Source organism: Trichomycterus rosablanca, chromosome 13, assembly GCF_030014385.1.
Source record: "Trichomycterus rosablanca isolate fTriRos1 chromosome 13, fTriRos1.hap1, whole genome shotgun sequence".
NCBI lineage: Eukaryota > Metazoa > Chordata > Actinopteri > Siluriformes > Trichomycteridae > Trichomycterus > Trichomycterus rosablanca.
The window spans coordinates 18,290,964-18,867,679 of NC_086000.1; the positions used below are offsets into that span (position 1 = coordinate 18,290,964).

The following is a 576,716-nucleotide window of genomic DNA, read 5'->3' on the forward strand; positions in this document are numbered from 1 at the left end:
CAGATAAAAGACATAAGTGTTAAGTTAGCGATGGAGTTGCTTTTAACCATGCATACATTAAAGTGGCATGTAAACATGGAGCAATACAAGCTTAAACAATAGATACAATGTAGCATGTGACGGCAATGTTAGCAGCAGACTGAACAAACCAAGCATCCTTTTATGTTTCTGTCAACATCATCTGCATTTTGAATGGAATTCCAAACAAAACTGTTAGTAGTATTGTTGGTCATTGGTATTGTTTCGCATTATAATCACATTTTAGTCATATCCATTGCTAACAGGTATATACAGCGAATGTACTGCAGGGTGTCTCTGAGAAAGGCCTTCAACTGCTTGCATTGTAATCGTTTACATCTGTAAGTCGCTTCGGACAAGTGTCCATTAATGCTATAAATGCTATGTAAATATCTCTGTATTACCTGGCCACTAGGGTGCATCATACTAATAGACAAACTATTTATCAAACTTGCAGAATAATTTGCCTGTTTTTTTATTTTGTATAGAGCATCCACTGTCAATGTCAATTTCAGTTCTACTAAAGAAATGTTCATGTGTCTGTACTCTACACAAACTCAGTCATCAGAGGTCATAAAGACTGGCAAGTAATGTTTAGTAAAAAATCAGTGTTAAATAATAGCACTTTTTAATACTGTATAGACCACTGAAGTTGTGCGTCATTCTGTAGTCCTCGTTATGCCCATATTTGGAGACCCGGGTCTAAATCAGATTTCCTGTAGGAAAAATGAATGGGGTTTTCAAAAAATTGTCTCTAATGCATCCATGTTCAGAACCCTATATGTTTTGTCCTATGTACATTTTTCTCTTGTACATCACTGGATACTCTGAATTACGAGGTTTTTAAAGGACCTTTTATACTAATAATGCTACACGAAAGCTAATGCTACTGCGCATTAATTAGACGTCACTGAACTACACCAATCGAATTGACGGAAAGAGCAGCCCGCTTTTGGTGAGTGCAACCAAAGGAGTAACACCCAACCATCCTTGCTTTCTACTTTAATGTAGCTTTTAAAAAAATATATAAACTACAACTTGTGAACATCACTCCACTGTTACACTGGTGAATCGCGCTGCTTTGTGCGGTTATTTAAGAGGCTTATAAAAGAAAAAATAAATAAAAATTTAAGAGGCTTCCAGTCTAGTGACGTCAATTCAGTGCGCAGTAGCATTAGCTTACATGTAGCAATATTCATATTTTGACTCTTTAACGACTTCGTAATTCAGAGGATCCAGTAATAATAGACAGAAGAATCTCCATAAAACAAAACGTAACAGCTCTGGAACACTTTTTATGGCTACAGGATGCGAGAGAGGCAATTTGCGAAATCTCCATTCATTTTTCCCATTCAAAATTTCTCTTAGACCCGGGGTTACCAAATATGGGCATAACAACATGGCGTGGACTACAATATGACGACACGACTTCAGTTGTCTATTCAGAAAGAACGTTATCTTCCTTAGAAATGCAATCCTATTTTAAAAGTCCTACTGGACATTTATTTTACTATATATTTTTCCTACTCTCCAAACAGCAATAAAACCACAACAGGATAGTGTTGTGGAGTGTTTAAAAGAAGAACTGCTCTAAAAAATAAGTGAAGATGCAGTTTGTTCAAATAAAATGTGTTTCAAAGTGTCAGTGATGACTAGTTTGGGTTAAATATCATAATATACTGCATTACTAAATATTACCATGTCTACTTATGAACAGCAGCATTTTTTTTTTTTTTTTAATCCAAAGGATTTTGTATATTTCGGTTCCTCGTGTCTAAAGTATAAAGTCTAAATGTTTTTACTCTGGTTAACTAAAGATGATAACTGATTTGATGATTGTACAATTTTTGCAAATGAGGTACCCTCAGTGACATGGATGTATACCGCTTGCCTCCAATACAAGACACCATGAAATAAAAAAAAAGCTAGAAAGGCTTTTTTTAAAGAAATACTTTTACTTGAAGTACACTAAATAGCATGTACTTTTACGCTTCTACTTGAGTAAATATAGAAGCTATACTCCAACTTGAGTATTTTTTTATCGGATTAGTACTTTTACCTAAATAAAGAACTTTTGCGCTTCTGCCTCCTCTGGCCTTTTTGAACAGTAATTTTAAAAAGTGGATCTTTAGAGTCTAGAGAAGCATGGAGTAAATAAATATGTTTAGGAGTCCTACTGTGCAATTTAAGCCACAGCTTATATCAACAATTACATGATAATGACATCTTAATGCTGTTCCACAATAGTCACCGTGAAAACCTGCTGATTAATGCTTTGGCCGTAAACCTTATAGCCTTATAGTGGACACAGGAATTATTCCTCCAGATGCATAAAAGTTACTCAGGTGATGAACATTTACATGAAAAATAACCAAACTGTTTCTGTAATGCAAATATTAGTACCACATGCAGAAGTGTGTGCATGCATGTTGGTTTGTACCATTTAGGAAGCAGCATGAGCAGAGCTAAAAAAAAAAAAAATTATCATAATAATAATAATAATAACAAAAAGAAAATTCACAGGTCGACATTTCGGAAAAGTTTGTACCTTGCTTGCCCATAATTTACAGTAAATAACATTTTAGGCACGTACCAAAGTGCATTACACAGTTCTAATGATTGTTTCAGCATTTACATTTTCTTAACAAAGAAAACTCAACTGCTGTTTTTTCCACTAACACCATCCACATAACTACAAAGCCCAGGCTAAAATGAGAGCTAAAAAAGCACAGACAAAAAAGGACAAATGATGGCATCAACAAATTATAAATACAGTCAGCCATCTGTCAGTGTACCAGCCACTGCACTACTTAGAAGGGTGCAGGATGCATTCAAGCCCAAATACATAGTGTAATAAATACTATATTACAGGTTTAACACCTTGATGCAAATACCCAATCCCATGCATTCCAGGAATAAGCAAACTCCTGTATTAGTGCCCTAGCTGCATAAAAACTAAAATACTAAACCTATAATTTACCTAAAAATTTTTTTAAATTACAGTCACTGTTCTGAAAGAGTTCTTGGGAATTAACAGGACGGTCAAAATGTAGGTAAAAAGCTGAGACAGTCTGTCTTACTGTCTATTAATTCAAGTGCCTGCAAAGAAGCAGAATACTGGGAATATGCAGGAGTAAAACTGGACACTATATGTGGAATACTTATGGAATTATTATATACTATGTACAATATAGTTTTGCAAAGGAGCAGGCACAAAAACTTGGCTGTTCCAAATCAAGTAAATTTTTTTCTTCTCCGCTGGATGGCGACCAAAGTGTAGATGAGTGGAAGGTAAAACTATCTGCTCAGCTTGTTGGAGCATTTGGTCTCCCGACTACAGGTTTTGGAACGAGCTTTATGGCCACAGCTGCCCTCTTGGGCATGAGAATGGGCACGACGCAAGGGTGGGGATCCCGAGAAACTTGGCGGCGAGCGACTGCGCAGAAAGCCGACACGGTGCTCATGGCGGGAGGGTGAGGAGCTGATGGAGCGCTGCAGTGAGGAGCAGCTGCGGGGAGAAGCGCTGGAGCTGCGTTGGTGGTGGTGATGGTGCTGGGCAGTGCCCGATGCACTGATACACACCAGCCTGGTGCCCACAGGCTGCATGGAGCAGTGGCCATTAAGGGACGATGAGCGGCTTTTGCCATCATGCATCAGCTGAGATAGGCATGTCAGCAAGTCAGAGTCGCCGGTGCTGCCCGCCCTGACCCGGTAACGCCGCAACCTGAACAGAAAAGACAAAGTGGTTTAAGAGAACGTTTGTATCTGAATCTAACAGGTTTGTAAAGGTCATCTACACAAAGACATCACTTCTGGGAGTAAAGAAAGACTTTCAAGGAATTTGTTGTTGGTAGTGGAATATACACTGCCTGGCCAAAAAAAAGGTCACACACTCTAATATTTCGTTGGACCGCCTTTAGCTTTGATTACGGCACGCATTCGCTGTGGCATCGTTTCCACAAGCTTCTGCAACGTCACAACATTTATTTCTGTCCAGAGTTGCATTAATTTTTCCCCAAGATCTTGTATTGATGATGGGAGATTTGGACCACTGCGCAAAGTCTTCTCCAGCACATCCCAAAGATTCTCAATGGGGTTCAGGTCTGAACTCTGTAGTGGCCAATCCATGTGTGAAAATGATGTCTCATGCTCCCTGAACCACTCTTTTTTAAAATTTGAGCCCGATGAATCCTGGCATTGTCATCTTGGAATATGCCCGTGCCATCAGGGAAGAAAAAATCCATTGATGGAATAAGTATATTCAGGTAGTCAGCTGACCTCATTCTTTGGGCACATAACGTTGTTGAACCTAGACCTGACCAACTGCAGCAACCCCAGATCATAGCACTGCCCCCACAGGCTTGTACGGTAGGCACTAGGCATGATGGGTGCATCATTTCAGCCGCCTCTCTTCTTACCCTGATGCGCCCATCACTCTGGAACGAGGTAAATCTGGACTCATCAGACCACATGACCTTATTCCATTGCTCCAGAGTCCAATCTTTATGCTCCCTAGCAAATTGAAGCCGTTTTTGCCGGTTAGCCTCACTGACAAGTGGTTTTCTTAAGGCTACACAGCTGTTTAGTCCCAATCTCTTGAGTTCCCTTTGCATTGTGCGTGTGGAAATGCTCTTAATTTCACTATTAAACACATCCCTGAGTTCTACTGTAGTTTTTCTACCATCTGATTTCACCAAACGTTTAAGTGATCGCCGATCATGATCATTCAAGATTTTTTTCCGACCACATTCCTACCTCGAAGATGATGTTTCCCCACTGTCCTTCCACTTTTTAATAATGCGCTGGACAGTTCTTAACCCGATTTTAGTAGTTTCAGCTTCTCCTTAGATGTTTTCTCTGCTTGATGCATGCCAATAATTTGACCCTTCTGAAACAGATTAACATCTTTTCCACAACCATAGGATGTGTCTTTCGACATGGTTGTTTAACAAATGAGAAGCTACTCACTGCATTAGTTAGGGTTAAATAACTTGTTGCCAGCTGAAACATAATCACCCATGCAGTAATTATCCAATGGGTGGCTCTTACCTATTTGCTTAGTTAAATCCAGGTGGTGACCTTTTTTTTGGCCAGGCAGTGTATATTGTGGGATCATTTGGGAAGGAATTAGAAGGAATATTTTTTGGGAATATAGTTGTGCTATCAATTGATAGTAGTTCTTGAAAAGCTGGGATATTTTGTAAAATGTGATAAGGTTTGTGAGAAGAATCTGTGATTTGAAAATTCTCTTAAACCTTTAACTGACAAAAATATTGAAAAAATTCAGTTTTCATTGACCAACATAAATGTGTTTTGTAATTATAAAGTAATTTAGAATTTGAAGTTGGAACAGAGACATTTTTACCACTGTGTTACATCACTTCTCTATTAATTACTTTCTAATGGTTTAGGAACTTAGACACTAATTGGTGCAGTTTTGCAAGTGGATTTTTTTCCATTCTTGCTTGATACAAAACTTCTGTTTCTCAACAGTCTGAGGATGCCGTTGTCTGATTCTCCTTTTCATTGCACCATACAAGGACACAGATCTGTAGTGCAGGCAGGCACACACACCTTGTGATTAAGCCACACTGTTGTAGTGCATACAAATTGAGGACTAACGTTGTCATGCTGAAATAACCATGACCTTCCTGGAAGAAGGCGTCACCTCAATGGCAGCATGCGTCCCAGAATACACCTCTGCCTCAATGGTACATTTACAAATATGTAAGTCACCCATGCTGTGAGAACTGATGTACTCCCATACCATGACATGTTAGTCTGGATGGTGCTTTTTGGCTTTAGTACAGTGAACTCTGCGTTTGTTAGTTTTTTTTTTACCAAAACAAGCTGAAATGTGGACTTAGCTTGCTTTCACGTTTTCAGTATCTTTTGCTCTAAACTCTGCAGCGTTTCTGTACAGAATTGCATAATAGAGTTTCAGGTTGCATTTTCGACTTAGCAGTGGTGGACTGTTTTAAGTCACAACAGTTTTCCAAAGTATTCCTGAGCCTTTGTGGCATGTTTCTTATGCAGTGTCACCTGAGGGCTTGAAGGTCATGCATATTTAACAGTTGTTTCTGGGCTTGCCCTACATTACTGAGATTTCTCTAGAGTATCTGATTCTTTTCATAATATTAGGTACAGTAGATGTTTCAAAACCTAAATTATTAGTAATCTGGCTGGTGGTGGATGAAAGATACAACTGGGTAATTGAATACAACTAGATTGGGTAAAGAAGATAAAATTGTATGAACATAATATATATACAAAATAATTTGTAAAATATTATTTTTGAACTGACTGGTAATTATCTCCTGAAGTTTGGCACAAAGTGGTTAAACATGGCCCAATCTTTGCTTGCAAAGACTTTGGTGGATCCTTCTTTTATCCACAAACATTAGTTTCTCACCTGCTTATTGTAAAATGTTTCTCAAAGGAGTAACTTAAATATTCTGTAAGTTTTTTTCACTCTTTTTTCGCTTCTTTTTTAAACAAAATCTGTTTACAATCAACTTGGTCAGCCAAAACAAAAGTAATTTCTTTGTATTTTTGTCTGTTAATTTAAAGTTCAAAACGATTTAAATCACAGATTCTTTTTTGTTGCATTTTACAAAATGTCCCAACTTTTCTGGAAATGGGGTTTGGAGATAAATATATTTATGGGATCAGTTGGCAGTAAATACAGTATTAGTGGTTTTGTTCATAAAATCTTAATGTTGAATTAGTTATTTAGTAATATATATATGGAAGTTAAAGAATAAATTTGGGGAATCAGTTGGCTGTAGATGAATAGTCATATGGGTTGCCAGAGTACAGAGGAGAATTTTATATATCCAAATGGGCACAATGTATATACATTAGGCAACTGCCTACATGACAGTGTTTTATTTACCTCCCGTCAGCAGATGAGCGGCAGGGCGGTTTACCAGGAGGTGGCCGTGGCAGGAACTGAGATTGCTGTCCTCCTGTAGAGGAGCGTCTCACTGGCCTGGGAATCTTGCTCTTGTGTGACTGTGATGAGGAAGAAAGCGAAGGGGCATCGTCACCCTGCCTCAAGCCTGGAATAGACTCATCATCCTGTGAGCGCTCAGAGGCAGAAGTGGAGGAAAGCCGGTCGCGCTGGACTGAAGACAATGAGGGTGAGGCACAAGTTGAGGCACAGGGAGAGTTGGGGAGGCGCTGACCTTGTTTTTGTAGCAGCTTTTCTTTAGCTGAGCCTATGAGAACGTCCTGCAGCAGACAGGAGGGCTCAAGGACAGGGATGCGGCTCAGACGGCGACTTGGGTCTCGTGATGGAGCCTTGACTGGAGAGGCTTGAGCAGGACTGGTGCTGTCTGCAGGAGATATTCTATTTTCCTTCAAAGGGGTGTTCTGGTTGAGCTCTGTGGAGCAATCTGAGTCCATCTTAGTGTCCCCACAGAACAGCTTGCTTGGGGTATCTGCAGGGTGTTCGATATTACCATTCATGGGCACTGGATTGCAGGGAGATTGAGGTAAGGCCTCTGAGCTTGGCACTGGGCTGGGATTCTGACGACTTCTTTGCCCATTCTGCAGATTCTCTTCGTTGATGTTTGAGGGGCATAAATGCTGGGTCTGTGGTGGCTCCACAGGGGAGTGAATATTAGGGGTGGAGTCCTGTGGCAGGGCCTCTTTCTCAATGGTAGAGAGTTTGTCCAGCAGAGGACACTGTGGCATGCTGTCAGATGCTGACTGGGAGGAGAGTGCAGATGCACGCTGAGCCTTCATCTGAAAGATAGAGAAGAATAGATTGTCATTGGTCCAAAATGATTGTCATTTACTAAAAATAAATGAAATTTAAGACAGAAAAAGCATTAAGAAGGTGTCAAGAAATTAGTTAAAATTTAATCTGAGAGTAACACTATATACAGATATATTTTATGCATTTTTCTCCCATATTCTCCAAATTTAGTTTAGTCAATTTGTCTTTCGCTGCTGGGGATCCCGGATTTTTTGCAGTTGAGGAGGGTATATTGCTGCTCACGCCTCCTCTGACCTGTGCACAGCCCTTACCGGAACCCTTTTCCACCCATGCACTCTGCACAGGCGCCAATCAGAGTCCTTACACAGCGTTTGAAGACGCTACCCACATATTCCGATCATCCCTTCCTCCAGGCACTGCCAATTATGCCCGCTAGATGGCGCCCAGCCGACCGGTGGCAGCGCCGAGTTTCGAACCGAGGAGATCAGAATCTCGGCGCTGGTGTGCTAGCGGAATACTATACATAGATTTGATTCTAAATGAATATAATTGCCCATTTTATCCATCAATTTCCACTAAATCACCCATAAAGAGTAAATTATGCTCTTAAAAGTATTTTTTATTAATTAAAATAAAATATTCTGATCCTGTTCTGTGGCATTCCAATTACGGTCAGGTGTGTGCATCCTTTCTGCATGATTTAAAATGTGACATATATGAAATAGCTTGGAAAGGCACACACCTGGGTCTATAAGGGTCTCTAAGAAAACTAAGCCATAATGTACAAAGAATACAGCCAGAGACAGAACTCAGCTTGCATATTAGGCTTTATGTCTAGACAGGATCCTAGTGAAATTAGATCAAGCAATTGATAGGACTGAGAGCCATGCACTACAATGTTATTACGACTAATGCAGGCAAAAAGGCAAACAGATAATAGATAATAACGGTACCAGACAAACAATCAGAGCGCTTAAAGTCATAATCATTCTGTTTTATTAATAACATAGCAATCTTCTAGCTCCTAGCATGCACCGGTAATCTGCAATGTCACCATGGAGCTACTTAAGGAAAGAGAGCATTCTGAAAACAGTAAAGAGGGCAGTACTGCAGGACAGGAAGATTAGCAGGGTATTCACCTGCTGCAGCTGGGCACGTGTGATGCGTATGACTGAAGGGATCTTGGTGTTGGAAGCACCCAGTGGAATAGCTGGCAGTTTCCTGTGGGTGGTGCGGGGTTGGGAGGTGAAGCAGGAAGAAGGGCGGTGCTGGTTATGGGGTTCTGCAGATTGGCTGCGGCGAATGGCTGGTGGAGAGCTTTGATGCAGGGGATCTGACAGTGTGTTTAGGAGGGCGTGAGGACTGGGGGAGCGCAGAAGTGTTCGGATCATCACCTCCTCTGGTAGGGATGCAGGAGAGGTAGGGAGCTGAAAAAGGAATGGTAGGGATAAATGAGTTGTGAAGACAAAGTGGTGATAATAAAGAAAGGGATAAGTAAGGGATCAACAGGAGCTGATATGAAGTATTGCAGGACAAGAAAGGTGATGAGTGGTGATGCTAAAATGTTTCCCAGAGTTCAGTGACAACACATCCAGAGGGTCACAAAAGATAAATATCTAAAGAACTAAAAAACTGTAGCATCAGCCAAGAATTCCTGGCTCTCTCATGGACAAAACCACTGCTAAACAATATATAAATACCTTTTCGGGCAAGGTTCATGGTACCAGGGTAATGGTGTGTGGGGCATTTACTGCGTCATAATCCAGATGACTTTCTGTTATATAAGCTAAGCTGCCATTAACTGAAGCAGAAATGCAAGGAGACTCATTCAGAATACAAAACAAAGATTGAATCTTATTTGGAAGTCTACAAATATACTACATCTAGAAGCGGCCTTAACAAAGTTCTAACGTCAACCAAATAGAACTGCTGTGGTAAAATCCAAAACAAGCAATGTATCCTTGTGTGATATTATGTTTTTTTCTATTTATTTACGCATTTTCTCCCTTTTTTCCCGATTTAGCACAGCCAATGAGTCTTCCTGTGAGTAGAATGGCCATGCGGTTATGTTAAAGGAGGCTACTTGAGTCAGGATGCCACAGAATGAGGGATCACTTTTATTAGCCCCACTTTGGTCAAATCCCGACTGCGTTTGAGGAGGGTATATTCACCTGCTTCACACCCCCACCGACCCCCACATGAGGCTTTTCTACTTTTGCACAGGCACCTCGGGCTGCTAATCAGGGTCCATGCACTGTGTTTGAAGACCCCACTCACTTTATTAGTCCGATCAATGTCCAATTTTGTCTGGTGCAGGCACTGCCAACTGTGCCCGCTAGATGACGCCCAGCCGACCAGTAGCAAAGCTGAGACTCGAACCGGGGTGTTCAGAATCTCAGCGCTGGTGTGCCAGCAAAATATCCCGCTGTGCCACCAGGGCGCCCTCTGTGAGATATTATGTTGTGTTTAAAAATCTGAAATAACTCAAAACACTTGCAGTAAAAAGTATACAAAAACCTAAACACGATTTTGTTGGACATCCAGTTCTATTACCATGTACATTATTATGGACTTGGCCCCCTCCTTTCCAGCTATAACAGCCTCCACTCTTCTAGAAAGACTTTCCACAAGATTTTGGAAACTGGTAGCCAGTCAGTCAAAAGATCAATAGTGAAGTCAGGCACTAGGTTTGGACGAGAAGGCTTAAATTGTGATGGAAGCCTCAATTTATCCCAAAAGTTGTTTAACTGAGTTAAAGTCAAGGCTCTGTGCAGTCCATACCAAGCATGTCATGTATGTATTTGTGGACAGGGGATCAGTCATGCTGCTACAGGAAAGAGCCTTACTCAAACTCTTACCTTAAAGCTGAAGGTATATAATGTTTAGAATTAATTTTATACAACTGTTAACAATGGGTGTGGCTCAAATGCCTAAATACTCAAGTATTATGAGTATCCAAAGACTTGTGGCAATATAGTGTAATTACTGAGCCCTTAAGCAACTTCACATTTGACTAAATACTGGGAAATTACATGCTTTTGAAAGATTGTAGTTGGGCTCTTGGGGGCACAGTGGTAAACTACAACTGCTGCTACAACTCAATGCTGCAACTCAGACTGGGAAATGACTTCCTACGCTTTTTAAGGTTATGCCATCCATCACAAACTGGCACATCTGGAAATGCACTTTGTAATGGTTTAGCACTAAAATAGTAGACACATGGGACACTTTTCAGTTATTAAGGTGTAAAAAGTGTTTCCATTACCTGTGTGAGTGCGCCCTCTGCAAGTGCTTCAGCAGGACTAGTTGGTGTAACTGCAGCCAAGCCGCCCGCAGGCACCACACATAGTTCCAGCCTTTCCACTTTGGGTGAAGCCAGAATATGGCCCTGAGTGGCACTTGGAGTGGACTGTTCCCTGTCAGGAGACTCGTCCATTGGTTGCACTACCACAGGCTCTCCCTCCGGCTCCTCTGAGGGGCTGCTGGTGAGCTTTGCATCAGGTCCTGGGCTACTTTCAGCCTCCTGCGGGTCAGAGATATGCTCCACCATTACCCAATCATGTAAGTCCACTTCCTGCCGGTCTGAAATGAGATGCAGCGCGACAAAACCACTACTGGGTGCTCCATCTCCAAGCTCCAAAGAGCCAGGGGAGGCTGGTTTAGGTGAACTCCCTCTTGAGATGATCTCCTCATCGTAGTGCCACACATGAGCAGGAGCAGCAGGCACTGCACCAAACCTGGAACCTTTCTCTTGTCCTGAACCAGGCACCTGCTGTTCCATACTGTTAATAAACACAAAAAAATGTTGGTCTAGCATCACTCTAACAACACATTTTGCCATGCAATAAAGTGCAAGACTGATTGATGCTAAATCAGTAAATACAGCGTTACACACGTTCACAGCATAAATACTGTCATTGGATCAGATCTGAAAACATGTAAAATCCAAATCAGTGAAGACACAGCAGCCTTGGTCAGAACTGTCCCAGTACTTATTATTATATTCTGGTGTATTCTATTCTATTCTAAAACCAAATGCCAATGGCAATAACATAACAAGATCATCATGACAATCAGTGTCTAACAATTTTGTGCAAATGTGCTAAAAAAATGTCAAACTTGCCCAGCAAAAACTTTCCAAAATGAAGAAAACAGGCTTGTACGATTTAAAAAACATTTCATTCACTCATGGCATGTGTGGAAAAGTACCCTCAGCGTCTTTTCTGTAATTATAAAAAAAAAAAAGAAAACTCACCAGGCCTCGACAAAGCGCTCAGTGTTGGGCTTAGGCTCCAGGGTAAGTCTCTTTTCTAGCTCAAAGCTGTGGATGTTGCGTAGTTTCCTTAGAAGGGGAGCATCCCTATCAGAACCCACCCCATCAGAACGTAAACGCACAGGAGAACCCAGGTTGGGGCCAGGATGAGGGCTTGGACTGCCCTGGTTATTGTGTTCCTGCTCTGTTGGCCCCTGGAAGCACACACACACATTACAAACAAATACATACATTCAAATCCTTGCACAAAAGAAAGAACAAAAAATAAGATCATCTGCACAGACGGCACCTTCCAGAGGATAACATTGCAGTTGCGGTCTAAATCTTCCCACCCATCAGCTTCTGGGTTTTTTACTGTGGGGATGAGTGAATTAGGAGGGTGCTCTGGGCCGACGTGGTTATCTCCGTCACTAAGCTGCTCGTCCTGCAGGACTTCATCAGTGTTCTCCTTCAGTAGGTCTCCATGAACCAGGGAAGCATTAGCCATACTGAAATAGAACCATTTAGTAAGTCATTTAGTGCACTCAAGAACATTTTTATTTCTTTCAGTTTCTCTCAGATCTAGCCGGTTGTAATTCATGCCCTTCTAGCACCACAACTCCCCTTGAAAAAAAAAAAAGAGAGCTGCAGACTATCATACACTCCCTCTCACAGAAAGCTATACCAGATTTTACTTATTGTAATTGTAATTAAAAAATAGCAACATTGACAGGTAAGCATTTTAAATCATTTTGTAATTAAGCACTTAAAACTATTAAACAAATAAGCACTACATTACGTAACATCTCATTATGTAAACTAACGGTCTTGGTGTGTGTAAAATAAGTTTGTTTACTTGATGGTACTAATATGTTTTAATTCATTATTAATTATTAGAGATATGGTTGCCAGTATTTAACTTAATTATGCATTAAAATGATGTATTCACAAAATATTTAATATAACGGTTCTATATTACTTAGTAAAAGTGCTGACTAGATTTATTACATACATTTAACATTTTCTTCACTAAAACAGCTGCTTATTCATGTAAAATATCCAATCAGCGCATTTTGGGGTAGCAGCACCATACATGGAATTATACGCATACAGGTCAAAAGAACTAAGCAAATCAAGTAACCTTGACCAAACTGGTTTGAGTATGTTAGACATTTCTAATCTCCTGAAATTTTTACACACAACAATCTGCAACAGTCTAGAACAGACTGTTCTTAACTAAACAAAAACACATCTAGTAAGCAATACTTCTACAGGTGTTTAGAAGATAAAGGCCAGACTAGTGTAAACTAACAGAATGGCTATGGTTGCCTTCACATGATGCATGGTAAAACCACTGTGCGCTAGCTGTGCCATTGTTCCCCTGTGGAGTGGGGCGGTGCCTGGATTTATCGCTTTGCTGCTATGTTTTTACAGCTTGCCACTGCACTTAAAAGTTCAATCTAATTAAACTTTGACCCAGTTTGCTGCTGATTATTTCAAAGCACCAGGAATCAAATAAATAGCTTATATGATATAGTCAAGCAATCACAAACACAGTCGGGAAAACTGATTTTCACTGTTTCACAGCACCCGAAACTAGGGATGTCCCGAATGGTTTTTTTGTTCCCGATAGCGATCATTAATTTTGATCCCGATCCGATACCAAGTCTCAAACCGATACTTGTATTTTCTAGATATTGTCTAGATAAGAACTAGATAACACTGTTTACACAGTGCACACTTCAAGTACATTAGTTATTCAAATTAATCCAATGTATATGTTTAACAACTGAATAGCTCTGCAGTACTGTAGAAAAAATTGCCTGCATCCAAGCTATTGCTTAATGTTCTTTTATTTTTACAAAATAAAATTAATCAAACTTAGTGCAGCATTGTAGTAGTAAAACTAGAACACTCAAAATGAGTGAGATAATTACAGTTTCACTTTGAACTTTACATTCAAAGAACATAATTCTGTTCAATGCAGTGATACACTAAATATGAACAGAAATCTCCACTCACAAGTGGTGTAGCAGCTTAACTTGAATATAAAAAAAACAAATAAGTTACTTAACAGCATTACAGTAAAACCTGAATACCAAAATAAAATGGAAAGCATGTTATGAAGGAAAGCCAGTTCTTAAAGTGCTTGTATTGTGACAATGGTTTGATGGACATTTCTAAGTGAGTGTGTTTTGACCCTTTGGGGCTTCCATAGTGCATAGAATAGCATGCTTGGCTCTAGCTGTCCGCTATTCGGTACCGTAACAGAAGAAGTTAATAAAGTGTTTTGCTCCCGACAATTTGTGAATATACCGTGTATTTATTTCTTTATTAAGCAAGTGCATCACTACGACGCTCGGTTACATAACTAAGCCAATCAGAGAGAGTGCTTGATACTGAGATGTCGTGTAACACGTAAACTCGTAAAAGCTGTATGTTATGGTCCTGAAGTTTTCATACTCGGATTACAAGTTATTGTTTTGTAAACCGGTGTGATCCTTGACTCACACACCATATAAACAGTAAAATTCTACAGTAATGAACGCAGCTCTGCAACTACCGCCTCGTGAAACGCTCACATTGCAGACATTACACTTCAATGTTGGACTTGTTTTACTTTCCAATTTAATGTTGACATAAAACAAAAGATCGGCTTATGATCAACATTAGTAAAGCCGATCAGTTAAAAAAAGCCTTGATCGGCCCCGAAACCCTACCCGAAACTGTTTAATTCAACTTTAAAACAGTATCATGACATTGAGAAAAATACGGCATGACGACTAGTAAGCTGTGAAATTTGAAATCCTGTGGTAAAAACATCTTAGAACACACTGCATGTTGAACCTTATGTAACATGCCGGGTAACAACTTCCAGTGTTCCACCTTCCAATGTTGCCAGTGTGTGTATATAACATTATTGCTTTGTAGAACCTACATAGTACATCCGATATAGTCAACTCTGATTTGGGCAACTGCTTACCCCATATAGGCTGGCGTAAGGCGTGTATGATTCTGAGGCATGTTGTCAGCTATATTCATACTCAGAGCACCATCTGTTCCCGTCCTCTCCCAGTCATACGAATCATTCTCCACTACATTGTAGGTTTTCATGCTTTTCTCAAAAACAGTCATTAAAAGCTACAAGAGACAACAGAAGAATGAATTACATGGTAAAAACATGGCAAAAGCTTTCTAATGGTTTAATTCATTTTGTTAATTGCTTATTATACTAACTAGTCAGTCATGACTTATGCGTAATACAAAATATTCCTGTCTCACCAAACCAAATACAAGCAACCCTATACACAGCTGCCATTTAGATTTAGTGTTTTGAAGAACCACTATCCATATAGAATTGACTTGATGGCACTTAATTATATTATAATATAATACAATTTTGATCTGCATTACCATATATCAGCACGGTGTCAGAATTTTCCTGATATATTGAAAATATCACGTGTGTGTCTAAAACAATGCCTGGTCAAGATATTCCCAGAATTTAAATGACTGTTTTATTGATACTAGAAGACAGGAACAGCTGCAAGCTCCCACTAGAGTTATACAGCACAGTTGCACTGGGAATATCTTAGCCATTTGTCAGCCCAGTTATGCCAGTGCAGAAGTTCAAGTTTCTGTCAGATGTTTATCAACTACAGACATGGTTACTCTAGGTTGCGATATGCTCAAATTAAAGTTCTTTGAAATTATGTCCTAGTTAAATGCACTTTGTTGCCAAATACAAAGTGCCACACATATGATCCAAATCATGTTTTAATAAATAATTAACTTTCATTTTGCAATAAAAAGGCTGACTTGATTTACAACACCAATTTTGAGGTTTTTAGCAAAAACTCTGGTCCAAATTCAGATAAGTGTGTCTTATCAGTAAAATAGTTACCACAGTGCAAACCAATTTTTCATACTGCAAAAAGCAACACTTCTGTATGACTGGTATGACTAGCACTGTTGTAAAACATTACAAATTAAATTACCTGGAGTTAATTACTTTGTGATATTCAGTTATTCCATGCAATGACAAAACCTATCAAGCTGCACAGATACATACAGTAGGTACTGGAAAGTACAGTACAAGTAATTATTTTGTACTTACAAATATTTAAAATAAGTCAAGTTATCCTATATGAAGTTTGTTTTTATATCTTGAATGCATGATGTTGTCTGAGTTCTCAACTTTCTGATATGCATTACCTCATAGTCTGGTTTGGTATAGTAGTCCAAGCTGTTAATATGGTCCAGGAAGACACCAAACTCTGGAGGTAAATGCTTCAGCATGAGGCGATGGTCATATGTTTCTTTCAGCTTTCCCACTTGCTCCTAATAAATACAATTGTCAAATCCAACCACACATGTATGTGTGCAGATCTTAAACGTATTTTCTTCCACATCTTTATGTAGCACCCACCTTGTCTTTGATCTTCCTCCATGGCAGCTGACCAACCAAGAATTCCACCAGCATGTAGAACAAAGACCACAGATCATCATGTCTGCCCATTTCCTGTAATATTAGAAACAAAACCAAGCCAAGCAGTAAATCATTATAAAATAATTATTTTATCATTTTAAAATACTTCATTATGTCATTTAATAAAACGTATTTGGCGCTTAGATGGTGCAGTGATAAGACACAGTAGTTCACCACTGCTCCTGAGTTCAAATCTTAGCTCTGCTATTGGCTGAACAAGTGCACAAACATGATTGGCTATGTCTGAGGGGAGACAGGCTAAAGGAATTTGTAATTGCTGCTGCAATTATGGCCTCTGCTGGCTGTTCAATGGAGCCTTCACAGAGATGAGGAATTATAGAAGTCGTGACTATCCACACGTCATACTGATCCCTGTGTGAGCCTGCCTCATGCAGGTGAAAAGAAGGGGTTGGTGACAAGAAAGAAATTAACCAGATAAGAAAACAAAGAAGAGAGTGCTGCCCTACAGCAGCTGCAAATAGAAGCCGATAAAAAAGCATGAAAGAAAAACACCATGCTATCAGCTGATTTACCAAAAACCAAAATAAAGAATGCAAGCAAAAAGGTCCTCGCGTCTGACCACTTCGGGACCTCCAATTTCAAAAAGCCGGCACACTTAGATGCCCCTGCCAGCCCATAATGGCATGGCAGGTGGGCATGGTACTGTAATCCACACCCTATACAATAGGTGGGACCATCACAAAGTTATAAAATAATAAAATGCTAGAAAAGTAACAAAGTCAATATAAAAAAAAGTGTAGTAAACGGAAATCTCCCCATTTTGTTTTAAGTATAGCATGTTTAAATCTAAATGAAGTCATTTACTACCTTGGATAGCTACAAAGACACTATTGGATTAGGTACGAGGTAAATGATGGGTGCTGACCTTGTTCTTGTGAGCATTGACAGAAGCATATCGTACTGTCCCCCTGAACCCTGCCACACGACGAGGCTAAGAGAATGTAGAACAGTACAATATAAGCCATTTACCAATATTTATATACAACACCAAATAACTATTAATGACTCACGCTTACCGGTCTGACTTCTTGGCTTGAATTTGTAAACTGGCGTGCCAAACCAAAGTCCAGCATGTAGCAGGTGCGACGGGTACGAGGGAACCGGCCCATGGCAAAGTTGGACTGAAACACACACAGCAGATTGTGATGAAAACACACCACCAGTTACTGCACTGCTTTTTTTTTTTATTAAGCAAAGATATCAGCAAAACATGCACAAGCTGTGCTGACTCACTGGTTTAATGTCTCGGTGCAGAAAACCAACAGAGTGGATGCCCTCGATGGCTGACAGTATCTGCCGGCCAAGTCTAAGTGTGGTGCTGACTGTGAACGTCCCACGGTTCGTACTCCTTCTCAAATCCGCCAAATTACAACCCTGTAATAAGATAGTAAATATAAATTTCTTATAATGCATGCAGATTTCTGAATTAAATTACATCATTAAATTGATTTAAGGTAATAAAGTATGAATTAGTAAAAACTGACCTGAAGCTCCATGACAACATAGTTGAATCGGTCATTGCGACCACATCCCACAAACTGACACACATGGTCTTTACCTGAAAAAGCAAAAAAAAATCTATTTTATTAGGCTACTGCTCAAACTGTTTCAAAATGAGCAAACTTAAAAGATTCTCTCTTATTTTATACTTTATACTTTTATACTTATAATTGTAAATTAGTTTGTGTACAAAACACACAAACGACCGTTTGTCACACTTTTTTATCATTATTAAGACAGTCTAAAGAATCAAAAGGTGTAGCTCAAAGTAACGATGGAATGTCAGCTGCAACCCACACACTCAACTAAATATTATGTCCAAAGTTGTGCACCAATTATGTTATAGGTAAAGATCAAGTAACCCAGTAGCCCAACCAGGAAATTATTTGTGTGTAAACAATGTCCACGTGTCACAACCACGGATGCAGTCATGTCATGTCTTACATGTGTGGAAAGCACAATACATTAGAAGAAATGTCTATATAGAAGATTGTATTGATTGCTGTTCATCCAGCTGTTTTCTAATTAAAGCTAATCTAAGCTAAACACTGTTTTGTCACCCCAGTCCACCAATGCACTGATTTCTAAAACACCAATTTTAAAGATTCAGGATGTTTCCTAAAGTTAAGAGTTATGGATAGTATGGATCATGGTATTAAACAGCTGTGTGTTTTATAAAGTCTATGTGTGTTACATTTGTGTCACATGGTGCTTCTCTGGCCTAAACCCCACAGAGCTTGTGGCAATTTACTTCAGTGTTTAGCAATTTACGTTGTTTAGGACCAGTGTAATAGAACAACCAGGCCTGAATCTCCACAGTGCACCATCATCAGCTCACCCTACTCACTCTCTAACAAGTATACTTAATTCACTATATAATATTTTCATATTAATCATTAACTTTTCATTAAAGAAACAGTGTTCAAAGCATCAGCAGTATTAGTTTTTTTTTTTACTTTCTGTGCTTTGTTCATTTCTCTGGTGCTCAGATGGGGGTTGGAAAAGAGGCAAAGCTCCAGTTACACTGCTTTTCCCTTAGGATGCAAAAATACCCCGAGCCAGACTATGCTATGATAAAGCAAACATGATCCATATACATTGATCTTCCAGTATGCACAAAGAAAAGGTTGAAGGTCCTTTAAAGGGGCTTGTCTTTTATAGACTATTTACTTTTTCTCAATAGAGAGACCAAAAAGTGGCTCAAATACAAGGCAACATAAACATGTTTACACTGAATCCAGCACACACATAGCCTTCAAGCTGTCCACCCCAATATCAAAGTTACTTACTTCAGTATAGATCTGAAAACCACCTTTATTTCCAATCAGCCATTTCAGTTCATTTCAAGATAAATACTTTATTGTATAACTAACACTTATTACTATAAATAGCTTGGCTCCAAAGCAATTCGGCCAAAGTCCCCTATCATAGTATGTACTTTTAAATGTACAGTAACATTATATTTTAAAATATGATACATTTTATTAAAAGTAGATTACAAAATGAAATACATGCAACTTGCTACAATCTCAATGATTCCTTTCAGCTGCTCCTGTTAGGGATCTACATGGCATATTATTCATCTGCATATTTAATTTGGCACAGATTTTACATCTGGTGCCCTTCCTGATGCAGCCCTCCTATTTATTCAGGTTTGGGACCTGATATGTGTCTCTTTAATGGCTAGGTTTACCTTCTGTACCTGTGAGCCTAGCCCAGATTTGTAACAAGATTTCCTATATTTCAGATACATCATCTATGTAATTATTCAATTAGTCACTCATGTTTTAGAAGCGCAAGGAAGAAAGTCATTCAGACATGGGTGAGGAGCTGCAGCTACCATTCACATTTTACCTTAAACATCAAAATGTGTATAGCCGCTCAGGTGGCGCAGCGGTAAAAAGACACGCTGCAACCAGAGCTGGATTCTGAGTACCTGGTATCGAATCCAGCTCTGCTTCACCAGTTCGAGGCTGAGTGGCTACGATTGGCCGGTTGCTCAGCTGGGGGGCGGGACAAAGAACCGGATGTGGGTCTCTCGCTGTCAGAATGCGATTACGACCTCTGCCGGCTGATTAGAGGCGCCTGCACAAGAGATGAGGAAGAGTGCCCTTAGGGTGTGTCTCTCCGCATGCAACGCTAGGTGGTGCCAAACTCATAAAAATGTGTGGGTGGCATAAATGCATCCGGCTGCTGCTCATGTTTCGGAGGGGATATGGGTTAGCTTCGATCTCCTCGGTCAGGGCAGGGTTCGGCATAGACAGTAAGGAAGTACGATGCAAATTGAACAATTGGATGCGCCAAAAAAAAAGAAAAAGGGGAAAAAAAACAAAAATTTCCAAAAAATGTCATCTAAATGACTTTGGCATGGTTGTTGGTGCCAGACAGGCTGCTTTGAGTATTTCAGAAATCACTGATCTATAAAGACACGCAACAGTCGTTAAAGTTTACAAGACTGGTTTAAATAGCCAAAACATCTAGTGAGTGGCAGTTTTGTGAGCTTAAAAACCCTGTTGAAAAGAGAGGTCAGAGGGGAATAGCCAGACTGCTTCAGACTGACAAGTAGACTACAGTAATTTAAACATTCTCTCTTCAAAAGCACATTGAGCTCCACTTTCATTGGATAGAAACAACAACCTAAGGCTACAGTGAGCACATGCTTACTGAGACTGGACAAGTAAGAATTAGAAAAATAAAATAAAAAATTAATTTGTTTACTAAATCTTGATTTCTGCTGTGATATGCAGATGGTAAGGTCCGAATTTGGAGCCAACAGTCTAGGCTTGTAGTGTGATGGTGTGGTAAATGTATTTACCATTATACCATATAACATTTACCCATCTGATACCAATCAAGCATCATTTAAATGACATTTAAATGTAACTTGAGAATTGCACAACAGGTCAGCTTAAACAGGCTCTATTAACATCACAGAAAATGAAGTGAATTTTATTTATTTCATTTTATTTTCATGTTTTAAAGCTGCTTTATTCTGGTCAGGATCTTGTGGGTCTGGCTCCCCCCGAATCTCCAAGTGAAATGCAGTTACACACCGCGGGGTCTAGGCCACCCTTTCAGACACAGCCAATCATGTCTGTATGTAGACTCCTGACCAGCCAACAGCACCACTGGGGATTCGCTGGGCAAGCCGTAGCCTAGTGGTTAAGATACTGGAATAGTAATTAGTAGGTCGCGGGTTCAAGCCCCACCACTACCCGGATGCTGCTGCTGGGTCCTTGAGCAAGACTTTTAACCCTCAATTGCTCAGACTGTATACTGTAATGTTTTGGATAAAGGTGTCCGCTAAATGTGAAAATTTAAACATACATGAAGCCTGGATACATCTATATATATCTAAATTTATAATATACATCTGGATATATCTAAATTTGTACACTAGAATATTGTTCCCTAATTATTAATGTAGGTAAAGCATTTTTTTTTTAAATAGACCAGATCAAAAATATGTTGATCATGCAGACTTACCCTGCAGTTTCTTTAGCACAGCCACCTCCATCTTGAGCACCTGTTTTGGTTGCAGGGCTGACTCCACCTTAAGTGCTACATTGGCTTTGGTTAGCAAGTCAAGGGCCTCATAGATCTCCCCAAAGCCACCGCCACCTATTTTCTTAAGCTAAACACAGAATGATGGTATAATTCAAGAGATGACTAGGGTGGATATTAAATGTTTTGCTAGAAAATAAAAACTGTTTTCTGAACTGATTTATAGCTAAGGCCTTACCCAATTCACGCGCCATCTAACTGTGAAATGAGCCTTTTCCCATGTAATACGCAATTTGCCGTGAAATTCAAACCTTAAGGTTTGTGTTTAGCGAGTTAACGTTTTTTAACTTGCATAGCATTCAAGTGCTCTCATGTTTACTGGTTAATTTGCACTATGAGGGGGTCCTAGTAATTCTACAGTAATTTAGTTAGAAATCGGTTAGTCAAAATATCCAAGATGTCAAAGTCTTAAGCAGCTATAAACAATTCCGTGGACGCAGAGCAGGGTGTCCAAACACGGACGAGTATTTACGTATTTGAGACAGAGCCTTGCACCATCGCTGGATGTTCTAGGTTTTCATTCAGCTATTGTGGGAGGCTGTGCTGTGTATTGTAGATTCCATTTATTCTATCATTTAAGTTGTGAGTTATATTTAATGACTGCTGTAAAATGTGGCACTTTTTTTTTGAATATTCGTAAAATCTGTGACTAATTGGAAAACAAGGTCCATGAATTTAGCCCTACCATGAATTTAGTAGGGCCCTTTGTACAGCATATCGTACACATCATTTGAGCAAAAGCATATGGACACTGATTGAACACTGATTGAAATCCAGTGTTTCAAACACACCAATTTCCAAAATGTGTATGAATCCATGTCTATCCAATTAATTATAGACTGTACTTTCTTGTTCCAGTATGACCTGTTCCATGCTCCAGTGCACAATGCCAGATTTATTACAACATAGCTTGACAAGTGATATTACAAAGCTCTGGCTTCAATACCAATTGACATTTTGTAAAAAAAAAAAACAAGTAACAGTGCCTGATCTCACAAATGTTTTTTGCCTGCATGGGAACAAATTCCAACAGACACACTTCAAAATCTTGAAAATCATGGAAAGCTCTCCTAGAAGAATGGAAGGTCTTATAGCCACCAAATAGGTTCCATATTACTGCCCATGTTTACCAAGCTTATGGTCAGGTGCCCACATACTTTTGGCCATGTGGTGTATAAACTGTGAATAAACTGTAAGTTGATAAAGTGTATAGAGCTTATGAAGACAGATTTTGCTGTTTCTAATATTGCCCCAGTGTGCAGCTACACCCTCAGCTTTCTGTGCCATTTCCTGTCATCCCCCACTGGCCCAGTGGGAGCCCTGCTCCAGGAATTACCATGCATTAACACAACTCATCAAGCAAAATGACCTTACATTACACACAGGGCACATTGTGAAGAGGGGGTTGCTGCTTGTCACTATGCGCTCTTCACACATAAACGCACACAGTGCGAGCAAAGAACAGAGTGATGCACTGACTGACATATACATTGATCAGTCATACCATTAAAACCACCTGCCTAATATAGTCCCCCACTAAAGCAGCTCTGACCCTTTGAGGCATGGACCTAGATCTCTATGGCAGGTGTGCCCAATGTGGTGATGCTGATAGTGAAGTTGATTTTTTTTTTTTTGCATGTTTCCCCAATTTTCCTCCAATTCTAGTCATATCCAATTACCTGATTGCATTACGCTTCCTCTCTACTGATGTTGATCTCCACCCTGGTTGAGGAGAGCAGAGACTAACACATGCCCCTCCGACACGTGTGCAGTTGCTGACTGCATCTTTTCACCTGCACGAGGCGAGTTCATATGTGGATCAGCTTAGTGTAAGGAGAGCCACACCCTGATCAATGCATTATTCCTCAACTCCTCCATCAACCCGCCAGCAGAGGTCGTAATTGCATAAGTTATGAGGTCCCCTCAAGCACCCCCCCCCCCCCCCCCCCCCCTTAAACAACAGCCAATCAGTTCATGTAGGCACCCAGCCTACCAGATGGCAGAGCTGAGTTTTGAACCAACGAGTTCGAAATGTCAGCTCTGGTGTGCTAGCGTGTTTTACCGTGTTATTTTGCAGATATTTCATAGCTGAATGAATTAAAGACACTGGTTAAACATAACAAACTACTTTTTAATTTAATTTATGCATTTTCTTTTAATTTAGCTCCGGGGACCGCGACCACATTAGAGGAGGGTATATTCATCTGACACACGCTCCCTCTGACATGTGCACAGTCCACCGATCCCTTCTTATCCACTCATACTTCAATAGATTTAGTGTATGGAGAGTCACGCACTGATCACCGCGTTCCTCCACTTCTGTACAGGCGCCTCAGGCTACTAACAAGGGTCCTTACACATCCCTTCTTAAGACCAGTTTTTTCCCCTAGCAGGCACAATTGGCAGTGCCTGGAGCAGACGAAATTGGCCTCTAGTCAGCTGAGTGGGGTGCCCAGCCAACTGGTAGCAGAGCTGAGATTTAACCTCAGAGATTTCAGTTCAGAATCCCACTGCTGGTGTGCTAGCAGAATATCCTGCTGCGCCACCTGGGCGCCAACAAACTACATTTTGGGTCAAATAAATCTGTGTAAATATGATTTTTGGGGAAAACATTCCTTTAAAATGCTCCTTAACTAAAACTACACTTAATTAAGGGGTTACTGGGACATTGTTCTTATTTAAAACCTCCCAGTGGCTAGGCTGCTTGGCTGGGGCCTTCTCCAAAATGTTGCCTTATAGTATACAACTGTTAGGATGGGAAACTATAACACCTGAACTCAATAAATAGGACAGGTGTCCACATACCTTTGGCCATATGGTGTAGTTATTATTCTACAAAGATTTTTGTTTGTTTAATAGCTTAAAATGACACACTCAGAGACACTTTCATTTACTTACTACTGAAATGAGAACAATGTAGTAGGTGCTGTAGTAGTGTTCATGTGTAAATACACTCACCACTTTCCATCGCTCCCTGACCAGCGCAGAGGTCGTCAGGATGTCAACCTGCTCCTGAGCTCCGCTCATCTCGGCTCCGCGCTGCCTCAAGCTTTTCCTCTAAATCCAGTGGCACGGGTCTACGCTTGGCATCGGGGCCGAATGCTGGCTGGTCAGAAACAGAGGACTAAGATCAGCAAACACGTGGGCATTTATCTTAGGTGAGCTACATTCTAACACTGAGTGTGCAAAACAGCAGAATTTAAAGACACATGCTGACTGCTCAGCAGTAGAGTTAAGTGTATCAGGACTGGGAACAGAAGAGACCTGAGCCAGCACAGTCTGTCTGGTAAGATTGGAGTTGGCAGATGAAGGAGGTGCATCTGTTAAGTGTGTGCTGCAGATGCCATGCCTGCAGTCTGCAATTATTTACACGGTGCTATTAGGAATTTGCACACTTTTAATTGCAAGTATGCACCAGAATTAAATTTTACAAGGCTGCGATAAAACAGGAATGAAGCAGAAAGTGTGTAAATTAATTATTTGTGCTTTTTCAAGAGGTATTTTGCACTGTGATGATAGCTAAAAATAACCTGGTGGGTTCAGACTAACCTAGACTAAAGGTGCTGAAGGTGCATGAGATTAAGTTTTAACCATAGTATTATAAGATATCAGCCTTTTGGCAAGACAGATTATCATTCTGAAACATTATTAGCAAACCTGTTTTCCAATGATGGAATGTACACCAAATCCTTGACTGCTGAGACAATGCTTGCCCTCTTTACTGGTTCTTTACATCACATGCAACCCTATATGAGTTGGGAAAAATTGGTTCTATTTTTCAAACAGTCATTTTATATGTTTCATTGGAACAGCATCAGACAAAAGATTGAGCATCATCTCACCAGCCAGTCCAGATTGATGATTCATCACTGAAAATCACTTTCTGATTTATTAACTTCTGTTTCCACCCATTTGTCATGTTGCTCATTTCCTATTTTCAGAGCATAATGCTTTGAGGTTTGGATGTTTTCCTTGGGCTACCTGTATGTTTTCCTTTTAAAACGTTCCTGTTTAACTTAAACCAAATTGTAGACACATTAAGGTTTTTATGCTCTCTTTTAATTGCAAATTAGTATGCATTTTCAGACTGGTATTTATTTTGAAATGCAAATTCTATATTTTTTTCCTCAACACATACAATACATACACATGTATGGCTTTTTAGTCAATGCTTTTGTGCAAAGAAACCTACGATTATGAGTCAATACAATGTCTGCTATTGTATTGATCACTAGTCCAGAACCTTAACCAGTAAGCTACCACTGCCCTAAAACATCAACAATAAGTGATTCCATATTTTTCTCTCTTTTCTTGATCTGGAAAAAAAATTGCCTATTAAACAAAATAATTGTACTGGATTTGTGTAAGGTAAACACAAGTCATGTGCTCCAGAACACACATAACCGAACACACGTTTAGAAATGCTGATGCTAAAAAACAAACACTTGCAGAATACCAGCAGTTGTGTGGTACTGGAGACTGTGAGAGATCTGGAGAGACAGGGCTCATCAGTTCTGTTCAGCTTGTTTTCTTCAAACTGACACTGTATCCCAAGGACCATTTAATGACAAGAGTAACTTTAAGTACAAGCCACATTTCTGGAAGAGATGGGACATTTAGCAAAATGTAATAAAAGAAAAAAATTCTGATTTGGTAATTGGTTTGGTTATTTAACAGACAAGTACAAATTACAAGTACAAAGTAAAAATTTGCAATCTTTTTACTAACTTGATTGTACTTTGTAAATAGAAACACATTTTAAATTTGATGCCTGCAGCAGATCCCAAAAAGTTGGAACAGGGGTAAATTTAATTAATACATTATAGAATATTTCAGTTACACCATTTTGTAATATTCTACAGTAAGTAGGTGAATTGGTCACAGGTTAGGGAATCTTCTTTGTGTATTAAAGAAGGATCCACTAAAAGCTCTCTCTTTGCAAGCAATGAATGCTCACCCACTTTGTGCCAGACTATATAAGATGATTCAGTGCCCTGATTTACAAATCAATCAGAAAAAGAAAAAATTAAGAAAATAACACAAGTCTTGCATCTACCATACACAATATTGTGAAAAGATTCAGGTAGAAGTCTGGGATGATTGTGGGAAGTCTGTGGTTATTTCAGCAAGACAAACCAGGTCACATTCTGCAAGTGCTACAACAGTGTGGCATCAAGGACACAAGTGTTTGCATGACTAGCCTGCCTGCAGTCCAGATCTGTCTCTATTAAATCTACAGTATGTGTAGCATAATGAAAAGGAGAATCAGCCGATTGCAATCATTGACTGTTGAGCAGCTAATTCTTATATCAAGATCGGGCAAAAATTCCACTTTCAATTAATTCTTATACTTAGTTCCCAAACAATACAATGTAAATAATGGGGAAGGGGATATAACAGTGGTAAACATGACTCTGCCCTAACTTTTTTTAAATGGTTGCAGGCATCAAATTCTAAATGTCTTCATATTAACAAAATACAATTAAGTCTGACAGTAAAAACAAAGAAAATATTTTCTACTACCTTTTTCAGTTACATCAGAGACTTATTAGAGATTCTTGTTTTAATTTGATTGTACAAATTTTCCCAACGTTTCTGAAAATGGGGTTTGTACATTAAATAGGCTAAATAGATTAAATATACTGTATATGTAGGGATTTATCTTACGCAAATAGCATTTGGAATTTATGTGCAATTTGGTCTGGTACTGAACAATTAAAAAAAACTGTGGTAAAAGCAGCGACTCACTTATCAAAGTATCTATATGAACAGGTGTACACCATGTGTAAATTTCAGTGAAAGGTTTGTCAAAGCAAACATCTAATGGCTTTTTAAGTTCATTAAATCTCTTCACTAAGAAAAATGCTCTTTTGGTAGGTCAGCTGGTAAGTGGAGGACATTAGGTGTTAATGAATATAACAAGGGCAGTGGTAGCTCAGCGTTTAAGGTCATGGACTAGAGATCAGAAGGTTGCTCAACAATTGAGGTTAACCCTCACTAATTGCAATAAATGTAAAAGCTTCTGCCAATCAATACTGGCCAAGATAAAACAGTGAACTTAACTTCAGGGTTGGTAAAGCTGGTAAAGTGAGCATCACACACTCACCCATTTACCTACTCACTCAATAGTCAGGTCATATCATTATTTGTTGTACGTTTCCATGTGGTTTTCCTTTGGGTTTTCTGTCCCATTACTGTTACAGTATTCTTGTTTTACTTGCTAATGTTGATTGAATGTAATAATTTCATAACATAATGATGATATTGCATCAACATTTCTCACGTTTGCTGAGCATTTACCAGCTTTAAATAAGACAATACATCGTCCCATCTTATTGTTCAACTCTCTCCTTCACCATCGATTACAACTACTAATACGTATTAGTAATAAGTTATATTTTTGACAGACTGTCAGTAGATCTAGAAGAATGAGTGGACTCTTGGTGGAAGTGGATATAGCTAAAGCCCGGCCCAGTCATGAAATGTGATCTGCAATACAATGGCAATCCGCTTGTTGCATAGCAATCTAATGCTGCTACACACAGCAGGATTTACTACTAACACTATTTACACCGACCGAAACCTTCATACTGTCGTGTATACAACAGAGCCTTGTCAAATGTAAACATTTAGCAGCCTCATGACTGTTTACTGCGCTGTCAGTCAGACAGAGAAGCCCATCACAGCAGTAATGTCATCCCGACCTGAATCCATGTTGGTTAACGTTACCTCAGTGAGTCGCGCTGCCTGCAGTGCTTATTATAATCCACAAAGCGCCGGATGTAGTAAATCATTTACGTCTAAAACCATGTTGCCGAGCCACACGCAGCTGTTTCCGTAGGCTTTATATTTAAAATAAAATTAAAAAAAACCTAATGAACACTAATTAAATGTCACGTATTTCTCTAAGCGGCCTCACAGCAGCATCTCTCCGGCGCTGCGGATTCGTGACGTGCCCGCCCACTCCGTTCAAGCCTGCCTGCTGCCTGTCTGTGCGCGTGCATGTCTCCACCAGCCTTCGCAACAGCTCACTCACGTGGACGCGCATGCCGACGTGCGCGTTTACGTCTACACAGCGTCGAGCGCGCGCAGCCATTCACCATTTAGCTTGTTTTGACCAGCAGATGACGCTCGTATCCATCCATTGTTAAATCTAATTCCCACTCGTTCTAACATAAAGTAGCATTTGCCCCTTCCCAATGTACTCTATTTTTTAATATTGGTCACACCTTTTTGCTTTTGATCTTTGAACTTATACAAGATAAAGCCAATTTAAGTAAACGAAAAGTACAATTTTGTAGAATAATTATTAAAGGAAAGTTCGCCTTCACCAGCTGATTCTATGTGGGGAAAAATTGAGTGCATGTCTAACTAATAAAGAAAGCTTCTGCAAGTAAACAGGATAACGGAGTTTACAACAGGCTTCAAAACGAGAAAAAATTAATAAATAGATGTAAATATAATTCTAAAACAGTGTATAGACTAAGACACTAGAAAGCTTTAAATATTTACTTAAATATCTCTGTGCTTGTCCCTCTTGTAAAACATATAATAAATAAAATACTGTACAAGCGAACAGAGCGGAGCAGTGGCCAACCAATCAGAATCATTTATGTCAGAAGGGGGCGTGGTAATCACACACCCGCTGTCTCCAGTAAAAAAATATTACAGAACGTGTCAGTATGGCGGAGACGGATATCAGAAACGTAGAAGTGACAGATGTAATTGAAAGGTATAATTAGACATGTTAAAATATAAAATATTGATTAATATTTGTGATGTTACAGATGTCTTATATCCCATTTAACATCATGTGTTGTTCCTGGTCATTTTGTCCTTTAGTTTCACTGGTAGGCTATGTTGTTATATTCATATTGCAGGTACAGTAATAACAAGAATGGACTTTGTTGCTTTTCAGCGTCGTGCCAGATGATGAGGGTAAAGAAAAGTTTAAGAAAGCTGATCAGATCTTGTTTTACAAGTAAGTTGATCTTGCTGAAGTAACTTTTCAGTGTAACCACCAGGTGAGTTTCTGTAACACTTGTAATAGGGCAGAGGGACACAGCCTACCTCTTTGCCTGCCAATAAATCCAAAGGGCTGTTTTTTTTCCACTATTTAGTAAATAGATAAAGGGATTTAAATTAATCCATCATATTCGTTGACTTTCTCGAACAAAGAAACAAGAAACAGTTTAAATCATTTCAGTTTTTGCACCACCTTTTGCCAAAACTGCATCCCTAAGCAGTAGCCTAGTGGTTAAGGTACTGGACTAGTAATCAGAAGGTTGCTGTTTCAAAGCCCACTACTGCCAGGTTGCTGCTCTTGGGTCCTTGAGCAAGGCCCTTAACCCTCAATTGCTTATACTGTAACTGTAATGTAAGTCACTTTGGATAAAGGCGTCTGCTAAATTATGTCAATGTATTTCTTCCATCGACATACACATGGGGTGCAGCTGGATTCTAGAAAGGTTCAACAACATTTTAATAGGGCATGTGGACCTGTTGACACCCCTGGTAAACATATATACACATTTAGATTACCCAACTTGTTTCTGATTGTTGATTATTTGCCTGAATAACCAAAACTAATCAACAGGCGACAGAAAGCCAAACCTGCATCTCAGTATTGCGCTTTACTGGATACCTTAGTCCTGAAAGAACAAGCAGCAAGTGTGGAGCTGTATAAACCTCACTCTAAGGTACAGTGCATTTATTATATGCTCTGTTCATCTATGCAAACATACAAACACTGAACATGAAATTTTACAGTTTCAACCACTGCATCTGTAGCATATGGGTAGTTGCAAAACGTTACACTTCTAAATAAATCCCAAGGACAGTTTTTAATCAATTTTAATCAATAACACCTCTTTTGTACATACAGGTTTACCTGCATATTTGCACCCCCATTGTAATGCTACACCACTTGATTGGGGCAAGACTTTTACACACAATTGTTTGGTATTTATCAGATCAGTTTGAGTAAATAATTCCAGATTTGATTCAGAGAAGACAAGTCAGTTCATATGCTAAGTAATCTTTAACATGTAGATCCATACAAGCTGTGTATTTTCTGGAACTATTTCTGCATGAACACAAATTTATCCCTCTAAATGCAGACTTTTTTTTTTTTTTTAAGTAAACTGGCAAATTTAGAAAGGACTTTTTACATATGTTACATATTACATTAGGTTGAGTGTACTAACTAAACTAAAACCATCACATCAATACAAACAGTTTCATATTCAGTTCACCAAATTGTCATTATCTGCATCAAACAGGAAAATCTGCTGGTCTTTATACGAAAAATTAAAAGTGGAGCCATCAGAGTCACAATCGATGAGCTGCACCCTGTCAAAGAACGGTATAAAGTAACAGATGTCTTGACCAGAGACCCAGAATATGAGCCGTAAGATAAGAATTTTACTTTTTACTCCTGATGTAATTTTGATGTAATGTTTTTATACAAATGTCAAATATTTAACAAACAAGTATGTCTAATTTAACAGGTTGAGAATTGAGTGGAAGAGAGCTGACTGTGTTTCACTGACGTGGGGTCCAGGACAGTACCATGTCCAAATTTTAGCTTCTCCTTTCAGCCTAGAGATTCTTCATAAGGAAGAGGTGCTTGTCACATTCAACCGTGAAGGCAGGCTGTGCTTTGAGACACCAAGTGATTCAGCCAGGTGCATTTATAAAATGTATATTCAAACATGCTAATCCATATTTATAAATGTGTCATAAATGTATAGTGGAGAGATAGTAGCTACATTAGTAGCCAGAACATATCAACATTTGGAGCGGAAACAGAAGTCTTTTCTTAAATACAGGTGTTCTGTTATTCACTATTTACACGATTTCCTTGTATAAAATTTCACTGACAAGCAGTGTTAAGTTCAGCAGTATGTTTAGGGCAGTATCATAAATAAACAAAATAGGAATACTATGGACAGGGCACTAATGTTGGTAATTTAAATGTTATTTCAAACTAGGCTTTCAAGATAGATAGTATATTGGGTTAGTTCACATAGTTATTTACAAACGCAACACATTGCATTTCCCAATGGTAAATTTAAGGTTTAGCCAGCGTAAAGCCATTATTTGTCTAGCAATTTAGAGATAATATCCATAATCTAACTTGCAGCTGTGCACCATAAGTCTGGCTATGAATAACTGATTGTTATGTCATTATGACCTGTTATCTCTATGTGTTTAAAAGTTAAAAGTTGCAGCTGAAATAACACTCAAATTTCCCCCATGGGGATCAATATAGGAATCTTATCTTATCTTAAATTGAGCATTTTCATGTTCTGCAGTTAATTCTTTCTGACTTTTACAGGCAACCCTTAAGTTCACATCAGGTAAAAACAATTTAATATAAATAAAATAATACAGTAATGCCATATAATACATATGTGGTCAGAAATGCTGTTCTCTTATTTTTCAGGGGAAGGAAGATTTTCTAGGGCTGTGGAAGGAGACCTTCAGACAGTTTCAGGACATCAAAGCAAATGGTGAGTCTGTGTTTTTTTGTTTAACTTTAACTTTACAGAGAGCCTTACAAAGTTTCATAAGGAATACTGTAATCATTGGTATTTCAGGTCCCACTTCAGTAGGTATTGACCTTAGCTTGCATGGTTTTAGCCATGCTTATGGTCTTCCTGAACACGCTGATTCTCTCCAGCTCAAGGACACGAGGTAAAGTTCATTCTGGTTACTACTTTATACATTCCAAAATTTTACGTTAATGACAAATTTGAAATGCTCTGTATTCTTAGTCACCTAAACATTCAAGTAAAACTGCTTAACTGGATCAGATATCAGCCTAACTCCACCATCTGATATCAGTCTAACTCCACTTTTTTTGTTTTGTTTTACAGAGGTGGTGAGCCGTATCGATTGTACAACCTGGATGTGTTTGCTTATGAGATCGGCAGCAGACTGGGACTGTATGGTTCTGTTCCTCTGTTGTTAACTCACAATCCGGACCGAACTCTAGGGGTGTTCTGGCTCAACGCCTCTGAGACTGTGGTGGATCTGCAGTATCATTCAAACCATCCTCAGGTATCATTCTATCAATTTATACACTTCATGGCCAAAAATATGTGAACACCCCTTCTAATTAGCGAGGCCAGTTGATTCAGCCACAGTTGCAAACAAGTGCATAAAATTGAACATGCAGCTAAAAAGGCTTTATGGAAAGATGCTAGCAGTAGAATGAATTCCCTCTTCTGCACGTCTAGGGTCGCCTCACTCAATTGTAAGTGCTGTTATTGCGAAGTTGCTTACATAATGGAATTGTAAATGCTGAAGTTAATGTGGCATAAAATCAAAATCAGCTTGTTGGAAGCTTCATGGTTTGGATTCCATGGCCCTGTTATTAGATTTTTGAGCAGTAGAGTCAGGAAACACTATCATCTTGCAATCTGGGGAAATAAATCCAAGTTTGGTAAATGCCAGTAAAATGTTACCCCTCTGAATGCGTAATTGTGTTTATTTTATTTGAGTTTCCTGTTCTACATCTGATTTATCCTGGTCAGGGTCATGGTGGGTTCAGCTTCCCAATCATGTCTGTATGTAGATGTCACACTGATAGAACCACTGGGGATTCAAACCTTGGATCCCAGTGCTAGTGGGTTAGCGTAATTTAGTGCTGTCACCTGAGCGCCTTGAATGCATAATGCCAACTGCATTTTAATAAAAAATGGTTGGGATATTTTGGAGTGGCCTCTTAGTCACAATTAAAATTATATTAAAGCTGTGTTTTGATGCAGGATGAAGATGGTCCCCCAGTGAAGAGGAGCAGAATTAATCAAACTAGTGTGAACTGGGTGTCAGAAAGTGGAAGAATTGATTGCTTTATACTGCTGGGACCATCTCCATCCCAGTTGTTTTGGCAGTATGCTCAGCTTACAGGTATTTACCCTCTCTGAGTGTTATTAAATACTGCATGTATGTATTACAGACAAATTTAAACACATATTATAATTTATATAACTGATTATATAACTGATGACTCTAATCCCCACAGCCTGACAGTCTATAAATTGTTAACATTTATTCTCACAAATATTTGAACAATAATGTGGGGGCTACAGTGGGCTGAGCTGCATTAATACATTATAGGTCTAGGAGCTTCAACGTTTCCCCACCTATACCTTATTGTGTTCTGCTTTAATATTTTGGTATGTCAAGTAGCCTGCCAGATATTAGACAACTTTTCTTTATCTGTTGACAGGATACCAGGCCCTGCCCCCTCTGTTTTCTTTAGGCTATCACCAGTGCCGTTGGAACTATGAGAATGAAGAGGATGTTAGAGCTGTGAATGCTGGCTTTGACCTCTATGACATTCCTTATGATGTGATCTGGCTGGATATAGAGCACACCGAAGGAAAACGCTACTTTACATGGGACTCCAAGCACTTTCCCAACCCAGTGGACATGCAGCTTGAGCTACAGATAAAGAATAGGAAGGTAAGTATCTGTTTGCAGTAGGTTAAGCTGTACTTCAAGCCTATTCTAAATTATTAATAATCTGTTGTGTCTCTATGTTGACTTTAGCTGGTGGTTATCAGTGATCCTCATATTAAGGCTGATCTCGATTGGCCTTTTTTCTGTGATGCAAGAGATGGTGACCATTTCGTGAAGAACAGAGATGGTGGTGTTTACCATGGAACTTGTTGGCCAGGTATCTTCTCAGGATTGAATACTAGTAAGAATTGGCTGAATTAGCAAAAACAAATTCTGGGATGAAGGGACATATACTGTACTTAAATGTATCTCTTACACTTTTGCTTATTTTATTATTGTAATTACTGGCATTCAGAGATTTTACTGGTCGAATGTTTTGAAACTTTGCTGCATCATAGGTGATTCCTGCTATTTGGACTTCAGTAGCTCGAGGACAAGGTCATGGTACGCCAGCCAGTTTTCATTTGACAAGTACAAAGTAAGTGTAGTCAAAAAATCAAAGGTTTTTTTTTTCATATACATTGTACATGCATTTATTCAACCATCCATTGTCTGTTTTACCACCATTTTATTCTGGTCAGGGTCATGGTGGGTCTGATTTATTGGGCCAGAAAAGGTCGCCAGTCCATCACGGGGCACACATGGGGCAATTTTAGTAGCTCTAATTAACCTGACTGTCTGGCTTTGGACTTGTGGGAGGAGACCGGAGCCTCTGGAGAAAACCCACACGGACACTGAGAGAACATGCAAACTCCAAAAAATGCAAATGGATGAATTATTTTAGATACATTTTAGATTTATGGTTGATTTTTGATATTTGTAATTCTCTCTTTTTTACTTACTTCCTATGTACCCTTCCTATGGCTTATTTTTTGCACTGTTCATTAGGGATCTACAGAGTCCTTATTCGTGTGGAATGATATGAACGAGCCCTCCGTCTTCAACGGACCTGAGCAGACGATGCCTAAAGATGCGGTTCACTCTGGAGGCTGGGAACACAGGGAACTGCACAACCTGTATGGCTTCTTCCAGGTCAGAGCAGCCCTGAAATCTATCCACATTTTGCATTTAGAAGTGTTTAAAGACCGCATAGGTGAAAACAATCATATTGCTTCCACAGCACATGGCTACTGCAGAGGGTTTAATAACTCGATCCGGCGGTCAGGAGAGACCATTTGTTCTTTCCCGGTCCTTCTTTGCTGGCTCTCAGAGGATGGGTAAGCTTAAGCCTGTATGGAATAGTTTCAAAGTACAGTAAATTTATTTATTTAACCATGTGTAACTTTTGTGGTATTTTCATTCGACAGGAGCAATATGGACAGGGGACAATGTTGCTACCTGGGAGTATCTGAAGATCTCAATCCCTATGCTGTTGTCATTAAGTATCACTGGAATACAGTTTTGTGGCGGTGAGTCAACATGGATTAGTGGATGTCAAATAAAACTATTCTTTTTGATTTGGTTAAACATCAAAACATCACAATAGGCCTAGATTTTTAAGATTTCTTTCAAATAAAAGATTTTTTTAAAGCCATCTCCTTCTCCTAGGCTCATTTTTTAAATTAAAACTAAAGTACTTGGGTACGAATTCTGCCTGAGATACCCTAGAGCTTAATGATTACCCATAATCTTAATGATTTTTGATGCAAACATGAACTACATTGATACTTATTGTTCTTATATATGTAACCTGTAAAGGACTAAATATTATCAGTGGACAGACATAGCTAAATAGAACATATGTATTCCTAAATAACAGTGAGAAACAAGTATATGCATCAAAACCATTAGATTGAATTATTGTTGCAAGCCGACTGTGTTTAATTTTCTTTAACTAAGCTTCAGTTGGTTTTATTCGGAATCTTGTAGTGTGTTTTGTTACCAGAAAAAATTTAATTCTGTGTTAAACACAATCCTACTAATGACTAGATTGGACACAAATAGTTGTAATTGACATTTTCTGATTTGTAATAATTTTAAAATAGATTATTAGTTTATGATTATATGCTTTCAATTATAGTAATAATAATATAATGTTCTGAACAATGCAGAATTGCTCTAAGTGTGTAATATGTATGTACCTTGACATATCATGTTTTGTGTGTGTAGCTGATGTCGGAGGTTTTGTGCAGGATCCAGACCCTGAGTTGCTGGTACGTTGGTACCAGGCAGGAGCTCTGCAGCCCTTCTTTAGAGGCCACTCAGCCAAACAGACCAAGCGGCGTGAACCCTGGCTTTTTGAAGACACAGTCACTTCAGCAGTGAGATTAGCAATCCAACAGAGATACTGCCTCCTGCCCTACTGGTATACGCTCTTTCATCTCGCACATACCACAGCGTTGCCCCCTATAAGGTAAACACATTATTTGAGAACTGAGTTGTAGAGAAGCAAACCTGATTTATTGAAAATCATTGTAATCTGTGTTTTTTTTTTTCAGACCACTGTGGGTGGAGTTCCCCAAGGAGACAGAAACCTTTACCTTGGACAATCAGTACATGATTGGTAATGAAAGCATGTTACTTTCTCAGGGGGGAGTGATTTTTTTTTTTGGTCACCACAGTGGATCATTCTAGTCCGCATACTTGATTTGGCACTGTTTTTACACCAGATGCCCTTCCTGTCATAACCTCCCTATATTTTCATCTGGGCTTGAGATCAGCACTGAAAGCGCACTTGTAAGTGCACAGGCTGTTTTCCTCTACCAAAAGACAATAGCGTGACTGACCAATAGCATGTAGTTTTCTGTTAACAGTTCAGCAAAATAATTGCTAATAAATAATACATTTGGCTTTTGCCCTGTAATAACTTAGTTGCTGCAAAATATACCTCCGAAATAAACTATATGGTCAAAAGTATGTGGACACCTGACCAAGAACTTTGAATGAATGAATATGATGTTCGCATGATAGATCAGCATATCTTGTTAAAGGTAATTAAGTTAAGCTTAAGTAATTAAGTAGTTGTATAGCTCCAGTACCAGATTAAATGAGTCTTACACCAATCACGTCAACCATCATTTCAGGTAACGCTCTACTGGCGTGTCCTGTAACTGACCCAGGGGTCACAGACATCAAGGTTTTATTGCCAGGGCCAGATCAGGTCAGTCTAATGCTCAAAAATACTCCTTATAAATGCCTGAATATCAGCATATATCAGTTTGTAACCTGTGTATTTGTGTAGCAGCTGTGGTATGATATCAGCAATGGTACAGTGTACAGAGGAGGCATGACTGTGACTCTTCCTGTGACTCTGGAGACGGTGAGTTAATGACAGGGGTTTACATGCTCTATTAATCAAATCAGGTTGTGTAAACTGCATAGTCTGATAACTAAAGCTGGATTATGGTCTACTAAAACATCATTTAAGGTCACTGGACACCACTTTTTAAAAAACCAGTGAATGGAACAGATTTCTAAATTCATTTCTTCTTGTTTATTTGCGTTCTGGTTTATAGTTATCAGTGCACATGCATCTTATTCTCATAGCTGTTTTGTAAGATCTAACTATGCGTCTAGACAAAAGGGCAGATGATTAGATATTTGTGCTTGCTGTATGTACTTTACTGTATATGTGGTGTACATTGCATTGAAGACGTCACAGTTTATTACTTTGTTTTGTACTACTACTCCTCAGTCCACCTGAAGTGTACATATATTGTGCCATATGTACTGTAGTTTCATTACACTAACCCAGCCTCACACTCAACAATGTAAACACCTTGTTTGGCAGCCAAGCGTACCATTTAACATACCTGATTTTTCTTTTGCTTGTACCAGGTGCCTGTGTTTCAGCATGGAGGAACAGTGGTACCCAGGAGAACAGACTGTGGCTCCTGCACAGCTGATCTCCAGCAATATCCCTTCACTCTTACTGTAGCTCTGGACTCTGAGGTAATCATCCTCTTCAGTTTAATAGCGTTTTTTTTTCTGGTATTGCTTCACCTGAAGCTCTGATGTTCTTATTACAATGTTTATAATTCTTTAGTCATGCTCTTAGAGTGTATGGAGACAAAATTATTTATACACAGACCAAATAAAAGTGTCAGAAAAGTGGTGCAGCTGATAGTGTGAGTGCCATGCAGCTCAAGGGTCATGGGAACCTGAGTTTATGAGATTCTCATTACTGTCCATGAGGAATTTGACATACGTCCTAGTATCTGCCTGGGTTGTACATGGGTGTGTAATGCCATTTAATGATTTATTAATAAATTCGAATAAATGAATACATTTTAAATGTCTGTTTATATGGGATTACATAAGACATACATTTCTAGTGGCCAAATAATAATCACTATAACACCTGTAAAAACTAATATGAATTTAAATAGGACTTAAACCAAGAAGCAGTTTCTTCTAGCATGCTACAATTCAAATCTGATAAGTGTTTGTTTTACAGGGCAATGCAGAGGGTGTGTTGTATCTGGATGATGGACATTCTTTTAGCTACAGGGACAAAAAGCAGTTCTGTCTGCGCAAGTTCACTGTGCAGTCTGGTAGACTTATTAGCAGGTAAAGGTTCCAATTTTTCCTCGCCTTTCACCATTTATGTGTATAGTTGTATTTTTTAATCAAAATGCAGATTAAAAACAGAGGCAAACAATCATGCTTTTGCTGTGGGTGTGGCAGTAGTAAGATTTTAACTAAAACTCTTTATGTGAAATACAATCATAAATCATTACCATATAACACACTAACACTAAACTACCAACGGACAAGAGTTCAAAGGCTGTTGCTGGATGAGCATTACATCAAACAGGGCATCACTTTACTGGCTGTGTGTCAGGTCGTTAAACTAAGAGCAATGCCAGGTCCCAAATTTATTCCACTACTGTATTGGAGTGGGTCTGATTAACTGGGCGAAAGGCAGGAAAAACTCTATACAGGTTGTCAAACAAGGCAGACACACACACACACACACACACTTAAGGCAGTTTTTGTAGCTCCAGCTAGCCTGACTGCATGTCTAGACTTGTAGGCGGAAACCAAAGCACCTGGAGGAAACTCATGTGGACATAGGGAGAACATACAAACTCCACACAGAAAAGAAATCAAACCCAGGCATGTTGCTGTGAGGTGACAGTGCTATCCACTGTGCAACCGTGCTGCCTAACTAACAATATGCACAGGCAGATGTTGATATACCTGAAACCAAATGTCTGAATTGATTAAGTTAATTAACGCAATAACATTTATAACAGGATCATGAATTATGTAATTGCATAATGGAGCAGAAAAAGTAAACAGTGGTATTAAGTCGATGTTTAAGACCAGCAGCACAGTTACTGTACATCTACGATAGGAGTTTAGGTGAAAATACCATGTGTGACCTGAAGGGGGCGCGCATTATCAACAGAACGTACTGTAACACTGACGCCTTCTTGTTGGAAACTGTATAACTGGATGAGACTGTTTGTATAAATGGCTCACAATTGTATTTAAACTATGCATCTTTGGCCCCTGAGCTTTCCAATAACCGCATGTAAACAAAAGGCAGGCTCTGACTTACCAGACTGGGGTCTGTCTGTGCATGTGCCTGGATTTTTTCATTTGGGGAAAGTCAGAATCTTGCATGTTTTTATATACAGATGTGCAGATGAAGGCGTGTTCATCTCTGATTGCAAACTGGAATCAGTGGTAATTCTGGGTCAGAAGAAACTACACAGCAGTCCAACTTTAAAATCAGGTAAAATTAAATATTGTTATAATGTATTTTTTCATGCATCACTACAAAATGATGCAATAGTTACTTCTACATTTTAAATATGATGTTGCATAGTATGTGCTATGAATTAATTCTTAGCAAATTTGCTACTGTACAGTAGTTTTTTCTTCTTTATTAATCTAATCCTACTCTCTTTCCAGAGGCAGGAATGACCCCGGTCACATTTAACTTTGAACCAAAGCAAGCTGTGCTGACAATGACTGGTTTGGACCTGGACATACACAAAGACTGGGAAATATATGGCCTGACGTAAAATTGGCTAAAAACAGGATAATAGCATGCTGTGTGTAAAAAAAAACATGTCAGTTCATTAAAAACATTTACCTTTAATTTACAGTGGTTAATTCTGTGTTAGTCTTGTGAAGCACTGTTGACGTTTACATTTATGGTATTTAGCAGACGCTTAAATCCAAAGTGACTGCAACAATACAATTTAAGGGTCTTGCTCAGGGGCCCAACAGTGGCATTTTGGAAGTGATGGGGTTTGAACCAGGGACTTTTTTCAATAACAATTCCATTAACCACTGACCTACCAACCTACCAATGTGCTATTCTCCTAATGTCATTTAGCATTGCGGATAGTGTAAAAGTAGGCTATAAACCACATTAATTCACAACAAATTTAACACTTCTTAAACTTAAGCAAACAAACTAACATTGAAAATGTTGAAAAATATTATAAAAAACAGACTGTTTACTTCAGTTTTCTTGGATGTTTTCAATGCATTGTTGTGCTTCTTGGTGTCTTCTAATGAATGACAGCACACAATGCACCGTTACTCACTTGTTCTTTCCGTGTAAAGATTTATTTTACATGCTACAATGCAGTCTGCGATTTATACATCTTTATATTACAGCATTATTTTCTTCTAATATACAGTTTACAGTTAACAATTTGCAGTGCACTCATTTAACATACGGTTTTGTACGTTAGTGTGCTATTCCCTCATTACTTCTGCAATTGCAGCCTCTGCTGGCTGATTGAAGGAACCTGCACAGAGATGGTAAATAATGGAGAGCAGTGTGTCACTCTATATACAGGGGTTGGACAAAATAACTGAAACACCTGTCATTTTAGTGTGGGAGGTTTCATGGCTAAATTGGACCAGTCTGGTGGCCAATCTTCATTAATTGCACATTGCACCAGTAAGAGCAGAGTGTGAAGGTTCAATTAGCAGGGTAAGAGCACAGTTTTGCTCAAAATATTGCAATGCACACAACATTATGGGTGACATACCAGAGTTCAAAAGAGGACAAATTGTTGGTGCACGTCTTGCTGGCGCATCTGTGACCAAGACAGCAAGTCTTTGTGATGTATCAAGAGCCACGGTATCCAGGGTAATGTCAGCATACCACCAAGAAGGACAAACCACATCCAACAGGATTAACTGTGGACGCAAGAGGAAGCTGTCTGAAAGGGATGTTCGGGTGCTAACCCGGATTGTATCCAAAAAACATAAAACCACGGCTGCCCAAATCACGGCAGAATTAAATGTGCACCTAAACTCTCCTGTTTCCACCAGAACTGTCCGTCGGGAGCTCCACAGGGTCAATATACACGGCCGGGCTGCTATAGCCAAACCTTTGGTCACTCGTGCCAATGCCAAACGTCGGTTTCAATGGTGCAAGGAGCGCAAATCTTGGGCTGTGGACAATGTGAAACATGTATTGTTCTCTGATGAGTCCACCTTTACTGTTTTCCCCACATCCGGGAGAGTTACGGTGTGGAGAAGCCCCAAAGAAGCGTACCACCCAGACTGTTGCATGCCCAGAGTGAAGCATGGGGGTGGATCAGTGATGGTTTGGGCTGCCATATCATGGCATTCCCTTGGCCCAATACTTGTGCTAGATGGGCGCGTCACTGCCAAGGACTACCGAACCATTCTGGAGAACCATGTGCATCCAATGGCGGTGCCGTGTATCAGGATGACAATGCACCAATACACACAGCAAGACTGGTGAAAGATTGGTTTGATGAACATGAAAGTGAAGTTGAACATCTCCCATGGCCTGCACAGTCACCAGATCTAAATATTATTGAGCCACTTTGGGGTGTTTTGGAGAAGCGAGTCAGGAAACGTTTTCCTCCACCAGCATCACGTAGTGACCTGGCCACTATCCTGCAAGAAGAATGGCTTAAAATCCCTCTGACCACTGTGCAGGACTTGTATATGTCATTTCCAAGACGAATTGACGCTGTATTGGCCGCAAAAGGAGGCCCTACACCATACTAATAAATTATTGTGGTATAAAACCAGGTGTTTCAGTTATTTTGTCCAACCCCTGTAAGTGATACTACTCTCTGTGAACCTGTCTCTGGCAGGTGAAAAGAAGCAGTTGGGAACTGCATGCATGTCAGAGGGTGTTTGGTATGGCCATCCCCAGTGAGGGTAGGGGTCTGCAGCAGTGGAGTAAAAGTAAAGATACATATGGGTAATTGTATGTGACTAGACTGGGAGAGAAAGGGATTTAATTATATATAATATTTAACACATTTTGTTCCTGCCCTTAAGAGCTTTTGTTCCCACCCACTTTTAACACAAAATCTCACATTTCTTAGGCTCTAATTCCAGTAGAGATAATTATTGCCTGATGAAACTAATTTTACCTTGATTTGAGACCTGTCAAACTACAGAAGGCATATAATTGTAATCAGCGATTATACTTCTAAACAAAAAAAAAATACTAAGAACAGAACGAAACCGACAAAGAATTTCACTAAAACCTAACACCTAACAATTCTTTGGTGTCTACAGAGTGATTTATAAAAGATGACTGAAAAGTCTGTACTAACCTAAAGAAATGAATTACGATAAATTACGATTTGTGATTACAATTAATATATGTCAAGATAAAGGCCGAAATCGTAATAGAAGTCATACCATCTGTGTTGATCTATGATGTGTTTTATTTTATTTGTCCAGGTTTCACATAACCCCAACTATGCAGGTCCAGTATTACACAGGAGGTTTTTACAGTTTCAGACATACAACTAAGACAGAAAAACGACTTTAGGAATTTTGAATTCAACATCACCGTTGGGTGTTTTTTTTAGGGCATTAAAAGGAGTTGGTTAAAATATTCCCAAAACCATAAGCTTTAGCTGTTAAGAAAAATGAACATATGCACACACCTATTTAAGTTTTCTAACGTGTTGTTGTTTGCACTATTACTATAATAAATGACAAACATGTTCAGTAATGCCATGCTCCAACTATACAACTGCACGTTTAAATGTAGTTTATCTGCAGTCAGACTCTGTGGTATAGTCATACATATTGATGGTATACAGGCAGTGCTTCAGGCTCGGCTTGCTCTAGTAATGCTGAGACTGCTTAATGCTGAGCTGCATTGAGAACAGGTTTAGAGAGCTTGAATGCCTTCTGCTGAGGCAGGATTCTATTTGCAGCTTCACTTGCCTTTGTGTGCCCCATAATGATGGCATAAGGGTGCCCAGACTCATTGTTCTCTAGCCAATGGAAATTGGCGGACAAGAAAACTATAGCAATGCTTATACATATGCTTATGCTATGTTTGTGCATAGTAAAACGTGTATATTCACACATGTAGCAAAAAGGTCTGCTTTTTTTTTTTTTTTTTACCAAACATGGACTACACTTCATGACCAGGTGAATGGTGAGTCATTGTGCAGAACAGCCAATCAGAAGTCACCAGTCTGGATTTATGCCAGGGTTTTTAGGCTTCTAATTCTTTAAACACATGTTCTTGGGAAAAGTCATTTCTACAAGAAAAAAACAGCCTGGAGAGAGAACATGCCCTACACACAATCTGGCTTTTTTTGTGACCGGTTAATCCGGGAAAGGGAAAGAAAGGACGGTGAAGGATCTGTGAACAAGCCTCTCCGATTTAGTGGTCAGGACTTTAACATCCTGAAACAGGAGTGCCTCCAGAAAAAGACCTTGTTTGAGGATGAAACCTTCCCAGCTACTGTGGAGTCCCTCGGATACAAGGAGCTGGGCCACAAGTCTAATAAGGTCAAGAACATTGTCTGGAAAAGACCCAAGGTAGGTGGAAATTGGACTGTGGTTAAGAATCCAAGTGTTTTTTTAGAACTATTTAGACTATTATTTTAATGTTGTGGCTGTATGTTTAGAGAGTATTTGTAAAAATAAGTGGGATTGTTTTAGAATGTTTCCTATCCTACAGTGATGACCCATCCTCTCATCGTGTTCTATGCTGGTAAATGAGTTTAATTAGGCTTGTAATAAAAATCTTGTTTGTCAAAGTATGAAATTATTCTCACCAAAAACTTTTCCACATTGTAACTCTTTATACCTACACTCATTAATTATTTTATCAATCAGGAATGGGGATAAATTCCACTTGCAAAACTGCAACAATTAGTTTCCTCAGTTCCCAAACTATTAAAAAATCTCATTAATAGGAATGCTAATGGAGCACAGTGGTAAACACGCTTCTGTCCTAACTTTTTCGAATGTGTCGCAGGAATCAAACTTTAAATGTGTCTATATTTACAAAATACAGTTGATTGGTAAAAAAAAAATAAAGGGAGAAGAAAATGTTTTCTTTCTACTTTGTCAGTTAAATAAAGATATAAGATAATTAACAAATCACAGATTGTTCTTTTTATTGTATTTTACAAAACGTCCCATCTTTTCTGGAAATGGGGTTTGTATATAAAAACCAAGCACCTAACAAATGCTCATGGACTGATGGACATTTAACTTTTTATTTGAATTCTATTTGCTCAATTCATTCACGTGCTCTGATTGAGAAAGACACCTTCACATTATTCACCACAACCAATGTTAAGTTTGACTGGTAACATTTTAAAAGTAAGCAAACTGAAGCAAATTAAACTTTTTTTTTATTTTATTTTTAAAGTTTAAAAAAAAAACTTTAATAGAATTTTCAATATAGCCGTTTCTAAAGGTAGTACTAGATGTCCAAGATGTCTTTTCTATTGTGGACTGAAAGTAAATATTTTATAATTATACTCTTTCATATTTACAATTATAAATATGTATTCCAAATATGAGGGTTCTTCAAAAAGTTTCTGCAGTCTATGTATTAGGAATTTCAAAAACAAATGACATGACTTTTCTACATAGTCACCTTCTGATGCATTTTTCCCAGCGCTGAACCAATTTTTCAATGTCATTAGCAAAAAATGTTTTTGGTTGAGCATGTATCCACTGATGCACCGCTTCACATCATCACATGAAAATCTTCTTCCCCTTAAAGCTTCTTTGAACGGTCCAAAAAGGTAGAAATCAGATGCCACTAAATCCGAACTATAAGCTCTCTCAGTCTCCCACACACAACCAGACACTAAAACTCCTCCCACCCTCACCGTTTTCAATGAAAATATAAAAGTGTGGAAACTTTTTGAAGATCCCTTGTACAATATTCCATTATTTTTACCTAATCCGCAAATCTAGATTAGGTAAAAATCTAATTTCTCCACACACACAAACATTAAGCCAGACATCATCTTTGCTTTGTGTGTTAATGTTTGCTTTTGTATTAGTGCTAATAATATAATCTGTGTCCTGTAGGAGATTTGTGAAAACCCACAGTTCATTGTTGGAGGAGCTAGCAGAACAGACATCTGCCAGGGAGACCTAGGTATGACAAGTTACATATTGGGACGTCAACAAATTTGGTACAATTTAAGCACCAGATTATAGGATCACATACCAGCAGGGGCCTCTCAATATTGTGACTATGCTGGTGGAAGGGAATCTGGCTGGCCGCACTTCTCATTGTTGTGTCCTCTACACGGGCAACAAAAAGAGGCCAAAGACACAAAGGTTGTGTATAGGGCATAGCTGGTAACACTAGCCTGTTTCTATGGGCAATCCAAAAGTGCTGAGGTCAGCAGTCAATCCCAAGTTGTTTTTGGTCAAGATTTTGTGGAATCAAGCAAATGTATGTGCTTTTTATTTAATGTCATCTTTGGTTTTCTTTAAAAAATAAGCAGCATAGGCCGTTTATGTCTACTTTGGTATGCTTAACACTTTCTCTTGTCTGTGGTTTAGGTGACTGCTGGCTTTTGGCAGCGATTGCCAGTCTAACTCTAAACGAGAAACTGCTGTATCGGGTTGTTCCTCAAGAGCAGAGCTATTCTGACAATTATGCTGGAATCTTTCACTTCCAGGTAGGTGCCATTTATTTATGTAGCTCTGTCCCATAGAGGCAAATTTTCTATTCTTTCAATCTTTCATTTCTGAAGTAGTTTTGGCGTTATGGTGACTGGGTGGATGTTGTGGTTGATGATCGGATCCCTACCATCAACAATCAGCTGGTGTTCACAAAGTCTGCAGAGAGAAACGAATTCTGGAGCGCTCTCCTAGAGAAAGCATACGCCAAGTCAGACCTGCAATTATTTCTTTTTTATTTCTTTTAAATATAATATTGTGACTGTTTTCATCTGATTTACAGAAGTTTTCCATTTTAAAATGTATGTTTAATTCAGGTTACATGGTTCCTATGAGGCTCTGAAGGGTGGTAACACTACAGAAGCTATGGAGGACTTTACTGGAGGAGTGACCGAGTTCTTTGAGATGAAGGAGGCACCCAAAGACCTTTATAAGATCATGAAGAAAGCCTTGGAGAGAGGCTCTCTCATGGGTTGCTCTATTGATGTAAGTTACACAGCTCCTGTTTAAAAAAATAGGGCAAAAACAATTATCTATTAAAATTAAACGTGGCCTTCTGAGTGGTACAACAGAAATTCCTATCAACCTTAGACTTCAGAGTCAACCCTTGGTAAAGCCATAGTCACCTATGTCCGAGAGTCCTAGTATAACTGCCATTGTTTTCTTAGTAATTTGATGTGACTCTACTTAGAATTAGATATACATATATATAAAGGAGGCCAGTTAGTTCTCCATCCAGGTGCATTCTCTGCTCCATCAAGTTAAATGAACAGCAGGTCAAAAAGAAGCCTACCATGGAACATCTGGACCAAGGCAGGAATACCCCTTGGATAGTGTTCTGCCAGTGCCACACCAGTGCTCACACTCTTTCACTCACACCTAGAGGCAGTTTATAGTAGCTAATCCGTATACAGACATGTTTTGGAGAGGTGGGAGGACACCAGAACACCAAGACAAAACTAAGAAGGAGAAGTTCGAACCCAAGCTGTGCAGCAGCCAAACTACAAGCCTAGTGTATACAGTGCCTTGCAAAAGTATTCAGCCCCCTTGAACTTTTCAACCTTTTGCCACATTTCAGGCTTCAAACATAACGATATGAAATTGTAATTTTTTGTGAAGAATCAACAACAAGCGGGACACAATCGTGAAGTGGAACGAAATTTATTGGATATTTTAAACTTTTTTTAGAAATAAAAAACTGAAAAGTGGGGCGTGCAATATTATTCAGCCCCCTTGCGTTAATACTTTGTAGCGCCACCTTTTGCTGCGATTACAGCTGCAAGTCGCTTGGGGTATGTCTCTATTAGTTTTGCACATCGAGATACTGAAATTTTTGCCCATTCTTCCTTGCAAAACAGTTCGAGCTCAGTGAGGTTGGATGGAGAGCGTTTGTGAACAGCAGTTTTCAGCTCTTTCCACAGATTCTCGATGGGATTCAGGTCTGGACTTTGACTTGGCCATTCTAACACCTGGATACGTTTATTTGTGAACCATTCCATTGTAGATTTTGCTTTATGTTTTGGATCATTGTCTTGTTGGAAGATAAATCTCCGTCCCAGTCTCAGGTCTTTTGCAGACTGCAACAGGTTTTCTTCCAGAATGGTCCTGTATTTGGCTCCATCCATCTTCCCATCAATTTTAACCATCTTCCCTGTCCCTGCTGAAGAAAAGCAGGCCCAAACCATGATGCTGCCACCACCATGTTTGACAGTGGGGATGGTGTGTTCAGGGTGATGAGCTGTGTTGCTTTTATGCCAAACATAACGTTTTGCGTTGTGGCCAAAAAGTTCGATTTTGGTTTCATCTGACCAGAGCACCTTCTTCCACATGCTTGGTGTGTCTCCCAGGTGACTTTTTATAGATATCTTTGAGAAATGGCTTTCTTCTTGCCACTCTTCCATAAAGGCCAGATTTGTGCAGTGTACGACTGATTGTTGTCCTATGGACAGATTCTCCCACCTCAGCTGTAGATCTCTGCAGTTCATTCAGAGTGATAATGGGCCTCTTGGCTGCATCTCTGATCGGTCTTCTCCTTGTTTGAGCTGAAAGTTTAGAGGGACGGCCGGGTCTTGGTAGATTTGCAGTGGTCTGATACTCCCTTCATTTCAATATGATCGCTTGCACAGTGCTCCTTGAGATGTTTAAAGCTTGGGAAATCTTTTTGTATCCAAATCCGGCTTTAAACTTCTCCACAACAGTATCTCGGACCTGCCTGGTGTGTTCCTTGGTCTTCATGATGCTCTCTGCGCTTTAAACAGAACTCTGAGACTATCACAGAGCAGGTGCATTTATACGGAGACTTGATTACACACAGGTGGATTCTATTTATCACCATCAGTCATTTAGGTCAACACTGGATCATTCAGAGATCCTCACTGAACTTCTGGAGTGAGTTTGCTGCACTGAAAGTAAAGGGGCTGAATAATATTGCACGCCCCACTTTTCAGGTTTTTATTTCTAAAAAAAGTTTAAAATATCCAATAAATTTCGTTCCACTTCACAATTGTGTCGCACTTGTTATTGATTCTTCACAAAAAATTACAATTTCATATCTTTATGTTTAAAGCCTGAAATGTGGCAAAAGGTTGAAAAGTTCAAGGGGACTGAATACTTTTGCAAGGCACTGTATATCAGTTTGAGGAGTATATATTAGAGGAATATAACAGAGAAAATCTGTTTCCAAATGCAGATGAGATTATTCATATTTGAAATGAATTAATCTTACATTTAGAATTAATATTAAATATTAGTTTTAAGTAATATAAAAGCTATTTATAAATAATTCTAAACAATAGTGACCAGCAGTAGGCATTATTGGGTTTTGTTTTTTTCAGTCCTTGGTCCCGGCTCGCTTTGAAACTCGTATTGTAACTGGGCTTGTGAAAGGCCATGCCTACTCTGTAACTGCTGTAGATGAGGTAAGAACAAAGATGTTTCTTTTTATGTGTTTTGGACATGAGTATAAAGCAAGGTTGTGGTTAAAACTGTTAGTGATAATAAAATGTTAAATGTTACCAAATCTCATTCTAGTGTAAACAGAATGTACAAAAAGTATGCCTGGTACGCCTCCGTAATCCTTGGGGTCAGGTGGAGTGGAATGGACCTTGGAGTGATAAGTATGTCACTTTTAGTGCTGAGCATGAATATGTTATAATGACACTAAGATGTACAGTACTTGTTTTAAACAGCATGTTGATAATATTAGTATAATTTTATTTTAAATCTGTGTAGTTCAAAGGAGTGGTCTACAATCTCTAAGGAAGAAAAAGAAAAACTGCATCATCAGAATGCAGAGGATGGAGAGTTCTGGTGAGTACATCTACTGAGATCTGTCCAGCTGAAGGCCCTCCAAGTACTGAGGAACTCCAGTTTATAGAAGGTTTTATTGTTTTAGACAAAGAAGCTTGTTTCAGTCATTCAGATCTTGAAAAAGAACTTTTTAGCCAAACGTTCGTGAACAGCTGTCCTAATTATTATGTTTAAGTGTTTTAGCACATACATCCATTGCTAACAGGTATATAAAATCAGTTAGGTGCAGAGAAATGTCAGTGGCCTACAATAAAAATGCTTTTTTGATTGTATGGGCACAAATTCACATAGACATTCTCCAGGATCTTGTGGAAAGGCTTCCCAGGAAAAGATTAATGTCTGTTGTTTTGGAATCTAACAGCTTTATGGTCAGGTATCCTCATACTTCTGGCAATATAGTATACAAGTCCAAGTGTATATAAACTGTATGTTACTAGAGCAGCAAGGGGGGCATAAGTTAGGAATGTTAGGAATTATTTTAAAGGCTTTGAGTAGCGCAATATTTTCTCAGGTTTAAGACTGGCATGGCAAACTTTAATCTCTTGCCCCTGCAGTGAGCTTTCAACTAAGTTATGGGGCGGCACGGTGGCTAAGTGGGTAGCACTGTCGCCTCACAGCAAGAAGGTCCTGGGTTCGATCCCCAGGTGGGGCGGTCCGGGTCCTTTCTGTGTGGAGTTTGCATGTTCTCCCCGTGTCTGCGTGGGTTTCCCCCGGAGCTCCGGTTTCCTCCCACAGTCCAAAGACATGCAAGTGAGGTGAATTGGAGATACTAAATTGTCCATGACTGTGTTCGATATTAAACTTGTGAACAGATGAGTCTTCTTTTACTACCGTTTCCTGTCATGAATGTAACCAAAAGTGTAAAACATGACGTTAAAATCCTAATAAACAAACAAACAAACTAAGTTACTGTCTATATTATCCAGGATGGCCTTCGATGATTTCAAAAAGAATTACACAAGACTAGAGATCTGTAACTTGACCCCTGATGCGCTGGATGATGATAAGCTCCACAAATGGACAGTATCTGTGAACGAGGGCCGCTGGGTACGAGGCTGCTCTGCTGGAGGCTGCAGGAATTATCCGGGTAGGCAACTAGTGATTTGTGGTCCCTCATCAAGGTAATGATATTTACAATACTAATATAACAGTACCTTTCTTATCATGAGTGGAATCTGTGTTGTAGACACGTTTTGGACAAATCCTCAGTATCGTCTGCGTCTCCTGGAGGAGGATGATGATCCAGAAGACAATGAGGTGACCTGCACCTTTGTGGTGTCTCTCATGCAGAAAAACAGAAGAAAAGACCGCAAACTGGGTGCCAACCTATTCACTATTGGATTTGCCATCTATGAGGTACTACGTTTAACTCAGTAAAAATCAGCAAAATCAGTTGAGTGCACCTGCAGAGGGGGGCAACAGTCTTCTTTTTTTCTTTTCTTTTAAATATATATACTGTACATTGATCAGCCATAACATTAAAACCACCTCCTTGTTTCTACACTTACTGTCCATTTAATCAGCTCCACTTACCATATAGAAGCACTTTGTAGTTCTACAATTACTGACTGTAGTCCATCTGTTCTTCAATGGTCAGGACTCTCCCAGGACCCACTACAGAGCAGGTATTATTTGGGTGGTGGATCATTCTCAGCACTGCAGTGACACTGACATGGTGGTGGTGTGTTAGTGTGTGTTGTGCTGGTATGAGTGAATCAGACACAGCAATGCTGATTGAGTTTTTAAACACCTCACTGTCACTGCTGGACTGAGAATAGTCCACCAACCAAAAATATATCCAGCCAACAGTGCCCCGTGGGAAGCGTCCTTTGACCACTGATGAAGGTCTGGAAGATGACTAACTCAAACAGCAGCAATAGATGAGCGATCGTCTCTGACTTTACATCTACAAGGTGGACCAACTAGGTAGGAGTGTCTAAAAGAGTGGACAGTGAGTGGACACCGTAAGTAATACCTGCTCTGTAGTGGTCCTGACCATAGAAGAACAGGGTGAAAGCAGGCTAAAAAGGTATGTAGAGTAACAGATGGACTACAGTCAGTAATGTATATATACAGTGGGGGAAATAAGTATTTGATCCCCTGTTGATTTTGTAAGTTTACCGGTTATGTGCACAAAAGGCACACAAATTAGTCCTGTCCCTGTATAAAAGACTCCTGTCACAGAATCAGTTTCTTCCGTTCAAATCTCTCGACCACCATGGGCAAGACCAAAGAGCTATCAAAGGACGTCAGGGACAAGATTGTTGACCTGCACAAGGCTGGAATGGGCTACAAGACCATAAGCAAGAAGCTTGGTGAGAAAGAGACCACTGTTGGTGCGATAATTCGAAAATGGAAGAAATACAAGATCAGTCAATCACCCTCACTCTGGAGCTCCATGCAAGATCTCACCTGGTGGGGTAAGAATGATTCTGAGAAAGGTGAGGTCAGTCCAGAATTACACGGGAGGAGCTTGTCAATTATCTCAAAAGGAGCTGGGAGCACAGTCACCAAGAAAACCATTAGTAACACACTTCGCCGTAATGGATTGAGATCCTGCAGTGCCCGCAAAGTCCCTTTGCTCAAGAAGGCTCATGTACAGGCCCGTCTGAAGTTTGCCAATGAACACCTGAATGATTCAGAGAAAGCTTGGGAGAATGTGATATGGTCAGATGAGACCAAAATTGAGCTCTTTGGCATCAACTCCACTCGCCGTGTTTGGAGGCAAAGAAATGCCCGGTGGGGATGGTGTTCTTGGGGTCATATCCAGCATTTCTCTGCTCCCAGCTCCCTTGAGATCATTGACAAGCTCCTCCCGTGTAATTGTGGACTGACCTCACCTTTCTCAGAATCATTCTTACCCCACCAGGTGAGATCTTGCATGGAGCTCCAGAGTGAGGGTGATTGACTGTGATCTTGTATTTCTTTCATTTTCGAATTATCGCACCAACAGTGGTCAGCTTACAACAGCTTCTTGCTGATGGTCTTGTAGCCCATTCCAGCCTTGTGCAGGTCTACAATCTTGTCCCTGACGCCCTTTGATAGCTCTTTGGTCTTTCCCATGGTGGTCGAGAGATTTGAACGGAAGAAACTGATTCTGTGACAGGAGTCTTTTATACAGGGACAGGACTATTTTGTGTGCCTCATGGGCACATAACCGGTCTGTGGGGGTCAGAATTCTTGCTGGTTGGTAGGGGATCAAATACTTATTTCCCTTAATTAAATACAAATTAATTTATAACTTTTATTTAATGTTTTTTTTCTGGATTTTTTGTTGATATTCTGTCTCTCTCTCTGTTAAAATAAACCTTCCATAAAAAGAATAGACTGTTCAAGTCTTTGTAAGGGGGTAAACTTACAAAATCAGCAGGGGATCAAATACTTATTTCCCCCACTGTATATACAAAGTGAGTACACCCCTCACATTTCTGCAGATATTTAAGTATATCTTTTCATGGGACAACACTGACAAAATGACACTTTGACACAATGAAAAGTAGTCTGTGTGCAGCTTATATAACAGTGTAAATTTATTCTTCCCTCAAAATAACTTAATATACAGCCATTAATGTCTAAACCACCAGCAACAAAAGTGAGTACACCCCTTAGTGAAAGTTCCTGAAGTGTCAATATTTTGTGTGGCCACCATTATTTCCCAGAACTGCCTTAACTCTCCTGGGCATGGAGTTTACCAGAGCTTCACAGGTTGCCACTGGAATGCTTTTCCACTCCTCCATGACGACATCACGGAGCTGGCGGATATTCGAGACTTTGCGCTCCTCCACCTTCCGTTTGAGGATGCCCCAAAGATGTTCTATTGGGTTTAGGTCTGGAGACATGCTTGGCCAGTCCATCACCTTTACCCTCAGCCTCTTCAATAAAGCAGTGGTCGTCTTAGAGGTGTGTTTGGGGTCATTATCATGCTGGAACACTGCCCTGCGACCCAGTTTCCAGAGGGAGGGGATCATGCTCTGCTTCAGTATTTCACAGTACATATTGGAGTTCATGTGTCCCTCAATGAAATGTAACTCCCCAACACCTGCTGCACCCATGCAGCCCCAGACCATGGCATTCCCACCACCATGCTTGACTGTAGGCATGACACACTGATCTTTGTACTCCTCACCTGATTGCCGCCACACATGCTTGAGACCATCTGAACCAAACAAATTAATCTTGGTCTCATCAGACCAGAGGACATGGTTCCAGTAATCCATGTCCTTTGTTGACATGTCTTCAGCAAACTGTTTGCGGGCTTTCTTGTGTAGAGACTTCAGAAGAGGCTTCCTTCTGGGGTGACAGCCATGCAGACCAATTTGATGTAGTGTGCGGCGTATGGTCTGAGCACTGACAGGCTGACCCCCCACCTTTTCAATCTCTGCAGCAATGCTGACAGCACTCCTGCGCCTATCTTTCAAAGACAGCAGTTGGATGTGACGCTGAGCACGTGCACTCAGCTTCTTTGGATGACCAACGCGAGGTCTGTTCTGAGTGGACCCTGCTCTTTTAAAACGCTGGATGATCTTGGCCACTGTGCTGCAGCTCAGTTTCAGGGTGTTGGCAATCTTCTTGTAGCCTTGGCCATCTTCATGTAGCGCAACAATTCGTCTTTTAAGATCCTCAGAGAGTTCTTTGCCATGAGGTGCCATGTTGGAACTTTCAGTGACCAGTATGAGAGAGTGTGAGAGCTGTACTACTAAATTGAACACACCTGCTCCCTATGCACACCTGAGACCTAGTAACACTAACGGGTCACATGACATTTTGGAGGGAAAATGACAAGCAGTGCTCAATTTGGACATTAAGGGGTGTAGTCTCTTAGGGGTGTACTCACTTTTGTTGCCGGTGGTTTAGACATTAATGGCTGTATATTGAGTTATTTTGAGGGAAGAATAAATTTACACTGTTATATAAGCTGCACACAGACTACTTTTCATTGTGTCAAAGTGTCATTTTGTCAGTGTTGTCCCATGAAAAGATATACTTAAATATCTGCAGAAATGTGAGGGGTGTACTCACTTTTGTGATACACTGTATATATAGGTAATAATGTTTATATATATATATATATATACAGTATATATATATATATATATATATATATATATATATATATATATATATATATATATATATATATATATATATATATATATATATATATACGTATATATATATATATATATATTACAATTTTCATAGGTTTATTTGTTTTTCATTACAAATCATACAGTTCATCATAAAGTTAAACCCTTGAACCTTTGAATATACATACACTTAGTATTTGGCACTACTAAAAAGCAAGTTAGCACATTTGTGAAACTGACCAAAAGGTGAATTCCTTTGTACATAAGGTCGTATATCCTTATCATTTTCATCAAATAATATGCTCAGCAACACTTACATTTCATCTACTCATCAGAATCTCGTTTCTGTTAATAAATGTTTGACAATTGTTCACCTATTATAAATACAGCCATACCAGCAGCAAACTGTGACTCTTAAACCTCTGGCAACCTTAAAAAAACATATGAAAAATTTGAAGAATTTACCCAGAGTTTACTACAATGACGACATTTTAGGGCCACTGTTAAGATTTTTTAATATTTAGATTTTGAGAATAAAGTCGTAATACTTTAGAAAAACAAATCTGTTTATTTTTCTTGTAGTAACAAACTGATGCAGCTGTGCAAGGAGTTTGAGTATTTCTTTATTTGTGAAACTGAATTGTTACAGGACTGATATTTATTAAGTTAAATATATATGTAAATACTGTGTTTATTTTTCCCTTCATTCATAGGTTCCAAAGGAGGTATGAAACAGCAGTGGAGTGTGTTGCTTGAACATCATTTGTGGTTTCTCTCCAGCAGAGGCTGAGTAGTGTGCCTTGTCACCGTGTTGCTGTGTGCATGCTTTTGACTACCAGTTTTCCTAACTTTATCTTTTATGACTACATCACTCAGTTTGAACCATTGTTGTTTATGCTGTTGTACTTTCCTGTCTCTGTGTGTCAGATGCATGGAAACAAGCAGCACATGCAGAAGGAGTTCTTTCTGTTGAACACTTCCAAGGCTCGCAGCAAGGCTTACATTAACCTGCGAGAAGTGACTCAGCGATTCAGGCTGAGCCCTGGCGAGTATGTCATCGTACCCTCCACCTACGAGCCCCACCAGGAGGGCGAGTTCATCCTCCGTGTCTTTTCAGAAAAGAGAAACACCTCCGAGTGAGTTCCAGAGATAACTGTATGATGGGCGTGGGGATGGGGAAGTCAATTTGATTGTATATTATTTGGATGATCTTAAATCTCAAAATACCCTCTTACTTAAATTTTGATTTTAAAATGGTTAACTACTGAAATGTAACTGGTTCTAATAATATAGAATAGTGCTCTGGTGATATTTGTTATCTAAAGCCTACAATTTTCTAGTGGAGATCAGAAGTCTAATATTGAAATCCCACTTGTGTGTATCTATTAACTATTTAAACTTGTTTACTAGTAGTTTACTGACCCCTAGATGTTAAGATTGGAAGAAGGACACTGGACTTTTTTAGAAATAGAATAAAGATCTTCCTTATTTTAGTTGGAAATATTTTTTTTATTTATAACTGTACAAAACATTTATGGGTCTTAGGGTGTTCTTAGGGTGTCTGATAAAAAAATAACTTAATTGGCCTCCATAATAGACAAACATACGTATTACTTAGAGTCAATACACTTTCAATTGCAGCATATGAACTTGTTAATATGATTTTATTATTTAATATAAATAATAAATGTGACCAGTGTTTGTGGATTTTTATTTAGGGAAATAGAGAACAGGATTGAAGCCGACCATCCAGTGGTGAGTGCTACATGAAACATGCTCTACATCTATGTTTTAAGGGACTTGAATAAATGAAATTAATTCTAAAATTATAATACAAAATAACTCCTACTCACTGTTGAAATAATGGTTAGTGGGCAGCACAGTAATGCAGGAGGTAGTGTGGGCACTGCACAGCAACAGAGTCTGGAGAATTTGGTTTTGCTCATTGCCTTCAAGAGTTCAGGTTCTTTGTACATCCATATGGTGGTTCGATCAACTGGCACCCTGTCCAGGGTGTACACATTATGAGCCTGATCATGATCAAGTGGTTATTAAAGAATAAATACATGAATTAATAAATGTTGGGGACATTTAACAATAAACAGTATGGGATTTTTCCATTAGCATCTACACTGAATTGATGCATCGACACTGAATTATCTTAGAGAATATATATGGAAATAGATATAAAAACCTTATTTTTGGAATTTCCAAAATACCTTTTTTCTCTCCATGATTTCATATTCCCAATATGATACAGATTGATAAAGGGCATTGGTGGCTCAGCAGTTAAGGTACTAGAATAACAATTGGAAGTTTGCTGTTTCAAGTCCAACCACCAAGGCGCTTAAACACTCTATTGCTTGCATTGTGTTTGGTCACAATTCTTAGTCACTTTGGATAAAATCGTATGTAAAATTCCATAAATGTAAATACAGATCTGGATATAAAAACTATAAGAACAATAAAAATAAGAACATGTTCACTGTGACTTTTCTCACTGCCACTTGACTTTATGATCTCAGCCGGATCCAGCCTCAGCAGGGGAGGAGACCGATGAGGACCAGCAGTTCAGAACTATTTTTCATCAAAGAGACGTGAGTACTAGAGAGAAGAGAGAGAGTACTCTGGAAGATGATGGTTGCGATTTTTAGGAATATCTACCTACCTACAGTATACCACTTTTTTCTTCCTACTTTTTATAATAGTAGAAAGAAAACACAATAGGGATAGGGCCACCCCTGACCAGATGTTATCTGAATGGTGGGTTATTATCAGCACCGAAGTTAGTAGCTGTATAGCTATATATAAATACACCTATATGTTAAATGTACATAATTAAATGGCCAATGCTATAAAATGCACGTATATTTTAGGTGTACCTAATAAAATAACTAATACATGTAGTTATGGGGCTAATGTTGAAATCAGATCTAAATTAGCTCAATAACATTACTTATTCAAGTTATTCAAATGCTTTGACATCAGTTCTTTCTTATTCTACAGGAGAAGGAGATTTCAGCCAATGAACTGAGGAATGTTTTGAACAGGGTGGTAGTTGAGTGTAAGTATATTTCGAGGGTTATTGTTTTTCAGCTTACTTGCAGTCCCATAAAAGGAGCATTTTTCCATATTACAGATAGTGAAATGAATACGGAAGGCTTCAGTCTGGAGACCTGTCGCAGCATGATTGCTTTCATGGACGTATCCTTTGGAAATGACTGTCTACACTTGTAGCATACTGTGAATACTGCTAATTATTTTAATTGTATAATTTAATATTAATAGATTATAAGTGATCTAAGATCAATATTTATCTGGTTTAGGGCAGTTATTGATTATTTTGTGCTGGTTACTTAATGAGGGTCCGTTGATTCATGCAGGATAACTTTAGTTCTAATTCACTTACACTTAGTTTAGGTTAGATAGCTTTAATAATTTTCTCTGATATACACTATATAGCCAAAAGCACGTGGACACCCCTGACAGACTAAAATCCTGTGGAAAGCCTTTTCAAAAGAGTCTCGATATTATTGTCCATGAGTTTTGTAATTGGCCAACAAGCTCAAGTCAGGCCACATACTTTTGGCCATATAATGTATTTTTGAAGCAAGTGTACCAAATGTACCACCAATACCAAAACTTTAATAAACCAATTGGTTTAGCTATGCTAATCTAAAACATCACCTGAGACTCTGCAGCTATTTTTGTTTCACCCTGCTTTAGGTCATGAACTAAGCACAAGCTGTATAGAACAAGCTATTTGAGAAAAATTGTGTTGATTTATTAAGTAAATAAACAGTGAGGAAAAACATTAGATTGGTTAATTATCTCAAAAGGTGTACTTTTCAGTACATAAATACCTTAGCAGACTGTGTATGACCTTGATCACATTCTTTAGATGGATGGCACAGGCAGGCTGAATCTACAAGAGTTACGACTGTTATGGAATAAGATCAAACAGTGGCAGGTTTGGGGTCTTTTTGCTTTATAGATGTTAATACATACACATGTACATACACAGATTTACAGATGTGTTCGTTCTGTAGGGAATCTTTAAGCACTATGATACTGAGCAGACTGGTTCCATTAGCAGCTATGAGATGAGGAATGCCATTAATGATGCAGGTAAGTTTTAAATAGCGACTTCTGTTTGATTTATCTTTTGCCAGCTTTCAGTCTTAGTCTTGAAGCCCTTTTACATGGTGTTCTGCTGAAGATCCAAATCTTTTGCTGATGGTACCACATCTTAGAATTGTGGACATTACAGAACTTTTAATGATAGTTCACCTATAAAACTATGATTAGCAGCCACTGCTGTATTTAATGGTAGTACTGAAACAATCACATGATTAGACATATGACTGTAATATAAGGTGACCATATTTTGGTTCTTTAAAAAAAGTGGACACTTAGGGGAAGATGGGTAGCACAAGGCAAATAGAAGCCAATAGTGAGTTGTGGGAGGTTTGGGCTGAATGTGGTTCAAAATAAGTGCTACTATGGCAACATTAATGTATGACTTTTATTTATATTGAATTCATAAACAATAAAACGCCTTCATAACCTATAAGACCAGATAATCCTATTATTTTCTATTTAAACTATTAACATGCCTTTTACAAATTGGATAATAATAATACTTTAACTTTTATCACAGTTTACACAACTTTCTTAATTTTCATGGATACAGTATATAATACTGACAATAATAAACCACTTTTAAAACACTATTACACTTTTTAGACTAATCTGGTATATTTTCAAATATATTTTAGGCATAAAATTATCAGCAAAATTAAATTGTATTCTTTATGCGGAAGCCTATTTGTGATCCAAGTAGTGATCCACAACTTTTGTAACTCTGTAATTGAACTGTGTACATTTGCGCTTGGACATTATTAAAGCTTTGTTCCTGCACAACCAATCAATACAAAAATAGATAAGCAAGGTATGCCAAGTGTAGAAAGCAAATGTCAACATTACAGCAAAACCCAAATCCGTCCCGGGAAAAGTGATTTGGTCACCATATGTAACAGAGACCAAGCCACTTGAATCTTTGCTATATACTGTAGGTGGCTTATTTAAAAATAAGAATTTGGACATTTCTTGTTTTTGTAAATACATTTATTATAATGGATCTGTCACTGTGCAGTCATACATCTTGTGTGTTGTTCAGGGTTCCGTCTCAACAACCAGCTGTATGACATTATCACCATGCACTATGCCAACGAGAGCATGAACATCGACTTTGACAGCTTCATCAGTTGTATTGTGCGTTTGGAGGGCATGTTTAGTAAGTGGTTTACCCGTCAGTTTTAAAATCATTTGCTGCTGCAGCTTAATTATAAACAAATTGTTTCATTTGTCTGAAGTTATTCTGGTTTCTTTGCAGGAGCCTTTCAAGCATTTGACCAGGATGGACATGGCACAATCAGGCTGTCTATTCTGGAGGTACATGATAACAATAATAATGTGAAAATACTATAACCAATATAGTAATTTACAACTAGTTTCACTGTTCGTTCAGATTTTAAGCAATTTTGTGGCTTACCAGCACTTGTGTTTTAAATTTAGCAGTCAGGTTGCATTTAGATTTACACAATTAAAATGAACATAAGCATCATCTCTGAAGTAAACTCCCTGCTTAGTGCATGCAGACTGGGGTATTAAAACAATTGGGATCACCTCTGTGTGACCTTTCCAGCTATAAGAGCCACCACTCTTTTAAGAAAGCTTTTTACAAGACTTTGAAGTATATCTGCAGGAATTTGTGCCAATTCTGTCAAAGGAGCATTTGTATGGCTGGGGACTGATGTTGGTCACAAAAGCCTCAGTTGATATTCCAGTTCATTCCAAAGCTGTGCTGGCCACTGAAGTTTCTGTAAACCAACCAGCCAAGTTTGAAGCACATCATTTGCTTTATATAACTGATTTATTACACCTGTTAGCAGTTGTTGGGGATGAAACAGGTGAATTAAAAAATTATAAGGAGTGTCTCAATACTTTTGTCCATATTGTTTTTACGTCCAACTTAAAGTATCATTATGTATTTGATGACTAAGACCATTATTGACTGACTGTCTGTTCTGACTATAAACCCTTTCTTCCCCTCCCAGTGGCTCCAGCTGACTCTCTACGCCTAGACGCACTTATCATCCAAATAAGCCTGAAAAGCAGGACCAGAACCACCAGCTATTACCTCAACACTCAGTGTGCCAAACCTCTGCTACCTATCCCGATGTACTTTTAACCTCACTCTAGTACCACCGTTTCCTCTTAATCTTAAAGGCATCTACACCACACACATCTAAACCTTTACATCACTCCAATCTGCACTATTCACCTGTTTAAACATTCTTCATTCTCAAGGTCTCAGGGCACCTCCTCCTCCTGTTCGTCATTCTTCTATTTCCATCTTCACCTCTTAAACCACAGCGGAAACTCTCATTTCCTGTACCAATACAGTACCTCAGATTGCTTCTTATACACCTCCACTGTATGTTCATCTTTTAACGAATCTCTTAGCTAGACATAACCAGACTGTGAGAAGCAAATCCATAAACTTGATTATAATTTTTGATATGACTTCTACTTAGGTGCCTTGTCTCAAGACTATTACATTTTATCAGGGGAAAATCCACATGCTGTTTAAAGGAACATTGTTTTTAAATTGTATAGTGGAAAGAGCAGAAGCAGAGCGAGGAAAGAACCAACCCAAAGGATTCCAAAGCAGCACTCAACCATCAAATGCAGATAATCAGGGTTTGTTTCCACTGCATATAGAGGAAGGATGTAGGCTTCTATATGTAATTACTATTTCAGGTTCGGTCACCATTTCATTAAATACAGTAAATGATTGCTCAGTTCTTAAATAAAGTGTTCTTACTTACACATCATTGGATGCTTGATTTTTTTAACCCATAAACCATTAAAAATATTAATATACGTTTACAAGTTAAACAAATAATCTTTAAACTAATATGCTCAGTGCCATTTCTACCCTCATTAATAATACCAGCAAAAAGAATACATCTCTTTTAGGTGTATTAGAGGTCTTTTAAAACATGAACGTTATTTAACTGATCATTAGGCTTTAAAACTTAGTTACTTTTGTTTAGACAGCTGATTATAGAATCCTATTTGAAGCTCTGGTGACTGTGTGTACTCGAAAGTTAAAAAATGTTAACAGACAATTCCAGGTTGACAAAAACCCTTTTTATTATAACAAGGTATTAAATGGAAATGTGCAAACAAAACTTGTAAGAAATTTGGGACGGCTAGGAAAGAGACTGACACACTGCTCCCCCAGCTACACACACTGTAGAGAAAAGGAAACTGCTAATGGGACTGAGGACAAGAAAAACCTGCTCTGCTTAATGCCAACAGCATCACACAAAAGGAAAGGGGGGGGGGGGGGGGGTTGTCACGGTCAGTAGTTACTAGAAAAGGTATTTAATTTAAACAGTACATTCTTTAAAAAGTAAAAATAGGCCTGATTGTAAGATGGCTAGTGAAACCGAGACTGCAGTTTATAGTTAGGGGTGTGTGCTGAGTGTTCCGGCATGGGAGAGGGATTCTGTTTCTACACTCTCCACTCCATAAAACCACCTACTACCTTAATCACTTCAACAACTTTCAACACACACACACACACGGACGGACCAAAGTGCTATGTTATAGGACCAGGCTGCATGCACCTCTGTCCACATTGTTTCAATATACTATTGACCTTTCAAATCCCAAAAGGACAGAGCCCAAATAAATACACTCAAGATACAATGTGAAATTCACTGTGTGAAGTCCACATCCAAGCAACAATACTGCACTGTGTTATTCAGGCACAACCACTCCCACACATTACGCTGATAAGAGGTTATGCACACCGACCATCACGTTTCAGGATCTGTCGCTTTCAGCAAACGTTTCCTTGAACTGCATTCTCTGAATTACGGCAAACCAGTATTCCCTCCACTGTATCTTAACATCAGTGAGCACCACGCAAACCTCATACTGTCATTGTTCTAGAAATGTATATATAATGGTGAAGCTAAACCACCCCAAAAAAATAAATAAATAAAAAAAAATGAGAAAAGACAAATGATTTAACATCAAACAAAAGTACAAATAAAAATATCCACCCTCAAGAAAAAGGGAAAAAAAAAAAAAACAATTGTTTTAGCATCAAACAAAACACAACAAATGAAATTATGAAGAGGGGGATTCAAAAGTAATAATAAAAATGTAAAATAATAGCAGTGGTAAATGTAATGTAAATGTAAATAGTATGCAGTATGCTATCGGGACTTGACCTAGATTGCTGGCTGGCTAGCTAACTAAGAAAGTAAAATGTTCATCATTAGATCCTCTTTATATATTCAACCAACCAAGAACCAATTTTACCTAACCCTTTCAGAAACTGGTAACATAAAACCTGCTTGTTTAAACCCAATTGGTTTCCAGTGCATAAAATATGATGAACAAAGGACTTTTAAAAGTATCTCCCTAGTTTAAAAATAGGGAGTCAAAAAGAACACACTACTGAACTAAACGGATTGTCAAATTAGCACACTAGCAATGGGATACAACCAAGAAATTGGTCACAGGTTAAAACAAGTGGGATTTTAGTATTGTGTCCAACTTTATTATTGTATTCTCAATGATTTGATGAGTAAATGATAACATTTAAAAAACAAAGCAAAACAAACAAAAAAAACCACTCTTTTCACTCAAAAAAAAGAAAAGAAAAAAAATGGTTAAAACTTGAAATGAAACCTGGTTGTTTTACCCTGTTATAGCACGAAATGATGTCCCTAACAAATACACTGTGCTTTAAAAAAGGGACCTCTGTACCTTTGCTCATAACTTGCAAATCAAGATGAGTAATTCAGACGGACAATCAAAGTCCAGTTTCCCTAGAAATGTAATGTGTTGACCGATGGGTCTAAGGTTTGTCCTCTTGGCTGAGCAACAGTTTGTGATTGCTTTCGTCTTTCGTAGTTACCAGTTTCACAGATCATACGGAGCAATGTTTTAAATTCTCCCTTTTCTATTTTTTTGGAACCTCAGCAAGCAATGCTTATACAGTTTATAACGTAAGCAGATACAAGTTCTTAATTCATTCTGTTCTTAGTAGTAAAAACCATTATATTTTATGTTACAATATTATTGTCTGCTGCTGTTGAGCGGAAACACAAATGGCTGTCAAAGTAAATAACATAGTAAGTTAATCAACAAGTTATAGGCAGGTACAGAGGTCACATTTTTGACTCACAGTGTAGATGTGTCTTTAGAAGACACTTCTCATCCCAAAAAACCTGGATGCTCAATAAGACACAAGTACCACACTTTTAAACCACTCCAAACAAAAAATATCCCTAAACCCATGCCATAAAAATAATAAACGACGTGTCCTAGCTGGGGGAAGCGGTATCAACTCTACATAGCCTGTCCCGAAGTTTGTACAGTATTTTCCACAGTTCTTTTGAAATGTTGTCTTTATTTGGTCATTAAGAAAGAAGTCAGAGACAATTCAGAGATGTGCGTCATCTATCTCTAGTAGACTTTTATCCCTCCAAAGGTAACAGAAGGCTGCATAGTCATTGTCTTCATATAGACATATGATTCTTGTGTACATGGATAAGAGAAACAAAATTGGCATTGATGATACCAACAGCTCCACTGAGAGGGAGGAACATGAGATCTAAAATAAACCTGAAGGACCTTTGGATGCCAAAAGTCTCCAACACATCTGTAGGCAGTTAAATGACACTAATGAAAAAATACTGAAAATGCAGCATCAAGCAAACAGCTTGGTGTCCACTCCCTCTTAAATGGTAGCTGTTGATATCGGACAACGCATAGAAAAAGATGAACAAGGAAAGAGCTCCTATCCTGAGATGTAGATGAGATCTTCCCAATATGGGATAAGAGGGGTTTACTTTGGTTCTCTGGGTTGACACTCCAGAACCCCTCAAGACTCCAATTTACTGTCCAGCTCTGCATGCTTCTGCATGTGAGCATGCACTACCTGTAAATATAAACACAATACACATTGTGTTAAGAAAAAATCAAAAAATATTGGCTTTATAAATGCATCATTAAAAGTGTCCTAGTAAGGTGTTGGGTCCCAGGCATGTCAATAATCTTCACTACGTCAGGTATTAATAAACTAGAAAAGGAGCAACAAGCCAGACTGGTGGGTAGACTAATGAGTTGGTTAATGCTAATGAGCATAGTGGATCTGATTTTTTCCCCTTAAAAACAGCCAATTGCTTTTAACTAATTAACTGTATCAATACAATACACTGTTTTGAAAATATCGTACCAGGTGTGAATATTACTTAACTATTTAACATTTGTAAAGGAATTGCAGGTGATACCTCATTAATACAAACAGCTTGTGTGCTTTAATTGAAAGTGCACTTCTGCTGTCCCTTTTAACTATATAATCCATAAAAATGTCTTTTTTATTTTTAACCCTTCAGAAATATTTTAAAATACCAACTTAACACTATATTTGTTTGCCAAAAAACCTTTGTGCTTCAAGGCAAGATAAAAGGAGTAATAATTATAAAGTAACTGACAAGGGACTTGAGCTGGTTTAATACCTGTTTGAAGCCGTTATGGGAGGGAAAGGAGGAGTCACAGTTTCTCCATCGGCACTTGAGTGTCTGTTTCGTAGGGCTGGTGTGGTCATTCAGCAAGTGCTGCTGCAGGTGCTCCATTACACCAAATATTAGCGAACAGCCATGCCACTGCCAAAAACAAACAACGATGCACAATCAGGGAAAATGATTAACAAAGTAATTAATGTATCAGGTACACAGATTTTTTAACATTGCATGTAAATGGAAAACACATTTAAATTAAACTTAAACAAGTTAAAGGAAATTTTAGAAATGTACATTATGCCAACAAAAACAACCAAAAAGCTTTTACTGGTCTGCAGCTTTGTATCAGTGTTATTTATACTGGTATACCACAACACTGCAAATGAATCATTTCTTACCCAGCAACGGTAGTTTTGGATCAGGTTTAGTCGAACAGCCTGTACACTTCCATTATAACATCCTGTGTAGATCTACAACAGAATTAATCATAATAAATCATAAGATTATCACAATATAGACAGTATAAGTGCTGCTCTATTTCTTAGGATGTAAAAATACACAAGTGTCCATATTTCAATAGATGACATTACAGATCCAATATGCAGGACTGAATAATACAGTGCCAAAGAAAAGTGAAGTAAGATTAGTGCTTGCTATTCTATCATACTGACCATGTTCTTGTGGATGACCATACACAGCACCATGTCTGAATGTCCTCCATACACCTGCAACCTTTCATGAGGCTGTTGGCAAAAGCACAAATTCACAAAACCAGAATCAACACACCGCTCTATTGAAATGTAAATAAAGCACCACAGCTGATGTGAGATTCTTACCTGTAGCTCGTAGACACGAACCAGTTTGTCCAGGCATGCTGTGATCATCACCTTCCCCAGTATGGACACCACAGTGACAGCGTGAGAATGGCCCTTATAGATCTTCACAAGCTTCCCTGTCTACAGTGCAAACCCACACAAAAAAGTAAGAAACACATATATCCTTTCAATATATGGGGGAAAATTCCACCTACAGGGAATACTAAAACTTACATGTATGTTGTGTGCATGGACAGACTGATCACTGGATCCACTGAATACTAGGTCATTAACTACCTGTGGACAAGAAATATAGTAGGTAAACAAGCTGCAGGGATATGCCTAACAATTACATTTTCGCAGACACTCAAACCAAGTTACAATTGTGAACCAATACAATAAAACCAATTGAGGATTATGGACTTTACACAATGGCCCAGCAGTGCCAAGCTGGCAGTGGTGGGACTTGAACAATAAACTTCTTGATTACTAGTCCCATACCTTAATAACTAAGCTACAACATATATTGCTCCAACATATGTTTTTGATCTCAAACCAAGAGGGCCCATAGCAGACAGGCTCGGACACATATTCAGCAGCTAACCGCTTCTTTTTACCTACCCGAGGCGGGTTCACACAGGGATCAGTATTGCACACGAAGAGTCATGCAATTATCTGCATTTTTCCTTGTCTCTGCACCATCAACCAGCCAGCAGAGGTCATAACTGCAGCAGCTCGCCTTTCCTCAGACATAGCTAATCATGTCTGTGAAGGCACCCACGGTGGACAGTAGAGATGAAATTCGAACTCCGGAGTGGTGGACTAGCGTGTGCCCCCCAAGCACATATTTAACAAAGTAGTAAGTAGTACAAATGAATTTATGAATTCCAACAGCATTGGAAAGCCTTGCCAGTGTATCCAACAGAAAAAGAAAATCAAGGATTATTTATCAACCTAAAAGGTTGATTCATGTCAGGTCTGGATCAGTACTTTGAATCAGGTTAAATTGAAACAGGTGTAACGGACAGGACAAAAAAGCTAACACGCACATAACTAAAAATCAGGGCAATAGAGCAAATGAAATACCTGGAAACCCCCTTATAACCATAAATGTAAGTTAACTACAAAGTGAGGTAACTGAATGTCAGTGGGTACAGTCATGACTGTGTAATACATCAAACAAACTTTTTTTCTTTTTTCTTTTGCTGAGTGCCCTCCATAGTGGTATTATGTTATGTGAGCTGCATAGAAGCTGGGCAGCAGGGGGGAAAAGCTGGTAAAGTGACTGCCACATAGCAAACTTAATAACAAGAGGCCTGTAAACCTAAATTCAAACTTTTCCCTTGTCTATGTTGATGCTGTGTTTAGGTGGGTTATCTTTGGGTACTCAGCTTTTCTCTTACCTAACAAGAAGGTGGATTAGCTACCCGAAATCGGGCCTATGTTCGGTGCCAGACCCACTTTGACCCAGCCCACCATGACTGTGACTACCACTGTTTTCCAATCCTAATAAAATTCCAGTAACAATAAATTAAAAACATGTGTGCTTTAAGCAGTATACACTTACTATACAAAAAAATGTACTTACTTGACAAGTACAAATACCTATATTACCTTATTATTAGCAGAATAAAAACACACTCACCTTCATGCAGAGCACAGTTTTAGTGTGTCCTTTTAGTGTGCGCAGCAGCAGACCACTCTTGGCGTCCCTTACACTGATGGTGGCATCATAAGAGCCAACAAGTAACACCCGTCTCGCTCCCTCCTGAGCCGTAGCCAGGCAGCTCACTGCTCGCGGACCGTGGCACTCGAACACATCCAGTTGTTTGTTGTTCTGTAGGAACATGTATGTGTTTGTAATAAAACAGTCAAATACAAGAACATAGTACACTCTGTGTGCTAAACCACCCTTCATATTACAATGTCATTAAACTACAGCCTCAAACACTTAAATGATTAGATCTGGGTAAGGTCTTTAGCCCAGGACTGAGAGGTTTACCTTAAGACTAAAAGTGACCACAGAGCCATTGGCCAGGCCTGCATAGAGCACTTTCCATCGGTTGTGGAGACAAAGCACACGGTCAGGAAGACTGAGCTGCTGCACGCACTCTTGATTCTAAAAAACAAACAAATAAAGCACAGCATAGGTGAAATCAGTGTTTGCTCTAAGACTTTTTGAATCACTAAGTGGCTTCAAATTATTAACTGTGATTAACATTTAACTTTGCTGGAATTATCTGACTAATAGCATGTTGTGCTGACTCACCTTTATGTTGTAGCAGCGAATGGTTTGGTCGCTGGACCCAGAGTAAAGACGCAGTGGCAAACCAGGACCAGATGACACCACTAAAGAGTTTACTTTACTGCTGTGCCCCTCAAACACGGCCACACACTTACGGGTCTGTGAGACACACAGCAATATAGCATTTTTCATTTATATCTATGCATCCGGCAGAAATTCTGCTCCAAAAAAATTACATTGTACTTCCACCCGACTGTACCCCAGCAATTCCCCAAGCTGGCAAAATACTTTAAACAATAACAAAAAAACACTGTGCAAAGTGACATCATTTGTGTCAGAAAGAGGATATAGTTTGTGTATTGCATGGGTGGCTTCAGCAGCCTTCTGGCTTTTTACCTCATGGATGTAGCAGCATTCTGAATCATGCAAGTGTACTTAATATTTAGCTTAAAAATAATTGTGATTAAAGACTACTTCTATTTTCTGTCAAAACCGTGAACAACACAAATGCATTAAACAGTCTGTTATGTTGTACTGCTTTTTATACACTTCTTCTCTGGTTTTACGTATGCCTAGTTTCATGTAAGGCTCTAGGGAAGTGGTTCTATAGTGGGCACTGGGGGTCCATGACTGTAAAAAGTTTGAAAACCCTTTCTCTAAGGCCCCCAGAGCAACTATCTGCTGGGCTCACCATCAGGTTGAAGGCTCGTATGGTGCGGTCCCCTGAGCAGGTGAACAGCAGGCCATTATGAATCAGCATGCTGTTTACTGCCTCTTGATGGCCCTCAAACGATCCCTCGGTGGGCTCCTCCTCGTCACCTGGGTCAGATGATGCACCTGATAATGAACAAACATCACATCAGTGTGTCTCTGTGCTTCTTAAAACTTACTCAAAAATACAGATTTAGAGCTATTTACTCTGAATGACTAGAATAGTGTCCATAAAGACATTTCAAACAATCTGTCATCAATGTCAAGCTAACATGTATTAGCCTAGATGTAGCTTAAAAAGTTATTAAATAAGTAAGTTTAAAAAGAATGAACCAAAATGCAAGTAATTATTTGGCTGGTCATTAGCTGTCGCCAAAATTAATATTCATTTTTTAGAAGGTTTTGTCAAACAACATTTATTTTTACAAGACAAAATGGTTAAACAAGCATTTCTTTTTAAGTTGAACAATTACATTGATTTGAAACTCTGTTAAGACCCTAACAGCATCTGTAAAATGTGGTAACATTAATCTAAAGCCCTTATCAGAGCCACTTCTCCCGGATGGCTCCAGAAGAAGTCCGGAGGGCTCAAACTGGAAACTAAAAGGCACTAAGAATACCTTGCCCTTAAAAAGTAATTTAGGCAGTTGAAGAACTATTTTAGTCAATGAAAGCGTTATCGTTCTAATTTGGGCTTTGTATGATAGCCTCAACTGAGCCTGCCGGAGAACAACCATGATTAAAATCTAACAACTCAGCACATAAAACTAATTCAAGTTACTTTGATGAGCTATTGTTGACCACATTCTGTTAACTTTAATTAAATTTTATTACTGTGTAATTGATTGGTTTTACATTTTTTAAAACGTATTCAAACACGTGCCTGACTAAAAACCACTAAACAATGACCTTAGAACTACCATAAAAGAAAACTGTTACCTATCTATATAATTAATTTCACAAAAATATGAAATACATACCAGAGGAAGCCTTTGACTCCTTTGAATCTATCAGATCTTCATTCTTTATACTTAAAAATAGAAGACATTTCAGGAATTGTAAGACTAGGTCTGCATGACTTGAATAAAAACAGCATATTCTGACTACATCATAATCACACATAGTAATCACTTTACTCAAATTAATATATTAAAACAGTAATGAGTCACCAAGACTGACCTGCACTAGTTTAAAGGGGGAAAATAATTGTATATATTTTTTTCTTTTTCTTCAATTTTTTCCGCCAATTTTCTCCCCTAATCTAGTTGTATCCAACTACCCTGATTGCATTACGCTTCACCTCTATCAATACAACCCTCCACTTCTGACCAAGGAACTTCGCAACTGACACACGCCCACTCCGACACGTGCGCAGTACTGACTGCCTCTTTTCACCTGCACGAGATGAGTTCATATGCCGATCTGCCTTGATCAGCCAACAGAGGTCGTTATTGCACCAGTTATGAGGAACCCTGATCTGACAGGCAATCATTGTTCATGTGGCCGCCCAGCCCAGCCGGATGGCAGAGCTGAGATTCGATACAATGTATTCGAAATCCCAGCTCTGGTGTGCTAGAGTGTTTTACCGCTGCGCCACCTGAGTGACGAGTTGCCAGATTACTTACTCCTGACTGAATCAGTGCAGCTATCGGACGGCACCAATGGGTAGTTCACATTTATATTTACACAAATTTTACCTTCTGTTTGTAATCATTGGTGTCCTCCTGTAAGCAGATATATGTTGTGATCATAACTTTACAAATGATACATTTTTGTTGTATTTTAGCACGTGGAACGGAAAACCACATATTTCTGCCTTACTAAAAAGTAAACCCTCAACAATGCATATTTAAGTCAATCATTCTGTTAATAAGATTAGATTTTATCTACCTTTCACAGCTGACGACTGCACTGCCGGGGTCAAGTTCACTGGTGGAGGTGACTTCATTGCAAGCAAGGTTTTGGGCTTCTGTCCTCTCATTGGCAGGCTCCTTAAAAGCTTGAGAAAGGCTTGCTTCATCCTCTGCTCCCACCTCATCTGGCTCAGAGGAGTCCAAGTTCACCACTTCAGTTGGTACGGCCTTTGGGAGTTCCACCATCTCTAGCTCTGAGGAGTCAGAGCCTTGGGTCACTTTCTCATCTAGAGCCAGTGCTGGTTCCTTTGCCTCTGGATGATCTAGTGCTTCTGCTACCTCCATGCTTTTATCTTTCTTCTCAGCAGTAGAGGACGAGGAATTGGAAGCGCTGGGCCGTCTGCGTTGTCGCACCCTGCGATGGGGTCGAACGGGCTGGCTGGCATCTAGCTCTGAGTCACTGATGTCAGGCTGTTTGCTTCCCTGGGCATTCCTCAGAACTCTTTTCTTCTTGAGCTTTCTCACACGCTTCCCAGCCTTAGTGTCCTGGCCATCCAGAGGTGGGGTGGACTTGGGAGAGACAGGGTTTGGTGAATTATTGGCAGGGATTGGGGGTGAGGGAGGATCTAACACCTGCTCTTGAGAAGCTCGAGGAGAAGGCTGGTCAGGAGACAGCTGTAACCACGGTTTAGACATGCCCTCACCATCCTGGTCACATTCAAATTCCTTTATTGAGTTAAGGTTGCATGAGAAGGCGGCATCTGTGGCAAAAAAACAGGAAAGAAAATGTTACCGACCAGTAAATTGACGAGACAAGAGACAAGACAAACAAAAAAAAGTGCAATTTGGTATTACCTGAATTACTGCACTTATTATTGTATATAATAATATTTTCAACATAATATTGTTATAATATTTACTAACAACTGTACTCACATGGTCCTTCAGGAAGGAAAAATGATGGTAGAACCTAATTAAGCAGCACTATTATTTTCCATAGCTGCTGATCAGACTTGCACTATACTGCATTATTGACTTGTGTGCTTTTGATTATTGTTTTGTGAGCATCATTAAACTACTTTTAATACTGGTCAAAAACCCTGATGTTCTCATGTAGAATTTTGTACAGTACAGTTTCCTTAATTACCGCAATCTGGAATGACCTTGAGGCAGCGAAGCAGGGTTAAATCATGATGCTTCCTTCCTCCACCATGCTTTACAGGTGTCATTAACCTAGTTTAAATTTCGCACCATCTGTGCTGAAAGCATTGTGGACCATTATTGGTGTTTTACAAACTAGATTCTGCAACATGTTTAACAAAAAGCATGTAAAGTACAGCTGCTTGTGTTAACATTTCAGGTAGAATGTTTTAAATCATTTGATTTATTAGTACATAAACAGAAAACATGTAATTAATACAAAACTCCATGTAAAACTCAAGGTTTCACAAAGCTCTTATTGCAACTGTATGCTTACAATATAAAATGTTATAATGAATTTTTTCTTCATTTAAGAAATGTATGAAAAATCTCTTACCTGTTTCCATTTGTGTGGCTGCAGATTTCTCTGGTGTGGTACTGTGAGGACCGGCCATGGGACTGTCTGTGGCCTGCCTGGTCGGGAAGACGGTCACAGGCGAGAGGCGTTCCTGTTTTACGGCAACAGGAGCTGGGCTGGAAACAGGGGAGGGTAAAAGAACTGCAGGAGAAATTGGGGGATTACTCGCAGCATGTTTGGCTGTAGATGAAAAGGGCAAATTCGTGTTTTCTTCACTGCTCCTTGTTGTCTGTGGGCATTCAAAACCACCTGATAAAAAAAAAAGTTATAATAGTTAAAAATAGTTATCTTTTAAATAGTTATTTTTAACCCTTATTAATTTTCCCTAATTATGTTTGTACCTTGCAGGCCCTGCAGAATCTCTATACGCTTGGCCCTCAGAGAACTTATCTCAGTGGTTACCTAGGGAAAAGTAACAATGATAAGTCAAGATTCAAAACACACACACAACAAAATTTTGTGAACACCCTTCCTAATTATTAAGTTCATGTGTTTCAGCCCCACCCATTGCTAGCAGATGTACACATTTATTAAATTAAATAATTGCATGCTTTCAACTTTGTGACAACAGTTTGTAGGCCCTTTCCTTATCAAGCATGACTGTGCCACAAAGGTCCACAAAAACATGGTTTGAAAAGTTTGGCATAAAGAAGTGATGAGCTGGAACAACAACTGAAAGCAAGACCTTCTCATCCAACATCAGTCCCACACCTCACTAATGCTTTGACTAAATAAGCATTAATTCTTAAAACTTTGAGGAAAAAAGCCCTTTCAGATAAGTGGAGGCTCTTGCAGCAGTAAACAGAAGGGGGTGCACAAAGGGGGATTTGTGCCATGCTAACATTCCATCCAAAACCATGGCCTTTAACATGGAATCACTCCCTCCTCTCTGCTATTTCATTCCTGGCTATAGCATTAGGAATTTCTTTAACACAAGCTAACACACCCAGCCCAAATCATTAAAACAAAACCATTATCCATCATTCACCAAAAATAAGCACTACTTGGTAGACAGCTGCGTTGTTGTTCTGGCATTCCCAAAAATATTTTTAGTCATGTAGTGTAGGCATATCTTTCATGATGTCCAACCTGCTGTTTGACCATTAGCAGACGCTGGACTTCCAGATATGCAGCCTGCAAAGCAGCTCGGGCCTGAATCAAACTGTTATCCACTGTCTGCAACGAGCTGTTCAGTTCCTCTTCACGCAGAGATACAGTCAGCAACTCGTCCAGCTGAGTTTGTTCTATGTAGTGCAATGCAAGATAAAACAACATATAAAATGTAACAATAAAACATGGTATAAATACGTAAACACAATTTGAGACACACAATTACCTTTTTTGGGTTTGATTTTTTGTCTTTTGTTTTTCCTCTCTAAATCAGTAACTTCTGGAGAAACCACATCCTAAAAGACAAAAAAGCAAATATCAGATTGTCCTGAAAGCATATTATGATAAAATGATGATCATATAACATCCAGCTTTTGGAACAGGACATTTTCTGGGCAGGTAAAGAAGATCACTTACCCCCACTGCTCTGCGTTTCTTCCCTCCACTCTGTAAGTCATTCTGTTCAGTGCCAGATATGGAACTACTTTCCTCATCCAAAAGTTCCAGGTTTTGGAGAGGCTTCAGTTCCATTATTGGCTCGGTTTGTTCTTTGGCCTGGGACAGACTCTGGCTATCCTTTTGTATCTCACAGTCCTTCTCGCTGGGTGTGTAAATGGACTGATAACTTAGTTTAGAGTTGTTTTGTGAGTCTCTGACAGATGGTGGTTCAGCAGCTTTGAGAAGAGAAGAGGATGCAGCAGAAGTATTGGCGACCACGCTACTTTCTGACATGCTTCTTTTGCGTGCAGGTACAATCTGTGAGTTAAAGTCAACCAGAGAGTCCCAATGGAACCCTTCAGAGAGAGGGACATCGATGTCTTCTTCCATGTGGCTTGGACCTTCTGGCTCATTGGGTACCATCTCTATACCAAACCTGAGAAAATAAGACAGAATCATGTTTGCTATGAAGCTAAAACCAAAAAAAAAATTTAAAAAAAAAAAGCCAAAAAAAAAAATAATAATACATACATACATACATACTGTACATACATACATATATACTGTATATACATACATACACACACACACACCTTGGCAAGCAAAAAAAACACACACATATATATATATATATATATATATATATCACAAAAGTGAGTACACCCCTCACATTTCTGCAGATATTTAAGTATATCTTTTCATGGGACAACACTGACAAAATGACACTTTGACACAATGAAAAGTAGTCTGTGTGCAGCTTATATAACAGTGTAAATTTATTCTTCCCTCAAAATAACTCAATATACAGCCATTAATGTCTAAACCACCGGCAACAAAAGTGAGTACACCCCTTAGTGAAAGTTCCTGAAGTGTCAATATTTTGTGTGGCCACCATTATTTCCCAGAACTGCCTTAACTCTCCTGGGCATGGAGTTTACCAGAGCTTCACAGGTTGCCACTGGAATGCTTTTCCACTCCTCCATGACGACATCACGGAGCTGGCGGATATTCGAGACTTTGCGCTCCTCCACCTTCCGCTTGAGGATGCCCCAAAGATTTTCTATTGGGTTTAGGTCTGGAGACATGCTTGGCCAGTCCATCACCTTTACCCTCAGCCTCTTCAATAAAGCAGTGGTCGTCTTAGAGGTGTGTTTGGGGTCATTATCATGCTGGAACACTGCCCTGCGACCCAGTTTCCGGAGGGAGGGGATCATGCTCTGCTTCAGTATTTCACAGTACATATTGGAGTTCATGTGTCCCTCAATGAAATGTAACTCCCCAACACCTGCTGCACTCATGCAGCCCCAGACCATGGCATTCCCACCACCATGCTTGACTGTAGGCATGACACACTTATCTTTGTACTCCTCACCTGATTGCCGCCACACATGCTTGAGACCATCTGAACCAAACAAATTAATCTTGGTCTCATCAGACCATAGGACATGGTTCCAGTAATCCATGTCCTTTGTTGACATGTCTTCAGCAAACTGTTTGCGGGCTTTCTTGTGTAGAGACTTCAGAAGAGGCTTCCTTCTGGAATGACAGCCATGCAGACCAATTTAATGTAGTGTGCGGCGTATGGTCTGAGCACTGACAGGCTGACCCCCCACCTTTTCAATCTCTGCAGCAATGCTGACAGCACTCCTGCGCCTATCTTTCAAAGACAGCAGTTGGATGTGACGCTGAGCACGTGCACTCAGCTTCTTTGGACGACCAACGCGAGGTCTGTTCTGAGTGGACCCTGCTCTTTTAAAACGCTGGATGATCTTGGCCACTGTGCTGCAGCTCAGTTTCAGGGTGTTGGCAATCTTCTTGTAGCCTTGGCCATCTTCATGTAGCGCAACAATTCGTCTTTTAAGATCCTCAGAGAGTTCTTTGCCATGAGGTGCCATGTTGGAACTTTCAGTGACCAGTATGAGAGAGTGTGAGAGCTGTACTACTAAATTGAACACACCTGCTCCCTATGCACACCTGAGACCTAGTAACACTAACAAATCACATTTTGGAGGGAAAATGACAAGCAGTGCTCAATTTGGACATTTAGGGGTGTAGTCTCTTAGGGGTGTACTCACTTTTGTTGCCGGTGGTTTAGACATTAATGGCTGTATATTGAGTTATTTTGAGGGAAGAATAAATTTACACTGTTATATAAGCTGCACACAGACTACTTTTCATTGTGTCAAAGTGTCATTTTGCCAGTGTTGTCCCATGAAAAGATATACTTAAATATCTGCAGAAATGTGAGGGGTGTACTCACTTTTGTGATACACTGTACATACATATACATATTTACCTTGGCAAGCCTTTGCCCTGCTCCTGCTTTTTGCGGTGGACTTCTTGATAGACCTGGTCCCAGTTGACATTCCTTCTGGAGGCAGAAGAGCTAATGAGCTGCCGTAGTGTGGGCTTGAGCGATGTGTCTTTCTCAGTTTCACTTTTCCGTGAGCCACTCAAGTTTCTGATGCGTCGTGCAATGTTCAGGTTGGGTTCATGAGCACCTCCTTTGCCCTTCAGGCTAATGTGCCGGTTCAAGTCTCGTTTGAGACTGGACGGCAAGGATAACTTGTTCAGGGGAGGCAGAGAGCAACCAGTAGTGGAAAGTGTGTTGTTGATCTGGTTGCACTCGCTGTCTGAGCCAAGTCCTTCATCCATTGCTTGCATCATTGTATCTTGGACAAGCTTTTCTCTTTCATTGCGCTCATCTTCCTCCTCCTGGTCCATGGTGGAGGTGCTGACTTGCAGAGATTGCAGAGACAGGTTAATGTTATCTGAAGAGCACCCAAACTGCAAAGTGTTTTCTGTTGAGAGGGATTGTTGTGTAGGATTACTTTCAAGAAATTCTTTCCCTTTTCTATTGTACTCCTCTGATTTTCTTTTGTTTCTACATTGCTCATTCACTTTGTCCAGCCCTGAAATTCCCACCAGCTGGTCTTCCTCAATATGCAGTTCAGCATCTTTGTCTTTCAAAGAATACTTTTCTTCTGAGCTCTGTTTGTGCAACATGGTCTTCTTTGGTTTGAATAACTTTTCAGAAAGCAGATGTTCCTGCTCTGGGTCAAGTGATGCAGCTTGTGAGGTCTGGCATCCTGAGTAAGAATGCTTCAAAGCTTTAGAGTTTTCAGATTCTTGACTTGATGTTCTGTTGACATTGGTCAGCAATCCCTGTTTAGTGCTGACATGTTTTTCGGAATGCTTGAGGCTGTGTGTTTGGTGACTGGGTGAAGGCAAGGATGAAGATGCTTGACTGGGCTTGTTTTTTTTACTCTTCTTATTGGGGCGGCTGCTTTGCTTTTTGCATTCCTTACTGTTCCCATGTTGGAGATCAGAGGGCCCATGAACAACGCTCCCAAGGCCAGTCTGGGACTGACCTTCCAAGTTCTGGCTGCTTGCATTCAAACTTCTATACTTATTGTGTTCAAGAGAGGCTGAATGTACTTTCTCTGAAGAAGGCTGATTATCAGTTTGGGAAGAAGGCTCTCCAAGCCCAGCTGGAGGATATGGTGCCCAGCGATATGCCTTCTCTGATTTGGAACCTTTGCCTTTACCATGATTAACTACTCCACCGGAGCTTTCCTGGCTGTGGAGGTCCTTGTTATGTCTCTCAGTGATATTGTGTGTTTTCTGGTGAGGATAATTTCTAGATGGTGAATTGTGATGGTCAGTCAGGTGCATGTTGTTTCCAAAAACGTTGGGGCGTTGCAAATGGAAGTCATTGCTTCTTTCATAATTCCCTCTGTTGTCTTCTTTGTTAGCCATTCTCGGCTGAGAAGGGCCACCCCTAAAGGCACCTTCTCTTCCTCCCCAGTAGTTTCCTCTACTGTGCAGACTGCCACCACGTCCATTAAATGATTCCCATCTCTGCAGGTCAGGGGCCCCCCCGGCATGCCAAGTGGCACTCCTGTTTTGTCGGTTGTTCCAGTTGCTATAGTTAGGACTGGGGCCTGGTTGTGGTTGCTGCCAGTTGGTGACACCCCCAATTCGTGATGACTGTGGAAAGCTGGGGTATTGCCAGCCCCAGGGACCACCTGCTGCTTGCTGGTGAAGCCACGGTCTCTGACCATGCCACTGCTCCTTCATGGCCTGCCACTTCCTCATTGCCTCCTCTTCCTCTTTGGCTTTCTTTAAAGCAGCTTCCTCTTGTCTAAGATAGTACAACATAAAAAGTAAGGACAAACCAAGATCATCTGACCAATCATAAAACAATCCTACACAGAGTAAGCTGAAGCAAAACCACATTTGATAGTTTAAAGGCGTCTTATAATATTTTGTGATTACTGTAACAGAACAGAAAATTTCCATAATAAAATGGTATTTATATTTTACATTTAACTGGGTGATGCTTTGTTGTTGTTTGCTCCCTAGCCATATTCCATTAAACTCCATCTCCTTAATAAAGTAAGACAAGTAATTTATATTAGCACAGCAAGCAAAGGACACCATTGAAAGAATGGAATGAGTCTGCTTATGGAACCTGCGTTTGGAAAAGCAAATATAAGTGTAATAACACTTGTCTGTTCTAATCAACAGTTGTAATATTATGTATTGTTCTATGTCTTGCCCTGTGTGTGTAAAATGTTTGTGTATGTACGTATGTGGCCACTGCTGAATTGTGGCTTGTCTTAAAACACCCATCGATAAGCATAAAAAGTGATTCTTCTAAATGTTGTCTGTACAGAGAAGGGGGATAATGGAGATCGGTGCATGACTGTGTGTGACACGGATCTCCGTGTAAAAAAAAAAAAAACTCGGTTACTGCATGAGTCGGAGGGGGTGTGTGTTAGTCACAGCCCTTCTCGAACAGGAGTGGAGGTGTGCGGAAGTAGGTAGCAAAATGCAATCGGCTAACTAAATAAGACTAGATTGGAATTAAAAAATAGAAAACGCAAGAAAAAATGCACAGAAAAAATACATACATTCAGGGGCTTAATTTACAAATATCTTGGACTAAAGAATGTATGAAGGAGTTACACAAAAAAGGTTTTTGACATACAACAGAACAACAAAGAATTTTAATGTAAGTAAGTATCAAGTAGGCAACTTTTTCCACAGTTCTGCTACAGTAATACAGAAGAATATGTCAAATATTTGGTAATACTGCAGATTACTGCACTTCTGAAGAGTACTTGAGAGTTTCTTAACACCAGTGTCAGTTTCCAGATGTTGCACTGCTATCAGGCTGCACTACCAGAGCAGACAAGAGAGAATGGCTCAATATTTTGCATGCCTTTGAGAATAAGAATGTTTGTTTGTTTGTTGTTTAACGCCATGTTTACACATTGGTTATTCTCATGGCAGGATAGGTACAGTTGAAACCAGAAGTTTACATACACTATATAAAAAGACACATGTGCATGTTTTTTCTCACTGTCTCACATGAAATCAGAATAAACTCTTCCTGTTTTAGGTCAATTAGGATTACCACAATTATTTCTATGTGCTAACTGCCAGAATAATGAAAGAGAGAATTTTTTAAGGCAATTTTTACTACTTTCTTCAAAGTCAAAAGTTTAAATACACTAAGATTACTATGCCTTTAAACAATTTGGGACAGCCCATATGATCATGTCATGTCTTTGGAAGCTTCTGATAGGTTTATTGGCAACATCTGAGTTAAGTGGAGACACCTGTGGATGTATTTTAAGGCACACCTGAAACACACTGCTTCTTTGTGTAACATCATGGGAAAGTCAAAAGAAATCTGCCAAGATATCAGGAAGAGAATTGTGGACTTGCACAAGTCTGGTTCATCCTTGGGTACAATTTCCAGATGCCTGAAGGTGCCTCGTTCATCTGTACAAACAATTATACGCAAGTACAAACAAGATGGGAATGTCCAGCCATCATACCGCTCAGGAAGGAGACGGGTTCTGTGTCCCAGAGATGAACGTGCTTTGGTCCGAAATGTGCACATCAACCCAAGAACAACAGCAAAAGACCTTGTGAAGATGCTGGCTGAAGCTGGTAAGAGTGTGTCATTATCCACAGTGAAACGAGTACTGTATCGACATGGGCTGAAAGGCCACTCTGCCAGGAAGAAGCCATTACTCCAAAAGAAACATAAAAAAGCCAGATTAATGTTTGCAAATGCACACAGGGACAAAGACTTTAATTTTTGGAGACATGTCCTGTGGTCTGACGAAACTAAAGTTGAACTGTTTGACCATAATGACCATCGTTACGTTTGGAGGAAAAAGGGGGAAGCTTGCAAGCCTGAGAACACCATCCCAACTGTGAAACATGGGGGTGGCAGCATCATGTTGTGGGGTTGTTTTGCTGCAGGAGGGACTGGTGCACTTCACAAAATAGATGGCATCATGAGGAAAGAACATTATGTGGAAATACTGAAGCAACATCTCAAGACATCAGCCAGGAAGTTAAAGCTTGGGCGCAAATGGGTCTTCCAAATGGACAATGACCCGAAGCATACTGCCAAACTGGTTACAAAGTGGCTTAAGGATAACAAAGTCAATGTTTTGGAGTGGCCATCACAAAGCCCTGATCTCAATCCTATAGAAAATTTATGGGCAAAGCTGAAAAGGCAGGTGCGAGCAAGGCGGCCTACAAACATGGCTCAGTTACACCAGTTCTGTCAGGAGGAATGGGCCAAAATTCCTGCCAACTATTGTGAGAAGCTTGTGGAAGGATATCCTAAACGTTTGACCCAAGTCATACAGTTTAAGGGCAACAGTACCAAATACTAATGAAATGTATGTAAACTTTTGACTTTGAAGAAAGTAATAAAAATTGCCTTAAAAAATTCTCTCTTTCATTATTCTGGCAGTTAGCACATAGAAATAATTGTGGTAATCCTAATTGACCTAAAACAGGAAGAGTTTATTCTGATTTCATGTGAGACAGTGAGAAAAAACATGCACATGTGTCTTTTTATATAGTGTATGTAAACTTCTGGTTTCAACTGTACCTAACAGTTGTACAGTTTATTTATTAATGTTCTTTGTCTACTGTCCTTTATGTGTTTAGTTCTAGATGTGTACTATCAGTCCTGTATTTTTCAAAAAAATTGATCAGTGTTTCTGTTTTGGTTTTGTAAAAAATTTCTGTCATTGTATTTGGCATTGCAAGTCTTTGTCGCTCTATGTTATATTTAGTACATTTTGTCAATACATGTTCAATGGTTATTTGTGTATTGCATTGTTCACATATCGGTGGCCGTTCTCCCTTCACCAGGTGTGTATGTGTTAGGCGAGCGTGCCCAATACGACATCTTATATATGTCGTCTGTTCCAATCTCTTCCCAGTCGGTAGTTGTGGTCGTGTTTGTATGTTAGGGTGGATGTTGTAAAGTTTGTTCTGTTTTTGCTTTTCCCACTCTTTTTGCCACATATTTTTAATATAGGTAGTGATTGTTTGTTTTATATCTGATGGGGGTAGTTTGCAGTTTACGTCTTTTCCTCCTGTTGTTTCTTTTGCTAAGCGATCTGCTTTTTCATTTCCCTCAATGCCGCAGTGTCCTGGGATCCAGCACAGTCTGATGTCATAATTCTGGTTGTGAAGTTCTTTTAGTTTTTTTGTATTTCGTTCAGGATTGGATGATGGAGTGATAGTGTTTCCATTTCTTGGAGGCAGGACTGAGAGTCTGTGCAGATTAGTGTTTTTTGTAAATCTGATCGTTCAATGTATGTTATCGCCATTTGTAGAGCGTGTGCTTCTGCTGTGTAGCTTGAACTGTTTAATGGGAGTATTTCCTTTTCTTTATGTCGTTTGGCTACTATTGCTGATGATACTAGGTTTTCTGTTTTAGAGCCGTCCGTAAAAAGTAGTGTGTGGGTGTGAAATTTTTCTCTGATGTCAAGAAATTTCTTTAGATAGTCGTTAGGATGTGTGTTTATTTAGAATAAGAATGTAAGGATATTAAGAAACTGTTGGCTCATAGTCTATTGCAGAAGGGTATGGTGCGAGGAGCATGAGTGTGTGAGTGAGCATGCATGGCTGTTTTAGGCTTTCTGATACATGATTCCAGCAGAGCAGTTCAGTTTAATATAGAACTGAAGACACACGGCTGAGGAAAGACATCAACAAAAAAAGGACAGTCTTAATACTTCAGCTATGTCACTAATAACCTTGATAAACAGCGGTATACACATTGTGATATGCAAAGTTAAAGCCCTACCCAATTGCAATATGCAATTTGCTATAAAAGTGTTTCACGTTTACTGGTTTATTTGCACTATGAGACGATCCTAGCAATCCTACAGCAATTCAGTTAGCAATCGGTTAGTCAAAATGTTTAAGATGTAGTGTATTGTAGCTCCCTTTTATTCTATCATTCAATTTATGAGTGTAATTTAATGACTCTTGTGAAATGTGACAATTTGCTTTAAAAATCTGTGATTTTTGAAAAATGAGGTCCATGAAATTAAGCACATTTCCCTATGAATTTAGTAGGGCCCTAATTATATTACACTTCTGAAACATGGCAGACCTGTTTACTCGGATAAGTGTGCACTCAGCATATACAGATCTAAACAGATGCTCTAAAAATGATAAATTAAAATGCTTTAATTATAAACAAATGCCAATAATGTTATTATAAATTATTAAAACTTTTTTATGGCTATATAACATCTGTATACTCAAATAACTGAAATATTGTAACTAATAGTGGATCGGTGCCTATTGCTGTCTGTTAAAAAAAAATCTATCTTAAGATGTAACTCGTATGCTGTTTTAACACAATATTAAATTAAAATATGCAAAAATTAAAATTTTTTTACCTGATTAACTCTTTGCGTTTCTCGATGAGCTCTATCATCTCTTTATCAAAGTACTCCTCATCACGGTCCGCTTTGGATGACTGCCGCTCGTAGGCCTCTACGCGCTGTTTGTGCACGGGGCTGGAGATGTGATCGGCGTACTCGGTCAGGCTCGGCACAGTCACCCCGCATGTCCGGCACTCATGCCCACAGTCGCTGGGAAGGAAAGGGGATAGTGGCCGCTGAATGCTACCCTCAGGCATGGCTAACTGCTTAGCAAAGTGTTGTAAAGCTTGGTTTTGCAGATGTCAAATCCAGGAAAAAATACATTCCCTTTGCGCTTCGTGGAAAAAAAGTCTTGATATTTCTTCTTCAAAATAATAAATGAATAAAAAAGATCCAATGAAATAAAATAAAAAAAGACTTTAAACGATCAGGAGGCAAACTGACTTATTCTGATGTGTTAAAATATTAAACAAAAACAAACAGCTGGATCTTCCTGATCTTGTTAAGGGTTTTTAGGGCTTCGTTTCATGCCTGGAGTAGCACAGCATGGCAAGGTGCCTCCATCAGGCAGCATGCCTCCAGCATGATGTTTTCGGGGCCACAGATAGAGCCCGAAGCTTGGGGAGAGGACAGTACCCTCTCTGTGCAGCCAAGCCCCTGCACGCTGCCACGATGGTGTCTACTGTGCTCTGCAGTGAATTCTAAATCAGCACCCTACTTTCAATAATAGCAAAGCACTTCCTCCCTCCCTTGCTCTCTCTTCTCTCCTTCATTCTCCCTGTCTCTCTCTCTCTCTCTCTCTCTCTTTCTCTCCTATCACCCAGTTTTACAGGGCTGGTCTCCACAGCATTTGCTGTAATATGAGCTTCAGGCAGCTGTCTGCAGCAAATCCCAACACACTGCCAGAGCTTCTCGCCTGAATGTCAGCCTCGTGAGCTGACGAAGTTTCAAAGGCAGTTGCCCTATTTCACCAAAACTAGGTCAAATGAGTGCACTCTGCACAAGGTTTATAAGACAGGGAGTTGGAACAGGAACTTACACTTACAATATTATTTTTAAAGAATAATAATTTCCTAAAATAAACAGTAGTGTTTGTGGGATTGTTTTTGCTGCTGCACTGATAATACTTGACTTGCCATCTCATTGTCATTAACAATACAAAGCATTTTCACTTATACAAATGAGGAAACAGACTATAATTAAATTTCATCGCAAACTTTCACCTAGATCATTTTAATAACTATATCCTTATGTTAATTGCTTTATTATTCATGCGATGTTCAAGTGGTTTAGTCTTTGGAATTTGTTTTCCTTGTTCTGTGTAAACAATATATAGAAGATAAATGGTCATGAATGTGTTGATAGTGCACTGGTCAACGTTACATTTTTCTTATTATTATAAATAAGATATAAATATTTGAAGACATTGAAACTGAATTGCTTTGTTTTACAAGAAGAAATGCATCTGAAAAACTACAGTTCCGTTGAGCTGGCTTGTTTCCATCCCTCCTGCTACTTGTTATGGGCAGCCTCTCTTCACTACAATCTTCTGCTCACAAATAAAACACCATATGCTAAATTAATGAATTCAACAATGATATAGATACAGCGAAAAATCTGCTAATGATCCAGTTTAAACAAGTGCAACTTTACAATGCACATCTGTAAAGAAAAAATCAAAGCTATGCCATTTCTGATTTCTATAAAACAAACAGAAGGCTACAGGCTTTGCTCCCATCCCATTCTCACTTTTCACATTCCAGTGGCCTACAGAACTGTCACATGAGATACAGTTGCTCTACGCTGGCTTCGCCTGTTGTTTCCAATGTGCCTATATATATACGCTTTAGCTATGGCAGCTGCCTGAACTTGTCCTTCTTAGGACCGATAACATGAGCTCAGCTACTGGTCACTTCAGGCTGTCTGCTCTTACTACAACAAGCACTAGGTCAAAGGCAACGTCTGTTAAAAAATATAAACGTTTACTTTGCATATTAACATGATTTAACCATTTTTAACCATTTTCTTTCTGCTGTAGCCAGAAAGGGATCTGCTTCAGATTATGTTCCTTTATTTGGAACCATATATCTCCACACCAGCTTAGATCTTCAGCTTCTGACCACCTTGCTTGTCTCTTTCCAGAGATCCAAGCATGCTTATAAGGCAAGATTCTGTTGCTGTAGTGTGCTAGCTCCTCACTGGTGAAATGAGCTACTGAGAACAGCCCGCTACTGAGAACAACTTGAAAAGGATAAAGCGAAACCTAGCAATTTCTAAGCAATACCTAGAATATTCTCTCTTATATATTTTAAGAGATGACTCATATTTTAAAATAATGACTCATTAAGAAGGAAATACATTTGACAACAAATCCTCCTCCTCGTCCTGCTAGAAACTCACTTTGCTCATGTAACTTTCACTGCTGTGTGAACACTAGATTTGTTTTATGAAGACAAAGTGCAAAAACAATTATCACAAAAATAAGCACTGGTCAAATAGGACTATATATTTTGAATAATAAAGTTGTTACGAGGGATCTTCAAAAAGCTTCTGCACTTTTATATTTTCGTTGGTGAGGGTTGGAGGAGTAGTAACTGGTCGTGTCTGAAAGACTGAGAGAGAGCTTATAGTCCGGATTTTAGCGCCATCTGATATCCACCTTTTTGGACCGCTCAAAGAAGCTTTAAGTGAAAGAAGATTTTCATGTGATGATGTGAAAGCAGCGGTGGTAAAAATGCATCGGAAAATGAGTATGTAGAAAAGTGATGTCATTTGTTTTTGAAATGATTAATAAATAGATTTTAAAAAGTGAGGAAACTTTTTGAAGAATCCTCGTATATATGTATATAATTCATTAGAACATTAGATCCCATGAACAGTTACTAACCGGCCTTTCAGATTCTCCAGCTCCCGGTGATGCAGCATACTTCTCATATGCTCATCCATCTCCTACAAATAAATAGAAAAGAGAGAAATAAGAAGCTAATAACTGATCCAGTTGCTGTTTAAATGAGCTTCTTTATGGTGTCTGGACAAATTCTTCCGTTTAAAAAGACGAGATGATAGTACAGATAACAGACTGACTGCTCAAAACTTTCCAATAATGCTGACAATAACAGAACTGCACTTCTGTTTTGGACCAGGATACAACTCAGGTTTGGTGCATTTGTGCATGTGTGAAAGGTTTTTAAGGCCAGGTTCCAATCTTTGGTCGAGCTAAAAACAAGAGTATGCAGGTTGAATTCAAGCAAAGAAGCTCAGGTATAAATATGCTATGTCTAAAAAGAATCACTTACAAGCATAAAAAAGGGCAGTGGTGGCACGAAAGTGGTAGGTTGAGGGTTTGAATCCTGGCGCTACCGAACAGCATACGATATGACCCTTAAAAAAGTATGTGACTGACTGAATGCTACTGCCTACTACAAATTTAACTCAAAATGAAATATTGACTGAATTATTTAATAACAAATATTCACGTATTAGATTTTTGTATTAAATTGTATAGAACTCGTCTTGTTTTATCAGACGCCAAGCATATTTGGTTTTATTTTCGTAAGTGGGCTACCTTGACTATGATGCTGGATCACAATCAGGCATATTCAAAAGAATTAAAATCTCTGTTGCTCTAATATAAGCACAGCTAGTTATTGTCTTATCAATGGAATAGTGTATATCTAATGACAGCTTTACCTGTTTGGAGCTGTAGACTATGTCACACAAAATGCAGGTCCTGCTTTTCCCCATGATGTATGATGGGTTTTTTTCAGAGCGTAACAAATAGGTGCTGCATATCTGGAGAGAGAGAGAGAAAGAGAAGAAATTCTTAACAGTATGTAATATTAACCCAGCAAAAGCAATGTTACATATTAATTAAGGAAAACAGAGTATTCAGATTCTGATCTGCCTGCACAGCGAATACTCTTGCTTATTTGTAAACCTAAATATACATCAGCAAGCATAGGAGGTCAGCCAACTCTTATATTAGAAAACACTGGAAAAGCATCCCGACCTCTGCTGTTGGTCTAAATGCCATGTCAGAGAGTGCATGCTGCTAATTTGTCTAAACGCAGTTACTGGAGGGCGTAGGCCTCAGACGGAGCCTGGACACAACTGCATTTGGTCTAGTTCAATACCAAAACTACTTCTCACGTTACCATTTTTGCAACCAGAACCACTAAAAATAATCTGACAAACTTGCAAGAGGTATTTACATGTACCCTCAGTATTTCTGATGTTTTTTATTCAGCATGAAAAAACTGTTAAAAGTAGAATAGACACCTTCTCAGTAGTGCACTTGATTAGATCAGCCACAACTATTGACACAAAAACTGGATAGTAGACTGGATAATACTACAGCACTGTAACTTAGATCTATGGTTACATTGATCTATCAAAGGACGCCATAATTCTGCTCAGAGTTTGCATAGCAAACTGTACATGTCATTGTAAAGTTTAAAACATATATGAACAATCACTATCCTTGGTAAAAAATACATTTGTTGGGTTCGTTTTTGTCAAATATATGTCAATATATAATTTATTTAATATATTTTACTACCAAATCACAATCAATTTAAGCTTACTAATAGGTCTGCTGAATTCATTTATAACCTACCAGAACCTGAACAGCATGAACAGGCAACCCAACACTTAGAGTCTGTATTCAGCACAACCTTAAAAAGAATGAGCCAAGAACGAGCCAAACTCCAGCATATAATCAGGACAGCGGAGAGGATCATTGGATGTAGTCTGCCAACACTTCAAGACATCTACAACAACAGAGTGCTGAAGCGCGCCGGCAAAATTACAGCAGACCCCACTCATCCTGGACATCACTTCTATCTGGCAGAAGATTCTGGGCAATCAAAACAAACACAACCAGACATGCTAACAGCTCTTTCCCCAGAGCTGTAGCACTTCTTAACCAAAGTTGTTCTTCTGGATAATTGCTTGTTAATAGTCAGTCTGCTCGCTGGTCTGTTAAATATGTCTGTTACATGTCATACATGTGTATTATTATATGTATCACCAAAACAAATTCCTCATATGTGTAACATACCTGGCTAAATAAAGTGATTCTGATTCACTTAAATAATGTCGCAACAGTTACAATTAAATTGATAATGGAGAAAATCTTGCTCCACGGTATAATGACCACGCAGGTGCTCTAAAACAAACAACTCAAAAACTGTGTAGTGGAGGCACACTAAATTAAAAGTACTTCATGTATATTAAATAGCATGGGAAAATGCCCTGTGCTTTGTATATACAGGTCCTTCTCAAAAAATTTGCATATTGTGATAAAGTTCATTATTTTCCATAATGTAATGATACAAATTAAACTTTCATATATTTTAGATTCATTGCACACCAACTGAAATATTTCAGGTCTTTTATTGTTTTAATACTGATGATTTTGGCATACAGCTCATGAAAACCCAAAATTCCTATCTCAAAAAATTAGCATATTTCATCCGACCAATAAAAGAAAAGTGTTTTTAATACAAAAAAAAGTCAACCTTCAAATAATTATGTTCAGTTATGCACTCAATACTTGGTCGGAAATCCTTTTGCAGAAATGACTGCTTCAATGCGGCGTGGCATGGAGGCAATCAGCCTGTGGCACTGCTGAGGTGTTATGGAGGCCCAGGATGCTTCGATAGCGGCTTTAAGCTCATCCAGAGTGTTGGGTCTTGTGTCTCTCAACTTTCTCTTCACAATATCCCACAGATTCTCTATGGGGTTCAGGTCAGGAGAGTTGGCAGGCCAATTGAGCACAGTAATACCATGGTCAGTAAACCATTCACCAGTGGTTTTGGCACTGTGAGCAGGTGCCAGGTCGTGCTGAAAAATGAAATCTTCATCTCCATAAAGCTTTTCAGCAGATGGAAGCATGAAGTGCTCCAAAATCTCCTGATAGCTAGCTGCATTGACCCTGCCCTTGATAAAACACAGTGGACCAACACCAGCAGCTGACATGGCACCCCAGACCATCACTGACTGTGGGTACTTGACACTGGACTTCAGGCATTTTGGCATTTCCTTCTCCCCAGTCTTCCTCCAGACTCTGGCACCTTGATTTCCGAAAACAGTACTTTGGACCACTGAGCAACAGTCCAGTGCTGCTTCTCTGTAGCCCAGGTCAGGCGCTTCTGCCGCTGTTTCTGGTTCAAAAGTGGCTTGACCTGGGGAATGCGGCACCTGTAGCCCATTTCCTGCACACGCCTGTGCACGGTGGCTCTGGATGTTTCTACTCCAGACTCAGTCCACTGCTTCCGCAGGTCCCCCAAGGTCTGGAATCGGCCCTTCTCCACAATCTTCCTCAGGGTCCGGTCACCTCTTCTCGTTGTGCAGCGTTTTCTGCCACACTTTTTCCTTCCCACAGACTTCCCACTGAGGTGCCTTGATACAGCACTCTGGGAACAGCCTATTCGTTCAGAAATTTCTTTCTGTGTCTTACCCTCTTGCTTGAGGGTGTCAATGATGGCCTTCTGGACAGCAGTCAGGTCGGCAGTCTTACCCATGATTGCAGTTTTGAGTAATGAACCAGGCTGGGAGTTTTTAAAAGCCTCAGGAATCTTTTGCAGGTGTTTAGAGTTAATTCGTTGATTCAGATGATTAGGTTAATAGCTCGTTTAGAGAACCTTTTCATGATATGCTAATTTTTTGAGATGTATGCCAAAATCATCAGTATTAAAACAATAAAAGACCTGAAATATTTCAGTTGGTGTGCAATGAATCTAAAATATATGAAAGTTTAATTTGTATCATTACATTATGGAAAATAATGAACTTTATCACAATATGCTAATTTTTTGAGAAGGACCTGTATATATATATGGCCTTAGGCATAAGTCTTTATATTTTTCTTCCTCAATGGTAAATAATAAGAATAATCTGAGATTCCTTTTAAATGCAGTATACATAATTACTAAAAACATCACAGAAACTGAATTTAGTATTCCATCTGACTGTACTAGCAATGTATTTTTGCTCCAGTCATCATGAAGATGTTTATTTAGGGATTCACCCTGAACCTGCTGCCCTCAGCTTGCTCAGTATGGGTTTTTGCACTCTGTAAAGTTGCGTTGAGACAATGTTCATGGTAAAAACCACAAAACAGGTACATTTGACTTGTCTTGATTATGGATGGGACCACTCCCAACTGGTTTTTAGTTAAATAACTGCAGTATTAATCTACAAAAACACTTCTTTGAGTGCACAAGCAGACCCAGGCCATGGCAGCAAAGTGCTTTAAAATATAAGAGCCACCACATTTGCTTAGTGGTTAAGCATTCAGACCTGTACTGTTCTCTTAGTGTACACCACACATGCATTGACCAATTATTGACCATATAACTGAACAGTACATGTAGTTTATGCAGCACTGAACTTCTCCCCTGTCCTCTTTACTATTTGTCGAGGTGGATGCTAGGATGTAAACTGCAGTCAATACAGAGTAGTTGAACCTGAATAGATGTGGGTAATAAAAAAGCTACATATTTTCTAGGGGAAGATGGTTGTATTATAATGTTGTATTATAATGTGCATATCACACCTGTGTGGTTGCTATTGCTCTGGTCAAAATTACATTGTACAGTGTGTTCATAATTACACGCCCACTAAATTAATCCTCGTGCAGGGTAGCACTGAAACTTTGTATAAAAGATTATAACAGCAACACTATTAAACTTAATTAATTTTACAAACGTAAGCAAAGGCCACTAGAAACACATAAAAATGACACATACAGGGGTTGGACAATTAAACTGAAACACCTGTCATTTTAGTGTGGGAGGTTTCATGGCTAAATTGGACCAGTCTGGTGGCCAATCTTCATTAATTGCACATTGCACCAGTAAGAGCAGAGTGTGAAGGTTCAATTAGCAGGGTAAGAGCACAGTTTTGCTCAAAATATTGCAATGCACACAACATTATGGGTGACATACCAGAGTTCAAAAGAGGACAAATTGTTGGTGCACGTCTTGCTGGAGCATCTGTGACCAAGACAGCAAGTCTTTGTGATGTATCAAGAGCCACGGTATCCAGGGTAATGTCAGCATACCACCAAGAAGGACAAACCACATCCAACAGGATTAACTGTGGACGCAAGAGGAAGCTGTCTGAAAGGGATGTTCGGGTGCTAACCCGGATTGTATCCAAAAAACATAAAACCACGGCTGCCCAAATCACGGCAGAATTAAATGTGCACCTCAACTCTCCTGTTTCCACCAGAATTGTCCGTCGGGAGCTCCAAAGGGTCAATATACACGGCCGGGCTGCTATAGCCAAACCTTTGGTCGCTCGTGCAAATGCCAAACGTCGGTTTCAATGGTGCAAGGAGCGCAAATCTTGGGCTGTGGACAATGTGAAACATGTATTGTTCTCTGATGAGTCCACCTTTACTGTTTTCCCCACATCCGGGAGAGTTACGGTGTGGAGAAGCCCCAAAGAAGCGTACCACCCAGACTGTTGCATGCCCAGAGTGAAGCATGGGGGTGGATCAGTGATGGTTTGGGCTGCCATATCATGGCATTCCCTTGGCCCAATACTTGTGCTAGATGGGCGCGTCACTGCCAAGGACTACCGAACCATTCTGGAGGACCATGTGCATCCAATGGTTCAAACATTGTATCCTGAAGGCGGTGCCGTGTATCAGGATGACAATGCACCAATACACACAGCAAGACTGGTGAAAGATTGGTTTGATGAACATGAAAGTGAAGTTGAACATCTCCCATGGCCTGCACAGTCACCAGATCTAAATATTATTGAGCCACTTTGGGGTGTTTTGGAGAAGCGAGTCAGGAAACGTTTTCCTCCACCAGCATCACGTAGTGACCTGGCCACTATCCTGCAAGAAGAATGGCTTAAAATCCCTCTGACCACTGTGCAGGACTTGTATATGTCATTTCCAAGACGAATTGACGCTGTATTGGCCGCAAAAGGAGGCCCTACACCATACTAATAAATTATTGTGGTCTAAAACCAGGTGTTTCAGTTTCATTGTCCAACCCCTGTACATACATAAACATGTAGTAAAACCGTACTCAATAAAACCCTGGCTAGCCACACGGCTAACAACATTGCCTCACATAGTAAACACACGCTGCAGCTAAGCTAACTGAACTGCACAAATATGCGTAATATCGAATAAATATTGAGGGAAAAGTACCTTTTAATTTAAGCGAAGAACAAACTTCGACTGAAACCGCGTTGTTTTTTAATTTCCATACTTATTTAATATACACTCTCGCATGCACTGAGATGTGAAGTTAAAATTGAGATGCTTTGTTCAAGATGGCAAGCAGACACATTTCAAAATAATAGTCTTTACTCCAGGACCTTTCTGGCTTTGCAGAACATAAAGTTTCATGCAAAAGGCGGACAAGTACACAACCACTTTGTTTTTGCTATTTAATATAATTTCCAGTGCATATATCTACTTTAAATTAACACAAACAATGCATTTTGCAATGCTTTTCGATAATTAACGCTTCCTCTTATCCTTATTAATAACGTACACTAACACTCACCTGAACTGCCTCACAAATATGCCAAGAAATTGACTCTTATTGAGCTGTAAATTAAAGAAAAATAAAACATTTGAGCAACCTCGAAGAGCAAAAAAGAAACAAAAAAAACAAATATCATAAATAATCATAAAGCATGTATAACCCCCAGACACCATAATAATAATAATTTCCAACAAAACAATTGTTTGTTTAAATTTAAACTGTGAATTATCTGTTTTGTATTTGTGGTGGGAAAGTCAAAGAACAAAATTACTCTCTACTAATACTATTAAAAATTATAATGTTAAAACTATTAAAGTATTAAAATGCTTTCAATAAAGATTTTTTTTTCTTTCTACGCTACTTTGCCTAAGGTCACTGTGGCTCTAGCATCACTGAAATTCTAAGGAAAATTAAAACCTGGACAGGACAATCATTTTCTCACTTTTAGAGTCAACATAGCTTAGCTAATCTACCGTTTGCTGTTTTTGGAGGTTGAATAAAACTGTAGTACCTAGAGAAAACTCATGTGGACATAGAATCAAAATGATTGATGAATGGTTTACTGATTTAATTGATTGCACATTGATAGTTGAATACAACAGCAATGTGGGATTTGGCTAGACTGCATGTAACAAAAACTTTGGCCTTTATAGTGTGAGCTTATTTGCATTACAGACGTGTCTATTGAAAAGGTTTTACATGTGCAAATCAATTCCTGCTGATAAATAATAAAAAACTATGGCCGTTATATTGATTAATTTGCATCTGTACAAAACAACTAGTACTTTCTGTTTAGAAGGAGTTTAAGGAAATGCTATTCAATGATTTGGATGTGTTTAAAAATGCCAATGGTTTAAAATATAGTTTTTTTTATTCTTGACTTCTTTTTCGGCCCAGTGACACTGTACAAACTACAGATGTGGTTTGGCTTTCTGCATGTGTCTAAAAAAGCAAATAGCTATTAGGTGTTGGCTATTTTTACATTGGAAGAAAATGGAAAAATCAGTTTAAAATAATACAAGACACAATTCATCAGCAAAATTAATGCTTCTTAAGTTCTGGCCAAGTTATATATTTTATTTTTAATTTTTTCCCACAGAGTACTATTCACTTTTAAACAAATCATAAACCAGCCTGCATTAAATATTCCTTGTTGAGAATATCAAACCATCTCCAACCTGTTTATACACCAAATGTCAAAATATCCTCAGGCTTTAAATGAAAACAAGACTTCATCAGTATGTTCATTAAAGTTGGAACACAGTTCATAAGCTGAATGTTTAAACACATGCAAGTTTATTGCTACATAATCTTAAAATGACAAAATATTTTAAATCTTATAAATCGACTTATAAAAAATCACTGATTTCAGGATTGTGTATTTTCTCTGAGATGCAATACAAGTAATCATTGCTACAACAAAGACAGTTACAAAAAATGTGCTTAGACAAGTAAATCCAAATGTATGTGGACACCCCTTCTCATTAGTGGGTTCAAGTGTTTCACACCCATTTCTAGCAGGTTTATAAAATCAATTATATTACAATGAATCTGGACTGAATAGGTATAATATCCCGCAGACATACTATCAAATATTGTGTACATCTTGTGTTATAGCCCATGATTTTGAAATAGAACATCTAGCAAACTTAAAGTCAGGCATACACATCCTTTGGTAACAGCTTAAATGAAAAATACTGACAAAATGGCTTTTAGTGTCAACCACACAATGTTTGCTGTCTGAAACCAAATTGCTAATGTCTCACTATCACAGACAGATAAAATAAACAAATCTGTTATTCAGACACAAACTGCATGTATTAGGGAGTGGGAGAACCCATGGAGACAAGTAAAAACATGCAAAACTCCTCACAGACAGTGACCAGAAGCAATGATCAAACTCAGGTCCCCAGGACCTATAGTGCTCTGCACCACAATTAACAATGATAAAAAGCAGCAAAACAAAACCACAGATAAAGCTCTTAAACCAAATAAGGTTAGCTACATATACAACTTAAAAGATGTTTTTATATTTTAGATGACCCAGCATCTATCACATATTAATGTCTGTGACTGAAGAAGCTTCTATGTTTGGTCAAAGCCAGTTAGGAAAAAATCTGTCATTTTTGTCCTTGTGCAAAAACACAATTAGAATTAAGATTCAAAATACTGTCAGTAGTCATTTTAAAAGATCAAGTTTTAAAAAAAACTAATGCATCAGAAATGATCATAAAAGTATAAACAATTCATCTAAAATGTTAAAATCCAGTTAGTGTACACTAAAAGTGTGGACAGGTAATAGTACAAATGTATGAATAGAGCACTAATGATTCAGGAAACAGATCCTCTTCAGCTGATTTGGTTCATTTCACGCATTTTTGCCCTTAAGTGTCTTTTGCGAATTTTGATCATCCATTTAATGCTGAGTTTGGCAAAGTTTGCAGCTTTAAAAAGGGCCATCAAAACACCACACAGAATTGCAATAGTGTTCCAGGGGTTTGCTGTGACTATCTGTTGGGATAAAAGAACATGTGAGTGATTAGATATACATTTCTACATTTCTTTTAAAGTAAAACGTTGAGGAACACAAATACTGCATGATTACAAGTGTACAATACAGATTCTGGTAACATTTAGAAACATTCTCATTTTTACTTCATTCTCATCTTTCCGATGAGCTTTTATACAGTTTTTTTTACAGGATTATGTTCATTAAGTACATTACAGGTTAAAATTATATTAAAGAAGTTAACATTATACAGCTCTGTTAAGGCTCAAGGGCCCAACAGTGGCAACCTGACAGAGGTGGGGCTCGAACCGGCAAACTTCTGATTACTAATCCAGTACCTTAACCTCTAGGCTACAATGTCCCTAATAATAGTTAAAAAATGAGGATTACAGTTTGTGTTTAATCAGTTGTGATGACAACTTTGATGCTTCATAACTCAGACCTGCTTCCAACTCGACAACTGAGGATTAAGTTAACTTAATCATTTATAGAAACAATCTGTCAAATTTAAATTAAAGGCTTACATTAGCTAATTTAGCTTAGCTGCTACATAAGCTTTGTTTGTTACTAGCATTAAATTTTGTTCTTTGCTTTCTCCATAGTAAAATTCTGCTGAAGGTAGAAGTTTGGTAGAAGTACCAAATCACTCACTGAATTCTAGATGCCAGTGAGCAAACATCAAAGAAAAATTCATTTCTTTATTACTACTGAACTTTAAAGCTGTGTGTTACAAAATAATGAGCTGTTAAAACGATTGCTAAAAATATTTAGTTTTAATTCCTTGACTTTGTGTCCAAATAAAGTCACGCAAAGTAGCATCAATGTTTCGTTTATTAGTATTTTAAGGTCATGTTTTGCACTTTGGTTACATTTATGGCATGACAGGTAGTCACAGGTTACAGGTCAACCAAAGAGGATGAGTCCCTGCTGAGTCTGGTTCCTCTCAAGGTTTCTTCCTGTAATTTAAGAGAGTTTTTCCTTGCCACTGTTTCCTTTAACTTGCTCAACAGGGCTTTTTGGTTTGTCGGTCCTGGATGCTGTAAAGTTGTTTGAGACAATGTTTATTGCAAAAAGCTTTATACAGATCATTTTGACTTCATCAGTTCAGGTTTTATGTCAAACACAGTCACAGCCAGTTCTGTATCTCCAATTCACCTCACTTACATGTCTTTGGACTGTGGGAGGAAACTGGTGGTCTCAGAAGAAACCCATGCAGACCCATTTGACAGGCTTTACCGATAATAACTTTAGGTAAGCAGATTATGCATAATAGTTCCTCTTGTATGACCATATGTTAAAATAAGAATAAATAAATTCTCTTTATTTATTTAAACTGTGAATAAATGACAATGCTACCCGATTTGTTTTGCTTACTAGCCATTCATTAACCCAAGTTTCTGTTTGGTAGATTACTTTTATTTAAACAATTTAAATGAACAGACTTTTACTTTTTTACTTTGAGTCTCTTCTACCTCTAGTTATCTATAGATATGTTATCTGTAGTGTAACAAAGAAACAAAACCTCCACTTACGTCTTTGACTTGTTGTATAAATGGATCCCGCCATTGAAACACAACAAAGAAAAGCTCATTTTTTTGCTGTTCTGGAGGCCTTCTGTCATTGTACTTTACCACACTGGACTGTAATAGAACGCTTTAGATTAGAAACCAACATTTAGATCATGGGAAATTGTGACTGTGGCAGGAAAAATCACCCGACCTCCTGCCTGAATTCAACAGATTCGTTTCCTCTCGCAGATGTACGGACCAGCGACATTTTGACCCAGGTACGAAAACCACCAGAGAAAGTCCACATGGAGTAGTTTCTTTCACAGTCCTTCATAAATGCAGCCTTATCTGAACTAGAAGAAGTTGTAGTACATTACTAAATAAATAAGAAATCAGTATGAAAATATACAAAGGTAAAATGCCAAACACTGTTGAGATCATTTTTTACCTTTTAGCCATATCAGTGTACTGGGCAAAAAGCATGTAACTGATGGCACTGAAGTCCTCTTCAGTTTCGTTCTGACTGAACTGTAGAAATATAAGCTCTCGGTTCCTAACATCTGTTGGACCTTCAACCACCAACGCTTGCCTCTGCACATTATTTATAAAAAGAACACACAATTAGATTATTTTTCACATGCCAAGTCTACTGGATAAATAAACATGAACGTATGAGATAAATACGAGGCACAGTCAATAGTGAACAACAGCTGCTTCTGTGCAATTGTTAGTTTAATCACACCTATCAGCAAATAAAACAATGGACATGTTGATAAATGTACAAGTCTGGTACAATTTATACATACAGCCAAGAAAAGTATTCTGCCACTTTTGTTGTTTATGCCTATTTAATATACTTCAGAGCATTTATACAAGAATATCTCTGATGATATTTGGGGGATGGTTAAAAAGGGAGCAGCAATATAAACTGCAGAGCCGAGATTCTGGACTCCCGGGTTCAAATCTCGGGTCTGCTATGGTCAGCTGGGCTTCTTCTAGCAGGCACAATTGGCTAATGCCTGCAGCAGACAAAACTGGCTTTGAGTCTGCTGGATAGGAAAGACTGGAATAAGGGGTTGGGTTATCTACGCTGTGTAAGCACATGGGTTGCCATGGGCTGCCATGGGCGCCTGTACAGAGGAGCGCAGAGGTTGGGGTGTGGCGAATCCACCAAAGTATGGGTGAATAAGAAGGGCGTTGTCAGGGTCCCTAGCAGCGGATTGGCTATGCCAAATTGGGAAAAAGGGGGTAAATGCGACTAAAATTACTATTATGGTACTAAATGGTATTATGGTACTATATGGTACTATGGTACTATAACATTTGTATTTGGTACTATTATGGTAAAATTACTAAAAAGATTTACTTGTTAACCACTTAATTCATATTTCTGTTATGAAGTACCCATATAATGATTCTTTAATGTCCATTTTTGAAGACAGAACAGTAAAATAGCCAGCTTAGCTGTTTGTTAGCCCTTCATCGGCTGTATTATCAACCAGTCGGGCGCCAACACAGTCACATATTATCCTAATCACTCAGATTTTTATGCTCCCCACATCCGCTGCATTCAACACGTGTATTACAAGTAACTACCATTAGTCCAACATTTAATATATCCCTGACTGTGACATGCACAATAGTTCCAAATGGTCCCAAAAGGTTGCAAATACCCTAGGCTCCTAACTGTAGATCAGAATATTTTTTAACTCACTAATCATGGACCCGCCCACCCCAATTTCTTTAAAATAGAAATGTATCTTGTATTTATTGTAGGTTTTTGCATTTATTGTACTGTTTTTTTTTTAATCTGCACTGTGTATATTGTATTGCTTTGTATTTAACTCTTGAAAATAGGCATTTTTTTGCACACTTTTGGGGGTGTCCTAATGTTTTGGCTCATAATGGTATGGACTAGAAATATATTAACTAAGAAAAACAAATATGTCTTGTTTTCCTTCACTTATACATTAGTTATGTTTAAGGTAATACTCGCCTGTTATTAAAAAAATAAATGTAACTTTCAGCTTTTATGCACGGCATGAAGAGAGATAATAATTAGAAGTTAATAATAATTGTTTATTGGCCAGATGAATCATTGAGTAAAACATATGAATTGTGCCAGGTCTCCTCCCTAAATGCATAAATCCAGTCGTTCAGCTAATTATCAAGCTCCTTAAGAGCTATACTGGGTGTGTCAAGGCAGGGAGAACTCCCAAGGTCTGGATTTGTAAACCTGTGATCTATCTAATCTATTTAACGTGAAATACATTTAATAACTAGTCACTGACATACACAAGTGACATGCCAAAAACATGCCAAGGCATGTCTGAGAGGAAGTTGAAGGGCAACACACACCACAGTACAACAAATGCGTCATTGAAAAGTGTAACGCTGTGAAGTATTTATCTAGTAAGGCGTGTTGGGAACAGTATTCTTCAGATAAAACTGCACACTGTAACAAGTTTAAAATACAAAATTAAAAATAACTGATGGTAGGATTACAGAAAACAATGATACTAGGGAAACTTACTTTTGTGTGGTTGGAGTATGGGTCTGTATAAATAACTTCCTGTATTACACAGTCACTGTCTTCCATCTGACCTGTTGATAAACCAGGTGGGATGTGATCATGGTAATGGTGACGACAGCTTAATAACCGGGCCTTCCCTGGAAACAGTGCAATTCCTGCAAAAGGACAAAACAAATTAACACACATATACATATACAACTAGTCATGTAATAGACATTGCCCCATGATTCTTTTACCCCACTCTCATTTTTATTGCTCACAAATGAAAACACTGCAGACTCCCTTGACAAATGGCCAGCACATTATCATAGCATGATTACAATAGAAAAAAAAAAAAACCGCTGCTGTAGTTTCCCTTGAAAACACTAAAGTCAAAATTCTAAACATTCACACACTTTTAATATTAAGGAGCTAATAAAAAGTGGGCACACTTTATTCCTTTATTCTGCAATACTGATACTAAATGGTTTGTGCTGAAATTGTAAGAAGAGAAGAAGTTAAAAGCTAAGTAGAGGTCTTCTTCACAGCCTGTGCTCAAGAACATTCCCTAAAGATTGTATGTTTTTTTATTTTGTGATTGGCACTGCAATGGATTAGCACCCTGTCCAGGGCATTTCTGCCTTGAGACCAGAGATAATCCTGACCAGGATAAAGTGTTTTGTGTGTTTTGTTATTTTATCCACTCCCTCATACAACTAAAACACTAAACTGTGTGTACTGAACTCACCTGGAGGAGCAAACTTCTCAACCTCTTTAAATGACACAGACATTACAGGATGGTTGAACTTATCCAAAAAGTCTGAAATAGTTTGGTAAGCCAGAAACACAGCTACTGTTGTCAGGAGTAAGTAGATGAGCACAAGAATAGCTGTAAAGACATTCTTCAAACAAGCTTTGTTGAAAGCTGTTGTAAATAGACTGTTGTCTATAACATCCTCATCTGAAATAAGACCAGGTATGACATTAGGGACGCTTAAGATATTGCAATGTGGAATACAACTCTTCAAACATCAACTACAAATTCTATTGATGTATTAAGGTTGCTTAATGAAAGAGATGTAAGTACAACCTGGTAGGGCATCACAGCTGGTTTCATCTTGATCATGGGGAGCATTTCCATTGTGCTGGTAAGTTACTGATGCTCTTGCACTATCCTCATCGTTGAACTGTAAGATTAAGAGTAAATTTAAATAAATTATTCCATAATACGCCTGCCCAACATTTATCTGTCTTTTTGTTAGATACCATATAGACGCATTCTATAGGTTTAGTCCTGTTACTGCTTTGTGCAGTTTGTAGACGCAAAGCTAACCAGAGAAGCTTTTCGACATATTCTATAAATTACACATGTTCTACTAATTACTACACAGAAGAAATTCCCAAGAAAACCAGAACTGAAACTGAAAAATTCTAGTTTAAATTCTAGAAATCAAAGTACTGAAATATATCTTTATCTGTCACTGGGGTAGTACCCTTAGGGGTACATTATTTTGTACCGTTTCTCACATGAGCAGGTACATACACAATAACCTACATATATGAATGTAGCGTACAAGAGAGTACTTTCTGATATAAAGACATAAAAAACTAAATACCACCCCAGCAACAAGCAAAGATACATTTCACTACTTCTATTTCTGAAAGAGTAGTTGCAAAATGAATATGTTAGAATGACATTTAACCTGTTATGAGCAGAGGCTTAGCGCTGAAAGCTGCTGGGTTGAGGCTGTGTAAAGCCAACTACTCTAGTCTATTTATTTGTTCGCTTGTATCCATTAATCGACACAAAATGTGTTTACTTCGTCATTATGGGTGATTAGGTGTAGACTTATGAGTAAATATTGCAGTTATATTCAATTTAAAATTTAAAATTCTGAATACTTTCTCAATCTACAGTGTATGTATATAGATGTTATTATAATTATTAGTGTGTATAGCAACATGTCTGATAAAAAACCCGATGATTAGATGATATTTACCATAATCAAACAAGATACAACAGGCACTGCACTACCCCATCCACCGAAAAAGGGACCAACACATAACACTGGTCCATTCTTGTAACAGTAGTGCAACTGACATTGTAGAGGTGTTTGGAGCAGGTAAAAACATGAGGTGCAGCGGGATTACTGTTTTTTTTTTTTAATATCTTTATTTTATTGCTGGATTTACCATAGTCCATAGTCATAACTTTTAGCAGTAGCAGGTAAGAAACTGGCACCTGTTTTAAAAAGGTTTTTAATTAAACTGGCAAGTTTGTGTTTATTTATAAGCAAGTGAAAGGTGCACTATTTATTTTATAAGTACAATACGATTTGGCGAAATCTCTCACATCACATTTACAACATTTCTAACAAGCTAGACAGAAAATATTATTACAGTATTTGGGATTGTCAATCTGTGATGACAAGTACATGTTAGGCTAGTCTGATAGTCTTACACTAATTCTGACTCATCAGCTGTGACTTATCTTAAGCCATTTTAGACTATCCAGACACAACATGCAACACAACCGTGATCAAGTGTTTACTGTAATGTTTGACTAGTGTTAGACAACTGTCTCTGGTAGTAAAATGTATTTGATTAGTTTTAGGGGTGGATCAGTGGGTAGCACTGTCACCTCACAGCAAGAAGGTCCTGGGTTCAGTTCCTAGGTGAAGCTGTCTGTGTCCTTTTTGTGTGAAGTTTGTATGTTCTCCCCGTGTCTGTGTGGGTTTCCTCTGGGTGATCCGGTTTCCTCCCACAGTCACGTTAATTGGAGATTAGTTGTAATTGCCCTAGTTGTAAATGTGTGTGTTTGCTCTGTGATGGACTGGCGACCTGTCCAGGGTGTTTTACATTTACATTTTCAGCATTAAGCAGACGCTCTTATCCCAAGCGACGTACAGAAGTGCTTCCATAGTGAACATTACCTTACTCTAGTTTAAGTAGACAACAGTCCAAAAACACAAATCTGCTAAAACTGTTAGAATTTTTTTTTTTTTGCAAGAACTGAATTAGTATTAGTGAGTGTTAGTAAGTACAAGTCAGCTTAAGTGTTTAGTAAAAAGGTGGGGTTTTAATCATTTTTTTAAAGACAGCAAGAGACTCAGAAGTTCGGACAGACAGAGGAAGTTCGTTCCACCACTTGGATGCCCGTACAGAGAAGAGCCTTGATGCTTGTCTTCCTTGAGTCCTGGGTGGAGGATCAAATCGGGCCAGACTAGTGGCTCGTGGTACAGAGCGGGGTTTGATTAGACCTTGAAGGTAGCTTGGGGCTGGTCCATTTTTGGCTTTGTAGGTGAGCATCAGTGTTTTAAACCAAATGCGTGCAGCTACAGGAAGCCAGTGAAGAGAACGCAGCAGTGGGGTGATGTGGCAGTGTTTGGGCTGGTTAAAAACCAGGCCAGCAGCTGCATTTTGAATGAGGACAAGGGGGCACCTCCTAGCAGGGGGTTGCAGTAGTCCAACTGTTTTCTACCTTATCCCCTGTGAACTGTACCCACCGCGACCCCGAATAGATTTTCATTCTGATCAGGGTCGCAGGGAGTCCGGCCACCTAGAAAGGTTCAAGAAAGGTTAAAAACATGAACACACCCTGGACAGGGTGTATAACCCAAACGTTACATACTATGTTTTTAATTAGCTTGTACTTTTAAAATATTTTGGAAAAATTGAAGTTTAACGCTGATATGCTAATAAAGCAAAAACATATTTTCGGACGCTTGTCTTCAGTGAGGTAAAATTTCATCCAGATTAGAGTCAAAGTTTATTTACCAACAGCTAGGGGAACATTTATAGTAGCCAATGCGTTTAACAGCAAAATATATAATATAAAGGATATAAAAACGTAAAATATTAAAGAACATTAACAGATGGATTGTTTTATGCAGCTAGTGTAGTTTAGCTTAGTCACATGACTAACAGCGCGCCCGTGGACTATTAAACTATTAAAATGATCGTTAAACACCTGATGCTTTCACCTTAACGTCTACTAATTCTAGTATTACATAAACATAATAAACATATATAAATATATGTTATTGTGATCACAATGTATTAAACAATCAAGCTAACAGTTAAATCCCATACAGAACGGTTCAGAAGATTCATACCTCCTGGTAGCAGCAAGGTGTCTCGTTCCTCAGCATTGTTTTTCCCAAAGTTTCACTCTGCTCATGTATTTTTCTGTCAGTTTGCTTAACGATGCGCAAGTTTCTGAACTCTTGCTGCTTTTCTTCGAAGATCCAGAAGATTTAGGTACATAGTAAGTAAGTGAACTTGTGGAGAAACTACAGAGGAAGAGCAGAGTGCGATAATAACAGTTCTTCTGCCGCCTGTAGTGACATCACAGCGGATGGGATTATAGGGACTGCAGTTCACAAGACACAGCTCCAACCAAAAACTGCTTCAACGTTTATATAACCATTTTGAGTATGTCTGGTTTGAAAAAAAAATGAAGCATTAAGTGTAGAGTAAACTACATTCTCAGTCAAATAACCATGCTTTAGTGGATTAAATGCATAACAACAAAATTGCTAAAACAATAAATGTGGTTTATTTAACGTTTACTTGAATGGACGATTATCTTAGTTGTTTATTAAAATAGATACACTGCCTGGCCAAAAAAAGGTCACCACCTGGATTTAACTAAGCAAATAGGTAAGAGCCTCCCATTGGATAATTACTGCATGGGTGATTATGTTTCAGCTGGCAACAAGTTATTTAACCCTAACTAATGCAGTAAGTAGCTTCTCATTTTTTTAAACAACCATGTCGAAAGACACATCCTGTGGTCGTGGAAAAGATGTTAATCTGTTTCAGAAGGGTCAAATTATTGGCATGCATCAAGCAGAGAAAACATCTAAGGAGAAGCTGAAACTACTAAAATCAGGTTAAGAACTGTCCAGCGCTTTATTAAAAAGTGGAAGGACAGTGGGGAAACATCATCTTCGAGGAAGGAATGTGGTCGGAAAAAAATCTTGAATGATCGTGATCGGCGATCACTTAAACGTTAGGTGAAATCAAATGGTAGAAAAACTACAGTAGAACTCATGGATGTGTTTAATAGTGAAAGTAAGAGCATTTCCACACGCACAATGCAAAGGGAACTCAAGGGATTGGGACTAAAAAGCTGTGTAGCCTTAAGAAAACCACTTGTCAGTGAGGCTAACTGGCAAAACGGCTTCAATTTGCTAGGGAGCATAAAGATTGGACTCTGGAGCAATGGAATAAGGTCATGTGGTCTGATGAGTCCAGATTTACCCTGTTCCAGAGTGATGGGCGCATCAGGGTAAGAAGAGAGGCGGCTGAAGTGATGCACCCTAGTGCCTACCCGTACAAGCCTGTGGGGGCAGTGCTATGATCTGGGGTTGCTGCAGTTGGTGTTATGTGCCCAAAGAATGAGGTCAGCTGACTACCTGAATATCCTGAACGACCAGGTTATTCCATCAATGGATTTTTTCTTCCCTGATGGCACGGGCATATTCCAAGATGACAATGCCAGGATTCATCGGGTTCATTGACAATGCCAGGATTCAGGATTCATCGGGCTCAAATTGTAAAAAAGAGTGGTTCAGGGAGCATGAGACATCATTTTCACACATTGATTGGCCACCAGAGTCCAGACCTGAACCCCATGAGAATCTTGTGCTGGAGAAGACTTTGCGCAGTGGTCCAAATCTCCCATCATCAATACAAGATCTTAGGGAAAACTTAATGCAACTCTGGACAGAAATAAATGTTGTGACATTGCAGAAGCTTGTGGAAACGATGCCACAGTGAATGCGTGCCGTAATCAAAGCTAAAGGCGGTCCAAAAAAATATTAGAGTGTGTGACCTTTATTTTGGCAGTGTATATACATAGGCTACATAGGAATAATGGAAACAAGGTCCTTAAAACAGGGAAACAAAATAAGTCATATTTTGTCAGATATTATATTATCTATGTGGATTAAAGAAACCTCATTTATTTATTTACACCTACCTACCTTTATATGCACACATTAAACACACCATATGAGTAAGTGCTCAGTGGATTTTACTGAGAAAACCAAACTCATGAGGATTATTTGTTTAATATTAACATTATCTGTTTAATATTCTTAATATTTTTATATGTCTCTGTAAAATTATGTAAATAATTAAATTGTCCAAACACTTGAGTCGGGGTTTAACGCGAACGTTACTTTTTAATCGCACACAAGCTCAGAGCAAAACATGACAACACGAGCACAGCCGGAGACGGTCAATTCCCTTACGTTCACTACACACTCGCTCCCTATGCCCTAGCATAGTACACTTATCACTCTTAAAGGGCCAGACAATATGTAAATCCCATTACATGACAGTCTCCTCATTTCACTTATCTGGTCACTTCTGCACTTTAACTGTATTATATGTATAGAATCTCTATCTTGCACTTCTGGTTAGATGCTATTGCATTTCGTTGGCTTTGTACTTGCTTACTCTGCACAATGACAATGAAGTTGAATTTAATCTAATCTAATAATCCAAGCATAAAATAATTGGATTACAAAAACACAAATGCAATACATCTGGTATTTGGGGGATCCTAAATAGCTAGTTTTATCTAGCCCAAATAGACAGGTGTAAATTACACAGACTAAAGTAATAAGAGTTAAATTATAGTAAAATCATCAGCCTTGTCAAGTCAACTTTATTTATATAGCGCTATTTGCAATAGGCATTGTCTCAAAGCAACTTTACAAAATCCAGGACCAACAGATACAAAAAACCCCTGTTGAGCAAGCCGAGGGCGACTGTGGCAAGGAAAAACTCCCTGAAAATTACAGGATGAAACCTTGAGAGGAACCAGACTCAGCAGGGCCCATCCTTCTTGGGTGGTCTGGAGGAAACTTTAAATAAATACACGATTTACACAAAGCATACAAACACAGAATTAAATGATCTAAAAGTTATAACTGGTAATAAATAGATAAATAAATAAATACATAATAATAGAGTTGTTATTCGCTCTAGTCTTCAATAAAGTCTGTAGTGATTTCTTGTCATTCTTGGTGCAATTACTCCAGACCCGTCACATCCGGCAGGAGCAGCATCGTTGTCACGGAAGTCTCGACTTTAATCCTTAACCTCGGCGGGTAAACAGGTTTCCATCAGAATGCCTTTGGAGTAAAACAACAAAGAATGTAGTTAATAATGTACAATGCTAGTTGAGTAAAACAGTTTTACAGAGAGTTTTAGACTCCGGCAGCCCTAATTATTACAGCATAACTAAAAGGGAGAGCAAGCAGGTAACAAGGTCATGAAGGCTTTCACAGGACATCACCTCTCCTACCCAAACCTTGTGTAGATCCAGATAGATTACTGCATAGGCTCACTGACAGAAGCCCCTTATAATGTGGAAAATAACATTTTCTATGAATTATTGAAAAATGATATTTATCTAACCAAGTATTTAACTTATTATATTAACTATGTGCGTTTTCAGATTTTTAAAAAAGTTACTTTTATGTAGTACTTGTAGCATTTATAAAAGCTATATAGACTCATACACAATTGTAAAGGTTTTACTTGTAGTTCCACAGCCTGAAATTGAAAGTATTTACTTGTTTCCCCTGCAGATGCATATAAGAAGTAATTTCTTAACCTTTTAACTTTCTGATAAGAAATGATACATTCAGGTACAAACAAACGTGGGAAACCAGGAACGTGACTGTGGTTTAGCCAGAAAAACAACATCCGCTCTTTACTTCCAATTTCAAAATCAAAGTCTGATGGAAGAAGGAAGTTTACTGTTAATAAAACATTCCTGCATATTTCCGCAGCTTTTAAACCAAATGCATTCTTCACGTTATTAAACCAAAGCGGACTGACTGCATTGTATTTTTTGTAGTTGACTATTCGAGCGTGTGTTTACGGGCTAGTAGGAAAATACAGGTATTTTACTATTACACGCTGACAGAAAGTTGACCTTTTCTTAGACAGGCAGTAATTCACCTGTACGATGCTTTTTGTGCATATTAGTATTTCTTTTGTGTTCATTTTCTTATGCATGGCGAATGAGTCTAAATTAAAAGTACAACCAGCGACGAAACCTGTTAGATTATTCACCGATGAAGAGTTGAGAAGATACGATGGAAGTGAGGTAGGCTACTGTAAAGTGAGTTGCTACAGAATATTGTATATTCATTTTCTTACGAACTAATATTTATTTTTGCTTTTTTCAGGATGGACAGCCTATTTACATGGCTGTAAAAGGAGTCGTGTTTGACGTTACTTCAGGAAAACGTTAGTTACACACTTTTCATATTATTTACATCAGTTCATTAGCAAGCACTATACTACCGTACTAAACAGTACATAGTATGCTTGTGATTGAAATGTGCACTATTATTAGAAGTAGTACCCCACACAGTATTCGAGAATGATCGATTACGTTTACAGTGATCACGTGACTGGCAGTTACGTCAATGCGTTATGGTATTAGTAGTACCAGTTCCCACAGAAACGATACTGGTTGTAGTTCAAGTCACAAAAAGTAAACGAATTAGCTTAGACTTAGTGTTTTTACACTTTTGTCTCCAAATGCCTTACCTTTATTTTTTTAAGACTAAAAATATGGCACAAAGTGGTAGTTTTAAAAGTGCATGAGGAATGTAATGCTGCACAGTGGTACCTTGAAACTCAACGTCAGTTGGTTCTGAGTTTAAAAGGCGTTGAGTTTCAAGGTATTTTTCTCATAAGGATGTATGGGAAACCTGTTAATGCGTTCCATGGTCCCGTGGACTTGCATATATTTTGGGCTTATGGAAAATAATTGGGTTGTTTTTGACACTTATACACTGAAAATAACACAAATACAATATAAGCTGATTCTTACAATTTCTCAGAACCCCGAGCTGTAACAGGTTTGAAAGTGAAACAGGAAAATTCAGCTAAACACAGATACATGTGGAGCTTTGAGAGTGAAACTGATGGTTATTCCACACAAATGCAGTTTTGTCTCATATGCACACTTGGATGACGTCTAGCCACACTGAAATAAATAAATACATTACATACATAAATAGATTTTAAGTTTAGGGGATGTTGAGTTACAAGGTACCACTGTATTTTAAAGCTGGGCTAGGTAGAACTAAATGTACACTGTAATACGTGTGTACTTTGAATACATTGTAATAAAATCGGACATATTAAGAATACATTTAATACATTTCATTGTTTAGTCTGATCATTATTTAGAATTGTTTGCAGGGGCTGATCTAAGCTCATGACAATAAATAGCTAGACTGACTGGACAGTGCTCATCTGTGTTTCATCAGATTCTAATTCATGGCAGATTTGTTGTTTTTTCTACACCATCCAGTTATTAATCGTGATTGCTGCATATTTTATACAGCAGGTTTTTGTCATATCTTTAGGAACTTTATAAAGTTTATTTGAGAAAGAAGTATTTGGTTCGATCATTATTGGATGAGAAAAAATAAGTTGCAGTGCATGAAATATATGTTCTTTACACAAATGGTTTCCATATACAGAATGTTTAACATACATGTAATAAATACAGAATGTCCAGTTTGCAAGCACAATGCAGTGACACAATAAATCGGAAAGGACGCCATTCATTGGAATTTTGATCACCACCCGTATGTACGTAAGGCTCCTCGGCCACAGATTAGACACGGGTTTTTGGGTGGGGCGCAGGGTGATCCGGCTCTCTTTGATCAGCTTGAGGATTGTGAAAGCGGCAACTGATTCACAATTAAGAATTGTAAAGACAAAAGAGAAAAAATCCAGAAAAGGTTAGTTTCAAACTATGATAAAAGACAATGCTGCTAATAAAAATATCTTGTCTTTAATAAACACCAGCAATGGTTAATCAAGAGCAAAATGTGGCATGCACAGTTAGTCACATTCATGCACTACTTTTTTGCATTTAGGCAGTGTACATAGAATGCCATTTTAAAAACAGTGTATGACCTCACAGGAGGATAAATGTGTTGTCAATAGCTTGGATGTTTTTCCTACAAGGACTCCTTAGACACATCATGACCTACTTATTGAAATTATACTTGTAATTATGTTCCATATGTTTTCATTTTTAGAGTTTTATGGTAAGGGTGCCACTTATAATGCCCTTGTGGGCAAGGACTCGACCAGAGCAGTTGCCAAAATGTCCCTTAACCCTGAAGATCTGACCCATGATACAGTGAGTTTCTGATTGACTCTTTTCAAAAATCTAGTCTGATGTGGTTAACAAACCCACACATTTTGTCTCATAAACTCTTTCTTTTTCCCCCATGTTAGACGGGCCTTACTGACAATGAGCTGGAGTCACTAGAACGTGTATTCACTGGCACATACAAATCAAAGTATCCAATTGTTGGCTACACTCACAGGCGCATTCTTAATGAAGATGGCAGCCCCAATGAGAACTTCAAACCAGAAGATCAACCTCAATTTAGTATCAAAAATGAACTTTGATACATAAATAAACAGGAACATGTAGGCTGGTAGATTAGTGATTGCTGGAGATTTCACTGATTATGTCCATTCAGAGGGAATAAGAATACAGCTGACAGTATAACAATATATCTCATGAATGAGTGATTTTCCATTGATGTTACTCAGAAATGTTTCCTATTTTTAAGAAACACTACACACACAAGTTAATTTTTAATTTAATACTGTCGATGTTTGAACTGTGTGTGAGTTTAATTTTAAATAAAAGGTTATTGTAATGATGTACATTAAAATTACTTTAAAATTACTGACACCCCTGTTAAAGATGAGTTATAAGGGTTAAGAAATGTAACCTTTCGTAAATGTATTTTTTTTATTGGCAAAGGGAGGTTGTACAAATTATTAAATGCAAAAGTGCCTGTAACTGTGGCACAAGCAGCTTGGTAAAAATACTTTTATCTTGATAAGGGATTATTTAAAAATAAATTTACTTTAACTTAGGGTTTTATTTTTTCAGTTGTTCAATATGGACTTGATATAATTCACCAAATGGTGAATTACGTATAACCCTTTATACTTATCTTTACCAAGGATGCCAATAAATCTATATAAAACTCTATAAAGATTGAACTCATGCTATTAGAAATGTATTTAATTTTTGGTAGCAGAAATTGTGGGTGAAGGGCATTCTTTGTAAGTAAATGTTTGTCTTTTTAGAATATTTAGCATCCTGTACTGTGTTTATGGTTAGAGCTTGTTTTGAGTTGATACATTCTGTCCATTGTGAATAAATCTAATATAACCCACCTGTGCCACTGTTGTAGTTATTGTCACTCAAATGTAAGCTAATTTTGTATTCACTATAAGGGAAATAAAGGGATTAAGATATTTCTTGTAATGTTTTTGGAGCACTGATGTGCAAGTCATTGAAAATGATATAGTGTACAGTCCAAATGGCAGCTCAATCTTGTGTTGTAAAGAAGGTATTTCCTACAGCTCTGCCCTGACATGTACTAATGTAAGACTACATTAAAGCGAGTGGAAAAGTTTGATATGGCTTGTTTATTCAGTTATGTAAATCAGCCTTATCACAATGTCGTGCCTTTTTCTCCAGGTTGAAATGTTGTATTTCGTAGTTGCTTATCTCTAAATGTATAACACTTTTTGGGGAAGGTGGGACAACACCTAATATCACTGCATGCAAGTTTACTGATAGATTGATTTTGTTACACTCTGCATTCATTTCATTTTCATCAACCACTTTATCTTGGGTGGGGTCACAGCAGTCCAATTCCACTGGGAAACACTCGGCTGAATGCAATAAGACATAGCCAATCATGTCTGTGTAAACGCCCGACCTGATAATAGCACTTCTGAGATTCAAATCCAGATTTCATTGGTGGTGGGCTAGCCTAGGGTAATAGAAGAATGCCTTCATTTATCATACATGCATATACAAATGCAATGTACGTACAATATAATTATTTCCCGCATATCCCAGCTTGTTTGGAATGCTGTGGCTGCATGGCAGAGCCCGGGGTTTAACCCACTACCTTTTGATTAATAGCCCAAAGCTCTACCCATTAGGCTACCACTGTTTCTGTGACTACTAGGCTACTCTGCCACCGGAGCGCCGCAAACTGAACATGTTTACTAATTAAACTCAGGATCGTTTAAGTAAATGGTTCTTAGGAACCACTTTAATCCTTGCTTCTGGTTACTGTCTGCATGGGTTTTCTTTCAGTCACTTCAGTTTCCTTACACTACATTAAACATGTAGAAGGTAAATAGATTACTTCAGTTTGCCTCAAGTTGTGAGTGGGTGAGTGTGTGTTGCCGTGAGACATATTGACACTCTAAAAAACTGTGTATTCCACTTTAAGCCCAGTGATTTGTGACAAACTGACTCTAGAGAAGCATTTAGTCTTAATGAATTAATGGTTTAAGTAGGCTGTGGAAAGTTTCAAATACAACAGTAAGGGCTTGGTTTGCCATGATTTCGTTTGATCTGAAATGATTGTTGGTGAACGGTTTCTTTGCATTATCTGTGGCTCAGATGCATTATTACAATATATGTTAAAACTTTTCATTTTAGTGTGAAAATAGTAGATCAGGAAAATTGTGAGGACTGGCTGAATTTTTTTTAAATCCTTGCAATTACACATTTCTGATAAAGTAGTTAGTTGTTAATTTAGAGTATTTACTCTCATCTTCTTCTTCTTCCTCTGCCTTTGTCCCGTTCGGTTGCGGGGTCGGCTTTCGGCTGATTATTACGCCGGATGCCCTTCCTGACACAACCCTCCCTATTTTAGCCCTCCCTATCTACAATGCACTTTGTGCATCTAGCGGCTAGGTATCTATAGGTATCTATTCAGTGTTTCCAATTAGCCTGGTGGCATGTTTTTGGACTGTGGGAGGAAACCGGAGATCCCGGAGGAAACCCACGCGGACACAGGGAGAACATGCAAACTCCGCACAGAAAGGACCCGGACCGCCCCACCCAGGGATCGACCCCAGGACCTTCTTTCTGTGAGGCGACAGTGCTACCCACTAAGCCACCGTGCCACCAGAGTATTTACTCTCATGCTTAACCTTAATCTACAGCTATGTCTTTTACCTTGTTTTTCAGAAGGTTTTAAGTCTTTTTGAAGTGATCTGTTATTGTGCTACTAACGTAAGTATTTCGCCACTGTGTACTGTACGCTGTGGGCTGGTGATATTAACCTGGTAAACTCTGGTGTTCTGGTAGCCCACATGTGTGAAGTGGAATTATGTATGTGGGTTTTTCCCTGGTGGGCTGTAGTTGAAGGTCACTGAAAAGAGTTCACCCACCTGTCTTATTTAAAAATATGTTAATAAGTGTTTTCACAATGTTTATGAGAACATGTATCGTAATATTATTTTCATGTGCAGTTTAAACAGATCTTTTGCTTTCACATTCTAGCCGTGCTGCATGTATTGGAAAGTTTAGTGATTCACAGTTTAAACTGGTGTGCTGTTATTTCACAAGCTAAGATTTAGTAACAGCTGAATGATATTTGCCTAGGCCACTGCAAACACATAGGTACTTTTTATTAGCTTTGTATTTGTGATTTACATGTATTGGCTAAGAACAAGGCCATAATCACTATGTATATACAATATTGTCCCTTCCAATATACAGTATACTGTATTTAGATAATATAATTGACAATATAATATTTACATTTGCCCCCCCCCCCCCATATACTGATGTAGAAATTATACAATATGTAAAAATATACATTAAAAAATCAACTCACTAGCTGTAAGGATCCCATAATGTTCTCATCAGTTTTTGTTATAGCAGGAAACAATCATTTCATAGATATATAATCACTGACTTAGACCCCCCAATGTTCAATTTATTGATACAAACTTGGACATAAAGAAAGACTGTTAAGCTGTGTTTATTATTCATTTATTAAGAATAAAAATAAGTTGGTACATCTTTGGTAATGAATTGAATCTTGAAATCCTTGGAGGGCGGCAGAGACGCTCTGTGAGTATCACTGTCACCTCACAGCAAAAAGGTCCTGGGTTCGATTCCCAGGTGGAGCGGGCAGGGTCCTTTCTGTGAGGAGTTTGCATGTTCTCCCCGTGTTTATGTGGGTTTCCTCCCAGAGTCCAAAGACATGCAAGTGAGGTGAATTGGAGATAAAAATTGTCCATGACTGTGTTTAACATTAAAGACTTAACTGATGAATCTTGTGTAACCAGTAACTACCTGTCCTGTCATGAATGTAACCAAAGTGTGTGTAAAACATGATGTTAAAATCCTAATAAATAAATAAAACCCTGGGAAGGAGCCCAATATATTCCAATATGTTAGTTACTATAATACAGTCTCCCAGTAAAAGCAGTGCATGGAAAAACAAATCAAAAACTCCACGCAAATGGTAAATGGATGCAAGGATCAAGCCTAGGTCCAATGACCCTGGAGATCCACCAATACTACCCGCTGCACCACTGTGCCACACCAGGCTTTGTTTGTAATTATTACTTTTTTAAACTATTTATCAGTAGTTGGCAAAAAGTAAGGAACAACTTCATTCTGACAGTGTCATGGTGGGTTCAAAACCTGTTCTGAAAACTTTAAAATTTCTGAAATGTTTATGTAAGTTATACACTATGGCTATAAGTCAAATATAAATAGAAACATACATCACTGATACAGTGTTTGTTTTTATATATTTTGATGCTGTTTTACAAAAATATACTTGATTTATTTAAATTAAAGTGTAAGATTAAACTTATTAAACACAAATACATACTTTACCCCCATCTTTTACAAGCAGGCAATAACTCTGCAGCTGACTTATATTATCACTGAATTATTTTCAGATGAACTGCCTATGCAGGGAACTTTTTAAAACCAACAGCTCATTTACATGTGGACCGTTGGTAGTAGGAGGACAAAAAGACAGATTTACTCATTATCAGTCATGGTTAAAATATGGGGGCTGGTTGTTTTCACATAATGCCGAAGCCCCAGTCAAAACACAACATTGTCAAATGTTGAATTTCAGAATGATTTTCTTTGTTTTTAAAAAAAATTCCCACCACAGCAGCAGGATCTAGTACTATGAATCAGCTAGGCTTATTACAGTAAATGCTTACTAAGGAGATAATCATCCCAAAAAACATAACTAAAACCTAACTCTAAATTGGTTAGGTTATTGTTCATGCTTAAAAAACTAAAATCCACGTGTTTAGCATTTTTCTGGTTTATGATGTTAAAGGTAACTAGAACTAGAGAAAACATGTTTACTGTATACAACAGTATTAACCTGACATTGTTGTTTATTTCTAATAAAAGTTAGCACTTGAACTAAGTCACATGTAGACGGATGTACGTGACCTGTGTTTAATATCTAATACTATTTTTTTTACCTAGGTGTCACCTGGCAGCTTTTCCTTCACGTTAGTGTGATGTATGTAACACTTTCCACCCACTGTCACACGTGTTGTTGCTCTACATAGCAAAAGGGGGTGTTGATTGTGGGTGTCCGTGATGCTGCTTCCTCTCTCCATTGCACATCAGAATTTCCCATCTGCCCACCCACTTTCATTTTGTGTTTGTGCTGTGGGTCTCTCTGGGTTAGTCTGTCTCAGTGCTGTGTTGGTGTCATGTCGCTCTCTTTTCAGTGCAGCTGCTTTCTCTAGTCACTGTAGTGAAGTACTGAAGGACTGGGTGCTTTAAAGAGGTAGGAATCATTTTATCATATTACTTATTATTAAAGTAATATAAGTTTGTGTAATATGATTAAACTAGTTTGATCTCAAGAAGTAGTACATTTCTGGGATTTAGAAATGCTCTGTACTACTGAACTGATATTTGACAATGCTATATTTATATATGTATTTAAAAACAGTACAGACTTATTTAATGTTAAATTTTCAATGATTTTATGACAGGGTTTTATGTCCAACACTGATACTTATATAATTCTTTTGTGGTTTTCAGGGTGACTGTTGGAAAATAGTATATTTTGTAGACATCCCAAAACAGTGCACTTATGAAGGTGTTGAGTGGCCACGTTATGGTAAGTTCTCACCTTTAGCCACCCATTTCACATCCCTATTGTCTCCTAATGACATCAGGGAATTTGATTAGTGCATGTTTGGCTTGTCATACTCTGTTAGTCCTTTGACAAGATAAGCACCAGAGCTGTTCTTTTGTTTTAGACAAAATCACAGGCTGGAGAAAGCATGGACCTTTTGATCATGCCAGCTTCAGTAAGTATTTTCCACTCCACATTTTATGCATACAGCACTTCCTAAACCAAAATACACATGATTGCTTCTATTGATCTTGTAAACACTTAAGGATTAAGCCCCTAACAAAATACCCAAGCTGCTTAAATCTTAGTCACTCACACTGAAGACTTTTACTCTTCTTACTTGAATACTAACAGTCACTGTGAATGTTTTATAAATGTTTATTGGGTTGGCATGTGGAGCTAAATCTGGATCATCTGGATTACTTTTTTTAAAGGTTCATTTGAATATGGGACTCCCCGTACTTCAGCAGGCAGGTGACAGCAAGTTTGTCAACACCTCCCACACTGGTAAGTTTGTAAAATTTCTCACATTTCTTGTTTCAGTTCTGCATCACTGTTGACTATACCACACGTTCTCCTGCCATGTATGATTTACTACACCTGAAACTGTCATTATTAGAAACTGTTCATTAAATGTATTAATCTCTTTTTTTTCTATTTATTTATTGTATTGACAGAAAATATCAACCAAAAGCGTTGGAAAAACATTTTTCAACGTGTGCTGAAAAAGAAAATGGATTCTGCTTGCACTTGTCAGTGTCAAAATAAAGCACTTTTTGGACAAGCCTTGTCCGGTATTTGTGAAAAAGATGGCAGTCCTCCAAAACCAATAATGGTACGTCTCAAGTTAATGTGCATTTCAATGTTCATTTATTTTAAATATAATGTCAGACATTTTACTTCTGTTATACTGAGGTCTTTTGTCACTTCATTATTTTACAGGAGATCCTCTCTGTGCTTTTGAGAGATGGTCCATACACAGAAGGAGTGTTCAGGAGAGCCGGCAATGCCAGGTGTCTAAAGGAGATCAGGGAACAACTTAACAATGGATTGGAAGTGGATCTAAAAGAAAAGCCAGTGATTTTACTTGCTGATCTTCTTAAGGTAACATATTATTTACTGATGTACAGATGGGGGACAAATTAAAAGAAAAATCCAAAATAACAGTGCATATCTTAGTGCAACATGTGCTTTAATGTGCAGTGGTATTGATTCTCTTAAGGCTTTGCTGTAAGAATGAAGCACCAATAGTGGCAGAGAGCAAACACTGCAGTCCATATGTGTTATGTTTGAGATCTGCTCAAGCCTTAGCCTACGACTTACATAACTTTCCTACTCATTTCTTACCTGTGGCTGGGGGAGTAGACCATCCCCATCAGGATAAACATGCTCTATTATATTAATTGGGTGATCAATCACAATAACAATAATTACTTACTAATTCAGAATTGTCTTTTAATTTGTACCCTATCTGTATATTAAATTCAGCCTGTTTGAGATACATTTTGACTGATATCATCAGTGTGTTAATATATTTTCTAAAATTTAATGAATTGCAGGAATTTCTGAGGCATATACCAGGCAGTTTGTTGGTAGTGGATCAGTACCAGACCTGGATGACAGCAATGAAAAAGCAAGATGTACACGAAATGTGCACAGAGCTTCAATTGTATGTTTGGGTTTTAAATAACATTTATTGTATCAAGTTATTTTAAAAATACAGTCTAGAGTCTAGGTAATGTGATTTAATTTATTGTTTTTATTTTTTAAGGGTGATTGAAAAGCTTCCAGAGCCAAATATTCAACTCTTGAAACACCTGATTTGTATCCTGTACCACATAAGTGCCAATGCAGAGCAAAATAAGATGGATTCGAACAACTTAGCAGTGTGTGTTTCACCTAATCTGCTTCAAGTTGACAGAGTAGAGGATGTAAAGAATGTAAGTAGATCACTGTCATAATGCAATTTATTCCTATTGATAGACTGCAAAAGTATTAATTTGTAACATTACAACGTGTTTGTTATAGCTGCAGTATGTAACTTTTTGATTCAAACTTAATGCTTGTAACTAAATTCCTACCTATACACATAGTTAATTACTTTCAGCAGACAGAAGTTTGTCCACAAGATGGAGCTGTCGGTTGTGTAGCAGTTTTGTCTGAGTCAGTCACATTTGTGTGTGCATTTGTAACACTTTGTGTCCTGCATATGGGGTGCTCTGCAATAGACGGGTCCAATTGAGGGTCAATTCCTGCCTTTATCTCATTGTTTCTGTGACATCAACCTATATAAAGCAGTTAATGAAAATTAACAAAGTAATTATTGATGTCACAAAAACATTGTCACACACATTACTTGCAAGTTTATATTTCTTAAATACCCCAAAGTTACATACTGCAACTTTAAGTATCAAATATTAGACAAAAGCTTTTGTATGTCAACATAAGTGTTTTTTTATTTATTTAGTGTGCACCTTAGTAACTCCAACCATTTATTTCATAGATCTCAAACTTGACCCAATTCATCATTGACAACTGCTGTGAAATTTTTGGTGAGGACATACTGTTGCTCTTTGAAGACCCAGATGATGAAGAACTCAGTGATACCCATGGTAAAATGCTTTTCTTCTTTAACAGATTTGTTAATTAATAACCGGTTAGTGTTTGAGAGTAAAAAAAGATTGTTTTATTAACCATGACTATTATTCTCTTCATCAGATTCAATATCCTCACTCCACACCGATTCCGCCTACGACAGCAATGACCCTGACGTCGATGGCTACAAAGGAAGCTACACAGACATGCACACCTTTCATTCTGATTCTGAAGAGAAAACTCCAGATCTTTTTCAAATATCCTCCTCCCTAAAACTTGCGGCTAGCCAGACCAGCAAACCTTTCATACGCAGGTGTTCTGAGCCAACAATTGTTGTTAACAAAGGTGCCCGAAACCTGCCTGTCCTAAGCAGGAGTCAAACAGAGACAGACTTTTATGGACAGCAGTTAACAAAACAGACCTCAGATGAGTGCTCATGCTGCTCCACGAGTTCCTTGGAAAGCACCTTGTCCAGCACCTCAGAGAGCATCCAAACCAGCTCTCCCATTATTTCACCATCCAGACAGAGACAGTCCCTTCAGCGCAAACAGTCCCTTCCTCATCGTCAAATTCAGCATGGGAACGCTTTTGGCGAGGTCACTAAGAAACGCTCCCAATCCATGAAGAACCCAAACAGTCGAATTGCCTTTTCTCGAGGTGGTGCCAGCAAAAGAGCTCAGAAGGTATTACGCCAAAGCCAGACTCTCCCTGATGTGCTTCCTTTCAACAAGACTTTCCTTAAGCAACAAAAGCCACAAAGGGTGTCAAGTGTAGAAGTGTTTCAGGTGGACAGCAGGATCCTGAGTGATCCTCCATCCTACAGGCAGGCGATTCAGGTTGTTCCTCATACTACTTTTGCACTTAGTAGTTCAATGACTGTTGAGGCTGCCAGGTGTCTATCAAAGGACACATGCAGTCAGACCACATTCCTGAGTGCAGAGCCATCAAATTTTTGTTTGGTGAGAAATTGTAGTGATGTTCATAGTTGTAGGGGTGGAGAGAAGAGTCATGATTTGAATGTCAGTGCTACCTCACCAGAGTCAGGACTGGGGTGCCTATCAGAGACTATGTATAAAGCATCTAACAGTAGCATTGCACATTGTTATAGTCAGCAACTGTTGGAGTCATTGAATGTTAAAGAATCATATGTATAAGTCGAATGGTTTTGTATTTTGATTGTATAATCTGTAGCATATGAAAGTATAATTCTTTGACAAAATAATAATTATTTTGACAAAGTAGCATGTATATATACTGTATGAAGCTTCTAAGAAGCTTATATTTTCAAGAAGTCTGTAAATAGTCCATATAAAATTCAGCTTTAATGAATTGCAGGTGAAATATATTTTGTTGTATTTTTGACAATTATATGTGATATGTTTTGTTGTATTTTCAACATTCATACCTTAACTTGTTTAAAGCTAAGGTTATTCCTGCTTCTACAGGATATCAACCACAACACTGCCATAATAAGGGATGTATCAAAGTACATGTATCAATAAATGATAAATGAAATTAAATATTTTCTGAAATACAAATAAAAATGCAAAATTATTTTTGTGATGTTTGTTTTGTTTCTAAAGGCAACAACAATGTAGCTCACTTTAAAATATTATGTCTACTCTCACAGAACAAAAAGTAAAAATGGATTTAAAAAAAATAAGAGAGAAAAACTGTGAAAAGTAATACAAGTAAATGAGAAATAAAGTACTATAAAGGAAGCTTAAGTGATAATAGCTGGGTAAAAATATTGTAGCGACTTTTATTGGGCAAAATGTAGATATATAATGCAAAAGTAGATTTTTAATGCTAAATGTTTAAAGGTTGTAACTTTCATTTAATATTCATATGTTTTTTTAAATGACCAAAGTGTATATTGCAGGTATATTACAGGTTTATAAGCATTATTGTTCCTTTAAGTCTTATTACCAGACAAAAGTTAGTTATCTTAAGTCTAGTACCTTAACCATTAAACTACCAATATCCCTAAATAAAAAATATAAAGAAACAGATTATTAAACACTATGTAAACAAATAAAACATGAATTATGTACAGTGTATCACAAAAGTGAGTACACCCCTCACATTTCTGCAGATATTTAAGTATATCTTTTCATGGGACAACACTGACAAAATGACACTTTGACACAATGAAAAGTAGTCTGTGTGCAGCTTATATAACAGTGTAAATTTATTCTTCCCTCAAAATAACTCAATATACAGCCATTAATGTCTAAACCACCGGCAACAAAAGTGAGTACACCCCTAAGAGACTACACCCCTAAAGGTCCAAATTGAGCACTGCTTGTCATTTTCCCTCCAAAATGTCATGTGACTCGTTAGTGTTACTAGGTCTCAGGTGTGCATAGGGAGCAGGTGTGTTCAATTTAGTAGTACAGCTCTCACACTCTCTCATACTGGTCACTGAAAGTTCCAACATGGCACCTCATGGCAAAGAACTCTCAGAGGATCTTAAAAGACGAATTGTTGCGCTACATGAAGATGGCCAAGGCTACAAGAAGATTGCCAACACCCTGAAACTGAGCTGCAGCACAGTGGCCAAGATCATCCAGCGTTTTAAAAGAGCAGGGTCCACTCAGAACAGACCTCGCGTTGGTCGTCCAAAGAAGCTGAGTGCACGTGCTCAGCGTCACATCCAACTGCTGTCTATGAAAGATAGGCGCAGGAGTGCTGTCAGCATTGCTGCAGAGATTGAAAAGGTGGGGGGTCAGCCTGTCAGTGCTCAGACCATACGCCGCACACTACATCAAATTGGTCTGCATGGCTGTCACCCCAGAAGGAAGCCTCTTCTGAAGTCTCTACACAAGAAAGCCCGCAAACAGTTTGCTGAAGACATGTCAACAAAGGACATGGATTACTGGAACCATGTCCTATGGTCTGATGAGACCAAGATTAATTTGTTTGGTTCAGATGGTCTCAAGCATGTGTGGCGGCAATCAGGTGAGGAGTACAAAGATAAGTGTGTCATGTCTACAGTCAAGCATGGTGGTGGGAATGCCATGGTCTGGGGCTGCATGAGTGCAGCAGGTGTTGGGGAGTTACATTTCATTGAGGGACACATGAACTCCAATATGTACTGTGAAATACTGAAGCAGAGCATGATCCCCTCCCTCCGGAAACTGGGTCGCAGGGCAGTGTTCCAGCATGATAATGACCCCAAACACACCTCTAAGACGACCACTGCTTTATTGAAGAGGCTGAGGGTAAAGGTGATGGACTGGCCAAGCATGTCTCCAGACCTAAACCCAATAGAACATCTTTGGGGCATCCTCAAGCGGAAGGTGGAGGAGCGCAAAGTCTCGAATATCCGCCAGCTCCGTGATGTCGTCATGGAGGAGTGGAAAAGCATTCCAGTGGCAACCTGTGAAGCTCTGGTAAACTCCATGCCCAGGAGAGTTAAGGCAGTTCTGGGAAATAATGGTGGCCACACAAAATATTGACACTTCAGGAACTTTCACTAAGGGGTGTACTCACTTTTGTTGCCGGTGGTTTAGACATTAATGGCTGTATATTGAGTTATTTTGAGGGAAGAATAAATTTACACTGTTATATAAGCTGCACACAGACTACTTTTCATTGTGTCAAAGTGTCATTTTGTCAGTGTTGTCCCATGAAAAGATATACTTAAATATATGCAGAAAGGTGGAGGGTGTACTCACTTTTGTGATACACTGTATATACAAAATAATCTAAAGTTAAGCTACAAAAATATGTTGATAAACTTACTATAATTTCACATTTTAAGTGAATAAAGTGGATGTCCGTCTTATACTGTAAGACATCACACTTGAACAATATAATATATTATAATATAATACACATAAAAAGCATTACGTTTGAAATAAGAGTCAAATAAGGGGTGATCTCCCTGTGGCTTTTGATCAGTGAAATGACCATCTGTTTTTAAAAAACTAAAACTAGTTTAGTTTTACTGAATTGTTAGATTTATTTACATGGTATAAAAATTCAAATGTGAGAAGTAACAAATGAAAAAAACTAAACAACATATTTACAGAATTCAATATTTTAATTAAATTATATAAAGTAGAAGTAAACACCTATTGTAAAAGTCAAATATGATCAGATTTGATAAGATTTTTAGTAATCTCAGGTAAGGCAAATGCAGTATGAGAGAATGTAGTCCCTCCTGAGAGAAATGTTGAGTACAGCAGTGAGGAAAGGTGCATACCACACTGTGACCTGCAGCAATTATGAAAACTGGAACGATACTACCACGCCCGGTTTGTGTAAAGTAGTCATTCTGGGTGGATTTCCGTGGACACAGTTCGACGGAGTTTAGTACACACCCTGAACAGAACTGTAAAATGTAAATCGATGTAAAACAGCACAGTTGTGAAAGTGTAAAGCTACAACAGAGCTGTTTCTGACACCCTGTACCTGTGTGTTAGTCGTTCATGTTTAGTGAAACAACATTAGCAGGAACTAGAAACACCTGTTCAGTGTGCACTTGTTGCTCTCCGCCCATTTCAGTCCAGCACCGTCATACTGGCTATTCAAGCGCTTTAATGTCGGTTGCTTTCAGGAGACTGACTGGCATGTTCTCTTTTCCACTTTTAACTCGGTCAGGGAACAAAAGTCGCATTTTAAGGCGCTGCTAAAGTCGCTAATTGCGTGTTAAAGTGAGGCTTTGGCACTCTGTAACTTAGAAGGCGCTCGGGCTTTATCGTGGCCATTATCGGGGCGAGGCTCTGACACCATCTATTGACAATGAGTCAGAACTGAACCTCAACCCGAGGCAGCGCTCCTCACCTCACACACACACACGCTCAAGGAAGAACAACTAGACCTGCCTCAGTGCCATTCACCTGTACTATAGTCATTCCCACATCGAACAAACAGGACAGCAACGACAGCTCCAGCCATGCCCAAACCAGTAAGTTCTTATCTTTCCTACTGCTTACTTACCATATTAGTCTAGTTTTAAAAAACGAAGATGGAACATTTAGGGAATTGCGACAACACCTGTCAGTAACCGTATGCTACTGTGACATAATAAATCTCTTATTTTCTCTTATTATTTACACAACACAAGTACTCACGAGGCTAACACCAGTGTCCAAATACTTAAGGCTACCTATCACACCATAATAAGTAATATCTGTTGAAATTCAGTTAACGAGTTCTTAGTTAATAGACTGAAATAAGAGTCATTTTTGAGCGAGTAAGTGAGTGAGTTATGCGGAAGTTTGAAGTGAAATCCTAGCTGAGAGAATCCATGTACCACGAAGTCCTAACGAAGCCATTTTACCTTTATTTATTCCGGATCCGCCCGAACACTGAAAACACACCTTTTATGTTCATACAAATGATATAATCAAACGTGAACTCATTTGGTCCGTGTACCTTTGGTAATTCGTTTTTCATCTCAAATCCCAAAGTTGAAAAACAAGAAAACGGGGCGTTATTCGTTTTTCGTTTAAAAACCGATACTGAAAAATGGGAAAACGGGGCGTTATTCGTTTTTCGTTTTAAGATCAAAAATCAAATAACAAATAAGCAGAAATTGAAAAACGGGTCGTATTTTAATTTTCCAAAATCAACATTTTTCATCAGTTCAACCAGAAATAAAAGTGCGAGCGCGTGCACGTGCTGAGGTGCGTGTACACGCTTCATATAAAGTGTAAATCAGGTACAAGTGTTGAGAAGACGGAGCAAAAAGTCATAATAACGTTACACCGCGTCCCCTGTTATATTACCGTATAGAACTCAATACTGTACTACAGGCAGAACTAATCGTACATGTCACGGTGAAACTATTACAACATCTAATGCTTTTTTAAAATCAGCGTTCTGCTTCTTATTTACCAAATAACTTTGTGAAATATATTTGATTGTTGTTGCTCCTTGTTTACTGCAGAGTTAGTTCGTGCAATTTTATTAATTTTTGGATGTTTATTGGCCGAGAACAAGAAATATTGAATCGCCTCGGTTAAGGATTCGAATCTTCGTACTGAATCAGGAATCACGAGTCCGAGATCTCAATGAACCCGGATCCTATGAGTCCTCTGATTGGCCCTGGCTCTGAGTTCATGGAAGACAAGTGAGATCTGGATGCATTTTCATGCAGTAAATCAATCTCAATCAAGATGTCAGTACAAGTGACTCAAGTGAACCGAATCACATTACTGAGTGACTCAGACTAACCCGAGTCCATAAAATGAACCGAATTTACCACCACTATGTGACATGTACGATTAGTTATGCCTGTATTACAGAATTGAGTCCTATACGGTAATAATAATAATAATAATAACGTAAAAAATAATGCAGCATTCTTTTTTCTTAGAATAGCCCCCTATTTTTTTAGGATAAATAGTTATTGTGTGAATTACAAGGGCAGGAAAAAGTACAGCAGACACAAAAGTCAGAACAGGGGACGCGGTGTAACGTTATTATGACTTTTTGCTCCGTCTTCTCAACACTTGTACCTGATTTACACTTTATATGAAGCGTGTACACGCACCTCAGCACGTGCACGCGCTCGCTCTTTTATTTCTGATTGAACTGATAAAAAATGTTGATTTTGGAAAATTAAAATACGACCCGTTTTTCAATTTCTGCTTATTTGTTATTTAATTTTTGATCTTAAAACGAAACACGAATAACGCCCCGTTTCCCCGTTTTTCATTATTAGTTTTTGAAACGAAAAACAAAAAACGACCCGTTTTCTTGTTTTTCAACTTTGGGATTTGAGATGAAAAACGAATTACCAAAGGTACACGGACCTCATTTCAGTTTTTTTTTTTCTGCTCCTATTTTTTTTTTTTTTTATTCTTTTGGGATTTACTTTTTTGACTTTGATTTTATGTGTATATAAAATCTATGCATCACTACCTGCTGTATTATTTCTATAACCCATTATTAAGTTGTACAAACTATACATCCCCAATTTTATAATTTTTAAATATTTCTGAAATAATCTGATCTAAGGGTTTTATGGAAAATAATCTGATCTGAGGGTTTTAAGGAACAAGTAAATGGTAAGGTACTTGTCAAGATTGTAGTGTCTTTTTAAAGATAAAAAAAAAAAAAATAATAAAAACGTTCCATATATACTTAAGGTGCAAATTAAGGAGAGAATAAGTACGTTTTAAAGAACTCTAAATGTTTTATAATCTAGATGTGGCTAATTTGTTAGTAAAACACCGCGACAAAAGCCTACATGATTAGCCATTGGCAACACTTTTTAGTAGCAGTTGTGTTTGTAGTTACACTATGCAGTTTTGACCAGGGTTAAATATTGTCATTTTTGGTGTATTTTGAAGTTGCCAATTTGGTTACTGACTAATATGGACTCTTCATCTTCAATTCGGGTTTGGCTACTAGAAATTGTGGCCCAGATATATACAATTACACAGTATTAGCTGTGTAATTAGCTTTAGCTATTTTAGCTTCACAGTCTACCTATATACATAGTAAATAATTAACATTTTCTTAGTAATAATTTTACATTTAGCAGACGCCTTTATCCAAAGTGACTTACAGTTACAGTATACAGTCTGAGCAATTGAGGGTTAAGGGCAACCTGGCAGTGGTGGGGCTTGAACCAGTGACCTTCTGGTTACTAGTCCAGTACCTTAACCACTAGGCTACAGCTTACTGCCAATAACTAATTAAATATTCTTTGTTAAAATGGAGTTTTGGAAAAAAATTAATTTGAACAAATACAAGTAACGTTTGCTTTAAAAAATACAGGTATTTCATTTGTACATAAAATAAATGAAGTATAATCTAAAAAAAATAATAAAAACTTGAAGTTTCTTTCTATTTATAAAACACATGTAATAGTTTGTAATTTAAGCCTGCCATGTTGACATAGTTGGAAGTTTTTTAAGTACTAATCATGTTCACAGTCAATTATTAGTTCTGTAATATTACAAGTTATTACAGCTTATTGCTGTATTATTACTAATATTGTAAAATGGCATTTTTGTCACTAGATTAAATATTTAAGTCTATGTTGCCCCATTATCTTATGTGAAAAGCCATCAACACAAGTTTAACAGTTCTTCAGTAGAATGCTGTGCAGTAATCTGTGCTGATCAGATTAAAAATGCTTTGTCTAAGGTATTGTTAAAATGTGATGATTATGTGCCATAATTATCAACATCTTCAAGCTGTAAAAGTGAGATAAATTGCTGTTTTATGACTGTTGCCCTGACAGTGTATCAGTAAGGCTTAAGTGATCTTGTACTAAGAAATGTAAGTTATAGTGCACACTAAGCAGCAGTTTGAAATTACACTAAATGTAAGACCTAAGCAGATACTTATTGTTGGGTATATATTTAACATGGCATTAAAATGTAGCTTTACAGATTAACTAGACTCAGATGATGATGGGTCTTGACACAATATTCAGGTTTAATGAATACTAAAGTAAAATATTATCTAAACACAGATTATCTGTGGCACACATTTTGAATGCCAGGGTGTGATGTCACATTATCATTGACTTTAACCTTCAAAACGATTTTCTTGTCATGTTTTAATCAAGGGTTGTCTGTGGTAATTTTTGCAGTAGTCTCTTAGGACATATCTTAGATACTGAGATGATCTGGTTTAAATAATGCAGCTGCATACCTTTAAAATTCTGACACCATCCAAAATGAATTCAAAGCAAAAGTGAAAGACATTTTATATAAGACATTTATTTTATTGTGTTAGGAAAAACATTTAATGTCAGTTTCTTAAATATACCAAAAAAACTTTTGTACTACTGCTAAAATACTAAAGTATTTTTATTCATAGACCATTAATACCCCAAGTTGGTTGTTTCATAGATGTTCTTCATTGTGCTGTGTGTATTCATAAATTCCTTTCTTAAGACCAGATACTACAAGAACTCTCACCACTACTGAAATTGAAACTGAAATACATAACTTAAACATCTGAAAATAACTTTTAGAATGTTATGTTTTTAAACCATATCACAAAAACATAACTATGCAGTAAATAATAGTATAGTGTAGTATATTATAAGGTATTTATAATATTAACACTGTTTGCTCAAGGTAGAAGAATAAAAGCTACTATAATTTCTTCCTGTTCCCTTTGGAGGCAATACCATTGAGCTGTAGAGTTAAAGGTTTCAGATTCCAAAGATACTCTATCACCTAAAGCACAATCACAAACAGGAACAAAAGTCCCTGTGTTAGGAGCAAACATGCTGTGGAAATGATTTGAGGAGAGTATTATGTACACAGTGACTTGTGCTTTGTGGGAAAAAGTAGTTCTTCAGAATAAGAAGAAAGTCACTTCATAGTAGTCATACTGACCCCTGCTGAGAACTGGGATATTCCTATAACCAGATAAAATGTTTAGCTCTGATAAATAGTTCAAGATTGAATAATGGACATTGGTACAATATAATTAAGATTATTAATTATATTTCTTATTGTTGACCTTGGAGATTTAGATTTGATATTTTAAACATGAATGTGTTTTCGTGTGCCTATATGCTGTACACATTCAACCAAAAGGTTAATTTAGTTTTAATTTGTTTTTATTAGTTTTAAAATTCACAAGTCTAACTTTTTTTTTTTAATTTCAGCTTCATTTAAGTAAGTTTGTAGTGTTTGTCAGTGTTTTTAGTTCTAAATATTTGTCTTTACTGTTCCATCTATGCTTCTCCCACTTCCCTAAAACATTCCAATGCCATAAATTATATCTCAATTATAGTAAATGAATAAATAAGTGGGTGTATGATGCCCTGTGGAGTATTTAATGTTATTTAATTTTATCAGTCACTTGATCCTAGTCAGGGTGGTAGTGGGTCTGGTTCCACCAGGTGCTGGGCAGGGAGTGCGCTGGACAGTGTTCCACTCCATTGCAGGGATTTGGCCACCCCCCAGACATAGACAACCATGTCTGTTTAGATGCCTGGCCTACTGATAGCACCAGTGAGATTTCAACCTGAAGGTGGGCTAGTGTATTAGACCACTGCTCTTCCCGAAATAATTATTTAATATTTGTAAAGAATAGGTTTTTGATTCAGATCAGTTCAGTTCATAAATGCACTCTACACAACACTGAAATGTAACATCTGAAAATTCCTATTCCTTCTAGACCACTGGTGATCTGAAACATTTGTATACAATGTTACATGATTAATACTTGCTATAATAATTGTTCATTCCAAATGAAAATGTGCTGCTTAAGACTTTTATGCCAGTCCAGTGAACCTTGACAGGGGTTCAACAGCATTACCAAAGTTACACAACTTCTTTATGATCACACTTCAGGGCTGTAAAGATGGACCACTTTGAACCATTGTGCAACATAAGTTAAAAAGTCAGCGTTTTTTATTTAAAGCAATTCAGTGTCTTTGAGCTTGATGTGCAATAGTACCTGACAAAAGACAAAATAAAATCAACCCTGTCTAAGTTTGTGCAGGTTATCCAAAAAGTCCAGATACATGTGTGTTGCCATTTTTGACTTACACTTCTGAATATTTTTGACTCTAGAGAGTTAGCATTGCAAGACACATTTTTTTTTTTTTTTTTTTTAACTCACATTTTTATTGAAATTTTTACATACATAAAGCAAAGAGATATATATTTGAGGTATGTATTCCATCACAGAAAAAATTAGAACATATGTGGCAAACAGAAATCGAAAAACAAAGACATCACATTGTGTTTTTTAAAATGTTTTTTTCCTGATTCTACGTCTTTGATGATTCACCAGTGTTTAGTGCTGGGCAGTCTAAGTATTGAGGCTCTCTGCAAATGAAATCATTTAAAGCTGTTTATATTTATTTTTGCTCAAGTATCATTAATTTAATTTATGAAAACCAAAAGCCATGCTATACAGTTTAAGAGTAAGGAAAGGCTGGTCACAAAACCAAAACATTTATTGGCCCACCTTTTCTAGCTTAGAATTAAAATTCTTTTAAAGAAAAGTCTATTAAGGGATCTACAAGGTGTAATAAAGTCATGTATTGTCAGTTAAAAATGCTTTCCTGCCACCTAGTACATTCATACTGATGTTTAAAATGAGAAAACTTTTGGGACTAACCAATACTAACTTTAATGTAGCTTTGATGTCAGCCATATTAAGCAGGTGTCATTGTTTTTCCTGGAAATTCTTAATGTCTTGTGAAGTGACTATTTGTATATTCCCCACCAATCTACACTGACAAACAGTACATTTTTACCTGTAGTGAAAAAGCCTGGCTCAGTATAATGGCTTAGTAAGGGCATTCATTCAAACTGGCTTACATATAGTAATTAATGCCAGGCTTCATTTGGTTAGGATCTTTTAATATGTTTGCTTTTCCCCAGGTCAATGTCCGCGTCACTACAGTGGACGCTGAGCTGGAGTTTGCCATCCAGTCAGTCACCACAGGCAAACAACTTTTTGAGCAGGTAAGCCTGAGTTGGCCCGGTGTCAGATCTAAACACTGAGGCAGATATTTGTGAGCTTATTGACTTAAGTTGAAAGGCATGTGTGGAATGACCACCTATCTTATTGCCTCCATGTTGCATTCACACTGTAAATTCCATTCTATGCAGGCTATTTGTCACAGTTTTAATTACAAGCTGAACAGCCTTGTCAAGTAAACGTGCAACAGAGAGGGTAGGAGGTTTTGAAATGCAGATAAAAAGGTGAAAAAAGAAAAAAAGTGGACAGAAAAAACATGGTTACTTATTGTTGTCAGTGGTTAGTTTACTTGTATGAAGGTAGTAAATCATTCCTACAAATATTGTTCAGTAACTCCTGGCGATGTCTAGTTTATGGCATTATATGTCACATGATATACAGCCTTTGGGCGGGTGGCATTGGTGAATCTGATAAGGCAAAGCTACAGAAGAATGGGTAGTTCCACTCTTGATAGCTGTTCATGAAATATGACTTGAATTTATTGATTATACTGTCAATACTGGGCAGCGCTGAAAACTCCCTTTTGGGTGTTTTGCAACCACTAAAACAACTCCCATAAGAGGTCACCAGCTTAGGATATTAACATCCAGCCATATTTGATGCATTTGTTAGAATCCAATTTGGTCTGGATTTTGGTAGAGTGGAGAGTGTGTACAGGCAGGCTAAAGTGTTCCTCTGTCTTTAGGTGGTCAAAACAGTGGGCCTGCGTGAGGTGTGGTACTTCGGGCTGCAGTACACCGACAGCAAGGGATACCTTACCTGGCTGAAACTGGAGAAAAAGGTATATTTATTTTTATTATTGCCTGTGTTTGATGTCTACTGAATATGCATATCAAATTACCGGTCCTTCACTGCATTTCACTTAGTGTTTGTCACAGATGAAACCTTTAAATGCGAAACAAAGCCTTAGCCTTAAATGTCTATTTAGATCTCTAGTTACATGATCATGTGACCTAAGAAGTAAGCTGTTTCTGTTGTGCACAAATTAAGCACAGTCATTGGCTAACCAACAATCTCAGTGATGGTGACTGTTCCCAGGATACTGGTCCTTAAACTAAACTCACCAGTAAAAAATCAAGATTTATTGATGTATTTTTTTAATAAAATGTATTTATGGATGAAGTGCTCCAGTTTATTATTATTTTGGCTGCATACTGCACCACACCACATAAATATTTCGAACAGTATGTCAAATTAGTGCTTTAACAATTTATTGCTAATATTTTTGACACTTTGTAGTACACAGTATGCGATATAGGACACAGCATTTTATCACAAGCCAACAGCAAGCTGTCTTACTACTGCATAGTTTCTGATACTCTAATCAGAAACATATCTACATATTTTAAGCAATATCTTGTAATGTTGCGTGATCATGTTTAATTAGCCTCATTTGCATTAATCACACAATGTGCCCCAATATATATACATAAAACGACCATGAACTGCAGAGATAATCTCTTACATATGTTACATTGGTGATCTCTTATGTTTCCTTAGGTTTTATCCCAGGATGTAAAGCGAGAGACCCCCTTGCAGTTTATGTTCCGGGCTAAGTACTACCCCGAGGATGTGGACAACGAGCTGATCCAAGACATCACACGCAAGCTCTTTTTCCTGCAGGTAAAGGAAGACATCTTGAATGACAGTGTCTACTGTCCCCCAGAGACAGCCGTGCTGCTAGCCTCCTACGCTGTGCAGGCCAAGTATGGTGATTTCACCCAAGAAAAGCACAACACTGGCTATCTCACAACTGAGCGCATGTTACCCAAAAGGTCAGTAGAGAAACATTACATTTCCCTTTTTTTTTAATTTACAAGCATCACTCATCCGGCCACATGCTTTAATCACTCCCAATACTACAGTTTTAAATTTTTTTCTTAATCTCGGTCATACTCACATGCGTTTTATGTGCAAATCTGTATCGAACACATCATGTATTGTTTATTATGATACTGTTTATCATATGAAATACTTTTTACACATTTCCCTAGTTGCAAGGTAGGGGGTTTTAATATTCAATATGTGCCCACACATACATTTTATCTATTAACATAATTCCACCTGCTAATACAGGTACACAACAGCAATGTTATTATTATTCTTAGGTCTTACTATTATTGCATTATCTGTGTTGCTAATCAAGATCCTAAGGAAAATGGTGTAACAGACTTGGTGTAACAATATACAGTGGTACCTTGAAACTCAATGTCAATTGATTCTAGGACTGGCGTTGAGTATTAAAGACATTGAGTTTCAAGGTATTTTTTTCCCATAAAGATGTATGGGAAACCTGTTAATGCATTCCATAGTCCCGTGGAACTGCATAGATTTTAGACTAATGTAAAATAATGTGGTTGTTTTTGACACTTATACACTAAAAATAACTCAAGTATAATATAAAAAAACACTGAAATACAGTTAAAAAACTGTTAAAAATCAATCAAAAATACAATAAAACCTGCACTTTGCCTTTACTTCTTTATTGTTTTCTTATGCATCTTAATTAGTGGAGAGAACAAATAAGCTGTAATAATTAAGAGAGATTATGTGTTTCTATGTCATTCTTTTAATACATTAAGTTACATTATTTTCTTATTATTATTTTCTTATTATTTTATTATTGATTATGATATTTTTTAAGTTTAAAAGTGAAAATCCAGCTGAACACAGATACATGTGGAGCTTTCTGAGTAAATCTGGCGGTTGTTTCGCACAAATGCAGATTCGTCTCATGTTCACATGACGTTTTACCGCACCACTCAAGCCGAGCGCTGAGCAAAGCAGCAGTCGCACACACGTTGAGTTTAAGGGAAATGTTGAGTTTAAGGGTACAAATTTCTCGGTGAAGGGCGTTGAGTTTCAAAGATTTTGAGTTTAGGGGACGTTGAGTTACAAGGTACCACTGTATTCTGGATTATGTCTACATGATGTTTTGGTTCACTGTCTGAACCTTTATAAAACGGAGCGCTAGGTTGAGGATGCAAACCAAATTTGGCAACCGTATAGCTATTTTAAGATCTATGCAAAAAATTATTAAAGGATATGCTTGGGAGATTTGGGGAGCTCCAGTTTATTTTTTTTTAAAGTGCATTAGCCAAAAGGCGAGCTTTAGGTAGGCGCTTTTATTATTCTTTTCTCATCATTTATTTATTCATTCAACTTTTAATTTATAAAGGGGGTCCAAAAGAACTGGTGTCATACAATTAAAGGCAGCTCAAACTTGCCAATTTACCAACTAGTTTACTTGTTCATTATACAAATCCAGCCTGCTTGTTTTTTTCACAGAGTGTTTGAACAGCACAATCTCTCCAAAGAACAGTGGGAGGACAGGATCCAGGTTTGGCACGAGGAGCACAGTGGCATGCTAAAGTGAGTTTCATTTTTACACCCTGGTTACACACTGCATGGAGGGAGAAAAAGATAAATAAAAGTTTGTTCATGGTTTGCAGGGAGGACGCTATGTTGGAGTACTTAAAAATTGCACAGGATCTGGAGATGTATGGTGTCAACTATTTTGACATCAAGAACAAAAAAGGAACAGAGCTGTGGCTGGGTGTGGACGCTCTCGGACTCAACATTTATGAGAAAAATGACAGGTAAGCGTTTTATGATCATGTGACTTTATTTTGCCAGTGGAATCATTGACCCAGTGGTCATCGACAGCACCTGACTTTGGAAACGGGAAGGTACTGGGTCAGTGTAACAGCAGTGAATGTCTGTTGAGTCAGTGACCCCTAGAGTAGATTTAGACACTGATGGTCTGTGTGTCAGGTTAATATGACCACATTTGTTTAGTCTTTTATTTCTTTCACATAAGGAGAACTGGGCATTCGTCAATATTCAAAAACATTAAATATTTTATGTTGATCTTACAGAGAAAAAATTACCCCGTTACAGGATTGATTCAACCATTCAGCACAAGGATGCATTCTAATTGCCTGTCACTTATGTTTAAATGCATGTGTGTTGGTGGTGTGGCAAAGGAGAAAACATGAGAGAGAGAAGTCAATTTAGGTGGTGGTTTAGTTTAGTTTCAGCTAAAAACAGTTAGATATCTTAAAAATCTCTAATGTGTTCTTTATTATTAAATCAAATATCACTGTGGCATTACAGCCCAGCATTACTTCTTATCTAAACAAATCTTGCATGAAAACACATGTCAACCAAAGACTGGATACTATTAAGCTATTTATCTCCCAGTCTAGTCGATTTCAATTCTCAATTGTGAATCCGCTGCCGCTTGCACATCCCCCAATCTGACAAATCACGTACTGTACCACGTCACATACAGAGAGCCAGGCTAAGCTCACTAGTGCAAGCGCCCGTACCAGTCCTTCCCTCCCTCAAAGACAGCCAATTGCGTTTGTGTGTACGCCTGGCCAGGTCGGTGGCTCTGCTGATTTGTACTCATGAGTTTTAACACTACAAGCGTTTTAGACCGCTGCACGGGATTGCCTAGGCAATTATTTTGTTCAGGACACAAATACATAATGCTGTTGATGTTCATTAAATTCTACAGATAAAGACAAATGATTATGTTTTAAAACAATATAAACTAATAATAGGGTATGGGGGGAGTGCTGATTTTACAAGATAAGTGGTGTGTTGCCAATGTGAGCCAATAACCCTTTTACCAACGAAGCCCCACTTATAAGTAACCTTGTATCTTTTTTTTTGCTGCACAGATTGACACCAAAGATTGGATTCCCATGGAGTGAAATCAGGAACATATCATTCAATGACAAGAAGTTTGTCATCAAGCCTATTGACAAAAAGTCCCCAGTAAGTCCTACATCCTTTTTTTTACATGCAAGTGATGATTCATACATCACTGGAAGGTTTTATGTTTAACAATGTCAGAAACACGCCTTATATGCGGCAGGGTCTATTTTTAGTAACATGATTTTTTGAAGGTAAGCCACACCTTTACTAGTTGTCGTCACATATCTAGTTGTTTCAGTGCTTCAAGGCTGCGGTGTTGGGTGTCATAATCCTAGCGTCCTAAAGCAGATCTTTCATCATTGGATGTAGGCAACATACAATGGCTGACTGAAATTACTCCATGATTAATGATTAATTATTCATATAAATAATATGGTTAAAGTTTATCAGACAGGTTTAATCACCAGGCCTCCATAAAGGCCTTTCCTCCACCTTGTTTTTTATTAGTCTAACAGAACTTTTTGATCCATCCTCTTACTTATATCAGATATAAAGCTGTTGTTCTGTGCTACCTCCTCAGGACTTTGTGTTCTATTCTCCTCGGCTGCGCATTAACAAGCGCATCCTGCTGCAGTGCATGGGGAACCATGAGCTGTACATGACTCGCAGAAAGCCAGACACCATTGAGGTGCAGCAGATGAAGGCCCAGGCCAAAGAGGAGAAACACCATAAGCTGATGGAAAGGTCTGGCTTTGTTATTTTATAATTTCAACCTAAGCATTAAACATCTGATATACATGATTTTGATTATATTGAGTACCATATTTTATTATAATATATCATCTAATGTCTTACTTAAGTTGCTAACCAAACTAACTTCTTTCCTTAATAAGGTAATATTTCATCTGTCCACAATATTTGTTGTACACCCGCATTATAGCCAGGTGTGGCATCACCTATAAACAGTGCCCTGGGTTGTGGATGCAATTTGTCAACCTCTTTTAAAATTCATACCAGATTTGGCAGTTTTTATGCTGCATGCCCTTCCTGACACAACCCTTTTATTTTTATCCGGGCTTGGGATCATAAGTAATACGTACACCTTCCACTAGCTAGGCTGTTTGCGTCATCCCCCCACCTTGGATGTTAGCCACATAGCTCATGTCCATGCAGACGCGACTGGCCGGTTGCACAGCTGAGATTTGAATCATGTATCTCAGCAGAAGTGGGCTAGCATCAAATAGTACATACATATTTATTAAAAAAGGTATTGAAAAACAATTATTTTAGGTAACTAGATTCTGAACATCGTTCCCTTTAAAGTATCTGAATTCTGAATAATCTGAATACTGTAGCTGTATTCTGTTCAGCAAAATTAGCAACAAAGTGCAATAATAAAAAGGTTTCTAGGATATGTTGATTTGGTCTGCTGGGGTTTGTATATGGAACAGCAGTCTCGTCTTTACTGATCCACCTATGAACTTGCCTCGTGCTGGTGAAAAGATGCAGTCGGCTAATGCACACGTGTCGGAGGGGGCGTGTGTCAGTCTCGGCTCTCCTCTACCAGGATGGAGATCAACACCGGTAGAGAGGAAGCATAATGCAATCGGGAAATCAGATACAACTAGATTGGGAGGAAAATTGGAAAAAAAAATGCAAAAAAAAGTCTTGTGTATGCACTAGTGCTTTTGCAAAAGTGAAATTTTTAGTTCAAAATAATTGCATTTTTACAGAGCCGTACTTCAGGATGAGAAAAAGAAGAGAGAAAATATCGAGAAGGAGAAGGAGCAGATGGAGAGAGAGAAGAAAGAAATGATGATGAGGCTCTACCAGTTTGAGGAGAAGGCCAAGAAAGCCGAGAAAGGTAACAGCCCTTTTGTTTCGACTCATGTTGTGTTTTTACAAATCATAAAAACCTGTACTAATTCTGACTGGACTACCAATGAATGTTTTTGTGTCCACACTAATTATAGAAAAGCTATATAATAACATAAGCTGCTAGATTGCTAGTTTGCTGTAGCATTTTGTAAATCTGAATAAACCTTTTACAGTCCATTTGTGGAGAGGTAGCAATGAGCTCAAAGAAACGTGTAAATTGTTACAGAAATAATCATGCAAAGACATATTGTACCTTTTAAAATGAGCCTAATAAAAACATATGCTTAACAGTCCACATGCTGAAACTTAACAATATAAATCGTTTTAAAAGCCTTTCTTAGTTTTGACCAACCAAATATTTTCTGTGGAATTGAAATGCTGGAAACCATTTAAAAACAGTTAACCTTGCCAGTAGGTGAATGCGAGTTTGAATTCTGAAACTAAATCCATTCATGGCTGTGAGTTGATCATAGCATAACCAGTCCAGCTCATAGGGTGGGAGAGACAGCATTTCTGGTTTCTCCTGTCAATCAAATGAATGCTAAGCAATTGCAGGAATGTTTAAGCACATGTATACAAAACAGGACCTCAAAGCATGTTTAGCTGCCATATGACACTTTATAAGCAGTGGCTGGCTTCATGTGTTTTGCCTTAAGCATATGTTAGCCTGTATCCTTGGCAGCAGTCATGACAAGGAAAAGCTAGTGGGTGTGATATATGGAAGGACTAAATACTGTAAAAGCACTTTTATTTATACTTTTATTTGGCCCACTATCACTGGGATCCAGGGTTTAAATCCCCAGAGGTGCTTTCAGCTGGTCAGACATCTACATACAGACGTAACTGGCTGGGTCTAAGAAGGGGGGGGGGGTTTATGAGCAAGGCCCTGCAATGGAATGTGTCCTGTCCGGGGTGTATTACTGCATTGCACCAGGTGATTCCGGGGTAGCCACACCCACTGCAACCCTGACCAGGATAAAGCAGTGGTAAAACATGATAATAAAAAATTTTTAAATTATTAAACAGAATTGGATTATATATATAAAAATGTAATTACATTTTTAAAGAAATTGAGAGCAGGTCTATTCTGCTGGTCCACCACCGCTGAGATCTGGGTTTGAATCTCAGAGGTGCTATCGATTGACCAGGTGTCTACACAGACATGTCTAGGGGTTGACCGAAGCCCTGCGACAAATTGGCGCCCTGTCTATGGAATTCCTGCCTTGCACCCAGTGTTTGTGGAATCAGTCCCGCCACGACCCTGACCCGACCTCGATGAAAATGAAATTACATTAAATCATGTGTATCATATGACAAGAAAACTGCATTTAAATAATAAATAAACGCAAAGCCAGTTTGGCTTGAATACATCACGGTTGTTAGTCACCCTACAGGCATGCACTAACACCCTACCTAATTACAAATAAAAACATGGCAAACTCCTCTGCTAAAAAATAGCTACTATTTAAAACAGTGGTTGTGGGAAAATCATGATCTTCTGCTATCTATCTCTATATCTATATCAATATCAACCAATCAATATATACAGTGTATCACAAAAGTGAGTACACCCCTCACATTTCTGCAAATATTTCATTATATCTTTTCATGGGACAACACTATAGACATGAAACTTGGATATAATTTAGAGTAGTCAGTGTACAGCTTGTATAGCAGTGTAGATTTACTGTCTTCTGAAAATAACTCAACACACAGCCATTAATGTCTAAATAGCTGGCAACATAAGTGAGTACACCCCACAGTGAACATGTCCAAATTGTGCCCAAATGTGTCGTTGTCCCTCCCTGGTGTCATGTGTCAAGGTCCCAGGTGTAAATGGGGAGCAGGGCTGTTAAATTTGGTGTTTTGGGTACAATTCTCTCATACTGGCCACTGGATATTCAACATGGCACCTCATGGCAAAGAACTCTCTGAGGATGTGAGAAATAGAATTGTTGCTCTCCACAAAGATGGCCTGGGCTATAAGAAGATTGCTAACACCCTGAAACTGAGCTACAGCATGGTGGCCAAGGTCATACAGCGGTTTTCCAGGACAGGTTCCACTCGGAACAGGCTTTGCCAGGGTCGACCAAAGAAGTTGAGTCCACGTGTTCGGCGTCATATCCAGAAGTTGGCTTTAAAAAATAGACACATGAGTGCTGCCAGCATTGCTGCAGAGGTTGAAGACGTGGGAGGTCAGCCTGTCAGTGCTCAGACCATACGCCGCACACTGCATCAACTCGGTCTGCATGGTCGTCATCCCAGAAGGAAGCTGATGCACAAGAAAGCCTGCAAACAGTTTGCTGAAGACAAGCAGTCCAAGAACAAGGATTACTGGAATGCCCTGTGGTCTGACGAGACCAAGATAAACTTGTTTGGCTCAGATGGTGTCCAGCATGTGTGGCGGCGCCCTGGTGAGAAGTACCAAGACAACTGTATCTTGCCTACAGTCAAGCATGGTGGTGGTAGCATCATGGTCTTGGGCTGCATGAGTGTTGCTGGCACTGGGGAGCTGCAGTTCATTAAGGGAAACATGAATTGCAACATGTACTGTGACATTCTGAAACAGAGCATGATCCCCTCCCTTCGAAAACTGAAAACTATTTCAACAGGATAACAACCCCAAACACAACCTCCAAGATGACAACTGCCTTGCTGAGAAAGCTGAAGGTAAAGGTGATGGACTAAACCTAATTGAGCACCTGTGGCGCATCCTCAAGTGGAAGGTGGAGGTGTCTAACATCATCACACAAAATATTGACACTTTGGGCACAATTTGGACATGTTCACTGTGGGGTGTACTCACTTATGTTGCCAGCCATTTAGACATTAATGGCTATGTGGCTGTGTGTTATTTTCAGAAGACAGTAAATCTACACTGCTATACAAGTTGTACACTGACTACTCTAAGTTATATCCAAGTTTTATTTCTATAGTGTTGTCCCATGAAAAGATATAATAAAATATTTGCAGAAATGTGAGGGGTGTACTCACTTTTGTGATACACTGTATATATATTGCAGTTAGCATATTGTTTTTTTTTATGTGTAAACATTACATGGTTACAAGAGCAGGGAGGAAGTGGTTAGTAATAGCCAGTTTAATTAGGCTTGTTCATTGCTGCATTATTCCTTAAAAAAAGTTTAAAAGCATTGTCGTGTTTCTTTCATGTGGAATAATTTCTGACGAAACAACTAGTGACCACAGTGCTCAATCTCATGTGACCTTTGCTGTAAGAAAGCTATTAAATTACATCATGTGACTAAGAAACAATAAGCAGTTTTTACTGCTTTATATTTATTTATATTTATATTTTACATTTATATTTTTATAGCTTTAATTGCACAATTTATGTAACTGCACCTCTACGCCCCCGTTTTTTCAGTTTTTATTTTTTGTTCTGTTAGATGTTTTATATTCTTATTATTTTTTTTAATTATTATATTCTATTTTCTTTTTTATATATTTTGTAGATTTTATATCTTAATTCTTATTCTTTCCTACCCCACTGTAATGTCGTTGTGTGATGTTTGTTTGATGTTTGTAATAATTGTAATTGCTGCTGCTACACCGTAATTTTCCTTCGGGGATCAATAAATTAAATCAATCAAAATCAAAATTATATGTTAACATAAAAGAAAATATTTATTGCAATAAATTCAACAGAAATGGCATTCGGACAAATTCTCTAATTTCTAAAACTAATAATTTTAAATGTAAGTCTATGGAGAAACATCCACTTGGTACCAGAATGGATGTAGCACTGTTCAACCACTACAGCTAACCTCATACACCTGACCTCCTGATAAATGCACTATATGGACTGAAGTATGTGGATGTCCCTCTTAACAATTAAGTTTAGGTGTTTCAGACACACCCACTACTCACAGGTGAATAAAATCAATACATTTTTATCCCCCAGTCTAGTCGTGTCCAATTACCCTGAATGCGTCCTCTATACTGATTCGACCCTTCACCGCTGACTGAGGACGCCTCGCAACTGACATGCGCCCCCTCCAGTACGCACAGTCAGTACAGATAGTGCATTTTTCACCTGCACGAGTCGAGTTCATATACTTGACAGGCACTGTGTACGGAGGGCCACACCCCCATCAGCATTATTCCTCAGCCCTGTGCAGGCGCCATCAGTCAGCCAGTAGGGGCCTCAGTCGCACCAGTTATGAGGACCTATAATCCGACTTTTTTACCCCTAACCCTGAACAACAGCCAATCGTTGTTCATACTGCCGCCCAGCCTAGTCAGAGAGGCAGAGCTGAGGTTCGATACGATGTAATCGAAACCCCAACTCTGGTGAGCTAGCGTACTTTATCACTGTGCCACTTGAGCGGCGAATAAAGTTAATCTTATCAAATAAATAATATGACACAAATGTATTATTGACAATTAGAGCAAAGCCCTTTCCTATACTATTGTGACTGTACCCCCATCTACAAAGCAACTTTGGTAGAAAAATTGTAGTGTGTGGCACAAAGTTACTCTTAACTAATGAGCACAAATTCCAACATACACACTCCAAAGTCTTGTAGAAAGCCTTTAGAGAAGTGTGAAGGCTGTTAAATTTGGTCTTTGAATGGGATGTCCAGTAAACTCACGTTCTACAACTTTTGACAGTATATTGTATACGTGTTGAGAAGTTACTGAATTACTGGTCTGTTATAAACTAACTGCTGACCCCTGCTGGTTGAATTGGTGCATTGCACAGATCTGCAGTCGCAGCTCGACAGGGCCATGCGGCTGGAGGAGGAAAGGCGAAAGGTGGAACAAGAGGCTGCTCGTCTGGAGTCGGAGAGACAGGCAGCTCTGTTGGCTAAAGAAGAGCTGGCCAGACAGTCTGAGGACCAGATGAAGAACCAGGAACAGCTGGTGAGCACTGAAAATAAGAACAATTATAAAATGTTTTCAGGCTAAGTAAAGAAAGTGTTTTTATTATCCTCACCCTAAACCTGATAGTATATAAAAGCAACAGGCTGACCACTAATCTTTCAGATTACATCCGGGCATGAGTTGCAGTTCTTTGATCCTTCTTTTTATTGTCTTTTAAAGGCTGCAGAACTTGCTGAGTACACTGCTAAGATCTCCCTCCTGGAGAACGCCCAGAAAGTGAAAGAGCAAGAGGCCAACCAGTGGCAGAACAGGGTAATTATGACTTTTATTATCATCGGCATGTGACATTCATACCTTCAGATGACAGTTTGTGTTTTTATTGGACAGCCATTGAGATGATTATGCTTTTTTGAATGTACGGTATTTACATTGGCATTGCTGTTAATCTTTTTACCCTGTGGTTGGTGTTCTTAGGCTAGGGAGGCACAGGATGATCTTATGAAGGCTCGTGAAGAGTTGACTTTGATGGCAACCATGACCCCAGCACCGCCTCCACCAATGCTCATAGGAGACGACGGTCAATTGGATGAGCCGGAGCCAGATGACCACTATGAAAAGACCAGATATTACAGCACTGATTTAATGGTTGAGGGCATCCGGAATAACCGCAACGAGGAGGACCGCCTCACAGAGACCGAGAAGAATGAGCGCGTGCAGAGACAGCTCATGGTAAGCTATAAAGATGCTGACATATACAGTGGGGCCAAAAAGTATTTAGTCAGCCACTGATTGTGCAGGTTCTCCTACTTAGAAAGATGAGAGAGGTCTGTAATTTTCATCATAGGTACACTTCAACTATGAGAGACAAAATGAGAAAAAAAAATCCAGGAAATCACATTGTTGGATTTTTAAAGAATTTACTTGTAAATTATGGTGGAAAATAAGTATTTGGTCAATACAGACCTGTAACTTTAAGAAGCTCTTCTGTCCTCCACTCGTTACCTGTATTAATGGCACCTGTTTGACCTCGTTATCTGTATAAAAGACACCTGTCCACAGCCTCAAACAGTCAGACTCCAAACTCAACCATGGCCAAGACCAAAGAGCTGTCGAGGGACACCAGGAAGAAAATTGTAGACCTGCACCAGGCTGGGAAGAGTGAATCTACAATAGGCAAGCAGGTTGGTGTGAATAAATCAACTGTGGGAGCAATTGTAAGAAAATGGAAGACATACAAGACCATTGATAATCTCCCTTGGGGTCAAGATCTCATCCCGTGGGGACAAAATGATCATGAGAATGGTGAGCAAAAATCCCAGAACTACACGGAGGGACCTGATGAATGACCTGCAGAGAGCTGGGACCAAAGTAACAAAGGCTACCATCAGTATACACACTACACCGAGAGAGACTCAAATCCTGCAGTGCCAGACGTGTCCCCCTGCTTAAGCCAGTACATGTCCAGGCCCGTCTGATGTTTGCCAGAGAGCATATGGATGATCCAGAAGAGGATTGGGAGAATATCATCAAAAAATGGAACTTTTTGGTAAAAACTCAACTCGTCGTGTTTGGAGGAAGAAGAAGAACCCAAGAACACCATACCTACTGTGAAGCATGGGGGTGGAAACATCATGCTTTGGGGCTGTTTTTCTGCAAAGGGGACAGGACGACTGATCCGTGTTAAGGGAAGAATGAACAGGGCCATGTATCGTGAGATTTTAAGCCAAAACCTCCTTCCATCAGTGAGAGCATTGAAGATGGAACGTGGCTCGGTCTTCCAGCATGACAATGATCCCAAACACACCACTCGGACAACGAAGGAGTGGCTCCGTAAAAAGCATTTCAAGGTCCTAGAGTGGCCTAGCCTGTCTCCAGACCTCAACCCCATAGAAAATTTGTGGAGTCCGTGTTGCCCAGCGACAGCCCCAAGACATCACTGCTCTAGAGGAGATCTGCATGGAGGAATGGGCCAAAATACCAGCTACAGTGTGTGCAAACCTGGTGAAGACTTACAGGAAACATTTGACCTCTGTCATTGCCAACAAAGGTTATGTTACAAAGTATTGAGTTAAACTTTTGTTATTGACCAAATACTTATTTTCCACCATAATTTACAAATAAATTCTTTAAAAATCCTACAATGTGATTTCCTGGATTTTTTTTTTTCTCATTTTGTCTCTCATAGTTGAAGTGTACCTATGATGAAAATTACAGACCTCTCTCATCTTTCTAAGTAGGAGAACCTGCGCAATCAGTGGCTGACTAAATACTTTTTGGCCCCACTGTACACAGCTCAATCACTTTTTAAATAGCACATTGTCCTAGCTGTGGTCACACCACAACCTTAGTGTAGTGTTTGAATAGTATACAATGGAAATGGTCACTATAATGGAAGCATTGCTATTTTGTCATCTTAACATTTAGCTAAGATGCTATGGTTTTGTACAATGTAAAAATGATTTTGGTTTTATTTAAAAAATTCATTTTGGGGACTGAATTACATTACATGGCCAAAAGTTTTTGGACATGTGACCAAGAGATTGTTAAACATCATATTTTAAAAACAATTGGTATTAAAATAGTGACCTCTCTTTTTAGCTATAACAACAGCCACTCTTCTAAAGAGGCTTCTCACAAGACTTTGAAGTATGTCTGTGTTGGTTGCTGGAGTTTCTTAGAAAAAGAAAAGGTCTTCTCTAAACTGTTGCTTCACAGTTGGAAGCATATTGTTACCTTTATATAATTTATTTATTGCACGTTAACACATGAATTAAAAAATTAGAAGGAGTGACCCAATACTTTTGTCCATATAGTGCACGTGTTAAACTTAAGGCCCGTGGACCAAATCAGGCCTGCCACGTCATTTTATGTGGCTCGCAAGAGCTTAAAAGACGTATGATTGTCTAAAAATACACTGTAAAATCTTACATAAACTGCATCTCCCGATTTTGTGACCCGCAAAGTGACTGCATCCCACCACTAGATATCAGTGTTTCTACAGTGTTTAACTGAGGCGGTTTTTCAACAAGTGATGTTGAGAAATCTTTACAAATAATCCCAAAATGCAAATACAAGTTTGTGTTTTAAGAAGAAAAACCGGTACGTCTCTCGTGTTATGGGGCTGTGTCTGTGGTAAAGGAGTACAATATAAATGTAGATATACCTTATAAATATACAGTATAAATTTGGCATTTTTAAACCAAACACAGAATTTAGCCTCCAAGAAAAACAACAGATTGTCCAAGACTTAAAAGGCAGACTGCAATCACAGCAAGATATGTTACAATCGGCCCTTTGTGAAGGTCTGTATTAATGTAAATGTTCTATTGTCCAATTATTTAGGCTTTACATTATTAACAGTGCCTAAAAACATATTTGTGAAACTAAACATGTTTTGTGGAAATCTATAAACTATCTATGGAAATTAGAAAGAAAACCAAAAAACAAACAAACCCGATTCACGATGAACTAGTGGAATAAATGCTGCTCTAACATATCAAGTATAATTCCAGCCTTGTGGCTTCCACAGGGACATATACTGTAGTTAATCGGCTAGCTCATGATCGCTCAGTCTATTTAAACATTTATCACACATTTTATATACAAAAAACTGGTGTGACCGCAGCTAAGCAGTACATTTAGCTACACCCGTAAATGTACACAGGTAAATAACCTTGGAAAAATATTCTGCAGGCCCTGAGCTCCGAGCTGGCTGACGCACGGGATGATACCAAGAAGACGCAGAACGACATTTTGCACATGGAAAACATGCGTGCCGGAAGAGACAAGTACAAGACCCTGCGCCAGATCCGCATGGGCAACACCAAGCAGAGAATAGATGAGTTTGAAGCCTTGTAGAGACTAAAAACATCTCTAAATCACCTCAACCAAAACAAAACACCCTGTCACGAGCAGTTTGCTGTACCTGTTATTTAGTCTTTCTTACTGTTATTTAATCATGGTTGGTTCATTGGACAGGCTTGTGTTTGTATTTTTTTTGTATTCCTTGCTCAAGGGTGCAGTTGTAATGGGTAAAGGAGGAGAATTTTAGATCCAAAAAAAGCTCCGGTTCTAGTTTGGAGCCCTGGCCCACTGAACTATAACTAATCAGTATGTTCACTATAAATATAAATGTTTTTCCACTACATTTACTTGAATACTACATTCATTAAACACATTATAAACTTTTGACTTAAAATCGTAACGTTAGCCAAGATTGTATTTATACTAATTGTGCCATAGACATGTAAAACCAACAAATTAAAAGTAGCCAGTGTCCAGGTTCTCTTTTAAGAATAATGCTGATTTCTGCCACCTAGAGTCTGAAGAGACTATACGTATACTTTTATCTAAGAATACACTGCAGAATAAAAAGAACAAAAAACAAGAAAAACATTTTTTTCATGTTTTTGGTCTTGGTTCTTTACAGAGCTCTTTTCCTTTTTTACTACATAATTTTTTTTTGTTAATCTTTTAATGAAGTGCTGCATTATTAGATTTAGGTTATTGACATAGTATATATATTATAATAATAATATAAATTGTATTTTTTGTTTGATTCCTGAAATGCCATGATGGTGTTGATTTGAATCTGAGTTTAACATGCCATTCACTTTACCCTTTATACAGATTAATGTACTAAGTGGAGGTGTGCTGCTTGATATCTGTGGACCAAATATAGTTTATTATTAAATACGAAATAAAGAACCACAATATGTATTATGTCTGATATACCCATTTTACACAGGTAAAGAACTTCAGTCAAAATGTTCTGTGATAAAACCCAATCATTTCTAAAGAAAAAGAAACAATCCAAGTCATGGCTGATAAAATTACAGTTGTTGCTGTGGTAAATCAGTGACTAATTTATAGCTACTGTTGTTCCTCTGTTAGCTGTATGGAGTGCAGTTAAAAGCCGGATTGTTGTATGAGAGGCCATTATCTACTCACCCACCACATCACTAATTATGTTGCTAGACAACAACTTATTACACCTGGAAACCATATCATGTTTAAATATATGCTGGGTCAATACTGGTGCATTTACGACAACTGTGTATCATCTTGAGTTCCAGTGGAAATAAATGTTCCATTCGCCAATTCCTAAAAAATCCCTGTAATTAACTCGGTGTTTTCTGTCTAGAAATGCTTATAATGTTTGTGTTTGTATAATCCTACAAGACATTTACACTCCAGTGGTAATTTTGTTTCTTATGTTTGTGTAATACAAACAGACTACTCTTTGTGGTAGCTGCTCTAATGAAACAAGCAGACGATTTAATATTGCCATTTCACTGTCTCAAAAAATGTCAAATTTAACAAAGAAATTCATTGTCTGTTTTACAATGCTTCATCCTAGTTAGGATCACATTGGGTACGATTTACTGGACGAAAGGTATGAAACACTCCAGGCAGGTCGCCATTTTATCACAGGGCAAACACACACACACATTCACACTTAGGGCAGTTTTAGTATCTCCAATTAGCCTGACTGCATGTATTTGGACTTGTGGGAGGAAACCGGAGCATCCTGAGGAGACTCAGGGAGAACATGCACAATCCACACAGAAAGGACACCAACTCCACCTGGGAATTGAACCCATTTTTTTCTCGACCTACCTCATTGTGACCCTTGTCTAGATGTCCAATTTGGCCAGACAGCCAACTCCAAGACAGTTTATGGTTGTGTAAGGTTTCTTCCATTTCAAAATGAATACTCAAAGCATTACATATTGTTTTATAACATAGCCCTGATATATGCCTCGACAAAACAAAACTAATTCCTATAAAACTAAATTGATACAGATAAAAATATTCAAATGAATTAATTACAGTAGTACCCTCTAGCAGGACTCCTGCACAACAACAATAAGCTTTCAACAAGGGCTCAGTTTTGAACTACTTCTTTTTACAAATTGTTTTCTGACAGCATGTTTATAAGCCTTAAAGATGAGAGATCACAAGATATAACAGTGGTTCAAAAAGTTTGTCTGCAATAAATAAATGAAATAAATAAATATATAAAATCCTAGATTTTTTCCCATGTTTTTATTACGGTAACTGTCCTTTTTTTTAATTCAGTGTGCATTTATGGATTCATTCAATTCAAGTAAGTCAAAAATAGTATTATAAGTACTATTCCAAATACTTTTTGTGCCTTTTGTAAGTGGATGAATAAATTTCCCCTGGTAATGTTTTTAGTTAATTTTTTTATTTAACTAAATACATAATGTATGTTATATGTTTGTGTGTAAAATGTCAAAGATTATTAAATGTAAATTTAATTTGGATGTATAAATAAGCTAAAAATGAACATTTCACTAGTGGGTGGGGCACTTTTACCCCATTATACCCTAACTACCAGACATACAATATGAATTAGAAACATTATTTATTTGTTTCTTAACTTTATTTATTATTTACCTTAACAGCACATCTGTATTACTGATGCATCCCTGAAGCAAAGCCTTTAAAGCTAGATTTCTGTATCAACCAGGTTTAAATGTTTTAATATTTATTTTAGCTTAACACCAAATCTTAATTTAAAAGACAGTTCTCTTAGAGAACTAGATCAAATTAGATTTAACAGGCATTTTTAATAATTTGTAAGCTACCTGACGTGTCAACCTCAAGCTCTACATTCAGGTTGGTGAAAACCATAGACCCAAGAGAGTTCCTTGACAAGACCTAAGTAGACACGAAGAGAACTTATAAAGCTCTTTACATTAATTGATGTCCAGGATTAAATGCACATTTTCAGAGATCATGTTGTCTATTTTGCAGATTTTTCACCTTATTTGTCAAAGTGAGAACAATAAAATCAACAGTGCAAATCTAAATACAGTATTACTGCTAGTTCTGAGAAGGTTTCCAATTACTTATTACAAACATTGATTTTAAAATAATGAACACTTCACCTGTGAGTGATTATAATGTACAATATAACAGATCAGATGTAAGGCTAGAGATTAGAGGAAAGGCTGGTGAGCTTCTGCTGTCTGTTTGTTGTACAGGCACTGCATGTTCCCTGGGCTTTTGTTGATATTATCAGATCCCAAATTTAACCTAAAGTACTGATGACCAAATAAGGTTGCCCTCCTCCCCCGCTGGATGTGGATGTGGGGGGTGTTGGAGGTGGTGCTGAAGGAACAGCTCCCAGCCCCGCAGCATCGACACCCCTCCAACACTGCTTTCCTTCAGGTCCGCTCAGGGACAGGGACCACCCGCCCGGTGATGCCATTGGGATTCCGCGAAGACATGAAGCCTGGAAGTCATTTAGTTAGTGCAGGTGTAGCAGCGCAGACTGGGAGATAACGAGCTGGTGAGAACATGAAGAGACAGAACGTGCGCACACTCGCCTTAATTATTTGCACCCTGTCCTACCTGCTCATCGGTGCGGGAGTTTTCGATGCGCTCGAGTCCAAACAGGAGAAAAGTCAGCGCAGGAAGCTGGACTACCGCAAATTTCAGCTGGTGAGCAGGTACAATCTGTCCAGAAACGACTTCGAGCAGATTGAAAAAGTGGTGTTGCAGCTGAAACCGCACAAAGCTGGAGTGCAGTGGAAGTTTGCGGGATCTTTTTACTTCGCCATCACTGTGATAACCACAATAGGTACGTTTTTTTCTTCTATTATATCCATCTTCCCCATTTTTAGTGCCAGAAAACTGATGAAAAACCCCCAAATGTATATATTATATAATGTAAGGTCATTGCATAATACAAATTAACACTTGTATGCAAAAATTTGGGCACTCCAAGACACCAAGTCAATGCAGAGCTATTTCATATTTAATCAAGTGTGGCATGTGCAAAAGTTTGGACACTTTGTCAGTATTTAAAAACACCACATTCAGGAGATGTTTTAAGAAACAGCTACAGGTCTTACTATAAGCCTACTTGTTTTAGAGATTTGTACCCACTCCTCCATGCAGAGCATTCTTAGATATTCCTGGACAGCCTCATCAAGTTTTGTTTCACTGTCCTGTTTAAGAAGCCAACCTCTTTGACCTTTAGTTTCTTTTTTTTTGCTGATGATATTTACTGGAGTATATTTTCCCACACATGAGTGCAATGTTTCCTATGCCACTGGTTGCCAAAAAGTCCCAAGGCACAATAGATCCATCCCTATGCTAAAATGCATGCATGTGTGCTTTTCATCAAATGCTGCTTCTTACTTCAAACATACCTATGGTAATTGTTGCAAAGATTCCAGGTCCAAAAAGCCTTAATGAGCAAGTCGAGGACATCAGTGGCAAGGAAAAACACATTACAGGGAAGAAAGCTTGGGACCTCAAGGGACCCATCATTCTTAGGTGGCCTAGAGGATCATTGGTATATGATCATTAGATAGTTATTAATATATTTATTTAAAAAATAATAATTTCCATGATCATTTAATAAATACATGCCTTGTATTACACTGGTTTCCAATTTCTTCTTTATATAAACATGAGTTCAAAATAATAAGTCTACAATTGTGAGATACATGTATAATCATGATAAAAAAAAAAGAGTATTTTGGTAATTTGATATAATTTGATAATTTGTAATTTGATCTCTAATTTACCATTACCAAATACTGTTTTTTACAACAGCCATCAAAATACAATAATTACATAAGTTTAAGTAAATGGCTTTAATGTTTTACATTAGGTTTATAAGCTGAGTTTCTTATGTTTTGGAGTTTTACACACTTAATTTAGCGCATGAGATAATTATCAACCCCTCAATAGTCTTAGCCACTGCAATATTATAAATAGAGATATCACCTGGTTCAAAAGGCTCACTACAAAATTCCATATATCTTAAATTTATTCTACAATAATATGACTAAATTCTCTAGGACATTCTTCTTTTATAAATATTAATGACAAGCCATAGCAAGTCATATAAAATAACTATGAATAAGAGGAGGAGAAAAAAAAGATACTTCTTATTTCTTTTTTATTGTATTGGTTGAAGTAAAATGAAAAATGAATTTACTGGTTGGATGTCACAAACAAAAAACAAAATAACTGCTAAGATGTAAAATATCAGAACTATTTTACAAACCATTGTCTTAAATTTAATTGTATTTTTTAAAATCAATCTTTAGTTTAGTTCCTAAAGTTCTTGACTTTTAAACATGACTGACAATTATTTCATTTACACTAATAAAAAAATCTCAGACATGTGTTTTAGAAGCACTTTCCATTTCTTCTGCTGATAAAAATGTTTGTATTGGGAATGTTTGCAGAGGTCTTTCAGGCTTTGACATTCAACATGGACCAGTGAAGAAAGTACACAAATGGACCACATATCTCAAATCAAACGTTTCACTAGTCGGCACCACTCGGAAAACGTAAAGCATTAGTGTAATAATATTGAGAAAGCTAAGTGTAATGGATCATAGTACTAATATTTACTTAGTGTTTAAACAGTGAGTAGAAAATACATGTCGTGGGTATACACCACATCAGAAGTAAACAATAAAGACATTAAGCAGTCTGTTTTATCTCATTCAATGTGTCCCTTTTAAAGTTGGCAATATCTGATGACTTCTGTCTAAACTTTATTTCTACACAGTTCAGCTTTGTATATATAACACTTTTATACTTTAATGAGGTAGCTAGGTGCCCAATCTCCTGTCTCCTGTCAGCCCCAGCACACAAAGCTACAACTATGATGAAAGAGACTGGAATTCTCTTACTGGAATTATGCCTATTAATATAAAATAAACGACTAGATACATTATGGATAAACCAATGAATGAATAACAAACTGGCTCACCTACTCTAACAAATGGCTGATTATCTACTCGCAGATAATTATCACAAATAATCTTTGTGTTACATACTTTTGATCAAGAGGTAACAGGATATTTACAGAAACAGCAGTCACTTCAAATAAATTATTATTTATGACAGCAACAACAACAACAGAATAAAATAAATATAAAAAATGAAGACAAAAATAAAGAACAAAAAAATATGACATTATTAAATTAAACTATTATTAATAATAAAAATAATAATAACAAGAAGAAGATATGAACACATAATAAATACAACATGTATTTTTTTCCCAGCAACCAAGAAGTTTCTTATCACTGCATAAAGGTTTTTGGTAAAAAGTTAATAAAAATCAGCAAATTATTATTTTCTTTTTCTTAGTTTTTTTCTTTCTATTTCTTTTTTATTTGCATTGATTAGATTTATCTGCATTAATAAAAAAAGAGATAAACTACTAAATTTTAAATGTGTGATATGAAATGTTTTATGTTGTTATATATAAGCCTGACATAAATGCTTTTTAGAAGTTTTTCAATCTCATTTACCTGCATTCTACTGTAGTTCATGAAAAACTAATGACATCTTTGTCATATATATTCCACTGATTCTTTTTAATGGCTTATGCAGATTTTTAAAAAGAAAAAAGGGTAGGTTTTTAAACATTACTTAAACAAAAACACAGAAAACATTTGACACCAGCTAATTTTTTTTAATAAAATTACACCACAATTTTACGAAGGAAATTGAATTTAAAAAACGGTCACACTAAACAATGATTTGGTCGAACCGTTTACTATTTACACAGCATTGTGTTACATTTAGATACTTTTTAATCACATAATTTGCATCACATGTTTACAGTGTGCATTGTGCTCCTTATATACAGTATATATCCAAAGAGTTGAACTTTTGTCTGTCACATTATAGATTGCCTTTAAAATAATGATGTACTTATAAAATTAATTTTTACTTTTAGGTTATGGCCATGCTGCCCCCAGCACTGATGCAGGAAAAGCGTTCTGCATGGGCTATGCACTCCTGGGCATCCCGCTTACTCTGGTGATGTTTCAAAGCTTGGGTGAACGCATCAACACCTTTGTCCGCTTCCTGCTCCACAAAGCCAAGAAGTGTGTGGGTCTGCGACGGCCTGAGGTCTCTATGGCTAACATGGTAACCATTGGCTTCTTTTCCTGTGTTGGCACCCTTTGCATGGGGGCAGCTGCCTTCTCACACTATGAGGGCTGGAGCTACTTCCATGCTTTTTACTACTGCTTCATTACCTTGACCACCATTGGCTTCGGAGACTATGTGGCTCTGCAAAAGGACAATGCACTCCACAACGACCCTCATTATGTTGCCTTTAGCTTTGTCTACATCCTAATAGGCCTGACGGTGATCGGTGCCTTTCTAAACCTTGTGGTGCTGCGATTCATGACGATGAATGCTGAAGATGAGAGGAGGGATGCAGAGCAGCGGGCTCTGTTTCCCAAAGACAAACAAAACCCTAAGCCTTCTCAACATGCCAACCTCCAGACTTTACCAGTGCAAGAGCAGGACCCTAAAAGGCAAGGCCTGAAGAGTGTCTATGCTGAAGTACTTCACTTCCAGACCGTCTGCTCCTGCCTGTGGTATAAAAGTCAGGAGAAGATGGTCATGCTCCCACAGGATCTGTCCTTTAGCGATGCGTTGATAGAGCATGGTAACTTCTTTGAGCCTAGTTCCACAGGCTGCATTTGTAACTCCCAGCGCTGCTCAGCTATTAGCACTGTGTCCACTGATCTGAGGAGCATCTCCCCATTTAGACTGCACTCCAAGAGGCGCAGCTCTGTCTAGATGTCTAGGACTAGAGTACTGTATGTTCTTAATACAGATGCATGCAGTGAGGTAGAAATGCAGAAAAGTACCCCGGAGAAAAGGTATTGGGGATGTAAATTCCTTTGACCAATAACTGTCATAAGTATGCAGTTTTTAGTTTACCAACAAGCCTAAAGGGACCAATCAAAATCTTTAAAACAATGACTGTATTTAATGTCAGCAAAGCTTTAGGTTTTACTACATTAAAAAAACTGTCAAATATAGCAGGAATTTCTAAATACATTTACTACTATAAGCCTAAGATAAAACACAAATATACCATTACCCAAGCTGGTGTGCCGAATGCACACGTAGAAGTCCTAGCTTTCTCATAGATTTAACCAGGCAGGCTAATATTAATTAATGAAATGGATGCGGCCTAGACCTCAAGGTACTTGTACAGAAAACAAAGCAACAGGGGTTTATTCAACATGGTAACTGCTGGTACACATTCAGAATGTATCATCACAGCTAATCATTAGTGTTGCACATGTGACATCTGGCCAAAAAGCCAGCCTTGAAAATGAAACACTATTAACTTGATTATTACATTTAACATTTCTGCAAATATTTCATTATATCTTTTCATGGGACAACACTATAGAAATAAAACTTGGATATAACTTAGAGTAGTCAGTGTACAACTTGTATAGCAGTGTAGATTTACTGTCCTCTGAAAATAACTCAACACACAGCCATTAATGTCTAAATAGCTGGCAACATAAGTGAGTACACCCCACAGTGAACATGTACAAATTGTGCCCAAAGTGTCAATATTTTGTGTGACCACCATTGTTATCCAGCACTGCCTTAACCCTCCTGGGCATGGAATTCACCAGAGCTGCACAGGTTGCTACTGGAATCCTCTTCCACTCCTCCATGATGACATCACGGAGCTGGTGGATGTTAGACACCTTGAACTCCTCCACCTTCCACTTGAGGATGCGCCACAGGTGCTCAATTGGGTTTAGTCCATCACCTTTACCTTCAGCTTCCTCAGCAAGGCAGTTGTCATCTTGGAGGTTGTGTTTGGGGTCGTTATCCTGTTGGAAAACTGCCATGAGGCCCAGTTTTCGAAGGGAGGGGATCATGCTCTGTTTCAGAATGTCACAGTACATGTTGGAATTCATGTTTCCCTCAATGAACTGCAGCTCCTCAGTGCCAGCAACACTCATGCAGCCCAAGACCATGATGCTACCACCACCATGCTTGACTGTAGACAAGATACAGTTGTCTTGGTACTTCTCACCAGGGCGCCGCCACACATGCTGGACACCATCTGAGCCAAACAAGTTTATCTTGGTCTCGTCAGACCACAGGACGTTCCAGTAATCCATGTTCTTGGACTGCTTGTCTTCAGCAAACTGTTTGCGGGCTTTCTTGTGCGTCAGCTTCCTTCTGGGATGACGACCATGCAGACCGAGTTGATGCAGTGTGCGGCGTATGGTCTGAGCACTGACAGGCTGACCTCCCACGTCTTCAACCTCTGCAGCAATGCTGGCAGCACTCATGTGTCTATTTTTTAAAGCCAACCTCTGGATATGACGCCGAACACGTGGACTCAACTTCTTTGGTCGACCCTGGCGAAACCTGTTCCGAGTGGAACCTGTCCTGGAAAACCGCTGTATGACCTTGGCCACCATGCTGTAGCTCAGTTTCAGGGTGTTAGCAATCTTCTTATAGCCCAGGCCATCTTTGTGGAGAGCAACAATTCTATTTCTCACATCCTCAGAGAGTTCTTTGCCATGAGGTGCCATGTTGAATATCCAGTGGCCAGTATGAGAGAATTGTACCCAAAACACCAAATTTAACAGCCCTGCTCCCCATTTACACCTGGGACCTTGACACATGACACCAGGGAGGGACAACAACACATTTGGGCACAATTTGGACATGTTCACTGTGGGGTGTACTCACTTATGTTGCCAGCTATTTAGACATTAATGGCTGTGTGTTGAGTTATTTTCAGAAGACAGTAAATCTACACTGCTATACAAGTTGTACACTGACTACTCTAACTTATATCCAAGTTTCATGTCTATAGTGTTGTCCCATGAAAAGATATAATGAAATATTTGCAGAAATGTGAGGGGTGTACTCACTTTTGTGATACACTGTATCTTTTAGATAAATAGTCAGTCAGTTTTTAATTCACTGTTATCCAGTAGCATTCCTTCAGAAGAAGAAAACATTATAGCTTTTGCACCACCTTCAGAATGGCATTCACAGGCCATTTGTGGCATCCATCAAAAATTCAATTTTGGTATTGATTTTAATGAGAACAATCTGTGATTGACTACACAGATGTTACTCATCATGGCTATGCATCAGGTTAATAGGAGATCGTGCTTCACTATAGCTGTCAGTTTACAATCCAGCAAAAAAAAAATCCACTTACCCAGCAAACCACTTTAATTTAGGATTAACATGATATGTAGCTAGAGAACAGCATGTTCTCGTTTCAGTTCTTCTATTAATTATATGGGAAAGCTAGTTGCTTGGTTTGCTTAGTACATAAAATGCGTACTTCAGTTTCTTAGTGATGTTGAAAACTGATCTTAGCCCACAAATACACAACAGCAGCAAAGCATTAACTCATATTAATGTTTCTTTTCTGAGAGATTCCTCATGTAAATCAATTATTTACTTTTTGGTTAAGACTTTAATCGGTTAATCATTAACCTAATCTCTAGTAAGTGCAAAGAAAAAGTCAGTGTAGGTTAGGAATTATTGTGTTTTAAGGACACAGCACCTCTTACATGTGTCACATGTATGTAATGAATTGTCTCTTCTCGAGACCATAAGCTTATATAATACTACCTGACATGGTGCAATACAGTTTTGGCAATGCTTTAAAAAACAATACCAATAGCATACATTTTTTTTTTTTATTAAATGGCACGACCTTAGATTTTTTACGGATGTATTTATTATGCCATTTGTGGCTTCTTGTTCATTTATTTTGTTTGCTTATATGTAATCATCAGTTTTCTGTCTGATTTCATCATGTAACAATTTCTATTTGTATCAATTATTCTATATCACACAATGTGCCATAATTAACATACAAAGAATATTCTGTTTAAATGTGTCAATTTATATGATCTATATAAATAAATGAATGTACTGTAGATTTACAAAAAAAAACTGTAAAGTCTAGAATCTTTTTTCATGTACTGTACTAAATTGGACCGTTACCATGAAAATGAAACACCTACAACATCCACCGCTGATCCAGATGGCATGTCGACATGACTTCTGTTGTTTGTCCAGCTCTGTTCAGCCTTGAACAAGAATAAACTCCCCCTCTGAAGACAGTTACAGTATATTAACTTTATAAGAGTTGCACAGGGTGAGAATCATGAGGTGTTAACATTCTCCAGGCTGTTCTGACTTTTGTGGTAAAAAATAAAGGGACCCAAGTGGACCCAGCGTTAGTCATCACACACATTACACAAAAGATAATATATTACCTGTCCACATCTAAAAAATCATACTGTAACAAGAGTATTTCTCAATTACAATCATTGTCAGAACGCTTAGAGTTGAGAAAGAAATCCACTATTACATAAGGTATCCTCCCCTTTTCTCAGCACTGATCCGGACATGTCCTGTGTATTACCCTTTGACTCAGAGTTAGCTTGCTGATCAGGCTATATTTGGCCTACACTGCAAGTGTGCTATCCTAAAATGCTGCCAAGAAGAAGCACCTCCTGCCCAAGACTTTGCCTTCAGCTATTAGGCATTCATAAAAATGCAACAGAAGGAGTGCCATTGCAACAAATGTCTGTATTGCCTTCCCATGGTGGCAGCATCTGTTAAAATACTTTTTTATACTGCGCATGGATATTTATGAACATGGAAAAAATAAAAATAGCCTTGACCGGCAGGTCACTGGGGGCAGAACATAATGTACATCTCAGTTCTGTTTTTTATCTTCCAGCCAAGCATCTCGGACAAAACACAGAGGCTCTATTTTTGACATCGAATGTAAACATACATTAAGCTTTAAAACATATACACATTGTTTCCATGGGAACATCCAATTTATTTTAAATCAGCTTGATTACTATTTTTCTAAAATGTTTAGTTAGGATATGCTTTGGCACTAAAAAGTCTTCCAAACTCCAAGAGCATGGTTATTACGTTTTAATCATTTGAATGGCTCAGTCTGACAACATAGATTAAGGTGTATTGAAAATACAGTTTAAAATAAAATCTATATTTGATCAATATGCTATATGGGTGAGTGGACACACTTTCTAATTACTGAGTTCAGGTGTTTCAGACACACCCATTGCTAACAAGTGTATAAAATCAATAATATGAAATAAATTACATCCTTCAAACTTTGTGACAGTTTTGGAAATGAGCTGTCCTGTTCTAGCATAACTATGTCTTTGTGCACAAAGCGAGGTCTTTAAATAAATAGCTTTACCTGCACAGAGCTCTGACCTTAAACCCATTGTACACCTCTGGAATGAATTTAGATGCCCATTGTGAGCCAGGACTTTCTGTCCAAGATAAGTGCATGACCTTCACAAAGCCTTGTTTAATTGAATGGCACCACTTCCCACAAACACTTCAAAATCTTGTGAATTGCTTTCTAGAAGAGTGGTAACTGAAATACTCACATGTGGGAGGTCAACTCCGTATAAATGCCCATAGTTTTAAAATGGCCATTTAGTAGTAACTCTAAAGCCATAATGATATTTTGCTTATTATTTAACAAATCACTTAGAATATAACATTGGTAAACAATCCAATATTAAAACGTCTGTCACCAATTTGACCAAGTTTAGTACCAGTACACTTATTAGAATACTAATAATAAAGTTGGTTTGGTGTTTGACACACTATTTAGTAATGTAAAGTTGTACATGATTACAAACACAGCAACAAACCTGGCTGTTCGTTTTTAATAATAACATTTGACGAATAGCAAACACTGCTTAGAATATGAGGTGGCACAACGGCACAGTGGGTAGTGTTGTTGCCTCACAGCATGAAGGGCCTGGGTTTGATTCAGGGTCCTTTCTGTGAAGCGTTTGCATGTTCCCCCTGTGTCTGTCTGTGTTTCCTCCAGGTGCTCCGGTTGCCTCTCACAAGTCCAAAGACAGGCAGTCAGGCCAGTTGGAGCTAATAAAAAATGTTCTAAGTGTGTGTGTGTGTGTGTGTGTCTGCCTGTCTGTTATGAACTTGCAACCTGTCTGAAGTTGTTCCTGCCCTTCACGCAAAGAATCAGACCCATTGCAACCCTGACCAGGCTAAAGCAGCTGTAAAACAGCTAAGATAAAACATATCAAGACCTAAGACTCCAACACTGAAACCAACTGTCATTTACCTGTAACAAATGCAGGCAAACTTGGTTAGTCAGCTGCCTAATATCATATGACACATGCTACTGTATGTTGTACTCCATAGTGCTGAAGGACATTCAAAGAACAAAAGCTTGGTGCATAATCAATCTAGTTCAGTGAATGTCTGTCCCTAGCGACAGCTTACTACAGAATTCAGTTCCAGCTCTAATTCAAAACAGCTGGTCTGCCTAATCAATAAACTGATTATCTGGGGCAGGTGTGTTGGTTAAGGCAGGAACCGATCTATACAGAGCCCTTTCACAGAAACATAATAGTAGGATCTAGTCAAACACTCTTATCAATATTGGTATTTATAAATAAAAACAACACACGGTTTTGTTAAATTCTATTTTATTTAATTCTGAATATTATGTTTTGTGCCTTTACCAATAGATAGTTACACAGCTATGTTAACCCCTAAAAAGCAGGCTGAAGAAGACAACCTAACAACCTACCACAAACCAAACTTAAACATTTATTGTTAAATAGTTAGTATAACAGCACAAAAATAAAGTATTTTTATCATACTGACTTAGTGGTTAGGAAAACCAACATAAGTTTGTAACTTCATAGTCATAATAAAGTATAAAATAATAATAATTGTTAATTAGACAGATAATAATTTGTTAACTTTTAAGAAAATTGGACTTGCAGATGTTTATTAAGTGTTACAGTGTTAAACAATTCCATATAGGGTGAAGTCTATAATAACATGTGGCAGTGTGAAGGAAACTTCTTTTGAAATGTTGATATTAACATGTTACACTGAGTAATGGCACCAGTTAAAATTATTCAACAGACATACGGTAGCAAGACCCAGCAGTTAATAATTTAGATTAAACAGTATGCTATAGTGTGTTTAGGTGTTCAAGAGACACAGAAGACAAATGACCTTTACTTTAGCGACATGGAAACAGAATTACAGTGTTGTATGATCTGTGAAGGGTCAGGGCAATTTTTTTCCAAGTGCTCTAAAATGTGTGAGGATATATGCCATCATGGACTCAGGAAAGTACCAGTAAAGCTTAAAAAGGAACTATGGCAGGAATTTTTAAGAGTATGAAACAACAAAGTCTTTCTAGTGTCTGCATGGGTTTCCTACCACAGTCCAAAGACATGTAGTCGGGTTAATTGGAAAATACTAAACTCCCCCTCAGTATGAGTGTGTGTATTAATGTGCGTGTGTGTGTTTGCCCTGTGATAAAGTGGCAACTTGTCTGGGTGTTTCCTGCATTTCGCCCAGTGAATCAGACCAAAAACGACCCTTAATAGGATAGAGTGATAGTGAAACAGACATCGAATGAATGAATAATGGTGCTGTTACTCACCATGTAGCACGTAAGTTGCTGCTTGGGCCGCAGCGATGAGATTACTCATGTGTAACGTCCGCCGTGGATGTAAAAGAATGACAAAGACACATTAGCTAACAAGGCTCATTGAGTGTAAAGAACACAAAATACACAATGATGTAAAGAAATAGCATCTTTTGCAGTACAGATGGTTTAGATGCTGTAGCATTAGAAAGCTCTGTACAGTAGATAAAAGTGAATTATGGTGCTGTGTCTGATTACAACTGAGACCATTTAGTCTGAGTCTATATTTGCTAATGAAATTAGCAGTTACATGCATGTGTTTCTAAATACAAACACTAGTTATTAGTGAGCTAGTAGAGCTAAAAAGTGAGCTGTTACTAATGCTAAAGGGTTCAAAAAGAACACCATTATTTTAGAACACCTTTGAAAATACTGGTGTTTCAAACCCGGAAGGAATGTATGTTGTCCATAATGGTTAACTCAGGTTCTGCTATAAATGCAAATGATGGCCGCAGAAATACAAGTGTGCTTTTATTTCACTTATTATCATCAGGATTCATACATGGCACCCAAGTTGTACCTTTAAATTACAGTAGACCCTTGAGTTACGAACGGTTTACCATACGAACATTTTGGGTTACGAACAATCTTTTTCAACTTAACGTACGAACAAATTTCGGATTACGAACCGAAATTCGCGAAACACGTGACGTCATGAACAAGTTGACTGAGACCGTCTCTCTCTCTCTCTCTCTCTCTCGTTTTTTCTGTGTTTTCTGTATATTTTGTAAAATTTTATATTAATATGGAATCAAAGATTGTGCAGAAAAAGCGCAGTGATGAGAAAATGAAGAAATCTATTACTATTACTCCTGCCAGTAGCTGTCACTGTGTATCAGACAGAGGGGACAGTGAGTGAGAGAGAAGAAGGAAGTCACTGAGTAAGGTATTCTTTCTTTCGTGCAATTACAAAATACAACACTATTAAATAAAGTATGAAATAATAGAGAAATATGAGAGTTATTGTTGTTTCAGGTAGATACATCTTATAAAAAAATAAGGACATTTATAATGGTGTATGGTACAGCACACGTACTGTACTGAAATGTGGTGTGTTTTTTATGTACAGTACAGTACTACTACTGTGTATTGTTGTTTATTATTGTTTATTACAGGAATGTCTATTCTATAGTTTAAGATTTAAGGAAAAATATACTTGTATTTATAACAAAAAAGAGCATTTAAGACAGGGGTGCACAACATACGGCCCGCGGGTCAGACACGGCCCGGCAAAACTCGATCCGGCCCGCCAAATGAAGTGCTGATGCATTTTTAAATAAATGATGCTGTCACTTTAAATTCACCGGGTAATTCCATGAACTTGCGACTTAAAAGTAAATTATGTAAATACAAGTTACTTTAGCGGTACCATGTTTGTCCAACCAAGTACAAGTAAAAAAATAAAAGTGGACCTGAAGGGACATACAAGTATTTTTTTTTATTAAACGGGCCATGGCGTTTTCTCATGTCTGCTGTGCTTGCGACCACATTAATCAGTTGGTGTCAGAAAGATGCTGCAGTATCTCCCACTGACCAAGACATTTCCTGTAACTACCTGATTTTATGTAACTGTATTTAGGGCTGGGCGATTTTCACGATGAATTCGGTTAATTGAATGAACGTTTTCACCCGATGTTAGAAATGTGACAATCGCGATTGTTTACACACTTTATATTTTAATTAAAATACTAACATGTCAAGAGGCAGAAACTGACCAGATGATCGCGGAATATAAATCAGGGAAAGTTAGACAGAGGATAAACAGACAGGCAGCAAACGGAAGACAACAAGGATCATACACGGTAATGGTTAGATTCAGAAATAAGGACAGCAAACACGATCTGCAAAACTTCACAACGAGACTCAAACAGAAGAGTTTAAATAAGATGCGCATGGAACTGAACACAGCTGAACTGAATCAAAACTCCGGAGACGGTGAGCGCGATCAGGATTGGCTGACCCTGGACATGTGATAGTCACGTGACAGTCCGGTAACGCATGGGAATTGTAGTCCATATTGTAAGACGCAGAACGTGCCCCCTCCATCCACCCCCCAGTCACAAGAGGACAAAATCAAAGATGAGCTGACAGCTTACTTGATGTCCCCTAGTGTAGATACTGATACAGACTCTTTAAATTATTGTTAATTATTGTTATATTGTTATTGTATAACAGTACGGGCCAGTGATAGCTCAGTGGTTAAGGTACTGGACTAGTAAACAGAAGGTTGCCGGTTCAAGCCCCGCCACCACCAAGTTACCACTGTTGGGTCCCTGAGCAAGGCCCTTAACCCTCAATTGCTCATTGTGTTCCGCTCACTGTGTAAGTCGCTTTGGATAAAAGTGTCTGCTAAATGCTGAAAATGTAAATGTATTGTTATAAAGTTTGAGTTCCTTGAAAGGATAATTAGGTGGTGCTGTTACTATTTTTGCACTTCTGCAGTCTTTTAAATTAAAAATTGTCAATTGCATTATACAAAAAAATAAATAAAACGCAATCGTAATCGAGAATCGATAATACATTTGAAAGTAATCAAGATTTTTTTTTTTTTGCAATATCACCCAGCCCTAACTGTATTACAAATTCAAGTGGACAGGTCTGTAAAAATGAAATTTGTGGCCCTCTGGTTTAGGTGTTTATGTGAAATCGGCCCTTGGTAAAAAGAAGTTGTGCACCCCTGATTTAAGACATTAGAAAGGTTAGGTAAGGGGTGGTTTAAGGTCTGGCACGGATTAATTCTATTTACATTATTTCTTATGGGAAAAATAGGTTTAACTAACGAACATTTTAACTTAAGAACAACCCTTCAGAACCAATTAAATTTGTAAGTCAAGGGTCGACTGTATATAAACTTTGGTTCCAAATTTGGGAACCACTAAACTGCTTGTAACCCGATATAGCAAATTAGCAAGTCAGCAATAGTATTTTCGTGTGTATGAAAATGCTGTCAGCTCAGTCTGCAACACATAAAATACCTATTATTTCTACAGATTCATTGTTATGGGCCTGTAAGATAAAATAAAACAAGTTTATTAGACGCTGCTATTTAAAAATGTATTAAAGAGTCTGTAGCTTTAAAAGTGGGCTTCTGTCAGAGGGAGGAGAATGTAACGGCTACATGGCGACCTGTGAATACTGACACGCTGCTGTAGCGCTTTCTAATTCGAATATTACATTTATCATTTCAGCATATTCTACAGTGAGAATTAAAGATGGATTTGGTGGCTAAATTATTTGCACAGAACAGAAAAGCAGCGCTGTGTATGACTGGAACAGCGGTGGCTTTGCTCGGACTGGCTCTGGGTTGCAGATACATGCGCAGACAGAGAAAGTTAACTCAGGTCGGAGTTGTTTCTCAGCTGTTGCTTCATCCGCTAAAATCTGGAAAAGCGCTGCCTGTCAATTCAGCTGAGTGTCTTAAAATGGGACTAAAGTGTGGAGAGCTTCAGGATCGGTGAGTATTCTTCAAAACAACCAGTCAAATAAATATGGACACCAGCTATCACCGCCTACTCTCCCAATCTACCCTTACAACCTGTAGTTTCCAATAGTGCTAGGCCCAGTCAAACATCTAGCATAGACTTTACACACTAATACATTTTCAAAAGTGAATAAGTGCAATATGTAAGCTCAAATACACAAGACAAAGTACAGAACACATAAACTATAACAAGCTTTGACAATAAGCACTTTTATATGTGAGATTTTTAAACAATATAAGGCAGCCAAGAGGTCAAGTAGTGCAGGGTTTTTCAAACTTTTTTTCAAGTGACTAAGATGTTGTCTATGATTTTTACTGCGACCCAGGCAACACAAACAATGCATCAAAACGAAAACAAAGCGAAAAATACTTCATTAATCAAAATTGTGGCAATCTGGTCCAACTGTGGTTTACAAGATGTGACGTAAAGCCTTTACAAGGGGCTGTTTGTGTACAAGTTTATTTTGTGTTTGTGCCTGTAATAATTGTATTTAATTGTTATTATTTTTCTCTACAACCCATTTTTTTGACTCGTGACTAGGGTTACCGACTTTCAGAACTGGAAATAAGGAACACCCTGGGCTGGAGGGTTGGCAGAAAGCTTAGGGTGGGATGGCGGGTGTTTACCTGAGCGGGAGCGGAGGGTTGGCGGTTAGGGTTGCACCTATGAAAAATATAACCGGTTTTACACAGTCATAAGAACATTATCAAAATGTTTTATTTAGGCGGTTTAACATTGATTATTTTCATTCTTTATAAAAATAAATCAGAACCATATTTTCGGCAAAATAACATGCATAAAGAACATCATGTAAAAAAAATTTTCTCAATAGTGCAAACAACATTTTTACATAATCCATCTTCACACTGACGTGCAGCCCTGGTTCTGGACTGCGTTGCTTAGGGGGGCAGTGAGAAAATCTCGGGGGGCAATGCCCACCCCAGCGCTCCCATAGCGCCGGCCCTGCTTGTGTTACTTTAGTTTCACCCTAAGCCGGATTCGAACCTTGGGCAGAAAAATATATGCGCTGCGCTCTGCCCACTGCGCTACTCAAACAGCGAATTAATAGACAGGTTGTTATGCTGATATGCCTGCGCACACACGGCGTTACGAAGACTAAATCTGAACACTACTTAAAATCATAACCTAACGCTTTCTAATTCCCACGGTAGCAGCAGTTTCCTTCTGTTTCATACATATCGCTCTGTCTCAGTCGAACCTGCAGCATTTCTCTCCCACTGATAAACACAAAAGCGCATCCTGTATCAGTTCAATACGGAACACCACATTTAGTTTCCAAATAAGGAACGATTCTGTATTTTACGGGACAATTGGAAACCCAGAATTTGAAAAACCCTGAAGTAGTGGGTGCAAAAGTACATTTTACATTAGTACATATTAGTACTTAAAGTAATGTAATTTCCATCACCAGTATGTAAGCTACAGAATATGATAGTTGCAAAAATCTCTGACAGTGAGCACCTCCTTATGTGAGATTTTAACGCAACATAAGGCAACTAACAGAGGCCCAAAAAGGTCAAGTAATGGGGGCAAAATATAAAGTTATATAAATTACCAAAACTAGAAAAACAATCTCAAAGGTCATGGATAATCAGCATCAGCAAAGAAAGAAGGTCCAAGTCAAATCTCAATACTCAATCACAAAATAGCAACATAATTAAACTATGACCCATTCCCATTGAATTATGTATACCATCAGCTGCAGGTATCTTAAATTGTTTGCAAGGCTGCCATTGTTACAACCTTTCGTATCAGTAGTCGGTGTGCAAAGATTTAGAATCTGAGATGAACTTTTAAAAAATGGTCAATTTGGTCAAACACTTCTTACTATGATTTCCACATCTGGATTGATTTACGTTTGCAGAATGCTAAACAACAGATTTTATCCACAATATCTGGGGGTGTCCATAATGATTGGCTAGCCATCTTTTAGTCTAAATATTTTTATTGATTGTACAGGACCGGGAGTACTATAGAGGATATATTGCAAGATATAATACAGGATCATAATGCCCCCATATATACTGGAAAAATCATTTAGGAGTGGTTTAACAAACCACAGAATGAGATTAAGCCCTTTCCATGCCCTGTTGAATCAACAGATTTAAACAACAGTGAATCTTTATAGAAAGTTCTAGAGTGCGGACTATGAATTATGAATGAAAGCGTTATCTTATTCCTTCCTCAATAAACTGAGGGCTTTTTTTCTTGAAGAATGTGCCAACATTCCACCACAAACCAAAACAGCTTTTGTAAATCCACAGTCCAGGTGTCACATGGAAAGAAAATATTTTCAATGATTTTACAGATTTTCTTAATTTCTACTTGTAAATATAAATAGATCTGACAGACCTATTTGTGTCCTTGCAGTCATTGGCTGGTTATCACTGAAGATGGCCACATGGTGACAGGAAGACAGGAGCCTCGTCTAGTTCTGGTGTCTCTGACTTGCGAGGGCAGTCAGCTCTGCCTAAATGCTCCTGATATGGAAGAGCTACGGGTACCCCTTTACCAGCCTGCAAATCCCATTTTCAAATGCAGGTACTTAAAAATGTTGCAAAATAGCTCATGGACAAGTACTTTAAACTGCTATCGCAAATGGTTCAATTGGGAAAAAAATCTAATGTTTATTGGTTAGACAAAAGTATTTTGACACCTCACCATGAGCTTGCTGGACATCCCATTTCAAAAACAAATGGTATTAAACTATACTGACCTCAATGTGATTTTTTTAAAGCTATTACAACAGCCACTTTTCTGTGAAGGCTTCTCACAAGACTTTGAAGTCTATCTATGGGAATTTGTACCAAGTCAGTAAAAGAGCATTTGTATAGCTAGGCACTGATGTTGGTCAAGAAAGCCTTAATTAATGTTCCAGTTTATTACAATGCTGTTGAGTGGGGCTGAGGTCAGGGCTCTGTGCAGACCACTAAAGTTTTTTTAGATGAAGCTTTTGTTCATGTGTCTGTAGATCTTGCTTTGTGCATAGGGGCACAGTCATTCTGGAACAGGAAGGGTCCTTTCTTAAACTGTTGCTGCAAAGTTAAAGGCGTATAATTTCCTTGATATTGATTTATTACACCTGTTACCATTAGTTGTAGCTGAAACATTCAATAATTACAGAGAGTACAATACTTTTGTACATATTGTGTATTTAAGTAACCAGCAGTGTGCTTGTAGGGTGTTTAGTTCAGACACAGAAGGCAGAGACTGTGGGGATGAAGTATCTAACTGGCTCAATCGATATTTGGCAGCAGGCAAGACTTTTCGTTTAGTGCACTTTGAACCCCACCTGAAGGCTCGGGAGGCTCAGAAAGGCTTTCCAAAGGATGAAAAGGTATGACCTGGAAATACTATATAATAGATTTGTCTAGCTAGACATGTCCTGGCTAAACATTTAAGCCCCAAAAAAAGCCCATTGTAAGGGAATGTTTTGGGAATAGGGGTAAGGAAGAAACCCTAATTCATTTCAAATGTTATGTTAACAGATTCTAGATCAATGCACATATCAGTGTAATATGAATCTAAAATTTGAAGGTTGGGTGGAAGATTTGAAGTTATTTAAAAACAACTAACTGGGCCGCTCAGGTGGCGCAGCGGTAAAGCATTGTTCACCAGAGCTGAGATCTCGAATACATCGTATCGAATTTCGGCTCTGCCTGCCGGCTGAGGCTGAGCAGCCACATGAACAACGATTGGCCTGTTGTTCAGATAGGGGCGGGACTAAGCCGGATGGGGAGTCTCTCTCAGACTTAGGAGCAGGGACCAGCATTAGTGAGAGGATGATTGACGGGCAGAAATTGGATGCACTAAAGTGTGAGAAAAGGGGAAAAAAACAACTAACTAACTAACTAAAAAAAACTGTTTTGAACATATGCCTCTTCCTGACACAGATTAATGAGAAAGCTGTGTCCTAGTCCTTAGACCAAAAACTAGTCATAAAATCTCAAAATAGTACTATTAAGTAAGAACTGCTTAGACATTCTGTGGATATAAATACCTAGTACATTTTTTGTATAAAACTTGTTGTTTATCTGTGTGATTATGTACAAAGAATCCAAAGCTTTTGAAGTTGTTAAGGATAAGGGCATCTGGTAAATGCTCTAAGTGTAAATCAAAATGGCACTTTTAAGTAAATTACAATAACATCTCTCGTCTACATTCCTTTGCTCAGCTGTTTACTGAGGCACTACTTACTGACAAATTGAAAACAGAACAAGATGCATCAAAAAGTAGCGAGATACATCAAAGAATGCATTATTCCCACCATTATCATTTATATTTTGAATATTTGTGCTGCTAATACATATCTTTGTGTTGTGATGACCTAGGTGGCTTATCCGGATGCTGCTCCTGTCATGTTGATGTCTGAGGCTTCTGTGAATGACCTTAGCAGCAGACTTGACCGCGACATTTCTGTTCGTCAGTTCCGGCCCAGTATTGTGGTCAGCAACTGTGAGCCTTTCAGTGAGGTATGATCAGTTTATTCCAGATGCTTAGGTTTCTTCCCACATCTCCAAAGATGTGCAGTCAGGCCAATTGGAGCTACAAAATTGCCCTAAGTTTGTGTGCGTGTGTGTGATGGACGGGCGACCTGTCTGGGGTGTTTTTTTACCTTTTATTTAATGAATCTGACGCGCTGCAACCCTGACCAGAATAAAGCAGCTGTAAAACAGACAATAAATGAGTGAATGTTAATGCTTTGCAAATTTCTGGATTTCTGCAAAAATGATAGACTATGGTCTGTTTGAAGTCATAATGATAGAAAAAAAGCAAATGCATTCTTAAAACTACATAGCTGTATGTTTAATGATGTTATTGAAGAAAATGATTTATTGTTTACATCATAGACAAATGGGTAGATATGAAAATTATTGCATGTTCACCCAGTGTCCATATTGGTCTCCACCTTTCAAAAACATGTAGATGATAAATAGTCTTCATTAGTGACTAAAAGTGTGAGTGTGGAATTGTTTTGCTGCCCTGTTTCCACTGTTATCAGGTGGCATTTACCTCACTGCAACCATGCCAAGGATAAAACAGCTAGTAAAAATGATCAAATTAATAAACGAGAGGTTCCAAATGTTACAGTAAATAGGATGTGATGATGAATACAATGTGGAATGGTGCCAGCTAAAGATTAACAGGGTGCTCAGGTCGTGCATCGACTAATTATGCTAGCCCACAATTGCTGATACCTGGATTTAGTTCTTAGTGGTGGTATTGACTGGGTGTCTACACAGACATGATTGATTATGTCTATGACGGGAGGGAAAGTTTGGGGGTGTTGGTTATGGCCAAAGCACTGCAATGGGCACTATTGCCTTGTGACCAGTTTTTTCCTGCTGGAACTGGAACTGTCACGCCCCTGATCAAGGTAAAGCAGTTTATGATAATAAAATGAAATGAAAAAAGACAGAAAGGGAATCATCAAAATAGATAGCCCTAAAATGTTGTTTTTATTAATGAAGAAAAACCAGAAATAAAAAAAAGAAAAAACACAATATAACATTATACTGCATGTCAAGTCTTAAAAAGATCAAACTGGATCTCTTACAAAGCTGCTGTAACATTGTTCTGAGGCTAGATGAAACACTATCATTGTACTATCAGTCAGCTATAAAGTGGTAGTGCTGATAAAAATGGTTAATAAATATAAAAGGTTTACATACACATTTGCCGGCTTGACAATTAAGTATTTAAACAAGATGTAGAATGTGTTTGCTTATGGGTTTGATGTTGTTTAAACTATATTTTATTCAATTGTGGTCAAAAGTTTAACACATACAGGTAAATCAGTGTCACAAGTCTTGATATTTGAATGATTTTTACTATTGTACTATAAAAAAAAAATCGTGTGAGCGAGGTTCAAGCACGTCTACTCCATCCTCTCTATGATTGTACTATATACTTTATTTCACAACCTACTGTGTCACAAATACACATCCAGCAACTTGCATTATTAATTTGTTGGTGTCAAAAATTCTAAGCGAACTAACTTAGCTTTACATCCAAAGATCATACAATTTACAATCATACAAGTACAAAATTAATGGAACAGAATTTTTTGCCATGAAGCAGCTTAAACACAGGTGTCACTTTCCACAGTCAAGCAAGATTTACATGACCTTAGCAGCAGCCATACAGGAAATAAGGGGTCAGTAATCCAAGGTTTTGCCGCATCCAATATTTTTGTCAGAAGAAGCAAAGGTTAAAATAATGCTAGTCTACATAGAAATAAATGTTAGATGTGCTGCATGTTCTTTTTTCTTTTCTGACCCAGCACATATTGCCATATTTCTTAGAAAGATGTGTAAAAAGTAATTGTATGTAAGTGATAGTAAAGTTTTGACCACAGTTTTTAAGAGATCATTATATGTTTAGGTTTTTGAAATGTATTTGTGTCTTTTTTTATTTTGTTTTATTTTATTTTTGAATAGGACACATGGGAGCATGTACAGATTGGAGAAGTAGAGATGCAGCGAGTCATGGGCTGTGGAAGGTATTCATTCATGCTATACTCTCATTCATGATTAGACGCTTGCATTATTTGTGATCATTCTGTCTGGTGTGTGTTTATCCTGCAGGTGTGTTTTTACCACTGTTGATCCTGAAACTGGAGTCATAACCAGGAAGGAGCCACTGGATACTCTTAGAACGTACGTTTCTCAAATTAGTACACAAATGAAATCTGATAGAAATGGTTTGGGTTTGTGTGCATTTTTTGAAAGTTTGATTTCGTTTTCAATACTTAACATGCAAAAAACATGTAAGAGTTATACAACCCCTGGCAAAAATTATGGAATCACCACTCTTGGAAGATGTTCTTTCAATTGTTTAATTTTGTAGAAAAAAAAGAAATCACAGACATGCCACAAAACTATCATTTCTCAAACTGTCAACCCTCTGGCATTAAGAAACAATAAAAAAAGAAACAAATATAATAGTTGTGGTCAGTCACAATTGCTTTTTTTTTTAGATCAAGTAGAGGAAAAAAATATGGAATCATTCAAATCTGAGGAAAAAATTATGGAATCATTAGAAAACATTGCACCATTATTACTTTGTTGCACCACCTCTGGCTTTTATAATGGTTTAAACTCTCTGAGGCATGGAGTTAACTAATGACAAACAGTATTCTTCATCAATCTGCCTTCAACTGTCTCTTGCTGTTGCCAGATCAGCTTTGCAGGTTGGAACCTTGTCATTGACCATTTTCTTCAATTTCCACCAGAGATTTTCAAATGGATTGAGATCCGGACTATTTGCAGGCCATGCCATTGACATTATATGTTTTCTTGAAGGAAAGTTTTCACGTCCTTTGCCCTATGGCAAGATGCATTATCATCTTGAAAAATGAAGTCATCATCACCAAACATCCTTTCAACTGATGGAATAAGAAAAGCGTCCAAAATTTCAATGTGGACTTTGGCATTTATTGAAGACCATCTCCCCTGTGCCTTTACCCGACATGCAGGCCCATATCATCAACAACTGTGGAAATTAACATGTTTTCTTTAGGCAGTTATCTTCATAAATTTCATTGGACAGACACCAAACAAAAGTTCCAGCATCATCACCTTGCCCAATGCAGATTCGCGATTCATCACTGAAGATCACTTTTATCCAGTCACCCACAGTCCACGATTGCTTTTCTTTAGCCTACTTTAACCTTGTTCTTTTCTTTTTAGGTGTTAATTATGGCTTTTGTTTGGCTTTTCTGTATGTAAATCCCATTTCTTTTAGGTGATTTCTTACAGTTCAGTTACAGACGTTGACTCCACTTTCCGGCCACTTGTTTCTCATTTGTTTTGTTGTGCATTTTCTGTTTTCAAGACATATTGCTTTGTTTTCTATCTTGATGCTTTGATGATACTGGGAACAACCAACATCTTTTGCGACATTCCACAATGATTTATCTTCTTGAAGGAGTTTTATAATCCTCTCATTTGTTTCAACTGACATATCTTGTGTTGGAACCATGATTCATGACAATCTGCTTTGTGCAACAGCTCTCCGAGGTGTGAGCACTCTTTTTAAACTGAAGAATAATTAGCAAATCTAATCTGCTGCAGATGTTTTGTTTTTAAACTGCAAATTACAGAGTGATTCCATAATTTTTTCCTCAGATTTGAGTGATTCCATATTTTTTTCCTCTACTTGATCTAAAAAAAGCAATTGTGACTGACCACAACTATTATATTTGTTTCTTTTTTTTTATTGTTTCGTAATGCCAGAAGGTGGACATTTTGAAAAATGATAGTTTTGTGGCATGTCTGTGATTTATTTGTTTTCTACAAAATTAAACAATTGACAGAACATCTTCCAAGAGTGGTGATTCCATAATTTTTGCCAGGGGTTGTACTTCTGGCATTGACACTGTGGCTCATGGCTGACAGTGGGATTTCTTCAGCATGTATGCTGTCTTGGTGGCACACTTTCTCCTTGTTAATCAGTGACATATTGTTGGCTACATTGAACTTATGATACTTGGGTTTTGGTTTAATTATCTCTTGAAGAGAACGATTTGGTGGCAGGTTATGATCATAAAGCTTTCTAAAAGCCTTTTCAATTGCATGTTCTCATACATGCCATTTCACTGCGCTGCATGTACTTACCAAATTATTTTAATGATATCATTTTGTGTCTGGTGTGTATGAGTTGCATAAGGCACTGGAAGTTCACAGTTTTATTTTTGGCCTTTTGCTTTTTACTGTGTAGTTATCGACTAACCGACCCTGCTCAGAAAACTGCACCAATACTTGGACAGTACTACACGGTCAAGAAAACTGGAGCCCTCCATGTTGGTGATCCCATTTACTTCATTCATTACTGAGACAAAACAAGGTGGATACATTAAAATCCAAGTCAATCACAAATACAATAATAATTTGTTTAAAGGTGCATGAAATGCATCCATCATAAGATGCTAGCTATAAAGTGTTTTCTATTTGAAAGCACTAATGATTGAGGTGGAGTTAAGGATTCTTGGGAACATGTCTGTGACGTGATTAACAGATTTAATGTAACCCATTAAGTGTGGTATTTTAAAACCTTGTCAAATGCATTTACTTTTGCAGCTGTATTGCAAAAACAAATCACTGTTTGCTGACCAGATTTCCACATTTGTTAAAATTCTACTGCTTTGCAAAATTGTGAAATCTCAGTTACCAAATATAGACCACATATTAAAAACAAGGCTTTTAATTCATAATAAGAAATACAATGTAACTATAATTATCACAGTTTAAATCATTATTAGGATAGAATCAACTGAACAGTTGCACCCCGAAGGCACTGGTCAGGTATCTACATAATTATCCATAGGCCATTGCTGCTGGCCCATACCGATCAATAACTCAAATGACTTCTACAGAAGTGTCCTCCCTATAGCTATTTATAGACTGCCTTTTGGTAATGTATTGGGATTTCTTTGGGCAGACATTATTTTTCTTTTTATATTGGATGGTTAAAGGTTAAGGAAAGCAGGTTTCCCCAAATACTTGCTTTCAAAATTAGCAAATTTCTTTAACAAGACAAGATGTTTTTGCACACAGAATGTTGCTGTTTGTTACAATTTATTCCATCATTATTTTCAACATCATTTTCCAGTGGTTGGTTGTCACCATGTGCTGATAATATTACTGTGCCTCTGCAAATCAATCAGTGTTTGGAGCACATCACATAACATTTGTAACTTAGGTTATTGGCTCAAACATGCTCATGAACCAGATTATGTGCCAGTGAGTAAACCCCTTAAAATGAATGAAGTCTAATGTTAAACAGTCTCTGGTTATTATAATACCTCAGTGGTCTCCTCATTTATTAGCTGGACAGTCAATCGGTTAACATTTAATAGTACTTTATGTAATACTTGTATTTTATGTAATGCTTTGCAGGTAATTGCTAGGCCAGTGCTAGGTGTACCTGGTATTCAAAACAATACAGTATTTTTAAACATTAAAATGATTATGTATGTCTGCATAAAAGTTTAGTCTACAACTAAATTATGATAATAATTATTGGCATCTTTTATGACACATGATTTATATAGGAAAACTTAAATTACACCACAAGCTTTTCATTAATGTCTTTACCACATTTGGATGGTGTAAATGCATTTCAATTCAGCATTAAAATTCTTTGATTACCTTGCAGTTAATATTACTTACATGATATTTTGATACCATTGATCGTACAGTTGAAAGATCTCTTTTCTCTTGATTAAAAATACATTAAAATTTGCTTTGTTACTAAACTGACTGAATATTTGTATTTATTACAGAAATTGTAATAGAGGATTTTAGCTACCAGTATAACAGTATCCTGTCATCTTCATTTCTAGATCATAGAAAACATATCTATTTTTTTATTTCTGATTAGATGTTGTTCAGTTATTTACTGTGAGTATTTTTAAAAGCTTTTTTAATATTATTATTTAATAATTATTATTTATTATTATTTCATATTAATAATAGTAATTATAAGCATAAACACTTTTTGAAATATAGATTTGAACAGAGAAACTGCTACTGCGGTTGAGGCACAAAAGAGAAGGAATGAAGTTATTAATAAAGTTAAGATGAATAAAGGTAACTTTTTATAGAGGAATATGTAATAGTATTGTGAATGGTATATAATTTGTGGCATTTCTAGTGAATCACAGATTTCTTAACTATTATGTGCTTTTCCTTTAATAACTGGACAGATGGCTGAAGCTTGTGTTTGTTGCTTGTTTGGACTAAGCAAACATGCCATGCTTATCCCATCGCTCTTACTGGAAAAGTGAATGCCAGAGCTGCTGTGTGTAGTACCTTGTCTAGACCTGGTCCACTGTTCATTTTGTCAGGGTAACGACAATAATGTCTTGGCTTGCAGTAGGAAAGTAGTTTATTTTAAGTTGATAAAGTTACCTAGGATTATTTTAAGCATTAAGTTTAGGTTATTGGTAAAGAGGAAAAGCTTTCTACAGCAAGCTTAAACAATATGCATTATCGTTGTGTAACCTGTGCGTCCATATGATCATAAAAGCTGCTGCAGATCCAATCCAGTGAATGCTCAATGTTCAAAATGAAACAGAGAACATATTCATGCTGTATCATTATTAGTAGTAATTTGATTCAAATAGCTGTTTTGCAGTTGAGATATTCTTTGTTTAAATGTCTTATTTAGGAGTAACAACCTTAGGCTGGCGCACTGCCCTTCTGTGATAAACAAGACAAATATGAAGATATACTAAGCTGCTAAAGTTGGTAGGGATTGTGAATTTTTATTTTTTGTATACTTGAAACATAACAATACAGTGCTGTGGCATAGCTTCTGCAGGAAACAAATCAATTCTGACTAATGATAACCCTGCATTTTGTTTTGATGATGGACAATTTGCAGCTCATCGGTTAAGGTACCAGACTAGTAATCGGAAGGTTGCTAGTTTAATCTCCTTATAATTACATTTAAATTAGATTAAAGCTTGTTTTCTAGCTAACAGTAGTTAAATCGCTTTAAAACAAAAACTCATTTACAGTATTTTGTTTGGTTATCTTGATTGTATTTGTGTTTTTAATATCTTTGTCCATAGTGCCACCAGTAGTAGTTCGTAGTTCAAGTAGTTCATAGAAATGCCAACATGATTCTGTTCTAGATTTGATGCATGTGATTGTGCCATATTTTTCACATTTTTACTTTAAAATAATTTGGTGTAAAGCTGTTTGTACACATGAATACTCCTCAGTGTACAACGACAGTGATCTACTGTACACTTGATCAACAATGCAATAAAACCATACTTGCAGTTTTGGATGACCAGTGCCACCTAGTGTTCATGTATTTAATTTTCAGTAAACGTTTAATTTTGCTTAAAAAAACTACCCAGTTTCATGATACGACTGGTATGACAGCTTGGTCTATGGTTGGTTTAAACTGGGCAGTGCTGGTTTCATGCTGGATTAAGTGAGGATTGGTTTATGATGGAAGACAGGAAGGACACAATTGACCCAGCTTGTTCTGGTACTCTCATCTTCCAGCTTGGTTTGCATTCGTTCTAGGATTACTCAACAGGATATTACTAGCATGTGAGACAAGTGCATTGGTCCTGTAATTGTTACAGAGCAAGTCGCCAATACCCACACTTTCCTTACAGACCTTATGCAGCTTGTTCAGAGTCATCTCTCCACCAAACATGTTTAATTGCTATGTAATCTGGACAAGATGTGTTTTGCTTAGCCAGTTCTGGCATGGCACACTTTGAGCTCTTCATTCGTGGTGGTGGTGGTGGTTCCTTTTCTTAATCTGTATGTTCTCTTTTCACCATTGTACAATTCTTCACAGTTGTCTTTCCATCCTTAGGTTGAACACATTTCTTCCTATTGTTGTCCTTGATAACTTTAGTTTGAGACTGGAATGGTACGGTCTGCTGTGGCCTTTTTGCATTTTCTTCCAGCTCACTGCATAATAAATCCAACTCAGCTTGTTTATCTCTTCTGAGCATCTTCTGCACTTCATGTTGAGGTTTTCTGTATTCATCAGGGGACTTTGTTTTTGCTTCTCGCTTCTCTCTTGCTTTTCCAATCGAAGGGGTCACTGGAAATCCAGTTAGCGCATTTGTTGCAGTTCCTCTGTACTGTTTTTGTAGCAGCTTTTAGCATGACACTCTTCATCTGCTACCACAGTCAGTCTGGTGTGTGTGGTTCCTCAAGTCTCTCTAGTTGGCAACCTACACTTGGTATTGGTACTTGAACTGGTAATTTCAGAGTTTTTGAAGGTCCAACAGCAGTTGCTTCCATTTAAATCTGAGCTTTAGCGTCAACATCATGGAGTCACAATCTTTACTGAGGCATGTGTGTGCATTATTGACTGTTAGGATGTAATTAATCTGAGTTCTGTTCTCTTGTACCTGTACCTGTCTTGTAGGCGGAACAGTGTGGCAAACTACAAGTGAAAGTTGACAATTGACTCTCATTGTTTTCACCAAATAGCATCAGAGAATTTTTTTATACATTTGTCATGTCGTTGGACAGATCAACGTACCTGGATGAGGCAGTTACTTATTTACAGTATACAGCAGGTTATTAATATACAGCAGGTGATTACACTAGCCCACCACGACACGGTGGCTAAGTGAGTAGCACTGTCGCCTCACAGCAAGAAGGTCCTGGGTTTGATCCCCAGGTGGGGCGGTCCAAGTCCTTTCTGTGTGGAGTTTGCATGTTCTCCCCGTGTCTGTTTCCTCCGGGTGCTTCCGTTTCCTCCCCCTTTTAACCAATAAGCACAAAGAGGTGTTTTTCTGTCCTGTCTGTCAGTGATTCATGTTGATGAAATGGAGGGAACGCAGAAGGATATTTCTGGTTGTAAAGAAAACAAGGGGAACACAGTGTAATTGATGTGAAATATACAAACAACTACTACTACTGCAGTTGGTGGGTGAGAGAAAACCCATGGGAAGAACATACTAAAGGGGTTTGGTATGAAACTATGACTAAAGAGAAAAATTCGTACTCTTGCAGCACCCACAGTATCTGCTTCATAGCTGATTAATTAAAATCAGACATATTGTTGAAGAAGTCGATTTATTGTGTTTTTGCCTGAACAAATTGCAATATGAATTGTGAGACTTCTTTCCTATTATCATTTTGTACTTCATAAACAAATAAAAACCATTAATTTTAGTATACACTTGTGAAATATTATGTAATATAATTTTATGTGAATGCAGCGTTTACAATCAGCTCAGAATTAGAACAGAAGTACAGATTTTCTAGTGAACTAAAAGCAGTTTATTTCAATAGGCTTTATCATTTGAAAGCTTGCCATACACAGGTAACTAATCAAATGTATTATTTAGATCTTATGCCTAGATCAAATATGTAATTTTACCCTTTGGTAACTGCTGTATTTGTTTGAAAATGTAAGCTTCATACTGAAAGAATTGCTTCAATAACAAATGCATAGTTTTTCTCATGATCTAAGCATGAGGTATTACAAATATGACTTATTGCCTCTATTGCCAGGTTAATGTATTATGTATTGTCCTTAATATCAGCTAATATGTAAGAGAAATAAATATGGCATTAGATAAACTATTATGGAGTGTTGAAACACTTGAATGCAGCAGTTAGGATACATATAATAATAATCATAATAATATTATGCAGGGTGGAGATCCACAGTATCAGCAGTACTCTTCACCACCCTCCACGAGAGGAATTTCTGAAGAACGACAACATAGAAAAACAGTTTAGTACACTTGGGTGCTGTTCAGGCTTGTTCAGTATAGTAGACTTGCATTTATTTCACTGCTGTAGATTAATAGGTTTGACGTCAGCTATTGCAATTAAAGACATAAGCCCCTGGATTAGTTTTGTTTGATTTAGAGAGAGGAAATGTTAACTGTTAAATTCAATATAAATTGATTGTGAATTAGAATGTATGCTTTCTCTAGAGCAGTAGTTTTCAAATGGTGGTATGATTACCAGGGGTGGCACCTGAAGCTTTCCAGGGCGGCACGCCAAAAGATCTTGGTCATTCAGTAAAACACAGAGCAATTTTAAAAAACTTAAGGTTTTATGTAGATTTTAAATAATCATTACTTTCCAAAAGGGTGGCACGGTGCCAAGTGGGTAGCACTGTTGCCTCACAGCAAGAAGGTCCTGGGTTCGAGCCCCAGGTGGAGCGGTCTGGGTACTTTCTCTGTGGAGTTTGCATGTTCTCCCTGTGTCTGTGTGGGTTTCCTCTGGGTGCTCCGGTTTCCTCCCACAGTCCAAAGACATGCAAGTGAGGTGAATTGGAGACACTAAACTGTCCATGACTGTGTTCGATATAACCTTGTGAAATGAGTAGCTACCGTTTCTGTCATGAATGTAACCAAAGTGTAAAATATGACGTTAAAATCCTAACAAACAAACAAACTTTCCAAAAATATAAAATGTTTTTGTTTTTCTATTTTAGTAAAAATGTGTGTGTTTAAAGTGTTTTGCAATCCTCATACTTCAGAGACATATTTTTCCATAGACGTTTGCAATAATTTAAAATGATTTCATCAGACACATCTTTCAAGAATGAATAAGCCATGTCGTATCTGATATTAATCTTTACAGAGAGTACACTGCTAGGGTAAGTGAGTGTTGAAATGATGGTACAACACTATTTCCTAACGTTTGGAATTCATCTGACATGGCATTTAAAAATGAGCCTAACATAGTCTTGCATGTTTAAAAACGTATGAAAAATAATGACAGCAAAAATGTAGCCTGCTTACCATCTGCAATATCTATGCTAGGACTTGTAGAAGCTGTCTCCTCCATGGATGTGATCACGTTGGTCTTCTCAGACATGTTGCTCAATCCTACATCATGTGAAAATGACGGATGCATGGGTTGAAGACATTCTGATGTGTCTGAGACGCTGTCGCACGTCTCACCCTCTCCAATGTCAAATGGAGCATCATGCTGACTTTCTACAGGTCCGGGATATGAAGGAGGATCTTGATCTTCTGAAAGTTGTGTGTTTTCTGAGCCTCCAGGGGGCAGCACTGGTGGAGTCTGGTACACTGTACAGCTGACTGCCTCCTCGTAGGAAGGAAGGGGAATGGCTACACCGTCCACTACTATAACGTTTGGACCCCTGGCATCCTCCTGAACTTGACTAAAAGAACATAAAATATAAATGCTTGTTAAATTTTTTCTAAGAATATCTAGCCATGCATATAAAAGTGGCACAATTTGTTTACAAATTATAATTATGTCTTGATTAAAACCCTTTTCACTCATCTTTAACAGGGCAGCCAATACTTTTGGAGGGAACTGTATACATACAGGGGTTGGACAAAATAACTGAAACACCTGGTTTTAGACCACAATAATTTATTAGTATGGTGTAGGGCCTCCTTTTGCGGCCAATACAGCGTCAATTCGTCTTGGAAATGACATATACAAGTCCTGCACAGTGGTCAGAGGGATTTTAAGCCATTCTTCTTGCAGGATAGTGGCCAGGTCACTACGTGATGCTGGTGGAGGAAAACGTTTCCTGACTCGCTTCTCCAAAACACCCCAAAGTGGCTCAATAATATTTAGATCTGGTGACTGTGCAGGCCATGGGAGATGTTCAACTTCACTTTCATGTTCATCAAACCAATCTTTCACCAGTCTTGCTGTGTGTATTGGTGCATTGTCATCCTGATACACGGCACCGCCATTGGATGCACATGGTTCTCCAGAATGGTTCGGTAGTCCTTGGCAGTGACGCGCCCATCTAGCACAAGTATTGGGCCAAGGGAATGCCATGATATGGCAGCCCAAACCATCACTGATCCACCCCCATGCTTCACTCTGGGCATGAAACAGTCTGGGTGGTACGCTTCTTTGGGGCTTCTCCACACCGTAACTCTCCCGGATGTGGGGAAAACAGTAAAGGTGGACTCATCAGAGAACAATACATGTTTCACATTGTCCACAGCCCAAGATTTGCGCTCCTTGCACCATTGAAACCGACGTGTAGCATTGGCACGAGTGACCAAAGGTTTGGCTATAGCAGCCCGGCCGTGTATATCGACCCTGTGGAGCTCCCGACGGACAGTTCTGGTGGAAACAGGAGAGTTGAGGTGCACATTTAATTCTGCCGTGATTTGGGCAGCCGTGGTTTTATGTTTTTTGGATACAATCCGGGTTAGCACCCGAACATCCCTTTCAGACAGCTTCCTCTTGCGTCCACAGTTAATCCTGTTGGATGTGGTTTGTCCTTCTTGGTGGTACGCTGACATTACCCTGGATACCGTGGCTCTTGATACATCACAAAGACTTGCTGTCTTGGTCACAGATGCGCCAGCAAGACGTGCACCAACAATTTGTCCTCTTTTGAACTCTGGTATGTCACCCATAATGTTGTGTGCATTGCAATATTTTGAGCAAAACTGTGCTCTTACCCTGCTAATTGAACCTTCACACTCTGCTCTTACTGGTGCAATGTGCAATTAATGAAGATTGGCCACCAGACTGGTCCAATTTAGCCATGAAACCTCCCACACTAAAATGACAGGTGTTTCAGTTATTTTGTCCAACCCCTGTATATATTATTAAATCAGATACCACATATGCAATACTGTACCTCGAGTTCTGATTGATCTTGCGTTTGCAGTGGGTCACCTTTGCCATTATGATTAGAAACAGTGCTAACAGCACACTGGATGCAGTGAAGGCCACCGGTTTCCATGCGCTCAGTAAGGATTCCTGAAAGCTTGGCCAGGTGGCCTCTGAGAGAATAAATCAGGGATTAATTACTTGTGTGTTTTGCCAGGATTAGTTCTTGATCTTAGTTGTGGATGTCCTATTCTTTTAACATACTTATTTTCTTCATTCGAACATCTGATTTAATAAGAAAATTGGTCATGTTTGACTTAGAAAATGATTTTCACCTAGGGGACACACATGGCCGAATGATTGAATAACAATGATCATTCATGCGGAGTTTGTCCCCTTATGCTGCTAAACAATGCCCACTTCCTCAGGAAAGTCTTTTCCCTACATTTTCTGAACTAAGGGGTCCAGCACAAGAGAATACGTTTTCTCTGTATAGAGAAATAGTGATTTGCTGTATACTCTATTCTCGCTGATACTTAGCATTGCACTGTCTGAGGCTGCTTCATCTTGGAAACCTAATCCAATGTGCTCTAAAAACAGTTCTTGTGCTGAGTGCGGCTTCTGGAATTCAATAGTGCATGCTACAGACGTTTGGCACTTTGTGGTCCAGTTCCCTAAGGTTGTGTGGCGTAATGCTTTAGGTCTGAAATGTTTTTATTAGATTTTTTCACCACTTAATACTTGCACCTACAGCTGATTACAGCATCTTTTGCAAGGCAGAAATTTATTGATGTATCTTGATGAAAATATACTGATTGTTATGGCAGTGACGCAGTGAAATTCACTTTTTTGAATGTCGTTCTAGAATAGCCAAGAAAGAAAAAATTGCTTACAGATATTGTCTCAGTACTTTCTTTCATGCTAGGAATGTATTTTAGATTTGAAAAAAATATATACTGATAATGGCTTTTCTACAACTTTGTAAGACCTACCGTCTTGAACACAGTAGATGTGCATCTGAGGAAACCACTGCCCATACTGACAGGTGATGTATTTGTAGTCATTTGCTAAAGAATAGCCAGAATCGCAGTAGAATTCTACAACAGTCCCATGTATGTAGCGGTTACATGGATGTGGGTGGCACACATAATCTCCATGTTCTATCATTGGAGGTAAAGGACATGCTGTAAAGACATCAAAGATTGAGAAAAATATTTTATTATAACATTTTTAATATATGATAATGCTTGATGTTCTATATTTTAGTAACTTTACACATTTTGACTATTCTCAGTAAAATTAAAACCATAAATTAACTCCAATATAAAGTATGCATGTATTGGTAACCACTTCATCTTAATTGGCGTGGCAGTGGGTCCGGAGCACCTGGAAACATTCGCTGTAAGGCAGTTACACAGAGAACAGGGTGCCAATTTATTATCATTAAGGCATTACAGACTCACTCACACATAGGTACAATTTAGAACCACCAATTCACCTCTTGCATGTTTCAGGAAAATGGAAGCATGCCATGGTACCCTGGATACTTTTCAGAAGACCGTATGTAATAGCAAAATATGAGCCCAGGTCCCAATTTAGACCATACAGTACAATTACTAAAGCACCATTAAGTAACAATTGAATTCAAAAGCTTTTATACACTACAATGGGGCATGTACTGTATGTCCCGCTAATATCTCAATGATTTTTGCGACTTTTTTTTTTTGGTCTTTTTTCTGACTGAATGATTAGATAATATTTATTCATTACTCATAATAAATGTATCATGGGCTTTTTAATACTGGTTTAATTATATATATACAGGGGTTGGACAAAATAACTGAAACACCTGGTTTTAGACCACAATAATTTATTAGTATGGTGTAGGGCCTCCTTTTGCGGCCAATACAGCGTCAATTCGTCTTGGAAATGACATATACAAGTCCTGCACAGTGGTCAGAGGGATTTTAAGCCATTCTTCTTGCAGGATAGTGGCCAGGTCACTACGTGATGCTGGTGGAGGAAAACGTTTCCTGACTCGCTTCTCCAAAACACCCCAAAGTGGCTCAATAATATTTAGATCTGGTGACTGTGCAGGCCATGGGAGATGTTCAACTTCACTTTCATGTTCATCAAACCAATCTTTCACCAGTCTTGCTGTGTGTATTGGTGCATTGTCATCCTGATACACGGCACCGCCATTAGATGCACATGGTCCTCCAGAATGGTTCGGTAGTCCTTGGCAGTGACGCGCCCATCTAGCACAAGTATTGGGCCAAGGGAATGCCATGATATGGCAGCCCAAACCATCACTGATCCACCCCCATGCTTCACTCTGGGCATGCAACAGTCTGGGTGGTACGCTTCTTTGGGGCTTCTCCACACCGTAACTCTCCCGGATGTGGGGAAAACAGTAAAGGTGGACTCATCAGAGAACAATACATGTTTCACATTGTCCACAGCCCAAGATTTGCGCTCCTTGCACCATTGAAACCGACGTTTGGCATTGGCACGAGTGACCAAAGGTTTGGCTATAGCAGCCCGGCCGTGTATATCGACCCTGTGGAGCTCCCGACGGACAGTTCTGGTGGAAACAGGAGAGTTGAGGTGCACATTTAATTCTGCCGTGATTTGGGCAGCCGTGGTTTTATGTTTTTTGGATACAATCCGGGTTAGCACCCGAACATCCCTTTCAGACAGCTTCCTCTTGCGTCCACAGTTAATCCTGTTGGATGTGGTTTGTCCTTCTTGGTGGTATGCTGACATTACCCTGGATACCGTGGCTCTTGATACATCACAAAGACTTGCTGTCTTGGTCACAGATGCGCCAGCAAGACGTGCACCAACAATTTATCCTCTTTTGAACTCTGGTATGTCACCCATAATGTTGTGTGCATTGCAATATTTTGAGCAAAACTGTGCTCTTACCCTGCTAATTGAACCTTCACACTCCGCTCTTACTGGTGCAATGTGCAATTAATGAAGATTGGCCACCAGACTGGTCCAATTTAGCCATGAAACCTCCCACACTAAAATGACAGGTGTTTCAGTTATTTTGTCCAACCCCTGTATATATATGGTGTAGACCGTTCTATCCTGACATCGCCTCCTAATCCCTTGTTATTAATTAAATTTGAATATAATCAATGACATTCATGTACCTATATATATATATATATATATATATATATATATATATATATATATATATATATATATATATATATATAAAAAATTATATATATATTTAATACAAAAAAAACCCAGATCTGTCCTAAATTAGTAACTGCTGGAACAGTTGTTCACAGTCAAGCTAGCTTTACATCGCCATAGACTTAGAGACTTCTGACAGGCCACTAGAGTTCCTTTACTCCAAACTTGTCAAGATATGTAGGGGCACAGACATGCTAGAACAGGAAAGGGCCTTCTCCAACAAACAAATTTGGAGGCATATTATTTATTTTATATAGTTGATCATATATACCTGTAAGCAATGATTGTGGCTAAATCCCCTAAACTCAATATTTAAATGGCTGTCTGCATACTTTTGGCCATATATAGTACTTATAGAACTTTTTAAGTTGCTATATTTTTTGACCCTGCATATATTTTTGGACAAAGAAATCTGAATTGCCATAAAAAAAAAAACAGAAATTGCAGAAATCATTAAAATGTTAAAATCAGGTCAAGTTTTAGTAAAGTATTGATAAACTCTAACATTTAAAAAATAGTAGTCAATATTTTATGTGATTGCACAAATTAAAAACCAGTTCACCTTCAACATCAAGGCACCGGGGTGGTACATCTGACCAGATGAGGTTATACATGCATTCCAGTAATTCTGCTCCCTCCAGCTTGTAGCCAGGGAAACACTGGTAGTGTACTATCGTTCCGACTGGCACAGAGAACTCGGTCTCAGAAATGTTCATGTAACTATGAGGAGAAATCAAAGGACGCAGGCAGCCTGAAATAAAAACAAAGACTAAAAGATTGTTCATGCACAGATGTAAATAATTGCATCCTTTGTTAAAGACTATTCTGTGTGGCTTCCTACAGTAAGAGTCTGATTACACAATACCTTGACAGATTGGCTGATTGTCCCATGTTCCATCCTCTTGGCAAACCGATTCCATGTTATCTGTGTCAGGATAGCGGATTTGAAATCCCTCATGACAGCTGATGATAAGTTTATCTCCTGGCCTGTAGGTCTTATTAACAATATCAGCATCCTCAACATACGGGGGAAGACAGTCTATAGAGGAAATAATTTGTTGTTAATAACTGAAGCATGATTTATGTTTGTCATATTTTTGCACTTTAACAGTAACTGAATGTGTCAAACACTTGAAACTGCATACATTTGCATGCATGTATGCAGTTTCTATTTCCATTTTTAAGCATGCGTCACTAAAAGTCAGGATTAATGCAAAGAGTTTGTCTGCATAGCTTTTAAAGCCTTTTTCAGTTTATTTCGTCTCTTACTTGTGACATTTACTGTATAATAAAATGGGTCAGCAGAAGAGCCACCTGTGACTCATAAGCGCTGATAGGTTCATTTGTAATTTGGTTATTCACTCAAACCTTTATATAACAGACTAAATGACAAAAGATGTTTAGTGTTGCCAATGACAAAATTATATTTGTTTAATCTCAACAAATGTAGAAATTGATGCCTGCAACTCACTTAAAAATAGCTAGGCATGTTTACCACTGGGTCACATCAGCTTTTTTAAACTATACTTTTTAATCATTTGGGAATTGAAGATACTAATTGTTGCAGTTTAGCAAGTATTATTTTTGCCCATTGTTGCTGTATACAAGACCTTGGCTGCTCAACAGTATGTGGTTCCTGTTGTCTGATTGATGCACCACACATGTTAATAGGAGACAGATCTGGAATGCAGGCAGGCCACTCAAGCACACACTCTATGTCTACGAATCCATACTGCTGTAACTCGTGCAGAATGAGGCCTGGCACTATCCTGCTGAAGTTCTTAGGAAAAGACATAGTCTTAATGGAAGAATATGTGTTTCCAAAATACCAATATAAGCCTTCGCATCAATGGTACCTTAAAATATATGCAGATCACACATGCACTAGGAGCAGATGTTGCTTTTTGCACTTTTTGTTGGTAACAGTCTGGACTTTTTCATCCTTGGCACTAGAATCCAAGTCTGTTTTTTCTCAAAAACAAGCTGAAATGTGGCTGAAATCTGTTGTTTCCACTGCCTTTTGGTTCAGGCCTAGAGAACTTGCCTGTGTTTCTGCCCAAAATTAATAGATGGTTTTCTCTTTGCATAACACAGTTTAATTGTTTTGTCAGTGTTTATAGAGTGTTTATATCTCCTGTATGGATTTAAACAGGTTTAAAGATGTAGGTGTTAATTTGGTCCAGCTTATGGCTTAAAATAGTAAACAGGAACGAGTATATTAAAATGAAAGAGAACTTCAACACATGCTGACATTTTAAACTGCACCTCAGTCAGTCAGTGTCAGGTATAGCAGAGAGTATGCTTTATTTTATATTATTCGAGTAATAATATTATGCATATTGTTGTGATTTCTGTATTACACTATTACTCTAACTCTTACCATCTGGAAGGCACACTGGTTTAAGGCTTGGTCTCCATCCCATCGATCCATTATGGAAGCGAACACAAGTCATTTTTGCTGGTCCTTTTAATCTGTATCCGTCCATACAGGAGAATCTGACCACTGCGTTCTCAAAGAACACGCCAGTTTTCGGTGTCCTTTTTCCATGTTCAGGAACACCCAGGTCTCTGCAAAACTGCTCTACTGGAAATTACACACAACGATTACTGAAAAACTGATGCATCCTGTTTCCTAATCAAAGGTCACACCTGAAACACCGCATGACTAAGACAAGAGCGGTGTAGCAGAAAACACAATGCACATAAAAATGTAGGTCATAAATCAGAAAGTTATAGTGTACCTCAGGGCTGGATATATCCGCACAGATATTTTATGGGAGAAACATTCTTTCAGCCGTCCTATAAAACTTTGTTTATTGGAATACACTAAGTTATTGCCAGTCTATAATGTTACCAGGTACAACAAAAGATTAATCATACAATATAGGGTTTTTTGTGTAGTGTAGGTTTAAAAATCATCATTACATTTACTTCCAGTGAGCCTTTTTTCTTCTCTGTGTAACTGAATAATTTGCATTTTAGGTGAAATTGTTTTTTGATGTATTCCGTTGTTTTTATTTAAGGTGTATGTTTGTTTGTTTATAAGGATTTTAACGTTATGTTTTACACTTTGGTTACATTCATGACAGGAACATTCATGACAGTTACTCATTACACAAGGTTCATCAGTTCACAAGGTTATATCGAACACAGTCCTGGACAATTTAGTATCTCCAATTCACCTCACTTGCATGTCTTTGGACTGTGGGAGGAAACCGGAGCACCCGGAGGAAACCCACGCGGACACGGGGAGGACATGCACACAGAAACTCCACACAGAAAGGACCCGGACCGCCCCACCTGGGGATCATACCCAGGACCTTCTTGATGTGAGGCGACAGTGCTACCCACTCAGCCACCGTGCTGCCCAAGGTGTATGTAAAAAAGCTTATCTTATTCATGAAAGAATATTTTACTTCATAAATATCTGCTTAATAATATCCTCATATTAATAAATTAAGGGATTTTTTTTTTGGAGAAAGGGGGCATTATCACCTTGCCACTGTTATATTTGTTAAGTATGATATAGTGGTGCAGGACACCGTGTTCGATACATTTAAGCTTTAATATCGAATTGTATCCAGATTAATTAAATAAATACTACCAAAAAACTCTTAAGTTTATCAAACACTGTTCTTACTGCAAGTTAGCAACGCTCAGCTAGTGAAGATGTAGGCTGTTGTTCATACAGGCTAGTGTATCATTAGCAAAACAATGAAGTGCGTTCCAGCGCTGAGCTTTCTTACCTACGGCAGGCTCCGGGAAGGCGGTAACCGACTGAAGAGGAAGGATGCTGAGTAGGAAAAGCAACGGTACGTTGGGAGCAATACGGAAAAAGCCAGACGTTTTCCTGTCTACCTTCATGATGATTCATTTTTCACTTGGTCCGATTCATCGGATTTTAACGCTCTGGAACAACAACGATAAGAACAAAGCATGTAGATTGTTAATGTCGGAAATCCGCTTTGTCGGTTTAACAGTCCCCTAGAGACCTGCGAGACACTGGCACAGGACATTAAGCTCCATACTGCACGTTTAGTAATAAAGATGTACAGCTGAGAGTCATATTTATTTAAACACCTATATTAGCATGTTTTGTTCCTCTCAGGCCTGTATAGCGCAGCGTGTTTTTCTTTCCATTCAGCGTTCAGCTCAGTCGATGATGAAAACCGCGTCAGCTTACTGCGTTTTAAACCTGGAGCTGTATAGGAATTCACACACACACACACACACACACACACACACACACACACACACACACACACACACACACACACACACACACACACACACACTTCACTCTCTCCTCATCAACTTCAAAACAGAAGTAAGGAAATACTAGAGGTGGAAAGAGTACTAAAATATTGTACTCAAGTAAAAGTACTATTACTTTAATGAATTTTTACTTAAGTACGAGTAAAGTTACTAGTCTAAAAATCTACTCAAGTAAAAAGTAACTCATTTAAAATGTACTCAGAGTAAACGTTACTTAGTTACTTTTTTTAACAGGAGAGGGTGACAAGTGGATATAAATCTCACAATAGTTGTTTTTTATTCAAATATAATAGAAAAAACATGTTGATACAACATTTAAAACATTCAGGGATGTGTAATGTGTCATTATAAAACGGATAGTTCCGGTCCTAAAATCTGATTGGCTGAGCCGCGTTCGAAGCCGTTGTAAAATCCCCGATAAACTCACACCTAGGACCACCTCACATCATTCCATATTAATACGCCACTGAATAGAAAAAATTAATGTTATTTTCGCCCTCACTGTTAATCGAACTATTTTGCGTCGCGGAAGAATGCTTTATTGTAAGTTTATACACAATAAATACATTTATGAATTAAACATTGTTGTATTTATTATATTTTATGTTGACCGCCGTTTTATAAAAGCAATAAGCCACTCGAGACCGTGCATTACTGTTAAGATTTTAGCACGGGGAAAGAAGTTTTAGGCACTCCGCTTCGCGTCGTGCCAAAAACGTCATCCCCGTGCTAAAATCACAGTAATGCACGGCCTCTCGTGGCTTATTGCTTTATTTTAGTACAGACCATTCCATAAAACTTTTTTTAACTGTATAACCACTAGTGATGGGTCGTTCGTGAACGACTCGATTCTATTGAACGGCTCTTTAAAATGAACGAAAGGAACCGAGTCGTGCCTTTGGGAGTCGTTGCCTCGCTACCTGTACAAAAGAATGAAGAGCCATTTTTTTGAACGGCTCTTTAAAAGGAACCGAGCCAAAAGATCCGACTCACCATCGCAGAATTTACTGCAGCGTTTATTTTACTCAGTAACGGATGTTATTTAAAATGTAGCGAATTATAATTCTTAATACAAAACATACTTAAGTAAAAGTAAAATTACTTTTTGTAAAATCTACTTTAAAAAGTACAAGTACACCAAAAAACTACTCGATTAGAGTAACGCGAGTAAATGTAATTCGTTACTTTCCACCTCTGGGAAATACTCACCTCACCACTATGTCCTTCCACTTTCTGATTGTTAGACGGTAGTTCAGCAGAAAAACAAGCTGTTGTTCCTCGTGACAAAGACATTTTTTGTTGTAATTTACAGTGCAAAGTACAACTCAAGTGGCATGCAGTAAAGTCCAGTTCACCCACACACTAAATGTCATGTTCCACAGCCAGTAAACATGTCATATAATGTGTCCTGTAAAAGCACTTAACTGATCACAAGTTACAGCACCAACCGCAGATATCATTATCACACAATTGTTTTGTTTTTATAATATGTTATACACTACATTTACATTTCATTTACCTTTTCGGCTTTTAGCAGACGCTTTTATCCAAAGCGACTTACAATTATGACTGAACATGATGTTTTTTTGAGCAATTGAGGGTTAAGGGCCTTGCCCAGAGGCCCAACAGTGGCAACTTGGTGGTGGTTGGGTTTGAACCGGCAACCTTTTGATTACTGGTCCAGTACCTTAACCACTGAGCTATCACTGCTCTAATGACCCCCAGGTGGGGCGGTCCGGATCCTTTCTGTGTGGAGTTTGCATGTTCTCCCCGTGTCTGCGTGGGTTTAATTCGGGTGCTTCGGTTTCCTCCAACAGTCCAAAGACATGCAAGTGAGGTAAACTGGAGATACTAAATTGTCCAAGACTGTGTTCGATATAACCCTGTGTGAACTGATGAATCTTGTGTAATGAATAACTACTATTCCTGTCATGAATGTAACCAAAGTGTAAAACATGACGTTAAAATCCTAATTTCCATGCTTTTGTGACTTCTCGGCTGGACTATTGCAATTGGAGGGCTTCCCTCCAAATCAATACACCCCTTGCAAATAGTCCAGAATTCTGCTGCACAGATCTTAACCCATACAAAGAAGTCTAATCACATCAACCCAGTCCTGGAGCAGCTTCACTGGCTGCCCAATACCATGCGCATACAGTACAAAATCCTACTTCTCACCTATAAGGCACTCCATGGTTTGGGTCCTGTTTCTACAATTCCTTCCTGTAACCTAAGGTCATCAGATGCCGGTCTCCTAGTGGTTCCCAGGTTCAGACTGAGCACCATGGGTGGCCGATCTTTCAGTGTTGCTGCCCCTTCGCTTTGGAACTCTCTTCCATCCTCACTAGGTTCTACTACTTCTCTATCTAAATTTAAAACTTTACTAAAAACCCATCTCTTTTCTCTGCACTTTCCCCATTCCTCCCCTGCTAGTTCGGTGTGATTGTTATTTTTGTATGTAAAGCGACCTTGGGTTTTGTGAAAAGCGCTATATAAGTGTAACATTATTATTATTATTATTATTATTATAAACAAACAAACACTAACGAGCCAAAACATCAGGACCACCAATCTAATATGCAGTGAAAACAGCTCTGAGACATGGACTCCACAAGACATCTGAAGTGTTCCTGTAGCGGGTCCTTCAGCTTTTTACACAATGTGCATCCTGGTGCCAACTCTTCTCTTATGATGCACGAGTCTGGTTGTCCACATGAAAAATCAGGATTTGTCAGACCGGTCACCTTCCATTGCTCCAACGTCCAGCTTCAGTGCCAGCAGGCCAACTGTAGGTGCTTTCATTGGTGGAAAGGAGTAATCATAGGCATTTTGACTAGCCTGCGATTATGCAACCCCATACACAAAATAGTTCAATGTGTGTTGTGAAACATTCACCTTATCACCAGTATTAAATTCTGCGATCAGCAATCTGGGCCGCAGTAGCCCTTCTGTTAATCTGTACCAGATGCCACAGACTTCATGTCCACTAGCCCAACAATCTGTCTGCGGTTTGTGGCTTGTCCCTCCTACTGTTTGTCAGGCTGTAAAGTTTTTGAGTCATCTACACTATGACCAAAAGTATTTGGACACCTAACCATGAGCTAGTTGGACATCCTATTTCAAAAACAAGATATATTAGAATAGAGTGACCTTTATCTGATCTTTTCAGCTATAACAACAACCACTCCTCTGAGAAGGCTTCTCACAAGACTTCATAGCATGTCTGTAAGAATTTGTGCCAATTCAGTAAAAAGCACATTTGTATGACCCCGGCTTATTACTGAATTTGCACAAATTACTGTGATGTTAGTCAGGAAAGCCCCAACTGATGTTCCAGTTCATTCCAGGGCTCTGTGCAGGCCACTGGAGTTTCTTCAAACCAAGCTTTTTTTTCATATGTTTATAGACCTTACATGATTGTGCAGAGGGGCACAATCATGTTTGAACAGAAAATGACTTTCAACAAACTGTTGATGCTAAGTGGGAAGCATATTATTTCCTTTATATAATTAATTCGTTACACCTGTTAGCAATTGTTGTGGTTGAAACACACTAATTTGATTATTAGAAGGGGTGTCTTAGTACTTTACTTTTTTTAGTCCATATAGTGTATGGTCTGTGTAAATTGTAATATGGGTAAAATTTTATATAATGTATAATGTAAAATTTTATATAATGTATAATGCTTAGCTTGCAAAATAAAAAAGACTGATGTATATTTGTATTACTTTTTTAATTGTAACAATCATACATTATGTCAACATGTAAGGCAAATAATGGCCTCCAACAACTATGCTCATACATTAGGATAATCAAACTAGCAGCAAATGAAAGTTTAACTACACACAGTAAATGTCCAGAAAAATGAATAACCATGAGGTTGGTTGGGAGGTAATAGGCATGGTTGGCACAAAGTAAAAAATCCATGCACTCAAAAAATTGAAGTAATACAAAAAGCTTTTAAAGAAATCAAAACTATTTTTCACTGGCTTGTAAAAAGAACACAAAGGACAATTAAATATCGTTAAAAAATTGTGCTTAAAAGATTGTGGGTTAACAGAGTTCACAGACAATCTGGTAGCATGTTTATTTTATTATTATTAATAAAATAATATTAATGTCATATTAGTGTAATGCCAGTGCTTTCAAATGTTATTTTTCTCCAAAACCGTAGCTACAAAACATAGACCAGGCAGAGGTAGCTCAGTGGCTAAGATACTGGACTAGTAATCGGAAGGTCGCTGGATCAAGCCCCATATCTGCCAGGTTGCCACTGTTGGGCCCTTGAGCAAGGCCCTTAACTCTCAATTGCTTGCAATGTATGCAGTCACAATTGTAAGTCACTTTGGATAAAAGTGTCTGCTAAATGCCTATGAATATATAATACAATATAAATTTGTCTTAAGCAATGGACTACATAAAAATCAGTGTGGTGGCATAAAGAAGATGGTGCATGATTTGATTTCTTACAAAAAATGTGGGTCTGAGGAGTATAAGTTATTCTTATCCTCTGCTTGATACAAATTCAGTGACGTAACTGGTTCTGTTTTTACTGTATTTATCAGTTTTGCTTGTTCTCTTTGGCTCTGCAGGTATTGTGGATGCTGCACAGCTCCAGAGTTCTGGAGACCTGGGTTCAAACCTCACCTCGAATCACTGTGGAATTTGGCACATTCTCCTAATGTTAGCATGGTTGTCCTCCAGATTTCTCGTAAATGTTTGTTTGTTTGTTTGTTTATTAGGATTTTAACGTCATGTTTTACACTTTGGTTACATTCATGACAGGAACGGTAGTTACTCGTTACACAAGGTTCATCAGTTCACACAAGGTTATATCGAACACAGTCATGGACAATTTAGTGTCTCCAGTTCACCTCACTTGCATGTCTTTGGACTGTGGGAGGAAACCGGAGCTCCGGAGTAAACCCACGCAGACACGGGGAGAACATGCAAACTCCACACAGAAAGGACCCACCTGGGGATCAGCAGTTAAGTGAGTGAGTATATAATCGCCTGAAATGAATTGGTTCCCTGTCCAGAGTGTATTCCCACCTTGGCACCTTGGAGTCAAACATGATCAGATAAAGTTGTTCTCGAGGATAAGTTAAACAGAATGGTAACGTATATGGTATATCACAATTCTGTATCCACAATGGATTAAGCTCAGGAAAGTGATTAGTGAAAATACATGAATGAATAAATAGGGGTGTTTAACACATTTTAAAAACAATAACATATTTCAAAGATATAAAGGCACACAATTGGCATATGACCCATACAGAACTGCAAACACAAGACTATAGTTCCTCCTGAGTCCTGGTATTGTCCAAAACGTCACAATTATTCAGTCCTGGGTTAGATTTACGATTTTTAAAATAATAAGCAATTGCAATCAGAGCAGGTATGGCCAGCACGATTAAAACTATAAGCCCAACATACTCGACTGGTGTTTCTAATCCCGCCTGACTGGCTGTGTAATTTAGAGACGGGGTTAGAACAATGGTAGGAGATGAAGTCGAGGCATTCAGTCCTTTAGGTGATCGCAGTCGCAGAACGCATTCAGATCGGTTCACGAGCATGTAACCCGTTTGACAGGAGCACTTGTAACTTCCCCTCGTGTTGCTGCACTGCTGCCTGCAGTCGTGATTAGACACGCATTCGTCTATATCCACGCACGTCTTCTCGTCTTTAACGAAGCCGTCCGGACACTCGCATGTGCACTTTTGCTCGCACTCGGAATCTGACGGGCATTTACCAGTGTCTGTGCACTGCGACCCGCCTAGATCTGAACAGTATTTCTCGCAGCTGGGTTCTAGGGCTCGACACTGAGGTTTGCACAGGGACGAGTTGCAGTAGTAGGTGCATTTGTGTGGGCTGTTCTTGCTGGGTCTGTAATTCGGAAAGCAGGAGCAAATATACCCGGCACGACCAAGTTTGCAACGGTGCTCACATGGAGCCATTGAGCAATCTTTTTTAGACAGTATTAGCACTTCAGACGGACTGTTTATCCAACAGTTTTGCCATTGAACTCCGTCGCATATAAAACCGTCTAAACGTTCCTCACACGAGCGTTCCGTTTGCTGACCGACCCCAGAAACCGACACGCACCGAGCAGAACTCTTTTCCTTTGCGCCGATCCAAAAGTGTCCAGTATTGTCGGACAGCAAAGCAGCAAAATCTGTACTCCAGGACGTCTGTGGTTTCCCTCCCTTTGCCAGACATTGCTCCTGGGCAGTTTTAAAGTCGCCCCGCATGCGGTCAATACTGGTACATGTTTTCAGATCTTCTCTGCATGCACAGTGCAGTGTAGTTCCCGCATGTAAGCACATTAAAATAATCAACAATACGAGCCCTCCGTGGTAATCCATTACTTAGTTTCAGATAAGGAATCCGAATAAAGACAAACCTCTTTGAAGCTGAGGTCCCAAACTTTTAACGCCGAAGGTGCATTAGGAAAAGTCATTGGAGAGGGATAGAAAGGGGAAGGAAACCCCTCCTAGATGGATTTGTAACATTTTCAGCTTAACGTTTCCTTAGTGGGATATACAAAAGACCGACACCCAGTGGCACCAAGATTAGAAAGTGCAGTAAAATATACACTGGTAAATTTCATTGTTCTTACTATGGCAAATATGTGGAAACCTGGGGAAACACAGCAAGTACATAATAAGTCTAAGAAATCCTGCTTGGTATGTTGGGACTTAAAAGCACTATGATCCAAAATATGTTGTTACACCTAACTAATGCAACTGCACCAGAAGTATTATACAGACATTGTATATAACATTGATTCATCCCAGCAGAAGGTAAAAATGAGCATAAAGGACTTGAGAATACAAATAATACTGCTGCCATACAGTGAAGGTTTGATTATTCCACATTATTCAGTGTGTTGAATCACGTAATATGTAGTACATGGTATGTTGGAATGCTTGCATCTCTTGATATTATACACTTTGGGACAAAGCCAAAATAATGAATATTGTTGTTTATTTCAAGCATCTCGACAGAGGTACTAGACACCTGTAAAATATGGGTTTGTTTGTTTGTTCATTAGGATTTTAACGTCATGTTTTACACTTTGGTTACATTCATGACAGGAACGGTATTACTTATTACCTAAGATTCATCAGTTCACAAGGTTATATCAAACACAGTCATGGACAATTTAGTGTCTCCAATTCACCTCACTTGCATGTCTTTGGACTGTTGGAGGAACCCGGAGGAAACCCACGCGGACACGGGGAGAACATGCAAACTCCACACAGAAAGGACCCGGACCGCCCCAACTGGGGATCGGACCCAGGACCTTCTTGCTTTGAGGCGACAGTGCTACCCACTTAGCCACCATGCCGCCCGTAAAATATGGGTAACACGTAAATGTATTATAAGTAAATGTATGATTACTGAAATTATTAATTAATAATAATTTTTTTCCAAATGTACATTTTCCTATTTCCACTACCAATATGGAGTATTCCAACTTTAGCACACAGGCAAACAGTCTCATGATTTTTTTTTTTTAAACTGATAGGAAAATTCTGTTTCGTTGATTTTTTACATAGTGTGCAAAGAACAAACTTTTTACTTTTTTTGCTAACTACTGGAAAAGATTTACATAAAATGGGCATGTATAAGTTACGGCATGTTTCATTTCTTATTTTCTTCACTATGAATAAATAAATGCACTAAAATTAGCAGAGAAATACAATACAATTTAGGCTTGTTCCCTGTAGAGAAATTAACAGTCTTTTCACAAAACATGGAATTTGCTCTAGAGAGAGCAAACCTTTGCATTTTAATTATAAGGTGAACTACTGCAGCACTACTGTTTTCTCTTGCAAGTATAGCATCAAGCTAAGCTAAGATGCTAGCGACTGTCGTGTTTGTTATAGCAGGAAAGTTCATGGTAGAGTTAGGACCAAGGGTTCATGTCTATTAACCTTCTATTAACAGTGCAGCAAAATGTGGATTGTGGATACAACACACTGGAATGTGGCAACCGTTTAGGCAGTTTTAAGTGTGATTGCCTTTGGCAAATCTACTGTTTAAATAATAAGCTTCCTTAATATTTATTCAATCAATACATTAAGAAATATCTGCCAGTGATAAAAAGTAAAAAGTAGTAATTAATGCCAGTGAAACAAAGAAGAGTCATTTTTCAGATGTAGCGAGCAGAATATACTGGCTGTTTGCAGGATTATGGCTGCGGTGCAAAAGTGTGAGTTCCCTTTGTTGGGAGTAATTGGTAAGTCTTAGTTTTACTGGTGTGCATGTTTCTGACCAAACTGTCAGAAATAGACTCCATGAGGGTGGCATAAGGTCCTGACATTCTGCTTGTGGGACATGTGCTCACAGCCCAGCACTGTGAAGCTTGATTGGCATTTGCCAGAAATTGGCAGGTCCGCCACTGGCACCAGAGCACATGTGACAGACATGAAAGAGTCTGAAGATGAAGTTGGTGAATATTGCTGGCTGCAACATCATCCAACATGACCAGTTTGGTGGTCGGTTAATGATTGTCTGGGGAGGCATATCCATGGAGGGTTGCACATGTGATAGCCAACAGTGCCCTGACTGCTATTAGGTATCTGAATAAAATCTGAATAAAATCAGAGCCAGTGTCAGATCTGTGCAGTAAGCCCTGGGTTCCTCCTGGTGCAGGACAATGCCTGGCCTTATGTGGCCAGAGAGTGTAGGCATACTGATGATTTTGGTGTCCACTGACCAATGTTACTTCAAATTACACTATTGAAATCAGTAAAAATCTCGAGATCCAATGTGTTCCCTTAATTTTTTGAGCAGTTTATATTAATTTAAAGACAGTTCTCACTTACAGCTGGTGTTCCACCAGTTTATTAAATAGACAGTTCTGTACATCAGTATGTAATAGACTTCTATTAGTAGTTTCACTCTGTTGCTGTTCTTCAATTAAGCAATAGAACACGAGAGGGAGTGTGTTATTCGCGATATCTCACGACCTCAAGTGTTCTATTGCTTTTATACAACAGTTTTTACAAAATGAAGAAAGAAAATAAATCAAAGAAGCCCTGAATTTCATAATAAATATGCTTTAATATTGACAATACCTTCCGCCAAAAAGCAGTTCCACAATGAATATAAAGTTTAACACTACAAAGCAGACATCCCAAGTTGCAAAAACTCATTTCAGGGAGGTAAGAAGAAGAAGAGGGCAAGAACCTCCGAAGGGAAAAAAGAAATAAAAAACCCCAAGGATATGGATGATAACAGAACTTCTAGGAGCTGCTAACTGGGCTATTAAGCTAACTGTTCGCGTTACAAACACATTAATGTTCCCTACATAGTGCACTAGATAGTGAATTAGACAATTGATTTATGTTCCCTACACAGTGCACTAGATTGTATATCAGATAACGGATTTAAAACGCGATCGGGAAAAAAGGCTATGTCGCCTGAGTGCGCGTTTGTGTGCATGAAGCTTGTCGTTAATGGCAACGCGTCAGCGGAGTAATACAGTTGTGGGGTGAAAAGACCGTGCTGTTATCACGAATATCAGCACAGTTAGAACGCTTCTCAACCAATCAGATTGTAAGGTCGGAACTAACTGTTGTATAATTAAGGATATTCAACAGTACCAGTGTTGTATATTAGTCTCTTGACAATGAAATTTCATCATTTTTTATTCCCTCTGTTATTGCATTTTTGTCACTGAATTAATTTAGATCAGAATCTGTATATAATATTACACATAGAAAAATGAGTAAAAAAGCAACACAATGTGTTAAACAGAACTTTTTTATTTGAGGATTTAAGGAACAAAGTTCTTCAATACTTATGTTACCCTAGTGGAAATGTAATTTCCCCCTCCTATTCTTTTCTATCAATCAATTTGCCCAATTTAATTGGTAACACAGAATATATAATTGCAAACAGCAAATTAATCTCACTCATCCTAAACCTGGCCATCAAAGTCATCCTGGAAAATTATTCTTCAGTCTAAGAAAATTCCAAAGGTTGTGCTGAGCTTTTTGCCATTTCAAAATGATTCATGCTATTATAGTCCGGGAAATACTCAAAGCCTTAAATATAGCTTTATATTTTCGGCTAATCTTTGCCTTGCCAGAATTTGAACAAGGAAATCCACAGCCAGCTCTTTGTACTTCATGGCTTGGATTTCGTCCTGACAATGCAGTGCAAATTGTTTAATCAATTCAGAATGCAACAGGCTTCACAAAGGATGCACCTGACTACAATTTGGAGTGCCACAGTAAAGTGTCTAAACTCTTTTGCGAAGAAGACATTTCAGTTAAGAAATATTAACACAGTCATTATACTGTAGATGATTAGATGTAGTTTGATAGGTAAAAATCACAATTATATCCATTTAGAATCCATAACACAATAAAATAAACAAAAAGTCAGTGGGTCTGAGTACATTTTGAATTCACTGTATTTGAAATATTTAATCACTTTTAACACTGAGAAAATCACAACCACTCCTTAATGATATGATACAACTTAATGACAAAATTTAAAATTATTTTAACTAATATTGGTAAAAAAAATCATTTGTAATAAATACTCTGCATTCTTAAGAATGATTTTTAACATTTCAACATGGTCACAATGCTTGGCTTGGTAAGCTAAACTATCTTAACCATTAAAAAATATATTTCAATATGTATAAAAGGGCAACTAGACCCTGTCATTGCAACCAAAATGTAATTTGTGAGCTTTTTTTTTAAATATCATAAATTCAGACTGTAGTGACAAAAGTCATTCAATGATTGGAATCATTTGTAAACTGCCAGATTTTCCAACATGTCTTTACTTTAGTCTTAAACAAATTCAAAATGAATAAGCTGCCCTTTTTAATAATTTATTTATGAATACATATTGGCATGGTCACAGCAGCTTACATTTTTGTTTAACAAATGTCAAAAATCAATTTCACTTTGATGTACCGAAAATGTGTTTACATCAAGACGTTCTTGTAATGTGATTTATAAAATAAAGTATGCGTTTATAAAATAATACATTTGGACAAAACACCTAATGCCAGTTAATGAACACTATTAACACATATTTGACCAAAAGTATGTGGGGCCCTGATCATAATCTTGTTGCGCATACTATTTCAAAACCATGGGCATTGATATTAAGTACGCCTTTTCTTTGCATCTGTAGCAACCTTCACTCTTATGAGGGCTTTCCACAAGATTTTGGAGTCTGTCTGTGGGATTCTTTGCCTATTTAGTCATTTGTGCATTTGTGAGGTCGGAGACTAATGTTGAACAAAAAGGCCTAACTTACAGTTAACATTGTAATTCATCCCAAAGTTGTCGAGGGCTTTGTGCTTGCTGCTGGAGTTCCCCCATGCCAAACTCATCAAACCATGCCTTTATGGACCCTGCTTTGTGAACATGCTAGAACAGGAAATGATCCTCCCCAAACTTATCATACAGTTAGAAGTGTATAACTTATTTTATATATTTGACTGTATACGCTTGTTAGTTATGCTCACAGCTTCAGGGGTCCAGGTTTAATCCTGCCACAGGCTGCTGTCTCTGTGATTGTTTGTTTGTTTATTAGGATTTTAACGTCATGTTTTACACTTTTGGTTACATTCATGACAGGAACGGTAGTTACTCTTTACACAAGGTTCATCAGTTCACACAAGGTTATACACAGTCATGGACAATTTAGTGTCTCCAGTTCGCCTCACTTGCATGTCTTTGGACTGTGGGAGGAAACCGGAGCACCCGGAGGAAACCCACGCAGACACAGGGAGAACATGCAAACTCCACACAGAAAGGACCCGGACCGCCACACCTGGGGATCGAACCCAGGACCTTCTTGCTGTGAGGTGACAGTGCTACCCACCAAGCCACCGTGCTGCCCTGTCTCTGTGAAGTCAAAAACATGCAATATTTATTCCATTTGCTCAAGATAAATAGGTTCATTAAGATTACTAAATGAATACACAAATGAATGAATGAATGAATGATTGAATGTTCAAGCCAGACACAGTCAGTAAATTCTGTTTCTTTCTGTTTCTAAGTGAGCTGTGTATGCAGAAGAAACCCAACAATAGCTGTCCACCGGGACGCTTTTCTTCTTAGTTTTTTTGCATGAGCGATTCCACCGGTATATCACAACAACCCCACTGACCAGAATAAGCAGACCAAGAGGAATTACAGAGGCCATAACATACACCAAAATTCCCAAACTGCCCTTGGAGCCATTCTTGCGCACACTATGATGCGTCCCTGCGGTTGTATTGGTACTTAAACGCGGCCCAACTGTGGAAGTCAAAGACTGATCCAGAGCTTCAGTTAATGACCCTTTAAAATCGGGTGTGGTTGCCTCTTGGCTTTGATCTTGAACACAACTGACACCGTTATCAGCTAAATGGAAGTTTGTATTACAAAAACACGTGTAGCTGCCAATGGTGTTGTTGCACAGACCTTCACACGGCCGATTAAGACATTCATCGATGTCTAGACAGTCCCGTCCATGCTGTTTGAATCCTGGTAAGCAGTAACAGAAGAACGAACCTTGAGAATTAAGACACATTTGCGCACACTGTGATTGCTCGCATTCATCAACGTCCTCGCACTTTCCACTAACCTTGTTAAAACCTATTTTACATTCACACTCATAGCTTCCAGGTCTGTTGTGACATATATGACCATCACAAACATCCTGGGAACATTCATCGACGTCGACGCAGCTCCTTTTGTTGGTGGAAAGCGCAAAACCGTTTGGACACACGCACGCAAAACCGGTCGGTGTGGATACACAGGCGTGTTCACATAAAGAATCAAGACATTTGTCCTTGGGCACACATGTAACACGATCATTTCCAAGACCGTATCCATCCTTGCACGCACAATGCACTGAACCTTTCATCTCGACGCAAAGCTGATCACATCCCCCGTTTTTGTGATTGCAAGTGCGCTGTCCCGATGCGCAAAAAGGTCCTGCAGGTTCCCACATAAAAACGTCGCCTTTCTCTTTACACATGGCGTAATGATTTGTGCCATCCTGATCACTGGCACAGTTTATTTCTGCCTGTGTGGCATGTGGTAACATGGTAAACCCCATACCAAGTGTAAATTCTGAAAATGGAAGTGTATAATTAACTTGTCCGGGTCCTGCCAGCAGCAAGGGTTTGCACATACCCTTGAAATAAAACATGCACATATAATACGCGCGGTCTTTACACGATCTATCGCTCCATTTGAGTTCATCAGATGAAGTAATCATAACGCAACGTTCCTTGGTACAAGTACTCTCGGGTTCTTTTTTCCAGTTCGAGTAAGAGGAATCCGTGGCCCCGGTAATCCACCTGAAGCCGTGCAACTTTTCCTCACTGAGAACGCATCTCCCCCTGGAAAGTTTCAGTCCAATCCAGATTCGTTGCCCCACAGAAAGCTCCCCGGCTGCCCCGAGCAGGGATTTCACCTCTCCATATTTAAAGTCGTCTTTTATTGTAACCAAATATCCTCCTTTTTCGTAGCAACTGGTGTTGGCTTGCTCGAACGGGACCATGTGTGTATGCAGGGTGAAGCAGGCTTTAGCTGAGCACATGGTGATTGCGCATTTCACCCTATCAGCCGCAAACAGTGCGCACAGCACCACAAGCACAGCGCGCACCATCATTCATCCACCGGTTATCCCATATGTATTTATATTCGATTCATCTCTAAGCTGTGCTCATCCCTCTAATGCCCTGAGCAGAAGCTGCATCGTTTAAACAGCCTCATCCTGTTTGGTGAACAAACCCAATCAGAGATCCTATTTAGCAGCACAATTCTTTTGTCTCTTCTCAGGGCAAGTTCCTGCCTGGAAGTTTAAAACAATTGCCCCCATGATCACAGTTTGTTTTGACTTCTCTGCCAGATTGTTTTTTTCAGTGATATACAAGTGATGTCTAAAAACATTGTGCTATAACTGTGCTGTAATGATTTAAGATACAACCTAATTTAAGGATTTAAATAATCAGGAACTTATGAATTGTGAAAGAACACTTTGTACTTAATTAGAACACTTGGTGTTTAATTAGTCTGTAATGTTGATAATAGGGTGCAGCCTTCATACACATCTTTAGAGCGTCCAAAAGCCTTGGACATTTTATTCACATAGTGAATGATATTTTTACAAGCACATTTTCCTCTTTCTCTTAATAACTGGTGGTACCCAAAGCACCCTTAAACAATACACCACATGACCGTGGACATTCTGTGTGTCCAGAATATACATATGTTTAAAAAACACAAGCTTTTAATATTGTATTATTAATGTATTATTATTGTATTTTTTTTTGTGTTTTTTTGTTATTTTTTAATTTTTCTTTTCAATTTTATGTTTTACCACTGCTTGATCCTAGTTAGGGTTGCAGTGGGTTTAGTTTCCCCCGAATAACTGAGCGCAATGAAGCAACATACCCCAGACAAGATGCCATTTCATTGCAGACTTAGCCAATCATGTGTGTATGTAGATGACTGACCAGCCAGTAGCACCACTGGGCAAGCCTGTCAAGGCCTGTATCTCAGTGGCAGTGGGCTACTGTACGCTATTTCAATAATACCAGTCATCAAGTTCACCATTTCCCAAAATATAACGTGCCGAGACCTATAGTAGATTCAGAATTAGTAGTATTTAGACCCCTTGACTTTTTACACTTTATTGTTTTGAAATCTGACTCACAAACATATTCAGACCTTTTGAACTTCAAATTGTGATCAGGTGCCTCCTGTTTGTTTTAATTGTTCTTAAAATGTTTTTAAAACTCAACTGAAGTCCACATGTTGCAATTTAAATTTATTGGGCATATAGTTTGAAAGGGGACACAGTTTTATTATCCTGCATTGTCAGGATGAAAACCAACACATAAAGGCCAAGGAACTGTCTGTGGATCTTTGCGATTAAACAAGAATATATTCAAGTATATTCAAGGCTTTGAGTGTTCAAGCTCGACAGCTTTCTAGAGTCAGTTGTCTGGCCAAACTGGGTCTCTGGCCAAGAAGTGCCTTGGTGAGGGAGCTAAGAAAGACAGACCACTGCCAGGTTGCCACTGATTGGCCCTTGAGCAAGGCCCTTAACTCTCAATTGCTTAGACAATATACTGTCACAGTACTGTAAGTCACTTCAGATAAAAGTGTCTGCTAAATGCCAAAAATGTAAATGTAAAAATGTAAATGTAGATTGGATAACCGATTTTTCTCCCCTATTCTAGTCGTGTCCAATTACCCTGATTGCGTCCTCTATGCTGGTTCGACCCTTCACCGCTGAATGACGATGCCTCTCAACTGACTTGCGCTGATTTTTCACCTGCATGAGTCGAGTTCATACACTAATGGACGCTGTGTACGGAGGGTCACACCCCCATCAGCATTATTCCTCAGCCCTGTGCAGGTGCCATCAGTCAGCCAGCAGGGGCCGCAGTTGTATCAGTTATGAGGACCTATGATCCGACTCTCTACCCTCTAACCCTGAACAACAGCCAATCGTTGTTCATGCTGCCGCCCAACCCAGTCGGAAAGGTAGAGTCGAGATTCGATGCAATGCATTCAGAACCCCAACTCTGGTGCACTACTGGTGCGTACTTTACCGCTGTGCCACCTGAGTGGCAGACTGTTAAATTTTTTGCCATTTAACACTTTCATCCAAAGTAATTACAACTGTGACAGTATACATTGCTAGCAACTTAGGGTTAAGGGTCTTGCTCAAGAGCAGTGGCAACAGTGGCAACCAGACAGATGTGGGGCTTGAACCAGCGACCTTTCGATTACTAGTTCTGTTCTAGCACTGTATACAAGTGAAACCCTATTGCATGCCTATAGAACTTTCCTGGTAAACATAAATAATGGGAAATGACTGACTACTTGTGACACAATAACAGGCTTGTTGAAGGGTGTGTTTAAAGGGTTCTTTCAAAGCATCACAGTAAATAGCATTTTTCTGGAAGATGTTGAAGTGGGATGAACTGTGTGGGATTTTTCCTATTTGCTTTATTTTTAACAAACTAGCAAACACAGCACACATTATATTGTGAAGTAGCGGAGTTTTGTCCACGTATAACAACTGTTGGCACATATAACATGTGACTGGCCTCTGGCAAGATTTAGTATTGTTTACACTGCCTGCGTACTGCAGCTAAATCTGTCCAGGCATCACATCCTGTGTTTGTAAAGTGAGGCAGGCATATCATGATCAATTCAATGGCAGGAAATGGCCTTTGCAGTAAAGACACTGACTTCACTTCGCTAAACTTCCTCACATGTTCATCATAATTTGCTGTTTCCTATATACAACATAAAGAAATGTAAATGGCAATGAAGTATGAGCATGTAAGTTATATAAAAATGTGAATACCAATGGGTATGGGTTTACAGTTTGAAATATAGTTGTATGGAGGGTTTGGGACACCCTTGGTCAAACTAAAAGTTTTGTTGATTTTCCAGTAAATAAGAGACATGTCTCATTATCTCGAGAAACAAAGTATTAATGTATTGTAGTGGAATTCTTGGTTCTGTGGGTAACTCTCAAGCATGCAGTTTATAGACGTTCTCTGTGTGAAAGAGTGAATTTCCTAAATATAGAAAGACTAAGGCAACATTTTCTGCTAGATTATTAGGCTGTTATCTAAGTCATGTAACTTTGCCATCATCGCTTTGCATGGTTGGCTGCACAGATGAGTCAGCTTTCTTCAATGTCCTCTGTCTCATGTCGCCTGTAGCAGACTTGCCCCTGATAATGCAGTCCAAATCGTGATCTTGTCAGTCTAGCTTATTCTCGGTCTTCCTCATTTTTGAGTCATGTCATATGTGGGTGTCTCATCACATGCCCAAAAGTGAAGTAAACTTGCTGGACTTAATGTGATTCAGTATCTTTAAAAACTGACTGCCAAATCTTTTGCACATGCCACATTTACCCTTTATTCTTATGAAGTCTTTACACCAATTAGAAGCAGCAAAATTTCCAGTTCAATTCCCAAATAAATGTTGACTTTATTTGACTCTGATTGGTAGAGACCTAATGTCAATGTATGCAGTGATCGAGAAAATGGTCCAGGAAATAAACCTGCATTGAAATTAGCTTGGCAAATGTACTTACTAACATTTAAATAAGTAAACATCTAAATCTTGATGACACTTGAAGGAAGCCACAAGAAAGGTTATTTCCTCTAGCCTGCCCCACCACATCAACTTTTCTCTCAGGAAGTCACTGTGAATGTTTTCCTGTAAGTTAGGAAAAATCAAGGAACTTACAAACATTAGTCTTGTAAAATGACCTTTATTGCTGAGATAATAAAACCCACATTCCATAAATTATAAGGAACGGAAATTAATTCAGCCTCACATTTAGGATAGTGTTTTAGATGCACTTAACTGTAGTTGCCAAAGGCATTTGTAAACTGTTTGGAATTATCTAGATTTAAACATTCATGACGGTTTAGGTCAAAATGGTGAATTTATTATTTATTTTAATTCATTTGTTGCCAAAGGTGAATAAATAAGGAACAATTGTTGGTTATTACTTTAGGTAGATTGTTTCTGTGTAGTATTGTAAGATTACATTGTGTTAATTTATTTATGCAGAAATTCAGGCTAGTTTTCCAATGGTAGTTATAAAAACTGTTATTAAAATCAACACATTGCTGTGTTTAAACAAACGATTATTATTGATATTATTGAAATTATTTACTGATTGTAAATAATATATATGCAATTATATACATATTATAGTATATAATATGCTATATCTATGCATATATGCGATTATAGTATATAAAATAACAAAAATGGTTAAACATTTGTTTATTCGAAAGATTTATATAACAGTACATATAAAAATTAAGTGTACATAATTTTTACAGAGATGATTACAGCCTCGCCTCAGAACTTAAAGTCCATTGGTGTAGATGTTAAACGAATTGAACAATGTTGTAAAGACAGGCTTGTACAGCCCTCTAGTGGTAATTCACAAAGACACAAGACTGGATGAAAAAAAAATCTAAATATTAGATACTTACAGTGAGGTCAAAAAGTATTTAGTCAGCCACTGATTGTGCAAGTTCTCCTTCTTAGAAAGATGAGAGAGGTCTGTAATTTTCATCATAGGTACACTTCAACTATGAGAGACAAAATGAGAAAAAAAATTCCAGGAAATCACATTGTAGGATTTTTAAAGAATTTATTTGTAAATTATGGTGGAAAATAAGTATTTGGTCAAACACAAACAAGCAAGATTTCTGGCTCTCACAGACCTGTAACTTCTTCTTTAAGAAGCTCTTCTGTCCTCCACTCGTTACCTGTATTAATGGCACCTGTTTGACCTCGTTATCTGTATAAAAGACACCTGTCCACAGCCTCAAACAGTCAGACTCCAAACTCAACCATGGCCAAGACCAAACAGCTGTCGAAGGACACCAGGAAGAAAATTGTAGACCTGCACCAGGCTGGGAAGAGTGAATCTACACTAGGCAAGCAGGTTGGTGTGAATAAATCAACTGTGGGAGCAATTGTAAGAAAATGCAAAGACATACAAGACCATTGATAATCTCCCTTGGGGTCAAGATCTCATGCTGTGGGGTCAAAATGATCATGAGAACGGTGAGCAAAAATCCCAGAACTACACGGAGGGACCTGATGAATGACCTGCAGAGAGCTGGGACCAAAGTACAAAGGCTACCATCAGTAACACACTACGCCGAGAAGGACTCAAATCCTGCAGTGCCAGGCGTGTCCCCCTGCTTAAGCCAGTACATGTCCAGGCCCGTCTGAAGTTTGTCAGAGAGCATATGGATGATCCAGAAGAGGATTGGGAGAATATCATGTGGTCAGATGAAACCAAAATGGAACTTTTTGGTAAAAACTCAACTCGTCGTGTTTGGAGGAAGAAGAAGAACCCAAGAACACCATACCTACTGTGAAGCATGGGGGTGGAAACATCATGCTTTGGGGCTGTTTTTCTGCAAAGGGGACAGGACGACTGATCCGTGTTAAGGGAAGAATGAACAGGGCCATGTATCGTGAGATTTTAAGCCAAAACCTCCTTCCATCAGTGAGAGCATTGAAGATGGAACGTGGCTGGGTCTTCCAGCATGACAATGATCCCAAACACACCACTCGGACAACGAAGGAGTGGCTCCGTAAAAAGCATTTCAAGGTCCTAGAGTGGCCTAGCCAGTCTCCAGACCTCAACCCCATAGAAAATTTGTGGAGTCCGTGTTGCCCAGCGACAGCCCCAAGACATCACTGCTCTAGAGGAGATCTGCATGGAGGAATGGGCCAAAATACCAGCTACAGTGTGTGCAAACCTGGTGAAGACTTACAGGAAACGTTTGACCTCTGTCATTGCCAACAAAGGTTATGTTACAAAGTATTGAGTTGAACTTTTGTTATTGACCAAATACTTATTTTCCACCATAATTGACAAATAAATTCTTTAAAAATCCTACAATGTGATTTCCTGGATTTTTTTTCTCATTTTGTCTCTCATAGTTGAAGTGTACCTATGATGAAAATTACAGACCTCTCTCATCTTTCTAAGTAGGAGAACCTGCACAATCAGTGGCTGACTAAATACTTTTTGACCCCACTGTACATCACGTTTTATTTACAATGGTACATTGAAACCCAACGTCAGTTGGTTCTGGGAGTGGTGTTGAGTTTTAAAAGCGTTGAGTTTCAAGGTATTTTTTTTTCCATAAGGATGAATGGGAAACCTGTTAATGCGTTTCATGATCCCGTGGAACTGCATATATTTTATTTCACATTTATATTTTTAAATGTGAAATAATAGGGTATTTTTGACACTTATACACTGAAAATAACACAAATATAATGTAAAAAAACACTGAAATACAATTGAAAAACAGTTAAACACAATAAAACCTGTACTTTACTTCTTTATTGTTTCTTTACGCTTCTTAATAGTAGAGATGCTTGATCTTGGAATACCGTATTCCGTTCAGTAAAGGCGCATTCACATGAGAAGCGGCACAGTAGCTTCTGTGCTGGCTGTGCCAGTGCACAAAGCTTAACGTGACTTATTGTACTAAAACAAGCGAGGAATTTCATTAGTGGAGAGAACATATGAGCAGTAATAATCAAGAGAAGTTTCGTGCTTCTGTGTAGTTCTTTTAATACATTAAGTCACATTAAGCTTTTTTTTTTTTTACGATAAGCGTTTTAGACCTGACCTTTAAGAAAAAAAAAACCTAAAAATTGTGATTTTCACAATTTCTCAGAACCCCAAGCTGTAACACAAGTTTAAAAGTGAAACAGTGAAGAAAATCCAGCTAAACACAGATTTATGTGGATGCTTTTAGGGTAATTTGACAGTTAGTCCACACAAATGCAGATTCGTCTCATATGAAAAAAAACAAAAACGGAACATGTTGAGTTTAAGGCTTAAGGGTACAAATTTCTCGACAAAGGGCGTTGAGTTTTGAAGAGTTTGAGGTCAGGGGATGTTGCGTTACAAGGTACCACTGTATTTATTTATTTTTTTACAATTTATTCCATGCATTTTTCATTTGCTGTTCAGGGTCGTGCGGGTCATGCTCCACCGGGCAAACAATGGGAATCCCCTGGAGAGGGCACCAATCCATCGCAGGGCTTACCCCCCAGACATAGCCATTTATGTCTGTGTAGGTGGCGAGCTGGCTGATAGTACCGCTGAAATTCGATCCTGGATCTCAGCGGTGATGAGTGGAATCTCTTTTATAATTTTTCAAGTCATCCATAACAAAGCTTCTTAACAAACACTATGAGTCAGTATTAGGCATGTTTAGCCACCTGTTATATTTGGCAACAACCAGAAACTGACACATACTGACAATTAATGATTTATTAAATCTTAGGAGGCTGGTATTGAATTATGTTGTAGTAAATCATTGTATGTTATTTACATTTAATAAACTCATTTCATTGCATGAAAGCAAATCCAAATGAAAATGCAATCACTAAATGTTCCTTTGCTCCTGTGTTATTCATTCATGTTTCAGCTGAGCCACTCCTGATTAATACATTTAGCTGTTTCACTTGTGGCTTGTTCTGTTGTCATCCCAAGTCCTTGTGAATGCAGACTCATATTTGTATAGTAATTCTACACCATTCAACTTCCCAGTTCAAACAGTTCTTATTGGATTTGTTCATTGCTTTTATGTCAACTTTGTTACAGTAAACATGGTTTCCTGGTCTGGTTTGATCTCATGCTTTTGTAAGGCTGTCTGTGCCCTAACATGCACATTTGTTTCTCAATACAACAGATGATTACAGACTATCTAGCACGTCTTACTAAAGACATAATCATTCTAGATAATTACCATAAGCTACATTTCACAACACTAACATTAGCAAAGTATGGGCACCTGAAGTATGGTATTGCACTGTACTCATCAGGACCTAGAGCTACACTTTATAACAAAAAGTATGTTGAGACCCTTCCTAGGTTCATGTTTGAATCTTGTCAGCCATGCCCATTGCTAACTGCTGTTTAAAATAAATATTAAATAAAATGTACTATTTGCTTGTAACCTTGTGTCAACAGTTAGGGAAAGACCATTTTCTGTTCCATCATGAATGTGCATCTGTACACAAAGTGAGATCCATGAAGATGTAGTTTAACAAAATTGGTGTGAAGTAACTCCTGCACAGAGCCCTGCCATCGATCCCATTAAACACCCTCATGATCAAATAAAATATAATGTATAAGTCAGGCCTTCTAATGCAATATCTGTGCCTGACCTTATAAATGCTCTTTTAATTTAATGGGTACAAATTCTCAGTAAAAGTGCTGGGCTGTGTGCTATTGTATTAGAATGGAATTAATACTCTACCTACTGATGACTAGCTGACTGAGAAGAGTCAGTTTTTACCAGCATATTGACAGCTTACTGTATTTAACATGCTTTGTACCTCAGGCTTTGTGCACCTGCTTTTTAGTGGTACAAAAAACACAAGGTGCATGCCAAGATTGTACAAAATTGTAGTCACACAACTTTTATTTTCACACTTTCTTAGTTTAAAACAACATTGACACAATACCAGTATTTGTATAGACGCTGGCTCCTAGATTGAAATTAAAGTGTACTTTCACCTTACACAAAGAAACAGTCCATGTCACCTTTAAAATCTTTCTTGTGAGACATTGACAGTTTTATCTTCTGCAAAACGTTTGGCTTATAGTGTGTTTGTCTCACATTTGACAAAATGTGTATTAAGTGTATCAGTATATCAATGTGTAAATGCCAATGCTAACTCCTGTCCTCTGTTAAAAGCACCTACACTGGGCACACAGGCATTGGAAATAGACAACAGATCACTGGTCAACTGGCACTTCAAATCCTGTGTTTGCAATGATTATGTGGATGGCTTGGCAGGGCGCACTGTGGGACAATCTGCTTCACAACCTACAGAAGTTAAAGGACCCCTGGTAATATCCTGGCTGGCACCAGATACCACAGGACCTCTTTAGATGTCTTGCTGAGTCCATATCTCGGCAGGTCTAAGTTGTTTTAAAGTTAGGTGAGTGATCCTAATGTCTTGGCTCATTAGTGTATGATGTGCTTGCTTACTTATTAGCACAAAACATTTTCAGCTTTCCCTGCTGGCTTAAGGCCTCAAGATTACTCATTTTAAACTTGGGTATTACAGCATTAATGTTTAATTCACTGAGATAAATAGTTTGAAGAAATCAATTTGTTAAATAGAGTTAAAGTCCTAATGCTTGAGGTGGTTCAGTGGGTAGCACTGTCGCATCACAGCAAGAAGGTCCTGGGTTTGATCCCCAGGTGGGGCGGTCCGGGTCCTTTCTGTGTGGAGCTTGCATGTTTTCCTCCGGGAGCTCCGGTTTCCTCCCACAGTCCATGCAAGTGAGGTCAATTGGAAATACAAAAAATTGTCCATGCCGCTCAGGTGGCGCAGCAGTAAAACACGCTAGCACACCAGAGCTTGGATATTGAATACATCGTATCAAATCTCAGCTCTGCCATCTGGCTGGGCTGGGCGGCCACATGAACAATGATTGGCTGTTGTTCAGAGAGTTGGTAAGCCAGTTCCTCATAACTGGTGCAATTACGAGCTCTGCTGGGTGATTGATGGCGCCTGTGCAGAGTTGGGGAATAATGCTGATCAGAGTGTAGCTCTCCATGCACAAGGCCGATCAGCATATGAACTTGCACATGTGTGTCAGTTGCGAAGCTGTATCAGTTGTATCGTTCGAGGTGAATCGTAACGCAATCGGGGTAATTGGATACGACTAGATTAGGGGAGAAAATTGGGGGGAAATTTCGGAGAAAAAGAGGAAATTTTTTTTTCCATGACTGTGTTTGACATTAAAACTTGTGAACTGATAAACCTTGTGTTACAAGTAACTACTGTTCCTGTCATGAATGTAACCAAATTGTAAAACATGACATTAAAATGCTTGATGTTACAGCATTAGCAGTTAACTATGTACATGTTTTAAACTTGTTACTTATATGTATTTTTTAAATGATCCCTTTATCTGTGAGGGTTAAATTTTTGACACTGTATTTTAAACCTGACTTAATTTTTAACCGACTCAAGTAAGAGTATACTGATATATTTGAATGAAAGTCAAATTTATAAAGTCTTTAGGGCATGAGGTTTATGGGAAACAGGGTGTGTGAATATTTTGGCTTTAAAAAAATCTGTCATTCATTACTTCCATTTGTGTTTGGAAAACACCAACCTTAAAATACCCATTTCATTTGAGACCTTCTTACTGCACTAGGCTCAAAACCTTTTTGGTTGTGTGCTTTAGCTTATGTTTACATTACTATTATAACAGAACAGCATATAGTTTAAGTCAGAAGTTGACAAGCATGTGTAATGCACATGTATGTAATGGAATATGGATTTTGATCATTTTCACAGCTGTTCTTTTCTGTGTTTGATTTGAACACAAACGTGTTTGTTTATTAAAAAAAATACAATTTTATTATAGGTTCTCCAGAACCCAGTGCAGCAACCATGCTACATAGTGCACCATGGTTTAAAACATTAAAAAGTTTGTTAAATCTATAGTGTTATATACTTATAACTAATAAGTTTAAGGAGTTCATGCATGAAAGATGATGGGTGAGGGATGGTGCTCTGGAATTTTAATGCGTTTTTCATGCTTGGGGCACAATAATGTGCTAGTTATTTAATTAAACCTGCAGAACCTGCACTTTCTGTGCTTGGGGCACCTATTTGGTACCTATTTGCTTAAACTGGCGAAGCCTCCAAAGCTCCAAATACAAACCAGCCAAAACCATTTCAGATGACCAAAAGATGGTTGAAACTTTGCTGTGGTCAGATGAGTCCACAAACCATCCAGACTGTTATCAGCAAAGATCATGGTTTGGGGGTGCATCAGTGCCCACAGCATGGGTGACTTGCATGTGTGTGAAGGTGCCACTAACACGGAGGCATATATTGTGATTTTAGAGAGACACATGCTGCCATCAAGGCGACGTCTTTTTTTCAGGAAGTCCATGATTATTTTAGCAAGACGATGCCAGATTTTATTCTGTATGTGTTACAACAGCGTGGCTTCATAGACACAGAGTGCATGTGTTTTACTCTTCTGTCTGCAGTCCAGATCTAAACATATGGTCATGTTTTACACTTTGGTTACATTCATGACATGACAGGTAGTTGAAGGTAACACAGCTTTTCAGTTCAAGTTTAATGTCAAACTTTGTCACGTCATTGGACTGTGGAAGGAAACTCCACACAGAAAGGACCTTGACTGCCCAACAAGGAAATCAAATCCAGGACCTTCTTGCTGTGAAATGACAGTGCTACCCACCGAGCCACTGTGCCACCCCTCTAATTGTATGGAGTCTTTACTGATGTTGTGTTCTGCTACCTGGCACAAGGCTACTGCAGTCACATAACAAAAATGGCAAGAGATGTACTCATTACTCAGTACTTAGTATGAATACACAAATGGCAACACAAAGCCAACACAGTGTCATGTCCTCTTCTTTTTACCTAATGTCTATTCCTGCTTTACTTTTAAAGTTGTAAACATCAGTACTCTATGGCAACTCACCCATAAATCCAAATTTCACAATTATTGCATTCCACTTTGACAAACGTTGACTAAATGTTACAAATAATGTACACGACTATTCAAATTGAAGACTCTTGGCACTGAGACAGTTTTTCTCAGGTTCAAACTAGAGGCATGAATTATAGACAGATGATGGTGGTCTAAAAAAACAAGACTTGACTTGTCTTGTTGATGCAATGCACTCTGAGTGCTGCAGGTCGTTTTTGGTACTTGTCTAGTTAGCCTTGCAGAAGGGTGGAGCTTCTAAAGCTCAGCTTTACATACAGTATTTAGTATTATATTACCTGGGCAAACACAAGGTACAAAAGGCAGCAACAGAAAGCAGAGCTTTTAGTGTGAGTGTAAGTAGTACTGCTGGCTCGTCACATTCAGGTAAAATTTAAGCTTTATGACTTTTCCATCAGTGTAAACTACTGCTGCTTTACAAAATGTGTTAAGGCAGAGACAGAAAGCTTTTATAATATTGCTTTAGTAGTTTGTTCAGTATGTGTTCTGCTAGATGCTCTTCTGCATGGCTTGACGGACTTTATGAGCTTATTTTAATGTGTGGTTAGTCTTGGTTCTGTAAGGTTTTCCTACAAATACTTTAAACTTGTTCAGGATCTTTGGAGCAGAGAAAGCACGTGTTAGCCCACACACGTTAAATGTTTCCCTTAAAAAACAAGTAAGCTGTTTTATGTAAGCAAATGGTATTAAAATGGAGTGACCTCCATGTGATCGTCTCTGAACTTTTTAGCAGCCTTCTCATAAGACTTTGAATAGGACGCTGAATAACAGTTCTTGATGCAGTGCCCTTGCGCTTTATGTGCTGAAATTCTTCCAGATTCCTTGAAAATATGGGAGAAATATGAACATTGTTATTAAACATTTAAATTTTCTTATGCATTTGTTGACAAACTGGATATCCTCTGCCCATCTTTGCTCCTTAAAGACTCATTTGTGAATACTGATTACCTCATTACTAACCCTAAATTGTCCACATCTCAACTTTTTTGAAATGTGTTGCAGGCCTAAAATGCTGGAAGGAAATTTATATTAACATATAAAATAAAGTTGACCAGACAAAACATGAAATATCTCTGGCCACATGAACAACGATTGGTCTGTTGTTCAGATATGCGCGGGGCTAAGCCGGATGGGGTCTTTCTCTCTCTCTCTCTCCCATGACTGGTGCAATTACGACCTCTGCTGGCTGATTGATGGCGCCTGCACAGAGATGAGAAAAGAGTGCTCTCAGGGTGTGTCTCTCCGTACACAACACTGAGTTGCACTGCACTCGTCAAAGTGCAGGTGATAAGATGCATACGGCATGCTGCCCACGTGTCGGAGGGGGCACGGGTTAGCTTCGTTCTCCTCAATCAGAGCAGAGATCGACATTGGTGGAGAGGAAATATGACGCAATCGGGCAATTGGACGCACTAAAAAGGGAGAAAATGCATAAACGATATTGTGCAGTGACAGGCCAGACATAAACATGCTCAGACTTACTGTAGTTGCTGCAATTCTTAGAATGCAGCTTGTGAATGCACTGTATGAACGATGCTTTCTAAAAAATTGCCTTCCTGACTGATAATTACAGTCTGACATTGTGGAATGTAGCGACATGATAAACTGATCTTGCATATTTTGCATTTATGTTTACTTATTTGCTTTAAACTCATCAAAAGTATGTGTATACTCTGCCAAATTAACAAATTCGGGTGTTTCCACCTCATCCCTGGATAACAGGCAAATAAGACCAATTATTTATTATGAATTTTATGCTTCCAGCTTTGCAGCAATAATTTGTGGAAAGCACTTCCAAGTGTTCCAACAGGACTGTGCCCTTGTGCAAAGACATGGTTTGACCTTGAAGACATGGTTTGGTGTGGTGTGAAGGAACTCCTATAGAACTCTGGGATCTGTTGGAACAATGTTTGTCGTCATCCACATAGGTGCCTGGCATCACAGACACTTATGCTATTAACCCTAAATATTTTAAACAGTTTTACTATGTGTAAAGTAAAATAAATTGGTGCCTAGTTGTACCCCCCTCCCCCCAAATATAACCATTAAAATTGATCAAACTATGAAAATTGATTCATAAAAAGTTGTGCTTAAAAATATAAACCTAGGAATTACCATGCTGTGTAGTTTTACTCTGGCTCTCTCTTTCATCCATGCCTGTTTTTGTTTGCTTTACCTCTGGTAAACCAATACAAAGCTACTGCAAAAATGGTTTACATTTGTTATATAACTAAAATACCCAACACTTCATGCTGTACTTAAATTTCTGTTTCATATGCCAGTGCATCATGTTCTTTTTTACAAATGGTCAGTAGATACTTCCATGTAGTAACCATATATTAATTTTTCTTTTAAAGAGTATAACAACATCTAAAAATGCCTCCTCCGGGTGTGTGTCTGGATATCATAAAGGAGCGGCAACACAAGGATGGTGTGGGCACACTTAAGAATCCAAACAATTTCCAGAATCAAGACTATGAAAATTTGCTGCAGTTTTATCTTGCCGGACAGTGGAGATTTATTGATGAAATGTTTCCACCAGACAGAAGTTCCATAGGAGAAAATCTTTTGTCTGAGGAACAATTAGCTCAAGTCGAATGGGTCAGGCCAACGGTACATCATCATAATGCACCTCTTCTGAAATACTGTCATTTATTTCTTTATTCATTCACTAAGTAATCACTTCATTATGATCAGTCACAGTGCATCTGGAACCTACCCCAAAACACTGAATACAAAGCAGGAAGATAATCTAGACTAGGGTAATGTCTGTAGAAGTTAAGATAAAGATCAAACCCAGGCTGTGTAACTACCACACTACCTGATGTGCTACTATACTATTCAGAGACAAGGACATGGCATAGCACAATAACACAATAACTTGTGCTGTGTGTTACCAACCACCAAGAACCCCAAAATTACCTCAGAGCAGGGCGGCACGGTGGCTTAGTGGGTAGCACTGTCGCCTCACAGCAAGAGGGTCCTGGGTTCGATCCCCAGGTGGGGCGGTCCAGGTCCTTTCTGTGTGGAGTTTGCATGTTCTCCCCGTGTCTGTGTGGGTTTCCCCCGGGTGCTCCGGTTTCCTCCCACAGTCCAAAGACATGCAAGTGAGGTGAATTGGAGATACGGAATTGTCCATGACTGTGTTCGATAAAACCTTGAGAAATGATTAACTTTGTGTAACGAGTGACTACCGTGTGTCTGTCATGAATGTAGCCAAAGAATGTAAAGCATGACGTTAAAATCCTAATAAATAAAATAAATAAATACCTCAGAGCAGAAGTCAAGCATAAACCTGAAGCTACTAAATGCTATGTAGCTTCAACTGTTCTGTAAATGCGTAAAATACATCTAGCATTTATTAGGTTTAGTTTATGTTTGACTTCTGCTCAGTTACTTCTGGGGTTCTTGATGATTAGTGTAACACAGCACAAGTGACACAGCTTCCATCCCTACTACAGTTAACAGTTATTGTAATTTGATATGTTCTCCCCATGTCTATGTTGATTTCACTTTGGACTTTTTTCCCCATAGTTAAAATCATACAGCGAGGTTAACTGGATGCTCTAAATCTCCTAGGATACAAGAACTAGGATACAAGAATCAAAAATAATTAAATGAAGTATTATTGTTTTTTAATGTAGAAATGTTGTCTTTTTCAGAGACTGGAGCAAAATCCTTATTTGATTGTGGGTGGTATTTCCAGGTTTGACTTTGCCCAAGGACAACTGGGTAAGTTGAAGATTAAATAGAATTTACCTGTTTGTATTAATCTGCATACTTTTGTAGGCTTTTTGGAACTGATGCATAATATTCACTACATGGTCAAAAGTATGAGGACACCCAACCATGAGCTTGTTGTTTTTTCTGTCTCATAACTTAGGCCCTACCTAATTCACACACAGTAAATATGTAAAACATAGGTTTGTGTTTAGCGATTTTACATTTTTCATTCACATAGCATTCAAGTGTCTCACATTTACTGACTAATTTGGAGAATGAGGTGGTCCTAGCAATCCATTTAGTAATTGGTCCAGGATGTCAGGTGTAAAGCAGCTAAAAACACGAGTTGGGTAACTGACTTTGGAAAACTCCCAACCAATTCTGTGGACGCTGAAAGGGGGGTGTGTCAAAACACGGATGAAAATTTTAATCTTTGAGACGGAGCCTTGCACCTTTGCTGAATGTTCTAGGTTTACATTCAACTCTTAAAGTAAGCTGTGCTGTGTATTGTAGCTTCCATTTATTCTATCAGTCATTTTATGAGTGTAATTTATTGACTGCTGTGAAATGGCACTTTTCTTTAAAAATCTGTAAAATCTGTGATTTTTGAAAAACGAGGTCCGTGAAATTAAGCACATTTTTCTGTGAATTTAGTAGGGCCCTATAATCATAACCATGAGCATTACAATAAAACTATCCAGTTTATCTCAAAGGTGTTCAGCTCTTTGTGCAAGCCACTACAGAGGTGTTTCAATGCTTTTGTTTATATAGTGTATGTTTTACTGCCAAACTAGCTCAGGGTTGATAAGATTTTTTATCAAACTGCTTTGCAGTGACAGGCCAGACATAAACATGTTCACACTTAGTTGCTTAACAGCTTTAGCTTTGACTGATAATTACAGTCTGACATTTGGAATGATACACTGATCTTGCATATTTTGCGTTTATATATTATGTTTACATATTTGCATTAAGCTCATTATATGGCCAAAAGTATGTGTATACTCTGTTGAATTAATAAATTCAGGTGTTTTAACCACATCCATTGGTAACCAGCATATAAATCCAATTATTTACAATGAATTTTTTGCTTCTAGCTTTGCAGCAACAATTTGTGGAAGGCACTTTGTGTTCCAGCATGACTGTGTCCTTGTGCAAAGAGTGTGGTTCTTGTCTTTATGTACCTTGTTTTGTCCACCTGTTAGCAATGGGTGTGGCTAAAACAACCCAAACTCAGTAATAAGCGGGTGCCCACCTACTTTTGGCCATGAACTGTACTTATTATAGTCAATATAAATAACTGTTTTTGCTGTTTGTCTATTGTTAAAAAGCTTAGAATAACAAATTTAAAGCATCAACATTGACAAAACTCTCAAAAATTTTAACAAGGTTTATTCTGGAAAAAGTGGTAGGTTATAAAAAATCATTTTCTGAGATTCTAAATAATGTAGTGAAAATCTACATAACCTATACATGGTATTGATTAAGTCAAAGTCAAAAGTCAAAGTTGCTTTATTGTCAGTAATGCAATATGTACAGGACATACAGAGGATTGAAATTACGTTACTCTCTGACCCATGGTGCAACACTAAACATTAATTAAAACAATAAACCTGGAATAAGAAGAATATAAAAATAGAATAAACACACTAGAGTAAACACACTAAAGCACAAATATATATACACTGACACAAGAAGTATGAAAAAATATAGCACTAAAATATAACAAATGAAAAATAGAGGTCCCAATATTAAAAAACCTAGACATTTAAAGTGACAATGCAGATTTAGAAGTCTTTGTGTCAAACCAGTGCAATTACAACGGCAGTGCAAATTAGATGATTTATAGACAGTTTAAAGTGATGTGTGCATTAAGAACTAAACACAATGATTTTACTTTATTTGATTTTATTTATTCATTTTTACTAAAAAATAAAAACCCTGGTCAGGGTTACGGTGTGTTGGTTGCCAGACAGAAACAGCCTAACAGGATACCAATCCTTTGCAGGATGACACATTCATGTATTAGCAACTACAGGTAATTTAGAGCAGTCAGTCCAACTTTGCATGTTTTTTTAGGTAGCGGTAAAGTAAATAAGAGCATGCAAAACTTCTAACTGACATTAAACCGAGCTGAGAATTTAATCCCTGCTCGTCAGAACACAAGATGCTGAGCAGCACCCGTTCTACCAGCTGTACCACTGAGCCACCCACTCATTTTATTTAAAGGAAAAATTTAAAAACGTTCTTATACAGAAATAAGAATAATATGTAAATTACAGACATACATTGATACAGTTTTTAAAATAATGCCTTTTTGTTTCATTGCAAGCAGTAGGGTCATCTGGTAAGCACAGCTGTTTCTAGACTACAGGGTCAAAAGTATGTGGATACCCAAATATAACCTCCCTATTTTGTAGTTTAAAATTCCTGTGCTCTAAAAATGTGCATATTATCTATAATAACAGCCTTTATTATTAATGGAAAGCTGTTTTACTACAACAGCAACAAGCATTGCATAGATCAGGTGCTGATGTTGTTTAATTCAATTCAAAGGTATTAAACACAGCTGAGCTCAGGGTTCTGTGCAGGCAAGTTAAATTCTTTTACGCCAAACTTGACAAAAAAAACTGTGAGTGCAGTTTAGACAGATCATTTTACCCCATAAGCTTCAGCACTAACCAGTTTTTTGTGTGTTTGTTTTTTGTGGCCTACTGCATTTGGGCAGAACTTTGATAGCAGGATTTAGAAGGTGCCACCCTTTCACAGTGCCACATTAAAAGCCACTAAGGTTTTCAATATACACTTTTATTATGCTTGTTATTTGTATTATATTTGTTTATCAAGCTTGCATGATTGCACCCTTGATTTTAGTATATCAAGCATGGCTGAAATAGCCGAACCCACTAAATAGAATCAGAATCTGAATCTTTATTTTCGCCACGTACCAGATGTACATGGAATTTCTCTTGGTGCAGGTGTCAACATATATACATCAAATTAAATAGTAGAAAAAAGGAATACTATATATAAACAGAAAATAAACAACACAACAGCGACATAAACAGTACAGCATCAGAAAAATGTGCAATGGAGATGCACACTAGAGTTCACTGACAAAGTTCAAGTAAAAAAATGTGCGATAAAGATTATTAAGTAAATAAGGTGCATATGTGCATGGATTGTATGATAAAACCATGTGTATTCTTTTAAAGCGGAGGGATGTGGAAATAGTCCTTGTTAAGTATGCTAATGGCCTGGGGAAAAAAGTTGTGGAGGTGGCGGTTGGTCCGAGTCTTTAAGGCTCTCACTGAAAGGGGTCCATATGTCCATTATAGCAAAGAAATATAAAGTATTAACTATGATTTGCCAAACATTGCCATATTTAGGTTTGTTTCATGTAGAGAATGTGTTAATTTATTAGAAAACTGTAAGTGCATTTATTGGCAAATCCTTTTTGACTTGCATTTAATCAGAAACAGTTTAAAGGTAAGATATTTAATGTTTTAAGTAATTAACATCTTTGTTTATTGTGTATATACAGTATACAGGGACAAATTTACTACTGTATTGCATTACATTTCTATTTAAAGCATCTAACAGACACTCTAATCCAGAGCAACTGAAATGTATTACCTTAATAACTTGTTTTGTAATCTTTTAAGACATGAAGACACAGACTGTTGTACTTGTTTTCTGAAACATTTCCAATTCCGTGTGGTTATGATTATTACAGAAGCAGGTTGATTTACAATGCAGTGCCATTTGAGAAATCAAAGGTTATTGAATATCAGTGTTCATCCTTGTTCTTTATGCACAGAAATTTGTCCAGATTCTCTGAATCTTTTCATTATTTATGGTGACATTTCACATACATGTAATAGACAAAGCATTAAAATTTACCCAGGGCATTCAAACGTTTGTACTTTATTCATGCAGTGCTCTTTGTGATGCATTTGTGTCTGTGTGTGTGTGTTTTATTTTTAGGAAACTGTTGGTTTCTTGCTGCAGTTGGTGCTCTAACATTTAAGGAGAACATACTACAGGCGATATTTCCTGCTGGACAGTCATTTCAAAAGAATTATGCAGGAATATTTCATTTCAGGGCAAGTATTCCAGTTCCTAAATTTACTGTACACCATTAAGGCAATTATTATATAAAAACATTTTATGGTCCCATACCATCGAACATGCAATATGCAGTTTTAATGTTTAGGGATTTAGAGACCTAATGCTTCTAATGCTTGTTGAGTGTCATGTTATCAATAATCATCAGTGATCATGTTTTGTATTGTAAATGTAATTGTATTTTGTTTTATAGTTCTGGAGGTTCGGGAAATGGGTTGACGTTGTAATTGATGACAAACTACCAACCATCAATGGCCAGCTCATTTTTGCAAAGCCTGTGAAATGTAAAGATCCCGTTCACTCCAATGAATACTGGCCTGCCTTGCTTGAAAAAGCATATGCCAAGTAAGCCCCAGTTTAATTGTTACTGATTGTAATTAAAAGCAAAAAATTTATTTGATAGGAAAATTTGTAAAAGAAAAACCTACTTTAACCTTATAATTAACTATATAAATAAAACTTTACAATAAATGGAACTATATTTAGGCTTTTACCTGCTATATAATTTATAATATAATGTTAAAATACAGTATGTTGGCAGAGTTTGCATTGTATTTATTGTCATGTACAGACAACTGTTGAATTTTTAAATTTTTATATGATATGTGAGGATCAAACTAGCAGCTTATAATGTTTATATTAAAATACAATGTCTTTTGTTATTATATATTTTTTATTTTGGTAGCAATGTGCAATTATTGTAAAGAAGAACTGTAGTAACTATTTAAAAGTAATGAAACCTTATGCTTCCCAATAAATTAGCATAAATGATTTATTGTGGAGTTAACAGCAATACGGGCAGAACAGTGGCTTGGTGGGTAGCACTGTCACCTCACAGCAAGAAGATCCTGGGTTCAATCCCCAGGCACGGCGGTCCTTTCTGTGCGGAGATCGCATGTTCTTCCCATGTCTGCGTGGGTTTCCTCCCAGTCAGGTTAACTGGAGACACTAAATTGCCCTATAGGTGAATGGGTGTGTGTGTGTATGTGTGTACTAGCGTCCTGTCCAGGATACTGTGTGCCTTGCGCCCATTGAAAAGCTGGGATAGGCTCCAGCACATACCCACGATAAGTGGGTTGGATAAGTGGTTAAGAAAGAAAGTGAATGAGTGAGTTAACAGCAATATGTAATGTAATATAGTATGATGTAGTGTAATACTATGCTGCTTTATTAACCAAAAAATACAGATCAATATGCTTAAAGAAATAATAAAGATTAAGTAATATATTAACTTTTAAGCCCCAGTGGTCCAGGTTTTCCCCTCCTCTGTTGTTCTATGCACTACATGCACTACATAGAAGCTCCTCTGTTGTTCTATGCACTACATAAAGCTAAAACACTTTATGCCTATGTTTACTTGCTTTTAAAATAATTGTAATAATGTCAATTAATGTATTTAATCAAAATAAATGTACCTATTTAATGTAATGTAAAGTCATTTCCATGTGTATTTGTTAGAGTTTGCGGGTCCTACGCAGACATGCAGTTTGGCGCTGTCTCTGAAGCCCTGATGGACTTTACTGGTGGGGTGTATGTGACACTAAACCTTCAAAATGGGGATCCTCAAAAAGTATGGGAGCTGATCTATAATGCCAACAAAGCCAACTCTATGATGGGTTGTGGTACACCTGGACGGGTAAAACCAACACTCACTTCTGTATTTTTGTAAATATAAGAGTACCTTATAAATCATTAAAAACTGAAACAAAAACACAGGAAGATCTACAGATATCATTTAGGTCTGAAATACCACAGTTTAAAGTGCAGTACAAATCAATTTATTTGAAAAGGAACAACACGACAATCACAAAACATGAACACTGTGTATAATACAGTTGTCAAACCAGAGGCTTTGTACCAAACTTTCAAGTACTATATGAAGTAGCAGTTTAATATAGTTATTCTAATATAAGTAGTAAAGTGATGTGGGGTTTGGTATCGCTGTATTTGCTTCCAACCCATGCACAGAGGAGTAAAGTTCAAGTCTCTGGGCAATTCTGGTTTTTAAAGCAACCTTTAGTGCCTTCATGCCTCTTACTTTTGTAAAAGAAAACAAAAGGAAAGACTATATTCATCCCCTAAGGGAAATTAACATGTTACAGCAGTACAAAGAAGAAAGTGAAAGAACAGAGAAGAAAGACAAGTATGAACATAAAATGTAATAAAATGATACATAAAAATGTAAAACATCAATGCAGGCTTAAGAGCTGCCAGGTACATGACAAAATACACACATAGTGTGTAATTATTTACACTAAAAACCTTTTTAACACAAACTTGTGTACTTATATACAGTATGTATATACAATAAATACAGTAAACACAATATACATGTATAAAATAGTATATGTAATATATTACATATTATCTATACATACATGTTATTGTGCTTTGTATTGCACTATATTAGTGGTGGGGTGACCGAATAGTTATTTGTTATAGGGTCTGGTTACTATTTTAGACCAGTGGTGTATAGTAACTTAGTAATAACACTTCGTTACAGTACTTAAGTAGTTTTTTGGAGTATCTGTACTTTACTGGAGTATAAAAAATTCGTTAACTTTCACTTTTACTCCACTACATTTCCTAAGGAAATTGTGTACTTTTACTCCGATACATTTGCTGTATGCGAATTCGTTACTCGTTACTACAAAATAAAACGACAAGAATTTTTTAGCTAAATAATGTGAGAAGTGTGACAGTCTACTGCAGCAGGTTTGGCGAATCTGCGCTTGTAAATTACATCAGCGGTTAAACACATTAATGCGCAGTTGCAAACGTTTTGTAAAAGCGCATCGTTCACTCAAAGATACGAAATAATCGTCATTTCAGAATCTCCCCGTCCTACACACTGATGTTAAGTAAAGTAAGTTAGGAATGATTAACAAAGTAAAGCCACAGCACCATTGTTTTTATTATTATTATTATTATTATTAGCATTAACATTGTTCAGATATCTAGCTACCGATTACATTCGAACCACAAATAAAACTTTTACTACATTTGTTTGTAATTAATTCAGTGCAGACATGATGTGTCCCATCATTTTTAAAAACTCACCTACAGACAAATATTTCCTCAGATAACTTCTGTATTACACTGACAGAGGAGAGATTCATGGTGCTGAGGAACATGCAGCACGTCTTTAACCCTTTAATGCTCTCAACAAGAACTCAATTTTTTTTTATGGATGATCTTTCAGCTGCTGCTTCAGGTTGACACAAGTTAGAAATGGTGTTTTCCTAAAGTAAGAATACCAATATTTTTTACGTTTAACACATGCCAATCAGGGAGTAGATACAGCCCAAAATTTTTTTTTAAAGATTATTTAAATACAGCTTATTTTACCCAGCTATTTAGATTAAACTAATGGTTGAGCAGATCATTAAAGGGTTGTGCCACACGTTTAGTTAAACTTGCTTGAGTTTTGCTTTTAAATTAATTCTGCCAAAATTCAGTTGTTTATCAAAAAAAATGAAACAGTATAGAAAATGCAAATAAAATACACTAGATGCAGTGTTTTTTACATTTACACCGACTCTTATTCCATCTTTTATTAACCCAAAATATTTCATGTTTTGTCTGGTCAACTTCATTCTTAACATACACATACATGCATTTTAAGCTACAACACATTCTAAAAAAAGTTGGAACAGGGCAATTTAGTCCTCGTAATAAGGTTAAAAAACAACTGTGATGTGAACAGCTGATTATAATCACAAATTGGCACAGATCATGTTCAGATGGCAGGAAGAAAAAAGCTTGTTAAGGTGGTTTACAGGCTTAAAAGAACAATCTTATATTTTTTTAAATGACTGCTTCAGTTTATACTAACAGCATTTACTTTTACTTATACTTTTAATACTTAAGTACATTTAATATCAAATTACTTTTAATACTTAAGTACATTAAACATCAGATACTTTTAGACTTTTACTCAAGTAATATTTTAAAAGGTGACTTTTTCTTCTATCTAAGTACATTTCTGGTAAGATACTTGTACTTTTACTCAAGTATGGCCTTCAGGTACTTTATACACCACTGATTTAGACTCTAATTGCTGCTGGAATAAAACACCTAAGGTAGCGCTCTTTCTTACACAGAAGGTGGAGGAGTCTGGTGCTGAAGGAGCTGGTTAAAGCCCCCACAGACTTGTGCAGTGGTTGTAAAAACGTATATTTCACCCATACTGGCAGTACAATTTAATGGTGCATATTAAGACACCAGTTGTGAAACTGCACTTGTGACCTTTGACCAGTCAGCATGCTGAGAGCTAATTGCTACTAGTTCTTACAACGGCACTGAGATAAGATATCTTTATTAAGATAAGAAATGTTAGTCACTGTACAAGTACAATGAAATGCTGTTTGCAGCAAGACTATAGCTGCTTAATTAAGGTAAATTATGTATAAAAGTAAAACACATGTATAAACTACAAAATCTAGCAAGATAATAAAAACAAATATGAATGAAGTGTCCATAAGAAGAATAAAGTGGTTGGTGCTTGGAGCAATGTTGGAATGAAGGCTGTGTTTAAAGCTGGTAGAATAAACAGTGTTTAGTACAATTTTATGTTGAAATGTTATAAGACCTATCATTTAAAATATTATTAAATAATTATTTTACATAGATTATTTAAAACAATTATTTACAGGGTGTCGCTATTTATGACATTTCAATGTTTTTTTCTTCAGGGGGATAAAAACCAAGTTCTGCCCAATGGCCTTGTAGAGGGTCATGCCTACACTGTGACTGGGGTCGCCAAGGTATGTCTTTTTATTAAGTTTAGGTTAAATATACCAACGTAGTACATTTTAATAAATGATTATTTGTCAGTGCAATATACTTCTAAAAAAATGAAGGGAACACTCGGTCATCATGGTATAACACTCAGTCAGTCACAGTAGTTTTGTAGTTGTTAAAACCCGAAAGGGGTGACAATTTTGGAAACCATTAACTCATGTAACCCTATTGACCTGGTAAACTAAATCATAAGCACATTCTTTGCCTTACACTTATTTAGCAATTCTGAAACACATTTTTTGCAAAACCCTAAACACAGTTCTCTACATTAGAAACATCTTTCAAAACTGAAATCCCTGTGTTTGTTTTGGAAAACACTGGCATGCAAATGCCACACCCATGTACCAAGTACACAAAACCAGTCATCACAAGTGAAAACACATCTGGCTAATCTGTCAAATGTTTAGAAGTCAGAGCCTAAGCCCTAATATAGAGGCCACAGGTTACATGTGTTACAGTTTTTCTCAATGGCTTAAACACTAAACCTCATTCTTGGAACACAACTGTCAACTGCCAAAACTTGTCTATTGAATGATTCACTCTTTTCACAAAACCTTAAACCATTTTCTCCTAGTTTGACACCATTTCATACCTGATTCAACCTTTTTGCAAAACTCTAAACACATTCTCACTGACTAACACACATTTCTTATGGTAGCACACTTTGATGCAAAATGGCACACACATGCCACAAAAGTTAAACACAACAAACACACTATTGTCATCATTAACACACTACAGGTAAAAACTGTGCACATGTGTCATATTAGTAAAAAGGGTTAAAATTAGTAGGTAAATAAGTAGATAAGAGTAGATAAAAGTCAGTTCAAATGCATGTGGCATTTCTGAGCTGTATTTGACTTTAACAATGGTGAAGAAGAGAAAGATGAGGATGAACAAGAACAAGAGCAGTCATATCAAATACTGTATTCTGTGTAAAGCAGCACATGTATACAACGACATGAGGTCTGTAAACTAAAACCCATGGAGAGGCCCCATGAATGTTTATATTTGGACAAAGCTGAATTTAGTCTCACGAAGAGGTTGAGAAGAGGTCTCAACATAACTGATCAACATGCAGTTATAGAAATGCCTGTCCATCATAGTGGCAATATGACCATGTAATCTAGTGGTTAAGGTACTGGACTAGTAAGCAGAAGGTTGCAGGTTCAAACCCCACCACTGCCAGGTTGCCACTGTTTGAGCAAGTCCCTTAACCCTCAGTTGCTTAGACTGTATACTGTAAGTTGCTTTGGATAAACGCGTCTGCTTATTGCTGAAAATGTAAATGTAAAATGTATGTGCGGCCATCAACAGCAATGGGGTTCTGCATCACCATGTTACATTAGAGCCCTACAACACAGAACATCTAACATTTCTGGATGGTCTGGTCTACAAGATGCTTTGCTTGGAATTGAGCAGGGGATCCTGAGCTGAGAAAGCATCCTGTGTGCGTGGTCGTTTGGGACAATGTGAGCTTTCACTGTTGTAAAAACATATGTGAGGGTTTATCAATAACCTTCATTTCATAAATCAAAGCCTTCCAGCATACTCTCCCTTCCTAAACCCATTTGAGCAATTCTTCTCAGCGTATCCAGGAAAATCTGCTCCAGTCAATAGATGCATGTGATGACATTAGAGTGTATTCTTCTCAAGCCTGGATTCTGCATGCAAAAGGATTTTTGTTTTTTGCGTTGTCTAGATAGGGAGAATATTGCCTTGGATGTTGATGAACTCCTGTGGCCTGACTGAGCCCAGAGACATGATCCTGAGACAGAATAAATGATTGACATTGCAAACTGTACATACAATAAATAAAGTTCATATACTGTATTTATTTGTTGGTTCTCTAGTATATAAATTTATAAATACATCAGTAAATATGTTTTCAAGTATACAAAAAAAATCCTGAATAAAGATATTTGGTTTTGCTATGATAAAAGCGATGTGTTTTGTAATGTTTTATGTAGTGTGTAATGACTGCTGTGTAGTGGTCATGCATTGGCTGGATTTGTGTATTTTGATGGCAGTGTTTGGTTTTTAGCGAAGATAAAATAGTTTTGAATTGATTGTTTGATTTTGCAAGACAAGTCAGAGGTTTTGTGAAAGTAGCTCACATTTTGGGTTTTGTGTTTACTGTTTTGAAAAAAGGAGAGGACATTTCAGGAAACGTGTTTTAGGAATTCAGAAAAACTGTAATTTGCACAACAATGGAAGCCAATGCTGGACAGAGAGGAAAAGGAAGAGGACGAGCAACCGGGCCAGGCCATTTTGGTTGGCATGTGGTCAACCATGGGTTGAGTTTTCAGGAGGCTAGGCAGAGAGTCAGGCCTAATTTGAGCCGCTACAGTGTAGCAAGCATAAGTCGAACATTTTAGGTAGACCTATCATTGCTGGAGGAAGAAGATGGCTGTTCACCCCAGAGCAAGAAGAGTCTATCGTAAACATAATCAGGACAGACAATAGCATACGTTTACCACAACTACAACAGCATATCATTACTGACACGATCACGTTTTGCAACATCTATTCGGTGAGCTTATCTGGGCTGTCTCCTAAAAAAACATCAAGTATGCATGAAGCAGCTATTCAGGGTACCGTTTTAGTGCAGCAGCAAAAATCATGACCGTGATGATCTGGGGGGGCATATCCATGGAGGGTTGCAAAAACCTTCACGTCATAGCCAATGGCTGCTGTCTTATCAGGAGCATGCCCAGATGTAGTCAGGAGGCAAGGGGTGCCATACACGCTACTGAGTCATTATTGAGTTTGCATATTCTTCCTGTCTGCATGGGTTTTTCTCTGGAGCTCTGTTTTCCTCTCACTGTCCAAAGACATGTAAGTGAGGTGAATTGGGGAAACAAAATGTGTGTGGTGTTTGACATTGAACTTAAACTGATGAATCATGTGTAACCTTTAACTGTCCTGTCATGAATGTAACCTAAGTGTAAAACATAATGTAAAAATGTATTTATGATATTTATATTTATGATATTTATATATTTATATATTTTTTTACTTTGGTTTTCAAGAATCTCAGCAAATTTCACAATTTATATCAGTAAACAGTTTAAACTTTTTTTTTTTTACTTTGAGCAGTGTATTACTTACACTTTGTATGTGAGTTTATATGGTAAGTTGCTCTTAACTTAACGCTCTTAACGTACAAGTCTTAACTCTTTAAAATTGGACTTTAAAAAAGACTTAATGTGTGTGTTTAACAGGTAATAAGCCAGAACAAACCGGTTGATCTGGTAAGGCTCTTTAATCCTTGGGGATCAGAGGAATGGCGTGGAGACTGGAGTGACATGTAAGAACTACTATTATAAAAATGTGATTGAAAATTTATTAAAATATTACTAATAATTTAATAATTAATTACTGAATTTAACATTATCTTCATCATTGTCAAGTGATCATTTTAAATAACCTATAAGGGAGCAAATAAACCCAATATATAAATATATTTAAATATTTTGATTTTGGACACAGTATCCACATTTTAGTTTCATAACTGCATCGTGCACTGTCTGTGGCACATAATAACACCAGCTTTTTTCCTGCTATTTAGTAATACAAGCATAACTTGTATTAACTTGTTTCCTCCCACAGAAGTTTTAACCTGTCCTTGAAAGTCAATATCAAAGACTTCTTTCTATGCTGAAAATATTGTACTATTGTTAAATATCATTATGTATGGCTTGTTATAATTATTAGGCTGCAGTGCAGAACTGTGGTAAAGAAAAATGTTCAACTGTTTCATGTTATGACGTTTAGCTGCTGAGTCATGTTACTAGAATAACATGGCATCTCTTGGTTATCTATTGAACTATTCTTCTATTCAAGTAGTTGTTGAAAACCTGGCAGTTTGTTATTGTAGGGCATATTGATTATAAAAACTGTGGGTTAAAGAAAACTCTGGCTTTTTATAGTCTAATCTGTATTTACTGTATATGAATAAAAAAATAACACATCACACAACATTTACCCTCACTTGAAGTAAAAGCATAACATGTTTACATAAAACACAGTTTTAATGGACATCTAGGGCTGTTATTCTGAATATGTACATTGGCAATGCCCTATGCCCACCTGCCATAGCAGGCAGGTCCAAGTGCTTTACATATACACCAAACATCTACAATTTTGGTTATTAGTCCTTTAACTAAATAGTATGTGATTTAGGAGCTATACACATGTTAGCAACTTATCCTGTCAACCAGCTAAATGTAACTGTTATTTTATGCATTTTTTATTAGAATATATCAGATATGCTGGCAGCTAGCAGGTAATTAGCCTTCCAGGTATTAGCCCTTTGTAGAAATTAGTGTTTTTGTCAGTATTAGTGTTAATTTACATCTAAAAGTTTACATTGATTGATTAGATGGCAAAATTGAGAGCACTGAGAACACATGATCACAAATTGTCAACTATTCAAATACTTAAATGTTGATATTATTTAAATTGATGTGAAAAATACTTTTTTTCTTAACCACATTTAAATAATAGACATAAACAACTGCCATTTCATACACATTACTTATAAGTTTAAAGTTGTTTTTGTACTTGGAGACATATAACAGACATCATCATAGGGATTTTAAAAAACAAATTCTGAAAACTGAGCTCTGAAGTACATCTGTAAACTTTTCAGGGCCTTTTAAAGTTTATACTTGCAACAAAAAAACATGTGGTTGTTTTATTGACTATACAGACTCAACATCTTTGTAAAATCAGTTCCAAAGATTATTTAGGAAGGAAATAGAATTTATACGAATATTTGTTTAACCCTTTCAGCTCACCATTATGGAGTACAGTAAATGAAAAAGAGAATTACAGGAAGGTTGCTGAAGATGGAGAGTTCTGGTAACATTTAAACATTTTGTACCTAACATACAGTATATTTTTCAAGCAAATTGAAATCCGTCTTTAATTTTCCTCTATTAAATTCAACCATGTCATTGGTTTTGTGTTAAGGATGTCTGGGGAGGATTTCTGCAAAACCTTTTGTCAGCTGGATATCTGCAGTGTCTCCCCTGCTTTCCTGGATGGCTCCTCTGAAAATCATTGGACCTACAAATCCTTTGATGGCTCCTGGCTTGCTGGCAGCACAGCTGGTGGGCGCATGGAGTTGAAAGGTAGTTAGTCTGTAGCGTTTTTGGTAGCTTCTCTCTGTCAGATCAAAGCAACAATACCCAATCGTAGGTGTTTGGTTGCCCATATGTACAAAACAAGTAGTTATTATAAGAACTGCAAAGACTGGCTAGCATAGCCTCTAACTGTTTTAATCGGGGTTGTTCAAGGGCGTATGATTCATGGAGACAAATGTTTTTAACCTCAAATGCATTTGAGTCAATGAGTCATAAATGTAATTTTAGTCATCAGATCAGACTCTCAGATTGACTTATGCATTGTGATACAGAAAATATAATCTATAAAGGCTTATTGCAATAAAAATACTACACACAAATGTTTTTGTAAAAACCTTTTTTTTTAAATGTACATTTATAACTAAACAAGTGTATGGCACCTCATAATTTTAGTTACCAGCTACCAGCTACTAGCTACCAGCATGGTAGTATACTGAGCCTGTACAGCACTTTGGTCAGCCACGGTTGTGTTTAAGGTGCTATAGAAATAAACTTTGCCTTGCCTTTCATGGTACACCTAACCAGTCAAACCCCTGTCGTATAGAGAGGGGGCAGTTAGTGCCCATTTTCAAGCCTCTTAATCTGTGTAAAAAAAGTTGTCTGGGCTGCAGTTTGAAAAATTGCAGTGGCAGGACTCACATGTTCTGTGCTGGGAGCATATGCTAGTCACTACAAAGCCAGGTTCACTGCTGTTAGGCAGTAATGATTTAGTTAGTGGGAAAATGTCAGTCACTAAATTGAAACAGGAAATACAACTTTAGCAATTGTGGGTTAAGGGCCTTGCTCAGGAGCCCAACAGTGGCAACTTGGCGATGATGGAGCTTGAACTGGCACTTTTCTGATTGCTAGTCCAGTAACTTGACCGCTGAGCTACCACTGAACTTTTTGTATTAATTGTATTATTTTTTTTCTTTTTACATTTTGTTTACATCAGTATTGATGTAGCTACAAATCATTTTATGTAATAACACTTTCCAAAGACCTTTAATTTTAATGTTAAAAAATGTAAAATATTAATGCAATGTTTTCCCCTCTTTTTTTAGACACTTTCTGGAGAAACCCCAAGTTCCAGGTCACAATTAAGTCCTGTGATAAAAACTGTGGACCAAACGTACTTCTGTCTCTCATGCAAAAACCTGATAAGAGGAACAGACGTCTTACCAGAAAACTGTTCATTGGTTTCAGTATTTTCAAGGTCAGTAAGAATTTTTAATCATGATGCTAAATCAGGAGGGCACAGTAGTGCATATTTTTTAATTTTTAAATGTATTCTTGCTTTTGTTTACTGTTTGTGTGGAACACTGCAAGTTCTTCCTGTGTTATAAAGAATTTTTATACTGGTTTCTTCTCAATACATCTAAAAGGTAAAATGACTCTATAGGGGTTAAAATGCTATTATGCCAAGTTCACACTACACGACTTTCTGATTTGCCGGGTCGCTGTGCAGTTCACACTACACAACTGAATCTCTTGTAATGGGGAGTCTTTCAGTCGGTGTGTATTTCACACTACACGACTGATCGGTGATAGGGGGTTTCACACTACACGATCTATCACCAACTGGAATCGCAGGCGAGCTGCTCTGGTCTCCCAAACTACGTTTTGTCACGAAAACAAACGCGAGAACTGACAAAGGGGTTTAATGATGCCATGTCCAAAAATGCACGTCAACAATAGCAAGTGAGCAAAGTGTTTGCACGCTGATGTGCAGCGTAAAATCAGGAGGAAAAATAAATGAATCTGAGTGGATTTGGCAACACGAACAGTATGGATTGTTCTATAGTAAGTTGGAGGTTAATTAATATTTTTGCAATGCAGTGTTGGTGTTATGTTTTGTAGAGGATCAAGTCAGAAATACTGTAAAACGTGTGTGTGCCAGTGTATTCTGATATAAACTATATTATCCCCCTGTCCCACCTGTTTACACTCCTCTCCTGCGTTTCCCCTCACCCCGTATCTTGCGTTCTCATTGGCTGTTCGACATAGCACTGACTGCCAGGCGTGCAACTCAGATCAGATATCTGACATGTTATGCCTAGTTGACACTACACAATTTTTGCCCTGATTTTCGCTCGGCGACTGGTTTGCTAGATTTGCCGGCTCGGGAGCAACTCGGCGTTCGCTCGGCGATCAAAACTCGGCTCTCAATCGCTATGTGTGAACTACTCAACAACTCCATCCGACCGGCTCGCCGAGCGCTCGGTGACCGGATTGAGATTTCTAGCATGTCAGATTTCTGATCTGAGTTGCACACCTGGCAGTGAGTGCTGTGTCAAACAGCCAATGAGAACGCAAGATACAGTGTGAGGGGAAACGCAGGAGAGGAGTGTAAACAGGTGGGACAGGGGGATAATATAGTTTCTATCAGAATACACCGGCACACACACACGTTTTACATTATTTCTGACCTGATCGTTCTCTACAAAACACCAACGTTGCATTGCAAAAATATTAATTAACCTCCAACTTACTATAGAACAATCCATACTGTTCGTGTTGCCAAATCCACTCAGATTCATTTATTTTTCCTCTTTGTTTTTATGCTGCACATGAGCGCACAAACTTTGATCACTCGCTACTTGTTGACGTGCATTTTTGGACGTGGTATCATTAAACCCCTCGTCACTTCTCGCGTTTGTTTTTGTGACAAAACGTAGTTTGGGAGACCAGAGCAGCTCGTCTGTGATTCCAGTTGGTGATAGATCGTGTAGTGTGAAACCCCCTATCGCCGATTAGTCGTGTAGTGTGAAATACACACCGACTGAAAGACTCCCGAGTGCAAAAGATTCAGTCGTGTAGTGTGAACTGTACAGCGACCCGACAAATCAGAAAGTCGTGTAGTGTGAACTTGGCATTAGAAATCTTGATCCGGTCGCCGAGTGCTCGGCGAGCCGGTCGGATCGAGTTGTTGAGTAGTTCACACATAGTGATCGAGAGCTGAGTTTTGATCGCCGAGCAAACGCCGAGTTGCTCCAGAGCCGGCAAATCTAGCGCCGACCAGTCGCCGAGCGAAAATCAGGGCAAAAATCGTGTAGTGTCAACTAGGCATAAGTGAGTGAATGTGAACAGTGTGTGTGTGGCCCAGCAATGAATTGACACACTGTGCAGTTTTTATTTCTGTCTCGGCCCAAGGTTTCCTTATTATCCAACTGGAACACTGACCATGATAGAGTGGCTTCTGTAAAGATACAGGCGATACAGTTTTTTGTTTATGTGCTAACATAGCTCTTGTTTTCTTCTGTTTCAGTTGCCAGATGAGGTAAGTGCAGTTATAGTTGCCTTTTGATATTCTTTCAAATTTGGTCTGATATTAATCAAAATCTTAATAATGCACATTTTAATAAACATTTTGCCTTAATGTTCATTATGAACTTCACATCTGTAATAAACACACTGATACATCATCCATAGTCCAGCTTACAAAGGTGAACCATTGTAATGTAGTGATCTTCTTTAGTTACAATGATGTTTCCTGTAGTTACTGATATGACTTACAAAAATAAAGATGAATTTTAAATTAATGCCTGCATGCTGCAGGGTATTTATTCTCAAAGCACAGTATTATGAATAGATGAGACAGAACGTTTCCCCAGAAGTGTTTTAGAACCTTTTAAAGAAAGAAGTGACCTTTAAGCAAGTCTAACCTTTCCTTCCATTAACATTTTGTATAGTGTTTTTCTTTCTAGCAAGATTAGACATGATGCAGGTCTTTTGTTGTTACACCTGCTAGATTTTTCCTCTAGATTTGTGCACGGTTGACTTGAACAGATCTTTCTAAGAAAGCAGACTGTGTGTGCCTTTTTATAGGATAGAACACCTTTTACAATCACAGTTTTAATCTTATTATTTTAATCAAAACCCCTTGCTTGTGAAGTATTAATCAGTGTGTTCAACATAGACATAAAAAGAACAAATGTTTGTGTGTTTGTGTGCTGTTTGTTATGTGTTTTTTTTAAAGACCAGATGTTGTATTATTAATTACTTTTGGAGCATGTAGTTTTAAATTCATAATTTTGCCCTTTTCTCTTGTAGAAGGAAAATTTAGGCGACAAGTCACCAGTCTCTTTGTTCAATGACAAAACTTTAGTTGCTTGCACCTCAACATTGTACGATTGCCGTGAAGTGATGAATAACTGCAGACTAGAAGCAGGAGAGTACCTCATTGTGCCATACACCTATAATGCCAATCAAACTGCCTCCTTTCTTCTGAGCGTCTGGTCAAAGACAGAAACCCACATAAAGTATGTGCAAATGAACTATTCTAATGCTATCTGACTAAATTAAGCTGTAAAAAATCAAGTCAATAGAGAAAATGTGTTCTGGCCCCAAGTCATGCTTTAAAAAGCTTCAGACAAGTATTTTTGGATAACACAACCTGCATGAAGACTGTACAGCTTGTACAGAAGTGGTCTTCAAATTCCCAAATATTAAAAAGTGTCATACTGCAGCTTTAATTAGTCATGTGTATGTGGTGATTCCATGTATAAAAATAATAAACCATGATCCATTCAAGGTTGCCACTACTGAGCATCTTCTACAAACTTAATAAAAAAAAAAAACAGGACAGTACAGGACAGTAGGTAAAATGCAAATAAATACAATAAGAAGTGGTTTGTAAACTGTACTTTAGATATGTTTAATTAAATTAATTTTTCTATGTTAATTTAATGCATGCAACACCTCTGAAATTTGAGACGTCAATGGGAAAACTGGGAAGGGTGTGTAATGATCAAATTACACACTGTTGATCATTCTTTACTGTTGAGGCCGTCACTGCTGGCATAAATGTAGCGGTAATGAAAGACAGTATTTTGCTAGTAAGAATAGGTTAAGGTTTACCACTTTTGTGACAAACTGTGTAAACAAATAGTACAACAGGTTAAGAACAATGTTTTTCAAAGCACTGTTACAAATAATTTAGGGATTTTACCAGCTACACTAAATCACATAGAAATATTAAAATATTAAGAGAAGGAAAGGACAAAACCTTCTCTCTCTCTCACGCCATCTTTCAAATTATTTTTAGAAATCATGGACCCCATGGTGAGGAAACGGACCATCTCAGTTAATACCAATGCAAAGTTTAAAAGCCAGCATCTGTCATGGTATGCACATCTGTAAGGGTAATATTAATGCTGACCAACATTTTGATGTTTTGACATTTGCTGCAATCTAGACAACCTATTTTTAACGGACATCACTTGGCATTGTTTTTTATTTAGCAACATTTATTTTACAGATTATTTTAGTAAAAAGGGTTAGAAATTGCATATTGTGTCACCTTACAAAAAACAACAATTTAAAATGTTGGACAGATAAGCTGTAGTTAGTAAGGAATATCATTATCACAATCAGAAATTGTTTTTTTTTTTACTTATAATAAAGTAGAAGTGCTTTATTATAGAAAATGATATAAAAACTGGTTTTTTTTTTTACAGTGAAACCTTCACCAGGGCCTTTGCTCAGGTATATGCTGTCACTTGTCTTTCTTTCTCTAATACAGTTTAAGAGCTTACTTATGCATACAATGTTTAAGTGGATAGTTTAACCTAATGTTCTGTAATTTATGTTTAGAGGCAATTCAGCTGTGATGACAACCAGAAAGTTCCAGTGTTTGGCCAAGCATCCAATCAGGTGTTTAATGGAATTTCTAACATTACAACTACCATTTTTAAATCATGTTTCTAAGACATCTGTCTATATGACTGAATAACCCATTTGGCATAATCAAACCCTGTGATTGTTCATGATGTGTGATGACATGCCACATTGTAAGTGCTACATTATATGTGAACCAAGACCCTTTAAAACAGTAAATCCATACATTTATAATAATAATAATAAGAAATAAACAATTCACATAAAGATTACATAGAGAGGCCTAGAGTGAAACTTACAAGTCAACATATGCAGACTTTTAAAATCAACTACATTATATGATTTTAATTAACACTTTTTTGTCCTCTTTTGTAATCAGTTTAAAGAAATCAACGCAGAGCAGCTTCAGAAAATTCTAAATGAAAGAACTGGTGTGACTCAAGGTGAGCGAATTATCTAGTGGTTTGTTTTAAACTACTGGTAACATGCCAGCCTATAGGACATTTTGCAGGTTCTTATTTAAATAGAAATGATTAACTCTATTGTTTTATCAGAATGGAGTAGTTTGTCAGGCTAATCTACCTAGAAATGGCAAAACTATAAGGACTAAAGCTAAACAGCAACAGCCGAAGTGTCTGGTTTTCCAAGGAACAACTGTCCACAAGGAATACACCAAATCATCTCAGGGATTTAGTTTTTCCTCTTTCCCTCAGATATAGGCAATCATGTCTGTGTAGATGCCCATCCTGCTGATAGCACCACTAAGATTTATAATTGGATCTCAGCAGTAATAAGCTGGCATAACTGATCACTGCTCCACCCGAGTGTGCAATCAGCTTCTTTTACATGTTATGATTTTAATAAATGTAACAATATAGTCACTAAGTTTCTTTGTAAATGAAAATGAAGTAACTATTTGCATTTAAAAATGTAGAGAAGTAGGAAATATTATTTTTGCTTTATGACTTCAGTACAGTCTGTAGTACAGTAACTAAGTATTTTTTTTCCATTAAATTTCTATACACCACTGATAGTAAGAAGATGTGTCTACATTTTTTTTCCAGTGCTGTAAACTATACACTTTAATGGTCTGAAGTTTTAATCTAAATTATTGCTGCACTTTCAGAAGATGCACAAAGCTCTGAAGGCTTCAGCACCGATGCGTGCCAGAGCATAATCGCAATGATGGATGTATCCTACACTTTTTTGTTTGAGCTGCTGAGATTTAATTAATATATATGATATTAGATATTGTATTTGAGATTGAGGAAGTCCTTAACTCTTCATCAGCACTCCGTTACTGGAACCCTGAATACAGAAGAATTTCAGAAACTGTTGGATAAAGTAGATTTTTACAAGGTAAGCATGATGGATAGGTCGTCAAAAACAAGCTTTAATAACAACAGAGAACAGTCTTATTAATGTGCTTAATATCTACACAGGATCTTTTTAAGCGCATGGACGGCAACAAAAACGCCATTTTGTCTCTGAGAGAACTTCGACATGCAATGGAGGGTACAGGTTTGTTTTAATATTTTCTCATGAACTCCACAAGGTTTTGAAAACATTCCTTTAATGTTTAATAATGCTTAATATTTGTTAGCTGTACATTTATGCTGTCCTGTTCTGCCACATCGCAAAGATACTTTACTGAATTCAGATTCTGCATTCTGAACTGTCATATTTATTAAACCAGTTTAAGATGTCTTGTGATTTGTGACACCTGCATTGTCATCCTGAAAGTGGCAATTAGTGATCTTTTGTGGTGATAAAGAAATGCACATGAAATGCATTTTACAGTTCAGGTATTCCAGATTCAGCACCTGTTTTATTTAAAAATACGAGGGTTCTTCAAAAAGTTTCTGCACTTTTTTAAACTCTATTTATTAAGAATTTCAAAAACACATGACCTTCAAATGCATTTGTCCAGCGTCATACCAACTTTTTAATGCCATCAGCAAAAAATGTTTGGTTGAGCGTGTAGCCACTGATGCACCACTGCTTTCACATTATCACCACATGAAAATCTTCTTCTCTTTAAAGCTTGAGTGAGTGTCCAAAAAGGTGGAAATCAGATGGTGCTAAATCCGGACTATAAGCTCTCTCTCAGACACGACCAATTACTACTCCTCCTCCCCTTACCGTTTCCAACCAAAATATAAAAGTATGGAAACTTTTTGAAGATACATCGTATATCAAAAATATACATAAACAAATAAATGTTAAGATTATTGATGCAGAAAGGAGATAGAACAGTACATAAAGTAGTAACTTTAATGATTAAATCATTTCTGTCTTCCACCAGGCTATCATGTTAGTGACCACTTGCTAAAACTTATAAATCTGCGCTATGGTGACTACAGTGGAAAAATCACTCTGCAGAGGTTCATCCATCTGGCTCTGCGTCTCAGATGCATGTCCAGTAAGGCTTGGATTGCATATAAAATGTTCTTAATATTTCTCATGTAGGAAACACACCAGTATTCCATTTAATATGGTTTAAATGTATCTGTTCTCTGTTTTACAGAAATATTTCAAACACTTGGTAAGGGACATTCTATGCAGCTTAAGGAACATGAGGTATTTCTTTAAACAGGTCTTTATAAAGAAGTTCATCATTTTTGTAAGGATGAATTATGTAACCTTATCCTTTATTCTCTGCTTGTTTTAGTGGATGTACCTCACTATGTACTCCTAAAGAAACAGCAAGGAAACATCAGCAGAGCATTTAAAGCGGATAATGCTAATGCATAAAATCATCTTACAGACTACTTGGGTTTATTATTTTTTTTTATTATCTTATTAGTTGTTTTTAGGTGTATGTTTTTTTTTTCCTGAAAATATTAGTAAGAACCTGTATGAAAAATGCTTGATGTGGGAAAGTGAGCTTGGCACAGATGTGTACACGTCTATATAGTCATGACCAAAAATACTGTCACCACTTAGAATTCACAAGTTTATTCCTTTTGTTTGCATTAGAACAACACAAAAGGTAAGGAAAAGAAGTCAAATCTAAAATTATTCCACACAGAACTCCAAAATGAGTTGGACAAAATGAATGGCACTTTTTAAAATTGTAAGGAATAAATGTGATGATCCCTTAATTTGTACTCATGCCTAAACATACAGTTAAATCCACACAAACGCACACGTACAACCACACAAGTAAAAGTATATGTTAATGGTTTGGGTTCTATTAAAAGCTTACTTTTTATTGTTTTATTCTTTAAGTTTATATTAACCTCTAACACTGTCAATATGTTTATCTTTTATTGGTGGCTTGTTTCATTTGCTTTTGTCATTAGAGGCTAATTGTCAGTGTCTGTCTGCAAAGATATAAGATGCAGTAGCATTGTTTTCATAATTAAATATTTTACTTGGACAAGTGGTTACCTGCTTGATTGTTTGCTTAGTTTTCTCCAAATGTTAAACCACATTTTCATAAACAGTGGCTCAATTTCGCAAAACTGTAACCACAAACTGAAAAGATGTAACTTACTTATCAAAACCCCACAAATATCTTGCTAAATAAAAACACAGCACTTAGCTGCTCAGGTGGCGCAGCGGTAAAGTACGCTCGCACACCAGAGTTGGGGTTTCGAATACATCGTATCGAATCTCAGCTCTGCCTTCCGACTGGGCTGGGCGGCTGCATGAACAAAGATTGGCTGTGAGAAGTAAGAAAGTCAGATCATAGGTCCTCATAACTGGTGCGACTGCGGCCCCTGCTGGCTGGCTGATGGCACCTGCACAGGGCTGAGGAATAATGCTGATGGGGTGTGACTCTCCGTACACAATGCCGATTGGTGTATGAACTCGACTCGTGTCTGTACTGACTGTACATGCTGGAGGGGGCGTATGTCAGTTGAGAGGTGTCTTCAGTCAGCGGTGAGGGGTCGAATCAGTAGAGAGGATGCAATCGGGGTGATTGGGCATGACTAGATTAGGGGGAGAAAATTGTGGGGGGGGGGGAATAGAAAATTACGAAAATAAATAAATAAAAACACAGCACTCAAAACCATGTTTCCTCTTCTCAACACTGATTCCTTATACCAAAACTATACACACAGCTATCATATGCTAATCTCGTACAGAGCATCAAATAAACACTGAACTGATACATTTAAAACACTACCATCAAAGATGTTTATTAATGTTTAGTCTTCATTTTACGGATTCAAATGGATCAAGTGTGTGGATATAAGTTTTCATTTTTCTTGTTTTGGTGAAGTGTAGGGTCCCAAAACAGCATTTACAGTACTACATGCATATACGACACAAATGTTACCTATTTTACTTATTATGTAGCAAAACCCAGTAGAATTCAGATATGTAAAGTTCCACCCCTAGCATTCATCTTCATGGATGTCAGCACATGTGTCCTTCATTGCCTGGAGTAGTGCAACATGCTCGTGGGGTCTGCGTTGGTGCAAATGCTGAAAAGAATTCCTCTACTGGATTTAGAAATGGGGAATATGGTGTAAGGTACAGCACTACAAAATATAATGTTTGCAAACCAGCTGTGGACCAGAACGTCAGGTGTAGGGTGCCTTAAATCAACACCACCTGAGCATGAAACAGGTAAATCGTGTTCCATTTAAATGCACCTTTACTAGTATGGTTGCTTCTTTACTCGGTTAATCTTTCATACTCTGACAAATGATTAAAGGATCTTTGACTTGAGTTTGCACAGGTGCAACATAAGTGAGACTAATTTGTAATCAGGGTGTTGTTTCTAGTTGACCATTTCTCTGTGTATAAAATGGGAAAAAACAAAAAGACACTAAAAGATAGGGACGTTTTGAGTGGAACAGTGGTTTGTTTTGCAGCTTGGCCTTGTGTAAACATTCTGGCCAGGTCAATCCATAAAATGGCAGTACAAACTTAGATGATTACTAAAGTCAGTCACACATGGCAAATAATTGTAGCCAATCTACCCTCTGCAGTTTTGGTGTCTGTGTGGAAGAAACTTATAAAGACACAAAGAGAAAATGCAAATCTCTTCACATCAAAGATTGAAGCTAGGGTTCACTAACACATGCTGTCATACGACTTTTACCCTACAAGCTGTAAACAAAGCAGCCTCCGAACACATTTCTGACAATGTTTGCTACCATTGTCTCACATAAGAATGCTTTCTTACTGGTTCTTTTACGACCAAAATGAAACAGAAGTAATTGTGCCTGCAGGCTAATTCGGATTTAGTCTGTGTCAAAGACAAAAAGGCAGTTCCCTCAGTTACTCAGCATTTTTTTTATGTTACTGCAAAAAGTATATTCACAATTATTCAGAACTTTACCTGCATCGCCCAGTTCTTAGATCTACATTGTAAGTCTAATATGTACTAGCCCTATTTATATGGGCAAAGAGAAGTCACCAGCTATCGATCAACCTACAGGACATAAAGAGGCCAGGACACAAAGTAAAATAACAGTATAGAAATATTCAAGGCACCAAATTAATAATTTGTTAAGGTATTCTTACCATACAAGTGTAAATGGTTTAATTTTGATGTAAATGTAAACACAACAGACTTTGTTTATATTAAAATCACAGTGTGTCATTTCTTTATTTATTAAAAAAAGATTGAATTTATTATTTGTCTTTAATTAAAGCAGAAGTGTTTATTTTTACATTGTATTAAAAAGAAAATTCCTTTTCATTTAAGCAAAACTAATAAAACATTTAAAACAATTGTTACTAAACTGTACATTGTTCAAAATGAGCAAATTCACTAAAATACATATTTACAATCAAATGTAAATAAAGAAAAAAGAACTAAACACATGCAGATCATGAGACTGTGGTATTCTTTCTGCTTAGGTGTAAGCATACTGAGTTATTTGTCAGCAGTTCAGACTGTATTGGGATTTCTGTACAATAACTGTTAGACTATCACAGTTTAAACCAATTTCTCTCCTCTGCTTAGGAAGGTTACACACTCCTGTGGAACCAAACTAAAATGATCACAGTCATCACAGGCCAAATGTGTAAAGACCCAACATACTAACTGTATTAAGAGAACCACAATAACATCACATATACAGAAATTAGAAATTAGAAATTAGAAATCCTTCAGCTTTAAAAACATACACTTAGGAAATGTTTAACACACAAGTCCGTTTCAGCCTGACTGCATGTCTTTCTAAATCACTCTGGTTGGTGTGCTTATACACTAGTTTCTGTTGGAGGGGGAAATGCAGCGGTTAAATCAGATTCCTCAGTCCGATTACCATGTTGCACAATAATCTCTTGCAGCAGCACCATGTTTGTCTCCTTCCACTGCCGGTACTTACTGGCAGTGAGGAAAGGGTCTGCCAGCACCTGATCCAGAGTCTGCAGATCTACCTCTTTAGCCTAGAGTCATCAAAATAACACAATAATACTAAATAAAATATACAAATCATGTGCAAAAATACTCAATCATAAACAGCCTGAATTGGGATAAATACACAAAATGATGTGGAAAATCATCTTTACAAGCTGCAGCTTACATATTATTGGGCAGATCAATGCAGGTTGCACCACCAATCACACAAGCTCAAAGACAAACAAGCCTGATCAACATGTTTCACTTAAAGCAGTGTCAATTATCTACCAGCCCCCTGTCACTGAATGCTCTGTGGCACTGGCATGGCGCAAAGAAGAAAGAATAGTGGCAAATGCTTTTGCACTGCACCACTCAGGAGTCATTTAAATCTAAATCTTTGAAGTAAATTAGAAAGAAAAAATTTAAATTGCCTAACAATAGAAAAGCAAGTATTGACTTATTATTAGTTTTCGTTATTTAATATAGTTTCAGGTCATATATACAATTCAGATGCAATCTGTAATTGGATACAACTAGAAAATTGGGGGGAAATGCAAGAAAATGCAAAAACAACAAGTCCATTAGTGGGAACCTCATAACCTAGCAGAATTAAAGACAATCTGCCAAGAGAAATAAACCACAACCCTGTATTTGCCAACTACAGACCCCCTAAGGTGACCCCCCCCCCCCCCCCCCCACCCCCAAAAAAATGCATGGCCACGCCTTATTAACTTGTGGAAACGAGATAATTAAGTGGTGGCCACGACTTAATAAGGCGTGGGAACGAGATCCTTTTATTTTCACAGCTTACAGAAATCATACAGAATTGGATATATGCTTTTTAAGTCGTGGCCACGATCTCATTCCCACTCCTTACTAAGTCATGGCCACGACTTAATTATCTCGTTCCCACGAGTTAATAAGGCGTGGCCACACATTATTATTTTTTTTTAGGGGATGTCACCTTAGGGGCTCCGTAGTCAACAGCTTTGGAGCAAAGTACTAATAATAATAAGCTGTGGTGTCTAAATACTTTAACTCCTTATCAATTGTATTTTTATGTATGCTTTTGTTAAAAACATACTTCAAGTTAATATTTATAAATACACAGTCAAAAGGCATTGTGTGTAATTCTGAAGTCACTATATGCCCTGAAAGTAAAAAAGAGTTAAATATTTGTTTCCCCACTGTAAGTACTTTTATAAACACTTGAATAATTGAGGTTAAATACTAACCTTTAATGTGCTGTTGAGTGTTCGAATAAAATGCAACTTTTCATTGACCGTGTGGTTTTTGCAGCGTTTAATAAATGAAGCTCTGAATTCTCGTTTTGATGAAGGCCTCCTCTCACCAGTGGGAGATAAGCTTGCTTTTTTCAGATCTTTGTACAGTTTCTCCATTTCATCAGTTTCCTCATCTTTTATAGGCAAATATAAAATAATAATTTAATTAGTAGTAACATTTAACAAGTAGAATTGCTAACACACATTAAGTGTTAAGGTTGCTAACAGGCTAACGAGCAACAAGTGTTAAGAAGCTTGAAGTGCTTTATGCAGACATCCCAACTCATTTCAGGGAGGTACCCCTGGACCCGGACCTTGACCCCGACCCCCCAAGCCCAAAAAAAAAAAAAAAGGCTAAAGAACCTCTCGCACACACCAAAGGATTATGGGTGATAGCAGAACTTTTAGGAGCTGCTAACTGAGCTACTAAGCTAACTGTTTGCGTCCCAAACACATTAATGTGTACTACATAGTGCACTAGATAGTGTGAAAGATAATAGATTTATGTTCCCTACATAGTGCACTAGATTGTATATTAGAAAAGAATTTATGTTCCTTACTTAGTGCACTAGATAGTGTACTAGATAATAGACTTATAATGCTTTAGGTAGCGTATTAGTTAACGGATTTAGGTTCCCTACATAGTGCACTAGATAGTATTTTAGATATGAATTTATGTTCCCTACGTAGTGCACTAGATAGTGAATTAGACAATTGGTTTATGTTCCCTACACAGTGCACTAGATTGTATATCAAATCACGGATTTATGTTCCCTACATAGTGCACTAGATAGTATTTTAGATATGAATTTATGTTCCCTACGTAGTGCACTAGATAGTGAATTAGACAATTGGTTTATGTTCCCTACACAGTGCACTAGATTGTATATCAGATCACGGATTTATGTTCCCTACATAGTGCACTAGATAGTGTATTAGATAACGCATTCATGTTCACTACATAATGCACTAGATAGTGTATTACATAATTAATTATGTTCCCTACATAGTGCACTAAATTGTATATCAGATAACGGATTTATGTTCCCGACATAGTGCACTAGATAGTATTTTAGATATGAATTTATGTTCCCTACGTAGTGCACTAGATAGCGAATTAGACAATTGGTTTATGTTCCCTACACAGTGCACTAGATTGTATATCAGATCACGGATTTATGTTCCCTACATAGTGCACTAGATAGTGTATTAGATAACGCATTCATGTTCACTACATAGTGCACTAGATAGTGTATTATATAATTAATTATGTTCCCTACATAGTGCACTAAATTGTATATCAGATAACGGATTTATGTTCCCTACATAGTGCACTAGATAGTATTTTAGATATGAATTTATGTTCCCTACGTAGTGCACTAGATAGTGAATTAGACAATTGGTTTATGTTCCCTACACAGTGCGTGTGTGTGTGTGTGTGTGTGTTGGGATGTCTGTTTATGTAGTGTGTATTTTTATTGATTTGACAAAAATCTTTCAGGTAAGTTTTGAAATGTCTTAAATTCATATGTAAATGATTAAATTTAAGTTCAAATATCAGTCACCAGCAGTTTAAACATGGGATTAATAGCATTTTGCTAATAACACTTGTTGCACTTGTTGCAGGGCAAGTCGTAGCCTAGTGGTTAAGGTACTGGACTAGTAACCAGAAGGTCGCTGGTTCAAGCCCCACCACTGCCAGGTTGCTCCTGCTGGGCCCTTGAGCAAGGCCCTTAACCCTCAATTGCTCAGACTGTATACTGTAACTATAATGTAAGTCGCTTTGGATAAAGGCGTCTGCTAAATGCTGAAAATGTAATGTAAATGCACTGAAAACAATTGATGCATTTGACCAGAAGAGGGCAGCAATACATCATATAGGTGTTTAAAAGTGACACTTTTTTTCTGCACTAACAAATATTAATATAACTTGGTCATGATTTATTCAAATGTATGTATTAATAAAGTTACATTTAAATAATTATTTAATAAATAGTTATTTATAAAACAAAATACCCTTTTAAATCTTAGTAGGGACTTTTTTGTGTAACACAATAATTGTTCACTGGTGGGACTGTCAAGAATAATCCAAAACTTTTAAGGCACCTTAGAAACAAAACTTTTATATTCCCTTATAATTAAAAAAAGCAAGTACTTTGTGTATTATTCGTTTTTGTTATTTAATATACTTCTAGTGCTTATACACACTTCAGATTTACACAGTGTCTTTTGACTTTGTACTAATAAATATGAAATTCTTAAATGTTCATGTTTAAGAATGACATTGGTTTAAGGGGATGTAGAAATACAGTTTAAAGCATCCTCAGACTAGTGTGCCTCACAAAATTTTACAATGTACTTATAGACTAATAATTCATAAGGTAAAAGAGCAACAATCCATTGCAAAAATCTAAACTTGACCAGTAAAAAACTAAGCAATGAACTGCACCAGAATCATCTTGATTTCACCTTGACACATGCATAAAAATCGCTAGAAGCACACAAGAATTACAACAAAACAGTGCTGGTGAAAATAATAGCCTGATAGCTTTGCGTTTCAGAGGGGGAGTGTGAAAAAATGTTTCCCCTTAAAGCTTCATTGAGCTGTCCAAAAAGGTGAAAATCAGACAGCGCTAAATCCAGACTGTAAGCTCTCTCAGTCTCTTAGACATGACCAATTACTACTACTCCCGCCCTCAGTTTCCAACAAAAACATAAAAGTGCAGAAACTTTTTGAAGATTCTTCATCTATACCTTTTATTAGGTGTGAGCATGTATAGGACAGAAGTATACTTACTGAAATTATTAGTAGGTCTATTCCCTCCTGACTGAACCAGTGTTTGCTCCCCAGGCTCCATGCTTGTCTGATTTAGATGAGCAGCAGTCTCAGTGCAGTATGAAGCTTCCTGCACTGTGCTTTTCTGACACTGACTTTTAACAGAACACACAGCGCTCTCTGCAGCAACAACAGGGCCAGCCTGCGACACAAGGTCCATCCACGACTGCCGCTTTTTTGCCACTGAGGACATGGAACTTTGGGAGGTCATAGTGCTGACGGGCGAGGATGGAGAAGCTTCACTGGGCACAGGAGATGAGTACGGAGGAGGTAAACTCCCCTGTAAAATGAAGGAGCATGAATAACGTTTAATACTGTAACTTTAATTACTGTATGGATTTAAACAATAAAACAGCTCAAATTAAGTCCAAGATAGGGAACTATGCACATAGATGGACTTACTGTTAGTCCAGTTTCTGGTGGACTGTCAGCACTCATTAAATCCTGAGTCAGCAGCTGTTCAGAGTAAGGTGGAGGGGGAGCATCAGTAGTCTCAGCCTCCTCATGGTCACTTTCTTCACTGTAGCATTCTACACAGTAATTCCATATTACAAACAGTACAATGCGAGTGTGAAACCATTACACACTTACAAAGTACAGGGGTTGGACAAAATAACTGAAACACCTGGTTTTAGACCACAATAATTTATTAGTATGGTGTAGGGCCTCCTTTTGCGGCCAATACAGCGTCAATTCGTCTTGGAAATGACATAAACAAGTCCTGCACAGTGGTCAGAGGGATTTTAAGCCATTCTTCTTGCAGGATAGTGGCCAGGTCACTACGTGATGCTGGTGGAGGAAAACGTTTCCTGACTCGCTTCTCCAAAACACCCCAAAGTGGCTCAATAATATTTAGATCTGGTGACTGTGCAGGCCATGGGAGATGTTCAACTTCACTTTCATGTTCATCAAACCAATCTTTCACCAGTCTTGCTGTGTGTATTGGTGCATTGTCATCCTGATACACGGCACTGCCATTGGATGCACATGGTCCTCCAGAATGGTTCGGTAGTCCTTGGCAGTGACGCGCCCATCTAGCACAAGTATTGGGCCAAGGGAATGCCATGATATGGCAGCCCAAACCATCACTGATCCACCCCCATGCTTCACTCTGGGCATGCAACAGTCTGGGTGGTACGCTTCTTTCAGGCTTCTCCACACCGTAACTCTCCCGGATGTGGGGAAAACAGTAAAGGTGGACTCATCAGAGAACAATACATGTTTCACATTGTCCACAGCCCAAGATTTGCGCTCCTTGCACCATTGAAACCGACGTTTGGCATTGGCACGAGTGACCAAAGGTTTGGCTATAGCAGCCCGGCCGTGTATATTGACCCTGTGGAGCTCCCGACGGACAGTTCTGGTGAAAACAGGAGAGTTGAGGTGCACATTTAATTCTGCCGTGATTTGGGCAGCCGTGGTTTTATGTTTTTTGGATACAATCCGGGTTAGCACCCGAACATCCCTTTCAGACAGCTTCCTCTTGCGTCCACAGTTAATCCTGTTGGATGTGGTTTGTCCTTCTTGGTGGTATGCTGACATTACCCTGGATACCGTGGCTCTTGATACATCACAAAGACTTGCTGTCTTGGTCACAGATGTGCCAGCAAGACGTGCACCAACAATTTGTCCTCTTTTGAACTCTGGTATGTCACCCATAATGTTGTGTGCATTGCAATATTTTGAGCAAAACTGTGCTCTTACCCTGCTAATTGAACCTTCACACTCTGCTCTTACTGGTGCAATGTGCAATTAATGAAGATTGGCCACCAGACTGGTCCAATTTAGCCATGAAACCTCCCACACTAAAATGACAGGTGTTTCAGTTATTTTGTCCAACCCCTGTAAGTACAAGTACAAAACTTACCGGCCGGTTGGCTCTCTGTGTGTTCATACTTAATTGATGCAAGACCAAGTTTATTCAGCCATCTGAAACACATAGCAGGGGCATATAAACTCTCATAAATGATGCTACATGTTATATAATGATTTTTATTCATATGCAACACAAGTAATCTTACATATTCATCTCAGCTTGGCTCTCAGCAGCAAAATAGAATATCCTGATATTTGGGTGACATGCTTTGATAGCACTGGAACAAAAACACAGAGAAAGGATTAATCTCTTGTACTACAGTATAAAACAATTACTGTATGATGTGTGGTACTTTCACTGGATGGTGTACATCAGTAGCAACACTTAGCAAATTATTCACCTTTATTAACATCAGTCTTTGTAAATAATATAAAAAATCATTGTGCAATATTAAGATTAAGCTGTATTAGAAGTAGATTCCATTAAAAGAAAAATTTATATCATTGCATTCACCTTTTTAATAGCTTTTTTTAATGCATTTTCTCCCCATTTTACTCCCGATTTAGCGCACTCAATTTTTCACTCAACTTCCGCTGCCACCAGATTGAGATACCAGATTGCATCCGAGGAGAGCACGTCGCTGTACACGCCTCTTCCGACACGTGTACAGCCCTCCTCTTCTCACCCCTGCATTCTGCACAGGCGTCTCTTACACAAATCAGGGTCCTTACACAGCGTATGAAGACCCACCCACCCACACATAGTCCGGCCCCCACCCTGCAGATACGGTGGCCAATTAGTATCTGCTGCAGGCACTGCCAATTATGCCCGCTAGATGGCGCCCAGCCGACCAGAGGCAACACCGAGTTTCGAACCGAGGAGTTCAGAAACTCGGTGCTAGTGTGAAAGCGGAATATCCCGCTGCGCCACCTGGGCACAATTGCTCTTATTTTAATGTCCTGGAAGTAACAAACGTACCACCTTTTATAGATGAATTAGAGATATTACATACTTTTTGAATGAAAAAAAAAATCAGATTTATCCTTAAATGTTCTACAGTATATAAACCTTTGAGAGAATTTGGTCATTTCTGTCTGCAATTAGGAAACCTAGTGAATAAATACTACAATGCATTATTACATGGCTGCTTGTATAATGGAACAGTCTAATAAATGACTTCTATTCTGGCTGGGAGCTTAATAGACATTACTGTCCAGTGGACAGGAGGCCTGATGGGAATTCACCTTGGGATTAAATATTTTTAATCAGTATTACATTTAGTTAAGTATGTATTTTTCTCTGAATAAGAACCTTTGCTCTGGGCAAACTTGCTTCAAGAGAAATTTACTTCGAAAGACATCACATTTATTTTGGAAGAACTTTCTGTGATTAATGTTTTTTTACTTTTGCAGCATCTTTTGCTGCATGGTATTTCTCTACCTTTTTCTATTGGGGATATTTCTAAGATGTTCCTTAGGTTAAATAAAGACTATTTGTTTTATTAATCCCCATCCTAATTGTGAGAAAGAAATGCAGCAGATTCATTTATTTGCACACAGTATATACTGCTCCAAGGACCAAGGTTCTATCCATACTTATCGGTACGTTACTTATGTATGTTTTTTTGTTTTTTTTTGGAAAGTCATTATGTTGTACGTTTTCCTGGTATCCCCATTGATTTTGGCTCTGTTGCTCACATCTAGTATGTAAATGCATTTTTCAATATGAAAATGACATTTTCCATCTGAAACAAAATCACTCACAATTTTTTCTTGCACTCCATTGCTCGGTTGATTACAAAATCAGTCAAGTTAATGAAACCCTCTGCCTTTTCAGCCTTAAAACAAAATGAACAAAAAAGAACACATTTTAGTTGAAGACATAAATGAACTGGTAATAATAATATTTATGTTTGTGTACTATGCAATCCCAGTGGGTGAACTCACCATCTGATTAGTGTACCAGAACAGCGAGTTTTTCTTTAGTACAAACCAGTACTTTCTCCACTTAATACTCAAGAATCCTTTTTGTTCATTTTTTCTAAAGAGCCAGCCTTCATGATCGGCTGGGTTGAGGTCCTTTACTGAAACCCTCCTTCTGCTCATTGTTGCATCTCCTGCTAAAGCAAATTACTTTAGACACAAAATCACATTGTTCTGCAGGTTTTGTGTACAGTAATTTACAGACCTACCTCTTTGAGTCTTTTTCTTAGGCCTGTGTCTGAGAGACACCTATAAATCATCAAAAGCAAATAAGATATATTAGAAACATTATGAGTATAGTTGCACTTGATTTTGAATTAATATGGCAAAGGTTGATTGTCCTTGACAGTTCATTACTGGGATAAGGATGGCAGTGGCTTTAGCCATACTAGTTTGTATTTATTAGATACACACAGAAACTTGGATGATTAATTTGGTGGTGTACAATGTTTTACAACACTGTTAATGTAATGTGTATCAAAGCCATTTAATTAATGCTTAGTAATTATGGTTGACTTAATTTTAATTAAATAAAAAGCTCCTGGAACATATGTGACGTCTAGAGTCAAGCTAGCTTAACATTGCACATTGCCCTTAATGTTAGAAGCTGCAGTGCCAGAAATAAGCAACAAACTCCCACGCTGGCTGAGGAGCACTGCTGGTTTGCGCACCCCCCCAGGTGGGGCGGTCTGGGTCCTTTCTGTGTGGAGTTTGCATGTTCTTTCTGTGTCTGTGTGGGTTTCCTCCTGGAGCTCTGGTTTCCTCCCACAGTCCAAAGACATGCAGGTGAGGTGAATTGGAGATACAAAATTGTCCATGACTGTGTTTGACATTAAACTTGTGAACTGATTAATCTTGTGTAACGAGTAACTAAAGTTTGTGTCATGAATGTAACCACAGTGAGTAAAACATGACGTTAAAATCCTAATAAATAAATAATAATTAATCTAGGTTAGACTTTCTAGAAACATCCTATATTGTTTTAATGACCTAGATTATTAAGCCAATTTTCATTACACTGTACCCAACAGTACACACATCTAAATCCAGGATTATTCATGATGTACCTAATGTGTTATTTTCAGTTTCCAATTGTTCAAGGGTACTAGTGAAAGTACGAGGCTTTTGCAGTTACTGCAGATTGTGTAACAGCAGTAGCAACAACAGCTACCAAGTTTTGGTTTGCCCCCGCTGTGGTTGTTACGGTGATTTATTTTCTGTAGCCCTAGTTGTTAATGACACTATTTTGAAAACGATGGTACAAGCATGTTATTGCAGTTTGGTTTATGTCCTCTGTATTTTCTCCAGTCAGTGGTCTGTATTGTTTCTTGCCCTACACATACAGCTCGCACACATACATGGATTGATCCATGGTCAAAAGAGGTATCCAAATTTAGCATGAGTAATTATGTACTGTACAGGTCTCTAGGCAGTGTAAACAACCACTAAATAAGGTATCACATATTTAAGTATCGTACCATAGGGTAGAGTGCAGTAGAAAAGTGGCATTAGTAATGTATTGATTTATAGACGGATGCACTGCAGAATGTAAAGTCCTTTATAGGCAATTGTCAAAAAGTTTGACAATTTGGCCCAAGCAGAATTTTTACTGAGGGCTGGTTCACCAATAGAACAAAACCATTTACTATTACAACGTGTTCAGCTTTTCCCTATTCTTTCTTTTTAACTTTTATCAAGCACTAAAGCATTTCAGATTTTCAGTATTAAGAAAGCAACACTGGACATAACAGAGAAACTGGTAGCATACTTACAGGGTTGTATTCACTGGCATTTGTTCGAGGTGCAAGTGAAATAGGAAAAGAAGCCTGAAACCACAATTGTAAATATATTTAATATTGATTGCTGAAACAACTTGACCACAGGGCATTCATCAAAATTATCCAAACTGAACAGCGGAATTAACATTATGTATAAAACGTGACATTTTTGAAGGGAAGTGGTGGGACATGACGTCACATCCTAGAGACTGGGTTAGTCTCAGAATTTTTGTGTTGAAAATATGGGCTGCACTAATACAGTCATGTAAAATTATGAAAAAAAATACATACTGTTACATGTAGTGGTATAAAAAAGTAATTGCCCCCTTTTATTCTGTATTAGTCACAGTGATTCAATATCATAAAAAGCCCATGATGGCACACAAAACAAATTTGATTAAAAACAGCACTACATATTTTGTAAAACATATCATGTCATATATTCAGGGGACAGTTATTCAAAACCCATACCACCATTGTGAAACAGTTATTTATTAATACATTCATACATGGTTGCACTATCTTTAGGTGAATATGAAAATATGACTTTTACATTACTGTTTTAAAGTATCCCTTTTCTCATGATGAATAAACATGAAAGTGTTTGTGCTATGCAATTCTATGCCCTTTTAACACAGTATTTTTGGAATAACATATAAAATGATGATTCATATGTAAAGAAGCACCTTAAAAACATAACCAGTATGTAAGACATGCCAGGCTGTACTAAGTAGTGCAGACGTTAAAATGTAAAAGAAGTTAAATGAAACAAGTTGTTATGCAATGTTTCCTACTTGTTTCAGTTCCTTCTTTTTTCTGTAACAGATGGTTCAAAGCAAGGGCAGTTAAGCAGTTTAGAAGATGATTAGTCATTCCTTAAAAACAAAATCTGCAGACAACCTGCACAATGCTGTTGTATGCATCACTACTGATGTCAAATTTGTACACTAATCATCTCTTGCAAAAGCCATTAGCATTCAATACAGTATTTTAATCCTAAATAACAAAGTTAGGATACCTTACTCATCCCTGATAAGGTCAGTGTCCCACCATCAACCATTTAAAATGATTTTAAAAGAATATCTGTAGGGTAAAAAATACTGCTTGTCAGGTAAGGCACTCGGTACAGCCCAATGCCTGCTTCAAGCCAAAAAGGGAAATGGAAAAAATAATGGGTGAACAGAAACTAAAAACCCTATTTAAAGAAATGCACACAAAATCTGACCATAGCAAAGACAGAAACTGCACAGAAAGAGCTAGAAAAACTGACTGGCAAAATAGGGCCAGTTGCTCGATCCACAGCATGCAGCTATTAGGTTTAGAAAAAAAGAATAAAGAGAGGCAACTGGGTACAAACTGGGAGCAGCTTTTAAAAACAAGGTAGCCACTCTACTGGCTCAACCCATGCCCATCTCGCCCATCCAGGCTGGTTTGGTTGTGATGCCTAAAAAGTGCCACAAAGCTGCTGAGCTACCTAGAGATAAGAAGTGCTGACATTTGTGCTGGCTGAAAATCAGACAAACAGTTTCACAGAGAAAAGAGCAGGTTGCCAACAGAGAAAACCATAAATAAATAGAAGAACCTCTACCTGGAGCAAATTAATGTTCAATGAGGCACAGAGACTTGGTTCTAGGAACCAACACAATGAGTCATCTACACCTCCATGCCCCCTGCTGGCCATAATGGCATGGCTGCTGGGTGTGATTCTGCAATCTACGCCCCCCACCAGTTTCTGTGGCAGGTGAGCCCATTACAGGTTTGCTGAACAACACCCTAAAATAGACAACAAAACAAAGCAAAGGGCAAGACCCAATCTTGGGTGGGAATAGCTAAAGAAAGGATAATTTTGTAGTGGCCCATTCAAAAGTCCTTACTTAAACCCTATTGAGATCCTGTGCCATGACCAACGCAATACTGCAAGAATATTATTCACTGCACTTTTACTGATGACCCACTCAGTTCAAATAAATATGTCAGTCAATTGTCTGAAATTAGGAATTAAGAACAGAACCAACTCAGACGTAAATAAAAATAACTTTAATAAATTAATTTAATTTGAGTAATTAAAATTATATCTACAGAAAGTTACATTTACATTTACATTTACATTTTCAGCATTTAGCAGACGCTTTTATCCAAAGCGACTTACACAATGAGCAATTGAGGGTTAAGGGCCTTGCTCAGGGACCCAACAGTGGCAACTTGGTGGTGGCGGGGCTTGAACCGGCAACCTTCTGTTTACTAGTCCAGTACCTTAACCACTGAGCTATCACTGACCCAAGTTAACAGATATAAAGGTAGGTAGTGTAAGCATTTCACAATATTTTAAGAATTACTGATACTGGTATTTAATTAGTTATATAGCCAAAATATGTGGACACCTGACCATGAGCTTGTTGGAAAACCCATTTTAAAAACAAATGGTATGAAAACAGAGAAATTTCTGTGATCTTTCCAGCTTTAAAACAGCCACTCTTCTGAGAAGGCTTTTCACAAGACTCTGAAGTATGTCTGGGAATTTGTGCCAATTCAGTCAAAAGAGCATGTGTATGGCTGAGCACTAATGCTGATGTGAGGTCAGGGCTCTGTACAGGCTACTGGAGTTTCTTTAAACTAAGCTTTTCTTTATGTCTTTATAGACCTTGCTTTGCGCACAGGTGTACAACTCATGCTGGAACAGGAAAGGGTCTTCTGTAAACTGTAGCATGCAAAGTTGAAAGCATATAAAGAAAAATCAGCTTAATACATAAAGTTTACTCAAGTTCAACACTAACAAGATGATAAGGTTCATTCTTTTTTTAAGGAGTTGTTCAAGTTCTATCAGATTTAGGTCAGGGCTTGAAGTTGGCCAATGAAAATCGTCACCATTTTGTTCTTTAGCCTAAGCATTATTTTTGCTTATTGGTGTGTTTAGGATTGTTGACATACCAAAAGATGAATCATCTGACCATCATTAGCTTCTAACTAATGTCTCTCTAAAGGGCTGCATGTTTTCATCAATAATTTGGGTGTACTTGGCAGCATTTATTCTCCCTACTGTCCAGACTAAAATGCCCCAAACAAACAAAACAACACCCCCACTATATAAGCTTGCTACCACCATGCTTTACAGTAGCTATGATGTAATTTGGTTGGTGTGCTCTGTTTGTTTTGAGCATAGTACTCAAGAGTTTTGTCTCATATGGCCATAAACCTTGTTGCTATATATATTTTTATGCTTGTTTATTTTTACCTGCAAAATTTACCTAAAGTATAGATTTTTATTAAAAGAGGCTTCTTTTAATTGCCACCCTGTTATACAAGGACATGCTTGTGGACCGCAGTTTACACTGGCACAGATTGACCCATCTCAGCAATTAAGACCTGTAAGTCTTTATGGCTATTGCTATTGTCCCATTGGTAGCTTCTCTGTTTAATATCATCCTGGCCTAGTCCCTTAGTTTGGAGGGATGGCCTGATCTACACAAGGTGTTGCCCTACACATTCTACCCTCTAATAATGATTGAGCATGTTTATAATGATACGTCTAATCACCTACCCACTTATCCAATGTGACAAAACTTGTGTAAATGTGTATAAAAGTGTCATTTATTACACTGGATTTTCTATATGAAGTAAGTATGGTTTTTTTTTACAAATAAATGTACACTGCTATTTTTTTAAAATAAAAACTTAAATTAAGGTTCAGTGCAAATATTTACTGATCTATACAACATAATACAGTAAAACATGGCAGGTAGATCTAAACTTTTCTTAAGTCTCTATCTGCAGTAAAGCCTCTAACATACCTGTTACTGAAGGATCACTTGAACAGGTGAAAGGTAAAAGGCGAAAGGTCTGCTGTTTTACCTCGATCAAACATTTTCCTTTAACGGCAAACTAACAAAAGCAATCTCTGTGCTAATTTCTGAAAACTACTTCTCCTTCTGTATTACGCAAACATGCAACACATCCAAATCATTCTTCCGGTCCTTACTCAGAGCTTTATAGCCACAAAGAAACCCGACCAGCTATCATGGGCACATCTTACTCTGAATTACATGCTAGTGTGATGCACTTCTATACTACTAATGCATGCTATCTAGTATGATAGTGTTGAGGTTTGTACAGAGCCACAAAAGGATGTTCTACTTTAGCTCTAAATCCTATTTCAGCAGTAAGTGTGTGTGCTGATAAAAAGAGGAACTTTGAATGTTCTGTGTGTGTGTGTGTGTGTGTGGTGTAAGCCCCGGCTGACAAAAAGAGGAAATGTAAAAATTCAGTTCTCGTGTGTGTTTGTGTGCATATTTAAGGGCGGCTCATTTTTAAATATTATGCTACTAATTTGCAGCAGTAGGCATGTTTTACAACAGGCTGGATACACATTTATCTAAAACTCACAGCATGGTAATCACAGTTGACTGGTATATGTTTATAGATGAAATACAAAAGACACTGGCAGGGGCATATGTGTGGGAAACGGGAGGCTGCAGGTAGAACGAGTTAGAATTAGAATAGGAGAATAAAATGAATGAAAAGTATGACGAGCATCTAGTGACAAAGATACTGACAAAGATCCTGGGACTAATGTGCTAGCCCAGATCTTGAGCTCTAATCTCAACAGTGCAATAAAACGTGCCTGAAAGAGGCGGGGATTGATGGGGTTTCTCAATGCTGCTGCAATTGCGGCCTCTGCTGGCTGGTTAAAGACTCATGCATGAGAGAGATGGCTCATGGATCAGCAACTCACGACTTTCTGTGAGACTTGGGTGGTTGGTGAGGGGGTATGTGATAGTCTTAGCCACTACACGGTCATCACAGGGGTGTGCAACAGCAGAGGAACAAACAACTGGGAATTGGAAACAAAAAGACTGGGAGGAAAGGGAAAAATGCTAAATAATATATAATAATACATGCAATGGATTTTTATATAGCAGCTTTGACTATTAAACCAGAACACAATCAAGCTTTATTAAGACTAGAAAAAATGAAATGTATACACACATTTGTACATTTTGTATGTAACGACACAAAAAAATGCTGTGAATGGCCACTGCATGGCGCTCTAGAACTTCATTCAGCAAACACTATTCCTGAGGTTTGTCATGTCTAGTGAGGTAGGGCTTAATGAATGAAGTAGTGTCTAATGTGCAATTCTTTTACAAATCTGTAAGCTTATCTGTGGTCTGAAGGATATGTAGACAAAACTGTTAACATGCACACACACGGTTACTGAGATATTTGCTGATGATCAGATGTGGGATAGCCTGGCGTAGTAACACAGTCATAAGTTCAAGACTTTCTCTGATTAACTTTAGTTGTTATTTAAATAAATTACCTCAAAATGAGTCCATATCACTAAAATTAATCAATATAAAAACCAACCTTGTACCTAAATACAAAAATGGTAAATAACAATATTTAAGATGCCCAGGTGGCTCAGCGGTATATTCCGCTAGCACACCAGCACCGAGTTTCTGAACTCCTCGGTTCGAAACTCGGTGTTGCCACCAATCGGTTGGGTGCCATCTGGCGGGCATAATTGACAGTGCCTGCAGCAGATACTAATTGACAACCGTATCTGCAGGGTGGGGGCCGGACTATGTGTGGGTGGGTGGGTGGGTGGGTCTTCATACACTGTGTAAGGACCCTGATTGGCGGAAGAGACTGTACACGGAGGGCTGTACACATGTCGGAAGAGGCGTGTACAATGACGTGCTCTCCTTGGATGCAATCTGGTATCTCTCAGCAGCGGAAGACAAAATTGAGTGTGCTAAATCGGTGGAAAATGGGGTAAATGCATACAAAAAAAATCGGATTGAAACTGTCTAAGTCACTTATAACAGCCAGCTCTACATTACATGATTTTAAATAGCTTATCACTAATCATATAGCTTACAGGTCACAGCTAGTTAAGGCTGACAAACTAACAAAATTCTAGGCACCTCATTTTCCACTAACTGTTAAGATACTGGATGGAATCTAATTCAAACGGTGACAGTACCATTAAGCTTAACTAGTATGCACTTTAAAGCAAAGTATTTAAAAAAAAACATTTATTTAATTAATAAAATTGATATTGATATTTAGATATCACCATGATTAGTTAACTTTAAAAACCACATTTTTATGGTCAGTAAGTGTTTAAATGATGCACACGAGACAAGCTTTACTTTTGTTTCCTGTACTGCACTACCAGATTTCATGGGAAAGTAGATTAGTCACACCACTGTTGACCAAATCTCTCATCATGGTACATGGAAAGGATTGTCATGGCACTTAACTAAATATTCCCCCTGGGCCAGCCATGCTGGGCCAAGATACTGAGGCCATTCTTGCCCCCTGCTTAGTGTGTGCCAGAGGCTGAACTAGAGATTCTATCAGGCCCTACTGAAGCAGTGCATAATGCAGTAGCCCACAGGAAATGACCTCAACTTTCTATAAGCCATTCTCTGTGTAATAAAGATGTTGGCTGACATTGTGAAATTTTGGCATGTAACTTATTGTGTTTGCTCAAATGTAGCAAATCTAACTAGATTAATAACATTTAGAGACTCAACAGCATTTGCATTTCACTTACCTAAACAAAAACATTAATGTGCATACTGATGACTAATAGATAATTTACAACAAGTAGATAAAAGGACTGCTAAACAATAATGTGTATCTGTATAGACTCAAAAACAGTTTTCAGAGTTTGACATATGATTTCCTATGACAAGTGGGCAGATGTGGAAGAGAGGGAACCATGGGAAAGAAATTCAAGGGTCTCAACTTTTCATGTCACACAGGGAATTTGAAACCAACACCTGCTCATGCTCTTTAAATGCTCTCTGTGTTGTCAATCCAACAGTCTTTTGCATAGAATCTCTGCACAGGAATTTTGGTGCACTTTTACAGTGACCATTAGGTTCTTTTTTACCTCCCTTATGAAGGCCTTTCATAAAGTGCAACAACAAAGGTTAAATACTCTTGTGTATAAATCTCTATAAATTACTCTGTCAGTATGGGCAATTAAGATTGTTGTGTAAAATGGCAACTTTATTAATTCAAAATTAAATCAACAACAAAATGAATTGTGCTTAAAATCAAGTGGTTTGAATACATACATACATACACATACAGGCCAGCAGCTTCAGGTCATTTTCATGTCAACTATGAAAAAATGTGACCTTAGTGATTTTGACCATGGCATGATGATTGGTACCAGACACGCTGGTTTGAGTATTTGGAAATCTGCAAATCCCTGAAACAGCCTCTAGTGATTCTCAACATGGTGCAATAAAAAAAAAACACATCCAGTGAGTGGCAGTTCTGTGGACTGGCAGGTCAATAAAGCATATCCAGACAGAGCTGGTAGCAAGACTACAGTAACTTAGATAACAACTGTGTACAATGGTGGTGAGTGGAATAGCATCTCAAAATGCACAACACATTAAGAAGAAAACTACAATAAGAAGAAAACTGCATCAGTTTTATTTAGCTAAGAATGGAAAGTTAATGGCTGCAGTGTGCACAGTCTATTAAAAACTGGACAGTTGAACAGTCAAGAGAGTCAACCATCCAGTCTGGAGGACATTGTGTTTTGAGGTATTAGACTGGAATTTAGTACTAAACTTTTGAGATGTGGAAGAACATAACAATCCCAGCCAAAGTGCACCTACAAAATCTGGGTGCGCTTATGCTATAGGAATCAGGAATGACAGGTCCATCCCATAAAGTGCAACAGCAACATTCATATAAACAAACCGTATAAACATGAAATGCACCTGACCTAACCTGTCAGCCTAGTATATAAAACCTACTACTTACCGCTTGAGAGAAGGACCAGGATCGCATCGCTGTGGTGTTGTACCTAAAAAATACACACCAGAGACATTTATGTAGACGTATATCCAAGGCGACACAATTGCGATAGAGTACAATTCAAACGATTAAGCGGTAATGGTCAGAGGCCCAACAGTGGCAACAAGGTGTTTTGGGGCTTAAACTGGCAACCTTCTAATCACTAGTCCATTGCCTTAACTGCTGAGTGAGAGTGTAATGCCCTGCAATTGATTGCCACACTGTCCAGGCTGTATGCACCCTGTATTTCCATGAAGACACTGGACCCTTCTGCCACCATGACTGCTATAAAGCAGTTATTTATTTATTTTATTAGAATTTTGACGTCATGTTTTACACACTTTGGTTACATTCATGACAGGACAAGTATGAACTGGTTACATAAGATTTATTCTTTTAAGTTTAATTCCAAACACAGTTATGAACAATTTTGTATCTCCAATTCACCTCACTTGCATGTCTTTGGACTGTGGGAGAAAACTAGAGCTCCCAAAGGAAACCCAAGCAGACACATGGAAAACAAGCAAACTCTACACAGAAAGGATTTGGACCGCTCCACCTGGGAAAAGAACCTAGGATATTCTTGCTGTGAGACAACAGTGCTACCCAAAGAGCCACCATGCCGCCCCCAAAGCAGTTATTAAAGATAAATGAATGATTTAATTAGGTGACCAAATGTGCAGGCTTAAACACTTACATGCTAGTACATACCATTGTAATCTAAAGTATAAACACTCCTGTTGAAATGACATTTCATATTATATTAGATATATTCATTGTAACAGAACTGTGGTATCTGGGTTTTAACAACCCTTCGGCAAATGTTAGAGCTTGCATACGCATTTTGTAGCCAGTTAGGTGTCATTCTGGTCTTATTTTAGCATTTTTCTCTTTATTCTATATACTTGTCACTCGTCTTCCTGTTTGTGTTTCACTGTGTGATGTTATTGCACTTCTGCTTGCTGCTAATCAGCACCCAAACCATCCATCGTAACCAAAACTATGCATTCCACACATTCAACCCCATCAGTCTGGCCTGAAGTCACTCAAGAGTGCAGCTCTAGTGCATAACATAACAAAAACAAGCATGCTGTCTGGGGAGTGTTAGCATACTAAACTTCTAATTTAAATTTTTTTTAATGCTTTATTATTCTTAGATTTTGTTTCAATTTGGTGTGATTGTATTTGGCTGTTATTGTGGAAATGGTTGTTTAGGTGTACAGAGTTTGGCAATAATACAATCAAGGTGGTTATTTGCATTTAAGTAACTGATTTAAATTTTACTTGACTGTAAATATCCTGATGTGGACATGCTTGTGGACTGTGTTTGAAAAGTGATGTACAATAGCCACTCACCTGTTGGAGATCCAGTTAGGATCCTGTCGTAAAACAAAGACAAATGATAACTCAATACTAGTCTAAACTACAATATAGATGTTTTTACCATAAAATCACCCCTTAACTTAGAAAATTTCTATTTCTATTTATCTAGAGATATTTTGGAACAACATATTATAACATGCAACCAAATCAGAAGGTGGGGCATATGTCTTAAGGTTGATGTCACTAAATGATCAACATCCATTAAACCATTATTACACAATGAAGGCGTCCTATAATCTGTAGCTTTCTACCATAAGTTTAAGCTAAGTATCACCAGTACCAATGCTTAATATGTTTGGCTTCACTTACATAAATACGTGAGAATAAACTAATGTAAATTAAAACTTTAATACTAAAATCTTACCTAATATACCTGTAACAGTACAAGTAGGCGTTAGCTGTTTAATGCAGGCAATTGACGGGAACTCCCTGAAGCTGGTTGGTTCTACTTATTTAGTTTTTATATATTCTGAGACCTTTGAATAATATTGTGTAATAGATTGCTGAAAGGTAATTATGTAAATTCAGCCTTTGATACTAAGAACAGACCTGTTATGTTAACATTATGCAATGGGAATAATGTTTGACAACTTCTAAATAAATGCCTAAGAATTTCACGATTAATAAAATCTGATAGTCAAATTGCATTTAGGTTTGGCTAGGTTTAGCTTTTATTTTTTATAGCAGTCTTATGAAACCCTTTTACCCCATTTGTCATGTTTTGTTGATTAAGTAAAAATAGGTTAACACATTTTCTACAGGCCTGCCCCATTTTATGTTTCATTTTAATTGTATGTATGAGTATGTTTAAAAACAGTATCTTATATGTAGAATGTGTTATTTAGAGACTGTGGTACAGTTATTTGGGATGGAGTTGTACAGTACAGTACAGTGGGGGTGTTAACGCTAAATTCTGATATTTTATAAGGGTTTTAATAGAGAGGTTTATATCTAACAAACACAATAAACTAGTTATAGTTTAATTTTCTGCCGCTGGTTTGCCTTACAAAGTTATTTTTCAATTTCACCAAAGTTTATTTTAAGGGTATAATAAGCAGAGATTAGTTTCTAAAAGCTGCTTGTGAAGAACACATGCAAAGAGAAACTCTTCTATAAGTAACCAGTAAAAGACTTTCTGTAAATCATTTAAGGAGTAACATCAGCAAGACAGAAGCACATTTCAAACACACTTTTACAAATAATAAAACACTTAGCATTTGGTTAGAGAAGCTGAAGCACAGTAGATGTTAAGAGGAAAATTTTAGCAAAAAGTAAAGCTGCTGAGAGTCCCCAGGCCAGAGCATAGCAGAAGGTTGGGAAGGTTGATGGCAGACATGACAGTGTTATTAAAAGACAAAGAAAGAAAAGTCCCCTTAAAATCTCCTAAAAAAGTCTCCTACCACTTTTGTGCAAATATTTACATGGCAGTATTCACATTCCTTTCATTTCAAGCAAACTGACAAACTCTCATGAAAGAAACAGCAAAGGTTAAAGAGCTGTAGATTGGTTTATTTAGTACACAAGGTAGAATCACTAAATGATTAACAACTTGCCAAAGTTCTGTTCACGTGTATGAATGCTACTCTACAGCGCAACAACAGTGCACTTCTAAAACCATTTATTTTTATGCTGGTGCAGTAATGAGCTTTGTTTATATCATGCATGCACTTCTTTTTAATAAATTACACATAGAATGTCAAAACAAATATTCAGTTTTAGACATTTCTAATGATTTTACAAAGAAAAAAAATATTGAGTTTATGAGGCAATTAGAGACGTCTGCAAATGTTTTTAAAATAAGCAAAACAACTGACTGAAAACAAATGACTAGACCAGTGTTAAAATTAACACCTAAATTCTAACCATTACTGATAATTGGACATAAATCCAGATTGCAAACCTCATAACTGCAACAACACAGTCGATAAACCAGCACTGTTGAATGATTATTAAATAAAGACAATACAAAATTGATTTGAAAAGACTCCTTTAATCACACACATTACTAATAAAGTACAAAATCCAAGTACAAATATTATCCAAACAGAACATAAATATCTTACAATACTTGTGTTAACACTGTTTAGCCTCTGCTCTAGAAGGTTTAGGCTGAGCTTATCTCAGCGTTGAACCTAATGTAGTAAATGACAAACAAAAAAACCCAACAGTATAAAACCGTATGAATATATACAGCTGATTTAGATATAACGGTGATAATGTAAGGCACTCTCATTCAGAAATGAGACACTGATGAAAGTCTACGAAATGTTAGAAATTTCTGCATACCATTCATATTGTGGTTAAGCAAATGTACAAACCGACTCATGAAGCTGCTCCAAAACATATTTCTTAAAAAACTGATCAGTAAAGTGTCTCTGTAGGATAAAAGTGAAAGTTATTTGTAGCTAACGTTCAATTATGTGTGTGTACACGTCAATTGTTTGCATCAAGTGGGTAGAATCTATGCAGAGCAGACCCAAATCTGTATAAACACAAACCACTTCTAATTCTAATAATGTGATTTGTCACGTTTGAAGTTGCAATTAAAATAGCCATGGTTAATTGAAATTGTTTTTTTCAATCCAAATTAGTTTGTAAAAATCCTTGTTCATGATCTAACTCACTTTTGTACTAACAAACATGTTTTCTTTGTAAAACAGGGTTAATTCATAAGTCACGTGGACAGATCAATAGATTTTGGCTTGATTTCTTTTTAAAAGCATCAACAGGCAACATTTGCTTTGTAATAAAGAAAATGTCCTTATTTTAAAATTCAAGAATAAATATTTAATAACAAACTTTTAACTCTGGGAAGACATTACACAATGAAAAAATATAAATAAAACTTTGGCAAGTGAAAATCAATAGTGACAATAACCACCGTTAAAATAAGTTAATAATTTCAAAAACAATGAAATGAAATGAAAGAAGTCTAACCAACCCTGAAGAGATTTAAAACACATCTAAAGTTTGCTTAGATATGTGTGCTGCTTGTGATGCTTTGGAACAGTTTCATACTAACACTTTTCTGTATGTTGAACGTTAGGGGTTAGAGACACCACTGTTAATGTTAAGGACCTTTAGTTTACTTAATAGACTGTTTGGAAACATGCATCAGTGTACAGAGTTACTTACATACAATAACAATTTTGGGATTTCTATCATTTGAAACAAATTTCCGAGACTAGAAAACATACTCTTTGTACAAACTTGAGTTCTTATATATTATTGTGGGGATCTGAAAAACTGGACTTTAGCTGATGACTTTTTTGTGGCCAAATACATAGATCTAGTTTGACAGCAACTATTAAATACATCTAAAACATTTACAGAGCTTTGTACATACCTGTACAAACTTCTCATATGTAGAAAGTTGTAAAAAACCATTTAAGTTAGAAAATATTTGTCTGGATGGTCATGTGGAATCCAAGGAGCACCAAAAAGAGAAAAAGAAGCTGCAGGAACACGTGAGACCTTACAGTTAAGCAAGCATTGTATCGTAACATGCTTAGTGGCTGCAGAGCAAGATAGAAGCTCCTGTTCATGCTTTTTATTTTTCCATGTAATGCACTCAAGCTTTAAGCTGCTGGTTTTGTAGCAGGGGCTTTTTTGGTGGTTTTGTATTTCATCCATCAATCTACCCAAAGACCAGTGTTCTATGTAATAGATGCATTCGAACAACCTACATTATATTTAAATATGCACAGAAACATAACTAGCTGTTCAATAATTAATGGATCAGGTTTAATGGATTTTTACTGCCAAATAAATAAGATAGCCGTATATTTCTCATCTAGCAAATACATGAAGACATTCAAGATTTGTTACGGTAAAGAATAAATTGTGTTGCAATCCCAAGACTGTCATGACAAACGTGTTTCTAACAAGTGCTTGTAAATTTTTGACATTAACCGCACATTGTATAAAGAATTTGGCTTTCTGTAATTTGATGTACATTACTGAGGTAGCTGCTCATTGCAGATGGTTTTTATATTATTAAATATAGATTTATTGTGCTATATATTAGCACATCACCTTCTTGTAAATGAGCAAACCAGAGGTCCTGCAATTTCCAAACACTCATAAGAGTAAGTATAGGCACTTCTAGCTGTTTAAGGCAATTGGTGAAACATTAAAAACAGACAGAAGCACACCAGCAGATAGAAAAGAAGTAGAACTAAAGTAGAAGAAATGAAATAAAGGAAAGGAAAGGAAAGCAGGATTTGACAGTCAGACAAGTCAGGTTGATGTTAATGAGTCAGTAGCTTAAGCCTGGTGATCCAACTGACCAGTAGCGAAGGTTCCGCAGGCCGTCTTTTTGGGGTGGAGGTCATAGGAGTCTTTTTGGTGGGGTCTTCTTGATAAGGGATGGTTGCGCTGTTGTGGAGATCTACGTTGACAAGAAACCGACTGTTCCGTACATGGTCTACACCTCGTACATATTGTTCTTCTGTAGACTTGTGAGAGTGTCCCATGGCTGGTGCCTCCTCGGCTATAGTGGGGATACGCTCGTTACTGAGGTATCTGTATAGAAGATCCTCACCTACACAAGACAAGAGCAGAGAGCATTTAGTAAAAACTTACATTAACTAAAATTCTATATAACCTACTGCAGCTGTTGAATATGAACAAGCAGTAAACTATAGCAGCAGGTAGGGCTGGGCGATTTTCACGATTAATTTGGTTAATTCGAATGAAAGTTTTCACACGTTGTTAGAAATGTGGCAATCGCGATTGTTTACATACTTTATATTTTCATTAAAATAGCAAACATGTCACGAGGCAGAAACTGACCAGATGCTCGCGGAATATAAATCAGGGAAAGTTTTATATCAAAAGGGCAAAATTAGTGTACAAAATCAGGCAGAGTCCAACACCAGAGGATAAACAGACAGGCAGCGAAAACCAAAACAGCTAAAAAAGTAAACGGAAGACAACAAGGATTTTACACGGTAACTGCTAGATTCATAAATAAGGAGAGCAAACACGATCGGCGATACTTCCCAACGAGAAACACAAACAGAAGAGTTTAAAATTCATGGAATTGAACTCATCTGAACTAAATCAAAACTCCGGAGCGTGAGGAGCAATCAGGATTGGCTGACCGGGGACATGTGATGGTCACGTGAGAGTCCGTGGGCGCATGGGAATTGTAGTCCATACTGTTAGAAGCAGAACGTGCCACCTCGATCCACCCCCCAGTCACAAGAGGACAAAATCAAAGCTGAGCGCTTACTTGATGTCCCCTAGTTTACACAGTACACAGTGGAACAGTACACAGGCTCGTGTTCCTTTTAAGAAACCTGTAAAGAACTTTTTGTGGTTTTGCACTTTTCTTAATGTAAGGAGGTTCTGCTGCATTATTTAAAGTGAGTTGTTTGTGAGCTATTTTTATGAAGGATATAGCTAATTCAGATTTCTACTTTGTTTTAATTATTTTTAATTATTGCTATATTGTTATTGTTATAAAGTTTGAGGATAATTATAGGTGGTGCTGTTACTTTTTTTGCACTTCTGCAGTCTTTTAAATTAAAATGCAAAAAAAAAAAAGAAGAAATTTGAGTCTTTTTTCAATTGCATTATACAAGAACAAAAAAAAATCTTAATCGTAATCGAGAATCGGTAATAAATTTTAAAATAATCGAGATTTTTTTTTTGTTGCAAAATCGCCCAGCCCTAGCAGCAGGTTTAATTATGTTCCTGTAAATGTGTTCGCCTGTATAACAAATTAAAACAGTAAAAGTTAGTAATGCTGCTTTTCCATTATACAGTGACAGTAAGGTGAGGTACAGTAACTACTCTGAATCCACACTGTTCCATATCTTGGCCGAATGCCTGTTAATCATTTGCACTGCATATCTTTACTCAAGTAGACAAATTTCATGGTCAACTGTAATCCACAAACTGTAGTTATTATGTAGCATACAATAAAATGTAACATAGTATACTTAACTGTACTGATTATTTACCCAAACACACCAATTTATAAATAGAAAGTTAATAAATATAAATAAATTATTGTTCTCTTCTAAACAAACTAAAAGCTAGACAGAAAATAAACAAATTAAATTGAAGTAAAAATTGTAGCAAATTCACTTTTATTTGTAGTATAAGATTTGAGACCTAAATGGTAGTGAATAAATAAAAATATTTTAGAAATAAATAAAAAATGATTTTTATTAAATTCTTTTCACTCCTTGTTGGCTGATATCTAAGTATGCCGATGCATGTACGAGGGATCTTCAAGAAAGTTTCCACACTTTTATATTTTGGTTGGAAACAGTGAGGGTGGGAGGAGTAGTAATTGGTTGTATCTGAGAGACTGAGAGAGCTTATCATCCGGATTTAGCACCATTTGATTTCCACATTTTTTGACTCTCTAAGCTTTAAAGGAAAAAGAAAATTCATGTGATGATGATGTAAAAGCAGAGGTGCATCAGTGGCTATGCACTCAACCGAAAACATTTTTCGCAAGGTCACTATTTTTTAAAATTCTAAATAAATAGAGTTAAAAAAAAAAAGTGTGGAAACTTTTTGAAGAACCTTGTATTTCATTGGGACACTTCTATGACATTGTAAACCTTTTTTAAATGAGTTTAAATTATGTATTTAGTTTATTATACTCCCGCTGCTCATTGTATTTCACTGAAGGTTCCTAAAACGAACATTATTTTTGGTCAGTCATCATTTAAGTGGCTGCAGCCATAGACTGGAACAAACTGCAAGAAACTCTAAGGCTGGATACATTTATTTCTAAGACACATAGACACAGAGATACATGCAGCTGTATGACAAATTGATTCTTCTTTTATACTGTTGCTGGGTGATTCGACTATGTGTTATTGTATTGTGATCATCGTTGTTCGTTTTCAATGTCTTATGTAAATTTGTTTGTATGATTGTTCCTCAAGAGGCTTTGCCTTTTGCCAGGCCGCCATTGTAAATAAGAAGCAGTTCTTAATGACTTGCCTGGTTAAATAAAGGTTAAATAAATAAAATGAAAACTTTTTTGCTGTAATAGTGTAGCATTCTATTATGCTTGCCCATCACTGCTTATAACTTTTAAATACACTAAAAGTTGGGACACACTTAAAGGTTATTTATTTAAGCGAAGATTTATTTACAGGTTAAGAAGCCAACAGCTTAGCAGATTTAATTGAAGTAATTAAATTTCCATTTGTTTACAACTTTTTAGGGATGTTCGCATAATTGCACACTTTTAATATCTTTTTTCATTTAAAGGTAGAATATAACTAGAAAAGTCTTTCCGATTAGCCCTGTCCAAACATTTGACTTGTAGTGTGTGTGTGTGTGTGTGTGTGTGTGTGTGTGTGTGTGTGTAATTTAATCTAATTAATGGATTAAAGTAAATAAAGGGAACTTTCGCTGATCTCTTGCTGCTAATTTGCTGTTGTCTTCGTACATCACATACCTTTTCGTCCTTGCATCCACGGCCTGCTGTAAAGGTCTGTCACGTTCAGACCAGGGTCAGCTGGCATGGAAAGAGGCCGTGGTTTACCTGTGCAAAGGAAAAAATGAAACAATAATTAAATACAGGGCTAAGTACAATACAGCAAAATAGATTGAACTTTACTGTTCTACCATTTACAGCAGAACTAAAAGGCTAAGTACATTTTACACTGTATCTGCTGTGGCACTTACCGCGTGAGAGGTTTCTCTCCCTAAACTGTGTCTGCACCACGTTAGCCTCCACAGGATAGGCAGCAAGCTTGTCATAGTCTGTAATTGTGAAGCGTCGATGGCTCTCCTTGTCCAAGAATGAGTTGGGTGACTCAGAGCCTTTAGGTCTGCTGTTAATGACACTAAATGAGCTGGTCCTCATTTCCCTGTGGTAGAACACAATCATTTATTTAACTGGTTCTTAACCTTGGGGACAGGTTGCAGAAGATTTTAGCAAATTCATTAAAATGGAAGATTAAGCAGAGAAATATAATTAATGCATTTAATATTAATAAAACATTTTTATCATTCAATTATTTAGCTTAGCTCTTTTTAGGATTCTAAAAATATCAGTTATGAAAAATGCACTCTGAATAATGTACAAGTCCAATTACATTTTCTCTGTCACTGTTTATTAGGATTTGGGTATGAGCTTTGAATTAACAAAGGCTGTAAAGGCTTTAGTAAAGGCTGCCAATCGTTGTCATGTGTTGATATGATATGTACAAATAATAATAAAGGTAATGATGGTGATGATGATAAATGTTAAATTGATTATTATCTTCAATGGTTAAATATAAAATAGCTTACATTCTGTGAAATAAACTCTGAAAAAAAGTCCATTTAGCGAGGAGAAGGTTTGTAGTAAGGTTGTGAAAATTGTGAGCCCTTAAAATAAGTCTGCTCTTGTCAAGAAAATTCTAATAACATAAACTGTTATCTAAGCATAAGAAGAATCATAGAAGTATATGTAGCTGTAAAGGCTACAAAAACATATATAGGAGCACTGGTGTGCACCAAGCTGTAAAAACATAAAATGGGCACAAATAAAGGAGAATTAGTACTGCTGATCCTTTTACATTTACATTTACGGCATTTAGCAGACGCTTTTATCCAAAGCGACTTACAGTACTGTGACAGTATACAATCTAAGCAATTGAAGGTTAAGGGCCTTGCTCAAGGGCTCAACAGTTGAAACCTGGCAGAGGTGGGGCTTGAACCAGCAACCTTCTGATTACTAGTCCAGTATCTTACTCACTAGGCTACAGCTGCCCTTTTCTATTACTAATGTTCAGCTAAATAATATGAACAGCATAAAATCTATTGTGGTGAATGATCAAAATTCATTTATTTTCTTCCCTTGCTGTGAGTAAATATGTACTTGTTTAATAAAGACAGAAAAAGTCATTACTTCTTGTACTGGGTGCTATACTTTAGGTTCGTAAACTACTGGTATATAGATTATTTCTGCAGGTGCTGGGGTATTTTAAGGTCACAATTCGTTTTACTTGTGAATTGAAGGCCAATAAAAGGGTTTTTCACTCAGGAAAAGTGCTGACTGATTTAAAAAGTTAAAGAGGAAGCAAAGCAGAAGGGAATGTGCAGCGAGGCTGAACGCTTAGTGGATAAAGGGAATGTAACACTGAGCCTCACTCATTAACCCACAGGAATGCAGCTAAGTCTTTCATTCTCACCGTGGTGTATAAGGAACTACTGGGGGTGGAGGAATATACAGGTCCAGGATGGCAGATTTCTGATTCCTGCTGCTGGATCCAGTGCTGCTGTCAGGTGACTGGCTTTTACTGGGTGATGAGGAGCTCTGTAGAACATAAAACAAAAACAGCTGAATTAATACCATCAAGGCCAAATCATTTTAGATTTACACTTCCTGCATGTCCAGCAGTGCACTTCCCAAACTGTATTGCTTACTTGCAGGGGAACCTGGTTAAAGCATTGCAGAGATAATATGGGCCGTAACTCAGGACCAAAACCCTAATACCCTTGGGTTGCGTGTTTGCATGATCATACGAGTCTATTGCTGTTGCTTTCGCTGCTAGCGGTATGCCAGTAGAAGCATGCACAAATACACTCCTGCTTGTTTTTTGGGAAACACCAACCAACAGCATTCAGTATTGAAAACTCTACCCTAGTAAACTCCTGGTCTGTAGAAAAGCAGGTAAAAAAGGAATATATTATTACCTAAGACCTAATCAGCCATGACTTCTTTGATGGAAATTATCCCTTAGTTTTCTTGCAGTGGGAACATGTTTAAAGGCTTTGATTACACTTAAGGCAAGACCTTTTACTATACTATAACCTTGCATTGTTTAAAACAACACAGTGATGATGTAAGCTAATGCAGTTTAATTTTTTTTGCATTATGTACCAGTCATTAGAACATCTTTATCCTATAATCTCACATGGAGAACACATAATATCTCACAGTTTGGCATGGGATTTAAAATAATGTGTTTATGACTGGGTCAGGCAGATTCAAACAAGAAAAAAACCCAGATTGTCTGTAGTAGATAATTTGGTGTGCATCAGTGCCATCAGTAATATGGCATGGGATTCTAAACAGCCAAAGAGTCATCCAAGCAAACAACAGGAGTCACGTCGCTGAATCATCCTGTGCAATCTGTACAGAGCTATCTTACAGAAATATGATCTACCAGCTGAAATCTTGACACCATCAACAAAAACTAACTTGTTAAGAGAGGCATGTGCCTCTCTGTTATTTGGGGTTCAAGCTTCAGAATGGTGATGGCTTGCTCTGATAGTATCTCAGAAGGGTGTGGAAACACCTGAGGAGCTGCGCCTCTTTGCCAACCGCTATGATGAATTACAACAGCCTTTTGTTCCCTCTGGGTCTCATTAAAGCAAAGAAGTCAAGTCTGGACAGCTCCAAACTCCTACCTTTTTTTGCTATTAATACAACACCTAAACATAATTATCTATACATGACCTATGAATAAAGGATTTAAGGTAGACCTGTGGAGAAAGGAACAATGTTTAAACAAAAGATGGCTGAGTCAGTTCATGTCTCCGGTGGGTGGGTCCTTACCATTCAAAGCTTATGAATGGAATTACTGTACACACATTCACTCAAGGGCAAAATGAGGACTTAAAAGGAGGAGGACTAAATCCAAGTCAACATGGAGCATTGGTACAATATGGAGCATATCTATCACTTCAACTGTAGAGGCACGCTACTTTTTGGTAAAGACTTTACACAATAATATCATGGAAAAAGAAACAAAGAGCCTTGGATTCTTCTCTTCTCTTACTAAAACCAATAAATCAGTGGTTATTAGGCATTCACTGACCACATACATCCATTATATAGGGGCTTCTGTGCCTGACCTAAACTGGCCCACAGTGATCTACTTATGATGACACAAGCCAGCTGATCAACTAGCTTTGTCTTGCCAGTTAATCATAAAATATACACAATACTTTAAAAAATGACAATATACATTTTAATTGTAAGAAATTGGAAGGAAGGTCATAGCAATAACAATGAGACCAATTAAAGCTGATATTCCAAAAAAATACAACCAAAAAACTTCTTTACCAGAAAGTTTTGCCAGTTTTTTTATTCTTAATTAATTTTACACAATGTAATAAAGCGATTTTGTTTTGTTTTCAACATTATTCAGGTTCTGCCTGTTGAAAATCAGAATTAACCAGACTGTGGACTTCCCCATAGTTCTTTATGAATGTGAACGCTGGACAATAATAAACCATAACAGGAAAAATATAGATACTTTTAAACTTTGGTCCTGGCAAAGACTTTTGAGAGCTCCTTGGATGGCAAAGAAAACACAATAATATAACCTCGACCAAATCAAACCTAACCTCTCAGTCCAGGCTCAGATAACCAAACTAAACTTCCCTTATTTTGGACACATCGTGAGAAGAACCAATTTACTGAAAAGGCAATTATGCTTGAAAAAGTTGAAGGTAAAAGAGGAAGAGGATGGCCAACAACAAGATGGATATATACAATTAGAGGACGAATAAACAAGCCATTAAAGGACTTAAACAGAAGACAGGATGTTCTGGAGAAACACTATCCATATGGCCGTCAGGAGTGGGAATCAGTTTGATAATAATATTGAACACATTCTGGCCCAGTCTTCAACATTCTTTAGATTCTGCCAGTTTATTTTGATAGTGATGGTGTACAGCAGTTTTAATGGTATGCCACAGATGTGTAATAGGGTTAAGATCAGAGTTATATCTGGACTTAAATTTTTTTTAAACCACTCTAGCATGTTCTGTGACACTGCTTTCCAATATGTGTTGAAATACATAGTGTGACTTATTTATTTTTCAGACAATCCTGACCTGTCTGTCAATACCTGCTGCTGAAAAAGATCTCTGTAACTAATGCTACTGCCAGCATATTTTACAATGGCCATTGCGTTAGCTGGTCCAGGTGTGCTGTCAAATTTTCGATTGCATCATTAACTTTATTATTATTATTATTAAATTGGCAATAGACAAATTTGAAAAAACATTTGCATAAATGTAAAAACGGGGGAGCCTGAAAAGAAACTGACTTGTGCCTGTGGGGGTTTCCAACGCATGTTTTTAAGCGGTGCAGGTGTGAAGCCAGATGTGCCTGCTGGCCTTTTCTTCAGCAGCAGCACCACTCCTATAGGATCCTCCCTTAACTTAGATACCAAGTTCTTTAGCTGCCAGCCCACCTGTAGCAAAACACACACACACGGTCATCACGGTCATGGCAAAGAGCCTGGCATCATCAGAGTACAAGTTTAATTGAGACTGGAGCTGAGTGTGAATAAACAGAGACTCTTACCACTGTCTGATGGTTGACCTGGATCACCTCGTCACCTGCGTGGATCTTACGAGACATGTCTGCTGGAGACTAGCAGTAAAACAAGAGGAAATAAGAGTCTAATACACACTTACACTAGCACATATATTTCAATTTTTATCAAAAGTGCAATTGAGTGCCATATAGGATGAGTGTGTTTATGTGCACATTAATAACTCAGTTATGAACAGATTTCTGCAGTATTCTGAATATCCAAATGGTTGTAAAACAGTGCTTATTCTGGCCTTACTTCTCTCTGAAATCACATTTAATTTCTGCCCTTATCCTGTTATTGATCTTGTCAATATGAGGTTAGTAAGTTGTAAACTGTTCACACAAACAAGAACAGTTTGATTACGGTGTAGATTGTTATCATTTAAAAAAAATTATGTTAAAATGTATAAATTATTTTACATATTTGATGTCACGTTTTAAGAGAATGATGGTTATAGGTTTAAATTTGTCATACAATGACATTTAAAATCTATTAATAGCACAACAATTATTCTAACCATAATTTTTTTTTTAAGTACTACACTTATTCCCTATGGAAATTCCTTAAAGTATTTAGATGCACTGAATTGAAATTAGGTGAAAATGTTACAATGTCCCTTTAAAATTCAGTGATATTCTATAATATTCTGTAATAAATCATATTTCCAATATTACTTTTGAACACGATGTTTGATAGATGATTCATGAGAGCTCAAGCTGGATACATGGTAGTCAGCTCCACTTCTCAAGTCCTATAAGATTTACACTTTCAGACTGCAGGTAACTAAATAATTTATAGCCACTGTGAGGCTGAAATGAATCAGACTATTAAAGAATTATGAATCTGTACAAAAGAAAAGATGAAATTGTACAACTATCACAAGAAAACAAAGGGAAGATTAAGAAACACCAGCCTAGCAAATGTCAGGATGATTCATTAACTGTAATTAGTCATCAGCTGATCAAAGACAGATGATTCATTACACAGACATGGGAATTTAGTTGTTTTTTTGTTTTTCTTCTTAGAGGAGTTGTTGATTGTAATGTAGTGACTAAAGATCCACTGAAACTTTGTTTGCAATTCAAAACTGACAGGTGAGACAGAAACCTCTGAGTAGCTACTAGCTCTGTCTACATGCATTTTCTGTCAGCTTGTAGGGTCTGTGATCACACTAGAATGCTAAAGTCCATTCCTCATAAACATGGCTTCTACCACCCACAAAGGGGAGGCTTTCTTACACCCCACTATTATCGCTCCCCTCTCACTCTTCTATTTGGCACACACCAACAAGAATTTGTGCACAACATCCACGTTGCTATACCAACAGGATTTGGAAAAACTAATAGAACAGAACATCTTAACCCACAATAAAGCATGAAACATATGTGCATACATAAATACACATGACGTTTAAAAAGCTTTAAATGAGTAAAGCTATAGTAACATGAGCATGGAGTGCTAATAAGGAAGTAAAGTTTTTTTATTACACTCGTGAATGAAGCTGGTGGGAAAGGAAGTATAAAAGTTATTAGAATGCAAAGTTTTATAGTTAGGAAAAATGCAAATCAGAGCTAACTGAATTTCTGTGATTATAACAATACACTCAAATAAAATCCAGTGCTGCTATACAAAATAAAGAAAACACAGTCTAACTGTTAAATGCTGCCGTTCCCAAACTGTGGTATGAACACCACTGGTAATAAAGCTTCTATAGACCATACAACATTGAACTAATTGCTTTATGCACTGAATTAAAAGGCATTACATTAAAATCAATGTACAATTTAATATATAATTTACTTAGAATTTTTCAAATATTTATTAAAAAATAAAATTATTTTTGTGTGTGGGGACACTCTAAAGTCACCATCCTTCATTACCTACAATAGTATGCCACAAGTTATTTCCCAATCTCAAGAGTTCATCATTATATCCACTTTTGCCCAACAAGACACGTGTTATGTGTTATTTGATGTTAATGTTTACATAGTCAGCACTGCTCCTATTAGCACATGTTGAATAATGGTTTTAAGGTGCTACAAGTTTAGAAACTGTACACACAGTCATGGTGTAAACGTGTGTTTATAGGGGGATACACATGTTCTTGTCAGATGACTTGAACCGTAGGTGGTAACAAGTTTTGTTAGGTCAGTGGTAGCACCTGGTCAAAAAGTTTAATAACCACAGGTTTAAAGGTACCCAATAAACCTTTTGGCCACTAGTCATGCTGTAGGGCACAGTATGCTTCAGTTAAGTCTAAAAATTATGCATTACATGTTTCTTGAGATACACAGTAAACAGGTGTGCCATAATTTTTTTGTTTTGCTTTTTTAACCCTACCAATCAATACACTTTGAAACAAAGTAATTCTTTCTTACAATATAAGGAATTGCTTTAATCATTATATGAATAATTAGTTACACCAGCACCAAACTGGGTGTAGGCAGGACTAAATTGGCATGTGTACTGTGCATACCTTGTGCATGGATAAACCTCATGTGTAGCTAACATATTTGATACTAACATATACAAATACTAACATATTTGATAAAGAAATGTAAAATCAGCAAGGCATCCACATCCGTGCAAACTAAATTGCTAAAAGACACTTCTAAGTAGATTATGCATATTAAAATAATTCATAAAATGAACATAATGCAGATCTAACATAAATATTAAATGCACATTTAGCATCTTAGCTCCATATGCAGGATACTGGATTTCTGAAAGAGTCATTATTGTCACAATGATTTGGCCTTTAACAATGCTGACAATTAAGTACGACTCATTCTTGACATATTTGTAGTCTCCTTTTTGGTAGTTTTTTGCCATTACGTTCAGCCAGGTGCAAAAAAAAAAGATTAATATTTGCCCTTGTACATGCAAACGTCACTTGTGAAAATTGGAACTGTTAAATCACACTATAATAATAATTTTAAATATATATTTTTTTTTACAAATTTAGAAGTGTTTTCGAGCAGAATGTATGAATGTAAACATTGTTGTTTGTTTTTAAAAATATCTTGGATTCCATTAGGTAATTTTAAGCAGCATATAATGTGTAAACTATAACCTAATGAAACATGGTCCCGAAATACTGCACTAAATAATTTTATTGTCTATACATAAGTATAACCTAATTAATCACAGTGAAATGTCCTGTATAGTTTGTATACAAGCTCATGCTGTGTTCTGAGTTTGGAGAAACTATGTGTGTAATGCGTGTTTAACAGAACTGTATACAAATGCAAGCAGAAGCAGCTATGTCTAGTTTCAATGTGCTGATAGAACGCAATGCATCTAGACAGGCTAAATATATCTCAGACAGCAACTCCAAACAGAATCAGTCTTACATGTTCCGTGGTGCCAGTGATGACATGAAGCCCATCATAAGTGGATTTTATATACATCCCCTGAAGAGAGAGAAAGTGAGAGAGAGACAGTGAGTTGACATAAGACACTATGGAATGATATAAATCCTCTAAACCTGCCTGGTGTTCTTTACTTTCTACCCACAGAAACACAACAGTTGTGACAAAATGAATCATGACTGCTGAGGCTTAAGTATTTTAAAAATAAGGATGTCAGCAATTTTCCTGTTTGTTTAACAAAAAGGTGGGGGTAGAGGCTCACCAGGCCTTCTCCAGGTTTGATGTTGGACAGCTGCACTTCCTCAAGGCATGTCGAGCGACTCATTAAAGAGTCTGAAGTGGTTCTCATAGTCTGATCACAGATACCGTTTAACACCTTGGACTGCAAACAAAAGAAGGAAAGTGTTTAGAAATGGTGTGATAAAGCCATCCTAACACATAACAAAGAAATAAAACCTGCTGAGAGGACACAAACACTACAATAGTCCCTATATTCTCTGGCTGCAAGTATACAACCCGTCAGTAGCTAAAACAACACTATTTAAATAACCAGTAGGTCCAATAAAATACCTAGATTTCTGCCTAGTACTTAGATTATTTAGCTTATGTATGTGTGTATTCTGTTCAGGTTTTTTTAATGTACAAGTGACAAACCCTTTCTGGCTTGCATCAAGCTGCACTATAAAGTTGTTGGTAAGGAATTAGAGAGTACATGGTGTAGTGCACTACTTTGGAATTCAGGATGCTGCTTTAGTTAAGCAGCGTGAACCAGTAATATATCATGTGCTGCCTTCATTATAAAGATAATAATTACAGTTTTAAACGGCAAGGTTTAAAAGTTGTATTACAATAAGAAATACACAGCATGCTGTATTATTAATTATTATGCTGGTTAGTAATATAAATTGAGGTGTTTATCATGATCATTATCATCAAGCCAGATTTATGTAGTTATGGTTTGTTAATATAAACAGTAGCGATTAGTAACTTACTGTTAAATTTGGGTTAGTTGTAACTGTTTTACTACATACTAAGACAGATTGAAAAGATGAATCCTGCAGAGCAAGTTTTCTTAAAAAAAAACACAAAGATTTAAAGTCTTAAATCTTTGACTGATAATTTTATATATGTTAGTATATATTCCATATTTTAGTAAGGTCATTTTAATCAATTAAACAAATGACATGGAAAAAAAGAGCAAATAACCAATTTCTTTTACAAATATAACAAGTATTTTATTTTGACCTAGGACAACATGCTTTTAGACACTTACAACTTCCAGAATCTTCTGCTCCATGTCATAAACAGTGGAATCCTGTGAAAACAACAGACAACATTGTTAAAAGTGCCAGATCTGCTATCTTAAAACATTACCCAATGAGTGCTCGATCATGTACGCTAATAATCCATTTAATAGTAGACTTTGCGTTTGTGTAAACTGCATACTCTAATGATCATTTGGGTCCTGATTTTTTAATACATATAATTAAATCTGATAATGACACTTGCCCAGCTCTCAAGTTATTTAGTGCACATACACTATTAATCCAATTTTCTTCACATTTTAACTATGTGCTGTGTCCTAAACCACACAAAACAACTGTAAATGGTCATTGTGCCATTAGTAGTGTACTAATATTTAGCATAAGCAACTAATATGTAGCATAATTTATCATGGCAGAATGCAACCCTCATCTCGTACTCTGATTAAAACAGAGACTGTGCAAAGAAAGACAGCTTAATGTGTAACATGTTACTACAATCAGACTACAAATAAGCAGTTACCCACAGTACATGTCTAATAGCCACTCTTACAAACATCTAATCACAGTTAAACACAGAGTCAAATTTTGACTGTACTGAAAATCAAACAGCTTTACTACAGGTTGCCACATTATTAGATTATATACGTGGATGTTAATTCATCAGATTATTATTGGTGTTTTTGCAATTATCTAATTATGCAATTAAACAATTGATTAGATAATCATGTCAGAATGTAAGTGCTTGATGTGTATAAGCTGTACATAAATGCCTTTACACCCTGTGTGGCACAGCTGAGGCAGCACGGCAATTGGAGAGGTGGAGTAAAGATTGATGGGCCTGTGAACATGACCCTCCACAGGCTATAAGGCCACCCCTGTCTAACTATGGCATGCCTAAAGTGGCACATGTCAAGCCAACAACTGTCTGTCAGCTGGTAGCAGCTACACACTTGGCTACAGACACATTAACACAGAGTAATGATGGTCACATGGTAAAGTCACACTGTGGTCATGATTGAAGCTAATAAGACCAGATCTGAAGCATGTGTGCCAGTGAGGATTGTTATTATGGTAATCAGTGTTATACTCTCTGTGCTGTTATATGAGGTGACAATCAATTTATTTCATTATTATTAATTTTAAATAAAAATAACACTGCAACTATGCAACTTAAAGAAACATGTCTAATTTTGATCATTATTGGGAGACGTATTTGAAATTGTTTTATTCTAAATATAACACAGCACTACTTTAAATTGTATTTACTTTTGACAGAAAATCAAATAAGGAGGTACAGCCTGCAGAAATTTAAAAAAATCATAATATATTTGTTGTAATGACATGGGGAGAAAATCAAAAAATTCCCCAAAGAAAGTGACTGGAGCTGTACAGCATACTATTTTTAAAATGCAATTAGTTTATTAACACCATTTGCTACCCCAATATAAAGCACCAGTCAACAGTGTTAAAAATAAGGCTAAGAAAGACTGCTTAGGTTTAGTCCCTGCGTTTAGGCACTAGTCCAGAGATCAAACAGGGACACACAAAAAAAACTGAGTCATGGATGTCATCAGACAACAGCTGATAGAGCTCAGATGGCACTCTAGTCACCGTTTGATGTAAAACTGGAGTGGCTTTGTCCATCAACGTAATATAACAATTAAGAGGAATCAGACTGAACACAATGAATGCTATTTATACAGTTGTGTAGTACTATTATTCAGAGCTTCATGATATGTAACCTATAATTTTTTTGGGGGTTGAAATATATGCCTTTAATGTTTTAGGTCATGAGATACGAGGTAAGGCAGTGTGTGTGTGTGTGAATGTGTACTTTACTGCTGTAAACCAGAATGACTGGTCATGCTTCTCACATATTAACAGACCATGTAACCTAATAAATTCTACCCAGCCTATTAAATTCCTGACTGGGCTATAGTGTCGCAGCAGGCGCTTGTTTTACTACAGACCACCTTTTACCCTGCAGAACACCAAGCTTTAAAGCATGGTTTACACTTAGCAGTTTTTAAAAATTGTTGGTTTTGTCAGAGCAGTCAATCTTTTTGTAATCATGGAGGAATCCACACAAAATTAGCCAAAATCAATTTAAGACTGTTTTATATAAAATGAACAGAAGCACTGTAAACAAGCACAGTATTTAGATGGAAGCTTGGCAACAGTCTAGGTAAGTATCAAATGTACTACAGTTAATGAAGCAGTAGAGAAGAGCTGCTGCCTATAAGCTGTGTCTCAAATCCCATAGTATTTACTTAATAATATGTTGCATATACAGTTAAAGTCACAACTTGTTATACACTTGTAGGGGCCATGTTTATTGTAGCTGTCTTGGAATATTAATGCATTAATTTCTATTCATATAGGAGCTAAAATATAAAGAGTTCCCATTTAAGCATGTTAGCCTTTATTCAGGTTGGTAAGTGTTTTGGTAAGTTGGTAAGTATTTATACAAACAACTGGTGCTTATTTCATTCAAAAGACTCATACTTTTTAATGTTAACAAATTACATGCAAATGTTAACATTTTAACTCCTATTCAGTACTCTTGGTAACCAAATTCAACATTTATATGGGTCACATGGGAAAGGGGGGTTACAAAATGTAAAATCACAGATTTGTGCCTAGCAACTGCATTGCCTGATGGAAAAATGGCATAAGACATGCCAAGTGGTAATGCCAATCTTAAAGGGAAACGGGGAAAAAAAAAGTAGTTCTGCTACCTATACTTTTGTTCTACCAGGAGAGTTCTGTTTGTACTAGAGTAAGGAAAAGCACTGAGGAAGCACTTCTGTGGGTCACTCTGGATAAGAGCATCTGCTATATGCTGTAAATGTAAATGCAGACCTGTTGGACTGTGGTGGTCAGCTCCAAGCACAGCTGAATGATCTTGTTCTTGGTGCTGGTAAAGTCACTTATTCCAGTCAGAGGGGTTCTGTAATAGGACAAGAGGCAAGACGCTAAGAAACTTTAACAAGCAGCACAAACAACCAACCACCCACACCGTATATCACAGAACTGAGGAGGCAATTAATATTAAAGAGGAACATCAGTGTGTGGCACAGTGCTTAAAGCCAACATGCTCGAGTCAGACAATAGCAAGGCATGACTTAACGACCGCCGGCTGGTAAATTCGAGCCACGCTGCTGTCAGTAAACACCGATGCTCATGCTGGGGCCTATTAGGAAAATCCTGTCCACTGTCAAATGGTTCCCCATTTGCTGCCAGACAAAACACATTGTTTTGCCACAATGTCAGAAGTTACCACATGACTGAACTTCCTTCAGTCATGCTTTTACAAGAGTTACAGTAAACAACATGACATGAAAAACTCAGGAGCTGGACTGAAGATTAGCTCAAAATGTAAAATTCTTAAGGTTATAATCATGGACATATCTGTCTTATACAAGCAATTTTGGCGGACCTATGGAAACAGTTCAGCCTGCATTTGTCCTTGAAAGGTTATGTGGAAAAAATCATATAAACTTAAGTGCACTTTAACACACTTTATGGACAGAAGTTTGAAGATGAACATGATTTTCAAACATAGCATCTAAAACTATGGACATTAATGTGGTCCCTTAATTGATGCTAGAACATTCCACACGTTTTCATAGAATTAGTAAACTCTGGCACCGATGGGATACCACAGACATGGTACTGATAAAGGGCACAAGGACTGCTCACAGTCAGCATTCCAAATACTGCTATAATTAATAACATATAGAATATTCAAAATATTGAAATGGTGTGTTGCATTATACCTGTCCAACCAGGTCAGAAAGCTTTTGGCTGCTCCAATCAGCTCCACCACAGAGGTAAGGAACTCATTTGGGGGTTTGCGGGAGTTGCTACCATCATAGCTAAGGCTCTTCCTGCGCTCCGATATGCCAATGTGCAGATTGTTGGATGCTGCCCTCATTCTCACAACAAGATTCTTCAGGTTATCAGTTTCCACACCATAGTTCTATAAAGGAGAAACACACACATAAAGCAACATAGGATGTCATAAATCTAAATTTATTTAAGACAAATGGAAGGTTGGATGTCAGTTGGTATCCCAAAGATAATGACCACATTCAAAAATACAGTTAGCTTATAAAAGAACTAAGTGACATCACACTGCTATCATTGTATTATTTATTTTTGCTTTTTATTGCACTGCCTCTGATGTTTTTAAGTGGTAGTAATTTTATGCATTTTCAAGCAAGACCTACCCACCCTCCACCCAACACTGTATATTTATTAAGGCTGCCACAAAATTGACAAAATGTGACATTTCGCACATTCAAAGAACACAATTCTCTATACAGTGGTACCTTGTAACTCGACGTCCCCTAAACTCGAAATCTTTGAAACTCAACACACTTTATCGAGAAATTTGTACCCTTAAACTTGACGGGTATGGGACTGCCGTTTTGTTCAGGGGTTGGCTTAAGCGGTGCATCAAAGCTGATGAGACGAATCTGCATTTGTGTGGAATAACTGTCAAATCCACTCTGAAAGCATCCACATGTATGTGTTTAGCTGGATTTTCTTCACTGTTTCACTTTTAAACTTGTGTTATAGCTCAGGGTGCTAAGAAATTATGAGAATCAGCTTTTTCAAGTCAAAAACGCTTATCGTGAATGCGCCTTTACTGAACTCGCTAAGGAATACGGTGTTCCAAGATCAAGCATCTCCACGATTAAGAAGCATTAAAAAATAATAAAGAGGTAAAGGTAAAGAGCAGGTTTTATTTAATTTTTTTGTTCATTTTAAACTTTTTAAATTGTATTGTTTTTATATTTGTGTCAAAAACCACCCCATTATTTTACATTAGCCTAAAATATATGCAGTTCCATGGGACCATGGAACGCATTAACAGGTTTCCCCATACATCCTAATTGAAAAAAAAAACCTAAAACTCAACACCAGTCCCAGAACCAATTGATGTCAAGTTTCAAGGTACCACTATATCAGTGGCGGCTGCTGGTCTTTCAAAGAGGGGAAGCTCATTGTCGGCTTACATCATAAAATTTGTCAATTTATTTATGTATAAATTCTGCCCTTTGTTCCTTTTCAAGAAAATGGCCTGAAATTGGTTGCAGCCGTTTGTCTTCCGACTTCACTCGCAAAATCCGCGATGGGACTGAAGTTCCCAGTGATTAAGTGACGGTGTAGATCTCAAAATAGCTGTCAATCAAAACGGGATTCAGCCTTTCGACTGATCCACCAATCATCTTGCAGAAGCTCAGCGTCCAGACCCGCCCACAGCTCCATTCACCCCCAGAGACGCTCAGCGTCCGGGGGCGGGACAATATCGTGGCATTTATCCAATGACCAGCGAGTTTCGAAGTCATGAAAAAAACCCTCCCATGCAGTCCCATTGAAGTGAAGAAACGCTCAGCTTCTGCAGCAAATGCATTGATGCTCCGGGAACGTATGAGTTAAGTTAACAAAATCGAGTCAATTTGTAATAAGTAGCTGATTCTGAACGAAGTCGTCTTCGAGATGAACGTGTTCTAACGCATTTGTAGTCAATGAAATGTTAACACAACTGTACATATTTGACCATTTAATTTTTGACATTTTAGGGGAAGCTGAGCTTCCCTTGCAGTCTTAGAGAAATCGCCACTGCACTATATATATATATATATATATATATATATATATACAGTGTATCACAAAAGTGAGTACACCCCTCACATTTCTGCAAATATTTCATTATATCTTTTCATGGGACAACACTATAGACATGAAACTTGGATATAACTTAGAGTAGTCGGTGTACAACTTGTATAGCAGTGTAGATTTACTGTCTTCTGAAAATAACTCAACACACAGCCATTAATGTCTAAATGGCTGGCAACATAAGTAAGTACACCCCACAGTGAACATGTCCAAATTGTGCCCAAAGTGTCAATATTTTGTGTGACCACCATTATTATCCAGCACTGCCTTAACCCTCCTGGGCATGGAATTCACCAGAGCTGCACAGGTTGCTACTGGAATCCTCTTACACTCCTCCATGATGACATCACGGAGCTGGTGGATGTTAGACACCTTGAACTCCTCCACCTTCCACTTGAGGATGCACCACAGGTGCTCAATTGGGTTTAGTCCATCACCTTTACCTTCAGTTTCCTCAGCAAGGCAGTTGTCATCTTGGAGGTTGTGTTTGGGGTTGTTATCCTGTTTGAAAACTGCCATGAGGCCCAGTTTTCGAAGGGAGGGGATCATGCTCTGTTTCAGAATGTCACAGTACATGTTGGAATTCATGTTTCCCTCAATGAACTGCAGCTCCCCAGTGCCAGCAACACTCATGCAGCCCAAGACCATGATGCTACCACCACCATGCTTGACTGTAGGCAAGATACAGTTGTCTTGGTACTTCTCACCAGGGCACCGCCACACATGCTGGACACCATCTGAGCCAAACAAGTTTATCTTGGTCTCGTCAGACCACAGGGCATTCCAGTAATCCATGTTCTTGGACTGCTTGTCTTCAGCAAACTGTTTGCTGGCTTTCTTGTGCGTCAGCTTCCTTCTGGGATGACGACCATGCAGACCGAGTTGATGCAGTGTGCGGCGTATGGTCTGAGCACTGACACGCTGACCTCCCACGTCTTCAACCTCTGCAGCAATGCTGGCAGCACTCATGTGTCTATTTTTTAAAGCCAACCTCTGGATATGATGCCGAACACGTGGACTCAACTTCTTTGGTCGACCCTGGCGAAGCCTGTTCCGAGTGGAACCTGTCCTGGAAAACCGCTGTATGACCTTGGCCACCATGCTGTAGCTCAGTTTCAGGGTGTTAGCAATCTTCTTATAGCCCAGGCCATCTTTGTGGAGAGCAACAATTCTATTTCTCACATCCTCAGAGAGTTCTTTGCCATGAGGTGCCATGTTGAATATCCAGTGGCCAGTATGAGAGAATTGTACCCAAAACTTTTAACAGCCCTGCTCCATTTACACCTGGGACCTTGACACATGACACCAGGGAGAGACAACGACACATTTGGGCACAATTTGGACATATTCACTGTGGGGTGTACTCACTTATGTTTCCAGCTATTTAGACATTAATGGCTGTGTGTTGAGTTATTTTCAGAAGACAGTAAATCTACACTGCTATACAAGTTGTACACTGACTACTCTAAGTTATATCCAAGTTTCATGTCTATAGTGTTGTCCCATGAAAAGATATAATGAAATATTTGCAGAAATGTGAGGGGTGTACTCACTTTTGTGATACACTGTACATACATACATACATATATACATACATACATACAGGTATATATGGCACAGACAAAAGTCTGCAATAAAAGTCTGAAATAGCTACTGTGACTGTTAAAACAAACATGACAGTTAGTGGTCAGACTCCCACAATTCACATGTAGCCACTCCTCTGATAATGTAAGTTACTCGCACAACCCTATTTAAACCCCAAAGACTTTCTGGCAAAATGCATGTTGCTGAATTTAGATACTATTCCTGGCAGTCAGTGTTGTTTTCAAAGGTCTTGGAAACAACGCATATCTGAAACATTGCACTTAAGGGGGTGCCTCCTGCTCGCTAAAACCTCAGTGCTGTGTCGCAGCCAGACAACGAGGGCTCGGGCCAGAACTGAAGAGAACATCCTGCTTTTGGTGCACCATATGTAGTATCAACCTCTGAGCAGCAGCAAAGCAGATATCCACACAGCTGCTTTTACAATCAATACTGTGAAAAAGATAATAGAGCTTATGGCCCGTGCTATCAGCTATCCCTGTAACACGATCTCGGACCCATATGGATTCTGTAGGATTGCTTTTCTCAGTGGTGTGCACATGCTTTCCCATTTACAAGGCTAAATGGAGAAATCTAGATGAAAGAACCCCACACAAAACTAGTGTGACTTTAACAGTTTTTTTACTGCTGGTGGAGAGAGCCCCCAAATCCTGTTTTGGCTTGAAGAGACAGGCCCCAGACTTAGCTTTCCTATTACTGCCCTAATTAAAACCAAGCCCAGACTGGATGTTTTACAGATGTTCTGAACCTCTTAATATCTCTATACTGTAACGTGTCCAAGTACCTTAGTTTTTTTTAAAGTATTTTTCTATTGGTCTTTTTGATAGTTCATCTTTCTCTTGAATAAATAATTTAGATTGGAATGATGAAGTTGAGTCACATTATTTAGCACAGCTAACATATTATTTTACCTTTTACAAAAGAGAGAGAAAAGCATTTTGGCTTAAAAAGTTCATGTTCAAACAAGGCATATAAATTAAATGTTTTAGTTCAATATTTAAAAAAATATAGCATGACAATGTGAAACCTTTTTTTTCTCAGATTTGTTCCCCAAATTTTCCCATAATCTAGTCATATCCAATTTCCCAGGTTGCGTTATGCTTCACCTCTACCGATACAACCCTCCACCGCTGGCTGAGGAGCTTCGCAACTGACACACGCCCCCTCCGACACGTGAGCAGTACAGACTGCCTCTTTTCACCTGCACAAGACAAGTTCATATGCGGATCAGCTTTATGCATGGAGAGCCACACCCTGATCAGCATTATACCCCAACTTCCACAGGAGCCATCAATCAGCCAGCAGAGGTCATAATTGCAATCATTGTTCATGTGGCCACCCAGCCGGATGGCAGAGCTGAGATTCGATACGATGTATTAGAAATCTCAGCTCTGGTGTGCTAGCAAGCGGCCAATGTGAAACCTTTTGAATTAACACCTTTTGAAGTAAACTGACCTTTGGTCAACGTGCTAATGTTACAAAAAAAAAGAGGTCCATTTCTAGTTTGTCCAAAACTATCTGAATGTTCCACAATGCTGGAAAATGGCTTTTTTAGAGGAAACAAAAAACTGTGAACCATGGTAGAGGGAGCATCATGGTGGGGCAGCTTTGTATGATTTAGGTTTAGATAAATTGTGGTAGTCTATGTTTGTGACATGGATAACAATCAGACCACAATTAGTAATCAATGTAGAAGTCTGAGTAACTTCAAAGGATTCACTTACTTTTTGTTGTAACTACGTACTTATTACAGACTTACTACATAAAACAATGAGTCACAATAAGTACAATTATTCTCATTATATGATTATTTTTGCATGTAAACACACTTGATTATAAAGAATTGGGACAGCATTATGACTCCTAGTCACTGAAATCATTTGTGGATTTACCTCAGGGGCAAAAGAAAAAGCCCTGCAGTAACTTAACTGGTGGGATTTGTGAGGAACCTAGGTGAGATTTGGTTCTTTATCCTTCTTTTAAGTTATGGCACTCTAGGGATCGACATCTGTTTCCTGCCTTGTGTGCTGGAGTGCTGGTAACACTAACCATAGCTCTTTCACTGCACATAGCTGGCCTAAACATCTTTAATATCTATTCTAGGGCCCTGAGACAATAGAATGAACTTTCCATTAACGGTATGCCATAGTTTTAAGGAAAAATACACAGGTCTAGTATTTCAGCACACACTCTGCAAACACCATCATTGGCTCTCTGTGTAACTCATTAACATGTAGCTCTTCTTGGACTTCTGTGGGCTAATGATTTTTACAGTTCTATAGAGTGCAATGTGAGTAGCAGATGTAATACAAACTCTTTTATCAGGTGTGCACCATATGATCTTAGAGATCTGTAGTTAAGAGCCGTCTCGCAACAGATGAATTTGGATGGAAAGTAATAATCCAATCATTACTTGACTTTGGCAGCTATTTGATTTTTCCATTGTCAACAGTATACTTGTAATATAAAATAATAACAGCTGTAGGATTGTGTTTGACTGATGCATCGCGCCACAACAGCGGCTCATACATTTTGACCATATGGACAAAAAAAGTCTTTAAAATTATTGAATATTATGGAAATTATGTGTTTTAGCCACATCAATTGCTAACAAGTGTAATAAATCAATTATATAAAGGAAATTATATGCTTCCAACTTTGCAGCAACAGTTTAGGGAAGGGCCTTTCCTGTTCCTGCATGACAGTGCGCAAAGCAAAGTCTACAAAGACATGAAGAAAAGCTTGATTTAACAAAACGTCAATGGCCTTCACAGAGCCCTGACCTTAGCCCCACTGAACAGCTTTGAAATGAACCTGAACATCAATTAAGGTTTTCCTGACCAACATCAGTGCCCAGCCATACAAAATGCTACAGATGCAAGTCTTGTGAGAAGCAGTTGTTATAGATGAAAAGATCACATAGAGATCAATCCATTGTGTTTTTGAATGGGATGTCCAACATGCTCAAGGTCAGGTGTCCAAATACTTTTGGCCATTTAGTGTAAGTGGAATAGGACAACTACCAGAGTGTTTGCTAAATCCCAAAATGGCCAAAATATACCTAATTATACCGAATATAACTAATTTTATGCTTCGTTTTCCAAAATAAAGTGATGCTACCACTTCACTACCTGTAGCAATACTACTACAAGAAATCAAATTATTGACTGATTACTCATGCAGACTTCAGTTTCCCCGAAGTGAAGTTTTCTCTTTAAATGCATTTTGGTTTGCTGATCCAATTATCGCCAATATCAGATTTATTTTTTAGTAAATACAATCTCTAACTAAAATATAATGATATCATACTGATATCATACTGCATACATTGGGATGACATAACTCAAATTCTACATCCATTATTGCTACATTTTTATCATACAGCAGAGAAAAACTTCAAAACACTTAAAGCATTTAGCTAGCTTTCTCCAGGGTCCATAAGCAGATTTTTATAGAGGGCTTCCATGACAGGTGTAGTTTATGGAAGGAGTTGAGTACAGTTCCTTGATCAACCTTTCCCATGGCACCAGTGGCCTGCTGAGCCTTTTCTCAAATCTAATTGGGAAAATATTTCAAAGCATCGTTCCTCATGTGAATCTCCACATCTTTCCCTCACTTAAAGTAAATAAATCGCTGAAGTTTGTAGGAGATTTATCTAACACAGCGATTCTAGCAGAAAAGCACAAATCAAGGCAGGCCAAATTTATGCAACAGATCAAAAGAAAATCGTTTAAGGTCCTGTGGAAATTTGTGGCTTTGGATGCATAAGGTCTGGGTCCAATTGCAACATCCATTAACCAAGGGGTGCTGGACACTGGGATATACCATATGTGTCATACTATACGACATGAACATCAATCAAAGCCTTTGTCTGCCCTAACCTATATTACTATGCTGTGAGCTAAGTGTTTCCATGTGTACATTTTCATGTGTCTTTACTGTCTCAATTATTAGTGGGATCTCTTGGCAGAAATTCTAATCTAAGTACAAACAACCTTTATTAATTCTGGAATATTTTGCTTATGTCTGCTCAAACATAAATGGAAAATCTGCCATTTTTGACACTTACTGAATGTGTAGTAAACACATTTTAAATACCAGGCCCAAGTGGTGTAACCGAATGATGTGTTTGAATGCCACACAGTGTCATGGATATCGGAGAGTCAGTAATAGCAAACGCATAACTGGAATTTGCATCTCACTTAGCAGGTGGAACAGCAATGGCTAAAGTGGAATCCCCAGTGATAGACTTGTTCGACATCTACATCCAGACATGATTGGCTATGTCTGAAGGGGGTAGATGACCGAGGCCCCACAATGGATTGGTGTCCTGTCCTGAGTGTGTTACTGCATTATGCCCTGTGATTCCGAGAAACCCCAGACCCATTGCGTCCCGGATAAAGCAGTGGTAAAACATTAAAATATCCGAATTTAATAATAATTTCTTTCTTTCTTTCTTTCTTTCTTTATTAGAATTTGAATGTCACGTTTTACACACTTTGGTTACATTCATGACAGGAGAGGTAGTTATTCGTTACAAGGTTCATCAGTGAACTTCATGTCAAACACAGTCATGGACAAATTAATATCTCCAATTCACCTCACTCGCATGTCTTTGGACTGTGGGAGAAAACCGGAGCTCCCGGAGGAAACCCACGCAGACACAGGGAGAACATGCAAACTCCACACAGACAGACAGACAGACCACGGACAGCTCCACCTGGAAATCGAACCCGAACGTTCTTGCTGTGAGGTGACGGCTACCCACCGAGCCACCAATAATAATATTTTTTAATATTTAATAATATTTTTTTTTGCCACCTGTATATATGCTTGTTGGAAATCCCATTCTAAAACTATAGGCATTAATGTGGACTTTGCGACTATAACAGCCTCCACTCTTCTGCAGAAAGCTTTCCTTACCATCCTAAAGTGTGGCTGTGGACATTTGTGCTCATTTGATTAAAAGCGCTGGAGTTTTTCACCATTTTTACTGTACCTTTCTTGGTACAGAGGGGTACAGCAATGCTGGAACATGGTCATTTCCTAAACTGTTGCCACAAAGTTTGTAGCCATGAGTGTTGCTAAAACAAATGAACCAATAATTAAGAGAGGGTGTCCATATACTGAACAGGGGCCTTTTTCAAAGCGGTGTACAGACTCTTTTTTTTTTTTTTTTGATCTATGCGAATTGTATATATACAGTATATCCATTACATTTTTGGATCAGATTAATTTGTGGTAAAAAGGTCAGACAAGATTTATCTTTACTTCAGCCTTTACCAAAAAAACTGCATTTTTCACCAAGGAAGTGTTTTCATATTCACTTTAACTGACTAAATCCTCAAAGGGCAGAGCTGAAATCTGCTTTTTATGATGCAGGAAGTGGTAACTGTAAAGCAATTCCATCTGCCCAAACAGGGTGCTGACAAAGTTTCAGTGCACAGCTTGGAACTATTTAGTTTCTTTTCCACCCACATTTAAGATCGCTTTACCTATTTTTTCCTGCACACTTTCTCTTTTTCATTTAAGAGCGTTCTGCTGGATATAAATTTTGTTATGGTAGTTCCACTGAGATAAAACTGCTGACTTAGCAAAGATCCATGCTGCCAGCATCAACATCATTTCTGCACCATTCTAATAGTTTCAGGCTTTGCAGGAGATTAATTAAAACAGTAGCTTCAACTGACAAACATATTCTACATTATATTGTCATGTGTCTGTCCACTTGTGTACACAAGACTAAGACTACAAAACCATGACCTGTATATACAACTGAACATCAGGAAAAAATGTAAGCATTTTAACATGTGTATCATTTAATACCAACCAGAGCGCACAGCAGATCAACAGCCTCCAGTATCAGCTCCTGGTGGCCAATACGAGCCACACCCAGTTCCTCAAGATCCTGGTGGGAGATCAGTAGCAGCTGCTCTCCACTGATCTTTTCCCTTTCAAAGTTGGACACATACTGCTGGAGACTGTCATCAAGACCTTCACAATAAAGAGAGAGAAAAGAGAAAACCAGAGTATAATTAATGCAAGATCTGATCTATTAAATATTCAAGAAAATTGACTTTAAGACAATTTCTTATCATCTACAGCTCTACAAATCTGCTGCACAAAAATGCTTTGATGTCACTATTTAGGAAAAATAATTAGCTTTTTTTTCTTCAACATGCAGCTTCTTCTTAAATAATTGTCCAACATTGTATAAGGACCATACTAAGGCCCTCATTTAATAACATGCAATTGTAAATTGTAAAACATTAAACACCTTGGTGTCCTAAATATTTCTTTATTTATTTATTAGGATTTTAACGTCATGTTTTACACACTTTGGTTACATTCATGGCAGGACAGGTAGTTACGGATTACACAAGATTCATCAGTTCACAAGTTTAATGTCAAACACAGTCATTGACAATTTAGTGTCTCCAATTAACCTGGCTGCATGTCTTTTTACTGTGGGAGGAAACCGGAGCTCCCGGAAGAAACCCACACAGACATGGGGAGAACATGCAAACTCCACACAGAAAGGAGCCAGACCGTCCCACCTGGGAATCAAACCCAGGACCTTCTTGCTGTGAGGCGACAGTGCTACCCACTGAGCCACCGTGCCGCCCGTGTTCTAAATAATCAGCAACTGGTGTTTCAATCCAGTGGGGCAACATATCAGGTGGTGTCCATGCAAATGTATTTGTGACTGATTGATAAATAAGGAGCAGCTACTAATCTGATCTATATTTTACTCACTATTTAGTATGGTAGGATGTAGTTTGGGGTGCAATAATATTAGAAGAAAAATTATTTCACTTAATAGTGACATCAAATGTATTTACTTGTTTGTCTATTAGATAAAGTTTTCTTGCATTTTAGTGCATTAGTTAGTAATTTAAAATTAACCAAAATTGTATTTTTTCTTTATTATTGAAGATAACCTGCATATTCCTTACGTAAAACAAAAAGTCTGAACATACTAGTTATTTCTTTTTCATACAAAAAATGAATGATAACTAAATAGATACAAAACAGACTATTGAGTAGTTCTTCAAGGTCCTGGGAACCAAAGATTGAACCTTGCCTTCAGTCTCTAAAATGAGCTTTGCAGGTTCTTGCAGTGTTTGTGTGGGTTTTGTCAAAGTAATCCTCCTTTCTACTCCGTTCTATCCATAAACATGCCAGTACCTGGCTGGCTTTATATTGCTTCTCTGTGTGTAAGCAAATGGGTGACCATGTATGAGATAAACTGGCACCCTGTCCTGGCTATATTTTATACTTGTGTCCATTTCCCACCCCAGACCAAAACAGTTATTGAAAAAAAATACATAAATAAATGGTGTAATCCGTAATACTGGTAGACAAAGCCAGAGAGACTACTGCTATTCTCCAGAAACATAGGATCTTGTAATGGGGCTGGTCACATCTTGCCACTGAGATGTTAGGTGTGACCCAGTACCTGCAAGAATTGAAATGAAAGCCAATACACAGCCAGCAGAAACAAAAAGAAAAAGGAAAGCCTAGGGATGAAAACTGGTTGTAACAATAAGCCTACAAGTGCAGCTCACACCCAGTGTGGATCCAAACATGGGGTCCGCTCGGGAACTGGTCGTCATGCCTTTGGAGGCAACTTGGCTGTCCAGATCAAAAAGTCCGGTGCAGGTAGCCAACAGTGCAGACAGCAGTGCCCAGTGCAAAATCATATTTTCAATGTCTAGAGCGTATTAGCGCTCTTTAAAGCGCAGGTGACTGCTAGTTAAAAGAAACTGTCATGCCAATCATCTGTGCCACCATGCTCCCTCTGCTGGTTATAAATAGTATGGCAGATGGGCATGGTTCTGTAAATCGTGGCCCCTCCCCTTTCCCGATCTCCCTAGCAGGTAAGCCAGTTACAGATCGTGTGTTTGCACTGTGGCAGGTGTGAGATGTACCATTCAGATAAAACCATGATAAATGTCACGACAGTTGCAGCTGCCAGCATGCATGCACGTATGTGGCATTAATCAAACAACATGTAGCTCTTTTATCTGATTAAAGAGTGTACATGTGTACCTGTAAATTTACCATGCAAATTTAGCACACATTTATCTTTAAAGACAACATCTTTAAAAGAATCAAAGACCAAATAAATGTATCAGTGTGATGTATTAACAACGTGGAAAGGGTTCCAGACATTTAATTTCCAACAAGGCAAAATAATGACACCTTTAAGTTTGGTCCAAACTAACATTGATATCTTGAATACAAAAGAGTATGTTCTTTCCTTGGCATTTAGTTAAAATTAAAACACTGCATTTGACTATGGAAATGAATCTCAAGGACGGGATACATTTAAAAATAGCTTTTTTGTCTTTAGTGTCAGTGGGTCTTTTTTTTATTTATTCATAATTGCATTTTCCTTTATATCGATAGCTGTTGTGTGATTTTAGCTCACACATGCAACCCAAGCCGATGGGTATTCCTCTGTCAATCTATAACCTGTTTTAATACTATATGGTGCTACCTTTTTGTTGTTTATCATCCCTTAAAGCAGTGTTCTCATCATGGTCTGTCCAAAGATATATGTACACCTCATGCTAGCACACTAAATGTCAAAGTAGTACACTGTCAAGTGTATGTAGTAAAGTAGTCTTGTAGTAGAGGATTAAAGGTTAAGGAAGTTTTGTTGGACTTCTTTATAAACAGTACAGACATTTTCCAATTTTTTTAAAGCAGTTTTACATTATGGTCCTGTATTTTCCATTACTGTATTCTAGAATTTACATATGTAAACTAATGTAAACTGAAAATTTAGGTCTGATCTCACAACACAAGGGATGTGGAAAGCTTAATGGTGTTATTTTGTCTGGGCATTTATATATCCTACTATATTTGTTACCCAGACCAAAAGGTCATATACAGTGTATCACAAAAGTGAGTACACCCCTCACATTTCTGCAGATATTTAAGTATATCTTTTCATGGGACAACACTGACAAAATGACACTTTGACACAATGAAAAGTAGTCTGTGTGCAGCTTATATAACAGTGTAACTTTATTCTTCCCTCAAAATAACTCAATATACAGCCATTAATGTCTAAACCACCGGCAACAAAAGTGAGTACACCCCTTAGTGAAAGTTCCTGAAGTGTCAATATTTGTGTGGCCACCATTATTTCCCAGAACTGCCTTAACTCTCCTGGGCATGGAGTTTACCAGAGCTTCACAGGTTGCCACTGGAATGCTTTTCCACTCCTCCATGACGACATCACGGAGCTGGCGGATATTCGAGACTTTGCGCTCCTCCACCTTCCGCTTGAGGATGCCCCAAAGATGTTCTATTGGGTTTAGGTCTGGAGACATGCTTGGCCAGTCCATCACCTTTACCCTCAGCCTCTTCAATAAAGCAGTGGTCGTCTTAGAGGTGTGTTTGGGGTCATTATCATGCTGGAACACTGCCCTGCGACCCAGTTTCCGGAGGGAGGGGATCATGCTCTGCTTCAGTATTTCACAGTACATATTGGAGTTCATGTGTCTTTCAATGAAATGTAACTCCCCAACACCTGCTGCACTCATGCAGCCCCAGACCATGGCATTCCCACCACCATGCTTGACTGTAGGCATGACACACTTATCTTTGTACTCCTCACCTGATTGCCGCCACACATGCTTGAGACCATCTGAACCAAACAAATTAATCTTGGTCTCATCAGACCATAGGACATGGTTCCAGTAATCCATGTCCTTTGTTGACATGTCTTCAGCAAACTGTTTGCGGGCTTTCTTGTGTAGAGACTTCAGAAGAGGCTTCCTTCTGGGGTGACGGCCATGCAGACCAATTTGATGTAGTGTGCGGCGTATGGTCTGAGCACTGACAGGCTGACCCCCCACCTTTTCAATCTCTGCAGCAATGCTGACAGCACTCCTGCGCCTATCTTTCAAAGACAGCAGTTGGATGTGACGCTGAGCACGTGCACTCAGCTTCTTTGGACGACCAACGCGAGGTCTGTTCTGAGTGGACCCTGCTCTTTTAAAACGCTGGATGATCTTGGCCACTGTGCTGCAGCTCAGTTTCAGGGTGTTGGCAATCTTCTTGTAGCCTTGGCCATCTTCATGTAGCGCAACAATTCGTCTTTTAAGATCCTCAGAGTTCTTTGCCATGAGGTGCCATGTTGGAACTTTCAGTGACCAGTATGAGAGAGTGTGAGAGCTGTACTACTAAATTGAACACACCTGCTCCCTATGCACACCTGAGACCTAGTAACACTAACGAATCACATGACATTTTGGAGGGAAAATGGCAAGCAGTGCTCAATTTGAACATTTAGGGGTGTAGTCTCTTAGGGGTGTACTCACTTTTGTTGCCGGTGGTTTAGACATTAATGGCTGTATATTGAGTTATTTTGAGGGAAGAATAAATTTACACTGTTATATAAGCTGCACACAGACTACTTTTCATTGTGTCAAAGTGTCATTTTGTCAGTGTTGTCCCATGAAAAGATATACTTAAATATCTGCAGAAATGTGAGGGGTGTACTCACTTTTGTGATACACTGTATATACAGTATATATATTAAATGACAAAGTATAAAGTTTTATGACTACTCTGAGCTACATAATCTGGACCTTTCTCCAGTCTCTGACATACTACATATTAACATAGTAAATTAGATTAATGCTCAATTTATATATGTATTTAAGGTATTTGTTGTTTGGTATTGAGCTTCAACTGATGTAATTGTAATTGTTACTGGCACTGTCATTGCTGTCAATATTCAATGCTCAACTGCATCCCCTCTAAAACTGTAAACTGTAATAATGAACAGTAAGAGAAAACACAAAGGTTTCCATTTTTTATACCTGTGTACTACTTAGGGTGCAACAGAATAATCCCGAATAGTGCACTATGCAGCCAGTATAATGTCACCTAGGATTTACATTGGTAGTAAGGTTTTTTCTTTCATTATAGAACTAACATGCCACTAGAGTGTGTAAATGTTATTGTTTACAGTTCTTTTACATACAGTTATATGGCCAATAAGTAAAATAATCAAGTGCATTGTTTTAGCCCAGTGTGGTATATATATATATATATATATATATATATATATATATATATATATATATACACAGTGTATCACAAAAGTGAGTACACCCCTCACATTTCTGCAGATACAGTGTATCACAAAAGTGAGTACACCCTTCACATTTCTGCAGATATTTAAGTATATCTTTTCATGGGACAACACTGACAAAATGACACTTTGACACAATGAAAAGTAGTCTGTGTGCAGCTTATATAACAGTGTAAATTTATTCTTCCCTCAAAATAACTCAATATACAGCCATTAATGTCTAAACCACCGGCAACAAAAGTGAGTACACCCCTAAGAGACTACACCCCTAAATGTCCAAATTGAGCACTGCTTGTCATTTTCCCTCCAAAATGTCATGTGATTTGTTAGTGTTACTAGGTCTCAGGTGTGCATAGGGAGCAGGTGTGTTCAATTTAGTAGTACAGCTCTCACACTCTCTCATACTGGTCACTGAAAGTTCCAACATGGCACCTCATGGCAAAGAACTCTCTGAGGATCTTAAAAGACGAATTGTTGCACTACATGAAGATGGCCAAGGCTACAAGAAGATTGCCAACACCCTGAAACTGAGCTGCAGCACAGTGGCCAAGATCATCCAGCATTTTAAAAGAGCAGGGTCCACTCAGAACAGACCTCGCGTTGGTCGTCCAAAGAAGCTGAGTGCACGTGCTCAGCGTCACATCCAACTGCTGTCTTTGAAAGATAGGCGCAGGAGTGCTGTCAGCGTTGCTGCAGAGATTGAAAAGGTGGGGGGTCAGCCTGTCAGTGCTCAGACCATACGCCGCACACTACATCAAATTGGTCTGCATGGCTGTCACCCCAGAAGGAAGCCTCTTCTGAAGTCTCTACACAAAAAAGCCCGCAAACAGTTTGCTGAAGACATGTCAACAAAGGACATGGATTACTGGAACCATGTCCTATGGTCTGATGAGACCAAAATTAATTTATTTGGTTCAGATGGTCTCAAGCATGTGTGGCGGCAATCAGGTGAGGAGTACAAAGATAAGTGTGTCATGCCTACAGTCAAGCATGGTGGTGGGAATGCCATGGTCTGGGGCTGCATGAGTGCAGCAGGTGTTGGGGAGTTACATTTCATTGAGGGACACATGAACTCCAATATGTACTGTGAAATACTGAAGCAGAGCATGATCCCCTCCCTCCGGAAACTGGGTCGCAGGGCAGTGTTCCAGCATGATAATGACCCCAAACACACCTCTAAGACGACCACTGCTTTATTGAAGAGGCTGAGGGTAAAGGTGATGGACTGGCCAAGCATGTCTCCAGACCTAAACCCAATAGAACATCTTTGGGGCATCCTCAAGCGGAAGGTGGAGGAGCGCAAAGTCTCGAATATCCGCCAGCTCCGTGATGTCGTCATGGAGGAGTGGAAAAGCATTCCAGTGGCAACCTGTGAAGCTCTGGTAAACTCCATGCCCAGGAGAGTTAAGGCAGTTCTGGGAAATAATGGTGGCCACACAAAATATTGACACTTCAGGAACTTTCACTAAGGGGTGTACTCACTTTTGTTGCCAGTGGTTTAGACATTAATGGCTGTATATTGAGTTATTTTGAGGCAAGAATAAATTTACACTGTTATATAAGCTGCACACAGACTACTTTTCATTGTGTCAAAGTGTCATTTTGTCAGTGTTGTCCCATGAAAAGATATACTTAAATATCTGCAGAAATGTGAGGGGTGTACTCACTTTTGTGATACACTGTATTTAAGTATATCTTTGAAAGTGAAGTTGAACATCTCCCATGGCCTGCACAGTCACCAGATCTAAATATTATTGAGCCACTTTGGGGTGCTTTGGAGAAGCGAGTCAGGAAACGTTTTCCTCCACCAGCATCACGTAGTGACCTGGCCACTATCCTGCAAGAAGAATGGCTTACAATCCCTCTGACCACTGTGCAGGACTTGTATATGTCATTTCCAAGACGAATTGACGCTGCATTGGCCGCAAAAGGAGGCCCTACACCATACTAATACATTATTGTGGTCTAAAACCAGGTGTTTCAGTTATTTTGTCCAACCCCTGTATATATATATATATATCACACTATCCACTTGCCTGGTTACCCCTGCACAGTCTTTTGTATTGCCAATGAAGTCATAAATGATAAGACGATAACAAAATAATGTCTCAGAAGTTTTACTTCCTAAAACTTCTGCCAGAAAAGTAAGGATGAGACATCAGCAGAATGTAAATGACCAGGTCCACACATCCAGCAGAATGAAATGAATTAGGTTAGTCTGCACAGGAACTTGCACTGGACTCTGAACAAACTGCCTGCCTCTGTAACACACTAACAATGCAGACCACTCACTGAGCCCCTCCACAAGTGTCAGTGAAGGATGGGTCTGTGGGGGCATTGGGGGAGGGTTTTTCACCCAGTCAAAGGCAGTACAGAGAAGGCCAGCTGCAGAGAACTGGCCTGAAGCCCTGCAAGTTCTCAAGCCTGTCAGCCCTAACACTATAGCACAGCCAATCATTCACCAGCTCATTCATCTCAATCAAGCTATGAAATTGTGACATGAAGCCATAATCTGCTAATTTTAAAATCTCAATTTAGTAATATGTCAAAATGTTAGAATCATTTTTACAAAATGTTTTTTTAATTGACCGTCTGACCTTGAGAATTTACTTTAAATTCTATTTAAAGCTAATTTCAAAGTGATGTGTGGATGCAGCACACAGTCCTCTATTCAACAAACTTTAATATTAATATTATTCAATTAAAAATATCGACAGCATTTTATTGTATCAAAACTGTCATCTGTGTCATGATGCACATTACGCAGACATGCTTATCATAAATACCCATAGGTACCTTAACATCGATCATCAGCTGTTGTATAATTACTTTATTTTAAAGAAGTAATGTTGCCATACCTAAAATGTGATTTTATAAAAACTCTTGAGTGGAACAATGATGAAAAGATCAGCTGTGACAGTCAGACTGAGAATAACTGGCTCTGTTTCCAGAATGAATCAGACTGACAGGTGTATGTAAAGGAGCAATTAGCATCCTCATCCAAGCACACTGACCTGCAGTGTTTCATAAGAAGCAGTGACCGCCTTTATAAGTTTTGGAGGAAGCACATGATAGCTCAGTTTTTTTTACTTTTAATGGGTGTAATGCGTATATGGGGCATTAGAATAAACATGATGCAGATCACTTGATTTGCGTAAGTAAATCCCTCTTGATGTGAGCATGTATTTCACTTAACATTTAAAACATCTAAACTGTTTATAAAATGTTATTATTATTATTAAATAATGTCTGTAAGTGGTGGCTTATTAGTTTCTGTGACTTTAGAACTTTGGACAGCTTTAGCATTCCAGGCTTGATTGTTGTCTGTGGTTACTGTCTGTAAGGAGACTGGATGAGGTTTTTCACAGCAGTGCTTTTAACTTTACAGTTGAAAATTTATAGTAATTAAAAAAGGGGGAATGAAGTACTGGACCTGATCTATTTTTAGGGTGTATTCTGCTTATACCAGAGTATTTTGCAATAGGCTATGTATCCACCACAGCCCTGATCAAGAAGATGAAGACGAATGAATGATGAATGATCAATTATAATCATGATCAGTTCTTCTGATTCTTTAAAAACAAAAGAACCTGTTTACTAGTCATTCAGTTAACTGCTGGAGGTGTGGTTAGCATTATTACAGCTAAATTCAAGAGACTTTTAAAATGTAGTTCAGTTAAAAATAGTAAGTGATAGTAAATTGGGTAAAATGAAGAGCCAAGACTGGATGTTCTGGAAAAACACTATTTATATGGTCGGCAGGAGTCAGAATTGACTTGATGGTATTTAATAATAATTCGTGATACAATATTAGCTAAAAATTAAAAGCGGTAGAAAAAAATGCTATATAGTTGATTACGGACAGTAGAGCACTTTAACACCCACTCACAAGTTGAAGGTGCAGATAAGGATGAGTGAACATCGCCCAACACTAACATACAAGCTTAACAACTTAACACCACAGCAAACAAAAAATTCTTCTTTCAAAATAAGTCTATTATTCAAATTATTTTTTTAAAAGGAATGTTGTTTTTCAAAAAACTTAGCAGATGAGAAGAGAAGGACAGGGTACTGGAATGTGCTGAAGTGATTACAGGGCTTGATCCAGCACTTTGAGTGGGTTTTGTCATTACAAAGAGACGTTGCTCTGCAACAATGAAATTAACAGCTCTCACAGGGCTAGCTAATGAAAGCCCTAAGCCATGACTGCTGCTCAAGAAGCTCTACACTGTCTGACAATAGACTGGAACAGAAATGTGCCTTTAATTTGCTCTACTCAGAGTCTTTTACGAGGTTTTTCTGCAGAGAATTTTCTAAAGTTGTCCAAAAATCTCATAGTCTGGAGTTCTACATGCAAGTTCTTTGTAGAATAGTCACCCCTGATGTAGCCATAGTACAGAAACAGTTAGATTAGGATTATAAGAATCATTGCTGCTCTAGTCAAAACATAGTGAAACTCCCGCTAAATAAACTCCTTTAATAAAGTCTTTTCATGTGTGTATTTGTTTTTGTCTTGTTACAAGTGTTAGTTGTCACAAAGTAAGATATAGTGTCAGTGTAGTGTGACGTTAACAAAAGGGTTGTTTTACATAAAAGCGACAAGAGAGTGAAGTCGTTAGAGACAGCTGACCGAAGCATAGTGGTGCAGCAGTAAGCTGACTTGCACTACCGCTGGGATCCAAGGTGTTATCGGCCTGTCTGGCTTCTACATACGGACATGATTTGCTATGTCTGGGGTGGGGGGGGTGCAGGTCCCATGATGGATTAGCATCATGGCTGTGGTGTGTTACTGCATTGCACCCAGTGATTCCAGGAAGGGCAGGCAAGCCACAGCCCAGGGCAGCACGGTGGCTCAATGCGTAGCACTGTCGCCTCACAGCAAGAAGGTCCTGGGTTCAATCCCCAGGGGAGGTGGTCCGGGTCTTTTCTGTGTGAAGTTTGCATGTTCTCCCCATGTCTGTGTGGGTTTTCTCCGGGAGCTCCGGTTTCCTCCCACAGTCCAAAGACATGCAAGTGAGGTGAACTGATGAATCTTGTGTAAAGAGTAACTACCGTTTCTGTCATACATGTAACCAAAGTGTTAAACATGACGCTAAAAATCCCAATAAATAATAATAAATAAATAACTGACATCATCTGACACGCACTCACTGACATCATCTGAAGCATATGCAATGGGTAAAAAATCCACTTTACCTGTTAGTTTTCAGTCACCAGGGATAAAGGCTTGTTACAGTGTCCTATTTCAGATCAATTTGGATCATTACACAATTAGATTTGCAAGGTCTTGTTTTGGGGTGTTTTTTTCATCCCAGAAGCAAAGTTGTGAGGTAATCAGATGTAAACCTACACTTTTTAGTCTAACGCTCTGGGCTCATATTGTAACCTAAACATCTGTTCCAACAGGAAGCAGGACAAACAAGAACTACCCCCACTGACCCCAGTTCAGTCTGGTATTAACACCCTGTAGTCCTCTTCTCTCTGCTGTAGTGCTTGCTTTAAGCTAGGCTCTCAACCGTAGACACGCCGTGTGGTAGAGGAAGAGCAGGCTTTGGTTCTCAGGGGTTTGATTACATGAGAAAGAAAGCTCTTTACAGAATGAACAGCCTCCCAGTGGGAGAGTGATCCTTTTTGACCTACACACACACACACACACTCCATGCCCTCCATTTGTGAAGAGTGGAAAACACATTGTACACAATAGGCACTGCTACTGTTACAGTACTGTACTGTGGGAATTCCACTGTTTCACCATGGCACCCCCATTCTTCACAACAAGACTTATAAAGACTGTAATTAAACAAAGACCCTGTAAGCCTTTCACTTACATAAGGATACTTATTGTCATGCCATGACAAGTAAAGAGTTTCAACATGGGGTTTAATATATAAACCACCCAAACTTATTATTTTTGGACAGTGGTAGCCTAGTGGGTAGAGCTGTGGTGGGTTACTAAAGGTTGGGAGTTTATCCTGACTCTGCTATGCAGCCACTGTTGGGCCCTTGAGCAAGGCCCTTAAGCATCTTACCCTTGGAGCGCCATACAAAGGCTGTACCTGCACTCTGACCCTAGCTCGGATATGCGCAAAAAACATTTCATTATACTGTACATGTGTATATATATTATATTACATTATTTCATATAATGTATGTAAAATAATGCATTTTAATGTCCCCACAAAATGTTAATAAAAAGGACACATTTAAACATTTAAAAACATTTAAACATTTTTACTTAAAAACAGTATTTATGAATATTTATAGATATGATATATGAAAATGTCTCCAACCCCTAACTGCACTGCCTAATAGCAGGTTAGCTAGTGAATACTCTAATAAAACACTAAGAGGTTGCAAAGTTAGACCCTCAGTGTGCATCATTACTTCTTGGTGACTTTTAACAGTTACTAAATATGTTTAAACATATTTATAGTTAATGTATAATGTGTACATGTTAATAAGCTGTGAATGACCTGTCCTCATCATACAAAATTGTAAAAGCTTTAATAGTTATTACATTAATTTGTTTACACCTTTTTTGTATTTTTTGTGTTAGCTATACTCACAAACACAAACATCACTCATTTAAAAAAGGAAAAACAGGCAATCCGTTACATGACTTACCACATAACAATTAATTACATGAATAAACATGTGTAAGAAACCTGTCTATCAGCCCAGTTTCTCACTTCAGGCATAAACAGACTCAGTGGCACTTAAAATAATCCCACAGAGGTCAGCCAGTAAACACATGACACTTCAGTTGAGAGTTGCTCTAGGCTGACAGGACTGATGACCAACAGGTTCACTAGTTGGCCCACATGTTGATTTGACATGTGACAGATGCTGAGGGGGGAGGTGGTGTGCGATCTTAAAAAGTGCTACAGGGAAAAGAAACTGATCAGGCAAGTTAGAAGAGGCAGTCAATTAAAGTTTAGCACGCACTTCCAACAGATCTCTACAGTTGATTCTTGATGATTTAACATTTTCTAAGACTTATTAAACTACACAGGTTTTGCAAAGTAAACCGTTTTAAAACACTGCACATAAGACATTCGCGACCCTAATTTCCCACTAAACTTATTAAACAGAATCTCCAGGCACACAGCATGGGAAGATTTTAATATTCAAGGCACTTGGTAGACTCCTTTTAGTGATCTGTTGTGATAAAACCAAATTGGAATTTCTAGGCTTGAATTCTAATGCAACAACACTGTAAAATATGGTGGTGGTAGCACTACATTACTAGAGAGATTACACATGAAGAATTTTAAGAATCTGGTCTGACATTTTTAACCTCATGTTCGTGTCACCCACACCAGGAAAAGCAGATAAAGAAATTAGCCTGGTGAAGTTACACAATGCGAGCAACACAGATAAAATGTCTTCCAGATCCAAAACTTTTGCTTTGGACCGTACTGTATCACCCCCAACAAAACGAAAATTACAGAGTAACCTTAATTTATGAGGTGGGGACACAATTTTAGTTTTAGCCTAGCCTAAACCTACACAGAACCACATAGAACCTGCTTGTAGTGGTTGAATTCTTTTCTCACTTATAAATATACAGGCCCTCCAAGCCATCACTGCTCTTTATATAGCAACCAAACACACTCCAACCACAAACCCAAACATTCTCTTTCTGCAGATTAGGTTTTCAAACTAATGATGAATTAAGCTTTGAGTAAGTAAATATGGCCAAAAAAGCAGTTTTATGTTGTCTGTTTTACTTTTAATCAAATATAACGTGTGAAATATAAAACACTCAGCTTGCCAAATAAGTGCTGAATGTGAGTAACAAAACTATTTTAATCTCTGTTATTTATGCTCTTTGGCAAAGGATTACAAAAGCTGTCAGTGTAATAAACCTGAGCAAATTAAACCTACAGGCAAACTAGATTTCAAAAAAGATTGTAGAAAAATGTGGAAAAAGAGAAACTTTGAAAAACTAGTTGTTTATTGCTTGTTAATGTTATTAAAGCACTAATTCTACACCCTAAGAAACTAATAACAAAACTTAGCATCAGCAAATACTTCATTTTCCAAGTTATGCAAAATACATTTCTTTGCCAAATTACATAAAGTGTCCTACAGCTGTTGTTAGGGTTGGGAACCGAAACTCGATTCCAAGTTAGAACCAGATACAAAATGGCAGGTACCAGGTACAAACAAAATTTTGATCTTACTTATCATTTCCTAACTGTGATAACTCTTAATTACTGTAAACAAACCTATCTACAAGGCCATACGTACATATCTGCCAGGACCTTTCTACATTACTACATAATGCTTCAACACAACAGCGTGTCTGAGCTAGTGTGTATGGCTAACTTAAAGACACTGTGCAATATAAACCATGGTAAACAGTCAAAAGTGTGGCTTCACTTTATTAAACAAAACAACAAGGCTGTTATGCTGATTTTCCTCAAAAAGAACGGTTGCATGTATCTATAACACACCCTCTGTTTCATGTATTGATTTGCTTATTTGCTTGCAGGCAGCTACATGTTGTGCACTGACTACACTTTAGTTCTAGCATTTTGCCCCTGTTGCTGCTGGGACATTCTTAGTTTTCTCAGAGATGATCGGTATGATATGTCACAGATTAATATTTATTATAGTTCTTATTTATAACTTTCTTAGTTTATTTTTTGTCTATTAGTTATTGGTCAGCCTACAGTTAAAAGAATAAAGATATTTTTGGTATCAAAACATTTGAATCAGTAGGCCGCACTAGAATAAGAATTGTAAAAATACATATGATACCGTACCGTAGCTAATGTCCTATGAAATTCGCAATGCAGAGAACAAACTCAGAATTACAAATAAAAGTAACAGCAAGAAGGGCCAGGGTTCAATTCCCTGGCCAGGCAGCCAGGTCCCTTTCTGTGTGAAGTTTGCATGTTCTTCCCACGTATGTGGGTGCTTCGGTTTCTAGCCACAAGTCCAAAGACATGCAGTCAGGCCAATGGAGTTACTAAATATGCTGTGTGTATGTGTTTGGCCTGTGATGGACTGGCGACCTGTCTGTGGTGTTTTGTGCCTTTCACCTGAATCAGACCCAATATGACCCAATATGAATGTTTCATAACAAATACAGTAATTGCACATAATCTAGTGAATTGGTGAGATGAAGCCAGGCATTTGTAATTTTATATTTGTGTTATACTGTAGATGTGGAAAAAAACCCAGCATGTGACCAAATACAGCAGTGCATCAAATACTATAATGCAATTTAGACCAGCACTCTGATACCAGTACTCAAGATTAGATCAGTGCATCCTATAAGCATCTTAGGCACTATGTTCTCCCCACCTATTTTCCACTATTCCTTAATTTAGTCAACCCTTGCTGAGGGGGGTCACCAGCTAGCACACACATCCTCAGACCACCTCTTCACTAACCAGCAGCAGATTCTTACTGAGAGTCCTAAACCGGGTCACGCTATGCTCTCTGTATTTTGCACCACTTTTGTGAATACTTTAACCAGGGAGTAGAAGTACCTGTTGCAGCAAGGAGGTGATTTCACATCCAGTCTTCCCTCCCTCAGACACAGTCAACTGACAAAAATGTCCTCCAACTGTACAATCCCAATCACCCTCAATGATATTTTAAAATCTAATAAACTGTGTTATAATATATTAGTTTTCTTATAAGACTGTGTTGCATGGCACATGCATTAAGACACAAACAACCCAAAACAAAACGTGTAACAATCTTGATGGCATAATACATTTGATACAGATGTTTAGATAGCACCAATTCTTCTATTTAACAGCTCTTTAATCTGGGAAAAAACAATTCAACTAGTGTGTACATATACTCATCTTCTATTCGGACTGAGCCCGATACACACCACTGTGATGACTGATGGACAGGATCCTGCATGAGGAACTAAAAGCCTGTTAAGCCTGTTCCTGAACCACGTTACATGTTACACTTTCATCGCCTTACTCAATGCCCATTGTCACAGAACAAGTCATGTTTTGATGGTGTTAAAGATGTTGTTTTTCTATTATTCTGGACTGAATGCAGAAGGCGTGAACTGACGTGGTTTCTCTAGTATGTGAAAGTGAGTGATGTTCATGAGTCACTATCTACCAGATCTAGCAATCTGCAAGTGGAATCACAACATCCACAGGGAACTGAGTCACCCCTGCAACACAAACACACAGCTACTACCACTCTGCCAGGATTACTGAAGAACTAGCTAATCTTAGTTATTGGTGAGCTTACATAAAAGGAAGAGGGAAGGTTGACACTGCATTAGGATACCTCGGTGGTTCGTCCGAGAGCTCCAGAAATGAACTTCGGAAAGCATGTAGTCTGTGTTTTTATCAGAAAAGTAGGATGTCCTTTAGCTATTCATCTGCCGAGGAGCTGTGTGGTAAACATTTAGTAGTAATTGTTATAAATGCACACGTTTAATGTCAAACACAGTCATGGACAATTTTGTATCTCCAATTCAGCTCACTTGCATGTTTTTGGACTGTGGGAGGAAACCGGAGCTTCCGGAGGAAACCCACGCAGACATGGGGAGAACATGCCAACTCCACACAGAAAGGACCCGGACTGCCCCACCTGGGGATCAAAGCCAGGACCTTCTTGCTGTGAGGCGACAGTGCTACCCACTGAGCCACCGTGCCTCCCTGCACCTTTTGTAAGACATTCTAAACACATAATGTGGCTCCATGTACCAAACCAAATAATTTATTGTCAACCTGGTACATTTAGTTGCATTAGACTGGTTTCATTGCAGCAGGTTTATATTATTTTAATATTAAACAGTTATCATGATGACGTTTAAAAAAACAGTTTAACCCCAATAAGTCCTGTTAGGTGGCTTCTTGCCAGCTCTGTTTAACTGAAACAAGAAGGTGTTTCCAACTAAATATACATAACACAATGAAGAACTGTTTATTTTATTAACCAGAAACTCTGTAACAATCTGCATACACTGATCTTCCTTGTGTTTCAAGACATCAATTTTAATTTGGCACACCATTTATTATCAAAGAAGCAATCCAGACCACTGTATCCGCTTCCAAAGAGTTCATGCACAGACTAACCATGGAGTTGAAGCTCCACCAACATTTATTCACACATCTTTACATACCAGTCACTGTGGAGGTACATGGTAATTTCTTGTGCTTCTAATTTGGGAGGTGAGTTTCCAAGCTTCTTTATACCCCAATAAAAATCTTTAAGCAGGAGCATAAACCATCTCTATGTGTTGGACTGGAAGACTGGATGTGAAATCACCTCCTTGCTGCAACAGGTACTTCTACTCCCTGGTTAAAGTACTCACAAAAGTGGTGCAAAACAAGGCTATTTGCCCAACATTTTCAAAAAATGGAGTAGCTGGCTTTGGTGTCTCAGAATTACATATTGGGAAAAAAATTGGATATGTAAAATATGATTATTGGATATGTTCTGACAAATGAAAAGACTACACTCCACCTAGTAGAAAATGTTTCACCAAGATCCTGAGTGTTATTGTTATTAAATCAGTCTATTTAAATAATTACATTATTGATAGCTACATTAATGCCAAAAATCTTTACACAAAGAGGTACATAGCAATGCATGGTTTCCCTGTCAAAAATAGTTCTGTTTTTATTATCAGCCACTGGATCTTAGGGCAGGATTTACCAAAGTGCACCAGTGCAGTTAAGTTTCTTTGTATGTGCCTGTGCTGTACCGCCCTTCCTCTGTTTACCTAAATGCAGGTGCCAGTTGAGGGCATTATTCAATGGCCTTTAAAAAGGACAAACAAGTCTTTTTTAATTCTTCAATCATGCAGGAAAAAACGGATCACAAAGTATATCCAACAATACTGCAGCCCTCAAGCCATCAAAGATATTAGTACACTAACTATAATGTAGATGAAGAGAATTTAAAGCATGAGAACATATGCTTCTAGACAGATTCATGCAAGGTTTAAATTTAGCTGTCTTCTTGAAAGTAAGGAAAGATTCTAGATTACTGTGTTAAACTCGGCTCTGTACCAACATCATAATACATCAACTGGGAGAACAATTTTTGGAAAAATGACGTTCCAAATCCAGTTCAGTTCTTGAGACTGCCAAGTCACTTTAAAGCTGTTCTGGCTAAATATGAAGTCCCGTCATGTTTGGCTTTCCAATGAATTGTCTATAAATGCTTTGCCCAAAATATTAATTGATAACTTTATGATCACTATTGTACTGCTTGTAAATCAATCAATTCTGATAGTAAAATCTTTATCATTGGCATGTATCTTTTCTAATAAATGCATGTGTATACTAAGATGGGCAACAGCTAAGCACATTAGCTTATTGCTGGCTATTGCTGGCTTTGTAACAACAAATTCAGCCCTACAATAATAGCTTGGCTGCTCTGTTATTTTGAAGATACAGATTTGTGCTGTAAGATGCTATTTTCAAACCGCAAGAATCAACTTCCAGAAACCCATAATAACCAATAAAGAGTAGCAATTGGAATGGGAAACTTCCAGAATAAAAGACTAAACCATTGCAACCCCCCAATCCCAATCCCCCCCCCCCCCCCCCCCGTGGGATAAGAGGGGCTTTCTTAACTTAAATTGATGATCAATTAAATATGTCTCTCTATTTAAGGGACTGGGGACTTCATGAAACGTTCCACTTGTGGTCTTTGACTTCAGAAAACAAAACAGCTGAGAGACGGTCAGTGAATTTTCACTTTCTGTTGTTAAGCTGCATTTTAAACTTGTTAGTAAATGATTAAGTTGGTAGGAATGTGCTGCATAACAGCTAATTAATGGGTCACAGGGAATTTTATGTACCTTTCCTTGATTCTTTTATTTACCTCGTTCACAACAGACTCAAATTTCTGATAGAAGTCTAATAATATCTAAAATTGGTGTGTTTTTTCTGTCTTTAGATGATAAATGATACACATATAATAAACATCAAAAGCAAGCCTAGAGAAACAGATGCTAAGGTTACACTTACACCTTGGTAAAAACAGGTAAACATGTTTACATAATCAACTGGAACAAGCTGAATCAGAGAGCAAAACCTGTTTAAGAACCAAGACAGACAGGAACTGGTAGAAAGTGCTAGCAAGTCTCTACATGTTCCAGACATTAATCTATCATCTGCACACCAGTTCTAAAGTCAAAACACCAACACTCTTTGATGACAAAATAAAATGGCATTTCTACTCGTTTAATAAACACTACTGTTGTTGCAATGCAACTGGTCAACAATCCTTTAGAATGAAAGCAAATGCTCCTGAAATGCGGTAGTACCTGTTTTTAGTTGGTCTTTAATTTTGATATGGTTATTAAGCCACACTTAGCATAGAATGCAGAACAAAGCCATTTACAGCACATTGCACCTTAAAGCATACCAGTTTCATGTCATAGTGGCTTTTTAAACATAGCTAGGTATAACTGCCACAGTCAGCACATCAACATTCATTTCTTTGATAACTATGACTAGGTCATCATTTACTACATTGAGCCACATGGATGCATATACTTTGACACATTTATGACTGAATTACAAGAACAACAACCAGGAAACTGGCAATTCTATAATGATACAGATTCAGATAACACAGGCATGTTAAAAATGTGCTTGTTGGATTCTGCTGAGTTGTTCTTCATAAGTTTTAGGTCACACAAAAGAAGCAAACATGTGTCGTCTACTTACTAGTTCAGGTGTATTAGCCACACCCAATACTAACAGGTAAATAAAATTAATTTTCATAAAATAACATATATGACACCAATTTTAGGCCCTTTGGAATTAGTTAAAACATAAATATAGTCAGGCCTTCTTGTGCAATATGCCTGACCTCAAATATGGCCCAGAAAGATACACTTCCAAATCACTTGGAAAGACTTTCCAAAAGTAGTATTGGAAAATGATTGGCTATACATATTGTATGATAAGGATACACGTGATTATAAAAAAAACAACCACAGTCTTACGCAAAAATCAATAACACAAACACCTTATTATCACACCTGTTATATTTCCTATATCCTTAAAACCGTATCAGCAACAGCTATCGGCCGATAACCTGATCTCTACTGGTATCATATCAAATGTAAAGAAATAGGATTAGACCTATTCCATGGCTTTACAGTCTCTATTGGGCTGGTCCATTTGTGTTTAACAGACATTCCACTTGTTCTAATGGATTACCTCCCAGCAACAATGTGGGCCAGAGAGTTGAGGTTGCACTTTTCTTAATGCATTGAGCTTGGTGTTTTTAAGAACCCAATGCTTTTGTGGTGTACATAGAGCTAGGGCTGCCTATACTAAGCTCAGATAATCTGGAAGATTTGTACTGGGATATTCAGGTTTGAATGCAAAGCCAACAAGCTGGCTTTAGCCAGGCACACACAACGTGACCCTTTATCACTTCTTTGCTCTGTGGGAAACAGAGCATGGATTCATGCAAATCTCAACGGATTCCAGGTTGCAGTGGGAAGGTGCTCTGTGCAAATGCTCCAAAGCTTAGCGCAAAGTGTGGAGAAAATTATGTATGGCTATTATGTATGGCTATTTTTATTGGCTATTTTTACATAAAGCAATAGTTTTATTTCCAATAGTCTTATACAAAATATTCAGACACCCTGAGTAAAGTCTGTTTGCTGATTAAAATACAAACAGGGAACAAATTTATGCACGTTATGGCCAAATTTTTTATTTAACATAAAGGGGGGTAAAAGTACGTTCCATGAATAAATCAGTTTGATACAAATTGAATTGCTGTAAAATCTAAAAAGTGCAAATACTGGCCTGTTCAGTGTTTATTGAAACCATTCTAGGGTGACTGATTAAAAGTAAAGTACACATCTGGGACTTTGGCGAAGATGTAGAGTAAGAGGATAATTTTGGTAAAGCATATTTGGGAGTAGATAGGGTTCTAACAGGAAATGTTCTACTCATCCATGAGGAAAACATGTGCACTCACACTTACTTTTACACACACACACAACGTAAAAGTCCTAATTATGCTAACCGAAACTGTTAGGTGACTAAACCTGTCCTTAGACTGTATTCTCTCCTGTATTGTCTTTGTGCATTCTCTCTAAACAGACTTCACAGGATCAGAAGCTTTCTTATCTCAAGTCTGCTTTAAAAAATAAAAAATAAATTAACAATGTTATCCATGGCCCAGAACTACTTTTAGGACAATGACCTTAACATTTGCTTGACCACTAGTCAGGAAGTTTACATTTATGACATTTAGCAGATGCCTGTATCCAAAGCGACTTACAATTATGACTGAACACAATTCAAACAATTGAGGGTTAGGGGCCCAACAGTGGCAACTTGACGATGGGGGGGGTTTGAACCAGCAAACTTTTTGTTTACTAGTCCAGTACCTTAAGCACTGAGCTACCACTGCCCACTACCATGTGATGAAATAATATTCATTTACTCATAATCAAATGTATTAATAGTCTAAAAAACAGTGTGCGTACATTTATGTTCTGTGTAATTATTGAGGTACCTATGCTGGTAAATGTTCTAACTTTGTACCTATTCACACATTTGCCACAAATCTGATGTATAACATTTCTACTTTTCTCAGGTGCATCTGATAGTCATGTAATGATCTTACCATGCAATTAGGTGCTGTGTATTAAACTAGTAAAATGCCAATTTGGTCTACTTCAGATGTCTACTCTGGCGTTTACACCTAACCCCCACCTGGCAAATTACAAGTAAATCCCAGGATAAACATACAAGTGTGAAAGGGCATTAAGATCAGCTACCACTGCAACCGAAAGCAAGGGCAATATAACCAGAGGTGAGAAACTACCTTTCTATTAGTTTACTCGAGCAAGTCACAGACAGTACAACTATAAGCCACTCCTCGTAAATGAATGTCGAATTACTGCAATTTGAGTGAAACAATAGCTAGAAGTCATTCTTGGTGGAATCCTGGTTTCAGCAGCGCGTGGTATTACTCACTCAGCAACACTTTCAGAGTCGCTTTACAACTTGAGATGTTTGAAATGCCGGATGTGCAGAAAAGAATAAGGCATTTGGTTGGCTCAGTGCTAGTATGGGAGCTGAAGAGCAAAAGGTGTAATTCTGAAATATCCTGTCCAAACATTCCCTGTTTTGATTTCTGACTTGGCAGCACCATTATTTTATTCTGAACTATTTTAAGAATGCTGGCATAAACCCCAGCTCAGATGGGAAAAGCAACAAAAAGGGGGAATGAATGGTATATACTAGAGATGGACGATCAGGGTTTTTGGCACCGATTCCGATCTCCTATCAGGGACATCGGCCGATAGCCGATTCCGATCGGGGGTAATTAGCAGTAAATAAACTTACAAAGAGCCTCACAGTAAAGATAAACCGGAGCAGCGCGCACACGCGCGCGCGTGTGTGTGTGTGTGTGTGTGTTTGTGCCTTTAGAAGAGACGCTTTGTTCACAGTATCGCTTATAAGTGAATCATTGATTCATGAGTTGATTCGTTTTTATGTGAAGCGTAAGTTTCTCTTCTCAGTTATCTCTCCGTGTTTACTGTTATTAATTAAATGTCGTGGTTTTAAATAAACACCAGCTACTACAGAACTTTTTGTGTGACTCTCTTACATTAAAAAGCTTCATTAAACTGCTATTACCACACATTTTAGGTCATGAAGAGCTTTCACAATGGTTTCTGTACGATGGTTGATGAATGGTGATGTGATGGTTGGTGCTTCGTAGCTCAAAGTCTGGATCAATCCACTGAGCTGTTAACTTAACGTGGTCTTTATATATCACACGATCGGATCGGCTACTTTTAGGAAATATCGGCCGATCGCCGATAGCATATTTTGATTAAAAATCGGCCGATACCGATTCATAGCCGATCGATCGTCCCATCTCTAGTATATACAGCATATATAAATATTATCCTTCATAACTAAATACATTTTAACATCAACAATCAGCATTCTTTCTTTTTTTTCTTTTTTTAACATTTTTATATTACTAAAAAACAGTGCCACACCAAATCAGCCAATTAAAACTTAATTACCATGACAGCTCTTGGCCAATGCATTCAATATATAACATGAACATTAACAAACAAAGCAGTCCAATGATAAGTGGAGAGGGGCTTCTCAAAATTTGCATCATTGTTCTATTATTACTTGGCTACTTGTATATAATACACAATAAAAATAATTACAAAGTCAAGTTTAGCCATTCAGTGCAACAACACTACCTGTGTGTTTTAATTAAGCATGTCTGTTAGCAGTTTTATCAGACAGGTTAAGGATCATTCAGAGTCAAAGTGGCATGAGGGATATATGGAATATTAATGTAGAAGAGAGATCTTATAGAATCTGTGCACTTGGTGTAGACTTATCAACACCGCACATGTTCTGGGAAAAAGCTGTTGGTGCGCATTCTGGATTCTGTCAATATGTCTATACATGCTGCCATAACAAGTGCCCCTAGACATTTATAATAGGTGTGTTTCGCATAAACCGGTTTTCTGTTCTCAGTACAAGTGACAGTTTTGTTTGTGGTAATAATTCATACTTCACTGATATGGTAAATAAGGACCTGTTTTTAAAAACAGGGTGGCGTATTTCTTTAAGAAACAAGTGCAGCTGTATAGATTTAGGTCTCTAGAAATATCCAGGTAGGTACTAAATAATTACTGGTCAAATATAAAGTCGAGTAAGGTAAACTTTTACCTTTATATTTTGTGTTAAGTGTAAAACAGCTGTCAAGGCTCCGACATTAGACAAAAGATCCACCGTCACTAGTTTCTACGAAACTGCAGCACACAACGAACATTTCCACAACAAACAGTCTGGGAATAATAATCAAGCATAAAGCACAAAGAACGGTTTACTCACCCCTCATCCAGTCCACCACTTGCTTAGGAGACCACTTGGTTATCGGCTCCATGATTTCTATTCCAAAACCGCAGCGATTAAATAACAAGCGCTGAAGTTTTAACTTAACACCGACTGCCGGCGCTGGACTGGCACACACTCACCGCTTACTGTGATCATTCTTCCATAATACAGCAACACCTACATAAATCCACTAAATGTTTTTTTTTTTTTCAGTCTACAAAGAGCTGCTTGATGGATTTATATCGCCACTGACTGAGAGCAGCTGAAGTGTGCAGTACAGGGTACAGGAGTAAACACACATGTGTCCGTACACGAAACTCACTCACAGAGGGCCAACTCGCAACAAGTAGCTTCCACACATCCTGCAGCCCGGGGGAGGAGTCTGACTAATACACACACACACACACACACACACACACACTAGAGAGCCGGTTCTTTTGGCTCGGCTCACTAAAAAGAGCCGGCTCTTTCGGCTCCCAAGTGGCTCCTTAGATTTTTTTGTTGCTTAAATTAATTTATTACCAAATTACATGTAAAATGAATTACTAATGTAAAAAAACATTGTATCAAATGTTTATTATTTAAATTGCTTTATTTATATACTCAACATGAAACAGAGTGCTACAACAATAAATTATAAAATACAAAAACAAAGACCCATCTTACTGACAAAAAGGTCTGATTGTGTATATTATTTGTAAATTTGCATCTAGAGTGGGACGGCACGGTGGCTAAGTGGGTAGCACTGTCGCCTCACGGCAAGAAGGTCCTGGGTTCGATTCCCAGGTGAAGAGCCTGGGTCCTTTCTGTGTGGCGTTTGCATGTCTTTCCCGTGTCCACGTGGGTTTCCTCCGGGTGCTCCGGTTTCCTCCCACAGTCCAAAGACATGCAAGTGAGGTGAATGTTCCTGTCATGAATGTAACCAAAGTGTAAAACGTGACGTTAAAATCGTAATAAAATAAACAAGCATCTAGAGTGAAACAACACAACATCAACGAAGCATCACTCAACAATATATTAATGAAAATGTGCAAAACAAAAAGAAAAATCAGCATCCAGGTGACAGTATTTGTATTTAGTGAAGATTAGCATTCAGAAAAGATCCTGTAACCCCCCCCCCCCCCCCCCCCCCCCGGTTTTGACAGAAAAGAAAAAAAAAACGGAAAAAAACGAATCGGCTCCCAATCAGGAGCCGGATCCCGTCGTTCACTTTATAGAGCCGGCTCTTAGAGCGGCCGACCCATCACTAACACACACACATACTGAATGAAAATACACAATAAGTCGTTTAGGTAAGCAGAGGAAGATTAATGCTTATATAAACCACCAATTTTAATAACATAGTTTGACAATTTTGAGGTTAAATCCATAAACATCTAGTGCTGGAAAGTCCAAGGCTCGATTTCAAAACAAAGGCCATAACATTCCTCCTCAAAATACCTTGGTATTTCTGTCAGTCCATGTTGCCAGACACATGATCAAGACAAGCAAATGCCTTAAATGGTGATTCTTTGTTGATCTGTTTACATCAAACTCAAGAAAATGTAGACTAAAAACCGCATAAATAAAATGTTGAATTCTTTTGAATAGCGACTGTTTCCTCTTAATGCCCACAATGCACATTTGGGCAGAAAGTAATTGGCCCCTCTAACATAGCCTCTGGCCCCTGTCTGGCCCCCCCACCTCACATGGTCTAGAACCGCCACTGATCACTGACCCATCTTCATACTTAACAGTATTCTTCTGGTCATAAGCCTTACCTTTCTTGCAACAGACAAACCACTGATACACTAGCCAAACAGTTCCAGTTTTGATCAGTCATTTTATAGACCTGTGTTCCAGAACCTTACAGGCCTAAACAGGTTCATTTTGGCATATTCCAGTTGACCCTTCCTGTGCTTCCTAATAAAGAGTGGCATAAGTCTAGTCTTGAAGTCGTTGGTCATTAAGTGATCACATCTGTTCGAGCCTTCATTATCATTGTTCATTTGCTGATTTGAAAATGTTTTTTTTATTTCATCACTGGCAGGTATTTCTATTATGTATTAATGAAATATGTTGAATATGTTGGGAAAGAGCAGTAAATTAGCCAATAAAGAGCATTCACACTTAAAGTGTGCAAAGGTTGCAACTGTGTGTTGCATCCACATTTCACCTTGCTGCTCAGTGGGTAGCACTGTCGCCTCACAGCAAGAAGATCCTGGGTTCGATTCTCAGGTAGAGAGGTCTGGGTCCTTACTGTGTGGAGTTTGCATGTTCTCCCTGTTTTCATGTGAGTTTCCTCCGGGAGCTCCGGTTCTCTCCCTCAATTCAGTGACATGCAGTCAGGTCAGTCAGATTAACTAGAGATAATAAATTGCCCAATGTGTAAATGTGTGTGTTTGTCCTGTGATGGACTGGTGACTTGTCTAGGGTGTTTCCTACCTTCATTTAAAAAGTATAAAATCTATTACACAATAGGACCAGCTGGGTGAAAAAACAATGCTTGTAGTACTTTAATAATTACTGGAATCACAAAAAAAAAACTACTGACCATGCCAACAGAGTGGAAAATAAAGGTTTTGAGTGAGGAAAAGAAGGGTTAATGGGTTTGACCTTTCTGGCAAAGCAATACAGTAAGCATCAAGATGCTAACATACTTAAAGTTTCAAAGACAGCAGTTTATAAAAACTACCAGCCAGTTTGCCATTGTTGGGCCCTTGTCAGGTGGTATGACCCTATCATTGTAAATAATATTTATAACTTGCTTCAGTATACAATACAACACTAAACTTGTGGCCCTGCAGGCCAAATTCAACTTCAAAGAGTACAATTTCAATTGTTCACTGTTTTATCAGTTTTATTGTTCAGTTGGAAGGGAAGTAGGCCATAGTGAGCAAATATCACCCAGTTCTGATAGGAACAAACAGTACTACTGTAGTATCTGTGGTTAAATGCCAGAAAGCTAATAATGAAAATATTAATAAAACTGACAAACATACACAGACGTTTACAGAAACAACAAGTTAATTGACTAGAAAATACACAAAATAGTATATTAAAGCTGTTCATTTAGTCATAATAACTTCAGCTGTGCGTTCAAGTATATGACTTCAGAAACCAGGTAAATAATGCATTATAAATGTTTGTTGAACACTATACACTGTGGAGAATTCGCTTCTAAGTTTCTAACTCCTTAGTGCCATCTAAAGGTATCAAATACATCCACTACTCATTAATTGGCCGGTACTAGCTTGACACTTTATGAAATATGTAGTAAACAATTTGGGATGTACAAAAGTTAGTATCGTGGAATTCCAAATGCTAATAAACCTGCTTAATTTTCTCAATTAAATATATTATAAACGTAGTATATTAACAGTAGTGTGTCTAAGGGAGTTTTCCTTGCCACTGTCGCTTGCTCAACAGGGGTTTTGGTCTGTTGGTCCTGGATTCTGTAAAGTTGCTTTGAGACAATGTCTATTGTAAAAAGCGCTATATAAATAAAGTTGACTTGACTTGACTCTAAGAACACAGGATTTTATTAGCTTTTGTTAGCTTTAGTAAATAGCTTTAGCAAGCTGACCAGTTGCTAATAGACCAACTAGAAAGGATAACGATCTTGTCACTTTATAATAATATAAAAAAAAAAAAAAACAGTAAATCTCTTCAATTTGTGGAGCATAAACAATGACATTACTATTTGAAATGTGAAACTTTAGATGGGAAAATTAACGACTCATTTACCCACATACCACTCTTGATATCAAAATCAGCCACTACTACATTTAAAATAAATTTTAAAACAAAATAGTTTGGGGCAAAATATAGTAATGCATTTTCCAAAGAGTTATGTATCTTAATTTTTAAAAGTTTTAAGGTGTTATTGGTGGAGAGGTTGCAGTTTAGTAAAATAAAGTTTTTAAACATGTTCAAACAATTTCTTTGCCCATGTATATTCAACTATTTCTCAGTGTTTCTATAGTGTTATAGTTCTTTAAGCAAGATCATAATTTCAAATTTTAGTGGTGATATCAGCCGGCCAGGTATCTACACATACATGAATGGCTATTTTAAGAGGGGGTTGGCCGAAGCCGAAGATTTGTGCCCTGTCCAGTGTATTCCTTGCCTTGCGCCTAGTGTTTCCCGGTGGAACAGGACTGGCCCCAACCCTGGCCAGGATGAAGCAGCTGATGAAATGAAAAATTTCATTTCAAAGAAAACCTGTTATAATAAGTAAACTGTAGTAGTTCACTGATATAATATTAATGTTGAAAAAGATTTTTTTTTAAATAAGACCACCTTGTGATAAGTATGTGCATAATTAACTGTATATACATATTAAAAGAATTTAACATTAGCAAACCCCTTTATACTCCAATTTGCAGACGAAGAGTCTTACCAGTTCAGAATAGCCCAACTCTATATGAAAACCATGTATGTGACAACCTGTGGTGTCTGACTGTCAGGAAAAGGTATGCATGTACATTAGTAATATCTGTACACAATGTAAGTAAGGATAGCTTCTGTAATACAATCCTTGTCAGAGCAGGTCTGAAAATGTAGGCCTTTTTTAAATTGTGTGAGCCATAAACACAGATAGAAAGTGCTGAAAAGTACTACTCCTCTTTCCACTTCTACAACAAACCATGTCTCATCAGGTACAGGCTCAGCCTTCAACTGTATACTTCTGCCAAACAGCTGGAAAATAAATTACAGTCCACCTGTAATTACACTTTACACAAATCAGAAGCAATAAAACACTGGAGGGTGAAACACTATAATTACCTTTTCCACCTGGCAGTTAAGGTTATTAATAGATGGCAAAGCCATTACTGTAGGACTGATTGTTCATAATAAAAGTCAATAAAATGTAAAAACACAAACAGCATTTTTTAAGATTTCTGCCCTCAGTATCTTTGAGTCATTTTTTTTAGTTAGGACCTGACTCAGATTTACTGGCAGAAAGAAGCCAACTTAGCCAAGACTGAGCCTGTGTGGGCAATGTGGCTGTAATTTCCTAATTTCTTTACCCCTTTCATGTTAACTGAACAGAACTCTAAATTGTAGTTAAAAAGAACAAATTTTTAAATGTAATATCTTGCAGAAATTATTCTTGCAGAACAAATAATGTAGACTTAAATTTTATATCTAATGCATAATTTCAGCATCCAGATGTGAGATACTGGCTAACAATAACCGGGATTTAGTTTACACCTATATCGTGCAAAACCTTAAGAGTTAAAGAATAACTGTGACTCAGACTGAAAGTCACAATGTAATTTGCGATTATGTTGTTGTATAATCACAGCCTCAGTCTTTCCATCCATTAATTGTATTTGGAGAAAGTGGCATGTTTTCTTTTGGTCTGTGTGAGTATTCTGTGTGTGATCCTTCCACGTGAATATGCGTATGAGTGATGCCCTGCAATCAACTGACACCTTATCCAGGTTGTTTTTTAAGATCTGTTACCTTGACTTACACCTTAGAACTAGAACTAGTAAGAACTCTACACAGGATAAGTGTCAGAGGTGTGAACATGGCCAGTTACAGGTTTAAGTTTTAATTTAAGTTTAAATGTATACATCACTCCACCACATTGTTTTGACACAAACAGATTTAACTATAATTAAACTGTCAAGCAACAATAGTAATAAACAACAATAAGCTTGTCAACGCCAATAAGTTAGGTAGATTGAATGATTTATTTCAAGTCTGAAATAACATGTGACATTTGTATTTTATCTATTTACTTATGAGGTGCAATACACAAAATAAGAACTTCATCTCTCTGTGGCACAAATATTGGCATGGGCATAAAAAGGCACACAGGATCTGCTACCATAACCACTGATCATTTGTGAACTTTTGAACGTAGGCACATGCAACATTTATTTTTACCAACATTCAAATACAAATAATATTATTATATAGAAATTATATAATTTATGACTTACTTATAAGCTGCTTTGAATAAAGGAATGGATGTAATGTATATTATATTACAGTCGTAGAAGGCTAGATCAAAAAACATTTAAATATAATATGTTTTATAAATAGGTCACATTACACCTATCAAAATGTAAATACTTATTTATATCCATTACCCTGATCTCCAAAATTATATTTGGTCCAATGGTACAATAGCTTTCAATGAAATTCACATAAAATATACAACAAAAACAAACCTCAAGTCTTATACTAGAGCATAAACAGAAGGTAAAGAAATATTACGGTGCTTGCGGTGGTGGATCCTGGCTTTTATTGTTGAAGTACTCAAGCACAAAAACCTGCAAGATCTTGTTGAGGTTATGGATAGTGGGGCGGTCCAAATTCTCCTCATTGTCATCAAAGGTGTGCCACACAGAGGGGAATGGAGTGGGGATAAGATGAAGGACCCGGACTCCTGTGAGAACATAGAGAAGGCTTAACAAGTCCCCAAGTTTAATCACTGTTAATCCCCACTTACCAAGTAATTTCTTTCTCTCTTTATGTATATATGGTCAAAAGTATTTGGACACCTGACCATGAACCATGTTGGACATTCCATTTCAAAAACAAATAGTATTAAAATAATGTAATCTCTATGTGATCTTTTCAGCTGTAACATCAGTCTCTCTCCTGAAAATTCTTCTCACAAGACTTTGAAGTATGTCTGAGGAAATTTTTGTCCATTCAGTTAAAAGCACATTTGTATGGCTGCTTACTTATGCTGGCCATGAAAGCCAAAGTTAATGTTGCAGTTCATTCCAAAGCTGTTCATTGGGGCTGTTCAGTCAGGGCTCTGTGCATGTCTTTATAGACTTATAGGCTTTGTGCACAGGGGTACAGTCATGCTGGAACAGGAAAAGGCCCTTCCTTTTAAACACATATAATTTTCTTTATATCATTGAATTATTACACCTGTTAGCAGTTGTTGTGGCTACAACACATAGATTTAATAAATAGGTGTCCCAATATTTTTTTCCAAATAGTGTATATACATTGATGCTAAGAAGTATTTATATTAGTACTTTATATATATTAGTACTAAGTTCTACTTTCAACTTATCAGTTCACAGATAATCGTTCCGAAAACTTTGAGTCATTTAGCAGTTTTTTGGCAAATGTAAGATGATGATCCCTTGTGTTCTTGAAAACTGAGTTCATGGATAAGTCAATAGATTTTTGGAACAACTCTTGTTAAACTGGCCACTTCTGACAAAATTTACCACTGTTCCAAGTTTTCTCCATTTAGACAAAAATAGCTGGTTTTATCTGAATCACTGGGAGCAATGCTGTAAAGCACCCTGGACGGAACACAATCTATCACAGAAGCTTGACCAGCCGATAGCAACGCTGAGGATTTGAACCCTGAATCCCAGCAGTAGAAGGCTAAAGTAATTTACTGCTGCTTTGCCGGGGAATCAAACCCAGGTCCTGGTCCTTGCTTTGAGGCGACAGCGCTATACACTGCGCCACTGTGCTACCATAAGTGTGGGATGTGTCTAGTCAAACTGAACCCAGTTGATACATTTGGAAATTCAAACAGGGCCAGTTGGTGTTTAATGTTTTTCCTTCAATAATAACTGCATTTTGTGTTCTAAGATCATCTTATAATAAATTTAGTTTAAAACGACTAAGTGTGACAAATATACCAAAGATAGGAATAGGCTTGGAATAATGTATAAAAAAACTTGCATTTTAATATTACCTCTGTTAAGAAAGGGAATGTGATCATCCTGTACCGGACCCACAGGCATGCCAGGCCAGAAGTACTGCACCTCATTAGGATGAGCCTCCAGCTGGCCTAGTGCATGCAGACGTCGTTCTGAAAACACAAAGCAGCATTTTACTTTCTGTAGATAAATATCCTATATGTCCAAAAACAAGTTGGAGACTAAATGCTGGTTTTTACTTGAACAGACAGAGGGGAACTTGCAAAACTTCTCACAGACAGTGACTTAGGCGAGGTTTGAACCCATTTTGCAAAAGATTATAATATCTGGCTGTAAAGTAGATCTGCAGTTGATCTCCTTACACAATTTGCAGAACAGTGAAGAACATAAAAGAGACAAAAACTTCTTCTAGACTGGGAAAAGACTGGAAGACAGATAGAATGGAAAATAAAACCCACCAATATTTTGGAGTCTGGAAAGCCATCTGACTGTGTTGGGGAACTGATTACCAAATCGAGGCATGGGACCACCAATCAAGTCCAATAGAACAAACAAATCCTGTTTAAAAAAGAAAAGAAGAGATGGATGGACACATGGTAAAGACATTTTGTCCTGGAATATGTTGGCTTATAACACTGTCAAGATAAGCTTTCCCAGAGCTTTATGAAACTACATATTTTGTAGGAAGACTCTATATCAGGGTGTTAATATCATTAGTTTTTTTGCTAACTCTGTTCTTGTCAAAGGCTATCCATACACCAAACATCTGTGGCCAGATCAGGCTCAACATCAGAAAATATAAGAGCAGGTTGCCAACAGAGGAGCCAGCAACAGTCTAGCTCAGAAACTGATTTAAAACTCGTTAAATACACACCCCTCCACCAGAGCGAATTAATGCTCAACGAAGTGCAGGTAAGCCTGGCATGTCAATCAGAAGTCCAATAAATTCAAATTTGAACCAGACCTTCTTTGACTGAATGGGCACAAAGTCCTGTAGATGGCTTTTCTACAAGAGTGGAGGCTGTTTTAGCCATAACTGGTACTCCATATTAAATACCACAGGTTTAAAATGGAATATCCAACAAACTGGTGTGTCCATTTATCTTTGCTCATATACTTTTAGTTCTACTATAACATTATAATTACACCATATATGTTGATAATAAACAATAGGAAGTTGACCCAACTTGGACATTAAGTGAATGTGTGTCGGTAAGTAACATACAATTCCATCTAGCTGGTTGGTGTCTGTAGATTCCAGAGGGTGTGGGGTTCTCTCCATTTTGTGGGCCAGATGGCGAGCCCCATACAGAGAGTCAGTGGAGGTCCACTGATACATAGCTTCCTCACCATCAAAGAAGATCAGCTGCAGAGTGAGGTCTGACCCGGAGTCCTGAGAAAACCAGCAAGGTTACAGTATACACACTGCCATCCAGTGGTGCATATATGCAATTTGGTTAATATATTTTCCAGTTGTAAAATATGAATTCTCTGTTGCCAGAGATTTGAAATATAAGCTTTATCCAAAAGAAAACCTTCAAAATAGATTCTATTTTGTAAAAAAGAGCCACATATTTAAGTTGGAATACATTTTTAAAGGCGCACTGAAATCGGAACCCTAACTTTTTTATTAGAGTTGCTGCTGATCCGGCACCACTTGGAAACACTGAGCACAATGCAGGAGTACGTCCTGAACAAGATGCTAATCCATCACAGTGTAACACAGGGAGACTTTGTTACTCCTCACAGCTGCCAAAGTGCAAACATCAATTTTTATAATGATATCTATTAAGGTAAGTACTGCGACATGTTTGATCACAGCCTTATGCATTATGGTGAAGACCCTGACAGAATCACAACTAAACTAAATCTCTTGTTTGCCATCCTACCTTGTTTTTCCACACAGAGAGATTATGCACTGCTACAGCAGTTTAACTTTTATCTTAAATACATGTATTCTCACCTTGAGACTCTTTAGATTGTTATCCAGTGCTCTGGCCAGCTCAAGCAACATTGAGCAGGGTACAGCCGAGTCCGTGGCTCCCAGAAAGTCCCGTCCATGCCACTGAGGAGGAAAGTACTTGGAGTCATAGTGGCAGGCCAGCACTAGTCGTCGCCTGGCGCTGGGGTCAAGCGTGGCGATTATATTAGTAAAAGGCATGTGACCGTAAGGCGTGTAGTCCTGAAAGTGGTCCTCATTCACTTGCCAGCCGGCCTTCAGTGAGCCCAGGGTAGATTTAATCAGCTGAGTGGGATAGAGCATACAGACGTTTATATGTGATCAGGTTAACTAGGATGATATTAGATTCCTAACTTTGATAGACATACAGGTACACATACAGACCTGTTGTACTGTGTGGCTTCCTGCAGAGCCTGGATAACGCACCACCAGCATGGGCTTTAGGTCATTTTTCCACATGCGGTCTATGTTAGTGTTGGCCGAAACCCTGGTCAATTCAGCAGAACTCAGAGAGTTTGCCCTGTGATACAGCTAGAAGAAGAGGAAACATTAAAAAGCAAATATATAAGGAAGACAATATATAATAAGGAATAAACAGTAAGTAAATATAAAATAAATTCGAATTTAAAATGTGTAGGGCATGTGGATGGCATAGCACATAGTGTTGGTTCCCAGGTCTTATCCTCTGCTTGGCTATTCAGTCAGAATGCCAACCTGCCTTTCATAACATTGTGTGCATGGTCTACAAGCAGTATTTCAGCTACAGTTCTCTGGAGCATGGGCATCTTATAAACGTATAATACAGTACATTCAGAACATTTTTAGATCCCTTTGTAAAATGTTGTGGATCTCATTTGTAATGTATATGATTGCCTTTTTTTCCCAGACTAATCAACACTTAATCACCTTTAATGATGAAGCGAAAACATGTTTTGCACTTTTTCAAAATAACTATAATTTAAAGATTAAATATCTTAGTCACAATATTATTCAGACCACACTGTGGAAAGAATACTTTGTATTAAAGCAAACAGGACTTGCTTATCAGTGGGGTTTTGGTCCTGGATTCTGTAAAGCTGCTTTGGGACAATGTCAGTTGTAAAAAACACTATACAAAAAAACTTAATTTAACTTTTGACTACTTTATGCCATAGTACATATATTTTTGTACTCTCACTGTTGTTCATAACATAGTAACTTTTTAAAAGTTAGATTTTGGAAACTATTTTGCTTTTACTTTGATCTTATGTTTGTGGTCAAAACTGTTTATGCAAAAAAAATCCATTACAAATCACTGATTCGATGTACAGTATAATATAATTATTTTATGAAACAGTAATCATGCTTCTTATTTCTCTACTTGCAGATTACTCACCAGAACTAAAATCTGTACCAACTTAGGGATGCCAGGATGAACACAAAATCTGTTAGTTACATTTCCATTTTTGGTAAGATGGCAATACATACAGTGGGGCCAAAAAGTATTTAGTCAGCCACTGATTGTGCAGGTTCTCCTACTTAGAAAGATGAGAGAGGTCTGTAATTTTCATCATAGGTACACTTCAACTATGAGAAACAAAATGAGAAAAAAAAATCCAGGAAATCACATTGTAGGATTTTTAAAGAATTTATTTGTAAATTATGGTGGAAAATAAGTATTTGGTCAATAACAAAAGTTCAACTCAATACTTTGTAACATGACCTTTGTTGGCAATGACAGAGGTCAAACGTTTCCTGTAAGTCTTCACCAGGTTTGCACACACTGTAGCTGGTATTTTGGCCCATTCCTCCATGCAGATCTCCTCTAGAGCAGTGATGTTTTGGGGCTGTCGCTGGGCAACACGGACTTTCAACTCCCTCCACAAATTTTCTATGGGGTTGAGGTCTGGAGACAGGCTAGGCCACTCCAGGATCTTGAAATGCTTTTTACGGAGCCACTCCTTCGTTGCCCGAGCGGTGTGTTTGGGATCATCGTCATGCTGGAAGACCCAGCCACGTTCCATCTTCAATGCTCTCACTGATGGAAGGAGGTTTTGGCTTAAAATCTCACGATACATGGCCCCGTTCATTCTTCCCTTAACACGGATCAGTCGTCCTGTCCCCTTTGCAGAAAAACAGCCCCAAAGCATGATGTTTCCACCCCCATGCTTCACAGTAGGTATGGTGTTCTTGGGTTCTTCTTCTTCCTCCAAACACGATGAGTTGAGTTTTTACCAAAAAGTTCCATTTTGGTTTCATCTGACCACATGATATTCTCCCAATCCTCTTCTGGATCATCCATATGCTCTCTGGCAAACTTCAGACGGGCCTGGACATGTACTGGCTTAAGCAGGGGGACACGCCTGGCACTGCAGGATTTGAGTCCCTCTCGGCGTAGTGTGTTACTGATGGTAGCCTTTGTTACTTTGGTCCCAGCTCTCTGCAGGTCATTCATCAGGTCCCTCCGTGTAGTTCTGGGATTTTTGCTCTCCGTTCTCATGATCATTTTGTCCCCACGGGATGAGATCTTGTGTGGGGCCCCAGATCGAGGGAAATTATCAATGGTCTTGTATGTCTTCCATTTTCTTACAATTGCTCCCACAGTTGATTTATTCACACCAACCTGCTTGCCTGTTGTAGATTCACTCTTCCCAGCCTGGTGCAGGTCTACAATTTTCTTCCTGGTGTCCTTCGACAGCTCTTTGGTCTTGGCCATGGTTGAGTTTGGAGTCTGACTGTTTGAGGCTGTGGACAGGTGCTTTTTATACAGATAACGAGGTCAAACAGGTGCCATTAATATAGGTAACGAGTGGAGGACAGAAGAACTTCTTAAAGAAGAAGTTACAGGTCTGTGAGAGCCAGAAATCTTGCTTGTTTGTGGGTGACCAAATACTTATTTTCCACCATAATTTACAAATAAATTCTTTAAAAATCCTACAATGTGATTTCCTGGATTTTTTTTTCTCATTTTGTCTCTCATAGTTGAAGTGTACCTATGATGAAAATTACAGACCTCTCTCATCTTTCTAAGTAGGAGAACCTGCACAATCAGTGGCTGACTAAATACTTTTTGGCCCCACTGTAGCTCTAAATATTGGAAGATAGCGTTTGGATACTGACATTGTCAAAAATAACCAAACTTACTGCAAGCAAGAACTGTAAGGGGTGCAAATGTCCAATGTTCATGTGAATGATCAATGTGATTTCAGTCACCAATTTAATACTGATCCAGCAATTCACACCAGTATCAGTACTCAGTAGCAGATCAGTACATCCTTGCTTGGTATAAACCAAAACGTCAACCATCTTCACTCCATTCATGCTTCCTATTTGTCTTACATAATAAATAAAATAATTAAGTAAAATCTTCTCATTGATTATTATTAATAAAAAAAAAGGCTCCCAAACCTTTTAACTTACCAGTGGCGATTTCTCTAAGACTGCAAGGGAAGCTCAGCTTCCCCTAAAATGTCCAAAATTAAATGGTCAAATATGTACAGTTGTGTTAACATTTCATTGACTACAAATGCGTTAGAACACGTTCATCTCGAAGACGAGTTCGTTCAGAATCAGCTAATTATCACAATTCGACTCGATTTTCTTAACTTAACTCATACATTCCCGTAGCGTCAATGCATTTGCCCGCAGAAGCTGAGCGTCTCTTCACTTCTATGGGACTGCGTTGAGGTTTTTTTTTTTTATGCTCCGAAACTCGCCGGTCATTGGATAAATGCCTCGATTTTGTCCCGCCCCCGGACGCTGAGCGTCTCTGGGGGTGAATGGAGCTGTGGGCGGGTCTGGACGCTGAGCTTCTGCAAGATGATTGGAGGATCAGTGGAAAGGCTGAATCCCGTTTTGATTGACAGCTAGTTTGAGCGCTACACCGTCACTTCTCAAACTCAAACTCAAAAGAAGCTTTATTGGTATGACAAATAGGGACATTCGTATTGCCAAAGCAATACACTTCATTAGTCACTTAATCACTGGGAGCTTCAGTCCCATCGCGGATTTTGCGAGTGAAGTCGAAAGACAAACTGCAACCCATTTCAGGCCGTTTTCTTGTAAAAGGAACAGAGGGCAGAATTTATGTGTAAATAAATTGACAAATTTTATGATGTAAGCCGACAATGAGCTTCCCCTCTTTGAAAGACCAGCAGCCGCCACTGTTACTTACGGTATACTAACATAAATGTTAATCTCTTTTTTGTGTGTGTTTTGGACTTTTGTTACAGTTTCCTACAACATGTAAAGCCCAACTTCTCCAGCCTTCAGAGATTCTCATAGAAACAACAGTGAAACTGAGTATTTTTATTCTGACTGAGAGATGATAAAGACTCGGCAATGAATTTATTCTTTGTGTACAATGACACCCTGCTCCCAATTTCTTTCCCCAGGCTATTTGAATATTAACCTACTCCGGTGCATTGTGGGATATCATGTCAGCAATATACTTGGCAGTATGCTTTTATCTATGTTTAAAACTGCCTAAATACCAAATTAAATAGTGAATACAGTAGGATTTCTAAAATACAGCCTGTCTCATCACATCCTGTGGTCATCAGAATGAAATAAATGACTAAATTTGTGTGGTACTTTGGTCTAACTATGGTGTTTCTGAATGTTTGGAAAATTTTGTAAAATGCAATAAAAATAATAATCAAAGGCTTGTTAATTCTTTTTTTATTCAATGTACAAAAGTATAAATAATTTACATTGAATATAATAGAAATTACAACTTGATTATATTTGGATTTGATGACTACAACACACTTGGGATGGAGTAAAATAAGAGTGAAAAATGTATAGAATATACAGGTTTTTTAACACATTTTAACACATTCCACAATAAGCAGTAGCGTAGATACCAGGTAAATGTATCATGCTTGTGTATAAAATGAGGATCTAAAAGATGAGTTGTCGTTCACCGCTCTGTACCATACAATTAAGTTAGTCAGGAAACACTGCAAATCTTTGTACTTTTGTCAGCTAAATTACGGTTCAAGAGAGTTAAAAAATCACAGATTTGTTTTTTTTTATTATTTACAAAATGTCCCTACTTTTCTGGAAACTGGGTTTGTCGATGCAAAAGCTCCAGGATCTAGCAATAAAACTACTCCACTGTAGAAAAGTCAGACATTTAACTGCACTGTTCCAGAGCATGCTCACTTTGTTTGTATGGAAAATTATAGGTTGAATTTGGCTAGTGAGTAATTATGTGGTCTACACAAACCACAGAAGGCAACAGAAATTTTCATAAAAGGGAAGCTGTATCTGGGGATGTTTGGGAGAGCAGGATCATACTGCGAGTCGCTGCTTTAAGCTTGACAAGAAAACCTAACTGAAATGTACTATTAACATTATTTTGTAGTAAATTACACTGTATGGCCATTCAGTCATATATGATGCTTGTATGGCATTGATTGTCCCTGACGTCAGCCTCACTTCTGTTTGGTTTCAAAGTTCATTTGGTCTTCTGTGGTATACTTCATGGTTCAAAGTCACTGAAGACAAAAACATTTAAACAAAAAGTCATACTGTGAAAATAATAGATTTTAAGAGTATAGACAGATTGCCGAATCAAGAATATTTTGGATTATGTATCTTCATTATGTATCTTCATCATTGTTGCCCAGATGCTTTGATGAATCGCCCTGGGTGGCCCTGGGTAATCAGCTTCACAAATCCCAACACCATGACATGACAACACAGTGCAGTGCTCCAACTTGCATAATACCCAGGAGTCATGTTAGTTTAATTTAGGGGTATCACATATTACCTGCAAATTACAAGTGAGGTTGAAGGTCTTAATTGCAACCCCAGACAGGTGGCCAAGACAAGGGGACAAGTTTTTGAACTTGGGAGAAAACCAAAACACCCAGAGGAAACAGAAAGAACCCTGGCTGCCCTGCTGAGGACTCAAACCCAGGTGCTTTTTGCTACCCCCTGTGTCACTGTGCCATCCGGGATTAAATATGACAGTGCTACATAAAATAGAATGCCTTTATTTGTCATATATACATATATCTTAAAAAATCCCAGCTTGTTTGGAAGCTGGGGTCAGAGAGCAGGGTCAGCCAATGTGCGGCGTCCATACACACAGTATGTGTCATGGTGCTGAATGTAAACAAATGTTAAACAAGATGTATGGATTAATGACATGTATTTTTGTTAACTACTTCAAGTTAGGTGGGCATAACTGAAAAAAAACACCCACACTCTGGCTTTTTTACATTTCTCCTGCTAGTTACAATATATACATGTACTTTACCCCATTAGTTTTTACTGCTAACAAATAGAAACATGCCAGCCTTCCTAAATGGCTTGCAGTTTATTATAATATGGTTGTGAAAGAAAAAAAAATCTGCTTCTCTAGTTTATCTTCTAACTATCAGAGCGAACATTCTCAATCATCAACCCTATGCAGGTTTAATATAAGGTTGCTGTGTTATACTTTGTCTTCCAAAATCACATACATTTAAATTTAGCGGAAAGAATAACATCACTTTATAACCTACATCATATGTGCTGAGTAACATTTAAAAACCTACAAATACGTCTGTTCATCATTAGTGACGGCACAATGCAGCATGAGTGACATCGCTTAAAGGTCAGTCCTCAAATCAAACAAATTATCAGAGGAATTTAAAGTAACTTGTACAAGAGACCTCTCTGTTTATATCATAAGCTCCATCTGAGTAGACTAATGACAAGAAGTGTGCTGCCATAAGAAGACAGAGGAAAGAGACTGAGCAGGTTTTAGTAGTAAAATTCAATATCATCATGGAAGAAATACATTTCTGCCTGAAACTGGCCTGTTGTAGAAAAAATAAAGCACATTTAATGTCCACTATATCAGATTTAATGCACAAATTATGCATAAATGTGATGGCTAGCTATCTAGTTTTTGTAGAATGAACAATGTAACTAATAAACTTGCAATAGTCAAGTAAACATTATCTATGCAAATGTAGCATGTTACCAAACTTCAGAATTTACAGTATTTGTTGTTGTTAGTTTTCAGGAAACATACCCTATAAGCAGTGGCGGCTCCTGCCAAATCTCTCAGGAGGGGGGGCAATTGTTGCGATGATGGCCAAGGTGTCCCGTTCAATAGGTAAATTAAAGCTTAAACAATTAACATCTTAAGTCATCTGTCAGTTTGCCCTCACAAATAACTTTAAACATGGAGAGAGACCAGCTTTACCATTAATCATAAAATTAAGTAAAGCCTTCACACTAATAATTTAATTCAGTCTTCATCAGATAGCATTTTATTTTAGGTGCAGCAGATCCAGAATAAAGATGGGCATCAGGGTTGATGTGCAATGAATAAAGAAGTACAATTAAACAATTGGGGAGATACAATAAGTGCAATCACAATTCACAATTAAAAAATTACATTACTTACTTGTAATTTACTTGTAACTTATATGATTTTCCACCCTTTGTAGATACTTGCTTGATGTTTAAATTTTGTCTGGGTGACCCTAATTCTTAAGTTGCTAATTTATCCTGATTACTACAACGACTGAATGGCATTTCCCTTAAAGACATGATGGAGTTGCTCCGAACTGAGGTAAGGGTAGTCATGGTGACGAGATCACTACACCAGGTTACGTGTGACGCAAGCACGTAAGTGCGAGCCCTCCCGGAACCCATAGAGATTGTATTGCAGTGCATGCAGTTAAAAAAAAGTGCCTTAACATGAGAGTCTATGAGAGCAAGCCGAGGCGATTTTTAAGCAGGCTGAAATCGCACAAAAAGGGGCGGTACTGTACGGAACACAACTCGCCGCTGATTAGACTACGATATTCAGAAGCAAGACAGACTGTCCAGAAGAGTCTTAGCTAGTTTAACACTGGTTGAATGTGATAGAAAAATTTCTTTCCTTTCGCCCTTTGGTGGTGCGTCGCCCGATCGCCCTAAGGACAAAATATTCCATACAATCTTATTTATATTCAGGTCAATAAAACAAACACTACTAATGTGAGCTAAGTACTAATTACCTGTTTGCACTTTATGTTCAATTCAATGCTCAAATGCTCTGTTTACAAAACATCCTCATGTCCTGACACAGATTGCATCTCTGTCCTTCATGCATTTGCAAATGAAAAATGACAATAGTAGGATTTGGAAGTAAAGCTAATGGTCTTGAGTATAGCTTAGTGGTTCAGGTACTAATAAAAAAAAAAAAAAACTGGTTCAATCCACACACCACCACCAGTTTGTAAATGTTGAGTCCCTGACCAAGGCCCCTAACCCTCAATTGATATCACTGTAGTTGGTCACAATTATAAAATTATAAATGACTGAATATAGTCCCCCAATTTATATTGTGATTAATTGCTTATCACCATTGTTCCTCTAGTCATGTCCTTTTTCTCACTTGAACACGAATTTGTGTTCATTTGGTCGTTTTGTATATTTACATTTTGCTGGAGCAGAGCAGAGACAGCAGAAAAACAGCAGCAGCAGAGGGACATACTTAACACAGCGCTGTATGGATTCCCGTTAACACCTTTAGTATTGAAAACAGCGTTATTAACGCATTAACCAAGCACACTTGTTAGAATGAATTATCGACAGAAAGACTACCACTAACCACATAAATACTGCTATAATTTCAATTAAACGGTCCATCCTTCAACAGACATTCCGCAAAACCTGGCAACCAACAAAAGCGTTCAGAGTCCGTTAAGAGCAAAGCTCATTCAGATCAACCGTATCTGGATATAATAACACAGTGGTAAATGTACCTTTTCTTGTGTCCATGATGTTTGAGTATTTATGCAGTCCGTAAATGTCGCAATGATGGTCAGCAATGTAAAGAGCCACATGGTTAGATTCAATCTTCTGCTCCTGTTACCATCAGATACAAAAACACTGATCTGATGTGGTCTAATGTCTACATGCGCCTCCAGTCACCAGAGCGCAGATCATGTGAGACCGAAAATAAGTGGGTGGGTGTGTGGGTGGTGGTGGTGGGGTGTATCATGAGCCATGATGGGGGCTGAGCCTCATTAATTTCTAGAGCCTGAAGTCTACTGTGGTATTTTGTGTATTAATTTTCCATCATCATTGCATCTAAACAGTTCAAGGTAGTAAAAAGTAAGGCAAAAATGGAACAACAAATTCAATCACAAGTTCATTTTTGGCATTAATAAAATAAAAACCTATTTAAGTTTTCTTAAATGTTTTTCACTGATCAAGGAATTATTCAATATGACAAGGATCACCACCGTCAACCAAAATGTGATGACACTACCAGACACTTTGCTATCATTTGATATCCACAATAAAGTTAGGCAAAGAGTCGTTTATTTAGTTTCATTAACATCTTCATCCTGATAAGATTCTTAGCTGGTCTAGTACCAAATGAAAACACACACTGAAAAAGGTGCCAATCCAGCTGTGCTATCAACCAACCCACACAAACACATCTAGCTAAAGATGGTTCAATAGTTTCCTCATTGCTGATTCAATTGTGACCTCTGGTTGATGGCTCTATGTATGTGATATAAGGGGCCAGTAAGTGCACCTCTGTCTGCAGCTGTCTTTGGTCAGGGTGGGCATCTGTGTAATTGGATTAAACTAGTTTGGGAGGAAATGGGAAAAGGACATCTTGAATGGTATAGTCACACATGGTCTAGTTAACCATGAGTAAAAGTCAGCAGACAACATGTCTAAAATGTGAAATTGTCTCATAACAGCATATATGTATGCAATAAACTGTGCATTTTGAGCTAGATGGTGTGCTGTTACCTATAAAAGGATATCAAAACTACAAAGGCATCCACACATGTCCAGAAGAACTGAACAAAATAATAAGCTTCATTCTGAAAAAAAGTGTGTTTATTAAGTTTGCATGTGTTGTAGTGTTTCACTACTTCTGTACATCAGACAGCAATACATTCTTACAGAGAGTCTTAAAACACAGATAATCATGCTCTTCTCATCTCTCCTTTTTAACCATTTGTTTTAATAAAAAGATAAATGATCCTGTTTAAAGGTAATATCTGCTCATGTACACAAGTTACATGGGAATTAGGATGATTATTAGTAATAACTAAGTTGCTTTGGATAAAAGTGTCTGGTAAATGCCACAAATATACATTTGGTGGACATATTTGGATAACACAACAGAAATTACAAAACAATGTGGTTAAAGCAAGGATACCATCTTCTTCTTGTTCCTCAGCCTTTGTCCCGTTTTTGGTTACGGGGTTGGCATTTCCAGCTTCTTCCCGTTAGGGGTCGCCGGCGGGATTTGGCACAGTTTTAAGCCGGATGCCCTTCCTGACACCCTCCCTATTTATCTGGGCTTGGGACCGGCACTACAATGCACTGGTCTGTGCATCCCAGTGGCTAGGTAACTATGGGACAATTCAGTGTCTCCAATTAGCCTAGCGGCATGTCTTTGGACTGTGGGAGGAAACCGGAGCACCCGGAGAAAACCGGAGCACCCGGAGGAAACTCACGCAGACACGGGAAGAACATGCAAACTCCACACAGAAAGGACCTGGACCGCCCCACCCGGGGATCAAACCCAGGACCTTCTCGATTAAAGCAAGGATACCATGAGAGTTAAAAAAAGAATAATTATTTAATAGAAAAAGAATAATTATCCAAAGTTTTCTGCTCAACCATGGTCATAGTTTAATTTTGGCTTAGTTTAATGCTAAATGTTTGGGAGCTGAAGAGTCGACTCTCACTGATATGTATCTGTCATCATCAGTCGACTAGAAATCGTAGCACAAATAGCTACATTTAATACATGGTTACATTCATGACAGAACAGGTAGTTACTCATTACACAAGATTAATCAGTTCACAAGTTTAACGTCAAACACAGTCATGGACAATTTTGTATCTTCAGTTCACCTCACTTGCATGTTTTTGGACTGTGGGAGGAAACCGGAGCTCCCAGAGGAAACCCACGGAGACACGGGGAGAAGATTTAAACTCCACACAGAAAGGACCTGGACCGCTCCACCTGGGAATCGAACCCAGAACCCTCTTGCTGTGAGGCGACAGTGCTACCCCATTGAGCCACCGTGTCGCTTTATTTAGACTCGGACACCTATTATTATTATTCCTGTTATTATTTATTATTTTAAATTACTCTATCCATCATTTTATCCTTCTGTTTGCAAATTTGTGGAGTTCCCAAGCCTCCCAACACACATTTCAATATGCTATTGCTGCTGACATTTGTACAAATACACTTAAAACTATTAAAGCTGAAGCTATCATTTGTATAAGTCACCATGAAGGAAGACCTGAAGGAGCGCGCTGTAACGTTGTATTTATAGCGGTTACGATCTGTTCATTGATTGGTTGCTGAAACCACATGATCTGTCATCGACACAGAAACACAGGAAGTAAGGCAGCTTGATTCGTCCAGTTGCATGTGTCAACTGGATGGGTATTTGATTCTGGATTTCCGCTCTGTTAACTTGAACTAATACAAGTATGGAAGAGGATCTGTTAAACCTGAAGAAACAGCTCATGGAAAAAGACGACGAAATAGCAGCTTTAAAAAAACAACTCCAGGCTATGCACCAGGTCTGCAGTAGCATTCACGTGTTTACTACATGTACAGTAGCAATAGTTTTGCTGCTCTGTTCTCTGTGTATTTTAAAACAGCATGATTGCGTATAATTTTTTCTTTATTTTGTTATTTCACCAGACCTCAAATTCAATACAGGAGGATTTACATGATCACGTATCGACTTTGTCTCCTCTACACAACTTATCTCTAACTAATGATCACATTATGAGATACAGCAGGCAGCTGCTCCTGCCAGAGCTCGGCGTTAAAGGTCATAATTTATTAATACAGTGATTTAAAACAGTTTTAAATGGACTTATGATAGAAAGGCACACTATATTTTTTATATTTACAGGTCAAATTAATCTTTCAAACACTTCTGTTTTGGTGGTGGGATGTGGAGGGTTAGGCTGTCCTCTTACCTTATACCTGGTTGCTGCAGGAATAGGTAAGTTACAGTTGGCTGTCTAATTTATACTATGAAGCCCCATTTTACCCAGTATTTTTTTCTAACACCCCATTACTAACAGGTTCATGAAAATAGTTTAGTAGACAAACAGCAGTGGTAGATTGTGTCATACTAAAGATCAGTGTCTTTAAATATGTCATTGTCATCTCACTGCTGGACTACTGCAACTCCCTCCTGGCAGGTGCTCCCATGTCCACTACTAAACCCTTGCAGCTCATTCAAAATGCAGCTGCTCGCTTGGTTTTTAACCAACCTAAACACTGCCACATCACCCCACTGCTGCGTTCTCTGCACTGGCTTCCTGTAGCTGCACGCATTCAGTTTAAAACACTGATGCTCACCTACAAAGCCAAACATGGACCAGCCCTAAGCTACCTTCGTGGTCTAATCAAACCCCGCTCTGTACCACGCAACCTCCGAGCCACTAGTCTCGCTCGACTTGATCCTCCACCCAGGACTAGAGGAAGACAAGCATCAAGGCTCTTCTCTGTTCTGGCACCCACATGGTGGAAAGAACTTCCCCTGTCTGTCTGAACATCTGAGTCTCTTGCTGTCTTTATAAAAAAACTAAACAAAAAAACAAAAAACACTTTTGGTTCTAACAGGTTTCAGCAGATTTGTGCTCTTGAACTGTTGTCTACTTAAACTAGAGTAATGAATTGTTTACTATGGAAGCACTTCTGTAAGTTGCTCTGGATAAGAGCGTCTGCTAAATGCCGAAAATGTAAATGTAGGTAGAATGTCACATTTCTGCCCTGTTATGGCTGCCATAACAGGGTAATTATTGTTAAGTGAAAACATCTGTGAGCATCAAGATCATGTGCAGTACCAAACATTGGTTGGACTGGAGTAAAGCACCACTTTGGACTCTGGAGCAGTGAAACGCTTCCTCTGGTGTGATAAATCATGTTCATTTACTGGCAGGCCAAGAGAAATCTGGACTTTTTCAGGAAAAGAAAATAGTCAGTAATTGTCCTCCTACAAAGTGCTCTTATATAGTACTGTATATAAACGTATTTGCTTTGTATGTGATCAGTAGGTATCAGTGTGTAAATCTTCAGCACAGTCATAATCACACATTCGAAATGTAAACTGTCTGATTAAATGTAATGAAAAATACATTGTGAAAACAAACATGTAAAATTGACATGATGTTCTTCCATCATGTTTCAAAACCTCAGCTATTATCCCAGTTCCAAAAAAATCCACAGTAACTAGTCTAAATGACTTTCGACCAGTAGCACTCACCCCCATAATAATGAAGTGCTTTGAAAGACTAGTCAAGAACCATATAACATCTGTCCTACCTCCATCACTTGATCCTTTTCAGTTTGCCTACCGCCCTTGCCGGTCTACTGATGACGCAATTTCAACTGCTCTTCATCTAAGCCTGGAGCACCTGGAGAAAAGGAACTCGCATGTACGGATGCTGTTTGTCGACTTCAGTTCGGCTTTTAACACAATAATCCCCCAGCATCTGGCCAGCAAACTGGTCACACTGGGACTAAACACCACACTGTGCAATTGGATTCTGGATTTTCTCACAGACAGGCCTCAGTTTGTGCATGTAGGCAACAACACATCAACCACGGTCTCACTCTCTACAGGATCTCCACAAGGATGTGTGCTGAGCCCTCTACTGTTTACTCTGATGACCCATGACTGTCGTGCTAAGTCCAACAAAAATCACATAATAAAGTATGCAGATGACACAACAGTTGTGGGACTCATTCTGGATAACAACGAGACTGCATACAGAGAGGAGGTGAGACTCTTTGTGGAATGGTGCAGCAATAACAACCTGGTCCTGAATGTTGATAAAACCAAAGAGATGGTGATTGACTTCAGGAAAAAACAGCCCATTCACACCCCGACCTACATCAATGGCACGCCGGTTGAAATTGTCCAGAACACGAAGTTCTTAGGGGTTCACGTTACGGACAACCTGACCTGGTCCTTGCACACCTCCTCTCTGGTCAAAAACGCTCACCAGCGATTGCATTTCTTACGCCGATTGAGGAGGGCCCATCTCAGTCCACCCATCCTCACTACTTTCTACAGAGGCACAATAGAGAGTGTTTTAACCAGCAGCATCTCCCTCTGGTATGAGAGTTGTAACATCTCAGAAAAAAAGGCCCTCAGGAGAGTGGTTAGGACAGCAGAAAAGACCATAGGGGCCAGACTTCCACCTATTGAGGATCTGGCTCAAAAGCACCTCTTGTCAAAAGCCAGGAGCATCATTAGTGACTCCACTCACCCCTGTCACAGACTGTTCACCCTTCTGCCCTCGGGTAAAAGGTACAGTAGTCTACGCTGCAACACGGACCGGTTCAGAAGTAGTTTCTACCCAACTGCCATCAGACTTATAAACAGAACAAATTAACCCAAATCTGATAAATATTTTCATCTATGGATATAACATGTGCAATATCCTTAAATCTTAACAAGCAGTAACAAAATGTGCAATAACAAAATGTGCAATAATTATCATTATGTATAACCACTGTGAATTTTTCTGCAATGTGCAATTTTCGTAATGTCAGTATTATTATTCGTAGTATTATTTAACTTTACTATTCTATTTCTATTCTATATATATTTCTTATTTTTTAAACCTGTGGTGTTTTTAACGTGAACCAATGCACGTAATCTCGTTTTTTCTGTACACTTTGGTGTACAGTAAAATGACAATAAAGTAAATCTTGAATCTTGAATCTTGACTGTCTCTGTTGAAATTCAAGGTCGATTCATCATTACAGTTAAAAAATACATTTGAAGTTACAGTATGATGCACACATGCCATAGAATTGTGTCGTGCTGTATATAATAAGAATTATACTCTGAAAATCTTGTTTATTATTTATTAACCTATAGGGCGTTTGGGGTTGCTGGACTATGATGAGGTGGAACTGAGTAATTTACACAGGCAGGTCCTGCATACAGAGCAGAGTCAGGGTCTGCCCAAAGCCCAATCTGCAGCACAGACCCTCCACAGGTACATTCCTATCCTACACCAACAGCATGTAATATCTGAAGAGCCAGATTTTAGAAACACACATGTATGTTGTGTTAATTTTAGTGTTCTGACAGGATTAATTCTGCAGTGCATTGTGTGCCATATCATCTTCAGCTGTCCTCTGAGAATGCCTTACAACTCATCCAACAGTATCCTTTCATGTTAAACTGCTGCACATAGAAAACAGAATATTTCAGTGTTGTGTAAAACATATTTCACATGTAACATTTAAATCCTTAACTGCGTGTTCTTTATGTATGACATTGTTGCTGATTGTTCTGATAATGTCCCCACACGCTATCTTGTGAATGACGCCTGTGTTCTCATTGGCAAGCCTTTAGTGTCAGCTAGTGCGTTGCGAATGGAAGGCCAGGTAAGACTTTTTATAGCAAAATTAAAAGTGGGGTCAGGAAGTTGGTGAACTGGAAATAAGTATACTGTTAAAACATATACTTCACGAAAAAATTTCAAGGCTCAGTGGAACCACAGATGGGAGGAAAAGTGAATTATGTGGATCATTTATTTTATTTATGTAACATTTATTTATTTAGGATAACAACTGGCTCTTTCTGCAATTGAAAAAGTGAAACCCTTCTTTTATTGTTTTTATTAAATACATTATTCCATTCATATAAAACATACACAGTAATATACTTATTTAGCTGTCGACCAGCTCTGGTTGGATTGTTGTAAGTGGGTGTTTAAAGTACTGTAGTTGGTAGTGGTTTAGATTTTGGGAGTGTAAATAGATTTTTTTTTTCTTGTAGAGTATTAAAATTGTCCGATAACTTTAGTCCAACAAGCATATAGTCAGTAACTACATTTTTTTCAAGGCATTAACACAACTTTTTGGGGCGGCACGGTGGCTCAGTGGCCAGCACTGTTGCCTCACAGCAAGAAGGTCCTGGGTTTGATCCCCAGATGGAGCAGTCTGGGTCCTTTCTGTGTGGAGTTTGCATGTTCTCCCCGTGTCTGCGTGGGTTTCCTCCCACAGTCCAAAGACATGCAAGTGAGGTGAATTGGAGATACTAAATTATTCATGACTGTGTTTGACATTAAACTTGTGAACTGATTAATCTTGTGTAACCAGTGTGTGCAAAACATGACCTGATCCTAATGATCCTAATATCCTGATCCTAATAAATAAATAACACTTTTTGAGGCTCCAACAAATATTAGTTCTGCTAATTGTTTTCTATACAGAATAAAACAAGTTTTCACATTATCCCTCATAGCTCACTGTGTACAATTATGATGGAGGACCCTGCTACAGATGTATATATCCTGTCCCCCCACCGCCTGAGACTGTCACAAACTGCTCTGATGGTGGAGTTTTAGGAGTAGGTAAGTCCTGACTTTCCCTATGGGATTAATAAAGTTATCTATCTAACTGTCTGTCCGTCTGTCAGTCCGTCCTTCCATCCAACTACATGGTACATCAAATATATCACTGAAACAATTTTTTACATTTTTTACATTTAAGTAAACAGTGCCTGAAGTAGTCAAAAAACTATTACAGAGCATTTTAGGTGTGGCTTGTAACCTTCTAAATGTAAAATTTACTGTATTTACTAGGGGGGCTTTAAAGTTAAGGGCTACTGAGTAGCATAAATGAAATTTTTGTGTTTGTACATCATAGTATAGCACAGCGAGCAGCTATGTTATTTCACTGAGAAATAATTACTAATTTAACTCATTTCTATTATCACTTTAGAAAAAAACATGACAGATAACATTTTATTTTAACTTTGATACTGGTACTTACTTTTGACATACCTAAGCTAAACACTAACATAAAAAACATAGTGTTGTGTGATGGTCATTTAAAGTCAGTATAATGAGATCTCCGAAGTTAGCTGGGCCTGTTTTTCCCCATTTGCTTGTAGTGTAAAGAAGTGTGCATAGCCATACCTACTGCACCCTGCTTATAGAGTTTCTCCACTGAAAGCACTCTTTATTCTTACACTAAACTTAATGTGTTCAGAAAACTGGTGCCCTGTGTGCAGTAAATACACATGTATAAATAACGGTGCTACTGTAAAGTGTTTACTTTTCTACATGAGTACGTTTTCCACAGATAATTATAGCTTTTAGTTCAATCCTTAATATAAATCCACATTTCTCCTGTCGTTTCAGTGCCTGGAATCATGGGCTGTCTCCAAGCTCTAGAGGTTCTGAAGATTGCGTCTGGCCAGAAATGTAACCATTATTAAAACCACATAAAAGAATCAGTGTTCTACTATAAACCCATGTTCTTTTGGCATACAATATGTAACATTGTTTCTCTTTAACTGGCTGATGCAGCTTCGTTTGGACAGCAGCTGCTGATGTTTGATGGTCAGGATGGTCGGTTTCGCTCTATAAAACTGAGAGCTAAGCAGGCAGGCTGTGCTGTGTGTGGAGAGACACCCACAGTCACAGAGCTGCAGGACTACGAGAGCTTCTGCGGCTCTGCAGCTACAGATAAGGTTAGAATCACAAACTGTCCAGCTGCTTTGCTTTTATCTTCTTTTGCTTCCACTTTTGAAGTGCAATTTTAAGTGTTTTTATAAGCAAACAAGAGAGTGTCCACAAGAGGTCAGTAACACTCATGCAAGAAGTGTCTGTTTATGTAGAGCAGCGATTAACCTATTATTTAATACAGTAGATGAGCAAATGCCTGCACACAATTAGAGATTTGGATAATGGGGCTATTATTACCAAGGATCTGGGGGCCAATTAGAATTTGATTCTTATTTTAAACTGTTGCAACTAGAGATGGGACGATCGATCGGCTATGAATCGGTATCGGCCGATTTTTAATCAAAATATGCTATCGGCGATCGGCGATATTTCCTAAAAGGACCCGATCCGATCGTGTGATATATAAAGACGATGTTAAGTTAACAGCTCAGTGGATTGATCCAGACTTTGAGCTACGAAGCACCAACCATCACATCACCATTCATCAACAATCGTACAGAAACCACAGTGAAAGCTCTTCATGACCTAAAATAACATCATTAACGTTGTGCATCATACATACGATGTAATTGTGCTGATTGTAATATTTACTTTAAAAAGATAATTCAACCCGGTCACATCTGAGTCGATTCTATCAGCACGTTATATAAACTCCTGGTTCACTTTGGTAAATCGTAAGCGGTTCTTACTTGTGATGTAGATGAGAACAGAAAACGTTACAGAGCCAATCAGAGGCAAAAGTTTATTCATTACCAAATTCGTTAGTTCAGGATCATCTGCTAAACTTTTAGGGTAATCAGAACTTTTAGCTCCACAGACGGAACGAGTCTGACTCGGTGACCGCTCTGTGGTAATAGCGGTTTAATTAAGCTTTTTAATTAAGCTTTTTAATGTAAGAAAGTCACACAAAATGTTCTGTAGTAGCTGGTGTTTATTTAAAAGCACAGCATTTATTAATAACAGTAAAAACGGAGAGAGAAACTTACGCGTCACATTCGACTCCTGAATCAGAATCATTTAAAGCGACACTGTGAACAAAGCGTTTTTTTTAAAGAAACACACACACGCTGTTGCTTTCGGTTTATTTTCACTGTGAGGCTCTTTTTAAGTTTTTTTCAGACTAAACTGGATAACATTAAACCTGTGTGTGTGTGTGTGTGGTCAGTTAGACTAATAAGATATGTCTCCTGTGGGTGAAAAAAATAATTGTTTGGTTACTTTATTATTTACTGCTGATTTTGCGCTAAAAATTGCATGTCAAAAAGTGGACGAGGCCTTACACTCAAAATGCTTTTGACTTGGAAGTCTACTAGAAGTCTAGTATTTAATCAAACATATATTTTAAATGTCATCTTTTGTTGTAATGTTTGTTTCAGTGTAGAAGATTGAATCTTTTGTCCACAGAACAACGAATCTCAGTGCAGGTAAGAACCCATTTTAAATCATAAATTGTTTAAGGTATTATAGCTTCTATTTAAGGTCATTTTAAATTAAGCTAGTCCACTTTTACTATGATGCGAAATTCAAATCCTCAGCTGTGCTATAAGCCGGTCTGGCGTCCACATACAGACATGATTGGCTGTGTCTGAGGGGAGAAATGGCAGAGGCCCAGCAATTTATTGGTGTCCTGTCTGGGGTGTGTTACTGCTTGGTTATGGGAAAACCAGACCCACCATGACCCTGACCAGAATAAAGTAGTGGTAAAAAATCAAGAAATTGAAATAATAAAAAAAAAAGTTATTTTTGTATATACACTCAGTACATTGTTAAACATAATGTGTTATATTTAAATTATATCATTTAGTTTGCATATAGAATTATTTTATAATGATTTTGGTCTTAATCCATTCAAAAACATTACCCTGAGGAATAATGAATAATACTTATGTATTATATTCATGTATAATTTTAAATATTTTTTATTCAAGTTTTTTTTAACTACATTTGATAGACATATATATAGAACAAAAAAACTTGTTTAATATTAGAGGACAAAGAACAATGTCTGTTATGAATTTTATAACAAGACCTTGCTTAAAAAGATAGAGATATAATATTGCATTTGAAGGTGTTTGAAATTGAACTGCTGAATCATGTGTAACCTGTAACTACCTGTCATGTCATGAACGTAAAGAATTGTTCTTACTTGAATAAAGAATTTCTGTTTTTCTTCTTTGTGCAGGAGTATAAATCCATTGTGAATAGTTTGACTCCTCATCTCCTACTTGATGTTCGGCCCAAAGTGGAGGTGGATATTTGTCATCTGCCAACCTCAATCAGTATGATTTTCTGTGGCTTTTATTAATTAAATTAATTTAGTAATTACAGACTAACACAAAATGTGCTAGTGATTATCATGAGCCGTTGTTCTACTATACCCATGACATTTTTGTTGCCATTGACAGACATTTCACTTGCTAGTTTAGAGGAATGTAAGACAGATCAGGTTAATCTGCTGAAGAAGAAGATTGATGAGCTGAAACAACAGATCAGCGCAGAATCACAAGTCCTAGGTAATCATCACTGCTTTGTTATTCATGTTTTTATTACCAGACTTTGAAGATACAGCAATTAATTAAAATACAATGTGAATCTACAAATGTTTAAATATTGTGAATATTACAAACCATTTAAGTAATAACCAACATATGGATAATTGTTCAGAGTAAGCAGACTAATATTACAAATAAGAATGGATCCAACACTGTGAATCTACAAATGTCTATGATTAACCATTGAAGTAATAACCAACAAACGGATAATTGTTCTGAGTAAGCAGACTAATATTACAAATAAGAATGGATCCAAGTCTGCAAATTTCACAAATTCTATCATCTAAAGGGGCTGTTGTATTTACCACACTTGATTGATGCTGTATTCTACATCTTTCTTAAAAGAGCTCATTTTAACTTCTAAATTAACTGTGTATTTTTTTGTGCATTTAAATAATTTAAATGATTGTGTTTGACATTAAACTTGTGAACTGATTAATCTAACCAATAACCAGTAGCTGCCTGTTCTGTCATGAATGTAACCAAAGTGTTTAAAACATGATGTGAAAATCCAAATAAGTTTGGGAAAAGCCTTATTCTTTTTCAGCACATCTGTACCCCTATACAAAAAGCAAGGTTTGGTGAGTCTAATGCCTGACTTTACAAATGCTCTTTTAACTAAATGGGCACATACAAACCCTCGCATCTTCTCAGAGAATTGAGGCTTTTATAACAGCAAAAAAATACAACAGTGTTACATTTGCAGTTCATTACTTTTTAATACGGAGCCTTGCAGGTTAAGTTTACACATTGTTTACACAATGTGCCTACATGCCTACAACCACCTATTATCTGCCATATCTGGTTCAGCTCCATACTGTAGGACCAAAACAAAAGTAACCTGAGTTCCCTCAGGCTACTTGAGCTTTAGAAGGTTACATTGCTAGATTACTTGCTATGCTTGAATGATCAGTGAGGACGGAGATGATGGTGTTGCTAGGCAGTCATTTTCCAAGCCTTTACTACTCTGGTTATCAGAAACTGCTGGCCTTTTGTTCCATGACAAAGCGATTATATGAGTTGTGATTAATTAGAGATGAGAAGATATGGTTTCTTAATGTCATACTCAGTATGGCCAAACGCATGTGAAAGCCTGACCTCAAGCTTGTTTGGTAACTCATTTCAATTTGAAGGTGGCCCACCATTTGCAAAGTTTTTTTGAGTGTGGTAATGTGTGCCTATTTAGTCAAAAGAGCATTTCTGATATCAGGAACACATTTTGGGTAAGAAGTCCTTCCTCATTATCACCCTGCCAGTTAATTCCAGATGTGTTAAATAGGGTGGAGAGGTCAGGACTCAGATTTGTGCAGTCCACAAATCATATCAAATCATATCTTATGGATTTTGTGCAGAGAGGTACAGTCATTCTGGAACAGGGAAGTGCATTTCTAAAACTGTTACTACAGCGTTGGAAGCACACTTGTTAGCGATGGGCCTGACAAACATCTAAACTTAATAATCTGGAGGATTGTCCACATACTTCAGACAATAAAGTGCAGCTTGAAGGTTGGGTAGCAGTTTTTCATGTATCAGAATCAGAGTCTTTATTATTCGCTAAGTACCAGATGTACAAGGAATTTCTTATGGTGCAGGTGTCAACATACATACATCAAGTTAAATAATAAAAAGGGACACTATATCTAAATGTATAATACACAATATAGCAGCAGCATGAACAGTACAACATCAGGCAAAGTGTGCAATGAGGATGTACAGTACGGTACACTGACAGACTAAGTAAAAAATAGAAAGGGTATATTATATATAAACATAGAATAAAATAAACAATATAGCAGCCATAAAAAATTGTGCAATAGAGATTATTTACAAGTAGGTAAGGTGCATATGTGCATTAACTGTATAAGGGAAAAATGCGGGAAGCTCGTGTAAAAACCATGTTCATTTATTAAAACGGAGGGATGTGGGAGTAAGTCCTTGTTTAGTATGCTGATTGCCTGGGGAAAGAAGCTGTGGATGTGGCGGTTTGTTCGAGTCTTTAATGCTCTCACTTTCTGTCTCCGCTGAGATGAGAACCTCTAAAAAAAAAATGAAAAAAATGCATCTTAAGAAATATACGTCCATGCTATAGAATAATAGCTCATGTCATAATTAACAAAGACTAAGCAACAACTTTTTGTCTTCTTTTTTTTGATCTTCGCTAGTGTTTGTGGTGTGTAAATTGGGAAATGACTCTCAGAAGGCAGTACAGATCCTGGAAAAGATGTCTGGAACTGAACTGGATCGCATCACTGTCAAAGACATCACTGGAGGCCTTATGGCGTGGGCTAACAAGATCGATCCTAACTTTCCTCAATATTAACTTGCTTTTAGTATGTATTTATCTTAAGTAAATAAAATAAACGGTTTTATGTACTCTTGATCTCAGTGTCATTACTGGTTTATAAATATTTTGTTTAGTTTGTTTTGTTTTAGTTCGGGGCCAGCTTTTTAAATTTTAGCCTAATTTTTCTAATCTCTCTAAGTTTGTATTGTGTGATTACAGTAAACAAAAAATTTAATTTACTAAAACATGCAATCAAGCAGAGTTGTAAACAAAAATCTATGTTACAATCGCCCTGTGATTGAGTCAGACTGCTGTGCTGTTCAGGGTCTATTTCTGTTTTTCTTTCTGTGTTTCTGGTGTTGGATTTACCACCACCACAACACGTTATTTAATATTTACTGTTTTAATCAGAAGCAGCACGGTGGCTTGGTGGGTAGCGCTGTCGCCTCACAGCAAAAAGGTTCTGGGTTTGATTCCCAGGTGAAGCAGTCTGGGTCCCTTATGTATGGAGTTTGCATGTTTTCCCTGTATCTGCGTGAGTTTGCTCGCACAGTTTGGTGGCATGGTGGCTCAGTGTTTAGCACTGTCACCTCATAGCAAGAAGGTCCTGGGTTCGATCTCCTGGTGAAACGGTCTGGGTCCTTTTTGTGTGGAGTTTGCATGTTCTCCCCGTGTCTGCGTGGATTTCCTCTGGGAGCTCCGGTTTCCTCCCACAGTCCAAAGACATGCAAGTGAGGTGAATTGGAGATACAAAATTGCCCATAACTGTGTTTGACATTAAACTTGTGAACTGATGAATCTTGTGTAACCAGTAACTGCTGTTTCTGTCATGAATGTAACCAAAGTGTGTAAAACATTTTTTTTTATGGATTTCATCCCCTTTTTCTCCCTCTTTAGCTCGTCCAATTTTTGCCCAATTGCATCATGCTTCCTCACTGCCTATGCCGATCCCTGCTCTGACCGAGGAGATCTAAGCTAACCCACGCCCCCTCCGGCACGTGGGCAGCTAGCCGCATGCATCTTATCACCCACACATTGACGAGTGTTGTGCCACCTAGCGTTGTGTGCGGAGAGACACACCCTAAGAGCACTCTTTCCTCATCTCTGTGCAGGCACCTCTAATCAGCCAGCTGAGGTCGTAATCGCACCATTCTGACAGAGAGAGACCCATATCCGGCTTAGTCCCGCCCATCTGAACAACAGGCCAATCGTTGTTCATGTGGCCGCTCAGCCTTCAGCCGGCAAGGCAGAGCTGAGATTCGATACGAGATCCCAGCTCTGGTTGCAGTGTGTGTTTTTACCGTTACGCCACCTGAGCGACCTCAAAGTGTGTAAAACATGACGTTAAAATCGTAATAAATAAATAAATTCTCCCACAGTCCAAAGTCATGTAGTCGGGTTAATTAGAGTCCCCTAGGTGTATGTGTGTTTGTTTTTTGCCTTTCGCTCAGTGAATTGGAGCCACCACGACATTGAATAGGATAAAGCGATGGTTAAACAGACAATTAATGAATGTTTTAATCAGACATAAATAATTATGAATAAATCTGCTATTTGCTCGCGTTTTCGAATTGATCCCTTTAACTTGCTTAAGAGTCATTTAATAAGAACCGATTCATCTCTGCATCGTCCGCTTGGGATGAGTGTGAGTGTGAGTTTTACCGCTAGAGGTCGCAAATGCGCTCAACCTTCATCCACATAACGGAAACGCTGTGCGGGTCAGGCATGCGCGGCGTGCAAACGCAGGAAAAAAGCCAGAAAATCATACTGGATTTACTGGAGTGTGGTGGAGTCGCTTTGAGCTTTTACAACCACGTTTGTTTTTTACCGAATTTGAACACAACAGCAGTGAGTTTATTGTTGTTTCAGCGGGGATGGAGAGAGAAGCTACAGCTGGAAACACAACCCCACACGCATGAAGGAGCTTTTCTCTAGCAGGATTAAACCGAGGAGAAAACTTTCATAAAACTATCAGAAGTTTGGGAAGCCAGTTCTGTACACATGTCTGGTATTACTCTGGTTTTTGTAACTGGGAGGACGGAACAGCTTATTCATCTTTAACTGTGCGTTAGGGGTTGGAGGTTTTCGTTTGAATAAGAGCGTCTCTGCTGAAGCCTCGGGTACGTTAGGATGTGTTTTTATTCACATGGTTTATTAACCTGATTGACTGTATGCATGGACGTGTGAATTGTATTGTGTGTATTACTATGCAGCGTTCAATGAGCGAGAACAAAGCTATCGTACAAGTTGTTTTGCTGGCAGTTGTGGTTATGTGCCAGCTCTACGATCAGAGGGGGAGGATCCTCTCCAGATGTGGAATGGTTGAGTTTCCAGATGTTGCTTGTGGGGAGCAACTGCTATTATAAAACGTCATTGATAGATGGACAGACTTATTACTTCTGATTCTTTGTGACACTAAAATTGTTGAAATACAGTTAAAATAGTCAAAATACAACCTGCAGAAGTTTGGACAACCCTGGTTTGTTTTTCAGGAAACAAATCTGAAATAAATACATGTGCAAAATGTACATGTACTATTCAATGACAATGTTAAACAAAATGACATTCAATAAAAATCACAATTATGTTTTCAATTCCATTAATTTCCTCAGATAATAAATAAATAATATATTACATTAATTTTTCATTTTAATCTGATACTATTTTTAATGTAAAATGGTGTGAAACGTATTAAAATGACATTTTAAAAGTACTTAAATTCAACCCTCATGTGGCACAAACCATGGCTTTTTCTGTTAGTAAGTTTTTAACAGTGGGCAGAATGCATCATAAAGAAAACCCCAAGTGGTCTTTGTGGTGCAGAGTAAATATCAAGCACTATGTATTATTCATATGTGGTTGCACCACCTGACATTTTCTAGGAGATAAAACGGATTATTTTGTTTAAAAACGGTATTAATGGCATTCCAAAAGCTACATATAGCAACAAATACAAAACAACAAATATAAATACATACAATGTGAACATCAGTTTAAGAAAAGTTAGAACAGTATGTCAATTGCAGAAAGAAATACTAAAATTGATTTGTAAATTTGATAACAAATTAAGTATTTAAATGAAATGAAAACATTAAAATATAAAATATTTGGAAACATACTGAAATTGTCCAAAAAGTTGGGAAGCTTAAGACTAGGTAGATTATATTCTTATATCTTACACCTTGGTGTGTTAAAGGCCAGGTTAAAAACACTATGGAATATCTGGGTACTATTTGATCATTTTATAGAGCACAGCATTACAAACCAGCAATCATTGGTGATGGATTGTACCATATGAGTTCAATAAGCACTGTTCGTCACTACATCAGCAGGTCCAAGTTGACCGTACTGTGGTCAGTGGAAGCCATATGTCAGCATCAATCAAAAATAATAATAATTTAAGTTGTTTAACTTTTAATAATAAAAGTTGTTGTTAAAAGTGATGTAACGGTGTTAAAAAAGGTTCTGTCCCAAATATGTTGCAGATCTTAAATAAAAAAAGTTTATATTTACAGATAAAAAACCAAATTTTTTATTAAATCTTTATAAGGTAAAATGAACTTTTGTTTGCTTACACAACTTCTTAAAATAAGAGATTTTAGTTTTTTTTTTTTTTTCAATTACTTGTAAAAAAAATCCCTGAAAACATGTTTACCCATCATGTTGATGTGTAAAATGGCTGTTTGTATATTAAAATAATTTTAAAAAAGATTATTAGTATTTTAGTGTATATATTGCATAATACATATTATACTATTAAACGGGGCGGCACGGTGGCTAAGTGGGTAGCACTGTCGCCTCACAGCAAGAAGGTCCTGGGTTCGATCCCCAGGTGGGGCGGTCCGGGGCCTTTCTGTGTGGAGTTTGCATGTTCTCCCCGTGTCTGCGTGGGTTTACTCCGGGAGCTCCGGTTTCCTCCCACAGTCCAAAAACATGCAAGTGAGGTAAACTGGAGATACTACATTGTCCATGACTGTGTGTGATATAACCTTGTGAACTGACAAACCTCGTGTGAAGATAAACTACCGTTTCCTGTCATGAATGTAGCCAAAAGTGTAAAACATGACGTTAAAATACTAATAAACAAACAAACATACTATTAAACACATGGCTTTTTTTTGTTTATACCATTGTTTAACACAGTAAACTGAATCAGCTTAACAATGAATGTCCAGTGTTTGTGGCAGGGCTTCTGACCTTTTCACTGCAGCACAAAAGTCATAATACGCCCAACTGACATTTGCCATGTGATGTTTGAGAAAATCTGAATTTTAAGTGATCAGAATTTTTTCAAAGCTGCCATAGTTTATATTTCAGTAGTCTCTTAGGTCAAATATTTTTGTAAATTCAAATGACTAATTTAATTAGTCTATCTAATCCGTCTACATGATTGGACCATCTAACATTTTATAACTTGATTTTGGTTTTGTAAAAGTAATAAAAATCTCTGGCAGGAGCTGTAGAATAATGTGAGGTCACGTATTAACATAGTGATATGTAAACATGTACAAGGTGCTGTGTGGTGGAAAGCATACAAAGTAAATCCATAGTAAACTGCTGTTGAGCTGGATCTGACCTAGTTATTTTGACCCATGTGTTACAGGTCATTACATATTAATGCCCCAACCGTAGGCATAATATGAATTATGAATTGACTTGCCGCTTGCATTTATTTGATAAGTTTAAAAATTATGCTAAAAGTGTTCCCATGCAGGGTAAAACATTAGTTGATTGGATTTAAAAAGGTGTTCAGTTGTTTTAGTTGCACATTGTCCTTGATATTGCTACCTGGGCATCCATTGCTACATACACTGATCAGCCATAACATTAAAACCACCTCCTTGTAGTCCATCTGTTTTTCTGCATGCTTTGTTAGCCCCCTTTCATGTTGTTCTTCAGTGGTCAGGACTCTCCCAGGACCACTACAGAGCAGGTATTATTTGGGTGTTGGATCATTCTCAGCACTGCAGTGACACTGACATGGTGGTGGTGTGTTAGTGTGTGTTGTGCTGGTATGAGTGGATAAAACACATTAATGCTGATTGAGTTTTTAAACACCTCACTGTCACTGCTGGACTGAGAATAGTCCACCAACCAAAAATATCCAGCCAACAGCGCCCCGTGGGCAGCATCCCTTGACCACTGATGAAGGTCTAGAAGATGACCAACTCAAACAGTGGCAATAGATGAGCGATCGTCTCTGACATTACATCTACAAGGTGGACCAACTAGGTAGGAGTGTGTAGTGAGTGGACACGTTATTTAAAAACTCCAGCAGCGCTGCTGTGTCTGACCCACTCATACCAGCACAACACACACTAACACACCACCACCATGTCATTGTCACTGCAGTGCTGAGAATGATTCACCACCTAAATAATACCTGCTCTTTGGTGGTCCTGTGGGGGTCCTGACCATTGAAGAACAGGGTGAAAGCAGGTTAAAACAAGTATGTACAGTAACAGATATACTACAGTCAGTAATTGTAAAACTGTTATGGTTGATTAGTGTATATCTGTCTTGTGTCTACATATATTTACTTTCTGGTTGTGTGAGTGTTAAATGTGTTCTTTAATGCCTTAGAACATTTATTTGTTAAAATAGTATTAATAATGTACCAGTTTCAGTACAGCATGAATCAATTGATCTTTCAACATAACCTGCATTTAAGTTATTACAGGTTAAATCCATTTTTGTCTAATGTGTTTTAATTCTCTTTTTTGTTTTACAGCTCTAAAGGCAGAAATGGGATTTAAACACAATGACCAAATGTAGAATTATCATCACGCTGTCAAGACTCAGGCTGGAATTCTGGTAGCTGATGCACTCATCAATGCAACATGTATATTGTGGAGCACCACAAGTATTAAAGTGTGCAGCAAGAGCTGGATTACCACACTCGTGTTAACTCTGAGAAAATACAAAATCCAGAGCTTTGTGCTTTAAAGTGTATCTCAAGCAAATCAGCAAAAGCCATGGCAGTCTGATGTACTGCAAAAAGATCAGATGTCCATATAAAGTGCCTATAAACTAACAAGCTTGGTGGTCTTGAGCCACAGATATCAAGCTTGTCCCTTTGGTTTTACTCAGCACTCAAAAGGAGGAAAGCCAATGTCTGCCTGCAGCAGCACTCCTCCAGCTTTGCCTAAAGCCTACCTTACTTCCCAGCCTCCATCTACACCCCCAACACCATCCCCAAGCCCCCCTGTGGCCCTCTACAGTCGTCTTTCCAATGGCAGTCACAGTGCTTCTAGCCCCACGCTCTCCAGAACGTCATTCCATGGGATCTCCTTTCTTCTTCAGATTGGGCTCACCAGGGAGACGGTTAGTCTGGAGCCACAGGACCTGTCAATTAACACTGTGAAAGACCTGGTCTGGTCCATCGTCGACCAAAAGGTACTAATTCATATTTCTAAAACATATATGTGGTGTCTTACAAATGGCAGGTTGTAGACAAAAAGTAAACAGATACAATAAAAAGAGAAGTTATGAAATGTAGCAGTTTAAACAAAGTACAGTATGAATAGTAGATTTGGGTTCAAGCTGCCCTGCACTCTGTACACCTAATTTCAGTTAAAGTACACATGGAAGCCATAAGGCCCTTATAAAATCTAAAATGTGATAAATCATAGAAGCACAGGTGTAAGTGATAGAAATGGGCTTCAGATATAAACACAGTTCTGCAGAATTTGGTGACAAATTCACGGCACTATTTGGAACAGAGCTTTAATATACATGTCTAAAAAACTATGCAAAGCACCAGTGCTTAGTGGCTTAGTGACTGGCATAGAACTCACTCACTCTCACTTTTTTAACCACTTATTCAATCAGGATGGGGGGAGGGGGGTGCTGGAGCCTATCCCAACTTTTCAATGGGCGCATGGCACACAGTAACACCCTGGACGCCAGTCCATCACAGGGCAGGCACACACACACACACACACACACACACATACACACACACACACACTGATTTAAAAAAGATTTTGATAAAAAAAATATAAATCTGACAACATTCCTATAATAAGAAAAATCAAATAAATCTATAAATCAAGGCTTGAACTTTATCTAATACAATCTAACACTTTCAACTTTTGAAGTTTCCTACTGCCTGTGTTGATGTGTTGGGTGTAAATAATATTGAGAAACATTTCCATCAAAAAACTATTTGCATTTACTATGTAAAATTAAATTCAATTTCATGCAAATGTTTAGACACCTCTGGTCAAATTTAATGTTTTGTTTATTAAGTGGTAGGAAAATAAGTTACCACAATCCTATTATTGGAAACTATGATATGACAGTTATTGGTTGAATTAAATGTATATACAAACACTTTCCAGAAAGGTTAACCATCAACAATAGAAGAATAGCTCAGTGTTTTCACTGATCAGCTTCACTGTAGTTTGTAAATATAAACACATTCAGAATTGATGCCTGCAACAAACTGCGAAAATTTTAAACAAGGCAAAATAAGAGTGAAAAGTTTATAGAATATTCAAGTTAAAGCATTCCACAACATGTAGGTGATTTGGTTATAGGTGAGAGACTCATGATTGGGTGTAAAGGGAGGCTCCACCAAAGGATCAGTCTGTACAAGCAGTGATGGATTGTGGCTCACCACTTTGTGAAAGACTGTAATTTCAAATAGAACATTTCACAATGCAAGATCTGCCAGACATAATATTGTAAAAAGATTCAGGGAATCTAGAGAGATCTCAGTCCGTGTAGGGCAATTAGTTCTCTGGGCCTAAGCTGACTGTCTCAGACTGTCCAGAAGAAAGTGGAAACGTGAACTGTGGTCAGATGAGTCCACGATTCAGCTTATTTTCTGTTATATTGTGCCAAAAATGAAAAAAAAGCATCTACTAACAACATCCATGTTGTCAGTAGAAGGTCCAAATAGCAACAAATTTCATGGTATCGGGGTGCATTAGTGCATAGGTGACCTGCATATGTGCAAAGGTACCATTGATACCGAGGCATATACAGTGATTTTAGAAAGACTTATACTGCCATAAAGGCAATGTTTTTCAGAGATGTTTATAATTATTTTAGCAAGACAATGCCAGGCCTCATTTTGTACTTGTTACAACTCTTTATAGACATCGAATGTTTGCTTGACTGGCCTGCCTGCAGTCCTGATTTGCCTGCTGTCAAGCAAGAATGGAGAAAAATGTCACTTGCAAAACTGCAACAATTAGTATCCTCAGTTTCAACCATTAAAATCTCATTCATAGAAAGATGATGGAACACAGGGGTACACTTGTCTCTGTTCCAGCTTTTTGGAGTGTGATGCAGCCATCAGATTCTAAATGTGTTTACATTCACAAAATTGTATGATTTGTGAAAAAATTGGAAATCTTTTCTTTTTACTTTTACCAGTTTCAAGATAATAAAACCTTTTTGTAAATGTTGTTTGCACTAAAAACAGACAGTATATAACAAATCGTGAAAACGTTTTTAGATATACTGATGTGATATTTTACCCACACAATCCACCTCTAGTAGTAGTTAAGACTTTTACTTTACATAAAAGGTTGTGGATAATGGCCTAATGCTTGGTGTGTGCTATAATCTGCAGGAAGTTGATTTGGGAGGATAAGCAAAAACTGGTATTAGTCTCTGATTAAAAACCACATTTTCTTACCATCAAATCTAAATCAATTCATTAGTGAAACAGAGTGACAATGCAGGTGTGAGTGAGGGTATATTTAGACACTGACCCTTAGTTAAAAATATAGCAGATCAGATTAGGGCTTAATGATGATGGCTAAGAATAAGCAATAGCAGTGCTATTAAAGGAAGCATAGTCAGGGCATGATTAGAAATGATAGCAATTAAGGGTTCACATCCACTGTGCTAGATGATGATGAGAATCAGAACCTACAGTGTATCACAAAAGTGAGTACACCCCTCACATTTCTGCAGATATTTAAGTATATCTTTTCATGGGACAACACTGACAAAATGACACTTTGACACAATGAAAAGTAGTCTGTGTGCAGCTTATATAACAGTGTAAATTTATTCTTCCCTCAAAATAACTCAATATACAGCCATTAATGTCTAAACCACCGGCAACAAAAGTGAGTACACCCCTTAGTGAAAGTTCCTGAAGTGTCAATATTTTGTGTGGCCACCATTATTTTCCAGAACTGCCTTAACTCTCCTGGGCATGGAGTTTACCAGAGCTTCACAGGTTGCCACTGGAATGCTTTTCCACTCCTCCATGACAACATCACGGAGCTGGCGGATATTCGAGACTTTGCGCTCCTCCACCTTCCGCTTGAGGATGCCCCAAAGATGTTCTATTGGGTTTAGGTCTGGAGACATGCTTGGCCAGTCCATCACCTTTACCCTCAGCCTCTTCAATAAAGCAGTGGTCGTCTTAGAGGTGTGTTTGGGGTCATTATCATGCTGGAACACTGCCCTGCGACCCAGTTTCCGGAGGGAGGGGATCATGCTCTGCTTCAGTATTTCACAGTACATATTGGAGTTCATGTGTCCCTCAATGAAATGTAACTCCCCAACACCTGCTGCACTCATGCAGCCCCAGACCATGACATTCCCACCACCATGCTTGACTGTAGGCATGACACACTTATCTTTGTACTCCTCACCTGATTGCCGCCACACATGCTTGAGACCATCTGAACCAAACAAATTAATCTTGGTCTCATCAGACCATAGGACATGGTTCCAGTAATCCATGTCCTTTGTTGACATGTCTTCAGCAAACTGTTTGCGGGCTTTCTTGTGTAGAGACTTCAGAAGAGGCTTCCTTCTGGGGTGACAGCAATGCAGACCAATTTGATGTAGTGTGCGGCGTATGGTCTGAGCACTGACAGGCTGACCCCCCACCTTTTCAATCTCTGCAGCAATGCTGACAGCACTCCTGCGCCTATCTTTCAAAGACAGCAGTTGGATGTGACGCTGAGCACGTGCACTCAGCTTCTTTGGACGACCAACGCGAGGTCTTTTCTGAGTGGACCCTGCTCTTTTAAAACGCTGGATGATCTTGGCCACTGTGCTGCAGCTCAGTTTCAGGGTGTTGGCCATCTTCTTGTAGCCTTGGCCATCTTCATGTAGCGCAACAATTCGTCTTTTAAGATCCTCAGAGAGTTCTTTGCCATGAGGTGCCATGTTGGAACTTTCAGTGACCAGTATGAGAGAGTGTGAGAGCTGTACTACTAAATTGAACACACCTGCTCACTATGCACACCTGAGACCTAGTAACACTAACAAATCACATGACATTTTGGAGGGAAAATGACAAGCAGTGCTCAATTTGGACATTTAGGGGTGTAGTCTCTTAGAGGTGTACTCACTTTTGTTGCCGGTGGTTTAGACAATAATGGCTGTATATTGAGTTATTTTGAGGGAAGAATAAATTTACACTGTTATATAAGCTGCACACAGACTACTTTTCATTGTGTCAAAGTGTCATTTTGTCAGTGTTGTCCCATGAAAAGATATACTTAAATATCTGCAGAAATGTGAGGGGTGTACACACTTTTGTGATACACTGTAACTGTGGTGATGTTGGGTGGGCTGTTCTGAAATGCCATTACGATGCTTTTTTTGTCAGTGGTAAAATCACTAATTGGTAAACACACACACTACATTACTAGTATGCTGACTAGCTGGCGAAGTGTTAATTTATGTTAGAGGAAAAGATGTCCACATCATTATGCTGATGTTTTGTATTGTATTTGGACATATTGCATTATTTATCTTTTTTGTTGGCCAGTTTTCCTTCACAGACCTTTTGCTTCTCACACTTTGAATTAATATAATTTGTTAATGGCCTTTGTTGTGCAACTCTGACCCAGTTACCCTCTTGAACTTGTCCACATCAAACAACTCCATCCAATGTGTTCCAGTGTTCTCTTTAATAACAGTCCGAGAGTCATGTGCTGAAAATGTCACAAGATGAGCTCCTGTTTGATGCTAACAGACGAACTGCATCTTTCTACATTTTCATGTCACACTACGCGTGCAGAGAGAAGGCACTGCAAACCCACACTGTGTGCTTTTAGTCCGGGGCATTTAAGGTCAAGTTCACATTCTTGTAGGCCAGTGTAATGCTGTTATGAATGATCACATACTGGAGCCTTACTAGAGGAAACAATCCAATATTGATACAGTATTTTCTCAATGAGAAATGTTGGCATGAAAGCTAGAATTTCAGAAAAAAAGCACAGGCTTCATTCAGTTGTTCTGAGCTGAACCAAATATTGATTGTTCTCTTATAATTACTCTCACCAGTAGTATGACACCATGGAATGAGGACTGAAAATTCTAAGTGTATGTACATGTCGATTGTGGACTGAAAAAACAGCTCATGAAAATTTGTTATATTTTTTAGTGACAGTAATTGATACCCTTGATTGATCACACACTTGATTGAGCACAAATCCTGGACCCTGGTCAATGGCAAAATGTTATTAGGTCTAATAAGACCAGATGGATCTATATGCATGAGGATGAGGGTGTAGTTGCCGTTCCAAAAAATGGTCCAACATTACAACACCACAATCAATTTGTATGGCAGCATTCCAGGTTGAAAGCTGTTCAAGGGTAACTTTATGATGTTAGTAAATTGTTATATGTGTCATTGCAGTGTCTTTACATGTGACTTTAGTGGACATACATTGCAGCAGTAATGAGCAATCTGCTGACCATTGTGCCACTGAAACACCGCAATGACCTGTTTGTACTATGAGTTTTGTTTTAGCTACCACCAGTTAAACTAGGTGTTTACTTCATGAGCAGTAGTTGAACATAAAAAAACAGATTATGGTTGATTTTCTATGTTTTTTTTATTTTATTTATATATGTAGCTATTGAATTTACACTGATAATCAAAACTCGGTGTGCAGGAAAGGTGAAATCTTTATTGCAGTTTATTTTTTGCTGTTTATTGTATTGTTCCTGCTGTTTTCAGTTTTTTTTCTTTCGGCAACACGTTTAGAATGACTGCTGGCTTCTCCACTGCCTTCCTTACAATACAAAATAGATGCGATTTCTCTAGTGGTGTAAACTTTTGGCCGACATTGTATCTAAACACTGAATATCCATCCAACCTTACTTAAATATTTTCCCTATCACACAAAAAAAAAAAAAAACCATTTATTTATGCTTATGAATACAGTTTTGCTCACATTCAAAAGATATTATGTGTGTATGCTCAGATAGATTAGGATTATAGATTATATATATATTCAGAAAACTCAATAAACAAGGTCCAATCATTCATTCATGTACATAACTGACTTTATTGGAATTTTTATTTTTGGACTGCCTTATGTTTATGAAGAATTATTAGCAATTATTACTTTGGTAAATTTATATCACAAACAAAATAAAACAAAAAAGGTTAGACACTTCAGTACTATGATGTATGCCTGAACGTAAAAGGGCTCACTAATTCATTATTATTTAGCATTGTTCAGTTTTTTAGTGATCTAGGTTTTTGCTTTAGCTTTATGTTAAAAACCTAAACAAACGAAAACAGGGGGATAGGAGAGATCATGTAGACAGTGTTTAGACAGTTTGTATGACTTCGTGTACAACCAGGTTTGACCACAACATTTTATTCGAATCATGTCTAATCCCCTGGATGTACTTTCAGTTCAGTGTTCAGTTTATAGTTACTTGTGAACTGCAGTCCCTGTAATGGAAGGACAGTATGCAAACCACAGTTGCTTTAACTTCCTGCTAAATGCAAAACCACATTATTGGCCCATGCATCACTGGTCTGTGCCCTAGTTCTGTACAAAGAGGAAGAGCTGCAGAGTGTGTGCATCATTAACAGGCCATTGCATATGAATAATGTCTGACCTGCTGTCAGATTTAAGGCTGAGTGAAAAATGTTCTGTTATACCAGAAGCTACAAAAGCTTCTGTGATTAGCCAACTGGAATGGTTGTAGCATTATTTCATTATAGGAAAAAAATAAAAACAGACTCAAGAAATATCTGGGCGTCAATAGCACAAGTTTTGTGATTGGTGTTGAAAGTATATTATAATACTCTATTAGGAAAATAAACATCTGATATGGAAGCGTCTCCTGTTATGGTGTCGTGCTACCACAAAGAGAGCAGTCAGAGTACAAAAGTTCAACACATTGACCGCATTTAGGCAGCATTCCTTACATTTCTAAAGGCTGACATGCTACACATTTCTTTATTTGCAAAAGCTTATGTTTGAGGTCGTCCCAATCAAACAGCTTTAAGCCTGGGTAATTTGATTAGCATTTTCCATACAAAATACATTTGCAATGGCTAAGTACATACCGTTAAATCTAGAAAATGCTCATCTCATTCTGAATACAGAGTGGAACCACTCTTTTGTCTAATATACTTTCTAAATGGGGGGATGTTCTTTGGCTCTAGACTTACCAGCTCTTGTCTCTCCCCCCTCTGTCAGAAAGGGATGATAAAGTGAGCTGCGAGAAAAAAAGGTTTTGGCAAATCCATTGGAAAAAGGCATAAACTCAAAATCGTTCTAAAGGCACTTTTATGAACGCTGAAGCCTGTGCCTAACCTTAAATTACTGGAGCTGTAGAAAACTCTCCAGCTGGATCATAATGTCTTACATACAGGCAACCAAGCAATTTATTTTCACTGTGATTAAGCTAAACAAGATCTGCACTCGCAGCCGATTCATACTGTGTAATGAATACTGAATGTTCTAAATGTAAAAGTTAATATAGGTCTAAATGTTCCGAGCAATCTGTGATTAATAATAAGCACTGGCCAATTTCCTGGTCCATAAAAGCATATGATTCAGAAATTCCTCACTTTAGATTTTAGTATCAGTATGGCTTGTAGCTAGTTACTACAATAAGCAATGCACATGCACATAGTGAAGAAGTAATACCAGAAATGTGCACCTCATTATGCACATTGAACATTGTACATTATGAACATTATTTGAAAATTCCTGAAGGGATGAAAAAGGTGAAAATATACTTCATACTTTCTCCAGAATTACTTCTTAAAGGTTTAATGATGCTTAAATCTGGTTCATTGTAAGACCATGAAAGGCGTTTGATTTGAACCTGGTGTTAATCACACTAATGTTTAATCATTTTAGCTCTATGTATGTGGTCATTATGTTCTTGGACTATAAAATATGTCTGTTCGCAATTATTAACAGCTGGCAGCAACCTTTAAACATAAATCTACACGATCATCCATAACATTAAAACCACCTCCTTGTTTCTACACCATTTTATCAGCTCCACTTACCATATAGAAGCACTTTGTTGTTCTACAATTACTGACTGTAGTCCATCTGTTTCTCTACATACTTTTTTAGCCTGCTTTTACCCTGTTCTTCAATGGTCAGGACCCCCACATGGCCACCACAGAGCAGGTATTATTTAGGTGGTGGATCATTCTTAGCACTGCAGTGACAATGACATGGTGGTGGTGTGTTAGTGTCAACTCACTGTCCACTCTATTAGACACTCCTACCTAGTTGGTCCACCTTGTAGATGTAATGTCAGAGACGATCGCTCATCTATTGCTGCTGTTTGAGTTGGTCATCTTCTAGACCTTCATCAGTGGTCACGGGACGCTGCCCACAGGGCACTGTTTGCTGGATATTTTTGGTTGGTGGACTATTCTTAGTCCAGCAGTGACAGTGAGGTATTTAAAAACTCCATTAGCATTGCTGTGTCTGATCCACTCATACCAGCACAACACACACTAACACACCACCACCATGTCAGTGTCACTGCAGTGCTGAGAATGACCCACCACCCAAATAATACCTTCTCTGTAGTGGTCCTGTGGGGGTCCTGGCTATTGAAGAACAGCATGAAAGGGAGCTAACAAAGCATGCAGAGAAACAGACTACAGTCAGTAATTGTAGAACTACAAAGTGCTTCTATATGGTAAGTGGAGCTGATAAAATGGACAGCGAATGTAGAAACAAGAAGGTGGTTTTAATGTTATGGCTGATCAGTGTATATACATGAAGGAGAACTGTAAATGTTGAATCATCAGACATTACTTTTTTATTTAGTCTTCTTACACTAGGTAATGCATCCTCACACAATGATTTCTAATTACATTACATTTATGGCTTTTATCCAAAGTGACTCACAATTGTGACAGAATACAATCCAAGTAATCGAGGGTTAAGAGCCTTCCTATAGGGCCCAGCAGTGGCAACCTGGTAGTGGTGGGGCTCAAACCATGGACCTCATTATAATTACTAGTCCAGTTTGTTAACCACTGAGCTACCACTACCACACAACAAAAACCACAGTTTTTGATTTTTGTTGTGTGACTGTCCACAGCTGTGCACAGTTAATTCTCTTGAAAATTTTATTGCATTATTGCAACTATTCTATAAAGTGTCTGTCTATCCATGCAGTAAGATTTGATTTGCAACAACTGTTTGTCTTTGCTGATGATCTTTGTCTGTTTAACATACACTGCAATGTTACAGGAGACTGTTGCCCTTAAAAGATCTTTAATAATTAAATTCTGTTTGTGACTAATGCTACTGTAATTCAGGCATCCACTATTTGGCCTCTTTAAAACTTTGCTAACTGCCTGTTATTTTGCATAAAATTATTTAAATCTAATGTTTCATATCACACTGCATTTTTTTCTGTGTGGCTTTCAGTGGTCGGTTGAATTGTGGCTTAGTGTCACACTTAGAATGAATAGTCAGTCGCCTGTTGCATTTTTAGTTAGGTGGGGTGCATATCAAAGCACTATCTTCAGAACTCTTTATAGATTTATAGCTAACACTTTCAACAATCTAATGTAACTTTTTTTCTCCCTTTTTAGCGTGTCCAATTGCCCCATTGCATCATGCATCATATTATTTATATCTGCTGTCCCTGTGCGTGTCCTTGTGACTTAATGGATACATACACTTGCTGTCAATCCAGAGTTGCTAAATGGTTTTTCGTTGTTTTGAACAATGACAATAAATATCAATCAACCAATGCCGATCCCTGCTCTGATTGAGGAGAATGAAGCTAACCCACGCCCCCTCCGACACGTGGGCAGCATGCCGTATGCAGCTTATCACCTACACTTTGACGAGTGCAGTGCAGCTTAGCTGCGTGTACGGAGGGACACACCCTGAGAGCACTCTTTTCTCATCTCTGTGCAGGCGCCATCAATCAGCCAGCAGAGGTCGTAATTGCACCAGTCATGAGAGAGAGACCCTATCCGGCTTAGGCCCGCCCATATAAACAACAGGCCAATCGTTGTTCATGTGGCCACTCAGCCTCAGCCGGCAAGGCAGAGCTGAGATTCGATACGATGTATTCGAGATCCCAGCTCTGGTTCCAGGGTGTGTTTTTACCGCTGCGCCACCTGAGCGGCTAATGTAAGTCATCTGGTCAGTAGTGACTGTGACTGCAGTGCCTATAGCTTTTTGCCAGGTTAGAATCGATAAAAACTGAGTTTAGTGCATATTGTCTTTTGCAAAGGTGCTATAAACACTATAATTGAATCATACACAGTTTTGCTTCATGCTTTCTGGCACTAGTGATCACGTAATGTTTGTTGCTCAGTGCTTGTCTTAGAGGGTTGTTTAACATTCATGTGCAGATGCTCCACCAAGGAAAAACCTGGGAACCTCACAGGGGTGAAAAGCACACAAGTAATTTCCACAATCTGTATGGGCCACCAATAAAATGAATTTATTCTACAAACAACTTAGTCTGCATATCTGCTGACATACCTTGTCTTTTTTTAGTTGCCAAATATGAATATAGCTCTATATCCTCCAGTACTTGAAAGCCACAGAGTTAGCAGCACATATATATTAGGCTTCCTCAACTTCAAACAGAGCTTAGGTGGGTGTATGTCACCAGAGCATGTTAAAGCAGTATTTTAGAGCTGTGGTTGTCTCTGGCTGTTTGAACTTCCATGGAAAATATTACGAAATTGATCTGGCTAACAGAAAAGGTTCTGTTTTCTGAAAAGAAACTTCATCAAGCCTCTCCCATAGTTCACTGAGAGGATAGCTGTCAACGGTAAAATGTTACCGTGGTAACGGGAACCTGGAAGTCGGCTACAAAATACTCAGGAGAAACAGAGAAAGAGAAAGACGGGGTGAGAAAGATGTGGAGACGGAGCAAGCACATGGAAGTTGGAGTGTGCCGTGATCTTTCTGGCCAAAACCAACTGTAAAATGAACAGGAAATAAATTCCCTCAGGCCCAGTTCCGAAGGCCCATATAGCATGCATCTGCCTAATTCATTGGGAGAATCAGTATTTCATTGATCTATCAAGGCTCATATACTGTGTAAAAAACATGTTTGTTAGAAACCTGGGCTTATAATAAGAATGACGTTCAGTGCTTAGTTGGTTTAAAACATGCACGCTGAGTAGCAAGGGCAGATATGTTCACAGTTAAACATTTTTAATAGTAAAAATGTGCTTAGTTGGTTTAAAACATGCACGCTGAGTAGCAAGGGCAGATATGTTCACAGTTAAACATTTTTAATAGTAAATAACTATTACACACATTTTATTTGAATGTTTTATTGCACTGAATGACATAATAAGTTCTAGTTCACTAGTTGCCTTGTAGCTTGTTAACAAATAAGGGGAAATGCTCACTTGTGAAGTGAGGGGCTTAATCTGTACCATCTGCAGTTTCGTTTTTTGTTGTTCCGGCCTAGTGCACAGTGAAGCAGCTGGAGTGAACGCACTCCCACTAGTCATCCATGGATCACAGCAGCATGATTCATGAAAAGCTGTATGTGTGTGTGAGATTAAGAGACAGTGTGTGGGTGATTGCACTTTGTGTCAGGCCATAGCCCACTGTTACAATTTATTGTGTGTGTGTGAGTAACTGTTGGTTGGGATAGGGATCATAGCCTGCACCAATAGCCACGTGGATGTCTTTTACCATGGCAGCATGCTTGGAATGTGGCCACATTAATTTAAAATATTTGCTAACCTGTAGACATTTGCAGACATACAATTGTGCCTTAAATAAAACTATACAAATCGGAAAAATAATTAAGCTTAAAAGTGCAGAAAAAAAGAAAATCATAATTTTTTTTTGTAAGTGGGGCTTTGATAAAACATCAATTTTTCCACAATTAATTCTATTGGGGAACATACATGAAGTTGCCGGCCCCCTTTTCTTTGCAACTACAACAGCCTTATTTTCTGGTACAACTTTCCATTGGATTTTCAAGTGTCAAAACCTTGGTAGAACCTGCAGAACTCCTTACAAACAGTAGTTGCAAAAAATAGTAGAAATGGAAGGAATATTGTGACCTAACATTAAGTTGGTTACATAAAAACAAGTGACATGCACATACACACAGACTTCAAGTTCCATTATATGTGGTGTATTCACAATTAGCACACTGCTAATAAAAACACCATCTGAAACTGTTCAATCATTATTTTTCACAACTCTGTAGTTATAACATTTTAGAATTCAGATTGGCTGATTAAAACAAACAAAATTAAAACATGTAAAGGGGATTTTATAAATCATGTTATATATGGTTATATATATATATATATATATATATACTGTGTATACAGTGGGGGAAATAAGTATTTGATCCCCTTACAAAGACTTGAACAGTCTATAATTTTTATGGAAGGTTTATTTTAACAGAGAGAGACAGAATATCAACAAAAAATCCAGAAAAAAAACATTAAATAAAAGTTATTAATTCATTTGTATTTAATTAAGGGAAATAAGTATTTGATCCCCTACCAACCAGCAAGAATTCTGACCCCCACAGATAACCGGTATGTGCCCATGAGGCACACAAATTAGTCCTGTCCCAGAATCAGTTTCTTCCGTTCAAATCTCTCGACCACCATGGGCAACACCAAAGAGCTATCAAAGGACGTCAGGGACAAGATTGTTGACCTGCACAAGGCTGGAATGGGCTACAAGACCATCAGCAAGAAGCTTGGTGAGAAAGAGACCACTGTTGGTGCGATAATTCGAAAATGGAAGAAATACAAGATCACAGTCAATCACCCTCACTCTGGAGCTCCATGCAAGATCTCACCTGGTGGGGTAAGAATGATTCTGAGAAAGGTGAGGTCAGTCCAGAATTACATGGGAGGAGCTTGTCAAAAATGTTTTTTTTCTGGATTTTTTGTTGATATTCTGTCTCTCTCTGTTAAAATAAACCTTCCATAAAAATTATAGACTGTTCAAGTCTTTGTAAGGGGGTAAACTTACAAAATCAGCAGGGGATCAAATACTTATTTCCCCCACTGTATATACATACATATATATGTATATATATATACATATATATATATATATATATATACAGTGTATCACAAAAGTGAGTACACCCCTCACATTTCTGCAAATATTTCATTATATCTTTTCATGGGACAACACTATAGACATGAAACTTGGATATAACTTAGAGTAGTCAGTGTACAACTTGTATAGCAGTGTAGATTTACTGTCTTCTGAAAATAACTCAACACACAGCCATTAATGTCTAAATGGCTGGCAACATAAGTGAGTACACCCCACAGTGAACATGTCCAAATTGTGCCCAAAGTGTCAATATTTTGTGTGACCACCATTATTATCCAGCACTGCCTTAACCCTCCTGGGCATGGAATTCACCAGAGCTGCAAAGGTTGCTACTGGAATCCTCTTCCACTCCTCCATGATGACATCACGGAGCTGGTGGATGTTAGACACCTTGAACTCCTCCACCTTCCACTTGAGGATGCGCCACAGGTGCTCAATTGGGTTTAGTCCATCACCTTTACCTTCAGCTTCCTCAGCAAGGCAGTTGTCATCTTGGAGGTTGTGTTTGGGGTCGTTATTCTGTTTGAAAACTGCCATGAGGCCCAGTTTTCGAAGGGAGGGGATCATGCTCTGTTTCAGAATGTCACAGTACATGTTGGAATTCATGTTTCCCTCAATGAACTGCAGCTCCCCAGTGCCAGCAACACTCATGCAGCCCAAGACCATGATGCTACCACCACCATGCTTGACTGTAGGCAAGATACAGTTGTCTTGGTACTTCTCACCAGGGCGCCGCCACACATGCTGGACACCATCTGAGCCAAACAAGTTTATCTTGGTCTCGTCAGACCACAGGGCATTCCAGTAATCCATGTTCTTGGACTGCTTGTCTTCAGCAAACTGTTTGCGGGCTTTCTTGTACGTCAGCTTCCTTCTGGGATGACGACCATGCAGACCGAGTTGATGCAGTGTGCGGCGTATGGTCTGAGCACTGACAGGCTGACCTCCCACGTCTTCAACCTCTGCAGCAATGCTGGCAGCACTCATGTGTCTATTTTTTAAAGCCAACCTCTGGATATGACGCCGAACACGTGGACTCAACTTCTTTGGTCGACCCTGGCGAAGCCTGTTCCGAGTGGAACCTGTCCTGGAAAACCGCTGTATGACCTTGGCCACCATGCTGTAGCTCAGTTTCAGGGTGTTAGCAATCTTCTTATAGCCCAGGCCATCTTTGTGGAGAGCAACAATTCTATTTCTCACATCCTCAGAGAGTTCTTTGCCATGAGGTGCCATGTTGAATATCCAGTGGCCAGTATGAGAGAATTGTACCCAAAACACCAAATTTAACAGCCCTGCTCCCCATTTACACCTGGGACCTTGACACATGACACCAGGGAGGGACAACGACACATTTGGGCACAATTTGGACATGTTCACTGTGGGGTGTACTCATTTATGTTGCCAGCTATTTAGACATTAATGGCTGTGTGTTGAGTTATTTTCAGAAGACAGTAAATCTACACTGCTATACAAGCTGTACACTGACTACTCTAAATTATATCCAAGTTTCATGTCTATAGTGTTGTCCCATGAAAAGATATAATGAAATATTTGCAGAAATGTGAGGGGTGTACTCACTTTTGTGATACACTGTATATATATATATATATACACACACACACACACACATACTGATATACTGACTAGTCACTCATACCAGCACAACACACACTAACACACCACCACCATGTCAGTGTCACTACAGTGCTGAGAATTATCCACCACCTAAATAATACCTACTCTGTAGTGGTCCTGTGGGGGTGCAGTATGCAGAGAAACAGATGGACTACAGTCAGTAATTGTACAACTACAAAGTGCTTCTATAAGGGGAGCTGATAAAATGGACAGTGAGTGTAGAAACAAGGAGGTGGTTAAATTTATGGCTGATCAGTGTCTATAATCATGTTGTTGAAATGTCACAAGTCTTTGTACCACTCAAGACCAAGAGTAATTTCTGTAGTGTGTTTGCTTAAGTCTTAGTTTTACAGTACTAAACTGCCTCCTTGTTCCCCATTGACTTAGACATTACAAAACCTGTGTAATCTAAATCTTATGTTTTTGGATACACTGTCTCCTCCACCTGGTGATGGACAGGAATTTATTTTACTACCCACACAGCCTAACGTTTTTCATTCTAGACCAGTTTAAACTTCCTTGCTTATGTGTTATCAGCTCAGCAGATCAACGGTGAGACAGGAAAAAAAGCCAACAAAAAGCTTTGTCAATCTGTCCGTAGCATGTCGATCAATAGTACTAGCACCACAGCCTCAGGAGGCTGAGAAAGGCCAGGACTCCATTTGGTTTGCATTGTAATAGCGTGCGGCTATTAACATAATTGAAGGAAATCTCCCTTTTTTGAGTGTTAACAGTGCCTTCATTGTTATGCTTCTGTGACATCTGGGCCTTTTTTTGAGAGACCTTGTGTCATAAAGCTCTAAACTGTAAAAAGTGAACAGACAAATGAGCCAAGGATGAACTTTTGGCTTCTACTTGCTCATTATTAAACAGCAAGGGACTGGAAACCTGACAAGGTGCCAAGCATCTGCATGGAGAAAATCATTTATGTACAGTATTACTGTCAGAGAGAATCCATTTATAAAGATTTAAATACACCTGTAGTGCTGAGTTAATATAAAGACTGTTGCACTGAGAGATTGCAAAGAAATGATGGACAAAAAAAATAGAAACTCCACATGAAAAGCTTGAATTTAGTGACTACAGTTGTCTCGTTTGGTCTGAATAATCTGGTCTGTTTGTAGGATTAATTCTGGGCTAATTTGGAAAAAGAACTTGCAGGATTGTGTTCATACAGACACATGAGTCTTTATTGTTATTTAATCAATGCTTTGCATTTTAGTTAGTGCTTTTCTACTATCATTACTTACTGATTAGCAGTTTGTGTAAAAGCTTTTAGCTGAAGTGGTGTTTACATTCAGTAAATACAAACCCAATTTCAAAACAGTTAATAAAATGAGACAGATGATAAAATGTAAACAGAAAGCAGTAATTCCTAATTTGGTGCATGAAACACATTCCCAAAAAGTTGAGACAGGGGCAATATAAGACTGGGAAGTTTGTGATAAAAAAATGCCTGTACACAGGCAAACAGGTTAACAGGATACAGAAGAGGCTGTCATCTTTGCATAAAAAAGCATTAACCAAACGCTCTATCATGAGCGACGATAGGTCGAGATTCACCACTTACGGGAAAAACTATGTGAGCAAAATGTAGTTTAAACAGCTTTTTTCAAGGCATTTTTGCAAAAATGGAAAAAAAGAGACTATTATCTACAATGTATAACATTTAAAAAAAAATTATGGAATCCATAGAATTTCTTTGCGTAAAAGGGTAAAGCCAAAAGTGCTTAGTGTTGAATGCTCATGGCCTTTAATCTCTCACACATGACAGCATTAAAAAAGTGACATTTTATTTCATTTATTAGATATAAACTGCAGTTGTCTATACTGAAGCATCAAAGAAATCTTTGAAGAGGATGCAAAGGCAAATAACAAAGGATGACTTTAACAGTGCATCTGTTATATGTGCAAATCGTAACTCTACTGCTAAAACATGAACTTTTAAGGCTGGACCTGTTCATGCCAGTTTGTTTGTTTTGTTTTTTTTAATCAATTTACCCCACTTTTTTCCCCACAGTTTTTCTCCCCTATTCTAGTCGTGTCCAATTACCCTGATTGCGTCCTCTATACTGGTTCGACCCTTCACCGCTGACTGAGGACGCCTTTCAACTGACTTGCGCCCCCTCCGGCACGCAGTCAGTACAGACTGCATTTTTCACCTGCATGAAAAATGCGAGTTCATACACTAATGGACACTGTGTACGGAGGGTCACACCCCCATCAGCATTATTCCTCAGCCCTGTGCAGGCGCCATCAGTCAGCCAGCAGGGGCCGCAGTTGTACCAGTTATGAGGACCTATGATCTGACTCTCTACCCTCTAACCCTGAACAACAGTCAATCGTTGTTCATGCTGCCGCCCAACCCAGTCGGAGAGGTAGAGTCGAGATTCGATGAGATGCATTCGAAACCCCAACTCTGGTGCCTTAGCGTACTTTACCTGAGCGGCTGTTAATGCCAGTTTTAAATGTTTTGCATGTTTTTGTGTGGCGAGTTTTAGAAAAAACTGTGGGCATAGCAGAGTTCAGCTTCAGCAGCAGTAAAAGCCAAACTTTTCAAGGACATTACCCAGACGACAATTCTTGTAGACACAATAATGGTTGACCCTGGTTGGGCTTACTTTTTTATTAGTTCTTTATTATTTCTATTTCCAATATTTACTCTACTTCCTGTCTACATTTTCTCATACAATGTATACAACGTCTCCTGTATACAACATCTCATGCTTTAAGAAGACAATGGTAAGCTCATCATGGCAGCTTCAAGATGTGTTCTGGTTTGTTTATGCAGAGCTCAGGGATGTCCTGGAGCATCTGTTACAGTACATCCTGATCCTGTTTCTATTCAGTCAGTGAGCACCGTTGAAGATGAAACGGCACATGAAACCTCTGTGAGGTCCAGCTCAGGCCTCAGGCTATAAAGCACATGATGAAAATTTTTTTCTTATCTTCTGTGATTAACGGTGATGAATCCTTTACTCCTTTGATTGATTACAGCTAGCACAGCTATAATAATCTGTTGACCTATAAAACCAGGAACTGGAACCTATCTATCAGAACTAGGGCACTGTGGACAGTGAAATAACAACTAGCCATGATTGTCTGGATTCTAGCCTTACCGTTTTGCTTAGAAAGCTCTATCGCATGTCTCCCACAACTACATACTATGTTAAATGATGCAGCAAATGAAAGAAAATGAAAGATGTAGTATTTTAGAGCCTTGGAGAACGAAAATGAAAGATGTAGTATTTTAGAGTACCAGCAAATTTTGTTAATTTTGTTAATACAGAACCCCTACATAATATTGCTGATCTTAAAACTTAAAGAAAAACTTAAAAAATTGTACTAAACTGTACCGTTGGCCTAATTGTACCAAAAGGTCAATGGGTGCAAGAACATTTCCATGACTTGAACATTTCTAGAGACATTATTGAGTGTATTGTTTGGATGGTTCAAACATGTCTGGCTAAGCGAGAACAACTAAAATTTTGTTCAGAGGCATTAGCAATCTCATCAGGACCACAAAAAAACCCCTGTGTTACTTACAGGATGACCTGATGAAGGCTGGGACAAGTGTGTTAGTGGCAGAAAACAATTATTAATGCAATTAGTATATATAAATATGTATTTAGTCTTACAAACAATATTTTATTTTGGAGATTTGATAAATAAGTATGAATACGTTATCTCAAAACATTATTAATAAATATCTTCTGTGGAAACCCTCATAAACTGACCATTTGTTGCATCTGCAGGGCACTATACTAATTTAACACTAATATACTAATTTAGTATAATTAATAATTATATAACACGAGAGTATGTAAAGATTACAATGATTTAAGTGAAAGTGATAAATTACATTGGATAACTAGCCTATAGCTATATGTTTTTTTTTTACATTATTTACAGTACAAATGAATGAAGGTGAATTTCATGCTGCTTTAAGCAACAACAGCCACAGCTTGGCTAACTACAGTGTGTTGTAATGTTAATGGTTAACCACAGAACCTGTGCTTCCACCTTCCCAGCATACTGCACCACTTCAGACGTTACACTCAGCTGAATGTGGCATGTTTAGTAAATCAGTTCAATAACGTTTAGTAAATGAATAAAAAATTAATAAAACTTAATACTGTGTAAAATTCTTCTAACATTAAAGCAGGTTGCAGTAAACAAAGTCTTAATAAGAGTTAAATGACTGTTGCTTAGCAATAAAATTATTGGTGCATTTTAACAAAATAAAATCCAGGCAAACCTTGTGGACAGTATAAATTTTTATGTAAATCTAAAATTTGATGTCGACCTACATGGCAAAATTAAGGGTACAAAAGTGCAGGGAACAGCACACAAGGTGGTGCACATTTAGTTTTTATTTTCTCTAGACAGAAAATCAGTGCAGCATTTTTAAGGATTTGTTTTTATATCAAGACAGTTCTTAGCTTAAATTCTAGCTTGCTGGATGTCTCACTTGAGTTTGGGTTTGAGTTGGGATTAGTCATAGTGGCTGAGGATTGAAGTAGAAACAGAAGGATGGAGAGAGTAATAATGTATCTGAACTGACGTATAAGTAGAAAAGCAGCTTGGCTCAAATGTGAACCATATGAGGGCTAATAATGGTGCAGATGGGGTGCAAATTCAGGCACTTCTGGTCCCACAGCTACAGCTGTGTAGTGTTTTGATTGGCACCGTCTAGCTGATGGTGAGCAAATAGTTTTATGTAATGCATTTTCACTAATCCACAGCTTCTAGCAGCAGGCTAGGCTGCTAATAGCCATTAAGATTATAGGCCTGCCATACAGCTGTCCATTTTTGCAAGGCATTAATGTTGTTTAAGTCTTTATGACTTCAGATTGCTTACATATGGATTCAAGCATGGCTTAGAGAAGCAGGATGGTTGTACTGTCTCATGTAGTTTTTGTATTAAACTTGTTAGTATTTGCTTGTTCTACATAATTCCACATTTGTTCTTTTTACTGACAGAACAGTTGTCATGGTTACCCCCAATACTGTGAAACCATAGCAAAATAAGACATTTTGTTAATATTTTCTAAAATGTTATTGTGTTTTTTAAAACACATTTTACAATATAATGGAAAACGCACAACTACTTACTCCAAACTCTAGACTTTCATACAGGGTGTAAATAAAATTGCAGTTAACCTGCATGTGTTTTTTTGGTAAATAACATTTAAACCTACAGATTAATACATAATTTACAATCATAACAGCTAGGAGATAAAATTAAGCATTCAGCTATGCAATGGTCGTAGACACACACTGGCAGTAGAATGTTTTGAACTAAATAGCTCAGTCACTGTCAACATGGCACTGTCACATAATGTTACCTATCTATTAAGCAAGTTCATAATTTTTCAGTTCTCTTACAACTGCCCTGGTCAGTTGCAATGGTCTTTATTGGAATAGTGTAGCTCATGGGGGTAGAGCTCCTGGGCAATCAATCAAAAGGTTGTGGGTTTGAATTCCTGCTTTATCAAGTAGCCACAGAATGAGGACTGACATTGTCCTCCTGAAATAGACATGAATAGACATGAGTTCCTGGGAAAAGATGTTGTCTTGACAGAAGCATACCTCTCCAAAATAGCAATATAAGCCTCTGCATCAGTGGTACATTGCACACTTCGTTGGTAACAGTCTGGATGGTCTTTTTCATCTTTGGGATGTAAAATTCAATGTTTGTTTTTTCCAAACTAAAAGCCCATGTGACTTTGTATATCATGGTAGCATGGTAAAATCAATGAACAAAGTGTCCCAACTTTGTTGTGTTGTGTAACTACAATACACAAGCTTACATAGAGTGCTGAAGTGTGTAGTTCAGATGGACTTGAAAAACAATTACAGCACTTAAATGGTTTGTTCAGAACGATTTGTTCACACAAATACCACAAAGATCACCATGTTGGTGTTCCGCTGGAGTAGTGTAAAGCACACCACTTCACAATTTTGAAACTGTGTAAACAAGTACATAGTACAAGTTGATATATCACGTGTCACAATTTGCTAGCCTTATAAGTTTGATCTGGGCTGTTTTTTATAGTTTCAGTTGGGGAAATTGTAATGATCTGTAATTTAGTAACATTCTGGGTCAATTTCTGCTTTTGAAATTGGGTCAGAATTCAAAGAAAAAAGGTGTTTGGCTGTACAAACACACAGTGATTGTCTATGATGGACTGATTCATGTATAGTAACCTTTTTACTCCAGTACTTTGTGCTTTACATTCTTTTTGTGTGTATTAACCTTCTAAACTTAGTCTGGCCAAATTTCACAGCTTTCCTTGCAGCTTTCTGGTTTGGTATGGCAGCACTCTGGCTGCTAGCTGCTGTTGCACTGGTAATGGAAACGTGGAGTGGAGAGAGAGCAGCCAGTGCCAACAGGAGATGCCTGTGCCCACTGGGGAAGTGCAGGGTTTGTGCTAAGCATGGCCAGAGGAAAGCCTTGTACAGATCTTACACAGGAAGGATGACTTTAAAACTCCTGCATGTTAGCAACAAGCTGTAAACCTCTGTGGTCATGTGTCAGGGGTTAACATGTTTCCAAAAGAGGCAGGTTTTCTCTCTTGTAACCAGCTGCACTCAGCCAGTCAGAGGTCCAAGAGTATGTTCTAGTTTTGTACTGCTTCCTCCTCAAAGCCTTCATCAGTCAATAAAGCACTGCAGAATCAGCTTCCTATAGCTTTGCTGTATATTACCTACCACACAGCTGCTAACCTCTGTCAAGTGATGCTCTTTCAATTCATGTTATTCCAGCACGCTTGTAGTGCAAATCCACTGGCGTTGGTGTTTTACAAGTTCAGATTAATTACAAAGGCACAATACCAGTAAATATTGTCTTCTCTTTATCAGCATCTTGCCTTGGTGGCTTGTTGTCTGAAATGTGATTTCTTTGTTCCCTTAACTCCATGTTCACATGAACACCAGGATAAGGGTGCCAACAGCAAAGTCATTGTTGACGTATTGTTGTTCCTTCAAAGACTTTACTAGTGCTACAGACTAAGCAGCCTGGGCTAACGTCATCTGTTATACATAGAGGAAGATAGGTTTGCTCTTGCACAAATTAATGTTTAAACCTCTCTTAATTTTATTTTTATTTGTAGCCCCAATAAAATAAGATTAAATTATTGATATACACCAGCTAATGTTTAGGTTTTATTATATCACCAGAGCCATTGCTAATATGGAAAATAATAATAATAATGAATTATTGTGCTGTTAATAATGTAGCATTGACTAATTTTGCCAACTTATGTAGCAACAACTACAAGCAAACCCTTCCGATAACTAGAGAACTGTTCTTATGCCTGAGGCAAATCTGTGGCCCACTTGTCTTTGAATGTAGCTGAATTAATGCAATTTGAATTAAAGCATGAACTACTATTTACCCATATAGTACTGTGTACTGGTCATTGTCACTATAACACAGCAATCGTACTGTCTGCAACAAGAGGAACCTTCACATTTGTTTAACTATGTACTTACTGTACATGGTTAAAACCGCAGTAAACAACCCACTTGACTCAAAACATTTTTGCCCCAGCATCCCAATGGGCTTTGAGATGCATAATTTGATAAAGATGATGCCACAGACTAGACTACTTCAAAACCCTTGGTTCCTTTTAGCCTATTAGATATTTACTTGTTGCATAACCCAATCATACTTGACTTCCAAATCATGGACTGATAATCAGACATTTTATTTGAGGCTTCTCTAGTAAAGAGCAGAATTTATGGTTCTATTACATGCAAAGGTCTTGAAGCAGCATTCATGGACCACCAAAGTACTTACACTATGTTTTACATGAAACCAGTTACATGCGGAATTAAGCTCACAAATCATTTTACAACGATGTTCAAGTCAAAGATTTTACTTTTTGGTCCATAAAAGATTACCTCAAAGGGTTTAGGGGTCATTAGGGTGTATTTTGACAAATGTTTGCCAGACCTTTATTTCTGTTCCTGGTAAGCTTTAGTTTTGGCAGTTCAAGTGTTCCTTGAATATCATTTTGTCCATTATTTTCCTAATTGTAAAATTATTAATACTGACCTTAAACAAGCTGAGTGAGATTTGCCGTTTTTATGTGATTGTCTGGGTTCTTTTGTGATTTTATGACTAAGTTATTAAAGCACTCTGAGGCCACTTCTGGGAAGTAATTCCCCCTTTGAGGATAACTGCTTTAATTTTGGTTTACTGGAGTCCCAGTTTCTTAAAATGGCCATGTAACCCTCTTCAGACTGATCTATTTCAATAGCTGTCTTTCTTTTCTTATTTTTGAAATGTCATTTACCAGCATAGCGTTCCATATGTTAAGACATTTTATTCAATTTTACATATTAAAAAAGTTTTTTTAACAGGGTTGGCAGTAATCAAGTAATCATTTTCTATGAACCAGTAACCAAGTGTCATTAGTGGACGATTAACTGATAACCCGACAAGCTTATCCAGCTCTATCACAGTACAGAACATGTCAAAGTTTCATTTAGAATTTTGGCTTCAGTCGTTACAAGGTAAGCTACAGCAGTAGATTATGTTATGGCATGTCTCTAACAAGACTACCAGTAGGGAATATAAACGAGCCACCTTGGCTCTGTGGTTTTCAGATGCTGTTTTCTTATGATTCACTTCTTAAAAAAACATTGTTGCAGCAAGTCTTCTCCAAATATTTTCACCTTGCCTGTAATTGTAAGGACAATCAAATATTTACCATTTAGTTCTAACACCCTGTTATCCCAGCTCTCTGTGTCAGTCTTTGACGTTGAAAGTAACCATGTAGAGGTTATACAGTAGGGCTTTCTTCATGTGTCCTGAACCATCACATGACTCATTGGTTGATTCCTCCTTGATGTTGACATGTAATGAATGGTATATTCTGCCCAGCCTTTTTGTCAGCACCCAAGTGTTCTGTGGTAACGCTGATGACCTGCCAATGTTTGAGCCCTGCCAGTGTTCATGCCCCTGAGCCTTAAAGGTCTTGGCATTATGATAAGTATTGTTTGCTACGCATTGTGTGTGGGGTCCCAGCAGGGAAACAGCTGTGGCTGATGGATTTTTCAGCTTTCAGTGCTGGCAGCATGGCATGGCCTGTCCCGAGCCTTTATCCGGGTCCAACTTTAATCAACAAAGTTTTCTTTCAACCTCTTTTCCTGTCTATAAGCTTCATTCCTCATATGTATAATTGCAAATGAAAATCAGCTGTCAGGAGGAGAAGAAAAGCACACTGGAGACTGAAGATAGTGCTGCCACTTTTTCAGATTTGGATTGGATTGTTGAGACTTTAGCAGTGATATAAATGCATGGTATATTGCTCAGTATCATCTTCGGCAAGTAGCACTAACATTTGTGGGGTTGAGAATGTTCAGCTATATTTGTTCATACGAATGAGCATGAGTCAAAAACTATGATAGAGGATGCCTTTTTTTTTCCATTAAATAAAGATCTATATTCTAAAGGAAGTGTAAAGCACTATGTTCTGTGTGGTTTGACCAATAACTATAACTTCTAGTTGTCTTTGTTGCCCATTATATAACTAAATAGAATTTATAAGCCATTCTTGTTATTTGGTGGGGAAGGGGTATTATAATATGTCGATATGTGCTTTACCGCTTGTAAATTAATCATATGTCTGGATTCTATAAAAAAGACACAATTCTGTAACAAAGCAGCTGCATTTGCTTGCAGGGACAATCCATTAGTGGATTAAAACAGCGCGCCATTAGTTGGCATTTTGGCATTTGAGCCGGACGACCAGTCCAGCACCGGGCATCACACAAATACAGTTACTTAGTTACACCTAGGGGCAATTTAACACAGTTAACTGACTAGCCTGTATTCCAATAGTGGTAGAAAATCCCCATGCTCAGAGCAAGAACATGCTAAAAACATCTTGCAGACAGTGACTGGAGGTAAGCATCAAATCCGGATTCTTAAAACCCATGTTGTTGTGCGGCACCCAGTCTACCAGCTGTGCCACCCACAAGTATTTAGCTGTAGGGTTATTACAGTTCGAGTTTGTGTTACCCTGTGTAACACCTCTGACAGGTGTGTTCTCTGACTGTCTAAAAGAGGAAGTGAGTCATTATCAGTTGTGGGGGTCACATCCTGGCAGGGAACTCTCACTGTTTTCATAAATGTAAAATCTATTTTATATTCCTTTACAATATAGAGCAAGACTTTATTTCCTCTTTTAAAATGTATTTATTTAAGTATATGCTGCTTGTTGACACATTTTGCCTACTTTACATTGCTAAAAAGGTTTTGTTTTAGTAATGTTTACACTCAACATAGAAGACAGTAATTAAGCTCAGGTTTGTCCAGTTTTTTGTACCCAATTGTTAGTTAAACAATTTGGTAAACTAGTTGGTAAAATAATTAATTAATAAGAGGGTTACATGCTTTATTACTCTTTACACAGGGACATAGTGTTGGATAATATTTTCTTTAATAAACAACATGATCATAACACTTCTTTGTATAAAACATCTTTATCTTATAAAATTTTGTTGAAAGATCTAAAATAACTGTGAGCTTGTAGAGACACAGCCAAAAAAACTTTTAGCTGTAATTACTGCTAGGGACTTTTACAGTGTATTAAACAAAGAGTCTAAATACTTTTGTAAGTAAGAGATTTTAGGCTTTATTCTATTAAAAAAACTGTAATATCAATACTTTCTGACTATATAAATGCATTTTTTCACACTACCTTGCCAAAAAGGACAGAGTAATAAACATTGATACTGTTAACATTACAGCATACGTATAGTAAATCAGAATCAGAATCAGAATCACTTTATTTCGCCAGGTATGTTACACATACGAGGAATTTGCTTTGGTGATACACACAATAATACACACAATAGTCCACATAGTAGTACAAACAATACACATAATAGTACTGATAGTAGTAAAGGTACTACTGACCAATTCCTCTGTCTCTCATGAGACGAGAGAGAGAGAGAGAGAGAGAGAGAGAGAGAGAGAGAGAGAGAGAAGTGTGGTCGAGGAAGTGGAGGTGACTCATCGCAGTAGGATCAGTTCTAACAGATGTTTTCAGACCTTTCACTTTGCTAGGCTAATATGCTGACCATATATAAGGGCCTCTACCCTGCATGCCTCCCGGCTTGTGATATGTGCTTATGAGGGAAGCAGTTATTCAAAAAAAGAGCCGTGCAATGTGTTTCTTGCTGCTTCTGGCTGCCTTCTTCATAACTATCTGTGATGGATTGTTGCCCCGTCCAGGGTATTTATGCTTTACACCCAGTGTTTCCTGATGAAACCAGACGAGCCTCGACTCTGACCAAGATATTGCAGTTGATAAAACTGAAATTAAGAGATCATTCAATGTGTCAAATATGCAATAATGGAGGGTGGAAATAATTTGTATTGTTAAGATAATTGTATGTATGTATAAATATGCGATTAAAAGTTTTTTAAAGATTAAAAGTGCAGTTCCAAGGCGGTGTTACAAAGCGTGTTAAGATAATTGCCTCATCGTATAGTGTAGTAATCTTGTCTGAAATAACATTACTGTACTTTATAGTACAAATCCCATTTCCAAAAAAATTAAAGTATTTACACTGAACATTTTGAATTTTAATTTAGCTCATGGTTAAAAAGGCCAGCTATACATTAGACTGGATACCAACCTAGCTATGGAGATTGCAGAAACTTGTCATCATTTATGAATTTATATATTGTATGTGATTGGCTTAAAGATGTGGAACTTCAAGTGTAATGTCAGTCCTAAACATAAATATCCAAACATTCATTCAGATTTTATTAGAATTACTTTGTCTCAAAAAATACCCTCTATATAATCTTTCATTTCATTTTATAATTTAAGGGAATGTTAGCACATTATTTATGTGGTTATAAAGGCAGGCACAATTAACAAAGACTTTTTTTAGTTTCCAGAATGCGGATTCTTTGGAATGTATGACAAGATCTTGCTTTTTCGGCATGATCTGAACTCTGAAAACATCCTGCAACGACTCACGTCAGCGGAAGATATTCATGAAGGAGACCTAATAGAAGTGGTCCTATCAGGTGAGTCCTTGTGTTTTTTTTTTTATATCTTAAGTGGGAATAAGCCTGTTGACACTTTCTTTAAGCCCTTTTTTTATGGATATCATAACTTCTAAGATAGAAAAGTAATAGTACATCTAGACTCAAACCATTATACTCCAAAACTGTGGAGTCAAAACATGTAGGTGCACATGTATAATATCAGGTACATACTACAACCCCTGGCAAAAATTATGGAATCACCACTCTTGGAAGATGTTCTGTCAATTGTTTAATTTTGTAGAAAAAAATAAATCACAGACATGCCACAAAACTATCATTTTTCAAAATGTCAACCTTCTGGCATTAAGAAACAATAAAAAAAAGAAACAAATATAATAGTTGTGGTCAGTCACAATTGCTTTTTTTTAGATCAAGTAGAGAAAAAAAATATGGAATCACTCAAATCTGAGGAAAAAATTATGGAATCACTCTGTAATTTGCAGTTTAAAAACAAAACATCTGTAGCAGATTAGATTTGCTAATTATTCTTCAGTTTAAAAAGAGTGCTTACACCTCGGAGAGCTGTTGCACAAAGCAGATTGTCATGAATCATGGTTCCAACACAAGATATGTCAGTTGAAACAAATGAGAGGATTATAAAACTCCTTCAAGAAGATAAATCATTGTGGAATGTCGCAAAAGATGTTGGTTGTTCCCAGTAAGCTGTGTTTAAAATCTGGACCAAGTACAAACAAAATGGGAAGGTTGTAAAAGGGAAGCATACTGGTAGACCAAGTAAGACATCAAAGCATCAAGATAGAAAACTTAAAGCAATATGTCTTGAAAACAGAAAATGCACAACAAAACAAATGAGAAACAAGTGGCCGGAAAGTGGAGTCAATGTCTGTGACTGAACTGTAAGAAATCACCTAAAAGAAATGGGATTTACATACAGAAAAGCCAAACAAAAGCCATCATTAACACCTAAAAAGAAAAGAACAAGGTTAAAGTAGGCTAAAGAAAAGCAATCGTGGACTGTGGGTGACTGGATAAAAGTGATCTTCAGTGATGAATCGCGAATCTGCATTGGGCAAGGTGATGATGCTGGAACTTTTGTTTGGTGTCTGTCCAATGAAATTTATGAAGATAACTGCCTAAAGAAAACATGTTAATTTCCACAGTTGTTGATGATATGGGCCTGCATGTCGGGTAAAGGCACAGGGGAGATGGTCTTCAATAAATGCCAAAGTCCACATTGAAATTTTGGACGCTTTTCTTATTCCATCAGTTGAAAGGATGTTTGGTGATGATGACTTCATTTTTCAAGATGATAATGCATCTTGCCATAGGGCAAAGGACGTGAAAACTTTCCTTCAAGAAAACATATAATGTCAATGGCATGGCCTGCAAATAGTCCGGATCTCAATCCATTTGAAAATCTCTGGTGGAAATTGAAGAAAATGGTCAATGACAAGGTTCCAACCTGCAAAGCTGATCTGGCAACAGCAAGAGACAGTTGAAGGCAGATTGATGAAGAATACTGTTTGTCATTAGTTAACTCCATGCCTCAGAGAGTTTAAACCATTATAAAAGCCAGAGGTGGTGCAACAAAGTAATAATGGTGCAGTGTTTTCTAATGATTCCATAATTTTTTCCTCAGATTTGAGTGATTCCATATTTTTTTCCTCTACTTGATCTAAAAAAAAGCAATTGTGACTGACCACAACTATTATATTTGTTTCTTTTTTTATTGTTTCTTAATGCCAGAGGGTTGACAGTTTGAGAAATGATAGTTTTGTGGCATGTCTGTGATTTATTTTTTTTCTACAAAATTAAACAATTGAAAGAACATCTTCCAAGAGTGGTGATTCCATAATTTTTGCCAGGGGTTGTATTAATGATGTCATCTAGTACTTTCATTATTCAACACTAAAGGTCACTTTACATGTTTGGTTTTGGTTGTTTTGATATGTTTTAGGCTTATTTGAGAGCTCTGTGTATGGATGCACACAGAAGGCACTGTGAGTAAATTACCAGTAAGATATCATTGTTAGAATGTTGGTTAAAACAAAGTCAAAATAAAATGAAAATATCTGGTGGTAACTGCTTCTGTATAATTCATTTTATTGATGCACCCCAATACCATTATTTTGCTTTCTTAAAGCCGTGACAATGGTTTTCTTAAGTACTCCTGGCCCATATGGCTATATTTACCACAGTAGCATGTTTTTTTCATGGAGTTCTATATGAAGACTAAATGTTCACACATATTCAGCAGCAGCCTACGCACACTGAGATTTAATTTTTTTCACAATATTATGTATGGTAGATGGTAAAAGTGTACTTAATTATGTCCAATTGTGTGTTGACAAATGTTCTTTTTGAACCGACTAACAATTCTCTCTTGAAGTTTAACACAAAGAGGTGAGCCACTTTGTTTAATGTTTGTTTGTAATAATTCAGTCTTTGGTGAATCCTCCTCTTAAACCCAATCATGATTCCCTAACTTGCTACCAGTTTACCTGTTTATTGAGGAATGTTTCAAAATAGTGTAATTTTAATATTCAATATTTTTTTCACTCTTATCTTGCTTCTGTAGCAACCTTTTTTGAGTTTGTTGCAGACAACACATTTTTTTTTCATAAAATACAATTAACTTGGTCAGCCAAAACATTAAAAAATCATTTCTTTCTACTTTTTGTCATTAAATAAATGTTTAGGAGAATTAACAAATGGCAGATTCTTGATTTTACTGCATTATACAAAACGTCCCAACTTTTCTTGAAATGGGATTTGTATAAATATTTTTTTTATATCTGCGTTTTTTTAGGACCTAAATAAACTATTTCACCCATATTCTCTGCATATACCATGGATTTGGTAATTTCAAAATGTAAGGAGTGGCAATTTTCTTGTATTCATTTCTTAATTCCTAAACGTTTTGCTTGAAACATTAGGGAATACTGAATTGTAAAGAAAGCATTGTGAATACAAATAATAAGGAATAAAAGCTTAGTTGGTCATCTCTAAATAAATGTAAGCACTAACCAGCTAAATTTCTTATGCTAACCATTCAAAGTCGGTCACCATGTGTGTTGAGAGATTTTAAATCCGCCAAGTTTTTTTATTCTGTCAGGGAAGGGTGACTTACTAGCTCAAATGTTAAAAAAATTCCAGTGTGCTGTAACCTTCTGTCATAATACATTAGTAGCTAATGTTAAATGTTGGGGAAAAACAGCACTCACATGCACAGTAGGCTGCTAGTGTTAGAGGAGGTTATGGGCTGTTCCTGTCTGAATAACTTTTGCATCCTGTACAGTGTTGCTATGTAAGTGCTGATTTTCCTGTCATTCGTGGCGTCTCCACAGGGGAGTAATCCAGCACACCTGCCTCATACATCCTCCTTACACATCGGAATACACACGCCAAGCAGAAATGCCCATTATACATCAGAGCCAATGACAGACCATTGCTGTCTTGTAATACTGCCACAAACCCAGAAAACTTTATTGCTGTGATTCCTTTTGCTGCCAGTTTTTATGATTGCCCTTCCTGATGCAACCCCCCTTAATTTTATCTGGGTTTGTAACTGGCATCCAATGGCTAGACTTTTCAGCCAATCCACCCCATACTTATCTAATTAAGTCTGTGGAGATGCCTGTCTGGCCGATAGCACCACTGAGATTCTAACTCCAGATCTCTGCGGTAGTGGGCTAGCATATTTTATTTCTCTGTATTAAAAATTCCTTTTTTCTCGGTCTGTTAACATTTTTTAGGGGTCGCCACAGCAGATCATCCTGGTCAACAAGAACAATTTTTATAACTTAACACAACTAATATAAGAAGTGGTTTCTCCAAATTCAATACAAAATGCCACTTTTAATAACTGCTGCAGACTCAGTCAATATTCAACCCCCCAAATCCTCAAGGGCTTCATAAGTTGCATCAGATTAGGACAAAAAACATCACATTCCAGGACGTGTTTACTGTGATGTTTGATTGTATGTTATACATATTGACAAATGAGTCTAAACCATGACAGCTTGTCACAGAGTGTTGTATCACATTTAATGCACCATACATACAATATGAAGGCAAGGAACAGACATACTCTCCCTCATTACCTTTCATTCTTTTGTAGTCTGTACATTTCCTGTCCTGAAAGGCTTCAGTAATTCAATGTAGCCTATCTGTAATAAAATCAGCCACACAGCAAGAGGTCGAAGTGTGGAGCTCTGGCTTGGCTTTTATTTTAAAGATGGGAGCTTATTTTTCTTGTGAAGTGCTGCCGGATGTAAGAGAACTGCAGAGCCAGAGTGTTTTAGCCCTGCTGGGGGTCCATCATGGTGCCAATTTTATTTAAGATAAGGGTTATTTAACATGCAGTGCAGCTAACTCTTTCCTACCTAGTCTTTGTAAGTGCTTTTAGATATCCAGTGTGTTTAGGTGTGACTAAGATCCCATAAAATGTGCTTTTTTAACATATCGATTAAAAAAATGTAACAAAAGCTAAAAGTCTGTACTTTACAGCTTTGTTGTCAACTTCAGTATTCATTGTATTTGTCATTGTGTGTTGTCATAGTTTTGTTACCTCATATGCATTTAAGTTTCTGAATGCCAGAAACATGGTTTTACATAATGTATGGTTTTTGTTTTTAAATGCCTTATTAAGAGTTTTTGCCAGCATGCTGTACTGCTGCCTGGCATGTGACCCGCGGGCAGCTCTTTTATCTCTGAAGAGGAGCTAATTCGTGTGGGGCTCATCTGATCTTGCTAAAGAGTCTTTGTCTCTTTTTCAGTCTAATCCTGTGTGTGGGCCTCTTGTGAACAGCATCAACAATAATTTGTTCTAAATAACAAGTTCTTTGTTCTTGAAAGATATTGCACTTACACTTACAACGGCCAGGGAATCACCATGTTGCTATTGCAACTGCAAGTCACACTTTCTGCTTGATGTGCTGGCATGAACAGTGCAGGAATAAGATAGAATGCATAAGAATCTGTAAGAATACACTTGGGGCTGCTGTTAAGGTGCAGCTAATGCTTCGTAGTCACCTGTGAGTGATTTTCTATGAAGTAGTAAGCCAAACTGAGCCTGTGGTGAATCCTCCTTTTATATCCAATCATGACACCTTCACCTGTCACCAATTCATCTGCTTACTTTGGGATTTTAAGTTTGTTTATATTTACTAAAATACAATTAACAATTAGTTACAGTTTAGATTAAAATTACAATTTAGTTAGCTAAATTAGTTAATTAGCTAATTAAAGCTGTAAAAACACACGCTGCAACCAGAGCTGGGATCTCGAATACATGGTATCGAATCCAGCTCTGTCTTACCGGCTTGAGGCTGAGTGGCTATATGAACAACGATTGGCCTGTTTGCGGGACAAAGAGCCGGATGTGGGTCTCTCTCTGTCAGAATGGTGCAATTACGACCTCTGCTGGCTGATTAGAGGCACCTACACAGAGATGAGGAAGGAGTGCTCTTAGGGTGTGTCTCTCCGCATGCAACGCTAGGTGGCACAACACTCGTCAATGTGTGGGTGGCAAAAACGCATACGGCTTGCTGCTCATATGTCGGAGGGGATGTGGGTTAGCTTTGATCTCCTTGGTCAGGGCAGGGTTCGGCATAGACAGAGAGGAAGCACGATGCAAATTGGACAATTGGACGCGATAAAGGGGGAGAAAAGGGGGAGAAAATGCAAAAAAAAATAAAATAATAATAATTAGCTCTTAATCGGCACCCAGATGGCGCAGCGGGATATTCCGCTAGCACACCAGCGCCGAAATTCTGAACTCCTCGTTTCGAAACTCGGCGTTGCCACCAGTCGGCTGGGCGCCATCTAGCGGGCATAATTGGCAGCGCCTGCAGCAGACACGATTCTTCTAGGGCGGGACGACCGGACTACGTGGGTGGGGTCTTTAACCGCTGTTTAAGGACCCTGATTGGCAGATAGAGAGGCGTCTGTGCAAAGTGCATGTGTGAAAAAGGGTTCCGCTAAGGGCTGCGCGTGGGTCGTCGGAGGCGTGAGCAGCAATATACCCACCTCGACTGCAGTCAGGGATCCCCCAGCAGTGGAAGACAAATTGACTACGCTAAAATTGTTAATATAGGGTCAAGAGAACAAATTACAAAATTTGCAACTTGTAGTTTGTATACCATTCCTGAATGTATTCATATTACTAAGGGAAAGTGTGGGAAGCCGAAAAGAAAACAAAAACAATTAGGAGATTTCTTGCTATTAGAATTTCTCTAAAAAATAATACTAAAATAAAAATTAAAAACAAGAAGCAATAAATTTCACTTAACTGAAAAAGACAAGAAACTGATTTGGGTTGGTGTGTTCCTGTCTCTTGAACAGTCAGGAAACTGCTCCCAACTACCATCAAGTTTTATTTTTTTATTCCAGATCAGCTTCTGATTTATGGGTGATTACTGCACCAGATCTTTGATCACACTAGGAATTTGGTCATTTCAACTATGCTTTCCAATGGTCAGTACTTTCACAGTGCTGCCCTGTTCACAACCTTCATTCCTGCTTTATACAAATGTTGACCCTGGTTTGTTTTTGATTAATTCTTGATAAAAAAAAATTCTCATTCAGATATTTGAGTATTATTTTACAATTTCATTTTGCAAATTGCAGCAAAATACTCAACAATCATTATTATTGATCCTATATAGTTACTTTGGCTTCATGCTAAATCATTAGTAATATAATAATAATAATAATAAAATTCCTTTCATGACACCCAAGGACACTGTACAATAAAAATATAGAAAAGCTAAGCAAAATAAATAAAATACACATTTACTAAGCAAAAATAAATAAAATACATATTTACAAACATAGGAAACACCAAACATGTGGCACAGTTCTGAGTCAGCTGGAAAAGATGTTTTGAGGGTTTTGAACACTGCTGCAGATAAGATTGCCGTACTTCTGGTGGGAGGAGCCTAGCATCACCGTGGCAACCTCACGGCGTTGCAGTGACCAGAGTGAGGGAATGTTGCTGTTAGCATGCTGTTGGTAAACAAAAGTCCGAACTGAGGCTCGGTGGGAATATTTAGGCCTTTGCAAAATACCAAGGTCGCGGTGGAGCAGTTTATACCGTGAATGTCCCAGAGCATAGAGTTCACTGAAAGAGCACTCCATCGTCATGATGAGACCGCAGACGTTGTCTAGACCAGAAAAGTTGCAGAGACTCCAAGCCATCCAATCCCAGCAGCCAAAGGAGCAATTCCAAACAATCCACATTGACAGAGAAAGGAGTTATCCGCTAACTCTCACTGCTCCGGATACACCGCTCCACATCATAGAATCATCAGCAACACAAGCACAGTAAAAAAGATCCCAAATCCAATGCATAAAATCCAGTAAAATGTTTCGTGCAATGTTTTCGTTCAAACAGTTTCACTGGGGGAGAAGCGGCATCCAAACACACCAGCGTAACTCTCACGACCCAAAAATGCACGAATGGCTAGTGACCACAGGTGTGTGCGAAAAGATGAAAATGAAAGAAAATTACGATAAAAATAAAATAAAATACAATAAAATAAAATAAAATACGGCAACGGTAGCGGCAGCCAAATGCGCCAGCGTTCACCATCACCATGACAACACCTGTTAGTAGTCAGCAGTTTCCACTCACTGATCGATTCTACTCTGTCATACTGAACCAGGGTCATGTGTGAGCCTGGAACAGTGAGAGACATCAAGCCAGAACTGAACCTGCACCAGAAAAACCACCGTTACATTTTAAAATCTTTTAATCACATGATGATTGATACCTGATGAACAATCCAGATGACGCCACTTTTATCTAGGAAAATCAGTTGGGAATCATTTCAGGGCTGTAAAACCCATCAGCTCTGCACTCTGACTAACTGATGAATCACATCTGTGAATCACTTTCTTCGAGTCAGAATAAAGAGTCGTATTTTAAACCTTTCTGGTTGTGGTTTGACCCTCAGTGTGCTTTGGAGCACAGTAATGGAGACCACAGGCTTCTTGTAGGGGTTTTAGGAATAACAATTTTTTGTAACATTTACATAATCAGAACAGCTTACACACTTTCTGATATATATTGTATGTGTCTTATTTCTTACTTAAAGAAATCCAGTTGAGTAAAATGTACTGAATAAGTATGTACAGCAATTTAGCTGCTCTGGTTATGTAAATGTTACAGAAATTGTTATTCTCAAAATCCCTACAAGAGGCCTGGTCCCTATTACTGTGGTCTAATAAACTACAGCAAGTTTAACACACAACAAAACAAAATAGCTGTAGTCTCTAGTACTGCAGCTAATGTGTTACTAATAAAGTGACCAGTATTAAAAAACAACAACAACAACACTGCTGCATCTGATACACTCAATTTATACCAAAACAACACTCATTACCTTGCTATTATCATGATGGCATCACTAGAGTACTTACGGTGCATCACCCAAACATTATTCAATCATTGGGGGTCCTAAAGTGGCCCCTTTTGCTTGATAAATGAGGGTGACAAAGTGTGCATAGCAGATGGGATAGTAGGTTCACTTCCTTTCTTGTATTTTTTCCTTTGAATTGGTTTGCTACAGCGTTATGGTTTGCAAACCTGTAACCTAATTAATAAATAACAAGTAATAAAATTATTTTCTAGCCAGAAAAAAGTATGTGTAGTTATGGTAATCTCGGTAGATACTCAGGTCTGTAACGTTTTCCTGTAAATACAAAGCATTAAATATTCCTGTCTGTTCTGTTTGTGTCTTTTCACTTTATTTATCCTCATCTTGTTTAGTCATATTTGAATCCATTTCTTTTAGTTGAGTTCATTTTTAAGTTGCATTTTAATTGTAGCTCAAGCTTCAGTTGAAGACTTCCAGATCCGGCCCCATGCCCTCTATGTGCACTCATACAAGGCACCTGCCTTCTGCGACTACTGTGGGGAGATGCTCTGGGGTCTCGTCCGGCAGGGCCTCAAATGTGAAGGTATGGAAAATTAGTTTTTTTCCCCACACATATTTTTAAATGAGCATACAGTCAGTCTGTACATAAACATAAAGAATACATTACACATGTGCACCGTATGAGCCTTACAGCTCAGATTGCCTGCACACCAAAAACTTTAATGGTTTTCAGTCACTTTACTGAACGTAAGCTTAGGCTACTTCTGTCATGCAGCGCTGCACTGGCCTCCCCTTTGCTGTATCCAGCCAGCTTTTGAAGTTGGGCCTTTTTGATTGGAGCCCAGAGTATCTATGCCAAGTGTTGGATGTGACCTTCAAAGTCTGTGATGCAAGCGTTCGCTGCTGCTGTAATAAGCTACACTGATGAATCCCGGCTGCGGCATCAGAGTTTGGTCATGCATAAACAGTTGTTCATATACTACAAAGTAAAATAGAGTTAAAGTGTACTAAAGCCATATTTAAATGGACATGTGATCTAAGAGCTTTTTTCCATCGTGTAAAAAAAGTAGAAATAGAGCCCTCTAGTGGACATGTAGATTAACACAAAAGCAGGGACGCTTCATGGAAGTTTAGTCTCATGTACCCTATCAGTGGTACACTGATTAAAACCAATACTACTGTATATTAATGATCACAGATTTGGAATAAAGATCATGATCAGGTGTTTGAGTATGTTTGGCCATACTTTTTATTACAACTGACAGTTGTGGTGCAATAAGCAAAATGGATAGTATTTTAAGATGATTAAAAAACTGTATTCAAACTATTAATCACTTATAGACCTGTTTAACCCAGTGGTATTCAAACTGTGAAGCTGGCCTCTTCTGGGAAAACTGGGTGGGTAGAATATACACCAATCAGCCAGAGCATTAGGGCCACCTGCCTAATGTGCTGTTAAAGCCCTGACCCAATGAAATATTTGCTTCACAAGACATCTGAGGGAGTCCTGTGGTATCTGGTACCAGGACATTACCAGCAGGTCCTTCGACTTCTGTTTGTGAGTTGGATCGTCCTGCAATTGGTGCCCTGTCTGGGGTGTTCCTGCTTTGCACCCAGTGCTTCCTGGTAGAGCTAGGCCCATCACAACCCTGACCAGGATGAAGCAGTTGATGAAAATGAATTAACTATTCATCAGTTATTGGTTAATTATTAGCATTCATGAAAACTGGAAGGTACATGCAGACCTCACACATTGGCTATTACAAAGAGAGCACATCATCATTTTGACTTAAAGATTGCTGATCTGATTTAACTGTAAAAAACAAACAAGTAATAAATAAAAAGGCAAGAAAAGAAGATAATGCTTCTTTAAAATATTGGTTTAAACCAGTTATTTGTAATAGCTATTTAGTCATTTGTTGTGATTTGTACAGCCACCCAATAAATAAAGTCTAAATCCAATAAATAAAAACACCTGGAGACTAGAGATGACCGGTTTCTCTGAAGGCAAATTATTCAGTCTAGGCACCGAATGTTTCAGGTGTATGACCAAAACAAGTTTGAATACCGGTGCTGAGTAAACCTGTAGTATTTTTTCATGCATGTGTGACCTGTTTGTTTACCCTCAGGTTGTGGGTTGAACTATCACAAGCGATGCGCCTTCAAGATCCCAAACAACTGTAGTGGCGTGAGGAAGAGGCGCCTGTCCAATGTGTCTTTGCCAGGTTCCTCGCTGTCCTTTCCTCGACCCCTTCCAGCAGAGCATGCCGTGGTGACCCTAGAGGAGGTACAGGAACCTATAGCCTCATCACTTAAATGCTTCCCAGTGTTTGTGGGAACAGGCTTAGTTATTAAAAACATACTTGTAGATTAAAACTATTCTTTTTTCAGCTGCTCTTGTTTTGAACCTGCTGAAACTTTGTGTAACTATTTATCTGGCACAAGCTGCAGTGCAGTGTTTTTAACTTTAAACTAAATAAAAGGTTACCGCAAATGAAATTATGAAAATCAGATTTAGTGCTCGTTTTATTAAATCTGAGCAGTATGTTTTGAAGCACACATACAAAAATCGAATTTTAGTTTAATATAGATTACTACAGATGTGACAAACTGTTTAGCCACATCATTCAGAACATATCATCACTAACACTGGGAAACACCCTGTAACAGTTACGTTGTTGTCACTTTGTAAAGATGTGTCTATTCCAATTGTCGTTCCTTTATAGAATATCCAGCAGCAGCGCCCCAATCACGAAGCAGGGAAACACATCCCGTCCTGGAGCGGCCGGCCTATCTGGATAGAAAAGATGGTACTGGGGAGGGTCAAAGTGCCACACACTTTTGTCATCCACACCTACACGCGCCCCACAATCTGCCAGTACTGCAAACGCCTGCTCAAAGGTCTGTTCCGGCAGGGCATGCAGTGCAAAGGTGAGCCGATTTTTCTGCTATCATGTAGCCAGATTTAAAGCTTAAAAATAGTAAATTTCAAAATACATACAAATAGTTTTGCACATTTAATGCAAAATTGCTGAATTTGCAGAATTTAATAAACATAAAATATGATGTGACATTGCTTGCACAAAGGTTTAAACCTTTTTGATGATGTATTATTTTGATGTATTTTTTATTACCTTATTTTCTTGTAGAAAATGAACAGTCCTTTTTAACAGGGGTGTCCAAACTTTTGCATAAGACTGTGTGCAAAGCTGGAACTTGGTATTGTATAGACCAGCACTACAATGTGCAAAAAGTTTGGTAACTCAGTGAGCTGTACATTATTCCCACCCCTGGCTCTCTGTCTATCATGTGGCTTACTCCCACCTTGAGCCCAAATGGCCGATTGTGTGTACACTGTCCTCTGAGCAGAGCTATCTTAGTGCTTAAGGTACTGAACTAGTGATTAGAAGCCCCACAGCTGCCAGGTAGCCACTATTTGGCAAGTGTGAAAGGCCCTTAACTCTCAACTGCTTGCATTGTATACGATCACGATTAAGTCGCCTTGGATAAAAGCATTCGCTAAATGCCATAAATGTAAATGTGTTTAGGGTATAAATGTGCATTCTTTCTTTGGGCACAATGTTTCTGGGAGAAACTCTAAAATCATGGTGTAAGACCTGATGGTTATTATTTGTAAACTACACTAAATTGTTACAATAAATATGTGAGAAGGAACAATATAAATACATTTTTTGCCCAGTTTAAAGCAAACAGGCCATGCAGTGACACCTAAAGTAGCTTAATAATAAGTGCTGGTTATCTACATTAAATACAGTGAGTGCTACAAAACTGAACTCATCTCTGTAAAAGCACTTCTGAAAATGAAACCGTTACAGACAGTGAAATTATTTATGTAACATTTTTTGGGGTTTTGGTTGTTTTATACAGAGGGATTTAAAAAAACAGTGTAATGTTTTGCATGATTTTGTTGTTTTGCCATTTAATTTATGCCTTAATTCAAGCCTTATGCATTAAAAATAACACATTTAAATGTTTTTGTATTTTCAGACTGCAAATTCAACTGCCACAAGCGATGTGCATCTAAGGTACCAAAAGACTGTCTTGGGGAAGTTGTCTTTAATGGAGGTACAGAGCTGCTATTTCAGTGCAATTTAAGTTAAAAGGTCACATACAAATGAAAAAAACATGTATGCTATGACAGTTGTGGGTTTAGAAAAAAGTGATTAAAATAAAAAGTTGTACTAGACATACAGCAATTTAGATTATAAATTTGTTGATGTAAAATGTTCTGTAATGTTAATGATTTCGTTGTATTGCCTGCTAATTCCTCTAAGTAAGTATACTGGTAAGTTGGTGTAAGGCGACAGTGCTACCAGCTGCACCACTGTGCCACCTTGTGGCTGAAACATATAAACTTAACAAGAATTGGCTTCCCAGTACTTTTGTCCCTATAGTGTTCATGTGTGTGTATAACGTTCTATGTCTAAATTCTGTTTGCTGTATGCATGTTTTTGCAATGTAACTTTTTTTTTAATTACATAAATAGTTTAAGGACTGTAAGTCTGTGTTCCAATCAGTTAGTCAAACAAAAAGAACTCCCAAACTGCCTTGAAATAAATGTTTCTTTTTTAAAGTGTGTGTAAACTTGACCTTAGCTGTGATTAAACTGTTTGGTTAAAGGATTATAGATTCTTATTACACTTTGTGTCATGTGCTCGGCCTATTTATCAGAACCAGCCAGTTCAGTTCCAGACTCAGACTCTCAAATGGAAGTGGACCCTAGTGATGTGAACAGTGACACCAGCAGAAGCCAGGATGACTCTGAGGAACCGTTGACTCCTGATGACAAGACCTTCCGTGACTATCCCTTTTCAGACCAGGAGAAAGACGAGGAGCCAGTGCAGACTCCTCAGATCAGGTTCTCGATGCTGCATTGTATTTCATGAATTTCTATGCATACACATGTATTCTATGCTGGCACTGTATTTTTGTCTGCAATCTTTTGTTCATCTGGAGAATTAAAACTATTAATTAGAGGGTTGGGCAGAGCCAAAATGTCACTGACAAGCAATTTCAAGTTCATAATGGTCTTAATAGTCTATGTTTATTGTGGGTGTCCTACAACTGGCAATTGAATATTGAAATTGGGACAAAAATCCCCACAACCAAAATTATCTTGGAAGCAATACCATTTTGTTCATGTTATGTATGTGTTTCAAGTGATATTACTAAGAGAAGCTTAAAAAATGTTATGCATCTGCTGTCTTCAAGTACTTTAATTCCATAAAAAAATCTTACCAGTACACTTTAAAGCACTGTAGGCAAAATGCACCCACCAGCTAATAGATATTTTGTTAGTAACAGACATGACTATCATTGCGAATAATGTTAACATTACATCACACTAGACTGTAAAAGGAAAACACTTAAAATGTATGCAGAACTCAAAGTAGTTATTTATTGTTAGTTTTTGAAATATTTTACATGTATTTTCAATAACTAAAAATATTCTTCAGGTTATTAATCAAGTTATTTTATATGCGCAAAATCACTAGAAACCGAATTAAAATATTTCTTTACTATATTTCTATTGTATTTTCTTTGTATGACCCTGTATTACTCTTCTTTATCACCTTCTTTAGCCCACCAACTAGCACTAATATTCCTCTGATGCGAGTAGTCCAGTCTATAAAATACACCAAGAGAAGAAGCTCCACTGTGGTCAAAGAGGGCTGGATGGTGCACTACACCAGTCGAGACAACCTTGTAAGATCCTAAAATTTAGAACTGCTTTAATTCTGAACTATAAATGTATTTATTTTATATTTGATTTCTGTTGATTATTCTAGAGAAAAAGACACTATTGGAGGCTGGACAGTAAAAGCCTGACATTGTTTCAGAATGACACCGGAGCAAAGTTTTACAAGGTAAGAAACTAGTACTACAGGGTGTCCCTAAAGTCTGGACACATAGGAAATATCACTAACTATAACTAGCTATATGTTTACTAAAATACACACATATACATATTGCATCACAAATAGTGGAAAACACATTGAAGACATTGTTGATTAATGTTGTAATGAAATAAAATGTTGTTGAAAAATGTATATTTAATTTTGCCTATGTGTCCAGACTTTAGGGACACCCTGAACATACAGTGCTGTGAAAATGTATTTGTCCCTCTTCTGATTTTTGCTAATTTGTTCCATTTAAATGTTTTAGATCTTTTAACTCATTTAAATATAAGACAAAGACAACAACAGTAAACACAAATAGATTTTTGTAAATAAATGGTTGTGCCACCACTGGCATTAACAACCTGCAATCAAACGATAACTTGTGATGAGTCTTTTACATGTCTGCAGAGGGACTGGGTAATTCTGGCCCCACTTTTTTTTTGTTGAACTGTTTTAATTTGGCTGCATTTGGGGGTGGGGGGTTAATGAGAATTAAGTCAGAGCTTTGGTGAGAAAATTAAGATTTGGAGTGGCAGAGTCACAGTTCCAAGCTTTCTCCTGTGATTTGCTGGAGTCCCAGAGCCTTAGCAATGGCTTTGTGACCTTTTTGCAAATGTATCACATCTGTCTTTGAATCTCTTTAGTATGTGGTATCATGTGCTGCTATATCTTTGTTTAATATTTAAAGTAGTTAACTGATCTGAAACAAATAAGTGTGACAAATATGCAAAAATAGAAGAAATTGGAAAGGGGCAAATATTTTTACAGCACTATAGTAAACATGAATTTTAATGCCCTTTTAAATAAAGATAAGGTCAGTGGTACAAAAGCCATGAAATGTCCCCTCCCCCGCTGATCTGATTTCACATTATGAGATGTAAAATGTTACGTTGGTCAAAGCAGAAGAGCTGTCAACAGAAATTAGTCATAGTGTGTCTAAGCTTACTCTAGCAGCTCAAAGCCTTCTGAAATGAAATGCCACTGTTTTAACTTATCTGTTTATTGGGAACAAATGTGCTACTTTAGTATTAAAGCATTTCATTTATAACTGGGTACATGTAACTACACTTCTGCAGATTACATTTTTAATGTTAAATGATAGACTAGGGTATGTGGCAGCCTCTTTAACACTCCAGCAGTTTATCAATATATTTATATATATATTAATATACGTTAATATACTTCATTTGCCTGTAAGAAACATCTCAAATCTAAAGGTACCCACAGAAAAACATCTAATACCATGATACTATCAGGAGCGAGTAGGCGTTGAACATGCGGTACCTTCTTTCATTTTTCGGTTTCGTGGGCAGCCCCATCTGCTACTTGTGAGAAAATTCCAGTGGTCCCTTTCTGAAACAGCAAATGCATTACGTGCAGGAAAGCCCACACTTCATTTAGCCCTCCAGCTCCACCATTGTGGGTTTTGTGTCAGATCAGATATTACAGTACCCAAGTTCCAAATAAAATGGACTATTCTGGTGTTAACTAGCTGAGCGACATATGACACCCATGATCTAATAAAAATAACATTTAAAAATAAGAATTAGCAACATTATATAGTTACCATTATACATTAGCTATGCGGATACATTTTTTTTTTAAGAATTCTTCAAGACATTTGAGCTGCCTTTGTAAACACATCTTACAAATTCCTGGTTTACAAATCTTCTCTCAAGTTATGTAGGAGACTTATTCTGACTATCCACCTTGTTAATGTTTTGTGGGGGTTTTTTGCAAGCTTTTGCAAGGTTAGATAAAAAGCTGTAGTTTAAGTGTTTATTTTCTGTGTAATTTCGATACATGGTTATATGGAGGATAAATTAAAATACTATATAACATTTATTTTAATAATAAATCTTGTATAGACAATTTCCTAGTTTGACTGGTATTTAAACCACTTTGTGTACACAAGAGAAAGCTGCACTATTATTTCTCCAACTGCTGTTCTGCACATTATTCAAAAAGTTTGGTCTCATGCTATTTACGGTACTAGTAAGGGTACAAATTAATATCTCCATTGTCCAAACAACTGCAAGAGCAGCAGAGACAACATGGAAAGTAATACAAGACAACAATTAACTTATTATAATCACTATAATGATTGCCTTACAGGGTAAAAATAAGCTATACACGCTGTTAGCTATGTCAAATATTTACATACTATCAGGGTTGTTCTGAACTAATTAAGCTGTTTTAGCCACAATTTAATATATGTAAATAAAATGGAAATTAAGTTAATTAACTATAGAACTAAAAAAAGCCAAGACATGGCAGCGGGATTTTGTTTACCAGGCTGGCTGGCCTGCTAACTTGGCTACACCCTTAATTGTCTACACCAGAAATCTTATTTGTAGATGCTTTTGACATAGCTGATGTAGTTTATTATTAATAAGGTAGCTGTTTGCCATGCTATTTAATGTTTGTGACACTTATGTTGTATGCTAGCTAAACCTACATCGCATCAAGAAAAATCTGTGCATCTCTGATCACAAAGTGTGGGTTCTGATTTTAATGACAAAATGAGGAGTTTCAAAACAGCAGATTTATGAATATGCTTATGTCCTGATATTGACAATAAAAAGATCAGATGTTGAAATTTTCTATTTTAAAGTTAGATGGCTGTTTTAAAGTAATACAAAGGGGGGTCAGTTGGTGCAGCGATCAACCAGAGACCAGAATTAGAGTTGCAGCTGTGCTTTATAGACGTGTCCATAAAAGCACTGTGTCTATTCGCTGTTGTATTGTTTATTCTATGTTTATATATATATAGAATACTTTTTTCTATTATTTAATTAGATGTATATATGTTGACACCTGCACCTAGAAAAAAATCCTTGTACATCTGGTACTTGGCAAAAAATAAAGATTCTGATTCTGTGTCTGAGGGCAGGCCTAGATTGTAAGACACCTACTTATTGCTGCAACAGCTACACCTACTGTCTGATTCAGGCGTCGGCACATGTGGATGAGGAATACAGAGAGTAATATGTGTTGTAGGAATCTGCTGCTGACTGGTGAAAAATGGTCAGCAAAATACAAAAAACGTACTAAGGTTATTAGCCCACATAAATGACTTTAAATGATTTAAATTGACCAATTCAGGAAAGTTCATGTGTCATTAAAAAAAATTGTATGCTGTTTTTGTGTAGTGCTTTGGGAGGAACATATGTGGATGTTGATTTTTTAGGACTCACTCGTCACTGGGGCAATGCCTGATTACTTCACATCCACTAGGATAAATAAATATGCAGTTTTGTAGCACTTTAAGAAGTAAATATTTAGTGTATGAGCCAGCATTGCTAATAGTTATTTACCTAAACCTGGCATCTTTGTCTTTTCAGTATTTCCTCCCTCTACCTGCAGCTCTGTTTTTACACAGTATGCTCTTTCTTCAGAATCCTCTGGGCAGACAGAATGAAACAGGCCGTCTGTGTTCAGCTGATTGCGCTAACAGCTGCTGATTGTCCTTGCTCCTGGTCATACAATTTTCAGCTGTTTTTCCCCTTGGAAACTAGTGTTTTTAGTACCAATTCTCATCCCATGTGTGTTGGCGTTCATGTGTCAGGAGCTGAAGGATTGCCACTGTTTCATTTCAAAATCCCAGCTTGTTCTTTTGAAAGCAGAAGCCCTGTACTTTTGGTTTTACTGCCTGTTTTATGGTCTATAAGGCCTCAGTCCTGTCTGCACTTAACTGTTCCTCACCCAGACCACCCCCTTTTCACCATGTAGTGGCCATCCACAGAACAGCATGGCATCACTGGGTACAGCCTGGCTGGATCTCCCCACCTCCCTTTAACTCACACACAACCATGAAGACTTTTGCTTCACTGCCTTGTAATTATGGAGCTCGTCAGTGGGCTGGGTCACGTGGTGCACCCTCTAACCACAAGCACTTGATGTGAAGGTTGCAAGAGACCGCTATTGGCCACAGCTACTGTTCTCTCTTTTATTTAAGAGTGAGTGGTGGGCTGGAATAGAAAGGATTTTGAAGACTGTCAGAAGTAAGCTTGCCTCACTTAAGTCTGAATTGGATATGAGACACATGACAATATGCTGAAAGTTTGTGTTTGGATAAAATGAAACTCGAGGAGGGTGTGATCTCTAAACCTGCACTTTATACGAAGAATCTTAAGGTACGGTAGGGACTCATATGGAAGGTGCAGTAAGATTGTTTTATAGTCTAGAATAGTATTTTATTTATTTCTCTCTCTTGTAGGTGTTGTCAGATGCATTTTTTCTCATTATGTAGATTTTTTAAAGGTGTGTTAACCTTGGTATTTAACCAAAAACCTACACGCAAAAAGAATATTGGCATCTCATTATTACCTCATCATCAAAAAGTTTTGTAATGCAAAAAGGAACAATCAGAATTACATTGTTAAAATTATGTTTTAATAAACTAATTATATTGATAAATGGCTATGATTGTTTTCTTCACCTACAGGAGATTCCTCTATCAGAGATCCTGCAGGTGGAAGCAGCCCGGAATTTCAGTAGCCTAGCCCTTGGGGGCAATCCACACTGCTTTGAAATAATCACCGCTACTATGGTCTATTATGTTGGGGAGAACACAATTGGAGCCCACATTCCTATGTATAACCCCACACTAGCTGCCTCAGGTGTGGGGATAGAGGTGGCACAGGGATGGGAGATGGCTATTCGACAAGCCCTTATGCCCGTTCCTGTTACACCTCAGCCGAGTGTGGGTGCTGCTGCTGGTCAGGGCAAGGACCACAGTAAGTATATTACATCTAAAGATTTAAAGCATGCTCATGGGCTTCTATTTTTCAGATATAACTCAATTATTTCAAATAAAGGATAGGCATAGTTATTTAAAAATGTTCATTGTTAATAACTTCTTAAATATAATAAATGAGTATTCTATGGGGAAAAAAATCAATTTCAGAACAGCAGTGATGATCACTGTGAATAAAGAAAATATCATGTACATTTATATTTATTACATTTATATTATACATTGATTACTGATTTCATTTTGCAATCAGTAGAAGTTTGAACTTGTTAGTAACAATATGAACTTTGTTAACATTGTTCTAATTTAAATATTAAATACAATAAAGGTAATTTAAACTGTGTATATATTTGATAAAAAATTATGAAATGCCCACTCCTGTTAGAAGGCATCATTCATTTTTAAATGCATCTTTTTTTTAAAAGTTGCTTGATTGTTTTTAGTTAAGACACGTGGTCTCACTAGATTAAAATCAGCCTTTTTTTAATTTTGTAGAGCACGTTTCTAGTTCATGTTAGTCATTTCTGCTAAAGAACAAATTTAAATACCAGTGTCAAAGTCGAATGGCATTCACTGGTGTGAGTCAGCCACGTATTTGCTGAACACTGCAGGTTAGAAGTCTTAGTAGTTCCACAGTCAAACTGTATTAATACGTCACACGTGGCAGATTAAAGATGTGGTTATGATACAGAGTTGCAGTGCTGCTCATCGTTCCTTGTTGCTCTTTTGGCAAGAGGCAAGCTAAAACATAAGAGGACAAATAATCTCTAAGCTCCATGCTTTTAGTAGATACATTGCCTCATCATTTTTATTTAGTTCAGCAGTTTGTTTAATACAGACTACACGCTTTAAAATCTATTTTATACCACCCTAAGGGAACACATGTACACTTTCTAGATAAGCCAGTGAAAATAATTACTACCAGCAGTTCCTGAAGGATTTGGGAAGACATCAAAAATTCATGATCCTTAAATCCTCATTTCAGTATCCGTTACAAAAACAACCTGGGACAAGTTGGGACAGTATGGAAAGGTAGGGGTGTAGTCTATAAAGATGATAAACACAGCATTTTCATGACTTTTCTCTGCTTTGCTTTTACAGAGGAACTGTCCATGAGCATTTCTGTATCCAACAGTCAAATCCAGGAGAACGTGGTATGTGTGGAAGCTGTATTGTACAGTTTAACAATATGCATATGATTATAATTATCTCTAGAATTTACCTCACACTTTTCTCTAAATGCTTTAACCACTTGAAAAAGGGTGCAAGTTATATACTACATTCCTAAAATAACCTGAATACATTATAAATGAGTATTTTTTTTTGTTTAGGATATCAGCTCTATCTACCAAATCTTTGCTGATGAAGTGTTGGGATCAGGCCAGTTTGGAATCGTGTATGGAGGTACATTTGAGTGGCAAATAATTTACTGATTGTATATTTTTTCTTTCTGTATAAATTTTCTGCTAACTTTTACAAACTGATACATCTGAATGATAAATTGTTTTCTATTTTCAAAAGGGAAGCACAGAAAGACAGGCAGAGATGTGGCAATAAAGGTGATCGACAAAATGAGGTTTCCTACCAAACAGGAGAGCCAGCTGAGAAACGAAGTGGCTATCCTACAGGTGAGATGATCAGAGCCTGATAAGACTGTGTTTTGTACGATTCTATGCTACTAGGGCCGGTTGATTCTGGTATATAGCATGTAAATGTGGCTGCTTTGTTTTTATCGCAGTAGCCACAAAATCATAATAATGATCATAGTTGCTTATTAACTGCTGCCTTTAAGAAACGGAGTGTGCAGACATGCTTTATAGGTTTTCTTTAAAAGCATAACTGAACACTAAATAGTCTAGGCCTGAAAGTTAAATATGGACATAGTGTGTATTTGTAAATGTAGAAGATTGTTGCAAATCCCTATTATTACATTCGTAATATTCCTTATTCACATATGTAATACAGGAACACATTTTTTTCCATGAAAAAACATAAAATATCCACATTTAAGAGTTTATAAAGCGAATGCTAACCCACTTCTGCTGAGATCCAGGGTTTGAATCTCAGTGGTGATATCAGACAGTCAGGCGCCTACACAGACATAATTGACTAGACTTGTATGTGTAGGAAGATGAATGCATATGTCTAAACAGCCTATTCATATAGTAAGTTGGTCCCAAGCCCTGATAAACCGAGGAAGGTTGCATCAGGAAGCCCATTCAGCGTAAAACTGCCCAGTCTTGTGTGCTTATTGGCATGATCCGCTGTGGCAACCACTATACAAAAGCAGCTAAAATGCTGAAATGCTGAAAAATATTTGCCAGTGCAGTAACATAATAAAAAAGTCTTAAAATAAGTTACATTTTTGTGTCTGTGGTTTAAACTCTTAATGAGAGCTATAAGATGAATTTGCCTAAATTTAAGCCATACACCATACACCTTTTAATGCATCAAACTAACAAACCAGACCTTTGGATTAGGTGCAGTAATTTAAGCCTTAGACTGATAGGAGTATATCTGCCTATATTTAATCAAACATATATGACTCACTTCATAATTAACTTATGTTCATCCTAAAAGGGTTAAAAGATCCACATCATTTACGTTAGTCAACACAGTCTGTTTTTCAAACATGCACCACCCCCCAAAAAAACAAAAAAAATCAGACATGACCAATTCTTTTCGCCACCTTTCAAACAAACAGTGGTGGTTATAAGGTGATTGAATTTATTATTAAAAGTCAGAATACACAAACAGTCTGGTAATAATGTTTGTGTACTGTGTGCATTTATCTTTTAGTACATTATTGATGCCCTGTAATATTAAAGTATTAGCAGCTCGGCATCTCTGGTGACCCAATCTGGGCTCTGACCTCAAAGTTAAGAACCACAGTCATACATACTCAGAAAGTTTGTTATATTGGACTATACTGTTATAGCTTGACTATCTCTCTGGTTTGCCAACCTGACTGATTGTTAGCACATTAGAAAATAGAAATAGAAAACAAAACAGACAAGTATAGAAAAAGGTTTACTGCACCTAATAGTGTAGCATGTTGCATGTGTAAAATGTTTGATACTACTAATTTACCTACAGCAGTTAAATCAATAGATGTATGCTAGTTAAGCACCTATGAGAAAATCAATGCATCACATACATCTTAGTTGTTCTGAGCATAATTGTCAGTCCATTCTTGTAAAATATTATAATGATAGACTATGCAGGGTTGGGTAATATAGGCAGAATCATCTAATTATAACCAATCTTCTAGAGTACTGTGTAATTTTAACAAGATTCCATTCTCATTTGTAAAGAACTTGCATCATCCTGGTATTGTAAACCTGGAGTGCATGTTTGAGACGCCAGAGCGGGTGTTTGTTGTCATGGAGAAGCTACACGGGGACATGCTGGAGATGATCCTGTCCAGTGAGAAGAGCCGGCTTCCTGAGCGCATCACCAAGTTTCTTGTCACACAGGTTAGATCTTTATACTTCACTCATTAGTCAGTATGTTGAAATGCACACTAATATTCTGATCAGGAATGGATTTCTGCATTGTAGCATGATAAACTGGAGTAGGATCATTCTTTGATTTTAAGATATCTAATTAAGCCAGCCAGATTTAAGCCCAGTAATTTCAAGTGGATTTGTATAACTGCATGTTTGCACAAATGCGTGATGTGTTTTCACAGAAGTGTTGTTTCTTTGAGTCACGGTGAACACAGTGAAAGCTTTTTAAAAAGTAAATACAGACTGAAGGTAACACTACTGATAAGGGATCCATTTAGGAGTCAAAGAAGTCAACCAAGTGAAATTATGCAACTTAGAAAAGAGCTAGAATGCATATTACTAAAAACATTACATGCACCAGACACTATTCTTAGTTCTAAGGCAGAATGTTGGACACTAAATAGGGTATCGAACCAGTAAATAAAGCTATTATTTTGACACACTACTTAGTACACTAGTCTGTGATTTTTGTTAATTTATTTCAGAAGTATTACGACTTTATCCTATCTTATTCTCTTTAAGACAACCATAAAAAAATTACAGTGGCTCTAAAACACTTCCATAGTCCTCTCCTAAAAGAACTGCAAAAGAAAAAAATTATGGTTGTACAGAGTTAGAAATGCAACCAACAGAAACAAAACACACCTGAACAAAATAGCTCATTTCTAAAAGAAAATCCAAATCCTCCTTACAAATAATCACTTTATTACACATGCTCCGTGTACAGCATACTGTGCACATTGCTTTATTCTGTTCTCTTATACTCTTAATGAAACAGAACAGATGGTTAATTGTCTTTGCTTACCCTATATTTATTTACTGAAGAACAGCAATAAGTACAGCCATGACTTCACTATACTCAAACTAGTATTGCACTTTAACAGGTCTATGCAGAACACTCACTGTTAACAATGTTATACTGTATTACACCCAAGTCTGCACAGTGGGCAGATCTTTTGATAACGTTAGCGGTAACAAAGCCTGCCCATTTATAGAGATTTGATTGGTCGATTTTACCGTCATTTAAAATTGGTCTCTCATTGAATTGGATTGCTTTGGCTCTCTGGGAATGAACAGCTGACCAAATGTTTTTTCTACCACCAGCAGAGGGCAGCACAAATTGAATAGGCAGGTATGAAGGACCTATTATAAATTATCAATGGATAAAATAAAATTAGAATAAATCACATATTATTTTATTTTTAAAATAATGTAAGCCCTCTGAGTGAGAGGCACTCTGATATATACAGTACATATATAAACATGGTGTTTTTTTTTAGCTCTGCTCATCCTGAGAGTGCTTGAACAGAACTTGTGTTATCTGGATCTCATTAGGAGGCTCCATATCTTTGGGTCTGTAGGCTGAATAGAACAGAGGTCCTCAGGGGCTGGATGAGCAGGATCTCATCTATTTAGTATTTACCTGCAGCCCTCAAATAGCATGTAAACAGCAGCTTTGATGTGACCACTGGCTCTGACCATACATGCTGGCTTTATGTTTAAATAAAAATATTGGTGTATTGAAGTTGATTTGACAGACGTGTTCTTAACCTGCATCATAACATTATATGTGTATAAGATGTAAATGTGAAGTTATTTGTCTTGCACTCAATACTTTGAATATTCACCTGGCAAAATTATACAGTCATATTTTGCAAATTATTGTTTTTTTCTACTTTCCAGATTCTGGTGGCTTTAAGGCATCTCCATTTCAAGAACATTGTTCACTGTGATCTAAAGCCAGAGAATGTACTGCTTGCCTCTGCAGAGCCCTTTCCCCAGGCAAGTGCATTTATTATCAGAATGCTTGTCATTATATGACAACATTATTGTACTCTTTGTTGTACAATGAATCACCAAGAGAAAACAATCTAAAAATGATTATGAATTTTACTTGGCAGGTAAAACTGTGTGACTTTGGTTTTGCTCGCATCATTGGTGAGAAATCCTTCCGTCGCTCGGTGGTGGGGACGCCAGCATACCTGGCTCCTGAAGTGCTGCGCAGTAAAGGATATAACCGCTCCCTGGACATGTGGTCTGTAGGAGTGATTATCTACGTCAGCCTTAGCGGTACCTTCCCCTTTAATGAGGATGAGGACATCAACGACCAGATCCAGAACGCTGCCTTTATGTACCCACCAATGCCATGGAAGGAGATATCCACAGAAGGTAAAAGCCAACATCATCATCACTTATTACAGCCTTTATTTGTATGTATCAACTATATATTGATTTATTTATTCACTTTTAGTAACTGCTTCATCTTGATCAGGATACACTATGGAAAAACAATGCACAAGGCTTGAATACACAGCATCCACTCACTGACCAAATCACAGACTCGTTTACACCAAGGGGCAATTACACCAACTGACTGACATGGTTTTGCTGTATTTATGGCGAGTCACTAGGCCAGAAACAGCAAAACATCCACACACCAACACACTACCAACACCGTGTTTGACTGTTAGTAGTATACTGCATTATGTTCTAGTTGTAAAATGCTGTGTTAGCATTATGGCAGAAATACCGAAGACCTATTTCTTTTAAAACACTTTCACTTTTGACTAATCAGTCCACAAACCATATTTCCTAATGTTCACATGCTGCACAGTTCACACTACACAACTTGATCTCTTGTAATCAGGAGTCTTTTCACAAGTCATAAGTCGTCGTTTTCACACTACACGACTAATCCGCAATAGGTGGTTCACACACTACACCACTATGAGGAATCTCAGACAAGTCTGTCTGGTCTCCTAAACTACGTTTTGTCACGAAAACACACATGAGAAGTGGTGAGGGGTTTAATAGTACCATGTCTAAAAATGCATGCCAGCAATAAGCGAGTGATCAAAGTTGTTTGAGCACTGATGTGTAGCGAAAAAAAGCAAGTAGGAAAAAAATGATTCTGGGGATTGTCTCTTCTGGAAGTCAATAAATATTTTTTGCAATGCAACTTTGGTATTATGGTTTGGCGTGGACGATAAGTCCACTGTAAAGCTTGTATGTGTGCCAATGTATTCTGATAGAAACTACTGTATAATATGCCCCTTTTTCGGATATTTACACCTCGCCCCCATGGTTTTCCTTTTTTATCTTGCGTTTGTAACAATTACACCATGATTGCAACACCTTTTACACTACATGATTTTGAGTCGCCGACAGTTCCAGATATTTAACATGCTAGATATTTTTTCTGAGTCTGCAAGAAAGTAACTCTGTGAGTCACTAGAATCAAGTTGTTGAACAGTTCACACAGTGATCAAGAGCCGATTTTTGAGCGCCGAGCGAACGTCGAGTTGCCGAGCTGCCACATTACAAAAACTGTGTAGTGTGAACCAGGCAAAAGAAAAATTGGGGTCAACAAGGTGTTGTGGCAAATGTAACATAAGCCCTTACTTTCCTCTGGGTTAGTAAGTGTTTTTACCTTGCAACTATCACTTGGATGACTTCTTTCCAGTCTCGTTTCAAATGTGAATCATGAATGCTAGCCACTGATCTCTTTTTCAAACCATGGCACAGTGTGCAGCTAGGTAAAACCTTTATAAACCTACTTCACATTGCTGGCAAGGTTCTTGTTAGTGATGTTTAGATTTAGCAAGGCTGGCAGTAATTAAGGCTGGGTGTGCTATCCAGCAAAACCCAATGATGAATTTAATTACTCAAAGTAAGGGAAGAAATCAGTTTTTACACAGGGTCAATTGGTGTGAAAGTTCTTGAATCAAATTAACTGATCATTAAACAGCTGTATTTTTTTCATAGAAAAGGGATTAAAAGGGCACTGTATCTCTCTGTGGATTTGGTACATGGCTTGTGCTTTAACAGTACACAATAAGTTAGCCAGTCTGAGCACACTTCTCAAAGTGAAAAATGCAAAGCATGCTTTTTAAGATGTGATCTCGGTTTTTTTTAAGGTTCAATCTGCATTTTACAGAGCAGGGACTTGTGAAAGTACACAATAATGAATGCTGTAGCTGCCCATTTAACAACTGAGGCAGGAGTTTTACTGTAGTCAAGTGGTTTCTACACTTGTAATATTTCCTACATTGTGGTTCAGCATATCACGTCAGTTGTTGAGTAACGAGCGTGCTCTGTTATGAGTATGGCTGTTTTTTTCTTTTACACTAACCAATAACGTCTAAGTAGGATGACAGATTAGAGGGCTGTTTTTAATACTTTAGTGGGCCATATTTAAAGTAGAAACAGAATGTCAGACACAAGCGAGACTAAAGGTGTCCTCCTCCACATCTGTCTATAAGGGCACACTCTCAGATCTTCAAGCTCTGATGAGTGAGTCACTCACCAGTTCACCCTGTTAACCCACCTCCTACTTCCCATGTTAACCATTTCTATATCTGATGTTACAATAAATTTACTATCATTAATATGAACAAAGGAAAGTTATGTTTGCCATTACTTGGTTTGTAATATTTGTTTAGAATTTTTATAAACAAAAGCACACAAAAAAATCTGCATATTACTCATGTGACATTCTGATAACATTTTAACATTTAGTAAGAAGGCGAAGGCAAAGACTTCACAACGTCACAGACAGCACAGTTGTTATAGTCAAAGGAGCAAACGATAATGTTAAAAATAAACCAGAAAGTAAAATGTGCTCTCACATGAGATCAGCCAATTTGGAATAAGGCAGTTTATTTTACACAGTGTGCATCTCCCTGTCAGTGTTGCCAATATGTTTATATCACGTGTCCACAATGGGTTAATGATGCACAGGAGTGTTTAGCTGAATCTCTTGAATGCCAGATGATTAAATACCACAAAATAACACTTGTAAATACATATTTACTCAGTTCAGGTGCTCTCAGATCTTTAAGCTCTGATGAGTAAGTCACTCACCAGTTTACCCTGTTACCCCCCTACTACTTCCTGTGTTAACCATTATCTAAATCTGATGTTATCTAATAAATACATCTAGTAAATTAAATCTAATTTACTATCATTAAAATGAACTATGGAAAGTTATGTTTGCCATTACTTGGTTTGTATAAATTTTTCGGAATTTTGACCTTTTTTATGAAAGAAAACACACAAAAAATTCTGCATATTACTCATGTGACATTTTGATAACATTTTGACATTTAGTAAGAAGGCAAAGACCTCACAATGTCACAGACAGCAAGTTGTTATAGTCAAAGGAGCAAATGATAATGTTAAAAATAAACCAGAAAGTAAAATGTGCTCTCACATGAGATCAGCCAAATTGCCTTACAGGTTTTGAATGAGGCATTTTACATAATGCACATTTCCCTGTCTGTGTTGCCACTAAGTTTGGATCAAGTGTCCACAATGGGTTAATGATGCACAGGACTTAAAATATGCATTTGAATTCATTAAAAACACCTTAACCGAGATGCCCTGGTGACACAGCAGGATATTATGCTAGCACACCAGCGCCGAGATTCTGAACACCCTGGTTCGAATATTGGCTCTGCTACTGGTTGGCTTGGCGCTATCTAGTGGGAACAGTTGGCAGCAGACAAAAATTGGCCACCGTGTCTGCTGGGTGGGGTCTTCAAATGCTGTGCAAGGACCCTGGTTAGCAGACCAAGGCACCTGTGCAGAAAGTGGATGAGCCTCATGTGCGAATCCACCAAAGCACAGGTGTGACAGAAAGGGTTTGCTAGGACTGTGCATGCATCGGAGAGCACGTGAGCAGCAATATACCCTCCTCGAACGCAATCGGGGATCAACAGCAGCAGAAGACAAATTGACTATGCTAAATTAGGAGAAAAAGGGAGAAAATGCATAAATAAATAGAAAAAAAAAACACCTTAACCAAAACATTACTTTAAAAAAAAATGTGAGTCATACCCAGTGATGTATCCAGGGTTTACTCCTACCTTGCAACCTTGTGTTTTCAAGTGGGCTCATTCTGACCCTGATAAATCTACAATATATTAATTAACAATGTAAGAAAATTGTAAAGACTAACAAAACTAAACTGTTTAAAAATGAAAAAACATTAAACTCATTTTATTCGCATGTTAAACCCACAGCTACAGATCTCATCAACAATCTCCTTCAAGTGAAGATGAGGAAGAGGTACAGCGTGGACAAGTCATTAAGTCATCCATGGTTCCAGGTCAGACAGCACAGCAGATAACAGTAATGTGTTCACATTTCCACTTGATAGCTTGATGTTTAAATATATTCTTACCTGTTTTTCCAGGACTACCAGACGTGGCTGGACATGCGGGAGTTCGAGACGCGGCGGGGCGAGCGCTACATTACCCATGAGAGCGATGATGCGCGGTGGGAGGAGTTTGCTGATGGGCACAGCCTTGTCTACCCAAAGCACTTCATCATGTCACCAAACCTTGATGACATGGATGAAGACCCCTAATCAGGTTGTGAACTAAATGCCTGAATAAGGACAGACTCTCAGAAAAAGGCTCAGGTTTATGGATCTGAAGCTATGGTGAATTCGACATTCTGCTAATGCAGCATGTAAGAGGAGACGTGAAAAGGGAGAGTGTCATGGAGGCACAAAGCATGTTACGCCCTGCTTTTCCTGACCTTACAGATAAGACAGTTTGTGCTAATGAAGGTTTTTCAGGTTAATTTAAATTAACAGTATTCTGTGGTTCTACATTCTGCTCCGTCATTTATCACCAAACATTTACAACTAAAGCAAAAAAATTACCGACATTTGTAAAGGATAAGGACGTTGTGGCAGTTTTGCAACTGGATAATGGGAACATTGGATATGTCCTCTTTTAATATTTGTTAGCCACTTTTCTTAGCTATTAGTAAGCAATTGGTACATCTCTGGTTGAATTTTTGACCACTACAATAGTTCAGCCAAATTTGTTGGGGGTTTTTGGAACAGACTTTGCACTACAAGTCCACATATTCTCAAAAGGTTAAATCAGGAATTCCACTTATAAAAAAAGCTTAATTTGAGCTTGATTTTGTTATTCCAAAACTTATTTGGAAACCTGTGTTTTGGGTCACTGTCTTGATCATCATTACCAAGTAATTTTAAATCTTACTGACTACATAACTGTCCTCCTCTGTGATCAGCAACAAACTTTAAGGTAAGCAGGGGTTTATTTGGTGCACAGCAGTCTTTAAGCCTGGAGAAGAATGAAAAGTGTGCTTAAACAGTGAAGACACCAGTGGACCAGGATTATCTAATTAACAGTGGACCTGTTTTTCAGTGGGTCTTGGATTACACCTGATCATCTGGAAAATGTTCCTCCCAGCGTAATGTGAAAGTTTGTTGTTCTTTTCTGACCTTGGTAAAGAGACTACTGTTCCTAGACTTTTTGCTTTAAGATAATTGTCAGCACAGTACAGATAATCTCTGGACCTGAAGTTGCTCTGACTGACTTGGGGAAAATGATTTGCTTTCTGAGATCTGTACAAAAGTTTCCTGAAGTCTGTGGCTCAATGTTATGAATGCAGTGTATCATATGTAGTCGATCATGGACACATACTGAGAAATCTGCAGACGATGCCACAAAGTTAAATGACACTATAGAACTTTTACACCCCCAGATTAATAGTTGAAGTTGTTCAGTGTTCAATGTTTACTTTTGACTTAGCAGATTGTCACTTTTTTTTTTTTTTTTAGAAAACCTACAATAAATGTATAAACCAACTCAAATTTTTTAATTAAGTAGTGTGCGTTTCAGTCATAGTCACAGAAAAAGAACAAAAAACGTAAATATGTCATATTTACAGAGCAAGTTTTATCACTGCTAACAATGATGGTCTAGATTTATTAAAAGGCAATATGGCTTTGATGAGGTTACCAATAGAGATATGGTGCTTTAATGCATATTATTTCTCAGATCTTTTGTTTAAAATTCCACAACTCATGCTTCATCACTCTCTCAATACCAAACTGAACTGAGAGTGTCTAACAATGACACATGGTACTGGCTGAAAAATAAATTTGTAGTGCAAAACAGAGGTTGGATTGCAGGAAGTCTCTTGTAACTAGTAAAACATCAGCTGATCATATCATACACTTAAGGTTTAGTTCAGATTTTAACCTAGACCAGTTTTCTTAAAATAAAACATAAATAAATAAGATGACGCCGCTCAGGTGGCGCAGTGGTAAAAAACACGCTGGAACCAGGGCTGGGATCTCGAATACATCGTATCGAGTCTCGGCTCTGCCTGCCGGCTGGGCTGAGCAGCCACATGAACAACGATTGGCCTGTTGTTCAGATAGGGGTGGGATGTTAAAAAGCAGGATAGGAACTCTCTCATAACTGATGCAATTACGACCTCTGCTGGCTGATTGATGGTGCCTGCACAGAGATGGGAAAAGAGTGCTGTCAGGGTGTGTATCTCTGTACACAGTGCTGATCTGCATTGCACTCATCAAAGTGTAGGTGACAAAATGCATACGGCTGCTGCCCACGTGTCGGAGGGGGCATGGGTTGGCATGGGTTAGCTCCTCAATCAGAGTGGGGATCGGCATTGGTGGAGAGGAGGCATGATGCAATCGGGCAATTGGACGCACTAAAAAGGGAGAAAAAGGGGAGAAAAATGCATAAACAAAAATATAAAAAAGACTAAATAAGTAAATAAATAAATAAATAAGATGAAGCACATGTAAAGCTGAGATAAACCTAGCAATTATTAATTTACTATGAACTTTTAAGGACTACAATCTGCAACAGTACACACGCTATATAGGTTTTCTAAAACACAAAATAAGGAACTATTTTGTGCAGATAATTTTTGACTGTTAAAAGTTTGCATAATGTTGTTTCATCACCTTCTGCTCCTCTAATCTGGGAGAAAAGGGGACATCTGATACTTCTGATACAGTTACTTTATGTTGCCACTGGATTGGCAGGTGTGAGTGTTTTGTATATTTTAGTACATAACCAAATAAATGCACTATTTTGTATGTGAGGTCTTTATCTTATGACTAAGGTCTGCAAATATGCTAGCTGTTTAATGGTATGAAGACACTTTCATTTTATGGGTTTGGCCATTTCAGCCTCACCCATTGTTAATAGGTGCAGAAAATCTAACATGCAGACATGCAACCTGTATAGACAAACATGGCAGCAAAATCAGTCACACTGAGGAGTCACATTCTAACATAGCACTAGATTCCAGCTTCAAAACAAAACAGTTGCAAGTGCTGCTGTTGTGAAGTGGAAACGTCGATGAGCAACAACGATCCTATCGAAGACTAAAGATAACAGTATTCTCAGCATCCAGATCAAAAGTACCAATATAAATTCTAAATGGAAATCAGAACTGATACTGTTACTGTCAAGTAGGAGCAACAGCAACAGCTGTTTAGTGGTAATCACGTATAGATCATGTATCAAACACTAATGTTGGCGTTACACTCTGTGACAATCGAACTAATTTTGCTGTCACGATCGGTTACCCATTTTATCGTAAAAGAGTGTATTTGGTTGTAGAAAAGAATTGGTGGTCTTTGAAGCCACAATTTGACATGCTCATGATTTAGTGGTGTGGCAACCAAAGACAGTCGATACAAAGGTTCTGGCAGTTGGATCAAAATTTTGGTTTAATTGCTAAAATCTACAAATAGGAGGGCAGTAGATGGTCACCTAAAACTAATGCATAGAATGTATACAACAGACAATTAAGTGAGTGATCATTTAAGATTTACACATACAGTGTATCACAAAAGTGAGTACACCCCTCACATTTCTGCAGATATTTAAGTATATCTTTTCATGGGACAACACTGACAAAATGACACTTTGACACAATGAAAAGTAGTCTGTGTGCAGCTTATATAACAGTTTAAATTTATTCTTCCCTCAAAATAACTCAATATACAGCCATTAATGTCTAAACCACCGGCAACAAAAGTGAGTACACCCCTAAGAGACTACACCCCTAAATGTCCAAATTGAGCACTGCTTGTCATTTTCCCTCCAAAATGTCATGTGATTTGTTAGTGTTACTAGGTCTCAGGTGTGCATAGGGAGCAGGTGTGTTCAATTTAGTAGTACAGCTCTCACACTCTCTCATACTGGTCACTGAAAGTTCCAACATGGCACCTCATGGCAAAGAACTCTCTGAGGATCTTAAAAGACGAATTGTTGCGCTACATGAAGATGGCCAAGGCTACAAGAAGATTGCCAACACCCTGAAACTGAGCTGCAGCACAGTGGCCAAGATCATCCAGCGTTTTAAAAGAGCAGGGTCCACTCAGAACAGACCTCGCGTTGGTCGTCCAAAGAAGCTGAGTGCACGTGCTCAGCGTCACATCCAACTGCTGTCTTTGAAAGATAGGCGCAGGAGTGCTGTCAGCATTGCTGCAGAGATTGAAAAGGTGGGGGGTCAGCCTGTCAGTGCTCAGACCATACGCCGCATACTACATAAAATTGGTCTGCATGGCTGTCACCCCAGAAGGAAGCCACTTCTGAAGTCTCTACACAAGAAAGCCCGCAAACAGTTTTCTGAAGACATGTCAACAAAGGACATGGATTACTGGAACCATGTCCTATGGTCTGATGAGACCAAGATTAATTTGTTTGGTTCAGATGGTCTCAAGCATGTGTGGCGGCAATCAGGTGAGGAGTACAAAGATAAGTGTGTCATGCCTACAGTCAAGCATGGTGGTGGGAATGCCATGGTCTGGGGCTGCATGGGTGCAGCAGGTGTTGGGGAGTTACATTTCATTGAGGGACACATGAACTCCAATATGTACTGTGAAATACTGAAGCAGAGCATGATCCCCTCCCTCCGGAAACTAGGTCGCAGGGCAGTGTTCCTGCATGATAATGACCCCAAACACACCTCTAAGACGACCACTGCTTTATTGAAGAGGCTGAGGGTAAAGGTGATGGACTGGCCAAGCATGTCTCCAGACCTAAACCCAATAGAACATCTTTGGGGCATCCTCAAGCGGAAGGTGGAGGAGTGCAAAGTCTCGAATATCCGCCAGCTCCGTGATGTCGTCATGGAGGAGTGGAAAAGCATTCCAGTGGCAACCTGTGAAGCTCTGGTAAACTCCATGCCCAGGAGAGTTAAGGCAGTTCTGGGAAATAATGGTGGCCACACAAAATATTGACACTTCAGGAACTTTCACTAAGGGGTGTACTCACTTTTGTTGCCGGTGGTTTAGACATTAATGGCTGTATATTGAGTTATTTTGAGGGAAGAATAAATTTACACTGTTATATAAGCTGCACACAGACTACTTTTCATTGTGTCAAAGTGTCATTTTGTCAGTGTTGTCCCATGAAAAGATATACTTAAATATCTGCAGAAATGTGAGGGGTGTACTCACTTTTGTGATACACTGTATATTTACACAAATATACACAGCAACTGACCCTTCTTACAATCACACATACACCGGTGCTAATAGGTGTAGAAATATTTCTCTAGCCTCATGGTCTCTTTAAAGATAAGACCTTTCATGTTGCCCTCTTTTACAGCATGACCGGCTCCAAACTCCAACTGATGCCACCATTATGCCCATAAGTTTTTTTAATTAATGATGTGATGTGACGTGATGAAGTAATCAAGGTCTGTCGTTAAAGAATCTGATCTTAGAATGACTCTGAGTACATAATATAACACTTGGTGTCATATAAAAACGGACAAACTCATATGTTGTGAAAGGGAATGATCTTATAAGATCAGTAAAATCACACAGTTTAAAGCTGCCTTAGCTGTGAAATAAACCCTAGTTTCAGAATTTGAAGCCAGAGAGCTCAGCCTAACTCAGCCGGAGAGTCTAGGAGTCTGGGTTCAAATCCCAGATAGGGCTTACAAAGATGGACAGTGTGGTTCACAGTCCTAAACACCCAACAGGGGGTGGGTGTGTGGTCCAAGAGAGGCTTAAATAAAGACAGATGAGTTATGGAGAAAATTACCCACAAGCCATACCCATTTTGATGGTATAATGACCAAGAAAGATTAAGTTATTTAAGAAGACAACATGCCAACACTGTTCACAAAAGGAACATTTCTTCAAACAGACTGCCTATTAAACTCTGGTTTCCTAAACTTCAAGATGAGCTCAAACACATTATCACATTCATTAGATCTAAACATCACTAGAATGTAGAACAAGGTGTCTTCCTTAATCTTCAGGACACTAAAGCCTTTACTTCCTAAAGAAGAATCCATTAGCCACATTTCTAGAATTTGCATGACAGCATTTAAACATGCACTACTTCTTGTTAAATAATTAATACAGTGTTAAGTGTTTGGTCTAACATTCCATCTCTCTGGGTTTATAAATACTCGTCATCTGCAGTACCCAGGTCATGTGTTTAGAACCACTGCTTTGGATTCTTAGGTATAATAATTTCAAGTGTTTGCATGATGCTAGCGTGAAGTGTGTGTAGTGCGTGCATGCGAGTATGCCTGCTGGGTAAAGTTAACTACTCTATAATAGTGGCACCAGATGTCACAAGCAGTCTGCAGCAGCTGGATGCAATTGTAGAACCACTGCCACCATGACCCACCCCATATAACTGAGAAGTAATGAGAGAGACAGGAATGTTTACTGCAATATTCACCACTGCTCGTGAATATACATGTACATGCCCAGGTTTCCTCCTTTACCAAAACACATTTCTATAGTCATTTATTTGGGAAACACTGAGATTTTTTTCTCCTACACTTTTACAGCTTCACAGGGTTGTTATTTGAGCTCATAACAGTCACATTTCTTACTGTCTGTTTACTCGGCACATTGGTTATTTTTGTGTTATTAGTTATGTCTGGCCAAATGTAATTTCCAGTAGTAATCATTTTGATTACATGGGTAAATTCAACAGCAATTACTAAATATGTACGTATTTTATGTATGTACGTAAATATGTACGTGCATTTTAGAAATGTCTACTAGAAGTTTGATTATTGAAACGTGGCAACCATGACAAGCAACAAACCCTTGAAAATATTTATATTATTTTAATGTATTATAATACTGCTTTAACCCCGGACAGGCTGCCATTCCATCGGGGGGCCTCGGCCATACCCCTTTATCAGTCATAACCAATTGGGTCTGTATTTACCGCTTTCTAAAATACATGAGAGAAATTACTATGGGCAAAGCCAGCACATAATGGAAAAAGGAGACATTTTTAAAATCTATTAGATGAGTGCTTTAGACAGAAGTATTGTAACCTGTGGAAAGATTCTTTGTTGCCAGACATATGAAGATGATAACATAGGATCCTTACCAAAACCTATAAAACCTGTGAGTATATCAGCAAAGTCTGCACTCCATATAAGGAGAGATAATTTTTGAACCCTTGGGTAAGTGTATATTGGTGATGATAATAAATAAGCCATAACACTATACCACTGCAAAATCTAAACTCATATGAACGGATGGGCAGAATACGGCTTTCCATAATTTTTTTTCCCTTTAATAACCAACCAGCTAGAAAAAGAATTATGTAATTAAAACACTAGGTTTCCATAAAACACCTTATAAAGGCATGTCTCAACCGATAAGCATGAATCAAAATTCAAAAATACTGTCACAGAATCTGTAAATGATAAACTCAAATTATTGTGGAACGAGGCGTGGTTAAGTAGGGGGCTCAGCCACATCCCTCTGGGCCACAGCAAACTCAGAATGAGCTGCTTTATCTGCTCTTTTCTCAAATGGCTTAAAGATGTGGGCCATTCCTCCAGCCTGATAAGTGTTCATTCTTCAGAGAGACAAGCCTGACAGACAAATTGGCTCTCAGCCCATTCAATTACCAGAGCTTGTGAAGTGAGGAGAAGTTTAAGTTTTATCATAGACCATTTAGATAAGAAGCAGAACATGACAGAACCGGTTCCTAGATGGTAGGTGTAGGAATTCACATAATTGACCGGGACTTTGTACAAATAGTCTGGTATCGATTAAATGCAAATAAGAAAAGCCTTCAATACATCCCAAACACACCATAAAATTTAGACTTTAGAAAACATGCACTGCATATTCCTGAATTCAACTGATTGGATTAACACATAGCTAAAGAATTCTGTACGGTGCCAGTTTGGTATTAAAAGTGAAAGTGATGAAAGTGAAGTGCTAATGCTTCTGACATAACTGAGCAGATCACACAGTAAAATCCAAACAAGAGCTCAAACCTGGTCTTGAGCCAAGATTTACTACAGTGGATTGAACCTCATATGTGATGTAAAGCTTGGCAGTTGTTAAAAGCTGGATTGAGGAGAAACACAGAGGTCAAAATGCTTCGTAATGAACCGAATGAAATCCAGATGTTAGCATATTTTGGACTTTCCTTGAGAATTTACACTTCTCTATAATCAGCCATACTGCCATTCAGATAGGAATCTGAAGGAATCTAGGAAAAAAATGAAAAGGCATTATTTAAAATTGTTTTTGCATTTTCTGAGTCAGTTTTTGTCTGTACAACGTAAGATTCATGGCCAATAGTGCATTCTTCACAACATTGAGATAAAAAAACAGCTCCATGGTTACAATGATATCATTAAACACACCAGAAGTATGGGAACAGCTGACCATAAGCTTGCTGGACATCTCATTTCAGAACCAAGCCCCCTTAGCAGCTATAACTGCCTCTATTCCTCTTGGAAGGCTTTTTACAAGATTTCGGATTTTGAGCTCAGGCATTAACGTTGAATGAAGCCTTACTCGCAATTAACATTCAAATTCATCTAAAAGCTGTTCAGCAGGTTTGATGTCAGGGCTTGGTGAAGGCCGCTGGATTTCCTACAAACTCATCAAACTTACGTTTATGGAACCCAATCTGTGCAGTCATGCTAGAACAGAAGAAAGCCTTCCCAAAACTCTTGCAACAAAACTTAAAGCATAAAACTGCTTCCACTGATTGACTTTGTACACCTGCTCACATCTCCACTTATGGCATTTAGTAGATGCTTTTATTCAGAGACCTAGAATTGTGACCTAAGCAGTAGAAACTTGGTGGTTGGGCTTTGACCAGTGACCTTCCAATCAATAGTCCAGTACATTACCACTGAGCTACCACTGCCCTAGATGCACTAGATGTGGGTAAAACACCTGAACTCAAAAATTTACAACTGTGTGCGCTTGCTGACCATCTCATTTTTAAATCACTGCTATTAATATACAGGGGTTGGACAAAATAACTGAAACACCTGGTTTTAGACCACAATAATTTATTAGTATGGTGTAGGGCCTCCTTTTGCGGCCAATACAGCGTCAATTTGTCTTGGAAATGACATATACAAGTCCTGCACAGTGGTCAGAGGGATTTTAAGCCATTCTTCTTGCAGGATAGTGGCCAGGTCACTACGTGATGCTGGTGGAGGAAAACGTTTCCTGACTCGCTTCTCCAAAACACCCCAAATTGGCTCAATAATATTTAGATCTGGTGACTGTGCAGGCCATGGGAGATGTTCAACTTCACTTTCATGTTCATCAAACCAATCTTTCACCAGTCTTGCTGTGTGTATTGGTGCATTGTCATCCTGATACACGGCACCGCCATTGGATGCACATGGTCCTCCAGAATGGTTCGGTAGTCCTTGGCAGTGACGCGCCCATCTAGCACAAGTATTGGGCCAAGGGAATGCCATGATATGGCAGCCCAAACCATCACTGATCCACCCCCATGCTTCACTCTGGGCATGCAACAGTCTGGGTGGTACGCTTCTTTGGGGCTTCTCCACACCGTAACTCTCCCGGATGTGGGGAAAACAGTAAAGGTGGGCTCATCAGAGAACAATATATGTTTCACATTGTCCACAGCCCAAGATTTGCGCTCCTTGCACCATTGAAACCGACGTTTGGCATTGGCACGAGTGACCAAAGGTTTGGCTATAGCAGCCCGGCCGTGTATATTGACCCTGTGGAGCTCCTGACGGACAGTTCTGGTGGAAACAGGAGAGTTGAGGTGCACATTTAATTCTGCCGTGATTTGGGCAGCCGTGGTTTTATGTTTTTTGGATACAATCCGGGTTAGCACCCGAACATCCCTTTCAGACAGCTTCCTCTTGCGTCCACAGTTAATCCTGTTGGATGTGGTTTGTCCTTCTTGGTGGTATGCTGACATTACCCTGGATACCGTGGCTCTTGATACATCACAAAGACTTGCTGTCTTGGTCACAGATGCGCCAGCAAGACGTGCACCAACAATCCTCTTTTGAACTCTGGTATGTCACCCATAATGTTGTGTGCATTGCAATATTTTGAGCAAAACTGTGCTCTTACCCTGCTAATTGAACCTTCACACTCTGCTCTTACTGGTGCAATGTGCAATTAATGAAGATTGGCCACCAGACTGGTCCAATTTAGCCATGAAACCTCCCACACTAAAATGACAGGTGTTTCAGTTATTTTGTCCAACCCCTGTAGAGCCTCCAATTGCCACTCCATTCTTCCAAACAGACTTTCCAGATTAGACTAGATTCTGGAACATGACTGCAGTGCGAAGATCAGGGTTGAGAATCCAATTTATCCCAAGGTTGCTGGAGAGGTAGATGTGTGTAAAACTTCATAGCACACGCAATTCATTTAAACATGTGGCGTTCTCTTTACACTGTTCCAACTGATACTCTGCATTGCTTGTGGTGAACTTAGCCCTGTATTCTCGAATGCTTGGTTATGGTTGTTTCTAGCTGCAGAATGGAAGGTAATATAAGGTGCTGAAATTGAGAACAGCAGACTTTTACACACCACACACTTTAGTACTTTGCAGTCGTGTGCAGTGAACTTGTGTGACCTACTGCAACATGACTGCAACATTTTCACTTACATGAACAGCACTTGAGAGTTAATTGTGAAATCAATAGCAAAGCAAAAGTGTAATAAAATCATTTTTTAAAAGCTGCTGTACCATACCATACCATACCATACAACAGAGCCGCATTCTTAGCAAGACATGTTCTACTGCTCATGTCAGTAAATCAATAAATATAAAAAAATTAATACTAAAATGATTACACAATAAAATCAACAGCAGCATCCCATTGTTACTTTAGTAAAATATCTTGTATTGATGAATTTTATTTCTTTTTTTTTTAAACAATAGCACAACACTATAACACAAAATTCCTAAACTATACAACAATTCTTCATTATTTACCCAAAAAAAAGTTACATTTAATTGGCTCTTATTTTCGAACTAAACTCTGTTAGTTTCCACTTGATTCATTTAATTGTTATTTAAACTCTTAATCATCTTAAGTTATTGGTATATATGTTTAAAGCATGGATAACATTTCTTTTTAAATTCTAGTGAAAAACTCCATCCATACAAAAAACAAACATGTTTCCTAAAAAAATTACACTGTTGTACACTATACAGACGTACATATTTGGGTCAAACCCAAAGCAACCCTGACTAGAAATGGCAGGGGTGAAACCTGAAAATAATATATATATATATATATATATATATATATATATATATATATATATATATATATATATATATATATATATATATATATATATACGTATATATATATATTATTTAATACCGCTTTTTTTCTTGTCAGGGCCGCTTTGGGTCCGACCTACATTAATGTGTAATTATGTACATTGTGAGTATTTTGTACAGGATTTACTGAGTGTGGTGGCCTGATTTCTGCTTCTGAGTAGTCTCTGTGAATGTGCAGAATTCCTTCCAGCACCACTAGGTGTCATTCTGAGCCTGATGTAGACTCCTCTTTTCCATGCACACAATCATACATACAAAACTAAAAGTTTGTAAAATACTTATTGCAAAATCTTTGGTAATAAACACATTTAAAATAAATAAAAACAATTTCAGGTCTTAATGGCATGTTTTAAATAATCTATTTTAATAACCAAAAGAACATTCTCCTCACACAATACATAAACCTGTATGTGTGCAAAATCAGGTGCTGCCTGGTTTCACTCTGGCCTTGAACAGCAGATCAGGTTGCAATAACCCCTCAGCTCTGGGGTGGTCTGTGTGACACATCCTCCTCAAATCGACAGGAATTACGGCAAACAAACAACCCAACAAACAAGCAAACAGACAAAAAGCAAACGAGCTCAAGCAGCAGACCGATTTGGGATGGGCGAGAGCTATTTGCTGTAGTGTGGGATCTATTTCATGGAGAAACCCCCTCTAGAGCTGCATACTGCCTTCTTTGATTGACTCCTAAGGCATTTTCATTTCTCCAGCTGGGAGCCTTTGACACTACGTCTGTGGGAAATGCATACTGCAGACAAGAAAGGATAGCAGCCAAGCATAGACTAGCATGCATACAGACAGGTTGCTCCTAATCAGTATTAAAATGAATAAATACTAATCAGTTAAACTTTAATCAATTAACATGTCTTTACATGACAGAGAAAAATGCTGATTCAAAGTAAGAGATGTTTGGAATAATAGTTCACACTTAAATTCTGTTTGAATCCTGTTTCTACTTAGCTGATCTTTCCTACTTTTCCTAATGATTCACAAAAGTATAATTTAATTTTATGGTCAAGACTAGAAAATGATGTATAGTCATGTATAGTAAATTAAAAAAATTAAAATATTATTATATGTCAGGATAACGTTTAATGTGATTTACCATGGAAATTTTACCTTAAATAAATATTGGTGACAAAAAGGTGGTTTTAATAATGTAAAGCAACAATAATACATTTTAAAATAAGATTATAGCTGCTAAATATTGAGATTTTCAAGAAAATAGAGGGATACAGAACCTGAATGCAGGGTTGCCCAGTAACAGAAGACGAGTGCTCAGAACACTTTTGAGAGAATTATCAACACAGCTATACAGATGAACAGCACGCATCACTTCTGGCATGACAAAATAAGGCAATCATCTAAGGTCAAATAAGTGGATGTCTAATTTGCAGGGGCATCAATAACAAATTTCAATAATAAATTAATTAGTATTTTAAGAAGGGAAATAGTCTAAACACAACTAAGAGGAACAACGTTTGCAAATTAAAGCTTACTGACTAAACTATGTCGTATATAGAATATATATATATATATATATATATATATATATATATATATACACTGTATAAACACATACAGTAAAAACCCAAATTTTATATACTCTTGTAAAGGACGTCATGCCAATTTTGGAATTGAAATAATTGAACCATTATAAATGTTTTTTTGGTTGACAAATTTACTTAAACATTAAGGCATTGTCTCCTAATTCATTGTTTGATTATGACTGATACTGGTTACTTCTGTTGAATATAAATGGGGTACACTAAGAGTCAGATAGACTAGGATGCTCTGTACAGTATCAGAAAGTTGCCATAAATTATTAGATGTTAGACAACAGTTTCACTGTCCAAAGTCTAGCAAGTTAAAAAAAAAAAAAAAAGCCCTAAAATACTTTAGCCCAACCCTAAACCAGAAGACCAACTCATGCACATAACTGTGTAACAACAGGACAGTGACACAAAACACACACATTAAAATAAAAATAAAAATTTAGTGGCAAAACATGCCAACTTTAAGCTTCTAAAATGGCCTATTGAAAAAACTTGACCTCAACCTTATCAAGAATACATGGATTACTGTACCAAAAAGTCAAGTCCATGCCAGAAAACCAACAAATGGTTATATTCAACCAATCCACCATGTAGTGGATGGTCAAATAAGCAAAAAGATTTGCTCTCAAAACTGCATTTTCATGCCATGTTCACTTTCACCAAATCCAAGTCAACGTTTACACAGAATGGTGGGCAGAAATGCCTTGTTGATGAGGTGATAAGGGCAAAACTGGTTCAAGCTGACAGGGTGGCAATGTTTAGTTAAATACCCACACTTTCCATCCATGGTGAGCAGAAAAGCATTTCAAAATGGCCATTCATACAGTATTTCACACTACATGGATCCAAGGCTACAGTCGGTACAGGCTGACTGAAACTGGACAGTTCAACTGAAAATACATCTGCTGCGACATGAAGATAGTAGGGTCAGCAGCATGAATTTATTGACCCAACCTTTGTGGAGTCCATACCATAAACAGTTCTGATCTAATCTGTTAATTGAAGGACCTGGCTAAAGTGGTTGATAAAAATGAAAAGAAACTGGGGACCGTGGTAGCCGTCCCTAACTTTGGGACAGTGGTAGCCTACTGGGTAGAGCTTTGGGCTATCAACCAGAAGATTGGCGGTTCAAATCCAGGCTCTGCTATGCAGCCACTGTTGGGTCCTTGAGCAAGGCCCTTAACCCTGTCTGCTCCAGGGGTGCCGTAAGGTGGCTGACCCTGCGCTCTGACCCCAGCTCCCAAAACAAGCTGGGATATGCGAAGAAAGAATTTCATTGTACTGTACATCTGTATATGTATATATGACAAATAAAGTATATCTTCTTCTTCTACCCTAGTATGTAACAGAGTACATTATACAGTTCATATTCCTAACATTAGGTACAAGATGAAGACATAAAAGCTTTTATAAGCATTTCAAATATTTGCACTGTAGTGTTGTTTGAGTCCCCACATTCGATACACATCTTCATTCATGGAAGTAAACACAGTTGGGGTGTTAGCATTCATCATTTATCTAATGTGCAATCATGTGGAACATAGTCAATTTGTTCTCCAATTGTTTTCTCCACATTAAAGACCAGGTGAGAGTTTAATGCCATGATGGGCCGTTGACACCCCTGTAAATGTATATTGCAGACAATAGTGCTCCAAAATTGGCAAGTGCCTGGCAAGGACAATTCCATTTCACAGGTGTTACAAGCAAATTCATTAAAAATCACAATCCATGATGTTAAAGATGCATACATTTCATTGTGAATGTTATAAAATCTATACACAGCTGAGAAGAGACTTTTTCAGGGAAAGAAGGTAAATCCTTACATTCAGTACAAAGAGGTTTGTGTTTAGGAATGACTTGACAGATTGAACAGCTCCAGCTGTGTTGAGAAGAGCTACCATGGCCTCACACCTACTTCCTTTAAGTGACTGCAATACGCAACCTCTGAAGAGGGCAGGCACTAAACTCTCAAACAAGTGGCAATATTTGCTCACCTGAAATACACATGACTCTGCAATTGAGGCCTGGGACCAGAGCAGAGCTGGGTGCTTTTGGCAGCTGTGAGCCTGAGAGAAGGGGCCAGGAAGTTTAGTAAGGGGGAGATGGACCCCATACCGAGGGGGCTGTTTATCGCTGACTGTCCCATTGTATTTTATGGGTGGGAAGGCCATATTTGTCCTTAGCATCAGGAGGTTGATGAGGTGCTAATCTGTTGAGTGGGCTGCGTCACTGGAGCCTTCTTGTTAGTGGGCTAGCTTGTTAGCTGTCAGGGCTTGTAAAACTGTGACAGAATTCATGGGCTCCCCTGCCAAGTTTTTTTTCACGGGTAAGCAAACACAGATTGGTGACTGATGTGATGTGGTGTCTGGCTGGGAGATCTATGGGTATTACAGGCCGAGATGACATGAAGATCGAGGGTGTCTTGTGCTTCCCTGCTGTCTTTCAGTAAACATAACAAATTGAACATCTACATATGGATGGGTCATCAGATGAAGCAGTCTGAGTAGCTATGGAAACTGTACAGCAAACTACTACAATTAATGTAGTTTTCTAAGATAGGAAAATGCATAAATACACCTGTAAATAAAGGAAAAAAAGTATGAGGTGTATGGTGTAAATGTTACAATATTTCTTCTATACACATCAAATAAATGCTTTGCACTGTTAATACTCAAACTAAACAAAAGTTGTACTGTGTAATAAAGTAGATAGAGCAAACAAAAAAAACATGAGAAGTCTAATTTAATTCGACCAATTTAAAATAAAAACAACTAGTTTGATCAACTGTTTGGCTAGTTTGATAAACAATTCTGTCAATGTGTCCTGCGTGAACTGTGTGTTTGGTCTTGTTATATTAGATTTACCTTAAAATGGATGTGAACAAGAACTTAAGCACAATTGGAAAGGACAAAAACAATACTATTGGGAAATTTACATGTTTTTTAAATTGTATTTATTTTTAATGACATTACTTTGCAATGAACACACAATTGAAGACGTCAGGACTATATAATGAAAACATTCATAAGTTGAATAAATGAGATGAAGTTATAACAGTAAAATATCTTATTATGGCAGATAATATGTCAGTAATATGTCAGAGCGCTTGGGTGGCACAGTGGTCTATTAAGCTAGCCCACCACCGCTGGGTGAGCTCCAGGTTCAACTTTCTGCAGTGTTATCGACCAGCCAGGTGTCTACAAAGACATGACTAGTCGCCCAGCTGTCAAATAAATCTGCACCTTGTCTAGGGTATTCCTGCATTGCACCTTGTGTTTTCAGGTGACCTGGACCCACTACAACCCTGACCAGAGAGTCATTAAAAAAATATATTAATGTGTCATATCACAAATATCACTATTTTATTGTGTCATCTAGCTTCACCAACAATCAATAGCAGTAATCAGATTTCTCTCAATCAAGTTGAGATTGTTAGTTTTGAGGCAAGTATGTCTCTAACTACCATTTCTACCGTTTCCACACTTATGCTTTTAAATCAGGTTAATTATGAAGAGATACATTAATAAGTCTACGAATATTATGTTTATTACTTCAGTGTGTTTGAAGAGTTCACAGGGACTGAACTAAGTTGAGTTGGATCTTAAGTGATTTATCTATTTATAACAACACTTGTTAAAATACACAACCATTTATTGTATTAGGCTAACTCATGAGTACCAAATATGCTTGAAATACTTGACATGATTTGGCAGGGTTTTAAAATAATAGTTAATAAATAATATTTAAAATAAGTGCACTACAAAAAGGCTGATTTTTCAGTATCGTAATCTCAATTAGAATTTTCAGTAATGAATCCAGTAGTTGCCAAATATGTTACAATGTATCTGAATACCTGCAATTTTATACGGATAAAGTCAGCAAAATCTGTGGCTGGATGTGAGGAAAAAAAAATATTTTTGGAGTACTATGAGTAATCAGACTCAACAACAATTAAACTCATAATTAAAAGGCATTGTCCACAAAAAAAAACATTTTTATGTTTTTATCCTGTTTAACTGCATGGTAATTTGTCCTGTGGAAAAGGCTGTAAGTGCTTTAACATTTTTGGTTTATAAAAGTATCCACAAAGCAATAAAATGTAAAACTGATATATATTCTACTAAAAAAAAAAACAAGAACTCAAGTCTTGTAATACATTAACATTTTTGAGAAACCTGACACATAAATTCCTGAGTGATGCAGAGTCAGGTCAGCAGTCATGGTGGCTGCAGTAATCCTAAAGTTGCCATCGCTCTATCAGCCTAAAGATAAGCCCACTGCAGAACAAATACCGGAACAATGGAAAATGGGAACAGTGAAATGTCTTTTGACTGATGTAGAACTGAAACGTGAGCAGTTTCTCAAAAGGATCTGAATGTCTATATCAGACACGGACATGCTTGAAGTTCTTAGCAAACCACATAGACAGTCTCTGTTAAATTAGAGGTCTAGCTTTTAGTTATTTTTTTATTTGGTTAAAACCTAAATGCTTAAACAGAAAAAATATGCCATTCTGTTTTGCTTTTATTTACTTATCAAATATATCTGATTGTCCTTAGCTATTAAAAGCTTTGCACGGCAGCTGTTGTTTTTCTTATCTGGTTTATGTTGCCATGACATTTGAACACTGTACCCCTTGACCTATTAATGTGTTGCTTGTGTCACTGACCCATTTAATGCAACAGAAACGTGTATAACTTTTTTTTTTTTTATTATACAGAGTGTTTTAGATCAAATTACTCACATTGTAGAGGTAACACATTGTGTCTAACAGTGTCTTAAACATTTAAAATATAAAATTATGACTGGGGGTGTAACATTTTATCTTGAATTACCATAAGAGCTGATGCAATTCTGTCTGATATTAAACTTAGTAATAAAGGCTGAGATTGGGGCTTTTTTTAATTGTGCCTAAAGCAAGCAAGGTTCATTAGCTGACCTGTTTTGGTCTAGCAATACCCACATAAATGTATGGTTATAGAAATTTTGACTGTTTGACTTTTTTGCAAAAAATGTTCGAGACTCAGATAGTGGTTGGTTCTTATTGGTTTGTACCTGTTGGTTTAAGAGCAGTCAACATGTCGACTATTTGCCACCTGCTTTCCAGTTTTAAATAATTGTGTTTTATATATACCCATACCCTTTCCTTCTGCAGCTGTGCCTTTGTAATGTGTGCAGCATTGTCTTGTTGAAAAAGTACCTATCTGCATTAAAGCTGCCATCAGAGAAGTGCATATCACCTTTGCCAGGGGCACTGACACAACCTCATACCATGACAGGTCCTGGCTTTTGGACTTGTTGCTGATAACAGTCTGGATGGTACTTTTAATCTTTTCTTCATCACAAAGATGATCACACAGCATCCATCCAAAAAAAAATCTGTAATGCGGATTTGTATGACCACAATACACATTTCCATTGTGTGATGGTCCATCCCAGATGCCCCTGAGCCCAGAGAACTCAGCATAAGGCTTTTTTTTTTGCACAGTAAAGTTTTGAGTGGCATTTGTGAATGTAACTCCATATTGTAGTGCTTGACAAAGGTTTGCCAAAGTAATTCCCTCGCCCATGTGGTTATATCAGCTATTTATAAATAACAGTTCTTGAAGCTGAGTCGTCTGAGGGATCAAAGGTGTTTAGCTTAGGCTTGTGCCCTTGCCTTTTACACACTGACGTTCCTCTAGATTCCATGAATTGTTTTATTATATTATGCACTGTAGAAAAAGAAATATGGAAACCCCTTCCGATCTTTTATTAACATTGTTGGAACATTAAAACATTTTAATACTTTTTTAGACAATTGTTGACAAACTGGAGATCCTCTGCCCATATTTGCTCCTCAAAGACCCACCTATTCGTGAATACTGCTTTTGTACCACATTATGATAACAATCATTACCATAACCTGGTGACATCACCTGTTGACAACATCTCATCATTATTTTGTTTATTAACTTAATTACTAGCCTTTTTATTTGCAGTTTCCATATACACAGGGAGAGAGATTCTCTTAGTGACCAGGCTAAGATGGCATCTCAATCAGGTGGGTGTTGGATAGAATCTTGTGTATTACACTGTTTTAGAACGACACAGTTAGGATTGTAATAACACATTTAACACCAATGCATGAAGTTTGTGCATGAAGACAGTGCTACCCACCAACCCAGAGTGCCGCCTCAGAATGGTAGTGGTTTGGACAAATATTATATAACATCAAAACTAAAAACACTGACATCCCACTTACACCTTTGACAAATGTGGAAAGCAAGTATGTAATTAAGTGTTAGAAGCATGTGCCACTGAAATATGTATAGATAATTTTTCTGAATGTAGGCCAAGATGCAAGTTCATCATCATATTCTGACTGAGAAATGTGTTACAATACACAAACTTGAAACCATAGCATATTGTGTGAAATAATTCCTCCAAAGGCATTTACAGTTACGAAGATTTTAGCTTTTAATATTAGTCAAAAACAAGAAAATCTGCACAATCTGTACATTCAGTTTTAACTTCTGTCATTACTCTTATATTGACTTTCTTAAATAAATCAATTTGACTCAAACCAACCTGTTTTCTTTATAGGTTGACACTTGGAAAGTGAAAAGGTGTCAGCTCCAAGTTAACAATGGCAGCTAGTGCTCCTCATTGTGGAATGATGGGGTTAATATTTAAGAACTCTTCTTCCCACAGGAGCACACAGTTTAATTAGCATACTGATGCTTGCCATCACATATAATTGCTTTCAGTGTGTAATTAAAATGTGTGTTGACTTTGCGTTACCCTCACTGATGCATAATAATGGAGGTTTATATGATATTGCATTTTGTGTACATTAATATGTATGAATTAAAATAACAAATGTAAACCAAACCATTTTGTGGTTTGGTTTAGAACTAATAGATTGTTGAGCATGTCAGAGTGTTATAGGGCATAAATATTTTCAATTAAAAGATCAGGCATTGTAGGTTTTAACAAAATGGCTTAGCTGACTGGTTCTATTCTTTGGCTTTTAATGCCAATTATTAATTTTGCTCATTTAGACCAATCATGCTCGAATTAAGAGCTGCTTGATTCTGTACCAATGGCCCCCCACTTCATAGTATGTGTAGTGGATGTGGATTGGCACCTTGTAAGTGGTATGCATGACTGCTGTGGGCTTTTTACATGACAAGAGGAGTGTATTGCAGCCGCCCCTGGATACAGACCACATAGATCCCTAACGCAGGGCATTCCCCAGCGAACACTTCTCAATATCAAAAAGGTGCGTATTTGAGGAAATCCTTAGCCCATTTACGCCAGTGTTTGCACCCAGACCCAATGGGCCCCTGTGCAATATCTTCCGTACCACCCCTTTGGCTGTGAATGACACCTCAATGGCTGCCCCAGGTTTTTTTCCTCTCTCTGTCCAGCTAGAGTTGTGTGCATTCCCCATCACAGTACTTTTGAGATTCATTTCCAGGTAAACACGCTTTGACCGGCCACAAACCTGCAGCCAACAGCCGTTGTCACAGCTGTGGTGGATAATAGCCAGGCCGAACTCCTGCACCGCTTCGGAATGTTTACTGTCACCACAGGGCCTGCACAGCAAACACTTCTCCATTACTTTCCAGAAGAAAGAGGGTCCAGTTATTAATTTTATTTCAGCGAATTACAAGCTTAACCTATTGCCCCCCTTGTTATTGTGGTGAAGAAAGAAAGGAGTAAAAGTCCAGAAACAGAGAAAGGCAACTTTCTTTAGATTGTTTAAGTGTTTTCTGGTTGAAAATTGCTTTGAAAGTGAGGACACTAAGTAACACGTTCCTGCAAATAACAGCCAGGAATTTGAATTGCGCCTCCCACCTTGTGCAGGCAGCCTGAAATGCATCCCTTTTGAAACTGATGCTGTGAGCTAAATTCCATTAAATGTGCAACATGGTGCAATAAGTTGGTATCAAATAAAAGAAAAATGTGTAAATAATCAGCAGGATTAAGGTTATCCAAGGAATGCAAGTTGCAAACAGATCCAAAAACTAAAGACATTTAAGTAAAAAAAAAAAAAAAGCCTGTCTAGAAAAAACTGACGCTTAGTTCAAGGGTAACCATTAATATATACCTCCAATAACCATAGCTGCTGTTTTATTCTGAGCAGTGTCAAACTGAGCTGATTAAAAACTGCTATTGGCTTTCATGTTCAAATATGTGAATGTAACTTGAATTAAATGGAAGCTGATGCAGAAGTTTAAGAGCTTAAAATAGCCTGACCTTTCTCACACACAAATTCCTGTCTACAAAAGGGAGAATGCAGGTCAGCATTTGGAAATCCCAATATTTGCTAAGAATACAGGCCCTAATGTATTAGTTTGAGTAGGATCACCTAGGTGCCACCCACAGTGATGGGGCATTGTAACATAAAAGGAAGTAAAATCCACCAATCAGCCCAACATTACTGAAGGAAGGAAATTCTCAATAAACGCTGCATTGGGCAAGTTTCACACTGCTATGGTCTAATTATAGAAGCACCTGTCATACACTGCTGGTTCAAAGTAAATCAGACACAAAGTATAGTCTAATACTCCAGCGTGTTCTGTTTACTTAAAGACAGGGTTCATTTCTTTTTACCAAACACAAAAAAGTGACCTTCACCACAGACTTGCAATCTGAACCACCTTCATAAATGATTAACTTTGAACAAAATATTCCAGAAGTACTCTACTTAACTCCACCTAAAAACAGTGAATACAAATTGGAAGTCAGTATACTAGCAACTGGTGGGGTCTGTTTATAAACAAGTTAATACCATTATGACTAGCAAATGGTAATGACAATCATATCATAGCAAGATGTGATCAGTTTCTGCCTTAAATAAGACAACCTAAACACTACGGTCTCTCATGCCCTTTAACTGTATCTTTATACCATATATATTGCTTCAGTGTCTGAGAAATTGCTCCTTAATCATAAGAATTGTCTTGCCCAAATAAATACAAAAATTACAGTAGTTTAGTATACCTAAAAACCTTTTGTTAACAAAAAACTTGACCAAAAAGAACTTAATGTACATCCAAACTTTAATTTTATCAATTAGCATATTACCTATTTACCATATTACCTATATTCCATATGTACTCTCAGGTCCTGTTGTTGTAGTGTGTTGACTGAGTGGTGTTGTGATTATACAGATACTTGTTTGTATAATGTAAATCTCTGTAGTGTGTACTATTACTTTTGACTCTTGATTTATGTAACTTGCTACTGAGGCCTTAATTTCCTTTGGGATTAATGAAGTATCTATCTGTCTATCTGTCTATTATACAAACTATTAAGTAATTCCGCTTTTAAAAAGTATTTTTTTCCTTTTGTCTAAACATGTGTAAATGCTTGTCAAAATGAGCCAATAATGTTGATGTTTTATAAAAACTTGCTGCAGTTTATCAATGATTATACATAATTATATTTAGTATTAATTAATGAAATTAACTTACTTACCAACATAAGCTATTTTAATTTATAACAAAATAATTTACATTGCAGATGAATATTACATGCATTTTTTTTTACTGTTACTGAATCTTTCAGGCTTTTAACAATACAGACTTGAGCATTGGACATTTTCTAAAAAGACAGGTTCTTTTTCTCATACATTTAGTAGCTAAAATACATAAATAGAACCACTTCTATGTAATATTTATTATACACATTCTTTCTTCAGTATGCCTTATTTAAGTTTACTGTAATAACTGTAATTGTAAGGGCAACATACATGCAGCAAAGAACCAAGTTACTGTATCTATCCCTATAATTAATGTGAAACTATTAAAAACGTTTGTGTATTGTAATTTACAATGCAATTTATCAAAACAGTAAACAGTGCTATAGTTTTACTCTCAAGTTATGCTATACAAGATACATACAACAAACATATTTCTATATCAAGTGCATGTACATGTTGTAACATCTATTTTTGTATATAGAGCAAAATTTGTATATAGAGCAAAATGTGAGTAATCCCATGCTCTGGAGATTAATCGATTTTGAAACAGGCAAAGGTCGTCCAACTGAAAAGACACCATTTAAAGTGTAAAAGAGGCACATTGGAATTGTAAATAGCAGTATTACAGCAGTTTCGCATGCGATGTGTAATGCATACTTTGTGATATGGAAGAATGGGAAATATCCATAAAGCTTTCAATTAATAAAAAGGCTGATAAGTTGGTATTCCGAGAAAAATCAATAAACACACGTACACTTGTACATGCACATCTACCTCGGCTTGATTCGGAGAAAAGGCATGAACACAGATACAGTAAACCTATACCTGTAGGGAACCTGCACAACTGGTCACATTCTGGAACAGCATCATTCAGATAACAAGTTCAACGCACGAAAAGCACCAAATTAAATCGGATTTTTTTGTAATGTTATAGATGTCAGACAACTCTTTGAACCTCTTAAACCCAGAGCTGACAGTTAGATAGCATTTTTACGCTGTCTGAGAGTTGGTCAGTCTCCGCACAGTTTACACACTACACACAGGTTCAAATAAACTCGGAGATTATATTGACATTTGTGCGCTTGCGCTCCACAAATACACAAACAGATAGCAACGATAACACTGCTGCACAGGCGCGTGCCAAACACCTTGCATTAATGCTAATGGTGTGATGCACTCACGGATGCGTTATGCAGAAATAAGAGAGAATGCGTTAAGTTGATTAGCATTGTGTCTACACGGCTACAAAAAAAGTGCAAAACGTGTATGTGCTCCTCGTGCTGACATTTAATAACCAAATGAGCAAAACGGATTTTAGATTAGATGATTTAATTACGCACAGGTAAGTACATTTTAACGCCAACAGGGGGCGCCATTAACACTGCGGCATCACTTCAACTGCACACACGCAGGAGACGGGCGATCTGTTTCAAAGCACAGACCATAAATTTACGTTCATGCTGGTATTGTCGATGATGTTCCAACTATTAATGAACAAGTCCACCTTGAGCACATTATGTAGCACACACTCTTTCGGATGGAACCGGTTTATTCGGTTAAATATTGAGCAGAGCAAGTGAAATTAAATTATGCAAAGTGACACTTATGCTGTATCAGAGCATCAGTATTCGTCTGTGTGATTCGCCTATTTCTCAGATAGTCAAACACGTTGGATAAATGTTAGGCTACTTTGTTTAGTGAAGGCAATCAAATCGCGCCAGTGCGCTCTGCAGAATCAACACGGATGACCTGTGTGCTAAGAGTGAGCTCTTACTGTTATTAGTCTACCATACATTAGCACAGGTGTAAACAAACTAATTCAACAACTGAAATATCCTAAATATATTGACATAATCTGTTTAACTATTTTACTTCACTCCTCATGTCTTTCCTTCACCTTATTCTCGGTGTATTTGAAACACAGTGAAGGATTACATGAGATACACTTGATTAAAACTTGTACAAGATCTGTGGGCAGCAAACCAATTTTATAAACTTTCACAAATAAATTCCTATTAATTTTTCATTGGAAGTTAGCAAAACAATGTATGTAAATTAAGAGACCTGGAAACAGTCTTATCATTCACAATAAACAATGTGTTTTAATCATTTTTGTCAGTGTGCTGATGCAAACCAGTTAAAAGCCTATTTGTTTTCCCATCGTACTAGTAAAAAAAAAAAAAAAAAAGACCCATCAGAATCAGACTCCAATAACATTTTGCTTGCTGTGTGTTTTTCCCCACCAAAGCCTTGAGTCACTCACCAAAATTGTACAGACTGCTACTTAATCAATCTCTCATCAATTCCTAAAATGTAATATTATTGGGTTTTTTTGTCAAGTAAAAGTACATTTTACGATTTACACAAGAAACTTAATTTATGCCCAAAATAAGTAAAATAATTCTAACTGTTTTGTATTTTTGGAAGTATTTTGTAAAATGGAAATAATGTGCTTATATAAATCAACTACATTTTGTTAACCCAACATTTAAGGCAAAGAATTACTTTGTATTTGCTTTCCCTTTGATGCCATTATAAACGATACAAATATTATATTGTACTAAATACCAGACAAAATCTCTGAAAGCTTGAGCACCATTTAACGTAGACAAAATACTAAATTGATACATAAGACTTAGATGTGTGTGGAATTTAGTTATTAATACCAGCAACATATTTAATAATTTACTAATTCATATTTTTTCCAGGTGTTCAGATGCTCAGGGGTATAAAAAATATTTTAGAATCCATGCAGATTTAATAGTAAGCAGACCTGTTTTAAGGAAAAAATGTGTAATTGTGTTTGGTAACGACTAAACTTGAAGACATGGTTGACAAATGAAATGTATTTTAGATTCAAGGGGCCTGAATTCAATACCATTATTTTCAATGTGTGTAAAAGACAAAGTCTGTTTTGTCTTATTTTATTATTATTATAAACTTTTATAACGTGCCATTTCCAAATTAATTATTTATATAAAATGACAGGACACGTAATAGGGACTTAACTATATCTAACGAACGTTACAGAAACTTCGACCCCAAGCATTCGGTAAAAATGTCGTTTTGTATTAAAAAATAAGGATGTGCAATTTGACTAATTTCATGCATCCAAATATTAAGCAAACATTAATAAAGTGCTCTTTAAATGGGTTGCATGTACCGTCAAACAAAGTCTGCGCATAATAAAGTGCCCCCTCACCGCCTCCTCGCCCCCCCTTTTTTCTCCTGCTGGAATACAATAAGATTAGCTTATAATGAATCTTTTCAAATGGACGCTTGCTCTTTTGGAGCGGCGCAGGTGTACAATAGGGGGGCAAGGCGGTGAAGTCTCGCGCCTAGGTGTGAGCAGATTATTCAAATAGGGCCGAGTGAAGAAGGGATTGGAGGCTCGCCCGGCGCACACGGATATATCACAGCGCTAACACGCAGCAGCAGGCGTCATTTCAACTCCGCTACTACTCAGTAGCAGCAGCAGCAGCCTCTCAGCGCCAGTCAGCGTGTCCGGAGCTGACTCACACACACCCACGCACCCACAAAACACTCTTACACGTATACATACACAAAGTGAAGCACACATGAGCCAGCGTTTAACAGAACACAGCGACTAGCACACCAGGATCCTTGTGCTTCCAAGCAGGCACCGGTAAGGACGCTGTTGTGGAGGAGCGCGCTGAAAGTGGACGCAAACTTCCAGGATGCTCGGTGCTGTCAAAATGGAAGGACACGAACACGCAGACTGGAGCAGCTACTATGGAGAGCCTGAGGTGGGTAGCCTAAATATATATGTATATATTTTTTTCCTGGTGGAACGCCGATTTTGTTTTATACAACTCAATATTAGCCCTGAGATAATATTAACTTTGAGATCAAATATTGACTTGAGGCGCCTCCAAATCCTCCCCCATTTCAACGCTCTGCACTATCCTAACAAAACTTGGGTTTGACATGTAATGCAAACTTGCTTCCATTTGTGCACTCTTATGTATATATGACTGTACATCGGAACAACACTGCCACACTTTTTTTTGCGCAAAACGAGGAATATTTGCGCGATTATGGAAAAAAATTCATTTTTAACACAACTGTTGTCTAAGCAGTGGTGTACCGCACAAGCTCAATTTGTCTTTTTGTGCTGATAAAACATTACACTTTTTTTTTTTATTAAAATCATTAAAAATAAAACAAACTGTAAAAATAAAAAACATTGTGGAGCGTTTCAAAATGCATAATGTGTCTTCTATTGCTTTTGATTACTTATAACAAGAAACAATACTTTGCTTTTGTATCTTTTATTTGTTATAAGATACAGCTTTTGTAGCTTTTCTATTTGTTATAAAATACAGCTTTTGTAGCTTTTCTATTTGTTATAAAATACAGCTTTTGTAGCTCTTCTATTTGTTATAAAATACAGCTTTTGTAGCTCTTCTATTTGTTATAAGATACAGCTTTTGTAGCTCTTCTATTTGTTATAAAATACAGCTTTTGTAGCTTTTCTATTTGTTATAAAATACAGCTTTTGTAGCTCTTCTACTTGTTATAAGATACAGCTTTTGTAGCTTTTCTATTTGTTATAAGATACAGCTTCCTAAAAGACATTCAAAAAGTGTTTTGGTAGCTTTGCAAAACTCACTTTTAATAACTTTTTGATTATCAGATTCACTTATGGTACTTCACTGGTTCATTATAAGACTTATTTGATACCTTACTGATTTATTATAAGACATTAGCGTATACAAAATTATAATATGACTCGATTTTAACAGCTTACAGATTTAGAAGACTTTCTGTTGATATCTAAATGATTTATTATAAGACCAGTTTATAAATATTATTACTTTTATTATAACTATTACTGCTACTTTTATCATTATTTTTTATCATTTATCATAAGACTTATTTTAAAAGCCTAGACATTTTAAGAACACTGATTTATAAATGTTAATTGCTTGATTTTTTGTTACAATAGTGTAACTGTTTTCATCTCTTTTTACAGTGTTACACCTCAGTTGGCAACATGAACACCGGACTGGGCATGAACTCCATGAACACCTACATGAGCATGTCTGGAATGAGCACAGCGGCGAACATGACTGCAAACTCTATGAACATGTCGTATGTGAACACGGGCATGAGTCCATCCATGACCGGCATGTCTCCGGGCGCGGGGGCCATGGCTGGCATGGGCGCGGGCATGGGCGCGGGCATGACGGGCATGGGCGCGGCCCTCAGCCCGAGCATGAGTCCGATGACGGCTCAAGCGCCTTCCATGAACGCCCTGACCTCCTACACAAACATGAACGCTATGAGCCCCATGTACAGCCAGTCCAACATCAACCGATCGCGCGATCCCAAGACGTACCGTCGGAGCTACACGCATGCCAAGCCTCCGTATTCATATATCTCTTTGATCACCATGGCGATTCAGCAGTCCCCAAGCAAGATGCTCACTCTGAGCGAAATCTACCAGTGGATCATGGACTTGTTCCCCTTTTACCGGCAAAACCAGCAGCGCTGGCAGAACTCCATCCGCCACTCGCTGTCCTTCAACGACTGCTTTATTAAAGTGCCTCGCTCTCCAGATAAGCCTGGCAAAGGCTCGTTTTGGGCCCTGCACCCTGATTCGGGTAACATGTTCGAGAACGGTTGCTACCTGCGGCGCCAGAAGCGCTTCAAATGCGACAAGCTTATGTGCAAGGAGTCAGGTCGGAAATCATCCGAAGCCGCATCACACAGCAGCTCAGAGAGCTGCAATGGCAACGAGTCACCTCACTCCAACTCATCCGTCAGCGAGCACAAAAGATCGCTTTCTGACTTAAAATCTAACCCGGGAATGAGCCCCGATCACAACGCGCCCTCACCGGTCTCACATCACCAACAGCAGCAGCACCTTATGGCGCAGCATCACGCGGTTTTGGCGCACGATGCGCACCTGAAGCCCGATCACCACTACTCCTTTAACCATCCGTTCTCCATCAATAACCTTATGTCATCCGAGCAGCAACATCACCACAAAATGGACTTAAAAACATATGAACAGGTGATGCATTACGGTTACGGTTCGCCGATGACCGGGGCGCTTTCTGTAGGCTCCATGGCGGCTAAAGCGGGCTTTGACTCTTCGACTTTAGCAGCCGACACATCCTATTACCAGGGTGTCTACTCCAGACCCATCATGAACTCTTCTTAGTCTGGCGGACTTTTTATCTGCTTGTATATATTTGTAAAAAATAAGCTTTGTGCATATGTATTCTGGATTTTTTTTTGACGTTTCGCGTTAATTTAGTGTCACGTTTACTAGTAAATATTTTGTAAAACTGTTGTGAAGAAACCAATGTGACGAACTCTAAAAGCGGCGACTTGGAAAATGGACCGAAATAACACTGAGAACCCTGGAAATCCGAATCGAATAAGAAGAATTGTTCTTCATTTGTGAAAACCTTATTTATGGCTTGTAAATGTGTATTCTTGTAGTCAACGATGCGAAAAATCTATATTAAAGTGTTATTTGAATTTTCAACCAGCACTGTAAATCTGAGTCTTATTTATTCTCAAAACCCTCACTTGCATTCACAGTTTTCTTTAGAGCTTTATACAAAATTACACCTGATTTATCCACGGACATAAATTTTACACGAGTTCAATTGACCTAAATCACTAATTTGTGTTTTAGGCTACTTGCTTCTGACAATCCTTGTGCTGATGTAACATGCACATTATATCTTTATAGTTTTTTAGTGGTATGATCATCTTCAGCAAACACAAAAAGCTAACTGGACTTTTAGTTAATCTTACACATTGATCGATAAACACAACAACCTAAATATGAAAAAGTCAATATATAATCAAAAACTAAAATTAAAAAGCTTATTTAAAACCATTTTAATGAGTGCTCCTTAATGTGCAGATAGTGATGGGCTGAATGTGATTCACACCACTCTCCAGGGATTTCTTTTTTCACAAGCAATTATCCAGTTTCCCAATAAACAAACATACGCAGTTTAAAGAGATTTCAGTGAGACGGGGCATGAAATTAGATAAGGGTTTAAAATAGGTGTTTTACCAGTCAAGTCACTCATCTGGGTATACGTGGGTACGAAGAAATGAATATAATATCAATTGTATTGTATACAAAAACACACCATACCAATGCATTTTTATTGCAGGTTTACTTCTTCAAAGAAAGAAAACAATATATATAGAAGAAATAACGCGGTATTGTTTAATTATATAAAATATTATTGTACATATCTATTTTTAGTATTAGTTGTATCTGTATTAAATAAAGCGTGTAGTGTATTGATATAATATAATATATAATATTGATATAACATATATACATATATATAAGCCTACTGTAGTTAATAAAAGCAGCACCAAAACAACAACACAATAATAATAATAATAATTTTAATACTGAAAGCTGTAACAGGTGTTCATACAGTAGCATAAGCCTACTGTAGTTAATAAAAGCAGCAACAAAACAACACAATAATAATAATAGTTTTAATACTGAAAGCTGTAACAGGTGTTTATACAGCTGTATCTGAAAAACATTAGCAGGCGGAGAACTAAAACAGCAACTCAGCAAAGTTTGACATTGTAACATAAAACCACGTAACATCTTTAATGATGAAGGCAAAAAGTTTTTAAAGATGTGTTGCTTTTCAGAGCAGTTTAACAAAGATAAGTACAGTCCCTGGTCTATTGCTACTTAATGACATATTGCGGCTGATCACTGTAGTGGACAGTTATTGTAGACAGTTATTCTAAAGCTCCTCTTCCTATTTACTTCTGACAAATCGCTTAATATTGTTCGACAAGTCATTAAACAACTTAAAAATTAAATTGATCCACTTGGTGCTTACCAAGAAAAATGTCCTGTTCTAGGCACTTACACATTCTAAACCAGCTGAAATCTGAACGGCAGGGCGGTTTTTGTTTAAATCCTCCAACACTTGTGAATAAACAAGAGCGGGTACACAATGAAACACGGTATTAATACACATATACCATGTGTACATGAATAAGCAAACTGAAATACTGTAAACTTTGAATAGGGGCACGTCACTTCTGGGTAAATTTGCACAGATAATAAATTTCGGGTCCTCGTTTTAGACATAGGCCTAATGTGAGGTTGAATTTTTATAGCGCGTTGATCGATATCGCTGTAAAAATAATCTTTTTTTCCTCCTTTCTTTAAACTAGCTGGGCAGCGAAATCTTTGCTTTGTGCTAAAGTCAACAGTGGCAGAGTTTGAGCTCAAATAAATGGCGCAGTGGCTGGAGCAGCGTGCAGAAGGCAGCGGAAGAGCAGCGGAAGAGCAGCGGACTCCAACTACTTTCCTCTGCTGCACTAACAGGTAGGAGCGCTTCATGTCCTCACATCCTGGTTCAGTCCAGCTACACGCAGCGATATGCTGGAGCTTCTCTGGATCTCATTAAGCTCGATGTTTTGAGTCCTCGACACAGTGCCGTTGTGGTTCGCGGATTGAAGGCAGACCTCCTGGAGTCTTTTTATTCTTGAAGGCGATTGACAGAGTTCAGCTGATGTATGATGGGCGAGAAATGCGCTCACCTCAGTGCGACAGGACTAATCATTACAAACTTCTGGTCTACAGGTGTTTCAAAATGTTTGAGTGCTTGATGTTTTTTTTGTTTAAATATAGCTACAATATTACAATATCTACAATCAGCAGCGCAAACAAATGACTCGGATTTTTGTTTTATTATTTAGTGTTTATGTTGACAACACATGAATGTATACAATAATCTAAAAAGCAATGACAAACTAAATTAAAATATCAAAAGAATATGAAGACTGAGATGAGAGTAACGCTTTTAAAGCTTGATTTATCACTTTTTAGACTTGGTCTTAGACACCTGCTTTACTTTAAGAGCTTCAGGAGGAAATGGGTACCGACATCAACGTAAGGAAATAATAGCCCAGACTATAGATTGTATAGATATAGACTAGAGATAGATTTTACTTGCATTATTATTATTATCATCATCATCATCATCATCATCATTATTGTTGTTGTTTAATATTACTATTATTATTATTATTATTATTATAATCATCATCATTATCATCATCATCATCATTATTGTTGATTAATATTACAATTATTATTATTAGTAGTAGTAGTAGTAATTTTGAAATATTATTTAAGTATTGAAAAATATATTCAGCAGCTACCTTAGGAATTGTGTATTATTATTAATAATAAAAGCAACAATATTATACATAATAACATTAATAATAATAATAATGAAAAAAAAACAAAAAAAAAAACATGCACCGTGTGGGGTTGAGTGTCCGTTTAGAAAGAAAAGAAAATAGGCTTGCCTATTAATTATAATTGTTGGGAATATCATCTCTACCTATAACCGTTTGACTAAATTGCCCGAATCAGTTAATTCAAATGACTTTTTTTAAGTAATAAAAAAAGTATTGTTATTTTAAGCATGAAAACCTTTGTAATAACATTTAGACAGCATTCATTTATATCTCTGATGTCTTTGGCATCCTTAGAAAGATGTTCTTTTAACCATAAAATCCGTATTATATTTATATGATATACCAATAATATAATACACCAACATGCAATAAAACATTCAGTATTATTATTATTATTATTATTGCCGTCAATAACAACAATAATACTTTTTTTTCCCAATAACAACAATTTATCTGGTGCATTATGTAACTGGTACAGAAGGCCAATTGCGCGCTAAAGCTCGGAACACCCAAGTCGTGCGTCTCCAGGGAAACTTGCCGGCGCTAATGCTGCTTTCAGGCCTCAGTGCGACAGGAGCGACGCAGCAGCCTGACTTAACTTCTCCCTTACACCAAATACTCTTAATCCCAAAAGCACAGCAAAGCAAAGCTGCTGTCCCACAGTATATTAAAGAAACACCAAGTCAGCCTGAGTTCGAAAAGGCAGTTTCACTACAGGATCAAGAAGAATCTTCCACGGCGCTCATTCCCACACACGCACGCGCACACACACGGACAAGTCCAATCAAATTGTGCAGACAGACATGCACGAAAATCTCTTTAAATAAATACAGCATAAAGGCTTTTTATTTTTTATTTTTAATGTTATATACATAACAAATTATTGCTTTCCTTTGACAGTTACATAATCGAATCCGAAATCCTAGTTTAAGATGCATAAAAAGTTTGTCATTATGTCAGTTTATATAATTTTTTTAATGAATTGTTGCAGATGTTACAGTAGGTCACAAGAGTAAATTATTTAATTTAATTAAATTATATTGGAAATTGAGCCCAAACAGTGCTAAAATAACATCCAAAGCAGTGATGATTTTATAAAATTAAGAACCTAAAGATTTTTCTTCATATAAAAAATCTTTGACTGTGGCACCAAAAATTAACCAGCCAACAATAGATTCTTCAGGCAACCATAAATCTTTTTTTTTCTGTGGCATAACTCCAAAGCTTTTCTTTATCATTCTTATAACAGAAAATGAGGTAAAATATCTCAAAAACACATGGATCAAATGATAAGAAAATTATCTGAAAAACACAAATCAGCCTGGCTTGCTTTTATTTCTTCTGTGATGTTATAGAGATTCCCAAATAAGCCCACAATACACATGAACAAAAATCCTGCTTGCAAAGAAAAACAAGGCAGACTACCCTGGTAATGGCTAATATATAATGATAATGCTTTCTTCAGCAGTAGTTTACATAGAGCCAGAATTCTCCACTATGCAGCTTTAAGAGTGACCATGCATTTTCTGTGAGTTGTGGGCCCAAATACATTATTTTTTAAATACATTATTTTAATGTTTCAAACTATTTATTTTCATTGATAGACATGTTCCAAATTTTAAGAAAAATATGACATGTATTGTGTCATTGTCACTGTGAATTAATGTTTAGGAGCAAGATTCAGAGCTAAAACAAAGCAAAGCCGCAAAGACATCTTAAATACAGCGAACGCTTGGTAGCTTAAAAGGCAGTAGGAGAGCACAACTGGTCATATTCTCATCAGTAATAGGTGGAATCAAGCATTTATCTTTCTTCCCTGAACATAATAAAATGTTAGAAAGTGCACTGTTCCATCTTTTGCTAGACTATGCTATAGAAATATGGGACCGGAATTAACCACACCAAATGTGAACAAAAAAAAAAATCCAAATTTTTAAACTTTATTTTCATGTTTTCACTACCACTTTATCCAGGTCAGGGTCACGTTGGGTCAGGTCTTTCTACTGAACGCAATGCCGGACAGGACGCCAATCAATCCCCTCACCCACCCCTAGACATAGCCAATCAGTTTTGTATGTAGAGCAGCCAATAACTTTGCTGGGGATTCGAACCCTAGATCCCAGCAGCAGTGGGCTATTGTAATTTACCGCTGCACCATCTAAGCACCCTTTATAAACATTTGTATATCTCAAACAGTCCTATCAAATGTTACTAGTAAATTTGTTTAAGACCATTTCTGGATGTGCATAACTCTAACCATTAAACTAAGTACAGAAGAATAACAAATCAATGAACATGATTATTGAACATTTCAGCTAAAAAAGGCTACAGAAAGCCAGACACAGTTCAGCGGAAATAAGCCATGTAACTAAGGTCAAACGTATGTTAACTCTGCTCTAACATGATGGTGTGAAATTCCTGCCTGACAACTTCTCAATGACAGCAGTTACCAAACCAGGGCAGGTCAGATCCTATTAAATACTTCCCTCAAGGACCTTCAGAAATGTTCAATTCTTCATAAGCAAACCCACATAATAAGGAAAGCACAAGAATCTCCATAGATTTATTTCAGAATCTTCAGCATCATATTTGTCGCCATACATATATGATCTTCTATACATTAAATATGTAGATAAAAGACAGGGTTCTATATAAGGGTTAAACGTTAAAAATGGCCACATCGTTTGTTTGACCACTTGCCATAGTGCAGACTGACAGCAAGGATGCCAGTAATTCTCAATCTCATCCAACATTTCCTCTAGTTAAAGTCTCTGGCTCTAAACTAAGTCACTGGGAAGGACACTCAACTCATTAAATCTTAATGAAAGCAATAAACACGGGTGCCAGCAATTCATTCAGACATCCAAACCAATTTCCATTTCCAGCTAAAGGCAAACAAGCCCAGATGCCCCAGAGTGATTCTCAGAATAACAAAAGCAAATCAAATTTTGTCCTGCATGTGTTCCCAATGCAGAAATGGCGATAGGTTATCCTGAGACAGTGCTTGTCCAATTTATTGTACGTGAGACGGGTGTGTCACAGGGGTGATTCCACCAGTTTCTAGGACACCAAAAGGCTTGTAGTTGAGAGGATTGCAGGAATATGTATGCAACATTCATGAGAGCCCTTTCTCTTCAAGTCTGTGTGGATGTGGCCCTGGACATATAAACAAAATTCTATATATCAGAGATTACGTATCCTCAGTATGATTTTTATTACAGAATCCTTATTGTATGCTTTAATGAAAGCTTTCTGTAACTTTCTATCCATACAGTTTTCTACATCCAAATGAGAATAAAGAGCCTTACTGAAACTTAAAAGAGAATGCTGATGTTTAGCTATTTTATAGGCCATGAAGTGGTCTATAATGCCAGCAATTGGAAACCATATACACTGATCAGCCATATCATTAAAACCACCTCCTTGTTTCTACACACATTGTCCATTTTATTGGCTTCACTTACCATATAGAAGCACTTTGTAGTTCTACAATTACTGTCTGTAGTCCATCTGTTTCTCTGCATGCTTTGTTAGCCCCCTTTCATGCTGTTCTTCAATGGTCAGGACTCCAAAGACCACTACAGAGTAGGTATTATTTGGGTGGTGGGTCATTCTCAGCACTGCAGTGACACTGACATGGTGGTGGTGTGTTAGTGTGTGTGTTGTGCTGATATGGGTGGATAAGACACAGCAATGCTGATGGAGTTTTTAAAAACCTCACTGTCAAGATGACCAACTCAAACAGAAGCAATAGATGAGCAATCATCTCTAACTTTACATCTACAAGGTGGACCAACTAGGTAGAAGTGTCTACTAGAGTGGACATGGTATTTAAAAACTCCAGCAGCGCTGCTGTGTCTGACCCACTCATACCAGCACAACACACACAAAAACACAACCACTATGTCAGTGTCACTGCAGTACTGAGAATCATCCACTACCTAAATAATACCTGGTCTGTGGTGGTCCTGTGGGGGTCCTAACCATTTGGTAAAAGCAGGTGAAAGCAGGCTAAAAAAAAGTATGTAGAGAAATAGATGGACTACAGTCAGTAATTGTAGAACTACAAAGTGCTTCTATATGGTAAGTGGAGCTGATAAAATGGACAGTGAGTGTAGAAACCAGGAGGTGGTTTTAATGTTATGGCTGATCAGTGTACAAGCCTATTTCCAAAAATCCAGGGCAGTAAGTAAATTGCACCAAAAACAGCACATTGATCTATCATAGCTGTTTCATTGAAATTAAAGTGATTAATGTTTTATTGTATCAATACTTCATTCTTGAACTGATGGGCTCTTTCCTTTACACAGTTTTTAGCAACATCTCAATGTACTGTAGAATAGTGAGATATTTAGGAACTGCAACAGCCAATCACACTTTATTAAAAATATTAAAAGATTTAAAGTATTCAGTTAAATCTCTATATGTTAATGGCAAGGCTAATAATCAATACTGAAAGCCTGTGACCTTTAATTGCTCTGAGAGCACTGCCAGTTTTTTGTATCAAATATAACCACAACTGCACAGAATTACTTCAAAATCCTTTGTTGGTAAACATATATTAACAAACACCACTGTCTTCTCTGTGATGAAGCTCATCTGTTATGGATGGATGCTACATGAAAATGTGCGCTGTGATATGATTCCGAGTCCACCTTTTTAAAAATAATGGACAATGTGATTTTCAGGGCAAAGAGAAAGAGGATCAACTATATTATTACTAAAACAATGTTCAAAATGAAGTATCTGTCATGGTATCTTGGTGTGGCAGTGTCAATGGCATGGGTAACCTGCATTTATGTAAGTCACCGTTAATTCTGATAAAAACATACACAAAACTTAAAATAAAAAATAAATCTGCCACAAAAAATCTGTACGGAGGGTCCAAACTGGTCTGGTCATTTGAAAACACACATCCAGAGGCCTTCGCAATCTCTCAGGGCTGCAAAGAAAACTCTCTGTTAATTTAAAAGACTTACAGGGTGACCCGATGAAAACTGGGACAAATGTGTCAATTGCAACCATAACATGACCACTTAACAGTCAAGGACTTTGGGCCAGATTCCATGAAGCATGCCAATCTTGACCAAGAAGCACAGGACAGATCAACTGGAATATGCCAAAAGGAATTTGGCTAGACCTGCAGAGTTCTGAGACACTATGAAAAGAAATGATGAATCTAAACTGGAACTGTTTGGCCAAACAGATCAGCATTTTACACAAAATGCACAATATATGACCAGAACAATACTAAGTCCACAGTCATTGTTAGCACTTACTGAAATCACTTATTAGAGGTTATTAAGGCTTAAAAAACCTGCACTGTCATGTGTACTTCATGATTTTTATTTTAATCCAAAATTAGTGCGTTAAATATCTTGTCTTTACACATTTTTTTTTTTTTTTTACAAATTGTAGGCACATCTGAGTTTCAAACAGTACATCTTGGATAGTAGATAAATTACCATCACTAAGATATTTTTATAATAAATACACATCATTACCTACAATTGTGAACTTATATTAAATATTAGAATTATGATATTATAGCTGTTTAGAATGGGAGAACAATGACAAAGATTGGATGCATATTGGACCAAAATTAAAGATTCCTTGTAAGATATTTTCAATGTGTATACTACTTACAAAAATACAAGCATTGGGCAGGGGTCGAACTCGACGCCTCAGAGCTAACACAGTGGCAAAAAGTAGGAGGTGCATGTTTTATAAGCACAAAGGCAGTATGGAAAATGGAAGAAAGGATAATAATGCAGCATCTTCAATCGCATCAAAAACAGTCCACTGTCTGAAAAACAATAACAACATTTAGTATACTGGGATGGATCTTTATTTAGGCATGGAAATTTTGTAAAAAAAAAAAAAAAGTTATAAAAAATATAATAAAGTCACATGCTACAGTATAATTCTTGCAGTCACATTACATGAGGCCTCTTTTTAATCCAATAAAAAAAAGAAAAGATCCTTCATCATAGTGATATTAATGTAGGAATAATGTGCTGTTAAAAACCCCAGAGGTGCCTTTAGCAGAGATAAACAGATTACCTAGATACTAAAGGGTAGGGTTCCCCTGGCACACACAATTCAACCCATGTCTGCTTCCCACCGACAGTGATATAGTAGTCAGCCTAATTTAATTTTCTGTCAGATTAAGTGCTGGTACTATTGTTAATGCAGTAGATTTATTATCAGTGACTGCATCCTTTTATTTTCCAATTTACAAAAGAAAGACCCCCAGCAGAGACATACAGCTGACAACAATGGAGTCAATTAGTCGATGAAATGATGAGGCATTTAATGCATAAAAGGATGAAACACTTATGTGTAATGTATGCCTATATTAGAACCATTCAGAGCCACAGCATCTTAAGTAATAATTAAATAAATAGAAATGTCACAACACAACTAACCAATTAAATGCCCATAGAACAACATTTGTTTTTTGTTTTTTTTAGAAAAAAAGTGATGCCAAATAGAATGCTATGTACAGACATGCTTAACAGAGGGAAAACAAAGCTCATCGTTTTACAAATTGCTGTTCAATTTCAGTCTTAAGATCTATTACCATAACTGTGCATCTGGGGCTTAGGCAAGCTAACCTACTATTAAGGTCACTCTTTCCAAACACTGTTGTTACTATACCAATGCAAATCAGTCATCTTTACATGCAAAGCCTAGCATTATTACAGACTAGTCCAACATGATGAATCCTTTTGAGCTGAGCTGATGATATAAACCAAAGGAAGAACTCATTACAAAATAAGGTTTGCGTATGAGAAGAACATTTGCAAGGAGCTAAGCTTGTCAAATATCTGGCTTGTTTTATGTTGCGGCTTAAAATCCGCAATGTTTAAAAATGCAAATAGTTAACTGGCAGTTACAGTAATGTTCTGACATAACCGTACACTCGAAAATACTGGGCGGTGTATGCTATCCATTTGTTGGGTCCAGCTTTTTGGGTTGATGTTACTCAAACTGGGTACTATTCTGTAACCCAGAGTCACTGGGTTTTTGATATAGACCGAAAAAGAAAACAGAAACATTGTGAAAACGTTCATTTTTTCAGAACTGTTCAGTATATCAGAGAAAACAGGAGAGCAGCAATTATAAGAACTATCATGTAAATAAAGCTGTAAATGTTTTACATATTCCAGTGATACATTTTCCCCTAATTTACTTTATTTAAAATTAATATGAATATGTAGAGACAATATGTATATGTAAATTAATAAAAACTATGCATATAAATATTTAAAATATGTATATGTAAATTAACCAATTATTATGCAGACTAGCATTTTGTTTCACGTTCATAAGCTTGAATGCATAGTTTCTAGCAGGCTGATGTAAGCTATGCTAAATCTTTTAATATATTTGGCCAAAGTTTGCTTGTTGTAAGTGATTAAAGTTAGTCATTTATACTTTCTGTAAAATAATATTATAAAATCAGAATTATATATAAGTAAATAAGTTGCATTATAAAATGATCAGAAGTCTTAATTTTCTTGTTGGTTTTCCATTTGAGGACCTCTTGTCTTTCCTAGCTGGTGACATTTTCTTTTTCAAACATAGTTCTAGTCATTACGATCAAATAATGTAATCTTTGTCTGAAGATGCCAAAGGAAGAGTTTTGGGTGGTTCAGGAATAACAGCTGACCATTTACACAAATCTCATTTTAGCACCTCCTTTATACACAATTATATGTGCAGATGCTCTTGTGACCTGAAGCATAGAAATGTCATTCATAGACGTCACCAGCAGTGGTCAACCATAATTACCAACAGTGTATTAGAAGACCATGCCAAAAAGTTAAATGGTATAAAACGTTTTGTGCGATTAAATTAATAAGCTAAATAATGCAAAAATATTCATCACATTTTTATATTTAAAATATTAATAATAAATACTGTATAGATTGCATTTGCTTTTGTAGCATTAACAGAGTGAAAGGATGTATTACCACTGCGGTAATTTGGTGAGTAATAATTTTTTTTTTAATTGTTGGTACAATCTGACCAAAAACAGGTAACTCCTTCATTTTATTGTGACAATACACATTAAAACGTAAATGCTGCTAAAACAAACTAGAACAGTAACAACAAGCAGATTCCATTCCTTGGAAACATGAAATGATAAAAAAATGATAATAGGTATGCTATTAAATTGGTGGTGTAATACTGTGGGAAAAGGTTGCAAAAATCATATCTTAGCAGAAGTACATTACAAACACTATATAAAGACTGACCAATTTACTATGTAATGTAATATGATGTGTCAGATCAACTCAGAACAATATTACTGTTTTTTGACTTTTTAAATTAATTACTTTTATTTGAATTTCATTTTGGGGTTTTTAGTTTATTATTTCATTAACTTATTTTTATTTTCCTGATTTATTTAACTCCCAAATTACAAATTCTAATTTGTCAGTTAGAAGATACAGTGAAGAAACAAGATGTGCACTGCTTTTGTTATTTAAAATCGGTTTAGTACATTTATCCACAAATGTCCATTAACTTTGTACAGTATAACTGCCTTTACTGCTGTTTTCCAGATGCCCTGCAGCCCTTTCCAAGTGACTTCTGGCTTCGGTTTTGCCTTTTCTAATATTATTGTCTGAGAGCATATTGTGAAATTGTATGTGGCACACCTGTCGAGGGACAGGTACCTTTTTTTTGTACCTTCATTCTGAATCAACTGTACTGACAGTGTGCAGCTGTTTTATGTTGAAGTGTTTTCATATGATGTTCCTGTGGAAAGCTTATTCACCTGTACCATAATTTCTACATGCTATAGCTTCTGGAACTCAATTTATTTTAAAGTAATCTTTACATACATGTAATAAAACATGAAACTAAAAATGTATATCAAAACAACTACGATGGAAGAACCTTCTTTGATATACAAGACTTGCACATTAAATATTGATTTAATATTTTAATTATTTTACATGTGTTACTCTTCAATAAATTAGGAAAAAAACAGTTAAAAACTGTATTTGATATTTTACCTTTAAAATAGGAATGTATAAATAAAGACTTCACACTGAGTGCATCCTGTTTGTTTTTGGTTTACATTCCTCACTCAATGAAAAGATGGAAAGTAAGGAAAACAAATGAGTAAATAAATTAAATCTAAACTAATTTGTCAGTCAAGATGCCCTTTTGCATACTTAAGCATCAATTTAAAGTAACATCATTTATCAGTGATGTGTTACCAGTTGCGCTGCCCATCAGTGACTTTAGTCAAATTAGGCTATTAGCATTAAATGATGAAACAATGTGTTGGTAACAGATGATAACATCTAAACGCTTTAAATTTGGTACCAGCATGGCTTAAAATTGCTCCAGATGTGAGGGTAAACAGATTTTTTTTTACACTCTAAGCTACAGAACATGCAAGAATGAGAAAGACCTCTGCATAGGATACAGCAGTGTACAACTGCTTCTACCTCCTAGTTCATTTATTACTCTGAGGGCATTTTCATTGTCATCTTTAAAAAAATTCTGTTTAAAGAAATGACACAAAACAAAACAAACTTAATAAACTACATTTTGTCACCTAACAAAACCTAACGAGTTTTGATCCAAATTTTATTCATTCACACTGCAAAGAATCTACAATACTGTTCATCAGTCAAAGACGTCAGACAAGCAGAATGTCAGCATACAGAGATAGTTTAACTGCTACGCCACATTTTGCTGAGCAGTTGGTGATAAACGCCGTCAGCCCCTCCTTGGCTTAAAGCAATTAATTCAGGCACCCTGACATCAACTCTCCAATCCTCTGACAGCTTGGAGCCCAAATCAAAATGCTAGTTCTCCTGGGAACAGCAGAAGATAGCCGGCTCTTTTCTGGACTGTTTGCTCACTGGGCCTGAGAGCAATCTTCCTCGCCGAATGAAATGCAAGGACACAAACAATGTGGCGGCGAGAGAATGGAGGACGGGGAATGAACAGTTTGGACTATTTGCTCAGCAGAAGGGCAGTCACAATGGCTGGCCCATGGCTTTCCCATGCATCAAGCTTCTTAGTCTTAACGCTTCTTTGTTGCTGGGTTTCGTTCGGATAAGAGCCCAGCTGCCCCATGCATTTAATTCCCATTGTATGGCATACTGTATAGCCATTTATCTGCTTTGAGGTGGCTTTTCGCCATTTTGTTATTTCTCGAGTGGGCATCATATCACCCATGTATCTCTGTGGTCGGGCTTCACCTTTGCATGTGCAGTCGTTTAGGGAGGATGGGCCAGCAAAAAAGCAAGGTCAAGACAGCGGGTGAGCAAACACCTCAAGTCCTCTCTTAGAATGCATATATTTTAGCTGTTATGATAGTGGCCTGTTTAATCAGTAGAACTTCAAAATCATTTCATCCAGCCTAAGCAATGAATGAATAAATGTATATAAATGAATAACCCTCCACAAAATAGAGTTTAAATAAAGAAAACTGCAGTTTTTAGACCAGCTTGATTTAAATCCAAGATATGTCACGTACCATCTGGCTAGAATTTCAGAGTGAATGCCCTGTGTCATCAAAACTGCACACTGGTCAAGTGGGCAGTTCTTTACTCCATAAAAAAACAAGGTCATTCGGTATACAGTCAACTCGTCCAAAGTGTCTACAATTGGAAGATGTGGATGTAAATCAAACGCAATGTCACGTTTTTAGATTATTAAACCCTGCTGGATTTTGAAGAGGACATCTGTGACTAAACGGTAAACTGTGTAGTTTGTTTTATTTCATAACACTAATGGATTAAATGTTGAGGATGTGAGAAAAGTCCAAGCCAGGACAAGATAGGTTTTCTTTATCGCAGGTGAGTGATTTATTATTTATAAAGCTATTTTTATTGTGTTTAAACAGTGTTTTTAGATGTGGCAGTAGAAGATGATTTTTTTTAAATGCTAAAAGTTTCAGTAGATCAATGCGTTTTAATTTCTGAATGGCTGTTGCAGATAAGTTATAGATCAGTGGCACATGCTAATGATGTCATCCAGATGCCCCTTGAGCTGGCAATAAACGGCGCTCTGTTGGAACGTATCTTCGTGTGTTATTTGCTTTACACACAAACAATGGCCTTATTTACATTAAATGTTATTTACATTAAGCAACAGTATCTGATTACACGTTTTTATCCTTCCGATATCTGATCCAGTGATTTGGGCCAATATTGGACTGATACCGATACGGAGTATCGGATCGGTGCCAGCCCTAGTGTGAATGATTGTTACGATTGTTTGTGACATCATGACTAACATTTATAAATTTGACTTCCATCATACATGTGTTGTAGGTTTTGTAAAAGAAAGTCACAATATGCTAATAATTCTGTCTGTGAGAACTTTAAGAAGCTCCTTCACCATGACTGCTACTTATTGAAATCGTCCCAACCAATGCTAATGCCTGTATATTAAAAACCTGTGCACATTTTCTATTTCATTAGCAGTATTTTATTAACTACCTTGTTTAGGCAACCTTACCGTACACTTTCCAACCAAACATTTGTGAACTTTATTTAATTATTGAGTTTAGATGTTTCAGCCACACATTAGTGCCAACATATGTACTATAAAATCAATTACAATAAACAAGGTACATGCTTTTAACCTGAACAAAAGTTTGGGGAAGGCCACTTTCCTGCTCCAGCATGTTCAAGCAAAGTGCAAAAAGGCATGGTTCACATTAGTTCGGTGTTAAGAAAATTCAGTGACCTGCAAAGAGACCTGACCTCAACCCCGTAGAACATCGTCAGGATGAAGTGGACTGTCAACTAGGAGCTAGATTTTCAGTGAGAAAATCAGTGCCTGACCTCACAAAGGTGGGGGTGGGGTGGAGTGGAGGTGTTTGGCTACTCAATATTCATGCCCATGGTTTTGAAAAGAGATGTCCAACAACCCCCCTATACATTTCTAAATCTTGGTTTATGCTAATGAATGCATACTTTTTGGTAATGTTTATGGGTAAATATAATATTTCCCATCCATTTTTACCCTCAGAAAAATGAAAGCCCATACACGTGTGCATGTAGGTAAGGGTGTGTGTGAGATAGTTTTATACAACGCTTCACTGTTGGTAAAGTAAAGCTCTGTTTATGGCTTTTCAGCACTTCTTTAACTTGTGTAATTGATGAGTGCAGAGACATGACACAAAGCTCCACCGCTTAGAACTGACACAAAATAACTTAGTCATATAAGAAAAGAAAAAAAAACAGAAGATGGGCGATTAGCAAGTACCGGAACATCTTAAAGATACTGTTATAAGGAGACAAGAACAAATTGCTTGCTGCATACCCCTCAAGTAGGCACTTGCATTCATAATCAAGTCATCTATAGTGCTATACAATAAGTTAAGCACTGCTTTAAAATATTCAAAACTTCTACATTAAGTACTCACAAAATGTAGTCTGATCAACAACAATAGACAAACATTTTCTGCTTAAACTCACAAACAATTGTACTAGTTTTGTCTTTGACAGTTAAAGAATGGTCAACGTATTCAACAATGTTGTAAAAAGTATGTGGATATGTGAACTTTCAATTTATCAAATGACAGGTGTCACAAATAATGAAAGACATCAGATGGCAATGAAGAAGGGAAAGGCTATGAAAGCATTTATCATGGCCTTAGTGTTTATCAGTCTATAGTAAATAAAACTGTTGACAAATTAAGGTACTTCTTTTAGTCTTACTGCAATTCTCATTAGCATTTGACATACTTATCACACCACGGGCACTACAAGCAATGCTGAATAAAGTTGTAAAGAAGCAAGGTGTAAGAGCAAAAGAACATGGGAAATCTCTAAAACTTCAGGTGTTAACTAGGATTGCTCCTATAATAATAATAAAAAAACAATGCTACATGATGTAATACTATCTGACAATTTTATAACAATTGTATAATATTCTAGAGATCACTGAGACCAGTTGTAAATTTCCTCTGAGAAATGATAAAAGAAAAAGGCATGGCAAACGTACACCAAAACCTTATTCTAACTGTGAGGTTTGGTGGAGTGAGCATTACGCTTTAAGGTGGCTTTGATGCTTTAGAACCTGGGCAGCTTGCAATCACTAAAGGACAAAAAAAAAAAAAACTAAATCTGGTCAGGTGAGCAGTTCATCACCTTAACAAAGGCTGAATGGTGCAACAGCACAATGATAAAAAACAAACAAAAGAATAGCTTAAAACATGATGTAAAGAAAAAATATGCTTTAAAATGAGCGTATTTAGATATAAGGCTTTTTGAATTCAGAAATTCCAGAACGTTCCTAAATGCAGAAAATGTAACTGCTACTAAAGAAGGTAACCACCAAAGTTTAGCACAATTATTTCCCAAACTTTACTAAACACATGAAAAATGTTAGTGTGTTATTAGTTTAGGTTGAATAACTTTATTTCTGTTATGATTTGGATTAACATCAGACACTTTTTTTGTTAAAAAAATTCAGGAATCAGATGATTACAATGGTGTCAAACACTTTTCTTTCTGCAAGTTATATTTCCATTAAAAGTAGTAAAACCACATCATAAGATGTTCTCAAAAATCTAAATGGGTTAAAAACCAAGAATGCCACAAAACCCGCCTTCAGCACCACCCTATTAAAAAGCTTCAGGTCGAGCTGTTTGGGGTTGTTTCAGTAGGAAAAACCTTTCTAGTGTCAGGCAAAATCCTTTCATAAAGCTTCTGCAAAGAATGATGAGCGAATGATTCTACCTGGCACTAAAGAGTTTTCTAACTTTCATGTCATATCTTCCTTTCATTCTTGGGGATTAGTGTCTCATTCAAGGGTGCAATTACAAAGCTATACAGTGAAAGGGTGGGGAGAAATGAGCCTGCAGGTCTCTTCCATTACATTTCACTTCTTTATGCATTTGAACCAGCAACCTTGTGGCTTAGGAGAGGGGCCTTTTACTACTGGAGTTCACTGAATATTATTGTTACTGCAGCAGTTAACATCAAAGAACACTGGTAAAAAATCTTGGTTAAACCATTTAACAGAAGGGGTTTCCTTGTTGACTGGAGCTGCTGAATGATTATAAGAGCTAAAGGTGCTGGTTTAAACTATGTACCATAAACTATGAACTATGAACGTGCATTTGTAATTCTTATTTGTAAAAATAAATAATAATACTTTCTAATCAAATTAAAATGACCACCTCTAACATTGTTTTATTTCTTTATTTTTATGTTTCTTTGTACTCTATAGCAATATTTATGTGGTATTTTCTCTACAGATGTGTGTTTATTCTTCATAATGGTTTCAAATGTGTGTGTGTCCCTTTAAATTTAAAGAGCAGCTTGTTTGTTTACATTCTTTCATCTTAACTTGATTTTTTTCTGTGCTGAATTAAGGTAAAACTTGATTGGCAGCATGGGGAGCTTAGACTCTTGGCTAATCTGTTTGTTTTTTTAAATCATGAACAAATGAATGGAGCAACATTTATTTGTTTATTTTAAATTAAATTACCTTGAAATTACCCATCTGAAATTTTTTTTTTAATTCTGTTGATTTTGAGTACAACCACCTAGAGAAGCAGGTTTAATCATGAACTGGAGTGTCACGTCATTTTATATACATGTCTAGACTGAGCAACGTATGACTTTATAAAAATACCAATAACCTTGCCTTTTTTTAGAGCTACATTCAGATAAGCTACATTCAATAACTGTATACCTACAAAGTGCATCTATCTGCCAAGTGTAGCTTCACGTACAAGGTAGGTGTACCTAATAAGGTTGGCGAGAGTACTTTTCCAGTGCTGTTCTATTAAAAAAATATGATTGATTTTGGTTCTGTCGACAGGCCTGTGAAGTTTAAGAGGCTTAACTAAAAGACAGGTAAGTCAGATCTATGTTTGACTTTGAACATTCTTCACTGCTCACCGTTTGGAACAAAAGATTACTTGCACCTATTAAACACATCTTTAACCTGTTCCCATGCTGTCCCCAGACATGTTGACTCGGCTTACGTTGAGTAATGTACAATTCCGCAACCACAACAGCAAGTGAAAACAAACCTGTGCAGTTTAGCTTGCATTGCTGGTGTAGGCAGATCAAAGACTTAAAATTTCCCATATTTCAAAACCGAAATACTCCTGATTTAGCAACAAGCCTTAAAAAGGTGTAGATGCTGAATAATCACTTACTGAGACAAAGTTTAGTAAGCAAAGTACAACGCTAAGCTCCTGTATGCAAATACAGTGCGCCTGAATGGTAACTAACTGAGCTAGTTTCAATAGTAAAAGTGGTTTCCTCATGCAAATTTGTGAATGTGAGCTGAAGCAAAAGCGAATGGTGTGAATGATGTGAAAACACAGTTAGAAAACATTAGTGCATCAATATAAAAAAAAAAAAAAGTACAATAACTTTTTTCTGAAATTAAAGTCTGTACATGGTTTGGTCTCAGAGGACAGCACCACACACAGCCTCACGACTAATAAAGAAAGAGCTTAATATTCTACAAACTCTACCATTTTTTGTGCATGTTAAGCAACAGGGTAAAAAAAGAACATAAGAGATAACAGCTATGGTACGGCCACACTGTCCCCTCAGTTGGCCCCAATGACCGACTCATGGCACCATCCAGGTATGACTGCAATGTTTAACCAGCCATCCATCTTCTACCTGCGGCTGGCAAACAGGCACCTTTGTCTAAGCCGTGCCGTTGTTGGGGCCTGCTCTGACTCAGTGGATCAACCCCGTTTATTTCCCCATTGGCTGCGGCTCAGAATCTATGCCTTCCTTTAATCTGCTTTTTATTTCTCTGACAGGAACATTCAGTGTGTTAATGCATCTGTGCAGTGGGGTGCTTTAGAGGAAAAGCTTTCCTTTGCCACATTCAACTGGTGATTTGTGGCCAACTCAACTTTCAGCCGCTTATCAGCAGAGTCCAGGGTTAATGTACAAACAAGCTGTGTATAAATCCATAAATTACAGCAAAGAGAATCTCCTCTGTATAAAATGTTAACATTTATCAACGTATCAACTCTCCATGGTGTAAAGTTAGTGGTTTCATGTTTTCTAGCCAGTCAACTTTATAATCATTAAAAACATTAATACTTCATAAGAGTCTCCTGTATTACTGTGCTCCTTACAAAATAAAACCTATAAAACATGAGTGGGGTGTATGAAAAACATCAATCTAGTAATCAGCTTAAGCTTAAAACAAGAAATGTAACATTGAATTAAAGTGTGTGCACATGTGTTTTAATAAAATAATATGAATAAGAACATTTAAAATCCTGATCCACAATTATTGTAACACTCATGTAAGTCAGCTTTTAAATCATATCATAATTCTTTTTTGGGAGTGGTCTAGATATTTCCTCACATTATGAGCTGATATTCTGTATCTTCTTCCAGACCTTAATACTTAGCAAATACTTACAACATACAAAGTACATACTTTTAAATAGGGTTAGTTTGACAGCACCCATTATAATTACACTTAAATTAAAACTCCAGTATTTAGGAGGCTATCACACCAAATTAATAATCTATTTTGCTGTGTGTATATTTTTTTATACAAATTTGATCCCAGTTTCAGGAAAAAAAACACAAAACTTGCTTGTTTGTCAAAACAGTACTTTGTGTTCGTCATTCAGACCCAAAAAACAGTTGCATAATTGAAGATGTCATTACATACAAGCCCCAAGTGTATGTAAACTCTGTGTGAATACACCGATCAGCCATAACATTAAAACCACCTCCTTGTTTCTACACTCATTGTCCATTTTATCAGCTCCACTTGCCATATAGAAGCACTTTGTAGTTCTACAATTACTAACTGTAGTCCATATGTTTCTCTACATGCTTTGTTAGCTCCCTTTCATGCAGTTCTTCAATAGTCAGGTCTCTCCCAGGACCACTACAGAGCAGGAATTATTTGGGTGGTGGGTCGTTCTCAGCACTGCAGTGACACTGACATGGTGGTGGTGTGTTAGTGTGTGTTGTGCTGGTATGAGTGGATAAGACACAGCAGCGCTGATGGAGTTTTTAAACACCTCACTGTCACTGCTGGCAGAATAGTCCACCAAGTCAGTAATTGTAGAACAACAAAGTGCTTCTATATGGTAAGTGGAGCTAATAAAATGGACAGTGAGTGTAGAAACCAGGAGGTGGTTTTAATGTTATGGCTGATCAGTGTATATATTTTTGTAACAGTAGCAGGTTCTTATTTAAAGTTTTACTTTAATTTACTGGTAAATTTCTGACAGTACTGTATATCAAATTTAAAGAGGCATAAGCAAATTTTAACCTATTTGATTCTGATTGATCAATATTACCTTTTAAAAAAGTCTGTGTTAAAAACCACAGAAATAATGCGTCACTCAGTTATAGTGAAATAACTAGACTATATGAAGTGGTCATTATTGTTAAGTTTAGAACAACAATCAATATGTTCCAGATTCCCTATATGGACTTAATAGATTATGGTAATTTTGAGAAGTTGCAACTGAAATGCACGACCATGTGAATTTAAATGAAGACATATTTGCCTACATCTTAATGAACATATGTCTGTTGTGAGTTCCAAATGATCAGTTTCTTTTGTTAAAAACACAGAGGTCCTAAACCTGCCAGCATGTAGTTGTATCTCAAATACGTTCCCATTTAAACAGCTCTTAGTAACTCTAGTCGTTCATTTACGACTGACTAGTACTCAGGGTTCACCTTCTACTGACATTTGTGTGAGCAAGTAAAATTCATGTGTTTATCTACGAGTGGAGGTGCCCTATTTTGTAAAACCAGTGGCATGTTTGGGCAGGGTGTGGTGAGTGGAGTCTGAAAATCTTTTCACTGCAAGACTTCTTGACTTAATGCCCCTTTAAAATAAACATGGCCTCATTTTCTCATGTAGCATGAACACCTCAGATGGCAATCTAGCAAACAATGATAGCCTCGTGTCCTCTCTCACTTTGTAAACTAAAAGCAAAACGCTCAGATTAAAACTGACATTTAATTAACTACACACCAGTTAAAAAAAAAAAAAAAAAAAGAAGCTGCTGCCGCTTTATCATGCTCGTGGGAGGAGATTTTAAAGGTGATACAGGGTTGGAGAGAATACTTTAAACTTTTAATGCTAAATTTGAATTATATTTTTAATAAATGATGCACATAAGCCACAGTATTCTTTATTGTAACTGGCAATGTGGTTTTGGGCAAGATCTAAAAATTGAAACAGGATCCATAGAAAACTTTGTTTTTTTTTTATTTATGTGATGAATTAATACATTTAAAAATGTAAATGTATGGTTGACAAAATTACAGTACTCTTAACATGTCTGCAAACTGAATGATTATCCTTAATTGCTCAGTCCCAAAGCTATACAACATGGTATACAGCTGTTAGGCTATAGCACTGTTCTCCTATTTTCCCATCAGAATGTGCCATTATTACTGCATAACCTACTCAAACGCCACACCAAACACACCAAGTCAGAAAGTACAAAAGTCATTTGTACCTCATACATTTAATTTCAGATATGGAACAACCTGCGAGGTTAACCAGGTTGCCATCCCAACCCCCTTCTAACCTGGCTTCAACTGCTGGCTTACCACTCATGCTCACAACACCTTCACCTGCGGCTCAGCAGTCACGTCTGACCCAGCCACGTATGAGAGATAACATTCGTGTCCGCAGCGCTGAGAGAGGGGACAAAAGGAAGTTTGACGTTAATGATTAACGGCGCTAAAAGCCCCTGCTTTTGTATTCCCATGGTACCAAGGCTATCTGGTGGCCATGTGACCTGCATAGAGGAGATTGGGGGTGAGCGCTAGAGCAAACACAGGTGTTATGTTTGGGCTGGAGTTGCCTTCGCTGTTAAGGACAACCACAAACACATGCGGCCATGCCAGGCTCTGTCTATGCCACCAGCTCAAGTTCAATGTGCTCTTCGCCATCTTTCTATACACAGGAAAACCTAATGTAATGTAACCAGCATTTCTCACAGCTACTGTTCAATATCTTCCTCATGTACATGTTATAATTTCCAAATAGAATAACCTAATGTAAATGTACTGCATATTGTGAACAATATGCCGACTAACAGCCGATAGTGTCTTTAGAATTCTGACACACTAAACTATCTTTCATTGGTCACAGGTAAAAAGCCTTAATTTTTATACGTCTGATAGTATCTAATAATAATTATAATTTCATTTAGGTAAGACTAGCAAATAGCTTACGAGCAGGCAGCCAGAAGGTGCACCAACTGCTAAAAATCTACAACAGAATTTTAGTAAAGTTACTGTAGTACATGTTAGCACATAGCTAAAAGGGTTGAGTTTGTTTGTTTATTAGGATTTTAACGTCTTGTTTTACACTTTTTTTTTTGCTTACATTCATGACAGGAAATGGTAGTTTATCTTCACACAAGGTTCATCAGTTCACAAGGTTACATCGAACACAGTCATGGACAATTTAGTATCTCCAGTTTACCTCACTTGCATGTTTTTGGACTGTGGGAGGAAACCAGAGCTCCCGGAGTAAATCCACACAGAGACGGGGAGACCATGCAAACTCCACACAGAAAGGACCCAGACCACCCCACCTGGGGATTGAACCCAGGACCTTCTTGCTGTGAGGCCACAGTGCTACCCACTTAGCCACCGTGCACTAAAGGGCTGAGTAACTGGTAATTAGAAATTTGCAATAACTACATTATTCTCAACTGAAAATTCTATATCCACCACAGCTTTGAGCAATTTACAGCCAAGATTTATGTCACATGTGTAAAATGTCAATATATTGAAGTCCTTGGTAGGGATTTATTTATACAATTTGGCTTTTGTAATATGAAGACTAATCTAACAGCATGACCAAATGAAAAACCAAACTTGGTGACACCATGAAAGTGTTGTTATCCATTTAAAAAAACCAAAGCTGTTCCGTTTGAGAGTATTTTTACAATAATAAGTCTATGGCTTGTTAGCTTTAATATAAAAGCCCCTATTACTGCTGGATCATGTTCTCATCTTACATCAAATTGCAAATTAATTCTGGCCAGGCTGCATGCTTCTCAGTGTAATTAATGAGCTATTCTCAATCATGTTTCACACAATGTTAACAGGTCCTGTGGGAAACACGTTAAGACACAATTTAACCTTAACATTTCCAATGTCAATCACTGCTATTTGTGCAGTACAGCAGTAGGAACTTGAGCTCTCTGTTGATAAGGTAATCATCTGATAGGAAGGCCCTATCGCCAAAGCTCTTTCTGTACATCGCAGAAACAAAAGCGATAACAAGAACAAAAGCTGCAATATACACGTCGTCCCTCGTAAAAATGAGGAAATGGAAAGTCTCCATTATGGAAACACTTCATTTAGTTTTTAATTTTCTGCGTGGTACACAGCAGCTCCAACAGACGGTCCATTTATTGTTCAGATATTAATGTTTGTGTTCTGGCTGCCTTGCAGTTAATTGCCTGCAATCAAACTGAATCAGTCTAGGTTTGATTACAAGCGTAACGATGATAAAGCTTTTTCTAAGCAAACACTTCACATAATAAGAGAGTAAAATGAAATTGAGAGACAAAATTAGTGTTAGACATGGACAATAGGCCAGAAAGGGGGAAAATGTTAAATATATATATTTTTCTTTTTAAACAATTTTTATTCACCCTCAGTGTCAACACTATCAAATCAATCAAAGTTTATTTATCACATACAGGTCATACAACTAAGCAGTGAAATGTTTTTTATAACTGCCCGGTCACATTAGTACTAAAGATAAAAAGAAAAACCTAATGTACACAATATAAATATTTTTTTAGAAAATACAGAAAAATTGAAAAAAACAGAAAGGTGTACAAAATAAGCATATAAACTGAATACAATGTGCATAAAATCCCTAGTAAATTTGAAGGGAGCATTACCACAAAGCTAACAGGCTGGCAGTAGGAGGGCTGACTAACAACTTGTTGATATGAGGACTTAATCATCATCTATCATCCAATAATTTCAATTTCAGCTGTGATTTCCTGTTTTTGGTTTAAATTTTAAAATAGAAAATGTATCTTTGAGCTATAATAATTTAAACAGAAGTAACTTATATATTGTGTATGATCAGAGAACCAGTCTTCCAAAAAGTAAAAACCAATTTAAAACTGTGTGTGCATGTAGGTGGTTTTTCAAACCACAACACACTTTTTTTTGTTGCCATTTTTTTTCTGCTTGTTAAATAAGTACATTTATAAGTATAAACATATTTAAATATTATACAATTAATAACATTTTAATAGATTTTTTTTTAAACAATTACCTTCAGGAAGACACTAATATAAATAAAATATTTTTCTCTAAAACAATACAGGCGTCACACGGTGGCTCAGTGGGTAGCACTGTCGCCTCACAGCAAGAAGGTCCTGGGTTCCATCCCCAGGTGGGGCAGTCCGGGTACTTTGTGTGGATTTTGCATGTTCTCCCGGTGTCCGTGTGGGTTTCCTCCGGGAACTCCGGTTTCCTCCCACAGTCCAAAAACATGAAGTCAGGTTAATTGGAGACACTGAATTGCCCTATAGGTGAATGGGTGTGTGTATGTGTGCTTGTGTGTGTGTGTCTGCCCTGCGATGGACTGGCGTCCTGTCCAGGGTGTTATTGTGTGCCTTGCGCCCATTGAAAAGCTGGGATAGGCTCCAGCACCCCCCGTGACCCTAACTGGATAAGCGGATAAGAAAATGAATGAATGAATAAAACAATACAAATGATTAAATTACATAAGTTCTGCAGGTTCTACATGTTTTAATCCAAATAAAAAACATCTGTTCAACCAGTCCTTGGGTCTTAAAATTCTAATGAATAACAACACAAATATTAGTAATTGACTGTAATTGAATATTTATGTAAATAAAGTAAAGTAGTAATAGAAAATTTAGTAAAACATTATTATTACTTTTGACCCATTGAAAGTTCTTACAATAAAAATAATTCACTGAAAATATAACTTCTGAAAATAATTAAAAAATCTGTAAGAGAGAGACATCTAGAGCCACCTAAACATTAAAATGTGTTTTAAAAAATAACAAATACTAATTCAGCTGTTAGAAAGAAAACAGCTGTTCTTCCCACCTGTGAGTTCAGTTTTTGTGTTGGGTTATTCACACCTGACCCAAATGTGCAAAACACCAATCAAAATTTAAATGTCAGATAATTATATAGGATCCACTTAAGAATGTAAGAGCACCAGGACAAAAAGCAAAGGTGCATACTTTCATTACAGGATTAAAGGTGTAGAAGTTGTGTGCAGTAAAAAGCTTCGCTGCAAACCACTGTAAAACGACTTGAGGCATCAGCTTTGTTGCTGGAGTATTGTGTTGCACCATAAGTCTGCCTATTGTGAGCTGAAATGGAGCTAATCAAAGTAAGGTAGCAGTGATAAGCTAGGTCATGAAAGGATAGAAAAAAATGTTTTGTACTCAATAGTTTCTTTTGATGTGGGATACAAAGGAGCTACGTAAAAAGCGCAAGTGCTTCCTAGGACTTGGCATTAATGTTAAGGTCTTTTGTCTAGCCCCTAAACTATAATCAGTTGCTATAGTCAGGTAAAAAGCTTTACTGTATTTAACAGTATCTTTTTAAAAGAAAATATACCCCTCCCATACGGCCAAATATAAATGTGGCTTTCCTCCCACCTCTGAAAGAAAGGTGGATTGGCTACTCTAGGTATGTGATTGTCCCCAGTGTTTCCAGGTGCTTCAAACCCAGCATGATTTTTATCAGGAGAAAATGGTTATTAATAATAAAAAATGTACATAAGATGTGGAGCCTAATGCTTCAGCATAACAGTACAAAATAAATGTAGACAGCACCACTTTAAGACTTGTTGCCAGTTCAAGCCCCACCACTGCGAGGTTGCCACTGGGCCCTTAATCCTCAATTGCTTAGATTGTATACTGTCACAACTATAAGTCGCTTTGGATTAAAACGTCTGCTAAATGCAGAGAATGTAAAAGACAAAATCTCCAAAAAATTTGAGCTAAGTTATTAACAATTAGCTAACCAGCATGTTAGCTATGTGCTAGTACCAGCACTACTAGCACTACTTTTTAATTATAGTGGTATATTGTGACATACGTGATTACTATGAAAGAAACTGAAGAGAATATAGTAAAAAGTTGTCTACCTGTGATAAATGCAAGCTTCTTTATAAGCGGGTAGCTTGCTGGTCACTCAGCTATGTCCTAAAATGTATACTTTATAAATACTACAGAGCCAGCTTATATGTCGGATGTTGTGGTTTGTTTTAAGCACCTTAGTTAAACTCCATAAATGTTTATGTATGTGTCAAATGTAGCTACTTAGGCAAAACACACAAGTAAATAAATGGGTGTTATAACAAGTTACATTATGGCTTAGATTTGGCCACAGGTACAAGCAAAAGGGAAAGCAGAACATTAATAAAGCTGTGGGGTTATTTGAATTAACACACAACCTTAAGCGTATTATTGCTACTATCTAACTGTTTTAGTTTTGCAAAGTTCAAAAGAGGAACCCACCAAACAAAAAGCTTTGCACACCTGAATTATTCCATTCTTCATGGCAAATCCTTTCGAGGGGTTTAAATCTGGGCTTCACTCAATACCTTCTGAATGAACACACACAAACAGCTGTGAAAAAGTATTTGCCCCACTCAATTTCATCTATTTCTGCTAAATTTTTTAAATGACATTTTCTGCCTTATTTTTTAATTGATTAATTTTAGTATAAGTTAAAAACAACACAAACACAAACTGCAGCTCTTCATTTGCTGAAGATAAATATTTATTAAAAACCTGTATCACTTATGTGAAAACTTTGATCAGAAGCACACAAGCAAGCCCACCTTTGACCAATGTCCTGCTGCAAAACCCAACAGTACTCATGAACTGACCAGCTGACACTCTCCCTTAGGATTTTGTGATGGAGAGCATGGTTCAATTATGACCAGTAAATCCAGGTCCTGCTCCAGGTCCGGCAGTAAACATGCCTGAGTGTGGATAGTAAAATTCAACTCAACTGGCAAAAGAATTTGGTTAACTGGTTGAGTAAGCAGCTAAGGGGGCAAATGAGTTTTTCATATAGGGCCAGGTACAGGCTAAACAGAATTTTTCCCAAAATAAATGAAATAGTTTGAAAAGGTATTTTGTGTTTACTTGTGTTATCTTTTTCTAAATAATTAATTAAGTTGTTTGTTTGAAAACAAAAGGTACTAATAAACTATTGATCATGCCAAAGTGAAAAACAAATTGGTGTTAGGAAAAGAAGGATTTATTCCTGGCTTTACTGGCAGATTGGTACAGTTAGCACCATATTGCTTCTATCCTTAAAATTGGCAGTTCATAAGAACAAAGTCAAGCAGCAGACATTAAAAACAACAGGGCTACAGATCGGCACAGGGTGAAAATAACTGTCCAATGACTGTGTTGTGTGGCCAACTTATTTAAATGTCAGTCAATCATGGGATAGCATTGAGTGACCTAAAAAAAAAAAGAAAATTGCAAAAAGCCGCAGGAATGAAGTGCATAGTGAGGATTGTACTTTTGTCTGTTAAGTAAAGGTTTAAGTACATTAACAAATTACAGATTTAGTATTTATTGCAATTTTGAAATTTTGTCTGGAAATGGGGTTTGTATGTACCAGACAGGTGTACCTAATAAAATGCTCAGTGAGAGTATACATCTTAAAGGTTAAGATGTGAAGAGTGTTATTTTTATCATACATTTGGTCAGAAAAAAAATGAGAAAATTGAGGGTAAATAACAGGCCTACCTAGTGACATTAATAATATTTTTAAATGAATAATGGCTAAATTACTGTAATTTTCAGTCCAGATAACAAAATATATTTTTAGCTTTATTAAAAATGACAGCAACAATTTTTTTATGGTTTAAATTAAGCAGTGAAGTAATTATCAATTTATTTATATAAAGACATAATGATGCTGTATAGTAAACTACTTAACTGACATAATATATAAAATGCAATTACAGCTTAATAACTATTTATAAAAATGAGTTAAATAATAATCTATCAACAAGGATCTTATTTTTAGCATAACATAGCCTGAAGTAGTAATTATCTATTGTGTTTTTATTCAAAACTTATTGCCTTCTAAGTTATATGCCCATAAATCCTAACCGTGACAAATCTAAATCCCTCTGAATCAATTTTTTTCCGGGACCTGAAGCACCTGAATGTGAGAATTAATCTTTTATATGTGTAGTTAAAATTCATTACAAGCAATAAAGTCTAAGCCTAATAAACAGTTGAGAAGAATGAAGAAGAGAAGCTCTGAGTCATGTTGCTGACTGCGTGTGTATATAAAGAGCTAACCGAGGCTTGTGGGAGCAGGTGACGGCCTGGCCTTGTCCTCCCAGGCACAGACTCACGCAAACTGTTTGATCTCATTTTATTCACTTCCAGCCAGGAGAGCAGTGTGGGGGAGTTAATGGGGGAGTCTGTTCACTGGTGACAGGTGTACCTGAGCAGTGTAGAAAGGCAGAAGCTCCCTCTTTCAACTCTTTCCTACCTTTCTGCCTCCCTCACCTAATCTATGCCAGCTGTAAATTACACTGGAAAGGCAGATGACATTCAGTTTCAGCACAGATCAGACAATAGCAGTCTGGCTTTAGGATGGGAAGAAGTCAGGGTCAGACGGAGCGCAGGATAAACACGGGCTGTACGTTAGAGGCCATTAGAGAAGTCATAAATAATGTGAAGCTTATAAAACCTTACGCTGGGTGTGGAACATGACTATGATGAATAGATAAGCTTTGTAGCAGAGGCTTCTTAAAAAAAGTAGTTGGACCGAAACTACATTGTGTTTTCTGCTCTACTGTGGTAAAAGATCCCATAGCAAGTCACATGACCTAAAAAGTGTATACATACACAGAAGTCTTAGGACAGCCGTTTTTTGTTCAACAGGTGTAATAAATCACCTAGATAAAAGAAAATCATATACTTCCAACAACTTTGCAGCAACAGTTTAGGGAAGGCCCTTTCTTTTGTTCCAGCATGACAAAGCACAAAGCAAGGTTTATTTAAAAAAAAATCAAGATAAGCTTGATTTAATTAAAAAAAAAAAAAAAAAAAAAAAAAAAAAAAAAAAAAAAAAAAACTCTGGTGCCCTGTACAAAGCCCTGATTTCAACCCCAACAAACAGCTCTGGAGTGAACTGGAACATCAATTATTATGTTCTTGACCAACACCATACATAAACATACATATATGTATTAGGCACACATACACACACAAGCAGTTCATTTAATCTTACTGTGTAACATAAAATCGATGCATAGTTGTGTCAATCATTACAGATTAAAATCTTAGCAAAGCAAAAAACTAAAAAAGTCTGTGGTTGTAAAATTATGGTATTACTGAGCATCTAAACATTGTTAATCGAGGGTGAACAGCTGTGTACAAGTGTGTGTATTTGTCTTTCTGAACAAGTGTGACCAGATGCATAACAGAGCGGGCAGGTTAGAGAAAGACAGGCAGCTGGAGTCTGCCACAAGCGGCCTGGTACAGTGAGCAGCTGAGCAGGTTTCACCTTTCACTCAGGTGAACTAAACCAATCCCATCTATCAGCAACCAATGAGCAGTAAAGCCTTTACACTCATTCAGAGCAAAAGAAAAAGAATGACAGAAAGAAACAAACAAAAGAATGCCAAATAGTGGAGCTGTAACCAGGAGTGACACAGAAATAAGAAAGACAAACAGAGAGTGCTATCTTTAGATCATTCTAAACGATCAGATAGTCTATTAATATTTCAATAGTTGTATAACCAGGCATGAAAATTATTTATGGCCAAACATCCATAATGTTCTTTCATTTATAATTATTATATACACAGTGAATAGCTATTTAAAGATTCCAGAGTAGTTCTTATAGTCTACCTTGCTCAAATGTTAAAATACTTCGATATATTTATTTATTTATTTCTCCTTTTTAAAATTATTCTAATGAGTATTTATGTCCAATTAGTCATTACAGAGCAACTTAAATGTCAACTTTGAGTGAAACACAGCTAAATCATTTGAGAGGAAAACAAGTTATATTTGTTGGGCTTACATAAAATATACTGCTAGGAATAAGACTCCTTCACCCTCGCCAAAAATTGCTTTTTGATACTGACACCACATTATAAGCTCCAGAACTATGAGCCAATCACATCTAATATAACAGAGGTGCATGACACCCATTATTGAGCCACCAAGTTTTTCAGATGTCTGTTCTGTCACAAATGTGAAACTATGTTTTGATGTTTAAGTACTTATACATTTAAATTCTAAATGTGTTTATATTTGCAAAGTACAACGAAGTTGATCAGTGAAAAAACATCATTTTCTTTCTACCTTTGTCAAATAATAATTCACAAATATTAACAAACCACAGATTCTTCTTTGTAATGCATTTTACAAAATGTTCCAACTTTGCCAGAAATTAGAACTTGTTCTTGATAGAACATGCTTCATCAAAAAATTGCAGAAAATTTGACAATGCTTGCAACTAACCTTTCTAACCAACACTAATTGTATTAGATTTACATTTACAGCATTTAAAAGATACTTTAACCAAAGTCTCTTAACCACCGACCAGATATCATAACCTCTGACAGGTGAAGTTAATAACACTGACTATCTCTTCATCACAGCACCTGTTAGTGGGTGGGATATATTAGGCAGCAAGTGAACATTTTATCTTCAAAGTTGATGTGTTAGAAGCAGGAAAAATGGCCAAGCGTGAGGATTTGAGTGAGTTTGACAAGTGCCAAATTATGATGGCTAGACGACAGGGTCAGAGCATCTCCAAAACTGCAGCTCTTGTGGGATGTTCCCGGTCTGCAGTGGTCAGTATCTATCAAAAGTGGTCCAAGGAAGGAAGTGTGGTAAACCGGCAACAGGGTCATGGGCGACCAAGGCTCATCGATGCACGTGGGAAGCGAAGGCTGACCCGTGTGGTCCGATCCAACAGACGAGCTACTGTAACTCAAATTGCTGAAGAAGTTAATGCTGGTTCTGATAGAAAGGTGTCAGAATACACAGTGCATCACAGTTTTTTGCGTACAGGGCTGCATAGCCGCAGACCAGTCAGGGTGCCTACGCTGACTCATGTCCACCACCAAAAGCAATGGGCACAAGGTGTTGACTCGGCCTCTAAATTGCCCAGATCTCAATCCAATCGAGCATCTGTGGGATATGCTGGACAAACAAGTCCGATCCATGGAGGCCCCACCTCGCCACTTACAGGAGTTAAAGGATCTGCTGCTAACATCTTGGTGCCAGATACCACAGCACACCTTCAAGGGTCTAGTGGAGTCCATGCCTTGACGGGTCAGGGCTGTTTTGGCAGCATAAGGGGGACCAACACAATATCAGGAAGGTGGTCATAATATTATGCCTAATTGATGTATATACAATCTAAGCAATTAAGGGTTAATGGCCTGCTTCGGGGGGGCTCCGGTGGTAAACCTAGCAGCGGTGAGCTGGTTGGACCAGCGGCCTTTCAATTACTGATCCAGTAATTGCTAGGTGCTGAGCTACTGGGCAAATTAAATGAGGTTTAGGGGCCTTGCTCAACAGTGGCAACTTGGCAATAGTGGGGCTTGAGAACCATTAACTCTATGATTACTAGTCCAGTACCGTAAACACTGAGCTACCACTGCCACTGTATTAGAGATTTTTGATAACGATATAGATATACAGACTCTTATATGGTCTTTGGTATTGACATATAGTAAACATTTTTAAACTCCACACGAATTTTATTTATTATAATTACAGCTTTAGGGCACAGAAAATGTGGAGGAAAGATGTTAAGTTTGTGTACTGAGGGACACAGGCACTGAGGTAGGCAGCCTGAGTGATGAGCTGGGTTCCTGGGGTCGGGATAAAGCTGATAAAGAGATGACATGGCCGATAAGATAACCCAGCTATATAGCAGACATTCAGATAGAGGGAGGGAGAAGTGGCACACCAAATTGGCACCAGATAAAGCATGAGGGGCCCCTGGAGAGCAGAGAACAATGGAGGGAGGTGGAGAGACACCGAGCAGACTAAAGGATTGCTTCCGGAAACATCCATGGAGAACGGGTTTGAAAGAGTGGGCTGCGCCGTTAAAATGAGCCGCCAGGAACCCCTTCCATTAACCCCAACGAGTGCGCACACACTACAAATTCATTAACACACAGAGCAAGCTCGTCATGTCTGGAGCCGGGACACTCGCTGCAGACAAGTCTCTAATACAGCATTTTGAGAAATTTTCTTTCTAAAACAAAAATGAATAACGCCAAAATTAAAAACACATTTCCATAAATTATATAAGATATAAACCACATCTCCATAAAATTTATGATTTATTTTATCGAACCTTTATTTAACTGACAAGGAAATTACTTTGTTTTGGCCAACCAAATTAATTGTATTTTGTTTTTTACGTTGTTCTTCGAACATCAAACTGGTCTCACTAAACACAGTTTGCTGCAGCATCAAGTAATATAACCTCAATTCTACAAAGAATCTTCATACAAACACGATTCACGGTTTATTTATTAAAACAACAATATAATATTGTCAATATGTCAATAATAAAGAACAATAAGTCAAACGTGGTAAGTAGAACCAGTTCAGCATCATGAATGTACATTTTATAAGGAGACTGGAAGAATTCAAGTGCTAACTAAACATGCTAATCACTAATTACTAAGTATGCAGTCAGTATATCGAAGCTCTTTGTCCCACAATTAGAATAATTATTATATAATTATAATTATATATTATAATTATATGAATGTATTAGTTATGTTAATACATTCATAATATATTATAAATTATATATAGTGCAGAGTATTAGCGTTAACATGCAATCAGATTCCATACTGACAAAAAAAGCTTTTATTTGTAAATTTAATACTTTTGTCAGTTATTAGTTAAAAATTACATTTATTTATTAGAATTTTATTTATTTATTTATTAGGATTTTAACGTCATGTTTTACACTTTGGTTACATTCATGACAGAAACAGTAGTTACTCGTAACACAAGATTCATTAGCTCACAAGTTCAACATCAAACACAGTCATGGACAATTTTGTATCTCCAATTCACCCCACTTGTATGTCTTCGGACTGTGGGAGGAAACCGGAGCTCCTGGAAGAAACCCACGCACACACGGGGGGAACATGCAAACTCCACACAGAAAGGACCCAGACCGCCCCACCTGGGGATCAAACCCAGGACCACCTTGCTGTGAGGCAACAGTGCTACCCCACTGAGCCAAACGCATAAAAAGTTTTCCAGTCCAGAAAAGCACTTTTTCTGATTTTGTGAACAAAGCTGGCTTATGCGCACCAAGGATGGGTGAGTCTTATATTAGCAGTCTGACCAGAGGTTATCAGTTACTGGTTTATTATTTACCCCCCCTACCCCTGTCCCAACTTTGAGTGTGTTGCAGGCATCAAATTCTACACTGGTTTATATTTACAAAACACATTACAACCAAGTTGGTCAGTGAAAACTGTTCTTTGTACTTTTGTCAGTAAAGTTTAACATAATGAACAAATCACAGACTCTTGTTTTCATTACATTTTCCCAACTTTTCCAGAAATTGTGTTTATAAAGCAGTGTAAAAGTTTATTTGCATGCCTGCATTTACAGAGGTCAGTGCTGGTATGATAAATAGTATCATTTTCATTCATGTTTCCAACATCCTGATGTTAAAACTGAGACATTCTTTAAATCACGTGCAAATTGGAAAGAGGTCAGGCGTTGCCTGATTTATGATGTAGGAGGTCCAGCAGGACAGACTCTGAATCGAAGATGAACTCGTTTTACGATTCTGACGGTGACTGTGTGACAAAGGAGCAGAGTGAGCCAGCACAATGGGCAACACAAAGAAAAAACTAACTTTCGTGTCAATGAAAATGAGGCAAATGTCTGGCCCAGCTGTTTCTAATGTCACCCACACTGATAGGAGGCAGGCCATTTTTAACGGTGCACATCACCCTATTCAGGCCGCACAGACACCCGGCTATTCATGGATAACCTGTGGTGACCTGCATTCAAGGCCACGTCAGGGTTCCCTGCACAAAAGTTGCCAGCAAATGTCTGCATGCAAATTTTGGGGGGGGGGTAGCTGTAGCTGGCCGTTCATGACACTCCAGCCCTTTGGTTTAAAAATGAGCTGACTTTTAGAAGTTTCAGTTAAAGCATACAGACAAACACACACAAGGAGAGGTAGGTACACACACACGCACACACATACGAACAATGTACAAACAAGCTGGAAACAAAAGGGCTCTTGTAACAGAGGCGGGGATCTTGATGAAAAATTCAAACAATATTATATGGAGAATGTCAACAAGCGCCACACTTCTGCTGAGGGCCTTACAAACAGACAGAGCAACTCAGCACACACATTACGCCAGTGCGGTTCAACCTCTCAGCGTAATGATGATGGCCCTCCTTTTGCTTCTGCCTGCCTTTTAAAACCAACACACACACTGCAAACAGAGACGCAAGAGGGGAGAAGTCTGGACCTGTCCGCTTTTTGCCTACCTGCCACACACACCTACACTTGCGTACGCAGCAAAACACACTCTGGCTTGCAGCTCCACGGATCACCTGTACCTAGGATTCCCTGACCACACGGCACCAGGTAGTTTGTGAAAGACGCAGATTAAGATAGTCTTCACATTCCAACTGTCCAACATCATCACATAAGACTCTAATACCTACTGACAGAAAGGTTCAGATGCTTGAAATTTGCTTTCACATCTCTCAGTGAATGGAATGACAAAGAAAAACAGATCAATCAAATACAAGACCCTCCACATTCACATTTACTCTCTGACACAGAGTACTAAAAATACTCCAGAGCAATACTGGATGAGCTACTGCTAAAATGACCTAAAAAACACGTATGGCTGCCATGGTTGTAATTTTATGCAATAACTCTAATCACTAAGATAATTAAGCATCATTGCTGGATTTAATTTCCTTTTATAATGTTTAAGCAGTGATCACTTTTCTTCACTCACACTATACAGACAGAAGTATGCAGATACCTGACCACGAGCTTGTTGAACATCCTGTTCCAATTTCCTAATCCATGGGGATTCATATGAGGTTGGCCCCTGCTTTCCAGCTATAACAGACTTTCCTCTTGTAGAAAGTATGTGTCTGTGGTAATTTGTGCCTATCCAATTAAAAAAAGCATTCATGTGGTCAGGCATTGATGTTGGACAAAAAGGTTTGGCTCACAATCAAAAGTTAAGCTCAGGGCTTTGTGTAGGCCACTGAAGTTCTTCCACACCAAACTCATTAAACCATGCCTTTACTGACCACACAATTACTTTTACGCAACTATTTTCATATGCTTTATAGTAACAGGGACGGCTGGCTCACAAGCATACAATAACTAAAAGGTATAATGTGCATATTTAATATAAGAAAGAGGGAAAATACTTTTTTATATATATAACTGCACTCTAGCTCCTGACTTGCTTGGCTTGCACTGTAGCATGTGAGGCTGCTGAAGGAGAGAATTGGCAAACTTGTGCACCTAATTGTTATTGCGCCAGTGTTTGGCCTGGAGCCAGTCGATAGGTATCAGGGATCAGCTTCTGGGCTGTTGCTCCCACTCCCAGTGTCTTAGTTGTAATGCATCCCTCTACTAACAGGGATCAAGGTATTAGGGATTCAGGTTATTTGTATTGATTTTATGTGCTGTCATGCCGCGTCCTGGCCAAGTCATATTTGTGGAAATTGCAAATTTCACAGCAGAAATGTCAGCAGCATTTAATCTTTCGACGCATGGTCAATACGGGAATCTTTGGCTGATCGGAAAGGCATTATTGCACCAGGCCCCAGAGCTACCACTGTTGCCATGGCATCAACCCAGTGCTAGGAGGTGGGAGAAGTGCACAGGTGTAAGAGAAAGTGAAAAAGAGGGCCAGGCCAAAACACAAAACACAAAAAAGATTACTACTATTATACTGTGTTGTAAATGTGTACCATATAACAATTACAAAATCATAATAAGTTGTTTGGTAGTAGGCAGCAACCATGGAAAAATAGTATTAAAAATAAATATATAGGGTGTCCGGGTGGTGCAGGGGTAAATCGTGCTAGCCCACTTGTCCTTAGACATAGGATGGTACAATCGGCCATGTTTTTCAATAAATAAAAAAAATGATGGATGGATGGAGGAATGGATGGAGGGAGGGAGGGAGGGATGGATGGACGGACGGACAGACAGACAGACAGACAGATAGATAGATAGATAGACAGATGCTGCTATAAAAAAAAAAAAAAAAAAAAAAAAAAAAAAAAAAAAAAAAACTATACATTTTTACTGGACCAGATAAGAACCACAATGATTCAATTTAAACATTTATACAATCTCAACAAGGTTATATGAGGGTCATTACATAATGCAAAATAACCACAAAATGTTAAAATCATTTAATTAATGATAAAATGTTCATGCTTTTTCCAACAATGCCGCTGAAATCTTCACAATAATCAAAAACAAAAAAGAAAAGCTGCTTCATCAGTTAATGAACAGTGTTTTTAAACATCTAGAGTAAACTGATGAGAGAGTGCATCACGTTAACTCAATACAGTGCAGATTATACATTTTATTTTGTTAATATTTTATTTTGTTTTGAGGTGAAACAGATTTTGCAGAGTAATAACAGCTCTGGTAGCACACAAAAACGTGAAGACAGTGACGTCATAAGTGTCAGTGCAATCATTTGTTTAATGAAATGCAGATTTAAAATAATTCATATAGTATCTTTATCAGTTTAAATAATTGTACATTACCTTCAGGAATTCAGGGCTAACAAAAAAATTTGATAGATTAAACAATTTCATTAGGAAATAAAAATACCCAAACAATTTTACATGCTCATTTTGTGCCTGTTTGGTGTTCTTTCATCATAGTTAACTTAGTGTATTTCTTTTCAATGGCTCACATATTAAATAAAAAAGCTGCCCCTGAAACCCACTTTCCACTGATGCCACACATTTGTCCATCAAAGTGTTACAGTCTTAGTAAAAATCAATCTAAAGAAAAATAAGCATAAAAGAGGTTTTCGTTTCAAGTATTTATCTCTAACCACGTGAAGAGGTGAAAAACAAGGCTAGCAGTTAAAAATGAACTTGAAAAAACATGAAAGCTTTCACTGATTACATTGTTCAAAAGTCTCACACCAACACAGACACAAAAAAGCCACAAAGGGATCAAGTATGCTTAAAAAATCTTGCAGGTGCACTGCTTGCTTTACCCGGAGGCTGCAATTTAGCAAAACACAGCCATGTAAATACTCTACGGCATGCTGTGGCCCGGTCTGCCGGCTTACACATGGCACGCTGCAAATGTTTTCTTACACTACAAATTTACTCTGGGAACTAATCGAGGCCTGATAAAGCTCATGGCAAATATGGAAAAGATTGACATCCACATGTGAAAGTTTGCATAGCTTGGCCAAGTATACATACAGGCCATGAAGCACAGGGCTTCGGCTGGGCAAGGGTGAGTTTGGGTTTTTGTAGAAGAATGTAAGGTGGATACAAAGCACAACGAGGTACTTTAAAGTTGACCTTTAAAAAATAAGTAGTAAACAAATAAAAGACTACTGAGTTTAGCAAATAATATTAAAGCAAAGTGTTTAAACCTAAGCATTACAGTTTTTATCCAGAATGTTTAAATAGTTTCTACAGGCACATTTCACTCTACAACCTCTCCTAAAACTGCTTGGTAAGGAAATAAAAAAAACCTGCAGCCATTCTCCAACTGTGGAGCCTCACAGCAATCAATATATCGATCAGAGAAAGGCACATGGGGTCAAACTGCAGATATTGCACCACCTATTAGTTCGTCTACCTGTCATTATTACACAGTCACATGTCCAAACAGAGCGAAGGGACTTGGCATGCTAGGCAGCACTAGCAAAAGTAAACAAAGAGGCGATGAGGCTTAAACAAAATATTGATCTGACACAAATCTGCAGGCAAGAAGTCCAAAAGCTGTGATTAAACCTGGTGTGTGTTTCTGCTATATATATACTGTGTATATATATATATATATATATATATATATATATATATATATATATATATATATATATATGTATATGTATGTATCTGCTAAATATCTCTACACTCAAACAACACAACAATGAAATGTTGCTTTTTAAATATATAAAAAATATAAATATTTCCAACATTTATAGAGTTGCAATGGAAAATATTATATTCCCCTCACCTTAAAAGCTATTATGTTTATGTGTATACTGAATAAAAACATACAGGACGCCTCAATCAACAGAAAAAATTAGTTAGAAAAAAAATTCTAGTTCTCTTGAAAAATGTATTTCCTGTCTCAGATTTTGTGACAGCTCCTTAGTTTATTATGATTGCACCCTAACCACAGCTGAAGCAAATTAAGGGTTGTTATTAAGATGGTTTAATCATGGTAAAGCCCAACCTTAGGTCACACAGACTTGATATATGTTAATGTAAATATAATGTAAATAGTATTAGTAGTATAATGTATTATAGTAATTTTATTACTAAGCGCACATCAAGAATTGTTCACACATAAAAAGTACCCAAATAAAGGCTTTATAAAGCTGAATATCTAACTGAATACTCTAAAATATATTACACAAATGCCAAATTAGATATTACAAATACAGGGAAAACCCACATTACTTTTTGTATTGCTATGCATTTCTTTCATCATCAGACATTAACAAAACACTGAACCAGTATTAACTTATCTTGTAAAATAGTGGGTTTCATTTACACCAACTGTACATACAAAGACAATAGCTCTGACTAGTTAACCAAATGTATGAATTCCAAAAATTGCATCATATATTTTAGAAATGAATTATATTTTAACATAAACTGGGTTAAGACATATGGTTTCTTGGCATGCCCCCAGTATTCCAGTTTCACCCACCATTGAAAAACACTATCAGTAGGTGAATTGGCTACTCTTAATTGTCTGTATACAAAAAAGAATAAGTTTAAAATTTTCCAGCCTATAAAACTGATATTGCTGTCAAAAACACTATACAAATTTATAGGCCATGAGAAATTGATACAAAAGAGTGCAGACGCAAAAGGCTTCATAACAGATTGAATGTAAAAAAATGTTTTGAAGCCATTCAATCTGTTATGAAGCCTTTTGCGTCTGCACTCCTTTGTATTAATTTCAAATGGCCTGTAAATTTGTATAGTGTTTTTGACAGCAATATCAGTTTCATAGGCCGGAATATAGCTAAAATATTACTGATCAGTTGTGTATTTGGAAGAATTAACTATTAAATGCCAGAATTTAAATACAATTATATACTAATTTATTTTTGTAGCTAATATAAAACGCTGGGTGAACAAAGTATGAAGATGCTACACGTTCTTTCTCAGTAATAGAACTTCTTTCAAAAATCAGTAAAATAAACACTAATAATCACATTTGATTGCCTTTGTGATTCACATATATCCTACTGAAGGCAACAGGCTGGTAGTCATGGTCCACTTTCTTTGCAAAGCTGGCTACTGTTGGACTCCTTTAAAATCCATGTGCACACATTACTAATAATTCAGTTTTGCCATCAGTAGGTGAGATTAGGATTATCCTGACATGAATGAATTCTTTTAATCTTATGAAACTAACAATACTAGCAACTTGTACAAACAGCACTGGTGGAATAATCCAAAACCCCACAGTTCAAAAATGGCATTGTATAAATCCAATAGAAATTGTGATTCACTCGAATCCACATTCAAGACTGATTGTTTTCCAACTCTTTGAGATTCTTCTTTTACTTCTCCTAAACGACAGGGTGCCAATATGTCCTGCGCTCTAAGGTCTGATAACCAAACAAAGGCCTGAAAAGAAAATTATGCTATTGATGCACTGCCAAACGGCAAATGCGTTTCATCACCACTGCTTTTATTACTTGACACCATTTCATTCATTTCAGTTAGAGAGCTGAGATGATTATAACCAAATTAGGAATTGTGACCTGAGGAAACATGCAGGGATTTTGATTAGCCACAATGAGTATACAATAGGATGGTCGCCTAACTGGGACATCCAGCACAGCAGGGCACCCTCATTTCTAGCTTATCCTCTGTGCCCTCCTGCAGTTCAACAAGATAAGTAGCCTGCTTCGCATACAAAGAGGCATTCGGATCAACTCTGGACAAGCAGCTTGACCCTGTCCTCACAGAGTGCCATCACAATACGCATACACTACATATCATCCACAAATCAGACCATCACACCACAGTTCACTGATTAGACAAGTTCTCTGATCATGAGAGACTACTGTGAGGTATGGAGCAACTATTCAAAGAAATGTCAAAATATAAATTTTATGTAATGGTCAATGTCTGGAAATTAAAAAACAAAAACATTAAAAGGTCTAAATTCCCCATTATAAAATATGTACATTTATTTACATTTTTTTGTGACAAGACTTATAACTGTTACTACAGTTTTTAGATTTGCAGTTTACATGGGTTTCTTTAAATTAGCATACATTTTTTGTCAGATTTTATTAGGGTGACACAGCAAGCCCAGTACCGCTGAGATCCGGGGTTCAAATCTTAGAGCAGTGCTAGTCGGGCGTCTACACATAAATTATTATGTCTGGTGGTGTCACAGGGAGGTCACAAGTTCAAATAAAATGAGGAGGGTTGCATCAGACAGGGCATCCGATGTAAAAACTTTGCCAAATTAGGAATGCGGACCAGAATACGGAAGCAGCCAAAAGAAAATACTTTTTAAGATTTTATTAGCTTTTATAACAAGTTCATGCACATAGCTGTTATTGTGTCTGATAATTAAAGTCAGTGATCATGCTAAAATACAATATGTACATCGACCAGGCATAACATTATGACCACTGACAAGTGAAGTGAATAACACCGATTATCTTTTCATGCTGCACCTGTTAGTGGGTGGGATATATTAGGCAGCAAGTGAAGATTTTATCCTCAAAGTTGATGTTAGAAGCAGGAAAAATGGCCAAGCGTGAGGATTTGAGTGAGTTTGACAAGGGCCAAATTGTGATGGCTAGACGACTGGGTCAGAGCATCTCCAAAACTGCAGCTCTTGTGGTGTGTTCCCGGTCTGCAGTGGTCAGTATCAATCAAAGTGGTTCAAGAAAGGAACAGTGGTTAACCGGCAACAGCGTCATGGGCGACCAAGGCTCATAGATGCACGCGGGGAGAGAAGGCTGGCCCAACAGACGAGCTACTGTAGCTCAAATTGCTGAAAAAGTTAATGTTGGTTCTGATAGAAACGTGTCAGACTCCATGCCTCGACCGGTCAGGGCTGTTTTGCAGCAAAAGGGGGACCAATACAATATTAGGAAGGTGGTCATAATGTTATGCCTGATTGGTGTATATTTAATACAAAAAGCATTTGCCCCCTTCCAGATAAATGGGTTAAATACCTATGTAGTTAATAGTGTTAAATGTGTGTTGTGACAACAGCTCAGTTCAAGCAATCAAATTTACTGAGATATCATACAGCTGATGCTAACTGCTAATGGTTTTGAGGCATGCTCACCAAGGTTTGTGGTAGGAAAAACAAATCAATCCTCTGCTTACACTACAAGATAATCTAGCCAAATATGAGAACTAAAGTGCCCCAATCTTTATAGATAATACTAAACTGTAAAATGTGTTTTGTCCATTAATAAATCCACACTAGCAGTTACAAAAGTTCCTTATAACAGGCAAACTAGAATACCATACATGACCATGAAATAATCAATGCTAACAATTGAGCTAGCTAGTATGAAGCATTATATGGCAATATTGTTTAATTCTAATTTAACTATAGTTCACCGTGCTAATTATACACATTTGACTAACCCTGTCTGCAATTTTACATACAGCAAGCAATGACTAACTGCAGACAACCATGCCACAGTTATTTTTCAGATTTTGTCACAATGGCTGGTCAAGGCTCTTATTCATGAGTATAATCTGAGTGTGTTGTGTAGTTCTCAGATCTCAGCTTGTGAATACATGTTTGGGAGAAACTGATAATCCCAGACAAAAAATAAATCTGTCTTTCTATTTGAAAAGCTTTAACATTTTAAACATTGGATTGTAAAACACTGCCAAGCTTTTGATCCTGAAAGAGTCAGGGGTAGTGCAATAAAGTTTGTTTGACCTTAACAATTCTCAAAGAGTGAAAATTGCTTCATAACAGATAACATACAATAAAGGACTGTCGACATAGACTGTGCACTTTTTTTGTCAGAGAAGAAGTATTTGTGTTGCCTAACAGCTACATTTTATCCAGAAAATTACTTTGTTAGCCTTACAGAAAACGAAGGCGTCAACTTCTAATTTTCACAGCATTTAAAACTTACGTTTTAAGCATACCATAATTTCAGTAACATATGCTGCTCATTTAATTTGGTTCCTCTCATGCTTAAAAAACATATAAACTGCATAAACAGTACTAATGACTAATTTTAAAGAAACCATATAATCTAACTGCATTCTACACTGATTAGCCATAACATTAAAACTATGTTTTAATGTTAAGCACTTTGTAGTTCTACAATTACTGACTGTAGTCTATCTGTTTCTCTACATGCTTTGTTAGCCCCCTTTCATGCTGTTCTTCAATGGTCAGGACCCCCACAGGACCACTACAGAGAAGGTATTATTTGGGTGGTGGATCATTCTCAGCACTGCAGTGACACTGACATGGTGGTGGTGTGTTAGTGTGTGTTGTGCTGGTATTAGTGGATCAGACACAGCAGCGCTGATGAAGTTTTTAAACACCTCACTGTCACTGCTGGACTGAGAATAGTCCACCAACCAAAAATATATCCAGCCACAAGCGCCACGTGGGCAGCTTCCTGTGACCACTGATGAAGATCTGAAAGATGACCAACTCAAACAGCAGCAATAGATGAGCGATCGTCTCTGACTTTACATCTACAAGGGGAAACAACTAGGAAGAAGTGTCTAATAGAGTGGACAGTGAGTGGACACAGTATTTAAAAACTCCAGCAACACTGCTGTGTCTGCTCCACCACCATGTCATTGTCACTGCAGTGCTGAGACTCATCCACCACCTAAATAATACCTACTCTGTGGTGGTTCTGTGGGGGTCCTGACCACTGAAGAACAGAGTAAAAGCAGGTTAAAAAAGTATGAAGAGAAACAGACGGACAACAGTCAGTAATTGTAGAACAACAAAGTACTTGTATATGGTAAGTGGAGCTGATAAAATGGACAGTGAGTGTAGAAACCAGGAGGTGGTTTTAATGTTATGGCTGATCAGTGTATACACAGTGGACAATGTTTCAATTTGATTAATGTTTGAGCATAAAGGGAAGGCTGTACATTTAGTATATTTTGGAAAGGTTAAAAACACAGTGATTTTGGGTGACAACTTAAACATAGACAAATGTAGCACCTAAGGCAAAACGCCCTGTTAAACATTGTCTTAACATTGTCCAGTGGGTTTTAAAAGCCAATTATTGCAGGTTATATGCAATTTTCATGTTTATTATTTAACCTGATAAGTACATGTTGGCATCCCTGTTAATGTGCTTGACTATGGCTAGTAATATTATACAATTAGACTTATTTTGCCTCAGAGTGCAATACAATTTATGATTAATCATAATAAATCAGCAATAAATACATCTTGGCTACAGTTTTTTATTTTATTTTATCAACACAAGCAAATTAATTCATCTTCCGCTAATGACTGGGGGATGACATGCATGAACTGATTTGAGTAATGAGGAGACATGCCCCAATCTCTCTGATAGTGCCTCCACCTAGCCCAAAAATGAACACACAGATTCCTTGTTCAGCTGTGTACTGACACTTTTGAGCTCTCAAAAGAAAATGCATCTGTTCTGATGGAAACTCATGTGGTGACTTGTGGACAAAGACTTGCTGATGACAACTGGCATGTACATCAGCTCTTTTACAAAAGAGGCAGCGAAAAATATCATGACTGACTTTGTTACCTACTATGTTCCTGGTGTCTAAACAGGTAGTATATTTGCCAGAATTTAATTTAATTTCAAATGTGCAGGCCTAAAATATTTTTTTTTCCCTTGTGGAATACGGAGTAGTTTTTATCTAATAGATAATTAGCAGAAATTTCATGTCATACAAGCTGGTTAAACCATGATTATAAATGAGCTAATTAAAAAATAATTTTAATATGGACTTGCGCTTGGTGTCACCTCCACTCTTGCACTCAAGAATGCAGGAATTTGTCAATATTTAGCCACATCAGCACCAATAAGGATAGACATTATTGTTGCTTGATGAGGCCTTGCTGTTGGCTTTTCAGTTCTTGCCAAAGGTGCTGGATAGAGTTGAAGTCAAGGTTCTCAGCAGGCCAGTCTAATTGTTTCCTATCAAGCTCTGTAAATAATTTTGTCACTTTTGCCACAAGGTTGGAGGTCTACAGTTCTTATCCCCGTCCAAACCCCTTACAAACAGCCCAGTCATCATTTCCTCTCCAGCAAATTTTAGCGGTATGCATTCGTGTAAGCGACTGTCTCTTGCCAACTAGTAAATCTAGTGTAATCAGACTGCCAGATGGCAAAGCATAATTAGTCAGAACAGAACTGCTGATGCTCCATGGTCCAGTGGAGGTGTGCCTTGGACCACAAGTGGAGGTGTGCCTTGGACCACACAAGCTGTTGCTTGCCAAGCTTGTGTTTGTTCATGGCTTCTCTGACATTAAAATCTAATCAATGAAGCTCTGATGAACAGTTTGTGTACTATTAGTTTCCGTGAATCAAACAAGATAAAATTTTTTATGTTATACATGCTCAGCAATCATTGGCCACACTGTGCAATCTTTAGTCTATCCCATTATGTTGCCAATGTAAGGATATTAAATGTCTATACTTGATTTTATTTCAGCAACGACTAACATGGCCAATCATATTAATTAGAAGGTTCCAAATATATTGCGCTATGGAGTGTTCATTTGCAATTGGAAATAGATTCTTAAGCCGGGTTCCACTTCTTGTATATCTTTTAATACCATACAATCATGCAAATCAATTGCCCTCCCCTTTAGTCTATTATCCGATGTGATTTCTGTATGTCTTTTGTAAGCTTTTAAGATGCAAAAAACTAAATAGTAGAATTAGTGGGTGTTTAATACATTTTCCAGTAGTAAGCCCTCACAAGCAGGTCAGACTGCTGACTATTGTAGGAGTCACTGGACACAGTCTTAACCAAATCCTTTGTTGTCCCAATCCCGTCTCGATTCTTAAATCTCACTTACATTTAAGCTCTCACCGCCTACTAGGCCAAAGCAGAGCCTAAGCTCTCCCTTATGAACATAAAGAAACTGAGGTGGGCCTTTTTTTAGTGACTATGGTATCACTGTCATCCTTTAATGGAGAACTCTTTCAGCATGCATAGAAAGCCATTTGCTTTAATGAGATTACAATGGATGCCATGAACATGAAGTTCTGACAACTGAGCAAGCGTTTTTGCATTTTTCCCTTTTATAAAATGAATAACTTGAAAGATACAAACAAAAGACTTGCAATGTTATCGCTTTTAATACATTTTAACCTAAGCGATGTGTAATATAAACAAATGCAGAATTTGATGTTTTAAAACTTTTGAGAATTTTTAGTCATTCTGTCTTCCTTAAAGTACCAAACATTGTCAAATGAGACAGTTCTAAACTGCAGGCAGGTCCGGCAAGCGCATGCACTCAGTGTCAACAAAGCCATGCTGCTGTAGGGTGACTTCATGTCTGTTTGCCCCTAAAACAACCTAATACGTTGACTTATCTGTCTACAAAAAACATTTCCACTGTCTTTTTGTTCATCTGAGAAGAGCATAGGACAAGGACCATTGCCCAAACCAATTTGTGGGCAATTTTCTGCTGGAAAACCCTGGGTCCTGCCATTCATGTGGATAGTACTTTGACACATACCATCTACCTCAACATTGTTGTAGACCAAGAACACCAAAACCATGGCAACAGTATTCCAAGTTCCAAAAACTTGATTATAAAACGGATAGTTCCGGTCCTAAAATCTGATTGGCTGAGCCGCGTTCGAAGCCGTTGTAAAATCCCCGATAAACGCACACCTATGACCACCTCACATCATTCCATATTAATACGCCACTGAATAGAGAAAGTTAATGTTATTTTCGCCCTCACGTTGCCTAGCAACACTGTTAATCGGATTACCTTGCGTCGCGGAAGAATGCTTTATTGTAAGTTTATACACAATAAATACATTTATGATTAAACATTGTTGTATTTATTATATTTTATGTTGACCGCCGTTTTATAAAAGCAATAAGCCACTCGAGACCGTACGTTACTGTTACGATTTTAGCACGGGGAAAGAAGTTTTAGGCACTCCGCTTCGCGTCGTGCCAAAAACGTCATCCCCGTGCTAAAATCACAGTAACGTACGGCCTCTCGTGGCTTATTGCTTTATTAAAGTCCTTCCAGAGGAGTAGAGATTGTTACTGCAGCAGAAGAAGAGTCAACTACATAATACTTATGGTTTTGAAATGGAAAGTCTAACAAGCTTGTGACCACATACTTCGTCACATAGTGTATCTTACAAGATACTGTAGGTAATGCGGTCATATGTGAATATTGTATTATACATTTATTTAAGAGAAAAATATCAAACACTGTCTAAATGGACTACTAATCCCACTTGCCCAATTGTAAAGTATCCTATTCTGAGCGAAAAATTTTCTGGTAGCCACTAAAAGACAAGTCCGATGTGTAGAACAGACTATGATGTTTGGGAAAGATAAGCAGATATTGCAGATCCTCTGGTACTGTTAAACTTAACTAATTAAACCAGTAAATCATATCCATTAAACAATATCAGTTATTCATCCAAAAATCACATGGTCTAATAAGAATTTATACAAAAGCCATACCTTGTCCTCACATGCAGGAAATACTGCTAAAAGATTTCTGGATCTAGTAGAAAGCCAAAAACTATTCTTTTAAAACTATAGGCATAATTCCTAAATAAAACACAGCCCTACAGACTTTTAATATTACTTCTGTTGTTGTAATAACAACCAATTTTAAAATAAAAAAAGAACTTTGCACCAACATGTAAAAGCTCAGAAAAGTATAAAAAAGAGGTTGCCTATTAGTAATCTGGTAAAGCTGCAGTTAAGTGTTATGCAAGACATTTTCACCAACGGTAACTTTATAGAATGACACATTATTACAAATTTGAGACCACCAGGTGTGATGGGCCTTAGAAGTAAGTTTTTTTTTATCCCATCTGTTTTTTCTTGCACAAAAGCCAGACTCTAATTTGCCATCATCAGTTGTCTTTGTTAACGTAGGACTGGTATTTGAAAATAATCCTCTTCCCATAGAATATCGCCCCAACAGGCATGGGCAGGACCAGGTCTCGAGCTCTTTCAGAAACGGCCCTTTGTGAGTTATACCACGTTCAAGGCTGAGTAAGTTCTTTCTTAAGAAATAGAGAGGAAGGTTGGACAGGATGTAACTTGGGTTCATTGTATTTGTACGTTGAAATCAAAGTCAAATTCTGTGTTGTGGGTTTTGAAAATAAAAGTCTATACAGAATCAAAACATTAATAAATATACAGTATAAGTTTTAACAGTGAATTTACATGCACTTCTACTGTATTTTGCTTTATTTTATACATTTATTAACAAAAAATGAATTGTTTTCTTTAATTAATCATGTTAACTATTAACTAAACTATTATTAGTTTGGATAGCCTAAGGGTGAAAACAATTCAAGTCCAAAATGCAGTTCAGTGCAGTATCTGCACTAAAACATGTGCATTATAAACTAAAACAAGGTAAATGCTAAACTAAATTGTGGTCTGAATTTTATTCAAGTCATAACAGACCAGCATATTCTGCCAAAACAATTGTACTTTTCCAATAGTGAAGGGCAGGGCACCTATACATGCGGTAATTCTAATTAAATCTTATTCATCGAACGAGAAAAGCTTTAGCCCAGAGGTAAACATATTTTTTCCAGCATGTACTGTAATTAAATAGTCATTTGTTTAATAGAGACATAAGTATAAATATAGCGTGCTATTACTTTAGGTAAAATATGTTGGTCTATTATATTCACCTGGACAAAGACAATATTACATTAAATAATTAATTACATGCAGTTCAAATCCAAGAAAGGGTTATTTGAATAACACTAGCAGTTAAAACAAGGAATTTAATGTCATAAATAAAGCTATCAAATAACGTTATTAAAGAGCAATGCTGATACTGTTAATGCAAATGTAATGCAGTAGTCAAAGTTAAAAAAAAAAAAAAAAAAAAAAAAAAAAAAGTGGAGACAAGTTTGAAAATCTTCAGATAGCAAGTCAGATTAAGCCCAAATACCAATTAAGTGGATATTTGAAAAAAATAAAGTGGGTCCCATTCCCTATTATTAAAGTACCATAAATTTTTTTGATCATGTTCTCTAATTTAATAATTCATTCATACAATCCGTTTTACTAACTTTTATGTCCTAGTCACATTGGGTCTGTCACTACTAGAAAAAAACAAAGTGGAAACAATACAGAAAGACACACATTCCATCACAGCAGAATAAACCAACCAATCTAACAACACTCAGACATTTACTTATTAAAATGTAGGGGCAAATCAGAGTAACCAATCCACCTTCTGTGATTTTACAGGCAGGAAGAAACTAAAGTACCCAGAGAAAAACCTAGATTGACAAAAAACAAAACAAAAAAAAAAACAAGAAAACTTAAGTAGTGATTAGTCTTAGGTCAAACCCATGCCTGTAGGACCCATGTTGCTATGCAGCAATTACTCCAATAGCTGTGGCACTACAAAAAACTATAAGGCTACAAGTTTCAAACTGGGATAACAGGGCTATATGTAAAAAAAAGGCCTTGTTGATACAGAGCACGAGTACCAACACATTTCCCTGCCGCCTTTGCTGCTAAAACAGCCTCCACTCTTCTGGACTGGGAAGATTTTTATACAGTGCATCTATGGGAGGCTGTGTCTATTCAAACAAAGATCTGAACGCTGTGAGGCGAGACACTGATGTGACAAGAAGGCCTGGCTTGCATCCATGTAACAACTTATACCAAAAATGTTCACTGGGGTTGAAGTCAGGGCTCAGTAAAGACTCCGTAAAGTTCCACCACACAAAACCATGTTTTTATGAACCTTACTTTGCACATAGGGCCACAGCCTTGATGAAACAGAGGTGCTTCCCAAACTGTAGCCACAAAGTTTAAAAACATATTTATTTCATGTAATTGGGATTATACAACTGTTACATAATAATTAGATGTCCACATACTTATGTGGGCATATAGTGACCCATAAAATATCATGTTTTATACGCTATAAGGTTGCTGTTCATCAATTAACACAGAAGACAGTCAGTTACCAATAAAAATAATTTAACATTTCTATTTTTAACCTGAACATGTATATTTGCAGCCCTGATGTTTGACAGTTTTGCTGAAAGCTTTAATATAAATTCTGATGTTTATCCAGTGTACATCAATAATGCATCCAAAAGAATATTCACATTAAATCCATTTTAATACAATCAATTTGTGCGGTTTAAATGCTGTGACATATAGTGAAAGGTCTGAATAACATTGTAAATAGCAAGTTGCAAATGCTGATTGATTGTTTAGATGCTCCTGGTAATGGCATGCCACTTGAGGTCACTCCTGTTTACTCCTCAAATTTCATAAAATGCTGTGGGTATGTTAATAATGCCTCCAACTGGACTGTTTTGGTGTTCAGATATTATACCGACAGTGAACAAATCTGTAAACCTTTAAACCTTTGAATAAAAAGTACTCACTACGTTTAAGATTATTACACCTACAGTTATAGTTTTTCAGTCTATTAAAATGCTTTGTTAAACAAACATGCCATACAACTGTGTCATCATTCAGGAATGGAATAAGGGATTTACGTACTGCAGTTTTACTGTAATGAGAACTAAAGTAAAGCAACAGCCAAATTCTTATAAACAAATCAAATGCAATAATTACCATGTTTAGGGATAAGCCTTTGTTCCTGTGTTTAGCCAAAATATTTTGAGCACATTAAAGACTAAAAAAATGCTTGTCACTTTCAACAAAAAGGCATAATAGATGGTAGCATTGATGGTAAAGGCGGACAAAAAGCAGCAGCCTATGGCTGCACACAAAATGTCCAACCGCAACTAAAAATGAATCCATTTACTTTACTCTGTTTACTTTGTACTTTTGGCTGGCAACAAATAAAAGAGGAGCCAATTGAGGGGCAGGAGCCTCGCCTTGCAGTCTTCTTTCATAGGATATTTTTCCCTCCCTTCCACTGCTTTAAAAACCAGCTTGGCAAATGCCCTGGCAGTGTAGTGAAGGAGGGAAGAAAAAGAGCTGAAGGCTGAAAGAATAAAAGAAAAGCACAGTAACATCTGCAGCAGCTTCCAGACAGACAGTTGGGATGTGAATAACTCAACACTCAGCTGCCCTGACCTCTGAACAACAAAAGACGTGGATGTATGTCTGAGGAGCTTCGAGTCGGCGAGGTGAACACGATTTATTGTCCTGGCTCAGGCTGAAAACCGTGCCACTGGGGCACCCGGCACTGCATGCCACCGCGACTGTCATAGCTGCAGCACAAAGATCACGTTTCGCCGAGCAGTGCAGGAATGAAAGACAAATTTTCAATGCCCACGTGCAACCAAGATGCTTGCAAAACCGACTAACTGCATAATTGCTTTACAAAAGAAAAACAAAGACGATGTCAGGAAAGTATAAAAAAAAAAAATACTATAAAAAAAAAATAAGCTTAATAAAATTCATCACCTATACGCAACAAGTCATCAGAATCAATACCATTTTACTCTCTAAATCAAAACACAAAAGGGCAATTCTCTTAACTTGATATCAAAGGAAGACTCAACAAAGCAAGTGTGTACTTCACGACTTAAATCTTACAAGTTCCTAATCCTTCTGAAGTCCGAGTGGGACCTTTCGTCTCCATGGAAACACTGGGGCATTCAACCAAGTGATTGCCTCCAATGAATTTCAGATAAGACGAAATGGAAGTGAATTGATGTGATTTTAATGCAGAAAAGAGCAGCAGAGGGGAGGTCCACTCGGTTCATATTTGAATAAAGCAAACAGAGAAGACAAAAGCCTGACAGCCGTAAATGACATTGTCAGTACAAAAATTATCAGCCAGTTTACAATCTGTTTGCTCATGTAGAACAAACAGAATGTGTGTGGCATCCCCTGGCTTTGTGAATGGCAGGGCCGCCAGCAGCCGACGAGAGAAAAGCAGATATCTGCACCCCCAACCACCTCTGCTACAATTAGATAGCAATTTGATGGGCTGACAGAAAAGCTGATTCTTTTATTTTTAAAGGAAAGGTCTTTTTTATTGCTTTCACTTACATAGAACTTATCACAGGTCTGCCAACAAAACTAACAGAATCGCTTAAATATTCTGAGGTACTAGCACAGGGGCAGATCACAGATCTAATAGAAGACACATTCCAGACCACAAAACCTCAGTCACCTAGCAAAGGCGCATACTAAGGTCCACTTTTCGCCTCTATGTTCATGCAGGGGGAGATAGGGAACACTGGGATGCTCCTTAAACACAGCCTCGGAGGGCTGCGTTCAATCTCCCAGCCCCCTCCTTTTTGTGGCTTTTTGTCACTTGTTTTGTTTTGAGCTTGTTAACTTCTCAATGGCTGCACTAACCCAAGCAGCTGCCCAACTCGCGAGGACATGTGAGGCATCAATATTCAGGGCAAAAAGACAACATGAAATGCAACCGCATTCCCTTCTGACATTTTAGCCCTGGCTGGAGCTCCAACAATTGAAGCACAGCCATTTAAATTAAAGCAGTAAAATAGCTGGACTTAAAATTCATACCTTTTAGAGAGAAATCAACCATAGTATATTTTTTAAAGTTTTAAACAGCGGGTTGGGCTTTCCTAGTTATTAACCAGTATAAGGGTAGCTTTATAAACCCTACATATTTTAATTTACTTGATGTGCATTTATATTTATTCATTAAGTTACCATTCTTGGTTTTGATCAGGCTTTGGTCACAAGAGTCTCCAACTCCCACCACTGCAGGTCCTGTACACTAAAAAACTTTTCTTGCACAGAAACAGATTCAGCTCAAATGAGAACAAGCATTAGTGTTATAAATTGGCAGATATTTAACGTAAATTTTAATGTGCTTAAGACTACACAAATACATTAAACTAATGACCTCAGCTATTAATCAGTATATAGCTAAACACATTAACTTGGTCAGTGTGTTTTACTATAATTATGTGTACATTTAATGTGGATGTCTGGGTCGTTTAAGTACTTCATAGTCTCATACCAAGCCACAATGATGGAGCTAGAGATTTTTTTTATATTTGACCATATCAAATTGCCAAATTGTTGACTTGTACATCCTTCAGCAGGTTATGTGTAATATGTTTTACACTTTTTCATACAATATATTTAAGCAGCACACAAATAAATTCACAACCACACAAGTATGTTGTATGAAAGATCTGAAAAACCCCAACTTGACAATCTCTAAAAGAGCAACTCTACCACTCTACCAATGGTAACCAAGTTACCTTTTAATAAATTTTTTACCAAATCAGTTTTTATTATAAGCAATCATTATGATAATTATATTTTTGGCAGCTTTAAGCAAGTAGTACAAATATAATTTAATGAAATTATAGAGAAAGAGGGTACATTAGCAATGGATAGCTTCAGTGTAGAAGTTATTCTGGTAGCCAAGCTTGTAGCACAGTTAGTTCTATTTCTTTGCCTAGTAGTAGTAGTTTGCCTGGTACTCTTGCTGAACCAAAAAACACCAGTACGCTAGTAATAGAATTCAGTGTTGGTTATTTGATCAAAAATGAAAGCACATTACACCGTAAAACCATCTAGATACCATTGTTAGATCCATATGTTAAAAGCATGAGCATGTATGTGTTCTGTGTCTTCATTGATATTCATCCCAGCATTCCCAGTGTTCCACAGCGAGAGTGGTAAATCTATCCACAGGCTGTGAAGCTGCTGTTCAGGCTTATTAAAAAGTTGTTTGATTAGCGGGGCCCAGAATGGCACCCATGGAAAGGTCTGCAAGTGGTAGATAAAAAGCAAACAACAAATAGGCAAAAAAGGCAGCCGACCACTAGACAGCCACTAGAGCATCAGAACACAACAGTTTTGCTGCATACCTGTTCCAATTATTGTCAGCCAGAGAGTGATAGCTAGGATGCTTTTCTCAGTTCAATCAAAATCTAAATTGTTCTTTTCTTTTCCCCTGATATGGAAATCGGTCATAAAGGGGCAGCCATAATTAAAGTTGTTTGAAGTGGAGCCATATAGTGTTTGGTTAAGGGGGCAAATGCAAATTTGATGAAAGAATAAGGCTAAATTTACATATCTGCCCCAGCTCACACAACGAGAGTAAACATTCTGTTTATCTGAGCGTCATGATTTCAGTAAAATATAAAACTGACCTTGGCCTCAGCCGTGGCAAACACAGGCATGAAATATACTGTTGTCTAAATACAATTTGTTGAGGAAGAGCTTGTCAACAAATCCTCAATAACTCAGCAAATAAAGGCAGTTGGAATGAAAATGAACCACTGAACTAAAACTCAATTTTACTGGTTTGATAAATTCATATTAAATATTCAACCATCCAATGTTTCTTTAAAACTTCCAATCTAAGCAGAAAAGCTTTTTAGACAGCAGACAAAAAATACAGGCTTGGATGTAACACAGTACTGCAATATCAGCAATATTACATTCATAAAATCTTTACATAAATTAGTAGGAAAAATGAAAAAGTCTATTTCTTTACGACAAAAAAAAGAGCATGCACAGAGTTAAATGATGCATCCATGAATAGTCAATAATGCCCTAATATTTCTAAAATAGTGATTATGTAATTAAACAAATTAACTAATATTATATATATTTATATATGTGTAATTACATAAATATATCTTGCCTATATATACGTATATGCAGATATATTTTAATACAATATATGTATAAATAAATGAAAAGAATCATGGATATTATGGTTATACACAGTATACTACTACTACAACTACTACTGTTTATTGGCTAAATTTAATATATGAAACATAATATGCATCATGCAAAAGTTTAATAAATTTAATGTTTTAACATATATTATATTTAACAAATTAATAGCATTGTTCCCTAGAATATCCTGGTTTTGAGGCTGTTTAACTGTCAGTTTCTATGATTGTATCTATGCATTGCTGGACATTGTCTTTTCTTTTACCTTCAACTCTACCAAGCACAATTGTCATTTTCAATGAACCTCTTCTTCTCATAATGTGTCCCAAATGAGAAAACTTCAGTTTGGTAATTTGGGCTTTAAGTAATAGGTTTGATTTGGTTGAGGATCTATTGGTTTGTCCTATCTCCCGTTTAAGGTACTCTTAAAAGTCTTTGCCAGCACTAAACCTTAAGAGCATCAATATTCTTCCTGTCACACTTTATTGTCCAGCTTTTAGATCTATAAACAACTGCAGAGAATATCACAGTCTGGACAGTTCTGATCTTTGTTTGGAGAAAGTGAAGATATTTTCCAATTCTTGTTCTACTAAGTGCAAGTCTGTGTCATATTTCCTGACTCTTGTTCTGCTGCCTTTTCTAAATCATGCTTTCACATTCGGTGGTTTTCTTTCATTGTTACAGGGGTTGGACAAAATAACTGAAACACCTGTCATTTTAGTGTGGGAGGTTTCATGGCTAAATTGGACCAGTCTGGTGGCCAATCTTCATTAATTGCACATTGCACCAGTAAGAGCAGAGTGTGAAGGTTCAATTAGCAGGGTAAGAGCACAGTTTTGCTCAAAATATTGCAATGCACACAACATTATGGGTGACATACCAGAGTTCAAAAGAGGACAAATTGTTGGTGCACGTCTTGCTGGCGCATCTGTGACCAAGACAGCAAGTCTTTGTGATGTATCAAGAGCCACGGTATCCAGGGTAATGTCAGCATACCACCAAGAAGGACAAACCACATCCAACAGGATTAACTGTGGACGCAAGAGGAAGCTGTCTGAAAGGGATGTTCGGGTGCTAACCCGGATTGTATCCAAAAAACATAAAACCACGGCTGCCCAAATCACGGCAGAATTAAACGTGCACCTCGACTCTCCTGTTTCCACCAGAACTGTCCGTCGGGAGCTCCACAGGGTCAATATACACGGCCGGGCTGCTATAGCCAAACCTTTGGTCACTCGTGCCAATGCCAAACGTCGGTTTCAATGGTGCAAGGAGCGCAAATCTTGGGCTGTGGACAATGTGAAACATGTATTGTTCTCTGATGAGTCCACCTTTACTGTTTCCCCCACATCCGGGAGAGTTACGGTGTGGAGAAGCCCCAAAGAAGCGTACCACCCAGACTGTTGCATGCCCAGAGTGAAGCATGGGGGTGAATCAGTGATGGTTTGGGCTGCCATATCATGGCATTCCCTTGGCCCAATACTTGTGCTAGATGGGCGCGTCACTGCCAAGGACTACCGAACCATTCTGGAGGACCATGTGCATCCAATGGCGGTGCCGTGTATCAGGATGACAATGCACCAATACACACAGCAAGACTGGTGAAAGATTGGTTTGATGAACATGAAAGTGAAGTTGAACATCTCCCATGGCCTGCACAGTCACCAGATCTAAATATTATTGAGCCACTTTGGGGTGTTTTGGAGAAGCGAGTCAGGAAACGTTTTCCTCCACCAGCATCACGTAGTGACCTGGCCACTATCCTGCAAGAAGAATGGCTTAAAATCCCTCTGACCACTGTGCAGGACTTGTATATGTCATTTCCAAGACTAATTGATGCTGTATTGGCCGCAAAAGGAGGCCCTACACCATACTAATAAATTATTGTGGTCTAAAACCAGGTGTTTCAGTTATTTTGTCCAACCCCTGTAAGTCTGTGTTGAATGATCTTCAGCTTATTTTACTAAAGCGTGATGATTGTATGATACGTTTACACACTTCTTTGAAGACTTCGTTGGTAATGATATATAAACTGCTCTCTCTCAAATAGGTGGTCATTAAGGGGCTTTCCAGATTTGTTGGCATGATTTGGTAATCACTTTATTATGTTCTTCAGAATGTTGAAATATTTCTGTTGCAATGTTATCAATTTCTCTGGCTTGTTTGCTAGTGACCTCAGAGCCTGTCTAACTTCATCTTCAAGCACTGAAGGTTCCTCTGTGTAGTTCAACTCAACGGAAAATGATTATGTCTTGTCTGTGTTTTTCCTCCTACATTTTTATCACTGTTTGACTAAATATTATATATCCAAGGGCATCCCGTAGCATACAAACTCGAGGTAACACTGGAAAAACATTATCTGGAAAAACATTAATGATGAACACATGCGAAAAGCATGTTTTCATCATTAATGTTTTTCCAGATTATGGTGTTGTACTGGTCCTTGTCCTTCCTTGTGGCTCTTGGGAATTCAAGGTTCATTTTCCTTGAAGTATCTTTAACATTCCTTAATTTGGCCTCCACAATTAGACTTCTTTCTGCTATTTGCTTCCCAGATTTCTTTCTCTTTAATTCTTCTTTAATTACCTTTTCAAATTCCATCCATAATTTCTCTTTCCCTGTCAGTTGTCTAGCATCAGAAATCAATTCCTGATGTTTTCCTTGAAGTGGTTTGTTCTCCAGGTCATATGGTTTGACTGATTGTTTTATTTTCTCTTAGCTTTACTTAGCTTTCACATTAGCCATTCCTGGTCAGTCGCAAAATCAGCCCCAAGCCATGTCTTTGCAATTCAACTTGAACTTATTCTGGTAAACTTCATAAACCTGGGTAAAGCATGATCATTACTGGGTAAAACATTATTAAATGACCTGATTAGAGGTTAAATGTAAAAAAAAAAATTAAAACAATTATTTAAAATCTATACTACCTATACCAAACATACATTTACATTTATGTATAAAAAGAAAAAAAATCCTACAAGAGATTTAAAAAAGAAATAAATATAAGCTATGTACCCATGGATTGATGGTGTAAATAAGTAAAGCAAAATACTGCCATCTATAGCCGTATTCAGAGCAATGCTGGGGCCTTTCTGGTTTAATGGTGCATGAGGAAAAACACACCCAGCCCATCAAACTTGCTGCAAGATGACCTTCAGTCTCATAAAATACCAAACAGGTGGTGAAGCACAACACATTTTACAATCTTTTAACATTTCCAATATCAACTCATTCTTCATATTGATAATATCCTGTAAATCACACTAGAGATGTCCACACTGGTAAGACCATAAAACAAACCTAGTAAACGTGTACACACACTGTTCCTGGAAACAAATTGACAACTCTAGTTAATTGGATAAAAAGGCAGAAATAGAAAACTAGGTGGAAAACCAACAGACAACAAAAGCACAGATTTACACTATTGTAACTGAAAAACAAATTCTGTTGCTTAACGATGAAGTTCGGTAGTAGGGCCTCCACAATAAAAGTGCACTTGCTATAATACTGACAACATCCCCAAGATAAAGTAGTGTGGCATTACGAGCATGCATCAAACCCTCCAACCCTGCCCTGTCTGTGTTAAAGATGTATTGTTAGGCTCTTGAAATAACATGACTAACACAAACGGACCACCCCTGGGAACAAGTGAGCTCACTGTAATTCTATCCCCATCAATCATGTGAGTCAAAACAACTCCTTTTCATTTACTATGTGAGTCATCTTGCCGTTTCCAACAGTACTATCAGTACTAATAGAGCAAAACAGTTGAAACATTATTTGTGTCAAAGTTTTTCCAAAGTGAAATGTCTTCTAGTACTGACCATATAACGGTTACTGTAATAATATCTTTAATAATAGTTTGTAGGACATATGGAGCGCTGTTCTTCCCTAACCTACACAGAATGCTGGATAAAAAAGTTAACTTACAATGCAAATGAGCATCTGGTTGCCTTATCCTTTAAATAATAAAATTCAGAAAGCAATTAAGCAAAGGGATTCAGCTGCAGCTTTCAAAACCACCTGCTGTACTGTCATAAATTCAGATCTTATTCAGATGCCCAGAATGACTTATCAGTCAAGAATGTGTGCCAACAAAATTCTCAGTTTTCCTTACAAAGTTTGGCCCTGTTATAATGCAATCAGATGTAATTATTTAATTGGCTTTCCACAAATTTATTACCACTTTAATAAGATAAGCATAACATCAATTTAATAAAGCAAGCTGGATTTACATGTGTAGACTCAACCCATTTAGAAATGGATTTAATTGTTTACTGTCTGAACCCCCTTCTTATGGAATACGGGAAACCCCTTTTGCTCTGAAAACCACGTTGTAAAGGTACTCTGTTGGATTCTGATTTGGTGACTGTTGAGGCTAATAAAATAAACCCAAGTTCAGGTAACCAGTTTAAGATGAAATGGTGCATCATCAGCTATAGCCATAGTAAGATAGTAAACTGTGGCCATAAAAGAATGCACATCGTCAACAGAAATACTTAAACTGCCATTCAAACAAAGCTTGATTGGTATTAGGAGGACCAATCTGAGTAAATTACACCACCATCAGACTGACCACAAATGGAATCTTGTATTGTTGACAGGAAAGACCAACTACTGTCTAAAGTGTTCTTCAGCACATCCTAAAGAATTTCAGCAAGGTTAAATGTGAGGACCCTGTGGTGGCCAACTCATGTGTAGGATTATGCTCCCTGAAACACTCAATAAGTCTGGGCATTGTCTACCTGGCATCTGCCCATGCCATCAGGGAAAAAGGAAAATTCATTAATGGGATAACCTGGTCATTTAGTGAATTCACGTTGTCAGTTGATTACATTTTATTGCCACTTAATGTTGCTGAGGCTCGAACTGACCAACTGAAGCAACCCCAAAACACAACAGAGCCTCCAGAGGCTTGTACAGTAGGCACAAAGCCAGATGGGTGCATCTCACACACACTTGAATGAAACAAACAACAAGAAGTCTCAGTGAACAGATAAAGAAAGGCCACTTCAGGATATTCCATGAGATATACAGTGTATCACAAAAGTGAGTACACCTCTCACATTTCTGCAAATATTTCATTATATCTTTTCATGGGACAACACTATAGACATGAAACTTGGATATAACTTAGAGTAGTCAGTGTACAGCTTGTATAGCAGTGTAGATTTACTGTCTTCTGAAAATAACTTAACACACAGCCATTAATGTCTAAATAGCTGGCAACATAAGTGAGTACACCCCACAGTGAACATGTCCAAATTGTGCCCAAATGTGTCGTTGTCCCTCCCTGGTGTCATGTGTCAAGGTCCCAGGTGTAAATGGGGAGCAGGGCTGTTAAATTTGGTGTTTGGGGTACAATTCTCTCATACTGGCCACTGGATATTCAACATGGCACCTCATGGCAAAGAACTCTCTGAGGATGTGAGAAATAGAATTGTTGCTCTCCACAAAGATGGCCTGGGCTATAAGAAGATTGCTAACACCCTGAAACTGAGCTACAGCATGGTGGCCAAGGTCATACAGCGGTTATCCAGGACAGGTTCCACTCGGAACAGGCTTCGCCAGGGTCGACCAAAGAAGTTGAGTCCACGTGTTCGGCGTCATATCCAGAGGTTGGCTTTAAAAAATAGACACATGAGTGCTGCCAGCATTGCTGCAGAGGTTGAAGACGTGGGAGGTCAGCCTGTCAGTGCTCAGACCATACGCCGCACACTGCATCAACTCGGTCTGCATGGTCGTCATCCCAGAAGGAAGCTGACGCACAAGAAAGCCAGCAAACAGTTTGCTGAAGACAAGCAGTCCAAGAACATGGATTACTGGAATGCCCTGTGGTCTGACGAGACCAAGATAAACTTGTTTGGCTCAGATGGTGTCCAGCATGTGTGGTGGCGCCCTGGTGAGAAGTACCAAGACAACTGTATCTTGCCTACAGTCAAGCATGGTGGTGGTAGCATCATGGTCTTGGGCTGCATGAGTGTTGCTGGCACTGGGGAACTGCAGTTCATTGAGGGAAACATGAATTCCAACATGTACTGTGACATTCTGAAACAGAGCATGATCCCCTCCCTTCGAAAACTGGGCCTCATGGCAGTTTTCCAACAGGATAACGACCCCAAACACAACCTCCAAGATGACAACTGCCTTGCTGAGGAAGCTGAAGGTAAAGGTGATGGACTAAACCCAATTGAGCACCTGTGGCGCATCCTCAAGTGGAAGGTGGAGGAGTTCAAGGTGTCTAACATCCACCAGCTCCGTGATGTCATCATGGAGGAGTGGAAGAGGATTCCAGTAGCAACCTGTGCAGCTCTGGTGAATTCCATGCCCAGGAGGGTTAAGGCACTGATAATAATGGTGGTCACACAAAATATTGACACTTTGGGCACAATTTGGACATGTTCACTGTGGGGTGTACTCACTTATGTTGCCAGCCATTTAGACATTAATGGCTGTGTGTTGAGTTATTTTCAGAAGACAGTAAATCTACACTGCTATACAAGTTGTACACTGACTACTCTAAGTTATATCCAAGTTTCATGTCTACAGTGTCGTCCCATGAAAAGATATAATAAAATATTTGCAGAAATGTGAGAGGTGTACTCACTTTTGTGATACACTGTATCTCAACCAAGCTTTGGAAGTGTGCTTAGGTTCATTGTCCTGATAGAGGGTAAAATTTCACCACGGAAGGCAAAATATTTCTCCTAAAAATGCCTTGGCATTTCTATGTATCACTGACCCACCTCCATGCTTAATCGCAAGGATAGTATCCTTTTGCTCACAAGCCTCACCTTCTATGCGTAACACAATCTGCTGATCTATATGGCCAAACAGTTGCAGTTTTGATTCTTCACTGCATAGAACTGTGGCCCAGAAATCTGCAGTGCTATCCACATTTCTTCTGGCATATTCCAGTCAACCCCTCCTGTGCTTTTCGGTCAAACTGGAGTGCTCTGTGGAGTTCAGCTATGGATCCTTGGCTGTTAAGTGTTCTTTTATTTACTGAGAATGACTGAATTAAATTTTGGGCCATCTCTTATTGCCAGACCACCGTAAGTTTGAATGTTCTGCACATTATAAAGTCATAAATTCTTATTTTCTTTTTTGATTGTGTGCGCACATATGAATAGATGTGTGTGAGAACACTTTTGGGAGAAAGTGGTCTCTGAACCAGTGGCTCAATGCACCAACATTTCAACAGACACACAAAACTCTTTCCAGAAGATAGGAAGATTTATTTTTTATTTTATTTATCATTTTTACCCCTTTTTTCTCCCCTTTTAGCGCATCCAATTGTTTAATTAGCATCGTGCTTCCTCTCTGTCTATGCCGAACCCTGCCCTGACGGAGGTGATAGAAGCTAACCCGTATCCCCTCCGAAACACGAGCAGCAGCCAGATGCATCTTTGCCACCCACACATTGACGAGTTTGGCGCCAGTTGCATTGTTTAGTGTTGTTGGCGAGTTTAGCGTTGCATGCGGAGAGACACACCCTAAGGGCACCCTCTCCCATCTCTGTGTAAGTGCCTCCAATCAGCCGGCAGAGAACGCAATCGCATTCTGACAGAGAGAGACCCACATCCGGTTCTTTGTCCCACCCCCCACATGAGCAACCGGCCAATCGTTGCTCATATAGCCACTCAGCTTCGAACCGGTAAAGCAAGGCTGGATTCGATACCACGCTCTCAGAATCCAGCCCTGGTTGCAGCGCGTTTCTTTTTACCGCTGCGCCACCTGAGCGGCAGATAGGAAGATTTTATAGCTGCAAAGGAATTCAATGCCATGATGTATTGGTCCACATACTTTCACCTGCCTGGCCTGCCCTGCCAAGAAGAAAGCATTAAGAGCAGCTGGTACATATACATTTTTCATGTTTGGTTTGAATTGAGTAATCACAACAACTACAGCAGGCAAAATGCCCATCCCAAATTACAGCCCACAGTCAACAATATACAAGAATTTCTAATACAGAGTATGAAACTTATCCAGGCATCTCAACATATCTAATGTCTTATCCGCCTGGAGTTCCTGGCTTTAGCTGCCATGTGCTATGATCTGTCCGGTCTGTCATTCTGTCTGTTAGCACCACACTCCCTTGCTGGGCCCGACACACTGAGTCGCAAAGCCGCATCTCTTGGAATTATGTTTGGCATGTGTCTATGCCTGCTGCTCAAAGGATGAAGGAGTTAAGAAGAAGAGACAGGCTTCCCCAAAGCACAGCGGATTTTGGCTTACTAAAACTGTTCCTAGCCATAGACTAAGATGACTGCCCTCAGGGTTTGCAATTAATCCTGGCTTTCATAATCCTGTTTACCATTACCAGACAGTTGTTGTAGCATTCACAGCCAAACGGCTAGCCAAGGGTGTTATTTTCAACATACCTTATCAAGTTTTAAAGGCACAACTCAGTTTTAGTTTACTACATCTTCATTTTCAATAGGAACAGGCCCATCAACATTTTCCCACTTAAACCTGCTTAAAGGTCTGAATGTGAACTTTATAACTTTATAAGAACCAGGGACATTTACACAAAAGGCCTGCCACAGTACTCAGACACACCCTGTTTTACAAAAGTGCCTGTGTTAAAAGAAAACATCAGTTTAGGGTAACAGGCAAGCCAAAAAAACAAAACAAAAACTAATAATCTAAATAACATCAAACTTACTATGCATGGACCAGTATCTAGGGCTGGTAAATGTGTAAATACTGCCTCAAACCTAGCTTATAAGTCTGATTTATGTTGCTAACTAATTATGTACAAGATTCTCTTAAGCACAGCCAAAGCCTATCAGCCCTCTGGTGATTGGAATGTAAGGCCAGAACCAATACTACAGTAATGCTTTCATAAAGTAAATATGCTGTCTATACAATTTGTCCTGTTATGTTTACAAACAAAATGTATAGGGATCTTATTAATTCATTTAAACATGCTCTAAGATATAAGCAAATAGTGCCCGTTTCAGGCTTCTTTACTCGGCAAACAAGCCTTATAATAGCTTTGGTCTGACAATATGCCAAAGTTATCAAAGCAAACTAGCTTGGTGACTGACACGTTTACGTGATCTGATTTTCCCTCCTTAACCTGCACTTTACAGATTTGCCCATTGTGAGCCTTTCAGTAACCTGTCAACGCACTGTTAGGTGAAAGCTCTTCGTTTCTCTCTTAAAAGAACATCATTTTAACCTGAGAAAGTCAGCCACCCCAATACAGGGTCACTGCAAAAAATGTGACCCGTACAGCTAAGACATAGCAGTTCACTTGAAAATCCATTAATCAAATATCAGAAGCACTGCCATACTAAAACTTCATAAAATGTCTTTAAATGTTTTATTTATTACAATGATGCATTAAAATTATTTTATTGGACAAAAATCGAGATAAATTTTTCCCCACATTTCCTTACAGAAAATTCTGTAATAATAAAATGTGTGATAACAAGCACATGCAAAAGCTATATAATTAAGATTCCTAAAACATGTATGTTTATGAGTTAAGATGCATTGAAGCAAAAGCAGTGCCACAACTTCATAAGTATCCACAAATTTAAATACATTTGACTAAAAAAAAGTTAATTGAAGACTTTTCTTCTTTGTAATGTAAAATTCGGCTGTTTAGTGCAGTGGTCCCAAAATGTGTAGATGTCTTTAAGCATTAATGGTGCTCCCAGATGTGCAAGTTACTCATGTCATGGGCATAAATACAGACCTATACCATAATCTTTTTATTCAAACTTGAAACTGGTAGCCATTTGGAACTGTGATTTCCTTTTTTAGTCTGGTAAGCACAACAATATTTATAAAAACAATCTGAATCCATTGTGCATCAGTTCCTTTAAGAGGAGTTTGAGCTCAGAGAAGTCAGCAGCATTTTGCAGTGTTGTTGACTAGTGGCTTAACTCGTGAATACAGTGAAAAACAGTGGTTATTAACGTCGATTTACAAAGTTTTCTAGAGCTTATGTTATGATATTAGAGGGTATGGGCATTCGGTAGTGGTTTTCAGCCTAGCTATTTACACAATAGGATTTCTCCATGTTTATGATATGCACTGTAGTACATGGTAGAGTACCTTAAAACCTTGCCAAGTCATTAGTCAAAGAATATAAAGTGTTGCAGATGCTAATATCCTAGACAAAATGTCAAGTCTCAAGCTAAGATTTGTCTAGGCCTATACACATAACATACACTGTCATTCTGAAAAAGAAGTTTGTAGTTAGACGACGATATAGAGTTCAGATAAAGGGCAACATTATTGACACAGGGCATACTTTATGCCTTACACTCAGGTATGTACACTGACAAAAAAGCAGTTTCACACACACCTCCTTGTGTGTACATGCATACATGGCCAATAAAGCTAATTCTGCTTCTATGATAGCAGAATTATGGCAATTTAGTGGAAGGGTAAAGATGTATAAACAAACAAATGCCTTGGATCCCTACCATATGATTGCCTTTGGGTTGCAAATCTCATTTTAAATCTGCAAAATATTTAAAGACATTACAAGCTTGTTTGAATTTAATTGTCTCTACATGTCAATCAAAAATTCTGCCTGTATTAAGATGTTTTAACCATTATTCAATTTGTTTACATAAAACTATAAAGAGCTTAGAATGACAGCCATGTCCCAGTTTACACAAGAACTTTTAAAACCATGAATGACGTAAAGCCGTTATGGCACTCTTGTCTGGCATGCTATTCTGCCCTTGAATAGAGCAGAAGTTCGAATCTCAGCAGCACTACCGACTTGTCCGTTCATTCAACAAACAACTGGCCATGTCTGAAGAAGGGAAGGTCGGATGAGGCTAATGCGTTCTGCGATATGCAATCTCCAGGACTGGTCTGGGCCAAGTCTAAGCAGAGCATGTATCTCTGGATGTGATAAAACACTGTGTGGTTAAATCATGTGTTTTTATTAGTATACATTTAAAAGTATTATTTTATTTATGGTTTAACTAATAAGAAGTTGAAAAAACAGACAGACAAAGCAAATTTGGTAGGCTACACTTCATGAAATCCAATCAGTCAATGAATTGTCCCTGAATAGGGTCCTTCAGTGCTCTTCAGTTAGGTTGACAGGAATTGACTAGTGAGTGCTCCAGTCACACATGGTTGAAAACCTTAACACCGAAAATGGTCAGGAAGGCCACAAGACAAGACAAATGAGGCATGAGCATTTCCCCCAAAACACAGTCCATTTTTACTGATAAGTAGCTAAATGGTTTACCAGGGTCGCTACTGAGTTTTGAAAGCTGCTGCAGGCTTATTTTTAGCTGCAGGCTTATTTCTTACGGTTTCTTTTGTTGTATGTAAAGTTTATTGGCAAAGCATGCCTCAAGTGGAGAAAGCTAGCAATTTCAACAAAATGAAAAAGCACAAACATTCTAGACTTAGCACTTTCAACAATAGTATTACTATACACGTGTGGTTATACATCCTAACACAGATTTACAAAGCATTGGCATAATCCTAAACATTAAGAATAAATAGAATTAAGGCAAGAGGCTTGATTAGCAGCTTTTTCGATGTTTACTGACATGAAATTCTTTAAGCTTGTTGGACCTATAATTTGACATGATGCTGTCTTCCATATAACTAGAAGCTATTTAAAAAAACTATATATAATGTAAAAACAGCACATATGTACGCATATACCGCTATACCTCTTTTACATGTAGAAAAAAAGCACTTTACCTTTATCTGCATAATTTGTACGTTTTAAAGGCAGGTTTTTTTCTTTTTCTTTTCTTTTTTTTAAATAAAAGATGAAGAGATTTTATATTATTAACCCATGTCAAATTCTTAAAATTAATCAAAGCAATTCATAGTAAACAAATCATTCAACAGAATTGCACCCCCAAAATTAAAGACACCCTAAAATGTCCACATTTAGACATAAAAATCTTAAAAATTAATAAACCCTTTTCGATACCATAAAAATGGCAATACAATGGACATAAATAAAAATAAATACAAAAAGTTTATCACTTTATTAACCATTTAGTGCACACAGGGCAACGTAATGCTATTCCTGCCAGTTATACAACCTGCATCCCGTTCTAGCAGTCTTTAAACAAATTTTGCCTGGGCCTTTCTGCAGCGTGAAAGTACTTAAACATTTTCCCATGCACACCATGCAGATTAGATTCCCTATCCTTACAAAGTTCTTAGAAAAGGCTTCATAAATAACCACTACCAACGGCCTCTTCCTGTGCCACCATCTGCAAGGGCTTAAACTTGTATTATTAGTGGCATCCAATATGGAAATGGATATTGATTTTATGAATACTATTTTCCTATTCTGTCACAATGGTAACAATTATGGTAGATCCTTTCTAAAAGAACATATTTAAATAAATACATTTACATCTGAGGCCAAGTCTTTACTTGATCGTTTTCGACAGCGTTTTTACATTAACGTATCATAGAGACGTTGCAGCTTATTTGACTGCTAATTTGTTTGACCAGTGGCAAGAGATGAATGTAAACGGCCATTTAGATTTGTTTTTTAGCAGCTTAGCAAGGCCAATTTGAGTAGCATTTTCCAGTAACAACTAGCTGAGCTACCACCGGCTCAACCAACACACTGAGGGTTAACTGCCAATCTCACACAAAGGTTGGAATGAAAAAACATATCTTTATGTTTTAAACTGCAATGCAATGCTTTTGAAATGCCAAGAATTATTGGTTTTAATGCTGTGTGGTTTTGGGTTTAATATCAAATGTTTTTTTTTTCTTTCATTGCAGGCTAGATTGTTCAGGCTAAAAAGTATTAAATTGTATACAAAAAAGTTTTATAGCATATAATTGAAAAATAAACAAAAAGCATTTAAGTTTAATGACTAGACTAGATGTGTCTTAACCATGAAATGATTATAAGTTCATACATCAGCACAAACAGAGTAATAGCTTGCCATTGATATTTAAATAAGCATGAGATTTATACACCCAGTGGTTAGTAATGGTTAGCATGCTACACCTGCGGGATGAAATGTTTGTCAAGCTACATTCTAACAATGTTCATATTTGCTAAGATATTACATTAACTAACACATTAGAAATAAGTGGAAAATCTATACCAGGACTTTTGGAGAGATGTGCTGATGTCAGGAAAGTAGGCATATCAAAACCAGGAGCATCACTGCAGCATCAGAAAGAGCAAAAGCAAATTTCCATCTCTGCAAAAAGATACAACAGAGTTAAGTATATTTGCTTTACATTTTACAGCATTTTACATGTGGTGCAAACTGACACCTACAGTAGAAACAACAGCTCATAGTACCAGAACAACATGAAAATAACTCCTTTAGAACTTTAAAATATGAAGCCAGAAGATATCAATTGTCTTATTACTGTATCAGTGTACTGCCGTCATAAAACATCAACACATTAAATCAATAATCAAAAAATCACAGATCAGCACATCTTAAAAAAGTAATACTAGCAGCTTCTTTATTTTATCTAACCAGTTCTTTCTATATAAAAAAATCCAAAATGAAATAAATCATGCAGGCATTTCTTTGTTAGTATTTCTTGTTTTGATTTTTATAATTAAAGAAAAATGTACATGATGTATGACCCTACAATTGTCCTACTCTACGTTCTTCTGTCTTAAAACGGTTTTCATTGATAGATGTCATCACATTTAGCCTTAAAAAAGAGCTTATTCATACAAGTTGTCACAATTAAATGTTTTTTTTTTTTTAATATGACAATGTGTGTCATGAAGGGTACATGAAAATGGGTCATGAAAAAGAAAAACCAAATGTAGGACATAAGACACCAATAAGACATCCAAATCTTTTTATGACTGATAAAAGCACCTAATTTTTATGTATTGAGATTACTGTGACAAATCACACAAGCCCTAAATGAGTTCTGTAGTGTGTTTAAATGAATCACTGTATTTACAAGCATCAAATTTGGGTCTGTTTTCAATCATGACGTGTTTCTAACATCCAATTCTAAAAATAGGTCAATATGATTGGCCTGTGCATTTTGGACAAAATGCCACAAAAATCTTCATCTTCAAGAACTAAAATAGACAAATATCCAGCCAATGAATAAACATTTTAACCAACAATCTTTCTTGTCCTTTGTTTCACCAGACGTTAAACCCAGCCCTGCAAGTTTCAATTTTATTGCTTTATTTGGCAAAGCAGGTGGTGAAATATAAGATGTCTCAAACTTCAAGGTGTAGACAGCATTCAAATTTCACGCATCAATAATGTAAATTAAAAAAAAACACAAGCATGCTGTTATTCAAAATGTCTGAAAAGCAGCAGGTTCTCTTTCGTAGCTGGCAGGTGGGTGCAGCAGCTCAGTGAGAAAACAGCTAGAGAGGCTTGTGCCAAAGGTGCTGAAATGCATGAAGACTCTGCTGCTAAGCCTGGTACCTCCCTTTCTGTAAACACACTGGTATTGCTTAATGCTTCAAGTGTCAAGTACTGAAAAGAAACCATCCACTGATTAATGAGCATGTTCTGGGAACTCTGTAAAAAAAAAAAGGACATCACTGGGCATCACTTATTTACTGTTTCAGTTCAAAGCCTTGCAACCAATGATAAGTGTGCTATGTGGATGCCAAACAGTCTACACAGAAGCCGGAGAGTAATTAAGAATCCAGAAATAAAGATGGTCACTCCTGTCTAAAACCTGCTCCTATTTATGAAAAGAAATGAGATGCCATTAGTTACGCAAACAACACTCCCGGCCAAAAAATGCCACCCAACTAAACAGGAAAGAAAAAGGCTGTCACAGTTCTAACATACCTGCCTAATCATATGTATCTGAACTTTTTATTTAATTATGACCAAATTTCTTTTAACCGATAACAGCCAAGCTTAGAGGGTTTCAATACAGAACACATCACTAAGCTTAATATCAAAGACTTTACACTTTATTTCACAAATACAGTGTAACATATTGAACATGGCAGTAATGTTGGGCAGTAAAAAACAAACAAAAAAAAAAACAGTGAACAGAACCAATTAAGCATTTAGAATGTAGATTTTAAACAGTACGGTAGCAATCAGTTCACTACAAGCACTAACTAAACATGCTAATCAGAATGAATAAATACATAGTATTTCTATATTAAAGCTTTTCCTAACAACATTATAATGGTTAATATAACATGATAAGCAAAGTTTACATTTACAGCATTTAGAGGATGCTTTAATCCAAAGCGACTTACGGTTGTGACCGTATACAATCTAAACAATTGACGGTTAAGGGCCTTGCTCAAGGGCCCAAAAGTGGTAACCTGGCAGAGATGGGGAATGAACCAGCAACCTTTTGATTACTAGTCCATTACCTTAACCACTAGGCCACAGCTGTCCTGAGTTCTACCTTTAGAAAGGGACATAACTCAAATTATACACATCATCCACAAAAACACACACACACAGATCCACATGTTTAAAATGCATTCAGACTTCATACTAACACCAGTATGTTTACAAGCTATATTGTTCATTATTCAAATACATTTCTGTTTTGATCTGACAATTTGTGGTTCCATGAGCTTTCCCCTAATCGATTATCAAACCAACTGCACTGTTTGCTATGACAGTGTAGCTGTTTCATTCAAGTGTTAAAACATCTTGTCCCTAAGAACTTTAGGAAGCGTTTATACCACTAAATGAAAACACTGATCAAAAACAAGTACAATTTAATATATCCCTGACTGTCCGTCACATACACAGTTATTATGAAAGACACTGGCAGTTACATTTTTGTAGGCTGGTCCTAATGTATTGGCTCATGGACGTATAAACATTTTCAATATAATTGAATTGAATATAATATAATATAAGTATATTTTGTTTTTATTAATTAATTTTTTTTAAACAAACACCACCACACACATATACAGTTTGGCAGTGGTTACATGTGGTTGTTTACCACCACAAATCAAATGCAATTGTACGAGGGATCTTCAAAAAGTTTCCGCACTTTTATATTTTGGTTGGAAACACTGAGGGTGGGAGGAGTAATAATTGGTTGTGTCTGAGAAACTAAGAGAGAGCTCTAGTTTCGATTAAGCCCCATCTGATTTCCACCTTTTTGGACTGCTTAAAGAAGCTTTAAGGGGAAGAAGATTTCCATGTGATGATGATGTGAAAGCAGCGGTGCATCAGTGGCTTCGCGCTCAACCAAAAACATTTTTTGCTGATAACATTAAAAAGTTGGTACGACACTGGCTAAAATGCATCGGAAGGAGACCATGTAGACAAGTGATGTAATTTGAAATTCTTAATAAATTGAGTTTAAAAAAGTGTGGAAACTTTTTGAAGAACCCTCGTATTTCAATAATATCCTTAGCCTTTGAACTATGATTAACCACAACAATATTTGCAATAATCGTAATACTCCTTACTACTTCCATATTTAATGCCATATTTAATTCAATTTTGGAAAAAAATCATACAATAACATATAATGTTTAATGTTTTTGTGATAAGAAAAATATACTCACTTCAAATTTGACGTATGCAACAATTTCCAAAAAAGTTAGAACAGGAACATTTAACCACTGTGTTAGATCATTCTCCCTTTTATCAACACTTAATCACTTGGGGATTAAACACAGTAACAGATTTACTTTTACGTTTTATCATTTTTCTGTTATGAATGTATGCAACAACACACATGTCTTCACTGCCATATTTTTACACTTGTGTTTTTAAAATGAAGACAGATCTACACTACAGACTGGTCACTCTAGCACCTACTTTCTAGTTATGCAGTCAAGATAATTTAACACATGCTGAATGTTTACAATGTTTAAAAGTACATGTTTCAAGTGGATATACAAATCACTGTTTTATTACTAAATCTTACTAAACCTAAAAATTCAACAGGAATTAATTACAGCTGTTAAACAGGAACCACCAAGTTTATGATTAAACATTAAACACACACACACACACACACACACACACACACACACACACACACACACACACACACACACAGAGAGAGAGAGAGAGAGAGAGAGAGAGAGAGAGAGAGAGAGAGAGAGAGAGAGAGAGAGAGAGAGAGAGAGAGAGACACATCAGTGGACAACCAAACCACATAAACTGTTTATATGAATTTTAACAAGCCAGGTCAGATTGGTGGGTTTCATGCAAATGGTCGCTATAAATGCATGCCCACTAAGCCACAACCCAAAGAAACTGGTTTGAGAATAACTCCATATTATTGTTGTTATTATTGTTGTTGTTATGACCACATAGCAGGTCTAAAGTTTTAAGGATAAACAAAAAAACTGAAACGCCAAACAAAATATGAATTACTGGTCAAATAAGGAATACATTCACATTGTCTCAATAACAGAATTAATCCATCTCTCTCCTACAATTCCTGAATGGTTTGTCATGGGATGTTGAGCATTTGTAAGTATTTGTTTTTTATAAGATGGTGTGGCAGAGTAAGTTCACAGTTTGCAGGCCAGATCAACCTAGCTGAGATGTTTCAATCTGTTGATTTTAGTGGTCATAGAGCTCACTTGACTTCATTCTTCAGTTAATGAAACTGATCTGAAATGAATTAGTATGACTTGGGCATATTCATACTCAATTTATTTATTTATCAGGATTTTAACCTCGTGTTTTACACACTTCAGTTACATTTATGACAGGAAAGGTAATTACTGGTTACACAAGATTCAAACACAGTATATCTCCAGTTCACCTCACTTGCATGTCTTTGGACTGTGGGAGGAAACCAGAGCTCCTGGGGGAAACCCACGCAGACACGGGGAGAACATGCAAACTCCACACAGAAAGGACCTGGACCGCTCCACCTGGGAATCAAACCCCTATTATTCCCCTTCTTGCTGTGAGGGGACAGTGCTACCCACCAAGCCACCGTGCCACCCTATTCATACTGTAAAGTGGGCTCATTATAAAAGTGCTTGCACCATAAGGTGCACCTGCTTCTGGGATGGCTGTATTCACCAACTGGCAGCAAACACTTGGTGTTGTGTCATATTAGGAAAAAGTAAACATTTTCTGATCGACCATCACATTCCCATTGCTCAGGGGTCCAGGTCCTCTGATCCTGACACTAAACAATGAGTACCTGCGCACTGGACTTTAAAAATAATAAATAGTTTTTTAATTGCAGCAAAAACAAAACAAAATACAATAAAAACAAAAATCTGTGATTTGTTTTTCTCACCAATCGTAATTTAACAGACCAAAGTACAAAAAAAACTTTTAATGTTTTGGCTGACCTAATTTTATGCCTGTAATACTCCAAAGATTTAAGCCAAAGGCAAACAAGCGAAATATTTAAAAAGAACATTTATCAATGCAAGATTGCAAACAGGTCTTTGACCATCCAACATACATAAGATTCGTACAGTGGGTTTCAGAAAGACATATACATGCATCACACTACCATTTTCCTAGAAAATGTATGGTTATTTTAGCATTACAATACCAGGCCTCATTCTGCGTGTGCTCTAACAGTGTGGCTTTGTGGACAGTATGTGTGTTTAACTGGCCTGCCTGAAGTTCACATCTGTCTCTTTCTGAAAATGTATGGCTCACCATAAAGAGGAGAATCAGACAACAGGGGCCACAGATTCTTGAGCAGCTGCAGTCTCCTATCAAACAAGAATGGAGGAAAATTCCACTTGCAAAACTGTGATAATTAGTATCTTCAGTTCCCAAATGATTAAATAGAAAAAATAACAGTAAATATGATATGTAACATTGGTCATCATGCTTATGTACTTTTTGGAACGTGTTGCATCAATTTCTACATTCGTTTATAGTGAAAACATTGCAAATCTTTTTTTTGTACTTTCATCAGTTAAATACAAGTTCAAGAAAACTAAACCACAGATTCTTGTTTTATAGCATTTTACAAAGTATTCCAAGTTTATCTGAAAATGGGGTTTAATCTGACTAAAGCAAAGGTATATTCCAAGTTGTCACTATCATATTCTGTCATCTCCAGTTGCCTTGCACAAAATTTTAACTGAAAACAAAAAACAAAGTCTTTAAATGTGAGAGTTTGGAGTTTACAGCATGTCATTTCATCTTAAACTTGGTTGGTGGTAATGTTGCCATGGTGATGGTGGACGCTGGCGCATTTGGCTGCCGCTACCGTTACCGTATTTTATTGTATTTTTATAGTTTTTCGTTTTCATCTTTTTACACACCTTGTGGCTCTATTTCTTTTATGTTACTTTTGATACTTTTATTTGTTCTTTTGATACTTTTTGTTCTTTCTACTGTACATCGTGTCTGCGGCCGGTGGTGAACGGTGGATGAGTTTTCCTGGGATCGGCACAATGTTGAACTATTCCGTTGACCAGCTGAGGAAGTTCAACAATTGCACTACTCCATCGTGTATTTCAGTCATCAAACAGCTTGGACTCCTTCGCCGGCCTCGTTATATTCACATGGGCTCCCGGAGAAAGCTTGTTTATTTTCGAAACGGTAACGCTATTCCATCCTTCTGGTCAGCCGTGCGCACTGTCGCTCCGCAAACACATCTTCAGAGCACTGCTGCCTTGCACACTAGTAGCGGTGTAGTCTCCATGACAACGCTGTCCACGGAGTGGGATGGGAAACGCGGAGTGGACTTTGCAAATCTCCGTTCTCTTCCTCGTTCCTCACAGCCAACTACACAACAATACCACTTGAAAATGGCATTGCTTAATGTTCGTTCACTCAACACAAAAAGTACTGTACTCAGTGAATTTATATCTGACAGTGAACTAGACTTTTTCTGTCTCACTGAAACTTGGCATAAACCCTTGGATTATTTTACGTTAAATCAGACCACGCCAATGGGATACTCGTATATTGATGAACCTCGTATGGAAGGGCGAGGTGGTGGTGTTGCTGCAGTCTATAGGGATGATATTAAAATAACCACTTTGTCTTTTCCTGCTGCTCTTTCTTTTGAACACCTGGCTTTCAAGTTGTCAGGGCCTACTCCTCTGGTCACTGCTGTGGTTTATCGTCCGCCAAAGCCAAACGCTTCCTTTCTCTCTGATTTTTCAGATTTTTTAACCCAGTTTAGTGCCCTCTCATCCTCTGTACTGCTTATGGGTGATTTTAACATCCATATTAATGACAACAACTGTAAATTTGCCAGGGAATTTTTGGAATTGTTACAGTGTTTTAATTTCACACAACATATAAATTTTCCAACTCATAAAAAAGGTCATACTCTTGACCTTGTCTGCTCTACTGGTGTCCTAGTTCATCAGCCGTCCAGCCATGACCTTACTGTCTCTGATCATTTGACAATCATCATGGACATTGAGGTCACTAAGCCCATCACTAGAGCTAAACATAAAATATCCTTCAGGAATCTTCAATATATCTCTCCCTCTGCTTTCTCAGATTCTCTTGTTAAAAAGATGTCTGTCTGTCCTGTACTGTCTAGTAATTCATCTGACCTTGTCGATTACTATAATGACATACTCGCCTCATGTCTTGATGAGCTGGCTCCTTTGAGAACCAAATTTGTTTCATTTAGTCATTCTGCACCATGGTACACAATTGAGCTTCACCAAATGAAATCCCGTAAACGCCAGCTTGAAAGACTTTATAAGAAAACCGGTCTAACAGTACATTATCAGATTTATTCTGATTATCTTCAACATTACAAAGACGCTCTTACGGCAGCCCGATCCACTTACTATTCCGAACTCATACATGCTGGATCAACAAATCCTAAAATTAAACAAATCTCATACTTAAAAAACCTGGACTTGACTCTAACATTATGAGTAACTTTCGGCCCATTTCCAATCTTCCATTTCTGTCGAAAATACTGGAACGTGTTGTTGCCTCACAGCTCAAAGATCACCTAAATTCCAATAATCTATTTGAATAATTTCAGTCTGGTTTCCGCCCCCAGCACAGCACTGAGTCAGCCCTCCTCAAAGTCACAAATGACCTTCTTCTTTCAAATTAATATTCTCGTCCTCCTTGATCTTACTGCAGCTTTTGACACCATTAATCACTCCATTCTTCTGTCCCGCCTTGAATCCTCTGTCAATATCACTGGTACTGCCCTTTTGTGGTTAAGGTCATATCTCGTAAACAGACAACAGTTTGTTAATATCAACAATTGTAGTTCTGCCATTGCTCCACTGTCCCAAGGCGTTCCCCAAGGCTCAGTGTTAGGTCCCCTTTTGTTTATTCTTTATATGCTCCCCCTTGGTGACATCATACGTCGGCATGGTTTACATTTCCACTGCTATGCTGATGATATTCAGCTTTACATCTCCTCCAAATCCATTAATACTGAACTTCACTCCACTCTGACAAATTGCATCACTGAAATGAAATAGTGGATGAAAGCTAATTTCCTCAAATTAAACTGTGAAAAATCTGATATGATCATCGTAGGTCCTACATCCCTGGCAAAAACCACAAAAAATTTTCAAATTACCATTGATAATGACACTTTGTCTCCGTCTTCTAACATCCGAAATCTTGGTGTAATTTTTGATAGCAACCTCTCTTTTGACCTCCATGTAAATCACATCACCAAAACTGCTTTCTTTCATCTAAAAAACATAGCACGTCTACAGTACGTCCATCACTCTTCTTTTCTGCCGCCGAAACCTTGATTCATGCTTTTATTACATCCAGAATTTATTATTGCAATAGCATCCTTTATGGTACATCTAACAAAATCCTAAAAAAACTTCAGTATATCCAGAATTCAGCTGCTCGCCTCCTTACTCATACTCGCTCCCGTGATCATATTACACCTGTTCTCCAAAAACTTCATTGGCTTCCCGTTGCTCAACGCATTCAATTCAAAATTCTTCTATTCACTCACAAAGCTCTCCATAATCAGGCCCCATCCTACCTCACCGACCTGCTCCATCAGCACATTCCCTCCCGTAGCCTTCGCTCTTCTGAGGCTAACCTACTGTCCATACCCTCTAGGACCAAGCACCGGACCTGGGGTGACAGGGCCTTTTCCATAGCTGCTCCATCTTTATGGAATGCTCTCCCCAAACACCTACGAGATTGTCCTGACCTGTCCAAATTCAAGTCACTTCTCAAAACTCATCTATTCAGAGTGGCATTTAACTTGTAACAACATGAAATAAATGCTTTTATTTTTGCTATTCTTTTTAATAGTTTTTATACTTAGATCACGACAGAAATGTGAAGTCCTAGATCCTAAAACTTGTAAAGTTTTCAGTTTCCTGATTGCATGTGAATCTGTCCTGTTTCTGTCTAATTTTAAGAAATTGTTCTATATTTGTTGTTCTCTCTCATAATTTAGCTAATTTTTAATGAACTGTCTTATGCTGCTCTCTTTGTTTTTATCTTAATTATTCTTGATGTTGATGTACTATTTTGATTTTGTACTATGATTTGTATGGTGTATGTATTTGTTTTGATTATTTGTCTTATGTAAAGCGTCTTTGAGTATCTTGAAAAGCGCTATATAAATAAAATGTATTATTATTATAAACTTAAGCAGTGTGTATGTTTTAATTACAGAAACACGGCCTGGTTGGGCAGGAAGTCTCAGGCAGCCTGACACACCGCCACCAGTACACAAAAGGCTTGTGGTAAGTGCTGAACAATAACTTGATTTCATACTCAAACAACGTTACAGGTGACCATTCTGCCTATCATTTGCAAGTCTGATGAATGATTGTTAAACTGAGACCAATTTGTCATGAGGAGTCAACCTCAACTATATTAATTTGAATAAATAATTTCTAAAAATGACCGCAATGCCGGAACTAAAATCTAACTACTTCATAACAGCTGCTATCTTATAACTAATCCAACACTGCGATTTACATTCTGCTACTGAAATCTGACACAAAGTGTTCAAATTGAGCAGAAACATTTTAGCACATTGTACACAGTGAAAGCAAACATTTAAACTGTTCAAACTAAATGAGCTGACAGTGTCAGATCTAAGGCCTGCAGCCATCAACTTGGACGGATGTCATAAAAGCAGTGTTTGCCAAAGGATCTTCTGTAATAACGCATAACACATGCAAAGAGAAAAGAACATGTTTTAGGAACTTGACTGTAGATGTAAGAATTTAGAGCACTGTTGACATGGCAGTTCAGAATAATTGGTGATCCTGGTTTGCATCCAGTTTGTTTTCCCAGACAAACATATTTTGAGCTAAGTAAATATATCTTTTCCAGAACATCACCGTTTGATTGTATGACCACTTTGTAACATTACTATTTAAACAAAGACAATGAAAAGCTCTACCTCTTATGTCATTTTTTGTTCCTTTAAATATAAACAACACACTAGGCTGTCAGGTGTTAAAAAGTCATATTTATGTGTAATGTTATGATGGTCACAATATGATTGGACAATGTGAAGATTATGAATGAGACATAGTAAAATATCAAATTTATTTACAAATGTGTAAGAAATGTATATATTCAGTTGAAAATACTTATTATGACTCTACAGTACCCATATGACTTTCTAAACTTTTATGCATGTGTCAATGCGTTTGCACTCTCATTCCCTTTAAAAGCTATTTATTTGAAGCTTAATAAAAATGGCAAAATCCGTTAGATGAATATACATACAGCAACTTAGATTAAAAAAAAAAACCTTTGTGAAAAAGAACTTGTGCAAGTGTAAGTCAAGTCAAAGAATGTTTTTGTCAGACTTTACCTGCGATCTAATGCAGGTACAGTCTGGGTCAATGGGTTTGGAGTTAAAGGGTTCAACATAAGTTAGGATTTTTTCTTCAAACACACAATACACAAATTTATCTTAATATTTGCAGTTTAAAAAATAACAAAATTCAGCAATGTGCATGCACATTGTATTTACTGTGTTTAGAAATGTATTTTTATGAAATATTTCTTCCATTTTCTACATAAAACTGTTTGGTGAGTAAAAGGGGCCAGTGATAGCTCAGTGGTTAAGGTACTGGACTAGTAAACAGAAGGTTGCCGGTTCAAGCCCCACCACCACCAAGTTGCCACTGTTGGGTCCGTGCGCAAGGCCCTTAACCCTCAATTGCTCATCGTGTTCCGCTCATTGTGTAAGTCGCTTTGGATAAAAAAGCGTCTGCTAAATGCTGAAAATGTAAATGTAAAAGAACACAATGTTATCTAAGTTGAAACTAATAATAGTACCAAAATGTGCTTTTAAAAATGGCAATTGCCAATTATAACTTATTGGCACACTTCTGTTATAGGTCTATCACTATTCATATAGACCAATGGCTTCCAAACAGGCTTTTTATTACTATTGTTTTAAGGACTAAGACAATACCAGTATTAATACATCCAAGTTTAACAGGCAAGCAAGGTAATTAGCTTGCATTAGTCAGAATAGGATTTTTTGATGAAATACATAATACTCTTAACTGAATTAAAAATATCCAAACAATTAAATAGTAGTCACTTTTTTTAAGTGAAACAGTCGACCAGCAAATTACTTGATAAGAAACTATTTGAATATCACATGTGACTGGCTCAAAATTAAGGATGATAAATAATGTCACTTGAGATCAAATGTCAAGCCTAAACATTTTATTTATTTTTTCAGAAGTACTTTTATAAGTGACTTTTGTGCTGTGATGACTAAAATATTCCAATTAATTCATATATACGCCCCTGGCCCCCTTCCCCTGATGCGTTTTTAGGAAGTAAGTTCTGGGTTTAGGAAGAACTTGACTATTGTTGATAAGCATGTAGGCAGGAGATATTTAGAACCAAACAAGGGCGTGAGCTGTCTAAGCTGCATAATAAAACAAAGAGCAATTCCTTCAACAATCAAACCTGGACATCTCATTTTTAAAAAGGGAACTGACATTATTGTTTTGGGCTAGCCGATACGCAAGTGCATCCACACTGTATATGAAAAGACCATGGATTTTTATGCAAAAGAATGGGTTATCCTGACATTTGTTTGTCATACACAGAGTCACCACAGGGCTCAATTGTATTTTCATGAAAGCTATCTAACATTTCAGCTCTATTTGCTTGAGTTTGTTCTTTTAAGGTCTACAGTGTATCACAAAAGTGAGTACACCCCTCACATTTCTGCAGATATTTAAGTATATCTTTTCATGGGACAACACTGACAAAATGACACTTTGACACAATGAAAAGTAGTCTGTGTGCAGCTTATATAACAGCATAAATTTATTCTTCCCTCAAAATAACTCAATATACAGCCATTAATGTCTAAACCACCGGCAACAAAAGTGAGTACACCCCTAAGAGACTACACCCCTAAATGTCCAAATTGAGCACTGCTTGTAATTTTCCCTCCAAAATGTCATGTGATTTGTTAGTGTTACTAGGTCTCAGGTGTGCATAGGGAGCAGGTGTGTTCAATTTAGTAGTACAGCTCTCACACTCTCTCATACTGGTCCAACATGGCACCTCATGGCAAAGAACTCTCTGAGGATCTTAAAAGACGAATTGTTGCGCTACATGAAGATGGCCAAGGCTACAAGAAGATTGCCAACACCCTGAAACTGAGCTGCAGCACAGTGGCCAAGATCATCCAGCGTTTTAAAAGAGCAGGGTCCACTCAGAACAGACCTCGCGTTGGTTGTCCAAAGAAGCTGAGTGCACGTGCTCAGCGTCACATCCAACTGCTGTCTTTGAAAGATAGGCGCAGGAGTGCTGTCAGCATTGCTGCAGAGATTGAAAAGGTGGGGGGTCAGCCTGTCAGTGCTCAGACCATACGCCGCACACTACATCAAATTGGTCTGCATGGCTGTCACCCCAGAAGGAAGCCTCTTCTGAAGTCTCTACACAAGAAAGCCTGCAAACAGTTTGCTGAAGACATGTCAACAAAGGACATGGATTACTGGAACCATGTCCTATGGTCTGATGAGACCAAGATTAATTTGTTTGGTTCAGATGGTCTCAAGCATGTGTGGCGGCAATCAGGTGAGGAGTACAAAGATAAGTGTGTCATGCCTACAGTCAAGCATGGTGGTGGGAATGCCATGGTCTGGGGCTGCATGAGTGCAGCAGGTGTTGGGGAGTTACATTTCATTGAGGGACACATGAACTCCAATATGTACTGTGAAATACTGAAGCAGAGCATGATCCCCTCCCTCCGGAAACTGAGTCGCAGGGCAGTGTTCCAGCATGATAATGACCCCAAACACACCTCTAAGACGACCACTGCTTTATTGAAGAGGCTGAGGGTAAAGGTGATGGACTGGCCAAGCATGTCTCCAGACCTAAACCCAATAGAACATCTTTGGGGCATCCTCAAGCGGAAGGTGGAGGAGCGCAAAGTCTCGAATATCCGCCAGCTCCGTGATGTCGTCATGGAGGAGTGGAAAAGCATTCCAGTGGCAACCTGTGAAGCTCTGGTAAACTCCATGCCCAGGAGAGTTAAGGAAGTTCTGGGAAATAATGGTGGCCACACAAAATATTGACACTTCAAGAACTTTCACTAAGGGGTGTACTCACTTTTGTTGCCAGTGGTTTAGACATTAATGGCTGTATATTGAGTTATTTTGAGGGAAGAATAAATTTACACTGTTATATAAGCTGCACACAGACTACTTTTCATTGTGTCAAAGTGTCATTTTGTCAGTGTTGTCCCATGAAAAGATATACTTAAATATCTGCAGAAATGTGAGGGGTGTACTCACTTTTGTGATACACTGTATATCTCATATTTTATGACTAGCGATAAGGCAGGTGGCCTGGCCTGTGGGCTGTAGTGGCGATATCATCTACAATAAAGTCATAACTCAGCGTCTCCATTGGAGCAACACTGCCCACCAGTCATCACACCTGCTGCTTTTCTTTTTTTTTTCTTTTACATCAGCTGCTGGGTGCACTTTATGGTCCCATGCACTCTCACTTCAGTGAAAGATGAGGGGTTAACACTCAGCAACGGTGTGTTCTATTACCCAGTGTTGACACAATGATCTATGGCAATTATCAATGAGAGGCATGTCACGCCTTAAAGGTTTAACACAATCAAATCTGAATCATGTTTTTCTGCTTTATAAATACAATTCTCTCAGTATCAGAATTGCACAATGGGTATTGAGGCAAATACATTTCTTACAAGCTGAACTACTATCAAATTGGATTTCACATATTTTTTTATTTGATCAACTCAACTATTTTATTTTGTGAATGCATGTGGTTATGACTGATACAATATATAGGGTCCTTCACAAACATTGCAAAACATGAACAAAACAGTTAAAAGGCTGTAAAAACGGCTTATATTCATAAAAATATATTTATTTTCCAACTGTATGTCACAAATGTTGGCAGCCCTTCATTTTAGCAATTTGTGCAGCCTCCCTTCACTATAATAACAGCCTGGAAACATTACCTATAATACTCCCATACTGAATCTCTCCAGTTGCTTCAGTTTCAGAAGACCCCACTTGTGGACTCTCCTCTTTAGCTCACCCCACATCTATTGTGTTCAAGCGCTGGGATGGCCATAGTGAAACCTATGCTCTGGAGTATTGCCCTGCTGGAAGATCCAACCACAGCTCATTTTATAAGCTTCCTGCTGAAGCAGTGAGGTTTTAATTTAATATCTGTTGGTACTTAATGGAGTAACTAAGCAAGTTATCCAGGGTCAAACACAGCCCCACAAATTTACAGATCCACTACCATGATTTACAGTGGGGCTAACGTTGCATCTGTGCCAAACCCACCTCTGATGTTTCCTCAGGGTTTCAAGCAACCTACAGTTTGTCCATGATTTTTTACATGAACCAGGCTATTGTGCATCTTACTCTATCTGGTCTCATTGTGATTTACAAGATGTAACATAAAGCCTCCACAAGGGCGCGTTCACATACAAGTTTACTTAATATATATATTTTTTTCCTGCAACCCATTTTTTTTATAAAACCCTGCTCTACCTTACTTTAATCTAAACATAGAACTAAGACAGTACACCCAGTAAAGTAGTAACAAGACACATATTTAAGCGAAAGAGGACACACCTGACCACAATTTGGAGTGCTACAGCAAAGGGTCTAAATACTTAAGAGAAGAGTTTCTGTTTAATTTTTTGTTGAAAAACTAAATATATTTTTAGTTCATTATTGTGGGTGATTTTATGTAGATTGATGGGGTTTTATTTAAACACATACATTGTATTTATTTAAAATAAAATCCAAAACACAAAGGGTACAAAATGTCAAGGGGTCTGAATACTTACTGAATCCACTGCATGTGACAGTCATAGATAATTCAAGTAAACATTGGATCTTAAGTTAGACCATAATAGGCAATTCTTTGGTGTTGCATTGCTTGGTTGGCAGCCAAAATAAGCGTGGTTATACATTATATAATAATGTCTGTATAGAATTAATACCTGCATCTCATTTAAAATAAACAATCGGATCCAAGCCCGTGGTCATTCACACAACTTGACGCACAACGTGTGGAAAAAATGATTTATCAATTCCTACTGACATTCACTACGCTACACGTTTACACATAATCATAGCTCCTGGTTGCTAACAAGTTCTAACTAAATGTACAGATTGATAAAGCACAGTTCTGGTGTAAAAACACCAATATGCCACCAGTACAAACTGCCAGTTTAACCGGTACTAAAGAAGATAACGTTCAAGCTTTAAACGCTGTTTGCTGCATTCTACTGCCCCCTTGTGGTAAAACCGTGATTATCATCTTAAGTCCTAGACACAACACATCAGTGGTTCTAAAATACAGTTAATAACTCAAAAGCTGACTATTAAAAATGTTCCTGAGCTGAGTCCAGCAAAATAGAACAAAAAAAACATAAAATGTCCCAGTGAGTAATGTGCATAAAATTAATAAATACATTTAAGAAACATTTTAGGTCTGAACCATAAATTAAGGCTAATAAATGAGATGCATTTTTAGACATTAAAAGTCAAATTTAAAGACAAAAATCATCAATTAAAAGTCAAATCAAAGTAAATATACACTACAAGGCCAAAAGTAGTTTAAGGCCAAAACTCTTTATTAAGTAATTTAGTTAATCCCATTTTATTAAATAGTACAAAAATAGCCATATGCTTTTACCATTGTGGCAACAGTTTGGGGAAGGCCATATCTTGTTCCAGAATGACTCTGTCCTTGTGCAAAAAAGAGGGGTTCATAAAAATAGTTCAACGAATTGCTAGGCGCTTTTGTGGCCTACACAGAATCCTGACCTCGACCCCATTAAACAACTTTGGGATTAAACCATTGCAAGCCAGGCTATTGTGTCCAAACATGGGTGACCGACTCAAATGCTGGGCACAAATTATAAATGATCACAAAAACAAAAAGGAAGGAGAGAGAAATATCAATACATGGTTTGTAAGAAATTCTAAACACATGATTTAGTTATTTTGGACATTTTAGTCATTTTGGACAAGGTTTTCTGAAACTACTACTACCATAAGTGAGAGGACCTACTAAAAACCCAACTAAAATATATGATTAAAAAACAGCATAATAAAATAGAATACCAACAGTGTTTAGCAGTAAGACTCACCATTGTAGACGCCTAATTCCTTCTTTTTATTTTAGTTCTGGACAATCACCATCAGCTAAACTTCGGTAGACCAATTACTCCTGTATACAGTTTCCCGAAAACTTAGTTTGATTAAAACAGCGTGAATCTATTTTTAGACGTAAAACAAATTGTGCAGCGTGTATATGAAGTCACTTAGTGTTGCCCTCCAACTTTATCCAGTAACATTTTATTTATTTAAACGTACGTTGTTGTTGTTGTTGTTGTTTATGTTGAACGTTTTCTTTTCTTTAAGGCGAACTATTTAATTACACAAATAACATCTAACAGTAACTTTTAACAAGGCCAAATCATCTCGTACTATCACGTGGGTCCCACCCTATAGCCTAAAGTGCGCATGTCCGTCACTTGTAATTATAAATTGGAGCTTGGAGATTTGTGAAATACAGATTTTAACTTTTTACAGACTGTAAGAAGTCGGTATGATTGTTAGAATGCATCATTTAGGCCACAGACACAGGCTTAATTAATATCTAGGAAAATGTTAATAAGACGCCTGAATTCCAAGACAGTGGTTAGCTAGATATGTTAATGGAAAAATACATTTATAAACCTATTGTACAGTTGATTATTGTTTTTATATTTAAAAGATACAATCTATGTGTGTTTTGTGTATTTCCATACTACATCTGCATGCTCGTGTGTACTTTATCAAAATTATAGTGAAATAATATAGAAATAAGTGATTAATAATTTAATAGGCTCATATTTAAGCATTACCTTTAATAACTTAAAAAAACGTTGATAAGTTCTTATAAGTGTCAAAAAATACAAATCTGTAAAACTACAATTGACTTAAATGTCTTAAAAAATAAAATACCATAGCTTTGTAGGGTGGGATTAGACCTTACACTCTTCTAATTTGTAAGCTTTTGCATAAATTTTTTTTACCATTTCCCTCTCATCTTCCTATAGTCTTCCATATGATTCTAAGAAACAGTTTAACTGTTATGTATTGTACTGATAGGAAGATAAATATACTACAATTAACTACAAAAAAATAATTAGTTAATGTAATTGTCATTGGTCATATCCTAATGACCCCTGGAGTGGGTTATGTGGACTTTATCCACTGTATGTGATAAGTTTGGGATGTTTTTGCAGTGTTCACGTGGGTTTATCTAGGAACTACCACGGCCTTGACCAGGATAGTTTAAGGAAACTAATTAATAAAGAACTGAATACTAAATCGATAATTTACTTGAAAACCTCCAAATGATGACTATTGCCCCCTTTTGCCAGTTCCATGTTTTTTTTTCCAGTTTCCAGTCAACAATAACCTTTAATAAAACATTTAAATTACTATACTATTTATAAAGTAAAAACGTTCAGTAAGAGACTATTAGATTTTTTTCAGCATTGTGTTTAAAAATGTCCATTCTCCAAGGCAGGCGTTGTTCAATTTTTCAAGACTATAAGGGACCCAATGATTGGCTTGAAATGTTCACACATTCTTCAAGTTTTCTATGGAATTCAATTCAAGAATTTGCCTTGTGTACAGAGCAATAGAAACAGTAAGTAATTAAATACAAGGTTCATATACGTGATAGATGATACATGATTAGAGACTAATAACAAGCCGTTTAATAAATGCAAAAAATCTAGTGACATCTGCTGGTGAAAAAAAGAATTACATGCCATTTCTGCAGGACTAAAGAAGGGCGTCTAAACGCCTTCATTCTACAGTATTTCTCCACAGAAAACCAAATAGTATACAGTATATTAGATTACCTTAGAGAGACCAGATAAAACCATCGTTAAGCGTGAATGTAGGACATTGCTAGTCTTCTGTAATCTAACCCCCATCCCACCTTACCCAAATAAACTAAACCCCATTTCCAGTTTGGGGAAATGCAATAAAAAACTTAAAAAATGTAATTTGTAAACTGTTAAAAGAACAAATGAAGTACTTTGTAACTGACCAACCTGCTTTTTTTTTTTAATAGTTAAAAGTTGATAGAAAATTCAAGTTTCATTAAGATGAAACATTTGACAATAAGCAAACTAGACTCCACCAAAGGCTCAGTCTTTGCAAGCATAGATTGGTCATGGCTCTCCACTTTGTGCCAAACGTTATGAGAGAACCGTCAATCATTTAGAAAATGATTCTCTGTAAATGCAAAACTGTAAATCTACCTCACATAATATTGTTTATGTAGGACAAGGCCAAGAACCACTGGTGAATGTGTGTGACCTTTCAGCCCTCAGACATTACTGCGTAAAAGATCATGCTACAGTGTTGAATATAGCGGCATGGGCTTGGACGTACTTCAGAAAACTGTTGTCACCACTGCACATGTAATCCAATCTGAAAAACAATTCCACAAAAAGAAATTTTTTGACATAAATCAATCCTATTCTGAAACGCCAACGAGTTCTCTGGTCCAAAGCTCATCTCCGATGGGCCAAAAGACAGTTGAAATGTGTGCCGTGGTCAAATGAGTCCACATTGTAGCTTATTTTAGGAGAAATGGAGCTTGAGTTCTTTGTGCCAAAGATGAAAAGAACCATCCAGACCGTTATTGCATCATGATGACTAGCATATGTGTGAAGGTACCATTGACACAGAGGCGTATATTGAGATTTAGGAAAGATATATTCTGCCATCAAGGCAATGTTGTTCCCAGGGAAGTCCATGATTATTTCAGCAAGACAATGCCAGGCCTCTGATCTGATCTGGCCTGAATGCAATCCAGATCTGTCTCATACTGAAAATGTATGGTGCATCATAAAGAAGAGAACTGAATCAACAGCAACCACAAAAATTCCACCTACAAAATTGCAACAGTTAGTATTCTCAGTTTCCAAATCATTAAAAAGTGTAATTATCTGGAAAGGTAATGTAATGTGTATTTACAGAATTAAATAGATTAAGTCAGCAAAAACATTGGAAGTATTTTCTTTATACTTAACTTCATCAATTCTTAACTTTTCATCACTTAAATGTACCCTAGGGACAATCTAGCTTGTTAACTATCTGCTTTACACCATACTTTTGGCTCAGTGGGTAGCATTATCGCCTCACAGCAAGAAGGTCCTGGGTTCGATCGCCAGGTGGGGAGGTCCAAGGTCCGTTCTGTGTGGAGTTTGTATGTTTTCTCTGTGTCTGTGTGGGTTTCCCCCGGGGGTAACCAAAGTGTGTAAAACATGATGTTAAAATCCTAATAAATAAATAACACCATACTTTTTCTTGCTAAACCTGATGTGTTAAAATGTATTTATTGTAGAGTAATAAATAATTAAATAAACAATTCCAGGGCGCTCAGGTGGCGCAGCGTGATAAGTTGCTAGGACACCAGCGCCGAGATTCTGAACTCCCAGGACCGAGTCTTGGCTCTGCTACCGGTCGGTTGGGCACGCTCTAGAGGGAATAATTGGCTAATGCCTGCAGCAGACAAATTGGCCTCCAGTCTGCTAGGGTGGGAAGTGATTTAACAGAGGGGTGTGGGGCTGTGAAAGGAACCTGGTTGCCCAGGGTGCCTGCACAATAGTGGAGGAGGGCAGAGGTCGGGGCGTGGCTCTGTGCACGAATCCAATGATGTGTGCGTATATATGAAGGAAGTGTGTGTCAGTCAAGTCACCCCCTCCTTGGGCACCACTAGGGGTCCCCAGCAGCAGATTGACTACGCTAAATTGGGAAAAAAAATAGGGTGAAATGCAAAAGAGAGAGAAAAAAAAAATTCCACTTTTGATTGTCAATCCATGTCCCAGAACTCTGCAGGCCTATCCAAATTCATTTTGCTATATTTCAGTTAACCCTTTATGTGCTTTTTTGTCAAGAGTGGTGTATGTCCTGGAGTCCGACTTTGTAGTCCATGGTTGGTAAGTGATCTTCTTCAAATTGCCACTGACACATTTGTCTCAGCCTTCGTCAGGTCATCCTGTAAGCCTTTTGGAATAAACATGGAGGGGGTGATTCTTTGTCATCCTGATGAGATTGTTAAGGCCTCTGGATAAAACTTTGGAGTTTTTTCCACAGCCAGGCTGGTTTGCTGTTGCACTATAAGTTTGGAGCTTCTGGACAATACTCCTAATGGTCTCTAGCAATGTTCATGGTCTCTGCTTTTGTAACAGCTTTTGAACACATCTCTGGTGTTTGTATAACATATTACAGTTAAATACTTAATTTAAAGCAAAATTAATTAGATGGGAGGTTGTGTATTTGTGACTGCAACTGTATAAAGTAATTGAAAAAATACATTAATATTAACCTTATATGCAGGGCACATTTATAATAGTATTCAATCATTTTACAAGTCCAGTGTACTCTTGATTTAATGACTTACACTGGCAGATGTTATAGCAGTGCTGAATGACAATAATGTTATGTTCAAAGTATTACAAGTGTTTTTATTATTTACTGTAAAAATAATGGCTCAAATGTAGCAGAAGTGCATTTTTTTCTTTTCTTGTACAATCTTGATCATCTCATGTTAAAAGTGTTTAGTTAATACCATCCTCTAAATGTGCACAAATACCCAGTGGCACTGCTTAGTTGACTAATATGAGAAGGGAAAAACAAGTTAAACTAAGGCTTGGCTGGCCTCTTGTGTCTCAGCCAAAGCAGACGCCAGCCTTAAGCCTTATGCAAGTTTAACAATAACCTTCTAGCTGTTACAGATTTGCATATGCATTTTAGATTGAAGTACCTCAGCTAAGCTATTTATGAAACAGAATTGGAAAGGCTAGATCCAGATTTTCGTTGTGACATCATTCAGTGTTTAATATGCAGCAGACAATTAAATGGCTTTGTCATTTCCCTCTTTTATCCGCAATGAAAGTCGGCTCTTCTAATGGTTTCTGATCACAGTTAATCCTTAAAGCAAATGACTTCTAATCCTAGAATCCTGCATGTGGCTACCTGTGGGAAATACTACCCAGCTTCTTCATGTTCATCTACCCTTCTCATAGATTAGTCCAATATATATTAATCCCTCCATTTATCTTTGTCAATGAAGGACAAGGAAGCCTTTAAAAGAGAGTAAATAATAGACAGAGCCAAGGAGAGTTAGGGAAGCTTTATTAAAGACAGCAGAAGGCAGGTGGTTGCCACCTTTGTACTGATGGCCCCTATTCCCAGAGATTTCCTAATAAGATGCCCTGCATTTTAAATAACACCTTTCTCATCCACCTCATTAACTTTGCATGTCCACTGAGATTGGCTTTGACAAGTAAACATAACGTTTCAAAAATGTGAAGAATTTATCAAATATCTCTTGAATAAAAACACATTTGTGTGGTTACATTAATATTGCAAATTTGATTAGTAAGAAATTAATTTATATTAATATATTCAGAGAGATTTAATATCTGTATTGACTGTTTTGTCTTTTCAATAGCAGTGAGATATGGTGGTGTACATAATTATGTCGCTCAAATGAGGACAGTTTTCAGTAACCAGTTTAAAATGGTTAGGGTTGGGGTTGTTTACAGCCTATTCTTGAAGCAGTCAACCCAAGAGGAAAATAAACCCTGAATTGGGCATAATTTCAGGCGTTCCCTCACTCCTATTCTTACTCCCTTTCTCCTTCCTTAGGTCCTTAGGTCACAAACCATTGAGACTGTGTCTGTTTACCGTGGCAGGTGTAAGCCAAAACAAAATCAAAAAGTATGTCATAATAACTTAATTAAAATTAATCTAAATGAGCATCATGAAAACCCTAGTAAAGTTAAACTAAAGTTAGGACTTCTAAACATCAGGTCACTTGCATGCAAAACAGTAATTGTAAATGAAATAATTACAGATAATTGTCTTAGTGCCCTGTGTTTAACCGAGACCTGGGCTAGACCTGATGAGTATCTAGGTTTAAATGAAGCATCTCCTCCGGGTTACAGTTATGAACATAAGCCACGTCTTAGCGGTCGTGGTGGAGGAATAGCCGCAATTTATGATAAAGACATAGGTCTTACTGTAAAATCATCTCCCATAACAAACTCGTTTGAAGTTCTTATCTCTGACATAACCAATAAATGTTCATCTGATAAAAATAGTATGTTTAAACTGGTTACTGTTTATCGACCCCCTGGTCCTTACTCAGAATTTCTTAACGAATTTGCCGATTTTCTTTCTAAATTAGTCTTATCAACTAAGAAAGCTTTAATTGTTGGTGACTTTAATATTCATTATGAGGATAAGTGTAATCCACTCAAAATTGCGTTTGATTCTATTTTAGAATCCTTAGGCATCACCCAAAATGTAACAGGACCCACTCACCGCTGTAAACATACCTTAGATTTAATACTTACTTATGGTATAAACATAGACAACCTGGAAATTATACCACAGAATGACTTAATCTCTGATCACTCCCTACTAATATATGAAGTGTCCCTGTCCAATAATATACAGCAACCAAATCGTTTTAAATGTAAGCGCACTATTACATCTGCAACTGCAGCAGCGTTCATAAACTGCCTACCAGAATTACCAAATATATCAGCATCAGAACCTAAAGAACTAGATCAGGCAACTCAAAACCTAGAGACCGTACTGCGCACAACCTTAGATAACGTAGCCCCACTCAAAACTAAACTGATTAGGGAGAAAAAACTTGCTCCTTGGTACAATGACCACACATGCGCACTTAAACAAGCAGCACGGAAATTAGAACGTAAGTGGCGTCACACTACACTGGAGGTGTATAAGATTGCTTGGAAAGATGCTCTAACTGAGTATAAACATGCACTTATAAAAGCTAAATCTTTATATTATTCATCCCTAATAGAGAAAAATAAAAACAATCCTAGATTCCTTTTTGAGACAGTGTCCAAATTAACTAAAAACGTCAATGAAACTGAATCTAATATACCGCCCGACTGTACCAGTGATGATTTTTTAAAATTCTTTAATGACAAGATAGAAAAAATACGACTTCAGAGTCAGAGTGTGTCACTTGCCAATGTTAAGTATGGACTCACTCCGAGCAGCATTGGTGATAATAGTAACGAGTTAATCCAACTAAATTCCTTTAATCCAATCTCCCAAAATGAACTAACTGTGTTGATTAAATCATCGAAGTCATCATCGTGTATACTCGATCCTGTTCCAACTCGTTTACTTAAAGATTTACTCCCAGCTATTGTAGAGCCCCTGCTTACATTAATCAATGCATCCCTTAGCCTTGGGTATGTACCTAAATTGTTTAAAAGTGCTGTTATTAAACCCCTGATTAAAAAACCTAATCTTGATCCACATGTTTTATCTAATTATAGGCCAATTTCAAACCTTCCTTTTGTCTCAAAGATATTAGAAAAAGTCGTTTCCAAACAGCTATGTTCTTATTTGAATGAAAATTGTATTCATGAAAAATTTCAATCAGGATTTAGACCCAACCATAGTACCGAAACCGCATTAATTAGAGTAGTTAACGAGTTGTTAATGTCTTCTGATAATGGATGTGTCTCTTTTCTTGTTCTATTAGATCTTAGTGCAGCGTTTGATACGGTCGATCATAACATTTTACTGGAGAGGCTAGAAAATACAGTAGGTGTTAAAGGACTCGCACTCTCTTGGTTTCAATCATATTTGACTGACCGCTCTCAATTCGTTTATGTAAATAATAAATGCTCAGAAACTACAAAAGTAAAGTGTGGTGTTCCACAGGGGTCGGTACTTGGACCGCTATTATTTACACTCTATATGCTTCCACTAGGTGAAATTATTCATAAACATGGCATAAACTTTCACTGCTATGCAGATGACACACAGCTGTATATATCAGCCAAACCAAATGATACTGACACAATCAGTAAGATAGAAGATTGTGTAAACGACATAAAAAACTGGATGTCGTGTAATTTTCTTTTACTTAATTCAGATAAAACTGAGGTTTTACTTGTTGGCTCTAAAGCTGCAAGAGACAAGTTGTCTAACCTGGTGCTAAACTTAAACACGTTCTCTGTTACTCCCAGCCCAGATGTAAAAAACTTAGGTGTCACAATAGATTCAGATCTCTCCTTTGATACACACATTAATAATATTACTAGAGTTGCTTTCTATCATTTGCGTAATATCTCTAAAATAAGAAATATACTATCTGTTAATGACGCCGAAAAACTGATCCATGCGTTTATAACTTCTCGGTTAGATTATTGTAATGCTCTTCTAACTGGATGCTCTGGTAGATCCTTAAACAAACTCCAGTTAGTTCAAAATGCAGCAGCTCGAGTGCTAACTAGAACTAAAAAATTTGATCATATCACTCCTGTTCTATCATCTCTACACTGGCTGCCAGTTAAATTTCGCATTGATTACAAAATACTTTTACTAACCTATAAAGCGCTACATGGTCTGGCTCCACAGTATCTGAGTGAGCTTATTAATTACTACAACCCAGCACGTCCACTTCGTTCACAAGATGCAGGGTTACTTATAGTTCCTAAAATTAAAAAGACCAAAGCTGGTGGAAGAGCATTTTCTTACAAAGCTCCACAACTCTGGAATAATCTTCCTGCCTCTGTTCGGTATTCGGACACAGTCTCAATGTTTAAGTCTAAACTGAAAACATATTTATTTTCTCAGGCTTTTGATTAGTATAGACAAAGGCGCAGAGCTTGGGGGTTCTTGGTCATAGAAACTTGTGGTGATCAGGGATGTTGGGTCGCTGTCGTTCTGCCTCTCTTGTCCAATCACTCTGGTTTGGGTAGGAGAGGTGGGCGCTGATGTCCTGTGAAAGCCTTCATGACCTTGTTACCTGCTCGCTCTCCCTTTTAGTTATGCTGTAATAATTAGGGCTGCCGGAGTCTAAAACTCTCTGTAAAACTGTTTGTCAACTAGCATTGTACATTATTAACTACATTCTCTGTTGTTTTACCCCGAGGGCATTCTGATGGAAACCTGTTTACCCGCCGAGGTTAAGGATTAAAGTCGAGACTGCCGGGACAACGATGCTGCTCCTGTCAGATGTGACGGGTCTGGAGTAATTGCAACGACAAGAAATCACTACAGACTTTATTGAAGACTAGAGCGGATAACAACTCTATTATTATTTAATTGTTTATTTATCTATTTATTACCACTGTATGACTTTTAGATCATTCAATTCTGTGTTTGTATGATTTGTGTAAATCGTGTATTTATTTAAAGTATCCTCCAGACCACCCAAGAAGGATGGGCCCTGTTGAGTCTGGTTCCTCTCAAGGTTTCTTCCTGTAATTTTCAGGGAGTTTTTCCTTGCCACAGTCGCCCTCGGCTTGCTCAACAGGGGTTTTTGTATCTGTTGGTCCTGGATTTTGTAAAGTTGCTTTGAGACAATGTATATTGTAAAAAGCGCTATATAAATAAAGTTGACTTGACTTGACTTGACTTCCCCCTTCTCTCATTCACTCACTCACTCACTCACTGAAATCTGTGCTGAATTAACACAACCCTGTTTGCCAAAGTGCTGCCTTTCTAAACACAATTGCTCATTTTCATTATTTCACAATAGGCTTTTCAGTCTCATTAATCTTCAATGTAGTGTCTTGATTTATTACAGTTTTTTAGGGCAGCTGTAGCCTAGCGGTTAAGATACTGGACTAGTAATCAAAACGTAGCTGGTTCAAGCCCCACCACTGCCTGGTTGCTGCTGTTGGGCCCTTGAGCAAGGCCCTTAACCCTCAATTGCTCAGACTGCATACTGTCACACTACTGGATAAAGGCGTCTGCTAAAATGCCATAAATGTAAATATTACAGTTTTTCCTGATTGTATGCACACAATTCTGAAAACTTGAAGGTCATGCATCAACACCATAACGTAAACAGGTAAACTCTAAGCACAGTTTCATTAGTTTCCACTGAAATAGCAGTTTTGCAAATAGCAGCTTTGCAAATATCTGAACACAAATTGCATCATATCACACACATTGGTCACCTAATAACACTGGCTAATAACTAGACTCACTTATGTTGCCCCTGAGCAAACTCAATTGGAAGATCCTTCAATCATTTGTCAGAGCTTAAAACAGTATTGGTATAGTTGCTCCTTTACTCAGTCAGAGTTGCTCTCAAATCGAACACAATATACCTGTTTCATCCTCAGCTAGTGTTGAGTCAAGACACAATATACCTGATATTCTGGTCAATAACTGGTTCACCAACAACCCATATTTTGTAGTGCTGTACCTTCCACCATATTCCCCATTTCTAAATCCAATAGAGGAATTACTTTCAGCATGGTGGTGAAAAGTCTACGAAAGCAGACCCCACAAGCATGTGGCACTACTCCAGGCAATGAAGGAGACATGTGCTGACATCCGTGCAGATGAATGCCAGGGATGGATCTGTCATGTCAGGCATTTTTCCTCCACTGCTTGGCCAGGTAAAACATTGCAGTCAATGTGGATGTAATCCTCTGGCCTGACCAGGACCAGTGGAGAGATACAGAGTGCAGAGTTTCATTACATTTTTCTTTTTCTTTTTTTACTTTTTATGTATCTGTGCATTGATTTTCTGATTAGTGTTTCTCATTGTACTTTACAAAGTTTTGCTAAATACAAAAATAGGTAGCATTTGTGTTGTACGTATATGCATGTAATACTGAAAATGCTATTTTGGGACCATACACTTAGGCGTAATGAGAAAAAAAGAACCTTATTTCCACACACTTATATGCATTTGAATGTGTACTATGAAACTGTTTAAAAGCCAAAACACACATGAACCATTTTGATGGTTGTGTTCTAAATTTAATACATTGGTGTTTATTTGATGCTATGTACGAGATAAGCATATGCTAGCTGTGTGTATTGTTTTGGTCTTCGTCTTTCTGAGAAGGAAGAACATGGTTTTGAGTGCTGTGTTTTATTTTGCAAGAGATCTGTGGGGTTTTGACGAAGTAATTAACTCTGTAGTTTGTGTTTAGTGTTTTGGAAATGTGTTTAATTGAGCCACTGTTTTTGAAAATGTGTTGAAATGTTTGTGAAAAACTGTAATATACAAAGCGGGAGATGAGTCATAATTATATGTACAAAACAGACCATATAAACCTGTTTAAATGCAGCTGACATGCAGAGCACAAACGCATGTACAGGAAAGCCATACAGGTGTGAGTGAACAGTGTGGTGAGGCAGCGTTTCTTCAGACCTCTGTGTTTATTTTAAATCCAAGATTTATAAGCTGCCATCTGCTTTTGGGCAAGCTCGGCTTGATTATTTACCCAGAGAAAATATGTCGGTGAAAAATTTATGTGTTCGTGTGCTGTACTGTGTTCGTTTGACCTCTAGGTCCCTGGCAGGATGGGAAAACAGGGTCAGCAGCACTGAGGGATGAGGTCAGTGGTGAGCCAAAGCTGAGATTGCTTGTAAGGTGGCCACTGACATTGCCTTGCCACCTCTATTAGCCCTCTGAGCTTGGCAGATCATGGGCAGCAGAGATGGGCCTGACAAACACATTAGCTTTCTCCACAGCTGCTGAAAAGCATACATGTGGCTTTGGCTGGGTGCATGTTCTTACATATTACATGTTACATGGACCCACCAAGGACTATGTTAATGTGATGATTATTATTGCATTAATTAGTACAGAACTAAGCAGTCACCCCTGCAGTATTTGCTAACAACTAATTAAAGCATGTAGAAAAAAAGTCTTACTTACTGATTACTGATTCCGTAAACAGGTTATTTACCTATATACAGTGTATCACAAAAGTGAGTACACCCCTCACATTTCTGCAAATATTTCATTATATCTTTTCATGGGACAACACTATAGACATGAAACTTGGATATAACTTAGAGTAGTCAGTGTACAACTTGTATAGCACTGTAGATTTACTGTCTTCTGAAAATAACTCAACACACAGCCATTAATGTCTAAATGGCTGGCAACATAAGTGAGTACACCCCACAGTGAACATGTCCAAATTGTGCCCAAAGTGTCAATATTTTGTGTGACCACCATTATTATCCAGCACTGCCTTAACCCTCCTGGGCATGGAATTCACCAGAGCTTCACAGGTTGCTACTGGAATCCTCTTCCACTCCTCCATGATGACATCACGGAGCTGGTGGATGTTAGACACCTTGAACTCCTCCACTTTCCACTTGAGGATGCGCCACAGGTGCTCAATTGGGTTTAGTCCATCACCTTTACCTTCAGCTTCCTCAGCAAGGCAGTTGTCATCTTGGAGGTTGTGTTTGTGGTCGTTATCGTGTTGGAAAACTGCCATGAGGCCCAGTTTTCGAAGGGAGGGGATCATGCTCTGTTTCAGAATGTCACAGTACATGTTGGAATTCATGTTTCCCTCAATGAACTGCAGCTCCCCAGTGCCAGCAACACTCATGCAGCCCCAGACCATGATGCTACCACCACCATGCTTGACTGTAGGCAAGATACAGTTGTCTTGGTACTTCTCACCAGGGCGCCGCCACACATGCTGGACACCATCTGAGCCAAACAAGTTTATCTTGGTCTCGTCAGACCACAGGGCATTCCAGTAATCCATGTTCTTGGACTGCTTGTCTTCAGCAAACTGTTTGCGGGCTTTCTTGTGCGTCAGCTTCCTTCTGGGATGACGACCATGCAGACCGAGTTGATGCAGTGTGCGGCGTATGGTCTGAGCACTGACAGGCTGACCTCCCACGTCTTCAACCTCTGCAGCAATGCTGGCAGCACTCATGTGTCTATTTTTTAAAGCCAACCTCTGGATATGACGCCGAACACATGGACTCAACTTCTTTGGTCGACCCTGGCAAAGCCTGTTCCGAGTGGAACCTGTCCTGGAAAACCACTGTATGACCTTGGCCACCGTGCTGTAGCTCAGTTTCAGGGTGTTAGCAATCTTCTTATAGCCCAGGCCATCTTTGTGGAGAGCAACAATTCTATTTCTCACATCCTCAGAGAGTTCTTTGCCATGAGGTGCCATGTTGAATATCCAGTGGGCCAGTATGAGAGAATTGTACCCAAAACACCAAATTTAACAGCCCTGCTCCCCATTTACACCTGGGACCTTGACACATGACACCAGGGAGGGACAACGACACATTTGGGCACAATTTGGACATGTTCACTGTGGGGTGTACTCACTTATGTTGCCAGCTATTTAGACATTAATGGCTGTGTGTTGAGTTATTTTTAGAAGACAGTAAATCTACACTGCTATACAAGCTGTACACTGACTACTCTAAGTTATATCTAAGTTTCATGTCTATAGTGTTGTCCCATGAAAAGATATAATGAAATATTTGCAGAAATGTGAGGGGTGTACTCACTTTTGTGATACACTGTATTTGCATTTTCACCCAATTTTCCATTCAATCTAGTAGGATCCAATTACTTGATTGCATTACGCTTCCTCTCTACTAATGTTGACCTCCACTCACGCCCCCTCCGAAACATGTGCAGTAGCCGACTCTATCTTTTCACCTGCATGAGGCGAGTTCATATGTGGATCAGCTTTGTGTACGGAAAGACACACTCTGTTCCCACACTATCCCTCCTCTCTGTGCAGGCGCCATCAATCAGCCAGCAGAGGTCATAATTGCATAAGTTATGAGGAATTCCTTCTGGTTCCCCTCTTGAACAACAATCGTTTTTCAATAGCAGTTGCATGCAAAATTTAATTGATACTACAAGTTCCTCAGAGCTACAAACAACATATTTAATGCTTTAACATGTTATTTTCAAATGTCATTTAATGGTTATGTCAATGATTGAGTGGTTATGTCATCCTCACCCAAAGAGGATGGGTCCCTGCTGAGTCGGGTTCCTCTCAAGGTTTCTTCCTGTAATTTTAAGGGAGTTTTTCCTTGCCACTGTTGCCCTCGGTTTGCTCAATAGGGTTTTTTTGTCTGTTGGTCCTAGATTCTGTAAAGTTGCTTTGAGACAATGTTTATTGTAAAAAGCGCTATATAAATAAATTTGACTTGACTTGACTTGACTTGATTGTCCCTCAATGTTGGGGTTACCGTTACTGACTTAATGGCAGTTTGGTTATTTGTAAGCAAACAACAGTCTATTAATTACACTAAATGCATTTACATGCCTTTTCTCTTTAGTAATGAAGTATTAGAAAGCTCATTGTAATCCTTGGATTAGTAGAGATTTGGGTTAAAATCCTCTATATTATATATTATAATATATAATAAGTAGTTGTCAACAACAAAAAATCAAATTATTGGCACAGAAGTTATGAAACTCAAAAACTATCCTTAAATGTTCATTATTAAATGGTTGGACTGTACTGCTTCTAGTTGTTCATAAGCATTTTTGAAAGTAGTGTGGCCACATAGTCAGTCTTAGGATTACTATGCATCTGGCTTAGTATCCACCCTTGCCTGCCAACAGATAAAGTGCTCACCAAAGCCCATAAAACATTCCTAGTGGGTTTTGTATGAAACCAAATAAAAGCAGAATTCTTCAGCTCCGTATTCTCCAGCTCTGTTAGCCACTTGTCAAAATAGTCATTCCCACTTTAATTTGGGAAAGGGCTTGAAAAGGGTACTTCATAAATATGGTTTTGACAATGTAACAATGATGTCTACCTCCTTCACGAATAATAATGATCATAATTATTAATATTATTATAAGTCCTTAAAAGATTACAAGAAAACAAGTACACTGTGAACTTTCCCACAAATGCTGGAGAATATGTACATGTTGACCCTCAGCTGGATTTACCATTTCCTTTTTCCTTTGACCTGTACATCACATGGCTGACTCATACAGGAATCAAGGTGAAGAAGAACAAATATAAGCAATGGCAAAAATAGAAGAGCCTACACAAACAGATGGGTGGTGATGGGACTGTTTATACTGACTTTGCATACCACCCAATAAGGGAGTTTTGGAAAAGTCATCACTAAGAGTTGAGCCAAGGCTTCAGTCAAACATGGGTGGCCACCGACAAAAAACCTAAAACAAATAGCTTTACAGTATGTGATCATTATCTGTTGTGCATCAATGGAGGCAGGGATAAAGCAAGCAGCAGAGCTGCCATTTTCCTGTCAAAAGACAAAATTATGGGTGACACATCAAAATGGTGTTTGATGGTGTCCAGAGAAAACATAGATGAACAAGGCTTTGTTTGTATGAAGTCGGGCTGGCTGGCTGAGGGCTCTACACTCAGGACATATTTGGACAGGGATAATGAAATCATGAAACCCACAAGGAGACTTGTCATGTCTTTTTTGGCCTTCCATTTGAATTTTTCTGCTGAATCAGTAGCTGCTTAGTGTAAATGAAAAAACAGAATGCATTTATATTTAGCAAGATGTAATCATATAGTAACATTTAGGCACAAAAAATTACAAATGATAAATTATAAAGAGTATTTGTGAATTTCATATTATAAGGTGCAGAAGAACATGTTCATGTTCCCATGCACATGCCCATAGACAGTGTGAAATGCTCACTAAGCATTCAGTACAGGGAAGTGACAGTGGATACACAAATATTCTACACTATAAACCACTTATCTGACTCTTATCCACTTATCTGTGGTAAATGTAATAAATTGATTATTGCTGTGGGATTTGATGAGTTACAGAAATAAAATGACATCAACCAATTGTAGAAAAACCTAAATTCAAGAGGAAGTTTTAAAATGGTAAAAAAAATTAAAGCCAAGAAGGACCTGACTGTAGTCCATCTGTTTCTCTGCATGCTTTGTTAGCCCCCTTTCACCCTGTTCTTCAATGATCAGGACCTCCACAGGACCACTACAGAGTAGGTATTATTTAGGTGGCGGATCATTCTCAGCACTGCAGTGACACTGACATGGTGGTGGTGTGTTAGTGTGTGTTGTGCTGGTATGAGTGGATCAGACACATTAATGCTGATGAAGTTTTAAACACCTCACTGTCACTGCTGGACTGAGAATAGGCCACCAACCAAAATTATCCAGCCAACAGCGCCCCATGGGCAGCATCCTGTGACCACTAATGAAGGTCTAGAAGATGACCAACTCAAACAGCAGCAATAGATGAGCGAACGTCTCTGACTTTACATCTATAAGGTGGACCAACTAGGTAGGAGTGTCTAATAGAGAGGACAGTGAGTGGACACGGTATTTAAAAACTGTAGCAGCACTGCTGTGTCTGATCCACTCATACCAGCACAACATACACTAACACACCACCACCATGTCAGTGTCACTGCAGTGCTGAGAATGATCCACCACCTTATAATACCTGCGCTGTGGTGGTCCTGTGGGGGGTCCTGACCATTGAAGAACAGGGTGAAAGCAGGTTAAAAAGTATGTAGAGAAATAGATGGACTACAGTCAGTAATTGTAGAACTACAAAGTGCTTCTATATGGTAAGTGGAGCTGATAAAATGGACAGTGAGTGTAGAAACAAGGAGGTGGTTTTAATGTTATGGCTGATCAGTGTATATATAAGCAATAAGTAAATGTCTGGGTGTGTGGTGCCCCGTGATGGATTGGTGCCTAAACCAAGGTGAACCCCTGCCTTGCATCCAATGTGACCCTAAAAGATTTAAGCAGTTAAATGAAGAAACAAATGAAAAGATGAATAATGTAATTTTTGTTGCCTTTCCCCCTTTTTGTCCCAGTCTAGTAATTTACAATGAGCTACTACAATTCCTCTGATACTTGCACCACCCCCAACGTTGACTGAAGAGAGGCGCAGAGAAGAGCAATCAGCGGTGACGCAATATCGTATGTTCTCCACTAAATGTCGCATTTACAGAAACAATGAGAAAAAAACCCATCCAACCTTCACTCCAACACACTTGAGTCTGCTGAGCACCCGGCAAGGACAGCAGCACCATTAAAACTGAAAACTGAGAGCTTAAACTCTAGGCAGAATTATAAGAGCATTCAGTGAGCATTAATTCAATCCTAATCTAGTCCATTTTGTTGCACAGTGCACCCTCCACCAGTCACAAAAATACCAGTGTGTATTGTCTAAACACACTCAATTCCTAATTAATTCAGTAAATGTCTCACTTTTTTATAGATAAACAATGACCTGACCTGTGCACATGGATACCCTAAATTACATTTCATTATTCAACCACTAGAGGTCAGAATTACCCTATAATCAAAGCCAGTACATGCATAAAGCACATGCGGCCTTTAACATAGTTATTAGCACTAGTTCTTGAGTAAGTAGTCAGGAACTAATCATTTCTTATCAGTAGCGAACCCTCTAACCCCCACCCCAGTTTTAATAACCATTATTATTTGCAAACCTAGCAAGAGACAAAAAACAGGCAGCAAATAAAGTCTGCACCTGATACACTCATTCCAACCAAATTTACTCTGAAATTGTGATATTGCATCATCGTCAATGATTATCTAACAAACACATTCTATCTAATCAGTGGAGGTTGTCTATTTCCATATAATATACATATAAATATACATACCTTGTCTAAGCTAAGCACATATGAGCTATCTGTGTGGGCTCAAATGCTAGTTTCACATAAGGCTGCAACCCCCAGTGGAACAGTGAAAGTTTTAACCTTTCTCCTCCTAAAATAACAGCAGTCTCATTGGTTGGAATGACAGAGATCTCACCAGATGGATTTTTCTCAATTACAGTAAAAGCTTGTCTACAAAAATCTAGAAATAGTTCATGTTAAATGTTAATATCTTTAAACAACACAATGCGGTCGCAATTTATTGTGCTTAAATTTTCCTCTTTATGTTATATGAGCATTTTAAAATGCATTTCTTACATCATATTCATATTTTTAACTGTTGCTTCAGGACCCTAGAAATTATTCCCATATAGATTGGCTGTCAGAACACTTTTTAGGAGTGAAATGAAAAGCAAAAGCCTAAATGTAAGCATGTGGCTTCTCCTTATGGAATCAATAAGGAACAAAATGGTTCTTGATGGATTTGTTTTGTATTTCATAATTCTGCCTTTGCTATGTTTGTATGTACAGTGAACATAATTTCTTCTAGTCAGACATGATCCTTGATCAAAATCTCTTTGTTATTTTTGAGACAGCATTCCTTTTAACAAATATTGTCATCTGATGTAATTGGTATGTGCCTTGTACTCATCCCCACATGAGCTACTTCTTTCCAAAACCCACCGCTTGTTGTCCAGACAGGAAGGGCACTGTGTTGCTCTGCATAGCCAAAGTCCTGATTGTAATGTCTGTTTCCTTTCAGCTATGCAAGATCAAGCCAACATCTAATTTAAATTATTTAAATTAATATTTTAATAACATTATATTTATAACTTTAGGGCAAACAGGCATGAAGGCATGACAATTGTAACACATTAGCATAAATGTGCAACAATTTTTTAACCAAACTTTGCCAATATTTATGTTATTTTTCTTAATTTATGATGTTATGTTATTATAATGTTTATAATTTAACTATACATTTATTATGTTAATTTAATGTTATTTCCTTTTTGGATTTAATAGCATAATAATAAAACGTTTAAGCAATAAGTTATTTATAATCAGCATAAAAAAGCAAGTAAAACGTTAAATATTTGAAATATTTACATTAGTTAAAAATTGTTAAGAATTTGCTATGGTCATATTTATCATGAGTGAACAACATATTTTTGGATTGTATTCTGTCAAAAATGTCTGTCAAATGCCTAAATGTAACACATACATTTAAACATTAATAACATAACTGACAAGTATTTAAGTATAATGCCTACATTAGCATACACGGTTAGAATTTTTTAAAAAGCCTGGGGCAGCCCCAGAGACTATTCCCTGCCTTTTATGTTTATCTTGCTGGGGTATGAAAGACAATTCACCAAATACTTTACACGTTTTGGCATTTTTTACTGAAATTATTGACCCCAGAAAAAGTAAACTGGTTACACATTTAACAATTAAAAAGTTTGCTCAAAAAGTGGGTTCTAAATAGAAGCTACAGTAACTGTAGAAGCTTCACTTCGCTTTGCTGTCTGGAAACTGACTGGTGTTGTTCTGTAGAGAATTTTCAAGCAACTTAGGAGTGGGAGGACCTGCAGGCACATATTGATGACATCAGATGGCAATAACTGGTTAAAAGGAATGTTGTTATAGGAACCACAACCACAAAGAGATGTTGATCCAGGAACATGTCCTATTTGAAAAAAAAACAACAACATCACAGTGCAGAGTGTTTGTCTATAAAATAATTGATGAGAGGTTCTATTTTTAGGATAAGTAATTAGAGAATAATATTTAAACCTCTCTCTCGCTCTCTCTCTCACACACACACACGCACATCTTTTCCTTTTTGAGGAGATGCTGCAATTGAAGGAATCACTCCAAAATATACATCTTGGCTGGCAATCAAACTAGCTTTATAACATTTAAAGCTTCTCCAGAGCCCACAAACCCCAAGGAGCATTAGGAGGGAAAGCATGATCAGCAGCCAACCACACACACTGACTGAGCTCATTCAACCAACTGCAGTAAATCATTACAAACACAGAAGTCTGGGTGGAAGACACAATCATTTAAGGCTAATAAACCACACGTTTTCTCCAAATGCTGCCCTCACCTCTAGTTGCCAGTGTCAGTCAGGGCAGTGTCTGTAAACTGTCCTTGGTTTTACACAGTGCTGAGGTTTCATATAAATGTTAAGAGCATTGGATTGGTCACGATATTAAAATTAGCACACAGTGTACCTTAGTATATACACCATATGGTCAAAAGTAAAAACTATATTTCCAGAAAAGTTGGGACATTCTGTAAAATGCAAAAGAAAATTGTTTTGTTTGTTTATTAGGGTTTTAACATCATGTTTTACACTTTGGTTACATTCGTGACAGGAACGGTATTACTCATTACACAAGGTTCACCAGTTGACACAAGGTTATATCGAACACAGTCCTGGACAATTTAGTGTCTCCAATTCACCTCACTTGCATGTCTTTGGACTGTGGGAGGAAACCGGAGCACCCAGAGTAAACCCACGCAGACACGGGGAGAACATGCAAACTCCACACAGAAAGGACCCGGACCGCCTCACCTGGGGATCGAACCCAGGACCTTCTTGCTGTGAGGTGACTGTGCTATCCATTTAGCCACCGTGCCGCTCGCAAAAGAAAATAGAATCTGTCATATTTTAATTATGCTGACAAACTAAAAGTGCAACGAAATAATGTTAAATGTTTCGGCTGACCAACTTGATTTTATAAATATAAACATAAAAAGACCATTTCTCAATTCCATCTACTTCACATAACATTGTGAAAAAATTCAGGGAAATATAAGAAACTGTTTTGCTACTGTGATAAATACAGCCACATAAACTCAGGAGTACTTTGGAAAATTGTTCTCACCTGAACCTCTATTACGCAAAGAGAATGCCATACCTCAATTCTATGCAGAAACGCTGCTGAGCTCTCTCATCGAAGTTCATCTTAGATGGACCAAAAGACAGCAGATGTGAGCTGAGGTCAGATAAGTCCATGTTTTAGCTTGTTTTGGGTAAAACAGATGTTGAGTTCTCCATGCCAAGGATGAAAATAAACATTTAGACTGTTATCAGCAAAAAGAGCAAAAGCCAACATCTGTCACTGTATGCGGGTGCATTAGTGCCCATGGCATGACATGCATATTTGTAAAGACATCATTGGCATGAAGGAGTGTACTGGGATTTTGGAGGGACGTGTATCCTGCCTGCAGTCCAGATCTTTCTCCTATTAAAAATGTATGATGCATTATTAAGAGGAGAATCGGACAATAGTGACCAAGAACTGTTGAGCAGCTGAAGTCTTGAATTGAGCAAAAATGGAGCAGAAATTCCACGTGCAGAACTGCAAAAATTAGTGTCCTTAGTTTCCAAACCATTAAAAAGTGTAATTAATGGGAAAGGCTATGTAACAGTGTTAAACATAACTCTGTTCTTACTTTCTTGGTGTGTGTTGTAGGCATCATAATACTGATTACAACCCCACTGAATAAACTGATCAATTAATGCTCTTCTTTTCACCTGCCTAACTGCCTGAATGGGCCCAAATTTCCACAGACACACTTTACATTCTTCTGAAAAGTTTTCCCAAAAGAAGTGGAGGCTGTTTTTATTAAGTGGTCCAATTTTTAACTATATAATTTTAAGGAATAAAAACCAAACCCAGCCTAAGTTTTAATATGTAGAATGCATTACTGTATTTTAAAGAACTGCTTTCACAAAACTGTTTTGAATGCTACATTTTTCTAGACATGAAGGAAATAAAGGAAGATTTTATTTATTTTTGTATATAGGAATAATTTTTTGTGCCATGCGCTTGTTACAACTGGAAAGTCTAAAACGTGTGTGGCAGCATTGGTAGTATAGTTTCCACTGCAATATTTATTGCCTTAAAGAAATGAATATTTTATCCATGTTTGTGTAAATATACTAAAAGAGCTGCATAACTGCTGAGATGACTTTAGGTACCACTGTTTGTACAGTAATGCAGACCAGTATGTTAGGTTAACTTTCCAACAGCTTCTTCTGTCTGGAGTTATTTCAGGGCAGAAGAGTACAGACTAAAAAAAGGGGGTGTAAAAGTTATTGTCAGAGCCCAGTGACCTTGCCCTTTAGTGGTGCCATTGGCTCCAGAGGTTTTGATGGGTAGTGCAAGTTGACTTGGGTATTAAATGACAGAGCAGGTTGTTTTCTTCCACCCTTTCTTCCATCCTAATCTGCATAATAATGCATTAAATAGTTTGTAAAATTCTTGCAAATGTATTTATTCAAAGCAGCCAAAAAATAAGTACATTCTGATGAATTAGCAATAAAAGAATATTACAATTACATTTGTAATATAACATTAGTCTTTATTGTAACAAGATTTTACATTCCCAGTATGAAATTCATTAATATTATCATGTGCCATTTAATATTCCAGTGTACTGGCAGAATTTACCCATACAAAAAGAATTCACATACCTAGATAGTCCATTAAAAAACCCACTAAGGGGTCATTAAATAACCAACCAGCTTAAGTAATAAGCAAATATTACTCTGGTGTGTATCAATCAAAACTCAGAACTCACTAATAAAATTCTTTCAGTTTTGCATTTTTCTTAAATTTAATGTTGTTGTTTTTTTTTTTTGCAACAACTACACCCCTGTCAAGCATTTATGGGGCACTTAAAGACAGAGAAAGCCAAGCATTCAGTAACATTACAAGATGCTCTTTGGAACATTGTTAAATGATTCTTTGATAACATGGTTTATCAGATTTTGCACAAACTTGTAGAGTCACTTTGTTACCTTTTGCTGTAATGACAGCTCGCACTCAAACAGGCATCTTTGGGGGGAGCAAAAGAGGTAACATACCAAACATTTACAACAAATACATATTTTTTAAATATTCAACTTTGCACTGAAATTGTTATGCTGGCTATATGATTTGTAAACAAATGTATGTCTAAGAAAGCTAGTTAGACACAAAATGTGATGCTACTGTTAGCAAGCTATGTTTGCTTCTCACACAGCTTTTAAAAGGATAAGAATCAAATAACGTCGGTGTTGCAAAATGTTTGGATGATTTCGTTTTTGCAGAAACACAGAATAAATAAACAGAATGAAATGAAATATAAAGAGGATGAATTGTTAAGGCTTAAAGTTACGGCAATATGTGTGTTTAATTACAACAGTATTTAGAATTACAGTAATGTATAACAATACTCTTCACCATCAAATATTACATATACAGTAATTTACTGTATTTCGTGTATACTTAAAATACTGTTTAAAACAGTCTAAAATGCTTTAAAATGTGTGGGACATTCTAAAAGTGATTTTGATAATAATCTCTCTCAGAGAAGCATAGACAGGATAAAGACACTAGCAGCATATGGATGTCATTTGTAAGCAGCAGTGAGAACATATAGGTCAGTCTGCCCTGTGCTATCTCTCTATCCATCTGTTTTCACATTACTTGCAAATTATAGTGTCCTCCAGACCCAAATAAGCATAAATCATCACACCGAATGTGCAGAAGTTTTCCTTGCTGTCATAAAACAATGATTTAGAGTGGGGCTTGTGAAAATATGCTGCTGTGAATTCGCCCCCACGCCCCAGCAGTAGGAACACAAAGCACCATCTCATCTGAGTAATTTATGGCTTCCCTGGGAGATGTGGATGATTAGGGTCCAGGCCACCAACAGATAGAAAAACAGTAGAGCCTCCAATAAGACACACTGGAAAAACTTGGGTCGAATTTATCAAACAATTCAGAAAAAACTATTTCTGTTTGGAAAAAAGTAAGCAAGAAAAGATATATGGTGTGTTTAGTACACTGGTACATCTTTGAAACATTTGGTCATCGGGCACTTGTGAGTTTTGGAGTTTCTAGATTAAATAGTTTTAGCCATAGACGTAGACACCATGGAGCATGCTGACAGCCAAGTTAAATACACAATAGAAGGTTCCAGGATTATAAACAAGATATTTGAGTAAATTATGTCACAGGGTCTGTATGAAATTGTTGGGTGTAAGGGATGAAATTTTTTTTTTTAAATGTCACACATATACCCAGTGCCTGGTAAGGGAAACAATGGATACAGTGATACCTCTGGTATGGGGTCTGGGGAAGGGGGTATATGGAGTTGCATCTTTATTTTTCAAGGATTGATAAAGATGGCGGGATAATTAAAAACAACTTGTAGTTAAAGGCACCAAGTTAAAATTATATGTTTATATATTTGATTATATGAGTATGATTGATAGTTTTATTTTGTTTATTTAATGTGCTTTTGGGGGGTCCCCCACATACTTTTGGCCATAGTGTGTATAAATCAAGCCTATGATAAAGTAATAAATGAAATCCACTATAGCTTAATTGCTTATTTTCATTTTTTGAGTTTATTCATTTTGAGTTTGTTCATCAGGACAGGAAATAAATCATTTCATCTTAATTTATCTTCAGTAAGCAAAGTACTGCAAATATTCAAACCTATATATTTCAAGGTAAAAAAATACTGTGTGCTGCAATCCAGACAGCAGATAAATGCAGAACAGTTAGTTTTGTCCAGGAGATGGCACTATTGCTGCTGAGTTCTGTTTCTGCAGGATTTTTTTTTTGGGGGCTGCTCCCGTGTTTAAGGGGTCGCTACAGTGGATCTGTTCCACACACCAGACCTAGCACAGTTTTACGCCAGATAACTTCCTTGGGACCGGCACTGAGAGAGCACTGACAAGTGCACCTCCCGATATCCAAGTTGTTTTGTTCTTAAGAGGGGGAATACCCTGGGCAGGTCACCATTTCATTGCAGGGGATTGCCATCTAAGGGGTGGGGGTGTGATTACTTTAAATTTAACAGGAGTAATTCCAGGTCAGTATATTTATTTATTTTTAGTAACCTCTTATGGTCGCAGTGTGGCCAACGCTACCCGGAGTCTGTCCAGGACATTTATCCACAAGTTCACACAATTACTCGCCTACAGCTTTAATTTAAATATACACCTGAAGTGAATTAATGCTCACTGAAACACAGGTGAATGCTGGTTAAGAGAAACAAGTAGTCACAAGAGAAACAAGGGTCAGTGATAGCTCAGTGGTTAAGGTACTGGACTAGTAAACAGAAGGTTGCCGGTTCAAGCCCCGCCACCACCAAGTTGCCACTGTTGGGTCCCTGAGCAAGGCCCTTAACTCTCGATTGCTCATTGTGTTCTGCTGAGCTATACAGGACATGGGCCCATTACACAAAATAACCCTGGTATAATTGTTTGATGAAAAGCTTCAGCATTTTAGATTGAATCTTTACTTCCAGTTTCTGTTTGGATTATGGAGTTCGCCACATTTTTCTTATGTCCATTTAAGCTTTCATCCCTCCTCCCAAAAAGATACCAGCTGGTTAATTGGCTTTTCAATGTTGTGCCTAGCTTAAGTAAATGAGTGAGTGAACAAGTCTGTGTGATGCTTTCTTTTTAGTGTGACAAAGAGCAGTTTTAGAAAATGAATGAATGTATACATAAATAAATAATAATAATTAAATAGTTGAATTTCATGCAACAGTTTTAATATACTTGTATGAGCTTGTTAAGACATTTATAACATTTAAGTAAAGGAATTTCTTGTCCATTTTATCAGCTCCACTTACCATATAGAAGCACTTTGTAGTTCTACAATTACTGACTGTAGTCCATCTGTTTCTCTACATACCTTTTTAGGCTGCTTCCACCCTGTTCTTCAATGGTCAGGACCCCCACAGGACAACCACAGAGTAGGTATTATTTAGGTGGTGAGTGATTTCTCAGCACTGCAGTGACAATGACATGGTTAGTGTGTGTTGTGCTGGTATGAGTGGATCAGACACAGCAGCGCTGCTGAAGTGTCCACTCACTGTCCACTCTATATTTTGCACCCAATGTACCCAGTATAAGCTTCAGATCCACCCCAACCAATAGTTGATAGTAAAGATGAATAAATAAATAAATTAATAATGAATAATATAACTTTGTATTACATTGCTTATTGTCAACATATTTAAAGGTCATTTCCAGAAAGCAGCTTTTATAAGTTTATGTTCTTTCATGTCATTATCCTAATTGCTCTTATAATAGCTAGCTCTGAAGTAGAACTGGAAACAATTAATTGATTTAACTGGTTCATTTGCAGCTAAATAAACAGAACATCAACTCATAGCCAGGACACAGAAGGCGCCATCCTGTACAAAAACAATTCAGTAAATTCTCCCTCTAGGGAGATAAGAAAATACCGATGAGAGGAAAATGGTATATAACATTGCTCATGTATCATTTACCAGTTTTATATCAGATTTACATTATCAAGAGCAGTACCAGTAACAAACTGTTCCCACCATGTTCTCCAAATAATACAAGATACAAACACTTAAACACATAGCATACTGTATCTTTATCACAAGTCACAAAAAATGACTCAAGTTTTTTGTTATCAATAAGTGATGAAATAACTGTAGGTGGCCTGTAATTATTTATTAAATGTGAAATAACAGAGTATAAAACCTATACTCTAAGTAATGAATTGTGTATACGTTATTTTTATTATTATTATTTTAAGTAGTAGTACTAGCAGTAGATGTTTATTTCACACACTTTGTGAACAAAAGTATGTGGACACCTCTTCTAATAATTAAATTCATTTGCTTCAGCCATAACAAATTTAACAGATATAATAAATCAGTTTTATGAAGAAAACATATATGCTTCCAACTTTGCAGCAACAGTTTAGAAAAGGTCTATATTTTGAAAATAGAGTGTATGTACTATTATATGTACTAGAATTATTAAGTACTATTTCTATCCAAATTTTCATAAATCTTAAAACCTTGTTAGCCAGGCAATAAAGTAGCAGCAATTTTTCTATTAGAAATGCTATAGAGAACCCCTTATTTACCAAAAAGAAAATAATAACAGTAAAGTATTATACTTTTAATGTGTGAAAACTAAAAAACCTTAAAAATCACTAAAACTTTTTGAGTTGATTTTTTACATCAACCTAAATGTATTAAAACTGATGTCACAATTAAACTTTAATGACACTTCAGACCATTTAAAAGTTTTAAGGTTTATAATATGCCCATACTAGCCACATTGTATATGACAATGAATATTAAACATATCACTTTTTATTATTACAAATGTTTGGCAGTTCCTCTTGACCCCCAGACAGAACCCACCTCTCAGTTTGATCAGCACTGATCTATGTTATACGGGTTTTTGAAAAATGAAAGTTAATTCAATAAAACAGTTTGTTTTTTAGTCATCCGTGAGTAGAGGGCTGAAGTAACAGATCTACAAAAGAACTGATGTGTCTGTGTGCTTTACTTTCAGCATGTGCAGTCACACTCACTGAGACTCAGCAGGCTGAATAATTTTGGCCTTGTGCTGCCCATCATTACATGTTTCTGTGGGTAACCAGAGGCCAGAAGTGCACACACACACACACACACACACACACACACACTCACACACACTCACAGAAGCTCTCAACAGAAGTCACTTGCAGTACTATGCAGTACTACATGTCATATGAAGCAAGCATAAAAACACATCCATTAACCCATAAACATTCCACAGCACGGTGACTAAGTGAGTAGCACTGTCGCCTCACAGCAAGAAGGTCCTGAGTTCGATCCCCAGGTGGGGCGGTTCGGGTCCTTTCTGTGTGGAGCTTGCATGTTCTCCCCGTGTCTGTGTGGGTTTCCTCCATGTGCTCCGATTTCCTCCCACAGTCCAAAGACATGCAAGTGAGGTGAATTGGAGATACAAAATTGTCCATGTGTTTGATATGACCTTCTGAACTGGTGAACCTTGTGTGATGAGTAACTACCGTTCCTGTCATGAATGTAACCAAAGTGTAAAACATGACGTTAAAATCCTAATAAACAAACAAACAAACAAACAGCTTACAAATTCACACAAAACACTTTACAAACATTGTGCACCGCACTTACACCAGATACCTATGAACATATTATTTATGACAAAACATATTACACAGTAAAAGACAGCACTGGACCTGTTTATGAACAAAGAATGAAAGAATTACATGTGTCTTTTAAAAGAAAAACATACAATCAAGACATTTATCTGTTACATTATAAATAATAACTGATAATTAATTAAACTTCAGTGCTAGTGTATAAGTACGAAAAAGAAATCTTTCTTTACTATTTGAAAACACATGTTAATTAAAAAAACAGATAAATAAATGCATATAGTAACAATAAGAAACAGATAATGACAGACAACAATAATAATTATATAGTTAATAATTATTAGTTATTAGTTTGTGCCTGCATAGTGCTTAATCATAAAACTGAGTTCATATCCAGCCCATAAAAGATCATTTGGAAACCAGCAGTATCCACCAAATATTGTATCCACTAAACAATTAGTGTTTATACAGAAACGTATGTTTTTGCCACTTATGACAAAGTGGTAAACCATCCTAAACCAAAAGGGTTCAATTATTTTTTAGATTTAATCTGGCTTCTTTGGGCGGCATGATGGCTCAGTGGGTAGCACTGTCACCTCACATCAAGAAGGTCCTGGGTTTGATCCCCAGTTGGGGTGGTCAGGGTCCTTTCTGTGTGGAGTTTGCATGTTCTCCCTGTGTCTGCGTGGGTTTCCTCTGGGGGCTCCGGTTTCCACCCACAGTCCAAAGACATGCAAGTGCGGAAAATTGGAGATACAAAATTGTCCGTGATTGTGTTTGATAAATAACAAATAAATAAGAATAATCTGGTTTCTTTCATTAATTCCTGTTATTTTGACCACCCTTTATTTTGTAGTTCTATTTTTATTTGTGGCTCTTTAGTTACCGTATTCTGTCATGTTTAAGCATCCTGCAAATTAGGTTCATCCTGACTTGTCCTGCAGGGGCTAGATCCTCTCAAGCTTCATCAGATTAGATGTTTTGTGTCTATGAGCTGTCATCTGCAGGTCTCTCCACAGATGTTTAATTGGATTTAAGGCTGGTCTTTGTCTGGGCCCCTTAGACATTTTTAGACATGCCACAAAACCATTTTTTAGGCTGTATGCTTTAAGTCAGTGAAGCGTCGAGTTTCATTATTCTTCGAGGATGTTCCTGTATTTTGCTGCATCCATTAACTCTCACCAACACTCTGGTTACCAGTATCCCGCTGATAAGCACCCCCATATCCTGATGCTGCCACCCCTATGTTTCACTGTAGGGATACTGTACTCTGTATCGATAGCCTTTCCAAACTATGTCCAGTAAATAAAGTACACTGATCTAACTCTAGTTAAGTTCTAAAAACATCTTAAAACCATAATTTGGAGTTCCACAGAAAAGGAAGACAATACATTTACATTTTCGGCATTTAGCAGATGCCTTTGTGACAGAACACAGTCTAAGTAATTGAGGGTTAAGGGTCTTGCTCAAGGGTCCAACAGCAGCAACCTGGCAGAGGTGGGGCTCGAACCAGTGAACTTCTGATTACTAGTCCAGTACCTTAACCACTAGGCTACAACATCCCTACAATGTCAATACTTTTCAAAAACTCCTAAAACATGTTTTCAGTTTATGGGTGATTAACTGTAAATAGATGGGAGGACAATTGTATTCATTTAAAATGAAATTCACAACACACTAAAGTGCACAACAAAGACTAAATACTTTCTAAATTCACTGTACACACTAGAAGCATCAGGTTTGTCCATAATCTTAAAAGTTTAATGCGATACCCCTTGGACTGTAGTCATTTTTCTGGATGCTTTATGTTAAAACAAAATACCCCAAAGAAATTTAAACTGGCTTTACAACTTCAAAGGCTGTATCAAAATCTTAGGGTTTATTGATTTAGATTTACAGACACAGACGCAAACCCCAACACATTCCATAGAATGTTTCATATTCTGCAGAGTGTATTTAAATGTTGTTTCTATTAAGACTCTTTCTAAGTGAACAGAACAAAACTATGGAATTAGATTAGGATCTATACTACTTTAGATTTTTTTCTAATACACAATAAAGTAATAAAGCATAAATGCTCAAAAAACGCATGATTTACCCTGCCTGTTCACCCCTGGTCTACAATGAATTGTCTACTTGTATAAAAGTAAGCTTGTTCTTATTTGAATGGTAATATACACTGATCAGCCATAACATTAAAACCACCTCCATGTTTCTCCATGGACCACTCACTGTCCATTTTATCAGCTCCACTTACCATATAGGAGCACTTTGTAGTTCTACAATTACTGACTGTAGCCCATCTGTTTCTCTGCATGCTTTGTTAGCCCCCTTTTATGCTGTTCTTCAATGGTCAGGACTCTCCCAGCACCACTACAGAGTAGGTATTATTTGGGTGGTGGATCATTTTCAGCACTGCAGTGACACTGGAATGGTGGTGGTGTGTTAGTGTGTGTGTTGTGCTGGTATGGGTGGATAAGACACAGCAATGCTGATGGAGTTTTTGAAATACCTCACTGTCACTGCTGGACAGAGAATAGTCCACCAACCAAGCGCCCTGTGGACAGCGTTCTGCGACCACTTATGAAGATCTAGAAGATGACCAACTCAATTAGTAGCTATAGATGATCGATTGTCTCTGACTTTAAATCTACAAGGTAGACCAACTAGGTAGGAGTGTCTAATAGAGTGGACAGTGAGTGGACACGGTATTTAAAAACTCCAGCAGCGCTACTGTGTGTGATCCACTCATACCAGCACAACACACACTAACACACCTCCACCATGTAATTGTCCCCGCAGTGCTGAGAATCATCCACCACCTAAATAATACCTGCTCTGTGGTGGCCCTGTGGCAGGCTAAAAATGTATGTAGAGAAACAGATGGACTACAATCAGTAAATATAGAACTACAAAGTGCTTCTATATGGTAAGTGGAGCTGATATAATGGACAGAACCAAAAAGGTGGTCATAATGTTATGCCTTATCGGTGTATAATGTATATAATATTTTCTGTGTAGGTATGGGTAGTTAAGCTACTTGTCCAGTAGCTTAAATTCGCAATAAAAAGCATGTCAGTTTTTTGTTTGTTGAAGTTTATTGTAGTATTTGTTGTGGTATTGTACTGTTTGCACTTTTTTCCAAAAGCGTTAAGTTCCAAATCCTGCCAGTGTTTATCAGCAAAGAGACTTTGAGGCGAAGAAGGGCAGACACTGGTGTGATGTTACCCAGGTAAAAGGAGACGCCAGGCAGTTTGACACAGTCTTTTTTTTCTCTGACTGCTGTTTAAGTGAGGAAATGTATCCATAGAGAGGCGGCCATGCGTTTAAATGAGCCATTAGCTGTTATGGCATTGTTTTCACAAAGGCAATTCTCAGCTTGCTGTAAAGACGGGTGCACTGAGGTTACCACAGAGAGCTCAAAGCTGAAAGTCTTGCTTAATCGAGTGGTGATTAATCATCCAATGTTTTGGTATTAGGTCATTTGTCAAATGTAGACAATATGGTGGGGTAGACTTCATAGAGGGAATTTAGCTTCAGCTGTTATGCATAAAATTCACAACCAACTTCAGTTGTTCAGATCATTATTGTACTTACTGCAAATACAGCTGCACTGAGTTTCAGAGTTTTTCTTATTTGTTTTGTACATTTGTTTCTGTATATGGATTTGCTTAGCTGGAGCTTTATGCTTATGTAGAAATATTGATGTTTTCTTTTCAAAGGAAAATTACAATACCAAATGTTACAAATACACTGTGGCTTGCAAGCGGGCCGCTTAAAGCACTGAGATAATTTGCTAGTCTGTGTGGTACGTCAGTGGTGGTCATCCCTCATATCATCCGTCACTTACTATTTGTCAGCCATTTGTAAGTATCACTTGAGTTTTAAAAGAAGTTATGCATTTACCCAAGAGGCATTCCACTCTGTGCAAATAATAAAAAACAACACTGACAACAACAACACAAAAGCCCAAAACCAGTGATGATATGCAACAAAGGAGCTTTTTAGGGCAACATTTTGAGAAGTGTGACATTAGTCAAGTAATTCAATTATTGTACACAGTTACAGTGACATCGGGATTCACTAACCTGTGAGATATTTTATGTTCTGAAAGACCCTTTTGTGCAGGTAGCATAGGCAAAATTACATGTGATTAAAATGTATGTATTTATTTATCTGTACTAACTATTTTATCTTGGTCAGGGTCCCAGTGGGTCTGGCACCACCCTGAAAAACTAGACCCAAGACAAGAATACACACTGGACAGCTTGTGTGGGGAAAAGGAAACCAAAGTACAGAAAGGAAACATACACTAGAAAATTCCTGCAGTAATTCCTTTACACCTGCATTCTTACTGACAATTAAGCAACATTTATGAAATATTAGAAAATACACCGATCAGCCATAACATTAAAACCACCTGTTTTTACACTCACTGTCCATTTTATCAGCTCCACCTACCAAATAGAAGCACTTTGTAGTTCTACAATTACTGATTGTAGTCCATCTGTTTCTCTGCATGCTTTGTTAGCCCCTTTTCATGCTGTTCTTCAATGGTCAGGACCCCCACAGGACCACTACAGAGCAAGTATTATTTGGGTGGTGAATCATTCTCAGCACCGCAGTGACAATGACATGGTGGTGGTGTGTTAGTGTGTGTTGTGCTGGTATAAGTGGATCAGACACAGCAGCGCTGATGGAGTATTTAAACACCTCACTGTCACTGCTGGACTGATAATAGTTCACCAACCAAAAACATCCAGCCAACAGCGCCCCGTGGGCAGCGTCCTGTGACCACCGATGAAGGTCTAAAAGATGACCAACTCAAACAGCAGCAATAGATGACCGATCGTCTCTGACTTTACATCTACAAGGTGGACCAACTAGGTAGGAGTGTCTAATAGAGTGGACAGTGAGTGGGCACAGTATTTAAAAACTCCAGCAGAGCTGCTGTGTCTGATCCACTCATACCAGCACAACACACACCAACACACCACCACCATGACATTGTAACTGCAGTGCTGAGAATGACCCACCACCCAAATAATACCTACTCTGTGGTGGTCCTGTGGAGGTCCTGACCATTGAAGAACAGGGTGAAAGCAGGCTAAAAAAGTATGTAGAGAAATAGGTGGACTACAGTCAGTAATTGTAGAACTACAAAGTGCTTCTATATGGTAAGTGGAGCCGATAAAATGGACAGTGAGTGTAGAAACAAGGAGGTGGTTTTAATGTTATGGCTTATCAGTGTATTTTGCCTTATATAAAACTTTTTTTCCCTTTAATTGTATAAAATCCAACAAATGTTGATATTTTATATTTTATATTCATCACTACTGTAATCATACAGGAGAACTGAAGTCTATCTATTCTGCCCTGAAACGATTCAAACATCTGACCAGCTGTTTGGTAGAATACCAAGCTGCAAATAGAATAATGAAAAGTAGTAAAAATCACTGCTAACTTAAAAGTTCGATAAAGATTTGTATGCGTAAATAATTTATTTTTAAGTTATAATATACAATACATTTATATCATTTTGTTTAAATGTGCATGCTTTAATACAAAAATTATAGAAAAATTATAAACTTATCCCATCACCCTAAATATCCCTGACTTGATAGAACATGTTTGAATTTATGATTATTCTAAGGTACACAGTGTCATTTCTAATTCATCTTCTCTCATTTTACAAGTGAGGCACTACTGTTGGGTATCCACACAGGCTATAATAACATCAGGACATTGGTTTTTAGCTCTTTCTTTATAGAAAGTATTAAAATTTAAGCACTCTCCTATTACTGGATATTTCTTTGTAGTTGATCCATTAAGTTGAAAAAGCAGCAGGACATGGAGAGGTGAATCTCCTGCTGGCCTCTTTATGAGATATTTGCTGACAATAAATCATTCATACACCCAAAACTTAGCTGTCATTTTCTCTTTCAGTAAGTCCTGAAATTAAAACCCAGAGACCATACTAAGAATTGCACCCAGATATAGTATTTCAGTGAAATAAGATCAAAAAGTGTTGAAATGTTTACGAACCCCAGCATGGGCAGTAGAAAGCTTCTTCACTGTACTTTGAGACAACACCTCTTTCACATTGATGTGGTCTAGGACTAGGAAGCAGCATTACATGTTCTTCCCCTTACACACAAGCCTCTAGAGACAGACAAGGTCAAAGGCTGCCAGGCAGGAATATAGGAACAAGGGTTCCAATAAAACAAGCCAACTGTGACCAGCATGCGAACTGGGAAAATCAAAACCAGGCTGGCTGCTCAGATCAGGTTCAAAATGATAAAAATGAATCCCAGGATCAGTCAGTGAGGATGATCCAGGTGAGTAAATGATATAAAACTAGTCTGCTAAATTTACTTGTAAGACTTTATGTGTAGCTTAGCCTTTGAGGACATTTAAATAAATCCATATGTCCAAATGTTAATGGCTGTTAAGACTCACAATAGTCACAACTATGACAAAACCTCAAAAAATGGATTGACCTCCTGAAAACTTCATTAAAGGCCCTTTTATTCTGTAATGTAATACATCATGCTGAGCCTCTGGAATTTATTTATGTGAGCCATTGTTCCAGTGAAGGAAATGTGATTCGAATAAGGAAAGGTGAACTGTTTAAGTGGTCATGCATTTACCATGAAATATGCTCTTGTTAAGGATGATGGATTTTGTTACATGTTTGCCAGAAAAGTCTAATACTTAGTCAAAAACTAAAATTCAGTTAGTATTTACTTTCTACTGGCCTAATGTGATTTTGTGACTTACTACACATAGAAAAAATTGGCTATTTGGGATGTTAAGTTGGATTATACAGAAGGTATTTTTGAATAATAAAAATACTAACAAACAAACAAAAAATTCTAAAAATGCTAGTCTACAAATTTGTCAATCTGTGTAAAATCACACACCAAAGCAAACCAATACAAAAAAATGCCACCTCTTGTTTCTACACTCACTGTCCATTTTATCAGCTCCACTTACCATATAAGAGCACTTCGTAGTTTGACAATTACTGACTGTAGTCCATCTGTTTCTCTACATACTTTTTTAGCCCCTTTTCACCCTGTTCTTCAATGATCAGAACTCTCACAGGACCACTACAGAGTAGGTATTATTTAGGTGGTGGATCATTCTCAGCACTGCAGTGACAATGACATGGTGGTGGTGTGTTAGTGTGTGTTGTGCTGGTATGAGTGGATAAGACACTGGGTTTTATTGGTTTTTTTTACTGACCAAATTTTATGTGAATTCCATGTAAATAATTGAATAATTAAAAAAAAAAAAAAATTCGAACCGGTACTCATCATTTTTTCTGGTGTTTAATAAAACATAGAAAGTACTAATTAGATTTTTTTGCCAGACTCTTTAGCCAGACTGTTTTTATTATTATGACCAGTAATTAAAACAAAAATCCAGGTAATAGAATTCTTTACAATTTTTAGGCTACATACATTATGACAATATACGTATACTGTCTGACAATATAAATGTGTCTACAGATTTTTTTTTAATATACTTTATTTGATGCACGATTTACTCTGCATGCTGTTATAGTTGTTGAATTATTAATTACCAGCTGGTTATGTGATCCTACGTGTCAGGCTACGTGAGGTGAAGAAATGTGTCATCATCAAAATGATAGCATTGCTTGGTTGTCATGGGGGGTGACTGATAGTTCTGAACATTTCTGCCTCTTCATGGCTGACTTGCAGACTACTCTGATAGCAGTGCACAGGCCTGGTCCTGCTCCCCTTTTTCCAAGTATGTCTAACTTATGTGAGCTCATGTCTTTTCTATTTCACTATCAGAATTTTTTTTTTAATATATATTATGTAAAAATGCTATATGAGTGACTCTGCATTTCATTCATATAATTCATATAAATCAACTGCACATTATTTATATATATACAGTATATATAAAAAAAAATTTTGCACAGCACAGCTCAGGCATGGTCTGTTTGTTGTTTAAAAGGTTATATGGTCCTTTCAGGCAATTGCATGTACTTCTTTGACACTTTTGCCATAGTTCATCTTCTGTCACAAATAGATTTTGAAGAACTTAAGCACTTCCACTGGGTAACCTTGAGGTTAAATATATGCAGTTGTGAAAACATTAGTACATTCTAACACACTAAAGGTCTTTTTACACATTCACTTCCTGGTCTTTTTATTTTGTTCTAATGGTAGGCAGCTTAACTGTAAGTAAATAAATATTAAAAGAGACAAACAGGATTAATGATTTTTTTGTTTCAGCAGCAATACAATAACGCTTTACACTCAACACAGCAAGCATCTACAGTATGTGTGGTGTGTGTCTGCATGTATATGACTGACTGAATGTTGAACTTTGTGTGTACAGGATGTAGAAGTGCCCTGTAGCAAGGCGCTAAAAGAACAATCTGATTACGCTCTGCTGACATCGTCAGCCAAACAGGTTTTTACGCCTATAAGGCCACAGAGCGAGGCAAGTTATTGAACTGGGGACATAAAAGGCTCCAAACAGCACGTTCTCATTTCAAGTAACCTAACCTAGACTCTCTTACAAGCCTATTGGCTTCACAAATACCTGTTGTAAGGGCTCTGGCATGGTCTGTTTGTTGTTAAGCAGGCCATGTGGGCCTTCCAGGCAATTGCACGTACTTCCTTCACACTTCTTATATAGTACATAATCTGTCACAGATTATGCGCTAAATAGGTTTTGAAAAGCTAAATCACTCCCACTGGGTAAAGCTGAGTTTCTCCTAATTGAACCAGTAAGTGTAGAGGTATACTTGGCCTAACTTGCCATATCCTTGTATCATATAACATACATATACATACAAGCATACACACACACACACACACACACACACACACATACACACACACACACACACACAAATATATATATTGTAGTTCTATTGGGTCAATAGTGCACTACGTAGGGTGTACATGTCTTATACTATACATAAAGTAGAGCACGTGAAGAAATATGCTCATATAACTAAATATTAATTCATTAATGTATTATTATTAATAATTAATTTTAATGTATTCATTTATTTGACTTACTTTGCTCATTGCTAAAAATTAGATTATAAAATTATTTCATGGCTACAACAGAAATATTATTTGTATATTGTATTATTACTTATCCACTAAACTAAATGACAAAATGACAAAAAAAAAAAACCCCACTGCCTTTTCCTCTAGAAGGGCAGCACAGTTGCCCGTACTACAGCGGTCACACAATTTAAACCATGATATGGCTTCAGTAAAAGCAAACACAGCCTTTAAATAACTCAATTACACAATTAAGTGGACAGCATTATTAAGCCACTGTGAACCACATGTTGGCATTACAGTAAACAGTTCGAGTAACTGGCCATTTCATGTAAACACAGAGAGCATACCTCTAAAGTCCTATTTGCAGTAGCAAGGGCAAACTGAAAAATGTTTGACCCTATGATTAAAGCTGCTCGATCTCTGGAAAAATAAACCTCATTTACCACTTTGTCTAATACCCAGTTCCACAGTCTGTGCAGTCATCTTTTACATCTGTTAGACTGCTGATTCTGTAGCAGCATATCCTCTGCTAGTTTACTCCCATAAATAAAAAAAAGCATATGGGATGTACATATGGTTGCTGTTTTGTTTAACAGTAATATTAATTTGTTAACTGGTTTATTAATACCAAAAATTAAAAACAGACCATAGCAGGAGACTTCATTATTAATATTCTTTCTATATAATATTCTTTAGATATTGACCTGAATACATAGTTTAAGAAATATCTGCTGTATAATTTTCTGCAGCTGTTTACTTTCAAAGTCCTAATTACAATAGCAGTAAACAGTGAGGTAGGTCATAATGTGTGTGCTGTTGATATAAGCTGGGGAATTGTTTATTTGTCTCTGTAATTTCTACCAACTGAGGCAATATATGTGCTTGGGAAAAAAGCAAGTAGTTTTAGGTTTAAGTAAAATATTTCAAAATTTAATAAAACCTAGTTTTGATCATTTTTGTGATTTTTGTAAGGTTACCTGCCCCTAATGTTAACAAGGGACTTTCTTGATTTCTTGATATCTATATTTATTGACCCTGGTATTTTTTAAATAGACATAAAATGAATAGTTTAACTAGGAAGCTTTTTTAGAATAAAAAAAATAGAAAGACTACAAAGTGGGCAAGGGCCTCTGATAAGGCTCAGTATGTGATATTACTGTAGTCAAACTGGACAACTCAAAAATCATAGACAGGACTAAAAAGAGAAGCCCAGAATATCTACATGTATTGATCTCACATGGACCATAGGCGAGCTTGTTTTACTACAGAGATTGTTTCACTGTTAAGAACCTGTTCAAATAATTGTATCCGTTATTTGCAATTGTTCAAATTCTCATCTGTTTTTTTTTTTTACTTCTAAAAGTTTTAAAAGTAAAAGAGTTTTATTTTTCTGTTGTCAAAACTTGATGTGAACTATCTCCATACAGCAAGAGAGTTTTTTTTGTTGTTTATATTGAGAAATAATGTTTTGCTATACAAATGCTAACTAAACACATGGTGTGAATTACACTGTTTAGAAAAAATGAGTTAAAAGTAGAATTTATACAAAGGAACCAAGTTTACTTTGCATTCTTTCTTTTTTTCCTCTGTATTTTATACCACAAAATCACAAACAGTGCAATCATTACCATTAACAAAACATTCCTAAGATGAGAAGCTATATACTTGCTAGCTCTAATGCACTGCACTATGTTATGGGACTAATTGCGTCCCCTGGCTTCTATGTCTCTTTGTATTTCAGCTAGTAAACAAACAAATGTATAAAAATATTATGCAAAGAAAAATAAACACACTAAACTAACATAGGCCATAGCTTCATTATAATAAAATAAAAACAAAACTAAACAGTACTTTACTTAAATAGTAGAGCACTGGCATAATAATAATTTTCCTCAGTTTCAGTAAATAACACTGGTAAATAATGAAAAGTTAAGAGGGTGTGTTCAATTTACAGTAGAATACTAAAACACAATGTTTATGTATCCAGCCTGCCAAGAATATGTTGGTGGCATGTAGTTATGACCCCATCAGCTAAAGTCCCGGCGGTCTGGCGCCTACCACGTCGGTCCAAAACACTATTTCTGCTTGAGATGCATTGTTGAGATTTTGTGCAAAAGCAACATCAAACATTAGGCTTGATGGTTCTAATTGTAACATTATTAAGTGCACCAGTCTCTTTTGTTTGGGGAAGTTATTATCATTCAACCACATTTATTTAATTGTGGCAGTTGAGGCTGTTCTAGGTTTTGGCTTTCATCTGTAATGATAACCATAAAAAAAATGACTGACTGACTTACATGACTCATATGTGTACTTAAAAGAATTGAACCAGTACTACTGTATGTTAATGCATACAACTATTTAATATGGTGTGCACTTTAATGTATTGGTATTTATGGCTTATGTATTTGGCTGGACATTTTAACTGAGGTCTAGACTGGATTGAAGACAAACTGCAGAAGTCTTTTCAGCCTTGCTACAGGACTGGCATAGTCATTATGGAGGATTTTATCATGCTTATTTGAAGCAATTAAACATGAACTTGCTTTCTGCAAGCTGTGCCTGACTGTATCGTCTTAATTAGCATCCACACAGAGCTTATCCTCAAAGCCTTTCTGCTGGCTGATAAAGTGGACTTATCACAGTCATTATGTGCTTAAATGTCTGGCTATGTAAAGAAAAAGTCTGTGTTTAAGTTTCTAAAAGGTTTGACATGGCATGAGTGCTTTTTCATGAGTGAATAAACCCCCCAATTCTAAATAGCACTGTTTGGTAAGATAGCTTTTAATTCTCATAAGATAGCTCCTGTAGTTAGAAGTACTGATGTACCAAAACAACATCTGTACCAGTAAATCTAGATCCATTTTTGTAAGTTTGGCATACTTGGGAAATTCTGTTTGTGCACAGAAAAACTGAAATCAATGAAATACAAAGGAGATATTTGTTAATTGCCAAATACCAGCATTCATCAGCTTATAAAAAGTTTTGACCACTAGAACTGTTTGTTTGTGAAAAGTATAGTGAGAAAGTTTTAGGTTTGTCAGTGGCACCTCTTCCCCTGGGCTATCATGTTGAACTCAGCGCTATATAAGCTTGCTTAGAGTTAAGCTCTAGAGTTCAGCAAACATGTTCGGCATATTGGTGTATTGGGTAGCTGGTGTGAGGCACCCTATTGCAGTCCCAACCTAGCACTCTTGCCTGTCTAGCTTGTGAACTGATCAGTGTACATGGGGTACCAATCGGATTCACCCATTAAGAAGCTTTAGAATTGCTTCTTTTCAGAGCTGACATTTTGAACTCAGCCGGGACTTCATAACTGATGCAATTACGACCTCTGCTGGCTGATTGATGGTTCCTGCACAGAGTCAAGGAATAATGCTTTGATCAGGGTGTGGCTCTCCGTACACAAAGCTGATCTGCATATGAACTCGCCTTGTGCGGGTGAAAAAGATGCAGTCTGCTCACGTGTCAGAAGGAGTGTGTCAGTCTCACTCTTCTCAATCAGGAGTGGAGATCCGCATCGGTAGAGAGGAAGCGTAATGCAATTGGGTAATTGGACAGATTGGAAGGAAAATTGGGAAAAACGCCAAAAAAAAAAGAGAGAATGTGTCAGAGCGTCTCTCACCCAGCAGAGGGAAGAATGGCAGCCTTGTGCCTCTTCTGTATTTGGTGGGCCAACGCTCCATGGCCAATTATGCAATCAAGCTCTGCATTCTTGCAGCCAAAAAACAGATGTAACTCAAGGTTTTAATAGATGCTTTTCAGGAGGGGTTGTCAGAGAAGTTGAGTGGGCCACTCAAGACCCATTACCATCTTTGCATCTTCTATATGATCTGACCATCCAGCTAGACAATCAACTTTTAGAACAGGAACAGAGCCACAGGACAGAAGTTCAGGGGCAAACAAGACCCCACAGCAGTCCACCTAGATCTCAGCCTTCTACCCACACCCTGATGACTCTGATTTTTATTGATGCTGGTCAAAGCCCTAGGACTACGCACTGTACCCCTAGAGGTCCCACTTCCAATCTCCACCACTGAAGGTCAATCTTTATTGTCCACCTACTAGACTTGGACCATCATCATGGTAAGGTAACCACTTTAAGAGAATTTTGTTCCTCTTGACGCTGGGTCTGGCGCTATCTACTACTCTGGACCTCCTGTGGCAGTCGAGCTGCTGCATCTCACTAGACGATCAACCTGTCAATATTTCCTCTGGAACACCATGACCACAATGAAGTCCTACCTCCGCACCGCCCCATGATTGTGGCATAAAACTTCTCCTGGGTACCACACCACCTCCTGTATCAACTACTGTAGGTTCAAAAAGATCACTATTCAGGACTGCAAATCCCTGTTTCTGATACTTTTTTTGAGTCACTGCGGGAGGTGTCAGTGTTAACCAAGCTGAACACACGCAGCATCTATAATTTAATCAGAATCAGGTAGGGGGATCAGTAGAAAAAAGCATTCATTACACCTTCTGGGCATATTGACTATAGGGTGATGCCCTTTAGGCTCATGAATGCCCCAGACATCTTTTAAAAGTTTATTAACAAGGTACTCTGGGAGGCATTGAGCTCTGCACAGCCTTGACCAGACTGCCTAAGAAAAGTGCTGGTTGGTTTCGGTAACAAAAACTTGATATCACAAGCTATTATTTTGTATTTTCTACATTTTCACACATTTATCACCGGAGGAAGCCGTCAATACTGTCAATACACAACACCTTCAATCAGGTTCAATCATACAGTGATTGTTTTGTATGGTTATATAACAACTAACAGCTTTAACTTGTGAAACAAACACTCTTTCCTAATAATAATTTTATAAAATCGACAGCAGCAGCTAAGCAACTTTTCAAGCTAACATGCAGCTTTGTGCCATTGTGTATTTTTGCATATTTTTGTCAAAAAATTGTCTAAAACCAGCGAACACAGAAAACGTACAGCACACAAATAGCAGCATACTTCAACACCAATTTGGATCCCTGACACATGTGGACCAATCACTAATGATAAGAGCAAAATCATTAATTCAGCAACCACAGACTCCTCCCTTCCAGCTGAACTGAACACCTATGCCTGCTTTAAGATCACTGCTCATGCTCAGTTAACCACCACTGCCCTACCCCCCTCCACAGAGGAGCCAGCACTCATATTGGATACAGATGATGTGAAGAGAGCACTCAGGAGGGTCTCAACTCAGTAAGCAGCAAATCCAGATGACATTCCAGGTCAGGTCATGTGCCAACATGCTGGCTGCCACCTTAACAGACATCTTCAACATATTCCTGTCAAAGTATACAATTCCTACCTGCTTTAAAGCCACAACCATCTTTCCTGTCCCAAAGAAACCCATCATCTCATGCATGAATGATTACCACAACATTGCTTTCACACCAATAGTGATAAAAGTTTTGAAAAACTAATCGTGGCTCATATAAAGAGCATGGACTCCATCGTATTGCCAACTGCACCAAAAGTTTAACTAATGAAGCACTCTCTCTGGCAATGCCTAATGCACTCAACCACCTGAAGGGAACAAACACCTATGTCAGAATGTTATTATTGATTTCAGCTTTGACTTTAATACCATCATCCAATTCAGATTGGTCTCCAAATTAAACACTCTTGGAATAAGTCACACATTGAGCAACTTCATTATGGATTCAATGATCACCTGCAAACCACTTTCTGTTAGAAAGCATGACCACAACTTCCCCACCCTTACACTCTGCAAAGGATGCCCACAAGGCTGTGTTTTTAATCCATGCTCTACAAAATGTAAACTTATAACTGCATCCAAAATACAGCCTTAACACTGTCAATAAGTTTGCCAACAACACAACAATAACCAGCAACATCACCACTGATGATGATGGACCATATAAGTAAAGGAAGTAAAGACCCTAAAAAGTGGTGTACTGCCTAAAATTTTTTCATCAATGTTGGCAAAACCAAGGAGCATCAAGGAGATAATTTTGGAAAAGGTGAGCAGCTTGAGGTTTCTCAGTGCCCACATAGCCAAGGATCTCACTTGGTCACCCAAAATATCACACATTCTCTAAAAGGCCCAACAGGCTTCGATTTTTCAGCAAAGCTGAGGTGAATTAACTTGCCACAACAGCCACTTTGCAACTTCTACAGATCCACAGTGGAAAGCACCCTGAGAAGCTGCATCCTGGTCTGCTATGGCAGGGCCGCTGCTGAACTTAGAGCCCTGCAGAAGTCGGTAAAAACTGCCCAGCACACAGCAGCTGCACTTACACCTATACAGAATAGTAACAACTAGAGATGTCAAAGGAAAGCCATCAGAAATGAGAGCCTTACAGTGTTTTATTATACTTCACAACCCTGTATTGGTGTAATGACAATCAAATTGAATCAAATTGAATTGAAGCAGAATAAAGTCAATCACCTCTTAAAAAAATCTGATTTTAACATCATTTAATCAGGGAGGAGCTCTCTCAAAGAACTGAATGATTTCGTCATGAAGAATGGGCCAACATTTTACCACAAATCATTCACTATTTGTACAATGACAACCAAGAAGGATTACAACTATTTTGGGATCTCTTTGGAGTGTTTCTACTCTTAATTATTAATATTTTGTTATATGCTTGTTGGACATACCATTCCAAAACTTTGGGCATTAACATGTTTTGCCCCCTTGCATCTATAGCTGGGTGTGGCTAAAAACACTGAGTGTAATAAGTAGGGCTGTAGAAAGACTCTTGGCCATATAATGCATGTAAATATATCCTCTGCTGCAACTCAACCACATCTAGATGGTGATCTGATCAAAAGTGACAAAGCAACCCAGCATGAGTTGTGAGACTGTCTTGCCAGCAGAGAGTTGTTATGACATGGTTTATCATCCTCATCAGCAGGTAATTTATATCGGCCCTCAGCTTTTCTAGGCCACTATCTCTCTGTATAACTTAGCTTACAAATGTAAGGTTAATGCTGGTAGCAGGTTCTCACACCTAGCTGTACAGGGGGAGGCGAAATGTGGGCACGCTATCACGTAGCCCACATTGCGGGTTTCTGCTTGAAAACTCCTCATGCCATCTGTATCATTCACCAGAGTTAGACCTCTTTACTAGGCATACACTGATGATGTCAGATATGCATCATCTCTTTAGAATATGATAGAGTAGATGCTGGTCAGTAGAGTAATAGGAACTTTAAATAGTAATAAAATGAAAATTACCTAGCAAAAAGTTTGGTATTCAACAAAAATAATAATGTGCTATCAGTGACCAAGGGTAAAATGCTTTTATGAATAATAGTATTTTTTGTAACATTTTACTTGAGTCTTCAGTCATGGCACTTACAGTGGGGTCAAAAAGTATTTAGTCAGCCACTGATTGTGCAGGTTCTCCTACTTAGAAAGATGAGAGAGGTCTGTAATTTTCATCATAGGTACACTTCAACTATGAGAGACAAAATAAGAAAAAAAAATCCAGGAAATCACATTGTAGGATTTTTAAAGAATTTATTCGTAAATTATGGTGGAAAATAAGTATTTGGTCAATAACAAACAAGCAAGATTTCTGGCTCTCACAGACCTGTAACTTATTCTTTAAGAAGCTCTTCTGTCCTCCACTCGTTACCTGTATTAATGGCACCTGTTTGACCTCGTTATCTGTATAAAAGACACCTGTCCACAGCCTCAAACAGTCAGACTCCAAACTCAACCATGACCAAGACCAAAGAGTTGTCGAAGGACACCACGAAGAAAAGACCTGCACCAGGCTGGGAAGAGTGAATCTACAATAGGCAAGCAGGTTGGTGTGAATAAATCAACTGTGGGAACAATTGTAAGAAAATGGAAGACATACAAGACCATTGATAATCTCCCTTGGGGTCAAGATCTCATCCCTTGGGGTCAAAATGATCATGAGAACGGTGAGCAAAAATCCCAGAACTACACAGAGGGACCTGATGAATGACCTGCAGAGAGCTGGGACCAAAGTAACAAAGGCTACCATCAGTATACACACTACGCCGAGAGAGACTCAAATCCTGCAGTGCCAGACGTGTCCCCCTGCTTAAGCCAGTACATGTCCAGGCCCGTCTGATGTTTGCCAGAGAGCATATGGATGATCCAGAAGAGGATTGGGAGAATATCATGTGGTCAGATGAAACCAAAATGGAACTTTTTGGTAAAAACTCAACTCGTCGTGTTTGGAGGAAGAAGAAGAACCCAAGAACACCATACCTACTGTGAAGCATGGGGGTGGAAACATCATGCTTTGGGGCTGTTTTTCTGCAAAGGGGACAGGGCGACTGATCCGTGTTAAGGGAAGAATGAACGGGGCCATGTATCGTGAGATTTTAAGCCAAAACCTCCTTCCATCAGTGAGAGCATTGAAGATGGAACGTGGCTGGGTCTTCCAGCATGACAATGATCCCAAACACACCGCTCGGGCAACGAAGCAGTGGCTCCGTAAAAAGCATTTCAAGGTCCTGGAGTGGCCTAGCCAGTCTCCAGACCTCAACCCCATAGAAAATTTGTGGAGTCCGTGTTGCCCAGTGACAGCCCCAAAACATCACTGCTCTAGAGGAGATCTGCATGGAGGAATGGGCCAAAATACCAGCTACAGTGTGTGCAAACCTGGTGAAGACTTACAGGAAACGTTTGACCTCTGTCATTGCCAACAAAGGTTATGTTACAAAGTATTGAGTTGAACTTTTGTTATTGACCAAATACTTATTTTCCACCATAATTTACAAATAAATTCTTTAAAAATCCTACAATGTGATTTCCTGGATTTTTTTTTCTCATTTTGTCTCTCATAGTTGAAGTGTACCTATGATTAAAATTACAGACCTCTCTCATCTTTTTAAGTAGGAGAACCTGCACAATCAGTGGCTGACTAAATACTTTTTGGCCCCACTGTACAACAGCATGTCAAAAACTTGTCATGCCTAATGACATATGTTATCATTAGCTGTCATAACATTTAATGTCATTATTATAACAATGTTATGTTACAATTACTGGTAAATATCCAATTGTGGTTTAAAGCAGGGGTTTTCAACCTTTTCAGGCATGCGCCCCCCTTCGTGTGCCGAGCACGACTTGCGCCCCCCCCTCACACCACGCCCCCCTCCTCTTGGTGGAACAGCACTCGGTCGCATGTACCAAGCACTGCTTCCGCCACGCCCCCCTCCCCTGGATAAGGCACGGCTCGAGCACGGATGCCAAGTACTAGGGGGCACGCCCCACAGGTTGAAGACCCCTGGTTTAAAGCATAATGCCATTGGACATGATTTATAAGATGATTAATCATACTTTACCATTTGACAACTCTGAATTTTATGGATGTCAGAAGAATTTAACTGTACCACTTTAAGCAATACATTGCTTTATTTCACTTTGGATAGAAATGTCTGCTAAATATAAATACAACAGAATCAATTAATATTTTAGAAAATTTGTGGAAACAGTTTAATGTCTTTAAGGTATTTTCCTTTTTTTAGTGACATTACACTATGCACAAGGCAACATTCATAAAAGGCTGTTTGCCAAGTCTTGACTGGCCATTACAAACAATAAACTCAGACTAAGTCAACAACTACTATAAACCAGGCTTGTTTTGCCCAATACCAGCACCTGAGGTTAATAATACTTTTAGTACATTCCCACAGTTATGTATTAAAATCTAGTGGATGACCTAACCAAAAGACAGGAGACTGTCCAAGCAGCAAAGGAAATAGATCTTAATCCTAGTGTATTTACCAGTAAATATTTAAGAAAGCAAACAAAAAAAAATTATGTAAGGCATAATGGAAATTTAAAACAATTCATATAAAGCAAACTATCTGTGTTTATCAAAGGTTTTCAGAGGAACTGCACTGTTTTTCTAACAAACCCTGGTCATAACCAAAGTCAGACCGGTAAGTATCTTTAAGATCAACTCTACATGGCCAGTCATAATTCCCTTGTATTTAGGCACAGGGGTGCCAGTTGGAATCAGAAATGTTTTCATAGCTGAATACTATCACAACTATATCTAAAAGTAAGACTCCACCTTCGGCTCCAATTTCCTTAAAAAGGCCAAAAAACTAATAGACAGGTAGAGAAAATTGCTGTGTGGCGCCATGGGTACTTTTCTGCAACAGACCTTTATTCTCTAAAAACAACATAGACCATACTTTAAATAAGTGTCTGATAAAAAATCCCCATTGGACAAATTTGTTTCATTAAAGAAGACTTTCGCAGCACGGTAACCTAGCTGGTCGAGTGGCCTCACACAACAGCATGGGTCCTAGGGATTTAAGTTAAATCCTTTCCTTAGGTATATGTTTATAAGAAATTTGGCATGTTTTCTCAGTGTTTACAAATTTCTCCTTACGGTACTTTGGTTTTCTCCCACCTCCCAAAATGTACTTTAAATTCTCTTTAGGTCTAAGTTAGTAGATGTGTGTGTCACACTTTGATGAATTGCCAGGCTGTTGAGAGTCTACACCTGTCTTGGTCCAAGGTTTTCCGAGTGAAACTGGACCCAATATTGATGAAGATGGCTTAAAATATGCATTACATTACAGTTAAGGTTAAAAGTTTACATACACTCAAATGTATACTTATATATACTGTATATTGGGTGAAGATTACAAAAACACATGGCATCATAACCACCACTTTTTCTCCTCTAAGACTTTAATGCTTACAGTTGGTTTGCATTTGTGGCTTGTCCAAATATTCTCCAGATATGATAATATATTAAATCCCCAATATGTAATATTTATTGCCCACAAAATAGAGATACTCAGTTTCAAGGAACAAAGAAGAAGCCAGTGAGTAATGTTCTGCCTACAGTTTTTGTTAGCGTTATATTGATTATAGCATTCAAAAACTGCTGCTGTCATGAACTAAAGTCTTACTTAACATGTGTTTGTCATAAATGCAAATGAAAAAAAATATGCCTTGCAAAAAACGGCAATCAAGTGACCTACAAATAAAGAAAAAAAATGTTAACATGAGTTTCCTATTAATGAAAATAAGTTCTTTTTTTTTTTATTTCAGAGCAATTAAACACCATTAAGAACATATTTATGGTGGCACCTACTGACTAAAAATATACTCAAATTAAGAGAATAAATAGACAAACATCCATTACGCTTGTTAAATGAACAACGATAAAGTAATTAAATTAATAGTTTCATAATCAGAACTGGGTACAATAATAACTGTGAAATAAAAAGTCTGTAATTTTCTTTACTTAGGGTTGGGGCCACAAAGCTTTAGTAGCCCAGGTTTAATCACTGCCTTTAATTATTGTCTGTGTTAAGTTTGGTATGTTCCCCCATGTCAGTGTTGGTTTTAGATACTCTGCTTACTGACAAAATACACCAGCAGGTGGACTAGCTACTAGAATTTGTTTTAGCATGTGTTAGTGTGAGCTTGTGTGGTTCCCTGAAGTTGTCTGTGCCCTATCCGGGATGTGTTTATGCCTTAAGCCCAACAGATCAAAGGTTTATTAATACTTATATAAGGTGAAGGTGAATTAATACTTATAGTCAAAAAATTAGGTGAAATAAAAAACTTGTATCACACAGCATTAAACATTGTTAATGTAATCTTAGGCCAATATCAGGCAAGAAAATGGCTGTACACTAGAACTAACCAAGAAGAACCAAGAAAATGTATGGCCACTAAACATGTTATTTAGAATTAAACCATATTAAAACATTTTACTTTATTTTAAGCCAACGCTTCATTTTTAGTTGTAAAATACAAGATTATTTAAACTAATTTTCTTTTGTATGGCTTTTGTATTTTAAAAGTTTTATATGGGTATTTCACTACATCAGTGAGGGACAATGTCTTGTATTGCTTTTGTATCATACTTTGTCTATGAAGCTGTGTTTATCACATGCATCGAACAGAGATGCAATGCTGACGTCATTTAATATTTTACCAGAGCATATGGCTGCGCCTGTATGGTGTAACTGGTTGGCAGCTCAGCGATGTCTTTCATCTAAATTCTTGATCAACTCTTGGGTCGACAGTGCTATGCAAACATTCTATCACTATCGGTGCAAAAAATCTCATAAATAATGCAGATGATTCCCATTCATCATTCTTGTAGACAAAACATATAAAAGCTGCGCACGGAATGCTTTACATCATGTTAAATTACCATTACTAAAACAAGAATAACCAGTCTTATGATCAGACACAAATGAAAAAGTCCTTATTTATTTTGCTTTTGCTAATATCATCCAATACTTCATGAAATAGTTTGTCTATAGCCCTAATAGCCCTTTTACTGAATCTATGGATTGGAAGCATTTACATGAAGGATATTTTGGAATAGTTTGACATGTTGTTTTATTCCACTGAGGCCATCTCCCCAGACTGCTGTAAGTTACAAATTGCCTTGGCATGCAGTAGATTCACAAGCTTCGGAGCTGGCTACTTGTACAAGTCTGACCCAACATACACTGTAGCTTGACACAGTCCTAGAACAGTCAAAGCAGTACTACTGAACCAACATAAACTCACACATGTACAGAATTAACAAAGAAACATACTTTCACTGTTAGTTTAAACACTCTTCTTAAAATAAAACATGATTTTAAAGCCTTCTTGGAAGCTGATTCTGATTATATAGATTGTTTGTGGTCTATTTATTCATCACATTACAGAAATGTTTTAGAACATCAGTTTTCTTTCAAAACAGAAACTTTCAGAACAGGACAAAAGGATGACAGCATAAGAATGACATAACATTGGCATAACAATAAAAATAGGCAGAGCCAGTTCATCAGCAGGTATCTAGCTAGCCTTTTAACTGCAGACCTGCTATGTGCTAACAATAACTAAAACAAAATATAAAAATATAATAATACAAAAATATAATGATATAAATGGAGAGATCAAAACTGACATTTCAGTGATTTATACTCTTGATGAATGTTAGATTGTATAGTAGCAGTTAAATTATTTGTGAATTGTGATGCAGCCAAAATAATTGACATTCTAGTGCAGGTCAAGCATTTATGTGACAGGACTGATTATTTTTAAATAAAATACCATCTAATATTTACTTAGTAATAGTACTTAATTGCATGTTAATGTATACTTACATTGTATATTCATGTAAACTATATATACTGTAAACACACAGACAGTTTTAAATTTACTGTTTTTATATTACAAATGTTAAACCTCAGAGCTTTGCAGCTTGAAGATACAAAAATATCAAGAGATGCTGACTGGCATGGACATTACACTAAACTGACCTAAACTCTATCAAGCATTATGGGGGAAATATCCGACACAAACAATTCTAAAATGCATGTATTTTTATATAAAGAACTAAAAGTTTCAAAATAAAGAGTCAACTCTTCAGAATAGAAGCATTTTCACAATGCTGTGCTTTGTACACTTTCCTACCCCTCAAATTCATTTATCAATCCAAAAAGACCCCAATAAGACCAGGTGTATTTTGGGTGGTGGTATTTTGTGTCATCACTGCAATGACACAAACATGGTAATGAAATGGTATTGTCTGCTGTAATAGTATGATTGTATCAGGTACAGCAGTGCTGTCATTTTAAAACATCTTAAGGTCAACGCTAGGGGAATATTAGCACTTCAATTAAATAAATTTAAAACTAAAAACATTCTGATAAATGACTAAGGGAAGATTCAATTATTGTATATTAATAGAGAACTCTAGTCTGTAAGTGTTCACCTACAATGGGTGCTAATAGGCTAAAGAGACCAGTACGTTTAAACCATATTCACAAATCCCACTAACACTGCTGCACCTGATACACTCATGCTAGTTGTATGTATATTTTTGACCCTGCAGATTTTGTCGAAATAAAAATCCCATGATACAATATGTAAGCACATGTAAACTTTATGTATCTATACACAAAGTGTATAACCCACATCCTAAACACACACACACACTCCAAAGGCAGATTACCTTTATTAAATAAACTCTGTCGCATGTACAGGGAAATGACTCACTTAGGGGCAAAAACTCAAGGGCAGTATTAAGCTTTCGGATGTGTTCATATTACTTAATTGCAGACCTCTGCTGTTGGTGGCTCCCCAGGGCATAGTTGTGTAAAGCACATTAATGTCACATCTGCCATCCTTAGTTACTGTTAAAAAATAGTATCCATCCATAAGCATAAACACAGAATATACGCAAACGTACTTTCCCTCTCTACCAACACACACACACACACACACATATCATGGAAAACATCATAAAAGAAAGTGGTCTCACTGCTTTGTAGCCTGGCCAAACAGAAATATTATCAATCAGTGTTAGTCTGGGATAGCTGGATGACTTCCAACTCCTCTACAGTTCACAGCTTTTGACTGACCTGGGGAAATACTTTAATGACCGCTGCCAGACTGTGTCTCAACACAGCATGACTGGGTGGTCTGGCTCAGCTTGTAACAGCACTTATCATGTACAACATGTAGCCAGCTCTGTGTATTGCTGTTACAACAAATACTGCCCCATTTTTGCAGTAGATAAACATATATGCATATTTACTTTGCCCTTATTGGTCAAAATTACAGTCCTGCTTGATTTGTTCCCATAGCTTATCCCACACTCATGCATGTATAAAGGAACTGACCTGTCTTAAAAGATATGGAATAATGAAATTGAATAAAATATAGGTAAAAATTGGGGTTTGTGTAACTTCTGCTTATTATAAAATGCATTACATTATTTATTATTAGATTATTATGACTCTGAATTATCTAGTCTACTTTTGACTTAATGACAACTGATCATATCTCAGTGCATTAAAATTCTTGTTGTGATTATTCAAACGTATATACGTACATTAGAAAATGTAAAAATGTAACTAAGTTCTATAAAATTCTAAACAAAATGCCTTGACCTGATATTTCAATTTAAAACCTTTGAAATTGAAATGTTTTTTGATGCATTTTAGTCATTAACTTTAAAAAGTTTACAAAGTATTCATCTAAAAATTTGATTTCCTTAACAGTTATGTGACAATGGAAATAAAATTGCATTTATTATGAATTCAGTAATACTGCTTTACTTTACCATGTCAGGTCACATGATCCCAGGAATTCAATAGTGTAATAGTGTTTAATAAAAAAAACATACAGAAAATTAACAGGGTACTTCTATATATAACATTTATTTTGTAATGTGTAAGTTCACCTATTGAAATTTCTTAATGGTATTAAAATTATTTGTCTGTTTATTGCTTTAAAAAGCCATAAATGACAATTTAAAAAAAAATTTATAATTAAAACATGTGTCTGTGAACCATTTATGAAACATTTGTTTAATATGCAGAACCCTATTTGTGATTGTTAAATAAATAAAATAATTGTAATAAAGTAATAATGACAAGGATTATTGTTATTATTATTATTATTATCAGTTTTATATCTTTATATCTTTGATATCTTTAACTGGTGGAGACTACACAAAGATGCCCTGAGTTTTATAGGAGCCATGGCGCCAAACCATGAGAGCTTATCCTGCCTCTCTTAGAAGTGCTCCAATGCAACCTTTGCATCTAAGTGCCCTGCTCCCTTGTCTCATCTGTGATTAATCAACCGTTAAGTTTTATACCCATTTGGTAGAGTTTACTCCTGCCTTCTCTCTCTTCTTCCTACTGTGCCTGCCAGGTTTAAAGTGGCTAGTGGGTTGAGTTCTGTATTCTCACTCTCTAAAAAGAGGGTCAAGCCAGACATAACCGGGTCATTTTTTGATTTATTTGTACAATACAAATAGAATAATTATTTCCCCAATTACTGTAAATGCTAACTTGTGTTTTCATGTGGAATCAATCACGTTTGATGCCGGCAGCGATAAGGCACTTTTGAAGTTGCTCAGTATTTGCTAGAAATTGTTTCTTTTGAGTCCAGTCAAGGACCAAAATGACTTCTGTTTCACAACTGGGAGTTAAGAAGGGATACTTAAGCTTTTCATGACTGAGCCAAGGCTCCCTAAACATCTTTTCCTGAAACTAAAATTAGCTCCATAATGACACTGTTATTTCCTTTTCTCTAAACAAATCTCCTGGTCCTCTTATATTCTTCAGCTATGATATGGATTTTTTTAATGTACAAATATTAAGTGAACTACAGAAAATGCCTAACACACACACACACACACACACACACACACACACACACACACACACACACACACTTACATAAACTCACAAACAAATAGTATTAAAGCAGAGTGACCTCTAAGTGTTATTCTAGCTTTAACAACAACAAGGCTTCTCATAAAACCTTGAAGTATATCTGTGAGAATTTGTGCCCATTCAGTTACAAAAGATACAAAAGAGCATTTGTATGACTGGGCACTGATGTTCCAGTTCATTCAAATGCTGTTTAGTGGGGCTGAGGTAAACTTTTTTGTGTTCCTATTAGGTATTGCCCCAGGATAACCTTCAAGTATGTTTAGCTTAATGTATGTCTGGAAAAGCATAAACACACAGAATGAGCAGACATGTCTTTGTGTCCTCTAAATTTAATTGCAACTGCATTAATCTGTCGTATTTCTCCTAATGAGTCCTGCATTAAATTTAACAGTAGGTGAAGAATTTTAAAGAGCCTTGGCTATCTTTTGATCAGGCAGTGAAGTTCTTCGGGGCTGGGTACTCGGACAGGCTTTACAGTGTACAGTAGAGTGTCCGGTTACCCCATGGTTTGATTTTCTGCTCTCATTAGACATTCTTCATGGCAAGGTAAAAGTCAAATGATATACTTGAGCCGAGTGTGGTATGCTGGCGAGATATTGACAGGGCAAAATGAAAGCCAAATGAAAATCTTAATGGTATTTTTAGTCAGTTCATGGAAACTTTGGTGAAAACTAAGAGGCAGTTAAATTTAACCCTTTATTTTATGCTACCCCAAAAACTACACCCCAACAAACATGAATATACATGTGTTTATACATAACTAGCGAGCAAGATTGCCTCCTTTTGCCTTTTGGTATAAATATGATTTAAATATTGCTGATCATTCTTGCTATTTCTTGTTCTGAAGACTAATGCAGCTACAGAGACTTAACCCTTCGTCTAAAAATTAACTGTTCCTGATTAACCCAATTGTATAGCTTCTATGTTGGATGTTGTAGCTGATGGCAGCATATGTTGGTATTAACAGAATTATGAGGTGATTTTGCTATTGTCCACTTTTTAATTATTATTTATTTATTTATTTTTGCATAGTGACTAGAGTGCTTGTGAAAGGAAAGCCTAATAATCGTAAATATTATATACGAGGAATATTTTTCTTGAAAACAGTGAGGGTGGGAGGAGTAGTAATTGGTCGTGTCTGAGAGATTGAGACAGAGCTTACAGTCTGGATTTAGGGCCATCTGATTTCCACCTTTTTGGACTCTCAAAGAGGCTTCAAGGGGAAGAAGATTTTCATGTGATGATAATGTGAAAGCAGTGATGCATCAGTGGCTACGCGCTCAACCAAAAACATTTTTTGCTGAAAAGTTTGCTGAAAAGTACAACGCTGGGAAAAATGCATCGGAAGGTGACTGTGTAAAAAAGTGATTTATAAAATGGATAGTTCCGGTCCTAAAATCTGATTGGCTGAGCCGCGTTCGAAGCCGTTGTAAAATCCCCGATAAACGCACACCTAGGACCACCTCACATCATTCCATATTAATACGCCACTGAAAAGAAAAAGTTAATGTTATGTTCGCCCTCATGTTGCCTAGCAACACTGTTAATCGAACTACCTTGCGTCGCGGAAGAATGCTTTATTGTAAGTTTATACACAATAAATACATTTATAAATTAAACATTGTTGTATTTATTGTATTTTATGTTGACCGCCGTTTTATAAAAGCAATAAGCCACTCGAGACGCTTCGCGTCGTGCCAAAAACGTCATTCCCCGTGCTAAAATCACAGTAACGCACGGCCTCTCGTGGCTTATTGCTTTAGTAATTTGTTTTTGAAATTCTTAATAAATAGAGTTAAATAGAGTAAAAAGAGTGCGGAAACTTTTTGAAGAACGCTCGTACAAGTAAAGTGCTTATTAAAAAAGAAAGCATTTTCTAATGTAAAAATGAATTTCTAATGCAAAAATTAACAGAGCCTATTAAAATGTCATTATTATTTAATTGTACATTATTTTCAAGATGCACAGATGATTACTTAGAAATATATTTCCCAAAATGAAACTGCTACTAATTCAATTCATATATGATTATAAAAATGTTAAGGTGAGTAATGGTATGAAAGGACTTTTAAGGCATTACAAATCAAATTCATTTTATAACTTTATAATACAAACTGGTAATAAAGCTCATCATCCTTTCCGTGACCCCTAACCCACACAGTACAGCATACTTTAACATTTAAGCATCTGCCAGAGTTGCTCTGGTATTCCTGCAGTCCATTGGCAGAATCATGCCCACACTGAAAACAAACAGGTCGGACCTGGGACAACCACACATGCACTGCCCACTCCTGACAGCTGCTTCCTGCTTCCTAAATACACCCAGCTGCTGTGTTCCAGGAGAGGGCATTGCTTTGGAGGGGCCATAGCTAGGGGTCAAGGGGAAAGAAAAATAATGCTGGTTTAATAGTGACCAATGATGGGACCACCAAGGAGTCCTTCGGTGAACGGAGAGTGGATAGAGATGTAAGGGGAAATTTGGTCAAGAATTCACCAAGGGATGTGCAGGAACTGACCTGTGAAACTGACTTCCTGTGCTACTGACAATGACCCTGATTTACATGTCTCTGAAGGTGAACAGGTGGGAAGTTCAAGAAGCCAAATCAGAGCCAAAAAAACTGAAACTGAAAGTTTTAGTACTGAGCTTAAACTTTAAATACAACTAAATATTCAAAATAAAATTGGGGTTGTATTTTTATATAAATGTTGTCATGGCATCAACTAAGAGGGCCATGGTATATAGCACATTGAAGGCTGAGAACCTGCCTCAATTTTGCGTGCTACAAATATGACACAACACTTTCTATACACCATATTTAGTGAAAATACCTGTAAATTCATTTTAAGTTGCAAATCTTCTTAGTGTGATCTTTGCAGTACACCAATGTCTAAAAAGACTATTCACATAACTATTTTTTATTTATTTAAGTTTTTACTTCCATTTTAGTCCATTCTCATCATATTATTTAGGGCACTTGACCTTTGGATAGGTAATTAGCCCAGAGTTTTACATATTCTCTTCAAGCCAGGACTGTAAATGATGAATGAATGTGTTCAATAAAGTACACTTGGCTGTGTGTTTTTACCTAATCCAGAATGTGTATATCATTATGCCTTGGATGGAGATCAGACCACATTTATGAGTAATTTATACCAACAACCAAGTAATTTGAAGGGTTTTACATTTTTCCCCGAGCAACTTTAGTGTATGATATTTGAAGGAAGAACAGAGCAGGTCATAATTTGGTCAAAATAGTTCTGATTAATTTGCCGGTGATAGCTCTGGTAAACAGACGACTGTTTGGCTGCATTTCTTCTGTAAATATTGGTTTAGATTTTAACATTCCCAAAAAAATAAACTCAAACCATAATGAGTAGATTACATTCCTATCTGACCTGGATATTGTTTAATAGCATGTGAACAGGTCCTTATCCTGCTTCATTTGCTAATGTAAGAAGACCACCAATAAACTAAAAAGACTTCCATTGGATCTAATTGTTTGTGTTATTTTTACAAATGCACCATTCATGATGACTATCAGAATTTTTCTTGTTTATCAGAGAGCCACCCTCTAAGAGACTTGACCTCACAGTCAACTTCAGTTCTTTTTTCTCTAAATATTTTAACGCCAGGAGTTAAAATCTATAACACAAGTGCTGCTTACAACTAGTGTGTTTTTAAATACTGTTCCTTACAAACCCCATTCCCAAAAAGTTGGGACGCTTGTAAACTACAATGAAAAAAAGAATTTGTGATTTGTTAATTCTCTTGAATCTTTATTTAAAATATTTCTAATGGTTTAAAAGATAAAAATTCATTGTATTTTGTAAACACAAACACATTCAATTTAATTTTAATTTGATCCAAACAAGATGAGACAGAGGTGTTTTTACCCCTGTGTTTCTGACCATAGTAAATGTATTAGGACACTTGTCCGTAAGCTACATGCTATTACTATAGGATTACTATAAATGCTATTAATATAAACGCTATTATAGTAAATGGTATCTGTTGTGAGAATACTTCTCACAAGATTTGTAGTATGTTTGTGGGAATTTGCATTGCTGGGCACTGATATTAGTCAAGAAAGTCTCAGCTGATGTTCCAGTTCATTCCAAAGCTGTTCAGTGGGGCTGACGTCAGGGCTATGTGCAAGCCACTGGAGTTTCTTTAAATTAGGCTTTTCTGCATGTCTTTATAGATCTTGCTTTGTACACAGGGATACAGTCATGCTGGAACAGGAAGGGGCCTTCCCTAAACTGTTGCTGCAAATTCAGATGCATAACATTTATATAATGTATTTATTCCACCTCTTAGCAATTGTTGTGGCTGAAACACATGAATTCAGTAATTAGAAGGGGTGTCCCAGTAGTTTTGCCTATATTGTATATTATAATTCACAAATTATGATATTACAAAAGTAATAAAGTCTAAGGTTAAAGTAAATAAAGGAATTGAATGCCGCACGTCACCTGCTCAAGGTGCTAAATATTTCATTTGTCATATCTACCTGCACTGTGGAAAATGAGAGTAAAAAGATTTCATGATAAAGAAGAGAATGCACATATCTCGCTTCAAAAGTTTGCTGAGAGATTAGAACAGTGAACTGATAGGTCATTCCATGCCAGCAGACCTTGTAAAGGGAGGCAGGTTGTAACAGCCCGCAGAACGCTCCCGCGGGAGCCTGCAGTCTGTTGCTCTACCCAATTAGACTTTAATATATTGCTGTTTCTGAAAGGCCTCTGGCTCCGGAGTACACGGGGAGAAAGTTTTACACCTCCTTGTTGTAAAGCTCACAGTTTGATCAGGTGTTGAGCGGCCTAGCCCTTCGCAGCACTGCGTCCAGAACCTAGCCACACTGGGGCCTCCATGGGTCAGTGCGTTTTACTATGGACATCTGTTCTGGGTTAGGAGCTCAGTAAAGATGCAAGTACATATGAAAGTTCCTCTCCACAGCAGAGGGAGCCGTCCTCCATAGCTACAGATGTACGAGGAGACGCCTCAACTTACACAATCCCACACACAAACCAGTGCACAATCACGCTACTTCTCACCACACATGTCGAAGGTTAAAGCCAGCAGGATTTATGCTCCCCGACTGTTGTCTACCAGCACAGAAGTAGTGCTGCTCACTGCAGGCACTGTTTTTCTTCCTGCACATTCTTATTGGTTTAGCTTACTACGACAGCATGTCTGCTGAGGTCATTTATGGCCGTCCATGGTGGTATGATAAACTCATTTACAACAGCAAGATTTTAGCGCTT

The 576,716-nt window shown here is 37.8% G+C and overlaps 18 protein-coding genes and 1 long non-coding RNA gene across 30 annotated transcripts; 11 read left to right on the plus strand and 8 right to left on the minus strand.

Moving 5' to 3' along the window:
• Positions 1-2,916: 2,916 nt before the first annotated feature.
• ttbk2a (tau tubulin kinase 2a) lies at positions 2,917-24,731 on the minus strand. The gene is made up of 15 exons (XM_063007265.1): positions 24,526-24,731; positions 21,490-21,637; positions 17,988-18,061; positions 17,737-17,877; positions 17,520-17,624; positions 17,369-17,434; positions 16,423-16,515; positions 16,209-16,334; positions 14,977-15,134; positions 12,304-12,502; positions 11,997-12,208; positions 11,007-11,523; positions 8,881-9,168; positions 6,914-7,767; positions 2,917-3,742 (listed from the first exon to the last, which is right to left on the minus strand). The coding sequence occupies exons 1-15, from the start codon at positions 24,592-24,594 to the stop codon at positions 3,316-3,318; spliced, it is 3,477 nt and encodes a 1,158-aa protein (XP_062863335.1). The 5' UTR covers positions 24,595-24,731; the 3' UTR covers positions 2,917-3,315.
• A 4,511-nt stretch (positions 24,732-29,242) lies between these two features.
• Positions 29,243-40,090, plus strand: ganc (glucosidase, alpha; neutral C). Of its 4 annotated transcripts, none has more exons than XM_063007371.1 (24): positions 29,243-29,299; positions 29,486-29,548; positions 30,164-30,266; positions 30,849-30,976; positions 31,077-31,268; positions 31,907-31,928; positions 32,015-32,081; positions 32,169-32,265; positions 32,448-32,631; positions 33,342-33,483; positions 33,806-34,041; positions 34,129-34,255; positions 34,437-34,516; positions 34,927-35,070; positions 35,159-35,255; positions 35,346-35,447; positions 36,148-36,391; positions 36,477-36,541; positions 37,062-37,138; positions 37,220-37,297; positions 37,816-37,929; positions 38,435-38,547; positions 39,624-39,721; positions 39,901-40,090. In XM_063007371.1, the coding sequence occupies exons 1-24, from the start codon at positions 29,250-29,252 to the stop codon at positions 40,011-40,013; spliced, it is 2,736 nt and encodes a 911-aa protein (XP_062863441.1). In that variant the 5' UTR covers positions 29,243-29,249; the 3' UTR covers positions 40,014-40,090. The 4 variants fall into 4 exon arrangements, with proteins under 4 accessions (XP_062863441.1, XP_062863442.1, XP_062863443.1 ...); XM_063007372.1 differs by having other exon boundaries at positions 37,223-37,297; XM_063007373.1 differs by having other exon boundaries at positions 31,077-31,253.
• A 3,443-nt stretch (positions 40,091-43,533) lies between these two features.
• capn3a (calpain 3a, (p94)) lies at positions 43,534-61,185 on the plus strand. The gene is made up of 21 exons (XM_063008002.1): positions 43,534-43,785; positions 45,301-45,370; positions 45,784-45,902; positions 45,981-46,114; positions 46,221-46,389; positions 48,738-48,821; positions 48,934-49,019; positions 49,135-49,212; positions 50,139-50,299; positions 50,399-50,568; positions 55,013-55,024; positions 55,227-55,435; positions 56,018-56,054; positions 56,825-56,896; positions 57,306-57,363; positions 57,439-57,503; positions 58,201-58,269; positions 58,349-58,427; positions 59,479-59,595; positions 59,695-59,753; positions 60,419-61,185. Exons 1-21 carry the CDS (start codon positions 43,534-43,536, stop codon positions 60,443-60,445), a joined length of 2,127 nt encoding a protein of 708 aa, XP_062864072.1. The 3' UTR covers positions 60,446-61,185.
• A 310-nt stretch (positions 61,186-61,495) lies between these two features.
• Positions 61,496-86,137, minus strand: znf106a (zinc finger protein 106a). The gene is made up of 21 exons (XM_063006807.1): positions 86,056-86,137; positions 85,253-85,314; positions 82,381-82,575; positions 75,939-77,786; positions 73,622-74,078; positions 73,431-73,500; positions 73,184-73,338; positions 72,436-72,496; positions 72,074-72,343; positions 70,574-71,297; positions 69,664-69,713; positions 68,664-68,809; positions 67,997-68,131; positions 67,730-67,846; positions 67,373-67,564; positions 65,962-66,024; positions 65,749-65,868; positions 65,584-65,655; positions 65,311-65,382; positions 64,910-65,056; positions 61,496-64,329 (listed from the first exon to the last, which is right to left on the minus strand). The coding sequence occupies exons 1-21, from the start codon at positions 86,107-86,109 to the stop codon at positions 64,273-64,275; spliced, it is 5,067 nt and encodes a 1,688-aa protein (XP_062862877.1). The 5' UTR covers positions 86,110-86,137; the 3' UTR covers positions 61,496-64,272.
• A 6,810-nt stretch (positions 86,138-92,947) lies between these two features.
• pacc1 (proton activated chloride channel 1) lies at positions 92,948-102,693 on the minus strand. 2 transcript variants are annotated; one of them, XM_063007544.1, is made up of 8 exons: positions 102,528-102,693; positions 99,503-99,599; positions 99,161-99,373; positions 98,434-98,588; positions 96,349-96,491; positions 96,112-96,253; positions 95,925-96,032; positions 92,948-94,394 (listed from the first exon to the last, which is right to left on the minus strand). In XM_063007544.1, the coding sequence occupies exons 1-8, from the start codon at positions 102,561-102,563 to the stop codon at positions 94,233-94,235; spliced, it is 1,056 nt and encodes a 351-aa protein (XP_062863614.1). In that variant the 5' UTR covers positions 102,564-102,693; the 3' UTR covers positions 92,948-94,232. The 2 variants fall into 2 exon arrangements, with proteins under 2 accessions (XP_062863614.1, XP_062863615.1); XM_063007545.1 differs by lacking the exon at positions 92,948-94,394 and adding an exon at positions 95,227-95,429.
• Positions 102,694-104,577: 1,884 nt separating this feature from the next.
• On the minus strand, positions 104,578-106,117 carry LOC134325568 (uncharacterized). The gene is made up of 2 exons (XR_010014303.1): positions 106,046-106,117; positions 104,578-105,560 (listed from the first exon to the last, which is right to left on the minus strand). It is a non-coding gene; the product is annotated as an uncharacterized LOC134325568 (long non-coding RNA).
• Positions 106,118-106,191: 74 nt separating this feature from the next.
• Positions 106,192-109,667, plus strand: nenf (neudesin neurotrophic factor). Its single transcript, XM_063007534.1, has 4 exons — positions 106,192-106,543; positions 106,626-106,686; positions 108,504-108,607; positions 108,706-109,667. Exons 1-4 carry the CDS (start codon positions 106,403-106,405, stop codon positions 108,880-108,882), a joined length of 483 nt encoding a protein of 160 aa, XP_062863604.1. The 5' UTR covers positions 106,192-106,402; the 3' UTR covers positions 108,883-109,667.
• Positions 109,668-114,006: 4,339 nt separating this feature from the next.
• tagapa (T cell activation RhoGTPase activating protein a) lies at positions 114,007-118,290 on the plus strand. Its single transcript, XM_063007675.1, has 10 exons — positions 114,007-114,086; positions 114,347-114,425; positions 114,568-114,618; positions 114,878-114,950; positions 115,121-115,278; positions 115,386-115,547; positions 116,003-116,112; positions 116,215-116,383; positions 116,947-117,055; positions 117,162-118,290. The coding sequence occupies exons 2-10, from the start codon at positions 114,399-114,401 to the stop codon at positions 118,190-118,192; spliced, it is 1,890 nt and encodes a 629-aa protein (XP_062863745.1). The 5' UTR covers positions 114,007-114,086; positions 114,347-114,398; the 3' UTR covers positions 118,193-118,290.
• Positions 118,291-121,840: 3,550 nt separating this feature from the next.
• Positions 121,841-145,881, plus strand: ezra (ezrin a). The gene is made up of 13 exons (XM_063007015.1): positions 121,841-121,953; positions 128,363-128,446; positions 129,148-129,243; positions 129,963-130,237; positions 131,751-131,834; positions 131,915-132,061; positions 133,151-133,247; positions 133,708-133,871; positions 134,861-134,991; positions 139,729-139,889; positions 140,070-140,162; positions 140,325-140,579; positions 143,544-145,881. The coding sequence occupies exons 1-13, from the start codon at positions 121,942-121,944 to the stop codon at positions 143,706-143,708; spliced, it is 1,764 nt and encodes a 587-aa protein (XP_062863085.1). The 5' UTR covers positions 121,841-121,941; the 3' UTR covers positions 143,709-145,881.
• Positions 145,882-147,179: 1,298 nt separating this feature from the next.
• Positions 147,180-151,454, plus strand: kcnk3b (potassium channel, subfamily K, member 3b). The gene is made up of 2 exons (XM_063007705.1): positions 147,180-147,462; positions 150,598-151,454. Exons 1-2 carry the CDS (start codon positions 147,180-147,182, stop codon positions 151,452-151,454), a joined length of 1,140 nt encoding a protein of 379 aa, XP_062863775.1.
• Positions 151,455-161,321: 9,867 nt separating this feature from the next.
• On the plus strand, positions 161,322-171,969 carry marc1 (mitochondrial amidoxime reducing component 1). Its single transcript, XM_063007122.1, has 7 exons — positions 161,322-161,662; positions 164,082-164,252; positions 164,892-165,048; positions 166,043-166,183; positions 168,152-168,213; positions 168,299-168,370; positions 170,433-171,969. Exons 1-7 carry the CDS (start codon positions 161,421-161,423, stop codon positions 170,545-170,547), a joined length of 960 nt encoding a protein of 319 aa, XP_062863192.1. The 5' UTR covers positions 161,322-161,420; the 3' UTR covers positions 170,548-171,969.
• Positions 171,970-175,257: 3,288 nt separating this feature from the next.
• Positions 175,258-187,560, minus strand: susd4 (sushi domain containing 4). Of its 3 annotated transcripts, none has more exons than XM_063007960.1 (10): positions 187,478-187,560; positions 186,074-186,194; positions 185,740-185,902; positions 184,374-184,574; positions 182,859-183,032; positions 182,556-182,744; positions 179,773-179,964; positions 178,809-178,953; positions 176,965-177,350; positions 175,258-175,916 (listed from the first exon to the last, which is right to left on the minus strand). In XM_063007960.1, exons 3-10 carry the CDS (start codon positions 185,855-185,857, stop codon positions 175,879-175,881), a joined length of 1,443 nt encoding a protein of 480 aa, XP_062864030.1. In that variant the 5' UTR covers positions 185,858-185,902; positions 186,074-186,194; positions 187,478-187,560; the 3' UTR covers positions 175,258-175,878. The 3 variants fall into 3 exon arrangements, with proteins under 3 accessions (XP_062864030.1, XP_062864028.1, XP_062864029.1); XM_063007958.1 differs by having other exon boundaries at positions 184,374-184,577; XM_063007959.1 differs by having other exon boundaries at positions 184,374-184,577; positions 185,740-186,194.
• Positions 187,561-198,280: 10,720 nt separating this feature from the next.
• Positions 198,281-199,912, minus strand: LOC134325477 (complement component C1q receptor). Its single transcript, XM_063007688.1, has one exon. The coding sequence runs from the start codon at positions 199,910-199,912 to the stop codon at positions 198,281-198,283; it is 1,632 nt and encodes a 543-aa protein (XP_062863758.1).
• An 11,779-nt stretch (positions 199,913-211,691) lies between these two features.
• Positions 211,692-237,530, plus strand: LOC134325693 (calpain-A-like). Its single transcript, XM_063007936.1, has 22 exons — positions 211,692-211,723; positions 213,715-213,970; positions 215,020-215,089; positions 219,068-219,186; positions 219,402-219,553; positions 220,667-220,844; positions 223,903-223,974; positions 227,236-227,321; positions 228,809-228,877; positions 228,989-229,149; positions 230,205-230,356; positions 232,409-232,420; positions 233,194-233,402; positions 234,600-234,627; positions 234,736-234,795; positions 235,139-235,202; positions 235,886-235,950; positions 236,050-236,118; positions 236,202-236,280; positions 237,065-237,181; positions 237,287-237,339; positions 237,431-237,530. The coding sequence occupies exons 2-22, from the start codon at positions 213,734-213,736 to the stop codon at positions 237,455-237,457; spliced, it is 2,079 nt and encodes a 692-aa protein (XP_062864006.1). The 5' UTR covers positions 211,692-211,723; positions 213,715-213,733; the 3' UTR covers positions 237,458-237,530.
• Positions 237,531-240,326: 2,796 nt separating this feature from the next.
• On the minus strand, positions 240,327-313,223 carry LOC134325233 (connector enhancer of kinase suppressor of ras 3-like). Of its 5 annotated transcripts, XM_063007353.1 has the most exons (25): positions 313,168-313,223; positions 290,027-290,190; positions 280,686-280,888; positions 279,769-279,856; positions 276,915-276,956; positions 275,904-276,023; positions 275,624-275,683; positions 272,258-272,326; positions 271,998-272,144; positions 269,127-269,251; positions 267,634-267,818; positions 267,404-267,490; positions 264,261-264,514; positions 259,945-259,967; positions 258,556-258,598; positions 250,759-250,812; positions 249,196-249,235; positions 248,951-249,120; positions 248,768-248,841; positions 247,210-247,281; positions 247,056-247,117; positions 245,591-245,718; positions 245,150-245,468; positions 242,305-242,486; positions 240,327-241,116 (listed from the first exon to the last, which is right to left on the minus strand). In XM_063007353.1, exons 1-25 carry the CDS (start codon positions 313,217-313,219, stop codon positions 240,928-240,930), a joined length of 2,952 nt encoding a protein of 983 aa, XP_062863423.1. In that variant the 5' UTR covers positions 313,220-313,223; the 3' UTR covers positions 240,327-240,927. The 5 variants fall into 5 exon arrangements, 4 of the variants coding, with proteins under 4 accessions (XP_062863423.1, XP_062863426.1, XP_062863424.1 ...); XM_063007354.1 differs by lacking the exon at positions 242,305-242,486 and having other exon boundaries at positions 241,031-241,116; XR_010014270.1 differs by lacking the exons at positions 240,327-241,116; positions 242,305-242,486; positions 245,150-245,468; ... (3 more) ...; positions 248,768-248,841; positions 259,945-259,967 and having other exon boundaries at positions 249,081-249,120.
• Positions 313,224-318,835: 5,612 nt separating this feature from the next.
• qpct (glutaminyl-peptide cyclotransferase) lies at positions 318,836-331,660 on the minus strand. Its single transcript, XM_063007325.1, has 7 exons — positions 331,503-331,660; positions 323,152-323,298; positions 322,771-323,052; positions 322,033-322,200; positions 321,266-321,365; positions 320,843-320,959; positions 318,836-319,555 (listed from the first exon to the last, which is right to left on the minus strand). The coding sequence occupies exons 1-7, from the start codon at positions 331,581-331,583 to the stop codon at positions 319,380-319,382; spliced, it is 1,071 nt and encodes a 356-aa protein (XP_062863395.1). The 5' UTR covers positions 331,584-331,660; the 3' UTR covers positions 318,836-319,379.
• A 2,491-nt stretch (positions 331,661-334,151) lies between these two features.
• On the plus strand, positions 334,152-345,170 carry mocs3 (molybdenum cofactor synthesis 3). The gene is made up of 13 exons (XM_063007416.1): positions 334,152-334,311; positions 334,436-334,568; positions 334,653-334,745; positions 337,641-337,761; positions 337,857-337,931; positions 338,038-338,155; positions 339,018-339,126; positions 339,919-339,981; positions 340,087-340,250; positions 341,622-341,669; positions 342,428-342,524; positions 342,651-342,758; positions 344,960-345,170. Exons 1-13 carry the CDS (start codon positions 334,219-334,221, stop codon positions 345,115-345,117), a joined length of 1,380 nt encoding a protein of 459 aa, XP_062863486.1. The 5' UTR covers positions 334,152-334,218; the 3' UTR covers positions 345,118-345,170.
• A 5,910-nt stretch (positions 345,171-351,080) lies between these two features.
• Positions 351,081-407,377, plus strand: prkd3 (protein kinase D3). Of its 2 annotated transcripts, none has more exons than XM_063007065.1 (18): positions 351,081-351,477; positions 377,937-378,075; positions 386,890-387,021; positions 388,568-388,725; positions 389,165-389,369; positions 390,447-390,524; positions 391,131-391,317; positions 392,042-392,165; positions 392,249-392,326; positions 396,807-397,098; positions 398,217-398,269; positions 398,447-398,519; positions 398,637-398,743; positions 400,430-400,591; positions 402,308-402,406; positions 402,526-402,793; positions 406,648-406,733; positions 406,821-407,377. In XM_063007065.1, the coding sequence occupies exons 1-18, from the start codon at positions 351,193-351,195 to the stop codon at positions 406,992-406,994; spliced, it is 2,700 nt and encodes an 899-aa protein (XP_062863135.1). In that variant the 5' UTR covers positions 351,081-351,192; the 3' UTR covers positions 406,995-407,377. The 2 variants fall into 2 exon arrangements, with proteins under 2 accessions (XP_062863135.1, XP_062863136.1); XM_063007066.1 differs by having other exon boundaries at positions 389,177-389,369.
• Positions 407,378-432,529: 25,152 nt separating this feature from the next.
• foxa2 (forkhead box A2) lies at positions 432,530-435,578 on the plus strand. Its single transcript, XM_063006901.1, has 2 exons — positions 432,530-432,830; positions 434,060-435,578. The coding sequence occupies exons 1-2, from the start codon at positions 432,762-432,764 to the stop codon at positions 435,251-435,253; spliced, it is 1,263 nt and encodes a 420-aa protein (XP_062862971.1). The 5' UTR covers positions 432,530-432,761; the 3' UTR covers positions 435,254-435,578.
• Positions 435,579-576,716: the final 141,138 nt, after the last annotated feature.

Coding starts and splice junctions, on each gene's coding strand:
- ttbk2a (XM_063007265.1), bottom strand. CDS start 24,594: ATGAGCGGAGCTCAGGAGCAGGTTGACATCCTGACGACCTCTGCGCTG. Junction 16,335..16,422: donor GGAGGAAGATCAAAGACAAG/GTGGGTGCTACA, acceptor TGTATTTATTAG/GAGCAAGTGGGAAAGCTGAA. Junction 12,503..14,976: donor CTTACGCCAGCCTATATGGG/GTAAGCAGTTGC, acceptor GTTCTATTTCAG/TATGGCTAATGCTTCCCTGG.
- ganc (XM_063007371.1), top strand. CDS start 29,250: ATGGCGGAGACGGATATCAGAAACGTAGAAGTGACAGATGTAATTGAA. Junction 30,977..31,076: donor AGAGACCCAGAATATGAGCC/GTAAGATAAGAA, acceptor CTAATTTAACAG/GTTGAGAATTGAGTGGAAGA. Junction 32,082..32,168: donor TCAGGACATCAAAGCAAATG/GTGAGTCTGTGT, acceptor TTGGTATTTCAG/GTCCCACTTCAGTAGGTATT.
- capn3a (XM_063008002.1), top strand. CDS start 43,534: ATGCCCTACACACAATCTGGCTTTTTTTGTGACCGGTTAATCCGGGAA. Junction 46,115..46,220: donor CTAGAGAAAGCATACGCCAA/GTCAGACCTGCA, acceptor TGTTTAATTCAG/GTTACATGGTTCCTATGAGG. Junction 50,300..50,398: donor AGGCTGCAGGAATTATCCGG/GTAGGCAACTAG, acceptor TCTGTGTTGTAG/ACACGTTTTGGACAAATCCT.
- znf106a (XM_063006807.1), bottom strand. CDS start 86,109: ATGGGGAAAAGCAGGACCTGCATTTTGTGTGACATAGTCTACAGCTCC. Junction 74,079..75,938: donor CAGGGCAAAGGCTTGCCAAG/GTAAATATGTAT, acceptor TTATTTTCTCAG/GTTTGGTATAGAGATGGTAC. Junction 67,847..67,996: donor TTCGCTGCTACAACATAAAG/GTGAGTCAGCAC, acceptor TTTGTTTTTTAG/AATCAAGAGTGCGTGCAGCA.
- pacc1 (XM_063007544.1), bottom strand. CDS start 102,563: ATGCTGAGGAACGAGACACCTTGCTGCTACCAGGAG. Junction 99,600..102,527: donor CACCTTGCTGCTACCAGGAG/GTATGAATCTTC, acceptor TTAATCTTACAG/TTCAACGATGAGGATAGTGC. Junction 94,395..95,924: donor TTATACAACAAGTCAAAGAC/GTAAGTGGAGGT, acceptor TTATCCCAACAG/ATAGTCACAGCAAACCCCTG.
- nenf (XM_063007534.1), top strand. CDS start 106,403: ATGCTTTTTGTGCATATTAGTATTTCTTTTGTGTTCATTTTCTTATGC. Junction 106,687..108,503: donor TGACGTTACTTCAGGAAAAC/GTTAGTTACACA, acceptor TTTCATTTTTAG/AGTTTTATGGTAAGGGTGCC. Junction 108,608..108,705: donor AAGATCTGACCCATGATACA/GTGAGTTTCTGA, acceptor CCCCCATGTTAG/ACGGGCCTTACTGACAATGA.
- tagapa (XM_063007675.1), top strand. CDS start 114,399: ATGAAGGTGTTGAGTGGCCACGTTATG. Junction 114,426..114,567: donor TGTTGAGTGGCCACGTTATG/GTAAGTTCTCAC, acceptor CTTTTGTTTTAG/ACAAAATCACAGGCTGGAGA. Junction 114,951..115,120: donor TGTCAACACCTCCCACACTG/GTAAGTTTGTAA, acceptor TTGTATTGACAG/AAAATATCAACCAAAAGCGT.
- ezra (XM_063007015.1), top strand. Junction 133,248..133,707: donor CTATTGACAAAAAGTCCCCA/GTAAGTCCTACA, acceptor CTACCTCCTCAG/GACTTTGTGTTCTATTCTCC. Junction 140,163..140,324: donor CCAACCAGTGGCAGAACAGG/GTAATTATGACT, acceptor TGGTGTTCTTAG/GCTAGGGAGGCACAGGATGA.
- kcnk3b (XM_063007705.1), top strand. CDS start 147,180: ATGAAGAGACAGAACGTGCGCACACTCGCCTTAATTATTTGCACCCTG. Junction 147,463..150,597: donor CACTGTGATAACCACAATAG/GTACGTTTTTTT, acceptor TTTTACTTTTAG/GTTATGGCCATGCTGCCCCC.
- marc1 (XM_063007122.1), top strand. CDS start 161,421: ATGGATTTGGTGGCTAAATTATTTGCACAGAACAGAAAAGCAGCGCTG. Junction 161,663..164,081: donor TGTGGAGAGCTTCAGGATCG/GTGAGTATTCTT, acceptor GTGTCCTTGCAG/TCATTGGCTGGTTATCACTG. Junction 168,371..170,432: donor CCACTGGATACTCTTAGAAC/GTACGTTTCTCA, acceptor TTTACTGTGTAG/TTATCGACTAACCGACCCTG.
- susd4 (XM_063007958.1), bottom strand. CDS start 185,857: ATGAAGGTAGACAGGAAAACGTCTGGCTTTTTCCGTATTGCTCCCAAC. Junction 178,954..179,772: donor CATCTACTGTGTTCAAGACG/GTAGGTCTTACA, acceptor TTATTCTCTCAG/AGGCCACCTGGCCAAGCTTT. Junction 175,917..176,964: donor TAGCATAGATATTGCAGATG/GTAAGCAGGCTA, acceptor GTCGTTCTTCAG/AAATTCCTCTCGTGGAGGGT.
- LOC134325477 (XM_063007688.1), bottom strand. CDS start 199,912: ATGGTGCGCGCTGTGCTTGTGGTGCTGTGCGCACTGTTTGCGGCTGAT.
- LOC134325693 (XM_063007936.1), top strand. CDS start 213,734: ATGCCTCCTCCGGGTGTGTGTCTGGATATCATAAAGGAGCGGCAACAC. Junction 213,971..215,019: donor TCGAATGGGTCAGGCCAACG/GTACATCATCAT, acceptor TGTCTTTTTCAG/AGACTGGAGCAAAATCCTTA. Junction 233,403..234,599: donor AAGACAGAAACCCACATAAA/GTATGTGCAAAT, acceptor TTTTTTTTACAG/TGAAACCTTCACCAGGGCCT.
- LOC134325233 (XM_063007353.1), bottom strand. CDS start 313,219: ATGGAGCCGATAACCAAGTGGTCTCCTAAGCAAGTGGTGGACTGGATG. Junction 272,145..272,257: donor AGGTCAACCATCAGACAGTG/GTAAGAGTCTCT, acceptor GTTTTGCTACAG/GTGGGCTGGCAGCTAAAGAA. Junction 269,252..271,997: donor GGAAACCCCCACAGGCACAA/GTCAGTTTCTTT, acceptor TATGTTCTACAG/AGCTCCTCATCACCCAGTAA.
- qpct (XM_063007325.1), bottom strand. CDS start 331,583: ATGTGGCTCTTTACATTGCTGACCATCATTGCGACATTTACGGACTGC. Junction 323,299..331,502: donor CATCATGGACACAAGAAAAG/GTACATTTACCA, acceptor CTCTTCTTCTAG/CTGTATCACAGGGCAAACTC. Junction 319,556..320,842: donor CATTCCCTTTCTTAACAGAG/GTAATATTAAAA, acceptor ATGTTCTCACAG/GAGTCCGGGTCCTTCATCTT.
- mocs3 (XM_063007416.1), top strand. CDS start 334,219: ATGGAAGAGGATCTGTTAAACCTGAAGAAACAGCTCATGGAAAAAGAC. Junction 337,762..337,856: donor GCAGCACAGACCCTCCACAG/GTACATTCCTAT, acceptor GTGTTCTGACAG/GATTAATTCTGCAGTGCATT. Junction 337,932..338,037: donor GCCTTACAACTCATCCAACA/GTATCCTTTCAT, acceptor CGTGTTCTTTAT/GTATGACATTGTTGCTGATT.
- prkd3 (XM_063007065.1), top strand. CDS start 351,193: ATGTCTGCCTGCAGCAGCACTCCTCCAGCTTTGCCTAAAGCCTACCTT. Junction 387,022..388,567: donor GCAGGGCCTCAAATGTGAAG/GTATGGAAAATT, acceptor GTTTACCCTCAG/GTTGTGGGTTGAACTATCAC. Junction 391,318..392,041: donor GTGCAGACTCCTCAGATCAG/GTTCTCGATGCT, acceptor CACCTTCTTTAG/CCCACCAACTAGCACTAATA.
- foxa2 (XM_063006901.1), top strand. CDS start 432,762: ATGCTCGGTGCTGTCAAAATGGAAGGACACGAACACGCAGACTGGAGC. Junction 432,831..434,059: donor GCTACTATGGAGAGCCTGAG/GTGGGTAGCCTA, acceptor CTCTTTTTACAG/TGTTACACCTCAGTTGGCAA.